We start from the raw sequence: 544,957 nt of genomic DNA, 5'->3' as shown, positions 1-544,957 counted from the left end.
ACTGGGGTACAACCGCAACAAATAAAAAAAGGACACGAAACATCTAAAAGTGATTACACGCAATAGAAATTTGGAGGAAAAAACAGCAGTCTTCCAGAAAAAAACAGCGTATTTCAACGCTGTGTGCAAAAATCCCAGTGGGATGCAAGTCAAAGAATAACAACCATAAGACAATTTAGATTAAAGTTATGAGGCTAACTCTGTACTACAACAAACAAACATGGCTAATCCAACTGTCTAATCGCTATAATTTTATTATGTACCGACCCTATAATAGTAATTGGACACATTGTGGTGGGGGGGGAGTGAAGAGGACGTGAAACTTTGATGAATTTACCTCAGAGTCGCGTGGTGGGTGTCGAGGCCTAGCACCGTGCAGAGCCTCCGGCCTCGCCTGATTTTCCCACCCGGCTGACGTTGGGTACGGGTGGCGTTCCCCCCCCCCCCCCCGCGCTACAATAATACTGTGTAATCGCTATAATTTTATAATCAACCGAGCCTATAATAGTAATTGCACACATTGTGGTGGGGGGGGGAGTGAAGAGGACGTGAAACTTTGATGAATTTACGTCAGAGTCGCGTGTTAATGCGTGCGCCTATTTGCAACGGGAATAAAAAATATGGCATCCACCCCGCTGCTGGGAAGGCGTGGCTACCCGTTGCCAGGGGCAACCGCCGTCCAATGAAAGCGGCGAAGGCGTGGCTACCCGTTGCCAGGGGCAACCGCCGTCCAATGATACTGCAGGCCGCGGCTAAGGCGTCGCTACCCGTTGCCAGGGGCAACCGCCGTCCAATGAAAGCGGCGAAGGCGTCGCTACCCGTTGCCAGGGGCAACCGCCGTCCAATGAAATTGCGTATGGTCCGGGGACACACACACACACACACAGACAGACAGATTCGCGATTTTATATATATAGATGTGTGTCAGTCGATGTGTGTGTGTTAATCTACATGTGTGTATCTAAAGTAGATGTCTGTGTGTCACAGTACATATGTCTATGTGTGTGTAGGGCAATGTGTGTGTCAGTCTATGTATGTGTGTGTAAGTCCATGTGTGTGTGTCTTAGTCAATATGTGTCTGTGTAAGTACATGTGTGTTTACGTCAATGTGTGTGTGAGTCCACGTATGTCTGTGTGAGTCGATGTGTGTGTGTGAGTCGTTGTATGTGTGTCAGTCTATGTCTGTGTGTGTCAGTCCATGGGCGTCTGTGTTGGTCGCTTTGTGTGCATGGCTCCATGTCAATCAGTGTAAGTCCATTTCTTTGTGTGTCTGTAGGTCCGTGTGTGTGTGTGTGAGTGAATGTATGTGCTTTATTGACCTGCTCAAGGCCTATGATACCATCAGTAGGCCTGGCCTTTGGGTTGTTTTTCATGCTTTCGGAGTCCCTCAAACTTTGCTCACGATCCTTAAGGACCTTCATGATGGTGAGCGGCCCTGCGTCAAACTACGTGGCCGTCAGTCAGAGCCATTCCCTCTACACCTTGGGGTGTGACAGGGATGTCCTCTGGCTCCACATTATTTAACATCTTTCTGTAGTGGCGGTACGCGCTGACAAGGGGGGGGCGTGTGTGTGAGCGCGCCGGGCGTGGCTACATCAAGTGTGGTGGTGTTGACGCGCGCCGACAGTGATGGATCACGGGGCGGCGCGGGGTGCGTGGTTGTGCGCGCTGACACAATGTGGGAAATAGGATCGTGGGCAGCACGCAGTGATTGGTCAACTGGGGTGGGTGCTCTCAGCGACATCCGCATGGAGGACTATAAAGGGGGACGCACGGGAGCACTCGGGGAGTTGATAACCAGTTGAAGATCGAAGACCGAGTTGAAGAGGTAGGGCCCTGAGACCCCTAGTCCCGCTGTCCTTGTAAGGGCCGGGACCCTGTGTGGCTCGGAGGCGAGACTGTCGGACCCGTGGTCTGACGTCCATGTGGGACGAGGCTGTGGGACCCAGAGTCGAGACGGACACCCCAGCCGGGTGGGTTCCGAGGAGCTACGGGGCGTAAGAGCCCGTGTGGGTGTAGCCAGGGGAACCCCGTGGGTTAGGCTGCAGTTAGCCACCCGTGTAAAATAAGTTGGTGTTAATAAAGAGTGTGCTACCCGTAAAGTCGTCTCCCACCAAGTTACATTACAACTGGCGTCAGAAGTAAACCTGTCTTCAAAAGGATGATACCAGGAAGACTACCCGTACCCACGAGCGAGATCGGGAAGACGACGGCGTACCGGAACCGCAAGCCTCGGGAGGCGAGGACGAAGAGATGCCGCCGCTGCAGCACTTCGCGGCGATGGCCGACGCTCCGCTCGCCTCCGACACCGGCCTCCAGGATGCACACTCCCGCCTGGCGGAGTTGCTGCTCGCCGCCGCTTCAATTTTGGCGGAAATCACCGCTTCTGGAGGCGGGAGGACGACAACGAGGTTGGAGGAGGGAGCACGGGCCGAGGAATCCCACCAGAACGCGCTCCGCGCCGAAAGTTTTGAAATTGGCGCCAACTTTGAGGGTCCACCATCGATTGGCGGGAAGCGTGGACACCACGTGGTCGGGGACCTCCACTCTACACAGCCCGCGTCATCGGCGCGCGCCAAAACTCTCCACCATGCGCCTGCCGACGGAGCCGCCATTTTCGTCAACCACAGCGGCGCGCGGGAAAAGCATTCATCGGAGGACAACGACCAGGTCTTCCAACAAAGACTTCCCGCTCTGATGGCATTCAAGGCGGACGGGGGGACTGGGGGGCCTTCCAACGAAGGTTCCTCGCACATCAAGAGATGTCGGGGTGGTCCGACACCACTGCCTTACGCGCGCTGCCGGCGACACTCGACGACGACGCACTCGCGGCCTTCACATCCGCCCCAAGGTCGTCCCGCTCAACGCTCCAGGCCGCGCTACACCTCATGGCTATGGTGTTCGGACCGCCCTCGACCTGTCGCCACTAGTTCTACGAACGGCGTAAGATGGAGGGAGAAACTACGCTCGCCTATCGCACGTCGCTGCTCACCCTGGCGGACGCCGCCTTTCCCCGCATGGACAAGGAGGGGAAGGACGCCATGGTGACAGAGCAGCTGCTGGCGTTGGCTCACGACCTGGGAGTCCCCATCAATACGGCGGACGAAATGGACATCTGCTCCTTGGGGGTTGCTACAAGCATCCACGCACACAAGGTCCTCAAGCGCAAGCGGACGGTCGTCTGTGCATCGGCGGGGATCGCGACACCTGCCGCGACGGTCGCCGAGCCTCAGACTGCTAGGGCTCGGGAGGAGGCCTTCACCGTGTCGAGACCGGGGGAGTGGAGATCGGGAGGACGTTCGCCCATACGATCGTCCCGCAAGCTGGAGCAACCGAAACCTACGACGTCCCTCGTCATGTGTTACAACTGCGGCCTTCGGGGTCATGCCGCGTCCGGGTGCCGGGCTCTGCGTCAGCGCGCCACGGGACCACGTCCGGACGACGACCAAGGCCCGAAGTTGTCCCAGCTAACCCCGGCAAGTCGCGGCACCCCACACGCTCGGTCCATGTACACGGCACACTCGGGTCGCCGCTTCGCGGTGGGGGGTCCGCGTATGGGGGCCGGGGATTCGGTTCGCCGAGGGGGGTTCGTACACGGCCCGGGAGCAGTCGAATGGTCCGAGTTGGCCCACAGGATAGTGGCTGCGTCGGCCGGGTCGTCCGTAGTAACGGGTTTTATTGACGGGGTTGAGATCCGGGTGCTGGTGGACACGGGTGCGTCGGCCACTATCATTTCGGACCTTATTTATAACATCCTCCCCGTCCAAAGACGACCCCTTCTTCCGGTGGACGTACCATTTTACGCGGCGAACGGGGGATCTTTGGGAATTATCGGACAGATTCGGGCGACTATTTGTATTGGCGATATCAAATTGGCGGGTCCTATTTTTGTGTCATCATCCCTGGCAGTTCCTTGTTTACTGGGTATGGACTTTCTGGCTAAAATGCCCATTAAAATTCTCGTCGATCAGGCCTGTATTGAGCTTCCATCGGGTCGGCGTGTTGCATTTTTGACAAGTCCTACCAAAATACGCACGGTTTGTGCAACGGTTCAGGCGCTGGCAACTCAGACTGTGCGGGTGCCCCCGGGATCGCAAATGTTGGTACCCCTTCGATTGCGGAAACCCCTCGGGGTGGATGCGGCGAAACAAGGTGTTCTGTTGGGGCCGTCAAACAGAGCTGTTGGGGGCCTCGACTTAGCGGTAGCTCAGACCATGGTGCGGGCGGACAGGGATCCATTCGTTATGGTTCTGAATACGGGGTCGCGGCCAGCTGTTATTACACAGGGCACGGTGCTGGCTCACGCGGCGCCGCTACCCGTGGATGAACAGCTCGTTGCACATGCGGATTCTAGCCTCGATACGCATCCTCCATTGGAGGAGGAGACTGAATGGTTGGACTCGTTGTGTGCTGGGTCTAGTAACTTGTCTAGTGTGCAGTTGGGAGCGTTGAGGGGCCTGCTACTCGAATTCGCTGATGTGTTTAGCAGACACAAGTACGATATTGGCTGCACGGACCTGTTGCGCCACCACATAGCGACAGGTGACGTGGCCCCAATTCGGCAGAATCCCTTCCGGCTCAGCCCAGCTGAGAAGGAGCATGTGCAGTCGGCTGTTAATGACATGTTGGCTGCCGACATCATTTCGCCCTCTTCCAGTCCGTGGGGTGCTCCCATCGTCCTTGTTAAAAAACAGGACAGGTCCTTGCGGTTTTGTGTGGATTTCCGCCGCCTAAATAAAATCTCGATGGCCGACGCGTATCCACTCCCCAGGATGGATGAGTCGCTGGATGCCTTGGCGGGAGCACAGTTTTTTTCGACGCTTGACCTGCTCTCGGGATTTTGGCAATTGCCCCTCGATGAGGAATCGAAACCAAAGACTGCTTTCCGGACACCAGGAGGCCTATTTCAATTCAATCGATTGCCCATGGGGCTACATTCCGCTCCTGCCACGTTCCAGAGGCTCATGGAATTGGTTTTGTCAGGACTCCAATGGGACACCTGTTTGATTTACCTCGATGATATCATCGTTTTCAGCCGGACTTTCGAGGAGCACCTCCAGCGATTGAGAGGGGTGTTCCTCAGGATGCGTTCCGCTAAATTAAAATTTAAACCGGCTAAATGTCACCTGCTTCGGGAATCGGTCAGGTACTTGGGGCATATCGTTGGCCGTTCAGGGATCTCTACAGACCCTGCTAAGACGCACTGCGTCAGCTCATGGCCAACGCCAACCTCAGTCACTGAGGTCCGCAGCTTCATAGGATTCGCCTCCTACTACCGCCGTTTTGTCGAAAATTTTGCCACCATAGCCAGGCCCTTACACGCTTTGACAGCTAAAGGGGTAAGGTTTCACTGGGGGCCGGAGGAGGAGGCTGCGTTCTGCTCCCTTCGGGACGCCTTGGTGCGGGCTCCTCCCTTGTGTTACCCCGATTTCACGCAACCGTTCCTGCTTGACACGGATGCCAGTAACACGAGTATCGGGGGAGTGCTCTCACAGGTGGTCGGGAGGGCTGAACGGGTGGTCGCCTACGGTAGCAGAGTTTTGTCACCTGCGGAACAACGCTACTGTGTGACACGTCGTGAATTGCTAGCGATCGTTTTTTTTATCCAGCAATTCAGGCCGTATCTCTACGGCCGTCATTTTACTGTTCGTACGGACCACGCGGCTCTCCAATACGCAATGCGGGTGGCGCAACCCTCCGGTCAGTTGTCCCGATGGCTGGAGGTCCTCCAAGACTACCAATTCACGACGATTTACCGTAAGGGATTGCGGCACTCGAATGCGGATGCCTTGTCGCGGTTGTCGCCTCGCTCGGAATGCGCATGTCTTCTGGGATCGGCGCGGTGTAAACCCCCTGTCGCCGTCCCCGCGGAAGTTTTGCTCGCCGCCACTGACGCTCCGCGGGTCGACGCGCCCGCCGCTCCCACGGGCGGGGACTCGTTACTCGCGTTGCCTCTTATTGAGTGGGGCCGTCTCCAAATGGCCGACAACTCCCTACTCACGTTGCGTCGGAAGGCGGAGGCTCCCGGGGGGGGGGGGGAGACGCGGGTCAGTTCCTGGGTGGTCAGACAGGGCCTCCTGATGAAGTGGGACAATATGTCCCGGCGTCATACGCTCGTTGTGCCATCTGCTATGCGGGGTAGAGTCGTTCTGGCTGCTCACGAACGACTCATGCATTTGGGATTTCATAAAACGCTCGCCCTACTCCAACGGGGCTATTATTGGCCGGGTATGGGGAGCGACGTGGCAAACATCCTCAAGGGATGTGTGGGGTGCGCTCAAAGAAAACCGCCACCAATAGCGGCTAATCCACCGCTACAATCCATTCAGGTTTCGCGCAGCGAACGAATTGGTTGCGCTCGATATCTTGGGGCCCTTTCCCGCTACACCTAGGGGTAACAAGTACCTGCTGGTTGGCGTAGAATACTTCACCCGATGGCCCATGGCGTGGCCACTCGCCAACCAGTCGGCTGCGGCAGTGGCGGACGCCTTTGTCCAGGGCTATGTTTTGGACAAAGGCGCCTCCGAACGCTTGCTGACAGACCAGGGAAAGAATTTTTCGAGCGTTTTGTTGCGCGAGGTGTGCGACCTGCTGGGTACGAAGAAAGTGCGTACCTCCCCGTACCACCCGCAGACTGATGGCATGGTTGAACGTCTTAATAGGAAGATTACTTCTATGCTGTGCCAACAGGTCTGCTGCAACGATCAGGTTGATTGGGACTTACAAGTACCTGGGGTACTCGTGGCCTATCGAATGGCCCCCCATGCGGCGACGGGGTTTTCCCCATTTTTTCTCATGTATGGGCGGGAGGCCGATCCGCCCATGGTCCGCCCATGGATGTCCAACTGGGGATTTCCCAGCCACGTGCGAAGTCTAAATTAGCCGACCACATCAAATTTAATATCGCCAAACTGGCTGAAGCGCGAGAGGCTACGAGGTTGAATTCGAGGTCTCGCCAGATCGCTAACGAAAGATTGCATGCACAAAAGGTGTATACGCACGATTGGAAACCAGGCGATAAGGCCTGGCTGCACTGCCCACATGCACCGTTGGCTACGTCCCCTAAATTGTTGAGACCATGGAGGGGACCTGTGGAAATCGTGCGTATTGCGTGACCCCAGAGTATCCAGATTAAATGCGAAAAACGCCGTTGGTACGTACACCCCTCCCGGCTGAAACCCTTCGCGGCACCACATGGCCTCCCTTTGTGCCGTAACGACCGAGCGTGTGATGTGGCCGTCGACTCGGGGAGGGATGTGTCGCAGTCTGATCCTCACGTGTCTCCGCCTGACCCGCTCCCAGGTGTCTCGGACCTGACGGCTGCTGACCGTCGTGAACCGGAACCCCGAGGCACGCGCGGATCTCCGATGCCTGCCCCGTGCCTTCCTGGACTGCCGGCGCCACCGGACGGTCAACCGCGTCTGGTGCCGTACGACGGACCGGCCAGGCGGACTTTTCATGAAAAAAAAAAAAGAGGGGGGGCCCAAGATTGCAGCTCGTCGCCGCGTTCCCCTTCTGCCCGGTATAATGTCCCGTTCAAGGGGCGGTCGGAAATGAAGGGACGCTGCACGAGTCATTTTTTTGTATACACATTTATTGTTGTCGCTCGCCGGTTTGTACATATTGTTCTTGTTGTTGCGGTGGCATGTTCTGGTTCTTACGGATGGCGGAGTTCTTATGGTGTTGTGTTGTTGTGATTGTTGCTTGCGTTACGGGGCACACAATGTGGTAGGGGGTGATGTAGTGGCGGTACGCGCTGACAAGGGGGGGGCGTGTGTGTGAGCGGGCCGGGCGTGGCTACATCAAGTGTGGTGGTGTTGACGCGCGCCGACAGTGATGGATCACGGGGCGGCGCGGGGTGCGTGGTTGTGCGCGCTGACACAATGTGGGAAATAGGATCCTGGGCAGCACGCAGTGATTGGTCAACTGGGGTGGGTGCTCTCAGCGACGTCCGCATGGAGGACTATAAAGGGGGACGCGCGGGAGCACTCGGGGAGTTGATAACCAGTTGAAGATCGAAGACGGAGTTGAAGAGGTAGGGCCCTGAGACCCCTAGTCCCGCTGTCCTTGTAAGGGCCGGGACCCTGTGTGGCTCGGAGGCGAGACTGTCGGACCCGTGGTCTGACGTCCATGTGGAACGAGGCTGTGGGACCCAGAGTCGAGACGGACACCCCAGCCGGGTGGGTTCCGAGGATCTACGGGGCGTAAGAGCCCGTGTGGGTGTAGCCAGGGGAACCCCGTGGGTTAGGCTGCAGTTAGCCACCCGTGTAAAATAAGTTGGTGTTAATAAAGAGTGTGCTACCCGTAAAGTCGTCTCCCGCCAAGTTACTACGTTACATTTTGACCACGTAGTTCGTGAAGCCTTCAATGGCTGTACCCGATCAATTACCATATGGTGCAGATACAATGGGGGCTGATCGATGCCCGGGTGCGGTCAACGGATGCCTCCCTATTGCTCAACCATGTTATGTATACCGATGCTCTGGTGATTGCTGCTCACTGCTGCTGAACCTGGAGCTTGCCACTAAGAGGTGGGGCCTTACCATCAGCCCCACCAAAACTAACCACCTGCCTGGGTATTTTGTACCATCGAACAATTCACCCCCACAGCTCACAATTCGTGATGCGCCAGTTGTGGAGAGATTGCCGAGATTCCCATACCTGCCCAGTGTGCTCATGACCGGCTCCGGTTTAACAGCAGAAGTCTCACTTCAAATCAGTCGAGCGCCATTATCTTTTCATCGGCTACGTTATGCTGTGTGGAAGCTACCTGGTCTGTCGCTCCGCACGAAGTTTCAGCTCTTCTCGGCCATGGTAATTTCCTCCCTTCTATACGCTTGCGAAACGTGCATCCCCCTAATGGAACATCTTCGCCGGTTAGAAACATTTAGGCTGGCCTGCTAACGATCCATCCTGGGTTTAACCATATATGTGTGTGTGTGCGTCTAAGTCTATGTGTTTCTATTTGTGTGGGTCAATGTCTGTGTGTAAGTGCATGTGTGTGTCTGCCTTTTTCGCCCGAGCAACGCCGGGTACTTACCGCTAGTAGAGTATAAATGTTAACTGTTGAACATTGCTATTAGTTTTATTTTTTTTAAGTTATTTAATACTTATATTAGGTTTTATAAACTTTGACATTTTCATAATTAAAAAACATGTAAAATGTCGGGAGTGACTGTAGCACTTGTTTGTTTTTAGTTCCTTTGCGTGATATAATTGGTCTTACCCTGACATTACTTTATTAACTTTGCATGATGATGATAATGGCAGGTTTCTCTGCAAGCCCACTGTACATCCCAGCTGCTGGCTGTAGTGTTGTGTTTTTGATTGATCGTGCAGTGTATTTCGCCTGCATAGATTAGGCCCCACATTTGATGTTAAGTAATCAGACAAAGAAAAACTACACGATAATCAAATACTATAACAGCAGTAAGTGTTGCAAGCCAGTCCTGCATGGCTGGACGCCACTTTGTAATATTTGAATGTTACAACCTGGACATGGATTCCACTGCTTAGCTGGATTATCAGGAGCAAGTGAAGGTTTATTGAGATTCCAAGTGAGCGGCCATCTTTAGTTTATTTGGGATATGTTGAAAAGAAATGTATTATGATTAGGTCCATGGAACCAGTGTAGTTGTGCAAGGTACAATACATGAGGATGACAGAGGATCTGTTCGGGAAGTATTTTTTGCAGATAATTGTCAGTGCTCTGCCTTTGAAGGGGTTCAAGATTCAAATGGGGCCGGCAGCTTTGGCAGCTTTGGTTATTACTGCAGTAACATTAAAAAATAAGCACCATCTGTTTCACAGTGGATTTAAAATGCCTCGGATGTCATTCAAAATAAATAAGCCATTCATTGCGAATGTAATTGTTAAGATTTACAAAATTTTAACAGGTATCCAAAAGCTACCCACCTGAGATCAATCATCGCCCTACTGGCAAACGAACGTCCACTTAGACCGTTGCCGAGTCAACTCATGTGGCACAGGGACAGTTACACCACGGGAGTAGCCATCGACTGTTTGAGATGAGATTTGATACAAGATACTTTGAGTTGCTGGGGCAATTAAGCGCCATATAAATACAAATATTGTACAGTATTAGTATCCCAAGGTGCATGCTATTGAGCTTCCGTGTCTCAGCCTCCTGATTACAGGATCTACCCAACACGTATGGTCAAATATACTGGCTGCTCCTACTCTTCATTATTTTAAAAATTCCACCAAAACCTACACATCGACAATCGGCTGGAATTTGTCCCGAGTTCCCTCAGTCCAACCTCTCCTGCTTTCAGCTGCCTTCATTGACGACATGGAGCTCAAACCCTGGAGTATTCATGTCACCTTTCTTCCTGGCCATGTATCCAAGCTAGAATTTTCTAATGGTTCTTGTGCTACAAGCTATGGGCTTATTGTGGCACTTAGAATTTCACACTTCGAATGCCGACTCTGCTCCTTATTGATCTCCTTACGCGTGTTTCAGTTTCAAAACACTTCAAAAGCCTTCAAACAGTGTACTTGACGGGGTTTTTAATGTGTGTCCCCTGGCGGTTGTGAAGATTTGATGACCGTGCAAACGTCTTACCACACAAAGTGCACCTGATGTGCTCCTCTTCTGTGCGTGTTCTCTGTTTTCGGTCAAGATTTGATGACCGTGCAAATTAATTCCAAGACTCAGTGCACAGTCGTCACGTCCCGTGGACGAGGGGAGTTCTGTTCTTGGTGAGGTCACAAACCAGATAGGGAGGCGCTGACATCACCCACTCGAGACTTTGAGGTGATGTCTCCAGAGGAGGCTTTTACATACTTAAGTAAAGATGTGGTAAGCAGCGGGATATCGACGGACACGGTTATTTAATTTTAATTTAAACAGATTATAATCCAATAAAACCTAGGCTAGAATACAAATCTGTAACAAAAATCCATGATGCATTTCAAATGTGTTCTTAAAATTACCTCCTTGCAATGAAACAGATCAGTAGACACGACATCTATTTCATTTATCGGTCTCTCCACGAAGCAAATAAATGTTTTACACAAACTATACATAGCACAGCCTTCTGGGAGTGCATCATTGATTCAGTGCAATCCCCCTGTGGGCCGGTATTGGTGTACAATGTCTGAACAGCAATCAGGCTGGCTTCAACCGATGGTTACGCACACCGAGATGTTAACCAGCAAGGAGCATTTCTAGTCCTAGTTCGACAAAATTAAAAAAAACACGCAATACAAAATTTTAATTCGTGTGGTGGAGAATGTATCCGGTATACGTAACTATTAAGTGGTACGCCTTGTAACTGATGAATGATGCGAATGTTCCTTATTTGAAAGACAATGACTTGTTCCAGAGGCAGATGCTTCCTGAATCACGAAAAATACCAGTTGACCCGTATCACAAGAACAACAGCTCTCACACTTTCTCCTCACAATCACGTATTCCATGTTTGACCTTTATCGACAAAATGTTACAGGTATGCACAAAATCAGACAAGTATTCATTAAATTATCATTCTAAATGATCGATATTGACAAAATGTAATTACTGCACTGAAATGTACTTCATCACGTTATATCGTATTGACAAGTTGATCTCTGTCGGATGAGGCCTACACCTGCAGCACTCAGATTGAGGGAAGCCAAGTGGTGGTGCACTCTTTTTGTGGCAGTTTCAAGGTTAAAATCCGACAGGCATCCCTGGTTAGTCCAGGAACATGAATTACAAATATGCACAGTCTTCTTAACAGCTGATTCTAAAACAAACAATTGTCATTCAAAACGTGTATGCGAATGCATGCTGGCGTTGTGGTTAAAATTTGGCAAATTCGAAACATTACCCACAAATTACACAACTGAGATTACACATCAATCATCGCCCCCTACCAACAGACTCATACCCACATGCAGGCTGGTGCAGGTCCACCTTATGCCACACAGGGGCAGCAGTGCTTGTTGCATATAGTCTTGAAAAAAAAAGACATTTCATTTCTTTATGCTTATTTAAATTAGGCTCGGCTTAGTTATCTAGGGATGTATTACCAATCGTGATAATACAATGGAAAATGTGTAATTTTATGAAATTCTGAAAATGTATGCAATTATACCAATTAGGATTATCTTCGTTGTCATGGGTGTATTACCAATCGTGATAATACAATGATTCTCGCTTTAACTTTTACTGGTTATGTTTTAGTGTAATTCTATCAGGTCTCAGAATTCAGATCTCTTATAATTAAGATGATCATGTATGAACGTAATAAAGAAACCACTCAGACTCCTCTATGTTATCTATGTTAAGAAACTTTAATATCTAAAAACACTCAGATATGTGAACATACTTGTGATCGGAATTGTCAACACCGTACTAATGAAGATGTCCTAATCATTGATCCGTACAATCAACTGTCAATGGTTACGTTTGTTAAAACGGAGTAATAGAACAATCGGCTAATTCCTAACTCCCCCAAGGAGCGCGACCATACACGGCGATAGGAAAAGTCCGTTAAAAAATTACAATATTCATGCGAAACATGCTAAAGAAACATGTGCCCCATGGCAAAAGTATAAATCAATGAATTCATTGGTAAGATTATGCAATTAACGAAATGTCCTGAAAAAAGTGTGAGTGCTAGTGTGCCTGTTTGGCTAACAAATGCTCATAAATTGGCTAATGGGACATCAATGCATTCGCAGGAAAGATTGTGATAAAAAAAAATCTCAACACAATAGTATTCCTGTGTGTAGATTCGTAACATAGATGCTGACAGATGTTTAGTGTGTCATCAATGAATTCATTGGTAAGGTTATGCAATTAATGAAAACAAATGACAAATACTTCTAAATGAACGTATTCATGTAACTCAAGGGACAGAACAATGCTTTTCATGATCAACTAATAGTTAACGCACCACCTTGGGATGGCAACCCTTTTCGAAACACAAAGGTAACTTTTTGGAACAATATTATTGGTACAAATATGCGCGTTGTGTGTGTGGGTGTATGTTGTCTTTTTGCCTTGGCTGGCAACATCTCAATGACGCAAAAAAACACTATCCGTGATGCGTGGCATCTGCCGATGCAGAACTCCCTATCGATTTTCCAGTCGCGAGGACAATCCCTGGAGCCTGCCACTCGCAGTACTTCTTTTTCTTTCATATGGCATTCTGAAAAGCAACAGTTGATACTTTTAATGATCGTCATAAATGAATGCAAAGGTTCATGGAGTCCAAAAATGTGGTTGACAGTGTGGATTTCAGCGATACCGCCAGGATGTGCATGGATGGAGCATTCATCGGTGATGTGCTTGATGGTCCCGGACTTCTCGACAGTTAGTTTGGTAATTCTTTGAGGAGTACTGATTTATGTTCTTGCATTCTTGTTTATATCTGCATTTTTCCACCTCAGGCACTTTATTTTCATAAAGGTGCAGCTGGTTTCCTTTTGACATCGCTCGAGCTGTTTGTTGTCCGGATGTCTTTATTACCGCCATGTTTCTGTTCACGTTTTGGGCAGCGTCCCCCACGCTCTCATCACGGGTTGGAAGTGTAAAAATGTTTTTGCATCAGACTTGCAGTCTCTCTCAAAAAGGGGCGCTGTGGCTTTTGAAGTCGTGACCTGCAAGGGTGTGCTTGCTGTCGCCATGTATTCCATCCTCTCATCACGGGTTGGAAGTACATTTTTTTTTTATTCACCTCTTATAGCTTGGTACCGTACCACTTTCCACAGTTTTGACTCTGCAAGTGACTCGAAGTACGTTTTGAGCAGCGTTCACAGCACTCGCGTCATGGTTTTGAATTCTTGGGTGGTATTTCACATATTAGGGGGAGGCACCCCCCTGCATACATAATTTACTGCTACCATGTGCTATTAGCTACTGGAAGACGAAGGTTGTTGGTGAGGTTCTGATTCCGTGGAATACATATTATCTTGGTCGTGTGTGATTGACATATTTCGCATTGTATATCTTATGAATGACCCTAGATCTAATACTTCAATAATAATTATTTGGTTCATGCTTAACCGAGATTTGTGGTATACTATAGTTGTTACCAAAGATATTCCGAGGGTTTTATTAAACTTTGTTCCCCGTCTGTATCACCAGGGATCCGTGATTCTTATTCTCAAGTTATATTTTGATATATTAAGGTTGAAGATACAGCTAAGGTTCAAACTTTACTGCTGTATCTTAAAAACCCATCAGTTCATAATGATTAACTGCCCTGGGGTGGATTTTGCTGTCCAAGGGAGGTTCGTGACCCCTGCTGTTGCCGTCTTATGTTTGTTTTATTGTCCGTTGTTTCCTTTATGGTAGCCTTCTCTTGAAGTCAACTGGGGATTTCCTGCAGAATCTCATTAGCCCCCCCTTGGGTTTGCAGTTTTTTATATTACATTATGACTTCCCAAACAGGCTTGTGAGTAATTATCTTCCAGCTTTCTTTTGTGTGGCAAGGCAGGAGGCAGCGGGGGGGACGACGACGACTCACCCTTTCCATGCTCCAGCGCTACATCCCGATCAAAATTATTTTTTAAAAAATAGGCAGAATCATTCTTAATATAATTTTTAGGAAAGGCATATATGCAGATGTTAAAACACCAAACTGAAACCTTTTATAATGAATTAAGTCTGCATTAACCACCATACTTGTGGTCAGAGTGCAAACCAAAAACATACTCTGATAAGAAATGCGTTGTCTTTGGAACTGATTGGTTCACACCAGAGACAGCTTTCTTTCGAGCCTAGTCTCAAACAGTATTCGACCAGAGGACGCCAAAAGGCGTGCTCTTCGAGTGGTTGTGATGAGATATGATACAAAACTCCGAGTTGCTGAGGTGATTAAGCAAGCACCATAAAAATGCTAATATTATTATAACATAGTGAATGCTTGGGCTTATTGGCTCTCACTCCTAGTTAGAGATCTACCCAACCCAAAGGTCCGCAAATACTAACCGCTCTTACAATGCAGGTTGAACCGAGGAATTGAGTGTTTAACTTAGCGTTATTTTCGTTAAAGGCCTGTGACAAAGGTGCATCTATTGGAGCTTCATTGTCTCAAGCTTAAACATCTACAGGGTCTCCATTTGATTTCGTATTGTCTAAGAAGTCGACCCACACCTCCACTTCCACAAACTGCTGAGAGTTGCCTCGCTCTGCCTCACAGTCAGAATTTTCCTCCTGCTTCACGTTGCATCCATTGATGTTAAGGTCCGATTTTAGAGTTGAATCTTCATCTTCACATTTTACCTTCACTTCTTCGCTCTTCACTGTCACCTCTTCACATTTCACCTTGATACATTTCATAGTGTCAGGGCTGGAATTTACTTCTGGTTCTTTTTTCAGGAAGGATAGGCTCATTGCAGCACTTTGACTTTCACAAGTCGATTTCAGACTACACTTCTTGGGGATCTTCTGATGCCTGTGTGTTCTCTGGTGTCTATGAAGATCTGATGACTGTGCAAATGCCTTCCCACACAGAGTGCACTTGAAGGGTTTCTCTCCTGCGTGCCTTCTCTGGTGTATTTTAAGATGTGATGACCGTGTAAACGCCTTCCTGCACACAGTGCACTTGAAGGGTTTCTCTCCTGCGTGCCTTCTCTGGTGTACTTTAAGTTGTGATGACACTGCAAAGGACTTCCCGCACAGAGCACATCTGAAGGGTTTCTCTCCCGTGTGTGTTCTCTGGTGTATTTTAAGATGTGATGAATCTGCAAACGCCTTCCTGCAAAGGGTGCACCTGAAGGCTTTCTCTCCTGTGTGTATTCTCTTGTGTCTTTTAAGGGCATATGAATCTGAAAATGCCTTCCCACACAGAGTGCACTTGAAGGGTTTCTCTCCTATGTGCCTTCTCTGGTGTTGTTTAAGATATGATGACCGTGTAAACGCCTTCCCGCACACAGTGCACTTGAAGGGTTTCTCTCCTGTGTGCGTTCTCTGGTGTTTTTTAAGATTTGATGACTGTGAAAATGCCTTCTCACACACAGTGCACTTTAAATGTTTCTCTCCCGTGTGTGTTCTCTGGTGGATCTTAAGATCAGATGAACTTGAAAATTCCTTCCCACACACACTGCTCTTGAAAGGTTTCTCTGCTGTGTGTATTTTCTGATGTCTTTTAAGAGCAAATGAATCTGAAAATGCCTTCTCACACACAGTGCACTTGAAATGTTTCTCTCCTGTGTGTGTTCTCTGGTGTACTTTAAGTTGTGATGACACTGCAAAGGGCTTCCCGCACAGAGCACATCTGAAGGGTTTCTCTCCCGTGTGTGTTCTCTGGTGTATTTTAAGATGTGATGAATCTGAAAACGCCTTCCTGCAAAGGGTGCACCTGAAGGCTTTCTCTCCTGTGTGTATTCTCTGGTGTCTTTTAAGGGCATATGAATCTAAAAATGCCTTCCCGCACAGAGTGCACTTGAAGGGTTTCTCTCCTATGTGCCTTCTCTGGTGTTGTTTAAGATATGATGACCGTGTAAACGCCTTCCCACACACAGTGCACTTGAAGGGTTTCTCTCCTGTGTGCGTTCTCTGGTGTTTTTTAAGATTTGATGACTGTGAAAATGCCTTCTCACACACAGTGCACTTGAAATGTTTCTCTCCAGTGTGTGTTCTCTGGTGGATCTTAAGATCAGATGAACTTGAAAATTCCTTCCCACACACACTGCTCTTGAAAGGTTTCTCTCCTGTGTGTATTTTCTGATGTCTTTTAAGAGCAAATGAATCTGAAAATGCCTTCTCACACACAGTGCACTTGAAATGTTTCTCTCCTGTGTGTGTTGTCTGGTGTACTTTAAGTTGTGATGACACTGCAAAGGGCTTTCCGCACAGAGCGCACCTGAAGGGTTTCTCTCCCGTATGTGTTCTCTGGTGTATTTTAAGATGTGATTTTTCTGAAAACGCCTTCCTACAAAGGGTGCACCTGAAGGCTTTCTCTCCTGTGTGTATTCTCTGGTGTCTTTTAAGGGCATATGAATCTGAAAATGCCTTCTCACACACAGTGCACTTGAAGGGTTTCTCTCCTATGTGTGTTCTCTGGTGTATTGCAAGATATGATGACTGTGGAAATGCCTTCTCGCACACAGTGCACTTGAAGGGTTTCTCTCCTGTGTGAGTTCTCTGGTGTCTTTTAAGATTTGATGACCATGTAAATGCCTTCTCACACACAGTGCACTTGAAGGGTTTCTCTTCTGTGTGCGTTTTCGGGTGCTGTGTCAAATTTCCAAGACAATCCATGATGTATGCACACTGGTCCTATTGTTGTCTTTTTGTACCGAGCTGCGCTGAGTGACTTTGCTCCATCAGACCAATTCTGCAGAGGAAGCATCAGAACAAGCGTTAGCTGCAGACAGAAAACATATGCAAACCATCTATGTCAGTATAGAGACAGAGGAATGAATATATACACAGTCACACATGACTTACACATCTATATTTATTCATATACAGCGGTAAGTACCCGGCATTGCTCGGGAGAAAAAGGAAGATACACACATGGACTTACACACATACATTGACCCACACACGTAGAAACACATCAACTTAGACGCACACACACACATATATGGTTAAATCCAGGAAAGGATCGTTAGCAGGCCAGCCTAAATGTTTTTAACTGGCGAAGACGTTCCATTAGGGGGGTGCATGTTTCGCAAACGTAGAGAAGGGAGGGAATTACCATGGCCGAGAAGACCTGGAGCTTCATGCGGAGCGAAAGACCGGGTAGCTTCCACACAGCATTACGCAACTGATGAAAAGATAATGCCACTCCACTGATTTGGAGTGAGACCTCTGCTGTTAAACCGGAGCCGGTCATGAGCACACTGGGCAGGTATTGGAATCTCGGCAATCTCTCCACAACTGCCGCATCACCAATTGTGAGTTGTGGGGGTGGATTGTTCGATGGTACAAAATACCCAGGCAGGTGCTTAGTTTTGGTGGGGCTAATGGTAAGGCCGCACCTCTTAGTGGCAAGCTCCAGGTTCAGCCGCAGTGGGCAGCAATCACCAGAGCATAGGCATACATAACATGGTTGAGCAATAGGGAGGCATCCCTTGACTGCACCCGGGCATCGATCAACCTCCCATTGTATCTGTAACATATGGTAATTCCTCGGGAACAATCATTGAAGTCTTCACGAACTACGTGGTAAAAATATATGTTAAATAATGTGGAGCCAGAGGACATTCCTGTCACACTCCAAGGTGTAGAGGGGATGGCTCTGACTGACGGCCACGTAGTTTGACACGGGGCCGCTCACCAACATGAAGGTCCTTAAGGATCGTGAGCAAAGTTTGAGGGACTCCGAAAGCATGAAGAACAACCCAGAGGCCAGGCCTACTGATGGTATCATAGGCCTTGAGCAGGTCCATAAAGCACATACATTCACTCACACGCACACATGGACCTACAGACACGCGAAGAAATGGACTTACAGACTGACATGGAGCCATGCACACAAAGCGACTAACACAGACGCCCATGGACTGACACACACACATATGGACTCACACACGCATAGATATGCACTTTAGATACACACACATGGAGTTACACATATATCGACGTACACACATACAGTGACTCACACACATTGACTCACACACAGACATACGTGGACTCACAAACAAATAGATGTAAACACACATGTACTTACACACACATCGACTAAGACACACACACATGGACTTATACAAACTTACATAGACTGACACACACATTTCCCTACACACCCATAGACATATGGACTGTGACACACAGACATTAACACACACGCATCGACTGACACACATAGACACACAAACGCACATTGACTTACACACTCAGATGGAGCCATGCACACACATCGACTCACACGCACGCATTGACTTACACACACGCATCGAGTGAAACACACATGTATGGACTTACACACACATGTGGACTAAAACACACATAGCGACAGATATGCACACAAATGGACTGACACACACACACACAAACAATTGTACGTACACACAAACGAGGCGTTGTCCGTTTGAAAAAGACAGACACACACATGGACTTACACACAGACATGGACCCACACACATAGAAACCCATCGACTTACACGCACACAAACACAAATGGACTCACACACACAGACATCGACTTTAGGCACACGCATGTAGTTTCTGCACACGAACATTATAATAGTAATAGAGTATTAAGCAACTCCTTAGTTTCATAATAGTAAAGAATGAAGCCGAGTTGTTATGTGTACACAAACATTATCATTGTAATGTTTGTAAATAAATTTGTTTAATAATAGAAAGCAATAAACCTGAGTTCTTAGCGAAAGATTGAATAAAATAGTACTTTACATTGGCGTAGTAACGCCTCGTCCCGTGCAGAGCCCGCGGCCTCGCCAGATTGGCAAGCCGGAGGTGAGATATTGCCAGGCTGCGGGCTGGGCCACTACCCTCGCCCCCCCCCCCCTGCCCTCGCCAGAATAATACTATGTAACAGCTTTAATAATATTAAATTAATATCTAAGGACTGTATCAGTAACTGCACGCATTGGGGTGGCGGGGGGAAGAGGACATCACACTGTGAAGAGAAATCGGCAGCGTGATGTGTATATCTATTCCTTGTTAAACGCGTAAAATAAAATGTCCCCGTGAGCTTGAGTGAACGCGCACCACTTGACAGGGTCCACCCCCCCCCCCCCCCAAGCAATTAGCGTCACTTGGTACGGTCGATGTGGCGCAATAAGTAAATAATTAATCATATAAATGGCACAAATGTGTTAATTAAACTACTTTAAAGTTAACGGATTGGAAAACGGAATAGCCTATTCCCACCGCGGGGCTTCGGGCGTGCCGCCTGTCAAATTGTTTTCTACGTTCAGCCCACCGTCCGAGAGCCAAATCCCCCGCAAGCGCGAGCGCGCGTAGACTTTTATATATAAGAGAAAGAAGGAAAGAAAAAAAAGAAAAGAAAGAAGATTCAAGATATTCCCCAATTCATCACATGGGCTGTGAAGGGACACAATGAGAGGGCAAATGGTTATAAATGCCTGGAGGCACTAGTAGCTTCAAAATAAATATTAACCCAAAACACCAAGAACACAATTTCGGCTGCCTGGCTGCAAAATAAATATTTATAAAAGCAAAATTCAGCAAACATAGCAAAGGCTGTTGAAAATAACATGATTTGTCTTATGTAGAAATAAATAAATAAATGTTCAATCGCAACTTAGAGGTGTGAAGCCAGTCTTAGATTTGCTTGAATGCTTGGATGAACAGATCTAACTTCAATTGCATATATGCTGTGTTAATTTCCTGTATCCAATCTTACAAAAGTTCCAGAGGAAAACTAAAATAAACTATTGTTTTGATTTAACCTCCATGTTCAATCGTTAATATACTTTACTACAAATACAAACTTGACACTGTTACACACTGGTATGGTAAAAAGTTGGTGGCGTGTCCAGAACCATGCCTGGCCACCTTCATCTGCTCAGTATTAATGCTTCCTCACTTCACCATGTAATTAATTTAAGATCAATCAACATAGCAGAGGCCCACAATAAGTTCAGCTTTCACTTATCAATCATGTTTGCTGTCGGCGATAATCAAACTAATTGTTGAGTTTATAATGCAGTGAAATAACTGCACCACAGCTCCCCACAAAGACAAACTCTTAAATACACATGCATTCAACATAGATAATTAACATCTAACCTATATAATTCATTTTTTGTCTGTCTGTCTGTCCGTCCGTCTGTGTACGCTCGCTTCCGGGGGATTTGGCTCTCCGACCGTGGGGTTCGCCGAGATTAAATTTTGCCGTTGGACACGCCCCCAGCCCCGCGGTGAACATAGGCATTTCCGATTTTTTGTCTCTAAACTTTAAATCGGACGGATTATCGATTTAGTGCGATTTCTCTTTATTTATTTATTATTGCCGACCGGCATGTGACGAAGCACGCCATTGCGCATGCGCGAAGGCGGTTGCCCCTGGCAACGGGCGGTTGGCCCCTGGCAACGGGCAGCAAACGCCGTCGCTTCGCGGTGGACGCCATTATAAATTCCCGTTAAAAATATGCGCACACATTAACACACGACGCTGAGGTAAATTCATCAAAGTTTCACGTCCTCTTCACTCCCCCCCCCACCCCAATGTGTGCAATTACTATTATAGGGTCGGTAGATAATAAAATTATAGCGATTAGACAGTATTATTGTAGCGTGGGGGGGGGGGTAACGGCCCCAGCACCCAGCCTCGGCCGGGTGGGCAATCTAGGCGAGGCCGGAGGCTCTGCACGGTACTAGGCCTCGACACCCCACACTTGTCAGGCAAAGACTTTGTGCTATAAACTCGATATACCCAGCGTTGCCCGGGGGAAAAATACATTTAAAATCTTTTGAAAACTTTAAAACATAACATACCAATGAAAATACAACTGTGTAATTTAAAACCGACCGCGCCAAGAATCGATTCTCTGAATCGCGCAAAGGAAACGAAGGTTGTCGACTCCTTTAGAATCGGCTTAATCCCGTTTAATATAAGTAGATTATAGAGTTGATATAAACTGCTACGAATGGGAAATATCCGGCGTTGACCGGGGCAAAAATATAATTAAAAACTCCTGAAAACTTTAAAACATAACATACCAATGAAAATAAAACTCTGTAATTTAAAATGTAGCCCAAGCACGAAAAGAAGCGACTCTTTGCAATCGTTGCGAAGGAATCGAGGGTTGGAGATTACTTTAGAATCGCCCTATTCCCTTTTTAACAAACTGCGTGTCGCCAACAGACACACACATTCACACATTTAGCTTTTACATTTAACATACATAACGTCAGCATATACTGCTGTCATCATAGGCAAAAATATATACACCCTCACCACTCCCTCACCACTCTCCCTCACTCACCCTCACCACTCACTATCACTCACCACTCACAATCACTCACACTCACCCTCACCACTCACTCACCCTCACTACTCACTACTCACCCTCACCACCACTACTCACCCTCACCACTCTCCCTCACCACTCTCTCACCACTCACCCTTCTCCCTCAACACTCACGCTCACCCTCACCAATCATCCTCGCCCTCACCACCACCACTCATCCTCACCACTCACCCTCGCCACCACCACTCATCCTCACCACTCACCCTCACCACCACCACTCACCCTCAACACTCACCGTCACCACCACCACTCACCACCACTCACCCTCTCGCTCACCCTCAACACTCACCCTCACCACTCACCTCTCACCACTCACCACTGACCCTCACCACTCACCCTCACCACTCACTCTCACCACTCACTTTCACGACTCACCCTCACCACTCACTCTCACCGCTCACCACTCATCACTCACCACTCACTCACCACAGACCCCTTGCCACTCACACTCACCACTCACACTCACCACAGACCCTTCACCACTCACCCTCACCACTCACCCTCAACACTCACGCTCACCCTCACCAATCATCCTCGCCCTCACCACCACCACTCATCCTCACCACTCACCCTCGCCACCACCACTCATCCTCACCACTCACCCTCACCACTCACACTCACCACTCACACTCAAGACCTCACCACTCACCACCTCACCACTCATCACTCACCACTCACACTCACCACAGACCCCTTGCCACTCACCCTCACCACTCACCCTCACCACTCATGCTCACCCCTCTCCCTCACCACTCACGCTCACCACTCACCTTCACCACTCTTCCTCACCACTCTTCCTCACTCCTCACCACTCACGCTCACCACTCACCCTCACCATTCACCCTCACTACTCACTAATCACCCTCACCACTCACCCTCACCACCACTACTCACCCTCACCACTCTCCCTCACCACTCACCCTCACCATTCACCCCTTTCCCTCCCCACTCACGCTCACCACTCACCCTCACCAACCATCCTCACCCTCACCACCACCACTCTCCCTCACCACTCACCCTCACCTTAACCACTCACCTTCACCACTCACCCTCACCACTCACCCTCTCCACTCACCCTCAGCACTCCCCACTCACCTTCACCACTCTCACCACTCACCCTCACCACTCACCCTCACCATTCACCACTCACCACTCACCTTCTCCACTCACCCTGACCACTCACCCTCACCACTCACCACACACCCTCACCACTCTTCTTCACTACTCACCCTCACCCCTCACTACACACCACTCACCCTCACCACTCACCGCTCTCCCTCACCACTCACCCTCACCACTCACCCTCACCACTCACCATCACTGTGGTGGTGGTACCTGCCAGCATGACAGTAGTACAAGCTGACGTTTTGTATGTGTAATGTCAAAAGCTAAATTAGTGAATGTGTATGTCTGTAAGAAATGTTAAGCATACTTGGCGACACGTAAGCAAGTTTTTTAAAAACGAGAATAGGGTGAGTGGTGAGGGTGAGTGTTGAGGGTGAGTGGTGAGGGTGAGTGGTGAGTGGCGAGGGTGAGTAGTGAGTGGTGAGCGCGAGTGGTGGGGGTGAGTGGTGGGGGTGAGTGGTGAGGGTGAGTGGTGAGGGAGAGTGGTGAGAGTGAGTGGTGAGGTTGAGTGGTGAGGGTGAGTGGCGGTTGTGAGTGGTGATTAGTGAGTGGTGAGGGTGAGCGTGAGGGTCAGTGGTGAGGGTGAGTGGTGAGTAGTGAGTGGTGAGCGTGAGTGGTGGGGGTGAGTGGTGATTTGTGAGGGTGTGATTGGTGAGGATGAGTGGTGAGTAGTGAGGGTGAGTGGTGAGGGTAAGTGGTGAGTGGTGAGTAGTGAGTGGTGAGCGTGAGTGGTGGGGGTGAGTGGTGATTTGTGAGGGTGTGATTGGTGAGGATGAGTGGTGAGTAGTGAGGGTGAGTGGTGAGGGTAAGTGGTGAGGGTGAGTGGTGAGGGGCGGTTGTGAGTGGTGATTAGTGAGGGGTGAGTGGTGAGCGTGAGTGGTGAGGGTGAATGGTGAGCGGTGAGGGTGAGCAGTGAGGGTGAGTGGTGATTGGTGAGGGTGTGATTGATGAGGATGAGTGGTGAGGGTGAGTGGTTGTTGTGAGGGTGAGTGGTGAGAGTGAGTGGTGAGGGTGAGTGGTAATGGTGAGTGGTGAGCGTGAGTGGTGAGGGTGAGTGGTGAGCGTGAGTGGTGATTAGTGAGGGTGTGATTGTTGAAGATGAGTGGTGAGTAGTGAGGGTGAGTGGTGAGGGTGAGTGGCGGTTGTGAGTGGCGGTTGTGAGTGGCGATTAGTGAGGGTGAGTGGTGAGGGTGAGTGGTGAGCATGACGGGTGAGCGGGGAGCGTGAGTGGTGAGGGTGAGTGGTGATTGGTGAGGGTGTGATTGGTGAGGATGAGTGGTGAGGGTGAGTGGTAAGTGGTGAGGGGTGAGGGTGAGTGGTTGTTGTGAGGATGAGTGGTGAGGGTGAGTGGTGAGGGTGAGCAGTGAGGGTGAGCAGTGAGGGTGAGTGGTGATTGGTGAGGGTGTGATTGGTGAGGATGAGTGGTGAGGGTGAGTGGTAAGGGTGAGCGGTGAGGGTGAGTGGTTGTTGTGAGGGTGAGTGGTGAGGGTGAGTGGTGAGGGTGAGTGGTGAGGGGCGGTTGTGAGTGGTGATTAGTGAGTGGTGAGGGTGAGTGGTGAGCGTGAGTGGTGAGGGTGAGTGGTGATCATAGCAGATACTCCTCTCATCATAGCAGATACCACCACAGTCAGTATGCACTGCTGTAATCATAGCAGGTACCAACACAGTATGTACTGCTGTAATAATAGCAGGTACCAACACAGCAGTATGCACTGCTGTAATCATAGCAGGTACCACCAGTCACTATGCACTGCTATAATCATAGCAGGTACCACCAGTCAGTATGCACTGCTGTAGTGATAGCAGGTACCACCTCAGTCGGTATACACCTGCTGTAGTGATAGTAGATACTGCTATCGAGTTGGTAGATACTGCTATATAGAGTTAGTATATACTAAAACAGTATATACCACTACAGTCAGTCAATACTGCTACAGTCAGTATATACTACTATACAGTCAGTACATACTACCACGGTGAGTAGCTACTAGAGTCAGTAGATACTATTATAGAGTAGATACTCCTATAGAGTTAGTAGTTACGACTATAGTCAGTGGATACTACTATAGAGTCAGCAGATACTATACAGTTAGTCGTTACGACTATATAGTCGGTAGATACTACTTTAGGCCCAGTAAATACTACTATGGTCAGTAGTTACTACAGTCACTAAATACTACTACACAGTCAGTAGCTACTACTGGCTCAGTAGATACTACGGTACAGTCAGTAGATACTACTACAGAGTCAATAGATACTACTTCCTCTGTTGTATGTAAGGTGTTGTTAGTATATATACCAGTCCCTCCAGAAAAACGCGGAGTTTTTTGGTGATTGTTGCAGGGCAAAAATCGTTGATTATGCGGCACGTTTTCTTAAAAAATGCGATGGAATATGCGGGATATTTATGCAATTTTATGCGATTAAATTGCGGGAACTTGCAAAAATTGCGGGAACTTGCAAAAATTGCGGTTTGATGAAAAAGAGAAAAAAAAGTGATTCCCCCAACACCCTATTCACTAGGCTACTACTTTAATGTAAAGAGTCATTTCTTATTTCTTCCTATGATAAGCAAGCATACTACATCACAGAAAGTGCTGGGAATATTTAAGTTCTCATGTTGTTTTATTTCAGACCTTAACAAACAGATGGCTCAAACTTACAAAACATTGAGTCGAACAAGTTCTGTAGCTTTACAAAATGAATATACTACAACTTCTGTAAAAATGAATAAATAAAATATTAAAAAATAAAATGTGTGCTTCCTGTTTTACAGAGGTAGCTATACAAAACAGACATCTTCTGTTAAAATAAGTGTTTTCAGTGCACAGTAACGTAAGCAATACAGTAACAGTACAGTCTTACAGTAATGTAAATGTACATACTACTAACAAAAAAGTGCAATCTTACAACTGTAAAGTTGTATAAACTCTTCATCATGGTTTCATTGGCATCGCGGGGTATGCAGCTTTTCAATGATGTTGCGTAATGAGTGACGTCACTTCATAACGTTCCCATGGCAACAGGGGAAATGGCTGCGCTTGTGTGAAGTAAACGCAACATTTTTCAACTTTCTGCTAAGATATATGTGACTTTTTGCAACGAAAATGCGGGGATTATGAAATCATGCAAGCCCGCATATTTTGCGCGCGGAAATCTGCAATTTATGCGGCGAAAGTGCGGCGTATTTGAAAAAACGCGCCCCCCGCATAAATATGCGGACTTTGGCTGATTTTGCGTGGAATCTTGCGATCGCATAATCGCGTTTTTCTGGAGGGACTGATATACCTACGAGGGGTAAAGATATTTTTTGAGGGAGGGGGGCACAATTTTTGGAAACCATTTACATCAACTATTTACCCCACACTTTCTACAACTTTTTGGACTTGTGCAAGCCTCTTATATATTTGTTGGTATAGAAATGTACAAACGGCTCACCGGGCTTTGACAATACCTTAGTATCTGTGTGTATATATATATGTAAGGTTTTTAAGAAATATATTTTTCACCCGGGCAAAGCCGGGTACTTCTGCTAGTATTATATAAACAAAACATTCACCATTAATGACGAATTGCAAGTAACCTTATCCCAGTGCTAATGCCATGATAGGTGCAATTTAAGGCCATGTAAGTGTGGATTCCTTATCCGCAGGTAACGGGAATGATCCAGGTGTCAAGGGATGACTGACAGATGAACCAGCTGTACTCCCCACTGTCTTGCTGGGTTTTAGGAACTCGGCGTTCCACATTCATGTGGGCGTTGCTCTTCCGACCTCATCGTTGTCGCAAAGCAAATATCTCTTATCTGCCATGCAGCATACCTCACAGGCCTCCTCCACAGAGGCCGATCTTCACTCCTGGCACAAGTCATCGGCAGGTCCGATCACCTCCACATCCTCCAATCTCTTCTCTAGACAATGCCATGCCTGTTCAGCCCCTAATATCTGGAGAAACAAAAGCTGCTTGAGCATGCAGTGTCTGGGAATGCGGAATTCATGACCGAACCAATGCAGCCTCGCCTGCCAAAGAGACTCGAGATTATATTCGATATTGATATCTTAAGGATCTGTAAGCTTCTAATAGAATATAGTCTGGTTGAATAGAGGATTAATCAAAATTCCTTGCAAAAGGTTTCAGTTTGATGTTTTAACATCTTAAGACCTGCTTTGCTGCCAAGAAAAGGGGAAAACCTCTTATTATATTTTGATGCTGGCAAAGGAGGTTCCATGAAGTAGTGAACCAGATGAAGACAATTTAAACTTAAGCAGAGAATTAAAGCAAATGCATTAAGGCGAGGGCAGGAGGCAAGGCCCCGCATGGCTAGGCCCCGCGTTGTAATGTTCCAACCGGGTCATCGATTCCATACTCGGTGCTACTAATTTGATATTCCTATGAGAGAGAGACGGAACGAGGCTCTACCTGGGTAAACAACAACAACAACAACCACCACGACAACAACAACAACCACGATGTGAACTTCTCACCTCGGATCTCAGTGAGCGCGCGCGCGCAGATCGGCAGCTTCCTGGTATCTCGTGACGTCACGCGGCAGCACGAGATGACATGACGTCACTAGCGGGGCACACCTCCCCCTCGCGTTTCACGCCGATGAGGCAATGCAGTGGTGACGTCAGAGAGCGAGGTTAGAGTTTCACGTCACAAGACTCCAGGAAGCTGCCGATCCGCGCGCGCGCTCACTGAGATCCGAGGTGAGAAGTTCACATCGTGGTGGTTGTTGTTGTGGTTGTTGTTGTTTATCAATTGAGTAGCAGCGAGTATGCCTCCGAAACGTCGTGATCTTTATTTTATTTTTTATTAATTTTGATGTTTTACCTACGTGACTTTACCGAAAAAACCTAAGAATATGAATCCTTGCAGTCACGAAAGCTTCAAATCTCGAATTAATGTAAAGTACAATTTTATTGCATCTTTCGCTAACAACTGAGGTTTATTGTTTACTATTTTTAAACAAATAGGTTTACAAATATTACAATGATAATGTTTGTGTGCACATAACAACTCTGCTTAATTGTTTACTATTATAAAACTAATAAGTTGCCTAATATTACAATTATAATGTTCGTGTGCAGAAACTATATGTGTGTCCCTAAAGTCGATGTCTGTGTGTGTGAGTCCATATGTGTTTGTGTGCGTGTAAGTCGATGGGTTTCTATGTGTGTGGGTCCATGTCTGTGTGTAAGTCCACGTGTGTGTCTGTCTTTTTAAACGGACAATGCCCCATGTGTGTGTGTACGTACATGTGTTTGTGTGTGTGTCAGTCCATTTGTGTGCGTATCAGTCGCTGTGTGTGTGTTAGTCCACGTGTGTGTAAGTCCATACGTGTGTGTTTTACTCTGTGTGTGTCTAAGTGAATGCGTGTGTGTGAGTCGATGTGTGTGCATGGCTCCATCTGAGTGTGTAAGTCAATGTGCGTTTGTGTGTCTATGTGTGTCAGTCGATGTGTGTGTGTGTTAATCCATGTGTGTGTATCTAAAGTAGATGTCTGTGTGTCACAGTCCATATGTCTATGTGTGTTTAGGGCAATGTGTGTGTAAGTCCATGTGTGTGTGTCTTAGTCGATATGTGTGTGTGTAAGTACATGTGTGTTTACGTCAATGTGTGTGTGATCCCACATATGTCTGTGTTAGTCAATGTGTGTGTGTAAGTCGTTGTATGTGTGTACGTCGATATATGTGTGTAACTGCATGTGTGTGTATCTAAAGTGCATGTCTATGCGTGTGTGAGTCCACATGTGTGTGTGTATAAGTCTATGTGTTTGTGTGTGTGAGTCGATTTGTCTGTGTGTGTCAGTCCATGGGCGTCTTTGTTAGTCGCTTTGTGTGCATGACTCCATGTCAGTCTGTAAGTCCATTTCTTCGCGTGTCTGTAGGTCCATGTGTGCGTGTGAGTGAATGTATGTGCTTTATTGACCTGCTCAAGGCCTATGATACCATCAGTAGGCCTGGCCTCTGGGTTGTTCTTCATGCTTTCGGAGTCCCTCAAACTTTGCTCACGATCCTTAAGGACCTTCATGTTGGTGAGCAGCCCCGCGTCAAACTATGTGGCCGTCAGTCAGAGCCATTCCCTCTACACATTGGGATGTGACAGGAATGTCCTCTGGCTCCACATTATTTAACATATCTTTTGACCACGTAGTTCGTGAAGCCTTCAATGGCTGTACCCGAGGAATTTACCATATGGTACAGATACAATGGGAGGCTGATTGATGCCCGGGTGCGGTCAAGGGATGCCTCCCTATTGCTCAACCATGTTATGTATGCCGATGCTCTGGTGATTGCTGCTTACTGCTGCTGAACCTGGAGCTTGCCACTAAGAGGTGGGGCCTTACCATCAGCCCCACCAAAACTAAGCACCTGCCTAGGTATTTTGTACCATCGGACACTCCCCCCTCACAACTCCCAATCGGTGATGGGGCAGTTGTGGAGAGAGTGGAGAGTTTCCCATACCTGGGCAATTTGCTCATGACCGGCTCCAGTTTGGCAGTGGAGGTCTCACTCCGAATCAGTCGAGCGGCAATATATTTTCATCGGTTGCGTAACGCAGTGTGGAAGCTGCCTGGTCTGTCGCTCCGCACGAAGCTTCAGGTCTTCTCGGCCACGGTCATTCCCTCCCTTCTCTATGCTTGCGAAACGTGGACCCCCCCTAATGGAACATCTTCACTGGTTAGAAACATTTAGGCTGGCCTGCTAACGATCCATCCTGGGTTTAACCATATATGTGTGTGTGCATCTAAGTCGATGTGTTTCTATGTGTGTGGGTCAATGTCTGTGATCTGCCCTCTGACCATCGACTAGTCATTTGTAAGATGCGCCTGCTATTCTTCCACTCCGGTGGTGGGTGTACACCCAGGATCCCATTCCAACCAAAAGTGGCCTGGTCTCAGTTAGCTGATGAAAGTTGGAAGCGAGAATTTCATCATCGCTTGCAGCTGGGGTTGGCATCGTCCCCCACTCCACCTGATGTCGAGGGTAAATGGGCGAGGTTTAGGACTGTGACTCATGCAGCTGCAATGGCTGCTTTGGGTACGCGGGCCAGACCACCCCAGAAACCCTGGCTGACAGAGGAGGTGTTCAGGTTAATTGAGAAAAAGCGACAGGCCCACTCTCATCGCCTACAGCATCCCACGTTAGAGAATGAGGAGGTTTACCGCAGCCTTCGCTCGGAGGTTCGGAGAGCCGTAAGGCGCTGTAAGGATGGGTGGTGGTCGCGGGTTGCTGAGGAGATGGAGTCTGCCTCAGTGGCCCGCGATCACAAATCACTATTTAACTCCATAAAAAAAGTAACCTGCAGCGCAATACCTATTACCATCATTAGGGGAAAAAACGGTGATCCAATCTCCGACCCCCAGGAACAGGTTTGCAGATTTGCTGAGCATTTCTGTGTGGTCCTGGGGGAGGGAAAATCTCTCAGCCAGGAAAACATCATGGCACAAAGTGGGGATGACCCTGCTGAGGCTGCGGTGCCTCAAATATTGGAAGAGGTCACCCCCTGTGAGTGGCTGGCTGAGGTGCCATCTGTTGAGGAAGTACTGAAGGCGATCCGGAGTCTGAGACCAGGAAAGGCACCGGGCAGAGATGATCTCCCAAGCGAAATGCTGAGGGAGGGTGGCGTTTGTGCACAGACTGCCCTATATGACATCATAACAACAGTCTGGACCACTGGACGGGTTCCGCAGGACTGGAAGGATGCCCTGGTGGTCCCCGTCTTTAAGAAGGGGGACCGTACCGACTGTAACAACTACAGGGGCATCTCACTCCTCAGTGTGCCGGGAAAGGTCCTGGCAAGGATTATTCTACATCGCCTTGCTAGGCACGCTGAGGAGAGGCTTGCGGAGACCCAATGCGGTTTCAGGAAAGGGCGGTCCTGCACAGATGCCATATTTTCTATCCGTCTGCTACAGCAGAGGTGTAGGGAATTCCAAAAAGACCTACATCTCTGCTTTATTGACCTGGTCAAGGCCTATGATACCATCAGTAGGCCTGGGCTCTAGGTTGTTCTTCGTGCTTTCAGAGTCCCTGACCCTCTGCTCACGATCATTAAGGACCTTCATGATGGTGAGCGGGCCCGGGTAAAACTACGTGGCTGGGAGTCGGAGCCTTTCCCTGTATACCTTGGGGTGCGACAGGGATGTCCTCTGGCTCCCACATTATTTAACATCTATTTCGACTGCGTAGTTCGTGAAGCCTTCAATAGCTGTACCGGGGGAATTTCCATTTGGTACAGATATAATAGGAGGCTGATCGACGCCCGGGTGCGATCAAGGGATGGCTCCCTATTGGTCAACCACGTTATGTATGCCGATGATTTGGTAATAGCTGCTCATTCAGAAAAGGAGTTGGAGACGCTGCTGCTGAGACTGGAGCGTGCCACTAAGAGGTGGGGCCTTACCATCAGCCCCACCAAAACTAAGCACCTGCCTGGGTATTTTGTACCATCGGACACTCCACCCCCACAACTCCCAATCGGTGATGGGGCAGTTGTGGAGAGTTTCCCATACCTGGGCAGTGTGCTTATTACCGACTCCAGTTTATCAGCAGAGGTCTCACTCCGAATCAGTCGAGCGGCAATATCTTTTCATCGGTTGCGTAACGCTGTGTGGAAGCTACCTGGTCTGTCGCTCCGCACGAAGCTTCAGGTCTTCTCGGCCACGGTCATTCCCTCCCTTCTCTACGCTTGCGAAACGTGGACCCCCCAGGTGGAGCATCTTCGCCGGTTGGAAACATTTAGGCTGGCCTGCCTGCGATTCATCCTGGGTTTAACCAGGCTGGATTGTGTGAGGAGCTCACAAATCCTTGAATAATCTGGGCAAGGTCCCATCGGTGAGCTCCTCCGGCAGGCAAGGCTGCGTTGGCTGGGTCATGTAGCCCGCATGCCCAGTCACCGCATGCCTAAACTGCTTTTGTTCGGCCAGATCGAGGGGGCTAAACGGGCGCGGCACGGGCTAGAGAAGAGATGGAGTGATGTGGTACAGGAGGACGTGGAGCTGAGTGGACTTGCCGATGACTGGTACCAGCGGTCTCAAGATCGGCCTCAGTGGAGGAGGCTCGTGAAGGACGCTACTGGGCAGTTGGAGGCAGTCGCCCTCCTACAACAACGGAGGGCGGAGGAGCGACGCTCACAACAACGAGCGGAGCGCCGGGTGGCTAAAGCACAGCAAGTTGGTACAGTAGGGGGCACAGGTGGTGCATCAGCCACTCATCTCGGTCATCTCAGTCAGTCGACCCGTGGCACCTGGGTCTGCCCCGTGACCTCCTGCCAGCGGGCGTTCGACACTTCACGTGGCCTCAAGGTGCACTTGGCCTGGCACAAGCGTCGTGGTGACGTCACCGCCACTTAGTGGCGAATGGCGGTTGTTGTTGTTGTTGTGTGTAAGTTCATGTGTGTGTCTGCCTTTTTCGCCCGAGCAAGGCCGGGTACTTACCACTAGTACTAAAATAAATCACGACGTTTCGGGCGCAACACAAGGGTCCAATACCTCTGCTGTTGTCGATCGCTGTGGGCTCACACGACATTGATTTTCCAACACGGAGGTACTCTGCAAACCAACCGGCTACCTTCAGAGATTTGTTCATGAAGCCATCCAGATATATAAACACAGACACAACTTCAACCGAGAGGATGGGTACAAACTGAGCAATCATTGGAAGGACGTTATTAACCAGGTAAAGTCTTAACTGACTGTGATGTTTCCATCCTACCTGCCTATGTCAGCTGTTATTTCCGACGCTCTGTGTCTCTCTTTCTATGCCTATCTCTTAGATCAATCATGCTCACATGTCCTTTGCATTGCACTCTCATGCCTTTGTATTTCACTCTCATGCTCACATGTACTTTGGATTGCACTCTCATACTCACATGCCCTTTGGATTGCACCAGTCTTCGATTTCACATTAACATGCTAATTTATCACATTAACATCACTAGCCCCGGCCACTTCTTTACGACCCTTAGGCTACACCCATTTCAAACCTTTTTAAAACAGTCTGCTTCAGCAGCAGACCTTGCTTTCCCACCTGATGACGGACGCTTGTGTTGCACCTGAAACGTCGTGATTTATTTTATTTTATACCTACGTGACTTTACCGAAAGAACCAAAGCGTATGAATTCCTGCAGTTACGAAAGCTTCAAATCAAGAATGCATATACTATCAGAGTATGTTTTGTTTGCTTTCTGACCACAAGTATTGTGGTTAATGCACACATGATTCCTTGTTAAAGGTTTCAGTTTGATGTTTTAACATCTTAACACCTGTTTTGTTGCCAGAAAAAAATGGGAAAACCTATTCTCATATTTTGGTACTGGCAAAGGTCCCATGATGAAATATTACAGTATATTCGAGGTGAACCGTGCGTGTGCAGAGAGGACAGTAAGGAGCCGGAAGTGAATGAATTTTGTGGCAAAAATGCAGGCCTGATAATATGTAAGGATAATGTGGTAAATGAGAAAAAATATAGCAGCGGTGGGGTGGTGGAGTGTGCAGGTGGTTCAGGTGTTGAAGGTGAACAGGTAAGCTAAAAATAGTGTGAAGAACACACTAACTCACCCTTGAGTACACATGGAAAATTTGGGGGGTGTAGGTTTCATAATGTTGGCCCAATTTGGTTCTCAAAAAAACACAAAGTCTGCTTTATTTATATAAATTTATACTTGTCTTGGAATGTTTTGTATACGGTTTCTCCACTTTTATTTCAGTAATTTAGTTTATTTGGAATACAGTACAGTACTTATTTCAATTGTGATGTATATTTTCGTTCCCGTTTACCTAACCCCATTATTTAGGTAAGACTTAAGTATTGAATATCGGCATTTTAGCTTTCGCACGGCACTTTTCAAGAATGTAACCTCCGCGCTATTCAAGGGGCTGCTGTATTTTCTGTCCATCAGCTATAGCACAGGAGTACGGATTTTCAGCAGAAACTAGATCTCTGCTTTCTTGGTGTAATTACGGCCTATAGTACCATAAAGAAGCTTGGGGTTTTGGATTGTTTTTGGTTTTAGATCTCTCTGCCTCTGCTCACATTCGTGGAGGATTTTTATGATTTTAGGCAGGCCCATCTAAAGGTGCGTGACCAGGAGTCGGAACCCTTTCCTGTTCAACATGGCTTGTGGCCATAATTCCCTCTGGCCCCATGCATTACATTACGTAGCATTTTCAAATAATGATGTATTTTGAGAAGCTCACAATGGCCCTATAAAAAATAGCATTCCATACAGTAACAATGATACGCTAATCGATGCCTGGCTGTAGTCATTGGGATCGTCCCCTGCTGGTCAACCATGTTACGCATGTTGATGATCTGGTCATGGCTACTCAATGATATTGAGTTGGAGAATCTTGTTCTGTACCTGGAGAATTCCATGACGAAATGGGGCGTTGCATATGTTCTACAAAAATAGATCACCTTCCTGGGAAAATCTTGACTTAAAGCTTTCGTGACTGCAGACATTGATATGTTTTGGGTCTTTCGGTAAAGTCACATAACTTTACCGAAAGACCCAAAGAACACCTCCCTGGGAATTTAATACCATACAACACTGCACCTGCTCCGCTCCCCATGAATAATCAGGTAGTGCTACACATGGTTGAGGAGCTCCTATACCTGGTTAATGTGTTCACAACCAGCTCTGGTTTCACTTCAAATTAGTCTAGCAGCATTCTTTAATTAGGCTCTGTAACACTATGTGGAAGCTGCCTGGACTTTTTCTCCATACAAAGCTGTGAGTGTCCATCGCCAAGGTCTAGTCCATTACCAAGGTCTAGTAAAAAAAGCAGGCATTCAAGCTAATCTGAACCTGGCTTCACACCTCTAAGTTGCAAATTAACATTAATTTATACATTTCTGCATAATACAAATAGTATTATTTTCAACAGCCTTTGCTATGTTAGCTAATTTTTCTTAAATAAATATTCTTGTCGTAGCTAGACAACCGAAATTGTGTGCTTGGAGTTTTTGGTAAACATTCATTTTGTTGAAGACACTAGGATGTCCAGGCATGTTTATGACCATTTGGCCTCTCATTGTGTGCCTTAACAGCCCATGTGATGAATTGGGGAATCTCTTTCACTATATCATGAAAATATGAATATGTATAGACGTGTAAGTCATGTGTGACTGTGTATATATGCATTTCTCTTTGCCTCAATACTCACATAGATGGTGTGGATATGTTTTTCTGTCTGCAGCTGACGCTTGTTCTGTAGAATTGGCCTGATGGAGCAAAGGCACTCAGTGCAGCTCGGTACAAGAAGGAAACAATGCGTCCAGAATGCAAACAGCACGGATCGTACTGGAAACTTGACACTGCACCAGAGAACACACACAGGAGAGAAACCTTTCAAGTGCACCGTGTGTGGGAAGGCGTTTGCACAGTCATCAACTCTTCAGACCCACCAGAGAACACACACAGGATATAAACCCTTCATTTGCAGTGTGTGTGGGAAGGCATTTTCAGATTCATCTACTCTTAAAAATCACCAGAGAACACACATAGGAGAGAAACCTTTTAAGTTCACTCTGTGTGGGAAGGCATTTGCACAGTCATCACATCTTCAGACCCACCAGAGAACACACACAGGATATAAACCCTTCATTTGCAGTGTGTGTGGGAAGGCATTTTCAGATTCATCTACTCTTAAAAATCACCAGAGAACACACACAGGAGAGAAACCTTTTAAGTGCACTCTGTGTGGGAAGGCGTTTGCACAGTCATCAAATCTTCAGACCCACCAGAGAACACACACAGGAAAGAAACCCTTCAAGTGCACTCTGTGTGGGAAGGCGTTTGCACAGTCATCAAATCTTCAGACCCACCAGAGAACACACAAGCATCAGAAAATCCACAAGAAGTGTAATCTGAAATCAGCTTGTGAAAGTCAAAGTGCTGCAATGTCCCCATTATTCATGAAACAAGAACCAGAAGAAAATTCCAGCTTGGACACTTTTAAAGGTATCAAGGTGAAATATGAAGAGGCGAAGGTGAAATGTGAAGAAGTAACAGTGAAGAGCGTGGAAGTGAAGGTTAAATTTGAGGATGAGTCAACTCCAAAATCGGACCTTCACATAGATGGAGGCAGTGTGAAGCAGGAACTAAATTCTGACTATGATGCAGAGCGAGGCAACTCCCAGCAGTTTGTGGATGTGGAGGTGTGGGTGGACTTAGACAATACAAAGGCAAATGGAGACCAGGTAGATGTGCAAGCTTGATACAATTAAGCTCCTATGGATGCACCTTTGTCAAAGGCCTTTCTAATGAAAGAATGTGAAGTTGAACACTCAATTTCTAGGTTCAAACTGCAGTGTAATAGTGGCCAGTATTTGTGGACCTGTGGGTTGGGTCGATCTCTAACCAGGAGCGACTCAAGTGTTTTGTATCATATCTCATCTTAGACACTCGATGGGTGCCCATAATGGGCATCTGCCCCTGTGTGCCACAAGGTGACCGTTCACTGGCCTGTATGTGGATATGAGTTTGTAAGTCGGGGGCGATGATTGATATGCCAGTCGGATTTGAACCTTGAACCTCTGCAACAAATAGAGAATGTACTCCTACTTGGCTTCCCTTTATGAGAGTGCTGTACGTATAGGCCTCATCGAGTCATTGATCAATTTGTAAATACGTAACGTGATGCAGTACATTTCAGTATAGTAATAAAATGTTGTCAATGTGCCTTTCGATTATTTGAATCATCATTGAAAGAATACTTGTCTGATTCTGAACGTACATGCAACATTTTGTGTATTAATGTCAAACATGGAATATGTGATGTCAGGACAAAATATCTGTTTTGGTGGTAACCTGTACGTATAACTCACATGAGAGCGGTTGTTTTTGTGATACGGGTCCAAGGGTATTTTTGTGAATCAGGATGCATCTGACTCCGAGGCAACTCATTGTCTTTGAAATTGGGAGCATAGTCGGATCATTCATCAGTTATAAGGCATGCCACTTAAAAGTTATGTATAGGAGATACATTCTCCACAAGAACACTAATAATTTTGTATTACATATGTACATTTTGTCAAACTGAGACTTGAAATGGACCTTGCTGATGAACATCAGTTGAAGCAAGCCCGACTGTTGTTGAGACATTGTACACCTGTCGTGAGTTCTTGGAGACACTCGTAGAGGCCACGTGTTATTTTTATATATATATCGGAAAGACAGCGTATGACAGCCCTGTTCTTCACCTGAGGACGGCTGCTTGCATTGTGGCCGAAACGTCGTGAGAATTGTATTTTTATTATTTTATTATTTCCCTTCTACGTGACTTTACCAAAAGAACCAAGAAGATGAATCCCAGCAGTCACGAAAGCTTTAAATATAAATTTTGCCTAATACAATTATAATGTTCGTGTGCAGAAACTATGTGTGTCCCTAAAGTCGATGTCTGTGTGTGTGAGTCCATATGTGTTTGTGTGCATGTAAGTCGATGGGTTTCTATGTGTGTGGGTCCATGTCTGTGTGTAAGTCCACGTGTGTGTCTGTCTTTTTCAAATGGACAATGCCCCGTGTGTGTGTGTACGTACAAGTGTTTGTGTGTCAGTCCATTTGTGTGTGTATCAGTCGCTGTGTGTGTGTTAGTCCACGTGTGTGTGTTTCACTCTGTGTCTAAGTGAATGCGTGTGTGTGAGTCGATGTGTGTGCATGGCTCCATCTGAGTGTATAAGTCAATGTGCGTTTGTGTCAGTGGATGTGTGTGTGTGTGTTAATCCATGTGTGTGTATCTAAAGTAGATGTCTGTGTGTCACAGTCCATATGTCTATGTGTGTGTAGGGCAATGTGTAAGTCCATGTGTGTGTGTCTTAGTCTGTGCGTGGAGCGGTAGTGTAGCGGTTAGCGCGCTGCGCAATGAACCTGGCGTCCCGGGTTCGTTTCCCGCTCACGGCCAACACCAGTGACGATTATCTGAAATGGTCCCGGGCCTCCCCTAGGTCGACTCAGCCTCAAATGAGTACCTGGTGCGGTGTGTAAACATCGCCGCTAGGGAGACAAAGGCGGTCGGGCGTGGTGCTGGCCACCCACCCCCTCGTGTACCGTTCTGGCCTTCATAGGTGCTCGCTAACAGCACTTGCCCCTACAGTCTGTTAAGGCTATACGGGGGATCTTTGTCTTGTGTGTAAGTACATGTGTGTTTACGTCAATGTGTGTGTGTCGATGTGTGTGTGTGAGTCGCTGTATGTGTGTATGTCGATATATGTGTGTGTAACTCCATGTGTGTGTATCTAAAGTGCATGTCTATGCGTGTGTGAGTCCATGTGTGTGTGTAAGTCCATGTGTTTGTGTGTGTGAGTCGATTTGTCTATGTGTGTCAGTCCATGGGTGTCTGTGTTAGTCGCTTGGTGTGCATGGCTCCATGTCAGTGTAAGTCCATTTCTTTGCGTGTCTGTAGGTCCATGTGTGCGTGTGAGTGAATGTATGTGCTTTATTGACCTGCTCAAGGCCTATGATACCATCAGTAGGCCTGGCCTCTGGGTTGTGTTGCATTTATGCCCCTTTTTCCAAAAATGCATATTAAGAATAATTAGGCCAATATTTTTTTTGTTTAATTAAATAATGAAAACAACCGCTGCTCAGGCCACGCCAGACATTTGAAAAAACGTGGAATGCCATTAAAAACTGCAAACGTCAGGACCTCCCCAGCCACCTTTGGCTTCCAACGGTTAGGCACAAACACATGCCAGCCATAAAATTCGGAGAGGGGTCTGGCCTCGGGATGACCCACGCAGGGGGAGCAAGGGAGTTAGAGGTTCGCGAGAAGGGGTCTGAGGCCTGGCATTCCAAGGGTGTCTGTTTTCTTTCTGTTGTTGGTTTTCTCTCGCAAGAGACGCGCAGAGGGGAGGGGGTTTTCACGTTTTGGGTTTTTAAAACACAAACGCACATCACGCAGTCCAGTCTGGTTCGAGTCGCGCTCAGTCTTGTGACTCGGCTTGCGACGTAGCGTTGCGAGGGAGGCTCGCAAGGGAGTTGGGGCGGGTCGTGCCTCGAGGAGAGATGGGACGAGGAGGGGTCGTTAGAGTTGCAGAAGTCTGAGTTCAGTCTGGGTCGAGGCTGGGTTTCAGCCGTACTCCAGCTGGCGGTGCCGTCGCGAGGGAGCAAACATCGATGGCCAGTGTCGCTTCTCGCAGAACAAAGTGACGAGGTGTGGTTAAGTGCGAGTGAAGCTTGCGAAATTCCAGCTATCACTCGTGAAAGAGCCCAAGCCAACGCAAGGGCGGGTGTCCGTGTGAAGCTGGCAGCTGCACGATCATGGAGAGAGCACGGAGAAAATGAGAGGGTGACGAGCGACAACAAGCAATCAACCTGGAGAAAAGGGTGGAAATCGCCAAGCATCGACCAAGCGAGCATCAAAGAGGACCAGCAGCAGCGGATGAGCGACGAGAGCCATCGTGCATCGCCAGAGAGAATGGAGCAGTGGAAAGAGCCTGATCGGCCGCCCACGAATGCGACGTGTGTTTAATACACACACACATCGACCAGCACCCGCTGAGAACCGACTCGTCATCCAGCAGTGGAGGAGCTGCGCGCTCTCCGACGACGGAATCATCGCGCACCACGACGGCGAGCGTCGTGCCGACGCCACTCATCTAGCAGTGGAGAGAGGGAGTGCATGAGCAGCACCACCCGGGCGCCACCGAGCGTCAAGCAACCCAGCCTCTTCAAGGACCGCATCGTGCCAACGCCGCTCAATCTAGCTGCGGAGAGAGAAAGCCAGCTACGGGATCGCGGCTGCCACGCCCGAGCGAGAGGGAACCTCTCTGAAGTGCTGGTTGTATACCCCTCCCCCACCTCACAAGCTCCGACACAGCGCCCTGCCTCTGCTTAAAACAATAATTATCAAGGGAACAATACAACGCACACACAACACGCACACGAATAAGACTATTTCAAAAAGTTATCTTTGTGTTTCGAAAAGGGTTGCCATTTCAAGGTGGTGCGTTCAATATCAACTGATCGTGCAAAGCAGTTGCTGCCGTCGAGTTACATGAATAAGAAGTGTTTTAGTCATTTGTTTTCGTTAATTGCGTAATCTTGCCGATTAATCTATTGACGTATACTTTTGCCTTTGCATATTAGAGTGTCATATTTTTGTTAAGAATAAAAATTGCTTACCATAGAAGTGTTTGAGTGTTTCTTTCCAAGTCCATGCAAAACTCTTATTTATAAGAACTGTACCCTGCGTTGAGAGATTAATTTGGAGACCTAACATAACATAAACACACTAAGATAATCAATAAATGTTTAATCAAAGATAATCATTTTATCCCGATTGATAAATACGACACTGGGCAGCGAAGCTAAGCCTAACTATCATAACTGCCCACATTAACATAATCGCAAGCATTTGCATAAATCAAAACGATTATCTCCATGATTATCATAATCTATGCATATAATAACATGCATTAGCATAATTTTTGCGATTTACGCATTTTCCCAACTTTTATTATTTTATAAAAATTTCATAACCCGACATATACAACAGTTCTGCATGCTTTCGGAGTCCCTCAAACTTTGCTCACGATCCTTAAGGACCTTCATGTTGGTGAGCGGCCCCACGTCAAACTACGTGGCCGTCAGTCAGAGCCATTCCCTCTACACCTTGGGGTGTGACAGGAATGTCCTCTGGCTCCACATTATTTAACATATCTTTTGACCACGTAGTTTGTGAAGCCTTCATTGACGACATAAAGCTCAAACCCTTGCGTATTCATGTCACCTTTCTTCCTGGCCATATATCCAAGCTAGAATTTTCTAATGGTTCTTGTGCTACAAGCTATGGGCTTCTTGTGACACTTGGAATTTCACACTTAGAATGCCGACTCTGCTCCTTATTGATCTCCTTACGCGTGTTTCAGTTTCAAAACACTTCAAAAGCCTTCAAACATTGTACTTGACGGGGTTTTTAATGTGTCCTCTGGCGGTTGTGAAGATTTGATGACCGTGCAAACGTCTTACCACACAAAGTGCACCTGATGGGCTCCTCTTCTGTGCGTGTTCTCTGTTGTCGGTCAAGATTTGATGACCGTGCAAATTAATTCCAAGACTCAATGCACAGTCGTCACGTCCCGTGGACAAGGGGAGTTCTGTTCTTGGTGAGGTTACAAACCAGATAGGGAGGCGCTGACATCACTCACTCGTGACTTTGAGGTGATGTCTCCAGAGGAGGCTTTTACATACTTAAGTAAAGATGTGGTAAGCAGCGGGATATCGATGGACACGGTTATTTAATTTTTATTTAAACAGATTATAATCCAATAAAACCTAGGCTAGAATACAAATCTGTAACAAAAATCCATGATGCATTTCAAATGTGCTCTTAAAATTACCTCCTTGCAATTAAACAGATCAGTAGACACGACATCTCTTTCATTTATCGGTCTCTCCACGAAGCAAATAAATGTTTTACACAAACTATACATAGCACAGCCTTCTGGGAGTGCAACATTGATTCAGTGCAATCCCCCTGTGGGCCGGTATTGGTGTACAATGTCTGAACAGCAATCAGGCTGGCTTCAACCGATGGTTACGCACATCCAGATGTTAATCAGCAAGGAGCATTTTTTGTCCTAGTTCGACAAAATAAAAAAAACACGTAATACAACATTTTTATTCGGGTGGTGGAGAATGTATCCGCTATACGTAACTTTTAAGTGGTACGCCTTGTAACTGATGAATTATGTGAATGTTCCTTATTTCAAAGACAATGACTTGTTCCAGAGGCAGATGCTTCCTGAATCACGAATAAGTATAACCCGTAAAAACAAAGTTTTTCACTATAAATCCTTTATATGCGTGGCAGCGAACTTAATATAAAGGATTTAAAAATATACTCGCCTGTGGAGGACGCGGGGATCGCTCCCGCGACCTTTGGCATGGGAAGCGAGGGCGCTACCAACTGCGCTACTCCGCCACGGCCTGTGGAGGGGTTACGCTCTGGGCTCTTATACTGTGACGTTCAGCCAAAGCCAAGAATGAGTTCTATTTGAATATATGTAAAATATTTTTTTTTTGCCTAAAAAGTGTAAAATTTTGGGAATTTTTTTTCACGAACATTAATTGTCTGGCACAACGAGTCTGTGTGGAAAATGTCAGCTCGATTGGATCACAGGAAGTGGGTTAAAAAACGACCGAAAGATTTGCACGGTCCTAAGCAAGCAAGCACGCAAGCACGCGAACTTAATATAAAGGATTTAAAAATACCAGTTGACCCGTATCACAAGAACAACAGCTCTCACGTTAGTTATCTGTACAGGTTACTTCCAAAACACACACTTTTTCTCGTAACAATCACGTATTCCATGTTTGACCTTTATCGACAAAATGTTACATGTGTAGTGCCATAAGAGGGGAGGGGCTGCTGGGGGCTCTGGGACCCTAGACAGATAAGCCCTCGGTGCCAGGGCGCTAGGATCCCAGGCACCCCAGACAGTTAAGCCCCTTGGCGCCACCAACGGGGGGGCTGTGTGTGCTCTGTGGGATATCTGGGGGCGCACACAACCCCACCCCTCGTTGGGGACGAGGCATAAAAGGGCAGCTCCCTGGCCGATCGGGGCCAGTCGCAGCTCAAGACCCAAGACCCGCCAGCCAGCTTAGGACCCTGGACCCCCTCGTCCCGCTTGTCCTTGTAAGGGCCGGGACGCTGTGAGGGCCAGTGGTGGGACTCTGGGACTCCCAGCTCTACGTCCTTGTAAGGGCGAGTTCCGAGGAAGCCAGAGTCCAGACCCGCACCTTGGCTGGGTCGGGTCAGGTAGCCTCCCCTAGGGTAATTGTAGCTGGAGGACCCCAGAGCGTAGCCAGAGTAGTGTATCTAGGCTGTGTACCGAGGCTGTAACAGAGTATCAGGACTGTTGGAGTGTTGTATTGTAATAAAGAAGTTACCTCTACAAGTGTCTCTGGAACCCATTACACATGTATGCACAAAATCAGACAAGTATTCATAAAATTATCATTCTAAATTATCGATATTGACAAAATGTAATTACTGCACTGAAATGTACTTCATCATGTTATATCGTATTGACAAGAAGTTGATCTCTGTCGGATGAGGCTTACACCTGCAGTACTCAGATTGAGGGGAGCCAAGTGGTGGTGCACTTTTTGTTGCAGTTTCAAGGTTAAAATCCGACAGGCATCCCTGGTTAGTCCAGGAACATGAATTACAAATATGCAGTCTTCTTAACAGCTGATTCTAAAACAAACAATTGTCATTCAAAACGTGTATGCGAATGCATGCTGGCGTTGTGGTTAAAATTTGGCAAATTCGAAACATTACCCACAAATTACGCAACTGAGATTACACATCAATCATCGCCCCCTACTAACAGACTCATACCCACATGCAGGCTGGTGCAGGTCCACCTTATGCCACACAGGGGCAGCAGTGCTTGTTGCATATAGTCTTAAAAAAAAAGACTTCATTTCTTTATGCTTATTTAAATTAGGCTCGGCTTAGTTATCTAGGGATGTATTACCAATCGTGATAATACAATGGAAAATATGTCATTTTATGAAATTCTGAAAATGTATGCAATTATACCAATTATGCTCAGCTTCGTTGTCATGTGTGTATTACCAATCGTGATAATACAATGATTATCGCTTTAACTTTTACTGATTATGTTTTTAGTGTAATTCTATCAGGTCTCAGAATTCAGATCTCTTATAATTAAGATGATCATGTATGAACGTAATAAAGAAACCACTCAGACTCCTCTATGTTATCTATGTTAAGAAACTTTAATATCTAAAAACACTCGAATATGTGAACACACTTGTGATCGGAATTGTCAACACCGTACTCCTGAAGATGTCCTACTCATTGATCCGTACAATTAACCGTCAATGGTTATGTTTGTTAAAACTGAGTAACAGAACAATCGGCTAACTCCTAACTCCCCCAAGGAGCGCGACCATACACGGCGATAAAAAAAGTCCGTTAAAAAAGTACAATATTCATACGAAACATGCTAAAGAAACATGTGCCCCATGGCAAAAGTAGACATCAATGAATTCATTGGTAAGATTATGCAATTAACGAAATGTCCTGAAAAAATTGTGTGAGTGCTAGTGTGCCTGTTTGGCTAACAGATGCTTATAAATTGGCTAATGGGACATCAATGCATTCGCAGGAAAGATTGTGATAAAAAAAATCTCAACACAATAGTATTCCTGTGTGTAGATTTGTAACATAGATGCTGACAGATGTTTGGTGTGTCAATGAATTCATTGGTAAGGTTATGCAATTAATGAAAAGTGACAAATACTTCTAAATGACCGTATTCATGTAACTCAAGGGACAGAAGAATGCTTTTCATGATCAACTAATAGTTAACGCACCACCTTGGGATGGCAACCCTTTTCGAAACACAAAGATAACTTTTTGGAACAATCTTATTAGTACAAATATGCACGTTGTGTGTGGGGTGTGTGTTGTCTTCTTGCCTTGGCTGGCAACATCTCAATGACGCAAAAAAAACACTATCCGTGATGCGTGGCATGCAGAACTCCCTATCGATTTTCCAGTCGCGAGGACAATCCCTGGAGCCTGCCACTCGCAGTACTTCTTTTTCTTTCATATGGCATTCTGAAAAGCAACAGTTGAAACTTTTAATGATCGTCATAAATGAATGCAAAGGTTCGAGTCCAAAAATGTGGTTGACACAGTGTGGATTTCAGCGATACCACCAGGATATGCATGGATGGAGCATTCATCGGTGATGTGCTTGATGGTTCGGACTTCTTACAGTTACAGTTAGGCAATTCTTTGAGCAGTACTGATTTATGTTCTTGCAATCTTGTTTATATCTGCATTTTTCCACCTCAGGCACTTTCTTCACACAAAGGGGCAGCTGTTTTCCTTTTGAAGTCACTTGGACTGTTTGTTGTCCAGATGTCTTTATTACCGCCATGTTTTTGTTCACGTTTTGGGCAGCGTTCCCCATCATGGGTTGGAAGTGTTACATTTTTTTCGCATCAGACTTGCAGTCTCTCTCAAAAAGGGGCGCTGTGGCCTTTGAAGTCGTGACCTATTGTGCAAGGGTGTGCTTGCTGTCACTATGTATTCCGTCCTCTCATCACAGGTTGGAAGTAAAAAAAATATATTTTTACACCTCTTCTCGCTTGGTACCGTACCACTTTCCACAGTTTTGACTCTGCAAGTGACTCAAAGTACGTTTTGAGCAGCATTCACAGCACTCATGTCGCGGTTTGGAATTCTTGTGTGGTATTTGATATATTAGGGGGAGGCACCCCCCTGTATACATAATTTACTGCTTCCATGTACTGTTAGCTACTAGAAGACAAAGGCGGTTGGTGAGGCTCTGATCCCGTGGAATACATATTATCTTGGGCGTGTGCAATTGACATATTTCGCATTGTACATCTTCTGAATGACCCTAGGTCTAATACTTTCATAATTATTATTTGGTTCATGCTTAACCAAGATTTGTGATATACGATAGTTACCAAAGATATTCCAAGAGTTTTATTAAACTTTGTTCCCTGTCTGTATTGCCAGGGATCCGTGCTTCTTATTATCAAGTTATATTTTGATATCCTGAGGTTGAAGATATAGCTAAGCTTCGAACTTTAATGTTGTATTTAAAAAACCCCAGTCAGCTCATAATGATTAACTGCCCTTGGGTGGATTTTGCTGTCCAAGGGAGGTGCGTGACCCCTGCTGTTTCCGTCTTATGTGTTTTTATTGTGGGTTGTTTCCTTTATGGCAGCCTTCTCTTGAAGTCAACTGGGGATTTCCTGCAGAATCTCATTAGCCCCCTCTTGGGTTTGCAGTTTTTTATATTACATTGTATGACTTCCCAAACAGGCTTTTGAGTAATTATCTTCCAGCTTTCTTTTGTGTGGCAAGGCAGGAGGCAGCGGCGGGGGGGGGACTCACCCTTTCCATGCCCCAGCGCTGCATCCCGATCAAATTTATTACCAAAAAAGTAGGCAGAATCACTCTTAACACAAATTTTTGGAAAAGGCATGGATACAACATGCTCATTGAGTGAGAATAGGTTTTCTCCTTTTTTCTTGAAACAGGTGTTGAGATGTTAAAAAACCCAACTGAAACCTTTTACAAGGAATCATGTCTGCATTAACCACAATACTTGTGGTCAGAATGCAAATAAAAAAACTTACTCTGATAATATATGCATTGTCTTTGAAACAGATTGGTCCACACCAGAGACAGCTTTCTTTCGAGCCTAGTCTCAAACGGTGTTAGACCAGAGGACGCCAAAAGGCATGCTCTTCGAGTGTTTGTGATGAGATGATACAAAACTCCGAGTTGCTGAGGTGATTAAGCAAGCACCATAAAAATGCTAATATTATTATAACATATTGAATGCTTGGGCTTATTGGCTCTCACTCCTAGTAAGAGATCTACCCAACCCACAGGTCCGCAAATACTGACCGCTCTTACTCTGCAGGTTGAACCTAGGAATTGAGTGTTCAACTTCACATTATTTTCATTAAAGGCCTATGACAAAGCTGAATCTATTGGAGCTTCATTGTCTCAAATTCACACATCTACCGGGTCTCGATTTGACTTTGTATTGTCTAAGAAGTCCATCCACACCTCCACTTCCACAAACTGCTGGGAGTTGCCTCGTTCTGCCTCACAGTCAGAATTCTCCTCCTGCTTCACGTTGCCTCCATCGATGTGAAGGTCCGATTTTGGAGTAAAATCTTCATCTTCACATTTTACCTTCACATCTTCGCTCTTCACCATCACATCTTCACATTTTACCTTCACTTCTTCGCTCTTCACTATCGCCTCTTCACATTTCACCTTCGCCTCTTCAAATTTCACCTTGATACATTTCATAGTGTCCAAGCTGGAATTTACTTCTGGTTCTTTGTTCAGGAGGGATGGGCTCATTGCAGCACTTTGACTTTCACAAGTCGATTTCATTGCAGCACTTTGATTTTCACAAATCTCCTGGGGGATCGTCTGATGCCTGTGTGTTAGCTGGTGTTTATGAAACTGTGGTGACTGTGAAAACGCCTTCCCGCACAGAGTGCACTTGAAGAGTTTATCTCCTGTGTGTATTCTCTGGTGTATTTTAAGATAAAATGAACTTGAATATGCCTTCCCACACACACTGCACTTGAAGGGTTTCTCTCCTGTGTGCGTTCTCTGGTGTATTTTAAGATTTGATGACTGTGAAAATTCCTTCTCACACAGACTGCACTTGAAAGGGTTATCTCCTGTGTGTATTTTCTGATGTATTTTAAAATAAAATGAACTTGAAAATGCCTTTCCACACACACTGCACTTGTTTGGTTTCTCTCCTGTGTGCGTTCTCTCGTGTATTTTAAGATTTGAGGTCTGTGAAAATGCCTTCTCACACACACTGCACTTGAAGGGTTTCTCTCCTGTGTGTGTTCTCTGGTGGATCTGAAGACCTGATGACCATGCAAATGCCTTCTCACAGACAGTGCATTTGAAAGGTTTCTCTCCTGTGTGTGTTCTCTGGTGTACTTCAAGTTGTGATGACAGCGCAAATCCCTTCTCACACACAGTGCACTTGAAGGGTTTCTCTCCTGTTTGAGTTCTCTGGTGCTGTGTCAAATTTCCAGTACTATCTATGTTGTTTGCATCCTGGTCCCATTGTTGTCGTTTTTTACCGAGCTGCGCTGAGTGCCTTTGCTCCATCAGACCAATTCTGGAGAGGAAGTGTCAGAAGAAGCGTCAGCTGCAGACAGAAAAGAAATCCACACCATCTACATTAGTATCGAGACACAAGAGGAATGAATATATACACAGTCACACATGACTTACATGTCTAGATTTATTCATATATTCAAGATATTCCCCAATCCATCACACAAAAGGAATATTTATAAAAGCAAAATTCAGCTAACATAGCAAAGGCTGTTGAAAATAACATGATTTGTCTTATGTAGAAAGGAATACATAAATGTTCAATCGCAACTTAGAGATATGAAGCCAGTCTCATATTTGCTTGAATGCTTGGATAAACAGATCTAACTTTAGTTGCACATATGCTGTGTAAATTTCCTGACTGTTTCCATTCTTCCAAAAAGTTCAAGAGGAAAATTAAAATAATCTATTGTTTTGATTTAACCTCCATGGTCAATAGTTAATATACTTTACTGCAAATACAAACTTGACACTGTCACACACTGGCATGGTACAAAGGTGGCCTTGTGTCCAGAACCATGCCTGGCCACCTTCATCTGCTCCGTATTAATGCCTCCTCACTTCACTATGTAATTAAGTTAAGATCAATCAACATAGCAGAGGCCAACAATAGGTTCAGCTTTCGCTTATCAATCATGTTTGCTGTCGGCAAAAATCAAACTAATTGAGTTCATAATGCAGTGAAATAACTGCACCATTGCTCCCCACAAAGGTAAACTCTTAAATACACATACATTTCACATTAATCATTAACATGTTATATAAACAAAACATCCACCATTCATGACGAATTGCAAGTAACCTTATCCCAGTGCTAATGCCGTAATAGGTGCAATTTAAGGCCATGTAAGTGTGGATTCCTTGTCAGCAGGTAATGGGAATGATCCAGGTGTCAAGGGATGACTGACAGATGAACCAGCTGTACTCCCCACTGTCTTGCTGGGTTTTAGGAACCCAGCGTTCCACCTATTCATGTGGGCGTCGCTCTTCCGACCTCATAGTTGTTGCAGAGCAAATATCTCTTATCTGCCATGCAGCATACCTCACGGGCCTCCTCCACAGAGGCCGATCTTCACTCCTGACACCAGTCATCGGCAGGTCCGATCACCTCCACATCCTCCAATCTCTTCTCTAGCCAATGCCATGCCCGGTCAGCCCCTAATATCTGGACAAGCAAAAGCTTTTTGAGCATGCAGTGTCTGGGAATGCGGGATTCATGACCGAACCAATGCAGCCTCGCCTGCCAGAGACTCAAGATTATATTCTATATTGATATCTTAAGGATCTCTAAGCTTCTAATATAATATAGTCTGGTTGAATATAGGATGAATTATAGGCAGGTCAGCCTTCATTGTATAAGCCAGCACAGATGGTAATTTAAATAAATTCATATTTTGAATCCACAGAGTAATATCTCTGGCTAAGAAGAATCACAGCTTTACTATGGGGACCTCATTTGCCAGTAAAAATATGATAATTGGTTCTTTACCCTTCTATCTGGCAACAAAACTGACACCTTTTTGCAAGGAGTCATGTTTGCATAGACCGCAATACCTGCAGTCATAAATACAAACAAAAGACATAACTCTGATAATGTGCACTGTCCTGTGCACATTATCAGAGTTATGTCTTTTGTTTGTATTTATGACTGCAGGTATTGCGGTCTATGCAAACATGACTCCTTGCAAAAAGGTGTCAGTTTTGTTGCCAGATAGAAGGGTAAAGAACCAATTATCAATCACAGCTTTGTTCGTTAGTTTCTAAAAACGCTTGTCGTAGTTAGGGTCACGGTGGCAGCATGCTAAGTAGGGCGGTCCAGGCCTCCCTTTCCCTGGCGACAGACTCTAGCTCATCCTGGGGAATTCCCAAGCGTTCCCAGGCCAGCCGAGTGACATAGTCCGGTCAGCGTGCCAGCCCCGGGGTCATCGCTCAGTGTGGTAGAGTTCCAGGGGGAGTCTATTGGGGGGCATCCTTACATATATTCTTTTTTGATATCACCCCTAGATCCAGGCTCAGGGGTTGTATTCACCAACAAGCGCGTTGTGGCCACGTGACCCACGTAACTCAGTCGGATAAGCTCGAAATGGCTAAGTGGTGCAATCCTGTGCGTCGAACATCCGCAGGATGAAGGGTGAGGGGCGGGTGCGCAGTATGGCAGGGAGAGGGATGGTCTCAAGATGGACTAGACCTTGGCGATGGACACTCCAAAGCTTTGTATGGAGCAAACGTCCAGGCACCTTCCACACAGTGTTACACAGTCTAATGAAAGAATGCTGCTCGACTAATTTTAAGTGAGACTTTGGCTGCCAAACCAGAGCTGGTCGTGAATACATTAACCAGGTATGGGAGAGTTGAGCAGGTGCAGTGTTGTATGACATGACAGTCCCACGCAGGTGATTTATTTTTGTGGAACATTTGCAAGGCCCCATTTCATGATGGAATCATCTAGGCACAGAACAAGATTCCCTAATTCCATCTCATTGAGTAGCCATTACCAAATCATCAGCAGATGTAACATGGTTGACCAGCAGGGAACGATTCTTTAACTACAACCAGTCATCGATTAGCATATCATTATCACCGTAACGAATGCAATGGCTTTTATATGACCATTGGGAGCTTCTCAAACTACATCGTTATTTATTGATTTAAAGCTTTCGTGACTGCAGGAATTAATACTCTTTGGGTCTTTCGGTCAAGTTACATAGATAGAAAATAATAGATCACGACGTTTCGATCGCAACACAAGCAATCCTCTTCATGTGAGAGATAAATCTGCTGAGACAAGGTCTTATATAGGCCTGGGTGCATCAAGGTAGGTGGGTGGAACTAAAGATGGTCCAACTACAGAGGCTGGGGCAGTGGCCTTTGTATTGTGAGAGATTAGCCTGTCCTGAGATGGGTGCATCATTGGAAGGACGTGATTAACCAGGTAAAGTCTTAACTTGCTATGATGTTTCCATCCTTTATACCGATGTTAACGGACTCTCTGAGTTGCATTACTAGGTTGAATGTCTTTGTATGGACAGGCTGGGTGTCCCACTGCCCCAGCCTCTGTGGTTGGACCATCTCTAGCTCCACCCACCTACCTCGATGCTCCCATCTCAGGACAGGCTAATATCTCACAATACAAAGGCCACTGCCCCAGCCATTTACATGCTAATCTCTCACAATATAAAGGCCACTGCCCCAGCATCTGTGGTTGGACCATCTATAGCTCCACCAACCTACCTTGATGTACCCATCTCAGGCCTATATAAGACCTTGTCTCAGCAGCTTTCTCTCTCCCTCACCATAAGACGATTGCTCATGTTGCGATCGAAACGTCGTGATCTATTATTTTCTATCTACGTGACTTGACCGAAAGAGTACATAGTTATTGAAGATGCTATGTAATGTAACGCATGGGGCCAAGAGCTAATTTCTGTCACAAGCCAAGTTGAATAGGAAATGGCTCCGACTTCTGGTCACGCAGCTTTAGACCGTCCTGCCCAAAATCATACAAATCCTCAAATAATGTGAGCAGAGGCATAGATTTGAAAACAAATAACAACCCAAAGCCCCAAGCCTCTTTATGGTACAATAGGCCATAATTAAATCAATAATGTAGATATCTAGCTTCTTACGAAAATCCGTACACCTCTGCTATATCAATAGACATAAAATAGAGCAAAGCAGCCCCGTGCATATCGTGGAGGTTACGTTCTTAGAAATTGCCGCGCGAAAGCTAAAAGCGCAACATTCAAAACTTAAGACTGACCTAAGTAATGTCATTAGGTAAACGTCAAATAAAATTCACAACATCCCAATTGAAATAAGTACTGGACTGCATTCCAAATAAACTAAGCAATTGAAATAAACACGGAGACATCGTATCCAAAAAATATTCCAAGTAAAAAAATAGTATAAATCTATAAATGATAATAGGGAAAAATATCTTATTATATTTTGATACTAGCAAAGGAGGTCACATGAAGTAGTGAGCTAGATGAAGAAAATTTAACTTAAGCAGAGAATTAAACCAAATGAAATCAGGCGAGGGCAGGAGGCAAGGCCCCGCGTTGTAATGTTGCAACCTGGACATCGATTCCATACTCGCTGCTACTCAATTGATATTCCTATGAGAGAGAAGGAGCGAGGCTCTACCTGGGTAAACAACAACAACCACCACAACAACAACAACAACCACAACAACCACCACGATGTGAACTTCTCACCTCGGATCTCAGTGAGAGCGCGCGCGGTGCAGCAGCTTCCGAATATATCGTGACGTCACGCGGCAGCAGGAGGTGACATGACGTCACTTGCGGGGTTCAACACAATACAATTCCTCCAACGGGCGGCGGTGTAACTGAATAAATTATGTTAAAGAGACGGGCTCATGTCCAGTGATGAGGCGTGGATGCTGAAACTGTCGCAATGAACGAGCGACGGTATTTGTGAATAAATTATGTTAATAAACCGCTAGTGACAGTTTCTGTTTCACGTATTAGGTACAAGCGGGAAGCACCCGGCGTTGCCCGGCGTAATTTTTTTTTAAAAACTTCTCAAAACTTAAAAACATAACATATACAAATGAAAAAAAAACTTTGATCATTAATAAAAATTCAAATAAAACCCAAAACGCGGTGGAAAAAAAACTTACGCTCCCGCGCCACGATTCGATTCTTTAGATCGCGCAAAGGAATCGAAGGTTGTAGATTTCTTTAAAATCGGCCTATTCCCGTTTAATCGATACCACAAACGCTCGCAGCAGGCACACTGCGTCACACTGCCACATGCGGGTGACATGACAGAGATATGACGTCACCGCTCACTTGCGTGCAAAATATATCCATTATTGCGTCACCCCCCCAAAAAAATACAAAAGTCTATTTTATAATGTTTGCATGGTGTACATTCTGGAAAGTACCCACATGGTAAATTTCAAGTTTGTTGCATGTCGGGAAGTACGCTAAACATTTTGAACAGACGCACATTCACAAATTTTCCTTTTATATATAGATAACCCTGTGAGCCATGCGGCTCTTGACTCGGGTGCAACCGCAACAAAACTAAAACATGAACAAGAAACATATTAAAGTCACTACACGCAGCAGAAAAATCCTGGAAAAAACTGCAAAATCTTCCAGAAAAAACACCTTTATTTCAACGCTGTGTGCAAAAATCCCAGTGGGATGCAAGTCAAACAATAACAACCATAAGACAATATAGATTAAAGCTATCAGGCTAACTCTGTACTACAACAAACCTAAGCCACACAATCTAATTTTTCAATACACCTTTAACGATCAGCACACTATAATCAAAACTCAAGATCATACTTTGCAGCGGTCATCCGGAATGATACATTTGATTTCAGGCCATTCTGAATAGCAGTGGCAGCTAGGGGTGTGTCGTGTTGTAAATATGACGAATCAACTTCTTTATGAGGCACACGTTTATTGTCTTTAACTACAGGGTCCCTAGCATGAAGGGTATATGGGTCCCTTCACCCGCTTCCTAGGGAGCTATGGCCTCCGAACTATACGGGACCTACTCTGGTGACCCGTTCCCTATCGTCCTCTGGCTGTGACCTAGGGGAGGCTAACTGACCCTGACCTCCGTGGGTCCTGACCACTGGCCTCACTGACCTCCAGCCCTTAGAAGGGATGCAGAGCTTGGGATCCAGGGTCCTATTCTCCAGCCCGGGCTTCAGTCTTCGGCGTGTAGATAACTGAGCTTATATACCTGTTCGTGGCCGGCTCTGCCCTGGCCACGCCTTCCTTCTGGAACACTCTCAGGTGACATCATTCCCCCGGTTCCCCCCACCCGGGAGCCCGGGGAATGTGTCCCAGGATCCGTTTACTGGGATCCACCGTTGGCCTCTCTCTGGCCCATGGCATGTGCCCAAGCGAGGTAACGCCTCTGCACTCTCTTGACGGTAAGTGGAACTACAGGCTGTTGAATGGTGAGTGACAATCACCCCAACAGGTGTACAACTCCTCTAGAGCAGTTTTGAGTGAAGATCTCACAGGTAGTGATCCAAGTTGCAGTTTATTGGCGATAGCATTCCAGACCCTAGGGGAATCAATAGAAAAGGCCTTTTCTCCAGTATTCGTATGGCAATAAGGTATGTGAAGCTGGTAAATGAGCGAAGACCTTAGATTACATTTGTTCTTAAAAACAGTGAGAAGATCCAACAGGTAGTCTGCTGATTTATTTGCAAGTACATCTTGAATAAATAAGATCTGATGCACAAGCCATCGATCATTAAGAGAAGTTAAGTTTGACCCAATTTAGAGATCGAAGTGGTGGGTCTTATATGGGCAGTTCAATTCAAATCTTAAGGCCGAGTGATACATTGAGTCAAGCTTCTTCAGTAAAGTACTGGGGGCTGATTTATATACGACTAGCGGTAAGTACCCGACGTTGCCCGGGCGAAAAAGACAGACACACACATTGACTTACACACACTTTCTACGTGCATGAGTTTAGTGGAAGAAGGTTGGAACAGAAATATAATTTGTCCACACGCAAAATTATGATTGTAATATTAGAAAGGTGATTATTGAAAAAAAAATCATATGAAGGTAATTTGACCGAATAGAAAATATGTGAATATTTTGAGGGTGATGATAAAAATACCATGTTTCTGTGTACAAGAGTTGAGCGAAAGAAGCATGGAATACAAAAAATAGTTGTCTGCACACAAACAATATTAATGTACACTGATTGTGTCTTTCGGTAAAGTGATTCAGATAGAAAAAGTAATGAAAATTGTAAAAAAAATCACAATACCATACAACCACAAGAACCGCCATTCGCCACTAAGTGGCGTTGGCGTGACCACGACGCTTGTGCCAGGCTATGTGCACCTTGAGGCCACGTGAAGTGTCAAACGCCCGCTGGTAGGAGGTCACGGGGCAGACCCAGGTGCCACGGGTCGACTGACTGAGATGACTGGCTGATACACGACCTGTTCCCTCTACTGTGCCAACTTGCTGTGCTTTAGCCACCCGGCGCTCCGCTCGTTGTTCTGAGCGTCGCACCTCCGCCCTCCGTTGTTGTAGGAGGGCGACTGCCTCCAACTGCCCAGTAGCGTCCTTCACGAGCCTCCTCCACAGAGGCCGATCTTGACACCGCTGGTACCAGTCATCGGCAAGTCCACTCAGCTCCACTTACCCCTGTACCACATCAATCCATCTCTTCTCTAACCCATGCCGCGCCCGTTTAGCCCCCTCTGTCCGGCCGAACAAAAGCTGTTTAGACATGCGGTGGCTGGCCATGCGGGCTACATGACTCAAGCAACGCAGCCTTGCCTGCAGGAGGAGCTTACCGATGGGACTTTGTCCACATCTTTCAAGGATTTGTGAGCTCCTCACACAATGCAGCCTGGTTAAACCCAGGATGGATCGTAGGCAGGCCATCCTAAATGTTTCTAACCGGCGAAGATGTTCCATTAGGGGGGGTCCAAGTTTCGCAAGCGTAGAGAAGGGAGGGAATGACCGTGGCCGAAAAGACCTGAAGCTTCGTGCGGAGTGATAGACCAGGTAGCTTCCATACAGCATTATGCAACAGATGAAAATAGAATGCCGCTGGACTGATTAGGAGTGAGACCTCTGCTGTTAAACCGGAGCCAGTCATGAGCACACTGCCCAGGTATGGGAAACTCTCCACTCTCTCCACAACTGCCCCATCACCAATTGGGAGCTGTGGGGGTGGAGTGTCCGATGGTACAAAATACGCAGGCAGGTGCTTAGTTTTGGTGGAGCTAATGGTAAGGCCCCACCTCTTGGTGGCAAGCTCCAGGTTCAGCAGCAGCACCTCGAACTCCTCTGAGTGAGCAGCAATTAGCAGATCATCGGCATACATAACGTGGTTGAGCAATAGGGAGCCATCCCTTGACCGCACCCGGGCATCAATCAGCCTCCCATTGTATCTGTACCAGATGGTAATTCCTCCGAACAACGTGGTAAAAATATACGTACAATAATGTGGGAGCCAGACATCCCTGTTGCACCCGAAGGTGCTAAGGGAATGGCTCTGACTCACGGCCACGTAGTTTTACGCTGGGCCGCTCACCATCATTAAGGTCCTTAAGGATCGTGAGCAGAGGGTCAGCGACTCCGAAAGCACGAAGAACAACCCAGAGCCCAGGCCTACTGATGGTAACATAGGCCTTGACCAGGTCAATAAAGCAGAGATGTAGGTCTTGTTGGAATTCCCTACACCTCTGCTGTAGCAGACAGACAGAATATATGGCATCTGTGCAAGACCGCCCTTTCCTGAAACCACATTGGGGCTCCGCAAGCCTCTGCTCAGCGTGTCTAGCAAGGCGATGTTGAATAATCCTTGCCAGGACCTTTCCCGGCACACTGAGGAGTGAGATGCCCCTGTAGTTGTTACAGTCTGTGCGGTCTCCCTTCTTAAAGAGGGGGACCACCAGGGCATCCTTCCAATCCTGTGGAACCCGTCCAGTGGTCCAGACATTGACTGACACACATAAAAACACAAACGCACATTGACTTACACACTGACATGGAGCCATGCACACATCGACTAACACACACACAGCGATTGATACACACACATGGACCGAGACACACACTTGGACTGACACACACACACAAACACATCGACATAAACACACAGACACATCGGGCGTTGTCCTTTCGAAAAAGACAGACACACAAGTGGACTTACACACAGACGCATGGACCTACACTCACACACATATGGACTCAAACACACACATGGACTGACACACACATCGACGTGGACAGCAATCCCCGATGATGGCACAGCTATCAGCATCGTATCAGTAAATTGCGGGACGTGAGCAATCGAAACAATAGAAATGCATAGAAGAAATAAGCTGAAATAAGTGTACATTAAATACCAGTAGTACGCACAGGTAAGTTGAGAAGCAGGCTCCAGTATAGATTATAGACTGCCAGTACGCTGACTCAATGACATAAGCATTGCTACAGTGGACATAAAAAGCTGGCAATACAGCCAGCAGCGGGAAGGATGCCGTGATACACTCACGGCCTCCTCCGCGTCATGATGGTGCAAGCGTGTGATTTCAAAAACATATGGTTAAACCATGTTTCTCGCGTAATGTGCGGAGTTGGCCTGATAACTTTAATCTAAATTGTCTTCTGCTTGTTATTGTTTGACTTGCATCACGCTGGGATTTTTTGCACACAGCGTTGTAATACGGTGTTTTTTTATGGAAGATTTTGCTGGTTTATCTAGGATGTTTCTGTTGCGCGTCGTCGCTTCAAGATGTTCTCTTTCATAGTTTGTTCGTTGCGGTTGCACCCGACTCAAGAGCCGCATGGCTCACAGGGCTATCTATACCTACTAAATTAAACTTGAAGTCAAGATTTAAATAAACTTAAACTCGAACCCCGCTCTCTGACGTCCCCACTACATTACCTCATCGGCGTGAGACACGTGGAGGTGTGCCCCGCTAATGACGTCATGTCACCTGCTGCTGTCGCGTGACGTCACGAGACTCGAGGAAGCTGCCGATCCACGCGCGCGCGCTCACTGAGATCCGAGGTGAGAAGTTCACATCGTGGTGGTTGTTGTTGTGGTGGTTGTTGTTGTTTACCCAGGTAGAGCCTCGCTCTGTCTCTCTCTCTCTCTCTCGTAGGGATATCAATTGAGTAACAGCGAGTATGGAATCGATGTCCAGGTTGGAACATTACAACGTGGGGCGTAGCCTCATGCCCTCGCCTGATTGCATTTGCTTTAATTCTCTGCTTAAGTTCAATTTGGTCTTCACCTGGCTCACTACTTTGAAACTTTTTTTTATTTTAAATGTTTCTACAGTTTTTTTTATATCTTACCAAGGCCAAGTCCACTTGAGCTATACCGCTCTTTTTCAGAAGCGACCTGCCCACAACAAAGTGGCTTATCAACGTGTGGAAATATCTGTCGGTCAAATACTCTAAACGCGTGGTGATATTGACTCTAAACGAGGAGGGGAAACCCGGAGGAAAATCTACGCGACCACGGGGAGTGAGACACGCAAACTCCAAATATACATCCATAAAGTCACGTAGAAGGGAAGTAATTAAATAATAAAAATTAAACATAAAATCATTTTCACGACGTTTCGGCCACAACGCAAGCAGCCGTCCTCAGGGCTATGCTGCAGGTCTGTCGGGGAGACAGCGTCAGACGCTGTCTCCCCGACAGACCTGGTCTTCACCTGAGGACGGCTGCTTGCGTTGTGGCCGAAACGTCGTGAGAATTATTTTATGTTTTATTTTTATTATTTTATTACTTTCCTTCTACGTGACTTTACCGAAAGAACCAAGAAGATGAATCCCTGCAGTCACGAAAGCTTTAAATCGAAATTTATACATCCATAATACAGGTTTGTTTGGGTTAGATCGTCTAACTATATAAATGTGTCGTTAAACCGGCCACCACCCGACACTGCCAATTAGTAAGGGTTGGTCACGTAAACAGAATGTGGCCAATTAGTCACTAGTACAGCACACCGATTGTGTGTTGGAGAGCCAAGCCACAACATTTACAATTTGAGTACGACGTTTCGCCAGTAATTACAACCAGCATCATCAGGCGATAGCCAAATGTTGTGGCTTGGCTCTGTGGAAATATAAATCGGCTCGCTGGGATTATAGCTCAGCATGCTAACCATTGCACTACCGCTCCCCACTCACGCAAAACATCGAAAGAATAGTATTTATTCAGTACTAGCTAAGTTACCCGGCTTCGCACAGGTCTCAGTAATCTGGCTTTGTTAGAATCATTTATTTCAGACAATGAAGTCGGTAAATATGCATTTATTGTAACGGTTTTTCGGTTGTGTTATACAATCGCAGGGCTTGTTTGTTTCATAATGAGGGCAGCTTTTAAATCGTTGCCCTCGGAGAGCTTCAGGATAGACAATGTTGGATGTTTTGCCATCTAATGGGTTTAAATCAAATGAAGCTTAAATTTTGGCATACATGTCGATAGCAAAGTAGCAAAGAGCTCTTTGCATCTCAAGAAGATATTGAAGCTGCAATTTAGTACCATGATCCTGAAGGCAAAGACGTCCATGGCGGAAATCTTATTTTGTTTTGGCAAGCCTGTTGCTGGGTCAGTTTGGCGGAGTAGGAAATGGTAGCCATCATCACCTTGCAGGATTTGCATCTTGCTGTTGATGACATTGTTGCAATGCTGATCTGTGGTAATGTAGGTTGGTCATTAGCTAGTGTCAGCAGACTGCCAATGCGATTATGTACCTGGCCCTGCACTTTAAATTTGAGAATGTAGCCAGATGTAGTGATAAGTTGGTTGGTGCCAAAACATGTAATTTGGAAGCATCAGTTATATCTTCTGTTGTTTCGGAATTGGTTTGCATAGGTAGTGTTTGCAGATATCAATACATGAATAGGCTTGGGATGGTCATTAATTGGTACAGTTGCAGCATAGCCCTGGAGGGTCTCCTTTTCATGTCATTGCATGGCAGTAGCCGCAAAAAGTAGACATGGAACCAATGGCAACTACTGAATCAGAAGTGTAAATGGAGTGAGGAATGTGTGGAAAAGAAAGACTTTTCCTTTTGGCAGCAGGGTAGGCACCTGGTTGTAGCCATTGTTGTGCTGTTTGCAAGCTGCCTTGTTTGTTGGTTGACTGGAGTTTGATTAGCTGTGGCAGCAGCCATTTCTGCTGTGTTGGTTTTCTGTGAAGCTCATTGCTGTTGAGGAGTTCCATTCGCTGATAGTGCAGGCATAGCAGCACTGGCAGCATACCGTCTTGCTTCTTGGTTTTCAGGAGTGTCATTATATTATCAATATGTGCAGCCATGGCAGTCCTGGCAACATGCTCTTGTTTCTTAGTGTTCAGGAGATTCATTAGCTGTAGGTGCAGCACAGGCAGCATGCTGTCTAACTTTGTGTTAAGGTGTTTCATTAGCTCTAGGTGCAGCCATTGCAGCACTTGTGCGAATGGCATCAATTATTGTAATCGGCTTTGGTGAAGAGAAGTGCACGTTTTCCGCGAGAAACATTATAGGTGGAGGTCAAAGTTAATAAACATAAAAAAGAGTAATTAGTGTGTGAGTGAACGCTATTTAGAGATTGTTAAATAAATTATAGTTGAATGTCTAATCGTTGTAGGAATGTGAAGACATAAGCTGCAAAGGAGCGCACATTCCCATACACCGCATGCTCAAGCAGCTTTTGTTTGTCCAGATATTAAGGGCTGAACAGGCAAGACATTGGCGAGAGAAGAGATTGGAGGATGTGGAGGTGATCGGACCTGCTGATGACTGGTGCCAGGAGTGAAGATCGGCCTCTGTGGAAGAGGCCCATGAGGTATGTTGCACGGCAGTTAATAGATATTTGCTCTGCAACAACGATGAGGTTGGAAGAGCGACGCCCACATGAATGGGTGGAACGCTGGGTTCCTAAAACCCAGAAAGACAGTGGGGAGCACAGATGGTTCATCAGTTAGGCATCCATTAACACTTGGATCATTCCCATTACCTGCTGACAAGGAATCCACACTTACATGGCCTTAAATTCCACCTATCATGGCATTAGCACTGCGATAAGGTTACTTGCAATTCGTCAGGAATGGTGGATGTTTTGTTTATATAATACTAGCGGTAAGTACCCGGCGTTGCCTGGGTGAAAAAGACAGACACACATATCGACCTACACATGCAGACATTGAACGACACTCACAAAGACATCGACTTACACAGACACACATATGGACTCACACACACAGACATCAACTTTAGATACACACACATGGAGTTACACACACAATTGGACGTACACACATACAGCAACTCTCAAACACATTGACCTAAGCACACATGGAGTTACTTGCTTCTTGGTTTTCAGGAGTGTCATTATATTATCAATATGTGCAGCCATGGCAGCCCTGGCAACATGCTCTTGTTTCTTAGTGTTCAGGAGATTCATTAGCTGTAGGTGCAGCACAGGCAGCATGCTGTCTAACTTTGTGTTAAGGTGTTTCATTAGCTCTAGGTGCAGCCATTGCAGCACTTGTGCGAATGGCATCAATTATTGTAATCGGCTTTGGTGAAGAGAAGTGCACGTTTTCCGCGAGAAACATTATAGGTGGAGGTCAAAGTTAATAAACATAAAAAAGAGTAATTAGTGTGTGAGTGAACGCTATTTAGAGATTGTTAAATAAATTATAGTTGAATGTCTAATCGTTGTAGGAATGTGAAGACATAAGCTGCAAAGGAGCGAAGTAATTCTTTGTAGTGCTTGATGTGGGTATTAATAGTATGTGTGTGGTGGTGTGTGTACATATATAATTAATCTAATTCTAGTGCGTGTATTTGCATGCTTTTTATTCCTTACCAGTCGATGTAGACTTGATGTATTTTAGTCGTAGCTGTTGTATAGTATCTATGTTATGTAGAAGGAGGTCGGTAGTGTTGGTATGTAAATGTAAATATTTTATAATAGTACATGTTTTTAAAATAAATATTGCAGTGTGTGTTAGAGGTGAGCCGTGCACGTGCAGAGAGAAAAGTAAGGAGCCGGAAGTGGATACATTTGGCGGCAAAAACGCAGGGCTGATAATAGGGAAAGATAATATGGTAAATATGAGAACAAATATTGTATTGCAGTGGAGACACTTATGTTATGGTAAGTGCGTCTAATTATTGTATACTGTGTTTGCATGTGTGGCACACCGGAAGCAGTGAGAATGCCCTGGGCTTTAACACATGGCAAGAGAAAGAGAGGGGGGAGGTGAGGAGTGGGGTGGGTGCAGGTGGTACAGGTGTTGAAAGTGAGCAGGTAAGCTAAAAGTAGTTAGAAAAACACTAACTCACCCGTGAGGACGCATGGAAAGTTTGGGTTGTGTTGGCGCAATTTGGTTCACAAAAAAATCTACACAAGCACAAAGTCTGCTTTATCTTCATAGATTTATACTATTTTTTGTCTTGGAATATTTTGTCTATACAGTTTCTCCGTGTTTATTTCAATTGTTTAGTTTATTTGGAATACAGTACAGTACTTATTTCAATTGTGATGTCAATTTTAGTTTACGTTTACCTAACGCCATTACTTGGGTAAGGCTTAAGTATTGAATATGACACTTTTAGCTTTCGCATGGCAATTTCCAAGAACATAACTCCGCGATATGCAAGGGGCTGCTGTATTTTTTGTCTATTAATGACAGCAGAGGCATACGAATTTTCAACAGAAACTACATCTCTGCATTCTTTATTTAATAAAGGCCTAAAGTAACATAAAGAGGCTTGGGTCTTTGGGTTGTTATTTGTTTTCAAAGATATGCCTCTGCTCACATTATTTGAGGATTTGTATGATTTTGGGCAGGACGGTCTAAAGCTTGAATGACCAGGTGAGCGAGCCATTTCTTGTTCAACTTGGCTTGTGACAGAAATTCACTCTGGCCCCATGCATTACATAGCATCTTCAATAGCTAGGCAGTTTGAAAAGCTCCCAATGGTCATATTAAAACCATTGCATTCTTTACGGTTACAATGATATGATAATCGATGCCTGGTTATAGTTAAAGGAGCTTTACTTGCTGGTCAACCATGTTACATTTGCTGATGATTTGGTCATGGCGACTCAATGAGATGGAATTAGGGAATCTTGTTCTGTGCCTTGATAATTAATTCCATCATGACATGGGGCCTTGCAAATGTTCCACTAAAATAAATCACTGGCCTGGGAATTTCATGTCATACAACACTGCACCTGCTCAACTCTGCATGAATAATCAGGCAGTTCTACAAGTGTTGGAGGAGCTCCCATACCTGGTTAATGTGTTCACGACCAGCTCTGGTTTGGCAGCCAAAGTCTCACTTAAAATTAGTCGAGCAGCATTCTTTCATTAGACTGTGTAACACTGTGTGGAAGGTGCCTGGATTTTTGCCCCATACAAAGCTTTGAGTGTCCATCGCCACGGTCTAGTCCGTCTGAGACCATCCCTCTCCCTGCCATACTGGCATCGCACCCGCCCCTCACCCTTAATCCTGCGGATGTTCGACGCAAAGGATGGCACCACTTAGCCACTTTGAGCTGGCCCGTGGGTCACGCGGCCACGACGCGCTTGTTGGCGAACACAAAAACAACACGTCCCACTGGGCGAAGACCCCTGGGTTGGCCCAGGACACGCTGGCTGGAGTATGTTGCTCGGCTGGCCTGGGAACGCTTGGGAATTCGCCAGGATGAACTAGAGTCTGTCGCCAGGGAAAGGGGAGGCCTGGATCGCCCTATTCAGCATGCTGCCACCGTGACTCTCACCAGTACAAGCATTTTTAGAACTAACGAACAAAGCTGTCATTCTTCTTGGCCACAGATATTACTCTGTGGATGCAAAATATGAACTTATTTAAATGACCATCTGTGCTGGCTTATACAATGAAGGCTGGCCTGCCTATGATTAATCCTCTATTCAACCATACTATATTGTATTATAAGCGTATACATCCTTAAGATGTCAATATAGAATATAATCTGGAGTCTCTTTGACAAGCAATGCTGCATTGATTCGGTCATGAATTCCACATTCCCATACACCGCATGCTCAAGCAGCTTTTGTTTGTCCAGATATTAAGGGCTGAACAGGCAAGACATTGGCGAGAGAAGAGATTGGAGGATGTGGAGGTGATCGGACCTGCTGATGACTGGTGCCAGGAGTGAAGATCGGCCTCTGTGGAAGAGGCCCATGAGGTATGTTGCACGGCAGTTAATAGATATTTGCTCTGCAACAACGATGAGGTTGGAAGAGCGACGCCCACATGAATGGGTGGAACGCTGGGTTCCTAAAACCCAGAAAGACAGTGGGGAGCACAGATGGTTCATCAGTTAGGCATCCATTAACACTTGGATCATTCCCATTACCTGCTGACAAGGAATCCACACTTACATGGCCTTAAATTCCACCTATCATGGCATTAGCACTGCGATAAGGTTACTTGCAATTCGTCAGGAATGGTGGATGTTTTGTTTATATAATACTAGCGGTAAGTACCCGGCGTTGCCTGGGTGAAAAAGACAGACACACATATCGACCTACACATGCAGACATTGAACGACACTCACAAAGACATCGACTTACACAGACACACATATGGACTCACACACACAGACATCAACTTTAGATACACACACATGGAGTTACACACACAATTGGACGTACACACATACAGCAACTCTCAAACACATTGACCTAAGCACACATGGAGTTACACACACACATATCAACTAAGAGACACACACATGGACTCACGCACATACATAGACTCAAACAGACATTGGCCTACATACACATGGACTCACACACACATTGACTTACACACACACATGGACTTACACACACATAAGGACTAACAGACACATGGACTAACACACACACATATGGACTCACACACACATTGACTGACGCACATAGACACACACAGTGACTTACACACTCATATGGAGCCATGCACACACATCGACTAACACACACACAGCAACTGACACACACACATGGACTGACACACACACTTGGACTTACACACACACATTGACGTACACACACACATCTGGCGTTGCCTGGGCAAAAAATACACAGACACACATAGACTTACACACACACATGGACTGTACCTAAACGCACACACATGGACTGAAACACACACACATCGCCTTACACAGCAATCCCCGATGATGCCACAGCTAGAGCAATTTCCTCTCTCTGGCGAGCCTTAGCGAGGAGCAGTTTGAAAACAAAGGTCTTCTCAGTACTGGCAGGTGCATTTGTAGTCTCAATGTGTTCCAAGATGTCCGTGTAGCCTTGGATTTGTGCATGCATGAGCTTTAGTTAATTTTTGTAAATAAATTTACGAAGCTGTAAAGCATAAAAGCATATTTAATGTAGGATCTCTTGAACAAGGGCATGCAGGTTGTTCGTGTAGGGCATTGGTAGTCTCATGGACGCGAGGTGTTTAGCACCAATGGAGTGCAGTTTGTCCTGAAGGAGGATGAGGGCCTGTTTGAAGATGACATCAGAAAAGTTGACGTCGAGGTTTGTATTTTGCCATTGAGCTCCGTGGAGGATTTCCTCAGTCATGCCCTCTTTGTATTTTTGGCAGAGTCCCATGGGGTTAGATGGGCTGCAAACTTTAAGATGTCTGCAGAAGAGCAATGTCAGTTGGAAAGGGGACTAACCAACAGAAGCTTCTGTCATAGCTTTATGAAGATGGTGATCATGCGCAAGAATTGCACGAAGATTGCAAGCTTACCTGTATGTTTTACAGACAACTCCTTCGACTGTTTAGAGGTCTTGGATAGATTTGTGCCCTTTGGCAACATGTAGAAGCATTGCGAGAAAGTAGCACTGCTGATTGTTGGGATGAACTGTGTAGACTTGTCCTAGGCATCCAATTTATATGTCAGCAGCACATCGCTTCAAATTTTTTTTAGCAGTCCATGTATAATAGGAGGGAACTTAATAGAGCAGGTTGGCAGCAAATGGGTAACTTAGGCACGAAACATTGAACGCCATAAGGGTGGTATCTTGTGGAGCCAGGGCCTGTTGTTGGGCATTTCCTTTGGTGACGTAGATGCGTTGACCATTTTGGAGGTGAAGTGGCAAATGGACGACTGTGGGGGAACGGTCATTGATGGAGAAGCCAAGAATTAAGCAAATGGGCTCATTGTTGCTGATGTATGTTTTTTGGAAAAAAAGTTTAAGCTCATGCACACTTTGTCCCTCTGTTTTGTAAGGCAACAACAGGTATGTCAGAGCCTTTGTTCATGTATTGTAAAAGATATTTGATGGCTTTTTTTAGAATAGCAGAATTTAACATTAAAGTGGGCCTGGAAGATATTGCAGAGGAGAGGGCAGTAGGGAACGATCCAGCAGTTGTGAACCTTAATTAGCGAGTTAGTGGCAGGTCTGAGCGTTATTTGAAATCCACCATGCTCAGTATTTCTGTGACGATGTAGAGGATAGCCATCATGGGCCAACTGAGTTTCTTTCAAGTAGTTGCATGGATACCTCTTGGTACAGCTGTGGTCTTGCATACATGGCGCATTTGGATAGAACTGGCCACATGGGCCATGGACCATTTAGTTGCAGACCACATAGGAAAAGGGCAGGATCCTAATGGGGGTGAGGTAGCGCAGCACTGATTATTGTGTCAATGTGAATTGTATGAATTGTTTCCCTCATCCATAGCGAAATGTGAGCATGAGGAAGAGGATGTTTTTGCCACCCAATGGTGTGCAAGTTACTGCTTGTCTATCCAAAGACGCCGTCTTCGTTGGTCGTAATAAGCATCATGAGGTCATAAACTTTGAGTTTGAAGACCCTCGCTAAGATGTCATGTCTGTCTGGTAGCTTTTGGTTTGGATAAAGCTAAAGCTGGATCTCCTTTCATTTGGGATTGCAAGTGAAGGTGATGAAGAGATGGGGCGTGGCATATTGGCTGATGTACGTCATGGCATTCTGAGTCTTCTCATGCATGTATCTTGGTGGAGCTGTGAAGGATGAAGGCAAAGCAACTAATCTGCCCACATTGTGAGCGTTTTCATCTCCTTGGGCATTGATGGCGTCCCAGAGATGAGCATACAGTTAACACGCAGGCGGTTTTGATTCAGTTGAATGTAAAGAAGGCGCTCACTCTCAATGTTGGCAAACTAATCGACAACATACTGGTGAAAAAGGTTGGCGCACCATAATATACGGTTTCCTCCTCTGTCCATGATCACGAAGGAATAGAAGTATTTTTTAGAGGAGACAGTTTTGAGAGGATGTCTTTGTCCTGCAACTTTGTAATTGGAGAAAAGTTGACGTGGTAGGCATCTTGGCCTTGCGACAGGAAAATGTGTTTTGTAGGGCATCGTATGCTCTGTTAGTGTCAGGAAATCGTGCGATGGTGTTTTCTTGGTATTGAAGAACAATGTTTATCTAGCAATTTTTCCTCACGCACCATAAGAAAGCAAGATCAACAATATTTGGGGCATTTCGATTTAAAGCTTTCGTGACTGCAGGGATTCATCTTCTTGGTTCTTTCGGTAAAGTCACATAGAAGGGAAGTAATAAAATAATAAAACATAATCATTCTCACGACGTTTCGGCCACAACGCAAGCAGCCGTCCTCAGGTGAAAACCAGGTCTGTCGAGGCGACAGCGTCTGAATGAAACAGCACCATGCTTGGAGCATATATTTAAGCTGGGTTGGAAAGGGGGGAAAGGGCGCCTTGACAAAATAATTTGCATATCAAGAGGAATTTAGCATATTTATGGGAAATGCAGGTATGTGATTAGTCTTTACTCTTTGGTTCTTTCGGTAAAGTCACGTATAAAGATAAAATAATTAATTAAATAATAGCATACGACGTTTCGATTGCAACACAAGCAATCATCATCAGGTATAAATGAAATAGCAACAAAATCTAACCAGAAAAACTATAGACAGACATATAAGCAGACAGATATCACCAAGATACATAGAGAGAGAGTAACACATAGGCACAGAGAGGGAGATCGTCTCTGTGGCGAGGCCTTAAATAGACAGGGGGCGGGGGCGGAGAGAGGAGGGGTTAGAGAAAAAATTAGCATGTCAATGAGTACGGCGACGCGTGGTCAATTACGCAAGCTTGAACATTAGGAAAGAGGGAGAAAGAACACACTAAATTAAATAACCTAGCAAAATATCGAAATGTTATGTAATACAACACAGAATGGATTCTTTGCTCCGCTGCAAGTTTCCTACCACTACTCTCCCATTGACATATTTCGTTGCTTCCTCTTAGTATCTTCCACATGACGGTCAATGGTACAGTGTATAATAACAAATAGTATTAAATTTATATGCTTAATACAATGTACAAAGTAATATATAGTATCGTAATTGTATAGTGAATATACAGCAGTGTGATATACATTAGGGTGGGTAGAATAATACATAGTGTAATATTACAATGTATAAGGTGGTTTATACAATACAGTATATAATTTAATGTTGGGTTTGTCTATGGCAGTATATAGTACAGTGTAGACTCGTGTGATGTAAGAGAATAAAGTTTAGATGGAAGCATATTATATATTTTTTTACGACATAGAATTGTAATGTATTACTTACTGTTAGTAATTCAGCTTATTGTAGAGTATATTTAGTATACTGATGATACTATGTAGTTTATACTTTAGTTGTTTACGTGGTGGTTTTAGTTACTGCAGCTACATACTATTAACACTCCTTCCCTTTATTAATGGTACCCCTATCCCCTCCCTTTGATGCTGCTAATCCTGCATAATGCACGGGCATAAGTAGTACTAATCACATACCTGCATTTCCCATAAATATGATACATTCCTCTTGATATGCAAATTATTTTGTCAAGGCTCCCTTTCTCCCCCTTCCAACCCAGCTTAAATATATGCTCCAAGCATGGTGCTGTTTCATTCAGACGCTGTCGCCTCGACAGACCTGGTTTTCACCTGAGGACGGCTGCTTGCGTTGTGGCCGAAACGTCGTGAGAATTATTATGTTTTAATTTTATTATTTTATTACATCCCTTCTACGTGACTTTACCGAAAGAACCAAGAATAAAAACATTTTTGGGGCATTGAACCTCCCTGCGTGCCCCCCCCTTTGGTGAAAAGTAAAGGTGCGGTACGGCGAAATAGAAATAGGTGATGTTCCCACCAATGTAACAAAACGATAGACGAAATGCAATGGGCTGTAGCGAAGCAAGTCCAACATTTTTTGCAGTATAACATATTAATCAGCATCGCAGTACTACGTATTAGTAAAGAGCGTGACGTGAGCAATGGAAACAATATAAATGCATTGAAGAAATGAGCTGTAGTAAGTGTAAATTAAAGAGCAGCAGTACGCACGCGTTAGTTGAGAAGATAGACTGCCAGTACGCCGACTCAATGACATTAGTTGGCAATACGGGCAGCAGCTGAAAAAGCAGAAAACAGTCGACATGAAAGGCTGTCAGTACACTGAGGTAAAGAAGCAGGCAACAGATTATAGAGATGGCATACATTGGTAATGGGCACAAGCAAAATTAGCAGTGTAGATAATAGAGTGGCAGGCAGCAGGCCACATCACAGACTGGCAGTGCACCATCGTTCAACTGATTAGTTTAGTAATAGTAAACAATGAACGTGAGCTATTATCTGCACACAAACATTATGATTGTAATATCTGGCAACGTATTTGTTTCATAATAGTAAACAATGAACCTGAGTTCTTATGTGCACAGAAACATTATTATTTTAATATCTGCCAACTGATTTGTTTCATAATAGCAAGCAATGATCCTGAGTTGTTATCTGCACACAAACATAATTATTGTAATATTTGTAAGCTTATTTGTTTCATCATAGTAAACAATGAACCGGAGTTATTAGCGTAAGAAGCAAGGAAATTTGTACTTACCATAGCCGTGGTGAGGCCTAGTTCCGTGCGGAGCCCCCGTCCTGGTCTACATTGCCGAGGCAACGGAGGTGGCACGTTGCCAGGCTGGGGGCTGGGCCGCTACCCCTGCACCCCCCCCCCCACCATCCCCCCGCTCGTGCAAGAATAATGCTATTTAAGCACTATAATATTATTATCTATGGACTCGGTAGTATTAACTGCACGCATCGTGTTGGGGGGGGGGGGGGGCGAAGAGGACATGACACTGTGAAGAAATAGCTGCAGCGTTATGTGAAACGCGTAAAAGAAATGTCCCCCGTGAGCTCGACCGAACGCGCATGACTTGGCAGGGTCTGCCCCCCCCCCCCCACGCAATTTGCCAATTGGCGTGAGTTTGTATGGTCGATAGCGTGCAATAAATAAATATTGCGAAATCGCACTAAATCGCTAATTAAACTAATTTGAAGGTGACGGACGTGAAAAAGGAATAGCCGGCTGGCAAAAAATTTTCTTCGTAAACCCCACCGTCAGAGAGCCAAATCCCTCACAAGTGCGCGCGCAGAGACTTTTTATATATAAGACGAGTGGGAAGTACCCGGTGTTGCCCGGGGGAAAAAATCTATTTCAAAACTTCTGTTAAAATCAGAACATATACATACACAAGTACTAAGCTATTGTGAAAGCCCGGCATTCCGTTTGTCCATCCATTTGTCCATCAACAAAATTATAAGAGGCTTGAAGTCCTGAATCCAAAAGTAATAGAAAGTGGCGGGTAAATATTTGATCTAAAAGGTTTCCGAAAATTGTCGACCTCAAAAAATATTTTTACCCCTCCATAGGCATATATACCTACACACCCTACATACAATAGAGTGAGTAGTATCTAGTGACTCAATAATAGTATCTGGCTCTACAATATTATCTGGCTTTACAGTAGTATCTACTGACTGTATAGTAGTATCTATTGACCTTACAGTAGTATCTATTGATTCAACAGTAGTATCTGCTGACTTTATAGTAGTATCTGCTGACTTTATAGTAGTATCTGTTGACTTTATAGTAGTATCAACCAACTCTATAGTAGTAAATACTGACTACAGTAGTATCTAATGACTATAGTAGTATAGCCATAGAGCTCTATACCATGAAGCTTGTTTGTACACAAGCCCACAAGAAGAATGGATATTCAGACTACACAATCCGTAAAGCTATCACTTCGACCATTGAGAAAGAACCATCTGAGAACCCAATCAAAACCATCACCTTGCCATACATAGCAGGGGTCACCAAAAATATTTCCAAAATCATGAACAAACACAAGATCCAGGTACGATTCAACACAGTACATAAAACTCGTGATTTGATCCCATCTGTGAAGGATGTGATCCCTGACATGCAATACCCCGGTGTCTACAAACTAAGCTGTGTCTGCGGCAGCAGTTACATTGGGGAAACTAAGCGACATGTCTCGGACTGGATTCGTGAACATAAGGCAGATCTGAAACACGGTAGGACCAATACCTCAGCTGTGGCTGATCATTATTTTAATGTTGTGGGCACACACAAACTTGATTTTGCCAAGACGAAGGTACTCTGCACACCCACTGGCTATCAGCAAAGATTCGTCCATGAAGCCATCCAGATATATAAAATTTCAACCGAGAAGAAGGGTACAAACTGATAAATCATTGGAAGGACGTTATTAACCAGTTTAGGTCATAACTGGCTGTGTTGTTCCCTTCCTACCTACCTATGTTAGCAGTTATTTTCGACTCTCTGAGTTCAATTCACTAACACAGCCACCGTTAGCTGTATTAGTAAATGGCGGCTTGCCATCCTTTTTTACCTCCATGTGGCGATGTTCCTTTCTAAGCACTCTCTAGCTTACATTTACAAGCAAACTTCTTACATTGACATACTAATCTCTCACAATACAATGGCCACCCCCACAGCTTTGTTTTTCAAAATTTCTCCTATCTTATGCAAATTTCATCTCTAGACCCACTCACTGGCCCTTCAGCTACACCCATCTTAAACCTCTATAACTCCCTGTCTTAGCAGCGGTTTCGCCATATATTTTTTCCTGCTTCAGCAGCTCTTACCTAATGATGATTGCTTTTGTTATGATCGAAACGTCGTGATATTGTGATTATTTGTATTTTTTTTATCTATGTGGCTTTACTGAAAGACCAAAAGAATATGACTATATTATCTACTGAATCTATAGTCGTATCTATTGACTGTATAGTAGTAACCACTTACTATAGTAGTAACTACTAACTCTATAGCAGTTACTACTGACTGTATGGTCGTATCTGTAAACTCTATAGCAATATACTGTCTATTGTGGTATCTACTGACTCTACGGTACTATCTATCGACTCTATGTAGTATCGACCGACTATAGTAGTATACCCTGGCTATAGTAGTAACTACTAACTCTACAGTAGTATCTATTGACTTTATAGTAGTATCAACTGACTGTAGTGGTATCTACGGACTAGTATTTACTAACTATAGTAGTATCTGCCGACTATAGTGGTAACTATTTACTCAAAAGTAGTATCTGCTTACTCTATAAAAGTAGCTTCTACTGACTACAGTTGTATCTCCCGACTTTAGCGTAGTATCTACCGACTCTACAGTCGTATCTACCAACTCTATAGTCGTAACTACTGACTATAGTAGTATATAGTGACTCTACAGTAGTTTCTACTGACTGCAGTAGTATCTACGGACTCTAGCAAGCGCTACTAACTCTATAGTAGTATATACCGACTCGATAGCAGTATAAACTATCACTACAGTAGTATGTACTGGCTGTAGTAGTAGCTACTATCACAACAGTAGTATGTACTGGCTGTAGTAGTAGCTACTATCACTACAGTAGTATGTACTGGGTGTAGTAGTAGCTACTATTACTACAGTAGTATGTATTGGCTGTCGTAGTAGCTACTATCACTACAGTAGTATGTACTGGCTGTAGTACTAGCTACTATCACTACAGTGGTATGTACTAGCTGTAGTAGTAGCTATACTAACTATAGCAGTACTACTAGCTCTAGTAGCTATACTAACTATAGCAGTTCTACTAGCTGTAGTAGTAGCTATACTAACTCTATAGCAGTGTGTACTGGCCGTAGTAGTAGCTACTATCACTACAGTGGTATGTACTAGCTGTAGTAGTAGCTATACTAACTATAGCAGTACGTACTAGTTGTAGTAGTAGCTATACTAACTCTATAGCAATGTGTACTGTCTGTAATGGCTATACTAACTCTATAGCAGTGTGTACTGGTTGTAGTATTAGCTATACCATATAGCAGTGTGTATTGACTGTAGTAGTAGCTATACTATCTGTATATCAGTGTGTACCGGCTGTAATAGTAGCTATACTAACTCTATAGCAGTGTGTACTGGCCATAGTAGTAGCTATACCAACTCTATATCAGTGTGTACTGGCCGAAGTAGTAGATATACTAACTCTATACCAGTGTGTACTGGCCGTAGTAGTAGATATACTAACTATATAGCAGTGTGTACTGGCCGTAGTAGTAGCTATACTAACTCTATAGCAGTGTGTACTGGCTGTAGTAGTAGATATACTAACTCTATAGCAGTGTGTACTGGCTGTAGTAGTAGCTATACTAACTTTATCGCAGTGTGTACTGGCTGTAGTAGCAAGATAAAACCCATTGGGGTACCCTTATTTTGTTTGTAGAATGTACCATTACAGGTGAAGTAAGTGTTGGTAAGCCAGTGCCTCACCAAAATTGGTACATCTGGATTAAGTCACTGTTGGACCAAGTCTTCAATGATTGCAATGGTGTCAGGTACAGGTACCTTGGTGAACAGGGAGTCTGCATCGAAACTGACAAGCAAATCATTTGGAGACATTGAGATGTCCTTGATTAGAGAAACCAAGTGAGCTGAGTTAAATACAGCTCAGGTGGTCTTGCCCATGAAAGGAAGCAGGGTCTCAGACAGAAATCGGGCCAGTTTGTAGGTGGGTGAGTTAATGGTGAAGACGATAGGGCGGAGCAGGGTACCTACTTTGTGGATTTTTGGAAGGCCATAAAATCTGGGTAGTCTAGCACCTGAAGGTTTTAGAGAGAGCTGCTTGGTCGGTTCGATTAGAGAAGTCGGATTAGTGATGATATTGTTGGTTTTCATGGCGAGGCGATTGGTGGGATCTCTATTGATTTTGGTATAGCTGCCATCATTAAGAAGGTCCTGCATTTTGTTGTTATAAGTGGTTTTATCCATGATGACAGTGGCATTGCCTTTGTCGGCTGAGAGGATGACAATGTCATCTCTCTTTTTTAATTGAGCGAGTTCAAAATGCTCGTCCTTGCTGATGTTGTTAACAGGTTTCTTAGCGTTTTTGAGGATAGTAGTGATTTCAGATCTTGCAATGTCTGCCGGGATGTCCCAAACCTTTGGGCAATGATATGACACACTGGGATGTGTTTAGGGGAGACTGCGAAATTCAACCCTTTAGCTAGTACTGATTTTAGGCTGTCGGAAATTGGGATGTTACTCTGATTGATGACAATCTTGTTAACATCTAACTTTTTAACGTGTGGATCTGGCTTCTTTTTTGACAGGAGGTTGAATTTAGTAATCAAGTTAACTTTACATTTAGTTGACATTGAAGTAGCTGAAGAAACTGTCATGTTATCTACATGGTCCCAATCAGATGTGGATATTTTATCTGTGATTGTAAGAGAGTCTTATCTAAATTATCAAGTTCAAATCAGAGCAATCTTATTCTCTCTGAGATTAGAGCTAGGCTGGCCCTAACCATAGTCTACATTATAGACTGCCAGTACACTTAACTTCGATTAAGAACCAGGCCTATCTACATTGTTGGTTTTTTGTTTATTATTTTTATATTATTCTTTGGTTCTTTCAGTGAAGTCATGTAGGTATAAAATAAATTAAATCACGACATTTCGGGCGCAACACAAGCGTCAGTCATCAGGTGGGACAACCACAGCAAGAAACAATTGCTGAAGTGGGCAGGAGTGCTGCTGTGACAAGAGGGCTATATAGGTAAGAGAGGGGGGAGGAGCCAGTGAAGAGAGATAGAGAGGGGGTTGTGGGGTAGGGCGAGCAGGGAGGGGGGGAAGTGAGCGGGGCTGAGAGTGGGAGGCTGAAGAAACTGGAGATGCGGATATGAAGGCAACACCATAGAGCAGTTAAGGTTTTACCTGGTTAATAACATCCTTCCAATGATTGCTCAATTTGTATTCATCGTCTCGGTTGAAGTTATATCTACATTTATATATCTGGATGGTTTCATAAACAAACCTTGGATAGTAGCCTGAAGGTTTGCAGAGTACCTTGGTCTCGGAAAAAAACTATCATGAGAGCCCACAGCGTTATAGCAATGGTCAGCCGTGGCGGAGATATTAGTTATGCCGTGTTTCAGATCTAACTTGTGCTCGCGAACACGGTCCAAGATGTGTCGTGTCCTTTCCCCAATGTAACACGCACTACAAGTGCAACTTAGTTTGTAGACTCCGGAAAATTGCATGTCAGGAATGACATCCTTCACAGATGGGATTAGATCACGGATTTTGTGTACTGTACTGAATGGGACCTGGATCTTGTGTTTGTTTAAGATTTTGGAAATATTTTTGGTAACGTCTGCTATGTATGGTAACGTGATAGTTTTGATCGGCATCTCAGGGGGTTGTTTCGTCATGGTTGGAGAAACAGCTTTGCGAATAATGCGGTCCGAGTACCCATTCATCTTGAGGGCCTGGTGTACGTGTTCTAGTTCACTGGCTAGGTGGTGTTGGTCAGATATGCAGTGGGCCGTATGGTGTAGTGTTTTGATGAGGGAATTATTCTGTGCCGGATGGTGGAGGGAATCAACCGACTCTATATTCAAATCTAGATTTTTTCTTATTTTTCCTATTTCTCTTTTCATTCACTTATTTTTTTATTAATATGTTTCTATTTATGTGACTTTACCGAAAGAACCAAGAATATAGTACTGACTTAACAGTGCCGTGGTTAGGCCTAGTCCCATGCAGGGGCCCCGGCCTCGCCTAGATTACCCAGCTAGCCAAGGTGGCACCTTGGCAGGCTGGGGCCTGGCTGCTACCCCCCCCCCTCTCCCACCATCCCCCTGCCCACTCTACAGTCGTTATCTATGGACTATAGTAGTATCATCAACCGACTCTATAGTAGTAATTGCAAACTTGGGGTGGAGGGGGGACATCACAATGTGAAAATTTTACCTCAGTCCTGTGTATTCTTTTTTTCATTTTGAACGCGAATGAAAAATTTCCCCCTCCACCGTTAGCATGTGTGCATTGCTAGGGGCAACCACGGGTCAGCTGTCTCGCACATGCGCAGATGTGTGCTTTGGTGCGTGCTCAGCGTAGTAATATAATAATTAATAGTACTAAATTGTTATATCATGGGGCCTCCTTCGCCTTTTGGCATCCTCTGGTCTAACACTGTTTGAGACTAGGCTCAAAAGAAAACTGTCTCTGGTGTGGACCAATCAATTTCAAAGACAATGCATATACTATCAGACCATGTTTTTTTGCATTTGACTACAAGTATATGTGGTTAATGCAGACATGATTCCTTGCAAAAGGCTTCAGTTTGGTGTTTTAACATCTTAACACCCTTCTTGGTTCTTTCGGTAAAGTCACGTTTATTATTTCCCTTCTACGTGACTTTACCGAAAGAACCAAGAAGATGAATCCCTGCAGTCACGAAAGCTTTAAATCGAAAAATCTTAACACCCGTGTTGTTGCCAGAAAAAATTGGAAAACCTTTTCTAATACTAAATAGTGAATTTTACTACTTTAAAGTTGACGGACGCGAAATACGAATAGCTCTGTCTCACCACGGGGCTTATCGCATGGTGCCCGCGTACTTATTTAAAAGTAAACCCCACGGTTCGTGAGTCAAATCCGTCAAGTTTCGTCCACAAACCGACGGACAGACAAAAATGACTTGCATAGGTAAGATGTAATGATCCATGTGAAATGTATGTGTATTTAAGAGTTTATCTTTGTGGGGAGCTGTGGCGCAGTTATTTCACAGCATTATGAACTCAACAATTAGTTTGATTATCGCCGACAGCAAACATGATTGATAAGTGAAATCTGAACTTATTGTGGTCCTCTGCTATGTTGATTGATCTTAAATTAATTACATGGTGAAGTGAGGAAGCATTAATACGGAGCAGATGAAGGTGGCCAGGCATGGTTCTGGACACACGACCACCTTTGTCCCATGCCAGTGTGTGACAGTGTCAAGTTTGTATTTGCAGTAAAGTATATTAACTATTGAACATGGAGGTTAAATCAAAACAATTTTTTATAAGAATGGAAACAGTCAGGAAATTAACACAGCATATATGCTGCTGAAGTTAGATCTGTTCATCCAAGCATTCAAGCAAATCTGAGCCTGGCTGAGCCTGGCTTCACACCTCTTAAGTTGCGATTGAACATTAATTTATGCACTTTACGCATAATACAAATAGTATTATTTTCAACAGCCCTTGCTATGTTAGCTGAATTTTGCTTTTATAAATATTGCATTTGTAGCCAGGCAGCCGAAATGGTGTGCTTGGTGTTTTGGATTAATATTTATTTTGAAGATACTAGGGCCTCCAGGTATAATTATATGCATTTGCCCTCTCATTGTGTGCCTTAACAGCCCGTGTGATGAATTGGGGAATATCTTGAATATATGAATAAATATAGACGTGTAAGTCATGTGTGACTATGTATATATATGTATTCCTCTGTGCCTCAATACTGATGTAGATGGTGTGGATATTTTTTTTTGTCTGCAGCTGACACTTCTTCTGATGCTTCCTCAGCAGAATTGGCCTGATGGAGCAAAGGCACTCAGCGCAGCCCGGTACAAAAAGACAATGGGACCAGGATGCAAACAGCATGGATTGTACTGGAAGTGTGACACGGCACCAGAGAACTCAAACAGGAGAGAAACCCTTCAAGTGCACTGTGTGTGAGAAGGCATTTGCATGGTCATCAGTTCTTCAAAAACACCGAAGAACACACACGGGAGAGAAACCCTTCAGGTGTAGTGTGTGTGGGAAGGCATATTCAGATTCATCTGTTCTTAAAAAACACCAGAGAACACACACAGGAGAGAAACCCTTCAGATGTGGTGTGTGTGGGAAGGCATTTTCAGACTCATCCGCCCTTAAAAGACACCAGAGAACACACACGGGAGAGAAACCCTTCAGGTGCACTCTGTGCGGGAAGCCCTTTGCAGTGTCATCACATCTTAAAGAACACCAGAGAACGCACACAGGAGAGAAACCTTTCAAGTGCACTGTCTGTGAGAAGGCATTTGCATGGTCATCAGATCTTGAAAAACACCAAAGAACACACACAGGAGAGAAACCCTTCAAGTGCAGTGTGTGTGAGAAGGCATTCGCACAGTCATCAAATCTTAAAAAACACCATAGAACACACACAGGAGAGAAACATTTCAAGTGCACTGTGTGTGATAAGGCATTTGCGCAGTCATCACATCTGAAAAAACACCATAGAACACACACAGGTGAGAAACATTTCAAGTGCACTGTGTGTGAGAAGGCATTTGCACAGTCATCAGTTCTTCAGAGCCACCAGCGAACACACACAGGAGAAAAACCCTTCAAGTGCACTGTGTGTGAGAAGGCATTTGCAGAGTCATCACATCTTAAAATACATCAGAGAACGCACACAGAAGAGAAACATTTCAAGTGCACTGTGTGTGAGAAGGCATTTGCATGGTTATCAGGTCTTCAGATCCACCAGAGAATACACACAGGAGAGAAACCTTTCAAATGCAGTTTGTGTGAGAAGACATTTTCAAGTTCATTTTGTTTTAAAATGCACCAGAGAACACACACAGGAGAGAAACCCTTCAGGTGCACTCTGTGCGGGAAGCCCTTTGCAGTGTCATCACATCTTAAAGAACACCAGAGAACGCACACAGGAGAGAAACCTTTCAAGTGCACTGTCTGTGAGAAGGCATTTGCACAGTCATCAGTTCTTGAAAAACACCAAAGAACACACACAGGAGAGAAACCCTTCAAGTGCAGTGTGTGTGAGAAGGCATTCGCACAGTCATCAACTCTTAAAAAACACCATAGAACACACACAGGAGAGAAACATTTCAAGTGCACTGTGTGTGATAAGGCATTTGCACAGTCATCACATCTGAAAAAACACCATAGAACACACACAGGTGAAAAACATTTCAAGTGCACTGTGTGTGAGAAGGCATTTGCACAGTCATCAGTTCTTCAGAGCCACCAGCGAACACACACAGGAGAAAAACACTTCAAGTGCACTGTGTGTGAGAAGGCATTTGCAGAGTCATCACATCTTAAAATACATCAGAGAACGCACACAGAAGAGAAACATTTCAAGTGCACTGTGTGTGAGAAGGCATTTGCATGGTTATCAGGTCTTCAGATCCACCAGAGAATACACACAGGAGAGAAACCTTTCAAATGCAGTTTGTGTGAGAAGACATTTTCAAGTTCATTTTGTTTTAAAATGCACCAGAGAATACACACAGGAGAGAAACCCTTCAGGTGTACTCTGTGCGGGAAGCCCTTTGCAGATTCATCGCATCTTAAAATACATCAGAGAATGCACACAGGAGAGAAAGCTTTCAAGTGCACTGTGTGTGAGAAGGCATTTGCATGGTCATCAGGTCTTCAGATCCACGAGAGAACACACACAGAAGATAAACCTTTCAAGTGCAGTTTGTGTGGGAAGGTGTTTTCAGGTTCATTTCCTCTTAAACGGCACCAGAGAACACACATGGGAGAGAAACCCTTCAGGTGCCTTTGGTGCGATAAAGCGTTTGCAAAGTCATCAGATCTTCAAAAACACCAAAGAACACACACTGGAGAGAAACCCTTCAAGTGCACTGTGTGCGGAAAGGTGTTCACACGGTCATCATATCTTCAAAGGCACCAGAGAACACACACAGGAGAGAAACTCTTCAAGTGCAGTGTGTGTAGGAAGGCATTTTCAGATGAATCACATCTTAAAAAACACCATAGAATACACACTGGAGAGAAACCTTGCAAGTGCTGTGTGTGTAGGAAGGCATTTTCAGATTCATCAAATCTTAAAATACACCAGAGAACACACACAGGAGAGAAACCCTTCAAGTGCAGTGTGTGCGATAAGGCATTTTCATTTTTATTTTATCTTAAAATACACCAGAGAACACACACAGGAGTGAAACCCTTCAGGTGCACTCTGTATGGTAAGGAGTTTGCACAGTCATCTTATCTTAAAAAACACCATAGACCACACACAGGAGAGAAACATTTCAAGTGCACTGTGTGTGAGAAGGCATTTTCACAGTCATCAAATCTTAAGAAACACCATAGAACACACACAGGAGAGAAACCCTTTAAGTGCACTGTGTGTGAGAAGGCATTTGCACAGTCATCAGTTCTTCAGGGCCACCAGAGAACACACACAGGAGAGAAACCCTTTAAGTGCAGTGTGTGTGGGAAGGCATTTGCAAGTTCATTTTATCTTAAAATACACCAGAGAATACACACAGGAGATAAACTCTTAATGTGCAGTGTGTGTGGGAAGGCATTTGCACAGTCACGACATTTTCATCGACACCAGAGAACACACAGGCATCAGAAGATCCCCAAGGAGTGTAGTCTGAAATCGACTTGTGAAAGTCAAAGTACATTAATGAGCCCATCCCTCCTGAAAAAAGAACCAGAAGTGAATTCCAGCTTGGACACTATGAAATGTATCAAGGTGAAATTTGAAGAGGCGACAGTGAAGAGCGAAGAAGTGAAGGTGAAATGTGAAGATGTAGATTCAACTCCAAAATCGGACCTTCACTTCCATAGAGGCAACGTGAAGAAGGAGGAACATTCTGACTGTGAGGCAGAGCGAGGCAACTCTCAGCAGTTTGTCGAAGTGGAGGTGTGGGTGGACTTCTTAGACAATACAAAGTCAAATGGAGACCCTGTGGATGTGTAAGCTTGAGACAATGAAGCCCCAGTAGATTCACCTTTGGCACAGGCCTTTAATGAAAACAACGTGAAGTTGAACACTCCATTTCTACGTTCAACTTGCAGAGTAAGAGCGACCAGTATTTGCGGACCTGTGGGTTGGGTAGAACTCTAACTAGGAGCGGGAGCCAATAAGCTCCCAAGCATTCACTATGTTATAATAATAATAATTTTAGCATTTATATGGTGCTTGCTTAATCGCCTCATCAACTCGGAGTTTTGTATCATATCTTATCACAAACACTCGAAGAGAATGTGGTATATATGACTTTCCAAAAATATATATTGAAAGTGATTCAGACTTTTTTTGGAATAATTTTGATCGGGATGTAGCGCTGGGGCACGGAAAGGGTGAGTCCTCGTCGCTGCCTCTTGCCTTGCCACACAAAAGACAGCTGGAGGATAATTACTCACAAGCCTGCTTGGGAAGTCATAAAATGTAATATAAAAAACTGGCAAACCCAAAGGGGGGCTAATGGGATTCTGCGAGAAATCCCCAGTTGACTTCAAGAGAAGGCCGCCATAAAGGAAACAACCCACAATAAAACAAACATGAGACGGAAACAGCAGGGGGCACGAACCTCCCTTGGTCAGCAAAATTCACCCAAAATACAACAATAAGTCCGAAGCTTAAATCTTCAACCTCAGGATATCAAAATATAACTTGAGAATGAGAAGCACGGATCCCTAGCGATACAGATGGGGAACAAACATTATACAACCCTCGGAATATTCTTGGTAACAACTATGGTATACCACGAATCTTGGTTAAGCATGAACCAAATAATAATTATGAAAGTGTTAGACCTAGTGTCATTCAGAAGAGATACAATGCGAAATATGTCAATCTCACCTGATCAATATAATGTATTCCACGGGATCAGAGCCTCACCAACCGCCTTCGTCTTCGAGTAGCTAACAGCACATGGTAGCAGTAAATTATGTATGCAAAGGGGTGCCTCCTAATATATCAAATACCACGCAATAATTCCAAACTGCAACGTGAGTGCTGTGAACGCTGCTTGCCTGCCGGAGGAGCTCGCCGATGGGCTACATGACCCAGCCAACGCAGCCTTGCCTGCCGGAGGAGCTCGCCGATGGGACTTTGTCCAGATCTTTCAAGGATTTGTGAGCTCCTCACACAATCCAGCCTGGTTAAACCCAGGATGGATCTTTAGCAGGCCAGCCTAAATGTTTCTAACCGGCGAAGTTTCTCCATTAGGGGGGTTCACGTTTCGCAAGCATAGAGAAGGGAGGGAATGACCGTGTCCGAGAAGACCTGAAGCTTCGTGGGAAGCGACAGATCAGGTAGCTTCCACACAGCGTTACGCAGCCGATGAAAACATAATGCCGCTCGACTGATTTGGAGACCTCCATTGTTAAACCGGAGCTGGTCATGAGCACACTGCCCAGATATGGGAAACTCTCCACTCTCTCCACAACTGCCCCATCACTGATTGTAAGTTGTGTGGGTTGAGTGCTTGATGGTACAAAATACCCAGGCAGGTGTCTAGTTTTGTTGGGGCTGATAGTAAGGCCCCACCTATTAGTGGCACGCTCCAGGCTCAGCAGCGGCGCCTCCAACTCCTCTGAGTGAGTGGCAATTACCAGATCATCGGCATACATAACCTGGTTGACCAATAGGGAGCCATCCCTTGACCGCACCCGGGCATCGATCAGCCTCCCATTGTATCTGCACCAGATGGAAATTCCTCTGGTACAGCCATCAAAAGCTTCATGAACTACGTGGTCGAAAAATATGTAAAATAATGTGGAAGCCAGAGGACATTCCTGTCGCACCCCAAGGTGAAAACGGGGAATGGCTCCGATTCCCAGCCACAAAGTTTTACCCGGGCCTGCTCACCTTCATGAAGGTCCTTAATGATTGTGAGCAGAGGGTCAGGGACTCCAAAAGCACGAAGAACAACCCAGAGCCCAGGCCTACTGATGGTATCAGGCCTTGACCAGGTCAATAAAGCAGAGATGTGGGTCTCGTTGGAATTCCCTCCGGACAGAAAATACGGCATCTGTGCAGGACCGCCCTTTCCTGAAACCGCATTGTTGCTCCGCAAGCCTCTCCTCAGCGTGTCTGGCAAAGCGATGTTGAATAATCCTTACCAGGACCTTTCCCGGCACACTGAGAAGTGAGATGTTGTTACAGTCTGTGTGGTCCCCCTTCTGAAAGAGGGGGACCACCAGGGCATCCTTCCAATCCTGCAGAACCCATCCAGTGGTCCAGACTGTTGTTATGATGTCATGTCTGTGCACAAACGCTACCCTCCCTCAGCATTTCGCTTGGGAGATCATCTCTGACCGGTGCCTTTCCTGGTCTCAGACTCTGGATCGTCTTTAGGACTTCCTCAAAAGATCGCACCTCAGCCAGACACTCACAGGGGGTTACTTCTTCTTCCAACATTTGAGACACCGCAGCCTCAGCAGGGTCATCCCCACTTTGTCCCACGATGTTTTCCATGCTGAGGGATTTTCTCCCCCAGGACTTCACAGAAATGCTCAGCAAATCTGCAAACTTATTCCTGGGGGTCGGAGATTGGATCACCGTCTTTCCCCCAAATGATGGTAAAAGGTGTGACATTGCAGGTTACTTTTTTGATGGAGTTAAATAGTGATTTATGATCGCGAGCCTATTGAGGCAGACTCCATCTCCTTAGCAACCTGCTACCATCAACCATCCTTGCAGCGCCTCACGGCTCTAGGAAACTTCAAACGAAGGCTGTGGTAAGCCTCCTTATTCTCTGACGTGAGATGCTGCAACTGATTAGAGTGGGCCTGTCGCTTTTTCTCAGCCAGCTTGAACACCTCCTCTGTCAGCCAGGGTCTATGGGGAGTTCTGGACCGTGTACCCAAAGCAGCCATTGCAGCTGCATGAGTCACAGTCCTAAACCTCGCCCATTTACCCTCGACATCTGGAGGATTGGGGTACGATGCCAACCCCAGCCGCAAGCGATGATTAAATTCTCGCTTGCAACTTTCATCAGCTAGCTGAGACCAGGCCACTTTAGGCTTTAATGGGGTCCTGGGTGTTCACCCAGCACCGGAGTGGAAGAATGGCAGACACATCTTACAGATGACAAGTCGATGGTCAGTGGGCAGATCAGCTCCATGGTAGGTCCTGGTCTCAAGGACATGGGCCCGCATCCGCTGTTCCATCACTACGTAGTCCAGCAGGTGTTCTTGCTTGAACCTGGCATGCATCCATGATGTGTGGATGTGCCGATTCCGGCACATCCACACATCATGTTGGTAATTATGCCTTACAATCACTCCAGGCCAAGTGCCAGTATCATGACCAACTCAGGCATTGAAGTCTCCCAACAGGATGACTCTATCCCGAGGGGCCACTTTAGCTAGCACCTGTGACAGGAGGTCATAAAAGGCATCTGACTCATCGGCCTTGCCTGCATCCCTCCATGGATGTTTGTCTTCGGTGGGGGCATAAGTAACTATGACCACCACTCCTCGCCTCTGGTTGATTTGAAGGCGAGCCCAAAGTATTCTGGGGCTTACCGCTTCCCACACCTCACCGCCACGTTCCCACGCCCCCTTCATTCTTTTCAGAAGAAGAGCCACTCCCTGTTGTTTGGTAGTTTCCTGCCCCGAGTAGAGGGCTGTCCACACCCTCATGGTGGCAGGAGCCTGAGCCAGTCCACCAGACCTCCTGAATACCACAGCACAGAGATCCAGGCAGCATCGGTCCAGCTCCCGATAGAGGAGTGGCAGCCTCTCCTACGCAGTGAACATTCAAACATTCCACGTGGCCATCCGTAGTAGCTTTTTGTTGTTTCTGGAGGAGCCCCGAGGGTCAAGATTCAATCTCCTGGCTCCGCCAAATGGGGTTTGGCCAGGAGATGTCATAGATGCCTGTCCCCCCGGGGCCTCCGGCACAAGCTTATTAATTAGATATTTTATACGTGGTTTTGTGGTAATTCATTGAAGGTGGAGGGGTTTACAGCCCCTCGCACTCGTCCAGAGCCCCCATTTAGCCGCTGTGGTGGTTACACACGCCATGAGGGGAAAGACCAATCTAAACTGGCCCTCCCCCCCACGGCATTGCCCACCACAGCGTTGCCCTTCGGCATCACGAGAATGTAGGGGGTTTTTGCCGCAAGAAGATAACACACCCACACACACAACGCTCATATTGGTACTAATAATGTTCCAAAAAGTTATTTTTGTTTCGAAAAGGGTTGCCATCCCAAGGTGGTGCGTTAACTATTAGTTAATCGTGAAAAGAATTGTTCTGTCCCTTGAGTTACATGAATACGGTCGTTTAGAAGCATTTTAGTAATTTGTTTTTGTTAATTGCATAACCTTACCAATGAATTCATTGATGACACACGAAGCATCTATGTTACGAATCTACACACTCACAGGAATACTATTGTGTTGAGATTTTTATTCTGATCTTTCCCGCAAATTAATTGATGTCCCATTAGCCAATTGATAAGCATCTGTTAGCCAAACAGGCACGCTAGCACTCACACTATTGTTTGAGGACATTTTGTTACTTGCATAATCTTACCATGAATTCATTGATATCTACTGTTTGCCATTGGGCACATGTTTCTTTAGCATGTTTTATATGAATATTGTAAAACATGTACGGACTTTTCCTATCGCCGTGTATGGTTGCGCTACTCGGAGGAGTTAGCCGATTGTTCTGTTACTTAGTTTTAACAAACCTTACAATTGAGGGTTCATTGTACAGATTAATGAGTAGGACATCTTCAGGAGTACGGTATTGACAATTCCGATCATAAGTGTATTCGCATATTAGAGTGTTTTTAGATATTAAAGTTGCTTAACATAGAAGAGTCTGAGTGGTTCCTTCCTAAGTTCATGCTAAATAATCTTAATTATAAGAACTGTTAAGATCTGAATTCTGAGACCTGATAGAATTACACTAAGTCATAATCAGTAAAAGTTAAAGCGAGAATCATTGTATTATCACGATTGGTAATACACCCTGGGCAAAGAAGCTGAGCCTAATTTGTATAATTGCATACATTTAGATAATTCCATAAATTTGCTTGATTTATGAAACTACACATTTTCCATTGACTTAAAGCCTTCGTGACTGCAGGAATTCATACTCTTCGGGTCTTTCGGTAAAGTAACGTATATTGAATTTTTTTAAAAACCACGACGTTTTGATCGCAACACAAGCAATCGTCCTCAGGTGAAGAAATATAGCAAGAGAGCTGCTGAAGAAGGGTGTTACATAGGCCTAAAATGGGTGCAACCCAAGGGTAAGTGGGCGGGTTTAGAAAGGAAGGTCGAGGGCACCCCAAAGCCGTTGGGCTGGCCATTGTATTGTGAGAGATTAGCATGTCAATGTAGCCACAACATCGAAGAATGCAACTCAAGAATGTCGAAAATAACTGCTCACATCGGCAGGTAGGATGGAAACATCACAGCCAGTTATGACTTGAACTGGTTAATAATGTCCTTCTAATGATTGCTCAGTTTGTACCCATCTCGATTGAAATTTTGTCTGTTTATATATCTGGATGGCTTCCTGAACGAATCTTTGTTGATAGCCAGGAGGTTTGCAGAGAACCTTCGTTTTGGAGAAATCAATTTTGGGTGTGCCCACAGCATTAAAACTGATCAGCCACGGCCGAGGTATTGGTCCTACCATGTTTCAGATCTGCATTATGTTCACGAACACGGTCCGAGACATGTCGCTTAGTTTCCCCAATGTAACTACTGCCGCCACCACAGCTTCGTTTGTAGACACCGGGGTATTGCATGTCAGTGATCACATCCTTCACAGATGGGATCAGATCACGAATTTTACGTACTGTGTTAAATCGAACCTGGATCATATATTTGCTTATGATTTTGGAAATATTTTTGGTAACCCCTGCTATGTATGGCAAGGTGATGGTTTTGATTGGGTCCTCAGATGGTCCTCTCCCAACGGTTGGAGTGATAGCTTTACGGATTGTGTAGTCCGAATATCCATTCATCTCGGCTTGGTGTAGGTGCTCCAGTTCACTGGCTAGGTGGTGATGGAAGAAATGCAATGAGCCCTATGGTGTAGAGGTTTGATGAGGGAATTCTGGGCTGGATGGTGGTGGGAGTCAGGTTTTAGATAGGCGTCCGTGTGGGTGGCTTTCCTGTAGGCAATTGTATTTATGCCCCTTTTTCCAAAAATTCATACATAGTCACTCGGAAGTGCAAACAACGAACTCCCCCCCCCCCCCCCTTTTCGAGCAGCTGCAGTGACACGCTCGCAACAAAAGGCTGGAGACAAACCATGAAAGATAAACCCCTCCCCGTACGAAGGACAGAGAGAGGGGGGTGTTGTAACACGGACTTCAAAGCTGCGCACACAAGCAGGATGGCGAAAACCGAACAGACTGGTTTTGTGGGTTATTTTAATTAACAAAGTTTCAAAACTTAGTGAACATTATCTATCCTCACACTCCAATAAAAAAAACCAGGCTACAATCTACACCAGTGGATCATGACTCTTATTAATTCAATACTAATGTTATGGTTACCTTTAATTCTCTACGCGACCTGATCAATAAAATAATAATTATTATGGCAGTCAGGGTCATTCCTAAGCCAAAATGAATTCTCTCGCCTCGGGATATCAAATAATAATAATAACTCGAGAACAAACAGCGCAACCTAGGATACAGGCAGTGAAGCGAAGGTTAGCAAACCCTATGAAAATATGTGGTAATAATAATGCTAAATCACCAATCTTGAATAAAAACACAAACAAAAAATAATAAGTACGAGTTGTAGACAAAGGGTCATCTAGAAGAATTGAAGGCGAAATAAGTCAGTCATACCTAACCAAGATGTAATGTACTCCATAGGAAGAGAGCCTCACACCCGTCTTTGTCTTCCCGCAACACGGGATAACAAAGAAGGTAACGCCCAGAGCAAGAGAAGTGGCTTTCACAAAAAGTTTTATTGCAGGTTGGGCATCTGTGTTCCACGGATGAAAAGAGGGTTTGGGGAAGGAGATTTAACAGATGTCTCAATAAAACACACGCACACACGGACAACTCCCCCCCCCCCTCCCCACAGCCAGCGACATCAAAGAAAAGTTGGACTTTTTGTTAACAGAGAGAGAGGGGAGGGGGTTTCACGTTTTTGTTTAAGCACAAACGCACATCACGCAGTTCAGTCTGGTTTTCAGCCTTGCTCAGGCTTGTGGTGCCGTCGCGAGGGAGCAGCCACCGACACCAACCATGGGTGTCGTTTCTCTCAGAAAGTAGTGACGATGTGTGGTTAAGTGCAAGTGAAGCTGGCGGAATTCCAGTTATGACTCTCGCGAGGAAGGGTAGAAACGCAAAACACCGACTGAAGGGTGTCAGCCATCAGCGGACAAGTGGCGAGCGTCCTGTCGACCCGTCATCCAACAGGGGAAAGAGCCTGACCGGCCGCCCGTGAGGAAGAGGAGAGCGCCATCGAATGCGCCGTGTGTTCGACCACATATCGACCAGCACCAGCTGGGAACCAAGACATCCAGCAGCGGGTGAGTTGCGCGCGCTATCTGACGATCATCATCACCACCGAAGAAGAAGACTCCGCCACACACCAAGGATGGCGGTGCTCGCTGAGTAGCACCTGCTACTCAGTGCGAGCTCAACCCTAACCGAAGAAGTATCGCGACACCGAGCCGCTACAATGGAGTGAGACTGGCGAAGATTCCAGTTATCACTCGTGAAATAGCGAAAGCGCCCAGCTTCTGCCATCACCGAACGAGAGCATCGTTCATCGCCAGAGCAACTGGAGCCGGAGAGCGCGCACAGCCGCGTCACCCACTGCCAAGAGCACAAAGGTGCTAGCCACCAGCGCACGAGTGAACGAGCGCCGCCAAGCACCGGGCACCACCAACACGAGCGACCGAGCCTCTTCAAGGACAACTTTGTGCCGACGCAGCTCATCTAGCTGCAGAGAGAGAAAGCCAGCGGCTCACTGCAGCCACGCCCGAGCGAGAGGGAAATTCTCCGAAGCTGTTGGTATCCCCACCCCACCCCCACTCATAAACCCACACACGCACACATCTACATCCCAGGACTCACACAAGAACTTATCAAAGAGACTATCCATCCCACCCACACAATCGAATCAACCCTAGCCAATTATCAGAAGACTAATTATAAAATTACATGAACCATCAGCTGGCCGTGAAGGCATCGCGACTCATCGAGTGATTAGAATACGTCGTTTATAAGTGCCTTGGTTCTTTTTAATTTTGTTTTCTTTCGGTTTTTTTTATCGCATAAACGACCAATAGATTAATCGATGTAAACTAAACTTTTGAAACCTTCGTCACGAATCTACACGCTCACAGAGAGAGTATCGTGTTAAACCTCTTTCTTTGTCATAAAACCTGTCCACGAATTAGTTAAAGCTTAGCCAGAGATATGAATCTCCCATAAAGAGGACACGCACGCCGTCGCACACCATTGTTCCGAGACATTTCGTTAAAAATATAATCTTGCCGATGAATCTATTGACGTATACTTTGCCTTCGGAATATAATAATTTGCTTATTGCCTTTCGTATGACTATCGTTGCATGCCTGTTATGCTCGTTACGCGGTGGAATTAATGATATGTGTGGTTGCCAAAGTGAAACAAGCAATCATTGATGGTTAAATGTGTTGCTCACAGAGGGAAATTATAATTCCAAGCATGAGAGTTCGCATATGAGAGTGTCATGTTTTCGTTTAGAATAAAAATTGCTTAACACAGAAGTGTTTGAGTGTTTCTTTCCTAAGTTCATGCATAACAATCTTATTTATAAGAACTGTGTCCTGCGTTGAGACATGCATTTGGAGACCTAACATAACACACTAGGATGTAATCAATAAATATTTAATCAAAGATAATTGTTCTATCCCGATTAATACGACTCTGGGCAGCGAAGCTAAGCTTAATTATCATAACTGCCTACATTAGCATAATCACAAGTATTCTCATAAAGTAATGCATGCATATCCATGATTAGCATAATCTATGTGTATAATTAGCATAATTTCCGAAATTTGTGGCTTTTTCCAATCTTCATTTAATTTTCATTATTTTTTTTATCAAATTTTCATAACCCGACATATACAACACAGTGTCCCAATGAGCCATCTGATCTCTTTTCGATTATAACATCCAAGAATGGTAACTTGCCATCCTTTTCTACCTCCATCGTGAATTTGATGGCTGGGTGTATGGAATTGATGTGGTTGAAGAATTGGTTCAGAGCTGGCAGACCATGTGGCCAGATGAGAAACGTGTCATCTACGTATCTCTTCCACAAGGAAGGACGTAGGATGGATGCCTGGATGGCATCTGTCTCAAAACTTTCCATGAAAACATTGGCTATCACTGGAGATAAGGGAGAACCCATTGGGGTACCTTCAACTTGTTTGTAGAATGTACCATTCCAGGTTAAATAAGTGTTGGTGAGGCAGTCTCTCACCAGGGCTGGTACATCAGCATATTCAGTCCTTGTTGCAACGGTGTTGGGCACAGTAACTTTGGTAAACAAAGAAGCTAAATCGAAGCTGACAAGCAAATCATCTACAGATTGTGAGATGTCTTTAATTAGAGATACCAAGTGAGCTGAATTAAGTACAGTTGCTGCTAGACCACCAAGATTTTATGGCTTACCAAAAATCCATAAAGAAGGTACACCACTCCGTCCTATTGTCTCCACCATTGACTCACCCACCTTCAAACTGGCCCGATTTCTGTTTGAGACCTTGCTTCCATTCACTGGCAAGACCACCTCAGCTGTACTTAATTCAGCTCACTTGGTATCTCTAATTAAATACATCTAACTATCTCCAGGTGATTTGCTTGTCACCTTCGAGACAACCGAGAAGATGGGTACAAATTGAGCAATCATTGGCTGGACGTTATTAACCAGGTAAAGTCATAACTGGCTGTGATGCAGATTCGCATCACCACCCAGCTCAGAAATCCTCTTATCAAGACGCTCATACATCGGGCTAAAACAGTGTCAGATGGTGAAAGTCTAGTAAGAGAGATTAAACGTGTAATGCGAGCAAGGATTGAGGGGGGGCGGAGTCTGGGTCACGTGGGGAGTGGGTGGAGTTAGGGTCACGTGGGAGAGAGGATTTAGGGGGAGAACCGGAAGGGGAAAGGGGAGTTGAGAACGAGTGAAACAGGAGGAGGCCACGCTGGTCAGGACGGGGAGGGTGGCGCGGTCGCCACGCGGTGGAAGACGTCGACATCGTCAGCCATCGGTGTCAGACGCAGAGAACCAGCGGCTGGGGAAGGCTAGCTGTATACGGGGTAGCAGTAAAGCTAGAGCTAGCGGAGCAGCGGTGTAGCTGCACGGTGGAGCAGCAGGGAGTCTGCCGAACGGAGCAGCAGGGAAATTGCATAACGGAACAGCCGAGGGGCTGTGGAGAGGTCGTCGGGCAGGGCGTGGGCCTGAGTGAGGACGCCGTGGTACGAGATTCTACGAACCCAATAAAGGACAACGGAGATCGACATCTGAGAGAGAGTCCTTTATTACATTGGTGTCAGAAGTGAAACGGCATGTCAAAACAACTCAGGAGGAAGACCGTCCCTGCATCATCTTCTGCAGCATCTTCTGACGACGACCTCCCTCCAGCGGTGGCGCTTCCGACTATGGAGGAGGAAAGCGGCGTGGGGACGAGCGGGGGTCCGGGCGTGCAGGACATGGCCACCTCGGTGGGCCCGTCCGCGCGACTGGACGCTGAGGACGGATAGCAACAGGTGGCGGCGTAACTGGAGGAGCTGAAGACGGTGTTGGCGCAGTTGTGCGACCTTGTGATGCTGGCGACGACTTTGGGGAGGCCCGGCGGAGAACAACGGGCCGGGGCCTTGCCGTCGCCATCAGCCCTCTCGACCACGCGGCACGAAGACGCCATCTTGGGCGTGGCCAAGGAGAAACGGCGGGAAACCGCCATCTTGCGCCCTCCACCGCGGGAAGCCGCCATCTTGCACACGTTGCGGAGTGACGCCATCTTGTCGCTGCCGCGCGAGTCACCATCGGAGGAGGACGGCGGAGCAAGAACCCGCAGCCGTCATTTAACAATGGTCAAAGAATTCTCCATCGGTGGCGATTGGAGCGCATTCGCCTGCCGTTTTCAAGCGGCCGTACGCTCCGCCAAATGGACGGACGCGGAGGCCCTGGAAGTCTTACCAACACTTCTCGACGACGAGTTCGTCCGGTTTTTCCGCTCCATCAAGGCCGAGAAGAAGAAGACGCTGCAGGGTGTCTTCGAGGAAATGGCAGATGCGTACGAGCCTCCAGACGATGCCCATCGTAGATTTGTTCAGCGCCAATGGGCGCCTGATGAATCGCCGGTGGCTTTCAGAGGCGCAGTTTTGGAACTGGCGATGGCAGCATACCCTGAGACGGAGCCGGATCTGTTGGAGCCCCTTGTGTTGGGCAAGATGCTGGAATTGTCTAGAGACCTGGGGATCCCCATGCCGGTGTGCAGCCATGATAAATTGACGTCCCGTGCTGCGGCTAAGTGCTTGGACGCTCAATTTAATCTCCGACGCTGGAAGCAGGTGTCAGCTTGGACGGGGGGCCCCATCGTGGAAGGCGGTGCTACGGGGTGGGATCCTAAGAAGGCGGTCTACGTTCCTGACGACAAAGGTCCGCAGGAGTTGACGGCCGCCTCCGCCCAGTGGCCTGTTCGGGGGGGAACGGGGCCGAGGTCTGGCCCGCCGGCGCGGGAGCATCGGGACAGAGGGGGTGCCGCGCGCCGGAACGACGTGGAGTGTTTCCGCTGCGGCCGTAAGGGCCACTTCGCCAGGGACTGTTGGGCTCGCATCCCGGGGCCGCCCCAGCAGGAGGCCTCGACTACGGACGTCGCGCGAAAAGACCTGCCAGGACAGGCAAGTTGGTGCGCATCAGACACCCGGCAAGGCTTGTCACCTCATGCATCACCATCGTCGCGTGGTCCGTGTGTCGTTAACAACGAGGTGCCTCCGATTGACCCGTGTCGCTCGCTGACGCAATGGCGCCGATTGGCACGGAGGGTAGTTGCGGCCGCTATGGGGTCGTCCACGGTACCGGGTTCTATTCAGGGGGTTGAGGTGCGTATTTTGGTGGACTCCGGTGCGTCCGCGACCATTATTTCGGATGTCATTTTCCATCTTTTGGGCATTCCGCCAGGGAAAGTGCGAGCGGTTTATGATTCATGCATAGCGGCGAACGGGGGAAGTATGGGCATTGTGGGCCAGGTGGACGCCAACATATCGGTTGGGGGGGTGTCGGCTTCAGGGACCGTTTTGATCTCTAGGTCCCTCGCGGTACCTACCGTCGCCATGGGGCCGGCCTGCCCCTATTTGCCAGGTGCAGGCGCTGTCCGAAGTATCTGTTGACATTCCACCTGGTTCGCAGATGCTTATCCCGTTGAGATATCGGAAGCCAGTACCTGGCGTTGAGGGGGCGGCAGGGGTTCTGTTATCGCCGTCCACGGCTATAACGGGTGGCTCGGCACTGGTTGGGGCACAAACGATTGTCCGGCCGGGCCAGCCCCCGTTCTTACAGGTGCTCAATGGGAGTGCGGAGAATGTCAGTGTCCCGGCTGGAACGGTTGTGGCTCACGCCACGACCGCGTTCACGACCCATGACAACCGGGTCTGCCGGGACATGGTAAGGGGGGTTTCGGGGCCTACGGGGCAGGATGACCGTTGGGTTGCCGAGTTATGCGGGGAGAATTCATCCCTGACCGGAGAACAACGGTCCGCGCTTCGCGCGCTGTTGCTAAGTTATTCCGACGTGTTCAGCTCGGATGATTTTGACTTGGGATGCACCTCCCTGCTTTCCCACCACATTGATACGGGGGATGCCGCTCCGATTCGGTTGAACTCGCATCGGTTGAGCCCGACGGAGCGGGATCAGGTTCGCGGTGCAGTGGAGGACATGCTGGCTGCTGACATAATATCCCCGTCTAACAGTCCATGGGGCGCGCCGGTAGTCTTTGTGAAGAAGAAGGATGGGAAACTGCGATTTTGCGTCGATTTTCGAAAATTGAACAAGGTGTCCATCGCAGACGCGTACCCCCTGCCGCGTATGGATGATTCCCTCGATGCCTTGTCTGGGGCGAAGTTTTTTTCAACGCTGGATCTCTCTTCGAGATTCTGGCAGCTTCCCCTCGACAAGTCCTCGAGGGAAAAGACGGCTTTCCGTACGCCACAGGGACTGTTTCAGTTTAATTGCCTTCCGATGGGCTTGAATGCAGCCCCCGCCACTTTTCAGCGGTTGATGGAGCTGGTGTTAACGGGTCTGCAGTGGGAGACATGTTTGATTTATTTAGACGATGTCATCGTCTTTAGCCGCACATTTGACGAACATTTGCAGAGATTGGAGACGGTCTTTGCTAGGATGCGTTCCGCCAATTTAAAATTCAAACCGAAAAAGTGTCACCTACTGCAACGATCCGTGCGTTATTTGGGACACATAGTCAATGCGGACGGGATGGCCATGGACCCGGAGAAGACGGCATGCGTCTGCAACTGGCCAACCCCGGCCTCGGTGGGGGACGTACGTCGCTTCCTGGGGTTCGCCTCATACTATCGCAGGTTCGTTCCGAACTTTGCTATGATCGCTAGGCCCTTGCACCTCCTTACGGGTAAGGGTAGGAGGTTCAGTTGGGGTCCGCCGGAGGAAGCGGCGTTTGAGGGCCTACGCGATCGGTTGGCGACGGCGCCGACATTGGACTATCCGGATTTTGTCGACCTTTTATTCTGGATACTGACGCTAGTGACACTGGGATCGGGGCCATTCTGTCACAGTACAAGGGTGGCGTGGAATGCGTGGTAGCCTACGGTAGCCGTGTACTGTCCCCGGCAGAAACCCGCTACTGCGTTACTCGAGGCGAACTATTGGCTATTGTCTATTTTCTCCGCCAGTATCGGCCGTATCTTTACGGCCGGTCGTTTATTGTGCGCACGGACCATGCGGCTCTGCAATATGCCCTGAGGGTTGACCAACCATCTGACCAACTGGCACGATGGTTGGAGACCCTGCAGGAATTTTCCTTCGACATACAATATCGGAAGGGGTCACGTCACGCGAATGCGGACGCACTCTCCAGATTACCGCAGGGGTCCCCTTGCGCTTGCGCGTCGGGTACGAATAGGTGTACGCCGGTTCACCTACCCCCTCGGCCTGTCGTGTCAGCTGTCGAGGTGCCTGGGGCTCCGGTGTGCCCAGGACTGGCCGATGGGGTTCTGAACCTGCCGCGCTCGGTATGGATTCGCGAACAATTGCTTGATGACTCGTTGGGTGCTTTACGGAGTCGGGCTGCGAAGGGAGCGGGGAGATTGCTGTCCAGTGGGATGCCAGGGGCCGCTCTCCGGGATGGTTTGCTCATGTGGAGGGAGGGATTGCATGACCGCTGGTGTCTGGTAGTACCGTCGTCGTTACGGTACGAATTGATTCGGACTCTGCACGGTGACACTTTGTTACATCTCGGGGTACAGAAGACTTTGTTAACATTGCAGCGAGACTACTTCTGGCACGGCATGACAACGGATGTCGTCGGACACATTCGGGCATGTCCCGAGTGTGCCCGGCGGAAGCCGCCTAAAAACCCTTACGTGCCACCGGTGCAGTCTATACAGGTGTCTCGAATCGACGAGTTGGTGGCGCTGGATATTTTGGGACCTTACTCGCCATCTGCTAGGGGTAATAAATATTTGCTGGTCGGGGTGGAATATCTTTTCCATTGGCCGATGGCTTGGCCCTTACCCGACCAGTCGGCGGCGTCTATCACGGACGCCTTCCTATTTGGATATGTGATGGACAAAGGGGCGCCGGAGAGGCTGCTCACGGATCAGGGGCGAAATTTTTATTCCAAATTGTTGGCGGAAGTGTGCGCTGCTCTGGGAACCAAGAAGGTTCATATGTCTCCTTACCACCCGCAGACAGATGGCATGGTGGAACGGCTTAATCGGACGCTGTCGGCCATGCTTTGTCACACGGTTGATGAGAAACAAGCTGATTGGGACTTGCATATACCTGGGGTACTCTCCGCGTATCGGATGACGCCTCATGCGTCCACTGGGTATTCTCCATTTTTTCTAATGTACGGCCGCGAGAATGTGCCGCCGGTGGAAGTACAGCTGGGTACGGGGGCGAAGGGTCCTGTTAAACCTCTCTCCGAATACATTCAGGACACTGTTCGATGCGTCGCCGAGGCACGGGAGGGGGCCCGATTGGCTACTGCCAAGACTCAGGCGCGAAACGAGCGTTGCGCCCGGCGCTCGACCAGTACATGCCCCTGGCGAGTGGGGGACATGGCATGGCTGCACTGCCCGCAGGTGCAGCCGGGGACCTCCCCTAAGCTTCACAAACCATGGCAGGGGCCGGTTAAGCTTATTGCAGTCCCTAGCCCGCAATCCGCACGGGTTCGGTTCGGATCGCGGCGCTGGTACGTTCATACGTCTAGGTTGAAGCCCTACGTGGCCCCGCGGACGGATGCGTCATCCCCTGATATTGCCTTGCCGGTGTCTGTTGCACCCGACGCACCTCTGCCCTTGCCTGTTGACTCTGCAAGCGCGCTTGTCGTGCCTTCTACAGACGAACCAGCCGTGATGCAGGTGGATGTGGCGAATCCTGCTTTGGGTGGGCTTACCACGGCGACGGGGCCACTTGACCCCACCACAGACACGGTTGCCAGAGACCCCGGACTTGGGTCTCTCTGGGGAATGGGACCTTGGCGTTGACGGGCCTCCAATAACGGCGGGCGGTTTTACTCCCGTCGATCTTAAAACCCCGTCGCATTCTCGGTCTGTGGGGAGACCGCCGCCCGTTCGTAACGGGCCGGCGACCCGCACGCGTTCCAAATCCCTTTCCTTTCGTTGATTGTTCTTGTTTTTGTTGTTCTTGCTATCCTTGTTATATTCTCCGTTGTCCAGTGATGCCAGATGGTTACAATATTGCTCGCATTATTTTATTCTAATTATTGCAGCCGGGGATGGCTGGGTTTTCATTAGGGGGGGGTGGGGTTGTGTAATGTGAGCAAGGATTGAGGGGGGGCGGAGTCTGGGTCACGTGGGGAGTGGGTGGAGTTAGGGTCACGTGGGAGAGAGGATTTAGGGGGAGAACCGGAAGGGGAAAGGGGAGTTGAGACGGAGTGAAACAGGAGGAGGCCACGCTGGGCAGGACGGGGAGGGTGGCGCGGTCGCCACGCGGTGGAAGACGTCGACACCGTCAGCCATCGGTGTCAGACGCAGAGAGCTAGCGGCTGGGGAAGGCTAGCTGTATACGGGGCAGCAGTGAAGCTAGAGCTAGCGGAGCAGCGGTGTGGCTGAAAGGTGGAGCAGCAGGGAGTCTGCCTAACGGGGCAGCAGGGAGACTGCATATCGGAGCAGCAGGGAAACTGCATAACGGAACAGCCGAGGGGCTGTGGAGAGGTCGTCGGGCAGGACGTGGGCCTGAGCGAGGACGCCGTAGTACGAGATTCTACGAACCCAATAAAGGACAACGGAGATCGACATCTGAGAGAGAGTCCTTTATTACACATGTTAAAGAAGCACTAAGACAGAATGGCTACAATAATGCTCAAATTAACAGAGTACTAAATGCCAAATCACGATCGCAAAGCAACACTGCTGAAAGCGATCAGATTGTTATAACAATTAAAATACCATATATCTCAGGAGTAACTGACATATTAGCACGTGTTTTGCAAAAGCAAAACATTACAGTAAGATTTGGTACAGTACACAAAATTTAAAAACTAGTAACTTGCACTAAAGACGAATTACCGCAATTATCAACAGAAGGTGTATGTCGGATTAATTGTTTATGTGGCAGATGCTATATTGGACTGATGGGGCGTAACATTAGTGTAAGACTAAAAGAACACCAGATAAATATTAAACTATCTCAAACACAACTGTCGGCAGTTGCAGAACATGCCAACAGGGACACTCAATTGATTTTGATAACGTTGAAGCGTTCTGTAAAACTAGTTACTACTTGCAAAGACTAATTAGAGAATCCATTGTAATTGAGAGAAACAGAAATAACTTTAACCGCTCAGACAGCTACAGGCTTAGTGCGGCCTGGAAGCGTATTACTAAATAATACATATTACAATTCCTTATAGGGGAAACAAATACTAATTAACTGATTACTAACGTATATAATTACAATAAAACATTATAACTGATTAATAATCTACAACTCACATCGTAATAATTGCCTGATTACTAATCTAGTATATAATTACACGTTTACGGTGACTTTCAGACCGCGTTCCACTCACTGGCATTGTATTCTCCGCAGGGAATGGATTCTTAGCTCCGCTGCAAGTTTCCCTCCACTACTCACCCATTGACACGACGGTCAATGGTACAGTGTATAATAACAAATAGTATAACATTTATATGCTTAATACAATGTACAAAGTAATATATAGTATCGTAATTGTATAGTGAATATACAGCAGTGTGATATACATTAAGGTGGGTAGAATAATACATAGTGTAATATTACAATGTATAAGGTGGTTTATACAATACAGTATATAATTTAATGTTGGGTTTGTCTATGGCAGTATATAGTACGGTGTAGACTCGTGTGATGTAAGGGAATAAAGTTTAAATGGAAGCATATTATATAATTTTTACGACGTAGAATTGTAATGTATTACTTACTGTTAGTAACTCAGCTTATTGTAGAGTATAGTTAGTATACTCATGATACTATGTAGTTTATACTTTAGTTGTTTACGTGTTGGTTTTAGTTACTGCAGCTACATACTATTAACACTCCTTTCCTTTATTAATGCTACCCCTATCCCCTCCCTTTGATGCTGCTAAAACTGCATAATGCACGGGCATAATTAGTACTATTCACATACCTGCATTTCCCATATCCCCTCCCTTTGATGCTGCTAATCCTGCATAATGCGCAGGTGTGATGCCGCCGCCACGAAGCCGTTCGGCAGACACCAAATCCCCGACCTCGCCACCACCAAGCAACGGAGCCGACCCCGCGTCCCCCTCACCTCACCTCACATGAACACACCCGCACTCATTTCCCCCCCCCCCCATAGAGCTCCGAGGGGAGGTCGCCTGACCGACCGGTTTTTATCCGAGAGACCCTTATCGGGATTAATTCTCACGGTTTCCGGCGATCAGGGAATTGGATGACCTCCCCCGTGCTACGTGGCACCGCGGCGCTGCGGCCGGCCTTAATATGGTGTGGTCGCGGCGTGGGGCATTCGGCCACCGCGGTTGAGGCGCATTTTCCCCCCACACACACCCCCACGAGTCGACGGGGCAAGCAGGGGAGGCACGGGACAGCAGGAATAGCGGGATCACAGGGGCTGTTGCGCATAGTCATGGAGGGTTGGGATAATTGCGCTTGAGCGCGCAGGCCCCATTGTCAGGGAGGGTAAGGGATTAAGTAGGATTTACGCCTTGCACGCAGCACACTGATTAGCATATCAACAGCGCCCAGAACCGCCGTGCGCGTGCCAGAGGATCGCGAGCCCATTGTTTAGCGCAGCATCCCCTTTGAGGTAGGGAGGATAAATAGAGGGGCGCAGAGGGAAAATAGCTCTCTTCTCTCCAGCGCCAGGCGACAGGACGCTCTCCAGTCCAGCGACCCGATCGTCCGTGAGACGCATCGAGGTGCGCTGCGAGCACGGGATCAACGAACCGCCGTGGGCATCCAGCAGGAAGTAAGTAGGTGAATTAGAATCATAGCAGATAAATCGGGAATAGGTATAAAGGTATCAGCGTAGGCCAGCCTCGTCGACTCACTGATTTAACATTAAATTACCAGGTATCAGATAATAAATCATTAATAGCGAAGCGTGGTCTCGCGTGATATTGTCGTGCAGTGTGAGCGTGTGGGTGCGCGTGTGTACACTGTGGTTCACCACGTGAGTGAGCGCTGCGTAGAGCGGCGCACGAGTGGGTGTCGCGTGTGTGCAGGTGTGTGCGCTCGTAGTGTGGGTGAAGGGGTCGGTGCGTCCGCAGGTCCCCGATCCGTCTGTCGCCGCCGGGACTCGCGCAGTGTGAGGGCAGCGTCGTTCGCCCCCGACCCCCGTTTAATAGCGCGTGATCCGTGGAGAGACAACGCAGCGTCTGCAGGTGAACGAGGGCGTGCGGCGAGCTATGCCTCTCACACGAGCTCGCGGAGGGACGGACCAGGGAGGGGAGCCGTCGGGCGATGAGCCCAGCGACGGCAGCAGCTGCTCGCAGAGCAGCGAGGGGTCGGCGCACGGCGGAGCCCCTGCCATAGGCACGGAGCAGGGAGGGACTCCGGGGACCAGCGGCCCCAACACAGGCATATGTAGTACTAATCACATTCCTGCATTTCCCATAAATATGCTAAATTCCTCTTGATATGCAAATTCCTTTGTCAAGGCGCCCAGCTTATATATATGCTCCAAGCTGGTGTGGTGTTTCATTCAGACGCTGTCGCCTCGACAGACCTGGTTTTCACCTGAGGACGGCTGCTTGCGTTGTGGCCGAAACGTCGTGAGAATTATTTTATTATGTTTTATTTTTATTATTTTATTACTTCCCTTCGACGTGACTTTACCGAAAGAACCAAGAAGATGGTTCCTCATCCAGTCCAATGATGTGGTTGATGCAGTGTGGATTTTACCGATACCGCCAGGATGTGCATGGATGGAGCATTCATCGGTCATGTGCTTAATGGTTTGGACTTCTCCAGTCGCAGTTGGGCGATTCTTTGAGCAGTCCTGATTTATATTCTTGCATTCTTGCTTATACAGTGATACCTCGGTTCACGAACTTAATTCGTGAACTGACTCTGGTCGCGAACCGAATTGGTCGTGAACCGAGGCACATTTTCCCATAGGGTTCAATGTAAATCCGGTTAATCCGTTCTGACCTTTTTTTTTGTTTTTGAAGCACAAAAATATGAAACAAATTACAATACACATTAGTACTGTACAGTATAGTAATGTATAAAGAGAGAACACTAACCTTGCTTGAGATGACTTCAGTAAGCACTCAAACGGGTGACCTGTACAATACAGTAAGTACAGTATTGTACAGTACAGTAGTACAGTGCAGTACTGTATGTGCTAAAAAGCACACCAAAAAGCTAAAAGTCACAGAAAGTGTCTTCACAGTACTCACAGTACTTCTTTCTGTGTCTCTTCTTCTCTCCACGATCTTCCTACAGGAAGTCACGACCATGTGACAGCCTGGAAATAGCATTAAAATGGCCGCGGCTCCTTTTCGTAAACCGAAGCGGAGTTCGTGAACCGGAGCATATTTTTATGAACTTTTCTGTTCGTGAACAGAAGCGTTCGTGAACCGAGGTATCACTGTATCTGAATTTTTCCACCTCAGGCTCTTTCTTCTCATAAAGGGGCAGCTGTTTTCCTTTTGAAGTCGCTTGGGCTGTTTGTTGTCCGGATGTGTTTACTACCGCCATGTTTCTGTTCACGTTTTGGGCAGCGTTCCCCACGCTCCCATCATGGGTTGGAAGTGTTACATTTTTTTCGCATCAGACTTGCAGTCTCTCTCAAAAAGGGGCGCTATGGCCTTTGAAATCGTGATCTATTGTGCACAGCTGTGCTTGCTGTCGCCATGTATCCAGTCCTCTCATCACTGGTCGGAAGTAAAAACATATTATTTTACACCTCTTATGGCTTGGTACCATACCACTTTCCGCAGTTTTGACTCTGCAAGTGACTCGAAGTACGTTTTGAGCAGCGTTCACAGATGTCACATCACGGTTTGGAATTCTTGCGTGGTATTTTATATATTAGGAGGAGACGCCCCCCTGCATACATAATTTACTACTCCCATGTGCTGTTAGCTACTGGAAGACACAGGCGGTTGGTGAGGCTCTGATCCCGTGGAATGCATATTATCTTGAGCTTGTGATTGACATATTTTGCATTGTACATCTTCTGAATGACTCTAGGTCTAATACTTTCATAATTATTATTTGGTTCGTGCTTGTTACCAAGGATATTCCGAGGGTTTTATCAAACTTTGTTCCCCGTCTGTATCGCTAGGGATCCGTGCTTCTTATTCTCAAGTAATATTTTGATATCCTGAGGTTGAAGATATAGCTAAGCATAGAACTTTATTGTTTTAATTAAAAAACCCTAGTCAGCTCATAATGATTAACTGCCCTTGGGTGGATTTAGCTGTCCAAGGGAGGTTCGTGACCCCTGCTGTTTCTGTCTTATGTCTGTTTTATTGTGGGTTGTTTCCTTTATGGCGGCCTTCTCTTGCAGTCAACTGGGGATTTCCCGTAGAATCTCATTAGACCCCCCATGGGTTGGCAGTTTTTTTACATTTCATGACTTCTCAAACAGGCTTGTGAGTAATTATCCTCCAGCTGTCTTTTGCGTGGCAAGGCAGGAGGCGGGGGAGGGGACTCGCACCCTTTCCATGCCCCAGTGCTACATCCCGATCAGAATTATTACCAAAAAAATAGGCAAAATCACTCCTAATATACAATTTTGGAAATGGCATATATACAACATGCTCTTCGAGTGAGAAGAGGTTCTCCTTTTTTCTGGAAACACGTGTTGAGATGTTAAAACACCAAACAAACTGAAACCTTTTACAAAGCATAATGTCTGCATTAACCACAATACTTGTGGTCAGAATGCAAAAAAAAACCATTCTGAGAATATATGCATTGTCTTTGAAACTGATTGGTCCACACAAGAGACAGCTTTCTTTTGAGCCTGGTCTCAGTGTTAGACCAGAGGACGCCAAAAGGCGTGCTCTTCGAGTGTTTGCGATGAGATATGATACACAACTCCAAGTTGCTGATGCGATTAAGCAAGTGTAGGACTCGTACTGACGCGACAGCTTCTTTGTCTTTCTCGTCTCTTTTATTAACACATATAATTCACATCTCCTCCGTCGTCATCACTCCATGTCTCTCCGTTCTCTCCAATGCACAACTCCCCATCAACATCACTCCATGTCTCTCCGTTCGCTCGCTCTGCTGCCTCCGCTGGCTCCGCTCGCTCTCTCTCCAGCTCGATCGCTCTTTATCTCCCTGCCGTCTCACTCCGCCGTAGCTTCTCTATCCAGGTCCCTTACTCCGCTGCTATCCGATATTGTGTTCTCTTTATCCGCTGCTACCATACTCTATCTTCTCTTGTCTACTCCTATCGCATCTATCTGCTACCGTATCTATACTCCCTGTTGCTCCGTCTCTGTCCCAGGCACCAACTCTAACTCCGACTCCAACACCAACTCCGACTCCAACACCAACTCCCGTATCTCTGCCACGCTCTCTGCCTTTATCCCCGAACCAATTAGCCCCAATTAATTATGTCATCTCCCGCCAGCCTCATGTGATGTTGTTGTCGTAGACACCCCGGCGCCTGTCTCAACCACTCACCCTCTCGACCAATCACCGATATCCGTCCTCAGTTACCCTTAACACCTGTGGCATCTCTTAATTACCTTACCCCTTAGTTGGCGCAACAACAACTTTATGGCGTGCCCCACTGTCCGTGTCCCCGGTTGCCCCCACTGTTCGCTGCATGTTCGTATCACAATCAAATGCGTGGCGCGTGTTATCTCAAGTCCTACACAAGCACCATATAAATGCTAATATTCATATTATTATAACATACTGAATGCTTGGGAGTTCATTGGCTCTCGATCCTAGTTAGAGATCTACCCAACCCACGGGTCCGCAAAAACTGACTGCTCTTACTCTGCAGGTTGAACCAAGGAATTGAGTGTTCAACTTTTAGTGATTTTCTTTAAAGGCCTGTGACAAAGGTGAATCTATTGGAGCTTCATTGTCTCAAGCTTATACATCTACAGGGTCTCCATTTTACTTTGTATTATCTAAGAAGTCCACCCACACCTCCACTTTCACAATTCTCCTCCTGCTTCATGTTGCCTCCATCGAAGTGAAGGTCCGAGTTGAATCTTCATCTTCACATTTCACCTTCACTTCTTTGCTCTTCACTGTCGCCTCTTCAAATTTCACCTTGATACATTTCATAGTGTCCAAACTAGAATTCACTTCTGGTTCTTTTTTTAGGAGGGATGGGCTCATTGCAGCACTTTGACTTTCACAAGTCGATTTCAGACTACACTCCTTGGGGATCTTATGATGCCTGTATGTTATCTGGTGTCGATGAAGCTGTGGTGACTGTGCAAACGCCTTTCCGCACAGAGTGCACTTGAAGAGTTTATCTCCTGTGTGTATTCTCTGGTGTATTTTAAAATAAAATTAACTTGAAAATGCCTTCCCACACATACTGCACTTGAAGGGTTTCTCTCCTGTGTGCGTTCTCTGGTGCATTTTAAGATTTGATGACTGTGAAAATGCCATCTCACACACACTGCACTTGAAGGGTTTATCTCCTGTGTGCATTCTCTGGTGGATCTGAAGACCTAAAGACCATGCAAATGCCTTCTCAGACAGTGCATTTGAAAGGTTTATCTCCTGTGGGTGTTCTCTGGTGTTCTTTAAGATGAGATGACAGTGCAAAGGGCTTCCCGCACAGAGTGCATCTGAATGGTTTCTCTCCCGTGTGTGTTCTCTGGTGTCTTTTAAGGGCAGACGGATCGGAAAATGCCTTCCCACACACACTACACGTGAAGGGTTTCTCTCCCGTGTGTGTTCTCTGGTGTATTTTAAGATGTGATGAATCTGCAAACGCCTTCCCGCAAAAGGGGCACCTGAAGGGTTTCTCTCCTGTTTGAGTTCTCTGGTGCTGTATCAAATTTCCAGTAGAATCCATTCCGTTTGCATACTGGTCTCATTGTTGTCTTTTTGTACCGAGCTGCGCTGAGTGCCTTTGCTCCATCAGACCAATTCTGCAGAGGAAGCGTCAGAAGAAGCGTCAGCTGCAGACAGAAAAACATATCCACACCATCTACGTCAGTATCGAGGCACAGAGGAATGAATATATGCACAGTCACACATGACTTACACGTCTAGATTTATTCATATATTCAAGATATTCCCAAATTCATCACATGGGCTGTGAAGGCACACAATGAGAGGGCAAATGGTTATAAATATGCCTGCAAGCCCTAGTATCTTCAAAATAAAGGTTAACTCAAAACACCAAAAACACAATTTCAGCTGTCTGGCAACAAAAAGAATAGTTATGAAAGCAAAATTCGGCTAACATACCAAAGGCTTAACATTGGAGCTTTCATGACTGCAGGAATTATTCTTTGGTTCTTTCGGTAAAGTCACGTATAAAGAAAAAATAATAAATTAAATAATAGCATACGACGTTTCGATTGCAACACAAGCAATCATCATCAGGTATAATGAAATAGCGACATAAAATCTAACCATAAAAATTTATAGACAGACATATAAGCAGACAGATATCACCAAGATACACAGAGCGGGCAACACTGGTACAGAGAGGGGTGATCGTCTCTGTGGGGTGGCTTTAAATAGACAGAGGGGGGGCGGAGGCAGAGAGAGGGAGGGGTTAGAGACAAAATTTACATGTCAATGAGTACAAAAAGAAGTGAGCAGGCTTAGGGAGAGAAAGAGACACACTAAAATTAAATAACCTAGCAAAGTATCGAAATGTTATGTAAAACGACACAGAGAGTCGGTCAACACACAATTAACGCATAGCCTGGTCGATTACGTATTTCAAAGATTGCTAAGTTAGAATTTAAGTATGAAAATTTCAAAGAAAGACAAAACATAAAAACAAGAGGGACAGAGACACACAGACAGAGCAGAACCTAAGAACGACAAAAAACTAGTGTAGACAGAAAAAATTACACTAAATAAACAGGCAGAGAGAGAGAATAAAAAACCCAGAGAGAGAAACAAGTAAACCCGTAAAAACAAAGTTTTTCACTCTAAATCCTTTATATGCGTGGCGGCTAGAGTTCTCTCGTCCTCTGGCTTGAGATGGCTGCAATCTATGGGTCAGATGATTGTCTGCCAGTATTAAGCAATTGGTAATTAAATATTTAATTAGTTTTCCCTAAACAGTGTAAAATTTTGGAAAAAAAATTTCACGAAAATTAATTGTCACACACAACGAGTCTGTGTGGAAAATGTCAGCTCGATTGGATCACGGGAAGTGGGTTAAAAAACGACCGAAAGATTTGCACGGTCCTAAGCAAGCAAGCAAGCACGCGAACTTAATATAAAGGATTTAAAAAAACGAGCAAAAGATTTGCACGGTCCTAAGCAAGCAAGTGAGCTTAATATAAAGGATTTAAAAATATATTCGCCTGTGGAGGACGCGGGGATCGATCCCGCGACCTTTAGCATGGGAAGCGAGGGCGCTACTAACTGCGCTACTCCACCACGGCCTGTGGAGGGGTTACGCTCTGGGCTCTTGCACTGTGATGTTCAGCCAAAGCCATGAATGCGTTCTATTTGAATATATGTAAAATAAAAAAAATTTGCCTAAAAAGTGTAAAATTTGGGGAATTTTTTTTCACGAACAATAATTGTCTGGCACAACGAGTCTGTGTGGAAAATGTCAGCTCGATTGGATCACGGGAAGTGGGTTAAAAAACGACCGAAAGATTTGCACGGTCCTAAGCAAGCAAGCAAGCACGCGAACTTAATATAAAGGATTTAAAAAGGTAAACTTGGAACTTCCCCATAGAAGTGGTTCAATCTTAACATTGGAGCTTTCGTGACTGCAGGAATTATTCTTTGGTTCTTTCGGTAAAGTCACGTAGAAAGAAAATTAATTAAATGATATAATACGACGTTTCGATTGCAACACAGGCAATCGTCATCAGGTAGAACAACCAGGCTATGCGTTAACTGTGTTAGCCGACTCTCTGCGTTGCATTGCATTACATTTCCAAAAATTTGCTAAGTTTGTTTTCTCAAACTGCCTATTTCTCTCTCTAGGTCCATTCACTCTTTCTCTCCCCCGGCTGCTTCGGGGTGGATTTTCACACAACTCTCTTTAAAATATACCAGACTTGCTGGGTCTTTCTCTCCCCCTGCAGCCGCGGGGTGGATTTCCACACAACTCTCTCATTGACATGATAATTTCTCTACTCCAGCAGACCCACCTCTCTCTCTGTCCCCCCCCCCCCTCTCTATTTCAGGCCACGACACAGAGGCATTGGGTCTCTGTGTGTCTATGTTGTGTGTCTCTCTCTGTGTGTCTGTGTTGTCTCTCTCTGCTTGTGTCTGTCTGTGTGTATCCGTGTCTGTGTTTTGTCTCTCTCTGAAATGTAGTTCTACCTGATGACGATTGCTTGTGTTGAAATCGAAACATCGTATTCTATTAAACACGTAGGCTTTCGCGACCAATAGTATTCATAATCAACGTTTTTGGGTTAGATCGCGTTATTTATAAATGTGTCATAACCCTCCACCACCCGACACGGCCAATCAGAAAAAAGTGTCATGTTGACAAAAGACAAATAGTTCAATGCTTTAGCCCACCGGTGTGTTGAAGCGTGAAACCACAACATTTACAATTTTTGAGTACGACGTTTCGCTGGTAATTGCATCCACCATTCTGACGAATTGCCCGATGATGCTGGATGCAATTAGCAGCGAAACGTCGTACTGAAAAATGTTAAATGTTGTGGTTTCATGCTTCAACACACCGGTGGGCTAAAGCAGTGAACTATTTGTCTTTTATCAACGTGACACTTTTTGCTGATTGGCCGTGTCGGGTGGTGGAGGATTACGACACATTTATAAATAACGCGATCTAACCCAAAAACGTTGATTCTGAATCGTATTCTATTATTTAATTTATTTTCTATGTGTCTTTACCGAAAGAACCAAAGAGTAATTCTTGCAGTCACTAAAGCTTAAAATCAAGTACAGTACTGTGTTCCAAATAAACGAAACCATTGAAATAAACACGGCAAAACCGTATACAAAAAATATTCCAAGACAAAAAATAGTATAAATCTATAAATGATACAAGGGGAAGACCTATTATATTTTGATACTGGCAAAGGAAGTCCCATGATGTAGCTGCTCACCCCGAGCTCTCATTGTTATGATAGTGCATTGTCTATGTGCTGTTCGCCTTTTGGCGTCCTCTGGTCTAACATTGTTTAAGACTATGCTCGAAAGAAAGCTGCCTCTGGTGGGGACCAGTTTCACAGACAATGCATAATACTGTCAGAGCATGTTTTTAATGCAGACATGATTCCTTGCTAAATGTTTCAGTTTGGTGTTTTAACATCTTAACACCTGTTTTGTTGCCAAAAAAGGGGGAAACCTCTTCTTATATTTTGATACTGGCAAAGGAGGTCCCATGAAGCAGATGAAGACAAATTTAACTTAAGCAGAGAATTAAAGCAAATGCAATCAGGCGATTGCAGGAGGCAAGGCACTACACGTTGTAATGTTCCAACCTGAACATCGATTTCATACTCGCTGCTACTCAATTGATATCCCTCCAAGAGAAAGAAGATGCGAGGCTCTACCTGGGTAAACAACAACAACAACAACCACCACCACAACAACAACCACCACCACAACAACAACTTCTCACCTCGGATCTCAGTGAGCGCGCGCGCGGTGCAGCAGCTTTCTGGTGTCTCGTGACGTCACGCGGCTGCACGAGGTGACATGACGTCACTTGCGGGGTTGACACACAATCCCCTCCCTCAACGATCGGCAGTAAAACTGAATAAATTATGTTAATGAGACGGACTCACGTCCAGTGATGAGGCGTGGATGTTGAGCCCGTCGCAATGAACTCGCGACGGTTTTTTATGAATAAATTATGTTAATGAACCACCAGTGACTGGGCGTAGCTGTGCCCAAATAAGGATCTTTACTGGAACGGAAATCGGCAGTGACCAACCAGACGTGACGTCACGCTCAAAAGCGCGGTGGAGGGGGGGTTTGGGGGTGGGGGTGAATATCTTGGTGACGTGACGTCACTAGCGAGGTTCACCTCCCCCAGGCGTCTCACATCGATGAGGTAATGCGAAGTTGTGACGTCAGAGATTTCTCCCTCTTTCTTGAAGAGACCCCTTGGGTGCGTGAGCTCAACAGCAACGTGGACACTATTGTGTGTGTCTACACGTAGTATTCTATGGGTCTCTTGGTAAAGCCAAGCAGATAGAAAAATAATAAAAATATCACGACGTTTTGAAGGCAACACAAGCGATCGTTTTCAGGTGTAAAAAAACAGCGAGAGAGCTTCTGTACCGTAAATGTAAGATCGGATGGCGCCCTGAGGCTGTGGCTTTACCGAAAGACCCATAGAATGTATTCCTGCAGTCACGACAGCTTTAAGTCAAGATGTATATAAACTTAAACTCTAAACCTGCTCTCTGACGTCACCACTGCATTACCTCATCGACGGGAGGGGGAGATGTGTCCCGCTAGTGACGTCATGTCACCGGCTGCTGTCGCGTGACGTCACGAGACACCAGGAAGCTGCCTATCCGCGCGCGCGCTCACTGAGATCCGAGGTGAGAAGTTGACATCGTTGTTGTTGTGGTTGTTGTGGTTGTTGATGCTTACCCAGGTAGAGCCTCGCTCCTTCTCTCTCTCGTCGGGATATCAATTGAGTAGCAGCGAGTATGGAATCCATGTCCAGGTTGGAACATTACAACGCGGGGCCTTGCCTCCTGCCCTCGCCTGATTGCATTTGCTTTAATTCTCTGTTTAAGTTTAATTCGTCTTCACTTGGCTCACTACTTTGAAACTTTTTTTTATATTAATACAGTTTTTGTTAACTTCACCAGGCATAGCCCACTTGAGCTATCCCGCTCTTTTTCAGAAGGAACCAGCCCACAATACAGTGGCTGAACGTGTGGAAATGTATATCGGTCAAATACTCTAAACGCGTGGTGATGCTGACTCTAAATGTGGAGTGAAAAACCGGAGGATCCGGAGGAAAATCCACTGCTTGTGCTGCAGTCGAAACGTCGTGAGAATTTTTATTGTTTTATATTTTTAGTATTTTATTATTTCCCTTCTACGTGACTTTACCGAAAGAACCAAGAATATGTGCGTATATTGTCACGGTTTTTTGGTTGTGTTATACAACCGCAGGGCTTGTTTGTTTCATAATGAGGGCAGCTTTTAAATTTGTTGCACTTGGAGAGCTTAAGGATAGACATTGTTGTATGTTTTGCCATCTGGTGGGTTTAATCGAATGAAGCTTCAATTTTGGCATACATGTCGACAGCAGTTTGACGAAGTAGGAAATTGTAGCCATAATCATCACCTTGCCAGAAAATCAGTCAACATTCAAGAGCATCGTAGGATCGGTGTTTCATTTCTGTGTAGGGTATTGTTCCTCAGTTGCAAGGCGATTTAAGCGGTACCCATGTTGACCATGTGAAGTTTAGTCGCCATGAATGACAACTTTGTTCAGTGGTACCTCGGTATCCGTCGTTAATTCGTTCCAGAAGTTAGGACTTATACCGAAAATGACGGAAACCAAACGATTTTTCCCATAAGAAATAAAGGGAAAGGAAATAATCCGTTTCAGAGTATAAGAAATGATATTTTATATGGCATATTATACATTAAAGGGGTTGTATAAAATAATTTAAACACTACTTATTACTAAAATGCATACATAAATTAAAATAAATGCATAAAGACTTTAAAATAAATGCATAAATAAATTGAAATAAAAATTAAATTTCACGACACTTTACCTTGCTGAGAGGAGTTGATAGCCTACGAGGATGGTGGTGATGAAGGGGAGGAGGAGATGTTATTTTTTGGAAGGAGAGTCCCCTTCCATTAAAACTTCAGGAAGTTGAAATTCTGGGGTTTTTTTCTCTTTTCTGTCTTTTTTATTGACTTGGACCTGGTTGAGGCTCACCAGGTTAGAGTTTTACTAAAAACCTGTCCATTGAAGTTTGTTTTTGCCTTCTAAGAATGTTCCTGAAATGTGACATTGTCTGGTCATTCCACACGATACTGTTACGGCTCGTTGACTGAGGAGCGGCGCTTTGTTTCGATCGTGAACGGGGATACGCGGGTACGCGGTAACTCATCCCGACCCATACAAGTTCTAGCAAGCGCGTTGTATCCCAAGCAAAACGTCGTATCCCAAGACATGTTTTTCTCGTCAAAACACGATGTATACCATATTCGACGTATTCCAAAGCGGTCGCATACCGAGGTATGACTGTCCTCTGAAGTCATCTTCTCCATGGCACACTTGAAACTGTGAACATAAGAGTGTGAACATGAGAGTGTTCCTTATGGAGCATGTTTTGCCACAGCAATAGGACTTGCATCTTGGTGTTGATGTATTTTTGCAATGCTGATGAGCCTGTCTAGAACTGTCAGACATGCAAGTAGATCTGTGGTAATGTAGGTTGGTCATTAGGTAGTGGCAGCAGACTGCCAATGCGATTATATACCTGGCCCAGCACTTTAAATGTGGGAAGTAGCCAGATGTCGGGATGAGTTGGTTGGTGCCAAAACATGTAATTTGGAAGCACGAGTTGTATCTTCTGTTGTTTCGGAATTGGTTTGCTTAGGTTGTGTTGGCAGGTATCAATACATGAATAGGCTCGGGATGGTCATTAATTGTAGGAAGCTGAACCATGGTACAGTTGCAGCATAGCCCTGGAGAGTCTCCTTTCCATGTCATTGCATGGCAATAGCTGCAAGAAGTAGACATGGAACCAATGGCAACTAATGAATCAGAAGTGTAAATGAAGTGAGGAATGTGGAAAAGAAAGACTTTTCCTTTTGGCTGCAGTGAAGGCACCTGGTTGTAGCCATTGTCGTGCTGTTTGCAAGCTGCCTTGCTTGTTGGTGGACTGGAGTTTGATTAGCTGTGGCAGCAGCCATTTGTGCTGTTGGTTTTCTATGTAGCTCCTTTGCTGTTGAGCAGTTGCATTCGCTGTATGTGCAGGCATAGCAGCATTGACAGCATGCCGTCCTACTTCTTGCTGTACTGGAGTTTTATAAGCTGAAGGTGCAGCCATCGCAGCACTGGCATCATGCCGTCCTGCTTTCTTTCCAGGAATTTTTTTAGCTGTAGGTGCAGCCATCGCAGCACTGGCAGCATGTCGTCTTGCGTCTTAGTGTTCAGGAGTGTCATTATCAATAGGTACAGCCATCGCAGCCCTGGCAACATGCTCTTCTTAGTGTTCAGGAGATTCATTAGCTGTAGGTGCAGCACAGGCAGCATGCTGTCTAACATTGTGTTCAGGAGTTTCATTAGCTCTAGGTGCAGCCATTGCAGCACTTATACAAATGGCACATTTTCCGCGATGAACATTATAGGTGGAGGGGATAATATTAATAGAAAAGAGTAAATAGTGAGTGTGAGTGGATGCTATATAGAGATTGTAATGTAAATGATAGTTGAATGTGTAATTGTTGTAGGAATGTGAATAAATTGCCACAAATGAACGAAGTAATTGTTTGTAGTCCTTGAAGTGGGTATTAATAGTGTGTGTACATATATAATTATTTTAACGCGAGTGCTTGGATTTGCATGCTTTTTATTCCTTACCAGGCGATGTAGGCTTGATGTATTTAGTCGTAGCTATTGTATAGCATCTATGTTGTGTAGAAGGAGGTAGGTAGTGTTGGTACATAGCTCTAAATATTTTAGAATAGTACATGTTTTTAAAATAAATACTAGCGGGAAGTACCCGGCGTTGCCCGGGTCTTAAAAATATTTCAAAACTATTCTTAAAAATCTAACAGCAGTGCGAAGTAACTGTGGTGGTACCTGCTATGATTACAGCAGTGCATACTGTAGTGGTACCTGCTTTCACTGCAGTAGTGCATACTCTGGTGGTACCTGCTATGATTACAGCAGTGCATACTGACTGTGGTGGTACCTGCTATGATTACAGCAGTGCATACCGACTGGTGGTACCTGCTATCACTACAGTAGTATATGCTGACTCTATATCAGTATTTATCGACTGTATAGCACAAAGTACTCACCTCCATCCCTTCTCTCGGGTTGCGAGGGGTTTCTTTGTCAAAATTACTTTGATCGATAACCATATTTTTTGTGTAGTCTTTTCCTGGACTACGTCCACGTACCCAAGAATGAAGTGTACTGCTACCTTCATATTTGTTCTGTGAATTAACGTCTGTGAGTTTCGCTGGTGTCGCGAGCACCGATTCCTTCTCCCTTACGAGGGTGTGAGGGCATTTTACCTCATCTATTAGAGATGGTTTCTGGCCCGTTTCCTTTCCGAATTTTTCCTCATTCCACAATCTCTGTCTGTCTGCGAGAAGGTATGAGTCCTGTCTTGCTATTTCTGTGATTTTTACATCGTTTTCATTTTTGTCACATTTTATCCAGTAGTTATATAGTTCCTCCCGATGTGTCTCAATGTCATCGATACAGCTCCCCTCCCATGTGTCTCTCTGCCTTGTCTGTTCTGTAGCAGACCGGCCTGTACGTTTTAATACGAGTTCCCAGTATTCCGCAATTCATTCAAAAAATCCTCCTAATCCTAGCATCTCATGTGGCATAAGCTACTCTGGAATTCCACTTCAGAGCGCATATAAAAACAATTGTATCACAGAATGTAGTCAGTTTGACTCGAGCTACTCTTGTATTTCGCCTCCGAGTGCGTATATAACTTTCTTGTCACAGAATGCAGTCACACCATTGGAACCTCATTTGCCAGTAAAAAATATGATAATTGGTTTTTAAATCCTTTATATTAAGTTCGCTTGCGTGCGTGCTTGCTTGCTTATGACCGTGCTAATTTTTCGGTCGTTTTTTAACCCACTTCCCGTGATCCAATCGAGCTGACATTTTCCACACAGACTCGTTGTGCGAGACAATTAATGTTCATGAAAAAAAATTCCCAAAATGTTACACTGTTTAGGGAAAACAAATTAAATATTTAATTACCAATTGCTTAATACTGGCAGACAATCATCTGACCCATAGGTGGCAGCCATCTCAAGCCAGAGGACGAGAAGACTCTAGCCGCCACGCATATAAAGGATTTAGAGTGAAAAACTTTGTTTTTACGGGTTTACTTGTTTACCCTTTTATCTGGCAACAAAACTGACACCTTTTTTACAAGGAGTCATGTTTGCATAGACCACACTACCTGCAGTCATAATGCGAACAAAAAACATAACTCTGAAAAATGTATGCACTGTTCCCATATCCCCTCCCTTTGATGCTGCATAATGCACGGGCATAAGTAGTACTAATCACATACCTGCATTTCCCATAAATATGCTAAATTCTTCTTGATATGCATATTCTTTTGTCAAGGCTCCCCCTTTCTTCCCCCCTTCCAACCCAGCTTATATACATGCTCCAAGCACGTGTGCTGTTTCATTCAGACGCTGTCGCCTCGACAGACCTGGTTTTCACCTGAGGACGGATACTTGCGTTGTGGCCGAAACGTCGTGAGAATTGTTTTATTATGTTTTATTTTTATTATTTTATTACTTCCCTTCTACGTGACTTTATCGAAAGAACCAAGAAGATGAATCCCTGCAGTCACGAAAGCTTTAAATCGAAATTTAAATGTGTGTGTGTGTTGTTCCTATGAATTTACAATAAATATGTAACTAATAAGCTTGTGCCGGAGGCCCCGGGGGGACAGGCGTCTATGACATCTCCTGGCCAAACCCCAATTGGTGGAGCCAGGAGATTGATTCTTCACCCTCGGGGCTCCTCCAGAAACAACGAAAAGCCACTACGGATGGCCACGTGAAATGTTCGAACGCTCACTGCGGAGGAGAGGCTGCCACTCCTTTGTCGGGAGCTGGACCGGTACCGCCTGGATCTCTGTGGTATTCAGGAGATCCGGTGGACTGGGTCTGGCTCCTGCCACCATGAGGGGTGGACAGTCCTCTACTTGGGGCAGGAGACTGCCAAACAACAGGGAGTGGCTCTTTTGAACAAAATAATGAAGGGGGCATGTGAGCGTGGCGGTGAGGTGTGGGAAGCGGTAAGCCCCAGAATACTTTGGGCTTGCCTTCAAATCAACCAGAGGCGAGGAATGGTGGTCGTGGTTACTTATGCCACCACCGAAGACGAACATCCGTGGAGGGATGCAGGCAAAGCCGATGAGTCGGGTGCCTTCATGACCTCCTGTCACAGGTGCTGGCTAAAGTGGCCACTCGGGACAGAGTCATCTTGTTGGGTGACGTCAATGCCCGAGTTGGTCATGATGCTGGCACCTGGTCTGGAGTGATTGGAAGACATGGGCCAGATCAGCTCAATAACAACGGTAGGAGGCTGCGAGATTGTTGTGCAGCCCATGGGCTTGTAATTACCAACACGCTCTTCTGGCGTCGGCGCATCCACACAACATCATGGATGCATGCCGGGTCCAAGCAAGAACATCTACTGGACTACATAGTGATGGACCAGCGGATGCGAGCCCATGTCCTTGACACCAGGACCTACCGTGGAGCTGATCTGCCCTCTGACCATCGACTAGTCATCTGTAGATGCGCCTGCCATTCTTCCACTCTGGTGGTGGGTGTACACCCAGGACCCCATTCCAACCTAAAGTGGCCTGGTCTCAGTTAGCTGATGAAAGTTGCAAGCGAGAATTTCATCATCGCTTGCAGCTGGGGTTGGCAAGGCAGCTGCTCGAAAAGGGGGGGGGGGTTCCGTTTGTTTGTGCTCCCAGTGAGTGGTTATATGAAGAAGAAAGAATTATTCTTAATATTGATAATGGAAAAAGGCCCATATATCCAACACATAGTCCCGTGCAGAGCCTCCGGCCTCGCCTAGATTGTCCAACTGGCCGAGGTGGCACTTTCACAGGCTGGGGCTGGGCTGCTACCTCTGACCCCCCCGAGACACGATGGGCCGCTCTGCAGTAATATCTACGGCCTATAGTGGTAGCAACTAGCGACTGTATAGTGGTAATAACTGCACGCATCGGGGTGGGGGGGACATCACACAGTGAAGAATTTACCTGAGCGTTTAGTGTATTTTTATAGCATTTTTTACGCGAAAGAAAATGTCCCCCTCACTCCCACCAAAGGCGCGTGAGTTGATATGGTCGTGCGTGCGTGATAAATAAAAGGTCTACTGCCTATAGTGCTAGCATCTAGCGACTATATATTAGTAACTGCACACATCGGGGTGGGGGGGACATGACACAGTGAATAATTTACGTCAGCGTTTAGTGTATTTTTATAGCATGTTTAACGCGAAAGAAAATGTCCCCCTCACTCCCACCGAAGGCATGCGACTTGGCATGGGCCGTTCCCCCCACCAAAGACGCGTGAGTTCGTATGGTCGTCCATGCATCATAAATAAATAAAGTGGAAGCGCACAAAAATCGCACGAAATCGCTAATTAAACTTAATTTAAAGTTGATGGATGTGAAAAAGGAATAGCGCTTGCTGACCGTGGGCTTACGGCGTGGTACCTAGCTTTTTTTTACTTAAACCCACCATTGGAGAGCCAAGCGTGTGACCACACACAAACCCACACACAAACCAGAAACCCCGCCACAATTTTTTACTTTATATATATAGATATATTGCAGTGTGTTAGAGGTGAGCCGTGCACGTGCAGAGAGGACAGTAAGGAGCCAGAAGTGGATGAATTTGGCGGTAAAAACGCAGGGCTGATAATAGGGAAGGATAATGTGGTAAATATGAGAACAAATATAGCAGTGCGGTGGAGACACTTATGTTATGGTGAGTGAGTGTAATTGTAGTATATGAAATGTCATAATGTGTTTGCATGTGTGGCAAACCGGAAGTAGCGAGTGCCCCGGGCTTTAACACATGGCAAGAGAAAGAAAGAGAGGTGGGGAGGTGAGGAGCGGGGGGTGCAGGTGGTACAGGTGTTGAAGGTGAGCAGGTAAGCTAAAAATTGTGCAAAAAACGAAAAACACACACTCACTCATGAGTACGCATGGAAAGTTTGGGGGGTGTTGGCGCAATTTGGTTCACTAAAAAATCTACACAAGCACAAAGTCTGCTTTATCTTTATAGATTCATACTTTTTTTGTCTTGGAATAATTTTAGAATACGGTTTCTGTTGATTTCAATTGTTTAGTTTATTTTTGGAATACAGTACAGTACTTTAATTGTGAACATTTACCTACCGCTTAAGTATTGAATATCGCAATTTGAGCTTTCGCACGGCAATTTCCAAGAACGTGTGTAGTGTACTAATTCACAGACAATAGTAGGAGGTTCTCTCTCTTTTATTCCAGCCTTCACAGCCATAGGGGATAACTACATACCGGGTCGGGACTGCCAACATGCTTCCAGACCCACAGCGTGAAGAGGGCGAAGATTACGACGACGGCAGCACGTCGAGTTCCACTCCAGAGTGCAGCAGCCCTGACCTGTGAGTCGGAGCTCACCTTTTATCCTCCCCAGTGTGGCCAGGCTCCTCCCTCGGCCCCGAACCCTTCTGGATCCCCCAGAAGGCTCCGTGCCTTGCCCATAGATCCAACTGGTAGAACGGGCTGCTACCCCAATCCCATTGTCTACAGTGACTCATTCAATGTTACTACATCACTTCCCCTTGAAAAAAAACAGTTGCCCCGGCTGACCTCCATACGTCGCGTAGCGGGATGACGAACACAACAATATCCACGCAACATTCGCAATGCATGGCAACAATCCAGCCCCCAAAATAACAGCAACCCAACGACGAGGAGGGGCGGTCATCTGAACCGAACTCTCTTGAAATTAATGGGTCCTTGTCGCTGGCCCAATGGGCGCGCTCCCCCCCGGGACGAAGATGGAGAGAAAGAAGTGGGTGGCGGTTGTACCGTCCACCCCGGTCCGCCTGTGGGCGGCACCACCGGCGGTTGGAGGAACAGAGTCTCGCAGAGGCGCAACCTCCGTAAACGTACGTCCGTCCCTGTCGGACACATCACATACCTGGCCATCAGATGGTGGAGATGAATTCCCCTCATCAGGTGGAAAATATGGTTTCAATCGTGATGGGTGCACATTCCAACGCCTGCGACCAACCTGGATCCGTACACACTGTGGCCTCCTCACCTAAATTACCTCCACCGGGCCCTGCCATGGCCAATGTAATTTAGGAAAGGTGCCCACAGGCACCTTGGGGCAATGCAGCCATGCCCTCTCCCCAGGTTTACATGATTTCCCCAATTCTTTAAGTCCAGCCAGTTTTTCATTTGCAGCCTGCCGTTTGGTCGAATTTCCACGGGACTCCTCCTGTGCTTCCGTCAAACCGCTTTAAGGTGAGGCTTATCAGTCCCGACACAGCGACTCTCTTCTTGCTTGGCTCAATATTTAACTGGGCTTCCATGGCGGGGTCGCATTCTCTCACGTTCATGAAAAAAACGGGGAGAATCCGATCGAGGCATGAGGGGCCATCCCCTCAAGAACTCCCCGAACGTGTAGGTCCCAATTGGACTGCCTCGTTGACTTGTTGGCACAACATGGATGTAAGTGTCCGATGTAAATGCTCTAACATCCTGTCAGTCTGGGGATGGTAGGGCAAAGTTCGAATTTTCTTCATACCCAACAAATCACATACCTCTTGCAACAATTTTAAAGAAAAAATTTGGCCCTGGTCTGTAAGGAGATGTTCCGGGGCCTCCTTATCCAATACATAACCATGCAGGAACGCGTCCGTAATGGACTGATGCGGTAGGGGCCATGCCACCGGCCACCGTGACAGGCACTCTACTCCTACCAGCAAGAATGTATTTCCCCTCGGAGTGGTAGGAAATGGCCCAAGGATGTCGAGAGCAACAAGCTCATTTACACGGGACACCCCAGTGGAATGCAGCGGTGGTCGGGTCAGTCTCAGTGGGGGCTTCCGGCGGGCACATTCTACACATCTCTTAAGCATGTTGTGAACGACCTCCGCCATCCCAGGCCAAAAGAAGTCGCGCTTCAATGTAGACAACGTTTTCTGCATCCCTAGGTGCATCAATCGCACATGGTCAGCTCTCGTTAATCTACCCCGCAGAGCAGTTGGCACCACGATACAGTACCGCTGTACCTCCATATCCTAGCGCATAAGAGTGTGCTCCTAATCTCAGCTCGTTACCTGTATAAAAGACACCTGGGAGCCAGAAATCTTTCTGATTGAGAGAGGGTCAAATACTTATTTCCCTCATTAAAATGCGTTTTTCTGGATTTGTTGTTGTTATTCTGTCTCTCACTGTTCAAATAAATCTACCACTAAAATTATAGACTGATCATTTCATTGTCAGTGGGCAAACGTACAAAATCAGCAGGGGATCAAATACTTTTTTCCCTCACTGTACGTGACTTTACCGAAAGAACCAAAGAATATGGATCCTTGCAGTCACGAAAAAATCTAATCTAGAAACTAGATCTCTGCATTCTTTATTTAATTAAGGCCTATAGTACCATAAAGAGGCTTGGGGCTTTGGGTTATTTGTTTTCAAATCTATGCCTCTGCTCACATTATTTTGAGGATTTGTATGATTTTGGGCAGGACGGTCTAAACCTGCGTGGCCAGGAGTCGGAGCCATTTCCTGTTCTACTTGGCTTGTGACAGAAATTAACTTTGGCCCCCCTGCATTACATTACATAGCATCTTCAATAACTATGTAGTTTGAGAAGCTAACAATCGTCATATAAAAACCATTGCATTCGTTACGGTTACAATGATATGCTAATCGATGCCTGGTTATAGTTAAACGATCGTTCCCTGCTGGTCAGCCATGTGACATCTGCTGATTATTTGGTAATGGCGACTCAATTCCATCATGAAATGGGGCCTTGCAAATGTTACACAAAAATATATCACCTGCTTGGGAATTTCATGTCATACAACACTGCACCTGCTCAACTCTCCATGAATGATCAGGCAGTTCTACAAGAGGTGGAGGAGCTCCCATACCTGGTTAATGTGTTCACGACCAGCTCTGATTTGGCAGCCAAAGTCTCACTTAAAATTAATTGAGCAGCATTCTTTCATTAGACTGTAACACTGTGTGGAAGCTGCCTGGACCTTTGCTCCATACAAAGCTGTGTGTCCATCGCCAAGGTCTAGTCCGTATGAGACCAATTTAAGGCCACATACATGGCCTTAAATTGCACCTATCATGGCATTAGCACTGATAAGGTTACTTCCAATTCTTCATGAATGCTGTTTTTTTTCTTTGGTTTTTTCGGTAAAGTCACGTATAAAAATAAAATAATAAATTAAATAATAGCATACGACGTTTCGATTGCAACACAAGCAATCATCATCAGGTATAATGAAATAGCGACATAGAATATAACCAGAAAACTATAGACAGACATATAAGCAGACAGATATCACCAAGATACATAGAGAGAGCAACCCAGGTACAGAGAGAGGTGATCGTCTCTGTGGGGTGGCCTTAAATAGACAGAGGGGGGCGGAGGCAGAGAGAGGGAGGGGGTAGGGAAAACATTTACATGTTAATGAGTACGAAGGGAGGGGAGTAAGGTAAGCAGGCTTAGAGGGATACAGAACACACTAAATTAAATAACCTAGCAAAGTATCGAAATGTTATGTAAAACGACACAGAGAGTCGGTCAACACACAATTAATGCATTGCCTGGTCGATTACGTATTTCAAAGATTGCTAAGTTAGAATTTAAGTGTGAAAATTCCAAAGAAAGACAAAACATAAAAAAGAGGAACGGAGACACACAGACAGAGCAGAACCTAAGAACGATACAAAACGAGTGTAGACAGAGAAAATTACACTAAATATACAGGCAGAGAGAGAGAACAAGAAACCCAGAGAGAGAGAAAAAGGTAAACTTGGAACTTCCCCGTAGAAGTGGTTCAATCTTAATTTTGGAGCTTTCGTGACTGCAGGAATTATTCTTTGGTTTTTTCGGTAAAGTCACGTATAAAAATAAAATAATAAATTAAATAATATCAAAGAATAATTCCTGCAGTCACGAAAGCTCCAAAATTAAGATTGCTGTTTTTTTGTTTATGTAATATGTTATTGATCCATGTGAAATGTATGTGTATTAAAGAGTTTATTTATGTGGGGAGCTGTGGTGCAGTTATTTCACTGCATTATGAATTCAACAAATAGAATTAGAGTTTGATTATCGCCAACAGCAAACACGATTGATAAGTGAAAGCTGAACTTATTGTGGGTCTCTGCTATGTTTATTGATCTTAAATTAATTATATGGTGAAGTGAGGAAGCATTAATACTGAGCAGATGAATGTGGCCAGGCATGGTTCTGGACACACAACCACCTTTTTACCATGCCAGTGTGTGACAGTGTCAAGTTTGTATTTTCAGTAAAGTGTATTTACTCTATTGAACATTGAGGTTAAATCAAAATAATAGTTTATTTTAGTTTTCCTCTGGAACTTTTTTGTAACAATGGAAACAGGAAACTAACACAACACATATGCAGCTGAAGTTACATCTGTTCATCCCAGCATTCAAGCAAATCTTCACACCTCTAAGTTACGATTGAACATTAATTTATGCATTTCTGCAGAATACAAATAGTATTATTTTCAACACCCTTCGCGATGTTCGCTGAATTTTTCTTAAAAATCCCTTTTGTAGTTAGACAGCCTAAATTGTGTCCTTGGAGTTTTGGGTAAACATTCATTTTGAAGATACTTGGGCTTCCGGGCATGTGTCTTACCACTTTCCCTCAAATTGTGTGTCTTAACACCCCGTGTGGTGAATTGGGGAATCTTTTTCACTATTTCATGAATATATGAATAAGTGTAGACGTGTAATTCATGTGTGACTGTGTATGTATTAATTCCTCTTGCCTTGATACTGACGTAGATGGTGTGGATATGTTTTTCTGTCTGCAGCTGACGCTTCCTCTGATGCTTCCTCTGCAGAATTGGTCTGATGGAGCAAATGCGCTCGGCGCAGCTCGGTATGAAAAGGAAACATTGCGACCAGTATGCATCCAGCACGGATCGTACTGGAAATTTGACACAGCACCAGAGAACTCACACAAGAGAGAAACCAATCAAGTGCACTGTGTGTGAGAAGACATTTGCACGGCCATCAGTTTTTCAGAGCCACCAGAGAATACACACAGGAGAGAAACCCTTCAAGTGCACTGTGTGTGAGAAGGCATTTGCATGGTCATCAAATCTTAAAAAACACCAGAGAACACACACAGAGAAACCTTTCATGTGCACTGTGTGTGAGAAGGCATTTGCACAGTCATCAGATCTTCAACAACACCAAAGAACACACACAGGAGATAAACCTTTCCAGTGCAGTTTGTGTGAGAAGGCATTTTCAATTTCGTTTTATCTTAAAATACACCAGAGAACACACACAGGAGAGAAACCCTTCAGGTGCACTCTGTGCGGTAAGGCATTTGCACAGTCACCACACCTTCAGATCCACCAGAGAACACACACAGGAGAGAAACCCTTCAAGTGCACTCTGTGCGGGAAGGCGTTTGCACAGTCACCACACCTTCAGAGCCACCAGAAAACCCACACAGGAGAGAAATCCTTTAAGTGCACTGTGTGTGAGAAGGCATTTGCATGGTCATCAGGTCTTCATCGACACCAGAGAACACATCAGAAGATCCCCAAGGAGTGGAGTCTGACATCGACTTGTGAAAGTCGAAGTGCTGCAATGAGCCCATCCCTCCTAATAAAAGAACCAGAAGTAAATTCCAGCTTGGACACAATGAAATGTATAAGGGTGAAATTTGAAGAGGCGAAGGTGAAATGTGAAGAGGCAACAGTGAAGGTAAAATGTGAAGATGAACATTCAACTCCAAAATCGGACCTTCACATCGATGGAGGCAACGTGAAGCAGGAGGATAATTCTGACTGTGAGGCAGAGCGTGGCAACTCCCAGGAGTTTGTGGAAGTGGAGGTGTGGGTGGACTTCTTAGACAATACAAAGTCAAATGGAGAACCTGTAGATGTGTAAGCTTGAGACAATGAAGCCTCAATCGATTCACCTTTGTCACAGGCCTTTAATGAAAGAATGTGAAGTTGAACACTCAATTCCTAGGTTCAACCTGCAGAGTAAGAGTGGCCAGTATATGTCGACCTGTGGGTTGGGTAGATCTCTAACCAGGCACCATTGCCAATAAGCTCCCAAGCATTCGCTATGTTATTAATATTACCATTTATATGGTGCTTGCTTAATTGCCTGAGCAACTCAGTTTTGTATCATATCTCATCACAAACACTCGAACATGTTTTTTCCAAAAAATTATATTAACAGTGATTTTGCCTATTGTTTTCATAATTTAGATATGGATATCGCACTGGGGCAAGGAAAGGGTGAGTCACACCCCCCTGCCTACCCCCTTGCCACACAATCCAGCTGGAGGATAATTGTTCACAAACCTGCTTGGGAAGTTGTAAAAACCCGGCAAACACAAGGGGGGGTGGGGCTAATGAGATTCTTCGGGAAATCCCCAGTTGACTTAAAGAGAAGGCCGCCATAAAGGAAACAACCCACAATAAAACAAACATAAGATGGAAATAGCAGCGGTCACAAACCTCCTTTGGACAGCGAAAATCCACCCAAGGGCAGTTAATCATTATGCACTGACTTGGGTTTTTAAAATACAACAGTAAGGTTCGAATCTTAGCTATATCTTCAATCTCAGGATATAAAAATATGACTTGACAATAAGAAGCACAGATCCCTGGCGATACAGACGGAACAAAGGTTAATAAACCCTCGGAATATCCTTGGTAACAACTATGGTATACCATATCTTGGTTAAGCATGAACCAAATAATAATTATGAAAGTATTAGACCTAGGGTCATTCAGAAGAGATACAATGCGAAATGTGTCAATCACACACGACCAAGATAATATGTATTCGACGGGATCAGAGCCTCACCAACCGCCTTTGTCTTCCAGTAGCTAACAGCACATGGTAGCAGTTAATTATGTATGCAGGGGGGTGGCTCCTAATATATCAAATACCATGCAAGAATTACAAAACGCAACGTGAGTGCTGTGAATGCTGCTCCAAATGTACTTTTAGTCGCTTGCACAGTCAAAACTGCAGAAAGTGGTACGGTATCAAACTATAAGAGGTGTAAAATATATGTTTTACTTCCAACCCATGATGAGCAGATGGAAAACATGGCGACAGCGAGCAAACCCATGCACAATAGGTCACGATTTCAAAGGCCACAGCGCCCCTTTTTGAGAGAGTCTGCAAGTCTGATGCGAAAAAAATGTAACACTTCCAACCCGTGATGGGAGCGTGGGGAACGCTGCCCAAAACGTGAACAGAAACATGGCGGTAATAAAGACATCCAGACAACAAACAGCTCAAGCGACTTCAAAAAGAAAACAGCTTCCCATTTGTGAGAAGAAAGAGCCCGAGGTGGAAAATGTATATATAAGCAAGAACAACTGCGACTGTGGAGAAATCCAAACCATCAAACGCATCACCGATGAATGCTCCATCCATGCACATCCTGGCGGTATCGCTGAAATCCACACTGTCAACCACATCATTGGACTAGATGAGGAACTTTGCATTCATTTGACGATCATTAAAAACAAAAACTTGCTTTTCACAATACCATACGAAAGCAGTACTGCAAGTGTCAGGCTCTGGGGATTGCCCTCGTTACTGGCAAATTAATAGGGAGCTCTGTATTGGCATAACCCACGTTTTACGAGAGGTTTTTTTTGCGTCATATGGTCGCTCTGTACAGCCAACACTTACGATCATAGAGGGACAATCGTTTCGAGAGCGCTCCGATCAAAGTCAACCCTTCGAGGGAAAACTGGTGCAACCACTATTCGTGAGAGTGCCCATTTAAATCGCTACCCACATGCGAAGTTTAGTTGAGGGTTGGATCAGAGACTGACACAGAATGATATAACTTGATCTATAGCATGTCCTATATGCAGCACGAGTCATACAGACAATTGGAAGAGGACTCTCTTGAAGAGGAGGGGGGGAGAAGACAGGTGATGTCTCTCCAAGTCGCCCCACAGTCTACAATGATCAGCAGTGTCTGGTGCCAAGGGGAGGGACGCGCAGCAACCAGCGAACAAGCTGCGAGCGGTGTCTGGCGACAGGATGATCGCGCACATCAATGCAGATGGAGCCGGACCTATCATCCCTGCCAGCACGGGCACCGCCGACAGCGTGACCAGCGTGCTGACTCGGCAACCACCCCAGCGATGGAGAGAGACTGACGAAGCAGCCGAGACCACCGTGTGTTCGACACACACAGACCCAGCGCTCCTCCTGGGGACCTCAGGCGTTTTCGGTACAAGGAACGCTGCACCTCGGAAGCTGCTAACTCAACAGTTAGCAAGAATACAACACACACCCACACACATAACATGTATATTAGAACTAATAAGATTATTCCAAAAAGTTATCTTCGTGTTTTTCTAAAAGGGTTGCCATCACAAGGTGGTGCGTTAACTATTAGTTGATCGTGAAAAGCATTGTGCTGTCCCTTGAGTTACATTTTAGTCATTTGTTTTCGTTAATTGCATAACTTACTAATGAATTAATCGTCAACTTTTGGCATTGGGCACATGTTTCTTTAGCACGTTTCGTATGAATATTGTAATTTTTAAAGGACTTTAAAAGGGTAATACACCCTAGGCAACAAAGCCGACCATAATTTGCATAATTGCATAAATGTACATATTTCCATAAATGAGCGCACTTTCATAAAATGCATTTTTTTCAAGACTATACAACAAGCACCCCCAAGTGACAGCTGCCCCTGTGTGGCATAAGGTGGCCCTGCACCAGCCTGCATGTGGGCATGAGTCTGTCAGTAGGGGGCAATGATTGATGTGTAATCTCACTTGTGTAATTTGTGGGTAATGTTTCGAATTTGCCAAATTTTTACCACAACGACAGCATGCAATCGCTTACGCGTTTTAATGACCCAATAGTATGATTTACAATCGATAAACTGTTTAGCAGACGGTGCATATTTGTAATTAATGTTCCTGGACTAACCAGGGATGCCTGTCGGATTTGAGCCTTGAACCTCCGCAACAAAAAGAGTGCACTACCACTTGGCTTTCCTCAATCTGAGTGCTGCAGGTGTAAGCCTCATCCGACAGAGATCAACTTGTAAATATTATATAACATGATGAAGTACATTTCAGTGCAGTAATTACATTGTCAATATGCCTATCGATAATTTAGATTTATAATTTAATTATTACTTGTCTGATTTTGTGCGTACATTTAACATTTTGTCTATAAGGTCAAACATGGAATACGTGATTGTAGGAGAAAGTGTGTGTTTTGGAAGTAACCTATACAGATAACTCACGTGAGAGCTGTTGTTCTTGTGATATGGGTCAACTGGTATTTTCGTGATTGAGGAAGCATCTGCCTCTGGAAAAAGTCATTGTGTTTGAAATAAGGAACATTCGCACCATTCATCAGCATACAACTTAAGTTACGTTTCGGAGATACATTCTTCACAACACGAATTATAATTTTGTATTACGTGTTTTTTTGATTTTCTCGAACTAAGACTAGGAATGCTCCTTGCTGATTAACATCTAGATGTTCATAACCATTGGTTGAAGCAAGCCTGACTGCTGTTCAGACATTTTACACCAATACCGGTCCACAGGTGGCTTGCGCTGAATCAATGATGCACTCCCAGAAGACTGCTATTTATAGTTTGTGTAAAACATTTATTTGTTTCGTGGAGAGACCGATAAATGAAAGAAACGTCGTGTCAGCTGATCTGTTTCATAGCAAGGAGGTAATTTTAAGACCACATTTGAAATGCATAATGGATTTTTGTTACCGATTTGTGTTCTAGCCTAGGTTTTATTGAATTTGAATATCTAGACTTAAAGCTTTCATGACTGCAGAAATTCATACTCTGTGGGTCTTTCGCTAAAGTCACGAAATATATATATATCTCCTGCCTCAGCAGTTCGCCTGCTGTTTTTTTTTCACCTGAAGACGATTGCTCATGTTGCGATCGAAACGTCATGATTTTTTATTATTTTTTTATCTACGTGACTTTACCAAAAGACCCAAAGAGTACTTTAATATCTGTTTAAATGACTGTCCATCTATCCCACTGCTTACCACATGTTTACTTAAATATGTTAAAGCCTCCTCCTGAAGACGTCACCAAAGTCACGAGTGGGTGAAGTCAGCACCTCCCTATCTGGTTTCTGACCTCACCAAGAGCAGAACTCCCCAAGAGCAGAACTTCCCTCATCCACGGGATGTGATGACTGTGCACTGAGTCTTGGAATTAATTTGCATGGTCATCAAATCTTGACCGACAACAGAGAACATGTGGGGGTCGCTAGCCCCCGAGATCCCTCCCTCGATAATGCTAACGGCCGGGCTAGCATCATCAATCGCCCCCCCGCTGCTAAGTTCCTCACCTATGGCGGGGGAGCCGTCGCCCGCGGATTCCCCTCCACCGCGGGTCCGCGTAATGGGCATGGTTAATTACCGATTAGTATTCTGCCCCTCTCTACTACGATACTTCCCTTTCCTAATCGCGCGCCTGCAACCCACGCGGAGCGAACGCACGCACGCCCACACACACGCCGCTCCGCGCACTCCAACTCAACTCACGTTATACTCGCGCACCTGTATCACACACGGAGTGAACACACGCGACACCCACTCTCGCACCGCTCTGCGCAGCGCTCCCCCGAGGCGAGCCGCAGCACTACAGAATCACTGCGTACCCACGCGCAACCCGCGCGCTCAGCTCCGCGCAGCGCTCACTCACGTGGCGAACCACTGTGCACACAGCGCACCCACACGCTCACACTGCACGACAAGATCACGCGAGACCACGCTTCGCTATTAATGATTTATTATAGGCCACCTGCGAATTGATGTTGAATCAGTGAGTCGACGAGGCTGGCCTATTCCACTAAACCTGTACCTATTCCCTATTTATCAGGTTACGATACCCTACTTCACCTCCCCACTCACTGTTTGGTGCCCGCGGAGGTTCGCTGCTCTCTGCGCTAACAGCGTACCTCGATGCGTCGCACGGACGTCCGGGTCGCTGGCTGGAACCCCTGCTGGTCCGCTGGCCTGGAGAGAAGGGGCGATTTCCCCTCTCCGCTCCTCTATTTATCCTCCCTACCTCAAAGGGGATGCTGCGCTAAACAATCGGCTCGTGCACCCCAAGCCCGTGCACGGCGGTTCCCCGGGCGCTGTTGATATGCTAATCAGTGTGCTGCGTGCAAGGCGTAAATCCTAATTAATCCCTTACCCTCCCTAACAATGGGGCCTGCGCGCTCAAGCGCAATTATCCCAACCCTCCATGACTATGCGCAACAGCCCCTGTGAGCCCGCTATTCATGCTGTCCCGTGCCTCCCCTGCTTGCCCCGTCGACTCGTGGGGGTGTGTGTGGGGGGAAATGCACCTCAACCGCGGTGGCCGAATGCCCCACGCCGCGACCACACCATATTAAGGCCGGCCGCAGCGCCGCGGTGCCACGTAGCACGGGGAGGTCATCCAATTCCCTGATCGCCGGAAACCGTGAGAATTAATCCCGATAAGGGTCTCTCGGATAAAAACCGGTCGATCAGGTGACCTTCCCTTCCAGCTCTATGGGGGGGGGGAATGCGTGCGGGTGATGGGGGGCAGTGCGGTGGGGGAAGCCGGGCGGCTCCCTGGTTCGGCAGAGCGGCCCCGTCGTTGTGGCACCACATAGCCCCCCGGGGTGCCAGTCCCCGTCCCGGGTTGACTGGAGCACCTCGCCTGGGTTGCCCCCACGAGGTATCGCCGCGGGGTCCGCGGGATTCGCCCGGCCCTTGTGGCTGGCCTCGGGGGTGGCGGCTCCGTCTCCTGGGGCTCCGGCGGTGGTCTCCTCCTCCATTCCAACGGCTCCCCTCGGCCTCTGGCACCTGCGGGCTGGGGAACAAACTCAGAGGCGGTGGGGTTTAAGGGTCGCCGTCCTCGTCGCCCCCGGCCCCGCCCGGGGCCCCTCGGAGCCCGGGGCTCCGTGGGGCCCATGTACTGCGCGAGGCCCCCGGGCACGGGGGGTGGGGGGACCCCGGGGTTTCGGGGTACTTGGACGGCGGGGCTCCCCCCCTCGGGGGCTGCTCGCCACGGCTTCAGTCGGCGGATGTTGACCACCATCTCCCGGCCCCTCTCTCCTCCCTGAATCAGCACCGTCCATGGTGAGATCTGCCGTCTCACAATCCAGGGTCCTCGCCAGTAGGTGGTCAGCTTCCCCACCTGTCCGGCACCGACGCGGGGAGTGTACAGCCACACCTCGGAGCCCGCAGTGTAGAAGGGGGGCTCCATACGGGGTCGGGCGCCCTGCTCTTGCCGCTGGTGCGCGGCCTCTCCGTGCGGGCAGGGGGTGTACTGTGGCTATCGGGGTGCGCCGTCGCAGTATCGCGGGGGTATTGTGGGGGTTAAACATCCGCATAAACAATCGGTCCCCATCTGCGTTTACCAACGTGGCGGATCCCACAACCCCATACCGTTTTGCCAACTCCGGGTGAGGAGTTAGCATTACCTCCCCTGATGGTCGGAGCGCGGGGTCGGTGGGGGATGTTGCCACCGGCACCAGCATCTCGGTGAGCGGGCCGATGGTGACTGCCGTCGTCAGGATAGCGGCCACAGGTGCAAAGCGGCGGCGCGTTGGTTCTCGTCCCAGGAACGGTATCCGCTCGCCGTTGCTCTCCATGGTGGCGCATCGCTGGCGGGGTTGCACGTTGAGTCCCAACCGTTCTAGGAGGTCGGTGCCTGCGATACACTCGTGACACAACGCACTCGACACGTAGAACTCCTGCGTGCACACCTGGCTGCCTATGCGGACCTCTAGGGTGGCTTTCCCCAGCAGCCCCATTCCGGCTCCGCTCGCAGTGTGCAGCGCGCGGTCCGGGGCCTGCAGGTGACGCACGTCGACCCCGATCGCGCTGCAGTGCGCTGCACTCACGAGCGAGGCCACCGCCCCCGTGTCCAGCAGGATTCGGGTACGCACTCCGTTAACCTCCCCTTTCACCAGCGACGTGGCCCCCGTGATCCCCGCCACCAGCTCCCGTAGCCAGTCGCCAGGAGTCACCGTTTCTGTGGGCGTTGTTGCTGGAACCTGTGTGGAGATCACTCGCTCGCCATTATTCTCACAGCTTGTTTGTGTCGGGGCTACGTCGATTTCACCCACCGGCGGTCCCCTCTCTAGGGGGGCCTTAGTGTTTGACCTTAGCTCTTGTCTAGCTCGGGCGACCTGAGGACAGTCCCTCCTGAGATGCCCTCGCCGATCGCACACATAACACGCCCGGGGAGGGGTGGCGGCTCCGTGGTGGGCTCTCTGCCCACTCCCTCCTCCCCCAGTGCGCTGCTGCTCATATTCTGCTTCTAGAAGCGCTATCCTTCCAGTTAGCCCTCCTACCGTGGAGTCTAGTTCCCCCATCTCGGATCGGATGGTCTCAACGGAGGATTTCAGCTTGGTCATATTCTCACCTACGTGGGTTATCTTACCATCCATATCTCCGATGCCGGTCTGTAACCCAGCTACCCACCCCGGAGTTGTTTCGCTGGGTCTCTGGGGCTCCCTTGCCCGTCCCCTTACTGCGATGGCGAGCTCCTCGTCCGAGAGTAGGCTCGCTACGGCGCACTCTCGTCCCCTCCCTCGAGGCTGCGCGCGCTCACCAGAGAGCTTCTCGCATTTACGCGCGCGCTCGACAAGTGTGTTAAAGGAGAGGCGTGCACCGTCTATATTTGGCTGCCACCACGGGGTGCGTGCCAAATATCGCTGGACCTTCCCGGCGGCGAGGCTCTCAATTACTTTCGCCTCGTGCTCCGGGTACGCAAGCTGGGTCAACATGCGTACGTCCTCGGCGTAATCTCGCAGATCCTCGCCGGGCTGGCGGCGGCGTGCCTCTAAGGCCGCCTGCGCCTCCTCCTCGTCATAGGCGCCGAAGCGCCGTTCGAGTTCGCACATTAATTTTTCCCACTGAGTTTGTGTGCTTGCGGGCAAAGCTTCCACAAAGTCAGCTGCCCGTCCATCTAAATGTATCTCTAACTGCTGCAACGCCTCCTCATCCGACCACCCATTAACCTTTTTAGCCCCCCTGATGCTGCGGGCAAACGATTTCCATGATGGAATTCCTTTGCCCGTAAATGTGCATTTGATTTTAACCTGGGTTGGGGGGCCTCTTTCCCTTGGGGGTGCGGGGGATCGTCCCGCTTCTGACACCAATATGTGGGGGTCGCTAGCCCCCGAGATCCCTCCCTCGATAATGCTAACGGCCGGGCTAGCATCATCAATCGCCCCCCCGCTGCTAAGTTCCTCACCTATGTAGGGGGAGCCGTCGCCCGCGGATTCCCCTCCACCGCGGGTCCGCGTAATGGGCATGGTTAATTACCGATTAGTATTCTGCCCCTCTCTACTACGATACTTCCCTTTCCTAATCGCGCGCCTGCAACCCACGCGGAGCGAACGCACGCACGCCCACACACACGCCGCTCCGCGCACTCCAACTCAACTCACGTTATACTCGCGCACCTGTATCACACACGGAGTGAACACACGCGACACCCACTCTCGCACCGCTCTGCGCAGCGCTCCCCCGAGGCGAGCCGCAGCACTACAGAATCACTGCGTACCCACGCGCAACCCGCGCGCTCAGCTCCGCGCAGCGCTCACTCACGTGGCGAACCACTGTGCACACAGCGCACCCACACGCTCACACTGCACGACAAGATCACGCGAGACCACGCTTCGCTATTAATGATTTATTATAGGCCACCTGCGGATTGATGTTGAATCAGTGAGTCGACGAGGCTGGCCTATTCCACTAAACCTGTACCTATTCCCTATTTATCGGCTTACGATACCCTACTTCACCTCCCCACTCACTGTTTGGTGCCCGCGGAGGTTCGCTGCTCTCTGCGCTAACAGCGTACCTCGATGCGTCGCACGGACGTCCGGGTCGCTGGCTGGAACCCCTGCTGGTCCGCTGGCCTGGAGAGAAGGGGCGATTTCCCCTCTCCGCTCCTCTATTTATCCTCCCTACCTCAAAGGGGATGCTGCGCTGAACAATCGGCTCGTGCACCCCAAGCCCGTGCACGGCGGTTCCCCGGGCGCTGTTGATATGCTAATCAGTGTGCTGCGTGCAAGGCGTAAATCCTAATTAATCCCTTACCCTCCCTAACAATGGGGCCTGCGCGCTCAAGCGCAATTATCCCAACCCTCCATGACTATGCGCAACAGCCCCTGTGAGCCCGCTATTCATGCTGTCCCGTGCCTCCCCTGCTTGCCCCGTCGACTCGTGGGGGTGTGTGTGGGGGGAAATGCGCCTCAACCGCGGTGGCCGAATGCCCCACGCCGCGACCACACCATATTAAGGCCGGCCGCAGCGCCGCGGTGCCATGTAGCACGGGGAGGTCATCCAATTCCCTGATCGCCGGAAACCGTGAGAATTAATCCCGATAAGGGTCTCTCGGATAAAAACCGGTCGATCAGGTGACCTTCCCTTCCAGCTCTATGGGGGGGGGGAATGCGTGCGGGTGATGGGGGGCAGTGCGATGGGGGAAGCCGGGCGGCTCCCTGGTTCGGCAGAGCGGCCCCGTCGTTGTGGCACCACATAGCCCCCCGGGGTGCCAGTCCCCGTCCCGGGTTGACTGGAGCACCTCGCCTGGGTTGCCCCCACGAGGTATCGCCGCGGGGTCCGCGGGATTCGCCCGGCCCTTGTGGCTGGCCTCGGGGGTGGCGGCTCCGTCTCCTGGGGCTCCGGCGGTGGTCTCCTCCTCCATTCCAACGGCTCCCCTCGGCCTCTGGCACCTGCGGGCTGGGGAACAAACTCAGAGGCGGTGGGGTTTAAGGGTCGCCGTCCTCGTCGCCCCCGGCCCCGCCCGGGGCCCCTCGGAGCCCGGGGCTCCGTGGGGCCCATGTACTGCGCGAGGCCCCCGGGCACGGGGGGTGGGGGGACCCCGGGGTTTCGGGGTACTTGGACGGCGGGGCTCCCCCCCTCGGGGGCTGCTCGCCACGGCTTCAGTCGGCGGATGTTGACCACCATCTCCCGGCCCCTCTCTCCTCCCTGAATCAGCACCGTCCATGGTGAGATCTGCCGTCTCACAATCCAGGGTCCTCGCCAGTAGGTGGTCAGCTTCCCCACCTGTCCGGCACCGACGCGGGGAGTGTACAGCCACACCTCGGAGCCCGCAGTGTAGAAGGGGGGCTCCATACGGGGTCGGGCGCCCTGCTCTTGCCGCTGGTGCGCGGCCTCTCCGTGCGGGCAGGGGGTGTACTGTGGCTATCGGGGTGCGCCGTCGCAGTATCGCGGGGGTATTGTGGGGGTTAAACATCCGCATAAACAATCGGTCCCCATCTGCGTTTACCAACGTGGCGGATCCCACAACCCCATACCGTTTTGCCAACTCCGGGTGAGGAGTTAGCATTACCTCCCCTGATGGTCGGAGCGCGGGGTCGGTGGGGGATGTTGCCACCGGCACCAGCATCTCGGTGAGCGGGCCGATGGTGACTGCCGTCGTCAGGATAGCGGCCACAGGTGCAAAGCGGCGGCGCGTTGGTTCTCGTCCCAGGAACGGTATCCGCTCGCCGTTGCTCTCCATGGTGGCGCATCGCTGGCGGGGTTGCACGTTGAGTCCCAACCGTTCTAGGAGGTCGGTGCCTGCGATACACTCGTGACACAACGCACTCGACACGTAGAACTCCTGCGTGCACACCTGGCTGCCTATGCGGACCTCTAGGGTGGCTTTCCCCAGCAGCCCCATTCCGGCTCCGCTCGCAGTGTGCAGCGCGCGGTCCGGAGCCTGCAGGTGACGCACGTCGACCCCGATCGCGCTGCAGTGCGCTGCACTCACGAGCGAGGCCACCGCCCCCGTGTCCAGCAGGATTCGGGTACGCACTCCGTTAACCTCCCCTTTCACCAGCGACGTGGCCCCCGTGATCCCCGCCACCAGCTCCCGTAGCCAGTCGCCAGGAGTCACCGTTTCTGTGGGCGTTGTTGCTGGAACCTGTGTGGAGATCACTCGCTCGCCATTATTCTCACAGCTTGTTTGTGTCGGGGCTACGTCGATTTCACCCACCGGCGGTCCCCTCTCTAGGGGGGCCTTAGTGTTTGACCTTAGCTCTTGTCTAGCTCGGGCGACCTGAGGACAGTCCCTCCTGAGATGCCCTCGCCGATCGCACACATAACACGCCCGGGGAGGGGTGGCGGCTCCGTGGTGGGCTCTCTGCCCACTCCCTCCTCCCCCAGTGCGCTGCTGCTCATATTCTGCTTCTAGAAGCGCTATCCTTCCAGTTAGCCCTCCTACCGTGGAGTCTAGTTCCCCCATCTCGGATCGGATGGTCTCAACGGAGGATTTCAGCTTGGTCATATTCTCACCTACGTGGGTTATCTTACCATCCATATCTCCGATGCCGGTCTGTAACCCAGCTACCCACCCCGGAGTTGTTTCGCTGGGTCTCTGGGGCTCCCTTGCCCGTCCCCTTACTGCGATGGCGAGCTCCTCCTCCTCGTCCGAGAGTAGGCTCGCTACGGCGCACTCTCGTCCCCTCCCTCGAGGCTGCGCGCGCTCACCAGAGAGCTTCTCGCATTTACGCGCGCGCTCGACAAGTGTGTTAAAGGAGAGGCGTGCACCGTCTATATTTGGCTGCCACCACGGGGTGCGTGCCAAATATCGCTGGACCTTCCCGGCGGCGAGGCTCTCAATTACTTTCGCCTCGTGCTCCGGGTACGCAAGCTGGGTCAACATGCGTACGTCCTCGGCGTAATCTCGCAGATCCTCGCCGGGCTGGCGGCGGCGTGCCTCTAAGGCCGCCTGCGCCTCCTCCTCGTCATAGGCGCCGAAGCGCCGTTCGAGTTCGCACATTAATTTTTCCCACTGAGTTTGTGTGCTTGCGGGCAAAGCTTCCACAAAGTCAGCTGCCCGTCCATCTAAATGTATCTCTAACTGCTGCAACGCCTCCTCATCCGACCACCCATTAACCTTTTTAGCCCCCCTGATGCTGCGGGCAAACGATTTCCATGATGGAATTCCTTTGCCCGTAAATGTGCATTTGATTTTAACCTGGGTTGGGGGGCCTCTTTCCCTTGGGGGTGCGGGGGATCGTCCCGCTTCTGACACCAATATGTGGGGGTCACTAGCCCCCGAGATCCCTCCCTCGATAATGCTAACGGCCGGGCTAGCATCATCAATCGCCCCCCCGCTGCTAAGTTCCTCACCTATGGCGGGGGAGCCGTCGCCCGCGGATTCCCCTCCACCGCGGGTCCGCGTAATGGGCATGGTTAATTACCGATTAGTATTCTGCCCCTCTCTACTACGATACTTCCCTTTCCTAATCGCGCGCCTGCAACCCACGCGGAGCGAACGCACGCACGCCCACACACACGCCGCTCCGCGCACTCCAACTCAACTCACGTTATACTCGCGCACCTGTATCACACACGGAGTGAACACACGCGACACCCACTCTCGCACCGCTCTGCGCAGCGCTCCCCCGAGGCGAGCCGCAGCACTACAGAATCACTGCGTACCCACGCGCAACCCGCGCGCTCAGCTCCGCGCAGCGCTCACTCACGTGGCGAACCACTGTGCACACAGCGCACCCACACGCTCACACTGCACGACAAGATCACGCGAGACCACGCTTCGCTATTAATGATTTATTATAGGCCACCTGCGGATTGATGTTGAATCAGTGAGTCGACGAGGCTGGCCTATTCCACTAAACCTGTACCTATTCCCTATTTATCGGCTTACGATACCCTACTTCACCTCCCCACTCACTGTTTGGTGCCCGCGGAGGTTCGCTGCTCTCTGCGCTAACAGCGTACCTCGATGCGTCGCACGGACGTCCGGGTCGCTGGCTGGAACCCCTGCTGGTCCGCTGGCCTGGAGAGAAGGGGCGATTTCCCCTCTCCGCTCCTCTATTTATCCTCCCTACCTCAAAGGGGATGCTGCGCTGAACAATCGGCTCGTGCACCCCAAGCCCGTGCACGGCGGTTCCCCGGGCGCTGTTGATATGCTAATCAGTGTGCTGCGTGCAAGGCGTAAATCCTAATTAATCCCTTACCCTCCCTAACAATGGGGCCTGCGCGCTCAAGCGCAATTATCCCAACCCTCCATGACTATGCGCAACAGCCCCTGTGAGCCCGCTATTCATGCTGTCCCGTGCCTCCCCTGCTTGCCCCGTCGACTCGTGGGGGTGTGTGTGGGGGGAAATGCGCCTCAACCGCGGTGGCCGAATGCCCCACGCCGCGACCACACCATATTAAGGCCGGCCGCAGCGCCGCGGTGCCACGTAGCACGGGGAGGTCATCCAATTCCCTGATCGCCGGAAACCGTGAGAATTAATCCCGATAAGGGTCTCTCGGATAAAAACCGGTCGATCAGGTGACCTTCCCTTCCAGCTCTATGGGGGGGGGGAATGCGTGCGGGTGATGGGGGGCAGTGCGGTGGGGGAAGCCGGGCGGCTCCCTGGTTCGGCAGAGCGGCCCCGTCGTTGTGGCACCACAAACACGCACAGAAGAGGAGCCCATCAGGTGCACTTTGTGTGGTTAAACGTTTGCACGGTCATCAAATCTTCACAACCGCCAGAGAACACATTAAGAAACCCTGTCAAGTACACTTTGAAGGCCTTTGAAGTGTTTTTGAAACCAAAGCATGCGTAATGACATACATAAGGAGCAGAGTCTGCAATCGAGGTGTGAATTCCCAGTGCCACAAGCCCATCGCTTGTAATGCTATAGCCATTAGGCATTTCTAGCTTTGATAAATAGTCAGGGGAAAAGGTGACATGAAGACTCCAGGGTTTGACCTCTAGGTCGTCGATAAAGGCAGCTGATAGCGGGAGGAGATGTTGGACTGTGAGGGAACCCGGGACAAATTCCAGCCGATTGTCAATGTGTAGGTTTGGGGGGAATTTTTTAATGTAGAGCAAGAGCAGTGCTGGTTTGTTTATAGTCCATTGTTTATACTCCGGCCACTATGGGCCGGAATTCCACACAATTCTCTCATTGTCCTTTTCCCCAATCCCTCACCCTCTCTCTGCCCCAACTCCTCCCCCTCTCTATTTAAGGCCTCGACACAGTTGCACTGTCTTTCTGTTTGTCATTCTTTGGAGGAGCGTGGTGAGCCAGATTGGGTGTTGGCTGTTGTGTTGTCCGGCTCTGTGTTGTGTTGCATTGTGTTTCTAAGTTTACTATGTTTGTTTTTTCTCATTCATTCTTACCTTATGATGGTTGCTTGCGTTGCAATGGAAACGTCGTATTCTATTATGATTTGATTTTCTACGTGACTTTACCGAAAGAACCAGAGTAATTTCTACAGTCACGAAAGCTTCGAATCTAGTTTGGTTTATTTTGAATGCCATCGGAGGAATTTTAACATCCACTGTGAAGCAGATGGTGCATATTTTTTAAGGATACTGTAGCCGCAGTAATAACCAGAGCTGCCAGCCGCATTTGAATTTTGAACCCTTCAAAGGGAGAGAACTGACAATTACCTGAAAAAACACTTCCCGAATAGATCCTCTGTCATCCTCATGTATTGTACTTTGTTCAACTACACTGGTTCCATGGACCTAATCATAATACATTTCTTCTCAACCTGTCCCAAATAAACTAAAGATTGCTACTCACTAAGAATCTCAATAAACCTTCACTTGCTCTTGATAATCCAGGAAAGCAGTGGAGTCCATGTCCAGGTTGTAATATTCAGATATTACAAGGCGTCCAGCCATGCAGGACTGGCCTGCAACACTGCTGTTATTGTATTTGATTCTCGTGTAGTTTATCTTGGTCTGATTAGGTCCCACATTTGATGTGAAGTAATGTATGCAGGCGAAATACTCTGCACTATAAATCAAAAACACTACACTACGTGTAATATACTCTTAGGTTTTTTCGGTAAAGTCACGTAGGTATTTTTTTGGTTTTGGAAGCCAACACCGGCCGTAATTCTTGCGGAGGTGCTTAACAGGTACTTTCACCTTCTAGCCCCGCCAACCCCCCCTCCAAGTCCCTGACTGCCACATTTAGATAAGCCCCTCCCCCCTCCCCTTAATCAGTATATAAGATCTTGTCTCTTGGATTTCCTTTCACTTGATACTGTAATTTTGGCTGTGACGGTCCCACCTGAAGACGGAGACTTGTGTTGCCTCCGAAACGTCGTGATTTAATTTAGTTATTTTCATTTATTATATTTTACCTACGTGACTTTACCGAAAAAACCTAAGAGTATGAATCATTGCAGTCACAAAAGCTTCAAATCTAGTATGTGTAATATGTGTTCGTACAGCCAGCAGCTATGATGTACAGTCGGCTTGCAGAGAAACCTGACATTATCATCATCATCATGATGTTAAATTCATAAAGTAATGTCAGGCTAAGACCAATTATATCGCCCTCCAATGGACTAAAAACAAACAAGTGCAACAGTCACGCGCGACATTTAACATGTTTTAAATTATGAACATTTTAAAGTATATAAAACCTAATAAATATTAGATTGCTTTAAAAAAATCAAGTGTGTATAAAAAGACCTTGGGAGTGTATGGAAAGGCACGGCCACACCTGATGGACACTGTAATAGCAATGTCCAACAGTTAACATTTATACTCTTATCAATGCACATGTAACCATTAAAACACGATCCTAAATGTATATTTTTAAAAGACACCAGAAAACTTTGCATTTCAACTATTTTAACGTCCGTGCTCAATCACATGTATAGCAAGCTCATCTCTGATTGGATGATGCCTACCCCCAGATGCATTCATGTAATCAGTCAAGCCTGTGAATAAGGTGAATGCTATGCAACCTCATTCTCACTCATGATTACAAATCTGTCTCGACTCCATTTCACATGTGCTGGCCCCTCTAGTTTTTTATATTCCCTCCACGGGATCAACTGGCCAATGGACACACGCCACAAGTATAACCAAAGCCACCTGCTCAGCCTTATAGAAAATGTCACCTAGTCAAATTTGTAATTGTGTTATTCTGATAAACATAGAAGTATAGTGGTGAATACTGAGGCACACACTTGACTTGGAGGCAACACATTTATTACACGGCCCCAACAGGGCTGACTACATACACGTACACACTAACTAGACCCTAACAGAGTAATAACTACTTTAACAGGGTAACTACATAACCGGGTCAGTCGGCAACATGCTGGAAGACCCACGTGGCCGAGCAAAGACCGAAGATCGAAGAGACGTAACGCCAAGGGTTGATTCCAGAGAACAGCCAAGAACACACTCGGGACTGCCCCTTTATGCTCCTGAGCGTGGCCTTGCTTTGCCTTCGGCCACGCCCCCTTTGAGACCATTCCCGAAGGATCTTGACCGAGCATCACGTGTCCCTCAAACCCCCCTTGGGCCCCCCTCCTCTGTCCTGGTCACGTGCCCTCTCAGGTTCAACCAGACTACCATGTCCCCACTTGTCCCCTCTCAGGGCATCACCAGGACTGCCTCCTAGGGCCTGCTTGCAAAGCCATACTTTGGTGCCCAAGAGAGGTTCCAGGCGCATCGTATCACTCTTATGACAGTGGGTGGTGCCATAACCATAATGACACCACCAACGTCACTACATCACCCCCCCCCCCCCTTCTTTCTAAAACAGCTGTCCCCGGCTGATAAAATACCCCTGTTAACAACAACAAAATAATGCCTCCCAAAATATTTTGTGCAACAATTACAAAAAACCCAACAACAAAGCAAGCGGCAATTAACAACCCTGAACGAGCAATAAATACAATATCTACAATATATACCGTCACGAAGAATGGGCGAGAGACAATTGAATTAAATTTTTAGAAATGTACAAGGGCCGGTCCAACCTCCAGACAAGCATACACCTACTCCAGGATCAGCCAATGACTCATCCGACTCGCGTGTGTGACCACCAACAACCGATGTCAGGGTAATTATACGTAGAAGGGTCATTTAAAGCAGACAGTGTTTGAAAGGATCCTTGTCCAGGCGAGATGGGCTTGGGCTCCCTGGAGGCCCCGGGGACAACTTAAAGATTGCCTAATGGGTGCGACCCCTCCCGAGGAGAAGAACCGACATGCGCCAGAGGGGTGGGCGATGGCAGCTCCAAACTCCCAAGTCCACCCCGGGTCGATGCGACCTGTGACGTCGAGGGTGTCAGGTACTGGAAAACTGGGCGGACAACCCGAAAAGCCCTGAGACACGACCTCAGGGGACACATGCCCCCAGCTCGTCGGACACATCAGCCACCTGGCCCTTGGGTAACTGGAGATGAAGGGATCCCGCCTGGTGGAAAAAAACTTTTCAATTGCGAAGGAAGCAAACCCAACGCAGGTAGACAGAATCCGCATACACCCATCGACACAACCTGGACAACAGGGTTCCATGCCACCATGCAACCATCCTATCCATCAGGTGGTGATAGGGCAAAGTCTGAATCTTCAGGTGCCCATCAAATCACACACCTCTTAAGAATGTGGACGTCGTCCGACATCCCGTTTAATGAGATGATACTGAAAAAACGTCCTACCCCGTACCTTGAAACCGGACGCGCGGCGTCCCACGGACGCTTGGAGAGTTGGAGAGAGAAGGACGAGAAGACTTGCCCAATCACACGGATGCTGTGAGTGGTTTGAAGAGGCAGGATGGCAGGCAGAGAGTGGGTCGTGATGGCCCGGAGGTTGTAGACAACTCCCCCAATCGTCCCTGGGCTCCCACCTTTATAATCTAAACTTCAAAGGCCGTTGGGCGTCGCATCGCGCAACCAATCACGCGCCCACCTGGAGCATCCGTTATGCCCCCACCCATTGTCCCTTGCTCAGGGTTCCTTGCTCATCGTTCTCCCGTGCCCAGTAGTTTCTTCCCCCCGGCTGGCGGTGCCGTCGCGAGGGAGCAAACACCGATACTGACGGCCGGTGTCGCTTCTCGCAGAACGAAGTGACGAGGTGTGGTTAAGTGCGAGTGAAGCTTGCGAAATTCCAGCTATCACTCTCGTGAAAGAGCCTGAGCCAACGCAGCCCTGAAGTAAGGGAGGGTGTCCGTGTGAAGCTAGTAGCCGCACGATCAAGGAGAGAGCACGGAGAAAATGAGAAAGAGAGAGAGTGACAAGCAATCAACCTGGAGAAATGGCGGAAATCGCCAAGCATCGACCAAGCGAGCATCGCAGAGGACCAGCAGACAGCGGATGAGCGACGAGAGCCATCGTGCATCGCCAGAGAGAACGGAGCAGTGGAAAGAGCCTGATCGGCCGCCCGTGAGGAAGAGGAGAGCACCATCGAATGCGCCGTGTGTTTAATACACACACACATCGACCAGCACCCGCTGAGAACAGACAAGACATCCAGCAGTGGAGGAGCTGCGCGCTATCCGACGACGGAATCATTGCGCACCACGACGGTGAGCGTCGTGCCGACTCGTCATCCAGCAGTGGAGAAGCTGGGCGCTATCCGACGACGGAATCATCGCGCACCACGACGGCGAGCGTCGTGCCGACTCGTCATCCAGCTGTGTACAAAACAGCTGCAACGGCCATAGAGCACAAAGGTGCCAGCCACCAGCTGTTTTGCTCCGGATGATCGCTATAAAGTATGACCTGTGTTTTGATTTAGTGTGCTGATCTTAAAGGTGCATTGAAAAATTATAATACTCCGATTGATGCTCCTGCTGTTGTGGAGTGACTCATGCAGCCAGCTATGGCTGCAGGGTTTTGGTAGTACATGTTGTTTATGCCATTTATTGTGAAAATTCCGTCACAGTTCCTATGATCACTGTTTCATTGCTTTCCATGGCTTTATCTTGGTGATTTCGAAAAGTGTATTGGTTTAACCATGTTTGTTATAGTACGGAGTTAGACTGATGGCCTTAATCTCAGTTGTCTTGTGGTTGTTGTTGGTTGTTTGACTTGCATCCCACTGGGATTTTTGCACACAGCGTTTGTGTACAGTGTTTTTTCTGCAATATTTTGCTGTCTTTAATTGGATTTTCTGTTTGCACTCAGTCCCATATTCACTTTAACATGTTTTTTTGTTCATGTTTTTGTTTTTTGTTTGTTGCGGTTGCACCCGATTCAAGAGCCGAATGGCTCACAGGACTATACCTAATAAATTAACTTGAACTTGAACCAGCACAACCGAACGAGCGCAGCCAGCCGCCAGCGCACGAGTGCACGAGCAGCACCACCCGGGCGCCACCGAGCGTCAAGCGACCGAGCCTCTTCAAGGACCGCATCGTGCCGACGCCACTCATCTAGCAGTGGAGAGAGCGAGCCAAAGGCTGCAGACACGCCTGCGCGAGGGAGCAGGGCGGGAAGCTGCTGGTGGTATACCCCCCCCCCCCCCGCAAGCTAACAACACAACTCCCGGCTCGAAAAATGTTTTAAAATTCATTTTCCAAGGGGACAACGCACACAACACGCCAATCGAATAAGACTTCCAAAAAGTTATCTTTGTGTTTTGAAAAGGGTTGCCATTTCAAGGTGGTGCGTTCAATATCAACTGATCGTGAAAGACAGTTGCTGCCTTACAAGTTATTAATAAGATTGTTAGAAGTGTGTTATTCATTTTCGTTAATTGCATAATCTTGCCGATGAATCTATTGACGTATGCTTTCGCCTTTCCATATTAGAGTGTCATGTTTGTTTAGAATTAAAATTGCTTAACACAAAAGTGGTTGAGTGTTTCTTTCCAAGTCCATGCAAAACTCTTATTTATAAGAACTGTATCCTGCGTTGAGATATGAATTTGGAGACCTAACATAACATAAACACACTAAGATAATCAATAAATGTAAAGATAATCGTTTTATCCCGATTGATAAATACGACACTGGGCAGCGAAGCTAAGCCTAATTATCATAACTGCACACATTAACATAATCGCAAGCATTCGCATAAATTAATACGATTATCCCTATGAATATAATTTATGTATATAATTACTGCCATTAGCATAATTGTCGCGATTTACGCACTTTTCCTATTTTTATTATTTTTTTATAATTTTTGACAAAATTTCATAACCCGGCATATACAACACACACACACGGTGTGTACAGTACACACACACAGTGTACACACACAATAATGTTCACATTGTTGTTGAGCTCACGCACCCAAGGGGTATCTGTTCAAGAGAGGCACCAATGGAAAAGTAATCTAAATAAACTTCAACTCAAACCCCCTCTATCTCGCTCTCTGACGTCACCACTCTGCATTACCTCATCGGTGTGAGACGTCTGAGGGAGGTGTTCCTCGCTAGTGACGTCATGTCACCAAGGTATTCTCCCCCAACACCCCCTCCACCGCGCTTTTGAGCGTGATGTCACGTCTGGTTTGTCACTGCCGATTTCCGTTCCAGTTAAAATCCTTATTTGGGCAAAGCTACGCCCAATCACTGGTACCTCATTAACATAATTCACGAGTTCATTGCGACGGGTTCAGAATCCACGCCCCATCACCCGACATTGGCCTGGCTCATAATTTATTCAGTAACAGCAGCTCGTTGGGGGAAGGGGATTGTGTGCTGCACTCCGCAAGTGTCGTCATGTCACCTGCTGCTGCGTGACGTCACGAGATACCAGGAAGCTGCTGCACTGCACTGAGATCCAAGGTGAGAAGTTCACATCGTTGTGGTTGTTGTTGTTGTTTACCCAGGTAGAGCCTCGCTCTTCTCTCTCTCGTAGGAATATCAATTGAGTAGCAGCGAGTATGAAATCGATGTCCAGGTTGGAACATTACAACGCGGGGCCTTGCCTCCTGCCCTCGCCTGATTGCATTTGCTTTAATTCTCTGCTTAAGTTTAATTTGTCTTGATCTAGCTCACTACTTTGAACATTTTTTTAAAGTATTTAGTTTTTGAATCTTATCAGGCCAAGCCCGCTTGAGCTATACCGCTCTTTTCCATAAGCCACCTACCCACAACAAAGTGGCTTATCAACGTGTGGAAATGTATATCAGTCAAATACTCTAAACGCGTGGTAATGTTGACTCTAAATATGGAGGGGGAAACCGGAGGATCCTGAGTAAAATCCACGCGACCACGGGGAGAGAGAGACACGCAAACTCCAACTTTACATCCATAATACAGGTTTGTTTGGGTTAGATCGTCTAAATATATCAAGGTGTCATCTTCTTGGTTTTTTCGGTAAAGTCACGTAGAAGTGAAGTAATAAAATAATAAAAATAAAACATAATAAAATCTAATAATTCTCACGACGTTTCGGCTACAACGCAAGCAGCCGTCTTCAGGTGAAGAATGAGACACTGCCAAGCTAGGAGCTTATATATAAGCTGAGTTGGAGGTGGAAGAAGAAGAGAGCCTTAACAAAAGAATGTGCATATCAAGAGGAATTTAGCATATTCATGGGAAATGCGTAGGAGGTGGGCGGGGGGGTTTCAAAGTCATATTATGCCCATGCATTATGCAGGATCAGCAGCACCAAAGGGAGGGGGGGTAGCATTAACAAAGGGAGGGCATGTTAATAGTATGTAGAAGCAATGAAACATGTGAATGGGAAAACGGTGGCAGGAGATCCGCAGTTGAGCAAATAATGCATTCCCTGTGGAGAACACAAGATACACAGTTAATGCCAGTGAGTGGATTGCGGTCTGAAAGTCACCATAAACGTGAACAACAATCAGTTAAGATCCGAAGTGGTTTATTACGTCCTTCCAATGATTGCTGAGCCAGAATCCATCTTCTCGGTTGAAATTGTCTCTGTGTTTGTGTATGTGGATCGCCTCATGAACGAATCTCTCATGGTAGCCAGATGGCTTGCAGAGAACCTCTGTCTTGGAGAAGTCAATGTCATGTGAACCCACTGAATTGTAACAGTGATCTGCCACGGCTGAGGTGTTTGTCCTACCGTGTTTCAGGTCAGCTTTATGTTCACGGATGCCGTCCGAGACATGTCGTTTGGTTTCTCCAATGTAACTGCTACCACAGAGGAAACTTAGTTTGTAGACGCCAGGGTACTGTATGTCTGGAACCACGTCTTTTACAGACGGAACCAGATCACGGATTTTATGTACTGTGTTGAATCGTACCTGAATCTTGTGTTTAATCAGGATTTTGGAGATCTTTTTTGTGACCCCAGCAATGTAGGGTAAGGTGATGATTTTGAAAGGCTCCTCAGCAGGATCCTTCTTGACGGTTGGAGTGATGGCCTTGCGGATTGTGTAGTCGGAGTAACCATTAGCCTTAAGAGCTTGGCGTACGTGTTTGAGTTCACTGGCAATGTGTTCCTGGTCGGAGATGCATTGGGCTCTATGGTATAGAGTCTTGATGAGGGAGTTCTTCTGGGATGGATGGTGGTGGGAATCCGGTTTTAGGTAGGCATCCGTATGGGTGGCTTTCCTGTAGACAGAATGGCTCATTGAACCATCAGGTCTCCTTTTAATTAGGACATCCAAAAAGGGTAGCTTGCCATCTTTTTCGACTTCCATGGTGAATCTGATGGCTGGGTGTATGGAATTGATGTGGTCGAGAAATTGGTCTAGAGCAGGCCGGCCATGTGGCCAGATGACAAAAGTGTCATCTACGTACCTCTTCCATAATGTCTCGGACCGCATCCGTGGACATAAAGCTGACCTGAAACACGGTAGGACAAACACCTCAGCCGTGGCAGATCACTGTTACAATTCAGTGGGTTCACATGACATTGACTTCTCCAAGACAGAGGTTCTCTGCAAGCCATCTGGCTACCATGAGAGATTCGTTCATGAGGCGATCCACATATACAAACACACAGACAATTTCAACCGAGAAGATGGATTCTGGCTCAGCAATCATTGGAAGGACGTAATAAACCACTTCGGATCTTAACTGATTGTTGTTCACGTTTATGGTGACTTTCAGACCGCAATCCACTCACTGGCATTAACTGTGTATCTTGTGTTCTCCACAGGGAATGCATTATTTGCTCCGCTGCGGATCTCCTGCCACCGTTTTCCCATTCACATGTTTCATTGCTTCTACATACTATTAACATGCCCTCCCTTTGTTAATGCTACCCCCCCCCTCCCTTTGGTGCTGCTGATCCTGCATAATGCATGGGCATAATATGACTTTGAAACTCCCCCGCCCACCTCCTACGCATTTCCCATGAATATGCTAAATTCCTCTTGATATGCACATTCTTTTGTTAAGGCTCTCTTCTTCTTCCACTTCCAACTCAGCTTATATATAAGCTCCTAGCTTGGCAGTGTCTCATTCTTCACCTGAAGACGGCTGCTTGCGTTGTAGCCGAAACGTCATGAGAATTATTTGATTTTATTATGTTCTATTTTTATTATTTTATTACTTCCCTTCTACGTGACTTTACCGAAAAAACCAAGAAGATGAATCCCTGCAGTCACGAAAGCTTTAAATCGAAATATCAAGGTGTCGTTAAACCCGCCACCACCCGACACAGCCAACTAGTAGGGGTTGTCACGTAAACAGAACGTGGTCAATTCGTCACTAGTACAGCACACCAGTGTGTTGGAGAGCCAAGCCACAACATTTACAATCTTGAGTACGAAGTTTCGCCAGTAATTACAACCAGCTTCATCAGGCGACACCCAAATGTGGCTTGGCTCTGGAAATATAAATCGGCTCGCTGGGATTATATCTCAGCACGCTATTGCACTACCGCCCCCCATTTACGCACACACATTATCATCGACAGTATAGTATTTATTCAGTACTAGCTAAGTTACCCGGCTTCGCACAGGTCTCAGTAATCAGACATTATGAGTAATGTGTTGCCATGCTGGCTTTGTTAGAATAATTGATTTCTGACAAGGAAGTCGGTAAATGTGCATTTTTTGTAACGGGTTTTCGGTTGTGTTATACAATCGCAGGGCTTGTTTATTTCATAATGAGGGCAGTTTTTAAATCCGTTGCCCTTGGAGAGCTTCAGGATAGACAATGTTGGATGTTTTTCCATCTGATGGGTTTAATCGAATGAAGCTAACATTTTGGCATACATGTCGACAGCAATTTAGTGTAAGAGCTCTATTGCATCACAAGAAGAGATTGAAGCTGCCGTTTCGCACCATGATCCTGAAGGTAAAGAAGTCCATGGTGGAAATATTTTTTGGTGTTGGCAAGCCTGTTGCTGTATCAGTTTGGCGAAGTAGTCAATTGTAGCCATCATCTTGCCAGAAAATCAGTAAACATTGAAGAGCATCATAGGATCGCTGTTTCATTTCTGTGTAGAGTATTGTTCCTCAGTTGCAAGACGATGCCTCGAGTGAAATGTTGTTCAGCAATCAGAATGACAGCGACTTCAGATGTTGTGAGTGCATTTAAGCGGCACTCATGTTGACCTCGTGGAGTTCAGTCAGCATGAATGACATTGTTCTCTGAAGTCATCTTCTCCGTGGCACACTTGAAACTGTGAACATAAAGAGTTTTGCTTATGGAGCATGTCTTGCCACAGCAATAGGACTTGCATCTTGGTGTTGATGACATTTTTGCTATGCTGGTGAGCCTGTCGAGTCTTGTCAGACATGCAAGTAGATCTGTGAGAACAAATATAGCAGTGCAGTGGAGACACTGATTTTATGGTGAGTGCGTGGAATTGTGAAGTAGATGAAATATCAAAATGTGTTTGCATGTGTGGCAAACCGGAAGTAGTGATAATGCCCCAGCCTTTAACACATGGCAATAGAAAGCGAGGGGGGGAGGTGAGGAGCGGGGAGTTTGTAGTGTGCAGGTGGTATAGGTGTTGAAGATGAGAAGGTAAGCTAAAAATAGTGCGAAAAAAACACTAACTCACCCGTGAGTGTGCGTGGAAAGTTTGGGGTGTGTTGGCTCAATTTGCTTCACAAAAAAAGCTACACAAGCGCAAAGTCTGCTTTATCTTTATAGATTTATACAATTTTTGTCTTGGAATATTTTTTGTATATGGTTTCTCCGTGTTTATTTTAATTGTTTAGTTTATTTGGAATACAGTACAGTACTTAATTCAATTATGATGTTGTAAATTTTAGTTGACGTTTACCTAACGCCATTACTTAGGTAAGATTTAAGTATTTAATATCGCGCTTTTATCTTTCGTGCGGCAATTTCAAAGAACGTAACCTCCGCGATATGCAAGGCGCTGCTGTATTTTCTCGCTATTTACTACAACAGAAACTAGATCTCTGCATTCTTGATTTAATTAAGGCCTACAGTACCATAAAGAGGCTTGGGGCTTTGGGTTATTTGTTTTCACATCTATGCCTCTGCTCACATGATTTGGGGATTTGTATGATTTTGGGCAGGACGGTATAACGATGCGTGACCAGGAGTCCAAGCCATTTCCTGTTCAACATGGCTTGTGACAGAAATTCACTCTGGCCCCATGCATTACATTACATAGCATCTTCAATAACTATGTAGTTTGAGAAGGTCATATAAAAAAACATTGCATTCGTTACGGTTACAATTATGCGCTAATCGATGCCTGGTTATAGTTAAAGGATCGTTCCCTGCTGGCCAACCATGTTACATCTGCTGATGATTTGGTAATGGCTACTCAGTGAGATGGAATTAGGGAATCTTGTTCTGTGCCTTGATAATTCCATCATGAAATGGGGCCTTGCAAATGTTCCACAAAAATAAATGACCTGCCTGGGAAATTCATGTCATACAACACTGCACCTGCTCAAGTCTGCATGAATAATCAGGCAGTTCTACAAATACCGACTGTGGTGGTTCCTGCTTTCACTACGGCAGTTTATACTTACTGTGGTGGTACCTGCTATGACTACAGCAGATCATTCCGACTTTGGTGGTACCTGCTTTCACTACAGCAGTGCATACTGACTGTGGTGGTATCTGCTATCACTACAGTAGTAAATGCTGACTCTAGCAGTATATATCGTCTCTATAGCACGAATTTGACGGAGTGCCGTCATGAGGCCTAGTCCCGTGCAGAGCCCCCGGCCTCGCCTAGATTGCCCAGCCGGCCGAGGTGGCACATTGGCAGGCTGGTTGCTGGGCCGCTACCCCCTCCACCATCCCTCTGCCTGCTCTACAATAATAGTATCTAAGCGCGATAATATTAATATCTACTAACCCTATATTAGTAAGTGCACACATTGGGGTGGGGGGGAAGAAGACGTGCCACTTTGAATAATTTACCTCGGCGTTGTGTGTATTCTTTTGCATTTTTTACGCGAAAAATAATTCCCCCCCACTCCCAACGAATGCGTATGCATTGCTCGGGGCAACCCCCAGTCAACTCTATCGCGCATGCGCAAATGCGTGCTTTGGCGCGCGCTGAGCGGCGTAAGGAAATAAATAATAACTAGCACTAAATTGTTAATTTAACTACTTTAAAGTTGACGGATGCGAAAATGGAATAGTACTGGCTCAATACAGGGCTTATGGCGTGGTACCTGGGTTCTTTTTTTTTTAAACGTCAACCCCACGGTTTGTGAGCCAAATTCTTTGCAAGTTTTGTACACAGACACACAGACAGAAATAATGACGTTTTAGGTCAGATGTTAATGATCCATGTGAAATGCATGTGTATTTAAGAGTTTATCTTTGTGGGGAGCTAGCTGTAGCACAGTTATTTCACTGCATTATGAACTCAATAATTAGTTTGGTTATTATCGCCGACAGTAAACATGATTGATAACACTGTGTAACAAAAAAAAATTGTCCCTGCGTAGTAAGTGTTATTTTCTAATTGCTTATGCCTTAAAAGTACAGAAATGGTTATTATTCTCCACAAACTTTGTTTTTGTGACCAGGACACAAAAACAAAGTTCATAATCCACTCCATTAATAACACTGTGTAGGACATTTTTGTTCCTGGGTAGTAAGTGTTATTTCCTAATTGCTTATGCCTCAAAAGTACAGAAATGGTTATTATTCTCCACAAACTTTGCTTTTGTGACCAGGACAGTGAAATTTTGAAATGTACCTATTTTCAATGAGAAAACGTGTGCATTTGTGTCATTCCTTCACGCAAAGTCCTGGTCACAAAAGGAAAGTTTGTGGGGAATAATAACCAATAAAAAAAATAACAAGAGCCATCCAGGTACAAAAATCGTGTTACATAGTGTAAGTGAAAGCTTAACTTATTTTGGGCCTCTGCTATGTTGATTGATCTTAAATTAATTACATGGTGAAGTGAGGAAGCATTAATAATGAGCAGATGAAGGTGGCCAGGCATGGTTCTGGACACACCACTTTTTTACCATGCCAGTGTGTGACAATGTCAAGTTTGTAGTAATGTATATGAACCATTGAACATGGAGGTTAAATCAAAACAATAGTTTATTTAAAATTTCCTCTGGGACTTTTTATAAGAATGGAAACAGTCAAGAAAACACATTCCTGCGGAGGGAGCTGGTAGAAACGTTGGGTTGCTCGGTCAATGGCCAGGGTCAACGGCGGCGTGGTGTATTCCGCAAATATGCCCAACTGTGAGGGCGGGCACAAGCCGGCGTGAGTAGGTTAAACGTTCAGTTTTATAAGGGCACCACGGGGTGACCAGCCCCTCCCCACCCAGCCTCACCCTCCCCACCCAGCCCCTCCCCACCCAGCCCCTCCCTGCACGATGGACGCGTTAATCCCCTGTGAGCTGGTGTAACCAGTTGGTTCCTACCAGTAATATCTCAGCACATATGCAGCTGAAGTTAGATCTGTTCATCCGAGCATTCAAGCAAATCTGAGCCTGGCTTCACACCTCGAAGTTTTGATTGAACATTTATGCATTTCTGTATAATATAAATAGTATTATTTTCAACACACTTTGCTATTATAGCCGAATTTTTCTTAAATGTTCCTTTCATAGCTTAACAGCCGAAATTGTGTGCTTGGAGTTTTGGGTAAACATTCATTTTAAAGATACTAGGGCATCCAGGCATATTTATAACCTTTGTCCCTCTCATTGTGTGCCTTAACAGCCCGCGTGATGAATTGGGGAATTATTTTCACTATATAATGAATAAGTATAGACGTGTAAGTCATGTGTGACTGTGTATATATGTGCATTTCTCTGTGCCTTGATACTGACGTAGATGGTGTGGATATGTTTTTCTGACTGCAGCGGACGCTTCCTCTGACGCTTCCTCTGCAGAACTGGTCTGATGGAGTAAAGGGACTCAGCGCAGCTCGGTATAAGAAGGAAACAATGCGACCAGTATACAAACAGCACGGATCGTACTGGAAGTTTGATACAGCACCAGAGAACTCGCACAGGAGAGAAACCATTCAAGTGCAATGTGTGTGGGAATGAATTTTCAGGTTCATCACATCTTAAAAGACACCAGAGAACACACACACAGGAGAGAAACCCTTCAAGTGCACTGTGTGCGGGAAGGCGTTTACACGGTCATCAGATCTTAAAAAACACCAGAGAATGCACACAGGAGAGAAACTCTTCAAGTGCACTGTGTGTGAGAAGGCATTTGCACAGTCATCACATCTTAAAAAACACCAGAGAACACACACAGAAGAGAAACCTTTCAAGTGCACTGTGTGTGACAAGGCATTTGTACAGTCATCAGTTCTTCAGAGCCACCAGAGAACACACACAGGAGCTAAACCTTTCAAGTGTACTGTGTGTGGGAGTGCATTTGCTCAGTCATCAAATCTTTAAAAACACCAGAGAACACACACAGAAGAGAAACCCTTCAAGTGCAGTGTGTGTGAGAAGGCATTTGCAAAGTCATCACATCTTAAAAAAACACCAGAAAACACAGAAGAGAAACCCTTCAAGTGCAGTGTGTGTGGGAAGGCACTTTCAAGTTTATTTTATTTAAAAATATACCAGACGACACACACAGGAGAGAAACCCTTCAAGTGCACTGTGTGTGAGAAGGCATTTGCACAGTCATCAAATTTTCAGAGCCACCAGAGAACACACACGGGAGCTAAACCCTTCAAGTGCACTCTGTGCGGGAAGGCGTTTGCACTGTCATCACGTCTTCAAAGACACCAGAGAGCACACAGGCATCAGAAGATCCCCAAGGAGCGGAGTCTGAAATCGGCTTGTGAAAGTCCAAGTGCTGCAATGAGCCTATCCCTGCTGAAAAAAGAACAAGAATTTAATTCCAGCTTGGACGCAATGAAATGTATCAAGGTGAATTTTGAAGAGGCGAGGGTGCAATGTGAAGAAGTGATGAAGAGTGAAGAAGTGATGGTAAAATGTGAAGATGAAGATTCAACTGCAAAATTGAACCTTCACATCGATGGAGGCAACGTGAAGCAGGAGGAGAATTCTTACTGTGAGGCAGAGCGAGGCAACAGTTTGTGGAAGTGGAGGTATGGGTGGACTTCTTAGACAATACAAAGTCAAATGGAGACCCAGTAGATGTGTAAGCTTGAGACAATGAAGCTCCAATAGATGCACCTTTGTCACAGGCCTTTAATTAAAATAACGTGAAGTTGAACACTCAATTCCTAGGTTCAACCTGCAGAGTAAGAGCGGCCAGTATTTGCGGACCTGTGGGTTGGGTAGACCTCTAACCAGGAGTGAGAGCCAATAAGCTCCCAAGCATTCACTATGTTTTATAATATTTACATTTATGTGGTGCTTAATTGCCCATGATAGAGGTTTTTTGGGTTAGATCGTGTTAATTTAAAAGTTTGGTGAAACCCGCCACTTCGCGATTTGTTCTCCAAACACCGGTGTGCTGTACTAGTGTAGTGTAATAACGCTGACTGTTGTCCAGCAACGGCAACTGCAGTGAAAAAACAGTACACACACCAGTGAGCATATACATGGGTGTGTCGGCAGAGCAGAGGAACTGGGGCAAGGGTCACGGAAGACCCCATCTGAAAGCCCCTGGAACCTGCTAGTGGGTTCAAGAAGGATGGCATGGCCTGGTCGGAGCCAGGCCGCGCTGGGTAGCATAAAAGCAGCTGAGAGTGGGAGCTCAGGGCTGTCGGTTTTGGGAGGGGGTTCGTCTCGTCATCGCTGTCATCTTCGCTGCCTTCATTAATGGCGTATTCGCTAGATATTGCGTGGCTGGATAGTTGTTGGCTGTCTCAGTCAGCGCCATCGGTGTTACATGGTCAGGGTTGTATTTATGCTAGGTTAGACGACTATGGAGTGCAATTGTGAACCTTGGAAGGTGTTGTAGAAACCTTGTCTCCCACTATGATGATACTACAACCGGTCTTAGAAGTGGGGTGAAGAAAGAACCCACCTATAGTGTCATCGGAGGATGGGAATGGTGAAACATTCATCCCTTCGGCAGCCCCGGGACCCCGCTTACAAAGCCCATTGGCGGAGAGAGAGCAGCTGCGGATCGGCGGGAGAGCGGCGGCGATTTGGCGAGAGAGGAGCCCGATCCTCTGGGGTCATGCGCCGAGCATGCGGCATGGCCAAGGAACACCGTGCTGAGGGGAGCGCGGAGGAGCGTGGGACGGCGCGGGAAGCGTGCCACAGCCAGCGGCGCGGAAAGGAGTCACGAGGGGACCCTGGCGGTGGTCCCCGTCGGTGCGAGAGAGTGGAGGAGCTTGGGCCGGTGACCGTATTTGTGGTGGGCGCCATTTTGCCCGTGGAGGGCTTGGCATGGCTGGCAGGCGCTATTTTACGGAGAGCGCGAATTGATGTGGTCGAGAAATTGGTCCAGAGCAGGCCGGCCATGTGGCCAGATGAAAAAAGTGTCATCTACGTACCTCTTCCATAAGGTCGGGCGTAGAGTGGCAGTCTGGATGGCGTCAGTCTCAAATTTCTCCATGAAGACGTTGGAAGAGGTACGTAGATGACACTTTTGTTATCTGGCCACATGGCCGGCCTGCTCTGGACCAATTTCTCGACCACATCAATTCCATACACCCAGCCATCAGATTCACCATGGAAGTCGAAAAGATGGCAAGCTACCCTTTTTGGATGTCCTAATTAAAAGGAGACCTGATGGTTCAATGAGCCACTCTGTCTACAGGAAAGCCACCCATACGGATGCTTACCTAAAACCGGATTCCCACCACCATCCATCCTAGAAGAATTCCCTCATCCAAGACTCTATATCATTGAGCCCAATGTATTTCCGACCAGGAACACATTGCCAGTGAACTCAAACACGTACGCCAGGCTCTTAAGGCTAATGGTTACTCCGACTACACAATCTGCAAAGCCATCACTCCAACCATCAAGAAGGATCCTGTTGAGCCTCTCAAGACCATCACCTTACCCTACATTGCTGGGGTCACAAAAAAGATCTCCAAAATCCTGATTAAACACAAGATCCAGGTCCGATTCAACACCGTACATAAAATCCGTGATCTGGTCCCGTCTGTAAAAGATGTGGTTACAGACATACAGTACCCTGGCGTCTACAAACTAAGTTGCCTCTGTGGTAGCAGTTACATTGGAGAAACCAAACGACATGTCTCAGACCGCAACCGTACACATAAAGCAGACTTGAAACACGGTAGGACAAACACCTCAGCCGTGGCAGATCACTGTTACAATTCAGTCGGCTCACATGATATTGACTTCTCCAAGACAGAGGTTCTCTGCAAGCCATCTGGCTACCATAAGAGATTCGTTCATGAGGCGATCCACATATACACAGAGAAAATTTCAACCGAGAAGATGGATTCCGGCTTAGCAATTATTTGAATGACGTAATAAACCATTTCGGATCTTAACTGATTGTGTTCACGTTTACGGTGACTTTCAGACCGCGTTCCACTCACCGGCATTGTATTCTCCGCAGGGAATGGATTCTTTGCTCCGCTGCAAGTTTCCTCCCACTACTCTTCCTCTTAGTATCTTTCACACGACGGTCAATGGTACAGTGTATAATAACAAATAGTATAACATTTATATGCTTAATACAATGTACAAAGTGATATATAGTATCGTAATTGTATTGTGAATATACAGCAGTGTGATATACATTAAGGTGGGTAGAATAATACATAGTGTAATATTACAATGTATAAGGTGGTTTATAGCAGTACATTATATAATTTAATGTTGGGTTTGTCTATGGCAGTATATAATACGGTGTAGACTCGTGTGATGTAAGAAAATAAAGTTTAGATGGAAGAATATTATATATTATAACTCAGCTTATTGTAGAGTATATTTAGTATACTGATGATAATATGTAGTTTATACTTTAGTTGTTTACGTGATGGTTTTAGTTACTGCAGCTACATACTATTAACACTCCTTCCCTTCATTAATGCTACCCCTATCCCCTCATGCTGCTAATCCTGCATAATGCACGGGCATAAATAGTACTATTCACATACCTGCATTTCCCATAGCACATACCTGCATTTCCCATAAATTGCTAAATTCCTCTTGATATGCATATTCTTTTTTCAAGGCTCCCCCTTTCTTCCCCCCTTCCAACCCAGCTTATATACATGCTCCAAGCGCGTGTGCTGTTTCATTCAGACACTGTCGCCTCGACAGACCTGGTTTTCACCTGAGGACGGCTACTTGCGTTGTGGCCGAAACGTGAGAATAATTTTATTATGTTTTATTTTTATTATTTTATTACTTCCCTTTACCGAAAGAACCAAGAAGATGAATCCCTGCAGTCACGAAAGCTTTAAATCGAAATTTAATGACCTATGTGTTTTAATGACACTGTTTTGCATCCACTGTTAAGCAGACGGTGCATATTTTGGTTAATGTTACTAGAGTAACCAGGGGTGCCTGTCGGATCTGTACCTTGAACCTCTGCAATAAATAGAGAATGTGCTACCACTTGGCTTCCCTCAATCTGAGTGTTGGCATGCAAGCGTGAATGTTTCTAACCGGCGCAGATGTTCCATTTAGAGGGGTCCACGTTTCACATGCCGAGAGAAGGGAGGGCATGACTGGCCGAGAAGAACCGAAGCTTCATGCTTAGTGACAGTCCAGGTAGCTTCCAAACAGCGTTGCGCAGCTGATGAAAAGATAATGCCGCCTGATTCGGACCACCCACATACTGTGTGCACACATGCAGTGTAGACGTATTGTGTACACACAATGTACACACAGAGCATACACACATAGCGTACACACACAGTCTGCACATAGAGTGTATACACAAACACTAACAAGAACAACGACCGCTATTTGCTACTAAGTGAAGGTGACGTCACCACGGCGCTTGTGCCAGACTATGTGCACGTTAAGGCCACGTGAAGTGTCGAAAGCCCGCCGGCAGGAGGTCACAGGGCAGACTCAGGTGCCATGGGCCGACTGAGATGACTGGCCGATGCACCACCTGTATCCCCTACTGTGCCAACAGTGTACAGACACAGTGGACACACTGTATACACACAGTTTGTGCACACACTCTACAGTGTGTACACAAAATAATGTTCACGTTGTTGTTGAGCTCACGCACCCAAGGGGTCTCTGTTCAAGAGGCAGCAATGGAAAAGGAATATAAATACTGTAAACTTAAACTCAAACCCTGCTTTCTCGCTCTGACGTCACCAGTCTGCATTGCCTCATCGGTGAGACGCCTGAAGGTGTACCTCGCTAGTGACGTCATGTCACCAAGGTATTCTTCCCCAACCCCCCTCCACCGTGTTTTAGAGCGTGATGTCACGTCTGGTTGGTCACTGCAGATTCCGTTCCAGTAAAAATCCTGATTTGACTTAAAGCTTTCGTGACTGCAGGAAGTCATATTCTTTGGGTCTTTCTGTAAAGCCACGTAGATAGAAAAAAATAATCAAAATAATATAACAATATCACGACGTTTCGATCGCAACACAAGCAATCGTCTTCAGGTGAAAAAAGAAGACGATTGCTTGTGTTGCGATCGAAACGTGATATTGTTATTATTGAGAATAGGTTTTACCTTTTTTTTCTGGCAACAAAACAGGTGTTAAGATGTTAAAACACCAACTGAAACCTTTTACAAGGAATCATGTCTGCATTAACCACAATGCTTGTGGTCAGAATGCAAAAAGAAACGTACTCTGATAATTGCATTATCTTTGGTTCCTTCGGTAAAGTCACGTAGGCGAAAGAGAAAGGTGTCTCTGAGCCTAGGCTCAAGAGAAAGCTGTCTCTGATGTGAACCAATCAGTTTCAAAGACAATGCATATGTAGTGGGTACAGAGGGAGAGCGAGGCTTCTTGGAGGCAACACGTTTTATAACATTTCAAAACTTCTCTTAAAAACCTTACATATACATACACAGATAGTAAGGTATTGTCAAAGCCTGGTGGTTATAATAATACTAGCGGTAAGTACCCGGCGTTGCTCGGGCGAAAAAGGCAGACACACACATGGACTTAGACACAGACATCGACCCACACACATAGAAACACATCGACTTAGACGCACACACACATGGTTAAACCCAGGATAGATCGTTAGCAGGCCAGCCTAAATGTTTGTAACCGGTGAAGATGTTCCATTAGGGGGGTGCGTGCTTCACAAGCGCAGAGAAGGGAGGGGAATGACCATGGCCGAGAAGACCTGGAGCTTCATGCGCAGCGAGAGAGCAGGTAGCTTCCACACAGCGTAACGCAGCCGATGAAAAGAGAATAGCGCTCGACTGATTTGGAGTGAGACCTCTGCTGTTAAACCGGAGTCGGTCATGAGCACACTGGCCAGGTATGGAAATCTCTCCGATCTCTCCACAACTGCCGCATCAGCAATTGTGAGTTGTGGGGGTGGATTGTCCGATGGTACAAAATACCCAGGCAGGTGCTTAGTTTTGTTTGGGCTGATGGTAAGGCCCCACCTCTTAGTGGCAAGCTCCAGGTTCAGCAGCAGTGAGCAGCAATCACCAGAGCATGGGCATACATATCATGGTTGAGCAATAGGGAGGCATCCCTTGAGCGCACACGGGCATCGATCAGCCTCCCATTGTATCTTATGGTAATTCCTCGGGTACAGCTATTGAAGGCTTCACGAACTACGTGGTCAAAAGATATGTTAAATAATGTGTAGCCAGAGGACATCCCTGTCACACCCCAAGGTGTAGAGGGAATGGCTCTGACTGACGGCCACGTAGTTTGAAGCGGGGCCGCTCACCATCATAAAGGTCTTTAAGGATCGTGAGCTAAATTTGAGGGACTCCGAAAGCATGAAGAACAACCCAGAGGCCAGGCCTACTGATGGTATCATAGGCCTTGAGCAGGTCAATAAAGCACATACATTCACTCACACGCACACGTGGACCTACAGACACGCAAAGAAATGGACTTGCACTGACTGACATGGAGCCATGCACACAAAGCGACTAACACAGACACCTATGGACTGACACACACACACATATGGACTCACACACGCATAGACATGCACTTTAGATACACACACATGGAGTTACACACACATATATCGACGTACACACATACAGCGATTCACAGTAATATTAACTAAAATATGCACCAGTGGATGTAAAACATACTATTGTGTTATTCAAAACACGTAGGTCATTGCATGTTAGTGTCATTGTCAAAATTTGGTTAAATCCAAATATCCAGAAATTACACAAACGGAGATTACACCAATAATCGCCCCCTACTGACAGACTCATGTCCACATGCAGCTGGTGCTGGGCCACCTTATGCCACACAGAGGCAGCTCCCACTTGGGGGTGCTCTTTGAGTGTTCGTGATGAGATATGATACAAAACTCCAAATTGCCGAGGCAATTAAGCAAGTTTAACACGTAGGCTTTCGCGACCAATATCATCCAATAGGTTTTTTGGCTTAGATCGCATAAATATTAATGCATTATCTCTAGTCATCTAGCCTAACCTAAACACAACCCTGACCGTGTAACACCGATGGCGTTGACCGAGACAGCCAACAACTATCCGGCCGCGCAATATCTAGCAAAGACGGCAGCGACGAAGGCAGTGAAGGTGACAGCGACGACGAGACGAGCCCACTCCCAGAACCGGCAGCGCTGAGCTCCCGCTCTCAGCTGCTTTTATGCTACCCAGCGTGGCCTGGCTCCACCCTGGTCACGCCCTTCTTCTCGAACTCACTAGCAGGTTCCAGGGGCTTCCAGATAGGGTCTTCCATGACCCTTGCCCCAGTTCTTCCGCCGTGCCGACACACTTGTGTATATGCTTACAGGTGTGTGTACTGTTTGTCCACTGCAGTTACCGTTGCTGGACAACAGTTGGCTGACATCCAGCATCTGCAACCGGTGGACAGGAAGAGCAACCCCCAACTCCGAGAAACACCACCAACACGAAAAAAAATTCACCACAAAAAAAAACCTTGGTTGCAACACTTCCCGCGACCATTCAATACAACTGCAGCATCTCCCGCAAACCGTAAACACATAGCACAACCTCAGCGCCCCCTGCGGACCGCCAACAAAAAGGACAACCCACGGTGCCCCCCACAAACTGACAATACGCAGCGCAACCATGACAGGGGTAAGAACCCCTTCAGGGACCACACAACCGCGACGCCCCCCCCCCCCCCCCGCGAACCGATAACGCAACCCAAGCATACACAACTCCCCCGAATCCCACCTTACAAGGGAGAGTCCACCTTTACCAGAACGTAACTCAAGTAAGCTGGTCCTTGACACTGGTCTCTCCTGCCATGGCAGGGCAAAGGGGGCTTCCCCGGTCGCCAATCCACGCGCGGGGACCATCTCCCGTGCGTCCCCAGGCCGCACACCACAGCCACCATGTCCTCCTCCCGCCACAACCAAGCCTCCACTTTGGGCCAATGCTGGCGGGCCTCGTGGCCCTGAATTTCCTGGGCCACCTTCAAGGACGTGATCCCCATGCCTTCGGAGAAGGGCAGGACGATCCCTGACACCCGCGCCAGAGCCAACAGCCTTTCCGCCGCCAAGGAGTCGAGCGCCGTCTCACCAATCTGGGGGTACGCCTTCCGCCCCAGCACGAGTAGCGCCTCCCACAAAGGGAAGGGGGTCTCGGCTTCCCCTTGCTTCCGCTGGAGAAATTTCGCACGGGCATCGCACGATAGGCCAGAAATTGCCCCTTGCAGTGCCATCGACTTTAGCGCTGTCCTGTGCTCTAAGCAAAATAGCACCCGCCGACCTTGCCAAGCCCTCCACGGGCAAATTGGCACCCACCACATGCGCAGTTTCCGGCCCAGGCTCCTCCACTCTCCCGCACCGATGAGGACCGCCGCCAGGGTCCCCTCGTGACTCCTTTCCGCGTCGCTGACCGTGGCGCGCCTCCTGCGCCATCCCACGCTCCCCTCAACACAGCGGTGCTCGGCCATGCCGCGTGCTCGGCACACGTGACCATGGAGGAACGGGGTCCTCCCTCGTCGATTAGCCGCCGCTCTCACGCCGATTTCTCTCTCCGCCAACAGGCTTCGTAACCAGGGTCCCGGGGCTGCAGGAGGGATTAATGTTTCGCCATTCCCATCCTCCGATGACACTATAGGTGGGTTATTTCTTCACCTCACTCCTAACACCAGTTGTAGTGTCATCGTAGAGGGAGACAAGGTTTATAAGGGGGCACCTTCTTTATTAACACCTTCACAGGTTCACCATCAAACTCTCCCTAGTCGTCTAACCTCGCGTAAACACAACCCTGACCATGTAACACCGATGGCGCTGACCGAGACAGCCAACAACTATCCGGCCGCGCAATATCTAGCAAAGACGGCAGCGACGAAGGCTGCGAAGATGATAGCGGTGACGAGCCAACTCCCGACACCGACAGCCCTGAGCTCCCACTCTCAGCTGCTTTTATGCTACCCAGCGCGGCCTGGCTCTGCCCTGGCCACACCTCCCTTCTCGAACCCACTAGCAGGTTCCAGGGGCTTCCGGATGGGGTCTTCCGTAACCCTTGTCCCAGTTCCTTTGCCCTGCCGACACACTCATGTATATGCTCACTGGCATGTGTACTATTTGTCCACCGCAGTTGCCGTTGCTGGACAACAGTCGGCGTTATTACACACTAGTACAGCACACCGGTGTTGGAGAACAAATCGCGCAGTGTCGGGTTTCACAAAACATTTATATTTACGCGATCTAACCCAAAAAAAACGCTAATATGGAGAATTAAGCACCATATGAATGCAAATATTATTATCATAACATAGTGAATGCTTGGGAGCTTATTGGCTCTCGCTTCTGTTTAGACATCTACCCAACCCATGGGTCCACATACTGGCCGCTCTTACTCTGCAGGTTGATCCTAGGAATTAAGTATTCAACTTCACTTAATTTTCATTAAAGGCCTGTGACAAAAGTGAATCTATTGGAGCTTCATTGTCTCAAGCTTACACATCTGTAGTGTACGACTCCAGAGACAATAAACTGTAGAGGCACCTTTTTATTTATTTATCATAACTCACAGTTTCACTTGCTAGCACATAGCAGAACACTGACCGCCTAGCAACCACGGCGCTGACTAACTAGATAGCTGGTTAACTATCTAGCAGTGGCGATGTCGAGCGATGACAAAGATGGCAGTGATGACGAAGACAGCAGCAACAAGAAGACGACCCTGACTCCCACGGACAGCCTCGAGCTCCCTCTCTCGCCCCCTTTTATCCTTCCAGGATCCACCCTGGCCACGCCCCCCTTCAGCTGGTTCTGTGAGCCACAAGATGGATCATTTCCCTTTGGGTGGGTACACCCAAAATTGCTACCCCTGGTCACCACTCGGCGCTGCTACACTCCACATCTACCGGGTCTCATTTTGACTTTGTATTATCTAAGAAGTCCACCCACACCTCCACTTTCACAAACTGCTGGGAGTTGCCTCGCTCTGCCTCACAGTCAGAATTCTCCTCCTGCTTCACGTTGCCTCCATCGATGTGAACGTCTAATTTTGGAGTTGAATATTCATCTTCACATTTCACCTTCACTTCTTCGCTCTTCACTGTCACTTCACATTTCACCTTCGCCTCTTCATATTTCACCTGGATACCTTTTAAAGTGTCCAAGCTGAGATTTTCTTGTGGTTCTTTTTTCATGAAGGATGGGCACATTGCAGCACTTTGACTTTCACAAGCTGATTTCAGACTCGGCTTCTTGGGGATCTTCTGATGCCTGCCTGTTCTCTGGTGTCTTTGAAGTTGTGATGACAGTACAAACGCCTTCCCGCACAAAGTGCACTTGAAGGGTTTAGCTCCTGTGTGTGTTTTCTGGTGATATTTAAAAGCAGATAAACCTGAAAATGCCTTCTCACACACACTGCACTTGAAGGGTTTCTCTCCTGTGTGTGTTCTCTGGTGGCTCTGAAGAACTGATAACTGTGCAAATGCCTTCTCACACACAGTGCACTTGAAGGGTTTCTCTCCTGTGTGTGTTCTTTGGTGTGTTTTAAGAGCAAATGCTTTTGAAAATGCCTTCCCACAGACACTGCACTTGAAAGTTTTCTCTCTCGTGTGTGTTCTCTTGTGTGTTTTAAGATTTGATGACACTGCAAACAGCATCCCGCACAGAGTGCACCTGAAGGATTTCTCTCCTGTGTGTGTTCTCTGGTGTTGTTTAAGACTAGATGAAGTTGAAAATGCCTTCCCACACACACTACACTTGAAGGGTTTCTCTCCTGTATGTGTTCTCTGGTGGATCTGAAGACCTGATGACCATGCAAATGCCTTTTCACAGAAAGTGCACTTGAAAGGTTTCTCTCCTGTGTGTGTTCTCTGGTGTCTTTGAAGATGTGATGACACTGCAAACGGCTTCCCGCACAAAGTGCACCTGAAAGGTTTCTCTCCTGTGTGTGTTCTCTGGTGTCTCTGAAGAACTGATGACTTTGCAAATGCCTTCTCACACACGGTGCACTTGAAGGGTTTCTCTCCTGTTTGAGTTCTCTGGTCCTGTGTCAAATTTCCAGTACGATCCGTGCTGTTTGCATACTGGTCGCATTGTTCTCTTTTTGTACCGAGCTGCGCTGAGTGCCTTTGCTCCATCAGACCAATTCTGCAGAGGAAGCGTCAAAAGAAGCTTCAGCTGCAGACAGAAAAAAATAGATACCATCTACATCAGTATCGAGGCACAGATGAATTAATATATACAGTCACACATGACTTACATGTCTATACTTATTCATATAATCAAGATATTCCCCAATTCATCACACGGGCTGTTAAGGCACACAATGAGGGCAAATGGTTATAAATATGCCTGGAAGCCCTAGTTTCTGCTAAATAAAAGTTAACCCAAAACACCAACCAAACTATTTTGGCTGCCTGGCTACAAAAGGAATATTTATAAAATCAGACATTCAGCTAACATAGCAAAGGCTGTTAAAAATAATACTATTTGTATTATGCAGAAATGCATAAATGAATGTTCAATCGCAACTTAGAGGTGTGAAGCCAGGCTCAGATTTGCTTGAATGCTCGGATGAACAAACCTAACATCAACTGCACATATGCCGTGTTAATTTCCTGACTGTTTCTATTCTTACAAAAAGTTCTAGGAAAACTAAAAAATAAACTATTGTTTTTATTTAACCTCCATGTTCAATAGTTAATATACTTTACAGCAAATACAAACTTGACACTGTCACATACTGGCATGGTAGAAAGGTGGTGGTGTGTCCAGAACCATGCCAGGCCACTTTCATCTGCTCAGTATTGATGCTTTTCTCACTTCACTATGTAATCAATTTAAGATCAATCAACATAGCAGAGGCCCAGAAGCAGTTCAGTTTTCACTTATCAATCATGTTTGCTGTCGGTGATAATCAAACTAATTGTTGAGTTCATAATGCAGTGAAATAACTGCACCACAACTCCCCACAAAAAAACATCTTAAATGAACATACATTTCACATGGATCATGAACATCTATATATATAAAAAAGGGAAATTTGTGAATATGTGTCTGTTTGAAATGTTTAGTAAACTTCCCGACATGCAACAAACTTTATTTTATTTTTTATTTTAAGTTTCATTCATGAGGTAATGATCGAAGTTTTATTTTCATTTGTATATGTTATGTTTTTTAAGTTGAGAAGTTTTTAAATATATTTTTCCCCTGGGCAACGCTGGGTACTTCCCGCTAGTATCATATAAACAAGACATTCACCATTCATGACGAATTGGAAGTAACCTTATCACAGTGCTAATGCCATGATAGGTGCAATTTGAGGCCATCTAAGTGTGGATTCCTTGTCAGTAGGTAATTGGAATCATCCAGATGTCAAGGGATGACTGACAGATGAACCAGCTGTGCCCCCCACTGTCTTGCTGGGTGTTAGGAACCCAGCATTCCACCCAATAATGTGGGCGTCGCTCTTACGACCTCATCGTTGTTGCAGAGCAAATATCTATTAACTGCCCTGCAGCATATCTCATGGGCCTCCTCCACAGAGGCCGACCTTCACTCCTGGCACCAGTCATCAGCAGGTCCAATCACCTCCACATCCTCCAATCTCTTCTCTTATCAATGCCATGCCTGTTCAGCCCCTAATATCTGAACAAACAAAAGCTGCTTGAGCATGCAGTGTCTGGGAATGTGGGATTCATGACCGAACCAATGCAGCCTCGCCTGCCAAAGAGACTCAAGATTATACTCTATTTCGATTTAAAGCTTTCGTGACTGCAGGGATTCATCTTCTTGGTTCTTTCGGTAAAGTCACAATATTATGTTTTATTTTTATTATTTTATTACTTCCCTTCTACGTGACTTTACCGAAAGAACCAAGAAGATTATACTCTATATTGATATCTTAAGGATCTGTAAGCTTCTAATACAATATAGTCTGGTTGAATAGAAGATAAATCATAGGCAGGCAGGCCTTCATTGTATAAACCAGCACAAATCATTTAAATATGTACATATTTTGCATCCACAGAGTAATATCTGTGGCCAAAGAAGAATGACAGCTTTGTTCGTTAGTATCTAAAAACGCTTGTCCTGGTGAGGGTCGCGGTGGCAGCATGCTGAGTAGCGCGGTCCAGGTCTCCCTTTCCCTGGCGACAGACTCTAGCTCATCCTGGAGAATTCCCAAGCATTCCCAGGCCAGCCGAGCGACATAGTCTTGGGCCAGCCCCGGGGTCGTCTCTGGTAGAGTTCCAGGGGGAGGCTATTGGGGGCATCCTTACATATATTCTATATTGATATCGCCCCTAGAGCCAGGCCCTGGGGTTGTGTTCGCCAACAAGCGCCTCGTGGCTGCGTGACCCACGTAACTCAGTCGGGCCAGCTCAAAATGGCTAAGTGGTGCCATCCTGTGCGTCGAACATCCGCAGGATTAAGGGTGAGGGGCGGGAGCGATGCCAGTATGGCAGGGAGAGGGATGGTCTCAGACGGACTTGACCTTGGCGATGGACACTCAAAGCTTTGTATGGAGCAAACGTCCAGGCACCTTCCACAGTGTTACACGGTCTAATAAAAGAATGCTGCTCGACTAAATTTAAATGAGACATTGGCTTCCAAACCAGAGCTGGATGTGAACACATTAACCAGGTATGGGAGCTCTTCCAACATTTGTAGAACTGCCTGATTATTCATGGAGAGTTGGGCAGGTGGAGTGTTATATGACATGACATTCCCAGGCAGGTGATTTATTTTTGTGGAACATTTGCAAGGCCTCATTTCATGATGGAATTATCAAGGCACAGAACAACATCCCCAAATGCAATCTCATTGAGTAGCCATTGCCAAACCATCAGCAGATGTAACATGGTTGACCAGCAGGGAGCAATCCTTTAACTTTAACCAAGCATCGATTAGCGTATCATTGTAATTGTAACGAATGCACTGTTTTTTATATGACCATTGGGAGCTTCTAAAACTACATAGTTATTGAAAATGTAATGTAATGCATGGGGCCAACATAGATGCTATACAACAGCTACGACTAAATACATCAAATCTACATCACCTGGTAAGGGAAAAAAAGCATGCAAATAGACGCACTAGTGTTAAAATAATTATATATGTACACACACCACCACACACTATGAATACCCACATCAAACACTACAAACAATTACTTCGTTGTTTTGCGGCTATGTCTTCACATTCCTACAACGATTACACATTCAACTATCACTTCCTCAACAATCACTATATAGCATTCACTCACACACTCACTATTTACTTTTTTATGCTTATTAACTTTGACCTCCACCTATGTTCCTCGCGGGAAACGTGCACTTCTCTTCACCAAAGTCGATTACAATAATTGATGCCATTCGTACAAGTTTTACAATGACTGCACCGAGAGCTAATGAAACTCTTTAACACAAAGTTAGACAGCATGCTGCCTGTGCTGCACCTACAGCTAATGAATATCCTGAACACTGAGAAGCAAGAGCATGTTGCCAGGGCTGTGATAGCTGCACCTATTGACGACACTCGTATTCTATGGGGACCTCATTTGCCAGTAAAAATATGATAATTGGTTCTTTACCCTTCTACCTGGCAACAAAACTGACACCTTTTTACAAGGAGTCATGTTTGCATAGACCGCAATACCTGCAGTCATAAATACAAACAAAAGACATAACTCTGATAATGTGCACTGTCCTTGAAGTTGATTGGTCCACACCCGAGACAGCTTTCCTTCGAGCCTAGTCTCACATGGGTTGGACCAGAAGACGCCAAAAGGCGCCTTTTGGCGTCTTCTGGTCCAACCCATGTGAGACTAGGCTCGAAGGAAAGCTGTCTCGGGTGTGGACCAATCAACTTCAAGGACAGTGCACATTATCAGAGTTATGTCTTTTGTTTGTATTTATGACTGCAGGTATTGCGGTCTATGCAAACATGACTCCTTGTAAAAAGGTGTCAGTTTTGTTGCCAGGTAGAAGGGTAAAGAACCAATTATGACACTCGTATTATTCTGCCTCGGGCGGGGGGATGGTGGGGGGGGTAGCGGCCCAGCGCACAGCCTGGCAACGTCTCACCTCCTCCGGCTTGCCAATCTAGGCGAGGCCGCAGGCTCTGCACGGGACGACGCGTCACCACGCCAATGTAAAGTACAATTTTCTTGCATCTTTCGCTAAGAACTGAGGTTTATTGTTTACTATTATTAAACAAATAACTTTACAAATATTACGATGCTAATGTTTGTGTGCAGAAACTACATGTGTGTCCCTAAAGTCGATGTCTGTGTGTGTGAGCCCATATGTATTTGTGTGCATGTAAGTCGATGGGTTTCAATGTGTGTGGCTCCATGTCTGTGTGCGAGTCCATGTGTGTGTCTGTCTTTTTCAAACGGACAACGCCCCATGTGTGTGTGTGTATGTACAAGTGTTTGTGTGTGTGTGTCAGTCCATTTGTGTGCATATCAGTCGCTGAGTGTGCGTTAGTCCACTTGTGTGTGTAAGTCCATAGTGTGTGTTTCACTCGATGTGTGTGTGTCTAAGTGAATGCGTGTGTGTGTGAGTCGATATGTGTTTATGGCTCCATCTGAGTGTGTAAGTCAATGTGCGTTTGTGTGTCTATGTGTGTCAGTCGATGTGTGTGTGTTAATCTACATGTGTGTATCTAAAGTAGATGTCTGTGTGTCACAGTACATATGTCTATGTGTGTGTAGGGCAATGTGTGTGTCAGTCTATGTATGTGTGTGTAAGTCCATGTGTGTGTGTCTTAGTCGATATGTGTCTATGTAAGTACATGTGTGTTTACGTCAATGTGTGTGCGAGTCCACGCATGTCTGTGTGTGAGTCAACGTATGTCTGTGTGTGAGTCGATGTGTGTGTGTGTGAGTCGTTGTATGTGTGTCAGTCTATGTCTGTGTGTGTCAGTCCATGGGCGTCTGTGTTGGTCGCTTTGTGTGCATGGCTCCATGTCAGTCAGTGTAAGTCGATTTCTTTGCGTGTCTGTAGGTCCGTGTGTGTGTGAGTGAATGTATGTGCTTTATTGACCTGCTCAAGGCCTATGATACCATCAGTAGGCCTGGCCTCTGGGTTGTTTTTCATGCTTTCGGAGTCCCTCAAACTCTGCTCACGATCCTTAAGGACCTTCATGATGGTGAGCGGCCCCGCGTCAAACTACGTGGCCGTCAGTCAGAGCCATTCCCTCTACACCTTGGGGTGTGACAGGGATGTCCTCTGGCTCCACATTATTTAACATATCTTTTGACCACGTAGTTCGTGAAGCCTTCAATGGCTGTACCCGATCAATTACCATATGGTGCAGATACAATGGGGGCTGAGCGATGCCCGGGTGCGGTCAACGGATGCCTCCCTATTGCTCAACCATCTTATGTATACCGATGCTCTGGTGATTGCTGCTCACTGCTGCTGAACCTGCAGCTTGCCACTAAGAGGTGGGGCCTTACCATCAGCCCCACCAAAACTAACCACCTGCCTGGGTATTTTGTACCATCGAACAATTCACCCCCACAGCTCACAATTCGTGATGCGCCAGTTGTGGAGAGATTGCCGAGATTCCCATACCTGCCCAGTGTGCTCATGACCGGCTCCGGTTTAACAGCAGAGGTCTCACTCCAAATCAGTCGAGCGCCATTATCTTTTCATCGGCTACATTATGCTGTGTGGAAGCTACCTGGTCTGTCGCTCCGCACGAAGCTTCAGCTCTTCTCGGCCATGGTAATTTTTTCCCTTCTATACGCTTGCGAAACGTGCATCCCCCTAATGGAACATCTTCGCCGGTTAGAAATATTTAGGCTGGCCTGCTAACGATCCATCCTGGGTTTAACCATGTGTGTGTGCGTCTAAGTCGATGTGTTTCTATGTGTGTGGGTCAATGTCTGTGTGTAAGTCCATGTGTGTGTCTGCCTTTTTCCCCGAGCAACACCGGGTACTTACCGCTAGTAGAAGATATAACTCACGCTTCAAAATTACATGTTTTGGCACCAACTAACTCATCCTGACATCTGGCTACATGTCCACATTTAAAGTGCAAGGCCAGTTACATAATCGCATTGGCAGTCTGCTGCCACTACCTAATGACCTACCTACATTACCACAGATCTACTTGCATGTCTAAAAATACTAGACAGGCTCACCAGCATAGCAAAAATATCAACACCAAGATGCAAGTCCTATTGCTATGGAAAGACATGCTCCATAAGCAAAACTCTTTATGTTCACAGTTTCAAGTGTGCCACGGAGAAGATGACTTCCGAGTACAATGTTGTCATTCATGCTGACTAAACTCCACATGGTCAACATGAGTGCCACTTAAATGCACTTACAACATCTGAAGTTGCTGTCATTCTGACTGCTGAACAACATTTCACTCAAGGCATCGTCTTGCAACTGAGGAACAATACCCTACACGGAAATGGAATACCGATCCTATGATGCTCTTCAATGTCTACGGATTTGCTGGCAAGGTGATGATGGCTACAATTTCCTACTTTGCCAAACTGACCCAGCAACAGGCTTGCAAACACAAAAGAAGATTTCTGCCATGGACTTCTTTGCCTTCAGGATCATGGTGCGAAAACGGCAGCTTCAATCTATTGAATTGCAAAGAGCTCTTCCACCAATTTGCTGTCATGTATGCCAAACTTGAAGCTTCAGTCGATTAAACCAGGGGTGGGGAACCTTTTTTCTGCCAAGGGCTATTTGGATACTTATAACATCATTCGCAGGCCATAAAATTATCAAATTAAAAATTAGCCTGTTATATTTGGTCAAACATTTAATTAACTCACCCCTAATGTGATGGCTGGAACTGCTTCTCTTTGGCGAGGCGTGTGATGTTAGTTGGTATTGATGATGTTGCTACTCGCAACTGCTTTTCCAGGTTTGCTCCTAGATTTATTTAATTTCGAGTCCCACCTGCGATTGCCTTGGCAGGGCCAGATTAAATGATTTTGCAGGCCTAATAAGGCCCACGGGCCGGACGTTCCCACCCCTGGATTAAACCCAACATATGCCAAAACATCCAACATTGTCTATCATGAAGCTCTCCAAGGGCAACAAATTTAAAAGCTGTCCTCACTATGAACAAACAAGCCCTGTGATTGTATATCACAACCAAAAAACCGTAACAATATACTGTACACACATTTACGGACTTCATTGGCAGAATTCAATAATTCTAATAAAGCCAGTACCAAATGTTTGATTACCGAGACTTGTGCGAAGCCGGGTAACTGAGTTATTACTGAATAAATACTATACTTCCGATGTTTGTGCATGAGTGGGGAGTGGAAGTGCAATGGTTAGCGTGCTGTGCTATAAACCCAGCGACCTGATTTATATTCCCACAGAGCCAAGCCACAACATTTGGATGTCGCCTGATGATGCTGGTTGTAATTACTGGCGAACGTCGTACTCAGATTGTAAATGTTGTGGCTTGGCTCTCCAACGCACAACCGATGTGCTGTACTAGTGACGAATTGGCCGCGTTCCGTTCATGTGACAACCCTTATTATGTGTACACTCTGGTTCCCTTACTAGTTGGCTGTGTCGGGTGGTGGCGGGTTTAACGACACCTTTATATATTTACGAGATCTAACCCAAACAAACCTGCATTATGGATGTATAGTTGGAGTTTTCGTGTTTCTCTCTCCCCGTGGTCGCGTGATTTTCCTCCGGATCCTGCGGTTTTGATTACATGCTTTTTATTAACTTACTGTCTGTTGTTGTTGTATCCTCAAATCTTGTAACTCAATATTAACCAAACTTCCCAATGTGGTATCGACTGCAAACTTGGTATACTTATGTCATACTGATGACAATACTATATTCTATCATAATTTATATGTTATGTATCGGCTTGGGTCTAATTGTCCACGCTCAACTAACGTTGGCTGTAAATGACCACGGCCCCTTACGTTATGGCAAGCTTCAGGGCCATTTCCTAAAGTCGTGGAGTCCTGCCATTACGAGTACATTTCATGAAAGCGTGTTTAAAAAAAGTTTTTTTAAATATTACTTATTCCCTCCACATTTAGAGTCAACATCACCATGCGTTTAGAGTATTTTACCGATATACAATTCCACACGTTAATAAGCTTGACCTGGTGAGATAAAAAAAACTGTAGAAATATTTAAAAGAAATAAAGTTTCAAAGTCGTGAGCCAGATGAAGACAAATTAAACTTAATCAGAGAATTAAAGCAAATACAATCAGGTGAGGGCAGGAGGCAAGTCCCTGCATGGCAAGGCCCCGCGTTGTAATGTTCCAACCTGGACATCGATTCCATACTCGCTGCTACTCAATTGATATCCCTACGAGAGGAGCGAGGCTCTACCTGGGTAAACAACAACAACAACAACCATAACAACAACCACGATGTGAACTTCTCACCTCGGATCTCAGTGAGAGCGCGCGCAGTGCAGCAGCTTCCTGGTGTCTCGTGACGTCACGCGGCAGCAGGAGGTGACATGACGTCACTTGCGGGGTTCAACACAATCCCCTCCCCCAACGAGCGGCGGTGTAACTGAATAAATTATGTTAATGAGCCGCCGGTAACTGTGCGTAGCTTTGCCCAAATAAGGATAGAAAAAATAAATTAACAACATCACGACGTTTCGATCGAAACACAAGCAATCGTCTTATTTTTTCACCTGAGGACGATTGCTTGTGTTGCGATCGAAACGTAATGTTATTTTTTTTTATATCTATGTGGCTTTACAGAAAGACCCAAAGGATATTAATTACTGCAGTCACGAAAGCATTGCTTTTATGGCTTTATTTTGGTGATTTTTGAAAAATGTTTCGGTTTCGCCATGTTTGTTGTAGGCCAGAGTTAGACTGATGGCCTTAATCTAAGTTGTCTTGTGGTTGTTGTTGTTTAACTTGCATCCCACTGGGATTTTTGCACACAGTGTTGGTGTACGGTGCTTTTTCTGCAATATTTTGCTGTCTTTTCTTGGATTTTCTGTTTGCACATAGTCACTTTAAGATGTTTTCTTGTTCATGTTTTTGTTTTTTTGTTTGTTGCAGTTGCACCCGATTCAAGAGCCGAATGGCTCACAGGGCTATACCTAATCAATTAAACTTGAAATTAGGATTTTTACTGGAACGGAAATCGGCAGTGACCAACCAGACGTGACGTCACGCTCAAAAGTGCGGTGGAGGGGGGGGTTGGGAGTGAATACTTTGGTGACATGACGTCACTAGCAAGGTCCATTCCCCCAGGCGTCTCACGCCGATGAGGTAATGCGAAGTTGCGACGTCAGAGAGCGGGGTTAGAGTTTTCGTTCATTTAGATTAATTTTCCATTGCTCCCTCTCTTGAACAGAGACCCCTTGGGTGCGTGAGCTCAACAACAACGTGAACACTATTGTGTGTGTACACATGGTGAGTGTGTGTGTACACTGTGTGCGTGTACACTGTGCGTGTGTGTAATCTGTCTTTGCACAGTAGGGGGCACAGGTGGTGCATCAGCCAGTCATCTCAGTCAGTCGACCCGTGTCACCTGCTGGGTCTGCCCCGTGACCTCCTGCCGGCGGGCGTTGGACACTTCACGTGGTCTTAACGTGCACATAGCCTGGCACAAGTGCCGTGGTGACATCACCGCCACTTAGTGGCGAATGGCGGTTGTTGTTCTTGTTACTGTGTGTTTATATACTGTGTATGTTCAGACTGTGTGGGTGCACTGTGTGTGTGTACTGTGTGTAGATTGTGTGTACACAATACATGTCTACACTGCGTATGTGTGGACACTCTGGGTGGTTCGAATCAGTCGGGCGGCATTATCTTTTCATCAGCTACGCAATGCTGTGTGGAAGCTACCTGGTCTGTCGCTCCGCACGGAGCTTCGGGTCTTCTAGGCGCCGGTTAGAAACATTCAGGCTGGCAGGCCAACACTCAGATTGAGGGAAGCCAAGTGGTTTCAGATTCTCTATTGCAGAGGTTCAAGGTTCAAATACGACAGGCACCCCTGGCTATTCCAGTAACATTAACAAAAAATATGCACCTGTGAGGGTCGCTGGCCCCCGAGATCCCTCCCTCTGTACCGCTAACGGTCGGGTTAACCTCATTACTCGCCCCCTCGCTACTAGGCGAACCACTGTTGGGTTCTTCACCCATGGGGTGAGAGCCGTCGCTCGAGGATTCCCCTCCCCCGCGGGTCCGCGTAATAGGCATGGTTAATTCCGTACGCGCACACCCACACACAGCTCTGCGCGGCACTCACTCAACACAGACCACTCACGTTAGGATCGCGCACCTGTATTATACACGTAGTGAACGTGCGCGCACACACGCATACAGCTCCACACGCGATACCCACTCTTGTGCCGCTCTGCGCAGCGCTCGCCGCCTGCTGGCCGCTCACGTTATGATCGCGCACCTGGGGTACGCCGATTACGCACGCCGCGAGCTTACGCATACACAGTACCACACGCGTTCACACTTATAATACGAGATCACACGAGGCCACGATCAGATGTTAATGATTTATTGTCTGCTACCCGGGACTGGTTGTTGAGTCAGTATGAATTGACGAGGCTGCCTACTCTACTATCCCGAGACCTATTCCCTATTTATCGTTCACGAAATACTTTTACCTCCTTACTCACGGTTTGAGGCACTCGACGTTCCATGGATTTTCCTCGCTGCTTGCCTCGACACGTCGCACGGATGTCCGGAGGGCAGAGCTGGGGGCCGTCTTGTACGCTGGCTTCTCGGAGTAAGAGAGAGCTCTACCTCGCTACGCTCCCTTTTATCCCAATTCCCGGACTCAGGCCCCTACCCCCTTCCCACGTACCGTGGGCCTTCGATATGCTAATCGGATGTTCCGCAAGTTAATTCCTTTCTCACGCATGCCTTTGTTATTGCAGATTATGCGGCGGCGTCCATTACAAAGGTGCGCCGTGGGAATTTGTGCACGGCTGCCCGCGTGACCCTGCTCTCCCGATTATTTATACTAACAGCCTTATCCTTTAACTCCCCTAACAATGGTGCCTGCGTGCCCGAGCGTAATTATGCCGTCCCTCCGCTGCCTGTGCGGGGGTGTCTGATTATGCAGTTCAGATGCGCTGCGTGTTTTCTAATGATGCTCCTCCATCACAATGCTTATTCCCTCTGCCTGCCCCGTCGATACTGGCGTGTGTGGGGTGTGTGGGATGCGTTTCACCCGCGGTGGCCGAGTGGCCCCTCGCTGCGACCTTGCAATCTTAAGGCCGGTCGCAGCGCCGCGGTGCAAAGTAGCGTCGGGGGAGGTCGTCCAATTCCCTAGTCGCCGGAAACCGTGAAAGTTTAATCCCGATAAGGGCTTCTCGGATAAAAACCGGTCGGCCAGGTGACCTCCCCTCGGAGCTCTATGGGGGGGGGGGGAAATGCGTGCGGGTGTGTTCATGTGAGGTGAGGTGAGGGGGACGCGGGGTCGGCTCCGTCGCTTGGTAGTGGCGAGGTCGTAGCTGGGGCGCCTGCTGAACGGCTTCGTGGCGGCGGCATCACATAGCCCCCCGAGGTGCTGGTCCCCGTCTCGGGTTGACTGGAGCACCTTGCTTGAGCCGCGCCCACGAGGAAACGCTGCGGGGTCCGGGGGGTCCGTCCGGACCTCGTGGCTGGTCTCGGGGCGGGTGGCGTCGTCCTCTGCAGCTCCTGCGGCGGCCTCCTCCTCCACTCCAGCGGCTCTCCCTGTCCCTCGGTACCTGCGGGCTGGGGTACAAACTCAGAAGCGGATGGGTTTAGGGGCCGTCGTCCGCGCCGTCCCCTGGCGGGGTCGGGGCGCCTCGGGACTGGGGGTCCGGCGGGGCCCATGTAGTGCGCGAGGCCCTCGAGCCCGGGTGGGGTGGGGGTCCCGTGGGTCCGCGGTACTCTGGCGGCGGGGATCTCCTCCGCCGGAGCTGCTTTCCATGATTTTAAACGGCGGACGTTGACCACCGTTTCGCGTCCTCTCTCTCCACCTTGGATCAATACCGTCCAGGGGGAGATTTGCCGCACCACGGTCCACGGTCCCCGCCAGTAGGTCGTCAGCTTCCCCACCTGTCCGGTCCCGACGCGAGGGGTGTGTAGCCATACCTTTTCGCCTGTCGAGAAGAGGGGGGGCTCCATGCGGGGGCGGGTGCTCTGCTGCTGTCGCCGATGCGCAGCCTCCCCGTGCGGGTAGGCCCGGCCCCGGACCCCTCGTAGGGTCTCCATCAGGTGCTCGACGGGGCGGCTCCCTTCCTCCGTTTGGGGTGGGGGAACGCCGAACAGCAGATCTGCGGGTAAACGAGACTCACGACCAAACATCATTAGGAACGGGGTTTGTCCCGTCGATGTGTGCACGGTGGTGGCGTAAGCAAAAAGGGCGTAGGGGAGGTATTCGTCCCAATCCCGTTGATTTGCGGCCGCCATACGTTTGAGTTTCCCCGCTAGGGTCTGATTCATGCGTTCTACCATACCGTTCGCTTGGGGGTGGTACGCTGTGGTTCGGTCTTTCTGGATTCCGAATTCTCGGCACAGTGCCTGGAACAGCTCGGCCTCGAACTCACTACCCTGGTCGGTGAGGACTCGTTCTGGGATCCCGTGCTTCAGTACGTAATGTTCCACAAATGCCCGGGCCACCATCAAGGCCGTTTTATCAGGGATGGCCACTGCTACGGGGTAGCGGGTGAAATACTCTACTGCGACTAGGATATACCGGTTGCCTCGATGGGATCGCGGGAATGGCCCCTGTAGATCGATCCCGACCAGCTGATTCGTGCGGCTGACGCGGAACGGCCTTAGGGGTACCTGGTATCGTGCCGGTTTTGGCCCGCACTGCTGACAGGCGCGGCAGCCCTGTACCCAGGCCGCCACGTCTTGTGCCAATTTGGGCCAGAGATACTGGCGACGCAGGGTCTCTCGCGTGCATCGTTCCCCATCGTGGCCCCCGAGTGGGTGGTCATGCACCAGCCGTAGCAGCTGGGGTCGCACCTGGGCAGGAACACAGATGCACCCCGGCTGGCCGGCCTCGGTTAACTCCCGTACCACTCCATTCTGCACACACAACCGGGCAAACAAACCGCTCCAGGGTCCTGGTAGGGCACTCTTTTCCTCCCGCAGTGCCGCCTCCACTGCCGCCAGATCCGGATCTCGCTGCTGGGTCTGTCTCAGCTGCTCGTCGTTTAGGCCCGGGAAGGCGCAGCCGACGTCCTCCTGGATCCGTCCGATCGGGTCCCGAGCCGCGGGTCCCGCGCTTACCGGGCGGTCGACGGGATCCTCGGTGCCACCTGTGAGGATCTCTGTGGCGCACACTGCACTCTCTCTCGCTGGGGGGGGGGGGGGGGTCAGTGGCCGCGGCCTCTCGGGGGTCCGTTGCCTGCCGGCAGCGTCCCCCCGTGAAACACGGGTAGGCCTCCTCCGCCCTTGTCTCGGCGTACACCGTGGGTCGCCTCGACAAGGCGTCCGCGTTTGCATGCGTCCGGCCAGCCCGATACTCGATTTGCAGGTTGTACTCCTGCAACTGCGCCAACCACCGGGCCATCTGCCCCCGCGGCTCCTTGAATGTAAGAAGGAACTGCAGAGCATAATGGTCAGTGCGTACGCGACATCTCCTGCCGTACAAATACGGCCGGAACTGTTTGCACGCGAAAATCACGGCGTACAACTCTTGGCGGGTCACGCAATAGTTTAGCTCGGCCCCACTCAAGGTCCGGCTGGCGTACGCGATGACTCGTTCCGTCCCATCCTGTACCTGTGACAACACCGCGCCCAGCCCGCTGCTGCAGGCGTCGGTGTCCAAAATGAAATCGGTGGTAAAATCGGGGAAAGCGAGGGTGGGGGCGTGGGTGAGGTGATCTTTGAGAGTGGTGAAGGCCGTCTGGCAGGCCCCCGTCCACTGATAGGGGTGCTTAGGGGAGGTGAATTGGGTGAGAGGGCGTGCGATCTTGCTGAATCCCTTTACAAATCGACGATAATAGGTGGCGAGCCCCAAAAATGATCTGATCTCCGTCAGATTCCTTGGCCGTGGCCATTCCACTACGGCTGCGTACCTTCTCCGGATCGGTGCGCACGCCTGCCTCGCTGACGTGATGCCCTAGGTACCCCACCTCGCGTTGTGCGATGTAACACTTACGTGGCTTGAGCTTGAGATGAGCCGCTCGCAGACGCTTGAATACCTCTCGTAACCTGGACCAATGCTCAGACAAAAATCTACTGAACACTATCACATCGTCCAAGTAAATCAGGCACTGTTCCCATTGCAAGCCCCGCATCACCAACTCCATCAGCCGCTGGAACGTCGCGGGCGCATTGGTGAGTCCGAACGGGAGTACTCGAAACTCGAATAGCCCCATCGGGGTGGTGAATGCGGTTTTTGGTCGATCCTCCTCCGCCATCTCCACCTGCCAGTACCCGGACGCGAGATCGAGAGTGGAAAAATATCGCGCTCCGGCGAGGCTGTCAAAAGTGTCGTCGATGCGGGGTATGGGGAAGGCGTCGCCGAGCGTGACTGCGTTCTGTTTATGATAATCGACGCAGAACCGGGTTGACCCATCCTTTTTCGTTACTAGTACCACCGGGGCTGACCAGGGGCTCGCCGAGGGCTGAATTATGTTATCGCAAAGCATGTCCCCAACCGCCTCTTTGATCTGGGCGCGTTCGGGTGCGCCCACTCGGTACGCAGGGAGTTTGATGGGTCGGGCTGCACCGGTGTCAATTTGGTGCTTAACAAGGTCGGTCCGACCCACGTCCGAGTCGTGTTCGCTGAACACATCGGCATACTCCCGCAGTAACTCGCGCAGCCGATCGGCCTCTCCCTTAGGTAAATCCGCCCATGGTACATGTGTAATGCGGTTGTAAACGGCCCTTCGGAGGTGCCGTCAGGGGGGGAGGAGTTAGGTCACGTGGGGGGAGAGGGGTTGAGTATAGAAGGAGGGGAACCGGAAGAGCAAGGGGAGTGACGGGGAACCAGGAACGGAGGAAGGCCACGTAGGGCGAAGCGGGGTGTGGCGAGATCGCCACGAACACGGGGAGCAACGAGGATCGGCACCGTAGGCCAGCGGTGACCGACCCGAGGCAGCAGGAAGGGCTGCAGTCAGCAGCGGGGCTGCAGAGACCAAGAGTGGGCAGCGGGTCTGCATACAGTAGCAGCCGGAGGGTCTGCACATAAGAGTGGCAGCGGGAGTCTGCAAGGGTAGCAGCGAGTCTGCAGGGAAGAGGGGAGTAGATGAAGCAGAGAGTCGGAGGGAAGAAGAAGCTACAATAACAGTGAATAGCCGGGGGCTACAAATACAGGAGTTATAACAGAGTGCCGTGTGGGTAAAGACGAGAACCCGAATACAGACACGAAGACAGAAAGAAGTGTTCGAGTCCTTTTATTACACTGGAGTCAGAAGTGAAACGGCATGGCGAAACAACTGAGGAAAAAGAATATCCCATCTCCGGCGTCGGCTTCATCATCGGACGACGACGAGCTTCCTCCTGAGGTCGGCTTCACTTCGGCGGAGGGGGAGATCCGTGAGGGCCCGGGTGTCGAGGAAGTTGCCGCTGCGTCCGCCCCGTCTGCGCTGAAGGACGAAGATGTGAGATGGACCCGAATGGCGGAGCAGCTGGCGACTCTTAAAACCGTCATCACCGAATTGTGTGACCTTGTCACGCCAAGGGCGGCGTTGGAGGGGGATGGTGGTGATCGGCAGGAGCCCGGAGTGTCTTCGATGGCGCCGCCATCGGCCACGCGGCGTGAAGACGCCATCTTGGGCGTGGCGCACCACGGAAGGCGGGAAGCCGCCATTTTGGGGCCGCCACGAGGATCGTCCGCCATCTTGGCGACACCGCGTTGCGACGCCTTGCTGAACTTGCCGCCGGAAGAGTCGGTGACGGACGGAAGCAGGCCAAGGAGCCGCAGTCGTCACCTTACAACTGTTAAGGAGTTCTCCATCGGGGGCGATTGGAGTGCGTTCGCTTGTCGATTTTTGGCGGCGGTACGAACGGCAAGGTGGACGGACGCCGAGGCGCTGGAGGTGCTTCCGACTCTCCTTGACGATGAGTCTGTTCGTTTTTTTCGCTCTATAAAAGCTGCGAAGAAGAAAACATTGCGTGGAGTGTTCGACGAAATGGCGGACGCGTACGAGCCACCGGATGACGCCCATCGCCGCTTCGTGCAGCAGCAACGCGCACCGGAGGAGTCGCCTGTAGCGTACAGGGGCGCCGTGCTGGAACTCGCTATGGCCGCTTACCCGGAGACGGAGCCTGACCTGCTGGAACCTCTCATCTTGGGGAAGATGTTGGAGTTATCCCGGGATCTGGGCATTCCTATGCCGGCGTGCGGTCACGAGAAACTCACGTCCCGGACCGCGGCCAAGTGTTTGGACGCCCAGTTCAATCTCCGCCGCTGGAAACAAGTCACGGCGTGGACGGGCGGTCCTGTCGTCGATGGGGGGGCCGTAGGGTGGGACCCTACAAAGGCCGTGTACGTGCCGGATGCGACCGGCCCAAAGGAGCTGTCGGCCGCCTCCACTCCGTGGCCGGCTCGAAGCGGGCCGGGGCCGCGGGCTCCGCCGCCGGCGCGGCCACGTCGGGACGGGGTGCCTGCTGCGCGCCGACCCGACGTCGACTGTTTCCGCTGCGGCCGTCGGGGCCACTATGCCAGGGACTGCTGGGCCCGGGTTCCGGGGCCGCCCCAGCAGGAGGCCTCGACAGCGGACGCCCCAAAGAAAGACCCTCCGGCACAGGCAAGTCGGTGCGCACCAGACACCCGGCAAGGCCTGACACCTCACTCATCGCCGTTGTTGTGCGACGCGGATGTTCTAAAATATGGGAGGCCAGTATCTGCGCCTTGTCGCTCGATAACGCAGTGGCGTAAGTTGGCTCGGCGGGTTGTCGCGGCCGCTACAGGTTCGTCCACTGTACCGGGGTCGATCCAAGGGGTGGACGTGCGTATTTTGGTGGATTCCGGGGCGTCCGCGACCATTATTTCGGATGTCATATTCCATCTTTTGAACATCCCACCGGGGGCCGTGAGGCCGGCTTACGCTTCCTGCATCGCTGCGAACGGGGGTAGTATGGGCATCGTGGGACAGGTGGACGCTAATATTTCTATCGGGGGGGTCTCGGCCTCGGGCGTTGTGTTAATTTCGAGGTCCCTGGCGGTTCCTTGCTTGTTGGGCACGGATTTTTTGGCTAAGATGCCCATTCTAATTAGAATCAATGAAAATTGCATTGAACTACCAGGGGGCCGCAAATTGGCGTTTTTACAGTCCACCTGGGGGCGACCGGCTCCGGTTGCCCAGGTGCAGGCGTTATCGGAAGTTTCAGTTGATATTCCACCTGGCTCGCAGATGCTCATTCCCCTACGATACCGGAAGCCGGTTCCGGGTCGGCAGGGTGCTTGTGGAATTTTGCTGTCGCCGTCCGCCGCTGTTACGGGCGGATTGGCACTGGTGGGGGCGCAAACCATTGTCCGTCCGGATCAGCGCCCGTTTTTGCAGGTGTTAAATGCGAGTACTGAAAGCGTGTGTGTGCCGGCTGGTACCGTTGTGGCACACGCCACTACGGCGTTTACGGCTCAGAGTGACATTCCGGACGGGGGGCTGGTGGGTGGTGTTTCACACGACGGAGGGGTGGACGATCGTTGGATCGCCGAACTATGTGCGGAAAATTCGGCCCTTTCCGCTGAGCAGCGTTGTGCGATTCATAAATTATTAGCGAGCTATTCCGATGTGTTTAGCTCGGACGATTTGGACTTGGGACGCACCTCGCTGCTCTCTCATCACATCGAAACGGGGGACGCGGCCCCTATCCGCTTGAACTCGCGTCGGATGAGTCCGGCTGAGCGTGAGCACATTCGAGGGGCAGTGGAAGACATGTTGAAAGCGGATATTATATCTCCGTCTAATAGCCCGTGGGGCGCGCCTGTCGTGTTGGTTAAAAAGAAAGATGGTAAATTACGATTTTGTGTGGATTTTCGGAAGTTAAATAAAGTGTCGGTGGCAGATGCGTATCCCCTGCCGCGTATGGACGATTCTCTCGACGCCTTGTCAGGGGCTAAGTTTTTTTCAACGCTAGATCTCTCTTCGGGCTTCTGGCAGCTTCCCCTTGACGAGCCCTCGCGGGAAAAGACAGCGTTCCGTACGCCGCAGGGGTTGTTCCAATTTAACTGTCTGCCGATGGGGTTGAATGCAGCCCCTGCCACCTTTCAGAGATTGATGGAGTTGGTATTGACGGGGTTGCAGTGGGAGACATGTCTCATTTATTTAGATGATATTATTGTCTTCAGCCGCACATTTGATGAGCATTTATTGCGGTTGGAGGCCGTTTTTGCCAGAATGCGTTCTGCTAATTTGAAATTCAAGCCTAAGAAATGTCATCTACTGCAACGCTCCGTTCGATACTTGGGACATATTGTTAGTGCGGACGGGGTGGCCACGGATCCAGAGAAAACTGCGTGTGTCCAGGATTGGGCAACCCCCGCCACGGTGGGTGATGTGCGTCGGTTTTTGGGGTTCGCCTCATATTACCGGAGGTTTGTTCCGAATTTCGCTACTATCGCCAGGCCTTTGCATCTCCTTACTGGGAAGGGGCACAAATTTGTGTGGGGACCGCCGGAGGAGGCGGCGTTTCGGAGCCTGCGCGATCTACTGGCTACTGCGCCGACGTTGGATTATCCGGATTTTGAACATCCCTTCATTCTGGATACTGATGCGAGTGACACCGGGATTGGGGCGGTGTTGTCCCAGTCAAAAGGTGGTGTTGAGCGTGTGGTGGCGTACGGGAGTCGGGTTTTGTCTCCCGCGGAAACTCGTTACTGCGTCACTCGCAGGGAACTTTTGGCTATTGTGTATTTTCTCCGCCAATTTCGACCGTATCTGTACGGTCGGTCGTTTATTGTCCGAACGGACCATGCGGCCTTGCAGTACGCTCTTAAGATGGACCAGCCATCCGGACAATTGGCGAGATGGCTGGACACGTTGCAAGAATTCTCCTTCCAAATTCACCATCGGAAGGGTGTGCGTCACGCTAACGCGGACGCACTGTCCAGGTTGCCGCAACAATCCCCTTGTGCGTGTGCGTCGGGGACGCATAGGTGTGGACCGGCTCAGCCCCCCCCTCAGCCTGTCGCGCGGGCAGTGGATGTTCTCGAACCTCCGCTTACACCGGGACCGGTTGAAGGGGGACCGGCTGACGGGATTTTGCGTCTTCCAAGGTCTGTGTGGATTCGGGAGCAAATGTTGGACGATTCTTTGGTGTCGTTACGGAAACGAACGGAGAAGGCGGGTAAGGAAGTCGGTGCGGGTGGTAATTCGGAAACTGCTCTCCGAGATGGGTTACTGATGTGGAGGGAAGGGATACAGGAACACTGGCGTCTCGTTGTGCCTGCGTCATTGCGCTATGAGTTGATTAGATCTTTGCACTGTGACACACTTTTACACCTGGGGGTGCAGAAAACCCTATTGACGCTGCAACGAGACTATTATTGGCACGGCATGACGACGGATGTCGTCGGTCACGTTCGCGCGTGTCCCGATTGTGCCCGCCGTAAGCCGCCTAAACATCCATATGTTCCGCCGATACAATCGATTAAAGTATCTCGGGTTAATGAGTTGGTGGCGTTAGATATTTTGGGACCCTTTCCGCCATCAGCTAAAGGGAATAAGTATTTACTGGTGGGGGTGGAGTACCTCTCTCGCTGGCCGATGGCCTGGCCCTTGCCTGACCAGTCAGCGGCGTCTATCACGGACGCCTTTCTATTTGGGTATGTAATGGACAAAGGGGCTCCGGAGAGGCTCCTTACGGATCAGGGACGTAACTTTTCGTCTAAATTGTTGGGGGAGGTGTGTGCGGCTCTTGGAACTAAAAAGATACGGACGTCCCCCTACCACCCGCAAACGGATGGTATGGTGGAACGGTTGAATCGGACTCTGTCCGCCATGCTGTGCCATACAGTCGGGGAAAACCAATCTGATTGGGATTTGCATATCCCTGGGGTGCTTTCGGCGTATCGCATGACGCCGCACGCGGCTACTGGATACTCGCCGTTTTTCCTTATGTACGGCCGTGAGAACGTGCCGCCGATTCATGACCAGTTGGGAACCGGTGCGAGGGGGCCTGTTAAGCCTCTTCCTGAGTATATTAAGGACAACGTTCGGCGTGTCGCTGAGGCGAGGGAAAATGCCCGCATGGCTACTGCCAAGGCTCAGGCCAGGAATGAGCGGTGTGCCCGACGTTCAAAGGGGGAGTGTCCCTGGAAAAAGGGGGACCTGGCCTGGCTTCATTGCCCACAGGTGCGGCCAGGTACATCTCCTAAATTACATCGACCTTGGCAGGGTCCGGTCCGCCTCATTGAGGTTCCCAACCCACAGTCGGCGCGTGTTCAGGTTGGTGCACGGCGTTGGTTCGTGCACACGTCCCGGTTGAAGCCATACATTGCCCCACGGCCGGATGCGTCATCTCCCGAAGTTGCCTTGCCGGGGTCTGTTGCTGCCGACTCGCCCTTGCCTGTGTCTGCTGACCTTGCGAGAGCGCCTGTCGTACCCTTCACAGACAAGCCGGCCGTGACAGCGCAGGGAGGAGGACCTTCCGCTTGTGGGACGCCGACCGGAGCCGCAGAACCCACGGGACCTGCAGCTCTTCCTATCCCTCCGCGGACGCGAGTACGGGATGTTTCTGGACGCGAGCGGGACAGTGGCGGGCCTCCAATGGCGACGGAAGAACTTGCGCCCGTCGCCCCTAAAACCCTTCCACGTTCCCGCTCGGCGGGTGGGCCGCCGACCGTCCGGGACGGCCCGGCTACCCGTACTCGCTCGAAATCCCTCACGTTTCGTTAGATTGTGTTGTGTTGTGTTATTGTTATAATGTTCTTCAATGCTTCGTGTCTTTTTGCGTGTTGGCCCTTTACACCCGCATTGCTTTTCAGGTTGCAATTCAGCCGAGGTCGGCTGGATTTTCTTTAGGGGGGAGGGTGATGTAATGCGGTTGTAAACGGCCCTTCGGAGGTGCCGTCAGGGGGGGAGGAGTTAGGTCACGTGGGGGGAGAGGGGTTGAGTATAGAAGGAGGGGAACCGGAAGAGCAAGGGGAGTGACGGGGAACCAGGAACGGAGGAAGGCCACGTAGGGCGAAGCGGGGTGTGGCGAGATCGCCACGAACACGGGGAGCAACGAGGATCGGCACCGTAGGCCAGCGGTGACCGACCCGAGGCAGCAGGAAGGGCTGCAGTCAGCAGCGGGGCTGCAGAGACCAAGAGTGGGCAGCGGGTCTGCATACAGTAGCAGCCGGAGGGTCTGCACATAAGAGTGGCAGCGGGAGTCTGCAAGGGTAGCAGCGAGTCTGCAGGGAAGAGGGGAGTAGATGAAGCAGAGAGTCGGAGGGAAGAAGAAGCTACAATAACAGTGAATAGCCGGGGGCTACAAATACAGGAGTTATAACAGAGTGCCGTGTAGGTAAAGACGAGAACCCGAATAAAGACACGAAGACAGAAAGAAGTGTTCGAGTCCTTTTATTACACATGTAACGCGTCGAGCAGGGGGACGACCTCGGCTCGGGGAGTCGGGCCGACTCGCCAGGCCAGGTCCTAGTCACCCTCAGGACGACCGGGGTCCTCAGCCCAGAGTGCGAACACCGAGTCGTTAGAGTGGCGTGCGTGCAAGAGGTGTACGGTGGCTATCGGGGTGCGCCGTCGCAGTATCGCTGGGGTACTGTGGGGGTTAAACATCCGCATAAACAATCGGTCCCCATCTGCGTTTACCAACGTGGCGGATCCCACGATCCCATACCGTTTTGCCAACTCCGGGTGAGGAGTTAGCATTACCTCCCCTGATGGTCGGAGCGCGGGGTCGGTGGGGGATGTTGTCACCGGCACCAGCATCTCGGTGAGCGGCCCGATGGTGACTGCCGTCGCCAGGATAGCGACCACAGGTGTGAAGCGGGGGCGCGTCGGTTCTCGTCCCAGGAACGGTATCCGCTCGCCGTTGCTCTCCATGGTGGCGCATCGCTGGCGGGGTTGCACGTTGAGTCCCAGCTTTTCTAAGAGGTCGGTACCTGCAATACACTCGTGACACAACGCACTCGACACGTAGAACTCCTGGGTGCACACCTGGCTGCCTATGCGGACCTCTAGGGTGGCTCTCCCCAGCAACCCCATTCCGGCTCTGCTCGCCGTGTGCAGCGCGCGGTCCGGGGCCTGCAGGTGACGCACGTCGACCCCGATCGCGCTGCAGTGCGCTGCGCTCACGAGCGAGGCCACTGCCCCCGTGTCCAGCAGGATTCGGGTACGCACTCTGTTTACCTCCCCTTCCACCAGCGACGTGGCCCCCGTGATCCCCACCATCAACTCCCGTAGCCAGTCGCCAGGAGTCACCGTTTCTGTGGGCGTTGTTGCTGGAACCTGTGTGGAGATCACTCGCTCGCCATTATTCTCATTATCGTCTATTTGTATCGGGACCGCGTCGATTGCACCCCTAGTTGGTCCGCTTTCTAGGGGGCGTTGGAGTTTAACCCCCGCATCTGCCTAGCTCGGGTGATTTCAGGACAGTCTCTCACTAAATGCCCTCGGCGATCGCACATATAACATGCCCGAGGAGGGGGGGGCGGCTCCGTAGTGGGCCCCCTGCCCACACCCTCCCTCCCAATTACGCCGCTGTCCACCCTCCACCTCTAGTCGGGCTACCCTTCCAGATAACCCCCCTACCGTGGCACGTAGGTCCCCCATTTCGGATCGGATGGTCTCAACGGAGGATTGCAGTTTGGTCATATTTTTATTCGTTTCATCGCGTACCTGGGTTACCCTCTCACCATATCTCCCATACCGGCCTGTTTATCATATCTCCCATACCGGCCTGTAACCCAGCTACCCACCCCGGGGTTTTCTCGCTGGGTCTCTGGGGCTCCCTTGCCTGTCCCCTTCCTGCGATGGCGAGCTCCTCCTCCTCGTCCGAGAGTAGGCTCGCTACGGCGCACTCTCGTCCCCTCCCTCGAGGCTGCGCGCGCTCACCAGAGAGCTTCTCGCATTTACGCGCACGCTCGACAAGTATGTTAAAGGAGAAGCGTGCACCGTCTATATTTGGCTGCCACCACGGGGTGCGTGCCAAATATCGCTGGACCTTCCTGGCGGCGAGGCTCTCAATTACTTTCGCCTCGTGCTCCGGGTACGCGAGCTGGGTCAACATGCGTACGTCCTCGGCGTAATCTCGCAGATCCTCGCCGGGCTGACGGCGGCGTGCCTCTAAGGCCGCCTGCGCCTCCTCCTCGTCATAGGCGCCGAAGCGCCGTTCGAGTTCGCACATTAATTTTTCCCACTGAGTTTGTGCGCTTGCGGGCAAAGCTTCCACAAAGTCAGCTGCCCGTCCATCTAAATCTATCTCTAACTGCTGCAACGCCTCCTCATCCGACCACCCATTAACCTTTTTAGCCCCCCTGATGCTGCGGGCAAACGATTTCCATGATGGAATTCCTTTGCCCGTAAATGTGCATTTGATTTTAATCTGGGTTGGGGGGCCTCTTTCCCTTGGGGGTGCGAGGGATCGTCCCGTTTCTGACACCAATATGTGAGGGTCGCTGGCCCCCGAGATCCCTCCCTCTGTACCGCTAACGGCCGGGTTAACCTCATTACTCGCCCCCTCGCTACTAGGCGAACCGCTGTTGGGTTCTTCACCCATGGGGTGAGATACGTCGCTCGAGGATTCCCCTCCCCCGCGGGTCCGCGTAATAGGCATGGTTAATTACGTACGCGCACACCCACACACAGCTCTGCGCGGCACTCACTCAACACAGACCACTCACGTTAGGATCGCGCACCTGTATTATACACGTAGTGAACGTGCACGCACACACGCATACAGCTCCACACGCGATACCCACTCTTGCGCCGCTCTGCGCAGCGCTCGCCGCCTGCTGGCCGCTCACGTTATGATCGCGCACCTGGGGTACGCCGATTACGCACGCCGCTAGCTTACGCATACACAGTACCACACGCGTTCACACTTATAATACGAGATCACACGAGGCCACGATCAGATGTTAATGGTTTATTGTCTGCTACCCGGGACTGGTTGTTGAGTCAGTATGAATTGATGAGGCTGCCTACTCTACTATCCCGGGACCTATTCCCTATTTATCGTTCACGAAATACTTTTACCTCCTTACTCACGGTTTGAGGCACTCGACGTTCCGTGGATTTTCCTCGCTGCTTGCCTCGACACGTCGCACGGATGTCCGGAGGGCAGAGCTGGGGGCCGTCTTGGACGCTGGCTTCTCGGAGTAAGAGAGAGCTCTACCTCGCTACGCTCCCTTTTATCCCAATTCCCGGACTCAGGCCCCTACCCCCTTCCCACGTACCGTGGGCCTTCGATATGCTAATCGGATGTTCCGCAAGTTAATTCCTTTCTCACGCATGCCTTTGTTATTGCAGATTATGCGGCGGCGTCCATTACAAAGGTGCGCCGTGGGAATTTGTGCACGGCTGCCCGCGTGACCCCGCTCTCCTGATTATTTATACTAACAGCCTTATCCTTTAACTCCCCTAACAATGGTGCCTGCGTGCCCGAGCGTAATTATGCCGTCTCTCCGCTGCCTGATTATGCAGTTCAGATGCGCTGCGTGTTTTCTAATGATGCTCCTCCATCACAATGCTTATTCCCTCTGCCTGCCCCGTCGATACTGGCGTGTGTGGGGTGTGTGGGATGCGTTTCACCCGCGGTGGCCGAGTGGCCCCTCGCTGCGACCTTGCAATCTTAAGGCCGGTCGCAGCGCCGCGGTGCAAAGTAGCGTCGGGGGAGGTCGTCCAATTCCCTAGTCGCCGGAAACCGTGAAAGTTTAATCCCGATAAGGGCTTCTCGGATAAAAACCGGTCGGCCAGGTGACCTCCCCTCGGAGCTCTATGGGGGGGGGGGGGGGGGGAAATGCGTGCGGGTGTGTTCATGTGAGGTGAGATGAGGGGGACGCGGGGTCAGCTCCGTCGCTTGGTGGTGGCGAGGTCGTAGCTGGGGCGCCTGCTGAACGGCTTCGTGGCGGCGGCATCACACACCGTCTGCCTAACAGTGGATGTAAAATGTACTATTGTGTCATTTAAAACGCATAGGTCATTGCATGTTGGTGTCATTGTCAAAAGAGGGAGCGCGATGGCGAGAAGTGGGAAGCAGAGACTGCTGCGAGCACCTTTGAAGGTGGGCACGGTGCACAAAGGGATGGCCATCGCGTTACAAATATAGGACGCACAGGCACACAATACAAACTCAACACGGCTCGATTATTGAAACTCACTACTCTACGGACCGTCTGCTAAAAAAAACATTACAATCTGCGGTGTGTACAAAATTCCTAGGCACGTCATGACGGGTACTGCATTTGCTTCCAGTTGCTAAACGCGAACATTTTAAGGACGCACTCATTACACATAAAGTGCTTGCCATAACATGGGACCTCCTTTGCCAGTACCAAAATATGATAATGGATTTTTACCCTTTTTTCTGGAAACAAAACAGGTGTTAAGATGTTAAAACACCAAACTGAACCCTTTTACAAGGAATCATGTCTGCATTAACCAGAATGTATGTTTTTTTATTGCATTCTGACCACACACAGTGGACACACACACTACACATACACACAGTAGACATACACAGTGTACACACAGTAGACACACAAGTGCACACACAGTAGACATACATAGTGTACACACGGTAGTCATACACAGTGTACACACGGTAGACATACACAGTGTACACACGGTAGACATACACAGTGTACACACAGTAGTCATACAGTGTACACACAGTAGTCATACACACAGTGCACACACAGTAAACATACACACAGTGCACAGACAGTGTACACACAGTAGACATACACACAGTGCACACACAGTAGACATACACGGCGTACACACAGTAGACATATGTAGTGACGTCGCAGGATGTCAACGTGCAGTGCTGGCCCTAACAACATCGCGGACACCACAAGGGTGTGGGTGTAGTACCGGCCCTAGAGGCGCCCGGTGAGCGCTGATTGATAGTGCTAGATGGCACCACGCTTGGCGTGCAGTGCCAACCCCACAGGACAGGGTGTGTGAGTGGTGGCGGAAGGCTGAGGTACTAAAGGCCATGGCACTCTGTTTGACCCGGGAGGACACGTGACCAGTTAAGTCTACAAAGGGGCCCCAAGTGGGGGCTAGGGGTGGTCACGTGGTTGGGATCCATATCCTCCCGAGGATTCTGGAAGGTGGTGGTGGCCAAGGGCGGAGCCAGCCACGCAGCAGAGAATATTTCAATATTCCAAGACGACGACAACGATTCCCACACCAACATCCCGCATTACACTTTGCCGCCATTGGGTCCCGTGCTTTTCCTCATGTGATCCTGTTAACGCTTGTCCCATCAATCATCATGAGTATGTCCATTAGTAATCACGGTCCAGGGGAACCATACTGTCCCTCTATCGCTCCGTATTGTCTTTACATCACCCCCCCCCCTCTCTTAAAAAAATAGCCATCCCCGGCTAACACATTTTTAACCCAACTTATCTTAGGCCGAATCAAACATTTAAGGCAATGTATAACCATTGTTCTAGGACCGAAAAGGAACAACTTACTCGTTAGAAGATACAATGCGGACAACCACAACCAAACCAACAACAATGCCAAATCCAAACAACGCACGCAACGCAACCCCCACAATCAGCATGCCTACAAGGAGATGTCTTAATGTCTGCCCCCCCCCCCCCAGGTTCATGACGCCGTTTATGGACGGCCCCACACACTGTATACAGTTTGTACACACATTTATACACAGTTTGTAGACACACACTCTATACACATACTCTTTGGTTCTTTCGCTAAAGTCACGTAGGTAGAAATAAAATAAATCACGATGTTTCGAACGCAACACAAGCGCCCGTCTTCAGGTAAAAATCGCGACAACTACGAGCAGCAGACATCGTAGCTGTCGTGCTTGTGTTGCGTTCGAAACGTCGTGATCGATTTCATTTCTACCTACGTGACTTTACCGAAAGAACCAAAGAGTATGGATTCCTGCAGTCACGAAAGCTTCAAATCAAGTGTATACACAGGTTGTACACACAATGTTAACGTTGTTGAGCTCACGCACCCAAATGGTCAATGTTCAATAAAGGGATCATTGGAATAGGAATCTTAATAACCTTAAATTCTAACCCCGCTATCTGACGTCACCACTGCATTACCTCATCGGCGCGAGGGGGGGTGTACTCACTAGTGACGTCATGTCACCTGCTGCCGCATGACGTCACGAAACACCAGGAAGCTGCCGATCTCCGCTCGCGCTCACTGAGATCCGTGGTGAGAAGTTCACATCGTGGTTGTTGTCGTGGTTGTTGTTGTTTACCCAGGTAGAGCCTCGCTCCTCTCTCGTAGGGATATCAATTGAGTCGCAGCGAGTATGGAATCGATGTCCAGGTTGGAACATTACAATGCGGGGCCTAGCCATGCGGAGCCTTGCCTCCTGCCCTCGCCTGATTACATTTGCTTTAATTCTCTGCTTGATCTTGATTTTAAGCTTTCGTGACTGCAGGAATCCATACTATTTGGTTCTTTCGGTAAAGTCACGTAGGTAGAAATAAAATCAAACAAATCGCGACGTTTCGAATGCAACGCAAGCGATCTTCATCAGGTGGGACAACCACAGCAAGAAAATGCTGAAGTCGGATAAAGAGCTGCCGTGGCAAGAGGTTTTATAGGTAAGAGAGGTGGGAGGAGGCAAGGGGGGCGAGAGAGAGGGGGGGGCTGTGGGGTAGGGGGCTGTGGGGTAGGGGGCTGTGGGGTAGGGGGCTGTGGGGTAGGGGGCTGTGGGGTAGGGGGCTGTGGGGTAGGGGGCCGCGTGAGCGCTCGGGGAAGAGGACGTGAAGATGGGGTGGTGGGGGGGGCGTGGGTGGGGCTTTCAGTAAATTGGCAGGTAATGATGGAAACAACAAAAACAACAAGTTAAGGCATTACCTGGTTGATAACATCCTTCCAATGATTGTTCAATTTGCCTCACGTCCTCTATCTGTTCTTCCACCACCTTACCACTTCTAGCCCCGCCAAGAGTACTCATCAATTCCATACACCCATCTATCAAATTCACCATGGAATTGGAAAAGGATGGCAAGCGACCATTCCTGGATGTTTTGATTGAGAAGAGACCTGCTGGCTCGTTGGGGCACTCTGTCTTCAGGAAAGCCACCCACACGGATGCCTATCTAAAGCCTGACTCCCACCACCATCCAGCCTAGAAGAATTCCCTCATAAAAAAAACACTACACCATAGGGGCCCGTTTCATCTCCGACCAGCATAACCTAGCCAGTGAGCTGGCGCACGTACACCAAGCCCTCAGGATGAACGGATATTCTGACCTACAATCCGCAAAGGGGGTTCATCATTGGGTCTTTCCCCCTTTTCAAAGGAGCTCTCCAGCTACGTTTGTTTTTGACTCATTTTGGCTATGGTTAGAGCTTGTGGGCTTTCCAAAACTGTGACTGAGACATGTGCGCAGTGCGGAAAAGAGGCATGGATGGAAGTGGTAAATAAAATAATGGGCGGGCCACGCGTGGACTCGCTGCTCACCTGATATGCTGCCTGGTTCCTAACAGGCCACGGACCGGTACCGGTCTGCGGCCCGGGGGTTGGGGACCCCTGGGTTAGATCGTCTAAATATATAAAGGTGTCGTTAAACCCGCCACCACCCGACACAGCCAACTAGTAAGGGTTGTCACATAAACAGAACGTGGCCAATTCGTCACTAGTACAGCACTACACCGGTTGTGCGTTGGAGAGCCAAGCCACAACATTTACAATCTGAGTACGACGTTTCGCCAGTAATTATAACCAGCTTCATTAGGCGACAGCCAAATGTTGTGGCTTGGCTCTGTGGGAATATAAATCGGCTCGCTGGGATTATAGCTCAGAACGCTAACCGTTGGACTACCGCTCCCCATTCAAGCACAAACATCTAAAGTATAGTATTTATTCAGTACTAGCTAAGTTACCCGGCTTTGCACAGGTATCAGTAATCAAACATTAATAGTAATGTCTTGCCATATTGGCTTTGTTAGAATAATTGATTTCTGAGTCGGTAAATGTGTGTTTTTGTAACGAGTTTTCGGTTGTGTTATACAATCGCAGGGCTTGTTTGTTTCATTATAAAGGCAGCTTTTAAATCCGTTTCCCTAGGAGAGCTTCAGGATAGACAATGTTGGATGTGTTTTTTCCATCTGATAGGTTTAATCGAATGAAGCTTCAATTTTGGCATGCTAATCGATAGCAAATTGGTGGAAGAGCTCTTTGCATCTCAAGAAGAGAGTTAAGCTGACGTTTCATACCATGATCCTGAAGGCAAAGAAGTCCATGGCGGAAATCTTTTGTTTTGGCAAACCTGTTGCTGGGTCACTTTGGCAAAGTAGGAAATTGTAGCCATCATCACCTTGCCAGAAAATCTTTAGACATTAAACAGCATCATAGGATCGGTGTGTTTCATTTTTATGTAGGGTATTGTTCCTCAGTTGCAAGACGATGCCTCGAGTGAAATGTTGTTCAGCTGTCAGAATGACAGCGACGTCAGATGTTGTGAGTGCATTTAAGCGGCACTCATGTTGACCATGAGGACTTTAGTCGGCATGAATGACAACATTGTATTCTGAAGTCATCTTCTCCGTGGCACACTTGAAACTGTGAACATAAAGAGTTTTCCTTAGGGCATGTTTTGCCACAGCAATATGACTTGTAGGATGTTTTGCCATCTTGTGGGTTTAATTTAATGAAGCTTAAATTTTAGCATACATGTCGACAGAAAATTAGTGGAAGAGCTTTTTGCATCTCAAGAAGAGATTAAAGCTGCAGTTTCGTACCATGATCCTGAAGGCAAAGACGTCCATGGCGGAAATCTTATTTTGTTTTGGCAAGTCTGTTGCTGGGTCAGTTTGGCGGAGTAGGAAACGGTAACCATCATCTTGCAGGATTTGCATCTTGGTGTTGACATTTTAGCAATGCTGGTGAGTCTGTCTAGTATTGTCAGACAAGCAAGTAGATCTGTGAGAACAAATATAGCAGTGCAGTGGAGACACTTATGTTATGGTGAGTGCGTGGAATTGTAGTAGATGAAATGTCAAAACGTGTTTTCATGTGTGGCAAACCGGACGTAGTGAGAATGCCCCGGGATTTAACACATGGCAAGAGAAAGTGAGGGGGGGAGGTGAGGAGCGGGGGGGGGGTGTGCAGGTGGTACAGGTGTTGAAGGTGAGCAGGTAAGCTAAAAATAGCGCGAAAAACACTAACTCCCCCGTGAGTACACATGGAAAGTTTGGGGTGTGTTGGCGCAATTTGGTTCACAAAAAAATTTACACAAGCGCAAAGTCTGCTTTATCTTAATAGATTTATACACGTTTTTTGTCTTGGAATTTTTTTTGGAAACGGGTTCTCCGTGTTTATTTCAATTGTTTAGTTTATTTGGAATACAGTACAGTACTTAATTCAATTGTGATGTTGTAAATTTTAATTCACGTTTACCGAACGCCATTACTTAGGTAAGGCTTAAGTATTGAATATCGCGCTTTTTGCTTTCGTGCGGCAATTTCCCAGAAGGTAACCTCCGCGATATGCAAGGGTCCGCTGTATTTTCTGTCTATTGACTACAGCAGAGGCTTACGGATTTTCAACAGAAACTTGATCTCTGCATTCTTGATTTAATTAAGGCCGAAAGTACCATAAAGAGGCTTGGGGCTTTGGGTTGTTATTTGTTTTCAAATCTATCTCTCTGTTCACATTATTTGAGGATTCGTATGATTTTCGGCAGAACGGTCTAATGCTGCATGACCAGGAGTGCGAGCGATTACCTGTTCAACATGGCTTGTGACATAAATTCACTCTGGCCCCATGCATTACATTACATAGTATCTTCAATAACTATGTAGTTTGAGATGCTCCCAATGGTCATAATACAACCATTGCATTTGTTACGGTTACAATGATATGCTAATCGATACCTGGTTAAAGTTAAAGGATTGTTCCCTGCTGGTCAACCATGTTATATCTGCTGATGATTTGGTAATGGCTTTTCAGTGAGATGGAATTATGGAATCTTGTTCTGTGCCATCATGAAATGGGGCCTTGCAAATGTTCTACAGAAATAAATCACCTGCCTGGGAATTTCATGTCATACAACACTGCAACTGCTCAACTCTGCATGAATAAACAGGCAGTTCTACAAGTGTTGGAGGAGCTCCCATACCTGGTTAATGTATTCACGACCAGCTCTGGTTTGAGAGCCAAAGCCTCACTTCAAATTAGTCGAGCAGCATTCTTTCATTAGACTGTAACACTGTGTGGAAGTCTTCTTGGTTCTTTCGGTAAAGTCACGTAGAAGGGAAGTAATACAATAATAAAAATAAAACATAATAAAACAATTCTCACGACGTTTCGGCCACAACGCAAGCAGCCGTCCTCAGGTGAAGAATGAGACAATGCCAAGCTAGGAGCTTATATATAATCTGCGTTGGAGGTGGAAGAAAGAGCGCCTTAACAAAAGAATGTGCATATGAAGAGGAATTTAGCATATACATGGAAAATGCGTAGGAGGTGGGCGGGGGGGTTTCAAAGTCATATTATGCCCATGCATTATGCAGGATCAACAGCACCAAGGGGGGGTGCAGGGATTAGCAGTAACAAAGGAAAGGAATGTTAATGATATGTAGCTGCAGTTACTCAACAACCACGTAGAAAACTAAAGTATAAACTACATAAAAAACTAAAGTATAAATTGCATAGCACCATCAGTATACTTACTATACTCTACACTAAGCTGAGTTACTAACAGCAAGTAATACATTACAATTCAACGTCGTAAAAATTATATAATATGCTTCCATCTAAACTTTATTCTATTGTATCACACGAGCATATACCGTACTATATACTGCCAACATTAAATTATATACTGTATTGCTGTAAACCAACCTATACCTTATACATTTAATATAACACTATGTATTATTCTACCCACCCTAATGTGTGTCGAAATGGTTTATTACGTCCTTCCAATGATTGCTAAGCCAGAATCCATCTTCTCGGTTAAAATTGTCTCTGTGTTTGTATATGTGGATCGCCTCATGAACGAATCTCGCATGATAGCCAGATGGCTTGCAGAGAACCTCTGTCTTGGAGAAGTCAATATCATGTGAGCCCACTGAGTTGTAACAGTGATCTGCCACGGCTGAGGTGTTTGTCCTACCGTGTTTCAGGTCAGCTTTATGTTCACGGATGCGGTCCGAGACATGTCGTTTGGTTTCCCCAATGTAACTGCTACCACAGAGGCAACTTAGTTTGTAGACGCCAGGGTACTGTATGTCTGGAACCACATCTTTTACAGACGGTACCAGATCACGGATTTTATGTACTGTGTTGAATCGGACCTGGATCTTGTGTTTAATCAGGATTTTGGAGATCTTTTTTGTGACCCCAGCAATGTAGGGTAAGGTGATGGTCTTGAAAGGCTCCTCAACAGGATCCTTCTTGATGGTTGGAGTGATGGCTTTGCGGATTGTGTAGTCGGAGTAACCATTAGTCTTAAGAGCTTGGTAGCAGTTACATTGGGGAAACCAAACGACATGTCTCGGACCGCATCCGTGAACATAAAGCTGACCTGAAACACGGTAGGACAAAACCTCAGCCGTGGCAGATCACTGTTACAACTCAGTGGGCTCACATGATATTGACTTCTCCAAGACAGAGGTTCTCTGCAAGCCATCTGGCTATCATGAGAGATTCGTTCATGAGGCGATCCACATATACAAACACAGAGACAATTTTAACCGAGAAGATGGATTCTGGCTTAGCAATCATTGGAAGGACGTAATAAACCATTTCGACACACATTAGGGTGGGTAGAATAATACATAGTGTTATATTAAATGTATAAGGTTTACAGCAATGGTTTACAGCAATACAGTATATAATTTAATGTTGGCAGTATATAGTACGGTATATGCTCGTGTGATACAATAGAATAAAGTTTAGATGGAAGCATATTATATAATTTTTACGACGTTGAATTGTAATGTATTACTTGCTGTTAGGGACTCAGTTTAGTGTAGAGTATAGTAAGTATACTGATGGTGCTATGCAATTTATACTTTAGTTTTTTAGGTAGTTTATACTTTAGTTTTCTACGTGGTTGTTGAGTAACTGCAGCTACATATCATTAACATTCCTTTCCTTTGTTACTGCTAATCCCTGCACCCCCCCTTGGTGCTGTTGATCCTGCATAATGCATGGGCATAATATGACTTTGAAACCCCCCCGCCCACCTCCTACGCATTTTCCATGTATATGCTAAATTCCTTTTCATATGCACATTCTTTTGTTAAGGCGCTCTTTTTTCCACCTCCAACGCAGCTTATATATAAGCTCCTAGCTTGGCATTGTCTCATTCTTCACCTGAGGACGGCTGCTTGCGTTGTGGCCGAAACGTCGTGAGAATTGTTTTATTATGTTTTATTTTTATTATTTTATTACTTCCCTTCTACGTGACTTTACCGAAAGAACCAAGTTGATGAATCCCTGCAGTCACGAAAGCTTTAAATCGAAACTATGTGGAAGGTGCCTGGACTTTTGCTCCATACAAAGCTTTGAGTGTTCATCACCAAGGTCTAGTCCGTCTGAGACCATCCCTCTCTCTGCCATACTGGCATCGCACCCGCCCCTCACCCTTCATCATCTTGCTGATGTTCCACACACAGAATGGCACCACTTAGCCAATTCGAGTTGGCCTGACTGAGTTACGTGGGTCACGCGGCCACGAGGCGCTTGTTGGTGAACACAACCCCTGGGCCTGGCTCTAGGGGTGATATCAATATAGAATATCAGTAAGGATGCTCCCCAATAGACTCCCCCTGGAACTCTACCAGACACGTCTCAATGGGCGAAGACCCCGGGGCTGGCTCAAGACTATGTCGCTCGGCTGGCCTGGGGACGCTTGGGAATTCCCCAGGATGAGCTAGAGTCTGTCGCCAGGGAAAGGGAAACCTGGACCACCCTCCTCAGCATGCTGCCACCACGACCCTCACCAGGACAAGTGTTTTCAGAAACTAAAAAATTAACCCGTAAAAACAAAGTTTTTCACTATAAATCCTTTATATGCGTGGCGGCTAGAGTCCTCTCGTCCTCTGGCTTGAGATGGCTGCCACCTATGGGTCAGATGATTGCTTGCCACCATTAAGCAATTGGTAATTACATGTAATATTTTTTTTCCTAAAAAGTGTAAAATTTTGGAACAAAAATTTTCACGAAAATGTATTGTCACGCACAACGAGTCTGTGTGCAAAATGTCAGCTCGATTGGATCACGGGAAGTGGGTAAAAAAACGACCGAAAGATTTGCACGGTCGTAAGCGCGCAAGCAAGTGAACTTAATATAAAGGATTTAAAAACACAGCTGTGATTCTTCTTGGCCACAGATATTACTCTGTGGATGCAAAATATGAACTTACGAGGGGTGGGTGACAGCAGCACGCCTGGCCGCCTTTGTCTCCCCAGTGGCAATGTTCACACCACACCAGTTACTCGTTTGAGGCTGAGTCGACCTAGGGGAGGCCTAGGAGCGGTTAAAATAATCGTCACCAGTGGTGGCCGTGAGCGGGAATCGAACTCGGGTCGCCGGGTTCGTAGTGCAGCGCGCTAACCGCTACACTACAATGCGTTACGCTTCCGCACGTGCGGGTCACATGACAGATTTGACGTCACAGCTCACTTGCCGTGCAAAAAATATATGCATTATTGAGCTCCCCCCCCCAAAAAGTGTATAATTTTTGCATGGTGTACAGTCTGGAAAGTACCCACATGGCAAATTTCCAGTTTGTTGCATGTTGGGAAGTATGCTAAACATTATTCACAACTTTGCCTTTTATATATATTAACTTATTTAAATGACCATCTGTGCTAGCTTATACAATGAAGGCTGGTCTTCCTATGTTTCATCTATTCAACCAGACTATATTGTATTAGAAGCTTACAGATCTTTAAGATATCAAGAAAGAATATAATCTTGAGTCTCTTTAGCAGTCGAGGCTGCATTGGTTCGGTCATGAATCCCGCATTCCCAGTTACCGCATGCTCAAGCAGTTTCTGTTAGTCCAGATATTAGGGGCGAAACAGGCATGGCATTGGCTCGAGAAGAGATTGGAGGATGTGGAGGTGATCGGAACCGCCGATGACTGGTATCAGTCATGTCAATATTGGCCTCTGTGGAGGAGGCCCATGAGGTATGCTGCAGGGCAGTTCAGATATATTTGCTCTGCAACAACGATGAGGTTGGAGGAGTGACACTCGCATGAATGGGTGGAACGCTGGGTTCCTAAAACCCAGCAAAACAGTGGGGAGCACAGCTGGTTCATCTGTCAGACATCCCTTGATACCTGGATCATTCCCATTACCTGCTAACAAGGAATCAACAATTACATGGCGTTAAATTTCACCTATCATGGCATTAGCATTGTGATAAGATTACTTCGAATTCGTCATGAATGGTCGATGTTTTGTTGATATAATACGAGCGGGATGTACCCGGCGTTGCCTGGGCGAAAAAGACACACACACACATCGACTTACACATTCAGATCGACTCACCCACACACATAGAGCCACACACACATCCACTTACACGCAGACATATCGACGTACACACACAGCGGCTCACACACACATAGACTGACACACACACATGGACTTAGACACACATTATGATTGTAAAAATTACGAACTTAATAGTTAAATATTAGTTATCTACACACACGACAACAACAACAACCGCCATTCGCCACGAAGTGACAGTGACGTCACCACGATGCTTGTGCCAGGCTATGTATACCTTGAGGCCACGTGAAGTGTCGAACGCCCGCCGGCAGGAGGTTACGAGGCAGACCCAGGTGCCACGGGTCGCCTGACAGAGATGACTGGCTGATGCACCTGTGCCCCATACTGTGCCAACTTGCTGTGCTTTAGCCACCCCGGCGCTCTGCTCGTTGTTGTGAGTGTCGCTCCTCCACCCTCCGTTGTTGTTGCAGGGATTCTGCCTCCAACTGTCTAGCAGCGTCTTTCACGAGCCTCCTCCACAGAGGTCGATCTTGACACCGCTGGTACCAGTCATCGGCAAGTCCACTCGGCTCCACATCCTCCTGTACCACATCACTCCATCTCTCCTCTAGCCCGTGCCGCGCCCGTTTTGCCCCCTCTATCTGGCCGAACAAGAGCTGTTTAGGCATGCGGTGACTGGACATGCGGGCTACCTGACCCAGCCAACGCAGCCTTGCCTGCCGGAGGAGCTCACCGATGGGACTTTGCCCAGATCTTTCAAGGATTTGTGAGCTCCTCACACAAGCCAGCCTGGTTAAACCCAGGATGGATCGTAGGCAAGCCAGCCTAAATGTTTCCAACCGACGAAGATGCTCCATTAGGAGGGTCCACGTTTCGCAAGCGTAGAGAAGGGAGGGAATGACCGTGGCCGAGAAGACTTGAAGCTTCATGCGGAGCGACAGACCAAGTAGCTTCCACACAGCGTTACGCAACCGATGAAAATATAATGCCGCTCGACTGATTGGGAGTGAGACCTCTGCTCTTAAACCGGAGCCGGTCATGAGCACACTGCCCTATCACGAATTGGGAGTTGTGGGGGTGGAGTGTCCGATGGTACAAAATACCCAGGGCAGGTGCTTAGTTTTGGTGGGGCTGATGGTATGGCTCCACCTCTTGGTGGAAAGCTCCAGGTTCAGCAGCAGCATCTCCTACTCCTCCGAGTCAGCAGCAATTACGAGATCATCGGCATAAATAACGTGGTTGAGCAATAGGGAGCCATCCCTTGACCACACCCGGGCATCGATCAGCCTCCCATTGTATTTGTAGCAGATGGGAATTCTTCCGGTACATCCATTGAAGGCTTCATGAATGATGTGGTCCAAATATATATAAAATAATGTGGGAGCCAGAGGACATCCCTGTCGCACCCCAAGGTGTAGAGGGAATGGCTCTGACTCACGGCCATGTAGTTTGACGCGGGGCCGCTCACCATCATGAAGGTCCTTAAGGATCGTGAGCAGTGGGTCAGGGACTCGGAAAGCACGATGAACAACCCAGAGCCCAGGCCTACTGATGGTATCATAGGCTTTGACCAGGTCAATAAAGCACACACATGGACTGACACGCATACATGAACCTACAGATGCACAAAGAAATGGACTTACACTGACTAACATGGAGTCACGCACACACAGCGACTAACACACGCACATAGACTGACACACACACAGACATATGGACTCACACACACATAGACAACCACTTGAGATACACACACATGGAGTTACACATATAAACTCACACACACGCATTGACTTACACACATCGAGTGACACGCACACATGTATGGACTTACACACACATGTGGACTATAACACACACACATGGACTCTCACAAATACACATGGACATACACACACATTGACTGACACATTGACACACAAACGCACATTGACTTACACACTGACATGGAGCCATGCACACACATCGACTAACACACACACAGCGACTGATACACATGGACTGACACGCACACTTGGACTGACACACACACAAACACATCGACGTACACACACACACATCGGGCATTGTCGGTTCGAAAAAGACACACACATGGACTTATACACAGATGCATGGACCTACACGCACACACATATGGACTAAAACACACACATCGACTCACACGCACACGGACGTGCAAAGCAATCCCCGATGATGGCACAGCTATCAGCATCGCAGTACTACGTATCAGTAAATAGCGGGATGTGAGCAATTGAAACAATATCAATGCATAGATGATAGAAAGTTGAAAAAGTGTACATTAAATAGCAGCAGTACGCACAGGAGAAGCAGGCAACAGTCTAGATTATAGACTGGCAGTATGCTGACTCAATGACATAAACATTGCTACAGTGGACATAAAAAGCAGGAAATACAGGCAGCAGCTGAAAAAGCAGGATACAGTCGACATGAAAGGCTGGCAGGACACTGAGTGAGGTAAAGAAGCAGACAAGAGATTATAGACTGCCATACACTCATAATGGGCAAAAGCAAAATTAACAGTGTAGATAATAGAGTGGCAGTGCACTGGCGTTAATTAATCAGCAGGCAGCAGTCCACAGCCCAGAATGGCAGTACACCCTCGCAGCGTCATAAAAGCACAGCTATAAAAGGGAATATGTATTTAGCAACCTAATAATGAAAAATTTGTTTTGTGCACACAAACATTGTAATATCTGCCAACGTATTTGTTTAATAATAAACAATAATTTTAAAAAATGCTATCTCGGCGCTGTAATAATATTAATATCTACGGACTTTATAGCAGTAACTGCATCACACTGTGAAGAAATATGCACAGCGTTATGTGTAGATTTATTGCATGTGAAACGAAAGAAAATGTCGCCCGTGAGCTCAACCGAACGCACATCACTTGGCAGGGTCCGCCCCCCACCCAATAGGCGTGAAGTTGGTACGGTCGATGCCGCGCAATAAATAAATATTTCGAAATCCCACAAAATCGCTAATTTAAGTAATTTAAAGGTGGCGGACGTGAAAAAGGAATAGCCTATTCCCACCGCGGGGCTTAGGGCGTCCCTCTCAAGCCCGCACGCGGAGACTTTTATATATAAGAAAAGAAGACTAGCGGGAAGTACCCGGCGTTGCCCGGGCGAAAAAGATATTTCAAAACTTCTCTTAAAAACATTATATTCACAGATACTAAACTATTGTGAAACCCGGTGGGTCGTTTGTCCATTTCTCCACCAACAAAATTATAAGAGGCTTGCAGAAGTCCAAAAAGTTATAGAAAGTGGGGGTGAATAGCTGATATAAAAGGTTTCTGAAAATTGTCGATTCCCCCCCTCCCTCCTCAAGAAGTAGTTTTACCCCCGCATGGGTATGTATACCGACACACCCTACATACAACAGAGTAAGTCGTATCTATTGACTGTAGTTGCATCTACTGACTGGACAGTAGTATCTACTGAGCCAGTAGAAGCTACTGACTGTATCGTATTTACTGACTGTAGTAACGACTGACATATCTACTGGCCCTATAGTAGTATTGTTGTACATGTGTTGTATTATGAAATTTTGATAAAAATAATAAAAATTAATAATTTCAGAAAAATGCGCAAAGCACATTAATTATGTTAATGTGCGTATTAACATGCATAAATTATGATAATGTGAGTAATTATATGCTTAAATTATGATAATCACGGAGATAATCGTAGTAATTTATGCGGATGCTTGCGACTATGTTAATGTGTGCAGTTATGATAATTAGGCTTAGTTTCGTTTTTCCAGAGTTGTATCAATCAGGGTAACACGATTATCATCGATTAAACATTTACCGATTATCTTAGTGTGTTTTAGTTATTTTAGGTCTCCAGTTTCAGATCTCATCACAGGATACAGTTCTCAAGAATAAGACAGTTTTGCATGGACTCGGAAGGAACACTCGATATGCTTCTGTGATAACAATTTGATTCTAAACAACATGTGACATTCTAACATGCAGGTCAAACATGCGTCAATAAATTCATGAGCAAGATTATGCAATTAACGAAAATGGATAACTAAAAATACTTCTTCATTTGCGAGACTATGCATTTAACTAAATTGAATAACCAAACTCTTATGCATTTGCGAGATTATGCATTCAACTAATATGAATAACTAAAACTCTTATGCATTTGCGAGATTATGCATTTAACGAACCGAATGACTAAAAACCCTCCTAACAATCGTAACCTCTACCTTTCTACCAGGCATCTCATTAGTTTCCCCATGTATCGATCACAATCGGCGACTGGCCGAGTTTGAAACAAGCATGACACTCTTCATATGGCGGTAATAAAAGCACTTATTGTACCCCGAAAGCGAAGCATACTTCAATCGATTCGTCGGCAAGATTACATCTGTTAACAGAAGGTTTGAAACAATGGTGCGTGAGGCGTGTGTTGGAGGTGTGAGAGCGAATCTGGCTCTGTTTTAATTAATTCTTCGGCGAGACTCTGAAAAAAGAACTGGTTTGACAAGGTATTTCTCTCTGTGTATGGGTCGATTCGTAATGAGGATTTCGAGAGGTTGAGTTTGCCTCGACAAGTCTATTGATCACCTATGTGATGAGCGGAACAAGGGAAAGGCACGGAAAACAACCTCACTCTTATAACCGACGGACTCTTAATCACTCGATGGGCCACGATTCCTCATGGCCAGCTGATGGTTCATGTAATTGATAATCAGTCTTCCGATAATTGTGTAGGGTTGATATGATGGTAAAGACGAAATAGATAGTCTCACAGGGGGGTGGGCGTCGACGCGAGCGCGTGTGAGCCTAGGTGAGGGAAGTTGTGGGTACGAACGACTTTCGGAGAAGGGCCCTCTGGCTGGCGCGGCTGCGGTGATCGGCTGCTTCCGTCTCCTTCCTCGGCTGAGCCCGTACGAAGATTGACGGCGCGGCCGCGCTCGTTTGCGTGGTCAGGCGAGCATCTCGGCGTGGTGGCGACAAGGGAGCTGGCTCGTTCACTCGTGTGCGGCAGGCGAGCACCTCGGCGATGCACGTCAAGGTGATGCACGTCGCCACCCCACGAGCCTCGTCCTTCTGGATGACGAGAGCTTCTTCGTTGGAGGCGACGAGGAGAGATGGCTATAGCCCTGGAGATCTCTTAGCCCGGAGACGAGATGAGATGTAGGCCGGAGCTCGTGAAGATCTGTGGTGGAGCCGGAGCCCTTGACGAGATGGGGCCCAGAGCCCCTGACGATCTGTGGTGGAGCCGAAGCCCCGGAGCCGAGATGCTTTTAATGGATTTTGCCTTTGCTTATATCGGGAAAATCCACTAGTGTTCCCGAGTTTGTTCAAAGGCTGTGTCATATAACTTTCTCTTTGTTCGTGTGCATTGTGGGCGTGTTCGTCCGTTCGTTTATTAGCTTTGAAGACACAGCTGTGTAATTATTCTGGAAGGAGGGGTGGGGGCCTCGCGACGGCGCCACCTAAGTTATCCATTAACCAGACCGAGTTCGTGTTCGCATCGAGTTATAAAAAAAATATTCTAATCCATGTTTTTGTTTCTGAATAATATTTGTCGCGAAAACCTACGCGTTAAGCGAGCTTAATTATTCCCTCCCTTGCTCTGGGCGTTATCTTTTGTCTCACACAGCTTAAGTTGTTTTGGTTTTGAAGTTGAAATGCTCTTAGTTCCATTATGCCCAAGTTATGCCGAAACCGTGTTCACGATGTTTCATCGTGACCCGATCTCCCATGGAAATGTTATTTGCTCGCGTGTGCAAATCCTGCTGTCCATGTTGGAACGCCCTGCACGTGTTTTATTTATTAATTTCCTTTCTCGAGTCGTTGCTCGCGCGCTACGTTCTTTATGGGGCCATTTCCTGGCTTTGTGCCTGCGTGTGGAGATCCTCTCGGAAAGACAAAGACGGCCGTGTTGCTCGCTTCTCATGGGGTGTTGAGTTTGGTTAATTTTGAGAGACTTCTCCGCCCTTAGCTCCTCTAGGAGATCCACTTTAATTCCGTACTTATTATTTGACTTCTTGTGAATCTGATATCCCGGCTAGGAATTTTGTTTTGGAGCGAAATAGATGCCATAATTATTCTTTGATGCTTCGGCCCGGCCGTGTAGAAATTCTTTAAAGGTAAATAATGTCAGTATTTAATTAACAATGATGGGTCGCGATTCTGGTGCAGGCTGTAGTCTGGTTTCCAATTGGAGTGAGGATAGATACTGTTTGCTTAATCTTCATGACTAAGTTGGTAACTTTGTGTATCTAACATGGTTCAAAAACCCGTCTGTGCTTTTTGTCGTCAATGTTGTTTCCTTTGTTAAGAATATAATTATATATTTCGTGGCCTGGTTTTGTATTTATCAAAGGGTCTTTTTTTTATAAGGCTTTTAACGAAAGGATGTCATCCTAACCCCCGCCTGCCATTCCCCCCTCCCTTGTTCCTCTTGTGTGAAATTAGGGGAGTTTTTATGATCTTTATTGCCCTCTTTCATGCCCTCTAGCCCTTTGAGGTGAGGTATGCGCGCATCTGTGGAAGTGTGGGGGCGTGTTCGTTCCACGTTGCCCCGTGTCTATTAAAAAAACGATATTATATATGTTGGCAGAATAATTCTTATCAAAAGAATAATATTAAAAAAATTAAAAAGGGGGTATATACACAACAGTATCTACCGACTCTATAGTAGTAACTACTAACTCTATCGTAGTATCTTCTGACTCTATAGTAGTGTAACGGGTTCCGGAGACACTTGTAGATGTAACTTCTTTATTACAATACAACACTCCAACAGTCCTGATACTCTGTTACAGCCTAGGTACACAGCCTAGCTACACAGCCTAGATACTCTAGATACTCTACTCTGGCTACGCTCGCCCTCACAAGGTCGTAGCGTCGGGAGTTCCAGAGTCCCAGCGCTGGCTCTCACAGCATCCCAGGGTCTTCAGATGGCTGGTCGTGGGTCTTGCGTCTTGAGTTACAACTGGGCCCCGATCGTCCAGGGAGCTCTCCTTTTATGCCTGGTCCGACGAGGGGTGGGGCCGTGTGCGCCACCAGACATCCCACAGAGCACACACAGCCCCCCCCCCCCCCCCCCCGTTGGCGGCGCCAAAAAGGCTTAAGCGCCTGGGAACCCAACGCCTGGCGCCCAAAGGCTTAAAAGCGTCTGGACCCCCTGGGAACCCAGTGCCTGGCGCCCAGAGGCTTACGCGTCTGGACCCACCTGGGAACCCAGAGCCTACAGCAGCCCCTCCCTTCTTATGTCACTACATTACCCCCCTCTACGTAGCCTCCAGCCGACCCGGCTGTCAAAAAAAAATACAATTGTACAAGAAATTATTTGTTAACCATCAGAATGAGTGTGTGACAATCAAGAAAAAAAATGAGAAGAAAGCGCCTCTCCCCCTCCTGTGGTCACCGATGCAGAACAACACTGTATAAACACATATATGCAGGATGAACGCACGCCCCAATCGCCCACTATACATGATGGCAAGGTGAGTGGCGTCGCGTTGGGACGAGAGTTCGTGGGCGGGGGTCATGAAAATCTTTGAGTTTTGAGCGAGTCCGAGTGGCAGGTCCATCGGTCGCGACGGAGGCGGGAGGGGACCGACGACCCGCTGTTGCGCTTGTGTCCTGGGTCGCTGATCCCGCGGGCAAGCTTGTTCCCGCTTGGTCGGCTGAGGCGGATTTCATTCCCAAGGCACCTGAGGGCGGGACAGCGGGACCTGCCCGAGAGTTAGAAGCAGCATCATAGCGGCGCGGCTCGTCAGACATGTCGCGCTCTCGGCCCCGGAGAAGTGAAGGAGGTGTGTAGGGTTGAATGTAAGGTTTTAGACGTGACGGGTGCACGAACCAACGTCGCTTGCCATGCTGGATCCTGACACACTGCGGGCGGAGAACGCGAATAATAACAACCGGGCCTCTCCAAGGCTTAAGCAGTTTTGAGGAAGTAGCCAATGGTACCTGCGGGCAGTGGAGCCAGGCGCGGTCCCCTTCCACCCAAACGTGGCGGGATGTGCGGAGATTCCGCAACCGCTCGTTGGCAAGCTGACGGGCTTCTGAGTTATTTTGAGCAGCCTCCCGGGCATCCATGAGACAACGCACATTAGCACGGATGTGGTCGGCAATCTTAGCCTTAGGTGCGGGCTGTTTAATGTGCAATTGTACGTCGATTGGGGGGCAAACCTCCCTACCATACATAAGATAGAATGGCGAGTACCCCGTGGCAGCATGGGGCGCCATTCTATAGGCGGCCAAGACACCAGGTATGTGGAGATCCCAATCAGTCTGTGACTCAGACACCTGGTGGCTTAGCATGGAGGTAAGTGTCCTATGTAATCGCTCGACCATACCGTCAGTCTGGGGGTGATATGGCGAGGTGCGAATTTTGTGTGTCCCTAGCAGGTTGCACACATCCCGCAACAGCGTGGAAGAGAAATTTTTCCCTTGGTCGGTCAGCAGGCGTTCGGGAGCACCCTTGTCCAGGACGTAGCCCTGGAAAAAGGCCTCCGTAATGGCTGCTGCAGACTGGTTGGGGAGTGGCCAGGCCATGGCCCATCGGGTAAAATATTCGACCCCAACCAAAAGGTACTTACTACCCCGAGGAGTAGCGGGAAACGGACCCAAAATATCCAATGCGACGATCTCATTGACCCGGGAAACTTTAATGGATTGGAGCGGCGGGCAGGACGGCCTAGCAGGTGGTTTCCGCCATGCACATTCTGTGCAACCTTGCACAAGGTCAGCCACATCGTTTGCCATGCCCGGCCAGAAAAATTCCAATTGGATTTTAGCTAGTGTTTTCTGAACACCCAAGTGCAAGAGGCGACTGTGGGTTTCCCACACAAGTCGCCCCCGCAGGGAGGTGGGCACCACCAATGTGTGGGATTGGGACCCCCCATCCCAATGCATGAGGACGCCTTCCCGGATGACATATGATACGGGGCCCCCCTGCCCCCTGTGACCCTCGGCATCCCTAGCACGGCGTCTCAATTTGAGGAGGGAGACGTCTTCCATCTGAAGACGTCCCCAGTCGTCCAACCCGAGGCCCAACAATGCGTCCTGCGGAACTTGCGTGGAGGGAGCCCCGTGGTCCCCGACCCCATCCCCCGGCTGCGGCCGCAAGGGATGGGGGCGGTACCCCGTCAGGCTGCCTACAACGCCCCGCACCCAAAAAACAAGCACAGCGCCCATTGTTCGGCAGTCGCGACAACCCGTCGGCGTTCCCGTGTTGAATCCCCTTGCGGTAAATGACAGTGAACGCAAAATCCTGGAGGATCTCGAGCCAACGCGAGAGCTGTCCAGATGGTTGGTCCACTCGCAAGGCGTATTGTAGTGCCGCATGGTCGGAGCGTACTGTGAAATGCCTGCCATACACGTATGGCCTGTACTGCTTTATGAAAAAAACGATAGCAAGCAATTCGCGGCGCGTCACGCAGTAATGTTGCTCCGCGGGCGACAGCACCCTGCTGCCATAGGCGACGACGCGCTCCACTCCATTGACAATTTGCGACAGCACCCCTCCAATTCCGGTGTTGCTGGCGTCTGTATCCAAAATGAACGGAGTGGTAAAATCTGGATAAGACAGGGTAGGAGCATCGACCAGTGCTTTTCGGACGGCATTGAAAGATGCCTGTTCTAACTCTCCCCAGCGGAATTTGACCCCTTTGGCCGTTAATGCGTGGAGGGGCTTCGCGATGGATGCGAATCCCGCAACAAATCGTCGATAATATGAGGCGAAGCCGATAAAACTCCGCACCTCCCCAACAGAGGTAGGAGTTGGCCATGAGTGCACGCAATTTGTCTTTTCGGGGTCCGTGGCAATTCCCGAGCGGCTGACAATATGGCCCAAATAACGAACCGAATCCCTCATGAGGTGGCACTTTTGCGGTTTGAATTTGAGGTTAGCCGTTCGCATTTTAAGGAAAACTGCCTTCAATCGCGTGAGGTGTTCATCAAAAGTTTTGCTGAACACGATTACATCGTCGAGGTAGATTAGACAAGAATCCCACTGGAGCCCAGCGAGGACCAGCTCCATCAGGCGCTGGAACGTCGCCGGGGCCGAGTGAAGACCCATGGGAAGTCTGTTGAATTGGAACAGTCCCTGCGGCGTGCGAAAGGCCGTCTTTGGTTTGGATGCGTCATCAAGGGGTAGCTGCCAAAACCCCGAGAGGAGATCCAAGGTGGAGAAGTAATGCGCACCTGCTAAGGCATCGAGCGACTCGTCCATCCTGGGAAGCGGGTAGGCGTCGGCCACAGAAATCTTATTAAGTTTCCTGAAGTCAACACAAAAGCGGAGGCTCCCGTCGTGCTTCTTAACAAGAACGATCGGCGCCCCCCATGGGCTATTTGATGGCGCAATGACATCGGCCGCCAACATATCGTTGACGGCCACCCGTACATGTTCCTTTTCGGCCGGGCTCAACCGGAATGGGTTTTGACGAATTGGAGCGGCATCACCCGTGTCGATGTGGTGGCTTAGCAATTTAGTGCAGCCAATGTCGAATTTGCTTTGACTAAAAACGTCGGCGAAATCGCTCAGCAGCGTGCGTAATTTAGCATGCTGTAATGGTGACAAATCGGCAGAAGTGGAGCAAAGCGCGTCGAGCCATCCTGTGTCAGGACCTGGCTTGGCAACGGAAGAGAACTCGCCCCCTACGTGACCCACGATCACATCTTCTGGCGGGGCTGGCGTCGCGTGAGCAAGCACCATTCCCTGACAGATAACGGCCGTTTCCAATCCCGCGTTAAGGACCTGGATAAAGGGGTCGTGGTCGCTTCGCACGAGCGTTTGTGCACACACGAGGTCCGGCACCCGCTCAGCTGAACGCGAAGGCCCGATCACAGCACCCCCCATGAACGCGTCGTAATCAAGGGGTTTACGAAACCGGAGGGGAACTAACATCTGAGAGCCAGGAGGAATGTGAATTGTGCACGCCGCCAACGCCTGCACCGTCGTAGATGCGGAGTGCAACCGAGTGGGTGTGGGTAGGAAGGCCATGCGTCGGCCGGAGGGGAGCTCAATACACCCTTTGTTAATGAGAATTTTAATGGGCATCTTCCCCAAGAAATCTGTTCCGAGGAGGCACGGAACGGCGAGGGTTGATGAGACCAAAATGGGCCCAACTAATTGGACGTCAGCAATGCGGATCTGAGCATTGATCTGTCCGGTGATGCCCAACGAACCCCCATTTGCGGCATAGCATGGCACATCAACTGGCTGCAATTGACGGCATGTATCGGGCAAAATGTTATAAATTATGTCTGAAATGATGGTCGCCGACGCACCCGTATCGATCAACATACGAACATCAACGCCCTCGATGGAACCCACTACGGCAGAGGACCCTGCCGCAGCGGCAACGACCCTATGGGCCAACTCGGACCATTGACCCGGTCCGAGCGCCCGGTTGTTCAATGATGGGCCCGAATCCCCCTCCTCCGAAGCATGACCCCCCTGTGTGGTGTGAGGGTGCGTGCTTGTTGTAAGTGGGGGCCGAGAGTGCGAGGTGTCGTGACTCGCCTGGGTATGCCGAGGATAAGGTGGTGGCCGAGGCGCCGGAGGTCCTGAAGTCCGGCGTCGGGGGACCCGGCAGCCGGACGCCACATGGCCCCGAAGGCCACAGTTGTGGCAGACGATGGACGCTCCGTCCTGGTGCAAGGTTGGCCGGTCCCGCTGGTGGTGATCTCGCTGGGATCGCCAGTTGGACGATCCGCGATTTTCTGTTGCTGCGAAGGCCTGATGAGGCCCCGAATGCACGTCATAGGCTTGTGCATCAGGTGGGCCTGCGCAGGCGGCGATGGTCGTGTCCTCATCGCAATGTAGGTGTGCTTGGATGCACCTGGCAGCACGTAGCGACGTAAAGTCGTCGTCGGCTGTCGGCATGGCAACTCGAAGCTGGCGGGCCAAGCTCATGAGCTTCTGCAGCACGAGTGACTCCACAGCGTCTTCATCCATGCGAGGGTAGGCAACCTTCGCCATGGCCAGCAGCGCGCTGCGGTACCCCATCGCCGACTCGGAGGCCTTCTTCCTCCTCGCATCGAAGCGGTGACGTGCTTCGGATGGGGGTCCATAAATCAGCCGCATCTGATGAAGGGCATCCGTGAGCGTGGCACGTTTCGCGCGTGGCACAGCAAGGAGTGCTGCGAGGGAGTCGTCGTCGAGCATGGCCGGGAGGCCCTGGAGCGCTTCATACTCCGACCAGCCGGACGTCTCTATAAGAGAGACGAACCGGCGTTCGAACGCTGCCCACTCACCCCCCTCTGAAGAAAATGCCTTGAGTGCCGGCAGGCGTTGCTGGACGTGAGCCAAGCTTCCGTTGCCTGGCAACCCGGCTGAAGCTGGCTGCGCGTTCGCAGCGCTCTCACTCGGCGGTTGCCAACAGCTGTCACTCGGCGGTGAGGGACGCAGCGCTGATGACGCGGCGTTGCTGGGTCGCAAACAGCTGTCAGCCGGCGGTGAGGGACGCAGCGCTGATGACGCGGCGTTGCTAGGATGCCAACAGCTGTCACCCGGCGGTGAGGGACGCAGCGCTGATGACGCGGCGTCATCGGGATGGCCCACGCTGGGCCCGGAAGTGACGTCGCTCCCAGCGGCCACTGCTCCCCCCGCAGAAGTGACGACACACCCGGATGTGTTTTGTGTTGGAGCCGGCGGGATGGCGCGGTCGCTGCGCCGCCTCTCTCCCTCCTGCCTCCGCCTGTGAGCGACGCATCTCGCCCAGGATGGAGACGGTGGCGTGAAGCAGCTCGGTGAGGCGAAGCAGCGTTTCCTCCATTGCTGCTCCCGACGCTGGAGGAGGATCGGCAGGTGTGGTGGACGCCTGCTCAGCCGGCGGTGCGGCGTTGTTGTGGGCCCGAGTTGGCTGCCCCGTCGCCGCTTGCTCCTCAACATCGCCGTCAGGACTGAAGGTACGTGGCTTACTTCTTGTCTCCATTGCCACCTCTGACGCCAAATGTAACGGGTTCTGGAGACACTTGTAGATGTAACTTCTTTATTACAATACAACACTCCAACAGTCCTGATACTCTGTTACAACCTAGGTACACAGCCTAGCTACGCAGCCTAGATACTCTAGATACTCTACTCTGGCTACGCTCGCCCTCACAAGGTCGTAGCGTCGGGAGTTCCAGAGTCCCAGCGCTGGCTCTCACAGCATCCCAGGGTCTTCAGATGGCTGGTCGTGGGTCTTGCGTCTTGAGTTACAACTGGGCCCCGATCGTCCAGGGAGCTCTCCTTTTATGCCTGGTCCGACGAGGGGTGGGGCCGTGTGCGCCACCAGACATCCCACAGAGCACACACAGCCCCCCCCCCCCCCCCCCCCCCGTTGGCGGCGCCAAAAAGGCTTAAGCGCCTGGGAACCCAACGCCTGGCGCCCAAAGGCTTAAAAGCGTCTGGACCCCCTGGGAACCCAGTGCCTGGCGCCCAGAGGCTTACGCGTCTGGACCCACCTGGGAACCCAGAGCCTACAGCAGCCCCTCCCTTCTTATGTCACTACAGTAGTATCCACTGACTATAGTAGTAATGTAGTGACATAAGAAGGGAGGGGCTGCTGGGGGCTCTGGCTCCCTGGGCGGGCCAGGTGCTTAATCCCCTTGGCGCCAGGCGTGGGTTCTCAGGCGGGTCAGACGCTTAAGCCTCTTGGCGCCGCCAACGGGGGGGGGGGGGGGGGGGGCTGTGTGTGCTCTGTGGGATGTCTGGTGGCGCACACGGCCCCACCCCTCGTTGGACTAGGCATAAAAGGAGAGCTCCCTGGACGATCAGGGCCCAGTTGTAACTCAAGACCCACGACCAGCCATCTGAAGACCCTGGGACGCTGTGAGAGCCAGTGATGGGACTCTGGAACTCCCGACTCTACGACCTTGTGAGGGCGAGTTCCAGAGCGTAGCCAGAGTAGTGTATCTAGGCTGTGTACCTAGGCTGTAACAGAGTATCAGGACTGTTGGAGAGTTGGACTGTTGGAGTGTTGTATTGTAATAAATAAGTTACCTCTACAAGTGTCTCCGGAACCCGTTACAGTAACTACTAACTCTATAGCAGTATCTACTCACTCTATAGTAGTATCTACTGACTCTAGTAGCTACTGACCGTAGTAGTATTTATTGACCGTATAGTAGTATCTACTGACTGTGGCAGTATTTACTGACCGTAGTGGTATATACTGACTGTTTTAGTATCTACCAACTCTATATCTACAAACTCGATAGCAGTATCTACTATCATGCCAGCAGTGCATACCGACTTTGGTGGTACCTGCTTTCACGACAGCAGTGCACACTGACTGTGACCAGGACAGTAATATTTTGAGGAAGCATTAATACTGAGCAGATGAAGATGGCCAGGCATGGTTCTGGACACACCAACACCATTTTACCATGCCAGTGTGTGACAGTGTCAAGTTTGTATTTGCAGTAATGTGTATTAACTATTGAACATGTAGGTTAAATCAAAAGAATAGTTTATTTTAGTTTTCCTCTGGGACTTTTTATAAGAATGGAAACAGGAAAATATCTCAGCACATATGCAGCTGAAGTTAGATCTGTTCATCCGAGCATTCAAGCAAATCTGAGCCTGGCTTCACACCTCGAATTTTTGATTGAACATTAATTAATGCATTTCTGCATAATACAAATAGTATTATTTTCAACACCCTTTGCTATGTTAGCTGAAATTTTCTTAAATATTCCTTTCGTAGCTATACAGCCAATATTGTGTACTTGGAGTTTTGGGTAAACATTCATTTTGAAGATACTAGGGCATCCAGGCATATTTATGACCATTGGCCCTCTCCTTATGTGCCTAACAGCCCGTATAATGAATTGGGGAATCTTTTTCACTATATCATGAATATATGAATAAGTATAGATGTGTAAGTCATGTGTGACTGTGTCCGGCAAAACAACCCCCTTTACTCCCTTTGGAGGTGCCAGACGGGCAACGCTGTCGTGGGCAGTTCTGTTGGGGGGGGGGGGCAATTCCGATTGGCCTTTCCCTCATGGCGTTTGTGACCACCACAGCGGCCAAAAGGGGCATCTGCACAGGTGCGAGGGGCTAGTAACCCCTCCACCTTCAATTAATTATTGCTAAACCACGACGGAAAATTTTAATTAATAAGCTTGTGCCGCAGGCCCCGGGGGGACAGGCGTCTATGACGTCTCCTGGCCAAACTCCATTTGGCGGAACCAGGAGACTGAATCCTTACCTTCGGGGCTCCTCCAGAAACAACAAAAAACCACTACTTGTGGCCACGTGGAATGTTAGAATGCTCACTGCGGAGGAGAGGCTGCCACTCCTCTGTCAGGAGCTGGACCGGTACCGCCTGGATCTCTGTGGTATTCAGGAGGTCCGGTGGACCGGCTCTGGCTCCTGCCACCATGAGGGGTTGACAGTCCTCTTCTCGGGGCAGGAGACTGCCAAACAACAGGGAGTGGCTCTTCTTCTGAACAAAATAATCAAGGGGGCATGGGAGCATGGCGGTGAGGTGTGGGAAGGTGAAAGCCCCAGACTACTTTGGGCTCACCTTCCCATCAACCAGAGGCGAGGAGTGGTGGTTGTGGTTACTTATGCCCCCACTGAAGACGGAACATCTGTGGAGGGATGCAGGCAAGGCCGATGGGTCAGAAGCCTTCTATGGCCTCCTGTCACAGGTGCTAGCTAAAGTGGCCCCTCGGGATAGAGTCATCTTGTTGGGTGACTTCAATGCCCGAGTTGGTCATGTTGCTGGTACCTGGTCTGGAGTGATTGTAAGGCATGGGCCAGATGAGCTCAATAACAATGGCATGAGGCTGCTTGATTTTTGTGCAGCCCATGGGCTTGTAATTACCAACACACTGTTCCGGCATTGGCGCATCCACACAACATCATGGATGCATGGCGGGTCCAAGCAAGAACATCTGCTGGACTACATAGTGACGGAACAGCGGGTGCGGGCCCATGTCCTTAACACCAGGACCTACCGTGGAGCTGATCTGCCCACCGACCATTGACTTGTCATCTATAAGATGCGCCTGCCATGCTTCCACTCCAGTGGTGGGTGTACCCTCAGGGCCCCATTCAAACCCTTAGTGGCATGGTCTCAGCTAGCTGATGAAAGTTGCAAGCGAGAATGTAATCATTGCTTGCGGCTGGGGTTGGCATCGTCCCCTACTCCTCCTGATGTCGAGGGGTAATGGGCAAGGTTTAGGACTGTGGCTCATGCAGCTGCAATGGCTGCTTTGGGTACACGGTCCAGACCTCCCCAGAGACCCTGGCTGACAAAGGAGGTGTTCAAGCTGGCTGAGAAAAAGCGACAAGCCCATTCTCATTGGCTACAGCATCCCACGTCAGAGAATGAGGAGGCTTACCGCAACCTTCGCTCGGAGGTTCGGAGAGCCGTGAGGCGCTGCAAGGATGGGTGGTGGTCGCGGGTTGCTGAGGAGATTGAGTCGGCCTCAATGGCCCGCAATCACAAATCGCTCTTTAATTCCATCAAAAAGTAACCTGCAGCGCCACACCTATTACCATCATTAGGGGAAAGAACCTCTAGGAACAGGTTTGCAGATTTGCAGATTTGCTGAGCATTTATGTGAGGTCCTGGGGGAAGGGACATCCCTCAGCCTGGATAACAACATGGGACAAAGTGGGGATGACACTGCCGATGCTGCGGTGCCTCAAATATTGGAAGAAGTCACCCCCTGAGAGTGGCTGGCTGAGTTGCCATCTGTTGAGGAAGTACTGAAGGCGATCTGAGAACAGGAAAGGCACCGGGCAGAGATGATCTCCCAAGCGAAATGCTGAGGGAAGGTGGCATTTGGGCACGGACTGCCCTACATGACATCATAACAACAGTCTGTTCCACTGGATGGGTTCCACAGGACTGGAAGGATGCCCTGGTGGTCCCTCTCTTTAAGAAGGGGGACCGCACACACTGTAATAACTACAGGGGCATCTCACTCCTCAGTGTGCCAGGAAAGGTCCTGGCAAGGATTATTCAACATCACTTTGCTAGGCATGCTGAGGAGAGGCTTGCGGAGCCCCAAAGCGGTTTCAGGAAAGGGCGGTCCTGCACAGATGCCATATTTTCTGTCCCTCTGCTACAGCAGATGTGTAGGGAATTCCAACAAGACCTACATCTCTGCTTTATTGACCTGGTAAAGGCCTATGATACCATCAGTAGGCCTGGGCTCTGTAGTTCTTCATGCTTTCGGAGTCCCTGACCCTCTGCTCACGATCATTAAGGACCTTCATGATGGTGAGCGGGCCGGGGTAAAACTACGTGGCCAGGAGTCGGAACCATTCCCTGTACACCTTGGGGTGCGACAGGGATGTCTTCTGGCTCCCACAATATTTAACATCTATTTCTACCACGTAGTTCGTGAAGCCTTCAATAGCTGTACCGGAGGAATTTCCATCTGGTACAGATACAATGGGAGACTGATCGATGTCCGGGTGCAGTCAAGGGATTGCTCCCTATTGCTCAACCATGTTAGCTATGCCGATGATCTAGTAATTGCTGCTCACTCAGAGGAGGAGTTGGAGGTGCTGCTGCTGAACCTGGAGCATTCCACTAAGAGGTGGGGCCTCACCATCAGCACCACCAAAACTAAGCACCTTCCTGGGTATTTTGTATCATCGGACACTCCACCCCAACAACTCCCAATTGGTGATAGGGCAGTTGTGGAGAGTGGAGAGTTTCCCATACCTGGGCAGTGTGCTCATGACTGGCTCCGGTTTAACAGCAGAGGTTTCACTCCGAATCAGTTGAGCGGCATTATCTTTTCATCGGTTGCATAACGCTGTGTGGAAGCTACCTGGTCTATCGCTCTGCACGAAGCTTCAGGTCTTCTTGGCCACGGTCATTGCGAAATGTGGACCCCCTAATGGAACATCTTCACTGATCATAAACATTTAGGCTGGCCTGCCTACGACCCATCCTGGGTTTAACTAGGTTGGATTCTGTGAAGAGCTCACAAATCGGTTAGCTCCTCCGGCAGTCAAGGCTGCGTTGGCTGGGCCATGTAACCCACATGCCAAGTCACCGCATGCCTAAACAGCTTTTTTTCGGCCGTATCAAAGGGGCGAAACGTGCGCGGCATGGGCTAGAGAAGAGATGGAGTGATGTGGTACAGGAGGATGTGGAGCTGAGTGGACTTGCCGATGACTGGTTCCATGGGTGTCAAGATCGGCCTCTGTGGAGGAGGCTCGTGAATTTTTCTTTAATATTCCTTTCATAGCTAGACAGCCGAAATTGTGTGCTTGGAGTTTTGGGTAAACATTCATTTTGAAGATACTAAAGCATCCAGGCATATGTATGACCATTGGCCCTCTCATTGTGTGCCTTAACAGCCCGCGTTATGAATTGGGGAATTATTTTCACTATATCATGAATATACGAATAAGTATAGATGTCTCTTCTTGGTTCTTTCGGTAAAGTCACGTAGAAGGGAAGTAATAAAATAATAAAAATAAAACATAATAAAATAAAATAATTCTCACGACGTTTCGGTTACTTCCCTTCTACGTGACTTTACCGAAAGAACCAAGAAGATGGATCCCTGCAGTCACGAAAGCTTTAAATCGAAAAGTATAGATGTGTAAGTAATATGTGACTGTGTATATATGTGCATTCCTGTGTGCCTTGATACTGACGTAGATGGTGTGGATATGTTTTTCGGACTGCAGCTCACGCTTCCTCTGACGCTTCCTCTGCAGAATTCGTCTGATGGACCAAAGGCACTCAGCGCAGCTCGATACAAGAAGGAAACAATGCGACCAGTATGCAAACAGCACGGATCGTACTGGAAACTTTACACGGCACCAGAGAACTCGCATAGGAGAGAAACCCTTCAAGTGCACTGTGTGTGAGAAGGCATTTGCATGGTCATCAGTTCTTCAGAGCCACCAGAGAACACACACGGGAGAGAAACCCTTCAAGTGCAGTGTGTGTGAGAAGGCATTTGCAAAGTCATCAGTTCTTCAGAGACACCAGAGAACACACACAGGAGAGAAACCCTTCAAGTGCACTATGTGTGAGAGGGCATTTACAGAGTCATCACATCTTAAAATACACCAGACAACACACACAGGAGAGAAACCCTTCAAGTGCACTGTGTGCGGGAAGGCGTTTACACGGTCATCACATCTTAAAAAACACCAGAGAACGCACACAGGAGAGAAACCCTTTAAGTGCAATATGTGTGAGAAGGCATTTGCACAGTCATCAAATCTTCAGAGCCACCAGAGAACACACACAGGAGAAAAACCTTTCAAGTGCACTGTGTGTGGGAGTGCATTTGCACGGTCATCAATTCTTCACGACCACGAGAGAACACACACGGAAGAGAAACCTTTCAAGTGCAGTTTGTGTGGGAAGGTATTTTCAGGTTCATCTCCTCTTGTACGACACCAGAGAACACACACAGGAGAGAAACCCTTCAGGTGCCTTTTGTGCGATAAAGCGTTTGCAAAGTCATCAGATCTTCAAAAACACCAAAGAACACACACAGGAGAGAAACCCTTCAAGTGCAGTGTGTGTGAGAGGGCATTTGCACAGTCATCAAATCTTAAAAAACACCAGAGAACACACACAGAAGAGAAACCTTTCAAGTGCACTGTGTGTGAGAAGGCATTTGCACAGTCATCAGTTCTTCAGAGCCACCAGAGAACACACACAGGAGAGAAACCCTTCAAGTGCAGTGTGTGTGGGAAGGCATTTTCAGGTTCATCTGCTTTTAAATATCACAAGAGAACACACACGGGAGCTAACCCCTTCAAGTGCACTCTGTGTGGGAAGGCATTTGCACTGTCATCACATCTTCAAAGACACCAGAGAACACACAGGCATCAGAAGATCCCCAAGGAGCGGAGTCTGAAATTGGCTTGTGAAAGTCAAAGTGCTGCAATGAGCCCATCCCTCCTGAAAAAAGAACCAGAAGTGAATTCCAGCTTGGACGCTATTAAATGTATCAAGGTGAATTTTGAAGAGGCAAAGGTGAAATGTGAAGAAGTGATTGTGGAAAGCAAAGAAGTGAAGGTTAAATGTGAAGGAGTGATGGTGAAGAGTGAAGAAGTGAAGGTCAAATGTGAAGAAGTGATGGTGAATAGCGAAGAAGTAACGATAAAATGTGAATATGAAGATTCAACTCCAAAATTGGACCTTCACGTCGATGGAGGCAACGTGAAGCAGGAGAGGAATTCTTACTGTGAGGCAGAGCAAGGCAACTCCCAGCAGTTTGTGGAAGTGGAGGTGTGGGTGGACTTCTTAGACAATACAAAGTCAAATGGAGACCTGGTAGATATGTAAGCTTGAGACAATGAAGCTCCAATAGATTCACCTTTGTCACAGGCCTTTAATGAAAATAACATGAAGTTGAACACTCAATTCCTAGGTTCATCCTGCAGAGTAAGAGCAGCCAGTATTTGCAGACCTGTGGGTTGGGTAGATCTCTAACCAGGAGCCAGAACCAATAAGCTCCGAAGCATTGTCTATGTTATGCTATGTTATAATAATATTAGCATTCATATGGTGCTTGCTTAATCGCCTCAGCAACTCGAAGTTTTGTATCATCTCACACAAACACTCGAAGAGCATGTTGTATATATGCATTTTCCAAAATTTTGTATTAAGAGTGATTTTGACTATTTTTCTGTAATAATTTTGATCGTGATGTAGCGCTTGGGCACGGAAAGGTTGAGTCACCCCCCCTGCCTCCTGGCTTGCCACACAAATTAACAGCTGGAGGATAATTACTCACATGCCTGCTTGGGAAGTCATATAATGTAATAAAAAATGGCAAACCCAAGGGGGGGCTAATGAAATTATGTGGGAAATCCCCAGTTGACTTCAAGAGAAGGCCGCCATGAGGGAAAAAACCTATAATAAAAAAACACAAGACGGAAACAGCAGGGTTCACGAACCTCCCCGGGACAGCGAAATCCACCCAAGGGCAGTTAATCATTACGAGCTGACTGGGGTTATTAAAATACACCAGTAAAGTTCGAAGCTTAGCTATATCTTTAACCTCATTATATCAAAATATAACTTGTGAATAAGAAGCACGGATCCCTGGCGATACAGACAGGGAACAAAGGTGAGATCGGGGCTCTATGGCAAGTCGCGGTGCACCACACACTCGGCCTCATTCTTACCTCACCCATCTCATCCTCGTGTTGATCCGTGTCCGGTCGTTCGCCCTTGTCGGATCGTGGCACGTGATGGGTCGGTTGTGTTGGGTAAAGGCTGGCCGCTCTGGACGGCCCAGTGGTCTCAGTTGGCCAGCTGTGTTGTTGCCGTGGCAGCGGGATCATCGGCAGTCATCGGAACAATACAGGGGGTGGAAGTGCGGGTGCTCATCGATACGGGGTTATCCGCCACCATTATTTATGAATATATATTTTTAATATCTTGCCACGGGGTTGTCGTTCCTTGTGCCCCATTACCGTTCCTTACTTTGCCGCTAATAGGGGTTTGTTAGGCATTATAGACCAGATATCGGCAGATGTGTCCATTGCTGATATTAAATTGGAAGGGCCTGTGCTTGTTTCCGCCTCCCTGGTCGTGCCCTGTCTGCTGGGAATAGACTTTCTCGGTAAAATGCCCCTGAAGATTTTGACAGATCAGGGATGTTTGGAATTGCCCTCGGGCCCGTCACATTGCGTTCTTGTCTTTCCTCGCCCGACTGTCCAAGCGCTAGCTACCATCACGGTTACGATTCCTCCCGGTGCGCAAATACTTGTGCCCCTGCGGCTGCAGAAGCCGCTCAACTGGGAGGCCACCGTGGGAGGGGTCGTGTTGGGACCCTCTAACAGAGAGGTCTGGGGGATGATGCTCGTGGGAGCTCCGACGCTGGTCTCGTGGGACCAGCAGCCGTTCATTCAGATGCTAAATGTTGGGCCGGACGCGTCAGTTATACAGGTGGGCACGGTGCTCACCCACGCATCGGCCGCGAAGGTAGATGGTAATGTAATGGGGGGTGTAGGGGTCGTGCCGAACACGGACCAAGGGCTAATTGGCAAGGACAGCTGGGCAGATGCCCTCTGCTCCGAAAACTTGTCCAGCGCCCAGAGGTCCGCGCTGCACATGCTGTTGCTCGAGTTTTGGGACATTTTCAGCAGGGGTCAATTTGACATTGGTCGCACGGCCCTCCTGCGCCACCATATTGACACAGATGACTGCCCCCATTCGGCAAAACCCTTACCGCTTGAGTCCTGCTGAAAAGGAACATGTGCGCCAGGCGGTCAACGATATGTTGGCCGCCGACATTTCCCTATCCACGAGCCCATAGGGTGCTCCGATTATGCTCGTGAAGAAGCACAACGGGAGTTTACGCTTTTGCGTGGACTTCCGCAAGCTTAACAAAGTATCTGTGGCGGACGCGTACACCCTGCCACGTATGGATGATTTGCTGGACGCGCTGGCAGGGGCACGATTTTTTTCGATGCTCAACCTGCTTTTGGGATTCTGGAAACTGCCCTTGGATGATTGTTCAAAGCCTAAGACTGCTTTTCGTACGCCGCAAGGTTTATTTGAGTTTAACTGGCTTCCAATGGGCCTCCACTCAGCCCCGGCGACGTTCCAGAGGCTCATGGAGTTGGTCCTGGCAGGACTCCAATGGGACTCCTGCCTGATATACTGTACGTGTTTAGCCGCACATTTGATGAGCACTTAGTCCGGCTAAGCGCTGTTTTTCTTAAAATGCGAGTGGCTAGCCTCAACTTTAAACCTCAGAAATGCCACCTGTTGCAGACGTCTGTACCTTGGGCACATAGTCAGCGAGTCGGGTATTGCGACAGATCTTGATAAAACTGCGTGCATGCATGCGCACATGGCCAACCCCCAAGTTGGTGGGTGAGGTGCGTACCTTTATCGGATTTGCCATCCTACTACCGCCGCTTTGTGCCCGGGTTCGCCACCATTGCCAAACCCCTCCACACCCTGACTACAAAGGGCCAGAAATTTTGATAGGGAGCAGAGGAAGAGGCAGCATTTGTTGCGCTCTGCGATGGGCTGGTAGACGCTCCTCTCCTCAGATACCCAGATTTTTCATTACCATTCGTCCTGGACACTGAGGCTAGCAACACAGGCATTGGCGCAGTGTTGTCCCAGGTGGTCAATGGGGTGGAGAGGGTTGTGGCCTATGGCAGCAGAATGCTGTCCCCGGTTAAGCAACGCTACTGCGTGACGCGTCAGGAACTGCTTGCCATAGTCTTCATACAGCAGTACCGGCCCTATCTGTATGGCAGGCGATTTGAGGTGCGTTCCGATCACGTCGCCCTCCAGTATGCTTTATGTGTTGAGCAACCATCCGGCCAGCTCTCCCACTGGTCGGAAATCCTGCAGGACTACTCATTCCGGGTGTCTTACCATAAGGGTGCGCGGCACACTAATGCGGACGCGCTTTCGCGGCTTCCCACGGGCGACGAATGTGCGTGCTTCTCGGGTTCGGGCTGATGCAGATTGACTACCGTGCCTGTGCCTCCCCCGGTTGTCGCATCGGCAGGGACCTCCACCCCTGATAATCACGGCAATTCCGTCGCATGCGATGCTCCCCTTGGGTTGAGCCACGACGAATGGGGGCGCCTCCAGGCGGAGTACGCCTCCCTATTGAAATTGCGGCGCCGCGTCAGTGATCCGGGCGATGTGTCGAGCCAACGCAGGGTAGCTCCTGTCATTTTCAAGGAAGGTCTTTTAATGTGTTGGGTCGGTGGCTTGCGTCGCTACAGTATCGTGGTACCCACAAGCCTCAGGGGTAGACTAATTTTGACCATCCACGAGCGGCTGATGCACCTGGGAGTTCACAAAAACCTGGCTACCCTTAAGCTTGATATTTTTTGGCCTGGAATGGTGGGAAACGTCAAGAACATCCTGAAGAGTTGTGTGCAATGTGCTAGCTGCAAACTGCCATCTGCTAAACGCTGTCCGCCCTTGAAATCTATTAAAGTTTCCCGTATCAACAAGCTTGTCGCACTCGATATACTTGGACCTTTCCCCGTCACAGGCCAAGGTAATAAATATTTGCTGGTGGGTGTGGAGTATTTCTCCCGTTGGCCTGTGGCTTGACCGCTCCCCAATCAATCGGCCGCCACATCACCGAGGCATTTTTGCACGGATACGTGCTGGATAAGGGGGCCCCGGAGCGCCTCTTTCCTGACCAAGGGAAACATTTTTCATCAAAATTATTGCAAGAGGTGTGCGAACTTTTGGGCACGAAGAAGGTCCGCAAGTTGCCCTATCATCCCCAGATGGAAGGGATGGTGGAGCGACTTAACAGGACTCTAACCTCTATGTGGAGTGAGCAGGTCGATGCGTCCCAGAAAGACTGGGACCTGCACATTCCAGGGGTACTTGCAGCCTATAGAATGGCTCCGCACGTTTCCACAGGCGACTCGCCATTCTTTCTAATGTAAGGGAGAGAACCAAACCCCCCCCCGCCCCCTCTCCTATTGACATCCAGCTAAATACGCTTTTAGGAAGCCGAGGATACCATCTCAGAACCCATGCATGTCACCCTTTAACGGGTTTCGGAAGCACGTGAGGCTTCGAAATAAAAGTCCGCTTCACAGCAATCGGCCAATGAATGTCTAAGGGGCCTTCGCGTGCCGGGTAAACAGTGGGCCCCGGGGAACAGGGCTTGGCTGCACTGCCCTCAAATGCCCGTGGGCACATCCCCCAAGTTGTACAGACCCTGGCGGGGGCCGGTTGAGGTGATACGGGCCAATCGGCCACAATGTGTTAAGATCCGGTTCGGCCATCGGAATTGGTTTGTCCATCCATCCCGCCCTCAAGCCTTTTGTCACTCCCCTGTCACATCCCTTCATCTCCGATCCATGAGGGCCGAGTGTCAGGTGTGCCGGGCGAGCTGGGGGGGGGGGGGGGGGGGGGGCGCCTGTTGAGGTTGTTCCTCAGGGTGGTTCTGCAGTCCCGCCCACAGGACCGGAGTGCGTGACACCCTCGACGCCGTCGGCTGCTACTCCTCCGGATGCTCTACTGGATGCGGAGCGGCTGTTGGCCAGCCATTTTCCGCCGACGCCGTTATCTCCTATGGAGGGACGGGTGTGTCGGCAGGGCAGAGGAACTGAGGCAAGGGTCACGGAAGACCCCATCTGAAAGCCCCTGGAACCTGCTAGTGGGTTCGAGAAGGGTGGCGTGGCCAGGGTAGAGCCAGGCCACGCTGGGTGCATAAAAGCAGCTGAGAGTGGGAGCTCAGGGCTGTCGGTTTTGGAAGGGGACACGTCTCGTCGTTGCTGTCATCTTCGCCGCTTCATCAATGCCGTCTTCACTAGATATTGCGTGGCCAGATCGTTGTTGGCTGTCTCGGTCAGTGCCATCGGTGTTACATGGTCAGGGTTGTGTTTATGCTAGGTTAGACGACTAGGGAGTGTGATGGTGAACCTGTGAAGGTGTTAATCAAGGTGCTCTCTTATAAACCTTGTCTCCCACTACGATGACACGACAACTGGTGTTAGAAGTGGGGTGAAGTGTCATCGGAGGATGGGAAAGGCGAAACATTCATCCCTCCGCCAGCCCCGGGACCCCAGTTACAAAGCCCATTGGCGGAGAAAGAGCAGCTGCGGATTGGCGGGAGAGCGGCGGCGAATTGGCGAGAGAGGAGCCCGATCCTCCACGGTCACGCGCCGAGCACTTGGCATGGCCGAGGACTACCGTGCTGAGAGGAGCGTGGGGGAGCGTGGGAGGCACGCCACAGCCAGTGGAGCGGAAAGGAGTCACGAGGGTGGTGGTCCCCGTCGGTGCGGGAGCGTGGAGGAGCCTTTGGCCGGAGACCGCACATGTGGTGGGCGCCATTTTGCCCGTGGAGGGCTTGGCATGGCTGGTGGGTGCTATTTTGCTTAGAGCGCGGGATAGCGCTGGAGGGGCAGCGGAGTCAATGGCGCTGCAAGGGGCAATTTTTGGCCTACCATGCGACGCCCACATGATATTTCTCCAGCGGAAGCGAGGGGAGGCCAAGACACCCTTCCCTTTCCAGGAGGCTCTGCTGGTGCTGGGGTGCCAGATGGGTGAGACGGAGCTCGACTTCTTGGCGGCGGAAAGGATAGCGCTGGAGGGGCAGCGGAGTCAATGGCACTGCAAGGGGCAATTTTTGGCCGACCATGCGACGCCCACATGAGATTTCTCCAGCAGAAGCGAGGGGAGGCCAAGACACCCTTCCCTTTCCAGGAGGCTCTGCTGGTGCTGGGGTGCCAGATGGGTGAGACGGAGCTCGACTTCTTGGCGGCGGAAAGGCTGCTGGCGCGGGAATCGGGGATCGCCCTGCTCTTCGCCGAAGGCTTGGGGGATCACGTCCTTGAAGGTGGCCCAGGAAATTCAGGGCCATGAGGCCTGTCAGCATTGGTCCAAAGTGGAGGCTTGGCCATGGTGGGAGGAGGACATTGTGGCTGTGGTGTGTGGCCTGGGGACGCACGGGAGAAGGCCCCAACGGGTGGGTTGGCAATCGGGGCAGCCCCCTCCGCCCTGGGGATATTGTCTTTTCTGAGACCAAGGTGCTCTGCAAACCTTCTGGCTACCATCAAAGGTTTGTGCATGAAGCCATCCAGATATACAAACATAGACATAACTTCAACCGTGATGATGGGTACAAATTGAGCAATCATTGGAAAGATGTTATTAACCATATAAAAAAGATTTAACTAGGCATATTTGTACCATCTTATTTGACAGGTACTAGTGTCTATTTTACCGAGTTGCTGACATCCCCAGCGTTTAACAGTGCTGCAATTTTTTGGTTTTGGAAGCCAACATCGGCTGTAATTCTTCCGGAGGTGTTTAACAGGTACCTTCCCCTTCTACCCTCCCAGTCCCTGACTGCCATATTTAGATAAGCTCCTCCCCCCTCCCCTTAATCTTTCTCATATATAAAAGTCTCCGCGCGCTCGCGCTTGCGGGGGATTTGGCTCTCAGATGGTGGGCTTTAGGTAGAAATTTTTTTGACAGGCAGCACACCCTAAGCCCCGCGGTGGGAATAGGCTATTCCGTTTTCCCATCCGTAAACTTTAAAGTAGTTTAACGCATTTGTGCCATTTCTATTATTCATTATTTACTTATTGCGAGACATCGACCGTACCAACTCACGACAATTGCGTGGGGGGGGCGGACCCTGCCAAGTCATGCGCGTTCACTCCAGCTCACGGAAGACATTTTATGCGTTTAACAAGGAATAAATATACACATCACGCTGCCGATTTCTCTTCACAGTGTGATGTCTTCCCCCCCACCACAATATGTGTAGTTGCTGCTATAAAGCCCTCACATTAATTTAATATTATGACAACGCTTACATCGTATTATTCTGCCTCGGGCGGGGGGATGGTGGGGGGGATAGCGGCTCAGCGCACAGCCTGGCAACGTCTCACCTCCGGCTTGCCAATCTAGGCGAGGCCGCAGGCTCTGCACGGGACGATGCGTCACCACGCCAATGTAAAGTACAATTTTCTTGCATCTTTCGCTAAGAACTGAGGTTTATTGTTTACTATTATTAAACAAATAACTTTATAAATATTACGATGATAATGTTTGTGTGCAGAAACTACATGTGTGTCCCTAAAGTCGGTGTCTGTGTGTGTGAGTCCATATGTATTTGTGTGCGTGTAAGTCGATGGGTTTCAATGTGTGTGGCTCCATGTCTGTGTGTGAGTCCATGTGTGTGTCTGTCTTTTTCAAACGGACAACGCCCCATGTGTGTGTGTGTATGTACAAGTGTTTGTGTGTGTGTGTCAGTCCATTTGTGTGCATATCAGTTGCTGTGTGTGCGTTAGTCCACGTGTGTGTAAGTCCATACGTGTTTCACTCGATGTGTGTGTGTCTAAGTGAATGCGTGTGTGTGTGTGAGTCGATATGTGTTTATGGCTCCATCTGAGTGTGTAAGTCAATGTGCGTTTGTGTGTCTATGTGTGTCAGTCGATGTGTGTGTGTTAATCTACATGTGTGTATCTAAAGTAGATGTCTGTGTGTCACAGTACATATGTCTATGTGTGTGTAGGGCAATGTGTGTGTCAGTCTATGTATGTGTGTGTAAGTCCATGTGTGTGTGTCTTAGTCGATATGTGTCTATGTAAGTACATGTGTGTTTACGTCAATGTGTGTGTGAGTCCACGTATGTCTGTGTGAGTCGATGTGTGTGTGTGAGTCGTATGTGTGTCAGTCTATGTCTGTGTGTGTCAGTCCATGGGCGTCTGTGTTGGTCGCTTTGTGTGCATGGCTCCATGTCAGTCAGTGTAAGTCCATTTCTTTGCGTGTCTGTAGGTCCGTGTGTGTGTGAGTGAATGTATGTACTTTATTGACCTGCTCAAGGCCTATGATACCATCAGTAGGCCTGGCCTCTGGGTTGTTTTTCATGCTTTCGGAGTCCCTCAAACTTTGCTCACGATCCTTAAGGACCTTCATGATGGTGAGCGGCCCTGCGTCAAACTACGTGGCCGTCAGTCAGAGCCATTCCCTCTACACCTTGGGGTGTGACAGGGATGTCCTCTGGCTCCACATTATTTAAAATCTTTTGACCACGTAGTTCGTGAAGCCTTCAATGGCTGTACCTGATCAATTACCATATGGTGCAGATACAATGGGGGCTGATCGATGCCTGGGTGCGGTCAACGGATGCCTCCCTATTGCTCAACCATGTTATGTATACCGATGCTCTGGTGATTGCTGCTCACTGCTGCTGAACCTGGAGCTTGCCACTAAGAGGTGGGGCCTTACCATCAGCCCCACCAAAACTAACCACCTGCCTGGGTATTTTGTACCATCGAACAATTCACCCCCACAGCTCACAATTCGTGATGCGCCAGTTGTGGAGAGATTGCCGAGATTCCCATACCTGCCCAGTGTGCTCATGACCAGCTCCGGTTTAACAGCAGAAGTCTCACTTCAAATCAGTCGAGCGCCATTATCTTTTCATCGGCTACGTTATGCTGTGTGGAAGCTACCTGGTCTGTCGCTCCGCACGAAGCTTCAGCTCTTCTCGGCCATGGTAATTTCCTCCCTTCTATACGCTTGCGAAACGTGCATCCCCCTAATGGAGCATCTTCGCCGGTTAGAAACATTTAGGCTGGCCTGCTAACGATCCATCCTGGGTTTAACCATATATGTGTGTGTGCTTCTAAGTCTATGTGTTTCTATGTGTGTGGGTCAATGTCTGTGTGTAAGTGCATGTGTGTGTCTGCCTTTTTCGCCCGAGCAACGCCGGGTACTTACCGCTAGTCAGTATATAAGATAGTCTCTTGGATTTCCCTTCACTTGATACAGTAAATTTGGCTGTGACGGTCCCACCTGAAGACGGAGACTTGTGTTGCCTCCGAAACGTGATTGTAATTATTTTCATTTATTATTTTATTTTTATTATTTTTACCTACGTGACTTTACCGAAAAACCTAAGAGTATGGACTAGGCCGTTATCACATTTAAACTCGATAAACAAAGTGAATAAATCTTAAATTATAATAAATATCCGTGTGTTTGTATCTTGTATTATGAACCCGGTGACCCGAGTACGATGTATTGTGCATAAATTGACACAAATTTACAAACTTTTTAAATAATCAAAAAGCCATGGGCTTTAGGCAAGGTGCTTACGGACTAGGCCCTAAATCACATTCAAACTCATTAACATTAAATAAACGTTAATAAACCTTACAATTAGAATAAATAAACATTCATTTGTATTGAATACTGTAATGAATACAGATATGTACATTTATACTGACACGAGAGAGATGAAGGAAAGGGATGATTACGGACAAATGGAAAAAGAACACGATTAAACCCGAGTTAAACGATTTAACCCCCCTGCACCCGCCAATCTCTCAATTTAAACACACACGGCTCACTCACACACACAGCTCACTCACACAGTCACGCAGCACAACTCAAACGCCGCCGCCATCTTCTTTGATTGCTTGTGTTGCGATCAAAACGTCGTGATATTGTTATTATTGAGAATAGGTTTTACCCTTTTGTCTAGCAACAAAAGAGGTGTTAAGATGGCAAACACCAAACTGAAACCTTTTAGAAGGAATCATGTCTGCATTAACCACAATGCTTGTGGTCAGAATGCAAAAAGAAACGTACTCTGATAATTGCATTATCTTTGGTTCCTTCGGTAAAGTCACGTAGGCTCAAGAGAAAGGTGTCTCTGAGCCTAGGCTCAAGAGAAAGTTGTATCTTATGTGGACTAATCAGTTTCAAAGATAATGCATATGTAGTGGGTACAGAGGGAGAGCGAGGCTTCTTGGAGCTAACACAAGGGGTAGCTGCCCCTTCCACCAGATAACTGGGAAGGTGGTCCCTCCAGCCTAACTCGCCCTAACGCGACTGGGGGAGGGAGCCGTCAAGCCGGACTCCGACTCGAGTCCTGGTCTTGACCCCGGGCGTCTTCATGTCTTGAGACCAGCAACAACCGCCGGACCTGTTGAGGGGTCCGGCTTATATTCCCAGTCCCGGGGCCTCCCACGCCCCTAGGCACGCCTTCTTCTCGACCTTTCCAGAGGCTCCTGGAACCGGTCCCGGGGTCCCCCAGCCCCCCTCTTTGGGGGCCCCACCCCCAGTACCTCCGGCAACCAGCCCTCTGGGTTCATCCGGAGTGCCATGGCCCCCTGTCACCCCTGCGCCACTCCCGGCGCCACTCCCGGCGCTCTCGCCCCATAGCCTCGAAGGGCTGCAACTGCATACGGAGTGCACGTTGCACAACTGCTGTTGCTGTAGGTTGTGTGAGCAGCATGTCCCGTGCTTCACATACGGGCCGGTCTAAGAGTACGTTTTTTTGTTTGCATTTTTACCACAATTCTGGTTAATGCAGACATGATTCCTTGTAAAAGGTGTCAGTTTGGTGTTTTAACATCTTAACACCTGTTTTTGTTGCCAGAAAATGGGGAAAACCTATTCCCATACTTTGGTGCTGGCAAAGGAGGTCCCATAATTGTTATTATTTTTTCTATCCTTATTTGTACTGTACAAAGCTACGCTTAGTTACTGGCGGCTCATTAACATAATGTATTCAGCTACACCGCCGCTCGTTGGGGAGGAGATTGTGTTGATCCCTGCAAGTGACGTCATGTCACCTCCTGCTGCTGCGTGACGTCACGAGATACCAGGAAGCTGCTGCACTGCGCGCGCTCTCACTGAGATCAGAGGTGAGAAGTTCACATCGTGGTGGTTGTTGTTGTTTACCCAGGTAGAGCCTCGCATCTTCTTTCTCGTAGGGATATCAATTGAGGAGCAGCAAGTATGGAATCGATGTCCAGGTTGGAACATTACAACGCGGGGCCTAGTCATGCGGGGCTTTGCCTCCTGCCCTCGCCTGATGGCATTTGCTTTAATTCTCTGCTTAAGTTTAATTTGTCTTCATCTGGCTCACTACTTTGAAAGTTTGTTTATTTTAAGTATTTAGTTTTTTTTCTCTTACCAGGCCAAGCCCACTTGAGCTATACTGCTCTTTTCCAGAAGCCACCTGCCCACAACAAAATGGCTTAGCAACGTGTGGAAATGTATATCAGTCAAATACTCTAAACGCGTGGTGATGTTGACTCTAAATGTGGAGGAAAATCCACGCGACCACGGGAGAGAGACACGCAAACTCCAAATATACATCTGTAATACAGGTTTGTTTGGGTTAAATCGTGTAGTTAAACCCCCACCACCCGACACAGCCAACTAGTAAGGGTTGTCACGTAAACAGAACGTGGCCAATTCGTCACTAGTACAGCACACCGGTTGTGTGTTGGAGAGCCAAGCCACAACATTTACAATCTTGAATACTACAGTAATTACAAACAGCTTCATTAGGCGACAACCAAATGTGGCTTGGCTCAGGAAATATAAATCGGCTCACTGCGATTATAGCTCAGCATGCTAACCGTTGCACTACCACTCCCCACTCACGCACAAACATCATCGAAAGTATAGTATTTATTCAGTACTAGCTAATTTACTTGGCTTCGCACAGGTCTAAGTAATCAAACATTGAGTAACTAGCGTTAAGAACCCGGCGTTGCCCGGGCGATAAAGGCAGATAGATAAATGGACTTACACATAGACATCGATCCACACACATAGAAACACATCGACTTAGACGCACACATGGTTAAACCAAGAATGGATCGTTAGCAGGCCAGCCTAAATGTTTCTAACCGGCGAAGATGTTCTATTAGGGGGGTGCACGTTTCGCAAGTGTAGAGAAGGGAGGGAATTAGCGTGGGCGAGAAGACCTGGAGCTTCATGCGGAGCGAGAGACCAGGTAGCTTCCACACAGCGTAACGCAGCCGATAAAAAGATAATGGCGCTCGACTGATTTGGAATGAGACCTCTGCTGTTAAACCGGAGCCAGTCATGAGCACATTGGCCAAGTATGGGAATCTCTCCAAACTCTCCACAACTGCCGCTCACCAATTGTCAGTTGTGGGGGGGTGGATTGTCTGATGGTACAAAATACCCAGGCACGTGCTTAGTTTTGGTGGGGCTGATGGTAAGCCACCACCTCTTAGTGGCAAGCTCCATGTTCAGCAGCAGTGCCTCCAACTCCTCCTCTGAGTGAGCAGCAATCACCAGAGCATCGGCATACATAACATGTTTGAGCAATAGGGAGCCATCCCTTGACCGCACCCGGGCATCGATCAGCCTCCCATTGTATCTGTACCATATGGTAATTCCTCCAGTACAGCCATTGAAGGCTTTACGAACTATGTGGTCAAAAGATATGTTAAATAATGTGGGAGCCAGAGGACCTCCCTGTCACACCCCAAGGTGTAGAGGTAATGGCTCTGACTGACGGCCACATAGTTTGACGCGGGGCCGCTCACCATCATGAAGGTCCTTAACGATCGTGAGCAAAGGGTGAGGTACTCCGTAAGAATGAAGAACAACCCAGAGGCCAGGCCTACTGATGGTGTTAGAGGCCTTGAGCAGGTCAATAAAGCACATACATTCACTCACACGCACACATGGACCTACAGACACGCAAAGAAATTGACTTACAATGACTCACATAGAGCCACGTACACAAAGCGGCCATGGACTGACACACACAGACATATCGACTCACACACATGTAGGGGTGTTACGGAGGGGCTATTATACATGGGATCACACGGGAAACAAACACAGTGGGCGTGGCTACGTGAGTGCACGGGGAGGTGATCTCAACGACGTCCGCACCGGGGAGCCTGGGGGGCTGCCCGGAGTTGAGATCCCCCGGGGCCCCACCCCTCAGCCGGGGTTTGGTATAAAAGGGGATGAGCCGGAGGGCTCGGGGATGTAATGTTAAAGATTAACCAGTGAAGACTGAAGATCGTCCAGATAGAGCCCTGGACTCCCCTGGGTCGCCGCCCTTATCAGGGCCGCACAGGACCGAGCCAGCGGCGTGGTCCCGAGAGCCAGAGCCGGTGCTGTTATCAGAGCTGGTCTGGGACTCCGGGTACCGTAAGCCCGACTTACCAGTGTCGGGCCAGATAGCCTCCCCTAGCCCGTTATTGGAGGACTAGGAGGTAGGCTAGACGTAGCTAGAAAGTGTATCCCCAGGTAGACGGGTGAGGGGGTCGATACCCCCTCCAGTGTTATATACCCACGATTGTGCTGTACTGAATAAATACGTGTGCCTCCAACTCCGGCGTCCAAGAGTCTTCAACTATATTACATCTGGTGACAGAAGTGAACGACCACGAACATGGACACGGGCCGGACAGCTCGAGCCGGGGTACCGGAGGCAGAGGACACCGCTGCAGTTGTGGAGCCCGAGACGGCTGAAGATGGCACCGAGCAGCCGGGGCCGGATGCATCCATACCGCAGCATCGGGATGGAGGGGAGACGTCGACAGAAGGACTGAGGCTGGCCCACGCGAGACTGGCGGAGCTGCTGTACGCTGCTGCCGCCACGCTGGAACAGATCACACGGCTGGGGGCTGGTGGACCGCCACGGAGCGACGACAGCCGACGACCGGTGCGCCTTCCCGCCATTTCGACGGGGCCCGACTTCGAATCTCCCGCCATCGCCGCAGCAGCTGCTGAGGGCGTGGCCGGCCTGAACCTCGCGTCCGACGTCGGCCGTACAGTGGCTGCCGCGTCATCACCAGCGGACAGAGCGTCACCACTGGTGCGACTGGCGATGCCATCCGTCGTTCGCGCCGAAGCCAAGCCGAGTGACGGGGACAACGGAGAGCGAGCTTCCACGGCGGCCGCTGCGCTGCACCAACGGCTATCTCCACTCAAGGAGTTTGTGGGCGAGGATGGCGACTGGGGCGGCTTCCAGTGGCGCTTCCTCGCACACCAGGAAATGGCGCAGTGGACAGATGCCGAGGCTCTCCGCGCGCTGCCGGCGCTCCTCGACGGCGACGCCCTCGCCACTCTTACATCGGCGCCGAGGGACAAACGCTCCACTGCTACAGATGGCGCTGCAGCTGCTGGCTGCAGTCTACGGACCATCGTCGGACTGCAGGCAGCTCTTCTATGATCGCCAGCGGGGTGCAAAGGAGTCGCCCCTGGCGTATCGTACGAGTCTCCTGGCACTGGCAAAGACGGCCTTCCCACGAATGGACAACGAAGGCATGGACGCGATGGTAACGGAAAAGATCCTCCTGCTGGCGGACGACCTGGACATCGCCGTCGTTGCACAGGACGACGCAGAAATGTGTTCCCTCCAGGCTGCACGACTCCTCCACGCCAACCTACTCTCGCAGCGACGGAAGGCCAGCAAGGCCGGGCGTGCTGTGGCTGCAGCGACCCTCCCGGCGGAGGAAATTTGCGCCATCGACCATCAACTGCAGCAGAGAGCGGGAGTACGGGCGGGCCGGGACGGATCGAGCCGCCTCGACCATCCATCATCGTCGCCAGCGCTCCCGCGCTGTTACAACTGCGGCATCCGGGGCCATGTCGCCTCGGGGTGCCGCTCTCCTCGGCAGCGCGGGACGACGCCTCGACAGGACGCCGGCCCTCCTCCCAAGCTCCATCAACATAACCCGGCGAGTCGCGGCACCCCTCATGTTTGGCCCACACACACACCCGTCACACATTCGCACGCCGCAACGAACGGAGGGCCGACATTGCGCACCGTCCCGCCAACACGCACCACTATGGGGACTCATATCGAACCCAGGCAGTGGTCCGTGTTGGCCCATCGCGTTGTGGCTGGATCGTCGGGGTCGTCAGCCGTTGTGGGGCACATTGACGGGGTTGAGGTGCGCATCCTGGTCGATACAGGAGCATCGGCGACCATCATTTCGGAACTAATTTACAATATTCTCCCTGTCCAGAGCCGTCCTTTGCTGCCCGTTAACGTGCCATTCTATGCTGCTAACGGGGGCTCACTTGGCATCATTGGACAAATTCGTGCGCAAATTTGTATCGGTGATATTAAATTGTCTGGCCCGATTTTTGTTTCCTCCTCGCTGGCGGTTCCGTGCCTGCTGGGGACGGACTTCCTGGGCAAAATGCCGATTCGTATTTTAATCGACCAGGGCTGCATTGAGCTCCCGTCGGGCCGACGCATGGCGTTTCTGCCGTCCCCCGTTGCGAGTCGGACGGCGTTCGCGACGGTACCGGCGTTCGTCGATAGAACAGTACGCGTACCGCCGGGGGCACAAATGTTGGTATCTCTGAAACTTCGTCGGCCCTTCGCTAAAGGCATGGGGGATCAGGGGGTTCTGCTGGGGCCGTCTAGGGCCGGGGTTAGCGGACCTCATTTAATTCCGGCCCAGACCATCGTTAAAGGGGACGGGGATCCTTTCATCGCGGTCCTCAATGTGGGGTCGCAGACGGTGGTGGTTCCACAGGGGACCGTGCTTGTTCACGCAACGCCGGTGCCCTGTGAGGAACCCGTCGCGAATCACATAAGCACTGTCCCTCTGCCGCGACCACATTCGGACAGCGATGAAGGGTGGCTCGAGGCGCTTTGTGCGGGATCGACGGACCTGTCGGATTTAGAGCGTCAAAAGCTTAAAACACTGCTGCGTGAATTTTCCGACGTTTTCAGTCGGAATAAATTCGATTTGGGCTGTACCCATCTGCTGCGTCACCATATTGATACAGGTGACAGCGCGCCAATACGCCAGAATCCTTTTCGGTTAAGTCCCGCCGAAAAGGACCATGTCAAATTGGCCGTTGATGACATGTTAGCCGCCGACATCATTTCTCCCTCTACCAGCCCTTGGGGAGCGCCGATCGTCCTGGTTAAAAAACAGGACGGCCCGTTGCATTTTTGCGTCGATTTTCGTCGCCTCAACAAAATTTCTGTTGCCGACGAATACCCGCTCCCACGGATGGACGAATCGCTTGACGCCTTGGCGGGAGCGCGATTCTTCTCCACATTGGATTTGCTTTCGGGATTCTGGCAGCTTCCTCTGGACGATGATTCAAAGCCTAAAACTGCATTCCGTACACCGCACGGCCTGTTCCAATTCAACCGGTTGCCGATGGGACTCCACTCAGCGCCGGCAACTTTCCAGCGATTGATGGAATTGGTTTTGGCTGGATTGCAATGGGACTCGTGTTTGATTTATTTGGATGACGTTATCGTCTTTAGTAAAACATTTGACGAACATCTCCAGAGGTTGCGGGCGGTTTTCCTCAAGATGCGGGCTGCTAATTTGAAGTTTAAACCCCAAAAATGTCATCTGTTACGCGAATCTGTGCGTTATTTGGGACACATCGTCGGGCGCTCAGGTATTGCTACCGATCCCGCCAAAACGCAGTGCGTCAGCTCCTGGCCGACTCCCACCTCGGTGGGTGAGGTCAGGAGTTTTATTGGATTCGCGTCGTACTACCGACGGTTTGTCGCGGATTTTGCGACGATTGCGAAACCCCTACACGCTTTGACGTCAAAGGGGGTTCGGTTTCATTGGGGACAGGAGGAGGAGGCTGCTTTCCGCTCCCTTCGGGACGCTCTGGTAAAAGCTCCTCCCTTGGTTTACCCAGATTTTTCTAAACCCTTTTTGCTCGACACCGATGCGAGCAACACGGGTATTGGGGGCGTGCTTTCCCAGGTGGTTGACGGCGTGGAACGGGTAGTCGCGTACGGTAGTCGGGTGTTGTCTTCAGCGGAGCAAAGATATTGTGTCACCCGTCGGGAACTGTTGGCAATTGTCTATTTCATCCAACAGTATCGCCCATATCTGTACGGTCGGCATTTCACCGTCCGCACAGATCATGCGGCACTACAGTACGCCCTGCGAGTTCAACCATCGGGACAATTGTCTCGATGGTTGGAGATTCTCCAGGACTTTGATTTTGAAACTACGTACCGTAAGGGCGTTTGCCACACCAATGCGGACGCTCTGTCGCGCATGCCAACCACCTCCGAATGCGCATGCCTCCTGGGGTCGGGACGTTGCAGGCCTCCGGGGGAGATATCTGTTCCGGTCTTGGCGGCCGCCGACGACGCAACGTCGATGACGAATTCGATCGCACAACAGGGAAAAGATTCCCTGTTGGGGTTGCCTGTCACTGAATGGGGGCGCCTCCAGATGGAGGATACCTCTCTCCTCGCGTTGCGTCGTCGCGTCGGCGGTGCTGGGCGGGGGAGGGGTGATGCCGACTCATGGGAAATGGTCCAGGGTCTGCTGATGCATTGGGACGGGAGATCCCATCGACACCGGCTGGTAGTCCCTTCTGGGTTGCGGGGTAAGGTGGTGTGGGCCGCTCATGAGTGCCTCCTCCACCTGGGGACCCAAAAGACCCTCGCCTTGCTCCAGCTTGATTTTTTTTGGCCAGGCATGACAAGGGATGTCGGGGATTTGTTGGGGTCATGCCCTCGGTGTGCACAACGGAAACCACCAGCACGGGAGTCTAACCCGCCTTTGCAATCGATCAAAGTCTCCAGAGTGAACGAACTTGTCGCGCTGGATATTCTGGGCCCATTCCCCACCACCCCCAGGGGAAATAGATATTTGTTGACCGGTGTGGAATACTTTACGCGCTGGCCTATGGCCTGGCCCCTTGCCAACCAGTCGGTAGCTGCCATCGTGGAGGCCTTTGTCCAGGGATACGTCCTGGACAAAGGTGCTCCGGAGCGACTGCTGACCGACCAGGGCAAAAATTTTTCCGGCAAACTACTCCAACAAGTCTGTGAGCTCCTGGGCACGAAAAAAATTCGTACCTCCCCGTATCACCCGCAAACTGACGGGATGGTCGAGCGTCTGCATCGAACCATCACGTCGATGTTGTCACAGCAGGTTTCGGACTCACAGACCGATTGGGACCTGCAAATTCAAGGGGTCTTGGCAGCATACCGAATGGCCCCCCATGCGGCAACGGGATTTTCCCCCTTCTTCCTCATGTATGGCCGCGAACCTGACCCGCCTGTTCGGGCCCAGCTGCAGATCCCCGCGCCGCAGGGTAAAACTAAATTGGCCGATCATGTTAAATTTAATCTTGCCAAATTGACAGAGGCACGGGATGCAGTGGAAGCCGGGGGACAAGGCATGGCTGCACTGTCCACAGGTGCCACTTGCAACCTCCTCTAAACTGGTGCGGCTGTGGCGGGGTCCTGTGGAAGTGGTTGAGGTTTTGCGGCCACAGTGCGTACGCATCAAATGGGGGAAGCGGCGCTGGTTTGTACACCCCTCCAGATTAAAACCCTTCGTTGTGGTACAAATTCCCACTTCACACACGCGTGGCCAAACATGTGGGGGGTCGACCGACTCACTGGGTCCGTCTCCGTTGCTCTCACCTAACGTGTTGCCGGCTGTGCTACCCCCAGGTGCATCAGGAGTGACGGGCTTACGCCCGACGACCCCGCCTGGGGATGCCGAGGGTCTCGCGGCATCAAAAAGAGACTCACTCGGAGACGGACGGTTGCCACCCGACAGCCCGCCATCCGGGGTTGCCCCGTGTGACGGGCCTGCTGCAAGGACGCGCGCAAGAATGCGCAGACTCTTGTGATGCCGAAAAAAAACATTTCTCACATGCTATGTTCATTGTGGATTGTGTGGAGGGGTGTGTTCCCTGCGCATCGTATGTTGTGTTCACTGTATGTCGTGGGTGTGGTGTGGTTCCCTGCAAATTGTATATAGGGCGTTTTTACGGAATTCGTATTTATTCGGGGGGGGTGCGTTGGGTTATTTTTCCTTCTTGCTGTTGTTGTTCTTGTTGTTGTTCTCCTTCTCGTTATTGTTGAAAAAAAAATTGTGAGGCACACGCGGGGTCAAGGGGTAAATAAACTTTTATTGTCGTTTTGTTGCAGCCGGGACGGCTGCGAGCTGTACGGGGGGGGGGGGGTGATGTAGGGGTGTTACGGAGGGGCTGTTATACATGGGATCACACGGGAAACAAACACAGTGGGCGTGGCTACGTGAGTGCACGGGGAGGTGATCTCAACGACGTCCGCACCGGGGAGCCTGGGGGGCTGCCCGGAGTTGAGATCCCCCGGGGCCCCACCCCTCAGCCGGGGTTTGGTATAAAAGGGGATGAGCCGGAGGGCTCGGGGATATAATGTTAAAGCTAAACCAGTGAAGACCGAAGATCGTCCAGATAGAGCCCTGGACTCCCCTGGGTCGCCGCCCTTATCAGGGCCGCACAGGACCGAGCCAGCGGCGTGGTCCCGAGAGCCAGAGCCGGTGCTCTTATCAGAGCTGGTCTGGGACTCCGGGTACCGTAAGCCCGACTTACCAGTGTCGGGCCAGATAGCCTCCCCTAGCCCGTTAGTGGAGGACTAGGAGGTAGGCTAGACATAGCTAGAAAGTGTATCCCCAGGTAGACGGGTGAGGGGGCCGATACCCCCTCCAGTGTTATATACCCACGATTGTGCTGTACTGAATAAATACGTGTGCCTCCAACTCCGGCGTCCAAGAGTCTATAACTATATTACACACACACAAACACATGGACTTACACATGGACTCACAAAGCATTGACATCCACTTTAGATACACACACATGGAGTTACACACACATATATCGACGTACACACATACAGCGACTCACACACACATCGACTCACACACAGACATACGTGGACTCACACACATTGACGTAAAGGACATGTACTTACACACACACATATCGACTAAGACACACACACATAGACTTACACACACATACATAGACTGACACACTCATTGCCCTACACAAACATACACATATGGACTGTGACACACAGACATGTACTTTAGATACACACACTTGGATTAACACACACGCATTGACTTACATACACACATCAAGTGACACACATATGTATGGACTTACACACACATGTGGACTAACACAGACATATGGACTGACACACATACACATCGACGTACACACACACATCGACTGACACACATAGACACACAAACGCACATTGACTTACACAGTCAGATGGAGCCATGCACAACAACAACCGCCACTCGCCACTAAGTGGCGGTGACGTCACCACGATGCTTGTGCCAGGCATGTGCATCTTGAGGCCACGTGAAGTGTCGAACGCCCGCTGGCAGGAGGTCACGGGGCAGACCCAGGTGCCACGGGTCGACTGACTGAGATGACCGAAATGACTGGCTGATGCACCACCTGTGCCCCCTACTGTGCCAACTTGCTGTGCTTTAGCCACCCGGCGCTCCGCTCATTGTTGTGAGCGTCGCTCCTCCACCCTCTTTTGTTGCTGGAAGGCGACTGCCTTCAACTGCCCAGTAGCGTCCTTCACGAGCCTCCTCCACAGAGGCCTATCTTGACACCGCTGGTACCAGTCATCGGCAAGTCCACTCAGCTCCACATCCTCCTGTACCACATCACTCCATCTCTTCTCTAGCCCGTGCCGTGCCCGTTTAGCCACCTCGATCCGGCCGAACAAAAGCTGTTTCGGCATGCGGTGGCTGGGCATGCGGGCTACATGACCCAGCCAACGCAGCCTTGCCTGCCGGAGGAGCTCACTGATGGGACTTTGCCCAGATCTTTCAAGGATTTGTGAGCTCCTCACAACAATCCAGCCTGGTTAAACTCAGGATAGATCGTAGGCAGGCCAGCCTAAATGTTTCCAACCGGCCAAGATGCTCCATTAGGGGGGTCCACGTTTCGCAAGCACAGAGAAGGGAGGGAATGACTGTGGCCGAGAAGACTTGAAGCTTCGTGCGGAGCGACAGACCAGGTAGCTTCCTCACAGCGTTACGCAACCCATGAAAAGATATTGCCGCTCGACTGATTCGGAGTGAGACCTCTGCTGTTAAACTGGAGCCGGTCATAAGCACACTGCCCAGGTATGGGAAACTCTCCATTCTCTCCACTACTGCCCCATCACCGATTGGGAGTTGTGGGGGTGGAGTGTCCGATGGTACAAAAATACCCAGGCAGGTGCTTCGTTTTGGTGGGGCTGATGGTAAGGCCTCACCTCCTAGTGGCACGCTCCAGTCTCAGCAGCAGCGTCTCCAACTCCTCCTCTGAATGAGCAGCTATTACCAAAACATCGGCATACATAACGTGGTTGACCAATAGGGAGCCATCCCTTGATCTCACCCGGGCATCGATCAGCCTCTCATGTCTGTACCAAATGAAGATTCCCCCGGTATAGCTATTGAAGGCTTCATGAACTACGTAATCAAAATAGATATTAAATAATGTGGGAGCCAGAAGACAGCCCTGTCGCACCGCAAGTTATACAGGGAAAGGCTCTGACTCCGGGCCACGTAGTTTAACCCGGGCCCGCTCACCATCATGAAGGTCCTTAATGATCGTGAGCAGAGGGTCAGGGACTCCGAAAGCACGAAGAACTACCCAGAGCCCAGGCCTATTGATGGTATCATAGGCCTTGACCAACTCAATAAAGCAGAGATGTAGGTCTTGTTTAAATTCCCTACACCTCTGCTGTAGCAGACAGACAGAAAATATGGCATCTTTGCAGGACCGCCCTTTTCTGAAACCGAATTGGGGTTCCGCAAGCCTCTCCTCAGCGTGCCTAGCAAGGCGATGTTGAATAATCCTTGCCAGCACCTTTCCCGGCACACTGAGGAGTGAGATGCCCCTGTAGTTGTTACAGTCTGTGCGGTCCCCCTTCTTAAAGAGGGGGACCACCAGGCATCCTTCCAATCCTGCGGAACCCGTCCAGCGGTCTAGACTGTTGTTATGATGTCATATAGAGCAGTCTGTGCCCAAACGCTACCCTCCCTCAGCATTTCGCTTGGGAGATCATCTCTGCCCTGTGCCTTTCCTGGTCTCAGACTCTGGATCGCCTTCAGTACTTCCTCAACAGATGGCACCTCAGCCAGCCACTCAGAGGGGGTGACCTCTTCCAATGTTTTAGGCACCGCAGCCTCAGCAGGGTTATCCCCACTTTGTGCCATGATGTTTTCCTGGCTGAGGGATTTCCCCTCCCCCAGGACCTCACAGAAATGCTCAGAAAATTTGCAAACCTGTTCCTGGGGGTCGGAGATTGGATCACCGTTTTTTCTCCTAATGATGGTAATAGGTGTGGCACTGCTTTGTGATCGCGGGCCACTGAGACAGACTCCATCTCCTCAGCAACCCGCGACCACCACTCATCCTTGCAGTGCCTTACGGCTCTCTGAACCTCCGAGCGAAGGCTGCGTTAAGCCGCCTCATTCTCTGACGTGGGATGCTGTAGCTGATGAGAGTGGGCCTGTCGCTTTTTCTCAACTATCCTGAACACTTCCTCTGTCAGCCAGGGTATTTGGGGAGGTCTGGACCGCGTACCCAAAGCAGCCATTGCAGCTACATGAGTCACACTCCTAAACCTCGCCCATTTACCCTCGACATAAGGAAGAGTGGGGCACGATGCCAACCCCAGCTTCAAGCGATGATGAGATTCTCGCTTGCAACTTTAATCAGCTAACTGAGACCAGGCCACTTTAGGTTGGAATGGTGTCCTTGGTGTACACCCACCACCGGAGTGGAAGAATGGCAGGCACATCTTACAGATGACTAGTCGATGGTCAGAGGGCAGATCAGCTCCACGGTAGGTCCTGGTGTCAAGGACATGGGCTCGCATCCGCTGGTCCGTCACTATGTATTCCAGCAGATGTTCTTGCTTGTACCCGGCATGCATCCATGATGTTGTGTGGATGTGCCGATGCCGGAAGAGCGTGTTGGTAATTACAAGCCCATGGGCTGCACAAACATCTAGCAGCCTCCTACTGTTGTTATTGAGCTGATCTGGCCCATGCCTTCCAATCACTCCAGACCAAGTGCCAGCATCATGACCAACTCGGGCATTGAAGTCACCCAACAAGATGACTCTGTCCCGTGTGGCCACCTTAGCCAGCACCTGAAAGAGGTCATAGAAGGCATCCGACTCATCGGCTTTGCCTGCATCCCTCCACGGATGTTCGTCTTTGGTGGGGGCATAAGTAACCACGACCACCACTCCTCGTTTCCGGTTGATGGGAAGGTGAGCCCAAAGTAGCCTGGGGCTTACAGCTTACCACACCTCACCGCCACGCTCCCACGCCCCTTTCATTCTTTTGTTCAGAAGACAAGCCATACCCTGTTGTTTGGCAGTCTCCTGCCCCGAGAAGAGGACTGTCCACCCCTCATGGTAGCAGGAGCCAGAACCGGTCCACCGGACCTCCTGAATGCCACAGAGATCCAGGCGGTACCGGTCCAGCTCCCGACAAAGGAGTGGCAACCTCTCCTCCACAGTGAGCATTCGAACATTCCACGTGGCCATCCGTAGTGACTTTTCATTGTTTCTGGAGGAGCCCCGAGGGTGAAGATTCAATCTCCTGGCTCCGCCAATTGGGGTTTGGCCAGGAGATGTCATAGATGCCTGTCCCCCCGAGGCCTCCGGCACAAGCTTATTAGTTACATATTCATGTTTAATTCGTAGTTTCGTGGTAATGAATTGAAGGTGGAGGGGTTACCAGCCCCTCGCATCCGTCCAGAGCCCCCGTTTAGCCACTGTGGTGGTCACAGACGCCATGAGGGGAGAGTCCAGTGAGCATTGGCCCTCCCCCCACAGCACTGTCCATGACAGAGTTGCCCGTCCGGCACCGCGAGGAGGTAGGGGGTTGTTTTGCCAGACATCGACTAACACACACACAGACTCACACACATATCGACGTACACACACATCGACTAACACACATCGACCCACACACAAACAAATTGACTTATACACACACGTCGACTTACAAATGCACATGGACTCACGCAGACACGCATTTCGACGTACACACACACTGACATCGACTGACACACATGGACCCACACACACACCGTCTAACACAAACACATCGACTTAAACACACACATACATCGACTGACATGTACATGGAACTACGCACACACATATGGACTTACACACATATTGACTGACACACATCGACTTAAACACAGCACACACACACATGGCCGTACACAAACAAACAGTGACTGTCACACACATTGACTCGCACACACATTGACGCATACACACACAGACTCGCACAGACACAACGCACACACATTTATACTCACCCCCACATGGATTTACACACGCACACTCTAACTTTTATATTGACTAAATAAGTTTGTAAATAATAGTTTTCTATGTATGTGACTTTAGTGAAAGAAGCAAGGGAGAGGGGAAATGCACGCATGTATATTAAGTAAGTGATTAGGAGCGACTGCGAGGGCGTTCCGCCATTTTGGTGCTAACATTTTGCTGCGAGCAAGAGCAATAAATACTGAAAGTCAACGAATACAAAATTAACCTAACTTGCCTGTAACTATGAGCAGATGCGCACCAATCAAGCTTAATTGACATAACGTCACTACTCAAACCCCCTACTGAGGGGGCAAGTGTAAATATTATAGAATGAAGACGTAATTGAGTATATTTATTGGTTTGCCATCTGTAAAGTAAGTGATATTGCGTGGCTGCTTATGCCTCAAGAGTCCAGAATAAGGCTATTCTTTAACAACATTGGTTCATCCCTGTCAGTTAATGTGTAACCTATAAAAGGCAATTTGTGATGAGTAAACAGCCATGGTGACACATGTGTGAAGGGAGCTGTGAATATGTGTATGTGTTACCTTGCTTAATGTCCATACGAAAGAGAATTCTCCCCTCATCTCCACCAAACGCGTGTAACTTGGTAGGGGCCCGCCCCCCCTTCCCCACCGAACGCGTGTGAGTTGGTATGGTCGAGCGTGCTGTGTAATAAATAAATGAAAATGTAATCGCTAATTAAACTACTTTAAAGGTGACGAACGCGAAATCGGAATAGCGCTGGCTCAGCACGGGGCTTATGGCGTGGTACCTGGCTAATTTTTTTTTTACGTAAACCCCACAGTTGGAAAGCCAAATCCTTCACAACTTTTGGTCGCACATTGATACGCAGACAGACAAACAATCACATTTATAGGTAAGACTAGCAGGAAGTACCCGCCGTTGCCCGGGCGAAAAATATACTTCAAAACTTATTTATTTTGTTTTATTTTTCTACCTATGTGACTTTACCGAAAGAACCAAAGAGTATATTTCAAAACTTCTCTTAAAAACATTACATATGCATACACAGATACTAAACTATTGTGTAAGCCCGGTGGGCCGTTTGTCCATTTCTCCACCAACAAAATTATAAGAGGCTTGCAGAAATTACTCTTTGGTTCTTTCGGTAAAGTCACGTAGAAATAGAACATAATAAATAAAATAATAGCATACCACATTTAGATTGCAACAAGCAATCATACTCAATTACGAATTAATGATAAAACAAACCTAGTAAACTTAGAAATATAATGCAATACAACTCAAGAGAGTCGGCTAACAGTCAACACCCTACCTGGTTGATTACGTTCTTCCAAAGATTGATAAAATTTGAGAGAGAGAGACAAAAAACAGACACAGAGACGCATAGACAGACACATAAGCAGAGAGAGATAACACAGAGACACACAGAGAGAGACACACATAGGCACATAGAGAAACAACGCCTTTGTGTCGAGGCCTTAAATAGAGAGAGAGGGGGGTAGAGAGATAGAGGGCTGGGGTAGATAAATTAGCATGTCAATGAGAGACTTGGAGCCTTCGTAGGTTTGTTTTCTCCTCAGTTTGTACCTGATGATTGATTGTGTTGCAATCGAAACGTCGTATGCTATTATTTAATTTATTGTGTTCTCTTTCTATGTGACTTTACCGAAAGAACCAAAGAGTAATTCCTGCAGTCACGAAAGCTCCAAATCAGGCTTGCAGAAGTCCAAAAAGTAATAGAAAGTGGGGGGTAAATAGCTGATATAAAAGATTTCTGATACCCCGCGTGGGTACCTGCTTTCACTACAGCAGTGCATACCGAATGTGGCGAAACCAGCTATCATGACTGCAGTGCATAGTGACTGTGGTGGAACCTGCTATGATTACAGCAGTGCATACTGATTGTGGTACGTGCTATGATTACAGCAGTGCATACTGACTGGTGGTACCTGCTATGATAACAGCAGTGCATATTGTGGTGGAACCTGCTTTCACTACAGCAGTACATACTGACTGGTGGTACGTGCTATGATTACAGCAGTGCATACCGACTGTGGTGGTACCTGTTATGATTACAGCAGTGCATATTGTGGTGGAACCTGCTTTCACTGCAGCAGTGCATACTTACTGGTGGTACGTGCTATGATTACAGCAGTGCATACTGACTGTGGTACGTGCTATGAATACAGCAGTGCATACTTACTGTGGTGGTCCCTGCTATGATTACAACAGTGCAGACTGGTGGTACCTGCAATGATTACAGCAGTGCATACTGACTGTGGTGGTAACTGCTATTATTACAGCAGTGCATACTTACTATAGTGGTCCCTGCTATTATTACAGCAGTGCAGACTGGTGGTACCTGCTATGATTACAGCAGTGCATACTTACTATGGTGGTCCCTGCTATGATTACAGCAGTGCATATTGTGGTGGAACCTGCTTTCACTACAGCAGTGCATACTTACTGGTGGTACGTGCTATGATTACAGCAGTGCATACTGACTGTGGTACGTGCTATGAATACAGCAGTGCATACTTACTGTGGTGGTCCCTGCTATGATTACAACAGTGCAGACTGTGGTGGTACCTGCGATGATTACATCAGTGCATAATGAGTGTGGTGGTAACTGCTATTATTACAGCAGTGCATACTTACTATGGTGGTACCTGCTATGATTACAACAGTGCATACTTACTATGGTGGTCCCTGCTATGATTAAAGCAGTGCAGACTGGTGGTTGGTACCTGCAATGATTACAGTAGTGCATACTGACTGTAGTGGTACCTGCTATGACGAGAGTACTAGTTGACTCTATAGCAGTATATATGGACTCTATAGCACAAAGTATTAACCTGACAGAGGGGTGTGGTGAGGCCTAGTCCCGCGCAGAGCCCTCGGCCTCACCGATATTGCCGATCCGGGCGAGGTGGCAACTTGGCAGGCTGGGGGCTGGGCCGCTAGCCCTCACCCCTTCCACCCATGATTCCCCCACCCTTTGTGCAGTAATATCTATGGCCTATAGTAGCATCTACCAACTCTATATTAGTAACTGCACGTATTGGGGTGGAGGGGGGGGGACATCACACTGTGAAGAATTTACCTCGGTGTTTAGTGTTTTTTTTATAGCATGTTTAACGCTAAAGCATATTTCACCCACACCCCCACCGAACTTGGCAGGCCCCCCCACCGAACGCGTATGAGTTGGTATGGTCGATAGTGTGCTATTAAATACATAAATAAACGAAAAGTACACTAAATCAAAGAGCTTGCTCACCGCGGGGCTTACAGCGTGGTGCCTGGCTATATTTTTCAACGTAAACCCCACCGTTTGAGAGCCAAATCCCTGCAAGTGTGCGCACACACACACACACAGACAGACAAAAAATACATTTATACATAAAATATTCATGATTCATGTGAAATGCATGTGTGTTTAAGAGTTTAACTTTGTGGGGAGCTGTCGTGCAGTTATTTCACTGCATTATGAACTCAACAATTATTTTTATTATCGCCGACAGCAAAAATGATTGATAACACTGCGTAACCAAAAAAAAATGTTCCTGGGTAGTAAGTGTTATTTTTTAATTGCTTATGCCTCAAAAATACAGAAAATAGCTATTATTCCCCACAAACTTTGCTTTTGTGACCAGGACAGTAATATTTTGAAATTTACCTATTTTAAATGAGAAAACGTGTGCATTTGTGTCATTCCTTCACGTAAAGTTCTGGTCACAAGAGGAAAGTTTGTGGGGAATAATAGCCAATTTTCTATACTTTTTAGGCGTAACCAATAAAAAAATAACACGAGCCATCCAGGGACAAAAAAAGTGTTACATAGTGTAAGTGAAAACTGAACTTATTATGGGCCTCTGCTATGTTGATTGATCTTAAATTAATTACATGGTGAAGTGAGAAAGCATTAACACTGAGCAGATGAAGGTGACCAGGCATGGTTCTGGACACACAACCACCTTTTTACCATGCCAGTGTGTGACAATGTCAAGTTTGTATTTGCAGTAATGTACAGGGTGTTTCAAAAATAGGGACCTAATTTAAAATCAATATATTTCACAATGGCAACATGTTACAATTACACAAAAAGTTACAAACGGTTTAATGAGTTATCAAGTTTTACTACCCATTTTATAAATGCTGTATGTGCCCTCCACCTGCTGTACGGATAACATCAAGACGATAGTTGAATTCGTCCCAAACGCCTCTCAAAGTATCTTTTTCCACTGAAGTCACCACTGATGTGATTTTGTTTTTGAGGTTATCCAGATGAGTCGCTAATGGTGGCACAAAAACACGGTCTTTGACGTATCCCCACAAGAAAAAGTCGCAGGGTGTGATGTCTGGGGATCTTGGGGGCCAAGAGTGTAGCGCCAAGGCCTGGGGTCCCGTGCGACCTATCCAACGTTGAGGCAGTGTGTCATTTAGAAAACGTCAAACCTGCAGGTGCCAATGTGGCAGTGCTCCGTCTTGCTGAAAAATGAAGTCATCGGAATATTCATCAAGTTGTGGAAAGAGCCATTTCTGCAGCATTTCGAGATACGCTTGCCCCATAATTGTGTTTCCCTCAAAACAGAAAGGGCCATGAACCTTTCTTTGAGAAACAGCACAAAGCACGTTTACTTTCGTGGAATTACGCTCATGCTCTACAGTTTCGTGTGGATTCTCTCCCCATATGTGCACATTGTGACGGTTAACTTTACCGCTTAGATGAAACGTTGCTTCACTAAAAATCAAACTCGGTAAGACGCTGTCGTCCTCCATGTTCTGTAACATCGCATCACAAAATTCTACATGCTTTCCTTTGTCACCTGCACAAAGAGTCTGTACCATTTGCAACCGGTATAGCCTCATGATTAAGTGTTGCCTTAACACACACAAGACAGTCGTATGACAAGTCGCAAGTTCTCAGCTGGCACGATGAGTGGACTTGTGCGGCTGACGCAGAAAACTCTTGAATTCTTCTCACGTTTTCCTTTGAGGTGCGTGGTCGCCCTGTGCTCTCCCCCTTACATAAACAGCCTGTTTCCTCAAATTGTCGGTACCAACGATGAATCCTCTTTGACATTGGCGGATCAATGCCAAAACGCCGTTGAAACGCACGCTGCACCGCAATTACGGATTCAGTCTGCTGAACTGCAGAATGCAAAACGCCTTGTGTTGCGGGGTCACCATCTTGCGATTGACTGAGGCTCGGGGCTGTTTGTGCGCTGAGAGAGGCATCTAGCGGTAATCATTTGAAACTCTATGCCCCGCCCTTTCAAGTGTTAAGAGTTTCATTAATGGGTGGTTCGTGGTTGCAGAGATATAGCGTGTTCAAATCCCGTCAATCTTTTTAAAACACCCTGTATATTAACTATTGAACATGGAGGTTAAATCAAAACAATAGTTTATTTTAGTTTTCCTTTGGGACTTTTTATAAGAATGGAAACAGTCAGGAAAATATCTCAGCACATATGTAGCTGAAGTTAGATCTGTTCATCCGAGCATTCAAGCAAATCTGAGCCTGGCTTCACACCTCAAAGTTTCGATTGGACATTAATTTATGCATATCTGCATAATACAAATAGTATTATTTTCAACACGCTTTGCTATGTTAGCTGAATTTTTCTTAAATTAATATAAATATTCCTTTCGTAGCTAGACAGCCGAAATTGTGTGCTTGGAGTTTTGGGTAAACATTCATTTTGAAGATACTAGAGCATCCAGGCATATTTATGACCATTGGCCCTCTCATTGTGTGCCTTAACAGCCCGTATGATGAATTGGGGAATTATTTTCACTATATCATGAATATATGAATACATTTAGATGTGTAAGTCATGTGTGACTGTATATATGCATTCCTCTGTGCCTTGATACTGATGTAGATGGTGTGGATATGTTTTTCTGACTACAGCTGACGCTTCCTCTGACGTTTCCTCTGCAGAATTGGTCTGATGGAGCAAAGGGACTCAGCGCAGCTCTGTACAAGAAGGAAACGATGCGACCAGTATGCAAACAGCACGGATCGTACTGGAAATTTGACACGGCACCAGATAACTCACACAGGAGAGAACCCCTTCAAGTGCACTGTGTGTGAGAAGGCATTTGCATGGTCATCAGTTCTTCAGAGCCACCTGAGAACACACACGGGAGAGAAACCCTTCAAGTGCAGTGTGTGTGAGAAGGCATTTGCAAAGTCATCAGTTCTTCAGAGACACCAGAGAACACACACAGGAGAGAAACCCTTCAAGTGCACTATGTGTGAGAAGGCCTTTACAGAGTCATCACATCTTAAAAAACACCAGACAACACACACAGGAGAGAAACCCTTCAAGTGCAGTGTGTGTGGGAAGGCATTTTCAAGTTCATCTGATCTTAAAAGACACCAAACACCACATACAGGAGAGAAATCCTTCAAGTGCACTGTGTGTGGGAAGGCGTTTACACGGTCATCACATCTTAAACAACACCAGAGAACGCACACAGGAGAGAAACCCTTCAAGTGCACTGTGTGTGAGAAGGCATTTGCAAAGTCATCAAATCTTCAGAGCCATCAGAGAACACACACAGGAGAAAAACCTTTCAAGTGCACTGTGTGTGGGAGCGCATTTACACGGTCAACAATTCTTCACGACCACGAGAGAACACACACGGAAGAGAAACCTTTCAAGTGCAATTTGTGTGGGAAGGTATTTTCAGGTTCATCTCCTCTTAAACGACACCAGAGAACACACAGGGGAGAGAAACCCTTCAGGTGCCTTTTGTGTGATAAAGCTTTTGCAAAGTCATCAGATCTTCAAAAACACCAAAGAACACACACAGGAGAGAAACCCTTCAAGTGCAGTGTGTGTGAGAAGGCATTTGCACAGTCATCAGTTCTTCAGAGTCACCAGAGAACACACACAGGAGAGAAACCCTTCAAGTGCAGTGTGTGTGAGAAGACATTTGCACAGTCATCAAATCTTCAGAGCCACCTGAGAACACACACAGGAGCTAAACCCTTCAAGTGCACTCTGTGCGGGAAGGCGTTTGCACTGTCATCACATCTTCAAAGACACCAGAGAACACACACAGGAGAGAAACTATTCAGGTGCAGTGTGTGTGGGAAGGCATTTTCAAGTTCATTTTATCTTAAAATACACCAGAGAACACACACAGGAGAGAAACCCTTCAAGTGCAGTGTGTGTGCGAAGGCATTTGCAAAGTCATCAGTTCTTCAGAGACACCAGAGAACACACACAGGAGCCAAACCCTTCAAATGCACTATGTGTGAGAAGGCATTTACAGAGTCATCACATCTTAAAAAACACCAGAGAATGCACACAGGAGAGAAACCCTTCAAGTGCAGTGTGTGTGGGAAGGCATTTTCAAGTTCATCTGATCTTAAAAGACACCAGACACCACACACAGTAGATAAACCCTTCAAGTGCACTCTGTGCGGGAAGGCGTTTGCACAGTCACCACAGCTTTATATACACCAGAGGACACACAGGCATCAGAAGATCCCCAAGGAGTGTAGTCTGAAATCGACTTGTGAAAGTCAAAGTGATTCAATGAGCCTATCCCTCCTGAAACAAGAACCAGAAGTAAATTCCAGCTTGGACACTGTGAAATGTATCAAGGTGAAATTTGAAGAGGCGAAGTTGAAATGTGAAGAGGTGGCAGTGAAGAGTGAAGATGTGACGGTAAAATGTGAAGATGAAGATTCAACTCCAAAATCGGACCTTCACATCGATGGAGGCAACATGAAGCAGGAGGAGAATTCTGACTGTGAGGCAGAGCGAGGCAACTCCCAGGAGTTTGTGGAAGTGGAGGTGTGGGTGGACTTCTTAGACAATACAAAGTCAAATGGAGACCCTGTAGATGTGTAAGCTTGAGACAAGCTCCAATAGATTCACCTTTGTCACAGGCCTTTAATGAAAGACTGTGAAGCTGAACACTGAATTCCACGGTTCAATCTGCAGATTAAGAGCGGCCAGTATTTGTGAACCTGTGGGTTTGGTAGATATCTACCCAACAACAAGAGCCAATAAGCTCCCAATCATTCTCTATGTTATAATAATATTAGCATTTATATGGTGCTTGCTTAATTGCCTCAGCAACTCGGGAGTTTTATATAATATAATAATCACAAACACTCGGAAGAGCACCCCCAAGTGGCAGCTGGCCATGTGTGGCATAAGGTGGCCCTGCACCAGCCTCCATGTGGGCATGAGTGTCACGAGGGGGCGATAATTGATGTGTAATCTACATTACATTTCTAGATAATATTTGTAATTAACCACATTTTGAGAATGACACCAACATGCAATGACTTGTGCGTATAGAGAAAGCGCTACCACTTGGCTTCCTTCAATCTGAGTGTAGGCATGCCAGCCTGAATGTTTCTAACGCACGCAAATGTTCCATTTAGAGGGGTCCACGTCTCACATTCCTATAGAATGGAGGGCATGACTGTTGCCGAGAAGACCCGGAGCTTCATGCGGAGCGATAGACCAGGTAGCTTCCACACAGCATTGGGCAGCTGATGAAAAGATAATGCCGCCCGACTGATTCGGACCACCCAGAGTGTCCACACATACGCAATGTAGACATATATTGTGTACACACAATCTACACACAGTGTACACACAGTCTGCACATACACAGTGTATACACAGTAACAAGAACAACCGCCATTCGTCACTAAGTGGTGGTGATGTCACCGCGCCGCTTGTGCCAGGCTACGTGCACGTTAAGGCCACGTGAAGTGTCGAACGCCCGCCGGCAGGAGGTCACGGGGCAGACCCAGCAGGTGCCGCGGGTCGACTGACTGAGATGACTGCCCGATGCACCACCTGTGCCCTTTCCTGTGCAAACAGATTACACACACGCACAGTGTACACGCACGCACAGTGTACACACACCATGTGTACACACACAATAGTGTTCACGTTGTTGTTGAGCTCAGGCACCCAAGGGGTCAATATTCATGAGAGGGAGCAATGGAAAAGTAATCTAAATAAACTCAAACCCCCGCTCTTGACGTCACAATTCCGCAATATATCATCGGTGTGAGACGCCTGAGGGAGATGTGCCTCGCTAGTGACGTCATGTCACCAAGGTATTCGACCCCCCAACCCTCCAGCGCGCTTTTGAGCGTGACATCACGTCTGGTTGGTCACTGCCGATTTCCGTTCCAGTAAAAATCCTTATTTAAGCAAAGCTACGCTCATTCACATTTGGTTCATTAACAAAATGTATTCATGCATACCGTCGCGAGTTCATTGCGAAGGGTTGAGCATCCACGCCGCATCATTGGACATGGGCACGTGTCATTAACATAATTTATTCAGTTACACCGCCGCACGTTGGGAGAGGGGATTGTGATAATTGGTTTTTTACCCTTCTATCTGGCAACAAAACTGACACCTTTTTACAAGGAGTCATGTTTGCATAGACTGCAATACCTGCAGTCATAATACAAACAAAAAACAAACAAAAAAACATAACTCTGATAATGTGCACTGTCCTTGAAGTTGATTGGTCCTACACCCGAGACAGCTTTCCTTAGAGCCGAGTCTCACATGGGTTGGACCAGATGACGCCAAAAGGCGCATAACTCAAAGACAATGCACCATCAGAGTATGAGAGCTCGGGGCAAGCATCTGCTTGCCCCGAGTATTATGACTGCAGGTATTGCAGTCTATGCAAACATGACTCCTTGTAAAAAGGTGTCAGTTTTGTTGCCAGATAGAAGGGTAAAAAACCAATTATCATATTTTTACTGGCAAATGAGGTTCCCATAGTGTAGATGCTTGCCCCGAGCTCTCATACTCTGATGGTGCATTGTCTTTGAGTTGTGCGCCTTTTGACGTCATCTGGTCCAACCCATGTGAGACTAGGCTCTAAGGAAAGCTGTCTCGGGTGTGGACCAATCAACTTCAAGGACAGTGCACATTATCAGAGTTATGTTTTTTTGTATTATGACTGCAGGTATTGCAGTCTATGCAAACATGACTCCTTGTAAAAAGGTGTCAGTTTTGTTGCCAGATAGAAGGGTAAAAAACCCAATAATATTTTTACTAGCAAATGAGGTTCCCATAGTGTAGATGCTTGCCCCGAGCTCTCATACTCTGATGGTGCATTGTCTTTGAGTTGTGCGCCTTTTGGCGTCATCTGGTCCAACCCATGTGAGACGAGGCTCTAAGGAAAGCTGTCTCGGGTGTGGACCAATCAACTTCAAGGACAGTGCACATTATCAGAGTTATGTTTTTTTGTTTGTATTATGACTGCAGGTATTGCAGTCTATGCAAACATGACTCCTTGTAAAAAGGTGTCAGTTTTGTTGCCAGATAGAAGGGTAAAAAACCAATTATCATATTTTTAATGGCAAATGAGGTTCCCAGAGTGGAGGGGATTGTGTTCAACCCCGCAAGTGATGTCATGTCACCGCCTACTGCCACGTGACGTCATGATATATCCGGAAGCTGCTGCACCGCGCGCGCTCTCCCTGAGATCCGAGGTGAGAAGTTCACATCGTGGTGGTTGTTGTTGTTTACCCAGGTAGAGCCTCGCATCTTATTTCTCTTGGAGGGATATCAATTGAGTAGCAGCGAGTATGGAATCGACGTCCAGGTTGGAACATTACAACGCGGGGCCTAGCCATGCGGGGCCTTTCCTCCTGCCCTCGCCTGATTGCATTTGCTTTAATTCTCTGCTTAAGTTTAATTTGTCTTCATCTGGCTCACTACTTTGAAACTTTGTTTCTTTTAATTATTTCTACAGTTTTTTTTCTTACCAAGGCCAAGCGCACTTGAGCTACACCACTCTTTTCCAGAAGCAACCTGCCCACAAAGTGGCTTATTAACGTGTGGAAATGTATATCGGTCAAATAGTCTAAACGCGTGGTGATGTTGACTCTAAATGTGGTGGAAAATCCACGCGACCACAGGGAGTGAGACACGCAAACTCCAAATATACATCCATAATACAGGTTTGTTTGGGTTATATCGTCTAACTATATAAATGTGTCGTTAAACCCGCCACCACCCGACACAGCCAACTAGTAAGGGTTTTAATTTGGAGCTTTCGTGACTGCAGGGATTACTCTTTGGTTCTTTTGGTAAAGTCACGTATAAAGATAAAATAATAAATTAAATAATAGCATACTACGACGTTTCGATTGCAACACAAGCAATCATAATCGGGTATAAAAGAAATAGCAACAAAAATCTAACCATAAAACTATAGACAGACATATAAGCAGACAGATATCACAACGATACACAGAGAGAGAACACGTATCGGCACAAAGAGAGAGATCGTCTCTGTGACGAGGCCTTAAATAGAGAGAGGGGGGCGGGGGCGGAGAGCGGGAGGGGGCAAAGAAAACATTAGCCTGTCAATGAGTACGACGACGTGTGGTACGGTATGCAAGCTTGAAAATTAGGTGAACGGGAGAGAGACACACTCAAATTAAATAACCTAGCAAAAGATCGAAATGTAATGTAGTGCAACACAGAGAGTCGGTCAACACACAATTAACGCATAGCCTGGTTGATTACGTATTTCAAAGATTGCTAAGTTAGAATTTAAGTGTGAAAATTCAAAAGAGAGGACACAGGCAGAGAGAGAAAACAAAAACCCAGAGAGAGAGAAAAAAAGATAAGCTTAAAAACTTCCCCGTAGAAGTGGTTCAATCTTAATTTGGAGCTTTCGTGATTGCAGGGATTACTCTTTGGTTCTTTCGATAAAGTCACGTATAAAGATAAAATAATAATTGAAACGTCGTAGTATGCTATTATTTTATTTATTTGTGCCCCGGGCTTTAACACATGGCAAGAGAAAGCGAGGGGGGGAGGTGAGGAGCGGGGGCGGGGTTGGAGTGTGCAGGTGGTATAGGTGTTGAAGGTGAGAAGGTAAGATACAAATTGTGCGAAAAACACACTAACTCACCCGTGAGTGTGCATGGAAAGTTTGGGGTGTGTTGGCGCAATTTGGTTCACAAAAAATCTACACAAGCGCAAAGTCGCACCCGCCCCTCACCCTTCATCCTGTGGATGTTCGACGCACAGGATGGCACCACTTAGCCAATTCGAGTTGGCCTGAGTTACGTGGGTCACACAGCCACGAGGCGCTTGTTTTGTGAACACAACCCTGGGCCTGGCTCTATGGGTGATATCAATATAGAATATAAGTAAGAATGCCCCCCAATAGACTCCCCCTGGAACTCTACCAGACACGTCCCTCTGGGCGAAGACCCCAGGGCTGGCCCAAGACTATGTTGCTCGGCTGGCCTGGGAACACTTTGGAATTCCCCAGGATGAGCTAGAGTATTTCGCCAGGGAAAGGGAAACCTGGACCACCCTAATCAGCATGCTGCCACCACGACCCTCACCAGGACAAGCGTTTTCAGAAACTAACGAACACAACTGTGATTCTTCTAGTTTTACCCGGGCCCGCTCACCATCATGAAGGTCCTTAATGATCGTGAGCAGAGGGTCAGGGACTCCGAAATCACGAAGAACAACCCAGAGCCCAGGCCTACTGATGGTATCATAGGCCTTGAGCAGGTCAATAAAGCAAGAGACCGCCCTTTCCTGAAACCGCATTGGGGCTCTGCAAGCCTCTCCTCGGCGTGCCTAGCAAGGCGATGTTGAATAATCCTTGCCAGCACCTTTCCTGGCACACTGAGGAGTGAGATACCCCTGTAGTTGTTATAGTCTGTGCGGTCCCCCTTCTTAAAGAGGGGGACCACTAGGGCATCCTTTCAGTCCTGCGGAACCCATTCAGTGGTCCAGACTGTTGTTATGATGTCATGTACAGTGAGGGAAAAAAGTATTTGATACCCTGCTGATTTTGTACATTTGCCCACTGACAAAGAAATTATCAGTCTATAGTTTTAATGGTAGGTTTATTTGAACAGTGAGAGACAGAATAACAACAACATTTTTCAGAAAAACGCATGTTCAAAAATGTTACAAATTGATTTGCATTTTAATGAGGGAAATAAGTATTTGACCCCCTCTCAATCAGAAAGATTTCTGGCTCCCAGGTGTTTTTATACAGGTAACGAGCTGAGATGAGCACACTCTTAAAGGGAGTGATCCTAATCTCAGCTTGTTACCTGTATAAAAGACACCTGTTCACAGAAGCAATCAATCAATCAGATTCCAAACTCTCCACCACGGCCAAGACCAAAGAGCTCTCCAAGGATGTCAGGGACAAGATTGTAGACCTACAACAGGGCTGGAATGGGCTACAAGACCATCGCCAAGCAGCTTGGTGAAAAGGTGACAACAGTTGGTGCGATTATTCGCAAATGGAAGAAACACAACATAACTCAATCTCCCTCGACCTGGGGCTCCATGCAAGATCTCATCTCGTGGAATTGCAATGATCATGAGAACGGTGAGGAATCAGCCCAGAACTACACGGGAGGATCTTATCAATGATCTCAAGGCAGCTGGGACCATAGTCACCAAGAAAACAGTCGGTAACACACTACGCTGTGAAGGACTGAAATCCTGCAGCGCCCGAAAGGTCCCCCTGCTCAAGAAAGCACATATACATGCCCATCTGAAGTTTGCCAATGAACATCTGAATGATTCAGAGGACAACTGGGTGAAAGTGTTGTGGTCAGATGAGACCAAAATGGAGCTCTTTGGCATCAACTCAACTCGCTGTGTTTCGAGGAGGAGGAATGCTGCCTATGACCCCAAGACCACCATCCCCACCGTCAAACATGGAGGTGGAAACATTTGGGGGTGTTTTTCTGCTAAGGGGACAGGACAACTTCACCGCATCAAAGGGACGATGGACGGGGCCGTGTACCGTCAAATCTTGGGTGAGAACCTTCCTTCCCTCAGCCAGGGTATTGAAAATGGGTCGTGGATGGGTATTCCAGCATGACAATGACCCAAAACACACGGCCAAGGCAACAAAGGAGTGGCTCAAGAAGAAGCACATTAAGGTCCTGGAGTGGCCTAGCCAGTCTCCAGACCTTAATCCCATAGAACATCTGTGGAGGGAGCTGAAGGTTCGAGTTGCCAAACATCATCCTCGAAACCTTAATGACTTGGAGAAGATCTGCAAAGAGGAGTGGGACAAAATCCCTCCTGAGATGTGTGCGAACCTGGTGGCCAACTACAAGAAACGTCTGACCTCTGTGATTGCCAACAAGGACTAAGTCATGTTTTGCAGAGGGGTCAAATACTTATTTCCCTCATTAAAATGCAAATCAATTTATAAATTTTTTGACGTGCGTTTTTCTGGATTTTGTTGTTATTCTATTTCTCACTGTTCAAATAAACCTACCATTAAAATTATGGACTGATCATTTTTTTGCCAGTGGGCAAACGTACAAAATCAGCAGGGGATCAAATACTTTTTTTCCTCACTGTAGGGCAGTCTGCACAAACGCCACCTTCAGCATTTTGATTGGGAGATCATCTCTGCCCGGTGCCTTTCCTGGTTTCAGACTCTGGATCGCCTTCAGTACTTCCTCAACAGATGGCACCTCTGCCAGCCACTCACAGGGGGTGACTTCTTACAATATTTGAGGCACCGCAGCCTCAGCAGGGTCATCCCCACTTTCTTCCACGTTATACAGGCTGAGGGATGTCCCCTCCCCCAGGACCTCACAGAAATGCTCAGCAAGTCTGCAAAGCTGTTCCTGGGGGTCGAAGATTGGATCACCACTCTTTCTCCTAATGATGGTAATAGGTGTGGCGCTTGCAGGTTTCTTTTTTTTTTATAGGATTAAAGAGCGAATTGTGATCGGGGGCCATTGAGGCAGATTCCATCTACTCAGCAACCTGCGACTACCACCCATCTTTGCAGTGCCTCACGGCTCTCCAAACCTCTGAGCGAAGGCTGTGGTATGCCTCCTCATTCTCCGACGTGGGATGCTGTAGCCGATGAGAGTGGGCCTGTCGCTTTTTCTCAAGCAGCTTGAACACCTCCTCTGTCAGCCAGGATCTCTGGGGAGGTCTGGACCGTGTACCCAAAGCAGCCATTGCAGCAGCATGAGCCACAGTCCTAAACCTCGCCCATTTCCCCTCGACGTCAGGATGAGTGGGGGATGATGCCAATCCCAGCCGCAAGCGAAGATTTACTTCTCACTTACAACTTTCATCAGCTAGCTGAGAATGCCACTAAGGGCTTGAATGGGGTCCTGGGTGTACACCCACCATTGGAGTGGAAGAATGGCAGGTGCATCTTACAGATGACAAGTCAGTTTCAGTTTAATTTATTTGGTATATCTCTGTGAGCCATTCAGCTCTTGAATCGGGTGCAACCGCAACAAACAAAAAACATGAACAAAAAAACACCTTAAAGTGACTATGCACAAACAGAAACATCCAGAAAAAAAATAGCAAAATCTTCCAGAAAAAGCACCGTACACCGACACTGTGTGCAAAAATTCCAGTGGGATGCAAGTCAAACAACAACCACAAGACAACTTAGATTAAAGCCATCAGTTTAACTCCATACTACAAACAAACATGGCCAAACCAAAAAACTTTTCTAAAACCAAAATAAAGCCTTAAAAACAATGTAACAGTGATCATAGGAACTGTGACCGAAATTTCACAATAAACGACATAAACAACATGTACCACCAAACCCTGAAGCCATAGCTGGCTGCATGAGTCACTCCATAAGTAGGAGTATCAAAAATGTGCAATGCACCTTTAAAGATCAGCACACTAAATCACAACACAAGATCATACTTTACAGCGGTCATCCGGAGCGAAACTTTTGATTTTAGGCCACTGAATAGCAGTGGCAACTAGGGGTGTACAACTTCTCTAGAGCAGTTTTGAGTGAAGATCTCATAGGTATTGATTCAAGTTGTAGTTTATTGGCAATAGCATTCCAGACCCTGGGGGCATCAATAGCAAAGGCCCTTCTTCCAGTTTTTGTACGGAATGTGAAGCTGGTAAAAGAGCGAAGAGCTTAGGTCACATACTTTTTCTTCGAAACAGAGAGGAGAACCAGCAGGTAGTCTGCAGATTTTTTTGTAAGTACATCGTGAATAAATAAGATCTGATGCACAAGCCATCGAACATTGAGAGATGTTAAGTTTGACCCAATGTAGAGATCACAGTGTTGAGTCCTATATGAGCAGTTCAATGCAAATCTTAAGGCCGAGTGATAAATTGAGTCAAGCTTCTTCAGTACAGTACTTGGAGCTGTTTTATATACGATGTCACAGTAATCAAGTAGAGGCAGTATGGTAGCTTTTATCAATTCCTAACGGAACATAGCAGTGCTTGTGTCGATACAGAAAACCAATTTTTATTTTTGTCTTTTTACCAATATGATCAATGTGATCTTCAAAATTCAGTTTTGAATCCAGGATGACCCCAAGATACTTATAGATATGGACTTGCTCTATTTGATCATTATTTAAGGAATGTAATTGGGGAAAAAGAAGTTCCTGCTTTAGTCTTGGTGAGAAGCATAGCAACTTTGTTTTGGAGGTATTCAGAACTAGTTTAAGAGCAACTAGCTGATGTATTTTGTTGAAATCACCCTGGAGCTTAGCAATCACGTCATCCAGAGAGCGGCCAGCAGTAATCAGTATCGTGCCATCTGCAAAAATATGTACCCTGGAATGATCTATCAGTGCCCAAGTCATTGACATAAAGAGAGAACAAGAGGCGGCCGAAGGATGGAACCCTGTGGAATCCCTTTTATTATCTTAACACTGACCTTCAACCATCTGTGAATACAGTTTGGGTGCGAGAAAAGAGGTACATTTTTAACCATTCTACTGCGTGTTTGGAGAAACCGAGGCAACTTAGTTTACTAAGCAGGGTGTTGTGGTCGACTGTATCAAAGGCTTTTAATAAGTCAAGAAAAAGACTGGCGCAGTACTACATATTGATAAGGCTACTAATGCAGCAGATGTGGTGCTGTATTTTTTTCTGAACCCAGATTGTTTTAGATGTAATAGATTGTTGTCGGACAGGAAACTGCTAATTTGATAGTTCAATCATTTTTCTAAAATTTTCATCAACGGGGACAAAATTGAGATAGGTCGGTAGTTATTTGGAACATCTTTAGGGCTCCCTTTGTGAAGTGGATGAACATAGGAATGTTTCCATTTTAGAGGTACTGATGCTTCTTTGAAAGTATGGGCTATAGGTTTATATATTAGGTGACCAACAGTTAGCAGAGCAAAGACTGGAATACTATCTGCTCCGTTAGAGGGGAGGACCCTTTGAGGTAGGACCGTTGTTTCAGAACATTACTTTCGTGAATTGGCTGGAAACTAAATTCGTTTAATGTTTGGACAGAGGTATAGGAATTTGCATGAGCAGGGGTGACTCCCAGTACATTATTTAAAAGGTTACCAGCTTCAGAAAAGTTAAGGTTAAAATTGTCAACAATTTTTTTGGGCTCTGAAAAATATTCCTCATTTCGGTTAAGCTCAACGGGCAGATTATCTGTTTTGGATGCCTTTTCGATACATTTTTTTTTCCAGGAGATCCTGGCATTTCCACATGATTCCCGGAGAGTGGAGGAAAAGTAGGCATTTTTTGCATGCCGAAATTTTTGACGCATCTATTCCTTAAAATCCTGCATTCTTGCCAGTCATTGATCAAATTAATTTTCTGAGCACATGCCCAAGCCTTGTCCCTAGTTTTCATAAGCTTAGTAATCAAAGGATCAAACCATGGTGGGCAGTTGCCTTTAGTTTTAAATCTATACAAACAGAGCATGTTTGTTAATAATTTGGAGAAATGTGTAATCTGAAGGTCTCCCAAGCTGTAGTCAGGTTGGGGATATCACAGACCTTCTTCTTGGTTCTTTCGGTAAAGTCACGTAGAAGGGAAGTAATAAAATAATAAAAATAAAACATAATAAAATCAAATAATTCTCACGACGTTTCGGCTACAACGCAAGCAGCCGTCTTCAGGTGAAGAATGAGACACTGCCAAGCTAGGAGCTTATATATAAGCTGAGTTGGAGGTGGAAGAAAAAGAGAGCCTTAACAAAAGAATGTGCATATCAAGAGGAATTTAGCATATTCATGGGAAAATGCGTAGGAGGTGGGCGGGGGGGTTTCAAAGTCATATTATGCCCATGCATTATGCAGGATCAGCAGCACCAAAGGGAGGGGGGTAGCATTAACAAAGGGAGGGCATGCTAATAATATGTAGAAGCAGTGAAACATGTGAATGGGAGAACGGTGGCAGGAGACCCGCAGCGGAACAAATAATGCATTCCCTGTGGAGAACACAAGATACACAGTTAATGCCAGTGAGTGGACTGCGGTCTGAAAGTCACCATAAACGTGAACAACAATCAGTTAAGATCCGAAGTGGTTTATTACGTCCTTCCAATGATTGCTAAGCTAGAATCCATCTTCTCGGTTGAAATTGTCTCTGTGTTTGTATATGTGGATCGCCTCATTAACGAATCTCTCATGGTAGCCAGATGGCTTGCAGAGAACCTCTGTCTTGGAGAAGTCAATATCATGTGAGCCCACTGAATTGTAACAGTGATCTGCCACGGCTGAGGTGTTTGTCCTACCGTGTTTCAAGTCTGCTTAATGTTCACGGATGCGGTCCGAGACATGTCGTTTGGTTTCTCCAATGTAACTGCTACCACAGAGGCAACTTAGTTTGTAGACGCCAGGGTACTGTATGTCTGGAACCACGTCTTTTACAGACGGGACCAGATCATGGATTTTATGTACTGTGTTGAATCGTACCTGAATCTTGTGTTTAATCAGGATTTTGGAGATCTTTTTTGCGACCCCAGCAATGTAGGGTAAGGTGATGGTTTTGAAAGGCTCCTCAGCAGGATCCTTCTTGACGGTTGGAGTGATGGCCTTGCGGATTGTGTAGTCGGAGTAACCATTAGCCTTAAGAGCTTGGCGTACGTGTTTGAGTTCACTGGCAATGTGTTCCTGGTCGGAGATGCATTGGGCTCTATGGTATAGAGTCTTGATGAGGGAGTTCTTCTGGGATGGATGGTGGTGGGAATCCGGTTTTAGGTAGGCATCCGTATGGGTGGCTTTCCTGTAGACAGAATGGCTCATTGAACCATCAGGTCTCCTTTTAATTAGGACATCCAAAAAGGGTAGCTTGCCATCTTTTGCGACTTCCATGGTGAATCTGATGGCTGGGTGTATGGAATTGATGTGGTCGAGAAATTGGTCTAGAGCAGGCCGGCCATGTGGCCAGATGACAAAAGTGTCATCTACGTACCTCTTCCATAAGGTCGGGTGTAGAGTGGCAGTCTGGATGGCGTCAGTCTCAAATTTCTCCATGAAAATGTTGGCTACAACCGGAGATAGGGGGGAGCCCATTGGGGTGCCCTCAGTTTGCTTGTAGAAGGTTCCATTCCAGGTGAAGTATGTATTGGTTAAGCAGTGTCTCACCAGGGTGGGTACCCCAGTATTCAGTCCTTGATGAACCAAGTCTTCAATGATTGCGATGGTGTCAGGCACAGGAACCTTGGTGAACAAGGACGACCTGCTTGTCAGTTTTGATGTGGTTTCCTTGTTGCCGACGTTGCTGAACAGGGTGCTGAACAGCGACCGCTCCTCCATATGGGCAGCAACAGCCGTCGGCGAGATCGTGAGCACGTCCGAGTAGCGATGCTGCAGGACAGAGCGGATTGTGGCCTTCAGTGTAGCCAGCTCGTCTTGGTCTGTCGTTTTCGGCAGCTGTGGATTCATGTAGGATGCCACAATGGCGGGTTCCTGAACCAGTAGGTGGCGGTACCGCACCGTTCAGTCTTCATCCCCGTCGCAGTCAAGGGCTCATCGATCGCTCTAAGGGCGGCTTCACCGTGATCGCAATGACGGACGAGGTGCCCCATCGTCACCGGCACAAGATCCAATGTCGACTTGTGGTCTGCCGACAACGAGGCCATGACCTGGCGTGGCGTTCGCAGGAATGCTGTCACGCCCTCCATGTTTGCCCACTGCAGTTCAGATAAAACACCAACACTGATCACATCCTGGAAGCGCGCCATGATAATGTCCAATGGGACACGCTTCTTGATGGCGTCGTCGCCCATGTCAAACGTCGAATACCACCTGGTCGGCGAGTCCTGGTGTGTCGGCTCCTTGCTGGCGAGCTTGGCGATCTCAGCCTCGCGGCGGTACGACTGCCGGACGACCTTGCTGCACCTGATATTGACGAGCGCCTTGTGCAGTTCGGCATTTGTTGACTTGATCAGTTTTAGAACTTGGACGACACCGATCTGGACGGAATGATCCGCACATCGAATATGGTGGCAAGCCCGCAACTGCTCATATCCGGCGTCCAAGTTGACCAGGGTGAACAACGTCTTGACAGCACTGTTCGCATCAGAGCCATTGTTGCTGGTGACAGCGAGCAGCTTGGTCGAGATATTGTGCCCGAGGCTTTGGAGGTGCTCAAACAGAGCGGCCCCAATGCGCTTGCCGACACCCCTTCTGGACTGCACATCGAGGATTGTCAGCAGCATGGATTTTGACGCACCAGATTTGCTGTCGATCCAGTGCACCGTGACCATCCAAAATCCCTTCAGGTTGCGGTTTGACCACCCGTCGATGGTGAGCGAGATGGCGACGTCCAGGTTGGAGAAGAACGCCCCGACGATGGGCAGCATGATGGCGTGATGCTCGACAATCCTGCGAATGATGGTGCAGGTCGATGGGCCCTCGTATCCCTGCGTCAATGTGTTGACCAAGGTCTTGAACTTGTCGCTGCCGGCGGCTCGCAAAGAGATTGCACCTTGGATAACAAAATCCACCACCGCGTTCTCAAACTTTACCAGGAGGCGATCCGGGATTGCTGGCCGGCTCAGCATTTGCTGTATTAGGCGGCTCGCCGACGCCGACGTCCCGACCTCGCTGCCTGGGGCGAGCACGTTGTGCTTCTTGAGGTGGGCTTTCCAGCACGACGCGTTCGTGTGGGTGGAAAACCACTTGCGGCAGTACACGCACTGCTGCTTCCCTTGCTGTGCATGCGGATCACCCTCCATCCACTCGTGTGTGTGCTCCCATGGGAACACATACCACTGCCTCTTTCGATTGCTGTTCACAGCAACCCCAAAAAAGTCGTTGCTGGCATCCTCGTCCTCTACCCTTACCCTACCGGGTAATTCTTCTGAGCTACCTTTACCCTACTCTTTACCTTACCCCTTGGCATGTCGATGCCTTTACCCTTTTACCCGGTAATAAAGGTAATTTACCTTACCTTGCCGAGGCCTACTTGCAGATGGACCTGGTCTACCACTGCCGGTAAGTGTGGCCCATCTACGGCACTACAAACGTATAAGGAGATTGGTAATCATTCAATTGTTCATTGATATTTGTTTCCCCTATAAGGAATGGGAATTGTAATATATAATTTTAAATAATATGCTTCCAGGCCGCACTAAGCTTGTAGCTGTCAGAGCGATTAAAGTTATTTGTATTTCGCTCAATTTCAATGGATTATCTAATCAGTATTGGCCAGTAATAATTAGTTTTACACAACACTTCAACGTTATCAAAATCAATTGAGTGTCCTTGACAAGCATGCTCTGCCACTGCCGACAGTTGTGTTTGAGATTATTTAATAAGACTAAAAGAACACCAAAGAAAGTACTGTCTGTGAAAAGGCATTTGCACGGTCATCAGTTCTTCAGATCCACCAGAGAACACACACGGGAGAAACCCTTCATGTGCAGTGTGTGTGGGAAGGCATTTCCAGGTTCACCTGCTCTTAAAAATCACCAGAGAACACAGGCATCAGAAGATCCCCAAAGAGCAGAGTCTAAAATCGGCTTGTGAAAGTCTAAAGTGCTGCAAGGCGCCCATCCTTAATGATAAGAACTACAAGAAAATCCCAGCTTGGACACGTTCAAATGTATGAAGGTGAAATTTGAAGAGGCGAAGATGAAATGTGAAGATGCGGCAGTGAAGAGCAAAGAAGTGATGGTAAAATATGAAAATGAAGATTCAACTCCAAAATCAGACCTTCACATCGATGGAGGCAACGTTAAGCAGGAGGAGAATTCTGAATGTGAGGCAGAGCGAGGCAACTCCCAGCAGTTTGTGGAAGTGGAGGTGTGGCTCGACTTCTTCAAAAATACAAAGTCAAATGGAGACCCGGTAGATGTGTAAGCTTGAGACAATGAAGCTCCAATAGATTTGTCACAGGTCTTTTATGAAATAATGACAAGTTGAACACTCAATTCCTAGGTTCAACCTGCAGAGTAAGAGCAGCCAGTATTTGTGGACCTATGGGTTGGGTAGATCTCTAACCAGGAGTAAGAGCCAATAAGCTCCCAAGCATTCACTATATTATGATAATATGTATTTGCATTCATGTGGAGCTTAATTGCCCATAATTAGATCGCGTTAATTTCAATGTTTGGTGAAACCCGCCACTACGCGATTTGTTCTCCAACACACCGGTGTGCTGTACTAGTGTAGTGTAATAACGCCGACTATTGTCCAGCAACGGCAACTGCGGTGGACAAATAGTATACACGCCAGTGAGCATATACACGGGTGTGTCGGCAGGGCAGAAGAACTGGGGCAAGGGTCACGGAAGACTCCATCTAGAAGCTCCTGGAATCTGCTAGTGGGTTCGAAAAGGTGGCCAGGGCGGAGCCAGGCCGCACTGGGTAGCATAAAAGCAGCTGAGAGTGGGAGCTCAGGGCTGTCAGTTTTGAGAGTGGGCTCATCTCGTCGTGGCTGTCATCTTAGACGACTTTGTCAATGCCGTCTTCGCTAGATATTGCACGGCCGGACAGTTGTTAGCTGTCTCGGTCAGCGCCATTGGTGTTACATGATCAGGGTTGTGTTTATGCTAGGTTTGACGACGAGGAAGTGCGATGGCAAACCTGTGAAGGTATTAATAAAGGTGCTCCCTTAGAAACCTTGTCTCCCGCAATGATGACACTACAACTGGTGTTATGAGTGGGGTGAAGAAAGAACCCACCTATAGTGTCATCGGAGGATGGGAATGGTGAAACATTCATCCCTCCGGCAGCAACGGGAACCCGGTTACGAAGCCCGTTGGCGGAGAGTGAGCGGCTGCGGATCGGCGGGTGAGTGGCGGAAAATTGGCGAGAGAGTAGCCCGATCCTCTGCGGTCATGCGCCGAACACGCGGCATGGCCGAGGACCACCGTGTTGAGGGGAGCGCGGGGAAGTGCGGGAGTCGCTCCACAGCCAACGGCGTGTAAAGGAGTCACGAGGGGACCCTGACGGCGATCCCCGTCTCTGTGGGAGAGCGGAGGAGCCTGGGCCGGAGACCGCGCATGTGGTGGGTGCCATTTTGCCCGTGAGGGCTTGGCATGGCTGGCGGGCGCTATTTTGCGACGAACGCAGGACAGCGCTGGAGGGGCGGCGGAGTTAATGGTGCTGCAAGGGGATATTTTTGGCCTCCCGTGTGATTCCCGCACGAGATTTCTCCAGTGGAGCGAGGGGAAGCCGACACACGCTTCACTTTCCGGGAGGCGCTACTGGTGTAGTAAGTATTCCGGAGGCTTTGACGACGGGGTCGGAGGCACACTTATTTATTAACACCAACTTGTGCACAGTAACGGGTACACACAGTACTTAAGAGGGTATCGTCCCCTTCACTCGGCTACAGGGAGACACAACATCTAACCCCGCTAACCTACGCCCAAGTCCTCCGCTACGGAGCTAGGGGAGGCTACATATCCCAGCCCTGGTCAAGCTGGGATCCCGGCACCCTGAGTCTCCAGACCGGCTCTTACAAGAACGTCAGTCTGGGCTCTCGGGGCCGCGCCACCGGCTTGCCCTGGTCGGCCCTGACAAGGACAGCGAGCCAGGGGAGTTCCGGGGCCTATTCTAGCTGGTCTTCACTCTTCGCTGGTTTAAGCTAATACTCGACCTCGAGCCCTCCGGCTCACCACCTTTTATAGTACTCGGCCCCCCAGGAGGGGCCCGTGGGGGATGCAGGTGTGGACGTCGGTGTGAGCACCTCCTCTGTGTACGGCTCTAACCACGCCCCTTGTGTTTGTTAGCCATCCGTGCCCATGCACAAATACACCTCTACATCACCCCCCCCCCCCTGTACAGCTCGCAGCCGTCCCCGGCTGCAAAAAAAAATCAGAATAAAGGTGCATCTCTCCCCAAAACCGTGTGTGTGCCTCGCGTAATTTTAACAAGAACAATGATAACTATAACAACAACAGGAAGAAAAAAAATAACCCGACGCACCCCCCCGAATAAATACCCCATTCCCCTAAACCAACATATATACACGCACTCCGGACGCCACCCCCCCTGTCCGCAAGGGCCCCCCAACGGCCGACCTCACAATAGTCTGCGCGTTTTGGCGCGCGTTCTCGCGGCGGGCCCGTCACAAGGGCCCGTCCCGGCACGCTCAGTGGCGGTCGTTGACGGTCCGGGTGCGAGAGAGTCTGGCTTCGCTGCCGAGTGACCCCCGACCCCTCCGGGAGGGGTTGGCGGGCGTGGACCCATCACTCCTGTTGCACCTGGAGATGGAACAGTTGATGTCAGGTTAGGCGAGAGCAGCGACGTCGGGGAGTCGGCGGACCCCTCACATGTTTGGCCATGCGTGTGTGTGTGCGAACCACGGGGCGGCGCAATGAACGGTTTCAACCTTGAGGGGTGCACATACCACCGACGCCTCCCCCATTTGACGCGAACACATTGCGGCCGCAAGACCTGTACGACCTCCACGGGCCCCCGCCACGGCCGTACCAACTTTGACGAGGTCGCCAGCGGCACCTGGGGACAGTGCAACCATGCCCTGTCCCCTGGTTTCCATTTGAACACATGTACCCGCCCCAGCCGAAGCCTCTCGTTCGCCTTCTGGCGGTGTTCAGAATTTTGCACGGCCGCTTCCCGCGCCTCAGATAATTTGGCGATGTTAAATTTAACGTGTTCGGACAAGGCAGACTTCGCCTGAGGCGCCGAGAGCCTCAGCTGGGTCGTCACAGGGGGGTTAGCCTCGCGGCCATACATTAAAAAGAAAGGGGAAAATCCGGTGGCCGCGTGGGGAGCCATCCTGTAGGCTTGTAACACACCGGCAATGCGAAGGTCCCAATCCGTCTGAGATTCCGATACCTGCTGGGACAGCATGGACGTGATAGTCCGATGCAGCCGTTCCACCATCCCGTCAGTTTGTGGGTGATACGGGGAGGTCCGAATTTTCTCCGTACCCAAGAGGTCGCACACCTCGCGGAGGAGTTTCCCCGAAAAATTCTTACCCTGGTCAGTGAGCAGCCGTTCCGGAGCACCCTTGTCGAGGACATAGCCCTGGACAAAGGCCTCCGCAATGGCTGCTGCCGACTGGTTGGCCAGGGGCCAGGCCATAGGCCATCTCGTGAAGTATTCGACCCCTGTCAACAAGTACCTATTTCCCCTGGGTGTAGCGGGAAATGGGCCGAGAATATCCAGAGCAACGAGCTCGTTAATCCGGGAAACCTTTATGGACTGCAGCGGAGGGTTGGACCCCCTCGCTGGTGGCTTCCGCTGCGCGCATTTTGTGCACGACCCCAGGAGATCCCCCACGTCCTTTGCCATGCCCGGCCAGAAGAAATCGAGCTGGAGCATGGCAAAGGTCTTGTGAACCCCCAAGTGCAGGAGCCGCTCATGCACAGCCCATACCACCTTACCCCTCAATGCTGCAGGCACCACAAGCCGTTGGCGGTGGGATTTTCCGTCCCAGTGCATTAAAAGCCCCTGGAACAACCCCCACGAGTCAACGTTCGCCACCCCCTGACCAACCCCCCCGGTGCGATGGCGCAGAGCGAGGAGGGAGGTGTCCTCCATTTGGAGGCGTCCCCACTCCGCAACCTACAACCCCAGCAACGAATCCCTCCCTTCTTGCTCGATAGGACTCGAAGCCGAAGGCGCATCGGTGGCAGCCACGAAGACCGAATCGGTGGTCACGTTCGGGGGCCTACAACGCCCCGAACCCAAGAGGCAGGCGCACTCCGAAGTGGGTGGCAACCGCGACAGGGCGTCAGCGTTCGTGTGGCGGACGCCCTTACGATATGTGGTGACAAAGTCGTAGTCTTGGAGAATCTCCAACCATCGAGACAACTGGCCCGATGGTTGTTGAACCCGCAGGGCGTACTGTAGAGCGGCATGATCTGTACGGACGGTGAAACGCCGACCGTACAGATACGGGCGGTACTGCTGAATGAAATAAACAATTGCCAATAATTCCCGACGGGTAACGCAGTACCGTTGTTCCGCCGGAGACAGTACTCGACTACCGTAAGCCACCACATGCTCTACGCCCCCAATGAGCTGGGACAGCACGCCCCCAATGCCCGTGTTACTTACGTCTGTATCGAGCAAAAAGGGTTGTGAGAAATCGGGGTAATTCAACGGTGGAGCCCCCACCAGGGCATTTCGGAGGGCGCGAAAAGCAGCCTCCTCCTCCGGCCCCCAATGAAACCTGACTCCCTTGGACGTCAAGGCATGCAATGGTTTCGCGATCGTAGCGAAGTCAGCCACAAACCGTCGGTAGTACGACGCGAACCCAATGAAACTCCTGACCTCTCCCACCGAGGTGGGAGTTGGCCAGGAGCTGACGCATTCCGTTTTGGCGGGATCAGTGGATATCCCCGAGCGCCCAACAATGTGACCCAAATACCGCACTGATTCGCGGAGCAAATGGCACTTCTGCGGTTTAAATTTCAAATTAGCAGCCCGCATTTTGAGAAAAACAGCACGCAACCTCTGGAGGTGTTCGTCGAATGATTTGCTAAAGACGATGACATCATCCAAGTAAATTAAACACGAATCCCATTGCAAGCCTGCCGAGACCAGTTCCATTAACCGCTGAAAAGTTGCTGGCGCAGAATGTAAGCCCATCGGCAAGCGGTTAAATTGGAAGAGGCCTTGCGGTGTACGGAAAGCAGTCTTAGGTTTGGATTCGTCATCCAGAGGAAGCTGCCAGAATCCAGAAAGTAAATCCAGGGTGGAAAAGAATCGCGCCCCCGCCAAGGCATCGAGCGACTCATCCATTCGAGGAAGCGGGTACGCATCTGCCATAGAAATTTTGTTCAATCGCCGAAAGTCGACACAAAACTGCAGTGAGCCGTCGTGTTTTTTCACCAAAACGATCGGCGCGCCCCACGGGCTGTTGGAAGGGGAAATGATATCGGCGGCTAGCATGTCATCAACGGCCGATTTGACATGATCTTTTTCGGCGGGACTCAACCGAAAGGGATTTTGGCGGATTGGCGCGCTGTCACCCGTGTCAATATGGTGTCGCAGCAATTTAGTACAACCAATATCAAATTTGTGTCGACTAAAAACGTCGGCAAATTCGTTCAGGAGAACTCGCAGCTGCGCACGCTGCGAGTTGGACAGCTCCACTGATCCCGCGCAAAGCACATCCAGCCATCCGTCATCACAGTCCGAATGCGGTCGCGACGGAGGATCGGTGCTTACCTGACCCACGAGTGGTTCCTCATAGGGTACCGGCGTTGGGTGTGCAAGCACGTCCCTTGAGGAACCACGGCCGTTCGCGATCCTACATTAAGGACTGCAATGAAGGGGTCCCCACCCCCTTTCACCATGGTCTGAGCCGCTAGCAAATCGGGTCCATTGACCCCGGCCCGAGATGGTCCCAACAAGACCCCCCGATCCGCAACCTCTTCAGCAAACGGCCGACGCAACCTAAGAGGGACGAGCATCTGAGCCCCCGGGGGTACGCGCACAGTTTTTGTCACGAGCGCCTGCACGGTGGCAAACGCCCGACGCTCCGTGGCGGGGGAAGACAAAAATGTAACACGTCGGCCCGACGGGAGCTCGATGCACCCTTGGTCAATCAAGATACGAATGGGCATTTTGGCCAAGAAATCCGTCCCCAACAGGCACGGAACCGCGAGTGAGGAGGAGACCAAAACAGGCCCGGATAATTTAATGTCTCCAATGCAAATTTTGGCGCGGATTTGCCCAATGATGCCCAGCGAGCCCCCGTTAGCAGCATAGCATGGCACGTCAACGGGGAGCAAGGGACGACTTTGAATGGGAAGGATGTTATGAATCAAATCAGATATAATGGTCGCCGATGCCCCTGTGTCAATTAAAATCCGCACCTCTACCCCATCAATATGACCGACCGACGATCCCGCCGACGCTGCAACGGCACGATGGGCGAGCTCCGACCACTGACCCGGTTGGAGCGCTCGCCGCATTTCAGAACAATCCGACGCAACGGCCGTCGATTTTCGAACCCTGTTTGTTTCAGCGCGTGAGTGTGTGTCGGATGTGTGTATGGGCCAAACGTGTGAGGTGCCACCACTCGCCGTATTTCTCTGCTGGAGCTTGGGTGGAGACGGCGCGGCGTCCTGACGAGGTGACGCCCCGCGCTGACGGGGAGCCCGGCATCCTGAAGCAACGTGGCCTTGAAGGCCACAGTTGTAGCACCGTGTGAGCGCCCCAGATGGCCTGGGCTGCTCCTGGCGGCTCGGTCCGTTCCGAGCCTGTGGTGCCGCCGATCTCCATTCCCCCCGCTGCTCCACCCCGCAGACCTCCTCCGATGGGAGGGTGGTGGCTGCCATGGCATGGCCGGCCACCCCCTTGGCGGCCTTGCGACGCAGGGACCGCAAGCCCCCGTGGATGTGGCGCGCGACCAGCAAGGACGACATCTCTGCGTCGTCTTGAGCCAGGACGTTGACGTCCAGCTCATCAGCGAGTAGCAGCAGCTTTTCAGCCACCATAGCGTCCACTCCCTCTTCGTCCATCCGCGGGAAAGCAGCCTTCGCCAGGGCCAGGAGAGCAGTCCGGAAGGCCAGGGGCGATTCGTTGGCGCCCCGATGACGATCGTGGAATAGCTGCCTGCAGTCCGAAGACGGGCCATAGACAGCTGACAGCAGCTGCAGCGCCAAGTGCAGCGTGGCGCGCTTTTCCTTAGGCGCCGAGGTGAGAGTAGCCAGGGCGTCATTGTCCAGCATCGCCGGCAGCGCGCGTAGTGCTTCGGCGTCCGTCCAGTTCGCCATCTCCTGATGAGCGATGAAGCGCCTTTTGAAGCCGCCCCAGTCTCCGTCGGCGCCCACGAATTCTTTGAGAGGCGGCAGACGCTGCTGTAACGCGACGTCCGTGGCTGCGGATCGCTCTCCGTCGTTCCCAGCAGACGTTACAGTGTGGGCGGGCTGCGAGCATGGCATCGCCGGTCGCACTGTTGTTGACGCTCTGGCCGGTGTTGATGATGTCACGGCTTGTGCTTGGCCCTCAGCAGTCACCTGACGTGGGCCGGCCCCGCCCTCTGCTCGCACTGTAGTGATGGCGGGAAATTTAACCGCGAGCCGCGTCGGGGTGGCGGGAAATGTCGCCGCGCGTCGGGTGCTGTCGTCGTCCCGCGCAGCCCCTCCAGCCCCTAGCCGCGTGATCTCCTCCAACGCGGCGGCCGCAGCGTAGAGCAGCTCCGCAAGGCGGGAGTGAGCCAGCCGAAGTCCCTCGGCCGACGCATCCCCTCCTTCCTGTCGTAGCAGCGCGGGTGTACTCGGCCCCGGCTGCTCCGATCCGACCTCGGCCATCTCTGGTGGTGATTCAGCCGTGGTGTCTTCCATCTCCGACTCCCTGGTACGTGTCGTCCCTCGTGTGTCCATCGTTGAACGTTTACTTCTGACGCCAGATGTAGTAAGTATTCCGGAGGCTTTGACGACGGGGTCGGAGGCACACTTATTTATTAACACCAACTTGTGCACAGTAACGGGTACACACAGTACTTAAGAGGGTATCGTCCCCTTCACTCGGCTACAGGGAGACACAACATCTAACCTCGCTAACCTACGCCCAAGTCCTCCACTACGGAGCTAGGGGAGGCTACCTATCCCAGCCCTGGTCAAGCTGGGATCCCGGCACCCTGAGTCTCCAGACTGGCTCTTACAAGAACGTCAGTCTGGGCTCTCGGGGCCGCGCCACCGGCTTGCCCTGGTCGGCCCTGACAAGGACAGCGAGCCAGGGGAGTTCCGGGGCCTATTCTAGCTGGTCTTCACTCTTCGCTGGTTTAAGCTAATACTCGACCTCGAGCCCTTCGGCTCACCACCTTTTATAGTACTGCCGGGAGGGGCCCGTGGGGGATGCAGGTGTGGACGTCGGTGTGAGCACCTCCTCTGTGTACGGCTCTAACCACGCCCCTTGTGTTTGTTAGCCATCCGTGCCCATGCACAAATACACCTCTACACTGGTGCTGGGGCAGACCATGTACCCCCAGATGGGTGAGATGGCGCTCGACTCCTTGGCGGTGGAAAGACTGCTGGCGCGGGAGTCAGGGATCGTCCTGCCCTTCAGAGTAAGGCTTGGGGATCACGTCCTTGAAGGTGGCCCAGGAAATTCAGGGCCACGAGGCCCGCCAGCATTGGCCCAAAGTGGAGGCTTGGCCGTGGCGGGAGGAGGACATGGTGGCTGTGGTGTGCGGCCTGGGGACGCACGGGAGAAGGCCCCCGCGGGTGGGTTGGCAACCGGCGAAGCCCCCTCCGCCCTGGGGTCCCACGGCCAAGTGTTTCAGGTGTGGTCAGCCGAGCCACATCGCCATAGAATGCCGGGGTGTCAGCAGGGTGCCGGCAGCGCCACCGTAGCACTCCGACCTGCTGGCAACATTTTCTCAAGCTCCACCGGATCCGAGTCTCTGATGCTTTCCGTGACTGCCGTGTGCAAAGTGTCAGGGGCTGGATCTGATTAGATGCTACTGCGGATTTCAGGGATGGGCCGTGCCCTTAGGCCATTGTTTTTTTGTTCCCATTCCTCGGAATCCCAAGGAATGCAAAACCCTGCCAAGGCGAGGGTGACCAGTGTCGAGGACCGGCTCATGTGAGCTATGTTCTGGTAAAGGTAGACTCTCCCTTGTAAGGTGGGATTCGGGGGGGTTGTGTATATTGTTTGGCTTGTGTTATCGGCTCTCGTGGGGGGGGCGGGGGGGGCGTCACGGTTATGCCGTCCCTGATGGGGTTCTTGCCCATGCCGCAGTTGCGCTGCGTGTTGGCGGTTTGTGGGGGGGGGTGCCACGAGTTGTCCTTTTTGTTGGCGGTCCGCGGGGGGCGCCGGGGTTGTGCTACGTGGTTATGGTTCGCGGGAGACGCTGCGGTTGTGCTGTATGGTCGCGGGAAGTGTTGCAACCAATGTTTTTTTTTGGGTAAATAGTTTTTTCGTGTTGGTGGTGTTCCTCGGGGTTTGGGTTGCTCTGCCTGTCCACCGGTTGCAGTTGCAACGGCAACTGCTGTGGACAAACAGTACACACACCGGTGAGCATATACACGAGTGTGTCGGCAGGGCGGAGGAACTGGGGCAAGGGTCATGGAAGACCCTCTCTGGAAGCCCCTGGAACCTGCTAGAGGTTTCAAGAAGAAAGGCGCGACCAGGGCGGAGCCAGGCCGCGCTGGATACAATAAAAGCAGCTGAGAGTGGGAGGTCAGCGCTGCCGGTTCTGGGAGTGGGCTAGTATCATCTTCGCTGTCATCTTCGCTAGATATTGTGCGGCCGGATAGTTGTTGGCTTTATCAGTCAGCGCCATCGGTGTTACATCGTCAGGGTTGTGTTTAGGCTAGGCTAGACGACTAGAGAGAGCGCATTTATATTTACGCCATCTAACCCCAAAAAAATCTTATGGATGATATTGGTCGCGAAAGCCTACACGTTAAACTTGCTTAATTGCCTCAGCAATTCGGAGTTTTGTTTCACATCTCATCACAAACACTTGAAGAGCACCCCTAAGTGGCAGCTGCCTCTGTGTGGCATAAGGTGGCCCAGCACCAGCCTGCATGTGGACATGAGTCTGTCAGTCAGGGGCGATAATTAATGTGTAATCTCAGGTGTGCAATTTCTGGATAATATTTGGAATTTCCTATATTTTGACAATGACACCAACATGCAAAGACTTATGTGTTTTGAATGACACAATAGTATGTTTTACATCCACTCTTTAAGCAGACGGTGCATATTTTGGTTGATGTTACTGGAGTAGCCAGGGGTGCCTGTCGGATTTGAACCTTGAACCTCTGCAATAATATAGAATGCGCTACCACTTGGCTTCCCTCAATCTGAGTGTAGGCATGCCAGCCAGTGTTTCTAACCAGAGCAAATGTTCCATTTAGAGCGGTCCACGTTTCACATGCCTATCGAACGGAGGGCATGACTGTTGCCGAGAAGACCCGGAGCTTCATGTGGAGCGACAGGCCAGATAGCTTCCACACAGCATTGCAGAGCTGATGAAAAGATAATGCCGCCCGACTGATTCGGACCACCCACACACTGTACACATACGCAGTGTAGACGTATTGTGTACACACAATGTATATACAGCTTACACACAGTCTGCACATACACTGTATACACAAACACACTAACAAAAACGACTGCCATTCGCCAATATGTAGTGGTGATGTCACCATGGCGCTTGTGTCAGGCTATGTGCACGTTAAGGCCAGGTGAAGTGTCGAACTCCCGCCGGCAGGAGGTCACAGGGCAGACTCAGGTGCCATGGTTAAACTGAGATGACTGTCCGATGCACCACCTGTGCCCCCTACTGTGCCAACAGTGTACACACACACGGTGTGTGCGCGCGAACTCCGTGTGTGTGTACACAGTTTGTATACAGGGGCCGTCTATAAATGACGTCACGCGATTTTAAACGATTTTGACCCCCCCTTTTGTCACACAACGTCACAAAAAGTCAGACCCCCCCCCCCTCAAATATGACGTCACAAAGCTCTGCCCACCATCCCCCCAAAAAACATGCTTCAAATCGCTTTAAACTATTGTCATTGCAGTGCGTATTTAATGTGGTGCTACACTCTGATGTTGTAGGAGAAAACATTTATTAAAAAGTCTATTGAATTAAGTAGAACGTAATATAGGTTTTTGGGTCAGATCGCGTTATTTATAAATGTGTCGTAACCCTCCACCACCCGACACGGCCAAACAGTAAAAAATTGTGTCACATTTTTCAAAGGACAAAATAATTCACTTTTTTAGCCCACCGGTGTGCTGACGAGAGAATCAACAGCATTTTTAAAAAATTGAGTACGACGTTTCGCTGATAATTACAATCAGCTTAATCGGGCAAGAATGGTGAATCTCTCCTGTTGCTTCCGGTCTTAAATAGAGCAGTTTCAGGGTGACGTCATCATTTAATTCAATTCAATCTGGTGCAGTGATTCGAGGCAAAGAGGGGGAGGGTATTGTAATTATATAGATTGGTAATCATTCAATTGTTATTCATTGGTATTTGTTTCCCTTATAAGGAATTGTAATTGTATTTATATAATAATACGCTTCCAGGCCGCACTAAGCCTGTAGCTGTGTTGGATCTATGCCCTGTTTTCCGTTATTAATATTAAGAATAATTAAGAAAAAAAAACTATTTCTCTTTTTATTATATCTATATATACCTTTTAATTAAATAATGAAAACAACCCACTACAAACACACTAGGAATCTGTGAAACGGCCATTAAACTGGTAAGAAGTCGGTGACAGAGAGGTCATAGACATCCAGATGGACAAAAGATGTATGGACTAACCTCCCAAAGACATCTGGAGATGCACAGATAAGGTGCAGAGCAAACAACGGTTGAAACTCGCGTTTTCTTAACGTTTTCCTTACCGAAAAGTAGAAACTTAACATAGATAATTAACCAACAAACAATAATTTTATTATTAGTAATTCCCTTATATTCACCGCATACATATTATTTAGAAGTATATGTTTCCTATCTACACGACCTTCCGAAAAACTAAAGAGTACGAATTCCAGAAAGCTTAAGTGCATGTGCACTTAACCTCAGGGCATACAAAATTAACTCAGAATAAAACACCAATCTCTGGAGAACTAAACTGGGCGAAGCCCCAAGGTAATAATGTGACGAGGAGCATTACGAATATTCATTAAACATAGAAGAATGATAACCACGATACTAAGACCGAAGGAACTCATAAAATATAATTCAAGAATAAATGTAACACACAGGACCACATAAATGTATTGCAAACATCTCCTCAGCCACCTTTGTCTTCCAGCGGGGTCTGACAAGCAAGGAGGGAGCAAGAAGGTCACAAAGGGGGGGGTTTGTGCTGACATTGGTTGTTTTCTCTCGCAAGAGACGCGGAGAGAGGAGTGGGTGCTCGCGTGTTTGAGTTAAGCACGGCCACCTTTGTCTCCCCGCAGCACAAACAGATGGCCCATGAATACTTGGAGGGTTAGGAAGGTCGCGAGGAGGGGACGCGGTGATGTCTGCTTATTCTCGCTCTGTTTTAGTTTGTTTTTCTCTCGCAAAAGAAAGAAGAGGGTGATCACGTTTTGAGCACAAACAGCAAGATTTGCACACGCAAGCAAATAATATTCCACACCCCTCCTCCCAGAAGGGTTACACAGCTGTGTCTTCACACGACACACGAAACACACGAACGCAGATGTGTTCAACCCACAGAAAGATATATGACGGCCTTCAAACAACTCGGGAAGATTGAGTGGATTTTCTGAATATAAGCCGGGGAAAAATCCATTCAACTCAGATCGCCAGGGGCTCTGAGCCCCACATCGTCCGGGCCACGGGCCCACCAGAAATCGTCAAGAAGTTTTCGTCATCCAGAATGACGAGGTTTGCAGAGGAAGCTGGCCGCTACAAGCCGAGGTCTGCACCACCTGAGAAGAATCGCTACCCTGAGTCGCCGAGTTGCGAGTGAAGCCAACAAAGACGCCAACGTCCACCCTGCCACGAACGAAGCATCGCTACTCGTCAGAGTGACGACCAGCGAACAACCAGCAGGAAAGGTGGAGATCGCCAAGCGTGCGCCACCGTGCGCCACCGGGCGCCACCATGCGCCACCGGGCGCCACCGTGCGCCACCGGGCGCCACCGTGCGCCACCGTGCGCCACCGGGCGCCACCGTGCGCCACCGAGCGACACCGTGCGCCACCGTGCGCCACCGGGCGCCACCGTGCGCCACCGAGCGACACCGAGCGACACGAGCGACCGAGCATCTTCAAGGACAGCATCGTGCCAACTCGTCATCGAGCAGTGGAGAGAGAGAGAGAGAGCAAAAGCCGAGCGACACGCCGAGCGAGGGAGCAGCACGACTCGATGCGGCCACGCCCCACCCAGAGGAAGCTGGCCGCTGTTCGTATCCTCCCACACCACACAAGCTAACGACACAACTCCCGACTCTAAGAATTAATTAATATTACAAGGGGACAACGCACACACAGCACGCACACGAATAAGACTTTAAAAGAAAAACTGTCTTTGCGTTTCAAAAAGGGTTGCCATTTCGAGGTGGTGCGTTCAATATCAACTGATCGTGCAAAGCAGTTGCTGCCGTCGAGTTACATGAATAAGAAATGTTTAGTCATTCATTTTCGTTAACTGCATAATTTCGCCAATGAAGAAGTATTTTTAGTCATTCAATTTCGTTAATTGCATAATTTTGCCCATGAATTTACTGACGTATACCTGCTTTCGCATAAGAGAGTGTCATGTGCTTGTTTAGAATTAAAATTGCTTAACACCAACTGTTCGAGTGCTTCTTTCCAAGTCCATGCAAAACTATCTTATTCTTGATAACTGTATCCTGTGATGAGATCTGAACCTGGAGACCTAAAAATAACAAACACACTAAGATAATCGGTAAACGTTTAATCGATGATAATCGTGTTATCCTGATTGATATAACCCTGGATAAACGAAACCAAGCCTCATTATCACAACTGCTCACATTAACATAATCGCAGGCATCCGCATAAATTACTACGTTTATCATAATTTATGCATATAATTACACACATTATCATAATTTATGCATATTAATACACACACTATCATAATTAATGCGATTTGCACATTTTTCGGAAAATTATTAATTTTTATTATTTTTATCAAAATTTCATAACCCAACACATACAACATAATGGGTGGCTCGACCGGGATCTCTCGCAGACAGTGTTTTGCATGGATGATGGAATGAACCACTACGTGTTAACCAGAATATCGGGATCGAACATTGCAGGGTGATTGAAAACGGGCGTAAAACAAAAAAAAACGCCCTCTGAGGTTAAAATCCAGAATAGCAAGTTGAAACAAAGACAGTGGAATTTAGATAAATCATATCGAACCGATTGTATCCTGTGATAAATGGTGTTAGAGGTACGCACTCTGAATCGGAAAATAACAGAATAGATCGAGCAAAAACTGACCACACTCTGTGAGATAACTGTTTTATATGCACTCTGAAAGGAAATGTCAAAGTAACTCTTGCCATACTTAAGATGCTAGGATTAAGAATAATATTTGAATGGGTTACGGGTTACTGGGAACTCGTATTGAAACATACCGACCGATCTGTTACAAAGCAGTACAGTCAGAGAGACATATGGGAAGGGAGCTGTATCGATAACACGAACACACCTCAGGGGAAACTAATTGACTGGATAAAATGTAACGAAGGCGAACACGATGCAAAAACTGCAGAGAAGGCAGGACAGGACTCATACCTTCTCACACAGGTATACAGACAGGGATTGTGGGATGAGGAAAAATTTGGAAAGGAAACGGGAGAGAAATCGTCTCTAATAAACGAGGAGAAATGTCCCCACACCCTCGAGAGGGATGAGAAATCAGTGCTCGCGACACCAGCGAAACTCACAGACGTTGATCCACAGAATAAATATGGAAGTAACATTAAATCACACTCTTGGGTACGTGGACAGAGTCCAGGGACTAATCGCACAAAAATTATGGATATCGAACAAAAAATCCTTGACAAAGGGAAACCCTCACAATTCGAGAGAAGGGATGGAGAGATACATATGCAAACAAAAACATGTGAGACTGACAACTTCACAGATAGAGGGAGGAAAAATGTTAAAGTAAAGTCGACAGGACATGCTCCACTAAGGGCAGAGGCAAAAACTGAAGGGAAATGGCAACACGAGCGACACGGCACTGGGCGCGCACACAGAAAATGCACACCGCTTAATCACGCCCGACACAGTACAGATCAAAGTGACAGATTGCCTGATGATAACTTGTTTGATGATGACGCTGTCGGAAATCAACTTTCGGAATACTTATTCAACAGTAAAACCCTTAAATTGATGGACAAGGCTCTAGTCAGAATTCCCGATTTTGACCCACACAATCAGACTATGGATATCCACACACATATCGCAACAGTAGAAGAGGAGGCAATGATTAGAGGGCTGAGGAGACGGGATGAAAAAGCGAGTTTGTTGAAACGGAGCTTACATAAAGAATCTATCCCATGGGTAAAGTCACTGCCACACAAGGTTAGAAATGATTTTAAACAACTGAGCCTGACAGTGATTCGGAAGTTTGGAGAATACTCGACACTCACTGAGGGGTTTTATGCTGTAAAATCGATGACCCAGGGCATGGACCAAGATCCACGTGACTACCTCGTACAATTTAAAAGAGCGTATTACGCAGGCGATGTGAATCAATACCACGAAGGAGATAAAATGTTCAAAATTATGTTTTTTGAATCCTTGAGCCCAGAGATTACAGAAAGGGTGAGAATGGTTTTGAATCCAGAAACCGCATCCTTACGCCGCATAGAGAGCAAGGCGTACATGGCATGGTTATACAGAGCTAAGAATCATAATTCGGATCCAGAACACAGGGAGAGGGATAAAAAACCCAGCCTCTCAGAGAGGAATAAAAATCACCGAGCAGTCCCACAATGCAGGACGGAGCAAACACGCACGCACACATGGCAAAATAACCCAGAGAGAGGTTGGCACGAGAATGAGAGCGGCACAAAGCCGAACATTCAGAGGAATCGCAGGAGGGGGAGGTTCAGAACAGAACCATACCAACACCCCATGCCACGACACACACGAGGCCAAAGTTGCACACTAAGATGGCGAGATAACCATCCAGCGGGAAGGTACACAGACTGCGAAGGTATGGATGCGAACATGCAGGAGAATCGTAGGAGGGAGAGGTTCAGAGCAGAACCATATCAACACCCCATCCCACGACACACGCAAGGTTCAAATTACGCACAGAGATGGAAAGATAACCACCTAGCGGGAAGGTGTTACACAGACCGCGGAGGTATGGATGCGAACATTCAGGAGAATCGCAGGATGGGAGGTCAAACACAATCGATCCAATTCCGACCAATTCCTCCACCGGCTATACCAGGAGGGAATAGAGGAATAACACAGAATGCGGTCCAAATACATGATAAACAACCCACAGTGAGCGCGAGCGAGTGGCCAACACGCGCCCCACCCGCCGAGGTGTTAAACCCGGAGCTCAATGGGAAATACAGGCAGGCTGCAAGTGACAGGGCGGGAAAAAACGTGGACAGTGCTCCCGTAAATGACGCGCGGATCGAATACAAGGACAGGGTTGCATTGAAGCGTGATCGGACAGTACAAAAACAGACAGCAGGGACACGCCCTGAGGAGCGCAGGCATGAGCCTTTGAATGGAAAATATCCAAGGGAAACCAAAAATTACGTGGATCGGAGTGCTAAAATGGAGACGAATGTCCATGACGTATCGGGAATGGTGTTGAAATCCAACACACTCGTAAAAACAAAGACGGCAACATTACGAGGGACAGAATTAAATCGACACACTGACTCGGCAAATGTGCATGTAATCGCAGAGAGAGCGAATGCCTTGAACCAAGTGTCAAAGTGGGTCGTGTGCGCGAATTCTGGTTATGTGCAGCACAATTTTTCACCACACACTCCCACGACGCGAGAGAGTGAGAGAGGAAACTACAAAAACGAACCCGAAAACCGTGATCGAATTATCAAAGTGATAAGTGGTAAACGAGGCAACATGAGGAAGGTAACGCATAAATGCGTTCGAAACCGCTACCTAGCGTTTCCCAGGATTTAACAAAAACAAAAATGAATATTCGTCGGAGTTATGATGTATGAGAACCGATGTAACGCAATATCGATGTTTAACGTTTGTTTAATTTTCTTTGCTCAATTCAAATGTAACCATGTTAAGCAAAAACAAAAATGAATATTCGTCGGAGTTATGATGTATGAGAACCGATGTAACGCAATATCGATGTTTAACGTTTGTTTAATTTTCTTTGCTCAATTCAAATGTAACCATATCAAGACTGTAATACGTGCACGCGCGTCGTAAGAAATAACCGCCGAGAGTGAGGGCGGCTGATGGATTTATAACGAAAAAATAGGGCATTTACTTTGTTTAAAAATTCGCCAGTGGCCGAATCGACCACTGAAAATTTTTAAAAGGGCGGATTGTTGGATCTATGCCCTGTTTTCCGTTATTAATATTAAGAATAATTAAGAAAAAAAAACTATTTCTCTTTTTATTATATCTATATATACCTTTTAATTAAATAATGAAAACAACCCACTACAAATACACTAGGAATCTGTGAAACGGCCATTAAACTGGTAAGAAGTCGGTGACAGAGAGGTCATAGACATCCAGATGGACAAAAGATGTATGGACTAACCTCCCAAAGACATCTGGAGATGCACAGATAAGGTGCAGAGCAAAAAACGGTTGAAACTCGCGTTTTCTTAACGTTTTCCTTACCGAAAAGTAGAAACTTAACATAGATAATTAACCAACAAACAATAATTTTATTATTAGTAATTCCCTTATATTCACCGCATACATATTATTTAGAAGTATATGTTTCCTATCTACACGACCTTCCGAAAAACTAAAGAGTACGAATTCCAGAAAGCTTAAGTGCATGTGCACTTAACCTCAGGACATTAAAAAATTAACTCAGAATAAAACACCAATCTCTGGAGAACTAAACTGGGCGAAGCCCCAAGGTAATAATGTGACGAGGAGCATTACGAATATTCATTAAACATAGAAGAATGATAACCACGATACTAAGACCGAAGGAACTCATAAAATATAATTCAAGAATAAATGTAACACACAGGACCACATAAATGTATTGCAAACATCTCCTCAGCCACCTTTGTCTTCCTGCGGGGTCTGACAAGCAAGGAGGGAGCAAAAAGGTCACAAAGGGGGGGGTTTGTGCTGACATTGGTTGTTTTCTCTCGCAAGAGACGCGGAGAGAGGAGTGGGTGCTCGCGTGTTTGAGTTAAGCACGGCCACCTTTGTCTCCCCGCAGCACAAACAGATGGCCCATGAATACTTGGAGGGTTAGGAAGGTCGCGAGGAGGGGACGCGGTGATGTCTGCTTATTCTCGCTCTGTTTTAGTTTGTTTTTCTCTCGCAAAAGAAAGAAGAGGGTGATCACGTTTTGAGCACAAACAGCAAGATTTGCACACGCAAGCAAATAATATTCCACACCCCTCCTCCCAGAAGGGTTACACAGCTGTGTCTTCACACGACACACGAAACACACGAACGCAGATGTGTTCAACCCACAGAAAGATATATGACGGCCTTCAAACAACTCGGGAAGATTGAGTGGATTTTCTGAATATAAGCCGGGGAAAAATCCATTCAACTCAGATCGCCAGGGGCTCTGAGCCCCACATCGTCCGGGCCACGGGCCCACCAGAAATCGTCAAGAAGTTTTCGTCATCCAGAATGACGAGGTTTGCAGAGGAAGCTGGCCGCTACAAGCCGAGGTCTGCACCACCTGAGAAGAATCGCTACCCTGAGTCGCCGAGTTGCGAGTGAAGCCAACAAAGACGCCAACGTCCACCCTGCCACGAACGAAGCATCGCTACTCGTCAGAGTGACGACCAGCGAACAACCAGCAGGAAAGGTGGAGATCGCCAAGCGTGCGCCACCGTGCGCCACCGGGCGCCACCGGGCGCCACCGTGCGCCACCGGGCGCCACCGGGCGCCACCGTGCGCCACCGAGCGACACCGTGCGCCACCGTGCGCCACCGGGCGCCACCGTGCGCCACCGAGCGACACCGAGCGACACGAGCGACCGAGCATCTTCAAGGACAGCATCGTGCCAACTCGTCATCGAGCAGTGGAGAGAGAGAGAGAGCAAAAGCCGAGCGACACGCCGAGCGAGGGAGCAGCACGACTCGATGCGGCCACGCCCCACCCAGAGGAAGCTGGCCGCTGTTCGTATCCTCCCACACCACACAAGCTAACGACACAACTCCCGACTCTAAGAATTAATTAATATTACAAGGGGACAATGCACACACAGCACGCACACGAATAAGACTTTAAAAGAAAAACTGTCTTTGCGTTTCAAAAAGGGTTGCCATTTCGAGGTGGTGCGTTCAATATCAACTGATCGTGCAAAGCAGTTGCTGCCGTCGAGTTACATGAATAAGAAATGTTTAGTCATTCATTTTCGTTAACTGCATAATTTCGCCAATGAAGAAGTATTTTTAGTCATTCAATTTCGTTAATTGCATAATTTTGCCCATGAATTTACTGACGTATACCTGCTTTCGCATAAGAGAGTGTCATGTGCTTGTTTAGAATTAAAATTGCTTAACACCAACTGTTCGAGTGCTTCTTTCCAAGTCCATGCAAAACTATCTTATTCTTGATAACTGTATCCTGTGATGAGATCTGAACCTGGAGACCTAAAAATAACAAACACACTAAGATAATCGGTAAACGTTTAATCGATGATAATCGTGTTATCCTGATTGATATAACCCTGGATAAACGAAACCAAGCCTAATTATCACAACTGCTCACATTAACATAATCGCAAGCATCTGCATAAATTACTACGATTATCTCTACGATTATCATAATGTATGCATATAATTACACGCATTATCATAATTTATGCATGCTAATACACACACTATCATAATTAATGCGATTTGCGCATTTTTCGGAAAATTAATAATTTTTATTATTTTTATCAAAATTTCATAACCCAACACATACAACACTGTCAGAGCGATTTAAGTTATTTCTGTTTCTCTCAATTTCAATGGATTCTCTAATTAGTCTTGGCCAGTAATAATTAGTTTTACACAACACTTCAACGTTATCAAAATCAATTGAGTGTCCTTGTTGACAAGCATGCTCTGCCACTGCCGACAGTTGTGTTTGGCATAATTTAATATTTTTTTGTTGTTCTTTTAATTTTACGCTGATGTTATGTCCCGTCTGTCCAATATAGCATCTGCCACAAACAAATAATCGGATATACACCTTCTATTGATAATTTAGGCAATTCGTCTTTAGTGCCAAATACCTGTTTTTGACTTTGTGCACTGTACCAAATCTCACTTTAATGTTTTTTTTTGCAAAACCTGGGCTAATTTGTCAGTTACTCCTGAGATGTATGGTATTTTGATTGTTTGAACAATCTTATCGCTTTCAGCAGTGTTGCTTTGCGTTCGTGATTTGGCCTTCAGTGCTCTGTTAATTTGAGCATTATTGTAGCAATTCTGTCTTAGTGCTTCTTTAACATGTTTCATCTCTCTCACTAGACTCTCGCCATCTAACACTGTTTTAGCCCGATGTATGAGTGTTTTGACAAGAGAGGATTTCTGAGCTGGGTGATGTGAATCTGCATTCAGATAGGCATCAGTGTGCGTTTGCTTTCGGTAAACGCTGTGTTATTTTGCCATTAAGACCATGTCCCAGCAAAATATCTAGGAACGGGAGTCTGTTATTTACCTGCATTTCCATGGTGAACTGGATAGCCGGGTTTTGTGCATTGAGATGATTTAGAAAATCATTAAGTGCGTCTTTACCATGTGGCCAGACAACCAAAGTGTCATCAACATATTTAAACCAAAAGGATGGTTTTAATGTACTCGAGGCAAGTGCTCTTGTTTCAAAGTTCTCCATGTACAGATTGGTTATGAATAACGCGATCTGACCCAAAAACCTATATTATGAATAATATTGGTCGCGAAAGCCTGCTACGTGTTAAATTAAGTAGAACGTGTTGTCTATATTTAAGTTGCGCATTTTGATGTGACGTCACATTTATACCCCCCCCCCCCCATCGTCACATCTTCGTCACAAATGTCTGACCGTCCCCTCCCCAGTTGCGTGACGTTATTTATGGACGGTCCCACACACACTGTATACACAGTTTGTACACACAATGTTCACGTTGTTGAGCGCACGCACCCAAAGGGTCAATGTTCAATAGAGGGATCAATGGAATAGGAATCTTAATGAACTAAACTCTAACCCCGCTCTCTGACGTCACCACTGCATTACCTCATCGGCGTGAGGGGGAGGTGAACCCCGCTAGTGACGTCATGTCACCTCCTGCTGCCGCGTGACGTCACGAGACACCAGGAAGCTGCCGATCCGCGCGCGCGCTCACTGAGATCCGAGGTGAGAAGTTCACATCGTGGTTGTTGTTGTTGTGGTGGTTGTTGTTGTTTACCCAGGTAGAGCCTCGCTCCTCTCGTAAGGATATCAATTGAGTAGCAGCGAGTATGGAATCGATGTCCAGGTTGGAACATTACAACGCGGGGCCTAGCCATGCGGGGCCTTGCCTCCTGCCCTCGCCTGATTGCATTTGCTTTAATTATCTGCTTAAGTTTAATTTGTCTTCATCTGGCTCACTACTTTGAAACTTTGTTTCTTTTAAGTATTTCTACAGTTTTTTTATTATTCTACCAGGCCAAGCCCACTTCAGCTGCTATACCGCTCTTGTTTTCAGAAGCGACCAGCCCACAACAAAGTGGCTTATCAACGTGTGGAAAGGTCTGTCGGTCAAATACTCTAAACGCGTGGTGATGTTGACTCTTAATGTGGAGGGGAAAACCCTGAGGATCCGGAGGAAAATCCACGCGACCACGGGGAGAGAGAGAGACACGCAAACTCCAAATATACAGGAGGGGTCGGGATCGAACCCACCACCTGTATTCCAGGAGAGGCAGTTAACATCTCCCAGGCCACCATGGTGCACACTCGAGTACATGACCACAATGAGTCTCAGCACTCTAATTCGGGAGCGTTCTGCCGAGTTGGTTTTGCTGATGCACCCTTTAGACCGATGGACAACTATTTTTATGATAATTGGTTTTTTACCCTTTTATCTGGCAACAAAACTGACACCTTTTTTTTTACGAGAAGTCATGTTTGCATACACCACAATACCTGCAGTCCTAATGCAAACCAAAAACATAACTCTGATAATGTATGCACTGTCCTTTAAGTTGATTGGTCCACACCTGAGACCGCTTTCCTTAGAGCCTAGTATCTCTCTCTGATGGTGCATTGTCTTTGAGTTGTGCGCCTTTTGGCGTCATCTGGTCCAACACCATGTGAGACTAGGCTCTAAGGAAAGCTGTCTCGGGTGTGGACCAATCTACTTTAAGGACAGAGCATACATTATCAGAGTTATGTTTTTTGTTTGCATTATGACTGCAGGTATTGTGGTCTATGCAAACATGACTCCTCGTAAAAAAGGTGTCAGTTTTGTTGCCAGATAAAAGGGTTAAAAAAACAATTATATTTTTTACTGGCAAATGGTGTAAACTATTTTTATATTACCAACCAAGGCTCACAGAGCTGTTAGATCTTTTGTCAGAAGCCACTTGGCCATATATGATAGATCAACGAAATGGCTTTTCACGTGGCAGATTGTAGCAGCCAAATAATCTAAATGCATGTTACTAAATGTGGAGGGAAAAAATCGAAGGACCCTAAGAAAAACAAATACTGTGAGTGAGTGTACTCATTTGTGTTAGTGTACTCCGCAAGCGTAAACTACGTGCGTGAGTGTACTCTGCGTGTGTGAGATTACCCCGTGTGTGCGAGTGTACTCCGTGTGTTTACTCTGTATTAGAGTACTCTGTGTGAGAGTACTTTACTGTGTGTGAGTGTACCCCGTGTGTGTTGTGTGGGGAGCGGCCGTGTTGTGCGGTGACGTCACCCTCAGAGTCGGCTCCCCCCCTTCTGTCTGGCGGGTGACGTCACCAAGAGCAGACCGGAGAGAGGAGTTGGGGACAGCAGCTGAGAGGTGCGCTTGGGGCGAGTGCTTGAGAGTGAGTCACGCGTGTAGAGTGTGTACAGGGAGAGGGAGTCAGTGTGTTCATTGTAATGTGTGTGTGTGATGTATTGTGCTGTGGTGGCGAGATGTTAACTACCTCACATGGTATGTAGGATGTCGTGGGTTCGAGTCCAACACTGACGCATTTATAATTAGAGTTTAATTTTTTTTTCTTTTCTTTCTCTCCCTGTAGTGGCATTGATTTTTCTCCACATTTAGAAACATGCATTTTGAGAATTTGGCTGCAAAACATTTCCATATTATAAGCCACTAAGTTGAGCTATCATTTGTGTCCAGGTCCATTCTGAAAAAGAACTATGCAACTCAGTGGGCCTCACCTGGTAAAATAAAAATAGCGTACTGTGTTTGAGGGTTTTCCAATTAAATTTCTTATTTAGCAGTTAAAGATTATGTTTCAGGAGGGTCCTGCATTGGACTGTTTGACAACCACCAACTATATTTTGAGTTTAGGTTTGGGAGAAAAACGGCAAACCCAGTGGAACACCAATGCCGACGGTGACGGCCGACGCCAGGATAGCGGCCACAGGCTCGAAGCGAGGGCAAACCCGGCTCTTGTCCCAAGAAAGGAATCCGCTGCCCTCCACGGGGGCGCATCGCCAGCGGGGCTACAAGCTGAGCCCCAACTTTTCCAGGAGGTCGGTACCTGCCATACACTCGTGGCATAACACGCTCGACACGTATAACTCCTGGTTACACACCTGGTGTCCGAGGCGACCCTTAAGGGTGACCCTCCCCAGCAGTCCCATCCCACTTCCACTTGCAGTGTGCAGCGCACGATCCGGGGCCTGTAGGCGGCTCACGTCAACCCCGACCACGCTGCAGTGTGTTGCACTCACGAGTGACGTTACCGCCGCCCCCTGTGTCCAGCAGAATCTGGGTACGCCGCCTGTTCACCTGCCCTTCCACGAGAGACGTGGCCCCCATTATTCCTGCCACCAGCTCCCACAGCCAGTCACCCGCAGTCGCCGCATTCTGGGGTGCTGTTGTCGGCATCTGCGTGGGGGTCACTCGTCACCATTATCATGACAGTTTATTTGTGTTGGGACCACGTGGATTGCACCCCTCTGTGGTCCCCTCTTTAGGGAGGCCTTGGTGTTTAACCCTGGTGCTTCTCTCGCGCGGGCGATCTGGGAACTGTCTCTCACGAGATGCCCCCATTGGTCGCATAGATAGCACGCACGGGGAAGGGCGGTTGCTCCATAAGAGGCCCCTTGCCTACTTCCCCTTACCCTCCCAAGTGCGCATTTGTTCGAGTTCTGCCTCTTATTGAGATACTCGCCTGGTTAGCTCCCCGACCATGGAGCGTAGCCCTCCTACCTCGGATTGGACTATCTCCGCTGTGGACTGCAATTTGGTCACATTCAGGTGTACTTGGGTTACCTCCTCGCGTACTTGGGTCGCATGGCCTGTGATTTCTCCTATGCCGGTCTCTATCCCTGCCACCCATCCTGGGGTTGTCTCACGGGGTCCCGGAGGCTCCCTCGTCCCCCCCCCTCACCTCCTCCTCTGGAAGAAGACTTGCAATGGTTCTATCCCGTCCCAGCCGTCGGAATTCCGCACGATCGCGAGCAAATCTCTCACACACACATGTGCGCGTGCTCGGCAAGGGTGTTAAATGGGGGATATGGGCAGTTCGCATCTGGCTGCCACCCCGTTGTGCTTGTCAGATAATGCTGAAATTCTAGACTTGAAGCTTTCGTGACTGCAAGGAATCATATTCTTAGGTGTTTTCGGTAAAGTCACGTAGGTAAAACATCTAAATTAATAAAATAATACATTTTAAATAAAGATCACGACGTTTCGGAGGCAAAACAAGTCTCCGTCATCAGGTGGGACAGTCACAGCCAGATCAGCTGCATCAAGTGAGGCAATGATTCAAGATGTAATCCCTTAAAAGCGAGTTGAGGGGGGAGGAGAGGGGGAGGGGCTCATCAGAATGTGGTAGCCAATGAATGGAAAGTATCGGGAGAGAAGGGCCGTCGCCCACCCCCTTTTTTTGGCCCTTCTCTCCCGATACTTTCCATTCATTGGCTACCACATTCTGATGAGCCCCTCCCCCTCTCCTCCCCCCTCAACTCGCTTTTAAGGGATTACATCTTGAATCATTGCCTCACTTGATGCAGCTGATCTGGCTGTGACTGTCCCACCTGATGACGGAGACTTGTGTTGCCTCCGAAACGTCGTGATCTTTATTTTAATTTTATTATTTTATTAATTTTGATGTTTTACCTACGTGACTTTACCGAAAACACCTAAGAATAAGATAATGCTGAACTTTCTCGGTGGCGAGGTCATCTATGAACTCGGCAGTGTATCCCAGGCGTGCGCTCTGTGTTGGCAAGCGTGATTTATTTTCATGCGTGCTCACTGAGATCCGAAGTGAGAAGTTCACATCGTTGTCGTGGTGGTAGTTGTTGTTTACCCAAGTAGAGCCTCGCTCCTTCTCTGTCTTGTAGGGAGGCCGCTTTGGATTGCACCACTTTTCGATTTCACATTAACATGCTAATTTATTACGTTAACATCACTTGCCCCGGCCACTTCTTTATGATCCTTGGGCTACACCCATTTCAAACCTTCTAAAACAGTCTGCCTCAGCAGCAGACCATGCATTTTCTATCAGAGTGTTTTTGTTTGCATTCTGACCACAAGTATTGTGGTTAATGCACACATGATTCCTTGTTAAAGGTTTCAGTTTGGTGTTTTAACATCTTAACACCTGTTTTGTTGCCAGAAAAACGGGGAAAACCTATTCTCATATTTTAGTACTGGAAAAGGTTCCATGATGAAATATTACAGTATATTATAGGTGAGCCGTGCGTGTGCAGAGAGGACAATAAGGACCTGGAAGTTAATTAATTTTGTGGCAAAAATGCAGGCCTGATAATATGTAAGGATAATGTGGTAAATGAGAAAAAATATAGCAGCGGCGGGGTGTTGGAGTGTGCAGGTGTTACAGGTGTTGATGGTGAACAGGTAAGCTAAAAATTGTGTGAAAAACATAACTTACCCTTGAGTACGCATGGAATTTTTTATGTGTGTTTGTTTCATAGTGTTGGCGCAATTTGGTTCTCAAAAAAACACAAAGTCTGCTTTATTTATATACATTTAAACTCATCTTGGAATGTTTTGTATACGGTTTCTCCACATTTATTTCAGTAATTTAGTTTATTGGGAATACAGTACAGTACTTATTTCAATTGTAATGTATATTTTATATGCCGTTTACCTAACCCCATTATTTAGGTCAGGCTTAAATGTTAAATATCGGCATTTTAGCTTTCGCACGGCACTTTCCAAGAATGTAACCTCCACGCTATTCAAGGGGCTGCTGTATTTTTTGTCCATCAGCTATAGTACAGGAGTACGGATTTTCAGCACAAACTAGATCTCTGCTTTCTTGGTGTAATTACAGCCTATAGTACCATAAAGATGCTTGGGGTTTTGGTTTGTTTTTGGTTTTCGATGTTTCTGCCTCTTCTCACAATCGTTGAGGATTTTTATGATTTTTGGCTGGCCCATCTAAAGTTGCGTGACCAGGAGTCGGATCCCTTTCCTGTTCAATTTGGCTTGTGGCCGAAATTCCCTCTAGCCGCATGCATTACATTACGTAGCATTTTCATATAGTTGTGTTTTGAGAAGCTCACAACGACCCTATAAAAAAATGCATTTGATACAGTAACAATGATACGCTAATCAATGTCTGGTTATAGTCAAGGGATTTTCCCCTGCTGGTCAACCATGTTACGCATGTTGATGATCTGGTCATGGCTACTCAATTATATTGAGTTGGAGAATCGTGTTCTGTACCTGGAGAATTCCATGACGAAATGGGGCCTTGCATATGTTCTACAAAAAGATCACCTCCCTGGGAAAATCTTGACTTAAAGCTTTCGTAACTGCAGGAATTAATATTCTTTGGGTCTTTCGGTTAAGTGACGTGACTTTACCGAAAGACCCAAAGAACACCTCCCTGGGAATTTAATGTCATACAGCACTGCACCTGCTCAGCTCTCCATGAATAATCAGGTCGTTCTACACGTGGTGGAGGAGCTCCTATAACTAGTTAATGTGTTCATGACCAGCTTTGGTTTGGTATCCAAAGTCTCACTTCAAATTGGTCTAGCAGCATTCTTTCATTAGGCTCTGTAACACTATGTGGAAGCTGCCTGGACTTTTTTTACGTTCAAAGCTGTGAGTGTCCATCGCCAAGGTCTAGTCCATTGCAAAGGTCTCGTCAAAAAACAGGCAATAGTCTACATTATAGACTGCCAATACACTCACCGAGGTTAAGAACCAGGCTACAGTCTACATTATAGACTGCCAGTACGCTCACCCAGAGGCGTAGCTAGGGGGGGGCAGGGGGGTACATATGTCCCCGGGCGCCAAGGTAAAGAGGCGCCAAAATGAGGCTTACAACGTTACATTATCACTTATTGCGGCGGGCGCGGCAGCCTGAAACTACTGCGCAAATCTACACCTCAACCTAAAAGTTTATATGTCCCGCCACACACAGCCTACATTGCATGTAATTACATTTTCTCAGGTCATAAGATTTGTGGATGTGGATTTTCAAACTAAAAAAGTAACTATCAAAAAATCATTTTTAGGTTATATCGAGATACATGCAAAAGATGCAGCAAGCCTGGAAAGAGTCATCGTCGAGATACTGAAATTTGACAACATACCTCTAGCCGACTGTCGGGCACAATGTTATCACAATGCTGCTGTGATGACTGGGCATATATCCGGCCTTCAACAACGAATATGTGACAAAAATCACAGAGCATTGTTTGTCAACTGTGACAACCACAGCTTAAACTTAGCAGGAGTACACTCAGCTAAACAGGATCCACTTGTCGTCACGTTTTTTGGAACAGTTGAAAGTATATATTTTTCTCTCGTTCAACAATTCGTTGGGAAGAGTTAAAAAAAGCTGTGCCCATCACAGTAAAGCGGGAGTCTGAAACACGCTGGAGTGCACGATCAGAAGCTGTTAAAGCTCTCTATGAAGGAATGGATGAACTAGTAGGGCTGCTAGACAAATTGTCGGAGGACGTAACTATGACGCCTGAAACCAGAAGTGATGCAGAACAGTTACAGGCATGCGTATTAAATTTTTACTTCATAGTTTTATTACATTTCTGGAATGTCATTCTTGGAAAAATGTATCGTGTTCAGAAGCGCTTACAGGGTCCTACTATGAATTTCAAGGAAGCAGCAACTGATCTTGAATCTTTGGAGCATGAATTTGTCCAGCTTCGTGATGATTTGAGCCAAGTTGCTGTAAAAAACGCCAAAACAAGATGCACAGCCTGGGGGATCGATGTGGACAGAATAATTAGGTGACGTCAGAAGATGCCGGGAGAACTGGCACAGATGTCGATGCAATTCGTCGAAATTGCACAGATTTTGGAAATTTCTATAACACCGACATCAATGGCCACGAACTTTTCACAGAATTTGGAGATTGCAAAATGCTGCTCGGTAACCGGAATTAAGTTCTACCAGAAACTCCTTTGGATCTTCTTGGTTTTATTGTGTTTTATGGAGACGACATATTTCCGAATTTGCGAATTTCACTGCAAATTTTATTAACAGTAGCAGTTTCAATTGCAAGCTGTGAGCGGTCGTTCAGCAAATTGAAACTTATTTTGTCGTATTTGCGTGCTTCAATGGGACAAGATCGTCTCAGCGATCTTGCTCTTCTTAGCGTTGAAAGAAAAACATTGGAAAAAACATATTTTGATTACGTGATTGACCAGTTTGCGACAGTGAAATCAAGAAAAAATAATCTTTTGTAGACTATGTCAACCAGTCTACGACAGTGACTGAGTGAGCCATGTAATATAATTTCTATAAATTTGCTTCTTTATATACAATGTTTCATTAAAATTGTTATTCCTTATTCGATGTAATAGGAAAATGTGATTAAACGGGGGGGGAGGGGGCGCCAATTTTATAGTTCGTCCCCGGGCGCAAAATATCCTAGCTACGCCTCTGCGCTCACCGAGGTTAAGAACCAGGCTACAGTCTACATTAGTCGTTTTTTTTCTTCTATTCAGTTTATTTGTATTATTATTTTCTATCTACGTGACTTTACCGAAATAACCAAAGAATATTAATTCCTGCAGTCACGAAAGTTTTAAGTCAAAATTTAACCACCTTTTTACCATGCAAGTGTATGAACATGTGAAGTTTGTATTTGCTGTCAAGTATATTGACTCGATTGAACATGGAGGTTAAATCATAAATATAGTTTATTTTAGTTTTGCTTTGGAAATTTTCATAAGAATGGAAACAGTGAGGAAATTAACACAGCACATATGCAGCTGAAGTTAAATCTGTTCATCCTCGCATTCAAGCTAATCTGAGCCTGGCTTCACACCTCTAAGTTGCAAATGAACATTAATTTATACATTTCTGCATAATTCAAATAGTATTCTTTTCAAAAGCCTTTGCTAGGTTAACCATTTTTTTCTTAAATATTCCTGTCGTAGCTAGACAACCGAAATTGTGTGCTTGGAGTTTTTGGTAAAAATTAATTTTGAAGACACTAGGGTGTCCAGGCATATTTATGACCATTTGCCCTCGCATTGTGTGCCTTAACAGCCCGTGTGATGAATTGGGGAATCTCTTTCACTATATCATGAAAATATGAATATGTATAGATGTGTAAGTCATGTGTGACTGTGTATATATGCATTCCTCTGTGCCTCAATACTCACATAGATGGTGTGGACATGCTTTTCTGTTTGCAGCTGACGCTCTCTCTCTGCAGAATTGGCCTGATGGAGCAAAGGCACTCAGCGCAGTTCAGTACAAGAAGGAAACAATGCGACCAGCATGCAAACAGCACGGATCGTACTGGAAACTTGACACAGCACCAGAGAACACACACAGGAGAGAAACCCTTAGAGTGCTGTGTGTGTGGGAATGCATTTTCAGATTCATCTACTCTTAAACAACACCACAGAACACACACAGGAGATAAACCTTTTAAGTGCGCTCTGTGTGGGAAGGCGTTTGCAAAGTCATCAATTCTTAAGACCCACCAGAGAACACACACAGGAAAGAAACCTTTCAAGTGCACTGTGTGTGAGAAGGCGTTTGCACAGTCATCACATCTTCAAAAACACCAGAGAACACACACAGGAGAGAAACCCTTCAAGTGCACTGTGTGTGAGAAGGCATTTTCATGGTCGTCATATCTTCAGACCCACCAAAGAACACACACAGGAGAGAAACCTTTTAAGTGCAGTGTGTGTGGGAAGGCGTTTGCAAAGTCATCAGTTCTTAAATCACATCAGAGAACACACACAGGAGAGAAACCTTTCAAGTGCACTGTGTGTGAGAAGGCGTTTGCACGGTCATCCATTCTTAAATCACACCAGAGAACACACACAGGAGAGAAACCTTTTAAGTGCACTGTGTGTGAGAAGGCGTTTGCACGGTCATGCATTCTTAAATCACACCAGAGAACACACACAGGAGAGAAACCTTTCAAGTGCACTGTGTGTGACAAGGCGTTTGCACTGTCATGCATTCTTAAATCACACCAGAGAACACACACAGGAGATAAACATTTCAAGTGCACTGTGTGTGAGAAGGCGTTTGCATGGTCGTTCATTCTTAAATCACACCAGAGAACACACACAGGAGATAAACCTTTCAAGTGCACTGTGTGTGAGAAGGCATTTTCATTGTCATCATATCTTCAGACCCACCAGAGAACACACACAGGAGATAAACCTTTTAAGTGCACTCTGTGTGGGAAGGTGTTTGCAAAGTCATCAAATCTTCAAACCCACCAGAGAACACACACAGGAGATAAGCTCTTCAAGTGCAGTTTGTGTGGGAAGGCATTTTTTGATTCATCTACTTTTAAACAACACCAGAGAACACACACAGGAAAGAAACCTTTCAAGTGCACTGTGTGTGAGAAGGCGTTTGCACGGTCACCACATCTTCAAAGACACCAGAGAACACACACAGGAAAGAAACCTTTCAAGTGCACTGTGTGTGAGAAGGCGTTTGCACAGTCATCACATCTTCAAAGACACCAGAGAACACACACAGGAGAGAAACCCTTCAAGTGCACTGTGTGTGAGAAGGCATTTTCATGGTCGTCATATCTTCAGACCCACCAAAGAACACACACAGGAGAGAAACCTTTTAAGTGCAGTGTGTGTGGGAACGCGTTTGCAAAGTCATCAATTCTTAAATCACATCAGAGAACACACACAGGAGAGAAACCTTTCAAGTGCACTGTGTGTGAGAAGGCGTTTGCACGGTCATCCATTCTTAAATCACACCAGAGAACACACACAGGAGAGAAACCTTTTAAGTGCACTGTGTGTGAGAAGGCGTTTGCACGGTCATGCATTCTTAAATCACACCAGAGAACACACACAGGAGAGAAACCTTTCAAGTGCACTGTGTGTGAGAAGGCGTTTGCACTGTCATGCATTCTTAAATCACACCAGAGAACACACACAGGAGATAAACCTTTCAAGTGCACTGTGTGTGAGAAGGCGTTTGCATGGTCGTTCATTCTTAAATCACACCAGAGAACACACACAGGAGATAAACTCTTCAAGTGCAGTGTTTGTGGGAAAGCGTTTGCACATTCATCAAATCTTAAAAAACACCAGAGAACACACACGCATCAGAAAATCCACAAGAAGTGTAATCTGAAATCAGCTTGTGAAAGTCAAAGTGCTGCAATGACCCCATTGTTCATGAAACAAGAACCAGAAGACAATCCCAGCCTGGACACTTTGAAAGGTATCAAGGTGAAATATGAAGAGGTGAAAGTGAAATGTGAAGAAGTAACATTGAAGAGCGTAGAAGTGAAGGTTAAATTTGAAGATTCAACTCCAAAATCGGACCTTCACATAGATGGAGGCAATGTGAAGCAGGAACTAAATTCTGATTGTGAGGCAGAGCGAGGCAACTCCCAGGAGTTTGTGGATGTGGAGGTGTGGGTGGACTTCTTAGACAATACAAAGTCAAATGGAGACCAGGTAGATGTGCAAGCTTGAGACAAGCTCCAATGGATGCACCTTTGTCACAGGCCTTTCTAATGAATATAATGTGAAGTTGAACACTCAATTTCTAGGTTCAAACTGCAGTGTAAGCGTGGCCAGTATTTGTGAACCTGTGGGTTGGGGCGATCTCTAACCAGGAGTGACTCAAGTGTTTTGTATCATATCTCATCTTAGACACTCGATGGGTGCCCATAATGGGCATCTGCCCCTGTGTGCCACAAGGTGACCGTTCACTGGCCTGCATGTGGATAGGAGTTTGTAAGTCGGGGGCGATGATATGCCAGTCGGATTTGAACCTTGAACCTCTGCAACAAATATAGAATGTACTACTACTTGGCTTCCCTCTACGAGAGTGCTGCACGTATAGGCCTCATCGAGTCAGAGATCAACTTGTAAATACATTGCAACGTGACACTACATTTCGGTATAGTAATACAATGTTGCCAATGTGCCCTTTGATTATTTTGAATCATTATTGAAAGAATACCTGTCTGATTTTGTACGTACAGACAACATGTTGTGTATTAATGTCAAACATGGAATATGTGATGTCAGGACAAAGTATCTGTTTTGGTGGTAACCTGTACAAAAACTCACGTGAGAGCTGTTATTTTTGTGATATGGGTCAACGGGTATTTTTGTGAATCAGGACGCATCTGACTGGGGCAACTCATTGTCTTTGAAATCGGGAGCATAGTCAGATCATTCATCAGTTAAGGTATGCCACTTACAAGTTACGTATAGGAGATACATTTTCAAGAACACTAATTATTTTGTATTACGTATACATTTTGTCGAACTGAGACTTGAAATGGATCTTGCCGATGAACATCAGTTGAAGCAAGCCGGACTGTTGTTGAGACATTGTACACCAAACCAGTCCATGTGGCTTGTACTGAACACATGTGTAGTGCCATAAGAGGGGAGGGGCTGCTGGGGGCTCTGGGATCCTAGGCAGATAAACCGTCGGCGCCAGGCGCTAGGATCCCAGGCACCCCAAACAGTTAAGCCCCTTGGCGCCACCAAAGGGGGGGCTGTGCGTGCTCTGTGGGATATCTGGGGTCGCACACAACCCCACCCCTCGTTGGGGACGAGGCATAAAAGGGCAGCTCCCTGGCCGATCGGGGCCAGTTGCAGCTCAAGACCCAAGACCAGCCAGCTTAGGACCGTGGACCCCCTCGTCCCGCTTGTCCTTGTAAAGGCCGGGACGCTGTGAGGGCCAGTGGTGGGACTCTGGGACTCCCGGCTCTACGTCCTTGTAAGGGCGAGTTCAGAGGAAGCCAGAGTCCAGACCCACACCTTGGCTGGGTCGGGTCAATTAGCCTCCCCTAGGGTAATTGCAGCCGGAGGACCCCAGAGCGTAGCCAGAATAGTGTATCTAGGCTGTGTACCTAGGCTGTAACAAAGTATCAGGACTGTTGGAGTGTTTTATTGTAATAAAGAAGATACCTCTACAAGTGTCTCCGGAACCCATTACACATGCATTCCTAAAAGGCTGTGGTATTTATAGCTTGTGTAAAACATTCCTTTGTTTCGTGTAGAGAACGTTGAATGAAAGATGTCTGCCGATCTGTTTTTTCGCAAGGAGGTACTTTAAAGAGCACATTTGAAGGCATCGTGGATTTTTGTTACAGATTTGTATTCTAGCCTAGGTTTAATTGAATTTTAACTTCTATTTAAATAAAACTTTAGATATATCTGTCTGCATTGATATCCCACCTTGTTTACCACATGTTTACTTAAATATGTAGACGCTCCCTCTGAAGACGTCACCTCAAATTAACGAGTGGGTTACGTCAGGGCCTCCCCCTCTCTCTGGCTTGTGATGTCACCAAGAGCAGAACTCGCCTCCACGGAATCTAACGACTGCACTGTCTTGGAATGCATTTACACAGTAATCAAATCTTGACAACTGCCAGGGAACACATTAAAAACCACTTAATGTACACTTGGAAGGCATTTTGAATTGTCTTGAAACTGAAACACGCGTAAGGAGGTCTACAAGGAGCAGGGTCTGAAATTGACGTGTGAAATTTGAAGTTCCATAAGCCCATCGTTTGTGATTCAAGGACCCAATAAAAATGGCAGCTGGGAAACGTCACCATTCGTGAAGGTGACCTGTGAAGGCTCCAGGGTTTGACTTCCAGGCCGCTAATAGAGCCCGAGACGAATCACAGCCATTTGTGGATGTGAAAGTTTTGTAGGACTTTTCGGACAATGTCGAGTAGAAGCAGACAGCATGTGTGACCATAAGTGTTGGGTAGACCTGTAACCAAATGCACGAGACACGGTTTCCCAATGTTTATTTCAATTGTTTAGTTTTTAGTTGATTTGGAATGCAGTACGTATTTCAATTGTGATGTAAATTTTAGTTGACGTTTACCTAACGCCATTACTTGGGTAAGGCTTAAGTATTGAATATCGCGTTTTTAGCAGTCTCGCAGAACTTTCCAAGAACGTAACCTCCGATATTCAAGGGGCGGCTGTATTTTCTGTCGATCGAGTACAGCAGAGGAATACGGATTTTCACCAGAAACAAGATCCCTACTTTCTTGATGTAATTAAGGCCTATGGTACCATAAAGAGGCTTGGTGCTTTGGGTTCCTTGATTTCGATGTCTCTGCCTCTGCTCACATTCATTGAGGATTTTTATGATTTTGGGCAGGCCCATCTAAAGGTGCGTGACCAGGAGTTGGAACCATTTCCTGTTCAACTCGGCTTGTGACAGAAATTCACTCTGCCCCAATGCATTTAATTTGTAATGTTAGGTTACACCTGGATGATGATGATTGGCTCTGCTGGCTTCAGCCCGCAACCAATGGGGAGTCGAGTTAGGGGCATGGCCCTGGAGCCGTACATTAGCTTCGGGAAAGTTCCAGGGGTGTGGCTGAGGATTGGCTGCGGGGCATCACGTGGGCCAGGGATTAAAAGGAGCAGAGAAGCTACGCTGGTGCCGTGGTCCGGAGCCTGCCACGTGGCGGGCCGCCGCAGTCTCTCTCGCTGTCAGCCAACAGCGTGAAGGAGCAAGGGAACTGGAGGAACGAATGTGGTGGAAGCTGTGAACGAAACTGAATAAAGAATTCTCAATTCACGAAGTCGTCTCAACGGGGTTTATTACACATTACATAGCATCTTCAATAATTATGTAGTTTGAGAAGCTCACAATGGCCGTATAAATAAATTGCATTCGTCGCGGTTAAAAATAATACGCTTATCGATGACTGGTTATAGTTAAGGGATTATTCCCTGCTGGTCAGCCCTGTTTCATCTGCTGATGATCTGGTAATGGCTACTCAATGAGATGGCTGGCTGAGGTGCCATCTCTTGTTTTGCCGGACACACAGTTACAATAACAACAACCGCCATTCGCCACTAAGTGGCGGTCACGTCACCATGGCGCTTGTGCCAGGCTATGTGCACGGGGTAGACCCAGGTGCCATGGGTCGACTGACTCAGTTGACTGGCCGATGCACCATCTGTACCCCCGACTGTGCCAACACACAGTGTACACACACACAGTGTACACGCACAGGGTACACACACACATTTCGATTTAAAGCTTTCGTGACTGCAGGGATTCATCTTCTTGGTTCTTTCGGTAAAGTCACGTAGAATGGAAGTAATAAAATAATAAAAATAAAACATAACAAAACAATTCTCACGACGTTTCGGCCACAACGCAAGCAGCCGTCCTCAGGTGAAGAATGAGACAATGCCAAGCTAGGAGCTTATATATAAGCTGCGTTGGAGGTGGAAGAAAGAGCGCCTTAACAAAAGAATGTGCATATGAAGAGGAATTTAGCATATACATGGAAAATGCGTAGGAGGTGGGCGGGGGGGGTTCAAAGTCATATTATGCCCATGCATTATGCAGGATCAACGGCACCAAGGGGGGGTGCAGGGATTAGCAGTAACAAAGGAAAGGAATGTTAATGATATGTAGCTGCAGTTACTCAACAACCACGTAGAAAACTAAAGTATAAACTACATAAAAAACTAAAGTATAAATTGCATAGCACCATCAGTATACTTACTATACTCTACACTAAGCTGAGTTACTAACAGCAAGTAATACATTACAATTCTACGTCGTAGAAATTATATAATATGCTTCCATCTAAACTTTATTCTATTGTATCACACGAGCATATACCGTACTATATACTGCCAACATTAAATTATATACTGTATTGCTGTAAACCAACCTATACCTTATACATTTAATATAACACTATGTATTATTCTACCCACCCTAATGTGTGTCGAAATGGTTTATTACGTCCTTCCAATGATTGCTAAGCCAGAATCCATCTTCTCGGTTAAAATTGTCTCTGTGTTTGTATATGTGGATCGCCTCATGAACGAATCTCTCATGATAGCCAGATGGCTTGCAGAGAACCTCTGTCTTGGAGAAGTCAATATCATGTGAGCCCACTGAGTTGTAACAGTGATCTTCCACGGCTGAGGTGTTTGTCCTACCGTGTTTCAGGTCAGCTTTATGTTCACGGATGCGGTCCGAGACATGTCGTTTGGTTTCCCCAATGTAACTGCTACCACAGAGGAAACTTAGTTTGTAGACGCCAGGGTACTGTATGTCTGGAACCACATCTTTTACAGACGGTACCAGATCACGGATTTTATGTACTGTGTTGAATCGGACCTGGATCTTGTGTTTAATCAGGATTTTGGAGATCTTTTTTGTGACCCCAGCAATGTAGGGTAAGGTGATGGTCTTGAAAGGCTCCTCAACAGGATCCTTCTTGATGGTTGGAGTGATGGCTTTGCGGATTGTGTAGTCGGAGTAACCATTAGCCTTAAGAGCTTGGCGTACGTGTTTGAGTTCACTGGAAATGTGTTCATGGTCGGAGATGCATTGGGCTCTATGATATAGAGTCTTGATGAGGGAATTCTTCTGGGATGGATGGTGGTGGGAATCCGGTTTTAGATAAGCATCCGTGTGGGTGGCTTTCCTGTAGACAGAGTGGCTCATTGAACCATCAGGTCTCCTTTTGATTAGGACATCCAAAAAGGGTAGCTTGCCATCATTTTCGACTTCCATGGTGAATCTGATGGCTGGGTGTATGGAATTGATGTGGTCGAGAAATTGGTCTAGAGCAGGCCGGCCATGTGGCCAGATGACAAAAGTGTCGTCTACGTACCTCTTCCATAAGGTCGGGCGTAGAGTGGCAGTCTGGATGGCGTCCGTCTCAAATTTCTCCATGAAGATGTTGGCTACAACCGGAGATAGGGGGGAGCCCATTGGGGTGCCCTCAATTTGCTTGTAGAAGGTTCCATTCCAGGTGAAGTATGTATTGGTTAAGCAGTGTCTCACCAGGGGGGGTACCCCAGCATTCAGTCCTTGATGAACCAAGTCTTCAATGATTGCGATGGTGTCAGGCACAGGCACCTTGGTGAACACCATCGCAATCATTGAAGACTTGGTTCATCAAGGACTGAATGCTGGGGTACCCCCCCTGGTGAGACACTGCTTAACCAATACATACTTCACCTGGAATGGAACCTTCTACAAGCAAATTGAGGGCACCCCAATGGGCTCCCCCTATCTCCGGTTGTAGCCAACATCTTCATGGAGAAATTTGAGACGGACGCCATCCAGACTGCCACTCTACGCCCGACCTTATGGAAGAGGTACGTAGACGACACTTTTGTCATCTGGCCACATGGCCGGCCTGCTCTAGACCAATTTCTCGACCACATCAATTCCATACACCCAGCCATCAGATTCACCATGGAAGTCGAAAATGATGGCAAGCTACCCTTTTTGGATGTCCTAATCAAAAGGAGACCTGATGGTTCAATGAGCCACTCTGTCTACAGGAAAGCCACCCACACGGATGCTTATCTAAAACCGGATTCCCACCACCATCCATCCCAGAAGAATTCCCTCATCAAGACTCTATATCATAGAGCCCAATGCATCTCCGACCATGAACACATTTCCAGTGAACTCAAACACGTACGCCAAGCTCTTAAGGCTAATGGTTACTCCGACTACACAATCCGCAAAGCCATCACTCCAACCATCAAGAAGGATCCTGTTGAGGAGCCTTTCAAGACCATCACCTTACCCTACATTGCTGGGGTCACAAAAAAGATCTCCAAAATCCTGATTAAACACAAGATCCAGGTCCGATTCAACACAGTACATAAAATCCGTGATCTGGTACCGTCTGTAAAAGATGTGGTTCCAGACATACAGTACCCTGGCGTCTACAAACTAAGTTTCCTCTGTGGTAGCAGTTACATTGGGGAAACCAAACGACATGTCTCGGACCGCATCCGTGAACATAAAGCTGACCTGAAACACGGTAGGACAAACACCTCAGCCGTGGCAGATCACTGTTACAACTCAGTGGGCTCACATGATATTGACTTCTCCAAGACAGAGGTTCTCTGCAAGCCATCTGGCTATCATGAGAGATTCGTTCATGAGGCGATCCACATATACAAACACAGAGACAATTTTAACCGAGAAGATGGATTCTGGCTTAGCAATCATTGGAAGGACGTAATAAACCATTTCGACACACATTAGGGTGGGTAGAATAATACATAGTGTTATATTAAATGTATAAGGTATAGGTTGGTTTACAGCAATACAGTATATAATTTAATGTTGGCAGTATATAGTACGGTATATGCTCGTGTGATACAATAGAATAAAGTTTAGATGGAAGCATATTATATAATTTCTACGACGTAGAATTGTAATGTATTACTTGCTGTTAGTAACTCAGCTTAGTGTAGAGTATAGTAAGTATACTGATGGTGCTATGCAATTTATACTTTAGTTTTTTATGTAGTTTATACTTTAGTTTTCTACGTGGTTGTTGAGTAACTGCAGCTACATATCATTAACATTCCTTTCCTTTGTTACTGCTAATCCCTGCACCCCCCCTTGGTGCCGTTGATCCTGCATAATGCATGGGCATAATATGACTTTGAACCCCCCCCGCCCACCTCCTACGCATTTTCCATGTATATGCTAAATTCCTCTTCATATGCACATTCTTTTGTTAAGGCGCTCTTTCTTCCACCTCCAACGCAGCTTATATATAAGCTCCTAGCTTGGCATTGTCTCATTCTTCACCTGAGGACGGCTGCTTGCGTTGTGGCCGAAACGTCGTGAGAATTGTTTTGTTATGTTTTATTTTTATTATTTTATTACTTCCATTCTACGTGACTTTACCGAAAGAACCAAGAAGATACACACACACAGTTTGTACACACACAGTGTACACGCACAGGGTACACACACACAGTTTGTACACGCACAGGGTACACACACACAGTTTGTACACACACAGTGTACACACACACAGTTTACACACACACAGTGACGTCACCGCTCATTAACTCGTCGGCGTGAGACGCCAGGGAAAGCTGTTCCCCGTTAGTGACGTCATGTAACCAAGATATTCAATCCCACCCCCTCCACCGCGATTTTGACTGGCGGTTCTATAACATAATTTATTCATGAAAACCGTCGCTATTTCATTGCGACGGGTTCAGTAGCCAAGCCCAATCACCCCACGTGGGACCGGCTCATTAACATAATTTATTCAATTACACAGCTGCTTGTTGGGGGAGGGGATTGTGTGATGAACCCCGCTAGTGACGTCATGTCACCTCCTGCTACCGCGTGACGTCACGATATATCCGGAAGCTGTTGCACAGCGCGCGCGCTCACTGAGATCCGAGGTGAGAAGTTGACATCGTGGTGGTTGTTGTTGTGGTGGTTGTTGTTGTTGTTTACCCAGGTAGAGCCTCGCTCCTCTCGTAGGGATATCAATTGAGTAGCAGCGAGTATGGAATCGATGTCCAGGTTTGAACATTACAACGCGGGGCCTAGCCATGCGGGGCCTTGCCTCCTGCCCTCGCCTGATTGCATTTGCTTTAATTCTCTGCTTAAGTTGAATTTGTCTTCATCTGGCTGACTACTTTGAATTTTTTTTCTTTAAAATATTTCTACAGTTTTTTTTATCCTACCAGGTCAAGCCGACTTCAGCTGCTATAGCGCTCTTGTTTTCAGAAGCGACCAGCTCACAAAAAAGTGGCTTATCCAAGGTTTCACTGTTATTTGTTTGTGTGTGATATATTGTACTAGGGTGGCAAGATGTCAACTACCTCACATGGTATGCAGAATGTCGTCGGTTCGATTCCAACCCTGACGCATTTATAATTGCAGTTTACATTTTTTATTTTTTCTCTCTCTCCCTGTAGTGGCATTGATTTTTCTCCACATTTAGAAACATGCATTTTGAGAATTTTGCTGCAAAACATTTCCATATTATAACCCACTAAGTTGAGCTATCATTTGTGTCCAGGTCGATTCTGAAAAAGAGCTATGCAGCTCAGTGGGCCTCACCTGGTAAAATAAAAATATTGTACTATGTTTGAGGGTTTTTCAATTTAATTTCTTATTTAGCAGTTAAAGATTATGTTTCAGGAGGGTCCTGCATTGGACTGTTTGACTACCACCAACTATATTTTGAGTTTAGGTTTGGGAGAAAAACGGAAAACCCAGTGGAACACCAATGCCGACGGTGACGGCCGACGCCAGGATAGCGGCCACGGGCTCGAAGCGAGGGCAACCCGGCTCTTGTCCCAAGAAAGGAATCCGCTCCCCGCTGCCCTCCACGGTGGCGCATCGCCGGCGGGGCTGCACGTTGAGCCCCAACTTTTCCAGGAGGTTGGTACCTGCAATATACTCGTGGCATAACACGCTCGACACGTATAACTCCTGGTTACACACCTGGTGTCCGAGGCGACCCTTAAGGGTGACCTTCCCCAGCAGTCCCATTCCACTTACAGTCTGCAGCGCACGATCCGGGGCCTGTCGGCGGCTGACGTCAACCCCGACCACGCTGCAGTGTGTTGCACTCACGAGTGACGTTAACGCCCCCCGTGTCCAGCAGAATCTGGGTACGCCGCCTGTTCACCTGCCCTTCCACGAGCGACGTGGCCCCCATTATTCCTGCCACCAGCTCCCGCAACCGGTCACCCGCAGTCGCCGCATTCTGGGGTGTTGTTGTCGGCATCTGCGTGGGGGTCACTCGTCACCATTATCATGACAGTTTATTTGTGTTGGAACCACGTGGATTGCACCCCTCTGTGGTCCCCTCTTTAGGGAGGCCTTGGTGTTTAACCCTGGTGCTTCTCTCGCGCGGGCGATCTGGGAACTGTCTCTCACGAGATGCCCCCATTGGTCGCATAGATAGCACGCACGGGGAAGGGCGGTGGCTCCATAAGAGGCCCCTTGCCTACTTCCCCTTACCCTCCCAAGTGCGCATTTGTTCGAGTTCTGCCTCTTATTGAGATACTCGCCTGGTTAGCCCCCCGACCATGGAGCGTAGCCCTCCCACCTCGGACTGGACTATCTCCGCTGTGGACTGCAGCTTGGTCACATTCAGGTGTACTTGGGTCACCTCCCCGCATACTTGGGTTACCTCCTCGCGTACTTGGGTCTCATGGCCTGTGAAATCTCCTATGCCGGTCTGTATCCCTGCCACCCATCCTGGGGTTGTCTCACGGGATCCCGGAGGCTCCCTCGTCCCCCCCCCCCCCCTCACCTCCTCCTCTGGAAGAAGACTTGCAATGGTTCTATCCCGTCCCAGCCGTCGGAATTCCGCACGCTCGCGAGCAAATCTCTCGCACACACGCGTGCTCGGCAAGGGTGTTAAATGGGGGATATGGGCAGTTCGCATCTGGCTGCCACCCCGTTGTGCTTGTCAGATGCTGCTGAACTTTCTCGGCGGCAAGGTCATCGATGATCTCGGCAGTGTATCCCGGGCGTGCGCTTTGTGTTAGCAAGCGTGATTTATTTTCGTGCGCGCTCACTGAGATCCGAAGTGAGAAGTTAACATCGTGGTTATTGTTGTCATGGTGGTAGTTGTTGTTTACCCAGGTAGAGCCTCGCTCCTTTTCTGTCTTGTAGGGAGGCCGCTTTGGATTGCACTACTCTTCGATTTCACATTAACATGCTAATTTATTACATTAACATCACTAGCCCCGGCCACTTCTTTATGACCCTTGGGCTACACCCATTTCAAACCTTTTACAACAGTCTGCCTCAGCAGTAGTCCATGCATTTTCTATCAGAGTGTTTTTGTTTGCATTCTGACCACAAGTATTGTGGTTAATGCACACATGATTCCTTGTAAAATGTTTCAGTTTGGTGTTTTAACATCTTAACACCTGTTTCGTTGCCAGAAAAATGGGGAAAACCTATTCTCATATTTTGGTACTGGCAAAGGTCCCATGATAAAATATTGCAGTATATTAGAGGTGAGCCGTGCATGTGTAGAAAGGACAGTAAGGAGCCGGAAGTTAATGAATTTTGTGGCCAAAATGCAGGCCTGATAATATGTAAGGATAATGTGGTAAATGAGAAAAATATAGCAGCAGCGGGGTGTTGGAGTGTGCAGGGGTAACAGGTGTTGAAGGTGAACAGGTAAGCTAAAAATTGCGTGAAAAACATAATAACTTACCCTTGAGTACGCATGGAATTTTTGATGTGTGTATGTTTCATTGTGTTGGCGCAATTTGGTTCTCAAAAAAATACAGTAAGTCTGCTTTATTTATATACATTTATACTCATCTTGGAATGTTTTGTATACGGTTTCTCCACATTTATTTCAGTAATTTAGTTTATTGGGAATACAGTACAGTACTTATTTAAAATGTGATGTATATTTTAGTTGCCGTTAACCTCACCCCATTATTTAGGTAAGGCTTAAGTATTGAATATCGCCATTTTACCTTTCACACGGCACTTTCCAAGAATGTAACCTCTGCGCTATTCAAGGGGCTGCTGTATTTTTTGTCCATCATCTATAGCACAGGAGTACGGATTTTCAGCAGGAACTAAATCTCTGCTTACTTGGTGTAATTACGGCCTATAGTACCATAAAGAGGCTTGGGGTTTTGGATTATTTTTAGTTTTAGATATCTCTACCTATGCTCACATTCGTTGAGGATTTTTATGATTTTAGGCAGGCCCGTCTAAAGCTGCGTGACCAGGAGTCAGGGCCCTTTCCTGTTCAATTTGGCTTGTGGCTGAAATTCTCTCTGGCCCCATGCATTACATTACGTAGCATTTTCAAATAATGTGTTTTGAGAAGCTCACAATGGCCCTATAAAAAATTTCATTTCATACAGTAACAATGATACGCTAATCGATGCCTGGTTATAGTCAAAGGATTGTCCCCTGCTGGTCAACCATGTTACGCATGTTGATGATCTGGTCATGGCTATTCAATGATATTAAATTGGAGAATCGTGTTCTGTACTTGGAGAATTCCATGACGAAATGGGGCCTTGCATATGTTCTACAAAAAGATCACCTCCTTGGGAAAATCTTGACTTAAAGCTTTCGTAACTGCAGGAATTCATATTCTTTGGGTCTTTCGGTTAAGTGACGTGACTTTACCGAAAGACCCAAAGAACACCTCCCTGGGAATTTAATGTCATACAGCACTGCACCTGCTCAGCTCTCCATGAATAATCAGGTCGTTCTACACATGGTTGAGGAGCTCCTATACCTCGTTAATGTGTTCACGACCAGCTCTGGTTTGACATCCAAAGTCTCACTTCAAATTAGTCTAGCAGCATTCTTTCATTAGGCTCTGTAACACTATGTGGAAGCTGCCTGGACTTTTTTACGTACAAAGCTGTGAGTGTCCATTGCCAAGGTCTAGTCCATTGCAAAGGTCTTGTCCATTGCAAAGGTCTCGTCAAAAAAACAGGCAATAGTCTACATTATAGACTGCCAATTCACTCACCGAGGTTAAGAACCAGGCTACAGTCAACATTATAGACTGCCAGTACGCTCACCGATGTTAAGAACCAGGCTACAGTCTACATTAGTCGTTTTTTTCTTCTATTCACTTTATTCGTATTATTATTTTCTATACGTGACTTTACCGAAATAGCCAAAGAATATGAATTCCCGCTATCACAAGTTTTAAGTCAAGATTTTTCCATTGAGGTGATCTTTTTGTAGAACATATGCAAGGCCCCATTTTGTCATGGAATTCAACAGGTACAGAACAAGATTTTATAAGAATGGAAACAGTCAGGAAATTAACACTGCACATATGTAGCTGAAGTTAGATCTGTTCATCCTCGCATTCAAGCTCATCTGAGCCTGGCTTCACACCTCTAAGTTGCAAATGAACATTAATTTATACATTTCTGCATAATACAAATAATATTCTTTTCAACAGCCTTTGCTATGTTAGCTACTTTTTCTTAAATAAATATTCCTGTCGTAGCTAGACAACCGAAATTGTGTGCTTGGAGTTTTTGGTAAACATTCATTTTGAAGACACTAGGGCAGGGGTCCTCAAACTTTTTAAACAGGGGGCCAGTTCACTGTCCCTCAGACCGTTGGAGGGCCGGACTATAGTTAAAAAAAACTATGAACAAATTCCTATGCACACTGCATATATCTTATTTTGAAGTGAAGAAACAAAACGGGAACAAATACAATATTTAAAATGAAGAAGTAAAGTTAAATCAACAAACTTGCCAGTATTTCAATGGGAACTATGGGCCTGCTTTTGGCTAATGAGATGGTCAATGTCCGGTTCCATATTTGTCACTGCTAGTCGTAACAAGTGATGCAAGTGTGCATCCATTAGTCTAGATCTGGTTGGAGTTTTCAAATGTTTCATTCTGGAAAAATTCTGTTCACAGACATAAGTGCTGCCAAAGATGGTTGCCATTTTGAGTGCATGGTTCCTGAGATGAGGATATGTCTCAGAGGGGAGAGATGCATAGAAATTATGAAGGCTGCTTGACTTGAATGCGTCTTTCAGAGTCACAATTCTGCAGTTCAGCCAGTTCCATTTGGTAAATTGTATCCACATTTTCAATGTCAATAGAAAATGGGTTACGGAAAAGCTGTATGTCCTGTTCATGGAGATGAAGCTCTTTAAATCCAAATTGGAACTCCTTTTGCAATTTTTCCAGTGAATCCACATGTTTTGTTTGGAAATGCAACCAATGGTTTTTCCGCTAACAGATTTTGAGTTGTGGGGAGATGGCAGAAGTTTTCCTCCTTCACTTGTTTGATGAGGAGGCCTAATTTTACTTCAAATGCTTTGACATGTGATTGCATATCACAGATGAGCTTCCCCTTTCCTTGAAGTTGCACATTGAAACTGTTGAGTAGCTCTCTTACATCTGTCAGAAAGGCAATGTGCCATTTTTATTCTGCATCATTGAGCTCTGGTACTTCTTTGTTTTTTTAAAGCAGAAAAGCTGTAATCTGTGGAAGTAAGTCATAGAAACGTTTCAAAACTCTCCCTCGACTCAGCCAACGGACTTCTGTGTGATACAAACCATCTTCATAGTCAACATTTAGCTCAGACAGAAATTCCTGAAATTGTCTGTGGTTTAGTGCATGAGCTCTAATGAAGTTAACACAAGATACCACAATTTTCATAACAGAGTCCCACTTCAGTGATTTACTACACAGCGCTTGTTGGTGGATGAGGCAATGTATGGCTATTGGATGAGAATGGTTATGTTTGTCCATCTCTTGGTTAATGCTAGCAATTACTCCTTTCTTAGACCCCACCATGCTAGGAGCACCATCAGTTGTCACACTGGCTAGTTTAGCCCAGTTCAGCTCCAAACCATTCACAGTTTGGCAAACCTTTTCATAGATATCCTCTCTTCTTGGTTCTTTCGGTAAAGTCACGTAGAAGGGAAGTAATAAAATAATAAAAATAAAACATATTAAAATAATTCTCACGACGTTTCGGCCACAATGCAAGCAGCCGTCCTCAGGTGAAAACCAGGTCTGTCGGGGAGACAGCTTCTGAATGAAACAGCACACGAGCTTGGAGCATATATAAGCTGGGTTGGAAACGGGGGAAAGAGCGCCTTGACAAAAGAATTTGCATATCAAGAGGAATTTAGCATATTTATGGGAAATGCAGGAATGTTATTAGCACTACATATGCAGCACGGGCATATGTAGTACTAATCACATTCCTGCATTTCCCATAAATATGCTAAATTCCTCTTGATATGCAAATTCTTTTGTCAAGGCGCTCTTTCCCTTGCTTCCAACCCAGCTTATATATGCTCCAAGCTCGTGTGCTGTTTCATTCAGACGCCGTCTCCCCAACAGACCTGGTTTTCACCTGAGAACGGCTGCTTGCGTTGTGGCCGAAACGTCGTGAGAATTATTTTATTACTTCCCTTCTATGTGACTTTACCGAAAGAACCAAGAAGATGAATCCCTGCAGTCACGAAAGCTTTAAATCGAAAGATACCCCGCCTGTAGTTGTTCCTTTGATGCTTTGCAGTGCAGCAAGCTCTTCTGTGACTTCGAAATAGTCATTCGTCTCACGAATAAAAATTTGAAGTTGTGCAGAATCACGAACATCATTGCTTTCGTCGAGTGCCAAGGAAAAATAGGAAAGTTTTTTTGTGGAGTTTTGCAAATGCTGATGCAAATTGTCTCCCATTTCATCAATCCTCCGTGTAATTGTAGGTCCTAAAAGACTCACTGTACTAAATAAATCGACCTTCTCTGGACACATCTCTTTGGCAACAGAAAGAAGGCATTCTTTAACAAATTCTCTCTCCACGAATGGTCTGCCAGTGCACGCTATTAGCTTGGCAACTTGAAAACTTGCTCGCAGTGATGAAATATTTAGCTGCTTCTGCTTCACAAAAGTATTTTGCTGAGTTGTTAATGTATTTTTCAGTTTTAATATTTTATCTTTTCTCACTTCTCCGACCAAACAAGCATATTTATCTTCATGTTGAGTTTCATAGTGTCGACGTAAATTGTATTCTTTGAACACAGACACTATATTCTGGCATATCAGACACACAGCTCTTTCCTTGTACTGCATGAAAAAGTAATCATAAGTCCACTGTTCTTTGAATATCCTACACTCCGAGTCATTTTTTCTCTTTCTTGACATCATTGTTTCCTAGGGAGTCAAAATTGCTATTAGTAAAATACCAATATATATACAGCGCTACAAAAACAATATACCAGCAATAACTTTGCCCACACAGAGACATACAGACTGCACTGCCTATCAATGCAGTCTGATTGGGGGGAACTCCGCCCCCTCTCCCTCTTCCACCAATGACCGTCCTTCTCATGCAGAAAAAAAGTAACAGACAGGCAGCGGCGGCAAAAACACCCGGCGGGCCGGATAAATGTCCTCGGCGGGCCGCATGTGGCCCGCGGGCCGTAGTTTGAGGACCCCTGCACTAGGGTGTCCAGTCATATTTATGACCATTGGCCCTCTCATTGTGTGCCTTAACAGCCCGCGTGATGAATTGGGGAATTATTTTCACTATATCATGAAAATATTAATAAGTATAGATGTTTAAGTCATGTGTGACTGTGTATTTATGCATTCATCTGTGCCTTGATACTGACGTAGATGGTGTGGATGTGTTTTTCTGTCTGCAGCTGACGCTTCCTCTGACTCTTCCTCTGCAGAATTGGTCTGATGGAGCAAAGGGACTTGGCGCAGCTCGGTACAAGAAGGAAACAATGCGACCAGTATGCAAACAGCACGGATCGTACTGGAAGTTTGACACAGCACCAGAGAACTCACACAGGAGAGAAACCATTCAAGTGCACTGTGTGTGAGAAGGCATTTGCAAAGTCATCACATCTTCAGAGTCACCAGAGAACGCACACAGGAGAGAAACCCTTCAAGTGCACTATGTGTGAGAAGGCATTTGCACAGTCATCAAATCTTCAGAGCCACCAGAGAACACACACAGGGGAGAAACCCTTCAAGTGCACTGTGTGTGAGAAGGCATTTACAGAGTCATCACATCTAAAAACACACCAGAGAACGCACACAGGGGAGAAACCCTTCATGTGCACTGTGTGTGGAAGCGCATTTGCAACGTTATCAAATCTTCATGACCACCAGAGAACGCACACAGGAGATAAACCCTTCAAGTGCACTGTGTGTGAGAAGGCATTTGCACAGTCATCATATCTAAAAACGCACCAGAGAACGCACACAGGAGAGAAACCCTTCAAGTGCACTGTGTGTGGAAGTGCATTTGCATGGTCATCAGATCTTCACGACCACCAGAGAACGCACACAGGAGAGAAACCCTTCAAGTGCACTGTGTGTGAGAAGGCATTTGCACAGTCATCAAGTCTTAAAATACACCAGAGAATGCACACAGGAGATAAACCCTTCAAGTGCACTATGTGTGAGAAGGCATTTGCACAGTCATCAAGTCTTAAAATACACCAGAGAACACACACAGGAGAGAAACCCTTCAAGTGCACTGTATGTGGAAGTGCATTTGCACGGTCATCAGATCTTCACGACCACCAGAGAACGCACACAGGAGAGAAACCCTTCAAGTGCACTGTGTGTGACAAGACATTTGCACGATCATCACATCTAACAACACACCAGAGAACGCACACAGGAAAGAACCTCTTCAATTGCACTGTGTGTGAGAAGGCATTTACAGGGTCATCACATCTTAAAATACACCAGAGAACGCACACAGGAGAGAAACCCTTCAAGTGCACTGTGTGTGAGAAGGCATTTGCAACGTTATCAAATCTTCAAAGACACCAGAGAACACACAGGCATCAGAAGATCCCCAAGGAGCGGAGTCTGAAATCGGCTTGTGTAAGTCCAAGTGCTGCAATGAGCCCATCCCTGCTGAAAAAAGAACCAGAATTTAATTCCAGCTTGGACACAATGAAATGTATCAAGGTGGATTTTGAAGAGGTGAAATGTGAAGAAGTGATGGTAAAGAGCGAAGAAGCGATGGTAAAATGTGAAGATGAAGATTCAACTCCAAAATTGGACCTTCACATCGATGGAGGCAACGTGAAGCAGGAGGAGAATTCTGACTGTGAGGCAGAGCGAGGCAACTCCCAGGAGTTTGTGAAAGTGGAGGTGTGGGTGGACTTCTTAGACAATACAAAGTCAAATGGAGACCCGGTAGATGTGTAAGCTTGAGACAATGAAGCTCCAATAAATGCACTTTTGTCACAGGCCTTTAATTAAAATAACGTGAAGTTGCACACTCAATTCCTAGGTTCAACCTGCAGAGTAAGAGCAGCCAGTATTTGCAGACCTGTGGGTTGGGTAGATCTCTAACCAGGAGCCAGAACCAATAAGCTCTGAAGCATTCTCTATGTTATGCTATGTTATAATAATTTTTGCATTTATATGGTGGTTGCTTAATCGCCTCAGCAACTCAGTTGTTTTGTATCATCTCATCACAAACACTCGAAGAACATGTTGTATATATGCCTTTTCCATAAAATTAAATTGAGTGATTTTCTCTATTGTTTTCTAATAATTTTGATCGGGATGTAGTGCTGGGGCACGGAAAGGGTGAGTCTCCCCCCCTGCCTCCTGCCTTGCCACGCAAAAGACAGCTGGAGGATAATTACTCATAAGCCTGTTTTGGAAGTCATAAAATGTAATAAAAAATGGCAAACCCAAGGGGGGGGGCTAATGAGATTCTGCGGGAAATCCCCAGTTGACTTCAAGAGAAGGCCACCATAAAGGAAAACCCCCACAATAAAACAAAAGACGAAAACAGCAGGGGTCATGAACCTCCCTTGGACAGCGAAATTCACCCAAGGGCAGTTAATCATTACGAGTTAACTGGGGTTTTTAAAAATACAACAGTAAGGTTTGAAGCTTAGCTATATCTTCAACCTCAGGATATCAAAATATAACTTGAGAATAAGAAGCACGAATCCCCGGCAATACAGACTGGGAACATTAATTAAACCCTCTTAATATCCTTGGTAACAACTATGGTATACCACAAATCTTGGTTAAGCATGAACCAAGTAATTATGAAAGTATTAGACCTAGGGTCATTCGGAAGAGATAATGCGAAATATGTCAATCACGCGACCAAGATAATATGTATTCCACGGGATCAGAGCCTCGCCAACCGCCTTTGTCTTCCAGTAGCTAACACAGTACATGGTCAGTTTAACACGTAGGCTTTCGCGACCAATATTAGTCAAATATGTCGTAACCCTCCACCACCCGACACTGCCAAACAGTAAAAAATATGTCGCGTATTTTTACCAAGACAAATAGTTCACTACTTTAGCCCACCACCGGTGTGCTGAGTGATTCAACATCATTTAAAATTTTGAGTACAACATTTCGCTGGTAATTACATCCAGCATCATCGGGCAATTTGCCAGAATGGTGAGGCCCTCCACTCGCTCCCGGTCTTAAATGGAGCAACAGGGTGACGTCATCTTTTAGCTCAATCTGGTGCAGCGATTCGAGACAGGGAGGGTATTGTAATTATATAATTGACTAGCTTTACTACCTGGCTTCGCCCGGGACTTGGATTCACTACGCCTGGCCGCCTTTGTCTCCCCAGTGGCGATGTTCACACACCATACCAGTTACTCGTTTGAGGCTGAGTCGACCTAGGGGAGGCCCAGGACCAGTTCAAATTATCGTCACCGGTAGTGGCCGTGAGCAGGAATCAAACTCTGGTCGCCAGGTTCGTAGCGCAGCGCACTAACCACTACACTACAATGCGTTACGCTTCCACATGCGCGGGTCACATGACAGATTTGATGTCAGCTCACCGTGCAAAAAATATATGCTCCCCCCCAAAAAAAGTGTGTACAGTCTGGAAAGTACCCACATGGCAAGTTTGTTGCATATCGGGAAGTACGCTAAACATTTTGAACAGACACACATAATCACAACTTTGCCTTTTATGTGTAATGGGTTCCGGAGACACTTGTAGACGTCACTTCTTTATTACGATACCACACTCCAACAGTCCTCTGTTACAACCTAGGGACACAGCCTAGGGACACAGCCTACTCTGGCTACGCTCTCGGGTCCTCCGGCTACAATTACCCTAGGGGAGGCTCCCTGACCCGACCCAGCCAAGGTGTGGGTCTCGACTCTGGCTTCCTCGGAACTCGCCCTTACAAGGACGTAGAGCCAGAAGTCCCAGAGTCCCACCACTGCCCGCACAGCGTGCCGGCCCTTACAAGGACAAGCGGGGCGAGGGGGTCCAGGGTCCTAAGCTGGCTGGTCTTGGGTCTTGAGCTGTGACTGGTCCCGATCGACTGGGGAGGTCCCCTTTAATGTCCCTTTGCCCATCAAGGGGTGGCGTTGCGTGGGATCATAGATCCCCCGCAGCCCCCCCCCCCCCCCTTCGCGGTACGGGGCACCCTTGCAGATGGACCTCGTCTACCACTGCCGGTAAGTTTGGCCCATTTACGGCACTACATACGTATAAGGAGATTGGTAATCATTCAATTGTTGTTAATTGCTATTTGTTTCCCCTATAAGGAATGGGAATTGTAATATATACTTTTTAAAATAATATGCTTCCAGGCCGCACTAAGCCTGTAGCTGTTAGAGCGATTAAAGTTACTTGTATTTCGCTCAATTTCAATGGATTATCTAATTAGTCTTGGCCAGTAATAATTAGTTTTACACAACACTTCAACGTTATCGAAATCAATTGAATGTCTTTGACAAGTATGCTCTGCCACTGCCGACAGTTGTGTTTGAGATTATTTAATGAGACTAAAAGAACACCAAAGAAAGTACTGTCTGTGAAAGGCATTTGCATGGTCATCAGTTCTTCAGATCCACCAGAGAACAAACACGGGAGACACCCTTCATGTGCAGTGTGTGTGGGAAGGCATTTTCAGGTTCACCTGCTCTTGAAAATCACCAGACAACACAGCCATCAGAAGATTCCCAAGGAGCAGAGTCTAAATTCGGCTTGTGAAAGTCAAAAGTGCTGCAAGGCGCCCATCCTTAATAATAAGAACTACAAGAAAATCCCAGCTTGGACACTTTAAAATGTATCAAGGTGAAATTTAAAGATGCGAAGGTGAAATGTGAAGATGCGGCAGTGAAGACCGAAGAATTGACGGTACAATATGAAGATGAAGATTCAACTCCAAAATCGGACCTTCACATCGATGGGGGCAACATGTAGCAGGAGGAGAATTCTGACTGATGCAGAGCGAGGCAACTCCCAGCAGTTTGTGGAAGTGGAGGTGTGGCTGGACTTCTTAGGCAATACAAAGTCAAATGGAGACCCCGTAGATGTGTAAGCTTGAGACAATGAAGCTCCAATAGATTCACCTTTGTCACAGGTCTTTTATGAAATAATGAGAAGTTGAACACTCAATTCCTAGGTTTAACCTGCAGAGTAAGAGCAGCCAGTATTTGTGGACCTATGGGTTGGGTACATATCTAACCAGGAGTAAGAGCCAATAAGCTCCCAAGCATTCACTATATTATGATAATATTTGCATTCATATGGAGCTTAATTGCCCATAATTAGATCGCGTTAATTTCAATGTTTGGTGAAACCTTCCACTTCGCGATTTGTTCTCCAACACACCGGTGTGCTGTACTAGTGTAGTGTAATAACGCCGACTATTATACAGCAACGGCAACTGTGGTGGACAAATAGTACACACGCCAGTGAGCATATACACGGGTTAGTCGGCAGGGCAGAAAAACTGGGGCAAGGGTCACGGAAGACTCCATCTGGAAGCTCCGGGAACCTGCTAGTGGGTTCGAGAAGGGAGGCGCAGCCAGGGCGGAGTCAGGCCGCACTGGGTAGCATAAAAGCAGCTGAGAGTGGGAGCTCAGGGCTGTCAGTTTTGGGAGTGGGCTCATCTCGTCGTGGCTGTCATCTTCGCTGCCTTCGTCAATGCCGTCTTCGTCAATGCCGTCTTCGCTAGATATTGCACGGCCGGATAGTTGTTTGCTGTCTCGGTCAGCGCCATTGGTGTTACATGGTCAGGGTTGTGTTTATGCTAGGTTTGACGACGAGGGAGTGCGATGGCAAACCTGTGAAGGTATTAATAAAGGTGCCCCCTTAGAAACCTTGTCTCCCGCAACGATGACACTACAACTGGTGTTAGGAGTGGGGTGAAGAAAGAATACACCTATAGTGTCATCGGAGGATGGGAATGGCGAAACATTAATCTCTCCGGCAGCCACGGGAACCCGGTTACGAAGCCCATTGGCGGAGAGAGAGCGGCTGCGGATCGGCGGGAGAGTGGCGAAAATTGGCGAGAGAGGAGCCCAATCCTCCGCGGTCATGCGCCGAGCACGCGGCATGGCCGAGGACCACCGTGTTGAGGGGAGCGCGGGGAAGCGCGGGAGTCGCTCCACAGCCAGCGGCGTGTAAAAGAGTCACGAGGGGACCCTGGCGGCGATCCCCATCTCTGTGAGAGAGTGGAGGAGCCTGGGCCAGAGACCGCGCATGTGGTGGGTGCCATTTTGCCCGTGGAGGGCTTGGCATGGCTGGCGGGCGCTATTTTGCGAAGAGCGTGGGACAGCGCTGGAGGGGCGGCGGAGTTAATGGCGCTGCAAGGGGATATTTTTGGCCTCCCGTGCAATTCCCGCACGAGATTTCTCCAGTAGAAGCGAGGGGAAGCCGAGACACCCTTCACTTTCCGGGAGGCGCTGCTGGTGCTGGGGCAGACCGCGTACCCCCAGACGGGTGAGATGGCGCTCGACTCCTTGGCGGTGGAAAGACTGCTGGCGCGGGAGTCGGGTATCGTCCTGCCCTTCGTGGAAGGCTTGGGGGATCACGTCTTCAATGTGGCCCGGAAAATGCAGGGCCACGAGGCCCGCCAGCATTGGCCCAAAGTGGAGGTTTGGCCGTGGCGGGAGGAGGACATGGTGGCTGTGGTGTGCGGCCTGGGGACGCACGGGAGAAGGCCCCCGCAGGTGGGTTGGCAACCGGGGAAGCCCCCTCCGCCCTGGGGTCCCACGGCCAAGTGTTTCAGGTGTGGTCAGCCGAGTCACATCGCCATAGAATGCCGGGGTGTCAGCAGGGTGCCGGCAGTGCCACTGTAGCACTCTGACCTGCCGGCAACATGTTCCCAAGCTGCACTGGATCCGAGTCTCTGATGCTTTCCGTGACTGCCGTGTGCAAAGTGTCAGGGGCTGGATCTGATTAGATGCTACTGGGGATTTCAGGGAGGGGCCGTGCCCTTAGGCCATTGTTTTTTTGTTCCCATTCCTAGAATCTCAAGGAATGCAAAACCCTGCCAAGGTGGGGGTGACCAATGTCGAGGACCGGCTCACGTGAGCTATGTTCTGGTAAAGGCGGACTCTCCCTTGTAAGGTGGGATTCGGGGGGGTTGTGGATATTGTTTGGCTTGTGTTATTGGCTCTCGTGGGGGGGGGGGGGGGGTGTCACGGTTATGCGCTCCCTGATGGGGTTCTGGCCCATGCCGTAGTTGCGCTGCGTGTTGGCGGTTTGTGGGGGGGTGCCGCGGGTTGTCTTTTTTGTTGGCGGTCCGCGGGGGGCGCCGGAGTTGCGCTACGTGGTTATGGTTCACGGGAGACGCTGCGGTTGTGTTGTATGGTTGCGGGAAGTGTTGCAACCAAGGTTTTTTTTTGGGGTAAATAGTTTTTTCGTGTTGGTGGTGTTCCTCGGGGTTTGGGTTGCTCTGCCTGTCCACCGGTTGTAGTTGCAACGGCAACTGCAGTGGACAAACAGTACACACGCCGGTGAGCATATACACGAGTGTGTCGGCAGGGCGGAGGAACTGGGGCAAGGGTCATGGAAGACCCTTTCTGGAAGCCCCTGGAACCTGCTAGAGGGTTCGAAAAGAAAGGCGCGACCAGGGTGGAGCCAGGCCACGCTGGGTACAATAAAAGCAGCTGAGAGCGGGAGCTCAGCGCTGCCGGTTCTGGGAGTAGGCTCGTATCGTCGTCGCTGTCATCTTCGCTAGATATTGTGTGGCCGGATAGTTGTTGGCTGTCTCGGTCAGCGCCATTGGTGTTACACGGTCAGGGTTGTGTTTAGGCTAGGCTAAACGACTAGAGAGAGCACATTTATATTTACGCGATCTAACCAAATAAAAATCTTATAGATGGTATTGGTCGCGAAAGCCTACACGTTAAACTTGCTTAATTGCCTCAGCAATTCGGAGTTTTGTATCATATCTCATCACAAACACTCGAAGAGCACCCCTAAGTGGCAGCTGCCTCTGTGTGGCATAAGGTGGCCCAGCACCAGCCTGCATGTGGGCATGAGTCTGTCAGTCAGGGGCGATAATTGATGTGTAATCTCAGTTGTGCAATTTCTGGATAATATTTGGAATTTCCCAAATTTTGACAATGACACCAACATGCAAAGACCTATGTGTTTTGAATGACACAATAGTATGTTTTACATCCACTCTTTAAGCAGACGGTGCATATTTTGGTTTATGTTACTGGAGTAGCCAGGGGTGCCTGTCGGATTTGAACCTTGAACCTCTGCAATAAATAGAGAATGCTCTACCACTTGGCTTCCCTCAATCTGAGTGGAGGCATGCCAGCCAGTGTTTCTAACCAGCGCAGATGTTCCATTTAGAGGGGGTCCACGTTTCACATGCCTAGAAAACGGAGGGCATGACTGTTGCCGAGAAGACCCGAAGCTTCATGCAGAGCGACAGGCCAGGTAGCTTCCACATAGCATTGCAGAGCTGATGAAAAGATAATGCCTCCCGACTGATTCGGACCACCCCCACACCGTCCACATACGCAGGGTAGACGTATTGTGTACACACAATGTATATACAGCGTACACACAGTCTGCACATACACTATATACACAAACACACTAACAAAAACAATTACTGTCATTCGCCAAGACGGGGTGGTGATGTCACCATGGCGCTTGCGCCAGGCTATGTGCACGTTAAGGCCAGGTCAAGTGTCGAACTCCCGCCGGCAGTAAGTCACAGGGCAGACTCAGGTGCCATGGTTCAACTGAGATGACTGGCCGATGCACCACCTGTGCGCCCTACTGTGCCAACAGTGTACACACACATTGTGTGCGCGCGCGCACAGTGTGTGTGTACACAGTTTGTATACAGAGGCCGTCCATAAATGACGTCACGCGATTTTGGACGATTTTGACCCCCCCCCCCTTCGTCACACGACGTCACAAAAAGTCAGACGCCCCCCCTCAAATATGACGTCACAAAGCTCTGCCCACCCTCCCCCCAAAAAACATGCTTCAAATCGCTTTAAACTATTATCATTGTAGTGCGTATTTAATGTGGCGCTACACTCTGATGTTGTAATAGAAAACATTTATTAAAAAGTCTATTTAATTAAGTCGAACGTGTTGTCTATATGATGTGACGTCACATTTATCACACCCCCCCCCCCCCATCGTCACAAATCGTCACAAATGTCTGACCGTCCCCTCCCCAGTTGCGTGACGTCATTTATGGACGGCCCCACACACTGTATACACAGTTTGTACACACACACACACTGTATACACAGTTTGTACATACAATGTTCACGTTGTTAAGCTCGCGCACCCAAAGGGTCAATGTTCAATAGATGGATCAATGGAATAGGAATCTTAATAAACTTAAACTCTAACCCCGCTCTCTGACGTCACCACTGCATTACCTCATCGTCGTGAGGGGGAGGTGAACCCCGCTAGTGACGTCATGTCACCTGCTGCCGCGTGACGTCACGAGACACCAGGAAGCTGCCGATCCGCGCGCGCGCTCACTGAGATCCGAGGTGAGAAGTTCACATCGTGGTGGTTGTTGTTGTTTACTCAGGCAGAGCCTCGCTCCTCTCGTAGGGATATCAATTGAGTAGCAGCGAGTATGGAATCGATGTCCAGGTTGGAACATTACAACGCGGGGCCTAGCCATGCGGGGCCTTGCCTCCTGCCCTCGCCTGATTGCATTTGCTTTAATTCTCTGCTTAAGTTTAATTTTTCTTCATCTGGCTCACTACTTTGAAACTTTGTTTCTTTAAAATATTTCTACAGTTTTTTAGATCTTACCAGGCCAAGCCTACTTCAGCTGCTATACCGCTCTTGTTTTCAGAAGCGACCAGCCCACAACAAAGTGGCTTATCAACGTGTGGAAATGTCTGTCGGTCAAATACTCTAAACGCGTGGTGATGTTGACTCTAAATGTGGAGGGGAAAACCCTGAGGATCCGGAGGAAAATCCACGCGACCACGGGGAGAGAGAGACACGCAAACTCCAAATATACAGGAGGGGTCGCGATCGAACCCACCACTTCCTGTATTCCAAGAGAGGCAGTTAACATCTCCCAGCCACCATGGTGCACACTCGAGTACATGACCACAATGAGTCTCAGCACTCTAATTCAGGAGCGTTCTGCCGAGTTGGTTTTGCTGATGCACCCTTTAGACCGATGAACAACTATTTTTATGATAATTGTTTTTTTACCCTTTTATCTGGCAACAAAACTGACTCCTTTTTTACGAGGAATCATGTTTGCATAGATCACAATACCTGCAGTCATAATGCAAACAAAAAACATAAGTCTGATAATGTATGCACTGTCCTTGAAGTTGGTCCACACCCGAGACAGTTTTCCTTAGAGCCTAGTCTCTCTCTCTGATGGTGCATTGTCTTTGAGTTGTGCGCCTTTTGGCGTCAATCTGGTCCAACACCATGTGAGACTAGGCTCTAAGGAAAGCTGTCTCGGGTGTGGACCAATCTACTTTAAGGACAGTGCATACATTATCAGAGTTATGTTTTTTGTTTGCATTATGACTTAAGGTATTGTGGTCTATGCAAACATGACTTCTCGTAAAAAAAGGTGTCAGTTTTGTTGCCAGATAAAAGGGTTAAAAAACAATTATATTTTTTAATGGCAAATGAGATTCCAATGGTGTAAACTATTTTTATATTACCAATCAAGGCTCACAGAGCTGTTAGATCTTTTGTCAGAAGCCACCTGGCCATAAATGATAGCTCAACGAAATGGCTTTTCACGTGGAAGATTGTAGCAGCCAAATAATCTAAATGCATGTTACTAAATGTGGAGGGTAAAATCGAAGGACCCAGAGAAAAAATAATCCGAGTGAGCGAGTGTACTCATTTGTGTTAGTGTACCCCTTGAGCGTACTCTGCGTGCGTGGGTTCGATTCCAACCCTGACGCATTTATAATTGCAGTTTACATTTTTTAATTTTTTATTTCTCTCCCTGTAGTGGCATTATTTTTTCTCCACATTTAGAAACATGCATTTTGAGAATTTTGCTGCAATACATTTCCATATTATAACCCACTAAGTTGAGCTATCATTTGTGTCCAGGTCGATTCTGAAAAAGAGCTATGCAGCTCAGATGGCCTCACCTGGTAAAATAAAAATATTGTACTGTGTTTGAGGGTTTTTAAATTTAATTTCTCATTTAGCAGTTAAAGATTATGTTTCAGGAGGGTCCTGCATTGGACTGTTTGACCACCACGAACTATATTTTGAGTTTAGGTTTGGGAGAAAAACGGAAAACCCAGTGGAACACCAATGCCGACAGTGACGGCCGACGCCAGGATAGCGGCCACGGGCTCGAAGCGGGGGCAACCCGGCTCTTGTCCCAAGAAAGGAATCCGCTCCCCGCTGCCCTCCACGGTGGCGCATCGCCGGCGGGGCTGCACGCTGAGCCCCAACTTTTCCAGGTCGGTACCTGCAATACACTCGTGGCATAACACGCTCGACATGTATAACTCCTGGTTACACACCTGGTGTCCGAGGCGACCATTAAGGGTGACCCTCCCCAGCAGTCCCACTTCCACTTGCAGTGTGCAGCGCACGATCCGGGGCCTGTAGGCGGCCCACTTCAACCCCGACCACGCTGCAATGTGTTGCACTCACGAGTGACGTTACCGCCGCCCCCGTGTCCAGCAGAATCTGAGTACGCCGCCTGTTCACCTGCCCTTCTACGAGCGACGTGGCCCCCATTATTCCTGCCACCAGCTCCCGCAGCCAGTCACCCGCAGTCGCCGCATTCTGGGGTGTTGTTGTCGGCATCTGCGTGGGGGTCACTCGCTCACCATTATCACAACAGTTTATTTGTGTTGGGACCACGTCGATTGCACCCCTCTGTGGTCCCCTCTTTAGGGAGGCCTTGGTGTTTAACCCTGATGCTTCTCTCGCGCGGGCGATCTGGGGACTGTCTCTCACGAGATGCCCCCATTGGTCGCATAGATAGCACGCACGGGGAAGGGCGGTGGCTCCATCAGAGGCCCCTTGCTTACTTCCCCTTACCCTCCCAAGTGCGCATTTGTTCGAGTTCTGCCTCTTATTGAGATACTCGCCTGGTTAGCCCCCCGACCATGGAGCGTAGCCCTCCCACCTCGGATTGGACTATCTCCGCTGTGGACTGCAGCTTGGTCACATTCAGGTGTACTTGGGTCACCTCCCCGCATACTTGGGTTACCTCCTCGCGTACTTGGCCTATGCCGGTCTGTATCCCTGCCACCCATCCTGGGGTTGTCTCACGGGGTCCCGGAGGCTCCCTCGTCCCCCCCCCCTCACCTCCTCCTCTGGAAGAAGACTTGCAATGGTGCTATCCCGTCCCAGCCGTCGGAATTCCGCACGCTCGCGAGCAAATCTCTCACACACACACACATGCGCGTGCTCGGCAACGGTGTTAGATGGGGGATATGGGCAGTTCGCATCTGGCTGCCACCACTTTGTGCTTGTCAGATACTGCTGAACTTTCTCAGTGGCGAGGTCATCTATGAACTCGGCAGTGTATCCCGGGCGTGCGCTCTGTGTTAGCAAGCATGATTTATTTTCGTGCGCGCTCACTGAGATCCGAAGTTCACATCGTGGTTATTGTTGTCGTGGTGGTAGTTGTTGTTTACCCAGGTAGAGCCTCGCTCTGTCTTGTAGGGAGGCCACTTTGGATTGCACCACTCTTTGATTTCACATTAACATGCTAATTTATTACATTAACATCACTTGCCCCGGCCACTTCTTTATGACCCTTGGGCTACACCCATTTCAAACCTTTTAAAACAGTCTGCCTCAGCAGCAGACCATGCATTTTCTATCAGAGTGTTTTTGTTTGCATTCTGACCACAAGTATTGTGGTTAATGCACACATGATTCCTTGTAAAAGGTTTCAGTTTGGTGTTTTAACATCTTAACACCTGTTTTTTGCCAGAAAAACGGGGAAAACCTATTCTCATATTTTGGTACTGGCAAAGGCTCCATGATGAAATATTGCAGTATATTAGAGGTGAGCCGTGTGTGTGCAGAGAGGACAGTAAGGAGCCGGAAGTGAATGAATTTTGTGGCAAAAATGCAGGCCTGATAATATGTAGGGATAATGTGGTAAATGAGAAAAAATATAGCAGCGGCGGGGTGTTGGAGTGTGCAGGTGTTACAGGTGTTGAAGGTGAACAGGTAAGCTAAAAATTGTGTGAAAAACATAATAACTTACCCTTGAGTACGCATGGAATTTTTGATGTGTGTATGTTTCAAAGTGTTGGTGCAATTGGTTCTCAAAAAAACAGTAAGTCTGCTTTATTTATATACATTTATACTCATCTTGGAATGTTTTGTATACGGTTTCTCCACATTTATTTCAGTAATTTAGTTTATTGGGAATACAGTACAGTACTTATTTAAAATGTGATGTATATTTTAGTTGCCGTTAACCTCACCCCATTATTTAGGTAAGGCTTAAGTATTGAATATCGCCATTTTACCTTTCACACGGCACTTTCCAAGAATGTAACCTCTGCGCTATTCAAGGGGCTGCTGTATTTTTTGTCCATCAGCTATAGCACAGGAGTACGGATTTTCAGCAGGAACTAAATCTCTGCTTACTTGGTGTAATTACGGCCTATAGTACCATAAAGAGGCTTGGGGTTTTGGATTATTTTTAGTTTTAGATATCTCTACCTATGCTCACATTCGTTGAGGATTTTTATGATTTTAGGCAGGCCCGTCTAAAGCTGCGTGACCAGGAGTCGGATCCCTTTCCTGTTCAACATGGCTTGTGGCCGAAATTCCTTCTGGCCCCATGCATTACATTACGTAGCATTTTCAAATAATGATGTGTTTTGAGAAGCTCACAATGGCCCTATAGAAAATTGCATTTCATACAGTAACAATGATGCGCTAATCGATGCCTGGCTGAAGTCAAGGGATTGTCCCCTGCTGGTCAACTTTGTTACACATGTTGATGATCTGGTCATGGCTACTCAATGACATTGAGTTGGAGAATCTTGTTCTGTACCTGGAGAATTCCATGACGAAATGGGGCCTTGCATATGTTCTACAAAAAGTTCACCTCCCTGGGAAAAGCTTGACTTAACGCTTTCGTGACTGCAGGAATTCATATTATTTGGGTCTTTCGGTAAAGTGACGTGACTTTACCGAAAGACCAAAAGAACACCTCCCTGGGAATTTAATGTCATACAACACTGCACCTGCTCAGCTCTCCATGAATAATCAGGTAGTTCTACACGTGGTGGAGGAGCTCCTATACCTGGTTAATGTGTTCACGACCAGCTCTGGTTTGGCATCCAAAGTCTCACTTCAAATTAGTCTAGCAGCATTCTTTCATTAGGCTCTGTAACACTATGTTGGAGCTGCCCGGACTTTTTTTCTATACCAATGTAATAAACCTTCTTGAGACGGCTTCTGGAATCAGTCCTTTTTATTTTTGACTTCCACAGTTACACTTCACACACTCCCCGTTGCTGACAGACAATGTAAAGCGGGCATACTTCCCACCAAGTCCCCACCGCGCACGTGGCACCCAGAGCCCCGTACGTGCGTGACTCCTGCTCTTCTCGTTCCCAAGTCTGCTCCCGACTTCTCTCTCCCTCTCTCTCTTAATCCCTTCGTCACGTGGTACCCCCCAGCCAATCCTCCGTAGACAGCGTTGACCGTTCCCGATGGTTCCCTGTCAATCCCGGGACCATGCCTCTGATCCGGCTTCCCATTAGCTGAGGCCCCGATTGTCCAGGCCAATCACCCCTGCTAACATGCCGTGATCACGCCGAGGCCATGCTCCCTAGCTCACCCCTTATTGGCTACAAAGCGGGAACGGCAAGCCAATCCCCACGTGAACCCTCTATGGCTGTTATTACATCAACCCCCCCCCCCCCTCCGGTGAAAAAAATCAGCCGTCTCGGCTGGGAAAAGGGTGATCAACCAATTCCGTAAAACATCTTATTAGGGCACCAAGGTGCATTTAACAATAAAGGGTGAAACGGCGTCCCCGCGCCGAACAACACTTAAAAACAGTCACCCATGAAAAAACCCGACATACATTAGGGCGCCCCTGCAGCGCGGTAACGACAGGGAAGAAACAGCTAGACGATCAAACGTTAACGAAACGGGAGAGATTTCGATCGCGTACGCGACGCGGGACCCTCTCCGCTTCCAGCGCATGGTCGCTTTGCCTTCAGATCGACAGGAGGTGGTAGGCTTGAAGAAGAAGAAGGTTGTTGGTTCTCGGTCATATCCAGGGCAGTCCCCGTTGGAGGGAGGGCAGCGGGGGCTTCCTCAGCCCTCAGAACCTGTTCATTTGTAGGAGGCACAACACAGTCCCCCTTGGGATCAACGGGCGTGGCAATCGGCGTAATCGGTCCGGCAGAACCCGGCAGGTCAGCTAGTGGGAATGAGGGACCGACACGCGTATCAACATAAGGTTTAAGTCGCGAGGAATGAACATACCACCGACGTTTTCCGTACGGAACGCGGATACTCTGTGAGTTCCGAACATCCACCAGCGTTACGGGCCCCCGCCACGGCCTGTGCAGTTTAGGGGATGTGCCCACCGGCACCTGGGGCAGTGGAGCCATGCCAGGTCTCCCACTGACCAAGGCATGCGAGTACGCGATCGACGCGCATACCATTCGTTCCTTGCCTGGGCACGGGCCGTCGCACACCTGGCAGCCTCTCGCGCCTCCGTAACTCGTTCAAGCGAGTCCCGCACGTGATCAGGCAAGGAGGGGGACGGTTGTTTACTCGGCTTAACCAGTTGCACATCGATGGGTGGAACATTCTCACGGCCATACATAAAAAAAAATGGTGAGTATCCCGTGGACGCGTGTGGAACCATGCGGTATGCCGCTAAGACGCCTGGTATGTGCAAGTCCCAATCGGTTTGGTTTTCACTGACCGTGTGACAAAGCATAGCCGAGAGGGTACGGTTGAATCGTTCCACCATACCATCCGTTTGCGGATGGTATGGGGAAGTGCGAATTTTCTTTGTGCCCAGCGCGTCACAAACCTCCTTAAGCAATTTAGAGGAGAAGTTCCGCCCTTGATCTGTGAGCAGCCTCTCAGGTGCCCCCTTATCCATGACATATGCGTTCAAGAAAGCGTCGGTGATGGACGCAGCCGTTTGGTCGGGTAGAGGCCAGGCCATCGGCCATCGAGAAAAATATTCCACCCCGACCAGAAGGTATTTATTGCCCCTAGCCGACGGGGGAAACGGGCCCAGAATGTCCAGAGCAACTAATTCGTTGATGCGGGACACCTCAATGAAACGTAATGGCGGTACATAGTGGTTCCGAGGCGGTTTCCTCTTCGCACAATCATGGCATGAGCGGACAAAGTCATTGACGTCTGCCGTCATGCCGGCCCAGACAAAATCCTTTTGCATCGCGGCCAAAGTCTTCTGGACGCCGAGGTGCATCAACAGCGTGCAGAGCGCGAAGCAGGTCGTAGCGAAGCGAAGTAGGCACGACCAAGCGTGGTCGGTCAGAAAACCCGTCGATGCACATTAACAGTCCCGACTTGCCTCAGAACATCTGCCACTTCCATCCCGCCAATTGAGCTTTTTGTTTCCCTATCAATTTCCGTAGCGGAGACAGTGAGGTATCAGCCTCCTGCTCACGTAACCAGACCGAGTGCGGCAGCCGTAAGGTATCATCGGTGTCCACCGACACCTTCTGGTCGTCCTCATTCGCTATCTCCCCCATAACTGGGCAGGGCAAGGTGGGCGGTGCCGCGCAGCGGTGCGTGCCCATCAGGCAAGTGCACGGAGGAACGGGTGGCAGCCTTGAGAGCGCGTCAGCGTTCGCGTGACGGGGGCCCTCTTACGATATGTAATATGGAAGGAAAATTCCTGTAACGATTCCAACCACCGAGCCAATTGGCCTGACGGCTGGTCCAATTTCAAGGAGTATTGCAAAGCCGCATGATCAGTGCGAATGAGGAATTTCCTTCCATACAGGTACGGCCGGTACAATCGAACAAAATGCACAATCGCCAAAAGTTCCCGCCTTGTCACGCAATATCGCGTTTCCGCAGGGGACAGAACCCTGCTGCCGTACGCCACCACTCGCTCAACCCCGTCCTTACGTTGCGACAAAACGGCCCCAATGCCGATATCACTAGCATCCGTATCAAGGATGAACGGCTGTGAGAAGTCTGGGTAATCTAGCGTAGGCGCCGTGGCGAGGTGTTCCCGAAGTGATCTAAAAGTACTTTCTTCCTCCGCTCCCCATTTAAACCTTTGATTTTTGCCCGTTAGAACATGTAATGGTTTCGCCAACGTCGCAAAATTCTTAACGAAGCGGCGATAATAGGAAGCGAATCCAATAAACCGCCGAACATCACCCACGGAAGTGGGTGTGGGCCACTCTCGAACACATTTGATTTTCAGAGGGTCAGTGGACACGCCGTCCGAGCTGACAATATGACCCAAGTAACGGACGGAGTGTTGCAAAAGGTGACATTTTCTAGGCTTAAACTTGAGGTCAGCCACCCGCATTCTTTGGAAAACCGTCTCCAGGCGTTGGAGGTGTTCCTCGAACGTGCGGCTGAAAACAATGATATCGTCTAAATATATGAGGCACGTTTCCCACTGTAGTCCAGCCAACACCAATTCCATGAGCCGTTGAAACGTCGCCGGAGCCGCATTCAAGCCCATAGGCAACCGATTGAATTCAAAGAGACCTTGCGGCGTGCGGAATGCCGTTTTGGCTTTTGACTCATCATCGAGGGGAAGCTGCCAAAAGCCCGAGGACAGATCAAGGGTGGAAAAGAATTTAGCACCCGATAAAGCATCCAATGAGTCATCCATCCTCGGTAAAGGGTACGCGTCCGCCACCGAAATTTTGTTCAACCGGCGGAAATCAACGCAAAATCTTGTACCACCATCTTTTTTCTTAACCAGAACGACGGGCGGCGCCCCAAGGGCTGTTGGACGGCGAAATAATATCCGCCGCCAGGAATTCATCTACTGCTCCGCGCACGTGTTCTCTTTCCGCTGGGCTCATGCGATGAGGGTGCATACAGATGGGAGGTGTCGCACCGGTGTCAATATGGTGCGACAAAAGCGACGTGCGGCCGAGGTCCAAATCATTTCTGCTGAAAACATCCGCGTACCGTAGCAATAATGAACGCAGAGCATTCCTTTGCTCATTCGACAAAGAAGAATTTTCCCCGCATAAATCTGCGATCCAGCGTTCTTGCGAACAATCGTGTGGAGGCCCACCAGCGGGCATCCGGGCGCGCGGCGTTTCGTCACAAGAGGCGAAATCGGTAGTGGCGTGAGCCAGCACCGATCCCTCCCGAACAACAACGCGGTCAGGTCCCCCATTCAACACCTGTATGAAAGGTGCCTGACCTGGTCGCACGATCGTTTGTGCTGCCGCCAAGGAAAAATATTTAGCTACCGAATTTGATGGGGATAATAGCACGCCCTTCGCATCCCTTTCAATTTGAAGGGGTTTTCGGTAACGCAGCGGAATGAGCATTTGCGCTCCCGACGGAACCTCCACCGTAGCAGCGACTACGGCAGTAACTGCGTTACCTGTAGGCGCACTGGCCAGCAGGGAAGGCAGGAACGACATCCTACGACCCCCCGGCATTTCCAAACAATCCTGGTCGACCCGTATTTTCAGCGGCATCTGGCGCAGGAAATCAGTACCAAGCAAGCATGGGACAGCTAGCGAGCGAGAGATCAACACAGGTCCTGCGGCGGTAATATTTCCGATAGCGATGCTCACATCTACCTGACCACAGATACCCATGCTACCCCCATTTGCGGCTACACACGCATCATTAACCCTGCGTATCCGCGACGTAGGAATGGACAACAAATGAAAAATAACATCTGAAATGATGGTGGCAGATGCGCCAGTGTCCACCAAAACACGGACGTCAACGCCGTCGATGGTACCCCGTACCGTCGACGAGCCTGACGCCGCAGCCACAACCCTGCGAGCCAATTTATTCCACTGTGTAGCAGAGCGTGTAAATCAGGGGTCCTCAAACTTTTTAAACAGGGGGCCAGTTCACTGTCCCTCAGACCGTTGGAGGGCCGGACTATAGTTAAAAAAAAAACTATGAACAAATTCCTATGCACACTGCATATATCTTATTTTGAAGTGAAGAAACAAAACGGGTACAAATACAATATTTAAAATAAAGAACAAGTAAAGTTAAATCAACAAACTTGCCAGTATTTCAATGGGAACTATGGGCCTGCTTGTGGCTAATGAGATGGTCAATGTCCGGTTCCATATTTGTCACTGCTAGTCGTAACAAGTGATGCAAGTGTGCATCCGTCAGTCTAGATCTGGTTGGAGATTTCAAATGTTTAATTCTGGAAAAAGTCTGTTCACAGACATAAGTGCTGCCAAAGATGGTTGCCATTTTGAGTGCATGGTTCCTGAGATGAGGATATGTCTCAGAGGGGAGAGATGCATTGAAATTATGAAGGCTGCTTGACATGAATGCGTCTTTCAGAGAGTCACAATTCTGCAGTTCAGCCAGTTCCATTTGGTAAATTGTATCCACATTTTCAATGTCAATAGAAAATGGATTACGGAAAAGCTGTATGTCCTGTTCATGGAGATGAAGCTCTTTAAATCCAAATTGGAACTCCTTTTGCAATTTTTCCAGTGAATCCACACATGTTTTGTTTGGGAATGCAACCAATGGTTTTTCCGCTAACAGATTTTGAGTTGTGGGGAGATGGCAGAAGTTTTCCTCCTTCACTTGTTTGATGAGGAGGCCTAATTTTACTTCAAATGCTTTGACATGTGATTGCATATCACAGATGAGCTTCCCCTTTCCTTGAAGTTGCACATTGAAACTGTTGAGTAGCTCTCTTACATCTGTCAGAAAGGCAATGTGCCATTTTTATTCTGCATCATTGAGCTCTGGTACTTCTTTGTTTTTTTAAAGCAGAAAAGCTGTAATCTGTGGAAGTAAGTCATAGAAACGTTTCAAAACTCTCCCTCGACTCAGCCAACGGACTTCTGTGTGATACAAACCATCTTCATAGTCAACATTTAGCTCAGACAGAAATTCCTGAAATTGTCTGTGGTTTAGTGCATGAGCTCTAATGAAGTTAACACAAGATACCACAATTTTCATAACAGAGTCCCACTTCAGTGATTTACTACACAGCGCTTGTTGGTGGATGAGGCAATGTATGGCTATTGGATGAGAATGGCTATGTTTGTCCATCTCTTGGTTAATGCTAGCAATTACTCCTTTCTTAGACCCCACCATGCTAGGAGCACCATCAGTTGTCACACTGGCTAGTTTAGCCCAGTTCAGCTCCAAACTATTCACAGTTTGGCAAACTTTTTCATAGATATCCTCTCTTCTTGGTTCTTTCGGTAAAGTCACGTAGAAGGGAAGTAATAAAATAATAAAAATAAAACATAACAAAATAATTTGCATATCAAGAGGAATTTAGCATATTTATGGGAAATGCAGGAATGTGATTAGTACTACATATGCAGCACGGGCATATGTAGTACTAATCACATTCCTGCATTTCCCATAAATATGCTAAATTCCTCTTGATATGCAAATTATTTTGTCAAGGCGCTCTTTCCCCCGTTTCCAACCCAGCTTATATATGCTCCAAGCTCGTGTGCTGTTTCATTCAGACGCTGTTTCCCCGACAGACCTGGTTTTCACCTGAGGACGGCTGCTTGTGTTGTGGCCGAAACGTCGTGAGAATTATTTTATTATGTTTTATTATTTTGTTATTTCCCTTCTATGTGACTTTACCGAAAAAACCAAGAAGATGAATCCCTGCAGTCACGAAAGCTTTAAATCGAAAGATATCCTCTCCTGTAGATGTTCCTTTGATGCTTTGCAGTGCAGCAAGCTCTTCTGTGACTTCGAAATACTCATTCGTCCCACGAATAAAAATTAGAAGTTGTGCAGAATCACGAACATTATTGCTTTCGTCGAGTGCCGAGGAAAAATAGGAAAGTTTTTTTGTGGAGTTTTGCAAATGCTGATGCAAATTGTCTCCCATTTCTTCAATCCTCCGTGTAATTGTAGGTCCTGAAAGACTCACTGTACTAAATAAATCGGCCTTCTCTGGACACATCTCTTTGGCAACAGAAAGAAGGCATTCTTTAATAAATTCTCCCTCCACGAATGGTCTGCCAGTGCACGCTATTAGCTTGGCAACTTGAAAACTTGCTCGCAGTGATGAAATATTTATCTGCTTCTGCTTCACAAAAGTATTTTACTGAGTTGTTAATGTATTTTTCAGTTTTAATATTTTATCTTTTCTCACTTCTCCGACCAAACAATCATATTTATCTTTATGTTGAGTTTCATAGTGTCGACGTAAATTGTATTCTTTGAACACAGACACTATATTCTGGCATATCAGACACACAGCTCTTTCCTTGTACTGCATGAAAAAGTAATCATAAGTCCACTGTTATTTGAATATCCTACACTCCGAGTCAATTTTTCTCTTTCTTGACATCATTGTTTCCTAGGGAGTCAAAATTGCTATTAGTAAAATACCAATATATATAGTGCTACAAAAACAATATACCAGCAATAACTTTGCCCACACAGAGACATACAGACTGCACTGCCCATCAATGCAGTCTGATTGGGGGAACTCCGCCCCCTCTCCCTCTTCCACCAATGACCGTCCTTCTCATGTAGAAAAAAAGTAACAGACAGGCAGCGGCGGAAAAAACACCCGGCGGGCCGGATAAATGTCCTCGGCGGGCCGCATGTGGCCCGCGGGCCGTAGTTTGAGGACCCCTGGTGTAAATGGTGCAGGAGAAGTAAAATTATCCTTAGGAGTGTAAGAATGAGTGCGAGTGGATGAATGATGTGACACGACCTGCCGGGTGTCCGATTTGTGCCGACTCGCCCGAGGTTGTTGCAGTTCCGCAGCAGGTGGAGGAGATGGAGGTCCCCTTGGCGGAAGAGGCGACAGCAGAGGTCGGCAGCGGCAGTCGAGGCGAAATGGCCTCGTCTGCCGCACTTGAAACACGCGGCCGTCGTCGGCCGGCGGTCGGATGACCCGGCCCCCGCACGTGGACGGCCTGCGTAGTCACCATGCTGGTCGCGCAGCCGCCGTCCCGGAATCCCATGCGGAACAGCAGCAGCCAGCACGTCGTCGTCGCCAGAGTCGTCGGAGCAGTGGACGACCCGTCGTGGAGACCACCCCAAGGGCGGCCCGTCGATTTCGGGTTTCCCCGTCCACGCCGCCATCTGGTCCCAGCGCTTGATGTTAAACTTAGCGTCCAGGCAGCGCGCCACCCATCGCGATGTAAGCGGCTCGTGGCCGCACACTGGTAGAGAAATGTTGAGCTCCTGAGACAACTCCAGCATCCAGCATACGGGAAAGGATGAGAGGATCCAAATGATCGGCCATCGCGTCGGGATAGGCAGCCATGGCCAGCGCCATCAACGCCCCCCGATAAGCCAAAGGCGACTCCTCCGATCCTCGGCGATGCGACATAAATTTTCTGGTGGCTGACGTCGGTGGGTCGTAAAATTCCGCCATCTCTGCGAATGCATCTCGCAGTGTCTTCTTCTTGGATGCCGGGATGGAGCGGAAGACCCCCAGAGAAACATCATCAAGCAGTGTAGGTAGCACTCCCAGCGCCTCCTCCTCCGTCCAATGCACGGATCTAAAAGCTGACTCGAAGCGCCACGTAAAAGCACTCCAATCGCCCTCGGCGAGAAATTCTTTAATCTGTGGAAGGCGATGTCTGCGGTGGCAAGCGCGCGCCGCGGGCGTCTCCGACTGCGGTTCCCGCGCTCCACCCGTCGCAGGCAAAATGGCGTCTGGCGGCCGCGTGGCGGCAGGCGCGCCCAAAATGGCGGCCGACGGCTCCAGCGCAGCCACCCCGCCCAAAACGTCGGCTTCTTCCCGCGTGGCAGGAGCAATGGCGGACTCCGATTTTTTTGTAGGACCCCTTCCCGCGGCGTCCAGCTGATCCGCAATCTGGCGACCCACGGCTGGTGAGGACGCTACCGCGGTCACCAGACTCAGCAGAATGGCGCGTAACGACTCGATCTGCTCCGCCATCAGCCGCCATCCGTCTTTCATTCCTGCGGTGGTCGCATCTTCTCCCAGTTGACGCTGAGAGGCGTCGAGGAGAGCAGTATCAGCAGGCGGCATAGGGGCTGTAGCCCCCAACAGCTCATCTTCGTCCGTCTCGGCCTCTTCCTCCGATGGAGGCTCGGGCAGGTTCTTTTTTCTGAGGTGCTTGGTCATCTTGACGATCGTCCAAACGGTCGCAGAAGAACTTCTGACACCAATGTAATAAACCTTCTTGAGACGGCTTCCGGAATCAGTCCTTTTTATTTTCAACTTCCACAGTTACACTTCACACACTCCCCGTTGCTGACAGACAACGGAAAGCGGGCAGACTTCCCGCCAAGTCCCCACCGCGTACGTGGCACCCAGAGCCCCGTACGCGCGTGACTCGTGCTATTCTCGTTCCCAAGTCTGCTCCCGACTTCTCTCTCCCTCTCTCTCTTAATCCCTTCGTCACGTGGTACCCCCCAGCCAATCCTCCGTAGACAGCGTTGACCGTTCCCGATGGTTCCCTGTCAATCCCGGGACCACGCCTCTGATCCGGCTTCCCATTAGCTGAGGCCCCGATTGTCCAGGCCAATCACCCCTGCTAACATGCCGTGATCACGCCGAGGCCATGCTCCCTGGCTCACCCCTTATTGGCTACAAAGCGGGACCGGCAAGCCAATCCCCACGTGAACCCTCTATGGCTGTTATTACACAAAGCTGTGAGTGTCCATCGCCAAGGTCTAGTCCATTGCAAAGGTCTCGTCAAAAAAACAGGCAATAGTCTACATTATAGACTGCCAATACACTCGCCGAGGTTAAGAACCAGGCTACAGTCGACATTATAGACTGCCAGTACGCTCACCGAGGTTAAGAACCAGGCTACAGTCTACATTAGTCGTTTTTTTTCTTCTATTCACTTTATTTGTATTATTATTTTCTATCTACGTGACTTTACTGAAATAACCAAAGAATATGAATTCCTGCTGTCACGAAAGTTTTAAGTCAAGATTTTCCCAGGGAGGTGATCTTTTTCTAGAACATATGCAAGGCCCCATTTCATCATGGAATTCAACAGGTACGGAACAAAATTTTATAAGAATGGAAACAGTCAGGAAATTACCACTGCACATATGCAGCTTAAGTTAGATTTGTTCATCCTCGCATTCAAGCTCATCTGAGCCTGGCTTCACACCTCTAAGTTGCAAATGAACATTAATTTATACATTTCTGCATAATACAAATAGTATTCTTTTCAACAGCCTTTGCTATTGTAGTAGTGTTCACGACTCTTGGACGCCGGAGTTGGAGGCACACGGGTTTATTACACACAGCACGGTTGTGACATACAACACTAGAGGGGGTGTTGGCCCCCTCACCCGGCTAGCTGGGGATACACGCGCTAGCTACTTCTAGCCTGCCTCCTAGTCCTCCTCTAACGGGCTAGGGGAGGCTGTCTGGCCCGACACTGGTAAGTCGGGCCCGGTACCCTGAGTCCCAGACCAACTCTGACAAGAGCACCGGCTCTGGACCTCGGGACCACGCCGCTGGCTCGGTCCTGTTTGGCCCTGATAAGGACGGCGAACCAGGGGAGTCCAGGGCTCTAGCTAAGACGTCTTCAGTCTTCACTGGTTAGCTTAATATGACTCCCGAGCCCTTTGATACATCCCCTTTTATACCCAACCCCCCGCTGAGGGGTGGGGCCCCGGGGGATCCTAACTCCGAATCAGCCCCCCAGGGTGCCTGGCGCGGACGTCGTAGAGAGCACCTCCCCGTGCACTCAGTAGTCCCGCCCACTGTGTTTGTTTGCCATAAGCTGCCATGCATAACGGGCTCTCTCTCTAACACCCCTACATCACCCCCCCCCCCCCCCCCCGCATAGCTTGCAGCCGTCCCGGCTGCCAACATACAAAAAAAACAATAAAAGTGCATTTACCCCCGACCGCGCGTGTGCCTCACTATTTTTCAACAATAACAAGAACAACAACAAGAACACAACAAGAACGCAACAGCAAGAAGAGAAAACAACCCGACGCACCCCCCCCCCCCGAATAAATACGAATTCCGTAAAAACAGCCTATATACAATTTGCAGGGAACCCACCACACACACAGCACATGGTGAACCCAACATGTGTACATCCAATGAGCAGGGAACACACCACCCACACAACACACAATGAACACAACCTATGTACACATCTTCCGGCCTCACAACAGTCTGCGCATTTTAGCACGCGTCCTTGCAGCGGGCCCCTCACACGGGGTAACCCCGGGCGGCGGACCGTCAGGTGGCAACTGTCCGTCTCGGAGTGAGTCCTCATCCAACGCCGCGTGACCCTTGGCATCCTCCGGAGGGGTGATTGGGCGTGAGCCCGTCACTCCTGATGCACCTGGAGGTGGCACAGCCGGCAAGGCATTAGGTGAGAGCGACGGAGACGGACCCAGTGAGTCGGTCGACCCCCCACATGTTTGGCCATGCGTGTGTGAAGTGGGGATATGTACCGCAACGAAGGGTTTTAATCTAGAGGGGTGCACGAACCACCGCCGCTTCCCCCATTTGATGCGCACGCACTGCGGTCGCAAAACCTCGACCACCTCCACAGGGCCCCGCAACAGCCGCACCAGCTTAGAGGAGGTTGCTAGTGGCACCTGGGGACAGTGCAGCCATGCCTTGTCCCCCGGCTTCCACTGCAGCATGTGCGCCCGACCCAGTCTGAGCCGCTCATTCGCTTTCTGACGGAGGTCAGAGTTTTGCATGGCAGCATCCCGTGCCTCTGTTAATTTGGCCAGATTAAATTTTACATGGTCAGCCAATTTAGTTTTACCCTGCGGCGCGGGGATCTGCAGCTGGGCACGAACGGGTGGGTCAGGTTCGCGGCCGTACATGAGGTAGAAGGGTGAAAATCCCGTAGCTGCATGGGGTGCCATCCGGTACGCCGCCAAGACCCCTTGAATTTGCAGGTCCCAATCGGTCTGTGAGTCCGAAACCTGCTGTGACAACATTGACGTGATGGTGCGATGCAGACGCTCGACCATCCCGTCAGTTTGCGGGTGATACGGGGAGGTACGAATTTTCTTCGTGCCCAGGAGCTCACAGACTTGTTTGAGTAGTTTACCGGAAAAATTTCTGCCCTGGTCGGTCAGCAGCCGCTCCGGAGCACCTTTGTCCAGGACGTATCCCTGAACAAAGGCCTCCACGATGGCTGCTGCCGACTGGTTGGCAAGGGGCCAGGCCATAGGCCAGCGTGTAAAATACTCCACACCAGTCAACAAATATCTATTGCCCCTGGGGGTGGCGGGGAATGGGCCCAAAATATCCAGCGCGACAAGCTCGTTTATTCTGGACACTTTGATTCATTGCAAGGGTGGGTTAGACTCCCGTGCCGGCGGTTTTTGTTGCGCACACCGAGGGCATGACCCCAATATATCCCCGACATCCCTCGTCATGCCAGGCCAAAAAAAATCAAGTTGTAGCAAGGCGAGGGTCTTTTGGGTCCCCAGGTGTAGGAGGCGCTTATGAGCGGCCCACACCACCTTGCCCCGCAACCCAGAAGGGACCACCAGCCGGTGTCGATGGGATTTCCCGTCCCAATGCATCAGCAGACCTTGCACCATTTCCCATGCGTCGGAATCACCCCTCCCCCGCCCAGCACAGCCGACACGACGACGCCACCCGAGGAGGGAGGTATCCTCCATCTGGAGGCGCCCCCATTCAGTGACGGGCAACCCCAACAGGGAATCTTTTCCCTGTTGTTCGATCGAATTAGTAATCAATGTTTCGTTGTCGGCGGCGGCCGCCAAGACCGGAACCGATATGTCCCCTGGAGGCCTGCAACGTCCAGACCCCAGGAGGCATGCACATTCGGAGGTGGTTGGCATGCGCGACAGAGCGTCCGCATTGGTGTGGTGAACGCCCTTACGGTAGGTGGTTTCAAAATCAAAGTCCTGGAGAATCTCCAACCATCGAGACAATTGTCCCGATGGTTGTTGAACTCGCAGGGCGTACTGTAGTGCCGCATGATCTGTGCGGACGGTGAAATGCCGACCGTACAGATATGGGCGATACTGTTGGATGAAATAGACAATTGCCAACAGTTCCCGACGGGTGACACAATATCTTTGCTCCGCAGGAGACAACACCCGACTACCGTACGCGACCACCCGTTCCACGCCGTCAACCACCTGGGAAAGCACGCCCCCAATACCCGTGTTGCTCGCATCGGTGTCGAGCAAAAAGGGCTTAGAAAAATCGGGGTAAACCAAGGGAGGAGCTTTTACGAGAGCGTCCCAAAGGGAGCGGAAAGCAGCCTCCTCCTCCTGTCCCCAGTGGAACTGAACCCCTTTTGACGTTAAAGCGTGTAGGGGTTTCGCAATCGTCGCAAAATCCGCGACAAACCGTCGGTAATACGACGCGAAGCCAATGAAACTCCTAACCTCTTCCACCGAAGTGGGAGTCGGCCAGGAGCTGACGCACTGCGTTTTGGCGGGATCGGTAGCAATACCTGAGCGTCCCACGATGTGTCCCAAATAACGCACCGATTCGCGTAACAGATGACATTTTTGGGGTTTGAATTTCAAATTAGCAGCCCGCATCTTTAGGAAAACCGCCCGCAACCTCTGGAGATGTTCGTCAAATGTTTTACTAAAGACGATAACGTCATCCAAATAAATCAAGCACGAGTCCCATTGCAATCCAGCCAAAACCAATTCCATCAAACGCTGGAAAGTTGCCGGCGCTGAGTGGAGTCCCATCGGCAACCGGTTGAATTGGAAGAGGCCGTGCGGTGTACGGAAAGCAGTTTTAGGCTTAGAATCATCATCCAGAGGAAGCTGCCAGAATCCCGAAAGTAAATCCAATGTGGAGAAGAATCGCGCTCCCGCCAAGGCGTCAAGCGATTCGTCCATCCGTGGGAGCGGGTATGCGTCGGCAACCGAAATTTTGTTAAGGCGCCGAAAATCAACGCAAAACCGCAACGAGCCGTCCTGTTTCTTAACTAGGACGATCGGCGCTCCCCAAGGGCTGGTGGAAGGAGAAATGATGTCGGCGGCTAACATGTCATCAACAGCCGATTTGACATGGTCCTTTTCAGCGGGACTTAACCGAAAAGGATTCTGGTGTATTGGCGCGCTGTCACCCGTATCAATATGGTGACGCAGCAGATGAGTGCAGCCCAAATCGTATTTGTCCCGACTGAAAACGTCGGAAAATTCCCGCAGTAATGTTTTAAGTTGTTGACGCTCTGAATTTGACAGGTCCGTCGATCCCGCACAAAGCGCCTCGAGCCACCCTTCATCGCTGTCCGAATGTGGTCGCGGCGCAGGGACAGCGCTGACGTGATTCGCGACGGGTTCCTCACAGGGCACCGGCGTTGCGTGAGCAAGCACGGTCCCCTGTGGGACCACCACCGTCTGCGAGCCCACATTGAGGACCGCGATGAAGGGGTCTCCGTCCCCTCTTACTATGGTCTGGGCCGGAAGTAAATGAGGTCCACTAACCCCGGCCCTAGAAGGCCCCAGCAGAACCCCTTGGGCCCCAATGCCCTTAGCGAAGGGCCGCCGAAGTTTCAAAGGAATCAACATTTGTGCCCCCGGAGGAACGCGCACCGTTCTATCTACGAACGCCGGCACCGTCGCGAACGCCGTCCGACTCGTAACGGGGGATGGCAGAAACGCCATGCGTCGGCCCGACGGGAGCTCAATGCATCCCTGGTCAATTAATATCCTAATCGGCATTTTGGCCAGGAAGTCCGTCCCCAGCAGGCACGGAACCGCCAGCGAGGAGGAAACAAAAATCGGCCCAGACAATTTAATATCCCCGATACAAATTTGGGCTCGAATTTGTCCAATGATGCCAAGTGAGCCTCCATTAGCAGCATAGAATGGCACGTTAACGGGCATCAAAGGACGGCTCTGGACAGGGAGAATATTGTAAATTAACTCCGAAATAATGGTCGCCGATGCTCCCGTATCGACCAGGATGCGCACCTCAACCCCGTCGATGTGCCCCACAACGGCAGACGACCCCGACGATGCGGCTAGAACGTGATGGGCCAACACGGACCACTGGCCGGGTTCGATATGAGTACCCAGAGTGGTGCGTGTTGGTGCGATGGTGCGCGATATCGGCCCCCCATTCGCTGCGGTGTTTGAGTGTGTGACGGGCGTGTGCGTGGGCCAAACATGAGAGGTGCCGCGACTCGCCGGGTTATGATGGTGGAGCTTGTGACGAGGGCCGGCGTCCCGTTGAGGTGTCGTCCCGCGCTGCCGAGGAGAGCGGCACCCCGAGGCGACATGGCCCCGGATGCCGCAGTTGTAACAGCGCGGGAGCGCTGGCGACGACGATGGATGGTCGAGATGGCTTGAACCGCCCCGGTCCGCCCGTACTCCTGCTCCCTGCTGCCGTTGATGGTCGATGGCGCAAATCTCTTCCGCCGGGAGGGCAGCTGCAGCCACGGCACGCCCGCTCGCCGCCTTGCTGGCCTTCCGTCGTTGTGAGCACAGGTTTGCGTGGAGGAGTCGGGCCGCTTGGAGGGAGCACATCTCCGCGTCGTCCTGTGCGACGATGACGATATCTAAGTCGTCCGCCAGCAGGAGTATCTTCTCCGTAACCATGGCGTCGACACCTTCGTTGTCCATCCGTGGAAAGGCCGCCTTTGCCAGTGCCAGGAGGCTTATGCGGTACGCCAGGGGCGACTCCTTTGCCCCCCGCTGGCGATCGTAAAAGAGTTGCCGACAGTCCGACGGCGGACCGTATACTGCAGACAGCACTTGCATCGCCTTCTGCAGCGTGGAGCGCCTCTCCTTCGGTGCCGATGTTAGAGTGGCGAGGGCGTCGCTGTCGAGGAGTGCCGGCAGCGCGCGGAGAGCCTCGGCGTCCGTCCACTGCGCCATCTCCTGGTGAGCGAGGAAGCGCCGCTGGAAGCCGCCCCAGTTGCCTTCCTCGCCCACAAATTCTTTGAGTGGAGGTAGGCGCTGATGTAAGGCAGCTGCTGCCGCGGAAGATCGCACTCCCTCGTCCCCCTCACCCGGCTCTGCCTCGGCGCGAACAACCGATGGCATCGCCGGTCGCACCCGTGGTGACGTTCCGTCCGTTGGCGATGACGCGGCAGGTACTGTACTCCCGCCGTTGGACGCGATGCTCAGACCGGCCACGCCCTCAACAGCAGCTGCGGCGATGGCGGGATTTTCAAAGCGGTGCTCCGTCGAAATGGCGGGAAGGCGCTGAGGTGGTTGGCTGCCGTCGCTCCGTGGCGGTCCAGCAGCCCCCAGCTGTGTGATGCGGTCCAGCATGGCGGCAGCGGCGTACAGCAGCTCCGCCAGCTCAGCGTGCGCCCGCCTCAGGCCCTCTGTCGACGGCTCCCCATTCTCCTGTTGCCGCGGTGTGGACGCCTCGGGCCCCGACTGCTCTGTGCTTTCTTCAGGCGTCCCGGGCTCCCCGACTGCAACGGTGTCCTCCCCCTCCGGTACCCTAACTCGAGCTGTCCGGCGCGTGTCCATGTTCGTAGATTTTTACTTCTGACACCAGATGTAGTAGTGTTCACGACTCTTGGACGCCGGAGTTGGAGGCACACGGGTTTATTACACACAGCACGGTTGTGACATACAACACTAGAGGGGGTGTCGGCCCCCTCACCCGGCTAGCTGGGGATACACGCGCTAGCTACTTCTAGCCTGCCTCCTAGTCCTCCTCTAACGGGCTAGGGGAGGCTGTCTTGCCCGACACTGGTAAGTCGGGCCCGGTACCCTGAGTCCCAGACCAGCTCTGACAAGAGCACCGGCTCTGGACCTCGGGACCACGCCGCTGGCTCGGTCCTGTTCGGCCCTGATAAGGACGGCGAACCAGGGGAGTCCAGGGCTCTAGCTAAGACGTCTTCAGTCTTCACTGGTTAGCTTAACATGACTCCCGAGCCCTTTGATACATCCCCTTTTATACCCGACCCCCCGCTGAGGGGTGGGGCCCCGGGGGATCATAACTACGAATCAGCCCCCCAGGGTGCCTGGCGCGGACGTCGTAGAGAGCATCTCCCCGTGCACTCACGTAGTCCCGCCTACTGTGTTTGTTTGCCATAAGCTGCCATGCATAACGGGCTCTCTCTCTAACACCCCTACACTATGTTAGCTAATTTTTCTTAAATAAATATTCCTGTCGTAGCTAGACAACCAAAATTGTGTGCTTGGAGTTTTTAGTAAACATTAATTTTGAAGACACTAGGGCAGGGGTCCTCAAACTACGGCCCGCGGGCCACATGCGGCCCGCCGAGGACATTTATCCGGCCCGCCGGGTGTTTTTGCCGCCGCTGCCTGTCTGTTACTTTTTTCTGCATGAGAAGGACGGTCATTGGTGGAAGAGGGAGAGGGGGCAGAGTACCCCCCAATCAGACTGCATTGATGGGCAGTGCAGTCTGTATGTCTCTGTGTGGGCAAAGTTATTGCTGGTATATTGTTTTTGTAGCGCTGTATATATATTGGTATTTTACTAATATCAATTTTGACTCCCTAGGAAACAATGATGTCAAGAAAGAGAAAAATTTACTCGGAGTGTAGGATAGTCAAAGAACAGTGGACTTATGATTACTTTTTCATGCAGTACAAGGAAAGAGCTGTGTGTCTGATATGCCAGAATATAGTGTATGTGTTCAAAGAATACAATTTACGTCGACACTATGAAACTTAAAACTGAAAAATACATTAACAACTCAGCAAAATACTTTTGTGAAGCAGAAGCAGCTAAATATTTCATCACTGCGAGCAAGTTTTCAAGTTGCCAAGCTAATAGCGTGCACTGGCAGACCATTCGTGGAGGGAGAATTTGTTAAAGAATTCCTTCTTTCTGTTGCCAAAGAGATGTGTCCAGAGAAGGCCGATTTATTTAGTACAGTGAGTCTTTCAGGACCTACAATTACACGGAGGATTGAAGAAATGGGAGACAATTTGCATCAGCATTTGCAAAACTCCACAAAAAAACTTTCCTATTTTTCCTTGGCACTCGACGAAAGCAATGATGTTCGTGATTCTGCACAACTTCTAATTTTTATTCGTGGGACGAATGACTATTTCGAAGTCACAGAAGAGCTTGCTGCACTGCAAAGTATCAAAGGAACAACTACAGGAGAGGATATCTATGAAAAGGTTTGCCAAACTGTGAATGGTTTGGAGCTGAACTGGGCTAAACTAGCCAGTGTGACAACTGATGGTGCTCCTAGCATGGTGGGGTCTAAGAAAGGAGTAATTGCTCGCATTAACCAAGAGATGGACAAACATAACCATTCTCATCCAATAGCCATACACTGCCTCATCCACCAACAAGCGCTGTGTAGTAAATCACTGAAGTGGGACTCTGTTATGAAAATTGTGGTATCTTGTGTTAACTTCATTAGAGCTCATGCACTAAACCACAGACAATTTCAGGAATTTCTGTCTGAGCTAAATGTTGACTATGAAGATGTTCTGTACCACACAGAAGTCCGTTGGCTGAGTCGAGGGAGAGTTTTGAAACGTTTCAATGACTTACTTCCACAGATTACAGCTTTTCTGCTTTCAAAAAACAAAGAAGTACCAGAGCTCAATGATGCAGAATGGAAATGGCACCTTGCCTTTCTGACAGATGTAACAGAGCTACTCAACAGTTTCAATGTGCAACTTCAAGGAAAGGGGAAGCTCATCTGTGATATGCAATCACATGTCAAAGCATTTGAAGTAAAATAAGGCCTCCTCATCAAACAAGTAAAGGAGGAAAACTTCTGCCATCTCCCCACAACTCAAAATCTGTTAGCAGAAAAACCATTGGTTGCATTCCCAAACAAAACATGTGTGGATTCATTGGAAAAATTGCAAAAGGCGTTCCAATTTCGATTTAAAGAGCTTCATCTCCATGAACAGGACATACAGCTTTTCCGTAACCCATTTTCTATTGACATTGAAAATGTGAATACAATTTACCAAATGGAACTGGCTGAACTGCAGAATTGTGACTCTCTGAAAGACGCATTCAAGTCAAGCAGCCTTCATAATTTCTATGCATCTCTCCCCTCTGAGACATATCCTCATCTCAGGAACCATGCACTCAAAATGGCAACCATCTTTGGCAGCACTTATGTCTGTGAACAGACTTGTACCAGAATGAAACATTTGAAATCTCCAACCAGATCTAGACTAACGGATACACACTTGCATCACTTGTTACGACTTGCAGTGACAAATATGGAACCGGACATTGACCATCTCATTAGCCAAAAGCAGGCCCATAGTTCCCATTGAAATACTGGCAAGTTTGTTGATTTAACTTTACTTGTTCTTCATTTTAAATATTGTATTTGTTCCCGTTTTGTTTCTTCACTTCAAAATAAGATATATGCAGTGTGCATAGGAATTTGTTCATAGTTTTTTTTAACTATAGTCCGGCCCTCCAACGGTCTGAGGGACAGTGAACTGGCCCCCTGTTTAAAAAGTTTGAGGACCCCTGCACTAGGGTGTCCAGGCATATTTATGACCATTTGCCCTCGCATTGTGTGCCTTGACAGCCCTTTGTGATGAATTGGGGAATCTCTTTCACTATATCATGAAAATATGAATATTTATAGATGTGTAAGTCATGTGTGACTGTGTATATATGCATTCCTCTGTGCCTCAATACTCACATAGATGGTGTGGACATGCTTTTCTGTTTGCAGCTGACGCTCTCTGCAGAATTGGCCTGATGGAGCAAAGGCACTCAGCGCAGTTCAGTACAAGAAGGAAACAATGCGACCAGCATGCAAACAGCACGGATCGTACTGGAAACTTGACACAGCACCAGAGAACACACACAGGAGAGAAACCCTTAGAGTGCTGTGTGTGTGGGAAGGCATTTTCAGATTCATCTACTCTTAAACAACACCACAGAACACACACAGGAGATAAACCTTTTAAGTGCATTCTGTGTGGGAAGGCGTTTGCAAAGTCATCAAATGTTAAGACCCACCGGAGAACACACACAGGAGAGAAACCTTTTAAGTGCAGTGTGTGTAAAAAGGTGTTTGCACGGTCATCCATTCTTAAATCACACCAGAGAACACACACAGGAGAGAAACCTTTTAAGTGCACTCTGTGTGGGAAGGCGTTTGCAATGTCATCAAATCTTAAGATCCACCAGACAACACACACAGGAGAGAAACCTTTTAAGTGCACTCTGTGTGGGAAGGCGTTTGCAAAGTCATCAAATCTTCAAACCCACCAGAGAACACACACAGGAGATAAGCCCTTCAAGTGCAGTGTGTGTGGGAAGGCATTTTTTGATTCATCTACTTTTAAACAACACCAGAGAACACACACAGGAAAGAAACCTTTCAAGTGCACTGTGTGTGAGAAGGCGTTTGCACGGTCACCATATCTTCAAAGACACCAGAGAACACACACAGGAGAGAAACCTTTCAAGTGCACTGTGTGTGATAAGGCGTTTTCACAGTCATCACATCTTCAAAGACACCAGAGAACACACACAGGAGAGAAACCCTTCAAGTGCACTGTGTGTGAGAAGGCATTTTCATGGTCGTCATATCTTCAGACCCACCAAAGAACACACACAGGAGAGAAACCTTTTAAGTGCAGTGTGTGTGGGAAGGCGTTTGCAAAGTCATCAATTCTTAAATCACACCAGAGAACACACACAGGAGAGAAACCTTTCAAGTGCACTGTGTGTGAGAAGGCGTTTGCAAAGTCATCAATTCTTAAATCACACCAGAGAACACACACAGGAGAGAAACCTTTCAAGTGCACTCTGTGTGGGAAGGTGTTTGCAAAGTCATCAAATCTTAAAAAACACCAGAGAACACACACGCATCAGAAAATCCACAAGAAGTGTAATCTGAAATCAGCTTGTGAAAGTCAAAGTGCTGCAATGACCCCATTGTTCATGAAACAAGAACCAGAAGACAACCCTAGCCTGGACACTTTGAAAGGTATCAAGGTGAAATATGAAGAGGCGAAGGTGAAATGTGAAGAAGTAACAGTGAAGAGCGTAGAAGTGAAGATTAAATTTGAAGATGATTCAACTCCAAAATCGGACCTTCACATAGATGGAGGCAGTGTGAAGCAGGAACTAAATTCTTACTGTGAGGCAGAGCGAGGCAACTCCCAGGAGTTTGTGGATGTGGAGGTGTGGGTGGACTTCTTAGACAATACAATGTCAAATGGAGACCAGGTAGATGTGCAAGCTTGAGACAATTAAGCTCCAATGGATGCACGTTTGTCACAGGCCTTTCTAATGAATAGACACTCGAAGGGTGCCCATAATGGGCATCTGCCCCTGTGTGCCACAAGGTGACCGTTCACTGGCTTGCATGTGGATATGAGTTTGTAAGTCGGGGGCGATGATTGATATACCAGTCGGATTTGAACCTTGAACCTCTGCAACAAATAGAGAATGTACTACTACTTGGCTTCCCTTTATGAGAGTGCTGCACATATAGGCATCATCTCGTCAGATCAACTTGTAAATACGTTGCAACGTGACGCAGTACATTTCAGTATAGTAATAAAATGTTGCCAATGTGCCCTTTGATTATTTTGAATCATAATTGAAAGAATACCTGTCTGATTTTGTACGTACATACAACATTTTGTGTATTAATGTCAAACAGGGAATATGTGATGTCAGGACAAAGTATCTGTTTTGGTGGTAACATGTACAAAAACTCACGTGAGAGCTGTTATTTTTGTGATACGGGTCAAAGGGTATTTTTGTGAATCAGGACGCATCTGACTGGGGCAACTCATTGTCTTTGAAATCGGGAGCATAGTCGGATCATTCATCAGTTAAGGTATGCCACTTATAAGTTACGTATAGGAGATACATTCTCCACAAGACCACTAATTATCATTTTGTACTACGTAAACATTTTGTCGAACTGAGACTTGAAATGGACCTTGCCGATGAACATCAGTTGAAACAAGCCGGACTGTTGAGACATTGTACACCAAACCAGTCCACAGGTGGCTTGTACTGAACACATGTGTAGTGCCATAAGAGAGGAGGGGCTGCTGGGGGCTCTAGGATCCTAGGCAGATAAGCCCTCGGCGCCAGGCGCTAGGATCCCAGGCACCCCAAACAGTTAAGCCCCTTGGCGCCACCAACGGGGGGGGGGGGGGGGGGGCTGTGCGTGCTCTGTGGGATATCTGGGGGCGCACAACCCCCACCCCTCGTTGGGGACGAGGCATAAAAGGGCAGCTCCCTGGCCGATCGGGGCCAGTTGCAGCTCAAGACCCAAGACCAGCCAGCTTAGGACCCTGGACCCCCTCGTCCCGCTTGTCCTTGTATGGGCCGAGATGCTGTGAGGGCCAGTGGTGGGACTCTGGGACTCCCGGCTCTACGTCCTTGTAAGGGCGAGTTCCGAGGAAACCAGAGTCAAGACCCGCACCTTGGCTGGGTCAAGTCAATTAGCCTCCCCTAGGGTAATTGCAGCCGGAGGACCCCAGAGCGTAGCCAGAGTAGTGTATCTAGGCTGTGTACCTAGGCTGTAACAGAGTATCAGGACTGTTGGAGTGTTGTATTGTAATAAAGAAGATACCTCTACAAGTGTCTCCGGAACCCATTACACATGCATTCCTAAAGGCCGTGGTATTTATAGTTTGTGTAAAACATTCCTTTGTTTTGTGTAGAGAACGTTCAATGAAAGATGTCTGCCGATCTGTTTTTTCGCAAGGAGGTACTTTAAAGAACACATTTGAAGGCATCGTGGATTTTTGTTACAGATTTGTATTCTAGCCTAGAATTTATTGAATTTTAACTTCTATTTAAATAAAACTTTAGATATATCTGTCTGCATTGATATCCCACCTTGTTTACCACATGTTTACTTAAATATGTAGACGCTCCCTCTGAAGACGTCACCTCAAATTAACGAGTGAGTTACGTCAGGGCCTCCCCCTCTCTCTGGCTTGTGATGTCACCAAGAGCAGAACTCGCCTCCACGGAATCTAACGACTGCACTGTCTTGGAATGCATTTACACAGTAATGAAATCTTCACAACTGCCAGGGAACACACATTAAAAACCACTTAATGTACACTTGGAAGGCCTTTTGAATTGTCTTGAAACTGAAACACGCGTAAGGAGGTCTACAAGGAGCAGAGTCTGAGATTGACGTGTGAAATTTGAAGTTCCATAAGCCCATCTTTTGTGATTCAAGGACCCAATAAAGAAGGCAGGTGGGAAACGTCACCATTCGTGAAGGTGACCTGTGAAGGCTCTAGGGTTTGACTTCCAGGTCGCTAATGGAGCCCGAGACGAATCAGCCATTTGTGGATGTGGAGGTTTGCGAGGACTTTTCGGACAATGTAGAGAGTAGAAGCAGACAGCATGTGTGACCATAAGTGTTGGGTAGACCTGTAACCAAGAGCATGAAACATAGTTTCCCAATGTTTATTTCAATTGTTTAGTTTTTAGTTGATTTGGAATACAGTACTTATTTAAATTGTAATGTAAATTTTATTTGACGTTTACCTAACGCCATTACTTGGGTAAGGCTTAAGTATTGAATATCGCGTTTCTAGCTGTCGCGTGGCACTTTCCAAGAACGTAACCTCCGATATTCAAGGGGCGGCTGTATTTTCTGTCGATCGAGTACAGCGGGGGAGTACGGATTTTTACTAGAAACTAGATCTCTGCTTTCTTGATGTAATTAAGGCCTATGGTACCCTAAATAGGCGTGGTGCTTTGGGTTCCTTGATTTCGATGTCTCTGCCTCTGCTCACATTCGTTGAGGATTTTTATGATTTTGGGCAGGCCCATCTAAAGCTGTGTGACCAGGAGTTGGAGCCATTTCCTGTTCAACTCGGCTTGTGACAGAAATCCACTCTGGCCCAATGCATTACATTTGTAATGTGAGGTTACACCTGGATGATGATGATTGGCTCTGCTGACTTCAGCCTGCAACCAATGGGGAGTCGAGTTAGGGGCGTGGCCCTGGAGCCGTACAGTAGCTTCGGGAAAGTTCCAGGGGTGTGGCTGAGGATTGGCTGCGGGTCATCACGTGGGCCAGGGATTAAAAGGAGCGGAGAAGCCACGCTGGTGTCGTGGTCCGGAGCCTGCCACGTGGCGGGCCGCGGCAGTCTCTCTCTCGCTGTCAGCCAACAGCGTGAAGGAGCAAGGGAACTGGAGGAACGAATGTGGTGGAAGCTGTGAACGAAACTGAATAAAGAATTCTCAATTCACGACGTCTCAACGGGGTTTATTACACATCACATAGCATCTTCAATAATTATGTAGTTTGAGAAACTCACAATGGCCGTATAAATGAATTGCATTCGTCGCGGTTAAAAATAATATGCTTATCGATGACTGGTTATAGTTAAGGGATTATATTGATAGGAACGAAGTGAACCAGCCTACAATAGATTATATCGTCCGTCTGTCCGATGTCCGATTAGGTGTAGCAACATCGCCCCCTACTGCAAACACTTGGCAGGACCCTACAAAAACCTTTAGACTCAGTGAGGCTTTCCTGGCTAAACAAGTGTAACATTCCCTCATAATTCCCTGATATAGCTTTTAATTAAAACATTTAAATTAAAAATTAACTCACAGCGGCCTAAAGCCTACAGCTAGGCCTAAAGCCTAGAACTAGGCCTCAAACTCTCCCTTCGTATTGTACCCCCGCCATTTCATTTTATTATAGCCATTCATTTGTGCGTTCCTACCAGCCCACCCCGCAGGGACCTGTTTCCCTGCTGGTCAGTCCTGTTGCATCTGCTGATGATCTGGTAATGGCTACTCAATGAGATGGCTGGCTGAGGTGCCATCTCTTGTTTTGCCGGACACAGTAACAAGAACAACAACTGCCATTCGCCACTAAGTGGCGGTCACGTCACCATGGGGCTTGTGCCAAGCTATGTGCACGGGGTAGAACCAGGTGCCATGGGTCGACTGACTCAGTTGACTGGCCGATGCACCACCTGTACCCCCGACTGTGCCAACACACAGTGTACACACACACCGTGTACACGCACAGGGTACACACACACAGTTTGTACACACACAGTGTACACACACACATTGTATACACAGTGTACACACACTGTACACACACACACAGTTTGTACACACACAGTTTGTACACACACACAGTTTGTACACGCACAGGGTACACACACACAGTTTGTACACACACAGTTTACACACACACAGTGACGTCACCGCTCATTAACTCGTCGGCGTGAGACGCCAGGGAAAGCTGTTCCCCGCTAGTGACGTCATGTCACCAAGATATTCAATCCCACCCCCTCCACCGCGCTTTTGACTGGCGGTTCATTAACATAATTTATTCATGAAAACAGTCGCTATTTCATTGCGACGGGTTCAGCAACCAAGGCCAATCACCCCACGTGGGCCCGGCTCATTAACATAATTTATTCAATTACACCGCCGCTCGTTGGGGGAGGGGATTGTGTGGTGAACCCCGCTAGTGACGTCATGTCACCTCCTGCTGCCGCGTGACGTCACGAGACACCAAGAAGCTGCCAGTCCACACGCGCGCTCACTGAGATCCGAGGTGAGAAGTTGACATCGTGGTGGTTGTTGTTGTGGTTGTTGTTGATGTTGTGGTTGTTGTTGTTTACCCAGGTAGAGCCTCGCTCCGTCTCTCTCGTAGGGATATCAATTGAGTAGCAGCGAGGATGGAATCGATGTCCAGTTTGGAACATTACAACGCGGGGCCTAGCCATGCGGGGCCTTGCCTCCTGCCCTCGCCTGATTGCATTTGCTTTAATTCTCTGTTCTTTCGGTAAAGTCACGTAGAAGGGAAATAATAAAATAATAAAAATAAAACATAATAAAATAATTCTCACGACGTTTCGGCCACAACGCAAGCAGCCATTCTTCACCTGAGGAGGGCTGCTTGCGTTGTGGCCGAAACGTCGTGAGAATTATTTTATTATGTTTTTATTTTATTATTTCCCTTCTACGTGACTTTACCGAAAGAACCAATCAGATGAATCCCTGCAGTCACGAAAGCTTTACATTGAAATTTAATTATCTGCTTAAGTTTAATTTGTCTTCATCTGGCTCACTGCTTCATGGTACCTCCTTTGCCAGTAGCAACATATAAGAAGAGGTTTCTCCACCTTTTTTTGGCAACTAAACAGGTCTTAAGGTTCGATTTAAAGCTTTCGTGACTGCAGATCTTAAGGTGTTAAAACACCGAACTGAGACCTTTAGCAAGGAATCATGTTCTTAGGTTTTTCGGTAAAGTCACGTAGGTAAAACATTAAAATTTAATAAAAGTAAAATAAAAATCACGACGTCGTGATTTTTATTTTAAATTTAATAAAAGTAAAATAAAAATCACGACGTCGTGATTTTTATTAAAATAAATTTTAATGTTTTACCTACGTGACTTTACCGAAAAACCTAAGAACATGAATCCTTGCAGTCACGAAAGCTTCAAATATTTAGCAAGGAATCATGTGTGCATTAACCACAATACTTGTGGTCAAAATGCGTCCTCTGGTCTAACACCGTTTGAGACGAGGCTCAAAAGAAAGCTGTCTCTGTTGTGGACAAATCAGTTTCAAGGACAATGCATATATTATCAGAGTATGTGTTTTGTTTGCATTCTGACCACAAGCAGTGCGGTTAATGCACACATGATTCATTGTAAAAGGTTTCAGTTTGGTGTTTTAACATCTTAACACACCTGTTTTGTTGCCATAGAAAAGGGGAACACCTATTATCATATTTTGGTACTGGTAAAGGAGGTCCCATGATGAATTTAGTTATCTTCTTTGCCCGTAGTGGTGGCAGCAGCAGCAGCGAGACGTTCAGAGACGTCTGCTGCTGTTTTTTCTGGCAACAAAACAGGTGTTAAGATGTTAAAACATCAAACTGAAACCTTTAGCAAGGAATCACGTGTGCATTAACCACAGATAACACTGGTCAGCACACTTTATCATTTACTAGCGTTAAGTACCCGGCGTTGCCCGGGCGAAAAAGCCAGACAGACAAATGGACTTACACACAGACATCGACCCACACACATAGAAACACATCGACTTAGATGCACACACACACACATATATGGTTAAACCCAGGATGGATCGTTAGCAGGCCAGCCTAAATGTTTCCAACCGGCGAAGATGCTTCATTAGGGGGGTCCACGTTTCGCAAGCGTAGAGAAGGGAGGGAATAACCGTGGCCGAAAAGACCTGAAGCTTCGTGTGGAGCGAGAGACCAGGTAGCTTCCACACAGCGTTACGCAACCGATGAAAAGATAATGGCGCTCGACTGATTCGGAGTGAGACCTCTGCTGTTAAACTGGAACCGGTCATGAGCACACTGGCCAGGTATGGAAATCTCTCCAAACTCTCCACTATTCCAACGGTGTTAAGGTAATTTTGGGGTGCTGATTCCAAATCTGGCATCAGTTTTTGTCTATCACATCGGGTTGTTGAGATATCAAATATTGAATTTTCAATAAAAAACTGCAGAAGAAAAAGATTAAATAAATGTGGATATCTACATAAAAAGATGATATTATAAACACACTATCCTAAAAATACAGCACCATATTTTAACACTAAAGCAGTCACTGACTCGCAACAACTTGCAATCATAAGTGACAGTTAATTTCGGGTAAAATCGGTATGACTCCAAAAGGCGTCATCTGGTCGAATAGATTTATACAATTTTTCGTCTAGGAATATTTTTTGTATACGATGTCTCCCTGTTTATTTCTATTTTTAGTTTAGTTGGAATACAGTCCAGTACTTATTTCAGTTGTGATGTTGTGAATTTTTAGTTGACGTTTACCAAACGCCATCACTTAGATCAGTCTTCAGTTTAGAATGTTGCGCTTTTAGCTTTCGCGCGGCAATTTCCAAGAACGTAACCTCCGCTATATGCAAATTTTGCTGTATTTTATGTCTATTGATACAGCAGAGGTGTACGGATTTTCAACAGAAGCAAGATCTCTGCATTCTTGATTTAATTAAGGCCTATTGTACCATACAGAGGCTTGGGGCTTTGGGTTGTTATTTGTTTTCAAATCTATACCTCTTCACACCTCTTAAATTGCGACAGCCTTTGCTAAATTTCAATTTAAAGCTTTCGTGACTGCAGGGATTAATCTTCTTGGTTCTTTCGGTAAAGTCACGTAGAAGGGAAATAATAAATATTTTTATTAATTTATTATTTCCCTTCTACGCGACTTTACCGAAAGAACCAAGAAGATGAGGTCACGTAGAAGGGAAATAATAAATATTTTATTCTTTTATTATTTCCCTTCTACATGACTTTACCGAAAGAACCAATAAGATAAAGTCACGTAGAAGGAAAATAATAAATATTTTTATTATTTCCCTTCTACGTGACTTTACCGAAAGAACCAAGAAGATGAAGCCTTTGCTATGTTAGCTGAATTTTGTTTTTATAAATATTCCTTTTGCAGCCGAAATTGTGTTCTTTGTGTTTTGGGTTAACATTTATTCTTAAGATACTAGGGCTTTTACAGGCATATTTATAGGCCATTTGCCCTCTCATTATGTGCCTTCATGGCCCGTGTGATGAATTGGAGAATATCTTGAATAAATTAATAAATGTAGACGTGTAAGTCATGTGTGACTGTGTATATATTCATTCCTCTTGTGTCTCGATACTAATGTAGATGGTTCTTCTTGGTTCTTTCGGTAAAGTCACGTAGAAGGGAAGTAATAAAATAATATGAATAAAACAATTCTCACGACGTTTCGGCCACAACGCAAGCAGCCGTCCTCAGGTGAAAACCAGGTCTGTCGAGGCAACAGCGTCTGAATGAAACAGCACACGTGCTTGGAGCATATATATATATATATAAGCTGGGTTGGAAAGAACCAAGAAGATGAATCTCTGCAGTCACGAATAGCTTTAAATCGAAATTTAAATCGAAATGTAGATGGTGTGGATATTTTTTTGTGTCTGCACCTGACGCTTCCTCTGACGTTTCTTCTGCAGAATTGGTCTGATGGAGCAAAGTCACTCAGCGCAGCTCGGTACAAAAATACAACAATGGGACCAGTATGCAAACAGCACGGATTTTCCTGGAAATTTGACACGGCACCAGAGAACTCCAACAGGAGAGAAACCCTTCAAGTGCACTGTGTGTGAGAAGGCATTTTTATATTCATCACATCTTAAAATACACCAGAGAACACACACGGAAGAGAAACCCTTCAGTTGCTCTCTGTGCGGGAAGTCTTTTGCACTGTCAGCACAACTTAAACTACACCAGAGAACACACACGGGAGAGAAACCTTTCAAGTGCACCGTGTGTGAGAAGGTATTTGCATGGGCATCAGGTCTTCAGATCCACCAGAGAGCACACACAGGAGAGAAACCCTTCAAGTGCACTGTGTGTGAGAAGGCATTTTTAGATTCATCACGTCTTAAATTACACCAGAGAACACACACGGGAGAGAAACCCTTCAGTTGCGCTCTGTGCGGGAAGCCCTTTGCACTGTCAGCACAACTTAAACTACACCAGAGAACACACACGGGAGAGAAACCTTTCAAGTGCACCGTGTGTGAGAAGGTATTTGCATGGGCATCGGGTCTTCAGATCCACCAGAGAGCACACACAGGAGAGAAACCCTTCAAGTGCAGTGTGTGTAAGAAGGCATTTTCACAGTCATCAAATCTTAAAATACACGAGAGAACGCACACAGGAGAGAAACCAGACAAGTGCAGTGTGTGTGGGAAGGCATTTTCAAGTTCATTTTATCTTAAAATACACCAGAGAACACACACGGGAGATCAACTCCTCAAGTGCACTCCGTGTGGAAAGACGTTTCCACAGTCACCACAGCTTCAGAGACACCAGCTAACACACAGGCATCAGAAGACCTCCAAGGAGCGGAGTCTGAAATCGACTTGTGAAAGTGCTGCAATGAGTCCATCCCTCCTGAATGAAGAACCAGAAGTGAATTCCAGCTTGGACATTGTGAAATGTATCAAGGTGGATTTTGAAGAGGTGAAATGTGAAGAAGTGATGGTGAAGAGCGAAGATGTGAAGGTAAAATGTGAATATGAAGACTCAACTCTAAAATGGGACCTTCACATCGATGGAGGCAACGTGAAGCAGGAGGAGAATTCTGACTGTGAGGCAGAGCGAGGGAACTCTCAGGAGTTTGTGGAAGTGGAGGTGTGGGTGGACTTCTTAGACAATACAAAGTCAAATGCAGACCCGGTAGATGTGTAAGCTTGAGACAATGAAGCTCCAATAAATGCACCTTTGTCACAGACTAAAAGAACACCAAAGAAAGTACTGTCTGTGAAAATACATTTGCACGGTCATCAGTTCTTCAGATCCACCAGAGAACACACGGAGAAACCCTTCATGTGCAGTGTGTGTGGGAAGGAATTTTCAGGTTCACCTGCTCTTAAAAATCACCAGAGAACACAGGTGTAATGATTGTGGTGTCGCTGCTGTGTACAGACGCACACGTGTGACGTCACTGCGTTACTATCACGTGGGTCTACACACACACATGACGTCATCCCGGCTGGAGGTGGGAATGACGTCAGGGCCGGTGCTGGACACGTGACCGAATCCGAGTGGGGGGCTGGGGGCCAAGGGGGACCTCGGGGGGCACGTGGACAGCAGGGGGGCTTCGAGAGGGTGCTCGAAGGGTGGCGTGGCCGGGGTGAGGCCGGGCACGCCGAGGCCCATATAAGCAGCCTCCTCAGGGGGTTCGAGGCTGCCCGTGCTGAGAATGAAGACGCCTCGTGAAGATGCCAAGAAGAGAAGGCCTACAGTGAGCGGACCGCCAGCAGCCACCTGGCTGGGTCACACTAGAGTAGCTAAGAGAGAGAAGTGTGTGTTAGCTAGGGTAGGTCGGTGGTCACACCCTATGTGTAAAGTAAGAGTAACTGTTGAGTCATTGTTGTGTTCATTAAGAAATGAGTGTTGTCTCCCAAGAAGTGTGTGTGCCTAATATGAACCCATTACACAGGCATCAGAAGATCCCCAAGGAGCAGAGGCTTGTGAAAGTCAAAATTGCTGCCAGGCGCCCATCCTTAATGATAAGAACTACAAGAAAATCCCACCTTGGACACTTTAAAATGTATCAAGGTGAAATTTGAAGAGGCGTAGGTGAAATGTGAAGATGCGGCAGTGAAGAGCGACGAAGTGACGGTAAAATGTGAAAATGAAGATTCAACTACAAAATCGGACCTTCACACCGATGGAGGCAACAAGTAGCAGGAGGAGAATTCTGACTGTGAGGCAGAGAGAGGCAACTCCCAGTAGTTTGTGGGAGTGGAGGTGTGGCTGGACTTCTTAAACAATACAAAGTCAAATGGAGACCCGGTAGATGTGTAAGCTTGAGACAATGAAGCTCCAATAGATTCACCTTTGTCACATGCCTTTAATTAAAATAACGTGAAGTTGCACACTCAATTCCTAGGTTCAACCTGCAGAGCAAGAGCAGCCAGTATTTGTGGACATATGGGTTGGGTAGATCTCTAACCAGGAGTAAGAGCCAATAAGCGTCCAAGCATTCACTATATTATGATAATATTTGCATTCATGTGGAGCTTAATTGCCCCTAATAAGAACGCGTTAATTTCAATGTTTGGTGAAACCCGCCACTACGCGATTTGTTCTCCAACACACCGGTGTGCTGTACTAGTGTAGTGTAATAACGCCGATTGTTGTCCAGCAACGGCAACTGCGGTGGACAAATAATACACACGCCAGTGAGCATATACACGGGTTAGTCGGCAGGGCAGAAAAACTGGGGCAAGGGTCATGGAAGACCCCATCTGGAAGCTCCTGGAACCTGCTAGTGGTTTCGAGAAGGGAGGCGCGGCCAGGGCAGAGCTAGGCCACACTGGGTAGCATAAAAGCAGCTGAGAGTGGGATCTCAGGGCTGTCAGTTTTGGGAGTGGGCTCATCTCGTCGTGGCTGTCATCTTCGCCGCCTTCGTCAATACCGTCTTGGCAAGATATTGCACGGCCAGATAGTTGTTGGTTGTCTCGGTCAGCACCATTGGTGTTACATGGTCAGGGTTGTGTTTATAAGGTTGCCCGGGAAATTCAGGGCCACGAGGCCCGCCAGCATTGGCCCAAAGTGGAGGCTTGGCCGTGGCGGGAGGAGGACATGGTGGCTGTGGTGTGCGGCCTGGGGACGCACGGGAGAAGGCCCCCGCGGGTGGGTTGGTAACCGGCGAAGCCCCCTCCGCCTTGGGGTCCCACGGCCAAGTGTTTCAGGTGTGGTCAGCCGAGCCACATCGCCATAGAATGCCGAGGTGTCAGTAGGGTGCCGGCAACGCCACCGTAGCACTTCCGACCTGCCGGCAACATTTTCCCAAGCTGCACCGGATCCGAGTCTCTGATGCTTTCCGTGACTGCCGTGTGCAAAGTGTCAGGGGCTGGATCTGATTAGATGCTACTGCGGATTTCAGGGACGGGCCATGCCCTTAGGCCATTGTTTTTTTGTTCCCATTCCTCGGAATCCCAAGGAATGCAAAACCCTGCCAAGGTGGGGGTGACCAGTGTCGAGGACCGGCTCACGTGAGCTATGTTCTGGTAAAGGCGGACTCTCCCTTGTAAGGTGGGATTCGGGGGGGTGGTGTATATTGTTTGGCTTGTGTTATCGGTTCTCGTGGGGGGGGGGGGGGGGTGGTGTCACCGTTATGCTGTCCCTGATGGGGTTCTTGCCCATGCCGCAGTTGCGCTGCTTGTTGGCGGTTTGTGGGGGGGTGCCGCGGGTTGTTCTTTTTGTTGGCGGTCCGCGGGGGGCGCCGGAGTTGCGCTACGTGGTTATGGTTCGCGGGAGATGCTGCGGTTGTGCTGTATGGTCGCGGGAAGTATTGCAACCAAGGTTTTCTTTTTTGGGGTAAATTGTTTTTTCGTGTTGGTGGTGTTTCTCGGTGTTGGGGTTGCTCTTCCTGTCCACCGGTTGCAGTTGCAACGGCAACTGCGGTGGACAAACAGTGCACACGACGGTGAGCACATACACGAGTGTGTCGGCAGGGCGGAAGAACTGGGGCAAGGGTCATGGAAGACCCTATCTGGAAGCCCCTGGAACCTGCTAGAGGGTTCGAGAAGAAAGGCGCGACCAGGGCGGAGCCAGGCCGCGCTGGGTAGAAATAAAGCAGCTGACAGTGGGAGCTCACCGCTGCCGGTTCTGGGAGTGGGCTCGTATCGTCGTTGCTGTCATCTTCGCTAGATATTGCACGGCTGGATAGTTGTTGGCTGTCTCGGTCAGCACCATCGGTGTTACACGGTCAGGGTTGTGTTTAGGCTCGGCTAGACGACTAGAGAGAGCGCATTTATATTTTTGCAATCTAACCCAAAAAAAATCTTATGGATGATATTGGTCGCGAAAGCCTACGCGTTAAACTTGCTTAATTGCCTCAGCAATTCGGAGTTTTGTATCATATTTCATCACAAACACTCGAAGAGCACCCCTAAGTGGCAGCTGTCTCTGTGTGGAATAAGGTGGCCCAGCACCAGCCTGCATGTGGACATGAGTCTGTCAGTCAGGGGCGATAATTGATGTGTAATCTCAGTTTTGCAATTTCTGGATAATATTTGGAATTTCCCAAATTATGACAGTGACACCAACATGCAAAGACCTATGTGTTTTGAATGACACGATAGTATGTTTTACATCCACTCTTTAAGCAGACGGTGCATATTTTGGTTGATGTTACTGGAGTAGCCAGGGGTGCCTGTCGGATTTGAACCTTGAACCTCTGCAATAAATCGAGAATGCGCTACCAGTTGGCTTCCCTCAATCTGAGTGTAGGTATGCCAGCCAGTGTTTCTAACCAGCGCAGATGTTCCATTTAGAAGGGTGCACGTTTCACATTCCTATAGATTGGAGGGCATGACTGTTGCCGAGAAGACCCGGAGCTTCATGCAGAGCGACAGGCCAGGTAGCTTCCACACAGCATTGCAGAGCTGATGAAAAGATAATGCTGCCCGACTGATTCGGACCACCCAAACACTGTACACATACGCAGTGTAGACGTATTGTGTACACACAATGTATATACAGCTTACACACAGTCTGCACATACACTGTATACACAAACACACTAACAAAAACAATGACTGCCATTCGCCAATACGTGGTGGTGAAGTCACCATGGCGCTTGTGCCAGGCTATGTGCACGTTAAGGCCACGTGAAGTGTCGAACTCCCGCCGGCAGGAGGTCACAGGGCAGACTCAGGTGCCATGGTTCAACTGAGATGATTGGCCGATGCACCACCTGTGCCCCCTACTGTGCCAACTGTACACACACACGGTGTGCGCGCGCGCACCCCGTGTGTGTGTACACAGTTTGTATACAGGGGCCGTCCATAAATGACGTCACGCGATTTTGGACGATTTTGACCCCCCCCCCCTTCGTCACACGACGTCACAAAAAGTCAGACCCCCCCCCTCAAATATGACGTAACAAAGCTCTACCCACCCTCCCCCCCCCAAAAACATGCTTCAAATCAATTTAAACTATTGTCATTGCAGTGCGTATTTAATGTGGCACTACACTCTGATGTAGGAGAAAACATGTATTAAAAAGTATATTTAATTAAGTAGAACGTAATATAGGTTTTGGGGTCAGATCGCCTTATTTATGAATGTGTCGTAACCCTCCACCACCCGACACGGCCAAACAGTAAAAAATGTTTCACGTTTTTCAAAGGACAAAATAATTCGCTTTTTAGCCCACCGGTGTGCTGAAGATAGAATCAACAGCATTTTTTTTTTATTTGAATACGACTTTTCGCTGATAACTACAATCAGCTTCATCGGGCAAGAATGGTGAAGCTCTCCTGTTGCTTCCGGTCGTAAATAGAGCAGCATCAGGGTGACGTCATCATTTAATTCAATTTGATCTGGTGCAATGATTTGAGGCAAAGAGGGGGAGGGTATTGTAATTATATAGATTGGTAATCATTCAATTGTTATTCATTGGTATTTTTTTCCCTTATAAGGAATTGTAATTGTATTTATATAATAATACGCTTCCAGGCCACACTAAGCCTGTAGCTGTCAGAGCGATTGAAGTTATTTCTGTTTCAATTTCAATGGATTCTCTAATTAGTCTTGGCCAGTAATAATTAATTTTACACAACACTTCAACGTTATCAAAATCAATTGAGTGTTCTTGTTGACAAGCATGCTCTGTCACTGCCGACAGTTGTGTTTGAGATAATTTAATGTTTCTTTGGTGTTCTTGTGGGGGCCGTTGGCCCCCGGGTTCCCCCCCGCCATCATCCCCTATTCCGTTTATGTTACCCCACCTCCCTAATACCCTCTAGGGTTTCGCCGGCCTTCGAACGCGACGCCCCTACCCATACGGCTTCACGCAGCGCTCCCACGCTGCAAGCATACGTGCGCATGGCATCATCAATCAAACGCCATACTCCACCTCTTTACACCGCTACGTACAGCTCTCGCACGCTGCGAGTGTGCGCCCGTCTACAGCCCTGTGCGGCACTCGCCTCCACGTCGAATAACCACGTTACCAATGCGCACCCGTATCCGACACGCAGCGAACGTACGCGCACTCACGCACACAGCTCCCCGCGGCACTCGCTCACCACTGAATACCCCCGTTGTGATCGCGTACCTGTATCATACACGTAGTGAACACACGCGCACCCACACGCGCAGCTCCGCGCAGCGCTCACGTGGCGAACCACTGTGTACACAGTACCACACACGTTCACACCTCTCAACGAGATCACAGGCCGCGATCAGCTATTAATGATTTATTGTCCGCTACCTGGAACTAGGTGTTAAATCAGTGAGTCGACAAGGCTGGCCTACGCTGATACCTTTATACCTATTCCTGATTTATCTGCTATGATTCCAATTCACCTTCTTACTCACTGTTAGGTGCTCACGACGGTCCGTTGATCTCCTGCTCGCAGCGTACCGCGGTGCGTCTCACGGACGTCCGGGTCGCTGGGCTGGAGCTCGTGGTGTCGCCTGGTGCTGGAGTGAGACCGCGATCTCTCCCCTGCCCACCCTTTTTATCCTCCCCTCATCAAAGGGATGCGGCTCCGAGCGGGATGGCGGCCCTCAGCCTTTCCTTAACAATGGGCTCGCGCCCGCTAGCACGCGCACGGCGGTTCCGGGCGCCTGTGATATGCTAATCAATGTGCGGCGTGCGTGGCGTAAATTCTAATTAATCCTTTACCCTCCCTAACAATGGTGCCTGCGCGCTCAAGCGTAATTATCCCAACCATCCGTGACTATGTGCAAGAGCCCCTGCGGTCCCGCTACTCATGCTGTCCCGTCCCTCACCCGCTTGCCCCGTCGACACGTGGGTGGTGTGTGTGAGGGATGCGCTTCAACCGCGGTGGCCGAATGCCCCTCGCCGCGGCCATACCATCTTAAGGCCGGTCGCAGCGCCGCGGTGCAAAGTAGCGTTGGGGGAGGCCGTCCAATTCCCTGATCGCCGGAAACCGTGAGAGTTAATCCCGATAAGGGTTTCTCGGATAAAAACCGGTCAATCAGGTGAGCTCCCCTTCCAGCTCTATGGGGGGGGGGGGGGGGGGGAATGCGTGCAGGTGTGTTCATGTGAGGTGAGGTGAGGGGAACGAGGGGTTGGCTCCGTTGCTTGGTGGTGGCGAGGTCGGGGATGGGGCGCCTGCCGAACGGCTTCGTGGCGGTGGCATCACATAGCCCCCCGAGGTGCCAGTCCCCGTCACGGGTTGACTGGAGCACCTTGCTTGGGCCGCGCCCACGAGGAAACGTTGCGGGGTTCGGGGGATCCGTCCGGACCTGGTGGCTGGTCTCGGGGCGGGTGGTTCCGTCCTCTGTGGCTCCTGCGGTCCTGCGGCGGCCTCCTCCACTCCAGCGGCTCTCCCCGTCCTCCGGCACCTGTGGGCTGGGGCACAAACTCAGCAGCGGAAGGGTTTAGGGACCGTCGTCCGCGCCGTCTCCTGACTGAATCGGGGCGTCTCGGGGGCCTGGCGGGGCCCATGTAGTGTGCGAGGCCCCCCAACACGAGGGGTGCGGGTACCCCGGGATTTCGGGGCCTTCGGGCGACGGGGTTCTCTCTCGCCGGGGCCGCTTTCCATGGTTTTAAGCGGCGGACGTTGACCACCGTCTCTCGACCCCTCTCCCCGCCATAGATTAGTACCGTCCAGGGGGAGATCTGCCGTACCACGGTCCAGGGTCCCCGCCAGTAGGTCGTCAGTTTCCCCACCTGCCCGGCCCCGACGCGAGGGGTGTGTAGCCACACCTTAGCGCCGGTCAGGAATAAGGGGGGTTCCATGCGGGGTCGGGCGCCCTGTTCCTGCCGCCGATGCGCGGCTTCCCCTTGCGGGTATGCTCGGCCTCGGGCTTCTCGCAGGGTCTCCATCAGGTGTTCCACGGGGCGGCTTCCCTCCTCCGGCTGGGGGGAAGGAACGCCGAATATCAGATCTGCGGGTAAACGAGACTCACGGCCGAACATCATTAAAAACGGGGTTTGTCCCGTCGACGTGTGTACGGTGGTGGCGTAGGCGAAAAGGGCGTAGGGGAGGTGTTCATCCCAATCCCGTTGATTTGCGGCCGCCATACGTTTGAGTTTCCCCGCTAAGGTCTGATTCATGCGCTCCACCATACCATTCGCCTGGGGGTGGTACGCTGTGGTTCGGTCCTTCTGGATTCCGAACTCTCGGCACAGTGCCTGGAACAACTCGGCCTCGAACTCGCTACCCTGGTCGGTGAGGACTCGTTCTGGCATCCCGTGCTTAAGTACGTAGTGTTCCACGAATGCCCGGGCCACCACCAAGGCCGTTTTATCAGGGATAGCCACTGCCACGGGGTAGCGGGTGAAATACTCTACTGCGACTAGGATATACCGGTTGCCTCGATGGGATCGCGGGAATGGCCCCTGTAGGTCGATCCCGACCAGCTGATTCGTGCGGCTGACGCGGAACGGCCTTAGGGGTACCTGGTATTGTGCCGGTTTCGGCCCGCACTGCTGACAGGCGCGGCAGCCCTGTACCCAGGCCGCCACGTCTTGTGCCAATTTGGGCCAGAGATACTGGCGACGCAGGGTCTCTCGAGTGCGTCGTTCCCCATCGTGGCCCCCGAGTGGGTGGTCATGCACCAGCCGTAGCAGCTGGGGTCGCACCTGGGCAGGAACACAGATGCACCCCGGCTGGCCGGCCTCGGTTAACTCCCGTACCACCCCGTTCTGCACACACAACCGGCCATACAGACCGCTCCAGGGTCCTTGTAGGGCGCTCTTTTCCTCCCGCAGTGCCGCCTCCACCGCCGCCAGATCGGGATCTCGCTGCTGGGTCTGTCTCAGCTGCTCGTCGTTCAGGCCCGGGAAGGCGCAGCTGACGTCCTCCCGGATCCGTCCGATTGGGGCGGGGTGATCCGCCGGGTCCCGAGCCGTGGGTCCCACGCTTGCCGGGCGGTCGACGGGATCCTCGGTGCCACCTGTGAGGGTCTCCGTGGCGCACACTGCACTCTCTCTCGCTGGGGGGGGGTCAGTGGCCGCGGCCTCTCGGGGGTCCGTTGCCTGCCGGCAGCGTCCCCCCGTGAAACACGGGCAGGCCTCCTCCGCCCTTGTCTCGGCGTACACCGTGTGCCGCCTCGACAAGGCGTCCGCGTTTGCATGCGTCCGGCCAGCCCGATACTCGATTTGCAGGTTGTACTCCTGCAACTGCGCCAACCACCGGGCCATCTGCCTCCGCGGCTCCTTGAATGTAAGAAGAAACTGCAGAGCATAATGGTCAGTGCGTACGCGACATTTCCTGCCGTACAAATACGGCCGGAACTGCTTACATGCGAAAATCACGGCGTACAACTCTTGGCAGGTCACGCAATAGTTCAGCTCGGCCACACTCAAGGTCCGGCTGGCATACGCGATGACTCGTTCTGTCCCATCCTGTACCTGTGACAACACCGCGCCCAGCCCGCTGCTGCAGGCGTCGGTGTCCAAAATAAAATCAGTGGTAAAATCGGGGAAAGCGAGGGTGGGGGCGTGGGTGAGGTGATCTTTGAGAGTGGTGAAGGCCGTCTGGCAGGCCCCCGTCCACTGATAGGGGTGCTTAGGGGAGGTGAGTTGGGTGAGAGGGCGTGCAATCTCGCTGAATCTCTTTACAAATCGACGATAATAGGTGGCGAGCCCCAAAAATGATCTGATCTCCGTCAGATTCCTTGGCCGTGGCCACTCCACTACGGCACGTACCTTCTCCGGATCGGTACGCACGCCTGCCTTGCTGACGCGATGCCCGAGGTACCCCACCTCGCGTTGTGCGATGTAACACTTACATGGCTTGAGCTTGAGATGAGCCGCTCGCAGTCGCTGGAACACCTCTCGTAGCCTGGACCAATGCTCAGACAAAGATCTACTGAACACGATCACATCGTCCAAGTAAATCAGGCACTGTTCCCATTGCAAACCCCGCATCACCAACTCCATCAGCCGCTGGAACGTCGCGGGCGCATTGGTGATTCCGAACGGGAGTACTCGAAACTCGAATAGTCCCATCGGGGTGGTGAATGCGGTTTTCGGCCGATCCTCCTCCGCCATCTCCACCTGCCAGTACCCGGACGCGAGATCGAGGGTGGAAAAATATCGCGCTCCGGCGAGGCTGTCAAAAGTGTCGTCGATGCGGGGTATGGGGAAGGCGTCGCCGAGCGTGACTGCGTTCAGTTTACGGTAATCGACGCAGAACCGGGTTGACCCATCCTTTTTCGTTACTAGTACCACTGGGGCTGACCAGGGGCTCGCACCCAGATCAAAGAGGCAGTTGGAGACATGCTTCGTGATAACATAATTCAGGTGAGCTCCCCTTCCAGCTCTATGGGGGGGGGGGGGGGGGGGGGAATGCGTGCGGGTGTGTTCATGTGAGGTGAGGTGAGGAGAACGAGGGGTTGGCTCCGTTGCTTGGTGGTGGCGAGGTCGGGGATGGGGCACCTGCCGAACGGCTTCATGGCGGTGGCATCACATTCTTTTAATCTTATGCTGATATGTCCCGTCTGTCCAATATAGCATCTGTCACATAAACAATTAATCCGATATACACCATCTGTTGATAATTTAGGCAATTCGTTTTAGTGTCAGATACCAGTTTTTTTTATTTTGTTAATTGTACCAAATCTCAATTTAATGTTTTGTTTTTGCAAAACCTGGGCTTATTTGTCAGTTACTCCTGAGATGTATGGTATTTTGATTGTTTGAACAATCTTATCGCTTTCAGCAGTGTTGCTTTGCGTTCGTGATTTGGCCTTCAGTGCTTTGTTTATTTGAGCATTATTGTATCCATTCTGTCTTAGTGCTTCTTTAACATGTTTCATCTCTCTCACTAGACTCTCACCATCTGACACTGTTTTAGCCCGATGTATGAGTGTTTTGACAAGAGAGGATTTTTGAGCTGGGTGATGATGTGAATCTGCATTCAGAAATGCATCAGTGTGCGTTTGCTTTCGGTAAACGCTGTGTGTTATTTTGCCATTAAGACCATGTCCCAGCAAAATATCTAGGAACGGGAGTCTGTTATTTACCTCAATTTCCATGGTGAACTGGATAGCCGGGTTTTGTGCATTGAGATGATTTAGAAAATCATTAAATGCATCTTTACCATGTGGCCAGACAACTAAAGTGTCATCAACATATCTAAACCAACAGGATGGTTTTAATGTACTCGAGGCAAATGCTCTTGTGTCAAAGTTCTCCATATACAGATTGGCTATAAATAACGCGATCTGACACAAAAACCTATATTATGAATAATATTGGTCGCGGAAGCCTGCTACGTGTTAAATTAAGTAGAACGTGTCTATATTTATATTTAAGTTGTGCATTTTTATGTGACGTCACATTTATCACCCCCCCCATCGTCACACATCGTCACAAATGTCTGACCGTCCCCTCCCCAGTTGCGTGACGTCATTTATGGACGGCCCCACACGCACTGTATACACAGTTTGTACACACACACTGTATACACAGTTTGTACACACAATGTTCACGTTGTTGAGCTCGCGCACCCAAAGTGTCAATGTTCAATAGAGGGATCAATGGAATAGGAATCTTAATAAACTTAAATTCTAACCCCGCTCTCTGACGTCACCACTGCATTACCTCATCGGCGTGAGGGGGAGGTGTACCCCGCTAATGACGTCATGTAACCTGCTGCTGCGTGACGTCACGAGACACCAGGAAGCTGCCGATCCGCGCGCGCGCTCACTGAGATCCGAGGTGAGAAGTTCACATCGTGGTGGTTGTTGTTGTTGTGGTTGTTGTTGTTTACCCAGGTAGAGCCTCGCTCCTCTCGTAGGGATATCAATTGAGTAGCAGCGAGTCTGGAATCGATGTCCAGGTTGGAACATTACAACGCGGGGCCTAGCCATTCGGGGCCTTGCCTCCTGCCCTCGCCTGATTGCATTTGCTTTAATTCTCAGCTTAAGTTTAATTTGTCTTCACCTGGCTCACTACTTTGAAACTTTGTTTCTTTTAATTATTTCTACAGTTTTTTTTTATCCTACCAAGGCCAAGCCCACTTCAGCTGCTATACCGCTCTTGTTTTCTGAAGCTACCAGTCCAGAACAAAGTGGCTTATAAACGTGTGGAAATGTCTGTCGGTCAAATACTCTAAACGCGTGGTGATGTTGACTCTAAATGTGGAGGGGAAAACCGGAGGAAAATCCACGCGACCACGGGGAGAGAGAGAGACACGCAAACTGCAAATATACAGGAGGGATCGGGATAGAACCCACCAGCTCCTGTAAACCATGAGAGGCAGTTACCATCTCCCAGCCACCATGGTGCACACTCGAGTACATGACCACAATGAGTCTTAGCACTCTAATTCAGGAGCGTTCTGCCGAGTTGGTTTTGCTGATGCATCCTTTAGACCGATGAACAACTATTTTAATGATAATTGTTTTTTTTACCCTTTTATCTGGCAACAAAACTGACACCTTCTTTACGAGGAGTCATGTTTGCATAGACCACAATACCTGCAGTCCTAATGCAAACAAAAAACATAACTCTGATAATGTATGCACTGTCCTTGAAGTTGATTGGTCCACACCTGAGACCGCTTTCCTTAGAGCCTAGTATCTCTCTCTGATGGTGCATTGTCTTTGAGTTGTGTGCCTTTTGGCGTCATCTGGTCCAACACCATGTGAGACTAGGCTCTAAGGAAAGCTGTCTCGGGTGTGGACCAATCTACTTTAAGGACAGTGCATACATTATCAGAGTTATGTTTTTTGTTTGCATTATGACTTCAGGTATTGTGGTCTATGCAAACATGACTCCTCGTAAAAAAAGGTGTCAGTTTTGTTGCCAGATAAAAGGGTAAAAAAAACAATTATATTTTTTAATGGCAAATGAGATTCCAATGGTGTAAACTATTTTTATATTACCAACCAAGGCTCACAGAGCTGTTAGATCTTTTGTCAGAAGCCACCTGGCCATAGATGATAGCTCAACGAAATGGTTTTACACGTGGAAGATTGTAGCAGCCAAATAATCTAAATGCATGTTACTAAATGTGGGGGGGAAAATCGAAGGACCCGGAGAAAAAATAATCCGAGTGAGCGAGTGTACTCATTTGTGTTAGTGTACTCCGTGAGCGTACTCTGTGTGCGTGAGTTCGATTCCAACCCTGACGCATTTATAATTGCAGTTAAAAAAAAATAATTCTCTCTCTCCCTGTAGTGGCATTGATTTTTCTCCACATTTAGAAACATGCATTTTGAGAATTTTGCTACAATACATTTCCATATTTTAACCCACTAAGTTGAGCTATCATTTGTGTCCAGGTCGATTCTGAAAAAGAGCTATGCAGCTCAGATGGCCTCACCTGGTAAAATAAAAATAGTGTACTGTGTTTGAGGGTTTTCCAATTTAATTTCTTATTTAGCAGTTAAAGATTATGTTTCAGGAGGGTCCTGCATTGGACTGTTTGACCACCTCCAAATATATTTTGAGTTTAGGTTTGGGAGAAAAACGGCAAACCCAGTGGAACACCAATGCCGACGGTGACGGCCGACGCCAGGATAGCGGCCACGGGCTCGAAGCGAGGGCAACCCGGCTCTTATCCCAAGAAAGGAATCTGCTCCCTGCTGCCCTCCACGGTGGCACATCGCCGGCGGGGCTGCACGCTGAGCCCCAACTTTTCCAGGAGGTCGGTACCAGCAATACACTCGTGGCATAACACGCTCGACACGTATAACTCCTGGTTACACACCTGGTGTCCGAGGCGACCCTTAAGGGTGACCCTCCCCAGCAGTCCCATCCCACTTCCACTTGCAGTGTGCAGCGCACGATCCGGGGCCTGTCGGCGGCCCACTTCAACCCCGACCACGCTGCAATGTGTTGCACTCACGAGTGACATTACCGCCCCACGTGTCCAGCAGAATCCGGGTTTGCCGCCTGTTCACCTGCCCTTCCACGAGCGACGTGGCCCCCATTATTCCTGCCACCAGCTCCCGCAGCCAGTCACCCGCAGTCGCCGCATTCTGGGGTGTTGTCAATATCTGCGTGGGGGTCATTCGTCACCATTATCATGACAGTTTATTTGTGTTGGGACCACGTGGATTGCACCCCTCTGTGGTCCCCTCTTTAGGGAGGCCTTGGTGTTTAACCCTGGTGCTTCTCTCGCGCGGGCGATCTGGGGACTGTCTCTCACGAGATGCCCCCATTGGTCGCATAGATAACACGCACGGGGAAGGGCGGTGGCTCCATAAGAGGCCCCTTGCCTACTTCCCCTTACCCTCCTAAGTGCGCATTTGTTCGAGTTCTGCCTCTTATTGAGATACTCGCCTGGTTAGCCTTCCGACCATGGAGCGTAGCCCTCCCACCTCGGACTGGACTATCTCCGCTGTGGACTGCAGCTTGGTCACATTCAGGTGTACTTGGGTCACCTCCCCGCATACTTGGGTTACCTCCTCGCGTACTTGGGTCGCATGGCCTGTGATATCTCCTATGCCGGTCTGTATCCCTGCCACCCATCCTGGGGTTGTCTCACGGGGTCTCGGAGGCTCCCTCGTCCCCCCCCCCCTCACCTCCTCCTCTGGAAGAAGACTTGCAATGGTGCTATCCCGTCCCAGCCGTCGTAATTCCGCACGCTCGCAAACAAATCTCTCACACGTGCGCGTGCTCGGCAACGGTGTTAGATGGGGGATATGGGCAGTTCGCATCTGGCTGACACCCCGTTGTGTTTGTCAGATGCTGCTGAACTTTCTCGATGGCGTGGTCATCGATGATCTCGGCAGTGTATCTCGGCCGTGCGCTCTGTGTTACCAAGCGTGATTTATTTTCGTGCGCGCTCACGGAGATCTGAAGTGAGAAGTTCACATCGTGGTTATTGTTGTCGTGGTGGTAGTTGTTTACCCAGGTAGAGCCTCGCTCATTCTCTGTCTTGTAGGGAGGCCGCTTTGGATTGCACTACTCTTCGATTTCACATTAACATGCTAATTTATTACATTAACATCACTAGCCTCGGCCACTTCTTTATGACCCTTGGGCTACACCCATTTCAAACCTTTTACAACAGTCTGCCTCAGCAGCAGACCATGCATTTTCTATCAGTGTTTTTGTTTGCATTCTGACCACAAGTACAGTGATACCTCGGTTCCCGAACTTAATTCGTGAACTGACTCTGGTTGTGAACCGAATTGGTCGTGAACCGAGGCACATTTTCCCATAGGGTTCAATGTAAATCCGGTTAATCCGTTCTGACCTTTTTTTTGGTTTTTGAAGCACAAAAATATGAAACAAATGATAATACACATTACTGTAGTACTGTACAGTATAGTAATGTATAAAGAGAGAACACTAACCTTGCTTGAGATGACTTCTGGCATGGAGGAAGGCAGGTGGGAGGCGAGTGGGAGGCGGTTATTGTTTGGGAGTCCATTACAGTAAGCACTCAAACGGGTGAACTGTACAATACAGTAAGTACAGTATAGTACAGTAGTACAGTACAGTACTGCATGTGCTAAAAAGCACACAAAAAATCAAAAAGTCACTGAAAGTGTCTTCACAGTACTCACAGTACTTATTTCTGTGTCTCTTCTTCTCTCCACGATCTTCCTACAGGAAGTCACGACCATGTGACAGCCTGGAATTAGCATAAAAATGGCCGCGGCTCCTGTTCGTGAACCGAAGCGGAGTTCGTGAACCGGAGCATATTGTTATGAAATTTTCTGTTGGTGAACCAAGTTGTTCGTGAACCGAAGCGTTCGTGAACCGAGGTATCACTGTATTGTGGTTAATGCACACATGATTCCTTGTAAAAGGTTTCAGTTTGGTGTTTTAACATCTTAACATCTGTTTCGTTGCCAGAAAAATGGGGAAAACCTATTCTCATATTTTGGTACTGGCAAAGGTCCCATGATAAAATATTGCAGTATATTAGAGGTGAGCCGTGCGTGTGTAGAAAGGACAGTAAGGAGCCGGAAGTTAATGAATTTTGTGGCAAAAATGCAGGCCTGATAATATGTAAGGATAATGTGGTAAATGAGAAAAATATAGCAGCAGCGGGGTGTTGGAGTGTGCAGGTGTTACAGGTGTTGAAGGTGAACAGGTAAGCTAAAAATTGTGTGAAAAACATAATAACTTACCCTTGAGTACGCATGGAATTTTTGATGTGTGTATGTTTCAAAGTGTTGGTGCAATTGGTTCTCAAAAAAACAGTAAGTCTGCTTTATTTATATACATTTATACTCATCTTGGAATGTTTTGTATACGGTTTCTCCACATTTATTTCAGTAATTTAGTTTATTGGGAATACAGTACAGTACTTATTTAAAATGTGATGTATATTTTAGTTGCCGTTAACCTCACCCCATTATTTAGGTAAGGCTTAAGTATTGAATATCGCCATTTTACCTTTCACACGGCACTTTCCAAGAATGTAACCTCTGCGCTATTCAAGGGGCTGCTGTATTTTTTGTCCATCAGCTATAGCACAGGAGTACGGATTTTCAGCAGGAACTAGATCTCTGCTTTTTTGGTGTAATTACGGCCTATAGTACCATAAAGAGGCTTGGGGTTTTGGATTGTTTTTTTGTTTTCGATGTCTCTGCCTCTGTTCACATTCGTTGAGTATTTTTATGATTTTAGGCAGGCCCATCTAAAGCTGCGTGACCAGGAGTCGGATCCCTTTCCTTTTCAATTTGGCTTGTGGCCGAAATTCCCTCTGGCCGCATACATTACATTACGTAGCATTTTCAAATAATGATGTGTTTTGAGAAGCTCACAATGGCCTTATAAAAAATTGCATTTCATACAGTAACAATGATACGCTAATCGATGCCTGGTTATAGTCAAGGGATCGTCCCCTGCTGGTCAACGATGTTACGCATGTTGATGATCTGGTCATGGCTACTCAATGATATTGAGTTGGAAAATCGTGTTCTGTACCTGGAGAATTCCATGACGAAATGGGGCCTTGCATATGTTCTACAAAAAGATCACCTCCCTGGGAAAATCTTGACCAAAAGCTTTCGTAACTGCAGGAATTCATATTCTTTGGGTCTTTCGGTTAAGTGACGTGACTTTACCGAAAGACCCAAAGGACACCTCCCTGGGAATTTAATGTCATACAACACTGCACCTACTCAGATTTTCATGAATAATCAGGTCGTTCTACACGTGGTGGAGGAGCTCCTATACCTGGTTAATGTGTTCACGACAAGCTCTGGTTTGGCATCCAAAGTCTCACTTCAAATTAGTCTAGCAGCATTCTTTCATTAGGCTCTGTAACACTATGTGGAAGCTGCCTGGACTTTTTTACATACAAAGCTGTGAGTGTCCATCGCCAAGGTCTAGTCCATTGCAAAGGTCTCATAAAAAAAAACAGGCAATAGTCTACATTATAGACTGCCAATACACTCACCGAGGTTAAGAACCAGGCTACAGTCTACATTATAGACTGCCAGTACGCTCACCAAGGCTAAGAACCAGGCTACAGTCTACTTTAGTTTTTTTCTTCTTTCACTTTATTTGTTTTATTATTTTCTATCTACGTGACTTTTACCGAAATAACCAAAGAATATGAATTCCCGCTGTCACTAAAGTTTTCCCAGGGAGGTGATCTTTTTGTAGAACATATGCAAGGCCCCATTTCGTCATGGAATTCAACAGGTACAGAACAAGATTTTATAAGAATGGAAACAGTCAGGAAATTAACACTCCACATATGCAGCTGAAGTTAGATCTGTTCATCCTCGCATTCAAGCTCATCTGAGCCTGGCTTCACACCTCTTAAGTTGCAAATGAACATTAATTTATACATTTCTGCATAATACAAATAATATTCTTTTCAACAGCCTTTGCTATGTTAGCAAATTTTTCTTAAATAAATATTCCTGTCGTAGCTAGACAACCAAAATTGTGTGCTTGGAGTTTTTGGTAAACATTCATTTTGAAGACACTAGGGTGTCCAGGCATATTTATGACCATTTGCCCTCATTGTGTGCCTTAACAGCCCTTGTGATGAATTGGAGAATCTCTTTCACTATATCATGAAAATATGAATATGTATAGATGTGTAAGTCATGTGTGACTGTGTTTATATGCATTCGTCTGTGCCTCAATACTCACATAGATGGTGTGGACATGCTTTTCTGTCTGCAGCTGACCCTCGCTCTGCAGAATTGGCCTGATGGAGCAAAGGCACTCAGCGCAGCTCAGTACAAGAAGGAAACAATGCAACCAGCATGTAAACATCACGGATCGTACTGGAAAATTGACACAGCACCAGAGAACACACACAGGAGAGAAACCTTTCAAGTGCACTGTGTGTGAGAAGGCATTTGCAAAGTCATCAAATCTTCAGACTCACCAGAGAACACACACAGGAGATAAGCCCTTCAAGTGCAGTGTGTGTGGGAAGGCATTTTTTGATTCATCTACTCTTAAACAACACGAGAGAACACACACAGGCAAGAAACCTTTCAAGTGCACTGTGTGTGAGAAGGCATTTACACGGTCACCACATCTTCAAAGACACCAGAGAACACACACAGGAGAGAAACATTTCAAGTGCACTGTGTGTGGGAAGGCGTTTGCACAGTCATCACATCTTCAAAGACACCAGAGAACACACACAGGAGAGAAACCCTTCAAGTGCACTATGTGTGAGAAGGCATTTTCATGGTCATCATATCTTCAGACCCACCAGAGAACACACACAGGAGATAAGCCCTTCAAGTGCAGTGTGTGTGGGAAGGCATTTTTTTTTTCATCTACTCTTAAACAACACCAGAGAACACACACAGGAGAGATGCCCTTCAAGTGCAGTGTGTGTGGGAAGGCATTTTTTTATTCATCTACTCTTAAACAACACCAGAGAACACACACAGGAGAGATGCCCTTCAAGTGCAGTGTGTGTGAGAAGGCATTTTCAGATTCATCTACTCTTAAACAACACCAGAGAACACACACAGGAGAGAAACCTTTTAAGTGCACTCTGTGTGGGAAGGCATTTGCAAAGTCATCAAATCTTCAGACCCACCAGATAATACACACAGGAGATCAACCCTTCAAGTGCAGTGTGTGTGGGAAGGCATTTTTGTATTCATCTACTCTTAAACAACACCAGAGAACACACACGGGAGAGAAACCTTTTAAGTGCACTCTGTGTGGGAAGGCGTTTGCAAAGTCATCAAATCTTCAGACCCATCAGAGAATACACACAGGAGATAAACCCTTCAAGTGCAGTGTGTGTGGGAAGGTATTTTCAGATTCATCTACTCTTAAACAACACCAGAGAACACACACAGGAAAGAAACCTTTCAAGTGCACTGTGTGTGAGAAGGCGTTTTCAAAGTCATCAATTCTTAAATCACACCAGAGAACACACACAGGAGAGAAACCTTTCAAGTGCACTCTGTGTGGGAAGGTGTTTGCAAAGTCATCAAATCTTAAAAAACACCAGAGAACACACACGCATCAGAAAATCCACAAGAAGTGTAATCTGAAATCAGCTTGTGAAAGTCAAAGTGCTGCAATGACCCCATTGTTCATGAAACAAGAACCAGAAGACAACCCCAGCCTGGACACTTTGAAAGGTATCAAGGTAAAATATGAAGAGGCGAAGGTGAAATGTGAAGAAGTAACAGTGAAGAGCGTAGAAGTGAAGGTTAAATTTGAAGATGATTCAACTCCAAAATCGGACCTTCACATAGATGGAGGCAGTGTGAAGCAGGAACTAAATTCTGGCTGTGAGGCAGAGCGAGGCAACTCCCAGGAGTTTGTGGATGTGGAGGTGTGGGTGGACTTCTTAGACAATACAAAGTCAAATGGAGACCAGGTAGATGTGCAAGCTTAAGACAATTAAGCACCAATGGATGCACTTTTGTCACATGCCTTTCTAATGAATATAATATGAAGTTGAACACTCAATTTCTCGGTTCAAACTGCAGTGTAAGAATGGCCAGTATTTGTGAACCTGTGGGTTGGGGCGATCTCTAACCAGGAGTGACTCAAGTGTTTTGTATCATATCTCATCTTAGACACTCGATGGGTGCCCATAATGGGCATCTGCCCCTGTGTGCCACAAGGTGACCGTTCACTGGCCTGCATGTGGATAGGATTTTGTAAGTCGGGGGCGATGATATGCCAGTCGGATTTGAACCTTGAACCTCTGCAACAAATAGAGAATATACTACTACTTGGCTTCCCTCTATAAGAGTGCTGCACATATAGGCCTAATCTCGTCAGAGATCAACTTGTAAATACATTGTAACGTGATGCAGTACATTTCATTATAGTAATAAAATGTTGCCAATGTGCCTTTTGATTATTTTAAATCATAATTGAAAGAAACTTGTCTGTTTTTGTACGTACATGCAACATTTTGTGTATTAATGTCAAACATGGAATATGTGATGTCCGGACAAAGTATCTGTTTTGGTGGTAATCTGTAAATATAACTCACATGAGAGCTGTTATTTTTGTGATAGGGGTCAAATGGTATTTTTGTGAATCAGGACGCATCTGACTCTGGGGCAACTCATTGTCTTTGAAATCGGGAGCATAGTCGGATCATTCATCTAACATTTAAGACTAATTTTTTGTCTGTCTGTCTCTCTGTCCGTCCGTCTGCATACGCTCGCGGGGGATATGGCTCTCGGACCGTGGGGTTTGTCGAGACAGTTTTTTTGCCGGGAGGCACGCCCCGAGCCCCGCGGTGGGAATAGGCATTTCCGTTTTTCGTCCCTAAACTTTAAAGCGATTTAATTATCGATTTAGTGCGATTTCTCTTTATTTATTTATTTAGCACGCCGTTGCGCGAGACGCTGACCGAGGGTTGCCCTTGGCAACGGGCAGCGCGCCGTCGCTGCAGGGTGGACGCCATTTCTCACTCGCGTTAAAAATATGCGCACACATTTACACGCGACGCTGAGGTAAATACATCAAAGTTTCACGTCCTCCTCTCTCCCCCCACCCCAATGTGTGCAATTACTAGTATAGGGTCGGTAGATAATAATATTATAGAGATTAGACAGTATTATTCTAGCGCGGGGGGGGGGTGGGCGGTGGTGGTAGCGGCCCAGCCCCCAGCCTCGCCCGGCTGGGCAATCTAGGCGAGGCCGGAGGCTCTGCACGGGACTAGGCCTCGACACCCCATTCTTGTTAGAGTCGATATACCCAGCGTTGCCCGGGGGAAAATACATTTAAAAACTTCTGAAAACTTTAAAACATAACATAGCAATGAAAATAAAACTCAGTAAATTAAAATAAACCCGAGCGCGCCACGAATCGATTCTTAAAATAGACTGTACAAATAGTTATTAAGCTGGGTGAGTGTACTGACAGTCTATGATGTAGACTGTAGCCTGGTTAAGCTGGGTGAGTGTACTGGCAGTCAGTAATGTAGACTGTAGCCTGGTTATTAAATAAAGTGAGTGTACTGACAGTCTATAATGCAGACTGGAGCCTGGTTATTAAGCTGGGTGAGTGTACTGGCAGTCTATAATGTAGTCTGTACAAATAGTTATTAAGCTGGGTTAGTGTACTGGCAGTCAGTAATGTAGACTGTGCAAATTGTTATTAAGCTGGGTGAGTGTACTGGCAGTTTATAATGCAGACTGTAGCCTGGTTATTAAGTAAAGTAGCAGGTACCACCACAGTCAGTATGCACTGCTGTAATCATAGCAGGTACCACCACAGCAGTATGCACTGCTGTAATCATAGCAGGTACCACCACAGCAGTATGCACTGCTGTAATAGCAGGTACCACCACCACAGTATGTACTGCTGTCATAGCAGGTACCACCACAGTATGTGCTGCTGTCATCATTGCAGGTACCAGCACAGTATGTACTGCTGTCATCAGAGCAGGTAACACTACAGTCAGTATGCACTGCTGTAATCATGGCAGGTTCCACCACCACAGTATGCACTGCTGTGATCATAGCAGGTACCACCACAGCAGTATGCACTGCTGTATTCATAGCATGTACCACCACAGTCAGTATGCACTGCTGTAATCATAGCAGGAACCACCACAGTCACTATGCACTGCTGTCGTGAAAGCAGGTCCCACCACAGTATGCACAGCTGTAGTCATAGGATACCACCACAATCAGTATCCACTGCTGTAATCATAGGTACCACCACAGTCACTATGCACTGCTGTAGTCATAGCAGGTGCCATCACTGTCAGTATGCACTGCTGTAGTGATAGGTACCACCTCAGCTGGTATGCACTGTTGTAGTGATAGTAGATACTGCTATCGAGTTGGTAGATACTGCGAAATCGAGTTAGTAGATACTAAAACAGTCAGTATATACCATTACAGCTCGGTCAATACTGCTACAGTCAGTATATACTACTATACAGTCAGTACATACTAATATGGTGAGTAGCTATTAGAGTCTGTAGATACTACTATAGAGTGAGTAGATCTTGCTATAGAGTTAGTAGTTACTACTATAGTCAGTGGATACTACTATAGTCAGTGGATACTACTGTAATAACAGCCATGGAGGGCTCACGTGGTGATTGGCTTACCGGTCCCGCTTTGTAGCCAATAAAGGGGCGAGCCAAGGAGCATGGCCTCAGCGTGATCACGACATGATCACGGCATGTTAGCAGGGGTGATTGGCCTGGCCAATCGGGGCCTAAGCTAATGAGAAGCCGGATCAGAGGCGTGGTCCCGGGATTGACGGGGAACCATCTGGAACGGTCAACGCTGACTACGGAGGATTGGCTCAGGGGTACCACGTGACCCAGGGATTAATAGGAGGAGAGAGGAGTCAGGAGCAGACCTGGGAACGAAAAGAGCAGGAGTCACGCGCGTACGGGGCTCTGGGTGCCACGTGCGCGGTGGGGACTTAGCTGGGAGTCTGCCCGCTTTCCGTTGTCTGTCAGCAACGGGGAGTGTGTGTGTGTAACTGTGGAAGTTGGAAAATAAAAGGACTGATTCCGGAAGCCGTCTCGAGAAGGTTTATTACACTACTATACAGTTAGTTGTTACTACTATAGAGTCGGTAGATACTACTGTAGGCCCAGTAGATACTACTACGGTCAGTCGTTACTACAATCATAAAGGTGAGACAGTAAATAATACTCCAGTCAATAGCTACTACTGGCTCAGTAGATACTACTGTACAGTCAGTAGATACAACTACAGAGTCAATATATACTACTTCCTCTGTTGTATGTAGGGTGGTGTAAATATAATTTTTGAGGGGGGGTGTCCACAATTTTCGGAATCCTTTTACATCAACTATTTACCCCACAATTTCTACAACTTTTTGGACTTTTGCAAGCTTCTTATAATTTTGTTGTTGGAGAAATGTACAAACGGCCCACCAGGCTTTCACAATACCTTAGTATCTGTGTGTGTATATGTAAGGTTTTTAAGAGACAACAAACTCCGTGATAAGAAGGCTCAGCTAATCGAGTCTCACCTTTATGAAGAGATGCCGCGACTCTAAGGTAATACCAATCGCATTTACACTAACCTCTGCTGCTGTAACTCATTCCACAAGTAGTGACTAATCCCATATCTGCATTTTCCATAAATATGCTAAATTCATTTTGATATGCAATTCCTTTGTCAAGGCGCTCTTCCCCCTCCAACCCAGCTTAAATATACGCTGCCAAGCCTGGTGTTGTTCATTCAGACGCCGTCTTTCCGACAACCTGTTCTTCACCTGAGGACGGCTGCTTGCGTTGTGGCCGAAACATCGTGAGAATTCCCTTCTACGTGAATTTACCGAAAGAACCAAGAAGATGAATCCCTGCAGTCACGAAAGCTTTAAATCGAAATTTTTAAGAGAAGGTTTTAAAGATATTTTTCACCCGGGCAACGCCGGGTACTTACCGCTAGTACCTAATAAATGAAACTGAAAGCTTAAAAACATAGTCTGGAACAAGCGTCGTGGTGACGTCACCGCCACTTCGTGGTGGTTGTCTTCTTGCGGCTTCCGAGGTGCTGCGTTCCTTGTAATGAAAATACCTCAGGTCCCCAGCAGGGGCGCTGGGTCAGCGTGTGTGTTGAGCACACGGCGCTCTCGGCTGCTTCGTCAGTCTCTCTCCACCGCTGAGGTGATTGCCGAGTCGGCACGCTGGTCACTCTGTCGGCAGTGCCCGTGCTGGCAGGGATGATGGGTCCGGCTCCGTCTGCGTCGATGTGCGCGATCATCCCATCACCAGAAGCCACTTGCACTAGACACTGTTGATCCTTGCAGCGCCTGTCGTCTCCCCCCGACCCCTCTTCAAGAGAGTCCTCTTCCAGTTGTTTGTACGACTCGTGCTGCACAGAGGACACGCTACAGATCAAGTTACTGTATATCGTTCCGTGTCAGTCTCTGATCCGACCCTCAACTAAACTTCGCCTGTCGGTTGCGATTTCAAGGGGCACTTGCACCAGTTTTCCCTCAAAGGGTTGACTTTGATCTGAGCACAATCCGAACGATTGTCACTCTATGGTCGTGTTTGCTGCCCAGAGCGATCTCGCCACCGGGAAAAGTAATGCTTGTCACTCTTCCCCACGTCTGGATTGCAATACTGCGAGCACCAGCCATAGCTGGCAGCCTTTCTCAATGACGCAACAACAAAAAACTCTCCGTGACGCGTGGCTTCTGACGATGCAGAGCTCCCTATCAATTTGCCAGTCACGAGGGCAATCCCCGGAGCTTGACTCGCAGTTCTTTTTGAGTATGGCATTGTGAAAAGCAACAGTTTTTATTTTTAATGATCGTCATGAATGAATGCAAAGGTTCCTTATCCAGTCCAATGATGTGGTTGATGCAGTGTGGATTTTAGCGATACCGCCAGGATGTGCATGGATGGAGCATTCATCGGTGATGTGCTTGATGGTTTGGACTTCTCCAGTCGCAGTTGGGCGTTTCGTTGAGCAGTGCTGATTTATATTCTTGCATTATTGCTTAAATATATTTTCCACCTGTTGTATATATTCGGTCTGAAAAATTATAAAAATGTAAAAAATGAAATGAAAATTTTTAAAAACTGTAATTTTTCCTAAGTTATGCTAATTTATTTAATGATTAAAATGTTGCGCGTATGCAAATTAGGTAGGTGTAATTGTATTCAGTTATGCAAGTGTATGTAATTATGCTAATGCATTCAATTAATATCATTAGGTTCTGCTTCGTTGTCTCAGGTTGTATTATCACTGGTCAATAACAAAAAAACATTTTTTTCTGGCCTGGACTTTTGCAGCTGTTTTAGACTTATTTCAGGGTGCCTATTCCAAATCTGATCTCAGATTTGCTCTATCACATCTCATTTTATGCTATCGACATACCCCATTTTCATTAATTTTACCCGAAATTAACTCTGTCACTTATGAGTGACTGCTTTAGTGTTAAAATATGGTGCTGTATTTTTAGGATAGTGTTTATAATAATTTTATGTAGATATCCACATTTATTTTTTTTCTTCTGCAGTTTTTATTGAAAATGCAATATTTGATATCTCAAAAACCTGATGTGATAGATACAAACTGATGCCAGATTTGGAATCAGCACCCCAAAATTACCTTAAAACTGTTGGAATACCTTATGCCAGATAAAGTGTTGACCAGTGAATTATCAATCAGGATAATACAATGATTCTCACTTTAACTTTACTGATTATGTCTTAATGTTATATCAGGTCTCCAAATTCAGATCTCTCCGCAGGATACAGTTCTTATAATTAATATTATGCATGGACTTAGGAAGGCACCACTCAGACTCTTCTGTGTTAAGCAACTTTAATCTAAAAAAAACACGTAACATTCTAACATGCAAATTCTTACGCTAGGAATGCCAACACAGTACTCCTGGAGATGTCCTCCTCATTGAACCGTACATTTAACCCTCAATAATTATGTTTGTAAAACTGGGTAACAGAACAATTGGCTCATTCTTCAGAGTAAGGTGATCATACACAGCGACAGGAAAAAGTTTTTAAATTAATGTGACAATATTCATACGAACAGTAATAAAGAAACATGTGCCTAAGCAAAGGTAGACCTCAATGAATTCATTTGTTAGATTACACTGGTCAACACGCTTTTTCTGGCATAAGGTATTCCAACGGTTTTAAGATAATTTTGGGGTGCTGATTCCAAATATTAAATAAATGTGGATATCTACATAAAATTATTTTATAAACACACTATCCTAAAAATACAGCACCATATTTTAACACTAAAGCAGTCACTGACTCGCAACAACTTGCAATCATAAGTGACAGAGTTAATTTCGGGTAAAATCAATGAAAATGGGGTATGCCGATAGCATAAAAATGAGATGTGATAGAGCAAATCTGAGATCAGATTTGGAATAGGCACCCTGAAATAAGTCTAAAACAGCTGCAAAAGTCCAGGCCAGATAAAAATGTTTTTTTTGTTGACCAGTGTTATGCAATTAACGTAATGCTTGCTTGTCTAACAAATGTGCATCAATTAGCTAAGGGCTTTAATATATTCGCTGGCAAGATTATGTGATGAAAAGAAAGCTTTTAACACAATTGTATCCCTGTTTATGTGTATTCGTTTTGGGCAGCGTTCCCCACAATTCCATCACGGGTTGGAAGCGTTAAACATTTTTTGCATCAGACTTGCAGTCTGTCAAAAAGGGGCGCTGTGGCCTTTGAAGTCGTGACCTATTGTGCACGCGTGTGCTTGCTGTCACCATGTATTCAATCCTCTCGTCACAGGTTGGAAGTAAAAAAACATTATTTACAGTGAGGGGAAAAAAGTATTTGATCCCCTGCTGATTTTGTACGTTTGCCCACTGACAAAGAAATGATCAGTCTATAATTTTAATGGTAGGTTTATTTGAACAGTGAGAGACAGAATAACAACAACAAAAATCCAGAAAAACGCATGTAAAAAATGTTATAAATTGATATATATACCCAACCCACAGGTCTGCAAATACTGCCCCTCTTACTCTGCAGGTTGAACCTAAGAATTGAGTGTTCAACTTCACATTCTTTCATTAAAGGCCTGTGACAAAGGTGAATCTACTGGGGCTTCATTGTCTCAAGCTTACACATCTACCGGGTCTCCATTTGACTTTGTTTTGTCTAAGAAGTCCACCCACACCTCCACTTCCACAAACTCCTGGGAGTTGCCTCGCTCTGCCTCACAGTCAGAATTCTCCTCCTGCTTCACGTTGCCTCCATCGATGTGAAGGTCCGATTTTGGAGTTGAATCTTCATCTTCACATTTTACCTTCACATCTTCGCTCTTCACCATCACATCTTCACATTTTACCTTCACTTCTTCGCTCTTCACTATCGCCTCTTCACATTTCACCTTGATACATTTCATATCGTCCAAGCTGGAATGTACTTCTGGTTCTTTTTTCAGGAGGGATGGGCTCATTGTAGCACTTTGACTTTCACAAGTCGATTTCAGACGACACTCCTTGGGGATCTTCTGATGCCTGTATGTTCTCTGGTGTCGATGAAGATCTGATGACCGTGCAAATCCCCTCTCACACACAGTGCACTTGAAGGGTTTCTCTCCTGTGTGTGTTCTCTGGTGGATCTTAAGAAATGCTGCCCATTCAAATGCCTTCTCACAGACATTGCATTTGAAAGGTTTCTCTCTTGTGTGTGTTCTCTGGTGTTTTTTAAGAATCGGTGAATCTGCAAATGCCTTCCCACAGATAGTGCACCTGAAGGGTTTCTCTTCTGTGTGTGTTCTCTGGTGTTTTTTAAGATGTGATGACTGTAAAAATTCCTTCTCACACACACTGCACTTGAAGGGGTTATCTCCTTTGTGTATTCTCTGGTGTCTTTTAAAATAAAATGAACTTGAAAATGCCTTCCCACACACACTGCACTTGAAGGGTTTCTCTCCTGTGTGTGTTCTCTGGTGGATCTGAAGATCTGCTGCCCGTGCAAATGCCTTCTCACAGACAGTGCATTTGAAAGGTTTCCTTCTTGTGTGTGTTCTCTGGTGTTTTTTAAGAGTCGATGAATCTGAAAATCCCTTCCCACACACACTACACCTGAAGGGTTTCTCTCCTGTGTGAGTTCTCTGGTGCTGTGTCAAACTTCCAGTACGATCCGTGCTGTTTGGATACTGGTCGCAATATTTCCTTCTTGTACCGAGCTGCGCTGAGTGCCTTTGCTCCATCAGACCAATTCTGCAGAGGAAGCGTCAGAGGAAACGTCAGCTGCAGACAGAAAAACGTATTCCATACCATCTACGTCAGTATCGAGACAAAGAGGAATGAATACAATCTTTGATTTCAAGATTTTGTGACTGCAGGAATTACTCTTTGGTTCTTTCAGTAAAGTCACGTAGAAAGTATAAATAAATAAATATTGCACAGCGTTTCGATTGCAACATAAGCAACCGTCATCAGGTGAGAACTGTATGTAAATGCAAGCTCGGAGACATATACAGAGAGAGAGACAAACAGACACGGAGAGAGACAAACAGACAGACAACCAGAGAGACACACACAGGAGAGACACACATAGAGAGACACAGAGAAGCAACGCCTCTGTGACGAGGTATATAGTGAGAGGGGGGGTTGGGGCATAGAAATTAGCATGTTAATGAGACAAGGGGGGGATGGGATCTGCAGCAGCAGGCATGTCGAGTCAAGGGGAGATGGGATCTGCGGCAGGGGAAGAGAAATTGGAAGCTTGAGAAATCAACTTTGTGAACTTAATGCAATGCAACACAGTCGGCTAACACAACAGTTAACACTTTACCTGGTTGATTACGTTCTTCCAAAGAATGCAAAATTTGAAGTTAAGTATGAGTTATGTGGCTCAGATTTGCTTGAATGCTTTGATGAACAGATCTTACTTCAGCTGCATATGTTCCGAGATATTTTCCTGACCGGTTTCCATTCTTATAAAAAGTTTCAGAGATAAACAATTTTTTTTATTTAACCTCATTGTTCAATAGTTAATATACTGCAAATACAAACTTGACACTGTCACACACTGTCATGATAAAAAGGTGGTGGGGTTTCCAGAACCATGCCTGGCCACATTCATCTGCTCAGTATTAATCTTGATTTAAAGCTTTCAAAACAGCAGGAATCCATACTCTTTGGTTCTTTCGGTAAAGTCACGTAGGTATAAAATAAATAACGACGTTTCGGGCACAACACAAGCATCCGTCATCAGGTGGGAAAGCATGGTCTGCTGCTGAGGCAGACTGTGTTGCACCCAAAACGTTGTGATTTATTTTATTTTATTAGAGTTTGTTCATAATGCAGTGAAATAACTGGACCACCGCTCCCCACATAGATAAACTCTTACATGCACATACATTTCACATGGATCATTAACATATATAAACAAAACATCCACCATTCATGACGAATTGGAAGTAACCTTATCACAGTGCTAATGCCATGATAGGTGCAATTTAAGGCCATGTGAGTGGCCTTAAATTGGTCTCATATGGACTAGACCTTGGCGATTGACACTCACAGCTTTGTAAGGAGCAAAAGTCCAGGCAGCTTTCAGTGTTACACAGTCTAATAAAAGAATGCTGCTCGACTAATGTTAAGTGAGACTTTGGCTGCCAAACCAAAGCTAGTTGTGAACACATCAACCCGGTATGGGAGCTCCTTCAACAACTGTAGAACTGCCTGATAATTCATGGAGAGTTGAGCAGGTGCAGTGTTGTATGACATGACATTCCTAGGCAGGTGATTTTTTTTGTGGAACATTTGCAAGGCCCAATTTCACGATGGAATTATCCCTAATTCCATCTCATTGAGTAGCCATTACCAAATTATCAGCAGATGTAACATGGTTGACCAGCAGGGAACGATCCTTTAACTATAACCAGCATCGATTAGCGTATCATTGTAACCGTAATAAATGCAACGGTTTTTATATGACCACTAGCATAAGTACTCGGCATTGCCCGGGTGAAAAATATTTCTTAATAACCTTACATATATACACAGATGGGCTGCTACCCCTGCCCCCCCCAGCCACGATCTCCTTGGCCGCTGTGCAGTAATATGTACGGCCTATAGTGTGGTGGGGTGTCGAGGCCTAGTACCGTGCAGAGCCTCCAGCCTCGCCTAAATTGCCCACCCGGCTGAGGCTGGGTACGGGTGCCATTCCCCCCCCCCCCCCCCGCGCTACAATAATACTGTCTAATCGCTATAATTGTATTATCTACCGACCCTATAATAGTAATTGCACACATTGGGGTGGGGGAGTGAAGAGGACGTGAAACTTTGATAAATTTACCTCAGAGTCGCGTGGTGGGTGTCGAGGCCTAGTACCGTGCAGAGCCTCCGGCCTCGCCTAGAATGCCCACCCGGCTGAGGCTGGGTACTGGGTCCGGTACCCCCCCCCCCCCCCGCGCTACAATAATACTGTCTAATCGCTATAATTTTATTATCTACCGACCCTATAATAGTAATTGCACACATTGTGGTGGGGGGGGAGTGAAGAGGACATGAAACTTTGATGAATTTACCTCAGAGTCGCGTGTTAATGCGTGCGCATATTTTTAACGGGAATTAAAAATTGCGTCCACCCCGCAGCGAATGCGTCGTTACCCGTTGCCAGGGGCAACCGCCGTCCAATGAAACTGCGTATGGTCCGGCCACACAGACACACACACAGACAGACAGATTTGCGATTTTTATATATATAGATTGGGAGCTTCTCAAACTACATAATTATTGAAGCTGATATGAGTAGTGACATCGTTGGATGTCACTGTGTGAAGCTGGCCTTGGAGAGAGGCACGGCACGCCATGTATTGAAATCGCAGACACCACTGAAGGTGGATGCATTACCGGCCCTAACGGGACTCGGGGAGCACTGAGAGCAATGGATGGCACCACGCTCTGCGTGCAGTGCCAGCCCCTACAGGATAGAGTGCAAGGGTGCCGGCCATGCAAGGGGCCATGGCACTCTGCGTGACCCCGGAGGACACATGACCGGAGATGACGATTGCTTGTTGCGATCAAAACGTTGTGATATTTTTATATTACCTTTATTTTAATTTTTTTTATTATAATTTTTTCTATCCATGTAAGCTTTAACTGCTGTTTACATTTATGTCAAAATTGAAGCTTCATTCGGTTAAACCCACCAGATGGCAAAACATCCAAAATTGTCTATCCTGAAGCTCTCCAAGGGCAACGAATTTAAAAGCTGTCATTATGAAACAAACAAGCCCTGCGATTGTATAACACAACCAAGAAACCGTGACAATATACACACATGTACAGACTTCATTGGCAGAATTCAATAATTCCAATAAAGCCAGCATTGCAAGACATTAATCTTAATGTTTGATTACTGAGACCCTATGCAAAGCCAGGAAACTTAGCAAGTATTGAATAAATACTATACTTCCGATGATCATGTTTGTGCATCAGTGGGGAGCGGTAGCGCAATGGTTAGCGTGCTGCGTTATAAACCCAGCGACCCGATGTATCTTCCCACAGAACCAAGGCACAACATTTGGTTGTCGCCTGATGAAGCTGGTTGTAATTACTGGCAAACGTCGTAGTCAGATTGTAAATGTTGTGGCTTGGCTCTCCAACACACAACCGGTGTAGTGCTGCAATCGTGACGAATTGGCCACGTGCTGTTTATGTGACAACCCCTTCCTAATTGGCTGTCGGGTTTACCAACACATTTCTATTTTTATGCGATCTAACCCAAACAAACCTGTATTAAGGATGTATATTTATAATTTGCGTGTCTCTCTCCTTGTGGTCGCGTGGATTTTCCTCCGGATCCTCATGGTTTTTCCCTCCACATTAAGAGTCAACATCACCACGCGTTTAGAGTGTTTGACCGATACACATTTCCACACGTTGATAAGCCACTTTGCTGTGGGCAGGTCGCTTCTGAAAACAAGAGCGGTATAGCATCTGAAGTGGGCTTGGCCTGGTAGGATAAAAAAAAAACTGTAGAAATAATTAAAAGAAACACATTTCAAAGTAGTGAGCCAGGTGAAGACAAATTAAACTTGAGCAGATAATTAAAGCAAATACAATCAAGCGAGGGCAGGAGGCAAGGCCCCGCGTTGTAATGTTCCAACCTGGACATCGATTCCATACTCGCTGCTACTCAATTTATATCCCTACAAGAGAGAGACGGAGCGAGGCTCTACCTGGGTAAACAACAACAACCACCACGACAACAACAACCACCACGATGTGAACTTCTCACCTCGGATTTCAGTGAGCGCGCGCACGGTGCAGCAGCTTCCGGATATATCGTGACGTCACGCGGCAGCAGGAGGTGACATGACGTCACTAGCGGAGTTCATCACACAATCCCCTCCCCCAACAAGCAGCGGTGTAATTGAATAAATTATGTTAATAAGCCGGGCCCATGTGGAGTGATTGGGCTTGGCTGCGAAACTGGTTGCAATTAACTCGCGACGGTTTTCATGAATAAATCATGTTAATGAACCGCCAGTAACTGGGCGTAGCTTTTCCCAAAAAAGGATTTTTACTGGAACAGAAATCGACAGTAACCAACTAGACGTGACGTCACGCTCAAAAGCGCGGTCGAGGGGGGGTTGGGGGGTTGAATACCTTGGTGACATGACGTCACTAGCGGGGTACAGCTCTCCCTGGCGTCTCACGCCGACAAGTTAATGAGTGGTGACGTCAGAGAGCGAGATCAGGGTGAGAGTTTAAGTTTATTTAGATTACATTTCTATTGTTGCCTCTCTTGAACAGAGACCCCTTGGGTGTGTGAACTCAACAACAACGTGAACATTATTGTGTGTGTACACTGTGTATACAATGTGTATGTGTACAGACTGTGTGTGTACGTGTACACTGTGTGTGTACAAACTGTATGCGTGTGTACACTGTGTGTGTACAAACTGTGTGTATACAATGTGTATGTGTACACACCGTGTGTGTGTACACTGTGTGTACAAACTGTGTGTGTGCGTGTACACTGTGTGTTGGCACAGTCGGGGGTACAGGTGGTGCATTGGCCAGTCAACGGAGTCAGTCGACCCATGGCACCTGGGTCTACCCCGTTGTTACTGTGTGTGTCCGACAAAACAACCCCCTACCTCCATGTGGTGCCGGACAGGCAACGTTGTCGTGGACAGTGCTGTGGGGGGAGGGCCAATTCCAATTAGACTTTCCCCTGGGGGCTCTGGACGGGTGCGAGAGGGTGGTACCCCCTCCACCTTCAATAAATTACCACTAAACCACGTCTAAGATATCTAATTAATAAGCTTGTGCCGGAGGCCCCGGGGGGACAGGTGTCTATGACGTCTCCTGCTTAAACCCCACCTGACGGAGCTAGGAGATTGAATCTCTACCTCCAGAAACAACAAAAAATCACTACGGATGGCCACGTAGAATGTGCGAACGCTCACTGTGGAGGAGAGGCTGCCACTCCTCTGTCGGGCGCTGGACCGGTACCGCCTGGATCTCTGTGGCATTCAGGCGTTCCAGTGGACCGGCTCTCGCTCCAGCCACTATGAGGGTGGACAGTCCTCTGCTCAGGGCAGGAGACTACTAAACAACAGGGAGTGTCTCTTCTTCTGAACAAAAGAATGAAGGGGGTGTAAGAGCGTGGCGGCGAGGTGTGGAAAGCTATAAGCCCAGGCTACTTTGGGCTCGCCTTCCCATCAACCGGAGGTGAGGAGTGGTGGTCGTGGTTACTTATGCCCCCACTGAAGACGAACATCTGTGGAGAGATGCAGGCAAGGCCGATATGTCAGATGCCTTCTATGACCTCCTGTCACAGGTGCTAGCTAAAGTGGCCCTCAGGATAGAGTCATCTTGTTGGGTGACTTCAATGCCCGAGTTGGTCATGATACTGGCACTTGGTCTGGAGTGACTGGAAGGCTTGGGCCAGATTAGCTCAATAACAATGGTAGGAGGCTGCTAGATTGTTGTGCAGCCCAAGGACTTGTAATTAACTACATGCTGTTCAGGCATCGGCACATCCACACAACATCATGGATGCATGGCGGGTCTAAGCAAGAACAGTTTCTGGACTACATAGTGACGGATCATCGGACGAGGGCCCATGTCCTTGACACCAGGACCTACCGTGGAGCTGATCTGCCCTCTGACCATCGACTTGTCATCTGTAAGATGCGCCTGCCATTCTTCCACTCCGGTGGTGGGTGTACACCCAGGACCCCATTCCAAACTAAGGTGGCCTGACCTCAGCTAGCTGATGAAAGTTGCAAGCGAGAATTTCATCATCGCTTGCTCCTGGGGTTGGCATCGTCCCCCACTCCTCCAGATGTCGAGGGTAAGTGACTCATGCAGGTGCAATGGCTGCTTAAGTACGCAGTCCAGACCTCCCCAGAAACCCTGGCTGACAGAGGAGGTGTTCAGGGTAGTTGAGAAAAAGCGACAGGGCCACTCTAATTGTCTACAGCATCCCACGTCAGAGAAGGAGGCTTACCGCAGCCTTCGCTTGGACGTTCAGAGAGCCGTGAGGCGCTGCAAGGATGGGTGGTGGTCGCGGGTTGCTGTGGAGATGGAGTCTGCCTCAATGGCCCGCGATCACAAACACTCTATTTAATTCCATCAAAAAAGTAACCTGCAGCGCCACACCTTTTACCATCATTTTGGGAAAAAACGGTGATCCAATTTCCGACTGCCAGGAACAGGTTTGCAGATTCGCTGGGCATTTCTGTGAAGTCCTGGGGAGGGGAAATCCCTCGACATGGGAAACATCGTGGGACAAAGTGGAGATGACCCTACGGAGGCTGCGGTGCCCCAAATATTTGAAGAAGTCACCCCCTGTGAGTGTGTGGCTGAGGTGCCATCTATTGAGGAAGTACTAAAGGCGATCCAGAGTCTGAGACCAGGAAAGGCACCGGGCAGAGATGATCTCCCAAGCGAAATGCTGAGGGAGGGTGGCGTTTGTGCACAGACTGCCCTACATGACATCATAACAACAGTCTGGACCACTGGACGGGTTCTGCAGGACTGGAAGGATGCCCTAGTGGTCCTCCTATTTCAAAAGGGAGCCCACACAGACTATAACAACTACAGGGGCATCTCACTCCTCAGTGTGCCGGGAAAGGTCCTGGCAAAGATTATTCAGCATCGCCTTTCTAGGCACGCTGAGTAGAGGCTTGTGGAGCCTCAATGTGGTTTCAGGAAAGGGTGATCCTGCACGGATGCCATATTTTCTCTCCGTCTGCTACAGCAGAGGTGTAGGGAATTCCAACAAGACTTACATCTCTGCTTTATTGACCTGGTCAAGGCCTACGATACCATCAGGAGGCCTGGGCTCTGGGTTGTTCTTCGTGCTTTCAGAGTCCCTGACCCTCTGCTCACGATAATTAGGACCTTCATGATGATGAGTGGGCCTGGGTAAAACTACGTGGCCGGGAGTCGGAGCCATTCGCTGTACACCTTGGGATGTGACAGGGATGTCCTCTCGCTCCGACATTATTTCACATCTATTTTGACCACGTAGTTCGTGAGGCCTTCAATGGTTGTACAGAAGGAATTTCCATCTGGTACAGATATAATGGGAGGCTGATCGATGCTCGGGTGCGGCCAAGGGATGGCTCCCTATTGCTCAACCATGTTATGTATGCGGATGATCTGGTAATCGCTACTCACTGCAGCTAAACCTGGAGCTTGCCACTAAGAGGTGGGGCCTTACCATCAGCCCCACCAAATCTAAGCACCTGCAAGAGTATTTTGTACAATGGGACACTCCACACCCACAACTCCCAATTGGTGATGGGGCAGTTGTGGAGAAAGTGTAAAGTTTCCCATATCTGGGCAGTGTGCTTATGACTGGCTCTGGTTTAACAGCAGAGGTCTCACTCCGAATCAGTCGAGCGGCATTATCTTTTCATCGGTTGTGTAATGCTGTGCGGAATCTACCTCGTCTGCCGCTCCGCACGAAGCTTCAGGTCTTCTCGGCCACAGTCATTCCCTCCCTTCTCTACGCTTGGAAAACATGGACCCCACTAATGGAACATCTTCGCTGGTTAGAAACATTTAGGCTAGCCTGCCTACGATCCATCCTGGGTTTAACCAGGCTGTATTGTGTGAGAAGCTCACAAATCCTTGAAAGATGTTGATAAAGTCCCATCGGTGAGCTCCTCCGGCAGGAAAGGCTGCGTTGGCAGGGCCATGTAGCCCGCATACCAAGTCACCGCATGGGGTCACAAAAAAGATCTCCAAAATCCTGATAAGACACAAGATACAGGTCCGATTCAACAAGGTACATAACATCCGTGATCTGGTCCCATCTGTAAAAGATGTGGTTCCAGACATACAGTACCCTGGCGTCTACAAACTAAGTTGCCTCTGTGGTAGCAGTTACATTGGAGAAACCAAACGACATGTCTCGGACCGCATCCGTGAACATAAAGCAGACTTGAAACACGGTAGGACAAACACCTAAACCGTGGCAGATCACTGTTACAATTCAGTGGGCTCACATGATATTGACTTCTCCAAGACAGAGGTTCTCTGCAAGCCATTTGGCTACCATGAGAGATTCGTTCATGAGGCGATCCACATATACAAACACAGAGACAATTTCAACCGAGAAGATGGATTCTGGCTTAGCAATCATTGGAAGGACGTAATAAACCATTTCGGATCTTAACTGATTGTGTTCACGTTTACCGTTACTTTCAGACCGTGTTCAACTCACTGGCATTGTATTCTTTGCAGGGAATGGATTCTTTGCTCCGCTGCAAGTTTCCTAGCTATACTCTCCCATTGACATATTTCGTTGCTTCCTCTTAGTATCTTACACACGACGGTCAATGATACAGTGTATAATAACAAATAGTATAAAAAATTGTATAAAAATGTATATGCTTAATACAATGTACAAAGTAATATATAGTATCGTAATTGTATAGTGAATATACAGCAGTGTGATATACATTAGGGTGGGTAGAATAATACATAGTGTAATATTACAATGTATAAGGTTTAGGGTGGTTTATAGCAATACAGTATATAATTTAATGTTGGGTTTGTCTATGGCAGTATATAGTACGGTGTAGACTCGTGTGATGTAAGAGAATAAAGTTTAGATGGAAGCATATTATATTTTTTACGACGTAGAATTGTAATGTATTAATTACTGTTAGTAACTCAGCTTATTGTAGAGTATATTTAGTATACTGATGATACTATGTAGTTTATACTTTAGTTGTTTACGTGGTGGTTTTAGTTACTGCAGCTACATACTATTAACACTCCTTCCCTTTATTAATGCTACCCTATCCCCTCCCTTTGATGCTACTAATCCTGCATAATGCACGGGCATAAGTAATACTAATCACATACCTGCATTTCCCATAAATATGCTAAATTCCTCTTGATATGCAAATTCCTTTGTCAAGGCGCTCTTCCCCCTCCAACCCAGCTTAAATATACGCTGCCAAGCCTGGTGGTGTTCATTCAGACGCTGTCTTTCTGACAGACCTGTTCTTCACCTGAGGACGGCTGCTTCCGTTGTGGCCGAAACGTCGTGAGAATTATTTTATTATGTTTGATTTTTATTATTTTATTATTTCCATTCTACATGAATTTACCGAAAGAACCAAGAAGATGCCTAAACAGCTTTTGTTTGGCCGGATCGAGGGGACTAAACGGGCGCGGCATGGGCTAGAGAATAAATGGAGTGATGTGATACAGGAGGATGTGGAGCTGAGTGGACTTGCCGATGACTGGTACCAGCGGTGTCAAGATCGGCCTTTGTGGAGGAAGCTCGTGAAGGACGCTACTGGGCAGTTGGAGGCAGTCGCCCTCCAACAACAAAGGAGGGTGGAGGAGCGACGGTCACAACAACGAGTGGAGCGCCGGGTGGCTAAAGCACAGCAAGTTGGCACAAGAGGGGGCACAGGTGGTGCATCACCCACTCATCTCAGTAAGTTGACCCGTGGCACCTGGCTCTGCCCCGTGACCTCCTGCCAGCGGGCGTTCGACACTTCACGTGGCCTCAAGGTGCACATTGCCTGGCACAAGCATCGTGGTGACGTCACTGCCACTTCGTGGCGAATGGTGGTTGTTGTATACGGTGCGGGTACACTGTGTACGCTCGGTGTGTATGTACATGGTGTGTGTCCACCTTGTGGGTACACTGTGTCTACTGTGCGGGTGCACTGTGTGTGTTTCCGCTGTATGTGTACATAATATGTCTACACTGCGTATGTGCGTACACAGTGTGTGGGTGGTCCGAATCAGGCGGGCGGCATTATCGTTTCATCAGCTGCGCGATGCTGTGTGGAAGCTACCTGGTCTGTCCCTCCGCACGGAGCTTCGGGTCTTCTCGGCCACAGTCATACCCTCTCTTCTATAGGCATGTGAAACGTGGACCCCTCTAAAAGGACCATCTGCACTAGTCAGGAACATTCAGGCTGCCATGCCTACTCAGATTGAGGGAAGCCAGGTGGTAGCACATTCTCTATTTATTGCAGAAGTTCAAGGTTCAAATCAAACAGGCACCCCTGTCTACTCCAGTAATATTAACCAAAATATGCACCGTCTGCTTAACAGCGGATGTACACATACTATTGTGTCATTCAAAACGCAGTCATTGCATGTTAGTGTCATGGTCGATATTTGGGTAATTCCAAACATCCAGAAATTACATAATGGAGATTACACATCAATCATCGCCCCCTAGTGACAGACTCATGCCCACATGCAGGCTGGTGCAGGGCCACCTTATGCCACACAGGTGCAGCAGCCTCTTGGGGGTGCTCTTAGAGTGTTTGCGATGAGATATTATACAAAGCTCCGAGTTTCTGAGGCACCATATAAAACAAATTCCTGCGGAGGGAGCTGGTAGTCACGTTGGGTTGTTCGGTGAATGGCTAGGGTCAACGGCGGCGTGGTGTATTCCGCAAATATGCCCGAATGTGAGGGCAGGCACAAGCCGGCATGAGTAGGTTAAACGTTGAGTTTTATAAGGGCACCACGGGGTGACCATCCTCTCCCCACCCAGCCCCACCCCTCCCATCCTCCCCACCCAGTCCCTCCCCACCCTCCCCATCCAGCCCCTCCCCATCCTCCCCACCCAGCCCCACCCTCTCCAACCAGCCCCTCCCCACCCAACTCCTCCCTCCCCACCCAGCCCATCCCCACCCTCCCCTCTCCTCCCAGCCTCACCCCTCCCATTTTTGGATGCACGACGGACGGACAGACAGACAATAATCCCCTGTGGGCTGGTGTAACCAGGAGGTTACTACCAGTATGATATTGGGAGCTTATTGGCTCTCGCTCCTGGTTAGATATCTACCCAACCCACAGGTTCACAAACTCTGGCTGCTCTTACGCTGCAGGTTGAACCTAGGAATTGAGTGTTCAACTTCACATTATTTCATTAAAGGCCTGTGACAAAGGTGAATCTATTGGGGCTTCATTGTCTCAAGCTTACACATCTACCGGTCTCCATTTGACTTGGTATTGTCTAATAATTTCACCCACACCTCTACTTGAACATACTGCTTGGATTTGCCTTGCTCTGCATCAGTCAAAATTCCCCTCCTGTTTCACGTTGCCTCCATCGATGTGAAGGTCGAATTTTGGAGTTGAATCTTCATCTACATATTTTATCTTCAATTTATTCGCTATTCACCATCACTTCGATTTCAGACTCCACTCCTTGGGGATCTTCTGATGCCTGTGTTCTTATCTGGTGTCTTTGAAGATGTGATCATGAATGTGCAAACGCCTTCCCTTACAGAGTGCACTTGAAGGATTTATCTTCTGTGTGTGTTCTCTGGTGTTTATTAAGAGCAGATGAAACTGAAAATGCTTTGCCACACACAGTGCACTTGAAGGGCTTTTTCCTGTGTGTGTTTTCTGATGGTTGTAGATAACTGATGACCATGCAAATTTCTTCTCACACACAGTGCCCTTGAAAGATTTCTCTCCTGTGTGTGTTCTCTGGTGCTGTGTCAAATTTCCAGTACAATCCATGCTGTCTGCATTCTGGTCGCATTGTTTCCTTCTTTTACCTACCTGTGCTGAGTGCCTTTGCTCCATCAGACCAATTCTGCAGAGGAAGCGCAAATGCAGACAGAAAAAAAATATCTACACCATCTACGTCAGTATCGAGGCACAGAGAAATGCATATATACACAGTCACACATGACTTACACGTCCATACTTTTTCATATATTCATCACACGGGCTGTTAAGGCACACAATGAGAGGGCTAATGGTCATACATATGCCTGGAAACCCTAGTGTCTTCAAAATGAATGTCAACCCAAAACTCAAAGCACACAATTTTGGCTGTCTGGCTACAAAAATAATATTTGTAATAATTAAGCAAACATAGCAAAGGATGTTGAAAATATTACTATTTGTATTATGCAGAAATGTATCGTAACTTAGAGGCGTGAAGCCAGGCTCAGACTTGTTTGAATGCTTTGATGAACAGATCTAACTTCAGCTGAAAATGTGCTGTGTCAATTTCTTGACTTTATCCATTCTTAGAAAAAGTTCCAGAAAAAAACAGAAATAAACAATTGTTTTGATTTAACCTGCGTGTTCAATTGAGTTAATATATTTTACATCAGATACAAACTTGACACTGTCACACACTGGCATGGTAAATATGTGGTGGTGTGTCCAGAACCATGCCTGGCCGCCTTCATCTGCTCAGTATTAATGTTTCCTCACTTCACCATGTAATTAATTGAGGATCAATCAACATAGAAGTCCATAATAAGTTCGGCTTTCACTTCTCAATGATGTTTGCTGTCGACGATTATCAAACTCTAATTGTTGAATTCATAATGCAGTGATATAACTGCGTCACCGCTCCTCACATATAGATACAGTCTTACATACACATACATTGCACGTGGATCATTAACATGTGCTATAAAAAACAACCACCATTCCGATCAGATGCTTACCCTGGTTTCTCAACGTTCGTGGCTCCGCCCCCTACCTGCCTGCTAACCCGTCTGTGTTGTGTGCGTCTAAACTGCTATCTCCGCCTCGCTGTGCGCTGCGTTGCACCGCTAGCTGAGTAGTTAACCTCGCGTCCAATAAACCCTCAGAGCCAGGATGAACATCCGACTCCAAACGTCATTTATTGAATTTAACGAGGTAAAACTGGTAAGAAAACAGCACAGATACAGCATCTGTTAATACACGGAAACACAAACACAATGAATGAACACCACAGCATCATAACATTGTCTTAGATAACATGTTTCTCAACAATAGATCCTGGATGGACCAGGCCCCTACATTACCACTGAATAACTATATAAGAGCATAAGCTGCTGTGTTACATAAAGGCACATCGTGTATTCATCACATTGCACCCCAAATGTACAGTATTACACATAACACTAAATTGTGGATGAGATATTTAGTCATCCTTGCTCTCAGGATCGCAATAAAGTTACTTGGGTACAAGTTTGACTCGATTTATTAAATTACAAGTAACATTCACAATAAGGAAAGTAGTAGGCTTCGTTGTTAGCTCGGCCTCGTATCTATCATAAAAATGTTACAGCATTATAAAGGCATTTACATCATTATAACAGTCATTCTAACATTATAACAGCATTGCCAATATAAGAACATAACGGACTTACAGACAATGCTTCTTAAAGTCCCACAATGGACAATTGCGGCTGGCTTCACTGGGACGTGATGTGTGCCGCCATCTTGAATTATGTGTGTAATGGCCGACGCCCGCGTGGTTTAGCGGGAATCTTAAATCACAACTTCCTGGTCACGTGACCAAAATTAGAATCAAAAACAGGAAATCCCTGTGTACATACGCCCCTCCCCCATCTGCCGTGAGGCAAAACCCCTGCCGTGAGGCAGAACAGTCTATAATCTGTTGCCTGCTTCTTTACCTCACTCAGTGTACTGCCAGCCTTTCATGTCGACTGTATCCTGCTTTTTCAGCTGCTGACCATATTGCCAGCTTTTGTAGCAATGCTTATGTCATTGAGTCAGCATACTGGCAGTCTGTAATCTCGACTGTAGCCTACTTCTCAACTTACCTGTACGTACTGCTCTGCTGCTCTTTAATGTAAACTTATTTCATCTTATTTCTTCACTGCATTTCTATTGTTTCGATTGCGCACGTCACGCTATTTACTGATATGTAGTACTGCGATGCCGATTAATATGTTATACTGCTAAATACGTTGGATTTTCTTAGCTACAGCCCATTGCATTTCGTCTATCGTTTTGTGACATTCGTGGGAACAGCACCCATTTAATTTTTTTCCGTACCGCACCTTTACTTTCCACCAAAGCGGGGAGCACGCAGGGAGGTTCAATGTCCCAAATATTATTGACCTTGCTTTCTTACGGTGGGTGAGGAACATTGTGAGAGAGACATTGTTCTTCCATACCAAGAAAACACCATCGCACAATTTCTTGACACTAACGGAGCATACGATGCCCTACAATAACACATTTTTCTGTCGCAAGGCCAAGATGGGTACCACGTCAAGATTCCTCCAATTACAAAGCTGCAGGACAAATACATCCTCACAAAACTGTCTCTAAAGAAACTTCTATTCCTGCGTGATTCATCACCTTCACTTGCAATCTCAAATGAAAGGAGTTGCAGGTTTACCTTTATCCAATTCAAAAGCCACCAGACAGACATGACTTCTTAGGTAGGGTCTAAAAACTCAAGGTTAATGAGATGCTTATTACGACAAACGAAGGCGGCGGCTTTGGATAGAAAAACAGTGGCTTGCACACCATTGGATGTCAAAAACGTCGTCCACCTCATGCTCACATTTCGCTATGGATGAGGGAAACAATTCATGCAAGTCACATTGACACATTTATCAGTGCTGAGCTATCTCACCCCCATCAAGACCCTGCCCTTTTTCTATGTGGTCTGCAACCAAATGGTCCATGGCCCATGTCCCAGTTCAATCCAAATGCGCCATGTATGCAAGACCACAGGTGTACCAAAAGGTATCCAGGAAACTACTTGCAAGACACTCAGTCGGCCCATGATGGCTATCCTCGATATCGTCACAGAAAAACTGAGCATGGATTTCAAACAACGCTCAGACCTGCCAATAACTCGCTAATTAAGGTTCACAACCGGTGGATCGTTCCCTACTGCCCTCTTCTGTGCAAGATCTTCCAGGCCCACTTTAATGTGAAATTCTGCTATTCTAAAAAAAGCCATCAAATATGTTTGCCGATACATCAACAAAGGCTCTGACATGGCTGTCTTTGCATTACAAAACAGAGGGGCAAAGTGCATGAGCTCAAACTTTTTTTCCAAGGAAGACACATCAGCAACATTGAGGCCATTTGCAGAATTCTTGGCTACCCCATCCATGACCGTTCCCCCACAGTCGTCCATTTGACACTTCACCTCCAAAATGGTCAACGCATCTACGTCACCAAAGGAAATGCCCCACAACAGGCCCTGGCTCCACAAGATACCACCCTGATGCCGTTCTTGGTTTTGTGCCCAAGTGACCCATTTGCTGCCAATCTGCTCTACCATTAAGTTCCCTCCTACTATACATGGACTGCTAAAAAAATTGGAAGCGACGTGCTGCTGACGGTGAATCTGATATTCTTAGGTTTTTTCGGTAAAGTCACGTAGGTAAAACATTAAAATTAATTAAAGTAAAATAAAATAAAAATCACGACGTTTCGGAGGCAACACAAGCTTCCGTCTTCAGGTGGAACCGTCACAGCCACGACAGCTGTATCAAGTAAATGAGAGATTGCAGGAGCTACCACTCCGTTTATATAATGGTTGGAGAGGGGGGGGAAGCGGCAAGTACAGCACACTTTTTATTCATATGGTAAGGTGAGGCTCAAGAGGGTGAGCCTTTGTTATGGAGAGGTACGGTTTGTGACTCAACCTGTGACAAGGAGAAAACAACTGAACATGGTAAACCTGTAAGGGTGAATTTGATGGCTTAGGACGAGTCTACACAGTTCATCTCAAGGCAGTCGCCCTCCAACAACAACGGAGGGTGGAGGAGCGACACTCACAACAACGAGCGGGGCACCGGGTGGCTAAAGCACAGCAAGTTGGCACAGTAGGGGCACAGGTGGTGCATCAGCCAGTCATCTCAGTTGACCCGTGGCACCTGGGTCTGCCCCGTGACCTGCCAGTGGGCGTTCGACACTTCGCGTGGCCTCAAGGTGCACATAGCCTGGCACAAGCGTCGTGGTGACGTCACCACCACTTGGTTGCGAATGGCGGTTCTCTCTATCTGCGTATATCCAACCGTAGTCAACTACTGTCAGTAGCAACACGCGCCTGTTCAACTTCCACGAGCCCACGACTACACGCGACTCAAACTTGCTCCGAGTCTCTGTGTGTATCTGGAACTTCTTTCACACCATACATAGCGAACCGTGCTAATATATGGATCTCTGTGTGAGTCTGTGTGTATTTAGAACTTATTTTTAACCTTGAACCTCTGCAAAAAAACAGAGAATGCGCTAACATATTATTGGCTCTTTTAGTAAAGTCACGCAGATAGAAAGCAAACAATAATATATAAAATAATAAAGAAAATAAAAAAGTTGGAAAATAATACATTGGTGAAAAGATGCCATTGGTCGACTGACTGAGATTGCTGTGCCCCCCACAGTGTGTGAACACACAGTGTACACACAGTGTACACACACAGTATACACACACAGTGTACACACAATAATGTTCACGTTGTTGTTGCTGAGCTCACACACCCAAAGGGTCTCTGTTCAAGGGAGGGAGCAATGGAAAATGTATCTAAATCAACTTTAACTCCAAACCCGCTCTGTGACGTCACCGCTCATCATTACCTCATCGGCGTGACACGCCAGGGGGAGGTGTACCTCGCTAGTGATGTCATGTCACCAAGGTATTCACCCCAACCCGTCCAACGCGCCCTTGAGCGTGACGTCACCTCTGCCTGGGTCACTTCCGTTATGTTTAAGTACTATCCTTATTTGGGCAAAGCCACACCCAGTGACTGGCGACTCATTAACATAATTTATTCGTGAAATCCGTCTCGAGTTCGTTGTGACCGGTTCGGCACCCACGCCCCATCCCTCCACGTTTGGGCCAGGCTCATTAACATAATTTATTTAAGTTTCAGAGCCGCTCATTGTGGGAGGGGAGTGTCTTGTACTACGCAAGTGACGTCATGTCACCTGCTGCTGCCGCGTGACGTCATGAGGTAACTGAAAGTTGCCGCTCCGCGCGAGAACTGAAATCCGAGGTGAGAAATTTTAATCGCGGTTATGGTGGTTGTGGTGGTGGTTGTTTTGGTGGTGGTTGTTGTTTACAGAGGTAGAGCCTCGCTCTCTCTCTCTCGTACGGATGTCATTTGAGTAGCAGCGAGCATGGAAGCGATGTCCAGGTTGGAACTTTAGAACGCGGGGCCTTGCCTCCTGCCCTCGCCTGATCGCATTCGCTTCAATTCTCTCGCTTAAGTGATCTGCAAAACCGCTCTTGATTTCAGAAGCGACCTGCCCACAACAACAACAAGGTGAGGCTCGTCAACAGCGTGGCGGTGTTCACTCTGGACGCGTGGCGGTGTTCTCTCTCTGCATGTGGAGGTGAAACCAGGGGATCCGGAGGGAAATCCACGCGACCACGGGGAGAGAGAGAGACATGCAGCCTCGGCTGTGTTGATTGATCCTCAATGAATTACTTGGTGGAGTGAGGAAGCATTAATACTGAGCCGATGAAGGTGACCAGGCATGGGTCTGGACACACCACCACCTGTTAACTATGCCAGAAGGGTAAAAAAAAAACTATTTTTACTGGCAAATGAGGTTCCCATAGTGTAGAACAGTCAAGAAGTTAACACAGTACACACATGCAGCTGAAGTCAGATCCGTTCATTCCAGCGTGCAAGGACATCGTGAGCCTGGCTGGCTTCACACCTCTAAGTTGCGATTGAACATTAATTTATGCATTTTTGCATAACACCTTTTGCTATGTCAGTTGAATTTAGCTTTCATAAATATTCCTTTTGTAGCTAGACAGCCGAAATTGTGTGCTCGGGAGTTTTGGGTTAACATTCATTTTGAAGATACGAAGGCAATCACGTCATCCGGAGAACGGCCAGCAGTAATCAGTATCGTGTCATCTGCAAAAAGATTTACCCTGGAATGATCTAGATCAGTGCCCAAGTCATTGACATAAAAAGAGAACAAGAGGGGGCCGAAGGATGGAACCCTGTGGAATCCCTTTTGTTATCTTAACACTGACCTTCAACCATCTGTGAATACAGTTTGGGTGCGAGAAAGGAGGTACATTTTTAGCCATTCTACTGCGTGTTTGGAGAAACCGAGGCAACTTAGTTTACTAAGCAGGGTGTTGTGGTCGACTGTATCAAAGGCTTTGGACAAGTCAAGAAAAAGACTGGCGCAGTACTACATATTATCAAGGCTACTAATGCAGCAGATGTGCTGTATTTTTTTCGGAACCCAGATTGTGTTAGATGTAATAGATTGTTGTCGGACAGGAAATTGCTAATTTGGTAGTTTAATAATTTTTTTAAAATTTTCGTCAACGGGGACAAAATTGAGATAGGTCGGTAGTTATTTGGATCTTCTTTAGGGCTCCCTTTGTGAAGTGGACGAACATAGGAATGTTGGATGGACCAGTTGAAAATATGGGCTATAGGTTTATATATTAGGTGACCAACAGTTAGCAGAGCAAAGACGGGAATACTATCTGCTCCGTTAGAGGGGAGGACCCTTTGAGGTAGGACAGTTGTTTCAGAACATTACTTTCGTGGATTGGCTGGAAACTAAATTTGTTTAATGTTTGGACAGGGATATAGGAATTTGCATGAGCAGGGGTGACTCCCAGTACATTATCAAAAAGGTTACCAGCTTCAGAAAAATTAAGGTTAAAATTGTCAACAATTTTTTTGGGCTCTGAAAAATAATCCCCATTTCGGTTAAGCTCAACGGGCAGATTATCTGTGTTAGATGCCTTTTCGATACTTTTGATTGTTTTCCAACTGACACACCGCTGCACACGCCGCCGCCATCTTGAGACGTCGATGGGCAGATTAGCTCCACGGTAGGTCCTGGTGTCAAGGACATGGGCCCGCATCCGCTGTTCTGTCACTATGTGGTCCAGAAGATGTTCTTGCTTGGACCCGGCATGCATCCATGATGTGGTGTTGATGTGCCGATGCCGGAACAGCGTGTTGGTAATTACAAGCCGATGGGCTGCACAAAAATCGAGCAGCCTCCTACCGTTGTTATTGAGCTGATCTGGTCCATGCCTTGCAATCACTCCAGTCCAGGTGCCAGCATCATGACCAACACGGGCATGGAAGTCACCCAACAAGATGACTCTATCTCGTGGGGCCACTTGAGCTAGCACCTGTGACAGGAGGTCATAGAAGGCATCTGACTCATCTCACACACACACACGAGCTCGCACACACAACACACTCACATATATGGACTAACACACCCACATGGACGTACCCACGCACACACAAACTTTTATAGAGTAAATAAGTTTGTAAATAGTTTTTATGTATCTGACTTTAGCACTACATTTTTAATTTAACTACTGTAAAGTTGATGGATGCGAAAATGTAATAGCACTGGCTCACTTAAAGGACTTATGGCGTGGTACCTGGGTTCTTTTTTTTTAAACCAAATCTTTAGCAAATTTTGTACACAGACACACAGACAGAAATAATGACGTTTATAAGTCAGATGTTAATAATCCATGTGAAATGCATGTGTATTTAAGAGTTTATCTTTGTGGGGAGCTGTAGCGCAGTTATTTCACTGCATTATGAACTCAACAATTAGTTTCATTATCGCCAACAGCAAACATGATTGATAACACTGCGTAAAAAAAAAATTGTCCCTGCATAGTAAGGGTTATTTTCTAATTGCTTATGCCTCAAAAGTACAGAAAATGGCTATTATTCCCCACAAACTTTGCTTTTGTGACCAGGACAGTGATATTTTGAAATGTACCTATTTTCAATGAGAAAATGTGTTCATTTGTGTCATTCCTTAACGTAAAGTCCTGGTCACGAAAGGAAAGTGTGTGGGCATAACCAATAAAAAAAATAACACTAGCCATCCAGGGACAAAAATCGTGTTACATAGTGTAAGTGAAAGCTGAACTTGTTGTGGGCCCCTGCTATGTTGATTCATATTGAATTAATTACATGGTAAAGTGTGAGGAAGCATTAATACTGAGCAGATGAAGGTGGCCAGGCATGGTTCTGGACACACCACCACCTTTTTACCATGCGGGTGTGTGACAGTGTCAAGTTTGTATTTGCAGTAAAGTATATTAACTATTAAACATTAGGTTAAATCAAAACAATAGTTTAATTTAGTTTTCCTCTGGTACTTTTTGTAAGAATGGAAACAGTCAGGAAAATATTTCAGCACATCTTCAGCTGAAGTTAGATCTGTTCATCCGAGCATTCAAGCAAATCTGAGCCTGGCTTCCACCTCAAAGTTTCGATTGAACATTAATTTATGTATTTCTGCATAATACAAATAGTATTATTTTCAACACACTTTGCTATTAAAGCTGAATTTTTCTTAAATATTCCTTTCATAGCTAGACAGCCGAAATTGTGTGCTTGGAGTTTTGGGTAAACATTCATTTTGAAGATACTAGAGCATCCAGGCATATTTATGACCATTGGCCCTCTCATTGTGTGCCCTAACAGCCCACGTGATGAATTGGGGAATTATTTTCACTATATCATGAATATATGAATAAGTATAGATGTGTAAGTCATGTGTGACTGTGCATATATGTGCATTCCTCTGTGCCTTGATACTGATGTAGATGGTGTGGATATGTTTTCTGTCTGCAGCTGACACTTCCTCTGACTCTTCCTCAGCAGAATTGGTCTGATGGAGCAAAGGGACTCGGCACAGCTCGGTACAAGAAGGAAACAATGCGACCAGTATGCAAACAGCACGGATCGTACTGGAAGTTTGACACACCACCAGAGAACTCACACAGGAGAAAAACCATTCAAGTGCACTGTGTGTGACAAGGCATATGCACAGTCATCAACTCTTCAGATCCACCAGAGAACACACACGGAAGAGAAACCTTTCAAGTGCAGTTTGTGTGTAAAGGTATTTTCAGGTTCATCTCCTCTGAAACGACACCAGATAACACACAGGGGAGAGAAACCCTTCAAATGCCCTTTGTGCGATAAAGCATTTGCAAAGTCATCATATCTTAAAAAAACACCAAAGAACACACATGGGAGAGAAACCCTTCAAGTGCACTGTGTGTGAGAAGGCATTTACAGAGTCATCAATTCTTCACGACCACCAGAGAACACACACAGGAGAGAAACCCTTCAAGTGCACTGTATGTGAGAAGGCATTTGCAAAGTCATCAAGTCTTCAAAATCACCAGAGAACGCACACAGGAGAGAAACCCTTCAAGTGCACTATGTGTGAGAAGGCATTTACAGAGTCATCACATCTTAAAACACACCAGAGAACGCACACAGGGGAGAAACCCTTCAAGTGCACTATGTGTGAGAAGGCATTTACAGAGTCATCACATCTTAAAAAACACCAGAGAACACACACAGGAGAGAAACCCTTCAGGTGCACTGTGTGTGAGAAGGCATTTTCAGATTCATCACTTCTTAAAAGACACCAGAGAATACATACCGGAGAAAAACCCTTCAAGTGCACTATGTGTGAGAAGGCATTTACAGAGTTATCACATCTTAAAACACACCGGAGAACGCACACAGGAGAGAAACCCTTCAAGTACACTGTGTGTGGAAGCGCATTTGCACAGTCATCAAATCTTAAAAGACACCAGAGAATACACACAGGAGAGAAACCCTTCAAGTGCACTGTGTGTGAGAAGGCATTTGCAATGTTATCAAATCTTCAGAGCCACCAGAGAATGCACACGGGAGCTAAACCCTTCAAGTGCACTCTGTGTGAGAAGGCATTTACAGAGTCATCACATCTAAAAACACACCAGAGAATGTACACAGGAGAGAAACCCTTCAGGTGCACTATGTGTGAGAAGGCATTTACAAAGTCATCATATCTAAAAACACACCTGAGAACGCACACAGGAGAGAACCCCTTCAAGTGCACTGTGTGTGGAAGCGCATTTGCAACGTTATCAACTCTTCGGAGCCACCAGAGAACGCACACAGGAGAGAAACCCTTCAAGTGCACTCTGTATGAGAAGGCATTTACAAATCCATCAAATCTTCATATTCACCAGAGAACGCACACAGGAGACACACCCTTCAAGTGCACTATGTGTGAGAAGGCATTTACAGAGTCATCACATCTTAAAAAACACCAGAGAATACACACCGGAGAGAAACCCTTCAAGTGCACTGTGTGTGGAAGCGCATTTGCACATTCATCAAATTTTAAAATACACCAGAGAATACACACAGGAGAGAAACGCTGCAAGTGCACTATGTTTGAGAAGGCATTTGCAAAGTCATCTAATCTTCATAGTTACCAGAGAAAGCACACAAGGGAGAAACCCTTCAAGTGCACTGTGTGTGGGAAGGCATTTGCACGGTCATCACATCTTCAAAGACACCAGAGAACACACAGGCATCACAAGATCCCCAAGGAGTGGAGTCTGAAATCGGCTTGTGTAAGTCCAAGTGCTGCAATGAGCCCATCCCTGTTGAAAAAAGAACCAAAATTTAATTCCAGCTTGGACGCAATGAAATGTGTCAAGGTGGATTTTGAAAAGGTGAAATGTGAAGAAGTGATGGTGAAGAGCGAAGAAACGATGGTAAAATGTGAAGATGAAGATTCAACTCCAAAATGTGACCTTCACATCGATGGAGGCAACGTGAAGCAGGAGGAGAATTCTCACTGTGAGGCAGAGCGAAGTAACTCCCAGGAGTTTGTGGAAGTGGAGGTGTGGGTGGACTTCTTAGACAATACAAAGTCAAATGGAGACCCGGTAGATATGTAAGCTTGAGACAATGAAGCCCCAGTAGATTCACCTTTGTCACAGGCCTTTAATTACATTAAAGTGAAGTTGCACACTCAATTCGTAGGTTCAGCCTGCCGAGTAAGAGGGGCCAGTATTTGCAGACCTGTGGGTTGGGTAGATCTCTAACCAGGAGCCAGAGCCAATACGCTCCCAAGCACTCATAATGTTATAATATTATAATGATGCTTGTTTAATCGCCTCAGCAGCTCGGAGTTTTGTATCATATCTCATCACAAACACTCGAAGAGCATGTTGTGCATATGCCTTTTCCAAAAAAAATTATTAAGTGATTCTGCCTTTTTTGGTAATAATTTTGATCGGGATGTAGCGCTGGGGCACAGAAAGGGTGAGTCGCCCCCCCTGCCTCCTACCTTGCCACCAGACCGGTGGAGGATAATAACTCACAAGCCTGCTTGTAAAGTAATACAATTTAATTAAAAAAATGGCAAACCATAAGATGGAAACAGCAGGGGTCACGAACCTCCCTTGGACTTTGAAATCCACCCAAGGGCAGTTAATCATCATGAGCTGACTGGGTTTTTAAAAATACAACAGTGAAGTTCGAAGCTTAGCTATATGTTCAACCTCAGGATATCAAAATATACTTGAGAATAAGAAGCACAGATCCCTGGCGATATAGACGGGGAACAAAGGTTAATAAAACCCTCGGAATATACTCGGTAACAACTACGGTATACCATATCTTGGTTAAGCATGAACCAAATAATAATTGTGAAAGTATTAGACCTAGGGTCATTCAGAAGAGATACAATGTGAAATATGTCAATCTCACGAACAAGATAATGTATTCCACGGGATCAGAGTCTCACCAAACGCCTTCGTCTTCCAGTAGCTAACAGCACATGGTAGCAGTAAATTATGTATGCAGGGGGGCGTCTTCCCCTAATATATCAAATACCATGCAAGAATTCCAAACAGCGACGTGAGTGCAGTGAATGTTGCTCTAAACGTACTTCGAGTCACTTGCAGAGTCAAAACTGCGGAAAGTGGTAACGGTACCAAGCTATAAGAGGTGAATAAAAAAATTTACTTCCAACTCGTGATGAGAGGACAGCATACATGGTGACAGCAAGCACACTCCTGCACAATAGGTCACGACTTCAAAGGCCACAGCGCCCCTTTTTGACAGAGACTGCAAGTCTGATGCAAATTTTCTTGAACACTTCCAACCCGTTATGGGATTGTGGGGAACGCTGCCCAAACCGAATACACACACAGGGAGACAATTGTGTTAAAAGCTTTATTTTCATCACAGAATCTTACCCGCGAATGTATTAAAGCCCTTAGCCAATTGATGAACATTTGTTAGACAAGCAAGCACACTACCGCACACCATTATTTCAAGGCATTACGTTAATTGCATAATCTAACAAATTCATTGAGGTCTACCTTTGCTTAGGCACGTTTCTTTATTACCGTTCGTATGAATTTTGTCACATTAATTAAAAAACTTTTTCCTGTCGCTGTGTATGATCACCTTACTCTGAAGAATGCGCCAATTGTTCCATTACCGAGTTTGACAAAAATAATTTTTGAGGGTTAAATGTACAGATCAATGAGGAGGACATCTCCAGGAGTACTTTGTTGGCATTCTTAGCATAAGAGTTCGCATATTAGAATGTTACGTGTTTTTTTTAGATTAAAGTTGCTTAACACAGAAGAGTCTGAGTGGTGTTTTCCTAAGTCCATGCATATCTTTCTAACCTATAAAAGGCATTTTTTGTCCGTCTGCGTACACTTGCTTGCGGGGGATTTGGCTCTCGGACCGTGGGGTTTACCGAGAAATGTTTTGCCAGGAGGCACGCCCCGAGCCCCGCGGTGGGAATATGCATTTCCGTTTTTTAGTCCCTAAACTTTAAAGCGGTTTATCCATTTAGTGCGATTTCTCTTTATTTATTTATTTAGCACACCATTGCGCATGCGCGAAACGCTGACCAAGGGTTGCCCCTGGCAACGGGCAGCACAAAGTTGCTGCAGGGTGGACGCCATTTCTCACCCGCGTTAAAAAATATGCGCACATTTACACGCGACGCTGCGGTAAATACATCAAAGTTTCACGTCCTCTACTCTCTCCCCTCCCACCCCAATGTGTGCAATTACTATAATGTCGGTAGATAATAAAATTATAGAGATTAGAATATTATTCTAGCGCGGGGGTGGAAGGTAGCGGCCCAGCCCCCAGCCTCGCCCGGCTGGGCAATCTAGGCGAGGCCAGAAGCTCTGCACGGGACTAGGCCTCGACACCCCACTCTTGTTAGAGTCGATATACCCAGCATTTCCCGGGGGGGAAATACATTTAAAAACTTCTGAAAACTTTAAAACATAAAATAGCAATGAAAATGAAACTCAGTAAATTAAAATAAACCCGAGCACGCCATGAATCGATTCTTTAAATATAGACTGTACAAATAGTTATTAAGCTGGGTGAATGTACTGGCAGTCTATAATGTAGACCAGGGGTCCTCAAACTTTTTAAACAGGGGGCCAGTTCACTGTCCCTCAGACCGTTGGAGGGCTGGACTATAGTTAAAAAAAACTATGAACAAATTCCTATGCACACTGCATATATCTTATTTTGAAGTGAATAAACAAAACGGGAACAAATACAATATTTAAAATGAAGAACAAGTAAAGTTAAATCAACAAACTTGCCAGTATTTCAATGGGAACTATGGGCCTGCTTTTGGCTAATGAGATGGTCAATGTCCGGTTCTATATCTGTCACTGCTAGTCGTAACAAGTGATGCAAGTGTGCATCCGTTAGTCTAGATCTGGTTGGAGATTTCAAATGTTTCATTCTGGAAAAAGTCTGTTCACAGACATAAGTGCTGCCAAAGATGGTTGCCATTTTGAGTGCATGGTTCCTGAGATGAGAATATGTCTCAGAGGGGAGAGATGCATAGAAATTATGAAGGCTGCTTGACTTGAATGCGTCTTTCAAAGTCACAATTCTGCAGTTCAGCCAGTTCCATTTGGTAAATTGTATCCACATTTTCAATGTCAATAGAAAATGGGTTACGGAAAAGCTGTATGTCCTGTTCATGGAGATGAAGCTCTTTAAATCTAAATTGGAACTCCTTTTGCAATTTTTCCAGTGAATCCAAACATGTTTTGTTTGGGAATGCAACCAATGGTTTTTCCGCTAACAGATTTTGAGTTGTGGGGAGATGGCAGAAGTTTTCCTCCTTCACTTGTTTGATGAGGAGGCCTAATTTTACTTCAAATGCTTTGACATGTGATTGCATATCACAGATGAGCTTCCCCTTTCCTTGAAGTTGCACATTGAAACTGTTGAGTAGCTCTGTTACATCTGTCAGAAAGGCAAGGTGCCATTTCCATTCTGCATCATTGAGCTCTGGTACTTCTTTGTTTTTTGAAAGCAGAAAAGCTGTAATCTGTGGAAGTCATAGAAACGTTTCAAAACTCTCCCTCGACTCAGCCAACGGACTTCTGTGTGGTACAGAACATCTTCATAGTCAACATTTAGCTTTGACAGAATTTCCTGAAATTGTCTGTGGTTTAGTGCATGAGCTCTAATGAAGTTAACACAAGATACCACAATTTTCATAACAGAGTCCCACTTCAGTGATTTACTACACAGCGCTTGTTGGTGGATGAGGCAGTGTATGGCTATTGGATGAGAATGGTTATGTTTGTCCATCTCTTGGTTAATGCGAGCAATTACTCCTTTCTTAGACCCCACCATGCTAGGAGCACCATCATTTGTCACACTAGCTAGTTTAGCCCAGTTCAGCTCCAAACCATTCACAGTTTGGCAAACCTTTTCATAGATATCCTCTCCTGTAGGTGTTCCGTTGATGCTTTGCAGTGCAGCAAGCTCTTCTGTGACTTCGAAATAGTCATTCGTCCCACGAATAAAAATTAGAAGTTTTGCAGAATCACGAACATCATTGCTTTCGTCGAGTGCCAAGGAAAAATAGGAAAGTTTTTTTGTGGAGTTTTGCAAATGCTGATGCAAATTGTCTCCCATTTCTTCAATCCCCTGTGTAATTGTAGGTCCTGAAAGACTCACCGTACTAAATAAATCGGCCTTCTCTGGACACATCTCTTTGGCAACAGAAAGAAGGCATTCTTTAACAAATTCTCCCTCCACGAATGGTCTGCCAGTGCACGCTATTAGCTTGGCAACTTGAAAACTTGCTCGCAGTGATGAAATATTTAGCTGCTTCTGCTTCACAAAAGTATTTTGCTGAGTTAATGTATTTTTCAGTTTTAATATTTTATCTTTTCTCACTTCTCCGACCAATCATATTTATCTTTACGTTGAGTTTCATAGTGTCGACGTAAATTGTATTCTTTGAACACAGACACTATATTCTGGCATATCAGACACACAGCTCTTTCCTTGTACTGCATGAAAAAGTAATCATAAGTCCACTGTTCTTTGAATATCCTACACTCCCGAGTCAATTTTTATCTTTCTTGACATCATTGTTTCCTAGGCAGTCAAATTGCTATTAGTAAAATACCAATATATATATACAGTGCTACAAAAACAATATACTAGCAATAACTTTGCCCACACAGAGACATACATACTGCACTGCCCATCAATGCAGTCTGATTGGGGGAACTCCGCTTTTACCCCATGCTCACACTGGTGCGGGTGCCATTAAAAAGTTAATTACACCTGCAGTTTTGTTCACAGATCGCAGTGCGATCTGCGAACTCGCATAGGAATCTGATCGCATGGGGGAGAAGACCCATGCGATCCGATTCCACTGCAGGAAAAAAAGAAGGCGCATGTGCCTTTTTTCTTCCGAATCTAATGCAAGTTCAGCCATACAAGCATATGGCTGAACTCGCACTGCTCAGAGATCGCAACAGTATGAACCGGGGCTTACACAACATACAACATATAACCTCATACTACTGAATAGCAACCAGAATATAAATGCACTTACTGTCATTTAAATTGGGTTTCCTACTCCTCGGCTGTCAATCACTGACCAGCACGGGAAAACAGCAGGCAGCCCGACCAGAGATCAGAGATCACTCTGTTATTACCCCTATATCATTTATTAGCGGTGCGTGTGCTGGGGATCTACATCCCTGTGTGCTGGGGATCTACATCCCCAGCACACAGGAATATCACTGGGAGTGGAGCCGAGGGGCAAGTGAGGGAGCTGAGGGAGAGCCAGTCAAGCGCTGCCAGGGGAGGGCTGGCAGCCTTAGGCCTGGGGGGCAAGTCCAGTCAATTGGCCCATTGAACCATTCACCAGCGCAGCCCAATGAGTGCCCACCGCCGCAGCTCAATCAGTGCCCACCGCTGCAGCCCAATCAGTGCCCACCACCGCAATCCAATGAGTGCTCACCAGCGCAGCCCAATTAGTGCTCACAAGCGCAGCCCAATTAGTGACCATGGGATGTGGGTGTCATCTGTCTCACCTCTTCAGTTCAGGGGGTAATGATGCTGCCAACTTCCTCCAAGCTGCCTCTGCTCTAAAAGACTGTGGCTGCGCCGTGATGCTCAGTCTGTCACGTCTCCCGCGCTCTCTCTCCCACGAACCAGCTTCCGGCTTTCACTGCCCACAAGTCACCGCGCAGCCGGCCCCTCCCACATCCCCTGGCTTCCTCTGAGTCCTGGGAGGTGGGAGTAGTAGTCCGGCTGCGCTGTTCGGTTCCTCCCACCGCCTGAAGCTTGATTGCAGCCAGACTACAATTCCCATGATCCAGCGCTTCAGCCGGCCAGCCAATCGGCGGCGGCCGCCCCCTCTCCCTCTTCCACCAATGACCGTCCTTCTCATGTAGAAAAAAAGTAACAGGCAGCGGCGAGCGGCGGAAAAAACACCCGGCGGGCCGGATAAATGTCCTCGGCGTGCCGCATGTAGCCCGCGGGCCGTAGTTTGAGGACCCCTGCTCTACACCTTGGGGTGTGCACAGTGATGTCCTCTGGCTACACAATATTTAACATATCTTTTGACCATGTAGTTCGTGAAGCCTTCAATGGCTGTACCCGAGGAATTACCATAAGGTACAGATATGTAACGGATTCCGGAGACACTTGTAGATGTAACTTCTTTATTACAATACAACACTCCAACAGTCCTGATACTCTGTTACAGCCTAGGTACACAGCCTAGCTACGCAGCCTAGATACTCTAGATACTCTACTCTGGCTACGCTCGCCCTCACAAGGTCGTAGCGTCGGGAGTTCCAGAGTCCCAGCGCTGGCTCTCACAGCATCCCAGGGTCTTCAGATGGCTGGTCGTGGGTCTTGCGTCTTGAGTTACAACTGGGCCCCGATCGTCCAGGGAGCTCTCCTTTTATGCCTGGTCCGACGAGGGGTGGGGCCGTGTGCGCCACCAGACATCCCACAGAGCACACACAGCCCCCCCCCCCCCCGTTGGCGGCGCCAAAAAGGCTTAAGCGCCTGGGAACCCAACGCCTGGCGCCCAAAGGCTTAAAAGCGTCTGGACCCCCTGGGAACCCAGTGCCTGGCGCCCAGAGGCTTACGCGTCTGGACCCACCTGGGAACCCAGAGCCTACAGCAGCCCCTCCCTTCTTATGTCACTACATTACCCCCCTCTACGTAGCCTCCAGCCGACCCGGCTGTCAAAAAAAAATACAATTGTACAAGAAATTATTTGTTAACCATCAGAATGAGTGTGTGACAATCAAGAAAAAAAAAATGAGAAGAAAGCGCCTCTCCCCCTCCTGTGGTCACCGATGCAGAACAACACCGTATAAACACATATATGCAGGATGAACGCACGCCCAAATCGCCCACTATACATGATGGCAAGGTGAGTGGCGTCGCGTTGGGACGAGAGTTCGTGGGCGGGGGTCATGAAAATCGTTTGAGTTTTGAGCGAGTCCGAGTGGCAGGTCCATCGGTCGCGACGGAGGCAGGAGGGGACCGACGACCCGCTGTTGCGCTTGTGTCCTGGGTCGCTGATCCCGCGGGCAAGCTTGTTCCCGCTTGGTCGGCCGAGGCGGATTTCATTCCCAAGGCACCTGAGGGCGGGACAGCGGGACCTGCCCGAGAGTTAGAAGCAGCATCATCGCGGCGCGGCTCGTCAGACATGTCGCGCTCTCGGCCCCGGAGAAGTGAAGGAGGTGTGTAGGGTTGAATGTAAGGTTTTAGACGTGACGGGTGCACGAACCAACGTCGCTTGCCATGCTGGATCCTGACACACTGCGGGCGGAGAACGCGAATAATAACAACCGGGCCTCTCCAAGGCTTAAGCAGTTTTGAGGAAGTAGCCAATGGTACCTGCGGGCAGTGGAGCCAGGCGCGGTCCCCTTCCACCCAAACGTGGCGGGATGTGCGGAGATTCCGCAACCGCTCGTTGGCAAGCTGACGGGCTTCTGAGTTATTTTGAGCAGCCTCCCGGGCATCCATGAGACGACGCACATTAGCACGGATGTGGTCGGCAATCTTAGCCTTAGGTGCGGGCTGTTTAATCTGCAATTGTACGTCGATTGGGGGGCAAACCTCCCTACCATACATAAGATAGAATGGCGAGTACCCCGTGGCAGCATGGGGCGCCATTCTATAGGCGGCCAAGACACCAGGTATGTGGAGATCCCAATCAGTCTGTGACTCAGACACCTGGTGGCTTAGCATGGAGGTAAGTGTCCTATGTAATCGCTCGACCATACCATCAGTCTGGGGGTGATATGGCGAGGTGCGAATTTTGTGTGTCCCTAGCAGGTTGCACACATCCCGCAACAGCGTGGAAGAGAAATTTTTCCCTTGGTCGGTCAGCAGGCGTTCGGGAGCACCCTTGTCCAGGACGTAGCCCTGGAAAAAGGCCTCCGTAATGGCTGCTGCAGACTGGTTGGGGAGTGGCCAGGCCATGGCCCATCGGGTAAAATATTCGACCCCAACCAAAAGGTACTTACTACCCCGAGGAGTAGCGGGAAACGGACCCAAAATATCCAATGTGACGATCTCATTGACCCGGGAAACTTTAATGGATGGAGCGGCGGGCAGGACGGCCTAGCAAGTGGTTTCCGCCGTGCACATTCTGTGCAACCTTGCACAAGGTCAGCCACATCGTTTGCCATGCCCGGCCAGAAAAATTCCAATTGGATTTTAGCTAGTGTTTTCTGAACACCCAAGTGCAAGAGGCGACTGTGGGTTTCCCACACAAGTCGCCCCCGCAGGGAGGTGGGCACCACCAATGTGTGGGATTGGGACCCCCCATCCCAATGCATGAGGACGCCTTCCCGGATGACATATGATACGGGGTCCCCCTGCCCCCTGTGACCCTCGGCATCCTTAGCGCTGCGTCTCAATTTGAGGAGGGAGACGTCTTCCATCTGAAGACGTCCCCAGTCGTCCAACCCGAGGCCCAGCAATGCGTCCTGCGGAACTTGCGTGGAGGGAGCCCCGTGGTCCCCGACCCCATCCCCGGCCGCGGCCGCAAGGGATGGGGGCGGTACTCCGTCAGGCTGCCTACAACGCCCCGCACCCAAAAAACAAGCACAGCGCCCATTGTTCGGCAGTCGCGACAACCCGTCGGCGTTCCCGTGTTGAATCCCCTTGCGGTAAATAACAGTGAACGCAAAGTCCTGGAGGATCTGGAGCCAACGCGAGAGCTGTCCAGATGGTTGGTCCACTCGCAAGGCGTATTGTAGCGCCGCGTGGTCGGAGCGTACTGTGAAATGCCTGCCATACACGTATGGCCTGTACTGCTTTTTGAAAAAAACGATAGCAAGCAATTCGCGGCGCGTCACGCAGTAACGTTGCTCCGCGGGCGACAGCACCCTGCTGCCATAGGCGACGACGCGCTCCACTCCATTGACAATTTGCGACAGCACCCCTCCAATTCCGGTGTTGCTGGCGTAAAATCTGGATAAGACAGGGTAGGAGCATCGACCAGTGCTTTTCGGACGGCATTGAAAGATGCCTGTTCTAACTCTCCCCAGCGGAATTTGACCCCTTTGGCAGTGAATCCAAACATGTTTTGTTTGGGAATGCAACCAATGGTTTTTCCGCTAACAGATTTTGAGTTGTGGGGAGATGGCAGAAGTTTTCCTCCTTCACTTGTTTGATGAGGAGGCCTAATTTTACTTCAAATGCTTTGACATGTGATTGCATATCACAGATGAGCTTCCCCTTTCCTTGAAGTTGCACATTGAAACTGTTGAGTAGCTCTGTTACATCTGTCAGAAAGGCAAGGTGCCATTTCCATTCTGCATCATTGAGCTCTGGTACTTCTTTGTTTTTTGAAAGCAGAAAAGCTGTAATCTGTGGAAGTCATAGAAACGTTTCAAAACTCTCCCTCGACTCAGCCAACGGACTTCTGTGTGGTACAGAACATCTTCATAGTCAACATTTAGCTCTGACAGAATTTCCTGAAATTGTCTGTGGTTTAGTGCATGAGCTCTAATGAAGTTAACACAAGATACGACAATTTTCATAACAGAGTCCCACTTCAGTGATTTACTACACAGCGCTTGTTGGTGGATGAGGCAGTGTATGGCTATTGGATGAGAATGGTTATGTTTGTCCATCTCTTGGTTAATGCGAGCAATTACTCCTTTCTTAGACCCCACCATGCTAGGAGCACCATCATTTGTCACACTAGCTAGTTTAGCCCAGTTCAGCTCCAAACCATTCACAGTTTGGCAAACCTTTTCATAGATATCCTCTCCTGTAGTTGTTCCTTTGATGCTTTGCAGTGCAGCAAGCTCTTCTGTGACTTCGAAATAGTCATTCGTCCCACGAATAAAAATTAGAAGTTGTGCAGAATCACGAACATCATTGCTTTCGTCGAGTGCCAAGGAAAAATAGGAAAGTTTTTTTGTGGAGTTTTGCAAATGCTGATGCAAATTGTCTCCCATTTCTTCAATCCCCTGTGTAATTGTAGGTCCTGAAAGACTCACTGTACTAAATAAATCGGCCTTCTCTGGACACATCTCTTTGGCAACAGAAAGAAGGCATTCTTTAACAAATTCTCCCTCCACGAATGGTCTGCCAGTGCACGCTATTAGCTTGGCAACTTGAAAACTTGCTCGCAGTGATGAAATATTTAGCTGCTTCTGCTTCACAAAAGTATTTTGCTGAGTTAATGTATTTTTCAGTTTTAATATTTTATCTTTTCTCACTTCTCCGACCAATAATATTTATCTTTACGTTGAGTTTCATAGTGTCGACGTAAATTGTATTCTTTGAACACAGACACTATATTCTGGCATATCAGACACACAGCTCTTTCCTTGTACTGCATGAAAAAGTAATCATAAGTCCACTGTTCTTTGAATATCCTACACTCCCGAGTCAATTTTTATCTTTCTTGACATCATTGTTTCCTAGGGAGTCAAATTGCTATTAGTAAAATACCAATATATATACAGTGCTACAAAAACAATATACTAGCAATAACTTTGCCCACACAGAGACATACATACTGCACTGCCCATCAATGCAGTCTGATTGGGGGAACTCCGCTTTTACCCCATGCTCACACTGGTGCGGGTGCCATTAAAAAGTTAATTACACCTGCAGTTTTGTTCACAGATCGCAGTGCGATCTGCGAACTCGCATAGGAATCTGATCGCATGGGGGAGAAGACCCATGCGATCCGATTCCACTTCAGGAAAAAAAGAAGGCACATGTGCCTTTTTTCTTCCGAATCTAATGCAAGTTCAGCCATACAAGTGAAGTACCGGTGAGGATGCTTGACGCCGAGGTTGAGGCACACGTATGTTTATTCACAATATGACAGTGGGCATATACACACTCGAGGGGGTATCGGCCCCCTCACCCGTATAACTCGGGATACACCCCTAGCTAACTCTGTCCTAGCCCCGAATCCTCCACTAATGGGCTAGGGGAGGCTAACTGGCCCGACACTGGTAAGTCGGGCCCGGTACCCGGAGTTCCAGACCAGCTCTTACAAGAGCACCGGCTCTGGCTTCCGGGACCACGCCGCTGGCTCAATCCTGTCCGGCCCTGAAAAGGACATCGAACCAGGGGAGTCCAGGGCTCTATCTAAGACGTCTTCAATCTTCTTCCCTTAGCTTAAACATAACTGCCGAGCCCTTTGAAACATCCCCTTTTATACCCAACCCCTCCCTGAGGGGTGGGGCCCCGGGGGATCATAACGTTCGAACCAGCCCCCCCCAGGGTGTCTGGCTCGGACGTCGTAGAGGGCACTTGCTCGTGCACTTACGTAGCCCCGCCCACTGTGTTTGTTTTCCATAGGCTGCCATGCATAACGGGCCCTCTCTTTAACACCCCTACATCACCCCCCCCCCCCCGCATAGCTTGCAGCCGTCCCGGCTGCCAACATACAAAAATGACAATAAAAGTGCATTTACACCTTGACCGCGCGTGTGCCTCACTATTTTTCAACAATAACAAGAACAGCAACAAGAACACAACAAAATGCAACAGCAAGAAGAGAAAACAACCCGACGCACTCCCCCTTGAATAAATACGAATTCCGTAAAAAAAACAACCTATATACAATTTGCAGGGAACCCACCATACACACAACACCAGGTGAACCCAACGTATGTACATTTCAATGGGCAGGGAACACACCACCCACACAACACACAATGAACACAACGTATGTACATTTCTTCCGGCCTCATAACAGTCTGTGCATTTTTGCGCGCGTCCTTGCAGCGGGCCCCTCACACGGGGTAACCCCGGGTGGCGGACCGTAAGGTGGCAATTGTCCGTCCCGGAGTGAGACCTCATCCGATGCCGCGCGACCGTCGGTATCCCCAGGAGGGGTGGTCGGGCGTGAGCCCGTCAGTCCTGATGCACCTGGAGGTGGCACGGCCGGCAAGGCATTAGGTGAGAACGACGGAGACGGACCCAGTGAGTCGGTCGACCCCCCACACGTTTGGCCACGCATGTGTGAAGTGGGTTTGTGTACCGCAACGAAGGGTTTTAACCTAGAGGGGTGCACGAACCATCGCCGCTTCCCCCATTTAATGCGCACGCACTGTGGTCGCAAAACTTCGACCACCTCCACAGGGCCCCGCCACGGCCGCGCCAGCTTAGGGGAGGTAGCCAGGGGCACTTGGGGACAGTGCAATCATGCCTTGTCCCCCGGCTTCCAGTGTATTACGTGCGCCCGACCCAGCCTGAGGCGCTCATTCGCCTTTTGACGGAGGTCCGAGTTTAGCATAGCAGCATCCCGCGCCTCTGTTAATTTGGCCAGATTAAATTTGACGTGGTCAGCCAATTTAGTTTTCCCTTGCGGGTCGGGGATCTGCAGCTGGGCGCGAACAGGCGGGTCGGGTTCGCGACCGTACATGAGGTAAAAGGGGGAAAATCCCGTAGCTGCATGGGGTGCCATCCGGTATGCTGCCAAGACCCCTTGAATATGCAGGTCCCAGTCAGTCTGCGAGTCCGAGACCTGCTGTGACATCATTGACGTAATGGTGCGATGCAGGCGCTCGACCATTCCGTCAGTTTGCGGGTGATACGGGGAGGTACGAATTTTCTTCGTGCCTAAGAGGTCCAAGACTTGTTTGAGTAATTTACCGGAAAAATTTCTGCCCTGGTCGGTCAGCAGCCGCTCCGGAGCACCTTTGTCCAGGACGTATCCCTGAACAAAGGCCTCCACGATGGCTGCTGCCGACTGGTTGGCAAGGGGCCAGGCCATAGGCCAGCGCGTAAAATACTCGACACCTGTCAACAAATACCTATTGCCCCTGGGGGTGGCGGGAAATGGGCCCAAAATGTCCAGCGCGACAAGCTCATTTATTCTGGATACTTTGATCGATTGCAAGGGCGGGTTAGACTCCCGCGCCGGCGGTTTCCGTTGCGCACACCGAGGGCATGATCCCAATAGATCCCCAACATCCCTCGTCATACCAGGCCAAAAAAAATCAAGTTGTAGCAGTGCAAGAGTCTTTTGGGTCCCCAGGTGTAATAGGCGCTCATGCGCGGCCCACACCACCTTGCCTCGCAACTCAGAAGGGACCACCAGCCGATGTCGCTGGGATTTGCCGTCCCAATGCATCAGCAGACCTTGCACCATTTCCCATGCATCCGAATCCCCCTTCACCCGCCCAGCACCCCCGACGCGACGACGCCACCCGAGGAGGGAGGTATCCTCCATTTGGAGGCGCCCCCATTCAGTGACGGGCAACCCCAACAGGGAATCTCTTCCCTGTTGTTCGATCGAATTAGTAACCAATGGTTCGTCGTCGTCCCCTGAAGGCCTGCAACGTCCCGACCCCAGGAGGCATGCACATTCGGAGGTGGTTGGCATGCGCGACAGAGCGTCCGCATTCGTATGGCGAACGCCCTTACGGTAGGTGGTTTCAAAATCAAAGTCCTGGAGAACCTCCAACCATCGAGACAACTGTCCCGATGGTTGTTGAACTCGCAGGGCGTACTGTAGTGCCGCATGATCTGTGCGGACGGTGAAATGCCGACCGTACAGATATGGGCGATACTGTTGGATGAAATAGACAATTGCCAACAGTTCCCTACGGGTGACACAATATCTTTGCTCCGCAGGAGACAACACCCGACTACCGTACGCGACCACCCGTTCCACGCCATCAACCACCTGGGAAAGCACACCCCCAATACCCGTGTTGCTCGCATCGGTGTCGAGCAAAAAGGGCTTAGAAAAATCTGGGTAAATCAAGGGAGGGGTTTTTACCAGGGCGTCCCGAAGGGAGCAGAAAGCAGCCTCCTCCTCTTGACCCCAGTGGAACCGAACCCCTTTAGATGTTAAAGCGTGCAGGGGTTTTGCAATTGTCGCAAAATCAGCGACGAACCGTCGGTAATACGACGCGAACCCAATGAAACTCCTGACCTCTCCCACCGAGGTGGGAGTCGGCCAGGAGCTGACACACTGCGTTTTGGCGGGATCGGTAGCAATACCTGAGCGTCCCACGATGTGCCCCAAATAACGCACCGAATCGCGCAACAAATGGCATTTTTGGGGCTTGAATTTCAAATTAGCAGCCCGCATCTTTAGGAAAACCGCCCGCAACCTCTGGAGATGTTCGTCAAAAGTTTTACTAAAGACGATAACGTCATCCAAATAAATGAGGCACGACTCCCATTGCAATCCAGCCAAAACCAATTCCATCAAACGCTGGAAAGTTGCCGGCGCTGAGTGTAAGCCCATCAGCAACCGGTTGAATTGGAACAGGCCGTGCGGTGTACGGAAAGCAGTTTTAGGCTTTGAATCATCGTCCAGAGGAAGCTGCCAGAATCCCGAAAGCAAATCCAGTGTGGAAAAGAATCGCGCTCCCGCCAAGGCGTCCAGCGATTCATCCATCCGAGGGAGCGGGTATGCGACGGCAACCGAAATTTTGTTAAGACGCCGGAAATCAACGCAAAACTGCAACGAACCGTCCTGATTTTTAACCAGGACGATCGGCGCTCCCCAAGGGCTGGTGGAAGGAGAAATGATGTCGGCGGCCAACATGTCATCAACAGCCGATTTGACATGGTCCTTTTCGGCGGGACTCAACCGAAACGGATTTTGGCGAATTGGCGCGCTGTCACCCGTGTCAATATGGTGACGCAGCAGGTGAGTACAACCCAAATCGTATTTATTCCGACTAAAAACGTCGGAAAATTCCCGCAGTAGTGTTTTAAGTTGTTGACGCTCTGAATCTGACAGGTCCGTCGATCTCGCACAAAGCGCCTCGAGCCACCCTTCATCGCTGTCCGAATGCGGTCGCGGCGCAGGGACAACGCTGACGTGATTTGCGACGGGTTCCTCACATGGCACCGGCGTTGCGTGAGCAAGCACGGTCCCCTGTGGGACCACCACCGTCTGCGAGCCCACATTGAGGACCGCGATGAAGGGTTCACCGTCCCCTCTTACTATGGTCTGGGCCGGAAGTAAATGAGGTCCACTAACCCCGGCCCTAGACGGCCCCAGCAGAACCCCTTGGGCCCCAACACCCTTAGCGAAGGGCCGCCGAAGTTTCAAGGGAATCAACATTTGCGCCCCCGGAGGGACGCGCACCGTTCTCTCTACGAATGCCGGCACCGTCGCGAACGCCGTCCGAGTCGTAACAGGCGATGGCAGAAACGCCATGCGTCTGCCCGACGGGAGCTCAATACATCCCTGGTCGATCAATATCCTAATCGGCATTTTGGCCAGGAAGTCCGTCCCCAGCAGGCACGGAACCGCCAGCGAGGAGGAAACAAAAATCGGCCCAGACAATTTAATTTCCCCAATACAAATTTGGGCACGAATTTGTCCGATGATGCCAAGTGAGCCCCCGTTAGCCGCATAGAATGGTACGTTAACAGGCATCAAAGGACGACTCCGGACAGGGAGAATATTGTAAATCAACTCCGAAATAATGGTCGCCGATGCTCCCGTATCGACCAGGATGCGCACTTCAACCCCGTCGATGTGCCCCACAACGGCCGACGACCCCGACGATGCGGCTACCACACGATCGGCCAGCACGGACCACTGGTCGGGTTCGATATGAGTACCCGGGGTGGTGCGTGATGGTGCGATGGTGCGCGATATCGGCCCCCCTCTCGTTGCGGTGTTTGAGTGCGTGACGGGTGTGTGCGTGGGCCAAACATGTGGGGTGCCGCGACTCGCCGGGTTATGATGGTGGAGCTTGTGATGAGGCCCGTCGTCCCGTTGAGGTGTCGTCCCGCGCTGTCGAGGAGCGCGGCACCCCGAGGCGACGTGGCCCTGGACGCCGCAGTTGAAACACCGTGGGAGCGCCGTTGGAGGAGACGGACGGTTGAAACGGCCCGGCCCGTCCCGGCCCGACCGTGCTCCTGTCGCCTGTTGCGGTCGGTGGTCGACGGCGTAGAGCTCCTCCGTCGGAATGGTGGCTGCAGCCACCGCACGCCCCGCCGATGCCCTGCTGGCTTTCCGCCGCAGTGACAGGAGGTTGGCGTGGAGGAGCCGCGCCGCCTGGAGCGATGTCATCTCCTCGTCCTCCCGGGCGACGACCGCGATGTCAAGGTCGTCTGCCAGGAGGAGGATCTTCTCCGTGACCATCGCGTCCACGCCGTCGTCGTCCATACGAGGGAAGGCCGACTTAGCCATCGCCAGGAGGCTCGTCCGATATGCTAGGGGCGACTCCTTCTCACCCCGCTTGCGGTCGTAAAATTGCTGTCGGCATTCAGCCGATGGTCCATAGACCCCGCCCAGCAGCTGTAGTGCCATCGGTAACGTAGACCGCTTCTCTCTCGGCGCCGATGTGAGGGCGGCGAGCGCTTCGCCGTCGAGGAGCGCCAGCAGCGCGCAGAGAGCCTCCTCATCGGACCATTTCGCCATCTCCTGATGGGCGAGGAAACGTCGGCGAAACCCGGCCCAGTCCCCCTCCGCGCCGATGAACTCCTTCAGCGGGGGCAGTCTCTGATGAAGCGCAGCGGTCGTTGTGGACTCCCGCAGGCTGATGTCACCACCACTCGGCTGTGCGTCGGTGCGAACGGCTGATGGGATCGCCTGTCGCGCTTGTGATGACGTTGCAGCTTCAGCGACGGCGATGTCGGAGCGGATGTCTAGGCTGGCCACGCCCCGAACAGCTGTAGCGTCGATGGCGGGAATTTCAAATTCGGACTGCTCCGAAATGGCGGGAAGGCGCCCTGGTCGTCGGCTCGCCTCGCCCCGTGTTGGATCACCGGCCCCTAGTCGCGTGATGGTCTCCAGCGTGGCGGCAGCGGCATACAGCAGCTCCGCCAGCCTCCCGTGAGCCAGCCGTAACGCGTCTGGCTGCGGCCCCTCTTCATTTCGATGCCCCGGTAAGGAGGCGTCAGGCCCCGGCTGCACCTTGTCTTGTGAAGCCGTCTCGGGCTCGACGATCTCGGCAGTGTCTTCCTCCTGCGGTACTTTGGCCCGCGCTGTTTTCCGCGTGTCCATTTTCGAATTACTTCTGACACCAGTTGAAGTACCGGTGAGGATGCTTGACGCCGAGGTTGAGGCACACGTATGTTTATTCACAATATGACAGTGGGCATATACACACTCGAGGGGGTATCGGCCCCCTCACCCGTATAACTCGGGATACACCCCTAGCTAACTCTGTCCTAGCCCCGAATCCTCCACTAATGGGCTAGGGGAGGCTAACTGGCCCGACACTGGTAAGTCGGGCCCGGTACCCGGAGTTCCAGACCAGCTCTTACAAGAGCACCGGCTCTGGCTTCCGGGACCACGCCGCTGGCTCAATCCTGTCCGGCCCTGAAAAGGACATCGAACCAGGGGAGTCCAGGGCTCTATCTAAGACGTCTTCAATCTTCTTCCCTTAGCTTAAACATAACTGCCGAGCCCTTTGAAACATCCCCTTTTATACCCAACCCCTCCCTGAGGGGTGGGGCCCCGGGGGATCATAACGTTCGAACCAGCCCCCCCCAGGGTGTCTGGCTCGGACGTCGTAGAGGGCACTTGCTCGTGCACTTACGTAGCCCCGCCCACTGTGTTTGTTTTCCATAGGCTGCCATGTATAACGGGCCCTCTCTTTAACACCCCTACACAAGCATATGGCTGAACTCGCACTGCTCAGAGATCGCAACAGTATGAACCGGGGCTTACACAACATACAACATATAACCTCATACTACTGAATAGCAACCAGAATATAAATGCACTTACTGTCATTTAAATTGGGTTTCCTACTCCTCGGCTGTCAATCACTGACCAGCACGTGAAAACAGCAGGCAGCCCGACCAGAGATCAGAGATCACTCTGTTATTACCCCTCTATCATTTACTCAGCGGTGCGTGTGCTGGGGATCTACATCCCTGTGTGCTGGGGATCTACATCCCCAGCACACAGGAATATCACTGGGAGTGGAGCCGAGGGGCAAGTGAGGGAGCTGAGGGAGGGAGAGCCAGTCAAGCGCTGCCAGGGGAGGGCTGGCAGCCTTAGGCCTGGGGGGCAAGTCCAGTCAATTGGCCCATTGAACCATTCACCAGCGCAGCCCAATGAGTGCCCACCGCCGCAGCTCAATCAGTGCCCACCGCTGCAGCCCAATCAGTGCCCACCACCGCAATCCAATGAGTGCTCACCAGCGCAGCCCAATTAGTGCTCACCAGCGCAGCCCAATTAGTGCTCACAAGCGCAGCCCAATTAGTGACCATGGGATGTGGGTGTCATCTGTCTCACCTCTTCAGTTCAGGGGGTAATGATGCTGCCAACTTCCTCCAAGCTGCCTCTGCTCTAAAAGACTGTGGCTGCACCGTGATGCTCAGTCTGTCACGTCTCCCGCGCTCTCTCTCCCACGAACCAGCTTCCGGCTTTCACTGCCCACAAGTCACCGCGCAGCCGGCCCCTCCCACATCCCCTGGCTTCCTCTGAGTCCTGGGAGGTGGGAGTAGTAGTCCGGCTGCGCTGTTCGGTTCCTCCCACCGCCTGAAGCTTGATTGCAGCCAGACTACAATTCCCATGATCCAGCGCTTCAGCCGGCCAGCCAATCGGCGGCGGCCGCCCCCTCTCCCTCTTCCACCAATGACCGTCCTTCTCATGTAGAAAAAAAGTAACAGGCAGCGGCGGCAAAAACACCCGGCGGGCCGGATAAATGTCCTCGGCGTGCCGCATGTAGCCCGCGGGCCGTAGTTTGAGGACCCCTGCTCTACACCTTGGGGTGTGCACAGTGATGTCCTCTGGCTACACAATATTTAACATATCTTTTGACCATGTAGTTCGTGAAGCCTTCAATGGCTGTACCCGAGGAATTACCATAAGGTACAGATATGTAACGGATTCCGGAGACACTTGTAGATGTAACTTCTTTATTACAATACAACACTCCAACAGTCCTGATACTCTGTTACAGCCTAGGTACACAGCCTAGCTACGCAGCTTAGATACTCTAGATACTCTACTCTGGCTACGCTCGCCCTCACAAGGTCGTAGCGTCGGGAGTTCCAGAGTCCCAGCGCTGGCTCTCACAGCATCCCAGGGTCTTCAGATGGCTGGTCGTGGGTCTTGCGTCTTGAGTTACAACTGGGCCCCGATCGTCCAGGGAGCTCTCCTTTTATGCCTGGTCCGATGAGGGGTGGGGCCGTGTGCGCCACCAGACATCCCACAGAGCACACACAGCCCCCCCCCCCCCCGTTGGCGGCGCAAAAAAGGCTTAAGCGCCTGGGAACCCAACGCCTGGCGCCCAAAGGCTTAAAAGCGTCTGGACCCCCTGGGAACCCAGTGCCTGGCGCCCAGAGGCTTACGCGTCTGGACCCACCTGGGAACCCAGAGCCTACAGCAGCCCCTCCCTTCTTATGTCACTACATTACCCCCCTCTACGTAGCCTCCAGCCGACCCGGCTGTCAAAAAAAAATACAATTGTACAAGAAATTATTTGTTAACCATCAGAATGAGTGTGTGACAATCAAGAAAAAAAAAATGAGAAGAAAGCGCCTCTCCCCCTCCTGTGGTCACCGATGCAGAACAACACTGTATAAACACATATATGCAGGATGAACGCACGCCCCAATCGCCCACTATACATGATGGCAAGGTGAGTGGCGTCGCGTTGGGACGAGAGTTCGTGGGCGGGGGTCATGAAAATCGTTTGAGTTTTGAGCGAGTTCGAGTGGCAGGTCCATCGGTCGCGACGGAGGCAGGAGGGGACCGACGACCCGCTGTTGCGCTTGTGTCCTGGGTCGCTGATCCCGCGGGCAAGCTTGTTCCCGCTTGGTCGGCCGAGGCGGATTTCATTCCCAAGGCACCTAAGGGCGGGACAGCGGGACCTGCCCGAGAGTTAGAAGCAGCATCATCGCGGCGCGGCTCGTCAGACATGTCGCGCTCTCGGCCCCGGAGAAGTGAAGGAGGTGTGTAGGGTTGAATGTAAGGTTTTAGACGTGACGGGTGCACGAACCAACGTCGCTTGCCATGCTGGATCCTGACACACTGCGGGCGGAGAACGCGAATAATAACAACCGGGCCTCTCCAAGGCTTAAGCAGTTTTGAGGAAGTAGCCAATGGTACCTGCGGGCAGTGGAGCCAGGCGCGGTCCCCTTCCACCCAAACGTGGCGGGATGTGCGAAGATTCCGCAACCGCTCGTTGGCAAGCTGACGGGCTTCTGAGTTATTTTGAGCAGCCTCCCGGGCATCCATGAGACGACGCACATTAGCACGGATGTGGTCGGCAATCTTAGCCTTAGGTGCGGGCTGTTTAATCTGCAATTGTACGTCGATTGGGGGGCAAACCTCCCTACCATACATAAGATAGAATGGCGAGTACCCCGTGGCAGCATGGGGCGCCATTCTATAGGCGGCCAAGACACCAGGTATGTGGAGATCCCAATCAGTCTGTGACTCAGACACCTGGTGGCTTAGCATGGAGGTAAGTGTCCTATGTAATCGCTCGACCATACCATCAGTCTGGGGGTGATATGGCGAGGTGCGAATTTTGTGTGTCCCTAGCAGGTTGCACACATCCCGCAACAGCGTGGAAGAGAAATTTTTCCCTTGGTCGGTCAGCAGGCGTTCGGGAGCACCCTTGTCCAGGACGTAGCCCTGCAAAAAGGCCTCCGTAATGGCTGCTGCAGACTGGTTGGGGAGTGGCCAGGCCATGGCCCATCGGGTAAAATATTCGACCCCAACCAAAAGGTACTTACTACCCCGAGGAGTAGCGGGAAACGGACCCAAAATATCCAATGCGACGATCTCATTGACCCGGGAAACTTTAATGGATTGGAGCGGCGGGCAGGACGGCCTAGCAGGTGGTTTCCACCGTGCACATTCTGTGCAACCTTGCACAAGGTCAGCCACATCGTTTGCCATGCCCGGCCAGAAAAATTCCAATTGGATTTTAGCTAGTGTTTTCTGAACACCCAAGTGCAAGAGGCGACTGTGGGTTTCCCACACAAGTCGCCCCCGCAGGGAGGTGGGCACCACCAATGTGTGGGATTGGGACCCCCCATCCCAATGCATGAGGACGCCTTCCCGGATGACATATGATACGGGGTCCCCCTGCCCCCTGTGACCCTCGGCATCCCTAGCGCTGCGTCTCAATTTGAGGAGGGAGACGTCTTCCATCTGAAGACGTCCCCAGTCGTCCAACCCGAGGCCCAGCAATGCGTCCTGCGGAACTTGCGTGGAGGGAGCCCCGTGGTCCCCGACCCCATCCCCGGCCGCGGCCGCAAGGGATGGGGGCGGTACTCCGTCAGGCTGCCTACAACGCCCCGCACCCAAAAAACAAGCACAGCGCCCATTGTTCGGCAGTCGCGACAACCCGTCGGCGTTCCCGTGTTGAATCCCCTTGCGGTAAATAACAGTGAACGCAAAGTCCTGGAGGATCTGGAGCCAACGCGAGAGCTGTCCAGATGGTTGGTCCACTCGCAAGGCGTATTGTAGCGCCGCGTGGTCGGAGCGTACTGTGAAATGCCTGCCATACACGTATGGCCTGTACTGCTTTATGAAAAAAACGATAGCAAGCAATTCGCGGCGCGTCACGCAGTAACGTTGCTCCGCGGGCGACAGCACCCTGCTGCCATAGGCGACGACGCGCTCCACTCCATTGACAATTTGCGACAGCACCCCTCCAATTCCGGTGTTGCTGGCGTCTGTATCCAGAATGAACGGAGTGGTAAAATCTGGATAAGACAGGGTAGGAGCATCGACCAGTGCTTTTCGGACGGCATTGAAAGATGCCTGTTCTAACTCTCCCCAGCGGAATTTGACCCCTTTGGCCGTTAATGCGTGGAGGGGCTTCGCGATGGATGCGAATCCCGCAACAAATCGTCGATAATATGAGGCGAAGCCGATAAAACTCCGCACCTCCCCAGCAGAGGTAGAAGTTGGCCATGAGCGCACGCAATTTGTCTTTTCGGGGTCCGTGGCAATTCCCGAGCGGCTGACAATATGGCCCAAATAACGAACCGAATCCCTCATGAGGTGGCACTTTTGCGGTTTGAATTTGAGGTTAGCCGCTCGCATTTTAAGGAAAACTGCCTTCAATCGCGTGAGGTGTTCATCAAAAGTTTTGCTGAACACGATTACATCGTCGAGGTAGATTAGACAAGAATCCCACTGGAGCCCAGCGAGGACCAGCTCCATCAGGCGCTGGAACGTCGCCGGGGCCGAGTGAAGACCCATGGGAAGTCTGTTGAATTGGAACAGTCCCTGCGGCGTGCGAAAGGCCGTCTTTGGTTTGGATGCGTCATCAAGGGGTAGCTGCCAAAACCCCGAGAGGAGATCCAAGGTGGAGAAGTAATGCGCACCTGCTAAGGCATCGAGCGACTCGTCCATCCTGGGAAGCGGGTAGGCGTCGGCCACAGAAATCTTATTAAGTTTCCTGAAGTCAACACAAAAGCGGAGGCTCCCGTCGTGCTTCTTAACAAGAACGATCGGTGCCCCCCATGGGCTATTTGATGGCGCAATGACATCGGCCGCCAACATATCGTTGACGGCCACCCGTACATGTTCCTTTTCGGCCGGGCTCAACCGGAATGGGTTTTGACGAATTGGAGCGGCATCACCCGTGTCGATGTGGTGGCTTAGCAATTTAGTGCAGCCAATGTCGAATTTGCTTTGACTGAAAACGTCGGCGAAATCGCTCAGCAGCGTGCGTAATTTAGCATGCTGTAATGGTGACAAATCGGCAGAAGTGGAGCAAAGCGCGTCGAGCCATCCTGTGTCAGGACCTGGCTTGGCAACGGAAGAGAACTCGCCCCCTACGTGACCCACGATCACATCTTCTGGCGGGGCTGGCGTCGCGTGAGCAAGCACCATTCCCTGACAGATAACGGCCGTTTCCAATCCCGCGTTAAGGACCTGGATAAAGGGGTCGTGGTCGCTTCGCACGAGCGTTTGTGCACACACGAGGTCCGGCACCCGCTCAGCTGAACGCGAAGGCCCGATCACAGCACCCCCCATGAACGCGTCGTAATCAAGGGGTTTACGAAACCGGAGGGGAACTAACATCTGAGAGCCAGGAGGAATGTGAATTGTGCACGCCGCCAACGCCTGCACCGTCGTAGATGCGGAGTGCAACCGAGTGGGTGTGGGTAGGAAGGCCATGCGTCGGCCGGAGGGGAGCTCAATACACCCTTTGTTAATGAGAATTTTAATGGGCATCTTCCCCAAGAAATCTGTTCCGAGGAGGCACGGAACGTCGAGGGTTGATGAGACCAAAATGGGCTCAACTAATTGGACGTCAGCAATGCGGATCTGAGCATTGATCCGTCCGGTGATGCCCAACAAACCCCCATTTGCGGCATAGCATGGCACATCAACTGGCTGCAAGGGACGGCATGTATCGGGCAAAATGTTATAAATTATGTCTGAAATGATGGTCGCCGACGCACCCGTATCGATCAACATACGAACATCAACGCCCTCGATGGAATCCACTACGGCAGAGGACCCTGCCGCAGCGGCAACGACCCTATGGGCCAACACGGACCATTGACCCGGTCCGAGCGCCCGGTTGTTCAATGATGGGCCCGAATCCCCCTCCTCCGAAGCATGACCCCCCTGTGTGGTGTGAGGGTGCGTGCTTGTTGTAAGTGGGGGCCGAGAGTGCGAGGTGTCGTGACTCGCCTGGGTATGCCGAGGATAAGGTGGTGGCCGAGGCGCCGGAGGTCCTGAAGTCCGGCGTCGGGGGACCCGGCAGCCGGACGCCACATGGCCCCGAAGGCCACAGTTGTGGCAGACGATGGACGCTCCGTCCTGGCGCGAGGTTGGCCGGTCCCGCTGGTGGTGATCTCGCTGGGATCGCCAGTTGGACGATCCGCGATTTTCTGTTGCTGCGAAGGCCTGATGAGGCCCCGAATGCACGTCATAGGCTTGTGCATCAGGTGGGCCTGCGCAGGCGGCGATGGTCGTGTCCTCATCGCAATGTAGGTGTGCTTGGATGCACCTGGCAGCACGTAGCGACGTGAAGTCGTCGTCGTCGTCGGCTGTCGGCATGGCAACTCGAAGCTGGCGGGCCAAGCTCATGAGCTTCTGCAGCACGAGTGACTCCACAGCGTCTTCATCTATGCGAGGGTAGGCAACCTTCGCCATGGCCAGCAGCGCGCTGCGGTACCCCATCGCCGACTCGGAGGCCTTCTTCCTCCTCGCATCGAAGCGGTGACGTGCTTCGGATGGGGGTCCATAAATCAGCCGCATCTGATGAAGGGCATCCGTGAGCGTGGCACGATTCGCGCGTGGCACAGCAAGGAGTGCTGCGAGGGAGTCGTCGTCGAGCATGGCCGGGAGGCCCTGGAGCGCTTCATACTCCGACCAGCCGGACGTCTCTATAAGAGAGACGAACCGGCGTTCGAACGCTGCCCACTCACCCCCCTCTGAAGAAAATGCCTTGAGTGCCGGCAGACGTTGCTGGACGTGAGCCAAGCTTCCGTTGCCTGGCAACCCGGCTGAAGCTGGCTGCGCGTTCGCAGCGCTGTCACCCGGCGGTTGCAAACAGCTGTCACCCGGCGGTGAGGGACGCAGCGCTGATGACGCGGCGTTGCTAGGTTGCCAACAGCTGTCACCCGGCGGTGAGGGACGCAGCGCTGATGACGCGGCGTCATCGGGATGGCCCACGCTGGGCCCGGAAGTGACGTCGCTCCCAGCGGCCACTGCTCCCCCCGCAGAAGTGACGACACACCCGGATGTGTTTGTGTTGGAGCCGGCGGGATGGCGCGGCCGTCTCCATCCTTGACGACATGCGACGCATGTCGTCAAGGATGGAGACGGTGGCGTGGAGCAGCTCGGTGAGGCGAAGCAGCGTTTTCTCCATTGCTGCTCCCGACGCTGGAGGAGGATCGGCAGGTGTGGTGGACGCCTGCTCAGCCGGCGGTGCGGCGTCGTTGTCGGCCCGAGTTGGCTGCCCCGTCGCCGCTTGCTCCTCAACATCGCCGTCAGGACTGAAGGTACGTGGCTTACTTCTTGTCTCCATTGCCACCTCTGACGCCAAATGTAACGGATTCCGGAGACACTTGTAGATGTAACTTCTTTATTACAATACAACACTCCAACAGTCCTGATACTCTGTTACAGCCTAGGTACACAGCCTAGCTACGCAGCCTAGATACTCTAGATACTCTACTCTGGCTACGCTCGCCCTCACAAGGTCGTAGCGTCGGGAGTTCCAGAGTCCCAGCGCTGGCTCTCACAGCATCCCAGGGTCTTCAGATGGCTGGTCGTGGGTCTTGCGTCTTGAGTTACAACTGGGCCCCGATCGTCCAGGGAGCTCTCCTTTTATGCCTGGTCCGACGAGGGGTGGGGACGTGTGCGCCACCAGACATCCCACAGAGCACACACAGCCCCCCCCCCCCCCGTTGGCGGCGCCAAAAAGGCTTAAGCGCCTGGGAACCCAACGCCTGGCGCCCAAAGGCTTAAAAGCGTCTGGACCCCCTGGGAACCCAGTGCCTGGCGCCCAGAGGCTTACGCGTCTGGACCCACCTGGGAACCCAGAGCCTACAGCAGCCCCTCCCTTCTTATGTCACTACAGATACAATGGGAGGCTGATCGAATCCCGTGTGCGGTCAAGGGATGCCTCCCTATTGCTCAACCATGTTATGTATGCCCATGCTCTGGTGATTGCTGTTCACTGCTATGGAGAGATCGGAGAGATTCCCATACCTGGCCAGTGTGCTCATGACCGGTTCCGGTTTAACAGCAGAGGTCTCACTCCAAATCAGTCGAGCGCTATTCCATTTTCATCGGCTGCGTTACGCTGTGTGGAAGCTACCTGATCTCTCGCTGCGCATGAAGCTCCAGGTCTTCTCGGCCACGGTAATTCCCTCCCTTCTCTACGCTTGCGAGGCATGCACCCCCCTAATGGAACATCTTCGCCGGTTAAGAACATTTTGGCTGGCCTACTAACGATCTATCCTGGGTTTAACCATATGTGTATGTGTGCGTCTAAGTCGATGTGTTTCTATATGTGTGGGTCGATCTCTGTGTGTAAGTCCATGTGTGTGTCTGTCTTTTTCGCCCGAGCAACGCCGGGTACTTACCGCTAGTTACACATAAAAGGCAAAGTTGTGATTATGTGTCTGTTCAAAATGTTTAGCGTACTTCCCGACATGCAACAAACTTGCCATGTGGATAATTTCCAGACTGTACACCATCCAAAAATAATAAAAAGAAACTTTTTTTTGGGGGGGGGGGGGGAGCAAATATTCTTTGCACGGTGAGCTGTGACGTCAAATCTGTCATGTGACCCGCGCATGTGGAAGCGTAACGCATTGTAGTGTAATGGTTAGTGCGCTGTGCTACGAACCCGGCGACCCGAGTTCGATTCCCCCTCACGGCCACCACCGGTGATGATTATTTCTACCGATCCTGGGCCTCCTCTAGGTTGACTCAGCCTCAAACGAGTAACTGCTGTGGTGTGTGAACATTGCCACTGGAGAGACAAAGGTGGCCGGGGGTGGTGCTGGCCACCCACCACCTCGTGTGCCGTGCCGGTCTTCATAGGTGCTCGTTAACAGCACTTGACCCCTACAGTTTCACAGGCTACACGGGGGATATTTGTCTTTATCCTGTGTGGGGGGAGGGGGCAGCGACTGCGTAGCGATTCGCGCGCTGCGCTACGAACCCGGCGACCAGAGTTCGATTCCTGCTCAAGGCCACTACCGGTGACGATTATTTGAACCGGTCCTGGGTCTCCCCTAGGTCGACTCAGCCTCAAACGAGTAACTGGTGTGGTGTGTGAACATCGCCACTGTGGAGACAAAGGCGGCCAGGCGTGGTGAATCCAAGTCCCGGGCGAGGCCAGGTAGTAAAGCTAGTCAATTATATAATTACCATTCCCTCCCCGTCTCGAATCACTGCACCAAATTTAGCTAAAAGATTACGACACCCTGTTGCTCTATTTAAGACCGGGAGCGAGTGGAGGGCCTCATCATTCTGGCAAATTGCCCGATGATGCTGGATGTAATTACCAGCGAAACGTACTCAAACTTTTAAATGATGTTGAATCACTCGTCAACACACTGGTGGGCTAAAGTAGTGAACTATTTGTCTTGGTAAACGCGACACATTTTTTTACTGTTTGGCAGCGTCGGGTGGTGGAGGGTTACGACACATTTGACTAATATTGGTCGCGAAAGCCTACGTGTTAAACTGACCATGTACTGTGTTAACGACTGGAAGACAAAGGTGGTTGGGCGAGGCTCTGATCCCGTGGAATACATATTTTGGTCGTGTGTGAATGACATATTTCGCATTCTCTTCTGAATGACCCTAAGTCTAATACTTTCATAATTACTTTGTTCTTGCTTAACCAAGATTCGTGGTATACCATAGTTGTTACCAAGGATATTATGAGGGTTTAATTAACATTTGTTCCCAGTCTGTATTGCCAGGGATCCGTGCTTCTTATTCTCAAGTTATATTTTGATATCCTGAGGTTGAAGATATAGCTAAGCTTAAAACCTTACTGTTGTATTTTTAAAAACCCCAGTTAACTCGTAATGATTAACTGCCCTTGGGTGAATTTCGCTGTCCAAGGGAGGTTCATGACCCCTGCTGTTTTCGTCTTTTGTTTTATTGTGGGGTTTTTCCTTTATGGCGATCTTCTCTTGAAGTCAACTGGGGATTTCTCGAAGAATCTCATTAGCCCCCCCCCCTTGGGTTTGCCATTTTTTAAATTACATTTTATGACTTCCCCAGCAGGCTTGTGAGTAATTATCCTCCAGCTGTCTTTTGCGTGGCAAGGCAGGGGGGAGACTCACCTTTTCCATGCCACAGCTCTGCATCCCAATCAAAATTATTACAAAATAGAAAAAGATCACTCGATATAATTTTATGGAAAAGGCATATATACAACATGTTCTTCGAGTGTTTGTGACGAGATGACTGAGTTGCTGAGGCGATTAAGCAAGCACCATACAAATGCTAAAATTATTATACCATAGTATAACATAGAGAATGCTTCGGAGCTTATTGGCTCTGGCTCCTGGTTAGAGATCTACCCAACCCACAGGTCCGCAAATACTGGCTGCTCTTACTCTGCAGGTTGAACCTAGGAATTGAGTGTGCAACTTAACGTTATTTTAATTAAAGGCCTGTGACAAAGGTGCATCTTTTGGAGCTTCATTGTCTCAAGCTTACACATCTACCCGGTCTCCATTTGACTTAGTATTGTCTAAGAAGTCCACCCACACCTCCACGTCCACAAACTCCTGGGAGTTGCCTCGCTCTGCCTCACAGTCAGAATTCTCCTCCTGCTTCACGTTGCCTCCATCGATGTGAAGGTCCGATTTTGGAGTTGAATCTTCATCTTCACATTTTACCATCGCTTCTTCGCTCTTCACCATCACTTCTTCACATTTCACCTCTTCAAAATCCACCTTGACACATTTTATTGCGTCCAAGCTAGAATTAAATTCTGGTTCTTTTTTCAGCAGGGATGGGCTCATTGCAGCACTTGGATTTACACAAGCCGATTTCAGACTCCGCTCCTTGAGGATCATCTGATGCCTGTGTGTTCTCTGGTGTCTTTGAAGCTTTGATAACGTTGCAAATGCCTTCCTGCACAGAGTGCACTTGAAGGGTTTAGCTCCCGTGTGCGTCCTCTGGTGGCTCTGAAGATTTGATAACGTTGCAAATGCCTTCTCACACACAGTGCACCTGAAGGGTTTCTCTCCTGTGTGTGTTCTCTGGTGGCTCTGAAGATGTGATGACTGTGCAAATGCCTTCTCACACATAGTGCACCTGAAGGGTTTCTGTCCTGTGTGTGTTCTTTCGTGGTCGTGAAGATGTGATGACCGTGCAAATGTCTTCTCACACAGAGTGCACTTGAAGGGTTTAGCTCCCGTGTGCGTTCTCTGGTGGCTCTGAAGATTTGATAACGTTGCAAATGCCTTCTCACACACAGTGCACTTGAAGGGTTTATCTTCTGTGTGTGCTCTCTGGTGGCGCTTAAGATTTGATAACGTTGCAAATGCCTTCTCACACACACTGCACTTGAAGGGTTTCTCTCCTGTGTGCATTCTCTGGTGTATTTTAATATTTGATGACTGTGCAAATGCATTCTCACACACAGTGCACTTGAAGGGTTTCTCTCCTGTGTGCATTCTCTGGTGTATTTTAAGATCTGATGACCATGCAAATGCACTTCCACACACAGTGCACTTGAAGGGGATCTCTCCTGTGTGCATTCTCTGGTGTGTTTTCAGATGTGACAACGTTGAAAATGCCTTCTCACACACAGTGCACTTCAAGGGGTTCTCTCCGGTGTGCGTTGTCTGGTGTATTTTAAGAAGTGATGACTCTGTAAATGCCTTCTCACACACAGTGCACTTGAAGGGTTTCTCTCCTGTGTGTGTTCTCTGGTGTCTCTAGAGAAGTTTTGACTTTGCAAATGCCTTTTCACACACAATGCACTTGAAGGGGTTCTCTCCCGTGTGTGTTCTTTGGTGTGTTTGAAGATATGATGACTTTGCAAATGCTTTATCGCACAAAAGGCACCTGAAGGGTTTCTCTCCCCTGTGTGTTTTCTGGTGTCGTTTCAGAGGAGATGAACCTAAAAATACCTTTACACACAAACTGCACTTGAAAGGTTTCTCTTCCGTGTGTGTTCTCTGGTGGATCTGAAGAGTTGATGACTGTGCATATGCCTTGTTACACACAGTGCACTTGAATGGTTTCTCTCCTGTGTGAGTTCTCTGGTGCTGTGTCAAACTTCCAGTACGATCCGTGCTGTCTGCATACTGGTCGCATTGTTTCCTTCTTGTACCGAGCTGCGCCGAGTCCCTTTGCTCCATCAGACCAATTCTGCAGAGGAAGAGTCAGAGGAAGCATCAGTTGCAGACAGAAAAACATATCCACACCATCTACGTCAGTATCAAGGCACAGAGGAATGCATATACACAGTCACACATGACATACACATCTATACTTATTCATATTTTCATGATATAGTGAAAATAATTCCCCAATTCATCACCCGGGCTGTTAAGGCACACAATGAGAGGGCCAATGGTCATAAATATGCCTGGATACCCTCGTGTCTTCAAAAGGAATGCTTACCAAAAACTCCAAGCACACAATTTCGGTTGTCTAGCTACGACAGGAATATTTATTTAAGAAAAATTAGCTAACATAGCAAAGGCTGTTGAAAAATTATTATTTGTATTATGCAGAAATGTATAAATTAATGTTCATTTGCAACTTAGAGGTGTGAAGCCAGGCTCAGATGAGCTTGAACGCAAGGATGAACAGATCTAACTTCAGCTGCATATGTGCAGTGTTAATTTCCTGACTGTTTCCATTATTATAAAATCTTGTTCTGTACCTGTTGAATTCCATGACGAAATGGGGCCTTGCATATGTTCTACAAAAAGATCACCTCCGTGGGAAAATCTTGACTTAAAACTTTTGTGATAGCGGGAATTCATATTCTTTGGTTATTTCGGTAAAGTCACGTAGATATAAAATAATAATACAAATAAAGTGAATAGAAGAAAAAAAACAACTAATGTAGACTGTAGCCTGGTTCTTAACCTCGGTGAGCGTACTGGCAGTCTATAATGGAGACTATTGCCTGTTTTTTTGACGAGACCTTTGCAATGGACTAGACATTTGCAATGGACTAGACCTTGGCGATGGACACTCACAGCTTTGTATGTAAAAAAGTCCAGGCAGCTTCCACATAGTGTTACAGAGCCTAATGAAAGAATGCTGCTAGACTAATTTGAAGTGAGACTTTGGATGCCAAACCAGAGCTGGTCGTGAACACATTAACCAGGTATAGGAGCTCCTACACCACGTGTAGAACGACCTGATTATTCATGGAGAGCTGAGCAGGTGCAGTGTTGTATGACATTAAATTCCCAGGGAGGTGTTCTTTGGGTCTTTCGTTAAAGTCACGTCACTTAACCGAAAGACCCAAAGAATATGAATTCCTGCAGTTACGAAAGCTTTTGGTCAAGATTTTCCCAGGGAGGTGATCTTTTTGTAGAACATATGCAAGGCCCCATTATGGAATTCTCCAGGTACAGAACAAGATTCTCCAACTCAATATCATTGAGTAGCCATGACCATATCATCAACATGCGTAACAAAGTTGACCAGCAGGGGACAATCCCTTGACTTCAGCCAGGCATCGATTAGCATATCATTGTTACTGTATGAAATGCAATTTTTTATAGGGCCATTGTGAGCTTCTAAAAACACATCATTATTTGAAAATGCTACGTAATGTAATGCATGGGGCCAGAGGGAATTTCGGCCACAAGCCATGTTGAACAGGAAAGGGATACGACTCCTGGTCACACAGCTTTAGACGGGCCTGCCTAAAATCATAAAAATCCTCAACGAATGTGAGCAGAGGCAGAGATATCTAAAACAAAAAATAATCCAAAACCCCAAGCCTCTTTATGGTACTATAGGCCGTAATTACACCAAGAAAGCAGAGATCTAGTTTCTGCTGAAAATCCGTACTCCTGTGCTATAGCTGATGGACAGAAAATACAGCAGCCCCTTGAATAGCGCGGAGGTAACATTCTTGGAAAGTGCCGTGCGAAAGCTAAAATGCCGATATTTAACATTTAAGCCTGACCTAAATAATGGGGTTAGGTAAACGGCATATAAAATATACATCACAATTTAAATAAGTACTGTACTGTATTCCCAATAAACTAAATTATTGAAATAAACGTCGAGAAACCGTATACAAAACATTCCAAGATGAGTATAAATGTATATAAATAAAGCAGACTTCCTGTGTTTTTTTGAGAACCAAATTGCGCCAACACTATGAAACCTACACACCCCAAATTTTCCATGTGTACTCAAGGGTAAGTTATTATGTTTTCACGCAATTTTTAGCTTACCTGTTCACCTTCAACACCTGTAACACCTGCACACTCCAACACCCCGCTGCTGCTATATTTTTTCTCATTTACCACATTATCCTTACATATTATCAGGCCTGCATTTTTGCCACAAAATTCATTCACTTCCGGCTCCTTACTGTCCTCTCTGCACACGCAAGGCTCACCTCTAATATACTGCAATATTTCATCATGGGACCTTTGCCAGTACCAAAATATGAGAACAGGTTTTCCCCGTTTTTCTGGCAACAAAACTGGTGTTAAGATGTTAAAACACCAAACTGAAACCTTTTACAAGCAATCATGTGTGCATTAACCACAATACTTGTGGTCAGAATGCAAACAAAAACACTCTGATAGAAAATTCATGGTCTGCTGCTGAGGCAGACTGTTTTAAAAGGTTTGAAATGGGTGTAGCCCAAGGGTCATAAAGAAGTGGCCGGGGCAAGTGATGATAATGTAATAAATTAGCATGTTAATGTGAAATCGAAAAGTGGTGCAATCCAAAGCGGCCTCCCTACAAGACAGAGAAGGAGCGAGGTTCTACCTGGGTAAACAACAACTACCACTACGACAACGATGTGAACTTCTCACTTCGGATCTCAGTGAGCACGCATGAAAATAAATCACGCTTGCTAACACAGAGCGCACGCCTGGGATACACTGCCGAGATCATCGATGACCTCGCCACCGAGAAAGTTCAGCATTATCTGACAAGCACAACGGGGTGGCAGCCAGATGCGAACTGCCCATATCCCCCATTTAACACCCTTGCCGAGCACGCGCACATGTGTGTGTGAGAGATTTGCTCGCGATCGTGCGGAATTCCGACGGCTGGGACGGGATAGAACCATTGCAAGTCTTCTTCCAGAGGAGGAGATGAGGGGGGGGGGACGAGGGAGCCTCCGGGACCCCGTGAGACAACCCCAGGATGGGTGGTAGGGATACAGACCGGCATAGGAGATATCACAGGCCATGCGACCCAAGTACGTGAGGAGGTAACCCAAGAATGCGGGAAGGTAACCCAAGTACACCTCAATGTGACCAAGCCGCAGTCCACAGCAGAGATAGTCCAGTCCGAGGTGGGAGGGCTGCGCTCCACGGTCGGGGGGCTAACCAGGCGAGTATCTCAATAGGAGGCAGAACTCGAACAAATGAGCACTTGGAGGGTAAGGGGGAGTGGACAAGGGGCCTCCTATGGAGCCACCGCCCTTCCCCGTGCGTGCTATCTATCCGACAAATGGGGGCATCTCGTGAGAAACAGTCCCCAGATCGCCCGTGCGAGAGAAGCACCAGGGTTAAACACCAAGGCCTCCCTAAAGAGGGGACCACAGAGGGGTGCAATCGACGTGGTCCCAACACAAATAAACTGTCGTGATAATGGTGAGCGAGTGACCCCCACGCAGATGCCGACAACAACACCCCAGAATGCGGCGACTGCGGGTGACTGGCTGCGGGAGCTGGTGGCAGGAATAATGGGGGCCACGTCGCTCGTGGAAGGGCAGGTGAACAGGCGGCGTACCCAGATTCTGCTGGACACGTGGGGCGGTAACGTCACTCGTGAGTGCAACACACTGCAGCGTGGTCGGGGTTGAAGTGGGCCGCCTACAGGCCCCGGATCGTGCGCTGCACACTGCAAGTGGAAGTGGGATGGGACTGCTGGGGAGGGTCACCCTTAAGGGTCGCCTCGGACACCAGGTGTGTAACCAGGAGTTATACGTGTCGAGCGTGTTATGCCACGAGTGTATTGCAGGTACCGATCTTCTGGAAAAGTTGGGGCTCAGCGTGCAGCCCCGCCGGCGATGCGCCACCGTGGAGGGCAGCGGGGAGCGGATTCCTTTCTTGGGACAAGAGCCGGGTTGCCCTCGCTTCGAGCCCGTGGCCGCTATCCTGGCGTCGGCCGTCACCGTCGGCATTGGTGTTCCACTGGGTTTTCCGTTTTTCTCCCAAACCTAAACTCAAAACATATTTAGTGGTGGTCAAACAGTCCAATGCAGGACCCTCCTGAAAAATAATCTTTAACTGCTAAATAAAAATTTTAATTGGAAAACCCTCAAACACAGTACATTATTACTATTTTAACAGGTGAGGCCCACTGAGCTGCATAGCTTTAACAGAATCGACCTGGACACAAATGATAGCTCAACTTAGTGGCTTATAATATGGAAATGTTTTGCAGCAAAATTCTCAAAATGCATGTTTCTAAATGTGGAGAAAAATCAATGCCACTACGGGGAGAGAGAGAAAAAATAAAAAATGTAAACTGCAATTATAAATACGTCAGGGTTGGAATCGAACTCACGCACGCAGAGTACGCTCACGGAGTACGCTCACACAAATGAGTACACTCGCTCACTCGGATTATTTTTCTCCGGGTCCTTCGATTTTCCCCTCCACATTTAGTAACATGCATTTATATTATTTGGCTGCTACAATCTTCCACGTGAAAAGCCATTTCGTTGAGCTATCATCTATGGCCAGGTGGCTTCTGACAAAATATCTAACAGCTCTGTGAGCCTTGATTGGTAATATAAAAATAGTTTACACCATTTGAATCTCATTTGCCATTAAAAAATATAATTGTATTTTTTACCCTTTTATCTGGCAACAAAACTGACACCTTTTTTTACGAGGTGTCAGTTATGTTGCCAGATAAAAGGGTAAAAAACCAATTATCATAAAAAATAGTTGTTCATCGGTCTAAAGGGTGCATCAGCAAAACCAACTCGGCAGAACGCTCCTGAATTAGAGTGCTGAGACTCATTGTGGTCATGTACTCGAGTGTGTACCATGGTGGCTGGGAGATGGTAACTGCCTCTCCTGGTTTACAGGAGGTGGTGGGTTCGATCGCGACCCCTCCTGTATATTTTGAGTTTGCTTATCTCTCTCTCCCCCCGTGGTCGCGTGGATTTTCCTCCGGATCCTCAGGGTTTTCCCCTCCACATTTAGAGTCAACATCACCACGCGTTTAGAGTATTTGACAGACAGACATTTCCACACGTTAATAAGCCACTTTGTTCTGGACTGGTAGCTTCTGAAAACAAGAGCGGTATAGCAGCTGAAGTGGGCTTGGCCTGGTAGGATAATAAAAAAAACGAAATACTTAAAAGAAACAAAGTTTCAAAGTAGTGAGCCAGATTTTCAACAAATTAAACTTAAGCAGAGAATTAAAGCAAATGCAATCAGGCGAGGGCAGGAGGCAAGGCCCCGCATGGCTAGGCCCCGCGTTGTAATGTTCCAACCTGGACATCGATTCAATACTCGCTGCTACTCAATTGATATCCCTACGAGAGAGACGGAGCGAGGCTCTACCTGGGTAAACAACAACAACCACAACAACAACAACCACCACGATGTGAACTTCTCACCTCGGATCTCAGTGAGCGCGCGCGCGGATCGGCAGCTTCCTGGTGTCTCGTGACGTCACGCGGAAGCAGGTGACATGACGTCACTAGCGGGGTTCACCTCCCCCTCACGCTGATGAGGTAATGCAGTGGTGACGTCAGAAAGCGGCGTTAGAGTTTAAGTTAATTAAGATTCCTATTCCATTGATCCCTCTATTGAACATTGACCCTTTGTGTGCGTGAGCTCAACAACGTGAACATTGTGTGTACAAACTGTGTACTCAGTGTGTGTGGGGCCGTCCATAAATACGTCACGCAAATGGGGAGGGGATGGTCAGACATTTGTGACGAAGTGTGACGATGGGGGAGATAAATGTGACGTCACATCAAAATGCGGAACTTAAATATAGACAACACGTTCTACTTAATTTAACACGTAGCAGGCTTCCGCGACCAATATTATTCATAATATAGGTTTTTGTGTCAGATCGCGTTATTTATAGCCAATCTGTATATGGAGAACTTTGACACAAGAGCATTTGCCTCGAGTACATTAAAACCATCCTGTTGGTTTAGATATGTTGATGACACTTTAGTTGTCTGGCCACATGGTAAAGATGCATTTAATGATTTTCTAAATCATCTCAATGCACAAAACCCGGCTATCCAGTTCACCATGGAAATTGAGGTAAATAACAGACTCCCGTTCCTAGATATTTTGCTGGGACATGGTCTTAATGGCAAAATAACACACAGCGTTTACCGAAAGCAAACGCACACTGATGCATTTCTGAATGCAGATTCACATCATCACCCAGCTCAAAAATCCTCTCTTGTCAAAACACTCATACATCGGGCTAAAACAGTGTCAGATGGTGAGAGTCTAGTGAGAGAGATGAAACATGTTAAAGAAGCACTAAGACAGAATGGATACAATAATGCTCAAATGAACAAAGCACTGAAGGCCAAATCACGAACGCAAAGCAACACTGCTGAAAGCGATAAGATTGTTCAAACAATCAAAATACCATACATCTCAGGAGTAACTGACAAATAAGCCCAGGTTTTGCAAAAACAAAACATTAAATTGAGATTTGGTACAATTAACAAAATAAAAAAAACTGGTATCTGACACTAAAACGAATTGCCTAAATTATCAACAGATGGTGTATATCGGATTAATTGTTTATGTGACAGATGCTATATTGGACAGACGGGACATATCAGCATAAGATTAAAAGAATGTGATGCCACCGCCATGAAGCCGTTCGGCAGGTGCCCCATCCCCGACCTCGCCACCACCAAGCAACGGAGCCAACCCCTCGTTCTCCTCACCTCACCTCACATGAACACACCCGCACGCATTCCCCCCCCCCCCCCCCCCCATAGAGCTGGAAGGGGAGCTCACCTGAATTATGTTATCACGAAGCATGTCTCCAACTGCCTCTTTGATCTGGGTGCGAGCCCCTGGTCAGCCCCAGTGGTACTAGTAACGAAAAAGGATGGGTCAACCCGGTTCTGCGTCGATTACCGTAAACTGAACGCAGTCACGCTCGGCGACGCCTTCCCCATACCCCGCATCGACGACACTTTTGACAGCCTCGCCGGAGCGCGATATTTTTCCACCCTCGATCTCGCGTCCGGGTACTGGCAGGTGGAGATGGCGGAGGAGGATCGGCCGAAAACCGCATTCACCACCCCGATGGGACTATTCGAGTTTCGAGTACTCCCGTTCGGAATCACCAATGCGCCCGCGACGTTCCAGCGGCTGATGGAGTTGGTGATGCGGGGTTTGCAATGGGAACAGTGCCTGATTTACTTGGACGATGTGATCGTGTTCAGTAGATCTTTGTCTGAGCATTGGTCCAGGCTACGAGAGGTGTTCCAGCGACTGCGAGCGGCTCATCTCAAGCTCAAGCCATGTAAGTGTTACATCGCACAACGCGAGGTGGGGTACCTCGGGCATCGCGTCAGCAAGGCAGGCGTGCGTACCGATCCGGAGAAGGTACGTGCCGTAGTGGAGTGGCCACGGCCAAGGAATCTGACGGAGATCAGATCATTTTTGGGGCTCGCCACCTATTATCGTCGATTTGTAAAGAGATTCAGCGAGATTGCACGCCCTCTCACCCAACTCACCTCCCCTAAGCACCCCTATCAGTGGACGGGGGCCTGCCAGACGGCCTTCACCACTCTCAAAGATCACCTCACCCACGCCCCCACCCTCGCTTTCCCCGATTTTACCACTGATTTTATTTTGGACACCGACGCCTGCAGCAGCGGGCTGGGCGCGGTGTTGTCACAGGTACAGGATGGGACAGAACGAGTCATCGCGTATGCCAGCCGGACCTTGAGTGTGGCCGAGCTGAACTATTGCGTGACCTGCCAAGAGTTGTACGCCGTGATTTTCGCATGTAAGCAGTTCCGGCCGTATTTGTACGGCAGGAAATGTCGCGTACGCACTGACCATTATGCTCTGCAGTTTCTTCTTACATTCAAGGAGCCGCGGAGGCAGATGGCCCGGTGGTTGGCGCAGTTGCAGGAGTACAACCTGCAAATCGAGTATCGGGCTGGCCGGACGCATGCAAACGCGGACGCCTTGTCGAGGCGGCACACGGTGTACGCCGAGACAAGGGCGGAGGAGGCCTGCCCGTGTTTCACGGGGGGACGCTGCCGGCAGGCAACGGACCCCCGAGAGGCCGCGGCCACTGACCCCCCCCCAGCGAGAGAGAGTGCAGTGTGCGCCACGGAGACCCTCACAGGTGGCACCGAGGATCCCGTCGACCGCCCGGCAAGCGTGGGACCCACGGCTCGGGACCCGGCGGATCACCCCGCCCCAATCGGACGGATCCGGGAGGACGTCAGCTGCGCCTTCCCGGGCCTGAACGACGAGCAGCTGAGACAGACCCAGCAGCGAGATCCCGATCTGGCGGCGGTGGAGGCGGCACTGCGGGAGGAAAAGAGCGCCCTACAAGGACCCTGGAGCGGTCTGTATGGCCGGTTGTGTGTGCAGAACGGGGTGGTACGGGAGTTAACCGAGGCCGGCCAGCCGGGGTGCATCTGTGTTCCTGCCCAGGTGCGACCCCAGCTGCTACGGCTGGTGCATGACCACCCACTCGGGGGCCACGATGGGGAACGACGCACTCGAGAGACCCTGCGTCGCCAGTATCTCTGGCCCAAATTGGCACAAGACGTGGCGGCCTGGGTACAGGGCTGCCGCGCCTGTCAGCAGTGCGGGCCGAAACCGGCACAATACCAGGTACCCCTAAGGCCGTTCCGCGTCAGCCGCACGAATCAGCTGGTCGGGATCGACCTACAGGGGCCATTCCCGCGATCCCATCGAGGCAACCGGTATATCCTAGTCGCAGTAGAGTATTTCACCCGCTACCCCGTGGCAGTGGCTATCCCTGATAAAACGGCCTTGGTGGTGGCCCGGGCATTCGTGGAACACTACGTACTTAAGCACGGGATGCCAGAACGAGTCCTCACCGACCAGGGTAGCGAGTTCGAGGCCGAGTTGTTCCAGGCACTGTGCCGAGAGTTCGGAATCCAGAAGGACCGAACCACAGCGTACCACCCCCAGGCGAATGGTATGGTGGAGCGCATGAATCAGACCTTAGCGGGGAAACTCAAACGTATGGCGGCCGCAAATCAACGGGATTGGGATGAACACCTCCCCTACGCCCTTTTCGCCTACGCCACCACCGTACACACGTCGACGGGACAAACCCCGTTTTTAATGATGTTCGGCCGTGAGTCTCGTTTACCCGCAGATCTGATATTCGGCGTTCCTTCCCCCCAGCCGGAGGAGGGAAGCCGCCCCGTGGAACACCTGATGGAGACCCTGCGAGAAGCCCGAGGCCGAGCATACCCGCAAGGGGAAGCCGCGCATCGGCGGCAGGAACAGGGCGCCCGACCCCGCATGGAACCCCCCTTATTCCTGACCGGCGCTAAGGTGTGGCTACACACCCCTCGCGTCGGGGCCGGGCAGGTGGGGAAACTGACGACCTACTGGCGGGGACCCTGGACCGTGGTACGGCAGATCTCCCCCTGGACGGTACTAATCTATGGCGGGGAGAGGGGTCGAGAGACGGTGGTCAACGTCCGCCGCTTAAAACCATGGAAAGCGGCCCCGGCGAGAGAGAACCCCGTCGCCCGAAGGCCCCGAAATCCCGGGGTACCCGCACCCCTCGTGTTGGGGGGCCTCGCACACTACATGGGCCCCGCCAGGCCCCCGAGACGCCCCGATTCAGTCAGGAGACGGCGCGGACGACGGTCCCTAAACCCTTCCGCTGCTGAGTTTGTGCCCCAGCCCACAGGTGCCGGAGGACGGGGAGAGCCGCTGGAGTGGAGGAGGCCGCCGCAGGACCGCAGGAGCCACAGAGGACGGAACCACCCGCCCCGAGACCAGCCACCAGGTCCGGACGGATCCCCCGAACCCCGCAACGTTTCCTCGTGGGCGCGGCCCAAGCAAGGTGCTCCAGTCAACCCGTGACGGGGACTGGCACCTCGGGGGGCTATGTGATGCCACCGCCACGAAGCCGTTCGGCAGGCGCCCCATCCCCGACCTCGCCACCACCAAGCAACGGAGCCAACCCCTCGTTCCCCTCACCTCACCTCACATGAACACACCTGCACGCATTCCCCCCCCCCCCCCCCCCCATAGAGCTGGAAGGGGAGCTCACCTGATTGACCGGTTTTTATCCGAGAAACCCTTATCGGGATTAACTCTCACGGTTTCCGGCGATCAGGGAATTGGACGGCCTCCCCCAACGCTACTTTGCACCGCGGCGCTGCGACCGGCCTTAAGATGGTATGGCCGCGGCGAGGGGCATTCGGCCACCGCGGTTGAAGCGCATCCCTCACACACACCACCCACGTGTCGACGGGGCAAGCGGGTGAGGGACGGGACAGCATGAGTAGCGGGACCGCAGGGGCTCTTGCACATAGTCACGGATGGTTGGGATAATTACGCTTGAGCGCGCAGGCACCATTGTTAGGGAGGGTAAAGGATTAATTAGAATTTACGCCACGCACGCCGCACATTGATTAGCATATCACAGGCGCCCGGAACCGCCGTGCGCGTGCTAGCGGGCGCGAGCCCATTGTTAAGGAAAGGCTGAGGGCCGCCATCCCGCTCGGAGCCGCATCCCTTTGATGAGGGGAGGATAAAAAGGGTGGGCAGGGGAGAGATCGCGGTCTCACTCCAGCACCAGGCGACACCACGAGCTCCAGCCCAGCGACCCGGACGTCCGTGAGACGCACCGCGGTACGCTGCGAGCAGGAGATCAACGGACCGCCGTGAGCACCTAACAGTGAGTAAGAAGGTGAATTGGAATCATAGCAGATAAATCAGGAATAGGTATAAAGGTATCAGCGTAGGCCAGCCTTGTCGACTCACTGATTTAACACCTAGTTCCAGGTAGCGGACAATAAATCATTAATAGCTGATCGCGGCCTGTGATCTCGTTGAGAGGTGTGAACGTGTGTGGTACTGTGTACACAGTGGTTCGCCACGTGAGCGCTGCGCGGAGCTGCGCGTGTGGGTGCGCGTGTGTTCACTACGTGTATGATACAGGTACGCGATCACAACGGGGGTATTCAGTGGTGAGCGAGTGCCGCGGGGAGCTGTGTGCGTGAGTGCGCGTACGTTCGCTGCGTGTCGGATACGGGTGCGCATTGGTAACGTGGTTATTCGACGTGGAGGCGAGTGCCGCACAGGGCTGTAGACGGGCGCACACTCGCAGCGTGCGAGAGCTGTACGTAGCGGTGTAAAGAGGTGGAGTATGGCGTTTGATTGATGATGCCATGCGCACGTATGCTTGCAGCGTGGGAGCGCTGCGTGAAGCCGTATGGGTAGGGGCGTCGCGTTCGAAGGCCGGCGAAACCCTAGAGGGTATTAGGGAGGTGGGGTAACATAAACGGAATAGGGGATGATGGCGGGGGGGAACCCGGGGGCCAACGGCCCCCACAAGAACACCAAAGAAACATTAAATTATCTCAAACACAACTGTCGGCAGTGACAGAGCATGCTTGTCAACAAGAACACTCAATTGATTTTGATAACGTTGAAGTGTTGTGTAAAATTAATTATTACTGGCCAAGACTAATTAGAGAATCCATTGAAATTGAAACAGAAATAACTTCAATCGCTCTGACAGCTACAGGCTTAGTGTGGCCTGGAAGCGTATTATTATATAAATACAATTACAATTCCTTATAAGGGAAAAAAATACCAATGAATAACAATTGAATGATTACCAATCTATATAATTACAATACCCTCCCCCTCTTTGCCTCAAATCATTGCACCAGATCAAATTGAATTAAATGATGACGTCACCCTGATGCTGCTCTATTTACGACCGGAAGCAACAGGAGAGCTTCACCATTCTTGCCCGATGAAGCTGATTGTAGTTATCAGCGAAAAGTCGTATTCAAATAAAAAAAATGCTGTTGATTCTATCTTCAGCACACCGGTGGGCTAAAAAGCGAATTATTTTGTCCTTTGAAAAACGTGAAACATTTTTTACTGTTTGGCCGTGTCGGGTGGTGGAGGGTTACGACACATTCATAAATAAGGCGATCTGACCCCAAAACCTATATTACGTTCTACTTAATTAAATATACTGTTTAATACATGTTTTCTCCTACATCAGAGTGTAGTGCCACATTAAATACGCACTGCAATGACAATAGTTTAAATTGATTTGAAGCATGTTTTTGGGGGGGGGAGGGTGGGTAGAGCTTTGTTACGTCATATTTGAGGGGGGGGGGTCTGACTTTTTGTGACGTCGTGTGACGAAGGGGGGGGGGTCAAAATCGTCCAAAATCGCGTGACGTCATTTATGGACGGCCCCTGTATACAAACTGTGTACACACACACGGGGTGCGCGCGCGCACACCGTGTGTGTGTACAGTTGGCACAGTAGGGGGCACAGGTGGTGCATCGGCCAATCATCTCAGTTGAACCATGGCACCTGAGTCTGCCCTGTGACCTCCTGCCGGCGGGAGTTCGACACTTCACGTGGCCTTAACGTGCACATAGCCTGGCACAAGCGCCATGGTGACTTCACCACCACGTATTGGCGAATGGCAGTCATTGTTTTTGTTAGTGTGTTTGTGTATACAGTGTATGTGCAGACTGTGTGTAAGCTGTATATACATTGTGTGTACACAATACGTCTACACTGCGTATGTGTACAGTGTTTGGGTGGTCCGAATCAGTCGGGCAGCATTATCTTTTCATCAGCTCTGCAATGCTGTGTGGAAGCTACCTGGCCTGTCGCTCTGCATGAAGCTCCGGGTCTTCTCGGCAACAGTCATGCCCTCCAATCTATAGGAATGTGAAACGTGCACCCTTCTAAATGGAACATCTGCGCTGGTTAGAAACACTGGCTGGCATACCTACACTCAGATTGAGGGAAGCCAACTGGTAGCGCATTCTCGATTTATTGCAGAGGTTCAAGGTTCAAATCCGACAGGCACCCCTGGCTACTCCAGTAACATCAACCAAAATATGCACCGTCTGCTTAAAGAGTGGATGTAAAACATACTATCGTGTCATTCAAAACACATAGGTCTTTGCATGTTGGTGTCACTGTCATAATTTGGGAAATTCCAAATATTATCCAGAAATTGCAAAACTGAGATTACACATCAATTATCGCCCCTGACTGACAGACTCATGTCCACATGCAGGCTGGTGCTGGGCCACCTTATTCCACACAGAGACAGCTGCCACTTAGGGGTGCTCTTCGAGTGTTTGTGATGAAATATGATACAAAACTCCGAATTGCTGAGGCAATTAAGCAAGTTTAACGCGTAGGCTTTCGCGACCAATATCATCCATAAGATTTTTTTTGGGTTAGATTGCAAAAATATAAATGCGCTCTCTCTAGTCGTCTAGCCGAGCCTAAACACAACCCTGACCGTGTAACACCGATGGTGCTGACCGAGACAGCCAACAACTATCCAGCCGCACAATATCTAGCGAAGATGACAGCAACGACGATACGAGCCCACTCCCAGATCCGGCAGCGGTGAGCTCCCGCTCTCAGCTGCTTTATTGCTACCCAGCGCGGCCTGGCTCCGCCCCTGGTCGCGCCTTTCTTCTCGAACCCTCTAGCAGGTTCCAGGGGCTTCCAGATAGGGTCTTCCATGACCCTTTCCCCAGTTCCTCCGCCCTGCCGACACACTCGTGTATGTGCTCAACGTCGTGTGCACTGTTTGTCCACTGCAGTTGCCGTTGCAACTGCAACCGGTGGACAGGCAGAGCAACCCAAACCCGAGGAACACCACCAACACGAAAAAAAAGTTTAGCCAAAAAAAAAACCTTGGTTGCAACACTTCCCGCGACCATACAGCACAACCGCAGCGTCTCCCGCGAACCATAACTACGTAGTGCAACTCCGGCACCCCCCGCGGACCACCAACAAAAAGGACAACCCGCGGCACCCCCCCACAAACCGCCAACACGCAGCGCAACTGCGGCATGGGCCAGAACCCCATCAGGGACCGCATAACCGTGACGCCCACCCCCCCCCCCCCCCCCCCACGAGAGCCGATAACACAAGCCAAACAATATACACAACCCCCACGAATCCCACCTTACAAGGGAGAGTCCGCCTTTACCAGAACATAGCTCACGTGAGCCGGTCCTCGACATTGGTCACCCCCCCACCTTGGCAGGGTTTTGGATTCCTTGGGATTCCGAGGAATGGGAACAAAAAAACAATGGCCTAAGGGCACAGCCCATCCCTGAAATCCGCAGTAGCATCTAAGCAGATCCAGCCCCTGACACTTTGCACACGGCAGTCACGGAAAACATCATGGAGCTTGAGAAAATGTTACCGGCAGGTCGGAGTGCTACGGTGGCGCTGCTGGGACCCTGCTGACACCCCGGCATTCTATGGCGATGTGGCTCGGCTGACCACACCTGAAACACTTGGCCGTGGGACCCCAGGGCGGAGGGGGCTTCCCCGGTTGCCAACCCACCCGCGGGGGCCTTCTCCCGTGCATCCCCAGGCCGCACACCACAGCCACCATGTCCTCCTCCCGCCACGGCCAAGCCTCCACTTTGGGCCATTGCTGGCGGGCCTCGTGGCCCTGAATTTCCCAGGCCACCTTCAAGGACGGGATCCCCAAGCCTTCCTCTGAAGGGCAGGACGATCCCCGACTCCCGCGCCACCAGTCTTTTCACCACCAAGGAGTCGAGCGCCATCTCACCCGTCTGGGGGTACGCGGTCTGCCACAGCACCAGCAGCGCCTCCCGGAAACAGAAGGGTGTCTCGGCTTTCCCTCACTTCCACTGGAGAAATCTCGTGCGGACATCGCACGGGAGGCCAAAAATATCCCCTTGCAGCGCCATTAACTCCGCCGCCCCTCCAGCGCTTCCCGCGCTCTTCGCAAAATAGCGCCCGCCAGCCATGCCAAGCCCTCCACGGGCAAAATGGCACCCACCACATGCGTGGTCTCCGGCCCAGGCTCCTCCGCTCTCCCACAGAGACGGGGATCGCTGTCAGGGTCCCCTCGTGACTCCTTTACATGCCGCTGGCTGTGGAGCCACTCCCACACTTCCCCGCGCTCCCCTCAACACGGTGGTCCTCGGCCATGCCGCGTGATCGGCGCATGACCGCAAAGGATCGGGCTCCTCTCTCGCCAATTTTTCGCCACTCTCCCGCCGATCCGCAGCCGCTCTCTCTCTGCCAATGGGCTTCGTAACCGGTTCCCGTGGCTGCCGGAGGGATGAATGTTTCGCCATTCCCATCCTCCGATGACACTATAGGTGGGTTCTTTCTTCACCCCACTCCGAACACCAGTTGTAGTGTCATCGTTGCGGGAGACAAGGTTTCTAAGGGGGCACCTTAATTAATACCTTCACAGGTTTGCCATCGCATTCCCTCGTCGTCAAACCTAGCATAAACACAACCCTGAGCATGTAACACCAATGGCGCGGACCGAGACAGCCAACAACTCTCCGGCCGTGCAATATCTAGCGAAGACGGCATTGACAAAGGCGGCGAAGATGACAGCCACGACGAGATGAGCCCACTCCCAAAATTGACAGCCCTGAGCTCCCACTCTGAGCTGCTTTTATGCTACCCAGTGCGGCCTGGCTCCGCCCTGGCTGCGCCTCCCTTCTCGAACTCACTAGCAGGTTCCAGGAGCTTCCAGATGGGGTCTTCAATGACCCTTGCCCCAATTCTTCTGCCCTGCCGACACACCCGTGTATATGCTCACTGGCGTGTGTACTATTTGTCCACCGCAGTTGCCGTTGCTGGACAACAGTCGGCGTTATTACACTACACTAGTACAGCACACCGGTGTGTTGGAGAACAAATCGCGCAGTGGCGGGTTTCACCAAACATTGAAATTAACGCGATCGAATTATGGGCAATTAAGCTCCACATGAATGCAAAAATTATCATAATATAGAGAATGCTTGGGAGCTTATTGGCTCTTACTCCTGGTTAGAGATCTACCCAACCCATAGGTCCACAAATACTGGCTGCTCTTACTCTTCAGTTTGAACCTAGGAATTGAGTGTTCAACTTCTCATTATTTCATAAAACACCTGTGACAAAGGTGAATCTATTGGAGCTTCATTGTCTCAAGCTTACACATCTACCGGGTCTCCATTTGACTTTGTATTTTCTAAGAAGTCCAGCCACACCTCCACTTCCACAAACTGCTGGGAGTTGCCTCGCTCTGCATCAGTCAGAATTCTCCTCCTGCTACACGTCGCTCTTCACTGCCGCATCTTCACATTTCACCTACGCCTCTTCAAATTTCACCTTGATACATTTTAAAGTGTCCAAGGTGGGATTTTCTTGTAGTTCTTATCATTAAGGATGGGCGCCTTGCAGCACTTTTGACGTTCACAAGCCGATTTTAGACTCTGCTCCTTGGGGATCTTCTGATGCCTGTGTAATGGGTTCATATTTGGCGCACACACTTCTTGGGATGCAACACTCATTTCTTAATGAACACAACAGTGACTCAACAGTTACTCTTACTTTACACATAGGGTGTGACCACCGACCTACCCTCGCTAACACACACTTCTCTTCTAGCTACTCTAGCGTGACCCAGCCAGATGGGCTGTTGGCAGGTCCGCTCACTGGAGGCCTTCTCTTCTTGGCATCTTCACGAGGCATCTTCATTCTCGGCACGGGCAGACTCGAACCCCGAGGCTGCTTATATGGGCCTTGGCGTGACCGGCCTCACCCTGGCCACATCACCCTTCGAGCACCCTCTCGAAGCCTCCTGCTGTCCACGTGCCCCCGGAGGTCCCCCTCGGCCCCCGGCCCCCCACTCGGATTCGGTCATGTGTCCAGCACCGGCACTGACGTCATTCCAGCCGGGATGACGTCATGTGTGTGTGTAGACCCACGTGGTAGTAACGCAGTGACGTCACACATGAGCGTGTGTACACAGCAGCGACACCACAATCATTACACCTGTGTTCTCTGGTGATTTTTAAGAGCAGGTGAACCTGAAAATTCCTTCCCACATACACTGCACATGAAGGGTTTATCCGTTTGTTCTCTGGTGGATCTGAAGAACTGATGATCGTGCAAATGTCTTTTCACAGACAGTACTTTCTTTGGTGTTCTTTTAGTCTGTGACAAAAGTGCATTTATTGGAGTTTCATTGTCTCAAGCTTACACATCTACCGGGTCTGCATTTGACTTTCTATTGTCTAAGAAGTCCACCCACACCTCCACTTCCACAAACTCCTGGGAGTTGCCTCGCTCTGCCTCACAGTCAGAATTCTCCTCCTGCTTCACGTTGCCTACATCGATGTGAAGGTCCGATTTTGGAGTTGAATCTTCATCTTCACATTTTACCATCGCTTCTTCGCTCTTCACCATCACTTCTTCACATTTCACCTCTTCAAAATCCGCCTTGATACATTTCATTGCGTCCAAGCTGGAATCAAATTCTGGTTCTTTTTTCAGCAGGGATGGGCTCATTGCAGCACTTGGACTTGCACAAGCCGATTTCAGACTCCGCTCCTTGGGGATCTTTTGATGCCTGTGTGTTCTGTGGTGTCTTTGAAGATGTGATGACCATGCAAATGCCTTCCCACACACAGTGCACTTGAAGGGTTTCTCTCCTGTGTGCATTCTCTGGTGCATTTCAATATTTGATGACTCTGTAAATGCCTTCTCACACATAGTGCACCTGAAGAGTTTCTCTCCTGTGTGTGGTATCTGGTGGCTTTGAAGATTTGATAACGTTGCAAATGCGCTTCCACACACAGTGCACTTGAAGGATTTCTCTCTTGTGTGTGTTCTCTGGTGTTTTTTAAGATGTGATGAATCTGTAAATGCCTTCTCATACATAGTGCACTTGAAGGGTTTCTCTCTTGTGTGCGTTCTCTGGTGACTCTGAAGATTTGATGACATTGCAAATGCCTTCTCACACATAGTGCACTTAAAAGGTTTCTCTCCGGTGTGTATTCTCTGGTGTCTTTGAAGATTTGATGACCTTGCAAATGCCTTCTCACACATAGTGCACTTGAAGGGTTTCTCTCCTGTGTGTGTTCTCTGGTGTTTTTTAAGATGTGATGACTCTGTAAATTCCTTCTCACACATAGTTCACTTGAAGGGTTTCTCTCCTGTGTGCATTCTCTGGTGACTCTGAAGATTTGATGACTTTGCAAAAGCCTTCTCACACAGTGCACTTGAAAGGTCTCTCCCCTGTGTGCATTCTCTGCAGTGTTTTAAGATGCGATGACTTTGTAAATGCCTTCTCACACATAGTGCACTTGAAGGGTTTGTCTCCTGTGTGCGTTCTCTGGTGAATATGAAGATTTGATGGCTTTGCAAATGCCTTCTCACACAGAGTGCACTTGAAGGGTTTCTGTCCTATGTGTGTTCTTTCGTGGTCGTGAAGATGTGATGACTCTGTAAATGCCTTCTCACACATAGTGCACTTGAAGGGTTTCTGTCCTGTGTTCTTTCGTGGTCGTGAAGATGAGATGACTCTGTAAATGCATTTTAACACATAGTGCACCAGAAGGGTTTCTCTCCTGTGCATGTTCTCTGGTGACTCTGAAGATTTGATGACTTTGCAAATGCCTTCTCACACACAGTGCACTTGAAGGGGTTCTCTCCTGTGTGCGTTCTCTGGTGTTTTTTAAGATGTGATGATCGTGCAAATGCCTTCTCATACAGTGCACTTGAAGGGGTTCTCTCCTGTGTGCGTTCTCTGGTGGTCATGAAGAATTGATGACTGTGCAAATGCACTTCCACACACAGTGCACTTGAAGGGATTCTCTCCGGTGTGTATTCTCTGGTATATTTTAAGAAGTGATGAATCTAAAAATGCCTTCTCACACAAAGTGCACCTGAAGGGTTTCTCTCCTGTGTGTTTTCTGGTGTATTTTAAGATGTGATGACTCTGTAAATGCCTTCTCACACAGTGCACTTGAGGGGTTTCTCTCCTGTGTGAGTTATCTGGTGTTGTGTCAAACTTCAAGTACGATTCGTGCTGTCTGCATACTGGTCGAATTGTTTCCTTCTTGTACTGAGCTGCCCCGAGTCCCTTTGCTCCATCAGACCAATTCTGCAGAGGAAGCGTCAGAGGAAGCGTCAGCTGCAGTCAGAAAAACATATCCACACCATCTACGTCAGTATCAAGGCACAGAAGAATGCTTATATACAGTCACACATGACTTACACATCTATACTTATTCCTATATTCATGATATAGTGAAAATAATTCCCCAATTCATCACGCGGGCTGTTAAGGCACAAAATGAGAGGGCCAATGGTTATAAATATGCCTGGACACCCTAGTGTCTTCAAAATGAATGCTTACTAAAAACTCCAAGCACAACATTTCGGTTGTCTAGCTATGACAGGAATATTTATTTAAGAAAAATTTGTTAACCTAGCAAAGGCTGTTGAAAAGAATACTATTTGTATTATGCAGAAATGTATAAATTAATGTTCATTTGCAACTTAGAGGTGTGAAGCCAGGCTCAGATTAGCTTGAATGCGAGGATGAACAGATTTAACTTCAGCTGAATATTTGCATTGTTAATTTCCTGACTGTTTCCATTCTTATAAAAATTTCCAGAGCCAAACTAAAATAAGCTATTATTATGATTTAACCTCCATGTTCAATCGAGTCAATATACTTGACAGCAAATACAAACTTTACATGTTCATACACTTGCATGGTAAAAAGGTGGTTAAATTTTGACTTAAAACTTTCGTGATTACAGGAATTAATATTCTTTGGTTATTTCGGTAAAGTCACATAGATAGAAAATAATAATATAAATAAAGTGAATACAAATAAAGATAAAATAACAAATGTAGACTGTAGCCTAGTTCTTAACCTCGGTGAGTGTCCTGGCAGTCTATAATTTAGACTATAGCCTGGTTTTTCGACTAGAACTTGGCGATGGACTAGACCTTGGCGATGGACACTCACAGCTTGGTATGGAGAAAGAGTCCAGGCAGCTTCCACATAGTGTTCCAGAGCCTAATGAAAGAAAGCTGCTAGACCAATTTGAAGTGAGACTTTGGATGCCAAACCAGAGCTAGTCGTGAACACATTAACCAAGTATAGGAGCGCCTCCACCACGTGTAGAACCACCTGATTATTCATGGAGAGCCAGAGGTCGCAAACGGGTACCCTACCCAATACCCGGCCGGGTACGGGCAGCCGGGTATCGGGTAGGGTACGGGTATCGGGTACCCGATTGCGACCTCTGTGGAGAGATGAGAAGGTGCAGTGTTGTATCACATTAAATTCTCAGGGAGGTGTTCACGTGACTTTACCGAAAGACCCAAAGAATATGAATTCCTGCAGTCACGAAAGCTTGAAGTTAAGATTTTCCCAAGGAGGTGATCTATTTTTGTAGAACATATGCAAGGCCCAATTTCGTCATGGAATTCTCCAGGTACAGAACACGATTCTCCAACTCAATATCATTGAGTAGCCATGACCAGATCATCAACATGCGTAACATGGTTGACCAGCCAAGGACGATCCCTTGACTATAACCAGGCATCGATTAGCGTATCATTGTTACTGTATGGAGTGCATTTTTTATAGGGCCATTGTGAGCTTCTCAAAACACAATTATTTGAAAATGCTACGTAATGTAATGCATGGGGCCAGAGGGAATTTCAGCCACAAGCCAAATTGAACAGGAAAGGGATCCGACTCCTGGTCACGCAGCTTTAGATGGGCCATCCAAAAAACATAAAAATCCTCAACGAATGTGAGCAGAGGCAGAGATATCTAAAACCAAAAACAATCCAAAACCCCAAGCCTCTTTATGGTACTATAGGCCGTAATTACACCAAGAAAGCAGAGATCTAGTTTCTGCTGAAAATCCGTATTCCTATGCTATAGCTGATGGACAGAAAATACAGCAGCCCCTTGAATAGCGCGGAGGTTACATTCTTGGAAAGTGCCGTGCGAAAGCTAAAATGCCGATGTTCAATACTAAAGCCTTACCTAAATAATGGGGTTAGGTAAACGGCATATAAAATATACATCACAATTGAAATAAGTACTGTACTGTATTCCCAATAAACTAAATTACTGAAATAAATGTGGAGAAACCGTATACAAAACATTCCAAGATGGGTATGAATGTATATAAATAAAGCAGACTGTATTCTTAGGTTTTTTCGGTAAAGTAACGTAGGTAAAACATCAAAATTAATAAAAATAAAATAAAGATCACGACGTCTCGGAGGCAACACAAGTCTCCGTCATCAGGTGGGACCGTCACAGCCAGATTAGCTGCATCAAGTGAGGCAATGATTCAAGATGTAATCCTTTAAAAGCGAGTTGAGGGGGGAGGAGAGGGGGGGAGCTCATCAGAATGTGGTAGCCAATGAATGGAACGTATCGGGAGGGAGGGGGGCGGGGCCAAAAGGGTGGGCGACGGCGTGGAAGCGATTGTGCGCAAGCGACAAACTGCTGCACACGCCAACGCATTGGACAGAGAGGGGGGAGGGGGAGGCCTGATACACATGATAGAAAAGAAAAGAAAATGCGCATGTTTATACCAATGCTGGCTGAACAATGAAGGGATTACTGTTAAACACTGGGGATGTTAACACTCGGTAAAGTAAAGTAAAATAGTGCCTGTCAGATAAGATGGTCCAAAAAAGTGTAATTAAGTCTTTTTTGCGTGGTTAATAACATCTTTCCAATGATTACTAAGTTTGTACCCATCATCACGGTTGAAATTATGTCTGTGTTTGTATATTTGTATGGCTTCGTGTACAAACATTTGATGGTAGCCAGGAGGTTTGCAGAGAACCTTGGTCTCGGAAAAGACAAAAAAAAAGATCTCCAAAATTCTAAACAAACATAAGATCCAAGTCCGATTCAGTACAGTGCATAAAATCCGTGATCTGATTCCATCTGTGAAGGATGTCGTTCCTGACTTACAGTATCCTGGAGTCTACAAATTGAGTTGCATTTGTGGTGATTGCTACATTGGAGAAACGAAACGTCATGTTGCTGATCGTGTCCGCGAGCACAAGTCAGATCTGAAACACGGCAGAACTGATTCTTCGGCCGTTGCCGATCATTGCTACAACTCGGTGGGCTCTCATGAAATTGTCTTTTCCGAGACCAAGGTTCTCTGCAAACCTCCTGGCTACCATCAAAGGTTTGTACACGAAGCCATACAAATATACACAGACATAATTTCAACCCTGATGATGGGTACAAACTTAGTAATCATTGGAAATATGTTATTAACCACGCAAAAAAGACTTAATTACACTTTTTTGGACCATCTTATCTGACAGGCACTATTTTACTTTACTTTACCGAGTGATAACATCCCCAGTGTTTAACAGTAATCCCTTCATTGTTCAGCCAGCATTGGTATAAACATGCGCATTTTCTTTTCTTTTCTATCATGTGTATCAGGCCTCCCCCTCCCCCCTCTCTGTCCAATGCGTTGGTGTGTGCAGCAGTTTGTCGCTTGCGCACAATCGCTTCCACGCCGTCGCCCACCCTTTTGGCCCCGCCCCCCTCCCGATACGTTCCATTCATTGGCTACCACATTCTGATGAGCTCCCCCCCCCTCTCAACTCGCTTTTAAGGGATTACATCTTGAATCATTGCCTCACTTGATGCAGCTAATCTGGCTGTGACGGTCCCACCTGATGACGGAGACTTGTGTTGCCTCCGAAACGTCGTTATCTTTATTTTATTTTATTTTTATTAATTTTGATGTTTTACCTACGTGACTTTACCGAAAAAACCTAAGAATATGAATCCTTGCAGTCACGAAAGCTTCAAATCTAGAATTAAAGCAGACTGTTTTTTTGAGAACCAAATTGCACCAACACTTTGAAACATACACACATCAAAAATGCCATGCGTACTCAAGGGAACGTTATTATGTTTTTCACACAATTTTTAGCTTACCTGTTCACCTTCAACACCTGTAACACCTGCACACTCCAACACCCCGCCGCTGCTATATTTTTTCTCATTTACCACATTATCTTTACTTATAATCAGGCCTGCATTTTTGCCCCAAAATGCATTAACTTCCGGCTCCTTATTGTCCTCTCTGCACACGCACGGTTCACCTCTAATATACTGTAATATTTCATCATGGAACCTTTGCCAGTACCAAAATATGAGAATAGGTTTTCCCCGTTTTTCTGGCAACAAAACAGGTGTTAAGATGTTAAACCACCAAACTGAAACCTTTTACAAGGAATCATGTGTGCATTAACCACAATACTTGTGGTCAGAATGCAAACAAAAACATACTCTGATAGAAAATGCATTCTTAATTTGAAGTTTTCGTAACTGCAGGAATTCATACTCTTTGGTTCTTTCGAGAAAGTCACATAGGTATAAAATAAAATAAATCACGTTTCGGGCGCAACACAAGTGTCCGTCATCAGGTGGGAAAGCATGGTCTGAGGCAGATGCGAACTACCCATATCCCCCATCTAACACCGTTGCTGAGCACGCGCACGTGTGTGTGTGAGAGATTTGTTTGTGAGCGTGCGGAATTCCGACGGCTGGGACGGGATAGCACCATTGCAAGTCTTCTTCCAGAGGAGGTGAGGGGGGGGGACGAGGGAGCCTCCGGGACCCCGTGAGACAACCCCAGGATGGGTGGCAGGGATACAGACCGGCATAGGAGATATCACAGGCCATGCGACCCAAGTACGCGAGGAGGTAACCCAAGTATGCGGGGAGGTGACGCAAGTACACCTGAATGTGACCAAGCTGCAGTCCACAGCGGAGATAGTCCAGTCCGAGGTGGGAGGGCTACGCTCCATGGTCGGGGGGCTAACCAGGTGAGTATCTCAATAAGAGGCAGAACTCAAACAAATGCGCACTGGGAGGGTAAGGGGAAGTAGGCAAGGGGCCTCTTATGGAGCCACCGCCCTTCCCCGTGCGTGCTATCTATGCGACCAATGGGGACATCTCGTGAGAGACAGTCCCCAGATCGCCCACGTCCTGACATCACATATTCCATGTTTGACATTAATACACAAAATGTTGTATGTACGTACAAAATCAGACAGGTATTCTTTCAATTATGATTCAAAATAATCAAAGGGCACATTGGCAACGTTTTATTACTATACTGAAATGTACTGCGTCACGTTGCAACGTATTTACTAGTTGATCTGACGAGATTAGGCCTATATGTGCCGCACTCTCATAAAGGGAAGCCAAGTAGTAGTACATTCTCTATTTGTTGCAGAGGTTCAAGGTTCAAATCCGACTGGCATATCAATCATCGCCCCCGACTTACAAACTCATATCCACATGCAGGCCAGTGAACGGTCACCTTGTGGCACACAGGGGCAGATGCCCATTTTGGGCACCCATCGAGTGTCTAAGATGAGATATGATACAAAAAACATGAGTCGCTCCGGATTCGAGAACGACCCAACCCACAGATCCACAAATACTGGCCACTCTTACACTGCAGTTTGAACCTAGAAATTGAGTGTTCAACTTCACATTATATTCATTAGAAAGGTCTGTGACAAAGGTGCATCCATTGGAGCTTAATTGTCTCAAGCTTGCACATCTCCCTGGTCTCCATTTGACTTTGTATTGTCTAAGAAGTCCACCCACACCTCCACATCCACAAACTCCTGGGAGTTGCCTCGCTCTGCCTCACAGTCAGAATTTAGTTCCTGCTTCACACTGCCTCCATCTATGTGAAGGTCCGATTTTGGAGTTGAATCATCTTCAAATTTAACCTTCACTTCTACGCTCTTCACTGCTACTTCTTCACATTTCACCTTCGCCTCTTCATATTTCACCTTGATACCTTTCAAAGTGTCCAGGCTGGGGTTGTCTTCTGGTTCTTGTTTCATGAACAATGGGGTCATTGCAGCACTTTGACTTTCACAAGCTGATTTCAGATTACACTTCTTGTGGATTTTCTGATGCGTGTGTGTTCTCTGGTGTTTTTTAAGATTTGATGACTTTGCAAACACCTTCCCACACAGAGTGCACTTGAAAGGTTTCTCTCCTGTGTGTGTTCTCTGGTGTGATTTAAGAATTGATGACTTTGCAAACGCCTTGTCACACACAATGCACTTGAAATGTTTCTCTCCTGTGTGTGTTCTCTGGTGTTGTTTAAGAGTAGATGAATCTGGAAATACCTTCCCACACACACTGCACTTGAAGGGTTTATCTCCTGTGTGTATTCTCTGATGGGTCTGAAGATTTGATGACTTTGCAAACGCCTTCCCACACAGAGTGCACTTAAAAGGTTTCTCTCCTGTGTGTGTTCTCTGGTGTTGTTTAAGAGTAGATGAATCTGAAAATGCCTTCTCACACACACTGCACTTGAAGGGCATCTCTCCTGTGTGTGTTCTCTGGTGTTGTTTAAGAGTAGATAAATAAAAAAAATGCCTTCCCACACACACTGCACTTGAAGGGCTTATCTCCTGTGTGTGTTCTCTGGTGGGTCTGAAGATATGACGACCATGAAAATGCCTTCTCACACACAGTGCACTTGAAGGGTTTCTCTCCTGTGTGTGTTCTCTGGTGTCTTTGAAGATGTGATGACTGTGCAAACGCCTTCCCACACACAATGCACTTGAAATGTTTCTCTCCTGTGTGTGTTCTCTGGTGTCTTTGAAGATGTGGTAACCGTGCAAACGCCTTCTCACACACAGTGCACTTGAAAGGTTTCTTTCCTGTGTGTGTTCTCTGATGTTGTTTAAGAGTAGATGAATCAAAAAATGCCTTCCCACACACACTGCACTTGAAGGGCTTATCTCCTGTGTGTGTTCTCTGGTGGGTCTGAAGAGTTGATGACTTTGCAAATGCCTTCCCACACAGAGTGCACTTAAAAGGTTTCTCTCCTGTGTGTGTTTTCTGGTGGGTCTTAAGATTTGATGACATTGCAAACGCCTTCCCACACAAAGTGCACTTAAAAGGTTTCTCTCCTGTGTGTGTTCTCTGGTGGATCTTAAGATTTGATGACTTTGCCAACGCCTTTCCACACAGAGTGCACTTAAAAGGTGTCTCTCCTGTGTGTGTTCTCTGGTGTGATTTAAGATAGGATGACCATGCAAATGCCTCCTCACACACAGTGCACTTGAAAGGTTTCTCTCCTGTGTGTGTTCTCTGGTGTCTTTGAAGATTTGGTGACTGTGCAAACGCCTTCTCACACACAGTGCACTTGAAAGGTTTCTTTCCTGTGTGTGTTCTCTGATGTTGTTTAAGAGTAGATGAATCAAAAAATGCCTTCCCACACACACTGCACTTGAAGGGCTTATCTCCTGTGTGTGTTCTCTGGTGGGTCTGAAGAGTTGATGACTTTGCAAATGCCTTCCCACACAGAGTGCACTTAAAAGGTTTCTCTCCTGTGTGTGTTTTCTGGTGGGTCTTAAGATTTGATGACATTGCAAACGCCTTCCCACACAAAGTGCACTTAAAAGGTTTCTCTCCTGTGTGTGTTCTCTGGTGGATCTTAAGATTTGATGACTTTGCCAACGCCTTTCCACACAGAGTGCACTTAAAAGGTGTCTCTCCTGTGTGTGTTCTCTGGTGTGATTTAAGATAGGATGACCATGCAAATGCCTCCTCACACACAGTGCACTTGAAAGGTTTCTCTCCTGTGTGTGTTCTCTGGTGTCTTTGAAGATTTGGTGACTGTGCAAACGCCTTCTCACACACAGTGCACTTGAAAGGTTTCTTTCCTGTGTGTGTTCTCTGGTGTTGTTTAAGAGTAGATGAATCTGAAAATGCCTTCTCACACAGAGTGCACTTAAAAGGTTTTTCTCCTGTGTGTGTTCTCTGGTGGGTCTTAAGATTTGATGGCTTTGCAAACAACTTCCCACACAGAGTGCACTTGAAAGGTTTCTTTCCTGTGTGTGTTCTCTGGTGTTGTTTAAGAGTAGATGAATCTGAAAATGCCTTCCCACACACACTGCACTTTAAGGGTTTCTCTCCTGTGTGTGTTCTCTGGTGCTGTGTCAAGTTTCCAGTACGATCAGTGATGTTTGCATTCTGGTCGCATTGTTTCCTTATTGTACCGAGCTGCGCTGAGTGCCTTTGCTCCATCAGACCAATTCTGCAGAGCGAGCGTCAGCTGCAAACAGAAAAGCATGTCGACACCATCTATGTGAGTATTGAGGCACAGAGGAATGCATATATACACAGTCACACATGACTTACACATCTATACATATTCATATTTTCATGATATAGTGAGAGATTCCCCAATTCATCACGCGGGCTCTTAAGGCACACAATGAGAGGGAAAATGGTCATAAATATGCCTGGACACCCTAGTGTCTTCAAAATGAATGTTTACCAAAAACTCCAAGCACACAATTTCGGTTGTCTAGCTATGACAGGAATATTTATTTAAGAAAAATTAGCTAACATAGCAAAGGCTGTTGAAAAGAATATTATTTGTATTATGCAGAAATGTATAAATTAATGTTCATTTGCAACTTAGAGGTGTGAAGCCAGGCTCAGATGAGCTTGAATGCGAGGATGAACAGATCTAACTTAAGCTGCATATGTGCAGTGTTAATTTCCTGACTGTATCCATTCTTATAAAATCTTGTTCTGTACCTGTTGAATTCCATGACGAAATGGGGCCTTGCATATGTTCTACAAAAAGATCACCTCCCTGGGAAAATCTTGACTTAAAACTTTAGTGACAGCGGGAATCCATATTCTTTGGTTATTTCGGTAAAGTCATGTAGATAGAAAATAAAAATACAAATAAAGTGAATAGAAGCAAAAAAACGACTAATGTAGACTGTAGCCTGGTTCTTAACCTCGGTGAGTGTATTGGCAGTCTATAATGTAGACTATTGCCTGTTTTTTTGACGAGACCTTTGCAATGGACTAGACCTTGGCGATGGACACTCACAGCTTTGTATGTAAAAAAGTTCAGGCAGCTTCCACATAGTGTTACAGAGCCTAATGAAAGAATGCTGCTAGACTAATTTGAAGTGAGACTTTGGATGCCAAACCAGAGCTGGTCGTGAACACATTAACCAGGTATAGGAGCTCCTCCACCACGTGTAGAACGACCTGATTATTCATGGAGAGCTGAGCAGGTGCAGTGCTGTATGACATTAAATTCCCAGAGAGGTGTTCTTTGGGTCTTTCGGTAAAGTCACGTCACTTTTCCTGCAGTTACGAAAGCTTTAAGTCAAGATTTTCCCAGGGAGGTGATCTTTTTGTAGAACATATGCAAGGCCCCATTTCGTCATGGAATTCTCCAAGCACAGAACACGATTCTCCAACTCAATCATTGAGTAGCCATGACCAGATCATCAACATGCGTAACATGGTTGACCAGCAGGGGATAATCCCTTGACTATAACCAGGCATCGATTAGCGTATCATTGTTACTGTATGAAATGCAACTTTTTATAGCGCCATTGTGAGCTTCTCAAAACACATCATTATTTGAAAATGCTACGTAATGTAATGCATGGGGCCAGAGAGAATTTCGGCCACAAGCCAAATTGAACAAGAAAGGGATCCGACTCCTGGTCACACAGCTTTAGATAGGCCTGCCTAAAATCATAAAAATCCTCAACGAATGTGAGCAGAGGCAGAGACATCTAAAACAAAAAAACAATCCAAAACCCCAAGCTTCTTTATGGTACTATAGGCCGTAATTACACCAAGAAAGCAGAGATCTAGTTGCTGCTGAAAATCCGTACTGTGCTATAGCTGATGGACAGAAAATACAGCAGCCCCTTGAATAGCGCGGAGGTTACATTCTTGGAAAGTGCCGTGCGAAAGGTAAAATGCCGATATTCAATATTTAAGCCTTACCTAAATAATGGGGTTAGGTTAACAGCAACTAAAATATATATCACAATTGAAATAAGTACTTTACTGTATTCCAAATGAACTAAATTACTGAAATAAATGTGGAGAAACCGTATACAAAACATTCCAAGATGAGTATAAATGTATATAAATAAAGCAGACTCTGTGTGTTTTTTTGAGAACCAAATTGCGCCAACACTTTGAAACATACACACATCAAAAATTCCATGCGTACTCAAGGGTAAGTTATTATGTTTTTCACGCAATTTTTAGCTTACCTGTTCACCTTCAACACCTGTAACACATGCACACTCCAATACCCCGCCACTGCTATATTTTTTCTCATTTACCACATTATCCTTACATATTATAAAGGCCTGCATTTTTGCCACAAAATTAATTAACTTCCAACTCCTTACTGTCCTCTCTGCACACGCACGGCTCACCTCTAATATACTGCAATATTTCATCATGGAACCTTTGCCAGTACCAAAATATGAGAATAGGTTTTCCCCGTTTTTCTGGCAACAAAACAGGTGTTAAGATGTTAAAACACCAAACTGAAACCTTTTACATGGAATCATGTGTGCATTAACCACAATACTTGTGGTCAGAATGCAAACAAAAACACTCTGATAGAAAATGCATGGACTGCTGCTGAGGCAGACTGTTTTTAAAAGGTTTGAAATGGGTGTAGCCCAAGGGTCATAAAGAAGTGGCCGGGGCTAGTGATGTTAATGTAATAAATTAGCATGTTAATGTGAAATCGAAGAGTGGTGCAATCCAAAGCGGCCTCCCTACGAGAGAGAAGGAGCGAGGCTCGACCTGGGTAAACAATAACTACCACCACGACAACAATAACCACGATGTGAACTTCTCACTTCAGATCTCCGTGAGCGCGCACGAAAATAAATCACGCTTGCTAACACAGAGCGCATGCCCGGGATACACTGCCAAGATCATCGATGACCTCGCCATCGAGAAAGTTCAGCAGCATCTGACAAGCACAACGGGGTGTCAGCCAGATGCGAACTGCCCATATCCCCCATTTAACACCCTTGCCGAGCACGCGCACGTGTGTGTGTGTGTGCGAGAGATTTGCTCGTGAGCGTGCGGAATTCCGACGGCTGGGACGGGATAGCACCATTGCAAGTTTTCTTCCAGAGGAGGAGGTGAGGGGGGGGACGAGGGAGCCTCCGGGACCCCGTGAGACAACCCCAGGATAGGTGGCAGGGATACAGACCGGTATAGGAGATAACGCAGGCCATGTGACCCAAGTACGAGAGGAGGTAACCCAAGTATGCGGGGAGGTGACGCAAGTACACCTGAACGTTACCAAGCTGCAGTCTACAGCGGAGATAGTCCAGTCCGAGGTGGGAGGGCTACGCTCCATGGTCGCGGGGCTAACCAGGCGAGTATCTCAATAGGAGGCAGAACTCGAACAAATGCGCACTAGGAGGGTAAGGGGGAGTGGACAAGGGGCCTCCTATGGAGCCACCGCCCTTCCCCGTGCGTGCTATCTATGTGACCAATGGGGGCATCTCGTGAGAGACAGTCGCCAGATCGCCCGCGCGAGAGAAGCACGAGGGTTAAAAACCAAGGCCTCCCTAAAGAGGGGACCACAGAGGGGTGCAATCGACGTGGTCCCAACACAAATAAACTGTCGTGATAATGGTGAGCGAGTGACCCCCACACAGATGCCGACAACAACACCCCAGAATGCGGCGACTGCGGGTGACTGGCTGCGGGAGCTGGTGGCAGGAATAATGGGGGCCACGTCGCTCGTAGAAGGGCAGGTGAACAGACGGCGTACTCAGATTCTGCTGGACACGGGGGCGGCGGTAACGTCACTCGTGAGTGCAACACACTGCAGCGTGGTCGGGGTTGAAGTGGGCCGCCTACAGGCCCCGGATCGTGCGCTGCACACTGCAAGTGGAAGTGGGACTGCTGTGGAGGGTCACCCTTAAGGGTCGCCTCGAACACCAGGTGTGTAACCAGGAGTTATACGTGTCGAGCGTGTTATGCCACGAGTGTATTGCAGGTACCGACCTGGAAAAGTTGGGGCTCAGCGTGCGATGCGTCACCATGGAGGGCAGCGGGGAGCGGATTCCTTTCTTGGGACAAGAGCCGGGTTGCCCCCGCTTCGAGCCCGTGGCTGCTATCCTGGCGTCGGCCGTCACCGTCGGTATTGGTGTTCCACTGGGTTTTCCGTTTTTCTCCCAAACCTAAACTCTAAATATAGTTCGTGGTGGTCAAACAGTCCAATGCAGGACCCTCCTGAAACATAATCTTTAACTGCTAAATGAGAAATTAAATTGGAAAACCCTCAAACACAGTACAATATTTTTATTTTACCAGGTGAGGCCATCTGAGCTGCATAGCTCGTTTTCAGAATCGACCTGGACACAAATGATAGCTCAACTTAGTGGGTTATAATATGGAAATGTATTGCAGCAAAATTCTCAAAACGCATGTTTCTAAATGTGGAGAAAAATCAATGCCACTACAGGGAGAGAAATAAAAAATAAAAAAATGTAAACTGCAATTATAAATGCGTCAGGGTTGGAATCGAACCCACGCACTTAGAGTACGCTCACGGAGTACACTAACACAAATGAGTACACTCGCTCACTCGGATTATTTTTTCTCTGGGTCCTTCGATTTTCCCCTCCACATTTAGTAACATGCATTTAGATTATTTGGCTGCTACAATCTTCCACGTGAAAAGCCATTTCGTTGAGCTATCATCTATGGCCAGGTGGCTTCTGACAAAAGATCTAACAGCTCTGTGAGCCATGATTGGTAATATAAAAATAGTTTACACCATTGGAATCTCATTTGCCATTAAAAAATATTATTGTTTTTTTTTACCCTTTTATCTGGCAACAAAACTGACCCTTTTTTTTACGAGGAGTCATGTTTGCATACACCACAATACCTTAAGTCATAATGCAAACAAAAAACATAACTCTGATAATGTATGCACTGTCCTTAAAGTAGATTGGTCCACACCCGAGACAGCTTTCCTTAGAGCCTAGTCTCACATGGTGTTGGACCAGATGACGCCAAAAGGCGCACAACTCAAAGACAATGCACCATCAAAGAGAGAGACTAGGCTCTAAGGAAAACTGTCTCGGGTGTGTACCAACTTCAAGGACAGTGCATACATTATCAGAGTTATGTTTTTTGTTTGCATTATGACTGCAGGTATTGTGATCTATGCAAACATGATTCCTCGTATAAAAAAGGAGTCAGTTTTCTTGCCAGATAAAAGGGTAAAAAAACAATTATCATAAAAATAGTTGTTCATCGGTCTAAAGGGTGCATCAGCAAAACCAACCCGGCAGAACGCTCCTGAATTAGAGTGCTGAGACTCATTGTGGTCATGTACTCGAGTGTGCACCATGGTGGCTGGGAGATGTTAACTGCCTCTCATGGATTACAGGAGCTGGTGGGTTCAATCGCGACCCCTCCTGTATATTTGGAGTTTGCGTGTCTCTCTCTCCCCGTGGTCGCGTGGATTTTCCTCCGGATCCTCAGGGTTTTCCCCTCCACGTTTAGAGTCAACATCACCACGCGTTTAGAGTATTTGACCGACAGATATTTCCACACGTTGATAAGCCACTTTGTTGTGGGAAGGTCGCTTCTGAAGACAAGAGCGGTATAGCAGCTCAAGTGGGCTTGGCCTGGTAGGATAATAAAAAAAACTGTAGAAATATTTAAAAGAAACAAAGTTTCAAAGTTGTGAGCCAGATGAAGACAAATTAAACTTAAGCAGATAATTAAAGCAAATGCAATCAGGCGAGGGCAGGAGGCAAGGCCCCGCGTTGTAATGTTCCAACCTGGACATCGATTCCAGACTCGCTGCTACTCAATTGATATTCCTACGAGAGAGAGACGGAGCGAGGCTCTGCCTGGGTAAACAACAACAACCACCACAAGAACAACAACCACCACAACAACAACAACAACCACCACGATGTGAACTTCTCACCTCGGATCTCAGTGAGCGCGCGCGCGGATCGGCAGCTTCCTGGTGTCTCGTGACGTCACGCGGCAGCAGGTTACATGACGTCACTAGCGGGGTACACCTCCCCCTCAGCCGATGAGGTAATGCAGTGGTGACGTCAGAGAGCGGGGTTAGAGTTTAAGTTCATTAAGATTCCTATTCCATGGATCTCTCTATTGAACATTGACCCTTTGGGTGCGTGAGCTCAACTGCGTTAACATTGTGTGTACAAACTGTGTATACAGTGTGTGTGTACAAACTGTGTATACAGTGTGTGTGGGGCCGTCCATAAATGACGTCACGCAACTGGGGAGGGGACGGTCAGACATTTGTGACGATTTGTGACGATGGGGGGGGGGAGGGTGATAAAGGTGACGTCACATCAAAATACGCAACTTAAATAAATATAGACAACACGTTCTACTTAATTTAACACGTAGCAGGCTTTCGCGACCAATATTATTCATAATATAGGTTTTTGTGTCAGATCGCGTTATTTATAGCCAATCTGTATATGGAGAACTTTGAAACAAGAGCACTTGCCTCGAGTACATTAAAACCATCCTTTTGGTTTAGATATGTTGATGACACTTTGGTTGTCTGGCCACATGGTAAAGATGCACTTAATGATTTTCTAAATCATCTCAATGCACAGTGTACACACATACCGTGTGTGTGTGTACACTGTTGGCACAGTAGGGGGCACAGGTGGTGCATCGGCCAGTCATCTCAGTTGAACCATGGCACCTGAGTCTGCCCTGTGACCTCCTGCCGGCGGGAGTTCGACACTTCACCTGGCCTTAACATGCACATAGCCTGGCACAAGCGCCATGGTGACGTCACCACCACGTATTGGCGAATGGCAGTCGTTTTTGTTAGTGTGTTTGTGTATACAGTGTATGTGCAGACTGTTTGTACGCTGTATATACATTGTGTGTACACAATACGTCTACACTGCATGTGTAATGGGTTCCGGAGATACTTATAGAGGTGTAGAGGTGTAATTGTGTATGGGCACGGATGGCTAACAAATCCAAGGGGCGTGGTTTGGGCCGTACACAGAGGAGGTGCTCACACTGACGTCCGCACCTGCATCCCCCATGGGCCCCTCCCGGGGGCCGAGTGCTATAAAAGGTGGTGAGCCGGAGGGCTCGAGGTCGAGTATTAGCTTTAACCAGCGAAGAGTGAAGACCAGCTAGAATAGGCCCCGGAGCTCCCCTGGCTCGCTGTCCTTGTCAGGGCCGACCAGGGCAAGCCGGTGGCGTGGCCCCGAGAGCCCAGACTGACGTTCTTATCAGAGCCGGTCTGGAGACTCAGGGTGCCGGGATCCCAGCTTGACCAGGGCTGGGATAGGTAGCCTCCCCTAGCTCCGTAGTGGAGGACTCGGGCGTAGGTTAGCGGGGTTAGATGTTGTGTCTCCCTGTTAGACGAGTGAAGGGGACGATACCCCTTTAAGTGTATGTGTACCCGTTACTGTGCACAAGTTGGTGTTAATAAATAAGTGTGCCTCCGACCCCGTCGTCAAGCCTCCTGAATACTTACTACATCTGGGGTCAGAAGTGAACGTTCAACGATGGACGCACGAGGGACGACACGTACCAGGGAGTCGGAGATGGAGGACACCTCGGCCGAACCGGCACCAGAGATGGCCGAGGTCGGATCGGAGCAGCCGGGGCTGAGTACACCCGCGCCGCTACGACAGGAAGGGAGGGATGCGTCGGCCGAGGGACTTCGGCTGGCTCACTCCCGCCTGGCGGAGTTGCTCTACGCTGCGGCCGCCACGTTGGAGGAGATCACGCGGCTGGGGGCTGGAGGGGCTGCGCGGGACGACGACGGCAGCTGACGCACGGCGCCGTTTCCCGCCACCCCGACGCGGCTCGCGGTTAAATTTCCCGCCTTCACTACAGTGGGAGCAGAGGGCGGGGCCGGCCCACGTCAGGTGACTGCTGAGGGCCAAGCCCAAGCCGTGACATCATCAATACCGGCCAGCGCGTCAACAACGGAGCGACCGGCGATGCCATGCTCACAGCCCGCCCACACTGTAACGTCTGCTGGGAACAACGGAGCGCGATCCGCAGCCACGGACGTCGCGTTACAGCAGCGACTGCCGCCTCTCAAAGAATTCGTGGGCGCGGACGGGGACTGGGGCGGCTTCAAGAGACGGTTCATCGCTCATCAGGAGATGGCCAACTGGACGGACGCCGAAGCACTACGCGCGCTGCCGGCGATGCTGGACAACGACGCCCTGGCTACCCTTACCTCGGCGCCTAAGGAAAAGCGCGCCACGCTGCACTTGGCGCTGCAGCTGCTGTCAGCTGTCTACGGCCCGCCTTCGGACTGCAGGCAGCTGTTCCACGATCGTCATCGGGGCGCCAACGAATCGCCCCTGGCCTTCCGGACGGCTCTCCTGGCCCTGGCGAAGGCAGCTTTTCCGCGGATGGACGAGGAGGGAGTGGACGCTATGGTGGCTGAAAAGCTGTTGCTCCTCGTGGACGAGCTGGACGTCGCCGTCTTGGCTCAAGACGACACAGAGATGTCTTCCTTGCTGGTCGCGCTCCATATCCACGGGGGCTTCCGGTCCCTGCGTCGCAAGACCGCCAAGGGGGTGGCCGGCCATGTCATGGCGGCTACCACCCTCCCATCGGAGGAGGTCTGCGGGGTGGAGCGGCGGGGGGAATGGAGATCGGCGGGACCACAGGCTCGGAATGGACCGAGCCGCCAGGAGCAGCCCAGGCCATCTGGGGCGCTCACACGCTGCTACAACTGTGGCCTTCAAGGCCACGTTGCTTCAGGATGCCGGGCTCCCCGTCAGCGCGGGGCGACACCTCGTCAGGACGCCGCGCCGTCTCCACCCAAGCTCCAGCAGAGAAATACGGCGAGTCGTGGCACCTCACACGTTTGGCCCATGCACACATCCGACACACACTCACGCGCTGAAACGAACAGGCCTCGCAAATCGGCGGTCGTTGCGTCGGATTGTTCTGAAATGCGGCGAGCGCTCCAACCAGGTCAGTGGTCGGAGCTCGCCCATCGTGTCATTGCAGCGTCGGCGGGATCGTCGGTTGTGGTCGGTCATATTGATGGGGTAGAGGTGCGGATTTTAATTGACACAGGAGCATCGGCGACCATTATATCTGATTTGATTTATAACATCCTTCCCGTTCAAAGTCGTCCCTTGTTCCCCATTGACGTGCAATGCTATGCTGCTAACGGGGGCTCGCTAGGCATCATTGGGCAAATCCGCGCCAAAATTTGCATTGGAGACATTAAATTATCCGGGCCTGTTTTGGTTTCCTCCTCACTGGCGGTTCTGTGCCTGTTGGGGATGGATTTCTTGGCCAAAATGCCCATTCGTATCTTGATCGGCCAGGGGTGCATCGAGCTCCCATCGGGCCGACGTGTAATATTTTTGTATTCCCCCGCCACGGAGCGTCGGGCGTTTGCGACCGTGCAGGCGCTCGTGGCAAAAACTGTGCGTGTACCCCCGGGGGCTCAGATGCTCGTCCCTCTTAGGTTGCGTCGGCCGTTTGCTGAGGGGGTTGCGGATCGGGGGGTCTTGTTGGGACCATCTCGGGCCGGGGTCAATGGACCCGATTTGCTAGTGGCTCAGACCATGGTGAAAGGGGATGGGGACCCCTTCATTGCAGTCCTTAATGTAGGATCGCGAACGGCCGTGGTTCCTCAAGGGACCGTGCTTGCACACGCAACGCCAGCACCCTATGAGGAACCACTCGTGGGTCAGGTAAGCACCGATCCTCCGTCGCGACCGCATTCGGACTGTGATGACGGATGGCTGGATGCGCTTTGCGCGGGATCAGTGCACCTGTCCGACTCGCAGCGTGCGCAGCTGCGAGTTCTCCTGAAAGAATTTGCCGACGTTTTTAGTCAACACAAATTTGATATTGGTTGTACTAAATTGCTGCGACACCATATTGACACGGGTGACAGCGCGCCAATCCGCCAAAATCCCTTTCGGTTGAGTCCCGCCGAAAAGGATCATGTCAAATCGGCCGTTGATGACATGCTAGCCGCCGATATAATTTCCCCTTCCAACAGCCCGTGGGGCGCGCCGATCGTTTTGGTGAAAAAACACGACGGCTCACTGCGGTTTTGTGTCGACTTTCGGCGATTGAACAAAATTTTTGTGGCAGATGCGTACCCGCTTCCTCGAATGGATGAGTCGCTCGATGCCTTGGCGGGGGCGCAATTCTTTTCCACCCTGGATTTACTTTCTGGATTCTGGCAGCTTCCTCTGGATGACAAATCCAAACCTAAGACTGCTTTCCGTACACCGCAAGGCCTCTTCCAATTTAACCGCTTGCCGATGGGCTTACATTCTGCGCCAGCAACTTTTCAGCGGTTAATGGAACTGGTCTTGGCGGGCTTGCAATGGGATTCGTGTTTAATTTACTTGGACGATGTTATCGTCTTTAGCAAATCATTCGATGAACACCTCCAGAGGTTGCGTGCTGTTTTTCTCAAAATGCGGGCTGCCAATTTGAAATTTAAACTGCAGAAGTGCCATTTGCTCCGCGAATCGGTGCGGTATTTGGGTCATATTGTTGGACGCTCGGGGATATCCACTGATCCCGCCAAAATGGAATGCGTCAGCTCCTGGCCGACTCCCACCTCGGTGGGAGAGGTCAGGAGTTTCATTGGGTTCGCGTCGTACTACCGACGGTTTGTGGCTGACTTCGCTACGATCGCGAAACCATTGCATGCCTTGACGTCCATTGGGGGCCGGAGGAGGAGGCTGCTTTTCGCGCCCTCCGGAATGCCCTGGTGGGGGCTCCGCCGTTGAATTAACCCGATTTCTCACAACCCTTCTTGCTCGATACAGACGCAAGTAACACGGGCATTGGGGGCGTGCTGTCCCAGCTCATTGGTGGCGTAGAGCATGTGGTGGCTTACGGTAGTCGGGTACTGTCTCCGGCGGAACAACGGTACTGCATTACCCGTCGGGAATTATTGGCAATTGTTTATTTCGTTCAGCAGTACCGCCCGTATCTGTACGGTCGACGTTTCACCGTCCGTACAGATCATGCGGCTCTGCAGTACGCCCTGCGGGTTCAACAACCATCGGGGCAGTTGTCTCGATGGTTGGAGATTCTCCAAGACTACGACTTTGTCACCACATATCGTAAGGGCGTCCGCCACACGAACGCTGACGCCCTGTCGCGGTTGCCACCCACTTCGGAGTGCGCTTGCCTCTTGGGTTCGGGGCGTTGTAGGCCCCCGAACGTGACCACCGATTCGGTCCTCGTGGCCGCCGCCGATGCGCCTTCAGCTTCGGGTCCTATCGAGCAAGAAGGGAGGGATTCGTTGCTGGGGTTGTCGGTTGCGGAGTGGGGACGCCTCCAAATGGAGGACACCTCCCTCCTCGCTCTGCGCCGTCGCACCGGGGGGGTTGGTCAGGGGGTGGCGAACGTTGACTCGTGGGGGTTGTTCCAGGGGCTTTTAATGCACTGGGATGGGAAATCCCGCCGCCAACGGCTCGTGGTGCCTGCAGCATTGAGGGGTAAGGTGGTATGGGCTGCGCATGAGCGGCTCCTGCACTTGGGGACTCACAAAACCCTTGCCATGCTCCAGCTCGATTTCTTCTGGCCGGGCATGGCAAAGGACGTGGGGGATCTCCTGGGGTCGTGCACGCAATGCGCGCAGCGAAAGCCACCGGCGAGGAGGTCCAACCCTCCGCTGCAGTCCATAAAGGTTTCCCGGATTAACGAGCTCGTTGCTCTGGATATTCTCGGGCCATTTCCCGCTACACCCAGGGGAAATAGGTATTTATTGACAGGGGTCGAATACTTCACGAGATGGCCCATGGCCTGGCTCTTGGCCAACCAGTCGGCAGCAGCCATCGCGGAGGCCTTTGTCCAGGGCTATGTCTTCGACAAGGGTGCTCCGGAACGGCTGCTGACTGACCAGGGTAAGAATTTTTCGGGGAAACTCCTCCGCGAGGTGTGCGACCTCTTAGGTATGGAGAAAATTCGGACCTCCCCATATCACCCACAAACTGACGGGATGGTGGAACGGCTGCATCGGACTATCACGTCCATGCTGTCCCAGCAGGTATCGGAATCCCAGACAGATTGGGACCTTCGCATTGCCGGTGTGTTACAAGCCTACAGGATGGCTCCCCATGCGGTCACCGGATTTTCACCTTTCTTTTTAATGTATGGCCGCGAGGCTAACCTGCCTGTGACGGCTCAGCTGAAGCTCTCGGCGCCTCAGGCGAAGTCTACATTGTCCGAACACGTTAAATTTAACATCGGAAAATTAACCGAGGCGCGGGAAGCGGCCGTGCAAAATTCTGAACTCCGCCAGAAGGCGAACGAGAGGCTTAGGCTGGGGCGGGTACATGTGTTCAAATGGAAACCGGGGGACAGAGCATGGTTGCACTGTCCCCAGGTGCCGCTGGCGACCTCGTCAAAGTTGGTACGGCCGTGGCGGGGGCCCGTGGAGGTCGTACAGGTCTTGCGGCCGCAATGTGTATGCGTCAAATGGGGGAGGCGTCGGTGGTACGTGCACCCCTCCAGGCTGAAACCGTTCATTGCGCCGCCCCATGGTTCGCACACACACACGCATGGCCAAACGTGTGATGGGTCCGCCGACTCCCCGACGTCACTGCTTTCGCCTAACCTGACATCCACTGTCCCATCTCCAGGTGCAACAGGAGTGACGGGTCCACGACCGCCAACCCCTCCCGGGGGGGTCGGGGGTCACCCGGCAGCGATGCCAGACACTTTCGCACCCGGACTGTCGACACCCGCCACTGGGCAAGCTGGGGCGGACCCTTGTGATGGGCCCGCCGCAAGAACGCGCGCCAAAACGTGCAGACTTTTGTGAGGTCGGCCGTTGGGGGGCCCTTGCGGATGAAAAGGGGGGCGTCCGGAGTGCGTGTATATATGTTGTTTTTTTGCGGAATGGGGTATTTATTCAGGGGGGGTGCGCCGGGTTGTTTTTTTTTCTGTTTCCTGTTGTTCTTGTTCTTGTTAAAATTACGCGAGGCACACACGGTTTTGGGGAGGGATGCACCTTTATTCTGATTTTGTTGCAGCCGGGGACGGCTGCGAGCTGTACAGGGGGGGGTGATGTAGAGGTGTAATTGTGCATGGGCATGGATGGCTAACAAACACAAAAGGCGTGGTTAGAGCTGTACACAGAAGAGGTGCTCACAATGACGTCCGCACCTGCATCCCCCATGGGCCCCTCCTGGGGGGCCGAGTACTATAAAAGGTGGTGAGCCGGAGGGCTCGAGGTCAAGTATGAGCTTAAACCAGCGAAGACTGAAGACCAGCTAGGATAGGCCCCGGAACTCCCCTGGCTCGCTGTCCTTGTCAGGGCCGACCAGGGCAAGCCGGTGGCGTGGCCCCGAGAGCCCAGACTGACGTTCTTATAAGAGCCGGTCTGGAGACTCAGGGTGCCGGGATCCCAGCTTGACCAGGGCTGGGATAGGTAGCCTCCCCTAGGTCCGTAGTGGAGGACTCGGGCGTAGGTTAGCGGGGTTAGATGTTGTGTCTCCCTGGTAGACGAGTGAAGGGGATGATGCCCCTTTAAGTACTGTGTGTACCCGTTACTGTGCACAAGTTGGTGTTAATAAATAAGTGTGCCTCCGACCCCGTCGTCAAGCCTCCTGAATACTTACTACACATGGACCATTTGGTTGCAGACCGCATAGAAAAAGGGCAGGGTCTTGATGGGGGTGAGATAGCTCAGCACTGATAAATGTGTCAATGTGACTTGCATGAATTGTTTCCCTCATCCATAGCGAAATGTGAGCATGAGGTGGACGACGTTTTTGCCACCCAATGGTGTGCAAGCTACTGTTTTTCTATCCAAAGCCGCCGCCTTCGTTAGTCGTAATAAGCATCTCATTAACCTTGAGTTTTTAGACCCTAGCTAAGAAGTCATGTCTGTCTGGTGGCTTTTGGATTGGATCAAGGTAAACCTGAAACTCCTTTCATTTGAGATTGCAAGTGAAGGTGATGAATCACGAAGGAATAGAAGTTTCTTTAGAGACAGTTTTGTGAGGATGTCTTTGTCCTGCAGCTTTGTAATTGGAGGAATCTTGACGTGGTACCCATTTGGCCTTGCGACGGAAAAATGTGTTATTGTAGGACATCGTATGCTCTTTCAGTGTCAGGAAATTGTGCGATGGTGTTTTCTTGGTATGGAAGAACAATGTCTCTCTCACAATGATCCTCACCCACCGTAAGAAAGCAAGGTCAATAATATTTAGGACATTGAACCTCTCTGCGTGCTCCCCACTTTGGTGGAAAGTAAAGGTGCGGTACGGAAAAATTTAAATGGGTGATGTTCCCACGAATGTCACAAAACGATAGACGAAATGCAATGGGCTGCAGCTAAGAAAATTCAACGTATTTAGCAGTATAACATATTAATCGGCATCGCAGTACTACATATCAGTAAATAGCGTGACGTGCGCAATTGAAACAATAGAAATGTGTGATGCCGCCGCCACGAAGCCGTTCAGCAGGCGCCCCAGCTACGACCTCGCCACCACCAAGCGACGGAGCCGACCCCGCGTCCCCCTCACCTCACCTCACATGAACACACCCGCACGCATTCCCCCCCCCCATAGAGCTCCGAGGGGATGTCACCTGGCCGACCGGTTTTTATCCGAGAAGCCCTTATCGGGATTAAACTTTCACGGTTTCCGGCGACTAGGGAATTGGACGACCTCCCCCGACGCTACTTTGCACCGCGGCGCTGCGACCGGCCTTAAGATTGCAAGGTCGCAGCGAGGGGCCACTCGGCCACCGCGGGTGAAACGCATCCCACACACCCCACACACGCCAGTATCGACGGGGCAGCCAGAGGAAATAAGCATTGTGATGGAGGAGCATCATTAGAAAACACGCAGCGCATCTGAACTGCATAATCAGGCACCCCCGCACAGGCAGCGGAGGGACGGCATAATTACGCTCGGGCACGCAGGCACCATTGTTAGGGGAGTTAAAGGATAAGGCTGTTAGTATAAATAATCGGGAGAGCGGGGTCACGCGGGCAGCCGTGCACAAATTCCCACGGCGCACCTTTGTAATGGACGCCGCCGCATAATCTGCAATAACAAAGGCATGCGTGAGAAAGGAATTAACTTGCGGAACATCCGATTAGCATATCGAAGACCGTGGGAAGGGGGTAGGGGCCTGAGTCCGGGAATTAGGATAAAAGGGAGCGTAGCGAGGTAGAGCGCTCTCTTACTCCGAGAAGCCAGCGTCCAAGACGGCCCCCAGCTCTGCCCTCCGGACGTCCGTGCGACGTGTCGAGGCAAGCAGCGAGGAAAATCCACGGAACGTCGAGTGCCTCAAACCGTGAGTAAGGAGGTAAAAGTATTTCGTGAACGATAAATAGGGAATAGGTCCCGGGATGGTAGAGTAGGCAGCCTCGTCGATTCATACTGACTCAACAACCAGTCCCGGGTAGCAGACAATAAATCATTAACAGCTGATCGTGGCCTCGTGTGATCTCGTATTGTAAGTGTGAACGCGTGTGGTACTGTGTATGCGTAAGCTCGCGGCGTGCGTAATCGGCGTACCCCAGGTGCGCGATCATAACGTGAGCGGCCAGCAGGCGGCGAGCGCTGCGCAGAGCGGCGCAAGAGTGGGTATCGCGTGTGGAGCTGTATGCGTGTGTGCGCGCACGTTCACTACGTGTATAATACAGGTGCGCGATCCTAACGTGAGTGGTCTGTGTTGAGTGAGTGCCGCGCAGAGCTGTGTGTGGGTGTGCGCGTACGTAATTAACCATGCCTATTACGCGGACCCGCGGGGGAGGGGAATCCTCGAGCGACGACTCTCACCCCATGGGTGAAGAACCCAACAGCGGTTCGCCTAGTAGCGAGGGGGCGAGTAATGAGGTTAACCCGGCCGTTAGCGGTACATAGGGAGGGATCTCGGGGGCCAGCGACCCCCACATATTGGTGTCAGAAACGGGACGATCCCCCGCACTCCCAAGGGAAAGAGGCCCCCCAACCCAGATTAAAATCAAATGCACATTTACGGGAAAAGGAATTCCATCATGGAAATCGTTTGCCCGCAGCATCAGGGGGGCTAAAAAGGTTAATGGGTGGTCGGATGAGGAGGCGTTGCAGCAGTTAGAGATACATTTAGATGGACGGGCAGCTGACTTTGTGGAAGCTTTGCCCGCAAGCGCACAAACTCAGTGGGAAAAATTAATGTGCGAACTCGAACGGCGCTTCGGCGCCTATGACGAGGAGGAGGCGCAGGCGGCCTTAGAGGCACGCCGCCGTCAGCCCGGCGAGGATCTGCGAGATTACGCCGAGGACGTACGCATGTTGACCCAGCTCGCGTACCCGGAGCACGAGGCGAAAGTAATTGAGAGCCTCGCCGCTGGGAAGGTCCAGCGATATTTGGCACGCACCACGTGGTGGCAGCCAAATATAGACGGTGCACGCCTCTCCTTTAACACACTTGTCGAGCGTGCGCGTAAATGCGAGAAGCTCTCTGGTGAGCGCGCGCAGCCTCGAGGGAGGGGACGAGAGTGCGCCGTAGCGAGCCTACTCTCATACGAGGAGGAGGAGCTCGCCATCACAGGAAGGGGACGGGCAAGAGAGCCCCAGAGACCCAGCGAGAAAACCTCGGGGTGGGTAGCTGGGTTACAGGCCGGTATGGGAGATATGATAAACCAAGTAGGTGAGAGGGTAACCCAGGTACGCGATGAAACGAATAAAAATATGACCAAACTGCAATCCTCCGTTGAGACCATCCGATCCGAAATGGGGGACCTACGTGCCACGGTAGGGGGGTTATCTGGAAGGGTAGCCCGACTAGAGGCGGAGGGTGGACAGCGGCGTAATGGGGGGGGAGGGAGTGGGCAGGGGGCCCACTACGGAGCCGCCCCCCCTCCTCGGGCATGTTATATGTGTGATCGCCGAGGGCATTTAGTGAGAGACTGTCCTGAAATCACCCGAGCTAGGCAGATGCGGGGGTTAAACTCCAACGCCCCCTAGAAAGCGGACCAACTAGGGGTGCAATCGATGCGGTCCCGATACAAATAGACGATAATGAGAATAATGGCGAGCGAGTGATCTCCACACAGGTTCCAGCAACAACGCCCACGGAAACGGTGACTCCTGGCGACTGGCTATGGGAGCTGGTGGCGGGGATCACGGGGGCCACGTCGCTGGTGGCAGGGGAGGTAAACAGAGTGCGTACCCGAATCCTGCTGGACACGGGGGCGGTGGCCTCGCTCGTGAGCGCAGCGCACTGCAGCGCGATCGGGGTTGACGTGCGTCACCTGCAGGCCCCGGACCGCGCGCTGCACACGGCGAGCGGAGCCGGAATGGGGTTGCTGGGGAGAGCCACCCTAGAGGTCCGCATAGGCAGCCAGGTGTGCACCCAGGAGTTCTACGTGTCGAGTGCGTTGTGTCACGAGTGTATTGCAGGTACCGACCTCTTAGAAAAGCTGGGACTCAACGTGCAACCCCGCCAGCGATGCGCCACCATGGAGAGCAACGGCGAGCGGATACCGTTCCTGGGACGAGAACCGACGCGCCCCCGCTTCACACCTGTGGTCGCTATCCTGGCGATGGCAGTCACCATCGGGCCGCTCACCGAGATGCTGGTGCCGGTGACAACATCCCCCACCGACCCCGCGCTCCGACCATCAAGGGAGGTAATGCTAACTCCTCACCCGGAGTTGGCAAAACGGTATAGGATCGTGGGATCCGCCACGTTGGTAAACGCAGATGGGGACCGATTGTTTATGCGGATGTTTAACCCCCACAGTACCCCAGCAATACTGCGACGGCGCACCCCGATAGCCACCGTACACCCCCTGCACGCACGCCACTCTAACGACTCGGTGTTCGCACTCTGGGCTGAGGACCCCGGTCGTCCTGAGGGTGACCAGGACCTGGCCTGGCGAGTCGGCCCGACTCCCCGAGCCGAGGTCGTCCCCCTGTTCGACGCGTTACATGCACCATGGGCGGATTTACCTAAGGGAGAGGCCGATCGGCTGCGTGAGTTACTGCGGGAGTATGCCGACGTGTTCAGCGAACACGACTCGGACGTGGGTCGGACCGACCTTGTTAAGCACCAAATTGACACCGGTGCAGCCCGACCCTGCGTATCGAGTGGGCGCACCCGAACACGCCCAGATCAAAGAGGCGGTTGGGGACATGCTTCGCGATAACATAATTCAGCCCTCGGCGAGCCCCTGGTCAGCCCCGGTGGTACTAGTAACGAAAAAGGATGGGTCAACCCGGTTCTGCGTCGATTACCGTAAATTGAATGCAGTCACGCTCGGCGACGCCTTCCCCATACCTCGCATCGACGACACTTTTGACAGCCTCGCCGGAGCGCGATACTTTTCCACCCTCGATCTCGCGTCCGGGTACTGGCAGGTGGAGATGGCGGAGTAGGATCGGCCAAAAACCGCCTTCACCACCCCGATGGGACTATTCGAGTTTCGAGTACTCCCGTTCGGACTCACCAATGCGCCCGCGACGTTCCAGCGGCTGATGGAGTTGGTGATGCGGGGTTTGCAATGGGAACAGTGCCTGATTTACTTGGACGATGTGATCGTGTTCAGTAGATCTTTGTCTGAGCATTGGTCCAGGCTACGAGAGGTGTTCCAGCGACTTGGAGCGGCTCATCTCAAGCTCAAGCCACGTAAGTGTTACATCGCACAACGCGAGGTGGGGTACCTCGGGCATCGCGTCAGCGAGGCAGGCGTGCGCACCGATCCGGAGAAGGTACGTGCCGTAGTGGAGTGGCCACGGCCAAGGAATCTGACGGAGATCAGATCATTTTTGGGGCTCGCCACCTATTATCGTCGATTTGTAAAGGGATTCAGCGAGATTGCACGCCCCCTCACCCAACTCACCTCCCCTAAGCACCCCTATCAGTGGACGGGGGCCTGCCAGACGGCCTTCACCACTCTCAAAGACCACCTCACCCACGCCCCCACCCTCGCTTTCCCCGATTTTACCACCGATTTTATTTTGGACACCGACGCCTGCAGCAGCGGGCTGGGCGCGGTGTTGTCACAGGTACAGGATGGGACGGAACGAGTCATCGCGTACGCCAGCCGGACCTTGAGTGGGGCCGAGCTGAACTATTGCGTGACCCGCCAAGAGTTGTACGCCGTGATTTTCGCATGTAAGCAGTTCCGGCCGTATTTGTACGGCAGGAAATGTCGCGTATGCACTGACCATTATTCTCTGCAGTTCCTCCTTACATTCAAGGAACCGCGGGGGCAGATGGCTCGATGGCTGGCGCAGCTGCAGGAGTACAACCTGCAGATCGAGTACCGAGCGGGGCGGACACACGCGAACGCGGACGCCTTGTCAAGGCGGCCCGCGGTGCGCGCTGAGACGAGGGAGGGAGACGCCTGCCCGTGCTTCACGGGGGGACGCTGCCGCCAGGCAGCAGAACCCAAGGAGCGCGCGGAAACTAAACTCCCCCCCCCCCCCGAGAGAGAGTGCGGTGTGCGCCGCAGGAACCCCTGCAGAAGGAGCCCGGGGACAGACGGATCATCCCACCCCAACCGGGCGGATCCAAGAGGATGTCGGCTGCGCCTTCCCGGGCTTGGACGACGAGCAGCTGCGACAAACCCAGCAGCGGGATCCGGATCTGGCGGCGGTAGAGGCGGCACTGCGAGAGAAGAAGGATGCACTACCAGGGCCCTGGAGCGGTTTGTATGCCCGGTTGTGTGTAGAAAACGGGGTGGTGAGGGAACTGGCCGACGCTGGGCAGCCGGGGTGCATCTGCGTTCCCGCCCATGTGCGACCCCAACTACTACGACTGGTACACGACCACCCGCTCGGGGGCCATGATGGGGAACGGCGCACCCGGGAGACTCTGCGTCGCCAGTATCTCTGGCCTAAATTGGCGCAAGATGTGGCCGCCTGGGTGCAGGGCTGCCGAGCCTGTCAGCAGTGTGGGCAAAAGCCGGCGAGGTACCAGGTACCCCTGAGGCCGTTCCGAGTCAGTCGGACGAATCAGTTGGTCGGAATCGACCTGCAGGGGCCCTTTCCACGATCCCACCGGGGCAACCGATATATTCTCGTAGCGGTAGAGTACTTCACCCGCTACCCCGTGGCGGTGGCTATCCCGGATAAAACAGCCCTCGTAGTGGCCCGGGCCTTCGTGGAAAACTACGTACTTAAGTGCGGGATCCCCGAACGAGTCATTACCGACCAGGGTAGTGAATTCGAGGCCGAACTATTCCAGGCGCTGTGCCGAGAGTTCGGGATCCAGAAGGACCGAACCACGGCGTATCACCCCCAGGCGAACGGGATGGTAGAGAGGATGAACCAGACTCTGGCCGGGAAGCTTAAACGCATGGCGGCCGCGAATCAACAGGACTGGGACGAACACCTCCCCTATGCCCTGTTCGCCTACACCACTACAGGACAGACGCCGTTCCTAATGATGTTTGGTCGCGAGTCTCGCCTGCCCGCAGATCTGCTGTTCGGTGTCCCTCCGCCGCAACGGGAGGAAGGGAGCCACCCCGTGGAGCACTTGCTGGAGACCCTGCGAGGGGCCAGGGGCCGAGCCTACCCGCACGGAGAGGCCGCGCACCAGCGGCAAGAGCAGGGCGCCCGACCTTGTATGGAGCCCCCCTTCTACACTGCGGGCTCCGAGGTGTGGTTGTACACTCCCCGCGTCGGTGCCGGACAGGTGGGGAAGCTGACCACCTACTGGCGAGGACCCTGGATTGTGAGACGGCAGATCTCACCATGGACAGTGCTGATTCAGGGAGGAGAGAGGGGCCGGGAGATGGTGGTCAACATCCGCCGACTGAAGCCGTGGCGAGCAGCCCCCGAGGGGGGGAGCCCCGCCGTCCAAGTACCCCGAAACCCCGGGGTCCCCCCACCCCCCGTGCCCGGGGGCCTCGCGCAGTATATGGGCCCCACGGAGCCCCGTGCTCCGAGGGGCCCCGGGCGAGGCCGGGGGCGACGAGGACGGCGACCCTTAAACCCCACCGCCTCTGAGTTTGTTCCCCAGCCCGCAGGTGCCAGAGGCCGAGGGGAGCCGTTGGAATGGAGGAGGAGACCACCGCCGGAGCCCCAGGAGACGGAGCCGCCACCACCGAGGCCAGCCACAAGGGCCGGGCGAATCCCGCGGACCCCGCGGCGATACCTCGTGGGGGCAACCCAGGCGAGGTGCTCCAGTCAACCCGGGACGGGGACTGGCACCCCGGGGGGCTATGTGGTGCCACAGCGACGGGGCCGCTCTGCCGAGCCAGGGAGCCGCCCGGCTTCCACCACCGCACTGCCCCCCATCACCCCCCCCACATAAGCACGCACCCACGTAGGGCCTCGTGGTCGGGTCACCTACCCTGAGTTTTCACCCGAGGGCCCCCTCGGGGGGTTACCCCACGGTTTCTCAGGGCCAGGGAATTGGACAGGACCCTTCCCAGGCTAAGTAACACTGCGGCGCCGTGGGCGGATTTGAGATCGCACGACCACGGCGAGCTCAGAGAGCCCCGCAGTTAGAAACGCATACAAACACAAACACGGGCCAGCAAGGCGGATAGCTGGGATCAGGACCCGGGGCTACTGATTGGTCAAAAGGTCAAAGGCCGGCGGGATCGCAAAAGGGCGGGAAATCCTAGGCTCAGGATTGGTCGAGAGACCAAGGCGGTCGGGACGGGGGCGCCTAGCCTTTGATGTAGATAGTTTAAAAGAAAACGCAGGGGCAGTAGGGAACTCTCTTCTTCTGGAGTAGTGACACGGGGTCAACGACGAGGGAGTCATCGGGCGAGCCGCTAGATTGTCTGCAGGACGATCTGGGCGCCGCAAGGTCACCAAGGACTACATACGGTATCGTATTACGCGCCTTACAACACCTCAGAGCGGAGAGTAGGATCCGTAGGAGAAGGGTTAGTTCGGGCTAAGGACGAGAGGAAAGTGGTTTAACAGAGAGCGCAGCATGGAATAGGGCTGCACGCCACCAGAGTGTGGGTTAGAAGCGCCTTGCTGGCCCGCACACACACACGGGTGGCTCGGTTGGTTAACAAGGGCTAATAAAATCTCGAGCGTAGTAATAAAACCGTGTTGTTGGGTATTTTTGCACGTGGTATTAGCGTGCGCTGCATTCGCGGGTGTGTGGTCGTTGTATGCGTGAAGGCCGTGGTCTCTGTACGATTGTGCGGGTACGGATGTGTGTGTGTTGACGCCCGGGGAGCGCACAGTGTATTTGTATAAACGTGCGGCCGCGCAAGAGGGGGGTTTTACGTGCTCTCGCTCGAGCGTGGGCGTCGCTCGCGTGTGTGCAAGCCGCACACGGTGAACCCGCGAGCCGCGGCGCCGGAGCGCGCTGTGATCGCACGGCCGGGGGGAGCGAGAGGAGGAGGCGGGGAGAGCACTTTTGTGTGTTGGCGTGCCTACGCAGCCGTGTGAGAGGAGAATCGTCCTTGTACGATACTTGTGTTGACGTGCACGTGCGAGTGCGGGAGGGGACGAGTCGTCGTGTCGGTGTGCGCCCCGCTCGCGTGTGCGAAACCGCGGTGCGCAGTGAAGCTGTTAGCTTTGTGCGAGCTTGCGTGTGCTCGTTACTTGCGTAAGCTCTCGGCGTGCGTAATCGGCGTACCCCAGGTGCGCGATCGTAACGCGAGCGGCCAGCGCGTGTGGGTGTGCGCGTACGTAATTAACCATGCCTATTACGCGGACCCGCGGGGGAGGGGAATCCTCGAGCGACGGCTCTCACCCCATGGGTGAAGAACCCAACAGCGGTTCGCCTAGTAGCGAGGGGGCGAGTAATGAGGTTAACCCGGCCGTTAGCGGTACAGAGGGAGGGATCTCGGGGGCCAGCGACCCCCACAAATGCAGTAAAGAAATAAGACGAAATAATTTTACATTAAAGAGCAGCAGAGCAGTACGTATAGGTAAGTTGAGAAGTAGGCTACAGTCTAGATTACAAACTGCCAGTATGCTGACTCAATGACATAAGCATTGCTCCAGTAGACATAAAAAGCTGGCAATATGGTCAGCAGCTGAAAAAGCAGGATACAGTCGACATGAAAGGCTGGCAGTACACTGAGTGAGGTAAAGAAGCAGGCAACAGATTATAGACTGTTCTGCCTCATGGCAGGGGTTTTGCCTCACGGCAGATTGGGGGGGGGGGGGGTGTACACAGGAATTTCCTGTTTTTGATGGTAATTTTGGTCACGTGACCAGGAAGTTGCGATTTAAGATTCCCGCTCAACCACGCGGGCGTCGGCCATTACACACATATTTCAAGATGGCGGCACACATCGTGTCCCAGTGAAGCCAGCCACAATTGTCCATTGTGGGACTTTAAGAAGCATTGTCTGTAAGTTCGTTTATGTTCTAATAATATTGGCAATGCTGTTATAATGTTATAATGACCGTTATAATGATGTAAATGCCTTTATAATGCTGCTAAATTGTTATGATAAATACGAGTGCTAGTTAACAACGAAGCCTGCTACTTTCCTTACTGTGAATGTTGCTTGTAATTTAATAAATCGAGTCAAACTTGTACCCAAGTAACTTTATTGCGATCCTGAGAGCATGGATGACGAAATATCTCATCCACAATTTAGTGTTATGTGTAATACTGTACATTTGGGGTGCAGTGTGATGAATACAAGATGTGCCTTTATGTAACAAAGCAGCTTATGCTCTTGTATAGTTATTCAGTATTAATGTAGGGGCCTGGTCCATCCAGGATCTATTGTTGAGAAACATGTTATCTAAGACAATGGTATGATGATGTGGTGTTCATTCATTGTGTTGGTGTTTCCGTGTATTAACAGATGTTGTATCTGTGCTGTTTTCTTACCAGTTTTACCTCGTTAAATTCAATAAATGACGTTTGGAGTCAGATGTTCATCCTGGCTCTGAGGGTTTATTGGACGCGAGGTTAACTACTCAGCTAGTGATGCAACGCAGCGCACAGCGAGGCGGAGATAGCAGTTTATACGCACACAACACAGACCGGTTAGCAGGCAGGTAGGGGGCGGAGCCACGAACGGTGAGAAACCAGGGTAAGCATCTGATTGGAATGGTGGCTGTTTTTTTATAGCACATGTTAATGATCCACGTGCAATGTATGTGTATGTAATACTTTATCTATGTGAGGAGCGGTGGCGCAGTTATATCACTGCATTATGAATTCAACAATTAGAGTTTGATAATCGTCGACAGCAAACATCATTGATAAGTGAAAGCTGAACTTATTATGGACTTCTATGTTCAATGATCCTCAATTAATTACATGGTGAAGTGAGGATACATTAATACTGAGCAGATGAAGGCGGCCAGGCATGGTTCTGGACACACCATCACATTTTTACCATGCCAGTGTGTGACAGTGTCAAGTTTGCATCTGCTGTAAAATATATTAACTCCATTGAACACGCAGGTTAAATCAAAACATTGTTCATTTCTGTTTTCTTCTGGAACTTTTTCTCAGAATGGATAAAATCAGGAAATTAACACAGCACATTTCCAGCTGAACTTAGATCTGTTCATCAAAGCATTCAAACAATTCTGAGCCTGGCTTCACACCTCTAAGTTGCGATTTAACATTAATACAAATAGTATTATGTTCAACATCCTTTGCTATGTTTGCTGAATTTTTATAAATATTATGTTTGTAGCCAGACAGCCAAAATTGTGTGCTTGGAGTTTTGGGTTGACATTCATTTTGAAGATACTAGGGTTTCTAGGCATATGTATGACCATTATCCCTCTCATTGTGTGCCTTAACAGCCCCTGTGATGAATTGGGGAATCTTTTTTACTATATCATGAATATATGAAAAAGTATAGACGTGTAAGTCATGTGTGACTGTGTATATTGCGCTTCCTCTGCAGAATTGGTCTGATGGAGGAAAGGCACTCGGCGCAGCTCGGTACAAGAAGGAAAAGGAAACAGCACGGATCGTACTGGAAATTTGACACAGCACCAGGGAACTCACACTGCGAAACCCTTCAAGTGCACTGTGTGTGAGAAGAAATTTGCATGGTTATCAGTTCTTCAGAGCCACCAGAGAACACACTGGAAAATTGCCCTTCAAGTGCAGTGTGTGTGGCAAAGCATTTTCAGTTTCATCTGCTCTTAATAAACACCAGAGAACACACACAAGAGAGAAACCCTTCAAGTGCAATCTTAGACGTGGTTTAGTTGTAATTTATTGAAGGTGGAGGGGTTACCAGCCCCTCACACTCATCCAGAGCCCCCATTTAGCTGATGTGGTAGCTACGAATGCCCCGAGGGGAAAGGCTAATCGGAATTGGCCCTCCCCCCACAGCACTGTCCACAGTAACAAGAACAACCGCCATTCGCCACTAAGTGGCGGTGACGTCACCATGGCGTTTTTGCCAGGCCATGTGCATTGGGTAGACCCAGGTTCCATGGGTCGACTCACTCCGTTGACTGGCCAATGCACCACCTGTACCCCCGACTGTGCCAACACAGTGTACACGCACACACACAGTGTGTACACATACACATTGTACACACAGTGTACACAAACACATAGTTTGTACACACACAGTGTACACACACACAGTGTACACAAACACGGTTTATACACACACAGTGTACACACGCACACAGTTTGTACACATACACATTGTATACACAGTGTACACACACACAGTTTGTACACAATGTACACACACACACAGTGTACACGCACAGTGTACAGACACAATAATGTTAACGTTGTTGTTGAGCTCACGCACCCAAGAGGTCTCTGTTCAAGAGAGGGAGCAATATAAATATAATCTAAATAAACTTAAACTTCGATTTAAAGCTTTCGTGACTGCAGGGATTCATCTTCTTGGTTCTTTCGGTAAAGTCACGTAGAAGGGAAGTAATAATAATAAAAATAAAACATACTAAACGGCGTGATAATTATTTTATTATGTTTTATTTTTATTATTTTATTACTTCCCTTCTACGTGACTATACCGAAAGAACCAAGAAGATAAACTTAAACTCTAACCCTGATCTCGCTCTCTGACGTCACCACTCATTAACTTGTCGGCGTGAGACGCCAGGGAGAGCAGTACCCCGCTAGTGACGTCATGTCACCAAGGTATTTAATCCCCCAACCCCCCCTCGACCGCGCTTTTGAGCGTGACGTCACGTCTAGTTGGTCACTGTCGATTTCCGTTCCAGTAAAAATCCTTTTTGGGAAAAGCTACGCCCAGGTCCTGGCGGTGCATTAACATAATTTATTCAGGAAAACCGTCGCTAGTTCATTGCAACGGGTTTACCAGCCAAGCGCAATCACCCCATATGGGCCCACTCTATTAACATAATTTATTCAATTACACCGCTGCTTGTTGGGGGAGGAGATTGTGTGATGAACTCCGCTAGTGACGTCATGTCACCTCCTGCCGCGTGACGTCACGATATATCCGGAAGCTGCTGCACCGTGCGCGCGCTCACTGAGATCCGAGGTGAGAAGTTCACATCGTGGTGGTTGTTGTTGTTGTGGTTGTTGTTGTCGTGGTTGTTGTTGTTTACCCAGGTAGAGCCTCGCTCCGTCTCTCTCTCGTAGGGATATCAATTGAGTAGCAGCGAGTATGGAATCGATGTCCAGGTTGTAACATTACAACGCGGGGCCTTGCCTCCTGCCCTCGCTTGATTGTATTTGCTTTAATTATCTGCTCAAGTTTAATTTGTCTTCATCTGGCTCACTACTTTGAAAATGTGTTTCTTTTAAATATTTCTACAGTTTTTTTTTTATCTTACCAGGTCAAGCCCACTTCAGCTGCTATACCGCTCTTGTTTTCTGAAGCGACCAGTCCAGAACAAAGTGGCTTAATAACGTGTGGAAATGTCTGTCGGTCAAATACTCTAAACGCGTGGTGATGTTGACTCTAAATGTGGAGGGGAAAACCCTGAGGATCCGGAGGAAAATCCACGCGACCACGGGGAGAGAGAGAGACACGCAAACTCCAAATATACGTCCTTAATACAGGTTTGTTTGGGTTAGGTCGCGTAAAAATAGAAATGTGTTGGTAAACCCGACAGCCAATTAGGAAGCGGTTGTCACATAAACAGCACGTGGCCAATTCGTCACTAGTGCAGCACTACACCGGTTGTGTGTTGGAGAGCCAAGCCACAACATTTACAATCTGAGTACGACGTTTCGCCAGTAATTACAACCAGCTTCAGCAGGCGACAACCAAATGCTGTGGCTTGGCTGTGTGGAAATATAAATCGGCTCACTGGGATTATAGCTCGGCATGCTAAGCGTTGCACTACCGCTCCCCACTCACGCACAAACATCATTGAAAGTATATTGATCAAACATGAGTAATGTCTTGCCATGCTGGCTTTGTTAGAATAATTGATTTCTGACAATGAAGTCGGTAAATGTGTTTTTTGTAACGGTTCTTCGGTTGTGTTATACAATCGCAGGGCTTGTTTGTTTAATAATTAGAGCAGCTTTTAAATCGTTGCCCTTGGAGAGTTTCAGGATAGACATTGTTGGATGTATTCCCATCTGATGGGTTTAATTTAATGAAGCTTAAATTTTGGCATACATGTCGACAGCAAATTGGTGAAAGAGCTCTTTGCATCTCAAGAAGATATTGAAGCCGCCGTTTCATACCATGATCCTGAAGGCAAAGACCTCCATGGCGGAAATCTTATGTTTTTTTGGCAAGCCTGTTGCTGGGTCAGTTTGGCGGAGTAGGAAATGGTAGCCATCATCACCTTGCAGGGTTTGCATCTTGGTGTTGATGACATTGTTGCAATGCTGGTGAGCCTGTCTAGTATTGTCAGACATGCAAGGAGATCTGTGAGAACAAATATAGCAGTGCAGTGGAGACACTTATGTTATGGTGAGTGCGTGGAATTGTAGTAGATGAAATGTCAAAATGAGTTTGCATGTGTGGCAAACCGAAAGTATTGAGAATGCCCCGGACTTTAACACATGGCAAGAGAAAGCGAGGGGGGGAGGTGAGGAGCGGTGGGGGGGGGGGGGGTGTGCAGGTGGTATAGGTGTTGAAGGTGAGAAGGTAAGCAAAAAATTGTGCCAAAAACACACGAACGCACCCGTGAGTGTGCGTGGAAAGTTTGGGGTGTGTTGGCGCAATTTGGTTCACAAAAAATCTACACAAGCGCAAAGTCTGCTTTATCTTCATAGATTTATACTATACAATTTTTCGTCATGGAATACTTTTTGTATACGGTGTCTTCTTTATTTCAATTGTATCGTTTATTTGGAATACAGTACAATACTTCATTCAATTGTAAAATTTAGTTGACGTTTACTTAACGCCATTACTTAGGTAAGGCTTAAGTATTGAATGTCGCGCGTTTAGCTTTCGAGTGGCAATTTCCAAGAATGTAACATCCATGGTAACCTAGGGGCTGCTGTATTTTCTGTCTATTGACTACAGCAGAGGCTTACGAATTTTCAACATAAACTAAATCTCTGCATTCTTAATTAAATTAAGGCCTATAGTACTATTAAGAGGCTTGGGAATTTGGGTTGTTATTTGTATTCATATCTATGCCTCCTGCTCACATTTGAGGATTTGTTTGATTTTGGGCAAGATGGTCTAACGCTGCGTGACCAGGATTCCGAGCCATTTCCTGTTCAACATGGCTTGTGACAGAAATTCACTCTGGCCCCATACATTACATTACATAGCATATTCAATAACTATGTAGTTTGAGAAGCTCCCAAAAGTCATATACAAACCATTGCATTTGTTGCGGTTACAATGATACGCTAATCAATGCCTGGTTATAGTTAAAAGATCGCTACTCAGTGAGATGGAATTAGGGAATCTTGTTCTGTGCCTTGATAATTACATCATGAAATGGGGCTTTGCAAATGTTCCACAAAAATAAATGACCTGCCTGGGAATTTCATGTCGTACAACACTGCACCTGCTCAACTCTACAAGTGGTGGAGGAGCTCCCATACCTGGTTAATGTGTTCACGACCAGCTCTGGTTTGGCAGCCAAAGTCTCATTTAAAATTAGTTGAGCAGCATTATTTCATTAGACTGTAACACTGTGTGGAAGGTGCCTGGACTTTTGCTCCGAACAAAGCTTTGAGTGTCTATCGCCAATGTCTAGTCCATCTGAGACCATCCCTCTCCCTGCCATACTGGCATCGCACCCGTCCCTCACCCTTCATCCTGTGGATGTTCGACACACAGGATGGCACCACTTGGCCAATTCGAGTTGGCCTGACTGAGTTGCGTGGGCCACACAGCCTCGAGGCGCTTGTTTTGTAAACACAACCCCTGGGCCTGGCTCTATGGGTGATATCAATATAGAATATAAGAATGCCCCCCAATAGACTCCCCCTGGAACTCTACCAGACACGTCCCACTGGGCGAAGACCCCGGGGCTTGCCCAAGACTATGTCGCTGGGCTGGCCTGGGAACACTTTGGAATTCCCCAGGATGAGCTAGAGTCTGTCACCAGGGAAAGGAAGACCTGGACCACCCTACTCAGCATGCTGCCACCACGACCCTCACCAGGACAAGCGTTTTCAGAAACTAACGAACACAGCTGTGATTCTTCTAGTTTTACCCGGGCCCGCTCACCATCATGAAGGTCCTTAATGATCGTGAGCAGAGGGTCAGGGACTCCGAAATCACGAAAAACAACCCAGAGCCCAGGCCTACTGATGGTATCATAGGCCTTGACCAGGTCAATAAAGCAGAGATGTAGGTCTTGTTGGAATTTCCTACACCTCTGCTGTAGCAGACTGACAGAAAATATGGCATCTGTGCAGGACCGCCCTTTCCTGAAACCGCATTGGTGCTCTGCAAGCCTCTCCTCGGCGTGCCTAGCAAGGCGATGTTGAATAATCCTTGCCAGGACCTTCCCTGGCACACTGAGGAGTGAGGTGCCCCTGTAGTTGTTACAGTCTGTGCGGACCCCCTTCTTAAAGAGGGGGACCACCAGGGCATCCTTCCAATCCTGCGGAACCCATTCAGTGGTCCTGACTGTTGTTATGATGTCATGTACAGTGAGGGAAAAAAGTATTTGATCCCCTGCTGATTATGTACGTTTGCCCACTGACAAAGAAATTATCAGTCTATAGTTTTAAGAGTAGGTTTATTTGAACAGTGAGAGACAGAATAACAACAAAATCCGGAAAAACGTATGTCAAAATTTGTATAAATTGATTTGCATTTTAATGAGGGAAATAAGTATTTGACCCCCCTCTCAATCAGAAAGATTTCTGGCTCCCAGGTGTTTTTTATACAGGTAACGAGCTGAGATTAGGAGCACACTCTTAAAGGGAGTGTTCCTAATCTCAGCTTGTTACCTGTGTAATAGTGTTCCAGGAGACCTTGACACCGGGGTTGGAGGCACACGTATATATTCCGTGTCGGTACAGTACAGCACTGACATACAACACTGGAGGGGGTATTGGCCCCCTCACCCGTCTAACTGGGGATACACTCTCTAGCTACGCCTAGCCTACCCCTGGGTCCTCCACTAACGGGCTAGGGGAGGCTAGCTTGCCTGACACTGGTAAGTCGGGCTCACGGTACCCGGAGTCCCAGACCAGCTCTTACAAGAGCACCGGCTCTGGCTCTCGGGACCACGCCACTGGCTCGATCCTGTTCGGCCCTGATAAGGGCAGCGATCCAGGGGAGTCCAGGGCTCTATCTATGACGATCTTCGGTCTTCACTGGTTAGCTTCAACATCTCTCCCTGAGCCCTCCGGCTCATCCCCTTTTATACCAAAACCCCCGCTCCGAGTCAGCCCCCCAGGCTGCCCGATGCGGACGTCGCTGGGAGCACCTTCCCGTGCACCGACATAGCCACGCCCACTGTGTTTCTTTCCCATCTGATCCCATTGTATAACAGCTCCTCCGTAACACCCCTACATCACCCCCCCCCCCTGTACAGCTCGCAGCCGTCCCGGCTGCAACAACCAACAATAAAAGTGTATTTACCCCTTGAACCCGCGTGTGCCTCACAATTTTTTCAACAATAACAACAAGAACACCAACAAGAACCACAACAGCAAGAAGAGAAATAACCCGACGCACCCCCCCCCCCCCCCCGAATAAATACGAATTCCGTAAGAGCACCCCATATACGATTTGCAGGAAACCACACCACACACACAACACACAATGAACACAACATATATACAATCCAATTTGCAGGAAAACACACCACACACACAACACACAGTGAACACAACATATGTACAATCCTCCGGCATCACAAAAGTCTGCGCATTTTCGCGCGTGTTCTTGCAGCAGGCCCGTCACACAGGGCAACCCCGGATGGCGGACTGTTGGGTGGCAACCGTCCGTGTCCGAGTCAGTCACTTTCCGTTGCCGCGTGACCCTCGGCATCCCCAGGAGGGGTTGTCGGGCATGAGCCCGTCACTCCCGGTGCACCTGGGGGCGGGACAGCCGGCAGCACGTTAGGTGAGAGCAGCGGAGACGGACCCTGTGAGTCGGTTGACCCACCACATGTCTGGCCACGCGTGTGTGAAGTGGGAACTCGGACCGCAACGAACGGTTTCAATCTGGAGGGGTGCACAAACCACCGCCGCTTCCCCCATTTGATGCATACACACTGAGGCCGCAAAACCTGAACCACCTCCACAGGGCCCCGTCACGGCCGCACCAGTTTAGAGGAGGTTGCAAGCGGTACCTGTGGACAGTGTAACCATGCCTTGTCACCCGGTTTCCACTGCAGTACGTGCGCCCGACCCAGCCTGAGCCTCGTGTTAGCCTTCTGGCGGATGTTGGAATTTTGCATAGCAGCCTCCCGTGCCTCTGTTAATTTAGCAATATTGAATTTAACGTGGTCGGCCAATTTAGTTTTACCCCGCGGCGTGGAGATCTGCAGCTAGGTCTGAACAGGCGGGTCAGGTTCGCGGCCGTACATCAAGAAGAAGGGGGAAAATCCCATTGCCGCATGGGGAGCCATTCTATATGCTGCCAAGACCCCTTGAATTTGAAGGTCCCAATCGGTCTGTGAGTCCGAGACCTGTTGGGACAGCATCAACGTGATGGTTCGATGCAGACGCTCGACCATCCCGTCAGTTTGCGGATGATATGGGGGGGTACGAATTTTTTTTGTGCCCAGGAGCTCACAGACTTCTTGGAGAAGTTTACCATAAAAAATTTTGCCCTGGTCGGTCAGCAGCCGCTCCGGAGCACCTTTGTCCAGGACATATCCCTGGACAAAGGCCTCCGCGATGGCTGCTGCCGACTGGTTGGCAAGGGGCCAGGCCATAGGCCAGCGCGTAAAATATTCCACCCCGGTCAATAGCTATCTGTTGCCCCTGGGGGTAGCGGGGAATGGGCCCAGAATATCAAGCGCGACAAGCTCGTTGACCCTGGAAACCTTGATGGATTGCAAAGGCGGGTTAGACTCCCGTGCTGGTGGTTTACGTTGCGCACACCGAGGACATGATCCCAACAGATCCCCGACATCACTTGTCATGCCCGGCCAAAAAAAATCTAGCTGGAGCATGGCGAGGGTTTTTTGAGTCCCCAGGTGGAGGAGGCGCTCATGAGCGGCCCACACCACCTTACCCCGCAACCCAGAAAGGACCACCAGCCGGTGTCGATGGGATCTCCCGTCCCAATGCATTAACAGACCCTGGACCATCTCCCATGAGTCGACATCAGCCCTCCCCCGCCCAGCACTTCTGACGCGACGACGCAACGCGAGGAGGGAGGTATCCTCCATCTGGAGGCGCCCCCATTCAGCAACAGTCAACCCCAAGAGGGAATCTTTTCCCTCTTGTGCAATTGAATCCGTCATCGACGTTGCGTCAGCGGCGGCCGCCAAGACCGGAACGGACATTTCACTCGGAGGCCTGCAACGTCCCGACCCCAGGAGGCATGCGCATTCGGAGGTGGTTGGCATCCGTGACAGAGCGTCCGCATTTGTGTGGCGAACGCCCTTACGGTATGTAGTTTCGAAATCGAAGTCCTGGAGAATCTCCAACCATCGAGACAATTGTCCTGATGGTTGTTGAACTCGCAGGGCGTACTGTAGTGCCGCATGATCTGTGCGGACGGTGAAATGCCGACCGTACAGATATGGGCGATACTGTTGGATGAAGTTAACAATTGCCAACAGTTCCCGACGGGTGACACAATACCTTTGCTCCGCTGGAGACAACACCCGACTACCGTACGCGACTACCCGTTTCACGCCGTCAACCACCTGCGAAAGCACGCCCCCAATACCCGTGTTGCTCGCGTCCGTGTTGAGCAAAAAGGGTGTGGAAAAATCAGGGTAAACCAAGGGAGGAGCCTTAACCAACGCGTCCCGGAGGGATCGGAAGGCAGCTTCCTCCTCCTGGCCCCAGTGGAACCGGACCCCCTTTGATGTCAAAGCGTGTAGGGGCTTTGCAATCGTTGCAAAATCCGCGACAAACCGTCGGTAATACGACGCGAAACCAACGAAACTCCTGACCTCTCCCACAGAGGTGGGAGTCGGCCAGGAGCTGACACACTGCGTTTTGGCGGGATCGGTAGCAATACCTGAGCATCTGATGATATGTCCCAAATAACGCACGGATTCGCGTAACAAATGACATTTTTGGGGTTTAAATTTCAAATTAGCAGCCCACATTTTGAGGAAAACCGCCCGCAACCTCTGGAGATGTTCGTCGAATGTTTTGCTAAAGACGATAACGTCATCCAAATAAATCAATCACGAGTCCCATTGTAACCCAGCCAAAACCAATTCCATCAATCGCTGGAAAGTTGCCGGCGCTGAGTGGAGTCCCATCGGCAACCGGTTGAATTGGAACAGGCCGTGCGGTGTACGGAATGCAGTTTTGGGTTTCGAATCATTGTCCAGAGGAAGCTGCCAGAATCCCGAAAGCAAATCCAATGTGGAGAAGAATTGCGCCTCCGCCAAGGCATCATGCGATTCGTCCATCCGTGGGAGCGGGTATGCGTCGGCAACCGAAATTTTGTTGAGGCGACGAAAATCGACGCAAAATCGCAACGAGTCGTCATGTTTTTTAACTAAGACAATCGGCGCTCCCCAAGGGCTGGTAGAAGGAGAAATGATGTCGGCGGCTAACATGTCATCAACGGCCGATTTGACATGGTCCTTTTCGGCGGGACTTAACCGAAAAGGATTCTGGCGAATTGGCGCGCTGTCACCCGTATCAATATGGTGACGCAGCAGATGAGTACAGCCCAGATCGTATTTGTTCCGACTGAAAACGTCGGAAAATTCACGCAGCAATGTCTTAAGCTTTTGACGCTCTTAAGTCCGACAGGTCCGTCGATCCCGCACAAAGCGCCTCGAGCCACCCCTCATCACTGTCCGTATGTGGTCGCGGCAGATGGGCAGCGCTCACGTGATTTACGACGGGCTCCTCACAGGGCACCGGCGTTGCGTGAGCAAGCACGGTCCCCTGTGGAACCACCACCGTCCGCGGCCCCACATTGAGGACCGCGATGAAAGGGTCCCCGTCCCCTTTAGCGATGGTCTGGGCCGGAATTAAATGAGGTCCGCTAACCCCGACCCTAGATGGCCCCAGCAGAACCCCCTGGTCCCCAATCCCTTTAGCGAAAGGCCGACGTAATTTAAGAGGCACCAGCATCTGGGCCCCCGGCGGTACGCGTACCGTTCTGTCAACGAGCGCCGGTACCGCTGCGAACGCCGTCCGACCCGCAGAGGGAGACGGTAGAAATGCCATACGTCGGCCCGACGGGAGCTCAATACAGCCCTGGTCGATTAAGATACGTATCGGCATTTTGCCCAGGAAGTCCGTCCCCAGCAGGCACGGAACCGCCAGCGAGGAGGAGACAAAAATTGGGCCCGATAATTTGATATCTCCGATACAAATTTGCGCTCGAATTTGTCCAATGATGCCCAGTGAGCCCCCGTTAGCAGCATAGAACGGAACATCAACGGGCAGCAAAGGACAGCTTTGAACGGGAAGAATGTTGTAAATCAATTCCGAAATAATGGTCGCCGATGCTCCCGTATCGACCAGGATGCGCACCTCAACCCCATCAATGTGCCCCACAACGGCTGACGACCCCGACGACGCGGCCACAACGCGATGGGCCAACACGGACCACTGGCTGGGTTGGATATTACTCCCTACAGTGGTACGTGTTGGCGCGACGGTGTGCAATCTCGGCCCCCCGTTGCGGTACGTGAGTGTGTGACGGGTGTGTGCGTGGGCCAAACATGAGGGGTGCCGCGACTCGCCGGGTTATGTTGGAGCTTGGGAGGAGGCGCGGCGTCCTGTCGATGCGTCGCCCCGCGCTGCCGAGGAGAGCAGCATCCCGAGGCGACATGACCCCGGAGGCTGCACTTGTAGCAGCGCGGGAGCGCTGCCGATGACGATTGTTGGTCGAGGCGGCTCGGTTCGTCCCGAGCCGGCCGTACTCCCGCTCTCCACTCCAGCTGAAGGTCGATGGCGCAGATTTCCTCCGCCGGGAGGGTGGCTGCAGCCACAGCACGGCCGGTCGCCGCCTTGCTGGCCTTTCGTCGCTGCGATAGTAGGTTGGCGTGGAGGTGTTGTGCGGCCCGGAGTGAAGACATCTCAGCGTCGTCCTGCGCCACGACGACGATGTCCAATTCGTCAGCCAGCAAGAGGATCTTTTCGGTGACCATGGCGTCCACTCCTTCGTCGTCCATTCGCGGGAAAGCCGTTCTTGCAAGCGCCAGGAGACTCGTGCGATACGCCAGGGGCGACTCCTTTGCACCCCGCTGACGATTGTAAAATAGCTGTCTGCAGTCAGACGGTGGTCCGTAGACTACAGCCAGCAACTGAAGTGCCATCTGCAACGTGGCGCGCTTGTCTTTCGGCGCCGAGGTGAGAGTGGCGAGGGCATCGCTGTCGAGCAGCGCCGGCAGCGCGCGGAGAGCTTCGGCATCGGTCCACTGCGCCATCTCCTGGTGTGCGAGGAAGCGCCGCTGGAAGCCGCCCCAGTCTCCATCCTCGCCCACAAACTCTTTGAGGGGAGGTAGACGTTGGTGTAATGCAGCGGCCGCAGTGGAAGGTCGCCCCCCGTTGCTCCCATCACTCGTCTCGGCTTCGGCTTCGGCGCGAACGACGAGTGGCATCGCCGGTCGCACCACTGGTGACACGCTGGCCGCTGTCGATGACGTTGCAGCCACTGTACGGCCGACGTCGGACGCGAGGCTCAGCCCGGCCACGCCCTCAGCAGCTGCTGCGGCGATGGCGGGAGAATCAAACTCCGGCTCCGTCGAAATGGCGGGAACCCGTGCTGGTCGTTGGCTGTTGTCGCTCCGTGGCGGTCCACCAGCCCCCAACCGCGTAATTTGGTCGAGCGTGGCGGCAGCAGCGTAGAGCAGCTTCGCCAGTCTCGCGTGAGCCTGCCGCAGTCCATCTGCTGACGGCTCCCCTCCATCCAGACGCTGCGGTGTGGACGTATCCGGCCCCGGATGCTCGGCGTCGCCTTCAGCCATCTCGGGCTCAACCTCTGCAGCGTTGTCCTCCGCCCCCGGTACCCTGGCACGAGCTGTCCGTCGCGTGTCCATGTTCGTGGATGATCACTTCTAACACCAGATGTAATAGTGTTCCAGGAGACCTTGACACCGGGGTTGGAGGCACACGTATTTATTCCGTGTCGGTACAGTACAGCACTGACATACAACACTGGAAGGGGTATCGGCCCCCTCACCCGTCTAACTGGGGATACACTCTCTAGCTACGCCTAGCCTACCCCTGGGTCCTCCACTAACGGGCTAGGGGAGGCTAGCTTGCCCGACACTGGTAAGTCGGGCTCACGGTACCCGGAGTCCCAGACCAGCTCTTACAAGAGCACCGGCTCTGGCTCTCGGGACCACGCCACTGGCTCGATCCTGTTCGGCCCTGATAAGGGCGGCGATCCAGGGGAGTCCAGGGCTCTATCTATGACGATCTTCGGTCTTCACTTGTTAGCTTCAACATCTCTCCCTGAGCCCTCCGGCTCATCCCCTTTTATACCAAAACCCCCGCTCCGAGTCAGCCCCCCAGGCTGCCCGATGCGGACGTCGCTGGGAGCACCTTCCCGTGCACCGACATAGCCACGCCCACTGTGTTTCTTTCCCATCTGATCCCATTGTATAACAGCTCCTCCGTAACACACCTGGGAGCCAGAAGCAAACGATCAGATTCCAAACTCTCCACCATGGCCAAGACCAAAGAGCTCTCCAAGGATGTCAGGGACAAGATTGTAGACTTACACAAGGCTGGAATGGGCTACAAAACCATTGCCAAGCAGCTTGGTGAGAAGGTGACAACACTATGGGAACCTCATTTGCCAGTAACAATATTCTAATTGGTTGTTTACCCTTCTATCTGGCAACAAAACTGACACCTTTTTACAAGGAGTCATGTTTGCATAGACCTGCAATACCTGCAGTCATAATACAAACAAAAGACATAACTCTGATAATGTGCACTGTCCTTGAAGTTGATTGGTCCACACCCGAGACAGCTTTCCTTAGAGCCTAGTCTCACATGGGTTGGACCAGATGACGCCAAAAGGCGCACAACTCAAAGACAATGCACCATCAGAGTATGAGAGCTCGGGGCAAGCATCTACACTATGGGAACCTCATTTGCCAGTAACAATATGATAATTGGTTGTTTACCCTTCTATCTGGCAACAAAACTGACACCTTTTTACAAGGAGTCATGTTTGCATAGACCGCAATACCTGCAGTCATAATACAAACAAAAGACTTGCCCCGACCTCTCATACTCTGATGGTGCATTGTCTTTGAGTTGTGCGCCTTTTGGCGTCTTCTGGTCCAACCCATGTGAGACTAGGCTCTAAGGAAAGCTGTCTCCAGTGTGGACCAATCAACTTCAAGGACAGTGCACATTATCAGAGTTATGATTTTTGTTTGTATTATGACTGCAGGTATTGCGGTCTATGCAAACATGACTCCTTGTAAAAAGGTGTCCGTTTTGTTGCCAGATAGAAGGGTAAACAACCAATTATCAAGGTGACACCAGTTGGTGCGATTATTCGCAAATGGAAGAAACACAAAATAACTGTCAATCTCCCTCGGCCTGGGGCTCCATGCAAGATCTCACCTCGTGGAGTTGCAATCATCATGAGAACGGTGAGGAATCAGCCCAGAACTCCACGGGAGGATCTTGTCAATGATCTCAAGGCAGCTGGGACGATAATCACCAAGAAAACAGTTGGTAACACACTACGCCGTGAAGGACTGAAATCCTGCAGCGCCTGCAAGATCCCCCTGCTCAAGAAAGCACATATACATGCCCGTCTGAAGTTTGCCAATGAACATCTGGATGATTCAGAGGACAACTGGGTGAAAGTGTTGTGGTCAGATGAGACCAAAATGGAGCTCTTTGGCATCAACTCAGGAGGAGGAATGCTGCCTATGACCTCAAGAACACCATCCCCACGGTCAAACATGGAGGTGGAAACATTATGCTTTGGGGGTGTTTTTCTGCTCAGGGGACAAGACAACTTCACCGCATGTACCGTCAAATCTAGGGTGAGAACCTCCTTCCCTCAGCCAGGGCATTGAAAATGGGTCGTGGATGGGTATTCCAGCATGACAATGACCCAAAACACACAGCCAAGGCAACAAAGGAGTGGCTCAAGAAGAAGCATATTAAGGTCCTGGAGTGGCCTAGCCAGTCTCCAGACCTTAATCCCTTAGAAAATCTGTGGCGGGAGCTGAAGGTTCGAGTTGCCAAACGTCAGCCTCGAAACCTTAATGACTTAGAGAAGATCTGCAAAGAGGAGTGGGACAAAATCCCTCCTGAGATGTGTGCAAACCTGGTAGCTAACTACAAGAAACGTCTAACCTCTGTGATTTCCAACAAGGGTTTTGCCACCAAGTTCTAAGCCATGTTTTGCAGAGGGGTCAAATACTTATTTCCCTCATTAGAATGCAAATCAATTTATAAAAAAATTTACATACATTTTTCTGGATTTTGTTATTCTGTCTCTCAGAGTTCAAATAAACCTACCATTAAAATTATAGACTGCTCATTTTTTTGTCAGTGGGCAAACGTACAAAATCAGCAGGGGATCAAATACTTTTCTCTCTCACTGTATGCAGCTGAAGTTAGATCTATTCATCCGAGCATTTAAGCACATCTGAACATTAATTTATGAATTTCTGCATAATACAAATAGTATTATTTTCAACACACTTTGTTATTATAGCTGGATTTTTCTTAAATCTTCCTTTCATAGCTAGACAGCCGAAATTGTGTGCGTGGAGTTTTGGGTAAACATTCATTTTGAAGATACTAGAGCATCCAGGCATATTTATGACCATTGGCCCTCTCATTGTGTGCCTTAACAGCCCGCGTGATGAATTGGCGAGTTATTTTCACTATATCATGAAAATATGAATAAGTATAGATGTGTATGTCATGTGTGACTGTGTATATGCATTACTCTGTGCCTTGATATTGACGTAGATGGTGTGGATATGTTTTTCTGTCTGCAGCTGACGCTTCCTCTGACTCTTCCTCTGCAGAATTGGTCTGATGGAGCAAAGGGACTCGGCGCAGCTCGGTACAAGAAGGAAACAATGCGACCAGTATGCAGACAGCACGGATCGTACTGGAAGTTTGACACAGCACCAGAGAACTCACACAGGAGAGAAACCATTCAAGTGCACTGTGTGTAACAAGGCATATGCACAGTCATCAACTCTTCAGATCCACCAGAGAACACACACGGAAGAGAAACCTTTCAAGTGCAGTTTGTGTGTAAAGGTATTTTCAGGTTCATCTCCTCTGAAACGACACCAGAAAACACACAGGGGAGAGAAACCCTTCAGGTGCCTTTTGTGCGATAAAGCATTTGCAAAGTCATATCTTCAAACACACCAAAGAACACACACGGGAGAGAAACCCTTCAAGTGCTTTGTGTGTGAAAAGGCATTTGCAAAGTCAAAAGATCTTAAGAAACACCAGAGAACACACACAGGAGAGAAACCCTTCAAGTGCACTGTGTGTGAGAAGGCATTTTCAACGTTATCACATCTGAAAACACACCAGAGAATGCACACAGGAGTGAAACCCTTCAAGTGCACTGTGTGTGAGAAGGCATTTGCAACGTTATCAAATGTAAAGCACCACCAGAGAACACACACAGAAGATAAACCCTTCAAGTGCACTGTGTGTGAGAAGGCATTTGCAACGTTTTCAAATCTTCAGACCCATCAGAGAATACACACAGGAGATAAACCCTTCAAGTGCAGTGTGTGTGGGAAGGTATTTGCACGGTCATCACATCTTCACGACCACGAAAGAACACACACAGGAGAGAAACCCTTCAAGTGCACTATGTGTGAGAAGGCATTTACAGAGTCATCAACTCTTCACGACCACCAGAGAACACACACAGGAGAGAAACCCTTCAAGTGCACTATGTGTGATAAGGCATTTGCAAAGTCATCAAATCTTCAAAGTCACCAGAGAATACACACCGGAGAGAAACCCTTCAAGTGCACTACGTGTGAGAAGGCATTTACAGAGTCATCAACTCTTCACTACCACCAGAGAACGCACACAGGAGAGAAACCCTTCAAGTGCACTGTGTGTGAGAAGGCATTTGCACGATCATCGCATCTTAAAAAACACCAGAGAACGCACACAGGAGAGAAACCCTTCAAGTGCACTATGTGTGAAAAGGCATTTGCAAAGTCATCAAATCTTCAGAGTCACCAGAGAACGCACACAGGAGAGAAACCCTTCAAGTGCACTATGTGTGAGAAGGCATTTACAGAGTCATCACATCTTAAAAAACACCAGAGAACACACACTGGAGAGAAACCATTCAAGTGCACTGTGTGTGAGAAGGCATTTGCAAAGTCATCACATCTTCAGAGTCACCAGAGAACGCACACAGGAGAGAAACCCTTCAAGTGCACTATGTGTGAGAAGGCATTTACAGAGTCATCACATCTTAAAAAACACCAGAGAACACACACAGGAGATAAACCCTTCAAGTGCAGTGTGTGTGGGAAGGTATTTGCACGGTCATCACATCTTCATGACCACGAAAGAACACACACAGGACAGAAACCCTTCAGGTGCACTATGTGTGAGAAGGCATTTACAGAGTCATCAACTCTTCACGACCACCAGAGAACACACACAGGAGAGAAACCCTTCAAGTGCACTATGTGTGAGAAGGCATTTGCAAAGTCATCAAATCTTCAAAGACACCAGAGAATACACACCGGAGAGAAACCCTTCAAGTGCACTATGTGTGAGAAGGCATTTACAGAGTCATCAACTCTTCACTCCCACCAGAGAACGCACACAGGAGAGAAACCCTTCAAGTGCACTACGTGTGAGAAGGCATTTACAGAGTCATCAACTCTTCACTACCACCAGAGAACGCACACAGGAGAGAAACCCTTCAAGTGCACTGTGTGTGAGAAGGCATTTGCAAGATCATCGCATCTTAAAAAACACCAGAGAACGCACACAGGAGAGAAACCCTTCAAGTGCACTATGTGTGAAAAGGCATTTGCAAAGTCATCAAATCTTCAGAGTCACCAGAGAACGCACACAGGAGAGAAACCCTTCAAGTGCACTGTGTGTGAGAAGGCATTTGCACGATCATCGCATCTTAAAAAACACCAGAGAACGCACACAGGAGAGAAACCCTTCAAGTGCACTGTGTGAAAAGGCATTTGCAAAGTCATCAAATCTTCAGAGTCACCAGAGAATGCACACAGGAGAGAAACCCTTCAAGTGCACTATGTGTGAGAAGGCATTTACAGAGTCATCACATCTTCAGAGTCACCAGAGAACGCACACAGGAGAGAAACCCTTCAAGTGCACTATGTGTGAGAAGGCATTTACAGAGTCATCACATCTTAAAAAACACCAGAGAACACACACAGGAGATAAACCCTTCAAGTGCAGTGTGTGTGGGAAGGTATTTGCACGGTCATCACATCTTCACGACCACGAAAGAACACACACAGGACAGAAACCCTTCAGGTGCACTATGTGTGAGAAGGCATTTACAGAGTCATCAACTCTTCACTACCACCAGAGAACGCACACAGGAGAGAAACCCTTCAAGTGCACTATGTGTGAGAAGGCATTTACAGAGTCATCAACTCTTCACGACCACCAGAGAACACACACAGGAGATAAACCCTTCAAGTGCACTATGTGTGAGAACGCATTTGCAAAGTCATCAAATCTTCAAAGTCACCAGAGAATACACACCGGAGAGAAACCCTTCAAGTGCACTATGTGTGAAAAGGCATTTACAGAGTCATCAACTCTTCACTACCACCAGAGAACGCACACAGGAGAGAAACCCTTCAAGTGCACTGTGTGTGAGAAGGCATTTACACGATCATCGCATCTTAAAAAACACCAGAGAACGCACACAGGAGAGAACCCCTTCAAGTGCACTATGTGTGAGAAGGCATTTGCAAAGTCATCAAATCTTCAGAGTCACCAGAGAACGCACACAGGAGAGAAACCCTTCAAGTGCACTATGTGTGAGAAGGCATTTGCACAGTCATCAAATCTTCAGAGCCACCAGGGAACACACACAGGGGAGAAACCCTTCAAATGCACTGTTTGTGAGAAGGCAGTTACAGAGTCATCACATCTAAAAACACACCAGAGAATGCATACAGGGGAGAACCCCTTCATGTGTACTGTGTGTGGAAGCGCATTTGCAACATCAAATCTTCACGACCTCCAGAGAATACACACCGGAGAGAAACCCTTCAAGTGCACTATGTGTGAGAAGGCATTTACAGAGTCATCAAATCTTCAAAGACACCAGAGAATGCACACAGGGGAGAAACCCTTTAAGTGCACTGTGTGTGGGAAGGCATTTGCATGGTCTTCACATCTTCAAAGACACCACAGAACACACAGGCATCAGAAGATTCCCAAGGAGCGGAGTCTGAAATCGGCTTGTGCAAGTCCAAGTGCTGCAATGAGCTCATCCCTGCTGAAAAAAGAACCTGAATTTAATTCCAGCTTGGACGCAATGAAATGTATCAAGGTGGATTTTGAAGAGGTGAAATGTGAAGAAGTGATGGTGAAGAGCGAAGAAGCGATGGTAAAATGTGAATATGAAGATTCAACTCCAAAATCGGACCTTCACATCGATGGAGGCAACGTGAAGCAGGAGGAGAATTCTGACTGTGAGGCAGAGCGAGGCAACTCCCAGGAGTTTGTGGAAGTGGAGGTGTGGGTGGACTTCTTAGACAATACAAAGTCAAATGCAGACCCGGTAGATGTGTAAGCTTGAGACAATGAAGCTCCAATAGATTCACCTTTGTCACATGCCTTTAATTAAAATAACGTGAAGTTGCACACTCAATTCCTAGGTTCAACCTGCAGAGTAAGAGCAGCCAGTATTTGTGGACATATGGGTTGGGTAGATCTCTAACCAGGAGTAAGAGCCAATAAGCACCCAAGCATTCACTATATTATGATAATATTTGCATTAATGTGGACCTTAATTGCCCATAATTAGATCGCATTAATTTAAATGTTTAGTGAAACCCGCCACTACGCGATTTGTTCTCCAACACACCGGTGTGCTGTACTAGTGTAGTGTAATAACGCCGATTGTTGTCCAGCAACGGCAACTGCGGTCGACAAATAGTGCACACGCCAGTGAGCATATACACCGGTGTGTCGGCAGAGAAGAAGAACTGGGGCAAGGGTCACGGAAGACCCCATCTGGAAGCTCCTGGAACCTGCTAGTGGGTTCGAGAAGGGAGGCGCGGCCAGGGCGGAGCCAGGCCACACTGGGTAGCATAAAAGCAGCTGAGAGTGGGAGCTCAGGGCTGTCAGTTTTGGGAGTGGGCTCATCTCCTCGTGGCTGTCATCTTCGCTGCCTTTGTCAATGCCGTCTTCGCTGGATAGTTGTTGGCTGTCTCGGTCAGTGCCATTGGTGTTACACGGTCAGGGTTGTGTTTATGCTAGGTTTGACGACGAGGGAGTGCGATGGCAAACCTGTGAAGGTATTAATAAAGGTGCCCCCTTAGAAACCTTGTCTCCCGCAACGATGACACTACATCTGGTGTTAGGAGTGGGGTGAAGAAAGAATACACCTATAGTGTCATCGGAGGATGGGAATGGCGAAACATTCATCTCTCCGGCAGCCACGGGAACCCGGTTACGAAGCCCATTGGCGGAGAGAGAGCGGCTGCGGATCGGCGGGAGAGTGGCGAAAATTGGCGAGAGAGGAGCCCAATCCTCCGCGGTCATGCGCCGGCGGCATGGCCGAGGACCACCGTGTTGAGGGGAGCGCGGGGAAGCGCGGGAGTCGCTCCACAGCCAGCGGCGTGTAAAGGAGTCACGAAGGGACCCTGACAGCGATCCTCGTCCCTGTGAGAGAGCAGAGGAGCCTGGGCCGGAGACCGCGCATGTGGTGGGTGCCATTTTGCCCGTGGAGGGCTTGGCATGGCTGGCGGGAGCTATTTTGCGAAAAGCGCGGGACAGCGCTGGAGGGGCGGCAGAGTTAATGGCGCTGCAAGGGGATATTTTTGGCCTCCCGTGCGATGCCCGCACGAGATTTCTCCAGTAGAAGCGAGGGGAAGCCGAGACACCCTTCACTTTCCGGGAGGCGCTTCTGGTGCTGGGGCAGACCGCGTACCCCCAGACGGGTGAGATGGCGATCGACTCCTTGGCGGTGGAAAGGCTGCTGGCGCGGGAGTCGGGGATCGGAAGGCTTGGGGGATCACGTCCTTGAAGGTGGCCTGGGAAATTCAGGGCCACGAGGCCCGCCAGCATTGGCCCAAAGTGGAGGCTTGGCCGGGGTGTCAGCAGGGTGCCGGCAGCGCCACCGTAGCACTCCAACCTGCCGGCAATATCTTCCCAAGCTCCATGTTGCTTTCCGTGACTGCCGTGTGCAAAGTGTCAGGGGCTGGATCTGATTTGATGCTACTGCGGATTTCAGGGACGGGCCGTGCCCTTAGGCCATTGTTTTTTTGTTCCCATTCCTCGGAATCCCAAGGAATGCAAAACCCTGCCAAGGCGGGGGTGACCAGTGTCGAGGACCGGCTCACGTGAGCTATGTTCTGGTAAAGGCCGACTCTCCCTTGTAAGGTGAGATTCGGGGGGGTTGTGTATATTGTTTGGCCTGTGTTATCGGCTCTCCTGGGGGGGGGGTGGTGGGCGTCACGGTTATGCGGTCCCTGATGGGGTTCTTGCCCATGCCGCAGTTGCGCTTCGTGTTGGCGGTTTTTGGGGAGGTTGCCGCGGGTTGTGCTTTTTGTTGGCGGTCCGCTGTTGTGTCTATACCCTTTATTTATTAAGAACAATAAAAAAAAAAAAAAATTTATTATATTTTATTTTATCTATATATCTTTTTTTAAATTAAACAATGAAAACAACTCACTTCTCCTCACAAGCACACCAGGAATCCATGAAACATGGAGGGCGGTTAAAATGTTGAGAATTCGGTCACAGAAAGGTCATAGACATCCAGATGGACAAAAGATGTATGGACTAGCCTCCCAAGACATCTGGAGATGTACAGATAAGGTGCAGAGTAAACAACGGTTGCAACTCGCGTTTTCTTAACGTTTTCCTTACCGAAAAGTAGAAACTTAACAAAGATAATTAACCAACAAACAATATTTTTTTTATTATTAGTATATGCTTCCTACCTACACGACATTCCTAAAAACTAAAGAGTACGAATTCCAGAAAGCTTAAGTGGAAACATAGTTACGCTTAACCTCAGGACATTAAAATATAACTCAGAATAAAACACCAATCTCTGGAGAACTAAACTTGGCGAAGCCCCAAAATAATAATGTGACGAGGATCATTACGAATATTCATTAAACATAGACGAATGATAACCCCGATACTGAGACCGAAGGAACTCATAAAATATAATTCAAGAATAAATGTAACACCCAGGACCACATAAATGTATTGCAAACATCTCCTCAGCCACCTTTGTCTTCCAGCGGGGTCTGATAAGCAAGGAGGGAGCAAAAAGGTCACGGGGGGGGGGGGTTTGTGCTGACATTGTTTGTTTTCTCTCGCAAGAGACGCGGAGAGAGGAGAGGGTGCTCGCGTGTTTGAGTTAAGCACGGCCGCCGTTGTCTCCCCGCAGCACAAACAGATGGCCCATGAATGCTTGGAGGGTTAGGAAAGGTCGCGAGGAGGGATCGCGGGGGTGTCTGCTTCTTCTCGCTCTGTTTGTGTTTTTTTTTTGTTGCCCACTCGCAAGGAATGCAGAGAGAAGGGAGTCACGTTTTGAGTTAGGCACAGACACAGCGAACAAGCAGTCTGGGTTGAGTCGTGCTCAGTCTCGCAACTCGGCGTGCGACGCGGCGTTGCGACGGGGCTCACAAGAGAGTTGGGGCAGATCGTGCCTCGAGGAGAGATGGGACGACGAGGGGTCAGAGAGTGACCGCCTGAGAGCAATCTGTCCAAGTCACGCTCAGTCTCGCAACTCGGCTTGCGACGCAGCGTTGCGACGGGGGCTCGCAAGAGAGCTGGGGCGGTTGTGCCTCGAGAAGTGATGGAACGAGGAGGAGTCGTTTGAGTCGCAGAAGTCTGAGTTCAACCTGGATCGGGGCTGGGTTTCAGCCGTGCTCCGGCTGGCGGAGCGTCGTGAGGACACGAAACACCGATGCCGATATCCGGTGTCGCTTCTCGCAGAACGAAGTTAAGTGCGAGTGAAGCTGGCAGCTGCATGAACAAGGGAAGCACGGAGCAGAGAGAGTGACGAGTGACGACAAGCAATCAACCTGTAAAAGGGCGGAGATCGCCAAGCGTCGACCAAGTGTGCAAAGCAGAGAGCGCGAAGCAGTGGAGAAAGCCTGGTCAAACGGCTGTGAGGAAGAGGACAGCACCATCGAATGCGCCGTGTGTTTGAGGGCACACCTACCAAAGACCAGTGTAAACAGACAAGACGTCACCGGGCGTCACCGAGCGTCGTGCCAACTCGTCATCCAGCAGTGGAGAGAGAAAGAGCGCAAGAGCAGCACAACTCGGACGTCACCGGGCGTCACCGAGCGTCGTGCCAACTCGTCATCTAGCAGTAGAGGGAGAGAGAGCGCAAGAGCAGCACGACTCGGACGTCACCGGGCGTCACCGAGCGTCGTGCCAACTCGTCATCCAGCAGTGGAGAGAGAGAGAGCGCAAGAGCAACACGACTCGAACGTCACCGGGCGTCACCGAGCATCGTGCCAACTCGTCATCTAGCAGTAGAGGGAGAGAGAGCGCAAGAGCAACACGACTCGGACGTCACCGGGCGTCACCGAGCGTCGTGCCAACTCGTCATCCAGCAGTGGAGAGAGAGAGAGCGCAAGAGCAACACGACTCGGACGTCACCGGGTGTCACCGAGCGTCGTGCCAACTCGTCATCTAGCAGTAGAGAGAGAGAGAGCGCAAGAGCAGCACGACTCGGACGTCACAAGCAGAGACACGCAAGAGAGGCTCGCGGCGGCCACGCCCAACCCAGAGAAAACTTCTGGCCGCTGTTTGTATCCTCCTACACCACACAAGCTAACGACACAATTAATATTACGAGGGGACAACGCACACACAGCACACACACGAATAAGACTTTTTAAAAAAATGTTTCTTTGCGTTCCAAAAAGGGTTGCCATTTCGAGGTGGTGCGTTCAATATCAACTGATCGTGTAAAGCAGTTGCTGCCGTCGAGTTACATGAATAAGAAATGTTTTAGTCATTCATTTTCGTTAACTGCATAATTTCGCCAATGAAGAAGTATTTTTAGTCATTCATTTTCGTTAACTGCATAATTTCGCCAAAGAAGAAGTATTTTTAGTCATTCATTTTCGTTAATTGCATAATCGAGTTACATGAATTTATTGACGTATACCTGCTTTCGCATAAGAGAGTGTCATGTGCTTCGATTTAAAGCTTTCGTGACTGCAGGGATTCATCTTCTTGGTTCTTTCGGTAAAGTCAAGTAGAAGGGAAGTAATAAAATAATAAAAATAAAACATAATAAAACAATTCTCACGACGTTTCGGCCACAACGCAAGCAGCCGTCCTCAGGTGAAAACCAGGTCCGTCGAGGCGGACCTGGTTCAGACTCTGTCGCCTCGACGGACCTGGTTTTCACCTGAGGACGGCTGCTTGCGTTGTGGCCGAAACGTCGTGAGAATTGTTTTATTATGTTTTATTTTTATTATTTTATTACTTCCCTTCTACGTGACTTTACCGAAAGAACCAAGAAGATGTCATGTGCTTGTTTAGAATTAAAATTGCTTAACACCAACTGTCCGAGTGCTTCTATCCAAGTCCATGCAAAACTATCTTATTCTTGATAACTGTATCCTGTGATGAGATCTGAAACTGGAGACCTAAAATAACAAACACACTAAGATAATCAGTAAATGTTTAATCGATGATAATCGTGTTATCCTGATTGATATAACTCTGGATAAACGAAACTAAGCCTAATTATCATAACTGCACACAGTAACATAATCGCAAGCATCCGCATAAATTACTACGATTATCTCCGAGATTATCATAATTGATGCATATAATTACACACATCATAATTTATGCATGTTAATACACACATTAACATAATTGATGCGATTTGCGCATTTTTTGGAAAATTATTAATTTTTATTATTTTTATCAAAATTTCATAACACAACACATACAACACCGCGAGGGCGCCGGAGTGGTACTACGTGGTTATGGTTCGCAGGAGACACTGCGGTTGTGCTGTATGGTCGCGGGAAGTGTTGCAACCAAGGTTTTCTTTTTTGGGGTAAATTGTTTTTTCGTGTTGGTGGTGTTCCTCGGGGTTGCTTTGCCTGTCCACCGGTTGCATTTGCAACGGCAACTGCGGTGGACAAACAGTACACATGCCGGTGAGCATATACACGAGTGTGTCGGCAGGGCGGAGGAACTGGGGCAAGAGTCATGGAAGACCCTATGTGGAAGCCCCTGGAACCTGCTAGAGGGTTCGAGAAGAAAGGCGCGACCAATGCGGAGCCAGGCCGCGCTGGGTACAATAAAAGCAGCTGAGAGCGGGAGCTGAGCACTGCCGGTTCTGGGAGTGGGCTCGTATCGTCGTCGCTGTCATCTTCGCTAGATATTGTGCGGCCGGATAGTTGTTGGCTGTCTCGGTCAGCGCCACTGGTGTTCCACTGTCAGGTTTGTGTTTAGGCTGGGCTAGACGACTAGAGAGAGCTCATTTATATTTAAGCAATCTAAGCAATCAAAAAAAAAAATCAATGGAATCTTAATAAATTTAAACTCTAACCCCGCTCTCTGACGTCACCACTGCATTACCTCTTCGGCGTGAGGGGGAGGTGTACCCCGCCAGTCACGTCATGTTACCTGCTGTCGTGTGACGTCACGAGACACCAGGAAGCTACCGATCCGCGCGCGCGCTCATTGAGATCCGAGGTGAGAAGTTCACATCGTGGTTGTTGTTTACCCAGGTAGAGCCTCGCTCCTCTCTCTCTCGTAGGGATATCAATTGAGTAGCAGCGAGTATGGAATCGATGTCCAGGTTGGAACATTACAACGCGGGGCCTAGCCATGAGGGTACCTTGTCTCCTGCCCTCGCCTGATTGCATTTGCTTTAATTCTCTGCTGAAGTTTAATTTGTCTTCATCTGGCTCACTATGATTTTTTTTTTCTTTTAAATATTTCTACAGTTTTTTTGCTCTTACCAGGCCAAGCCCACTTCAGCTGCTATACCGCTCTTGTTTTCAGAAGCGACCAGCCCACAACAAAGTGGCTTATCAACGTGTGGAAATGTCTGTCGGTCAAATACTCTAAACGTGTGGTGATGTTGACTCTAAACGTGGAGGGGAAAACCCTGAGGATCTGGAGGAAAATCCACGCGACCACGGGGAGAGAGAGATAGAGAGAGACACGCAAACTCCAAATATACAGGAGGGGTCGCGATCGAACCCACCACCTCCTGTATTCCAGGAGAGGCAGTTAACATCTCCCAGCCACCATGGTGCACACTCGAGTACATGACAACAATGAGTCTCAGCACTCTAATTCAGGAGCGTTCTGCCGAGTTGGTTTTGCTGATGCACCCTTTAGACCGATGAACAACTATTTTAATGATAATTGTTTTTTACACTTCTATCTGGCAACAAAACTGACACCTTTACGAGGAGTCATGTTTGCATAGACCACAATACCTGCAGTCATAATGAAAAAAAAACATAACTCTGATAATGTATGCACTGTCCTTGAAGTTGATTGGTCCACACCCGAGACAGAATATGAATTGTGAATTCCCGCTATCACAAGTTTTAAGTCAAGATTTTCCCATTGAGGTGATCTTTTTGTAGAACATATGCAAGGCCCCATTTCGTCATGGAATTCAACAGGTACAGAACAAGATTTTATAAGAATGGAAACAGTCAGGAAATTAACACTGCACATATGCAGCTGAAGTTAGATCTGTTCATCCTCGCATTCAAGCTCATCTGAGCCTGGCTTCACACCTCTAAGTTGCAAATGAACATTAATTTATACATTTCTCCATAATACAAATAATATTCTTTTCAACAGACTTTGCTATGTTAGCTACTTTTTCTTAAATAAATATTCCTGTCGTAGCTAGACAACCGAAATTGTGTGCTTGGAGTTTTTGGTAAACATTCATTTTGAAGACACTAGGGTGTCCAGTCATATTTATGACCATTGGCCCTCTCATTGTGTACCTTAGCAGCCCGCGTGATGAATTGGGGAATTATTTTCACTATATCATGAAAATATTAATAAGTATAGATGTTTAAGTCAATTGTGACTGTGTATATATGCATTCATCTGTGCCTTGATACTGACGTAGATGGTGTGGATGTGTTTTTCTGTCTGCAGCTGACGCTTCCTCTGACTCTTCCTCTGCAGAATTGGTCTGATGGAGCAAAGGGACTCGGCGCAGCTCGGTACAAGAAGGAAACAATGCGACCAGTATGCAGACAGCACGGATCGTACTGGAAGTTTGACACAGCACCAGAGAACTCACACAGGAGAGAAACCATTCAAGTGCACTGTGTGTGAGAAGGCATTTACAGAGTCATCACATCTAAAAACACACCAGAGAACGCACACAGGGGAGAAACCCTTCAAGTGCACTGTGTGTGAGAAGGCATTTACAGAGTCATCACATCTAAAAACACACCAGAGAACGCACACAGGGGAGACCCCCCTTCATGTGCACTGTGTGTGGAAGCGCATTTGCAACGTTATCAAATTTTCATGACCACCAGAGAACGCACACAGGAGATAAACCATTCAAGTGCACTTTGTGTGGAAGTGCATTTGCATGGTCATCAGATCTTCACGACCACCAGAGAACGCACACAGGAGAGAAACCCTTCAAGTGCACTGTGTGTGAGAAGGCATTTGCACAGTCATCAAGTCTTAAAATACATCAGAGAATGCACACAGGAGATAAACCCTTCAAGTGCACTATGTGTGAGAAGGCATTTGCACAGTCATCAAGTCTTAAAATACACCAGAGAACACACAGGAGAGAAACCCTTCAAGTGCACTGTGTGTGACAAGACATTTGCACGATCATCACATCTAACAACACACCAGAGAACGCACACAGGAAAGAACCTCTTCAATTGCACTGTGTGTGAGAAGGCATTTACAGGGTCATCACATCTTAAAATACACCAGAGAACGCACACAGGAAAGAAACCCTTCAAGTGCACTGTGTGTGAGAAGGCATTTGCAACGTTATCAAATCTTCAAAGACACCAGAGAACACAGGCATCAGAAGATCCCCAAGGAGCGGAGTCTGAAATCGGCTTGTGTAAGTCCAAGTGCTGCAATGAGCCCATCCCTGCTGAAAAAAGAACCAGAATTTAATTCCAGCTTGGATGCAATGAAATGTATCAAGGTGGATTTTGAAGAGGTGAAATGTGAAGAAGTGATGGTAAAGAGCGAAGAAGCGATGGTAAAATGTGAAGATGAAGATTCAACTCCAAAATTGGACCTTCACATCGATGGAGGCAACGTGAAGCAGGAGGAGAATTCTGACTGTGAGGCAGAGCGAGGCAACTCCCAGGAGTTTGTGAAAGTGGAGGTGTGGGTGGACTTCTTAGACAATACAAAGTCAAATGGAGACCCGGTAGATGTGTAAGCTTGAGACAATGAAGCTCCAATAAATGCACTTTTGTCACAGGCCTTTAATTAGAATAACGTGAAGTTGCACACTCAATTCCTAGGTTCAACCTGCAGAGTAAGAGCAGCCAGTATTTGCAGACCTGTGGGTTGGGTAGATCTCTAACCAGGAGCCAGAACCAATAAGCTCTGAAGCATTCTCTATGTTATGCTATGTTATAATAATTTTTGCATTTATATGGTGGTTGCTTAATCGCCTCAGCAACTCAGTTGTTTTGTATCATCTCATCACAAACACTCGAAGAACATGTTGTATATATGCCTTTTCCATAAAATTAAATTGAGTGATTTTCTCTATTGTTTTGTAATAATTTTGATCGGGATGTAGTGCTGGGGCACGGAAAGGGTGAGTCTCCCCCCCTGCCTCCTGCCTTGCCACGCAAAAGACAGCTGGAGGATAATTACTCATAAGCCTGTTTTGGAAGTCATAAAATGTAATAAAAAATGGCAAACCCAAGGGGGGGGGGGTGGGCATGTCCACATCGCCTGAAACAAGAGCATTATGCGGGGTTCCCCAGGGCTCTGTTCTAGGTCCCCTGCTCTTCACAGCCTACACTTCCCCGATCGGCCGACTCATTGCAAGCTTCGGTGTTAAGCATCACTCATACGCGGATGACACGATTCTATTCACCGCCATAGATTCTAGCAATGCATCTGGATTCGAGAGGCTCTCGGAATGTACCACCGCCGTGCAACAATGGTTCACTGCACACAACCTAGCCCTTAATCCGAAAAAGTCAGTGGCCATCATGTTAGGTACCAAGCAACGTCTCAATTCAGCAGCACTCCCCACACACATACACATCTTCGGTCATAGCATCAAGTTCACCAACCACTTCAGCTACCTCGGTGTCATCCTAGATTCAACTTTATCCTTCGACCGTCAAACCAACCATATCATCAGCTCATGTAACTTTCACCTGAAGGCTCTTAGACACATACGTCCTCTCATCTCTACTGAAATTGCCAACACTTTGGCATGTTGCATAGTTGGGTCTCGCCTTGACTATTGTAACTCCGTCCTTGTCCGGACCTCCGCTGGCAACCTAAGGAAGCTTCAAAGACTACAAAATAACCTAGCACGCGTCGTCATTGCCCACACTCATCCCCGCCTCGACTCACTAGCTCGTCTCCGCGCTCTCAACTGGCTCCCCATTGCCAGTAGGGTCACATACAAGACCGCCTGCCTCTGCCACAATGCCTTCATATCCGCCTGCCCGCCATATCTTTCTTCATTACTGACAACTTGCAGCTCAGCACATGGCAGATGCCTGCGCAGCGCGACTCACGACCTCCTCTCAATACCAAGATCCAGGATGGTCATGTCTACGCGCCGCTTCTCGGTGGCAGCCCCAACAGTCTGGAACGATATCCCTCTGCACATTCGCAGCATCACCTCAATCGCCTCCTTCAAGAGACACTTAAAAACTCACCTCTACAATCATGCTTTTGAGCGACTCTGAGCTTGGCTCCGCGCCTCTGAGTTGCGGCCACTACGTCTGCAAATTTGCGCGCGTTACAAATTGTACTATTATTATTATTAATGAGATTCTGCGGGAAATCCCCAGTTGACTTCAAGAGAAGGCCACCATAAAGGAAAACCCCCACAATAAAACAAAAGACGAAAACAGCAGGGGTCATGAACCTCCCTTGGACAGCAAAATTCACCCAAGGGCAGTTAATCATTACGAGTTAACTGGGGTTTTTAAAAATACAACAGTAAGGTTTGAAGCTTAGCTATATCTTCAACCTCAGGATATCAAAATATAACTTGAGAATAAGAAGCACGAATCCCCGGCAATACAGACTGGGAAAATATTAATTAAACCCTCGTAATATCCTTGGTAACAACTATGGTATACCACAAATCTTGGTTAAGCATGTGTAGTACCGTTGAGAACGCTTGGACACTCGTGGTTGAGGCACACGTATTTATTTCGCACAGTGGTTACAACCGCGGGCATACAATACTAGAGGGGGTATCGGCCCCCTCACCCGGCTAGCTGGGAATACACTGCTAGCTATCTCTAACCTACCTCCTAGTCCTCCGCTAAGAGCTAGGGGAGGCTATCTGGCCCGACACTGGTGAGTCGGGCTACGGTACCCGGAGTCCCAGAGCACTAACTCTGGTTCTCGGGACCACGCCGCTGGCTCGGTCCTGCGCGGCCCTGACAAGGGCGGCGTTCCAGGGGAGTCCAGGGCTCTAGCTAGATGATCTTGGGTCTTCACGCCTTTAGCTGTAACATTCTGCCTCGAGCCCTCCGGCTCATCCCCTTTTATCCCCAACCCCCCGCTGAGGGGTGGGGCCCCCCGGGGGATCACACTCCGGGCCAGCCCCCCAGGCTGCCTGGTGCGGACGTCGTTGCGAGCGCGTCCCCGTGTGCTCACGGAGCCCCGCCCACTGTGTTTCTTTCCCGTGTGATCCCATGTATACTGGCCCTCCGTAACACCCCTACACATGAACCAAGTAATTATGAAAGTATTAGACCTAGGGTCATTCGGAAGAGAATGCGAAATATGTCAATCACGCGACCAAGATAATATGTATTCCACGGGATCAGAGCCTCGCCAACCGCCTTTGTCTTCCAGTAGCTAACACAGTACATGGTCAGTTTAACACGTAGGCTTTCGCGACCAATATTAGTCAAATATGTCGTAACCCTCCACCACCCGACACTGCCAAACAGTAAAAAATATGTCGCGTATTTTTACCAAGACAAATAGTTCACTACTTTAGCCCACCACCGGTGTGCTGAGTCATTCAACATCATTTAAAATTTTGAGTACAACATTTCGCTGGTAATTACATCCAGCATCATCGGGCAATTTGCCAGAATGGTGAGGCCCTCCACTCGCTCCCGGTCTTAAATGGAGCAACAGGGTGACGTAATCTTTTAGCTCAATCTGGTGCAGTGATTCGAGACAGGGAGGGTATTGTAATTATATAATTGACTAGCTTTACTACCTGGCTTCCCCCGGGACTTGGATTCACTACGCCTGGCCGCCTTTGTCTCCCCAGTGGCGATGTTCACACACCATACCAGTTACTCGTTTGAGGCTGAGTCGACCTAGGGGAGGCCCAGGACCAGTTCAAATTATCGTCACCGGTAGTGGCCGTGAGCAGGAATCAAACTCTGGTCGCCAGGTTCGTAGCGCAGCACACTAACCACTACACTACAATGCGTTACGCTTCCACATGCGCGGGTCACATGACAGATTTGATGTCAGCTCACCGTGCAAAAAATTATATGCTCCCCCGCAAAAAAAGTGTGTACAGTCTGGAAAATACCCACATGGCAAGTTTGTTGCATATCGGGAAGTACGCTAAACATTTTGAACAGACACACATAATCACAACTTTGCCTTTTATGTGTAATGGGTTCCGGAGACACTTGTAGACGTCACTTCTTTATTACGATACCACACTCCAACAGTCCTCTGTTACAACCTAGGGACACAGCCTAGGGACACAGCCTACTCTGGCTATGCTCTCGGGTCCTCCGGCTACAATTACCCTAGGGGAGGCTCCCTGACCCGACCCAGCCAAGGTGTGGGTCTCGACTCTGGCTTCCTCGGAACTCGCCCTTACAAGGACGTAGAGCCAGAAGTCCCAGAGTCCCACCACTGCACGCACAGCGTACCGGCCCTTACAAGGACAAGCGGGGCGAGGGGGTCCAGGGTCCTAAGCTGGCTGGTCTTGGGTCTTGAGCTGTGACTGGTCCCGATCGACTGGGGAGGTCCCCTTTAATGTCCCTTTGCCCATCGAGGGGTGGCGTTGCGTGGGATCATAGATCCCCCGCAGCCCCCCCCCCCCCCCTTGGCGGTACGGGGCACCCTTGCAGATGGACCTCGTCTACCACTGCCGGTAAGTTTGGCCCATTTACGGCACTACATACGTATAAGGAGATTGGTAATCATTCAATTGTTGTTAATTGCTATTTGTTTCCCCTATAAGGAATGGGAATTGTAATATATACTTTTTAAAATAATATGCTTCCAGGCCGCACTAAGCCTGTAGCTGTTAGAGCGATTAAAGTTACTTGTATTTCGCTCAATTTCAATGGATTATCTAATTGGTCTTGGCCAGTAATAATTAGTTTTACACAACACTTCAACGTTATCGAAATCAATTGAGTGTCTTTGACAAGTATGCTCTGCCACTGCCGACAGTTGTGTTTGAGATTATTTAATGAGACTAAAAGAACACCAAAGAAAGTACTGTCTGTGAAAAGGCATTTGCATGGTCATCAGTTCTTCAGATCCACCAGAGAACAAACACGGGAGACACCCTTCATGTGCAGTGTGTGTGGGAAGGCATTTTCAGGTTCACCTGCTCTTGAAAATCACCAGAGAACACAGCCATCAGAAGATTCCCAAGGAGCAGAGTCTAAATTCGGCTTGTGAAAGTCAAAAGTGCTGCAAGGCGCCCATCCTTAATAATAAGAACTACAAAAAAATCCCAGCTTGGACACTTTAAAATGTATCAAGGTGAAATTTAAAGATGCGAAGGTGAAATGTGAAGATGCGGCAGTGAAGACCGAAGAATTGACGGTACAATATGAAGATGAAGATTCAACTCCAAAATCGGACCTTCACATCGATGGGGGCAACGTGTAGCAGGAGGAGAATTCTGACTGATGCAGAGCGAGGCAACTCCCAGCAGTTTGTGGAAGTGGAGGTGTGGCTGGACTTCTTAGGCAATACAAAGTCAAATGGAGACCCCGTAGATGTGTAAGCTTGAGACAATGAAGCTCCAATAGATTCACCTTTGTCACAGGTCTTTTATGAAATAATGAGAAGTTGAACACTCAATTCCTAAGTTTAACCTGCAGAGTAAGAGCAGCCAGTATTTGTGGACCTATGGGTTGGGTAGATATCTAACCAGGAGTAAGAGCCAATAAGCTCCCAAGCATTCACTATATTATGATAATATTTGCATTCATATGGAGCTTAATTGCCCATAATTAGATCGCGTTAATTTCAATGTTTGGTGAAACCTTCCACTTCGCGATTTGTTCTCCAACACACCGGTGTGCTGTACTAGTGTAGTGTAATAACGCCGACTATTATACAGCAACGGCAACTGCGGTGGACAAATAGTACACACGCCAGTGAGCATATACACGGGTTAGTCGGCAGGGCAGAAAAACTGGGGCAAGGGTCACGGAAGACTCCATCTGGAAGCTCCGGGAACCTGCTAGTGGGTTCGAGAAGGGAGGCGCAGCCAGGGCGGAGTCAGGCCGCACTGGGTAGCATAAAAGCAGCTGAGAGTGGGATCTCAGGGCTGTCAGTGTTGGGAGTGGGCTCATCTCGTCGTGGCTGTCATCTTCGCCGCCTTCGTCAATGCCGTCTTCGCTAGATATTGCACGGCCGGATAGTTGTTAGCTGTCTCGGTCAGCGCCATTGGTGTTACATGGTCAGGGTTGTGTTTATGCTAGGTTTGACGACGAGGGAGTGCGATGGCAAACCTGTGAAGGTATTAATCAAGGTGCCCCCTTAGAAACCTTGTCTCCCGCAACGATGACACTACAACTGGTGTTAGGAGTGGGGTGAAGAAAGAATACACCTATAGTGTCATCGGAGGATGGGAATGGCGAAACATTAATCTCTCCGGCAGCCACGGGAACCCGGTTACGAAGCCCATTGGCGGAGAGAGAGCGGCTGCGGATCGGCGGGAGAGTGGCGAAAATTGGCGAGAGAGGAGCTCAATCCTCCGCGGTCATGCGCCGAGCACGCGGCATGGCCGAGGACCACCGTGTTGAGGGGAGCGCGGGGAAGCGCGGGAGTCGCTCCACAGCCAGCGGCGTGTAAAAGAGTCACGAGGGGACCCTGGCGGCGATCCCCATCTCTGTGAGAGAGTGGAGGAGCCTGGGCCAGAGACCGCGCATGTGGTGGGTGCCATTTTGCCCGTGGAGGGCTTGGCATGGCTGGCGGGCGCTATTTTGCGAAGAGCGTGGGACAGCGCTGGAGGTGCGGCGGAGTTAATGGCGCTGCAAGGGGATATTTTTGGCCTCCCGTGCGATGCCCGCACGAGATTTCTCCAGTAGAAGCGAGGGGAAGCCGAGACACCCTTCACTTTCCGGGAGGCGCTGCTGGTGCTGGGGCAGACCGCGTACCCCCAGACGGGTGAGATGGCGCTCGACTCCTTGGCGGTGGAAAGACTGCTGGCGCGGGAGTCGGGTATCGTCCTGCCCTTCGTGGAAGGCTTGGGGGATCACGTCCTTCAATGTGGCCCGGAAAATGCAGGGCCACGAGGCCCGCCAGCATTGGCCCAAAGTGGAGGTTTGGCCGTGGCGGGAGGAGGACATGGTGGCTGTGGTGTGCGGCCTGGGGACGCACGGGAGAAGGCCCCCGCAGGTGGGTTGGCAACCGGGGAAGCCCCCTCCGCCCTGGGGTCCCACGGCCAAGTGTTTCAGGTGTGGTCAGCCGAGCCACATCGCCATAGAATGCCGGGGTGTCAGCAGGGTGCCGGCAGTGCCACCGTAGCACTCTGACCTGCCGGCAACATGTTCCCAAGCTGCACCGGATCCGAGTCTCTGATGCTTTCCGTGACTGCCGTGTGCAAAGTGTCAGGGGCTGGATCTGATTAGATGCTACTGGGGATTTCAGGGAAGGGCCGTGCCCTTAGGCCATTGTTTTTTTTGTTCCCATTCCTAGAATCCCAAGGAATGCAAAACCCTGCCAAGGTGGGGGTGATCAATGTCGAGGACCGGCTCACGTGAGCTATGTTCTGGTAAAGGCGGACTCTCCCTTGTAAAGTGGGATTCGGGGGGGTTGTGGATATTGTTTGGCTTGTGTTTCCGGTTCTCGTGGGGGGGGGGGGGGGGGCGGGGCGTCACGGTTATGCGGTCCCTGATGGGGTTCTGGCCCATGCCGTAGTTGCGCTGCGTGTTGGCGGTTTGTGGGGGGGTGCCGCGGGTTGTCTTTTTTGTTGGCGGTCCGCGGGGGGCGCCGGAGTTGCGCTACGTGGTTATGGTTCACGGGAGACGCTGCGGTTGTGTTGTATGGTTGCGGGAAGTGTTGCAACCAAGGTTTTTTTTTGGGGTAAATAGTTTTTTCGTGTTGGTGGTGTTCCTCGGGGTTTGGGTTGCTCTGCCTGTCCACTGGTTGTAGTTGCAACGGCAACTGCAGTGGACAAACAGTACACACACCGGTGAGCATATACACGAGTGTGTCGGCAGGGCGGAGGAACTGGGGCAAGGGTCATGGAAGACCCTATCTGGAAGCCCCTGGAACCTGCTAGAGGGTTCGAAAAGAAAGGCGCGACCAGGGTGTAGCCAGGCCACGCTGGGTACAATAAAAGCAGCTGAGAGCGGGAGCTCAGCACTGCCGGTTCTGGGAGTAGGCTCGTATCGTCGTCGCTGTCATCTTCGCTAGATATTGTGCGGCCGGATAGTTGTTGGCTGTCTCGGTCAGCGCCATTGGTGTTACACGATCAGGGTTGTGTTTAGGCTAGGCTAAACGACTAGAGAGAGCACATTTATATTTACGCGATCTAACCCAATAAAAATCTTATAGATGATATTGGTCGCGAAAGCCTACGCATTAAACTTGCTTAATTGCCTCAGCAATTCGGAGTTTTGTATCATATCTCATCACAAACACTCGAAGAGCACCCCTAAGTGGCAGCTGCCTCTGTGTGGCATAAGGTGGCCCAGCACCAGCCTGCATGTGGGCATGAGTCTGTCAGTCAGGGGCGATAATTGATGTGTAATCTCAGTTGTGCAATTTCTGGATAATATTTGGAATTTCCCAAATTTTGACAATGACACCAACATGCAAAGACCTATGTGTTTTGAATGACACAATAGTATGTTTTACATCCACTCTTTAAGCAGACGGTGCATATTTTGGTTTATGTTACTGGAGTAGCCAGGGGTGCCTGTCGGATTTGAATCTTGAACCTCTGCAATAAATAGAGAATGCTCTACCACTTGGCTTCCCTCAATCTGAGTGGAGGCATGCCAGCCAGTGTTTCTAACCAGCGCAGATGTTCCATTTAGACTGGGTCCACGTTTCACATGCCTAGAGAACGGAGGGCATGACTGTTGCCGAGAAGACCCGAAGCTTCATGCAGAGCGACAGGCCAGGTAGCTTCCACACAGCATTGCAGAGCTGATGAAAAGATAATGCCGCCAGACTGATTCGGACCACCCACACACCGTCCACATACGCAGGGTAGACGTATTGTGTACACACAATATATATACAGCGTACACACAGTCTGCACATACACTATATACACAAACACACTAACAAAAACAATTACTGTCATTCGCCAATACGTGGTGGTGATGTCACCATGGCGCTTGCGCCAGGCTATGTGCACGTTAAGGCCAGGTCAAGTGTCGAACTCCCGCCGGCAGGAGGTCACAGGGCAGACTCAGGTGCCATGGTTCAACTGAGATGACTGGCCGATGCACCACCTGTGCCCCCTACTGTGCTAACAGTGTACACACACAGTGTGTGCGCGCGAGCGCACCGTGTGTGTGTACACAGTTTGTATACAGAGGCCGTCCATAAATGACGTCACGCGATTTTGGACGATTTTGACCCCCCCCTTCGTCACACGACGTCACAAAAAGTCAGACCCCCCCCCCTCAAATATGACGTCTCAAAGCTCTGCCCACCCTCCCCCCCCAAAAACATGCTTCAAATCGCTTTAAACTATTATCATTGTAGTGCGTATTTAATGTGGCGCTACACTCTGATGTTGTAATAGAAAACATTTATTAAAAAGTCTATTTAATTAAGTCGAACGTGTTGTCTATATTTAAGTTGCGCATTTTGATGTGACGTCACATTTATCACACCCTCCCCCCGATCGTCACAAATCGTCACAAATGTCTGACCGTCCCCTCACCAGTTGTGTGACGTCATTTATGGACGGCCCCACACACACTGTATACACAGTTTGTACACACACACACTGTTTACACAGTTTGTACACACACACACTGTATACACAGTTTGTACACACAATGTTCACGTTGTTGAGCTCACGCACCTAAAGGGTCAATGTTCAATAGAGGGATCAATGGCATAGGAATCTTAATGAACTTCAACTCTAACCCCGCTGTCTGACGTCACCACTGCATTACCTCATCGGTGTGAGGGGGTGTACCCCCGCTAGTGACGTCATGTCATCTCGTGCTGCCGCGTGACGTCACGAGACACCAGGAAGCTGCCGATCCGCGCGCGCGCTCACTGAGATCCGAGGTGAGAAGTTCACATCGTGGTGGTTGTTGTTGTGGTTGTTGTTGATGTTGTTTACCCAGGTAGTGCCTCGCTCCTCTCGTAGTTTTATCAATTGAGTAGCAGCGAGGATGGAATCGATGTCCAGGTTGGAACATTACAACGCGGGGCCTACCCATGCGGGGCCTTGCCTCCTGCCCTCGCCTAATTGCATTTGCTTTAACTGATTGTGTTCACGTTTACGGTGACTTTCAGACCACGTTCCACTCACTGGCATGGTGCAGTGTGCAGAGTAATGTATGGTGTCGTAATTGTACAGTAAACATATAGCAGTATGATACACATTAGGGTGGGTAGAATAATACATAGTGTTATATTAAAATGGATAAGGCAGCAAGTGCAGCAGCAGCAGCAAGTGCAGCAGCAGCAGCAAGTGCAGCAGCAGCAGCAAGTGCAGCAGCAGCAGCAAGTGCAGCAGCAGCAGCAAGTGCAGCAGCAGCAGCAAGTGCAGCAGCAGCAAGTGCAGCAGCAGCAGCAAGTGCAGCAGCAGCAGCAAGTGCAGCAGCAGCAGCAAGTGCAGCAGCAGCAGCAAGTGCAGCAGCAGCAGCAAGTGCAGCAGCAGCAGCAAGTGCAGCAGCAGCAGCAAGTGCAGCAGCAGCAGCAAGTGCAGCAGCAGCAGCAAGTGCAGCAGCAGCAGCAAGTGCAGCAGCAGCAAGTGCAGCAGCAGCAGCAGCAACTGCAGCAGCAGCAGCAACTGCAGCAGCAGCAGCAACTGCAGCAGCAGCAGCAACTGCAGCAGCAGCAGCAACTGCAGCAGCAGCAGCAACTGCAGCAGCAGCAGCAACTGCAGCAGCAGCAGCAGCAACTGCTGCAGCAGCAGCAACTGCTGCAGCAGCAGCAACTGCTGCAGCAGCAGCAACTGCTGCAGCAGCAGCAACTGCAGCTCCCTTTTATGCTGTTAATCCTGCATAATGCACATGCATATGCAGTACTAATCACATTCCTGCATTTCCCATAAATATGCTAAATTCCTTTTGATATGCAAATTCCTTTGTCAATGCGCCCAGCTTATACATATGCTCCAAGCTCGTGTGCTGTTTCATTCAGACTCTGTCGCCTCGACGGACCTGGTTTTCACCTGAGGACGGCTGCTTGCGTTGTGGCCGAAACGTCGTGAGAATTGTTTTATTATGTTTTATTTTTATTATTTTATTACTTCCCTTCTACGTGACTTTACCGAAAGAACCAAGAAGATTTGCTTTAATTCTCTGCTTAAGTTTAATTTGTCTTCATCTGGCTCACTACTTTGAAACTTTGTTTCTTTTAAATATTTCGACAGTTTTTTTTTATCTTACCAGGTCAAGCCCACTTCAGCTGCTATATCGCTCTTGTTTTCAGAAGCGACCTGCCCACAACAAAGTGGAGCTATACTACACTTTGTGTAGCTATACTAACACTATAGCAGTGTGTACTGGCTGTAGTAGCTATACTAATTCTATAGCAGTGTGTACTGGCTGTAGTCGTAGCTATACTATATAGCAGTGTGTACTAGCTGTAGTAGTAGATATACAAACTCCATATCAGTGTGTACTGGCTGTAGTAGTAGCTATACTAACTGTATAATAGTAATCTTTGGTTCTTTCGTTGAGTCATGTAGATAGAAAAATAATAATACAAATAAAGTGAATAATGACGTGAATAAAAATAATACAAATAACCATTAATGTAAACTGTAGCCTGGTTATTAAGTTTTGTGAGTGTACTGGCAGTCTATGATGTAGACTATAGAAATGGTTATTAATAACTAAGAATAAGTCTATAGACTGCCAGTACACTCGCTCAGCTGAATAACCATTGCTACAGTCTACATTATAGACTGCCAGTACACTCACCAAACTTAATAAGCAGGCTACAGCCTACATTATAGAGTGCCAGTACACTCACCGAGGTTAAGAATTATGCTAGTCTACATTATAGACTGCCAGTACACTCACCCAGCCTAATAACCATTGCTACAGTCTACATAGACTGCCAGTGCACTAATCGAGGTTAAGAACCAGGCTACAGTCCACATTATAGACTGTCAGTACACTCACCCAGCTTAATAACCATTGCTACAATCCATATTATAGACTGCCAGTACACTCACCAAACTTAATGAGCAGGCTACAGACTACATTATAGAGTGCCAGTACACTCACCGAGGTTAGGAACCAGGCTGCAGTCTACATTATCGACTGCCAGTACGCTCACCAAGGTTACGAATGATGCTAGTCCACATTATAGACTGCCAGTACACTCACCCAGCTTAATAACCATTGCTACAGCCTACATTATAGACTGCCAGTGCACTCACCGAGGTTAAGAACCAGACCAGGCTACATTATAGACTGCCAGTACACTCAACCAACTTAATAACCATTGCTATAGTCTAATCTTGATTTTAAGCTTTCGTGACTGCAGGAATCCATACTCTTTGGTTCTTTCGGTAAATTCACGTAGGTAGAAAATATAATAGAGCACGACGTTTCGATCACAACTCAAGCAACTGTCATCAGGTGTGAAACAAACAGCAGGACGACTGCTGACATAGGAGAAAGAGCTGCTGCAACAAGAGTTTACATAGGATTTTGGTGGGCCCAACCCAAGGATAAGTGGGCGGAGCTAGAGAAGGAATGTGTACATAAATGTAAATGTGAGAGATTACCATGTCAATGTGAGACGGCCCAGCCACCGGGGGTGTGCCAATGAGAAGATTAGCATGTCATTGTCAGAGAGCCCAGCAACAGGAAACAAAAAACCCTTAAGAGCAAGAGGTACACATGGTGAGAGAGAGACACAGAGAGAGAGAGAGAGACACAGAGTCGGAAATAACAGCTCACATAGGCAGGTAGGATGAAAACATCACAGTCAGTTAAGACTTTACTTGGTTAATAACGTCCTTCCAATGATTGCTCAGGTTGTACCCATCTTCTCAGTTGAAGTTGTGTCTGTGTTTATATATCTGGATGGCTTCATGAACAAATCTTTGATGATGGCCGGTGGGTTTGCAGAGTACCTTCGTCTTGGAAAAGTCTATTTCGTGTGAGCCCACAGCGTTAAAACAATGATCAGCAATGGCAGAGGTATTGATCCTACCGTGTTTCAGATCTGCCTTGTGTTCTCGAACACGGTCCGAGACATGTCGTTTCGTTTCCCCAATGTAACTGCTGCCGCAACCACAACTTAGTTTGTAGACACAAGGGTATTGCATGTCAGGAATCACATCCTTCACAGATGGGATCAAATCACGGATTTTGTGTACTGTTTTGAAACTAACCTCGATCTTGTGTTGGTTTAAGATTTTTGGAAATATTTTTGGTAACCCCTGCTATGTATGGCAAAGTGATGGTTTTGATTGGATCCTAAGACGGTTGTCTCCCCATGGCTGGGGAGACAGCTTTGCGGATTGTACTGTCAGAATATCCATTCATCCTGAGGGCTTGGTGTACATGCTCCGGCTCACTGGCTAGGTGGCGCTGGTCGGAGATGCAACGGGCCCTATTGTGTAGTGTTTTGATGAGGGAATTCTTCTGGGCTGGATGGTGGTGGGAGTCAGGCTTTAGATAGGCATCCATGTGGATGGCTTTCCTGTAGACAGTGTCCCAACGAGCCACCAGGTCTCTTCTCGATCACAACATCCAGGAATGGTAGCTTGCCATCATTTTCCACTTCCATGGTGAATTTGATAGATGGGTGTTTGGAATTGATGTGGTTGAGCGTTAATATGGCTACTACGGCAAGTACACACTGCTATAGAGTTAGTATAGCTACTATACTTTTTAGCAGCGTGTACTGGCTGTACTAGTAGCTAGACTAACTCTAGCAGTGTATACTGACTGTATTAGTGGCTATACTAATTTTATAGCAGTGTGTACTGGCTGTAGTAGTAGCTATACTAACTCTAAAGCAGTGTGTCCTGGCTGTAGTAGTAAGGGAGAACCCATTGGGGTACCCTCATTTAGTTTCTAGAATGTACCATTCCAGGTGAAGTAAGTGTTGGTAAGGCAGTTCCTTTCCAAAGTTGGTACATCTGGATTTAGTCACTGTTGGACCAAGTCTTCAATGATTGCAATGGTGTCAGGTACAGGTACCTTGGTGAACAGGGAGTCTACTTTGAAACTGACAAGCAAATCATCGGGAGACAGTGAGATGTCCTTGATTAGTGAAACCAAGTGAGTTGAGTTACATACAGCTGAGGTGGTCGTGCCCGTGAAAGGAAGCAGGGTCTCAGACAGACATCGGGCCAGTTTGTGGGTGGGTGAGTTAATGGTGAAGACGATACTTTGTGGATTTTTGTAAGGCCATCAAATCTGTGTGGTCTAGCAGCCGAAGGTTTTAGAGAGAGCTGCTTGGTCGGTTTGATTAGAGAAGTCGGATTAGTGATGATATTGTTGGTTTTCGTGGCTCGGCAGTTGGTGGGATCTCTTGATTTTGGTATAGCTGCCATCATTAAGAAGGTCCTGAATTTTGTTGTTGTAAGTGGTTTTATCCAGGATGACAGTGGCATTACCTTTGTCGGCTGAGAGGATAGCAATGTCACCTCTCTTTTTTAATTGAGCGAGTTCAAAACGCTCGTCCTTGCTGATGTTGCTAATGGGTTTCTTAGCGTTTTTGAGGATAGCAGCGATTTCAAATCTTGCAACGTCTGCCGGGATGTGTCCCAAACCTTTGAGGGCTATGTCGACCTGGGCAATGATATCACACACTGGGATGTGTTTAGGGGAGACTGTGAAATTCAACCCTTTAGCTAGTACCGATTTTAGGCTATCGGAAATTGGGCTGTTACTCTGATAAAAATCTTGTTAACATCTGACTTTTTAATGTGTGGCTTGGGCTTCATTTTGACAGGAGATTGAATTTAGCAATCAAGTTAACTTTACGTTTAGTTTGCATTGAAGTAGCTGAAGAAACTGTCATGTTATCTACATGGTCCCAATCAGATGTGGACATTTTATCTGTTAATGCTAAGTGTGATTGTAAGAGAGTCTTGTCTAAATTATCAAGTTAAAATCAGAGCAATCTTATTCTCTCTGAGATTAGAGCTCGGCTGGCCCTAAACATAGTCTACATTATAGACTGCCAGTACACTTAACTCCGATTAAGAACCAGGCCTACATTAGTGTTTATTTTTATTTTTACTATTTCGATTTTAATTAACTTTTTTTTTATAAAGATTTTTCTATCTACGTGACTGTACCGAAAGAACCAAGAATATAGTACTTAACAGTGCCGTGGTAAGGCCTAGTCCCATGCAGGGGCCCCGGCCTCGCGCATGCGCAGATGTGTGCTTTGGCGCGTGCTCAGCGTAGTAATATAATCATTAATAGCACTAAATTGTTATACCATGGGACCTCCTTCGCCTTTTGGCGTCCTCTGGTCTAACACTGTTTGAGACTAGGCTCGAAAGAAAGCTGTCTCTGGTGTAGACCAATCAGTTTCAAGGACAATGCATATAGTATCCGTGATTTTTGTTTTTGCATTTTGACTGCAAATATTGTGGTTAATGCAGACATGAATCCTTGTAAAATGGTTTCAGTTTTGTTGCCAGATAAAAGGGGAACAACCCTATTATTATATTTTGGTACTGGCAAAGGACGTCTAATGATGTAGATGCTTACCCTGAGCCCTTATTACTTTGATAGTGCATTGTCTTTGAGCTGTACGCCTTTTGGCGTCATCTGGTCTTCCAATTGAGACGAGGCTCTAAAGAAAGCTGTCTCTGGTGTGGACCAATCAGTTTCAAGTACAATGCATATATTATCAGTGTTTTTTTTTGTTTGCATTTTGACTGCAAGTATTGTGGTTAATGCAGACATGACTCCTTGTAAAAAGGTTTCGGTTTTGTTGCCAGAAAAAAGGGGAACAACCCTATTATTGTAACAATGCATATACTATCAGAGCATGTTTTTTTTGCATTTTGACCACAAATATATATCGTGTTTATGCAGAAATAATTCCTTGAAAAAGGTTTAAGTTTGGTGTTTGAACATCTTAACACCCGTTTTGTTGCCAGAAAAAAATGGGAAAACCTATTCTTATACTAAATTGTTAATTTAACTACTTTAAAGTTGACGGACGCAAAATACGATTAGCGCTCGCTCACCATGGGGCTTATCGCATGGTACCCGGGTACTTTTTTTAAACAAAACTCCACGGTTCGTGAGTCAAATCCGTCACAAGTTTCGTATACAGACAGACGGACAGAAAAACAAACAAAAACTGACTTGTATAGGTAAGATGTAATGATCCATGTGAAATGTATGTGTATTTAAAAGTTTACCTTTGTGGAGAGCTGTGGCGCAGTTATTTAACTGCATTATGAATTCAACAATTAGTTTGACTATCGCCGACAGCAAACACGATTGATAAGTGAAAGCTGAACTTATTGTGGTCCTCTGCTATGTTGATTGATCTTAAATTAATTACATGGTGAAGTGAGGAAGCATTAATACTGAGCAGATCAAGGTGGCCAGGCATGGTTCTGGACACCACCACCTTTTTACAATGCCAGTGTGTGACAGTGTCAAGTTTGTATTTGCAGTAAAGTATATTAACTATTGAACATGTAGGTTAAATCTAAACAATAGCTTATTTTAGTTTTCCTCTGGAACTTTTTGTAAGAATGGAAACAGTCAGGAAATCAACACAGCATATATGCTGCTGAAGTTAGATCTGTTCATCCAAGCATTCAAGCAAATCTGAGCCTGGCTTCACACCCCAAGTTGTGATTGAACATTAATTTATGCATTCCTGCGTAATACAAATAGTATTATTTTCAACAGCCTTTGCTATGTTAGCTGAATTTTACTTTAATAAATTTAGCTTTTGTAGCCAGGCAGCCGAAATTGTGTGTTTGGTGTTTTGGGTTAATATTTATTTTGAAGATACTAGGGCCTCCAGGCATATTTATAACAATTTGCCCTCTCATTGTGTGCCTTAACAGCCCGTGTGATGGATTGGAGAATATCTTGAATATATGAATAAATATAGACGTGTAAGTCATGTGTGACTATGTATATATATATATATATTCCTCTGAGCCTCGATACTGACGTAGATGGTGTGGATATTTTTTCTCTCTGCAGCTGACGCTTCTGACGCTTCATCAGATTTGGTGTGATGGAGCAAAGGCACTCAGCGCAGCCCGGTACAAAAAGACAATGGGACCAGGATGCAAACAGCATGGATTGTACTGGAAGTGTGACACGGCACCGGAGAACTCAAACAGGAGAGAAACCCTTCAAGTGCACTTTGTGTGAGAAGGCATTTACAGTGTCATCATATCTTAAAAAACACCAGAGAACGCACACAGCAGAGAAACTCTTCAAGTGCACTTTGTGTGAGAAAGCATTTACAGAGTCATCATATCTTATAATACACCAGAGAACACACACAGGAGAGAAACCCTTCAGGTGCACTGTGTGTGGGAAGGCGTTTTCACGGTCATCAATTCTGCACAAGCACCAGAGAAAACATACAGGAGATGGACCCTTCAAGTGCACTGTGTGTGAGAAGGCATTTGCATGGTCATCAGTTCTTGAAAAACACCGGAGAACACACACTGGAGAGAAACCCTTCAGTTGTAGTGTGTGTGGGAAGGCATTTTCAGATTCATCTGTTCTTAAAAAACACCAGAGAACACACACTGGAGAGAAACCCTTCATATGTAGTGTGTGTGGGAAGGCATATTCAGATTCATCTGTTCTTAAAAAACACCAGAGAACACACACGGGAGAGAAACCCTTCAGGTGTAATGTGTGTGGGAAGGACTTTTCACATTCATTCGCCCTTAAAACACACCAGAGAACACACACGGGAGAGAAACCTTTCAAGTGCACTGTCTGTGAGAAGGCATTTGCAGAGTCATCAGTTCTTCAGATCCACCAGAGAACACACACAGGAGAGAAACCCTTCAAGTGCAGTGTGTGTGAGAAGGCATTTGCACAGTCATCAAATCTTAGAAAACACCATAGAACACACACAGGAGAGAAACATTTCAAGTGCACTGTGTGTGAGAAGGCATTTTCAGATTCATCTGCTCTTAAAAGACATCAGAAAATGCACACAGGAGAGACACCTTTCAAGAGCAGTGTGTGTGGGAAGGAATTTTCAAGTTCATCTGATCTTAAGATCCACCAGAGAACACACACGGGAGAGAAACATTTCAAGTGCAATTTGTGTGAGAAGACATTTTCAAGTTCATTTTGTTTTAAAAAACACCAGAGAACACACACAGGAGAGAAACCCTTCAGGTGCACTCTGTGCGGGAAGCTCTTTGCAGATTCATCACATCTTAAAAAACACCAGAGAACGCACACAGGAGAGAAACCCTTCAAGTGCACTGTCTGTGAGAAGGCATTTGCATGGTCATCAGATCTTCAGATCCACCAGAGAACACACACAGGAGAGAAACCCTTCAAGTGCACTGTCTGTGAGAAGGCATTTGCATGGTCATCAGGTCTTCAGATTCACCAGAGAACGCACACAGGAGATAAACCCTTCAAGTGCACTGTCTGTGAGAAGGCATTTGCATGGTCATCAGGTCTTCAGATTCACCAGAGAACACACACAGGAGAGAAACCCTTCAAGTGCACTGTCTGTGAAAAAGCATTTGCATGGTCATCAGGTTTTCAGATCCACCAGAGAACACACACGGGAGAAAAACGTTTTAAGTCCAGTTTGTGTGGGAAGGTATTTTCAGGTTCATCTCATCTTAAACGGCACCAGAGAACACACACAGGAGAGAAACCCTACAAGTGCACTGTGTGCGGAAAGGCATATTTAGATGAATCACTATCTTAAAATACACCAGGGAACACACACAGGAGAGATACCCTTCAAGTGCACTCTGTGCGGGAAGCTCTTTGCAGATTCATCACATCTTAAAAAACACCAGAGAACGCACACAGGAGAGAAACCCTTAAAGTGCACTGTCTGTAAGAAGGCATTTGCATGGTCATCACGTCTTCAGATCCACCAGAGAACACACACAGGAGAGAAACCCTTCAAGTGCACTGTCTGTGAGAAGGCATTTGCACAGTCATCAGTTCTTCATCGACACCAGAGAACACACAGGCATCAGAAGATCCCCAAGGAGTGTAGTCTGAAATCGACTTGTGAAAGTCAAAGTGCTGCAATGAGCCCATCCCTCCTGAAAAAAGAACCAGAAGTACATTCCAGCTTGGACACTATAAAATGTATCAAGGTGAAATGTGAAGAGGCGATAGTGAAGAGCGAAGAAGTGAAGGTAAAATGTGAAGATGTGATGGTGAAGAGCGAAGATGTGAAGGTAAAACGTGAAGATGAAGATTCAACTCCAAAATCGGACCTTCACATCGATGGAGGCAACGTGAAGCAGGAGGAGAATTCTGACTGTGAGGCAGAGCGAGGAACCTCCCAGGAATTTGTGGAAGTGGAGGTGTGGGTGGACTTCTTAGACAAATCAAAGTCAAATGGAGACCCTGTGGATGTGTAAGCTTGAGACAATGAAGCCCCAGTAGATTCACCTTTGTCACAGGCCTTTAATGAAAGAATGTGAAGTTGAACACTCAATTCTTAGGTTCAACCTGCAGAGTAAGAGGGGGCAGTATTTGCAGACCTGTGGGTTGGGTATACAGTGAACCCTCGTTTATCGCGGTTAATGGGGACCGGAACCCCTCGCGATAGGTGAAAATCCGCAAAGTAGGATTGGCCTCCTAGGAATTTCCGTATATATGTGTGTGGGTACCAGAATGTTTAAAATATGTATATGTATACTTTATATATATATTTTACTTAAATCTATTTAATTATAAAACCTTAATATTATACATTCACTCTCTCTCATACAATACATATTATGGTGTTCTACACTCACCAATGACAGTAGTATCTTGAGACTTGACTCCAGTAATGACGACGATGACAACGATGATGTGCAGCCAATCAGCTCACGGGATACATCCACTCATGCTCTCATTCGTCGATCTCGCGCCGGGAACCAATCACGTGCCTTGTCTGAGTGCCCATGGGTATGTGCAAAGCCTCTGAGAGAGTTTCTCTCTTTTTCTGGCATCCTGGGAAACCGTTTTTCTCGCGCATCACGATGAAACGACGCTGCTTTCCGCAATACGGCTGCCGATATGGCGGTATTTTTGAATTTTTATTTTTCAATGAATATTTTTGAAAAATCCGCGATGCACTGAGGCTGCGAAACTTGAACCGCGAAGTGGCGAGGGATTACTGTATCTATATCAATTTATAACATTTTTGACATGCGTTTTTCTGGATTTTGTTGTTATTCTGTCTCTCACTGTTCAAATAACCCGACCATTAAAATTATAGACTGATAATGTCTTTGTCAGTGGGCAAACGTACAAAATCAGCAGGGGATCAAATACTTTTTTCCCTCACTGTAAATAATATTTTTTTTTTACTTCCAACCCGTGATGAGAGGACGGAATACATGGTGACAGCAAGCACACCCTTGCACAATAGGTCACGACTTCACGACTTCAAAGGCCACAGCGCCCCTTTTTGACAGAGATTGCAAGTCTGATGCAAAAAATGTTAAACACTTCCAACCCGTGATGGAATTGTGGGGAACGCTGCCCAAAACGAATACACACAAACAGGGATACCATTGTGTTAAAAGCTTTATTTTCATCACATAATCTTGCCGGCGGATGTATTAAAGCCTTTAGCCAATTGATGCACATTTGTTAGACAAGCAAGCACACTACCGCACACCATTGTTCCAAGGCATTACATTAATTGCGTAATCAAAAAAATGAATTCATTGAGGTCTACCTTTGCTTCGGCACATGTTTCTTTATTACTGTTCGTATGAATATTGTCACATAAATTTCCTGTCGCTGTGTATGATCACCTTACTCTGAAGAATGAGCCAATTGTTCTGTTACCCAGTTTGACAAACATTATTATTGAGGGTTAAATGCACGGTTCAATGAGGACATCTCCAGGAGTACTGTGTTGGCATTCCTTGCATAAGAGTTCGCATATTAGAATGTTACGTGTTTTTTAGAGATTAAAGTTGATTAACAGAAGAGTCTGAGTGGTGCCTTCCTAAGTCCATGCATAATAATATTAATTATAAGAACTGTATCCTGCGGAGAGATCTGAATTTTGAGACCTGATATAACACACTAAGACATAATCAGTAAAAGTTAAAGTGAGAATCATTGTATTATCCTGATTGATAATTCACTGGTCAACACTTTTTCTGGCGTAAGGTATTCCAACAGTCCTAAGGTAATTTTGGGGTGCTGATTCCAAATCTGGCATCAGTTTGTGTCTATCACATCAGGTTTTTGAGATATTGAATTTTCAATAAAAACTGCAGAAGAAAAATATTAAATAAATGTGGATATCTACATACATTTATTATAAACACACTATCCTAAAAATACAGCACCATATTTTAACACTAAAGCAGTCACTGACTCGCAACAACTTGCAATCATAAGTTAATTTCGGGTAAAATCAATGAAAATGGGGTATGCCAATAGCATAAAATGAGATGTGATATAGCAAATCTGAGATAAGATTTGGAATCAGCACCCTGAAATTATTCTAGAACAGCTGCAAAAGTCCAGGCCAGAAAAAAACGTTTTTTTTTTGTTGACCAGTGATAATACAACCCTAGACAACGAAGCAGAACCTAATGATCATAATTGAATTCATTAGCATAATTACATACACTTACATAACTGAATACAATTACACCTACATAATTAGCATACACGCAACATTTTAATAATTAAATAAATTTGCATTATATCGGAAAAAAAACGTTTTTTAATTTTTCATTTCATTTTTTACATTTTTATTATTTTTCAGACCGAATATATACAACAGGTGGAAAATATCATATATAAGCAACAATGCAAGAATATAAATCAGCACTGCTCAACGAAACACCCAACTGCGACTGGAGAAGTCCAAACCATAAAGCACATCACCGATGAATGCTCCATCCATGCACATCCTGGCGGTATCAATAAAATTCACACTGCATCAACCACATCATTGGACAACCCCAGGATGGGTGGCAGGGATACAGACCGGTATAGGAGATAACGCAGGCCATGCGACCCAAGTACGCGAGGAGGTAACCCAAGTACACCTGAATGTGACCAAGCTGCAGTCTACAGCGGAGATAGTCCAGTCCGAGGTGGGAGGGCTACGCTCCATGGTCGGGGGGCTAACCAGGCGAGTGTCTCAATAAGAGGCAGAACTCGAACAAATGCGCACTGGGAGGGTAAGGGGAAGTAGGCAAGGGGCCTCTTATGGAGCCACCGCCCTTCCCCGTGCGTGCTATCTATGCGACCAATGGGGGCATCTCGTGAGAGACTGTCACCAGATCGCCCGTGCGAGAGAAGCACCAGGGTTAAACACCAAGGCCTCCTCTTCTTGGTTCTTTCGGTAAAGTCACGTAGAAGGGAAGTAATAAAATAATAAAAATAAAACATAATAAAATAATTCTCACGACGTTTCGGCCACAACGCAAGCAGCCGTCCTCAGGTGAAGAACATGTCTGTCGATAAGACAGAGTCTACTAAATGACACATCTTAGGCTTGGAGTGTCTATTTAAGCTGTGAAGGAGGAGGAAGAGAGCCTTGACAAAAGAATTTGCATTTGAAGAGGAATTTAGCATATTTATGGGAAATTCAGGAATGCGAAGTGCTAATTGTGAAATGCGTGGGAGGTGGGCGGGGGGTTTTCAAAGTCATATTATGCCCATGCATTATGCAGGATTAACAGCATCAAAGGGAGGGGGCAGGGGCAGCACCAACAAAGGGAAGGAATGTGAATAGTATGCAGCTGCAGCAACCAAACAACCACGTAAAAAACTAAAGTATAAACTTCATAGTATCATCAGTATACTAAATATACTCTCTAATAAGCTGAGCTACTAACAGTAAGTAATACATTACAATTCGATGTCGCAAAAAATATAATATGCTTCCAGCTAAACTTTTTTCCTTACATCAAACAGGTCTAACCCGTACTATATGGTGCCATAGACAAACCCAACATTAAATTATATACTGTATTACCCCCCGCCCACCTCCCACGCATTTCACAATTAGCACTATTCGCATTCCTGCATTTCCCATAAATATGCTAAATTCCTCTTCAAATGCAAATTCTTTTGTCAAGGCTCTCTTCCTCCTCCCTCACAGCTTAAATAGACACTCCAAGCCTAAGACGTGTCATTTAGACTCTGTCTTATCGACAGACATGTTCTTCACCTGAGGACGGCTGCTTGCGTTGTGGCCGAAACGTCGTGAGAATTATTTTATTATGTTTTATTTTTATTATTTTATTACTTCCCTTCTACGTGACTTTACCGAAAGAACCAAGAAGATGAATCCCTGCAGTCACGAAAGCTTTAAATCGAAATCAGCACTGCTCAACGAAACACCCAACTACGACTGGAGAAGTCCAAACCATCAAGCACATCACCGATGAATGCTCCATCCATGCACATCCTGGCGGTATCGCTAAAATTCACACTGCATCAACCACATCATTGGACTGCATAAAAAACCTTTGCATTCATTCATGACGATCATTTAAAATAAAAACTGTTGCTTTTCACAATGCCATATGAAAGAAGAAGTACTGCGAGTGGTCGGCTCCGGGGATTGACCTCGTGACTGGCAAATTGATAGGGAGCTGTGCATCATCAGAAGCCACGCATCACGGAGAGTTTTTTGTTGTTGCGTCATTGAGGCTGCCAGCCATGGCTGGTGCTCGCAGTATTGCAATACAGACGTGGGGAAGAGTGCCTAGCACTACTATTCCCAGTGGCGAGATCGCTCTGTACAGCACTGCCGACAGTGACCAGCGTGCCGACTCGGCAAGCACCTCAGCGGTGGAGAGAGACTGACGAAGCAGCCGAGAGCGCCGTGTCCTCAACACACACGCTGATCCAGCGCCCCTGCTGGGGACCTGAGGTATTTTCGTTCCAAGGAACGCAGCACCTCGGAAGCCAAAAGAAGACAACTGTCATTCGCCACGAAGTGGCGGTGACGTCACCACGACGCTTGTTCCAGACTATGTTTTCAGTTTCATTTATTAGGTACTAGCGGTAAGTACCCGGCTTTGCCCGGGTGAAAAATATCTTTAAAAACTTCGATTTAAAGCTTTCATGACTGCAGGGATTCATCTTCTTGGTTCTTTCGGTAAAGTCACGTAGAAGGGAATTCTCACGACGTTTCGGCCACAACGCAAGCAGCCGTCCTCAGGTGAAGAACAGGTCTGTCGGAAAGACAGCGTCTGAATGAACACCACCAGGCTTGCCAGCGTATATTTAATCTGGGTTGGAGGAGGAAGAGCGCCTTGACAAAGGGATTTCCATATCAAGAGGAATTTAGCATATTTATGGAAATGCAGATATGGGATTAGTCACTACTTGTGGAATGAGTTACAGCAGCAGAGGTTAGAGTAAATGCGATTGGTATTACCTTAGAGTCGCGGCATCTCTTCAGAAAGGTGAGAGACTCGATTAGCTGAGCCTTCTTATCACGGAGTTTGTCTCTTAAAAACCTTACATATACACACACAGATACTAAGGTATTGTGAAAGCCCGGTGGGCCGTTTGCACATTTCTCCACCAACAAAATTATAAGACGCTTGCAAAAGTCCAAAATGTTGTAGAAATTGTGGGGTAAATAGTTGATGTAAAAGGTTTCCGAAAATTGTGGACACCCCCCCTCAAAAATTATATTTACACCACCCTACATACAACAGAGGAAGTATCTATTGACTCTGTAGTTGTATCTACTGACCGTACAGTAGTATCTACTGAGCCAGTAGTAGCTACTGACTGGAGTATTATTTACTGATTGTAGTAACGACTGACCGTAGTAGTATCTACTGGGCTTACAGTAGTATCTACCTACTCTATAGTAGTAACAACTAACTGTATAGTAGTATCCACTGACTATAGTAGTATCCACTGACTATAGTAGTAACTACTAACTCTATAGCAAGATCTACTCACTCTATAGTAGTGTAGTGACATAAGAAGGGAGGGGCTGCTGGGGGCTCTGGGATCCCAGGCGAGTCCAGGCGCTTAATCCCCTTGGCGCCAGGCGTGGGTTCTCAGGCGGGTCAGACGCTTAAGCCCCTTGGCGTCAGGCGTTGAGTTCCCAGGCGCTTAATCCCCTTGGCGCTGCCAAAGGGGGGGGCTGTGTGTGCTCTGTGGGATATCTGGGGGCGCACACGGCCCCACCCCTCGTTGGGGACTGGGCATATAAGCGGAGCTCCCTGGACGATCGGGGCCAGTCGTAGCTCAAGACCCAAGACCCAAGACCAGCCATCGGAGGACCCTGGGACGCTGTGAGAGCCAGTGGTGGGACTCTGGAACTCCCGACTCTACGACCTTGTGAGGGCGAGTTCCAGAGCGTAGCCAGAGTAGAGTATCTAGGCTGAGTACCTAGACTGTAACAGAGTATCAGGAGTGTTGGAGAGTTGGAGTGTTGGACTGTTGGAGTACTGTTGGAGTGTTGTGTTGTAATAAAGAAGTTACCTCTACAAGTGTCTCCGGAACCCGTTACATTTGGCGTCAGAAGTGGCTATGGAGACAAGAAGTAAGCCACGTACCTTCAGTCCTGACGGCGATGAAGAGGAGCAGGCAGCGATGGGGCGGCCAACGCCGGCCGACAGCGACGCTGCACCGCCGGCCGACAACAACGCCGCACCACCGGCTGGGCAGCTGTCTGCTCCACCGACCGTCCCCTCTCCAGCGTCGGGAGCAGGTATGGAGGAGGCGCTGTTTCGCCTCGCAGAGCTGCTCTGCGCCACCGCCTGCCTCCTGGGCGAGATGCGGTGCTCGCGGCCGATGGCGGGAGGGAGAGAGGAGGCGCGGCGCTCGCCCAAGCCCGCCGCCGCCGCCGCCACAAACATGGTGGACGCCGCCGCCATTCCCGCCACCGGCGTCCCCCCCACGGATGTGAGGGATACTTCCGGGAATGACATCACTTCCACCGGAGGAGCAGTGACCGCTGGGAGCGACGTCACTTCCGGGCCCAGCGTGGGCCAACCCGGAGACGCCGCGTCATCAGCGCTGCGTCCCTGACTGCCGGGTGACAGCTGTTTGCAACCTAGCAACGCCGCGTCATCAGCGCTGCGACCTTCACTGCCGGACGACAACTGCCTTCAACCTAGCATACCGCGTCATCAGCGCTGCGACCGGACAGTGAGGGCGCCATTCTTACTGTAACCAGCGCCGGAGCCGGCACATGGACCGACACGCTGGTCGCCGCCTCTGCTGCTCTGGCCAAAGGTTGGAGGTCGGGAGACCAGGCCCCTGACACTTCGTACATTTTACGCGCTCCGGATTAACGACTTTTTTGTTGATATTTTCTTCGTTGTCGTCGGGGAGTCGTGACTGTTGTTGGGTAAACTGTGTGGAGCTTCGCTCGTGAGTGTTGTCAATGTGTGTGCGAAACTTTGCTTGTGATTGTTAACAATGTATGGTTTGTATTGAGCTTTGTTCGTGATTGTTAATGTATAGCTTGTGCTGTCATTGTTAACGATGTATAGACTGTATGGGGCATTTATCTTGAGATGATGACATGCTGCCAAGGATTTGGAATTGTCAGGCTGGCTCTCAAATATCTTGGGATGCAGATCCTGACCAGGATGGCCCAGCGGGTGTTGCGTGTCTAACACGAGAGTTGTGGTCCCGTCATGCTATGGCTAACGGCTTGACCTGACAGCCCGGAGATAGAGACACTCCGTGGCATGTCTCGCCTAGTGGGCTGTGTGCTCACATGGCTCGGAGAGTGTGGTCCCGTCATGGAATAGCTGACGGCTTGACCTGACGGCCCGGAGGTTGAGACCCTCTGTGGTACGTCTGGAGCAGTAGGCTCGCCCTGACGGCCCAGAGATTGAAACACTCCGAGGCGCGTTGAAACAGTGGGCTGGAGATTCGTGGTGTTCAGGTGTAGTTGTCCCGTTACGTTGGGACTGTATCCCTCAGGTGTTAGGGTGCATGTTGTGCAGGGAGTGACGATGGGTCGTCTCAGATCGGTCGGTACAGCTATATGCTGCGATGCGAGTCTTGGAGAGAGATTGGGTCTCAGCTCGGTCGGTACAGCTATATGCTGCGATGCGAGTCTTGGAGAGAGATTGGGTCTCAGCTCGGTCGGTACAGCTATATGCTGCGATGCGAGTCTTGGAGAGAGACTGGGTCTCAGCTCGGTCGGTACAGCTATATGCTGCGATGCGAGTCTTGGAGAGAGATTGGGTCTCAGCTCGGTCGGTACAGCTATATGCTGCGATGCGAGTCTTGGAGAGAGATTGGGTCTCAGCTCGGTCGGTACAGCTATATGCTGCGATGCGAGTCTTGGAGAGAGACTGGGTTGAAGCCCCCCGATATGGCCGACGTGCGCAGTTTTAGGATGGAGGCGCCACGTTGGAAAGGCGGGGGGTGCTAACGGTTGACATGTAATGTCGGTGGTGGTCCTCAGTGAGGGCTGCTGGGACGCAAGCACGGGATGCCTTTTGGAGATGCGGTTCGTGCGTGCGGCCACCATTTATGGACAGGAGCAGGCAGATTTATTTTGTTTGTGTCATGTAAATTTTATATATATATTTTAAAATGTAGATACTGGAGCAGCCCTGAAGTGCGACTTCTTTGCCCAGTACATGGGTCGGCCCTGAAGTACGACTTCTCGACCCGGGATGTAGACAGACGTCCGGATAAGTGTGTGTAGAGGGGTGATAGACATGTTGGTCTTCGCCTTCTCACCACCTGACGGATGGGAGGGTGGCAGGGTGGTGTGGATCCCTGCCATCCATGCGGTGATTGTGTGATTTCGGTTCGATTACCGGTGTTGGTTGTGCATCCAACGCGTCGGAATCTGTATATTTGTTGTTGTTAATTCCCCGTTTTCTATGCGGATCCCGAGGAGGGCTAGGTGTGCCGCGGGTCGTTTGTTCACGTGTCATTGCTTCACCTTTTTGTTGATTGATGCTTGTATATAGTGTAAAGTTGTACAGGTTGGTTATGGTATTTATGGTTGCTTTCTTGTTCTATTTTCTTTTCCTGTTGAGGCTCGTGTATTTTTTTTTCCCTCTCTCCCTTTTGTTAATTTAAACTTTCTAATTATTGACAGCCGCGACGGCTGGAGGCTACGTAGAGGGGGGTAATGTAGTGACATAAGAAGGGAGGGGCTGCTGGGGGCTCTGGGATCCCAGGCGAGTCCAGGCGCTTAATCCCCTTGGCGCCAGGCGTGGGTTCTCAGGCGGGTCAGACGCTTAAGCCCCTTGGCGTCAGGCGTTGAGTTCCCAGGCGCTTAATCCCCTTGGCGCTGCCAAAGGGGGGGGCTGTGTGTGCTCTGTGGGATATCTGGGGGCGCACACGGCCCCACCCCTCGTTGGGGACTGGGCATATAAGCGGAGCTCCCTGGACGATCGGGGCCAGTCGTAGCTCAAGACCCAAGACCCAAGACCAGCCATCGGAGGACCCTGGGACGCTGTGAGAGCCAGTGGTGGGACTCTGGAACTCCCGACTCTACGACCTTGTGAGGGCGAGTTCCAGAGCGTAGCCAGAGTAGAGTATCTAGGCTGAGTACCTAGGCTGTAACAGAGTATCAGGAGTGTTGGAGAGTTGGAGTGTTGGACTGTTGGAGTACTGTTGGAGTGTTGTGTTGTAATAAAGAAGTTACCTCTACAAGTGTCTCCGGAACCCGTTACATTTGGCGTCAGAAGTGGCTATGGAGACAAGAAGTAAGCCACGTACCTTCAGTCCTGACGGCGATGAAGAGGAGCAGGCAGCGATGGGGCGGCCAACGCCGGCCGACAGCGACGCTGCACCGCCGGCCGACAACAACGCCGCACCACCGGCTGGGCAGCTGTCTGCTCCACCGACCGTCCCCTCTCCAGCGTCGGGAGCAGGTATGGAGGAGGCGCTGTTTCGCCTCGCAGAGCTGCTTTGCGCCACCGCCTGCCTCCTGGGCGAGATGCGGTGCTCGCGGCCGATGGCGGGAGGGAGAGAGGAGGCGCGGCGCTCGCCCAAGCCCGCCGCCGCCGCCGCCACAAACATGGTGGACGCCGCCGCCATTCCCACCACCGGCGTCCCCCCCACGGATGTGAGGGATACTTCCGGGAATGACATCACTTCCACCGGAGGAGCAGTGACCGCTGGGAGCGACGTCACTTCCGGGCCCAGCGTGGGCCAACCCGGAGACGCCGCGTCATCAGCGCTGCGTCCCTGACCGCCGGGTGACAGCTGTTTGCAACCTAGCAACGCCGCGTCATCAGCGCTGCGACCTTCACTGCCGGACGACAACTGCCTTCAACCTAGCATACCGCGTCATCAGCGCTGCGACCGGACAGTGAGGGCGCCATTCTTACTGTAACCAGCGCCGGAGCCGGCACATGGACCGACACGCTGGTCGCCGCCTCTGCTGCTCTGGCCAAAGGTTGGAGGTCGGGAGACCAGGCCCCTGACACTTCGTACATTTTACGCGCTCTGGATTAACGACTTTTTTGTTGATATTTTCTTCGTTGTCGTCGGGGAGTCGTGACTGTTGTTGGGTAAACTGTGTGGAGCTTCGCTCGTGAGTGTTGTCAATGTGTGTGCGAAACTTTGCTTGTGATTGTTAACAATGTATGGTTTGTATTGAGCTTTGTTCGTGATTGTTAATGTATAGCTTGTGCTGTCATTGTTAACGATGTATAGACTGTATGGGGCATTTATCTTGAGATGATGACATGCTGCCAAGGATTTGGAATTGTCAGGCTGGCTCTCAAATATCTTGGGATGCAGATCCTGACCAGGATGGCCCAGCGGGTGTTGCGTGTCTAACACGAGAGTTGTGGTCCCGTCATGCTATGGCTAACGGCTTGACCTGACAGCCCGGAGATAGAGACACTCCGTGGCATGTCTCGCCTAGTGGGCTGTGTGCTCACATGGCTCGGAGAGTGTGGTCCCGTCATGGAATAGCTGACGGCTTGACCTGACGGCCCGGAGGTTGAGACCCTCTGTGGTACGTCTGGAGCAGTAGGCTCGCCCTGACGGCCCAGAGATTGAAACACTCCGAGGCGCGTTGAAACAGTGGGCTGGAGATTCGTGGTGTTCAGGTGTAGTTGTCCCGTTACATTGGGACTGTATCCCTCAGTTGTTAGGGTGCATGTTGTGCAGGGAGTGACGATGGGTCGTCTCAGATCGGTCGGTACAGCTATATGCTGCGATGCGAGTCTTGGAGAGAGATTGGGTCTCAGCTCGGTCGGTACAGCTATATGCTGCGATGCGAGTCTTGGAGAGAGATTGGGTCTCAGCTCGGTCGGTACAGCTATATGCTGCGATGCGAGTCTTGGAGAGAGACTGGGTCTCAGCTCGGTCGGTACAGCTATATGCTGCGATGCGAGTCTTGGAGAGAGATTGGGTCTCAGCTCGGTCGGTACAGCTATATGCTGCGATGCGAGTCTTGGAGAGAGATTGGGTCTCAGCTCGGTCGGTACAGCTATATGCTGCGATGCGAGTCTTGGAGAGAGACTGGGTTGAAGCCCCCCGATATGGCCGACGTGCGCAGTTTTAGGATGGAGGCGCCACGTTGGAAAGGCGGGGGGTGCTAACGGTTGACATGTAATGTCGGTGGTGGTCCTCAGTGAGGGCTGCTGGGACGCAAGCACGGGATGCCTTTTGGAGATGCGGTTCGTGCGTGCGGCCACCATTTATGGACAGGAGCAGGCAGATTTATTTTGTTTGTGTCATGTAAATTTTATATATATATTTTAAAATGTAGATACTGGAGCAGCCCTGAAGTGCGACTTCTTTGCCCAGTACATGGGTCGGCCCTGAAGTACGACTTCTCGACCCGGGATGTAGACAGACGTCCGGATAAGTGTGTGTAGAGGGGTGATAGACATGTTGGTCTTCGCCTTCTCACCACCTGACGGATGGGAGGGTGGCAGGGTGGTGTGGATCCCTGCCATCCATGCGGTGATTGTGTGATTTCGGTTCGATTACCGGTGTTGGTTGTGCATCCAACGCGTCGGAATCTGTATATTTGTTGTTGTTAATTCCCCGTTTTCTATGCGGATCCCGAGGAGGGCTAGGTGTGCCGCGGGTCGTTTGTTCACGTGTCATTGCTTCACCTTTTTGTTGATTGATGCTTGTATATAGTGTAAAGTTGTACAGGTTGGTTATGGTATTTATGGTTGCTTTCTTGTTCTATTTTCTTTTCCTGTTGAGGCTCGTGTATTTTTTTTTCCCTCTCTCCCTTTTGTTAATTTAAACTTTCTAATTATTGACAGCCGCGACGGCTGGAGGCTACATAGAGGGGGGTAATGTAGTGACATAAGAAGGGAGGGGCTGCTGGGGGCTCTGGGATCCCAGGCGAGTCCAGGCGCTTAATCCCCTTGGCGCCAGGCGTGGGTTCTCAGGCGGGTCAGACGCTTAAGCCCCTTGGCGTCAGGCGTTGAGTTCCCAGGCGCTTAATCCCCTTGGCGCCGCCAAAGGGGGGGGCTGTGTGTGCTCTGTGGGATATCTGGGGGCGCACATGGCCCCACCCCTCGTTGGGGACTGGGCATATAAGCAGAGCTCCCTGGACGATCGGGGCCAGTCGTAGCTCAAGACCCAAGACCCAAGACCAGCCATCGGAGGACCCTGGGACGCTGTGAGAGCCAGTGATGGGACTCTGGAACTCCTGACTCTACGACCTTGTGAGGGCGAGTTCCAGAGCGTAGCTAGAGTAGAGTATCTAGGCTGAGTACCTAGGCTGTAACAGAGTATCAGGAGTGTTGGAGAGTTGGAGTGTTGGAGTGTTGGACTGTTGGAGTACTGTTGGTGTGTTGTGTTGTAATAAAGAAGTTACCTCTACAAGTGTCTCCGGAACCCGTTACAGTAGTATCTACAGACTCTAAAAGCTCCTCACCGTACTAGTATGTACTGACTGTATAGTAGTATATACTGACTGTAGCAGTATTGACTGACTGTAGTGGTATATACTGACAGTTTTAGTATCTACTAACTCTATATAGCAGTATCTACCAACTCGATAGCAGTATCTACTATCACTACAGCAGTGCATACTGACAGTGATGGCACCTGCTATGACTACAGCAGTGCATACTGACTGTGGTGGTACCTATGATTACAGCAGTGGATACTGATTGTGGTGGTATCCTATGACTACAGCTGTGCATACTGACTGTGGTACCTGCTTTCACGACAGCAGTGCATACCGACTGTGGTGGTACAGGCTATGAATACAGCAGTGCATACTGCTGTGGTGGCGACCTGCTATGATCACAGCAGTGCATACTGTGGTGGTGGTACCTGCTATGACAGCAGTAAATACTGTGGTGGTACATGCTATGACAGAAGTACATACTGTAGTGATACCTGCTATGACAGCAGTACATACCGACTGTGGTGGTACCTGGTATGACAG

The 544,957-nt window shown here is 48.5% G+C and overlaps 14 protein-coding genes and 3 pseudogenes across 27 annotated transcripts; 9 read left to right on the top strand and 8 right to left on the bottom strand.

Moving 5' to 3' along the window:
- Window positions 1-11,436: 11,436 nt before the first annotated feature.
- Window positions 11,437-52,049, bottom strand: LOC133361625 (zinc finger protein 271-like). The gene is made up of 4 exons (XM_061580604.1): window positions 51,968-52,049; window positions 48,793-48,915; window positions 47,125-47,751; window positions 11,437-17,171 (listed from the first exon to the last, which is right to left on the bottom strand). The coding sequence occupies exons 2-4, from the start codon at window positions 48,840-48,842 to the stop codon at window positions 15,053-15,055; spliced, it is 2,796 nt and encodes a 931-aa protein (XP_061436588.1). The 5' UTR covers window positions 48,843-48,915; window positions 51,968-52,049; the 3' UTR covers window positions 11,437-15,052.
- On the top strand, window positions 27,711-40,542 carry LOC133361618 (gastrula zinc finger protein XlCGF7.1-like). 2 transcript variants are annotated; one of them, XM_061580584.1, is made up of 2 exons: window positions 27,711-27,764; window positions 35,262-40,542. In XM_061580584.1, the coding sequence occupies exon 2, from the start codon at window positions 35,290-35,292 to the stop codon at window positions 36,280-36,282; it is 993 nt and encodes a 330-aa protein (XP_061436568.1). In that variant the 5' UTR covers window positions 27,711-27,764; window positions 35,262-35,289; the 3' UTR covers window positions 36,283-40,542. The 2 variants fall into 2 exon arrangements, with proteins under 2 accessions (XP_061436568.1, XP_061436569.1); XM_061580585.1 differs by lacking the exon at window positions 27,711-27,764 and adding an exon at window positions 32,678-32,738.
- Window positions 52,050-57,242: 5,193 nt separating the features above from the next.
- On the top strand, window positions 57,243-85,407 carry LOC133361593 (zinc finger protein 91-like). 5 transcript variants are annotated; one of them, XM_061580523.1, is made up of 4 exons: window positions 57,243-57,299; window positions 59,951-60,073; window positions 63,329-63,451; window positions 77,000-85,407. In XM_061580523.1, the coding sequence occupies exons 3-4, from the start codon at window positions 63,402-63,404 to the stop codon at window positions 80,163-80,165; spliced, it is 3,216 nt and encodes a 1,071-aa protein (XP_061436507.1). In that variant the 5' UTR covers window positions 57,243-57,299; window positions 59,951-60,073; window positions 63,329-63,401; the 3' UTR covers window positions 80,166-85,407. The 5 variants fall into 5 exon arrangements, with proteins under 5 accessions (XP_061436507.1, XP_061436509.1, XP_061436506.1 ...); XM_061580525.1 differs by lacking the exon at window positions 57,243-57,299 and adding an exon at window positions 58,084-58,122 and having other exon boundaries at window positions 77,003-85,407; XM_061580522.1 differs by lacking the exon at window positions 57,243-57,299 and adding an exon at window positions 58,084-58,122.
- Window positions 85,408-102,048: 16,641 nt separating this feature from the next.
- LOC133361624 (zinc finger protein 664-like) lies at window positions 102,049-448,409 on the bottom strand. Its single transcript, XM_061580603.1, has 3 exons — window positions 447,175-448,409; window positions 107,667-107,752; window positions 102,049-104,040 (listed from the first exon to the last, which is right to left on the bottom strand). Exon 3 carries the CDS (start codon window positions 103,932-103,934, stop codon window positions 103,608-103,610), a length of 327 nt encoding a protein of 108 aa, XP_061436587.1. The 5' UTR covers window positions 103,935-104,040; window positions 107,667-107,752; window positions 447,175-448,409; the 3' UTR covers window positions 102,049-103,607.
- Window positions 108,163-152,527, top strand: LOC133361584 (zinc finger protein 271-like; annotated as a pseudogene).
- On the bottom strand, window positions 155,078-170,083 carry LOC133361611 (zinc finger protein 501-like). 3 transcript variants are annotated; one of them, XM_061580560.1, is made up of 3 exons: window positions 170,024-170,081; window positions 169,241-169,312; window positions 155,078-161,789 (listed from the first exon to the last, which is right to left on the bottom strand). In XM_061580560.1, the coding sequence occupies exon 3, from the start codon at window positions 161,747-161,749 to the stop codon at window positions 160,526-160,528; it is 1,224 nt and encodes a 407-aa protein (XP_061436544.1). In that variant the 5' UTR covers window positions 161,750-161,789; window positions 169,241-169,312; window positions 170,024-170,081; the 3' UTR covers window positions 155,078-160,525. The 3 variants fall into 3 exon arrangements, with proteins under 3 accessions (XP_061436544.1, XP_061436546.1, XP_061436545.1); XM_061580562.1 differs by lacking the exon at window positions 170,024-170,081 and adding an exon at window positions 169,903-169,918; XM_061580561.1 differs by lacking the exon at window positions 169,241-169,312 and having other exon boundaries at window positions 170,024-170,083.
- On the bottom strand, window positions 173,340-209,327 carry LOC133361583 (uncharacterized). The gene is given in 7 exon segments (XM_061580507.1): window positions 173,340-173,381; window positions 173,690-174,337; window positions 175,500-175,616; window positions 175,618-176,370; window positions 204,768-204,864; window positions 206,235-206,313; window positions 209,012-209,327. Coding segments are annotated over 7 exon segments (2,052 nt in total).
- On the top strand, window positions 188,821-250,788 carry LOC133361596 (oocyte zinc finger protein XlCOF6-like). 3 transcript variants are annotated; one of them, XM_061580533.1, is made up of 3 exons: window positions 188,821-188,877; window positions 215,850-216,930; window positions 247,615-250,787. In XM_061580533.1, the coding sequence occupies exons 2-3, from the start codon at window positions 215,860-215,862 to the stop codon at window positions 249,382-249,384; spliced, it is 2,841 nt and encodes a 946-aa protein (XP_061436517.1). In that variant the 5' UTR covers window positions 188,821-188,877; window positions 215,850-215,859; the 3' UTR covers window positions 249,385-250,787. The 3 variants fall into 3 exon arrangements, with proteins under 3 accessions (XP_061436517.1, XP_061436516.1, XP_061436515.1); XM_061580532.1 differs by lacking the exons at window positions 188,821-188,877; window positions 215,850-216,930 and adding an exon at window positions 217,443-218,227 and having other exon boundaries at window positions 247,458-250,788; XM_061580531.1 differs by lacking the exons at window positions 188,821-188,877; window positions 215,850-216,930 and adding an exon at window positions 228,221-228,275 and having other exon boundaries at window positions 247,458-250,787.
- Window positions 285,730-312,898, top strand: LOC133361582 (zinc finger protein 91-like). The gene is made up of 6 exons (XM_061580506.1): window positions 285,730-286,336; window positions 286,838-287,022; window positions 293,166-295,422; window positions 303,097-303,156; window positions 303,957-304,147; window positions 310,937-312,898. Exons 2-6 carry the CDS (start codon window positions 286,874-286,876, stop codon window positions 312,435-312,437), a joined length of 4,158 nt encoding a protein of 1,385 aa, XP_061436490.1. The 5' UTR covers window positions 285,730-286,336; window positions 286,838-286,873; the 3' UTR covers window positions 312,438-312,898.
- Window positions 319,932-358,974, top strand: LOC133361605 (zinc finger protein 501-like). 2 transcript variants are annotated; one of them, XM_061580550.1, is made up of 3 exons: window positions 319,932-320,006; window positions 321,739-321,926; window positions 344,214-348,704. In XM_061580550.1, exon 3 carries the CDS (start codon window positions 344,240-344,242, stop codon window positions 345,737-345,739), a length of 1,500 nt encoding a protein of 499 aa, XP_061436534.1. In that variant the 5' UTR covers window positions 319,932-320,006; window positions 321,739-321,926; window positions 344,214-344,239; the 3' UTR covers window positions 345,740-348,704. The 2 variants fall into 2 exon arrangements, with proteins under 2 accessions (XP_061436534.1, XP_061436535.1); XM_061580551.1 differs by lacking the exons at window positions 319,932-320,006; window positions 321,739-321,926 and adding exons at window positions 353,661-355,102; window positions 355,152-358,974 and having other exon boundaries at window positions 335,634-345,310.
- LOC133361626 (zinc finger protein 271-like) lies at window positions 370,992-406,466 on the top strand. The gene is made up of 2 exons (XM_061580605.1): window positions 370,992-373,375; window positions 403,175-406,466. Exons 1-2 carry the CDS (start codon window positions 372,137-372,139, stop codon window positions 404,852-404,854), a joined length of 2,919 nt encoding a protein of 972 aa, XP_061436589.1. The 5' UTR covers window positions 370,992-372,136; the 3' UTR covers window positions 404,855-406,466.
- LOC133361612 (zinc finger protein 239-like) lies at window positions 379,673-386,189 on the bottom strand. 4 transcript variants are annotated; one of them, XM_061580564.1, is made up of 4 exons: window positions 386,132-386,189; window positions 385,625-385,806; window positions 384,417-384,530; window positions 379,674-382,098 (listed from the first exon to the last, which is right to left on the bottom strand). In XM_061580564.1, exon 4 carries the CDS (start codon window positions 382,086-382,088, stop codon window positions 380,991-380,993), a length of 1,098 nt encoding a protein of 365 aa, XP_061436548.1. In that variant the 5' UTR covers window positions 382,089-382,098; window positions 384,417-384,530; window positions 385,625-385,806; window positions 386,132-386,189; the 3' UTR covers window positions 379,674-380,990. The 4 variants fall into 4 exon arrangements, with proteins under 4 accessions (XP_061436549.1, XP_061436548.1, XP_061436551.1 ...); XM_061580565.1 differs by lacking the exons at window positions 384,417-384,530; window positions 386,132-386,189 and having other exon boundaries at window positions 379,673-382,098; window positions 385,625-386,123; XM_061580567.1 differs by lacking the exons at window positions 384,417-384,530; window positions 385,625-385,806 and having other exon boundaries at window positions 386,132-386,181.
- LOC133361600 (zinc finger protein ZFP2-like) lies at window positions 431,373-440,033 on the bottom strand (annotated as a pseudogene).
- A 2,762-nt stretch (window positions 448,410-451,171) lies between the features above and the next one.
- On the bottom strand, window positions 451,172-457,339 carry LOC133361620 (zinc finger protein 664-like). The gene is made up of 2 exons (XM_061580592.1): window positions 457,325-457,339; window positions 451,172-453,472 (listed from the first exon to the last, which is right to left on the bottom strand). The coding sequence occupies exon 2, from the start codon at window positions 452,497-452,499 to the stop codon at window positions 451,564-451,566; it is 936 nt and encodes a 311-aa protein (XP_061436576.1). The 5' UTR covers window positions 452,500-453,472; window positions 457,325-457,339; the 3' UTR covers window positions 451,172-451,563.
- Window positions 457,340-458,103: 764 nt separating this feature from the next.
- Window positions 458,104-467,267, bottom strand: LOC133361627 (oocyte zinc finger protein XlCOF6-like). The gene is made up of 4 exons (XM_061580607.1): window positions 467,193-467,267; window positions 465,248-465,430; window positions 459,814-461,486; window positions 458,104-459,749 (listed from the first exon to the last, which is right to left on the bottom strand). The coding sequence occupies exons 3-4, from the start codon at window positions 461,456-461,458 to the stop codon at window positions 458,950-458,952; spliced, it is 2,445 nt and encodes an 814-aa protein (XP_061436591.1). The 5' UTR covers window positions 461,459-461,486; window positions 465,248-465,430; window positions 467,193-467,267; the 3' UTR covers window positions 458,104-458,949.
- A 33,297-nt stretch (window positions 467,268-500,564) lies between these two features.
- On the top strand, window positions 500,565-513,597 carry LOC133361628 (zinc finger protein 721-like; annotated as a pseudogene).
- An 8,845-nt stretch (window positions 513,598-522,442) lies between these two features.
- Window positions 522,443-531,460, top strand: LOC133361599 (zinc finger protein 271-like). The gene is made up of 2 exons (XM_061580543.1): window positions 522,443-522,523; window positions 529,627-531,460. Exon 2 carries the CDS (start codon window positions 529,661-529,663, stop codon window positions 531,341-531,343), a length of 1,683 nt encoding a protein of 560 aa, XP_061436527.1. The 5' UTR covers window positions 522,443-522,523; window positions 529,627-529,660; the 3' UTR covers window positions 531,344-531,460.
- The last annotated feature ends 13,497 nt before the right edge of the window (window positions 531,461-544,957 follow it).

The sequence above is a fragment of the Lethenteron reissneri genome, unplaced genomic scaffold (genome assembly GCF_015708825.2).
Source record: "Lethenteron reissneri isolate LAM-NWPU_2019-01 unplaced genomic scaffold, ASM1570882v1 scaffold_115, whole genome shotgun sequence".
In the NCBI taxonomy this organism is placed as follows: domain Eukaryota; kingdom Metazoa; phylum Chordata; class Hyperoartia; order Petromyzontiformes; family Petromyzontidae; genus Lethenteron; species Lethenteron reissneri.
This window is presented reverse-complemented; position numbering and strand designations above follow the sequence as displayed.

Coding starts and splice junctions, on each gene's coding strand:
- LOC133361618 (XM_061580584.1), top strand. CDS start 35,290: ATGGAGCAAAGGCACTCAGTGCAGCTCGGTACAAGAAGGAAACAATGC.
- LOC133361625 (XM_061580604.1), bottom strand. CDS start 48,842: ATGACTGGTGTCAGGAGTGAAGATCGGCCTCTGTGGAGGAGGCCCGTG. Junction 47,752..48,792: donor CTGTGGAGGAGGCCCGTGAG/GTATGCTGCATG, acceptor CTTCCTCTCCAG/AATTGGTCTGATGGAGCAAA. Junction 17,172..47,124: donor CACCAGAGAATACACACAGG/AGATAAACTCTT, acceptor AACGCACACAGA/AGAGAAACCCTTCAAGTGCA.
- LOC133361593 (XM_061580523.1), top strand. CDS start 63,402: ATGACTGGTGCCAGGAGTGAAGATCGGCCTCTGTGGAAGAGGCCCATG. Junction 63,452..76,999: donor CTGTGGAAGAGGCCCATGAG/GTATGTTGCACG, acceptor ATGCTTCCTCAG/CAGAATTGGCCTGATGGAGC.
- LOC133361624 (XM_061580603.1), bottom strand. CDS start 103,934: ATGGATTCTACTGGAAATTTGATACAGCACCAGAGAACTCAAACAGGA.
- LOC133361611 (XM_061580561.1), bottom strand. CDS start 161,749: ATGGAGCAAAGGCACTCAGCGCAGCTCGGTACAAAAAGAGAACAATGC.
- LOC133361596 (XM_061580533.1), top strand. CDS start 215,860: ATGGACCAAAGGCACTCAGCGCAGCTCGATACAAGAAGGAAACAATGC. Junction 216,931..247,614: donor AGTGCACTCTGTGTGGGAAG/GCATTTGCACTG, acceptor GTGTGTGAGAAG/GCATTTGCATGGTCATCAGT.
- LOC133361582 (XM_061580506.1), top strand. CDS start 286,874: ATGCCGACGGTGACGGCCGACGCCAGGATAGCGGCCACAGGCTCGAAG. Junction 295,423..303,096: donor GAGACCAGGTAGATGTGCAA/GCTTGAGACAAG, acceptor CTCCTGCTACCG/CGTGACGTCACGATATATCC. Junction 303,157..303,956: donor CGCGCTCACTGAGATCCGAG/GTGAGAAGTTGA, acceptor TTTTGAGTTTAG/GTTTGGGAGAAAAACGGAAA.
- LOC133361605 (XM_061580551.1), top strand. CDS start 344,135: ATGTGTGACTGTGTATATATGCATTCCTCTGTGCCTCAATACTCACAT. Junction 345,311..353,660: donor AGTGCACTCTGTGTGGGAAG/GTGTTTGCAAAG, acceptor GTGTGTGAGAAG/GCATTTTTATATTCATCACA.
- LOC133361626 (XM_061580605.1), top strand. CDS start 372,137: ATGGAGCAAAGGCACTCAGCGCAGCTCAGTACAAGAAGGAAACAATGC. Junction 373,376..403,174: donor AGTGCACTCTGTGTGGGAAG/GTGTTTGCAAAG, acceptor GTGTGTGAGAAG/GCATTTACAGAGTCATCAAT.
- LOC133361612 (XM_061580564.1), bottom strand. CDS start 382,088: ATGGAGCAAAGGCACTCAGCGCAGCTCGGTACAAGAAGGAAATATTGC.
- LOC133361620 (XM_061580592.1), bottom strand. CDS start 452,499: ATGTGTGAGAAGGAATTTACAGAGTCATCACATCTTAAAAAACACCAG.
- LOC133361627 (XM_061580607.1), bottom strand. CDS start 461,458: ATGGAGCAAAGGCACTCAGCGCAGCTCGGTACAATAAGGAAACAATGC. Junction 459,750..459,813: donor AGATAAGCCCTTCAAGTGCA/GTGTGTGTGGGA, acceptor GAACACACACAG/GAGAGATGCCCTTCAAGTGC.
- LOC133361599 (XM_061580543.1), top strand. CDS start 529,661: ATGGAGCAAAGGCACTCAGCGCAGCCCGGTACAAAAAGACAATGGGAC.